This window comes from Macaca nemestrina, chromosome X (assembly GCF_043159975.1).
Source record: "Macaca nemestrina isolate mMacNem1 chromosome X, mMacNem.hap1, whole genome shotgun sequence".
NCBI lineage: Eukaryota > Metazoa > Chordata > Mammalia > Primates > Cercopithecidae > Macaca > Macaca nemestrina.
The window spans coordinates 109,657,183-110,228,909 of record NC_092145.1 but is presented as its reverse complement, the minus strand read 5'-3'; the positions used below and the strand labels follow the sequence as shown (position 1 = coordinate 110,228,909).

The 571,727-nt window shown below is 40.1% G+C and overlaps 2 protein-coding genes and 1 pseudogene across 10 annotated transcripts; 1 reads left to right on the top strand and 2 right to left on the bottom strand.

Moving 5' to 3' along the window:
• Positions 1–11,165: 11,165 nt before the first annotated feature.
• On the bottom strand, positions 11,166–118,226 carry LOC105493945 (diacylglycerol kinase kappa). The gene is made up of 28 exons (XM_011761990.3): positions 117,364–118,226; positions 70,685–70,795; positions 68,884–68,964; positions 66,842–66,946; positions 50,757–50,892; positions 49,897–50,003; positions 49,466–49,588; positions 47,458–47,560; positions 39,524–39,707; positions 38,717–38,825; positions 37,809–37,948; positions 36,697–36,778; positions 34,902–34,993; positions 33,922–34,021; positions 32,717–32,945; positions 31,063–31,167; positions 30,511–30,607; positions 28,837–28,944; positions 22,940–23,036; positions 22,586–22,693; positions 21,533–21,646; positions 21,053–21,187; positions 19,717–19,877; positions 18,984–19,125; positions 17,924–18,010; positions 14,322–14,432; positions 13,003–13,126; positions 11,166–11,553 (listed from the first exon to the last, which is right to left on the bottom strand). Exons 1-28 carry the CDS (start codon positions 117,988–117,990, stop codon positions 11,474–11,476), a joined length of 3,798 nt encoding a protein of 1,265 aa, XP_011760292.2. The 5' UTR covers positions 117,991–118,226; the 3' UTR covers positions 11,166–11,473.
• Positions 118,227–230,704: 112,478 nt separating this feature from the next.
• On the bottom strand, positions 230,705–479,162 carry LOC105493946 (shroom family member 4). 9 transcript variants are annotated; one of them, XR_011618345.1, is made up of 11 exons: positions 478,679–479,162; positions 350,502–350,653; positions 293,069–293,203; positions 287,747–290,237; positions 282,185–282,246; positions 261,666–262,481; positions 257,045–257,225; positions 252,664–252,933; positions 250,077–251,341; positions 233,189–233,265; positions 230,705–231,351 (listed from the first exon to the last, which is right to left on the bottom strand). XR_011618345.1 is itself a non-coding variant. In XM_011761991.3 (9 exons), the coding sequence occupies exons 1-9, from the start codon at positions 478,793–478,795 to the stop codon at positions 251,072–251,074; spliced, it is 4,494 nt and encodes a 1,497-aa protein (XP_011760293.2). In that variant the 5' UTR covers positions 478,796–479,162; the 3' UTR covers positions 244,527–251,071. The 9 variants fall into 9 exon arrangements, 6 of the variants coding, with proteins under 6 accessions (XP_011760293.2, XP_070945044.1, XP_011760295.2 ...); XR_011618344.1 differs by lacking the exon at positions 230,705–231,351 and having other exon boundaries at positions 232,017–233,265; XR_011618343.1 differs by lacking the exons at positions 230,705–231,351; positions 233,189–233,265 and adding an exon at positions 244,527–246,165.
• On the top strand, positions 304,598–304,698 carry LOC112428912 (U6 spliceosomal RNA; annotated as a pseudogene).
• Positions 479,163–571,727: the final 92,565 nt, after the last annotated feature.

Below are 571,727 nucleotides of genomic sequence, written 5' to 3'. Positions count from 1 at the left end.
GCCTATTCTGGACGTTTCATATAAATTTAATCATACAATATGTGGCCTTTGTGTCTGGCTTCTTTCACATAGCAATGTTTTCAAGGTTCATGCATGTCGTAGCATGTATCAGTATTTCCTTTTATTGCTGAGTAATATACCATTGTATGGATATATATTCATTGTGTTTACCCAGTCATCAGTTGGTAGAAATTTGGCGGCTATTGGGAATAATTCTGCTATGAACATTCATGTATAAGTGTGTGGGCCTCAGTTTCCATTTCTCTCAGGTATATACTTGGGAGCAGAATTGCTGGATCATGTGATAACTCTATGTTTAACTTGAGAAACCTCCATACTTTTCCAAAGTGGCTGCACCATTTTACATTCCCATAAACAGTATGTGAGGATTCCAGTTTCTCCACACCCTCTCTGACACTTGTTATTATATTTTTACTATAGCCCTCCTAGTGGGTGCAAAGTGATATCTTGTGATTTTGATTTACATTTCCCTGATGGCTAATTATGTTGAGCATATTCTAATGTGCATATTGGCCATTTGTGTATCCTTTTTACAGAAATATCTATTCAAATCCTTTGCCCATATATATGTTTTTTGAAACAGTCTTGCTCTGTTGGCCAGGCTGGAGTGCAATGGCACAAACATGACTCACTGCAGCTTTAATTTCCTTGGCTTAAGGAATTTTCTTACCTCATTCTCCTGAGTAGCTGGGACTATAGTCACTTGCGACCACACCCAACTAAATTTTTTAATTTTTATTTTTAGTAGAGACGAGGTCTTGCTGTGTTGCCCAGGCTGGTCTCAAGCTCCTGTTTGCACATTTTTAATTGGGTTATTTGTCTCTTTATTATTGAGTGGTAAGAGTTTTTTAATATATATTCTGGGTCATATATATGATTTAGCAACATTTGATTATACCAATTGTCTTGAAAATTTTACCTTCATAGTGTTATTTAAAGCATATAAGTTTCAAATTTTGATGAAGTTCAATTTATCCATTTTTAAATGTTTTTACTTTTGGTGTTGTAGCTAAGAAACCATCACCTGATCCAAGGTCTTGAAGATTTATCCCTTTTATTCTAAGAATTGTATAGGTTTAGCTCTTATGTTTAGGTTTTAAATTCATTTTAAGTTAATTTTTATATATGGTATGTAGGATTCCAACTTCATTCTTTTGCATATGGATATTTGGTTGCTTCAGCACTATTTGTTGAATAAAACTATGTTTTCCCCACATAATTATTTTGATACCCTTGTTGAAAATTAAATATGAGAGCTTATTTCTGGATTCTCAGTTTTATTCCATTTACTTATGTGATATCTAGCCTTATGCTAGTACTGTAATTTTTCAAAGATTAAAAACAATGACAAATAAAAATTATATTGCTGTATCTTTGTAGTGAGTTTTAAAATTTAAAAAAGATATAAGTCCTCCAATTTTTTGATCCTTTTCAAGTTTATTTTGGCTATTCTGGGTCCCTTCATTTCCATATGAATTTTAGCATCAACATGTCAGTTTCTGAAAAGAAGTCCACTGGGATTGTGATAGGGCTTACATTTAACTCATAGGTCAATTTGGGGAGTATTTTCATCTTAACCATCTTAAATCTTCCTGTCTATGAACATGGATATCTTTCCTTTTATTTGGGTCATGTTTAGTTCGTTTCAACAGTTTTTCGTAGTTTTCAGTATATAAGTTTTGTTCTTCTTTTCCTAAGTATATCCTAAGTATTTTTTGATTGAGCCATCAGTCTTGAATCACTTTCAATTTCCTACTTCATTCCCCACAGACATACTTACCTCTTCACCTATCTCAAGTATCTTTATTTTCTGTTTTAAAGGTTGGACTGACCCACCTATTGTTCAAAGCAACTCAACTACCTTGGGACTTCTCTCCATCAATTTTTCTCCCTCATCTTAGCCCTTCCCTTGCTTTTCCCTGCCACCATTTCCTGTACTTTCATCCTCTTCCTCTTTTGTAATCTCCGTTTCTAGCTTAAAAACATGCTCAAGACACTCTTGCCACATGCATACAAAATGAAAAGCAAAACAAAATAAAACCTTTTTTTTTTTCAAGGTGGAGTCCTACTCTGTCACCCAGGCTGGAGTGCGGTGGCACAATCTCAGCTCACTGCAACCTCTACCTCCTGGGTTCAAGTGATTCTCTTGCCTCAACCTCCCGAGTAGCTGGGATTACAGGCGCATGCCACCACTCCCAGCTAATTTTTTTTTTTTTTGTATTTTTAGTAGAGACGGGGGTTTCACCATGTTGGCCAGGCTGGTCTCGAACTCCTGACCTCAGGTGATCCACCCACCTCGGGCTCCCAAAGTGCTGGGATTACAGGCATGAGCCACTGTGCCCGGCCAAAATAAAACTCTTTATCTGCATCCACCTCCCACCTGCTGTCCAGTTCATCTCTTTTTTGTACTAAACTTCTTTTTAAGTACACTGACTCACTGTTTGTACTTAACTCATGTTCCATTCAGTCCTTTAACCCATTGTAATGTAGCTTTTGTCCCCTAGCACTTCATTGATGGGCCTTTAGCGGAAACATTGATGATTTTCTGGTTTGCAAATCTAGTCAACAGTTTTGAGCTTTATCTTACTGGAACCCTTTTGCTACCTGTGACACTGGTGTCTTTTCATTCCTTTTGGCACTCTCTAGCCTCTTGGTTTCTGGGCCATTAGGTTTTTCTAGTTCTCTCATCTTTCTGACCTTCCTTTTCTATCTTCTTTGTAGGCTGTTTTTGTACCATCTGCCCTCAAAATTTGGTGTTCTGTTGGTTTCCAGCTTTGGCTCTCTGATTTATCTCCTTGAGTGCTCTCAGCTACTCCCATAGTTTCAAGTGCCACCAAGCCATTAACTTTTGAGGCTTAGTCTTCAGCTCAAACCTGTGGTCCTAGGTTCAGGCTTATATTTGTCTTCTGTTGGCCATGTCTACCGGAACGTCACACAGTTACCTCAAACTGAACATGTCCAAAAGTGAATTTTTTCTTTCTGCTAACATGGTTCTATTATATTCTGTATCTTGATCACCATCCACTTAGTCACCCAAACCAGACACTCAGGAGTTCATCTGGGCTCTCTTTTCCCTCCCTAATAATCTCTTATTCAATCATACTGATTTTTTACCTTCAATTCCTAACTTAAAGCCTGACCACTCATGTCTTAGACTTCCATGTTTCAATTATGGCCTTATAAGAGGGTGCCATCATTAAGTCTTGCTGATTTTACCTCCCAAATATTTCTTGGATTGGCATTCTCATCATAGAGAATCTCTCCTACTGCTACCCAGGTTTGAGGTCTCATTCTACTGCCTGGATTACTGTGGTAGTTTCCTACGTGATCTCCCTATCTTCAATCTTGTTCCTTTCAAATTCACCTTCCATACAAGCACCAGAAAGATTTATTTAAAATTCAATTTTAGGATTACAGTTCTGGGTAAGATATTTAAGCATCTGTTACCCTTTGTTTCCCACTGAACACTATCATAAAACCCAGAAAGAATGCATGGCACAGCTATTTGAGAATTCTGAAAAGTAAATAGCAGCAAGCAGATTGGAAAACAGCAGAATGTGAAGAAGCAACAAACTCATGGCGAGTTTCCCACATTTTTTTCTCTGGCAACTTAATCCAGTCAGAAACCTTGAAGGGAGCACTATGGTACAGACAGAAAGCTCCAGAAGAAGCTTTCTAGTTCTGGCTTGAGAAGTGAGAGAAGGAATTCCTAAAGCTTGCGGTTGGGGAGGTGGAAATCCCCATCTTTTTATTTCTCTCTTCCTTCACATCCCAACCCTCAGGCAATCATACAGCAACAGCAACAATGATAGCAATGGGAGCCTTCGACAACCAATACTCTCAGGGAATGGACCCATGATCTCTATTTGAGGTAGAGATGGACCCCAAGAGAGCAAAGCACATTCTGTTGATTTTTTTTCTCTTTCTGTTCTCCCAATGCTTATCTCCAGACGTGGCACAATTGCAGACATGAACAGTTTCTGACTAGTGGACTGAAAGGGAAGTACTAGGAACTGGGGAGTACTGGGGAGAATGTGGAGAAGTAGGAGCTTGGGAAAGTAACCCCATAAAGTTTTTTTTAATGTGCTCTTTGGTGTGTATCCTCAACCTGTACGTGTGTTGATCCAGATCCTAATTAGTATACTAAATAATTTGAGAACTGAGCTGACACCCATCTGGGTTCTAGACTGACCATTTCATGACATACACAGCAGACAGATCCAGATAGCACTGCAAAGGCTTAGAAAACTGAGGTTGAACCCTCAGCCCACGGAAGGCAGATGGAAACCTGTGTCCTGAACCTAATCAAATTGACTGCAAAAGCAAACATACATTTTCCATAAAATGTAAACCAGATCTACAATTTTATAATGTCCATCCAGGATATACTCCAGAATTACTAGGCATACGAAGAACCATTGACATCTCAACTTGCATGGCAAAAGACAACAGCCAAGGACAAAAAGATATAGGTGTTGGAATTATCCAACAAAGTCTTTAAGTCTGCTACCATAAAAACTCAAATGAACAATTGCAAACACTTTTGGAACAAATGTTAAAATATAAATGTTAAGCTATAGAGTCTCATCAAATAGGAATTAGAAGAGCCAAATGGACATTTTAGGATTGAAAAATACAGTAACTGAAATTTAAGAACTCACTGGGTGGACTCAACAGAAGAGAGGGGACAAAGGAAAGAGTAAAGTTGAAGGTAGATAAATAGAAATTATGCAGTGTGACAGAAAAAAGATTGAAAAAAAATGAACAGTGCCTCAGGGATTTGTAGGACAATAACAAAAGGTCTATCAGTCATGCTATTAGAGCCCTAGTAGGAGAGGAGAAAGAGAACAGTGCAGAAAAAATATTTGAAGAAACAATGGCTGAAAAGTTCTCAAGTTTGGTTAAAGACACCAACCTGTAGGTTTAAGAAAACAAGTGAACCTCAAGCAGGATAAATAGATAAATCATAGTCAAACTGCTGGAAAAGACAGAAAAACAGAGAAATGATGCATTATGTACTGCATAGGGGAACAACAATTTGAATGACTATAGATTTACCATCAGAAACTCTGTAGACCAGAAGGAAGAAACAAAATTTTTCAAGTGTTGAAAGAATGATCAATCCAGAATTCAGTATCTAGCAAAATATAACTTTAAGGAATGAAGGTAAAACTTAAAACACAATTTCAGATGAAGGAAAACTAAGAAAATTCACAGCAAGCATATCTGCTGTAAAATAATTGCTAAAGAAATTTATTCATATAGAAATGAAATGGACATAGAAAGTGGAATGATAGATAGTGGAGACTCGGAAGGGTGGGTGATGAAAAAATACTTGGGTACAATGTACATTATTTGGTCGATGGATATACTAAAAGCCCCAACTTGACCACTGTACTATCTATGCTTGTAATAAAATTGCACTTGCACCCCATAAATTAATACAAATTAAAAAAAGAAATACCAGAAGGGAAATTGGAACATCCAGAATGAAGGAAGAGCAATAGAACTGGTAAGTATCTGGCTAAATATAATAGACTACTCTTCTCTTAAGTTTTGTAAAACATATTTGTTGATTGAAAGCAAAAATTACATTTTGATGGGATTTTTGATGTATGTAAATGTAATACATAAGACAGTAATAGCATAAAGTGGAGAGAACAAAGGGCTCAATATGCTGGTAGGGTTTTTACATTGCAATTGAAGTGGTAAAATGTTGATTTTAAGTAGACTGTGAAAAGTATATATTTTGTTATCCCTGGAGCAACTACTAAAAAAATTATACAGAGAGATATCAAAGCCACAATAGATAAATTAAAATGTAATACCAAAAGTTCAAATAATCTAAAAAAAGCAGGAAAAGGGAAACAGAGAAGGAAAAAAAAAAAAAACAGATACCAAACAAAATTTTAAAATGGCAAACCCCAATCCGGTCTTATCAGTAATTACATTAAATGGTCTAAACATACAAATGAAAAGACATATTGTCAGGATGGATTAAAAAAGCATGACCCCATGCTGCCTACAAAAACTCATGTCAAATATGATGATATAGGTAAGTTAAAAGTAAAAGCCTGAAAACAAATGCCATTTGAAAACCAAAAGAAGGCTGGAGTGGCTATATTAACATCAGATAAACTTGACTTCACTGCAAAGTGTCAGGAATAAAGAGTGATGTTATATATTGATAGTGTCAATTCACCAAGAAGGCGGCAATCCTAAATGTGTCGTAATAACAGTTTCAAAATACTAGAAGCAAAAACTGATAGAATTGAAACAAGAAATGAACAAATCCATAATTATAGTTTCAGTGATTGATGGAAGCTAGCAGACAGAAAATCAGAAAGGATATTGAAGAAATGAACACCATTAGACAACTGAATCCAACTGATGTTTATAGAACACTTCACCAAACAAACGGCAGAATACACATTCTTCTCAAGTGCACATGGGACATTCTCCAAGATAGACCATATCCTAGGTCATAAAACAAGTTTTAACCAATTAAAAACAATAGAAAACACAGAGTATGTTCTTTGGCCACAATTGAATTAAATTAGAAATCAGTAACAGGTGAATAATAGTAAAATCTCCAAACACTTGGAAATAACATACCTTTAATCCATGGGTCAAAGAAACGAAACCACCCAAAGGACCTCCAGTGGATGAATGGATAAACTGGTGGATCCATGTAATTGAATTCTATTCAGCAATTAAAAGGAACAAACTGTTGATTCACATGACATCTTGAAAGAATATGAAAGGCATTTCGCTGAATTAAAGAAGTCTGTCTCAAAAGGTTACATATTCTATGACATTCTTGAAAGCCCAAAACCATAGTGATGTAAAATTGATCAGTGGTTAGAAATAGGGTTAAGGTGTGATTATAAAGAAATAATATAAAGGAGATTTCTGGGGCAGTGGAAACTGTTCTGTATCCTGATAGTGGTGGTGGTTACATGAATGTCTACATGTGTTAAAATTCATGGAACTCTACACCAAAAGAAAAGGGCAATTGTATGATCATTTGAAAAATAGACTTAAAATTTAATTCTGATGGTCCTTCACTAGCCTACAGGGTGCAGTACAGACTTCTTAATGTGGATTACAGGGCCCACCCTGATGGTAGCGCCTCAACAACAAGGCTGTTTCCCCTCATAAAGCCTAAAAATGTAGTTTTTATGGGGGTAGACTGAAATGTGGTCCCGAAGGTCACAGATGTTTTGTCTCTAAGTAAGACACTTTTCAGTTTGGAAAATCAAGGATTTAGAAGACTCAAGTTCTCACTCCAGTGTAGCATGTTGTGGAATCCTGGCCTAGTACAGCCTCAGTTCCCTACCTATTAAACATGACTAAGAACTGGCTCCCCTGGGGTCACTATTAGTGTGACAGAAATTAAACTGTATTTAATGCTGAGCCCAACTGATTTTGCATTTGAACAGAATATGCCTTCCCACCTCAAACCCCTCTGGAGAGGAGAGGAGTATGTGATGTATGCATTGGGGGGAATAGATTATATTGTCAGATTTCAAGGTGCCTTATGCATTTTTTTAACAGTCTGGGCTACACTCTATCCCACTTTGCCTCCCCAGTAACTAATGCATTCCACTGAGATTTGTATCCTGCAGAGAATTAGCTCCTGAAACAATTACAGTGGCATGTATTTCCCCACAGAATCATCCAGAGTCGCAGCTAAGTTTTAGAATTCTTCTTGGCAACCCCTTTAGTATCATGATCATCCCTGATGGAGATTCTTGGTTTGTGCTGCCGCTGTCCTCCCTCACCTGCCATCGTGCCCCGCATGTGGCTTGTTTAGAGCTTGGATGACCACCCAAGCCCACCTGCCCCCCATTTCCACCACCATCCAACTCCCCTTATGCTGAGGTAAATGATGAGGCACTGGCACTGATTATGTTTATCCATTTATTAAAATATTTCAAGAAGCAATACTTTATTAACTTTGAGGACTGGTGTTCCATTTGGCGGGGGGAGAGGAATAGGCACACTTTGTGGACCTTTTTTTTTTTTCCTGCTTTTTCCTGTTACCCTGTAACTACCCCAGCTTCCTCCCCCAACCAGCCCCTGGCCCCGCTGCTTATTTGCAGGGGCCTCTGAGGAAATAAAAAGCACAGAGCAGAAAACAACAATGGATTACAGATTAGCTGACAAATAGACAAATGCAATTCCATAAACCATATACCCAAGCAAGGTCTCATATAGGATGGAATGGTGCTAATGGGTTTGGTTGCTTTGGTATTATTTTCCACCTCTTGTGAAACAAAAATTCTTCCATTTGTGTCCTGAGGGAAGATGACGTTGACCCTGACTGTTTCTTCTGGCCCAGTTTTATTAAGGTAAAAAGTCTCTTTCTTATTCTTACCCTGCCCTTATGCACACAGCACAGGGCCTTTCTGGAGAACGGGACCCATAACTGTTTACCTCCTATAGTAATGACACCAGAAGCAGTTGGTGGCAGTTCAAATATATTGGCCTTTTCTTCCCCACTATCCTTCTGGCCAGGAATTGCCTACCCAATCAATTCATCAGAAAGTGCTACCAAAGATACAACCAAACCCTGGAGCTTTGGGTCTTAATGATGTCTAACATAATTGAGATGAATATTTGGTGTTTGGTCCCACCACCCAAGCAACTGTATTAATTACTGCAAGCAGTTAACAAAGTCCTTAAAGGAGCTCAGACTCCCAGGGCTAAGACAACTCCCTTGAGAGAGGGATCACTTCTTGCTTTGTTTCCAAGTGAGCATATGCAATAACAGGTGCTTGGCAAGCTATCTTCCTTTTTGGGAAACTACTGGTAACTTAGCAATTTAGGAGGTAACTGAGGGATTGAGCAAGCCACACCTGCTCCTGGGCCTTGTCATCTATCAACTCTGCTCCATGAGCTGACTCTAGCCCCAAATACGTTTCATTCAATATCATTCTGACTCAGAGTGGGAGGACAGGGTGGGTGAAAGGGAATCCACATGGTACAACAGAGCAACAGCAGCATCACTGTGCACAAAGACCTAACTATTGCAGCAAAGTAAGCACAAGAGATGGAGTCTTATTACAGTTTACTATCATCAGTGATAAAAATAATTACAAGACACTGCCTTGCTTAGTCACTGCCAAGATAAAGCTACCTTCTCCCAGGACTTCCTTCTGTTGTCCTAAATTTTGCTCATTTGGAAATTTTCCCCTTCAGCAAAAGCTCTTCTGAAGAAAATGCAACTTGGTTCCCACTCTGTGAGTGTGTGTGCAGGTGTTAACACATGCAGCCATGGAGGAGCCAAGTCGGGCTACAATGGTGAGTTTGCTGATTTCATCTAATACCTCCTCCTGGGAAGAAAGACTAATAACAGAGAAAGCCAAAGACACAGCAACAGCACACTCACTACTCAAATATGTACAATAAGCTAACACATTCTGATGCTTAAATAAGTTTTAAATGTTTTCTGTCATCTTTTTCCATTGACTTTCTTCTCTAGTTGTAGAGCTAGGACTTAGTTTGGCACAGCAATCAGACATTTGGGGACTATCCCCTTGTTAATATTTTTCTCCTCACCCCTGCGGAGGTGGAGCACAGGTGGCTGGTTTAAGTGGGTTAGGCTGGTGGAGTTCCAGAGTTGAGAACCAGTGCTTGGAATCTGGATTGTGCACCTCAATGAACCAGCCGTTGGACTGAATCAGGTAATTGAGCACACTAAGTTTGAGAAGTAGGGAGAGGCCAGTTTTCTCTTGATAAGTGGGAAGGGACGCTTAACTAAAGGTATGAGTCAAGGGTGGGGTGAAGATGCAAGGCTGACCAGAGAGAACCTCTCTGGGCATTGGGGTTTGATTAGATTTGCCTGACTGGGAGAAGGCTTTTTGAAAAATGTGAATTAGAATTTGGAGCGATTTAGGAATAGTTTGTTTTCGTGAGAAATTTGCAAGAGGAACCACAGGAAAGCAGAGGCTTCTAGCCTTCATTTCTCCAGGCCCATGTTTTTTCTCATCACTTCAATGCCCCTCTGTACTCAAGGGAAAAGGGCAAGATGGGAGATTTGAAGGTGACTTGAGGACTGACCCAACAGCCTGTCCAGAAGATGAGGCCAAGATGGAGCTTGTGGGGAAGGGCCTAGGCTGTGACTTAATTGTCAGGCAGTCCCTAGTTCAGGCATCTAAGTCGCAGAGCTCAAGGCCTGGTTGCTCCATACAGTCTTTTTATTGGGGAAGGGCACAGTTGCTGATGAAGAGTCTAGGACAAATAGAGCAAAAAAAGGCAGCATGCCAGCTTAAACCCCTTCTTTAGGGCATTGGTGTTTTTGTTCCCCTTTCCATGGCCTGGCTCAGAATTTTAAGGGGGCATCAGAATCAGCTGGGCCATAGATCCCAGCCACCTCTAAGACGCTGAAAATGCACCAAAAGATTTAGAAGCTCCACCAAGAAGTAGGGCAGTTGGTAGAGGTGTATGTGTTATGTAGAGTAAGGGGGAGTGGGAAGGGATTCCTGGATTAGCACAATAAATTATAGGGTCACTTAGAGGTCAAGTTGTATTTTCAGTTCTTAAAAATATATGTGTGTGTGTGTATATATATATACATCTTTATGTCTCTATACATAATCTATACTGCAGCACAGCGGCAAAACATTTAGTTAAAAATTCCAGCAAGAATGCAGGCAAACACTCCATGGAGGCATGCAGGCTAGGATCAAGGCAGCAGGAAGGGAGCCTGTATGGTTGCCATGAAGGGTGAGTTCCAACCAATGAGCCCACCCAGCCACCAGAGCACCACCTGGACATATGCAGACATAGAAGCACACATGGAAAAACACAAAGGGTTTGCAGAAAGAGAGAGAGAGAGAGAGAGAGAGAGAGAGAAGTTACCACATCTACAAGAAGAGATTTCACATGGTCATCTTAACAGGAAAGTGGACAAGCCCCCAGGATCTAGTTCTCATTTTAATGAGCCAGCTAGAAGAGATCTGAAGGTGCAAGTTGCAGTTGGCAGGGATTCAGAGAGACACACAACCAAGCCTGGCTGTCCTGCCTGCCCCCTTCTCTTCATCTCCCTGGGAGTCTGTGTGTCTTTTCATTCATTCCTTAGCATTGATAGTTTCTCTGCTGGTCAGAGAAAACTATTCCAAAACTCCCTGAATCCTTGAATCCTTTATAGATCCCAGGCCATTCATAAAGCGCTTATCCCAATAAACATTATAGTTGCTCAAGATGCACAAAGAGAAGAAGAACTGAACAAGACAACTCAGAACAAGAACCTTTGGCCAATGAGGAAATGTAAACCTCTAAGGAGACCAGATTAAGTCCAGGAAAATGCATTAGTGAAAAGAATTGGAGGGTCTTTCTTGGTGGTGCTCATGTTTGTTCTGAAATGATTTAGTCTAGCCTGTATTGAGGTTTTGAGAGTTTTTTAAGTAGAATTCTCAATGTTGTGAGTTCTTCCAGCTTTCAAGGGCTACAGTTGAGATCTTGATGGTGTTAGAGGATCATCGCCCTTTGCTTCATCTTCACAATGTCTGCGGTGCCACAGACTTCCTTCAGAGGAAAAAAATGGTATAGAAATAATGAGGTTAGCACACTGCCAGATGCCTAAGTATGTGGACCCAAAAGAGAGCAAAAAGTCTGTTAGAAGATAGACTGGTTTGTTCCCATTTTACTAACCATCTCTGAATCATCAGAGAAAACCAGCTAAAACCATGTGAGCTAAAGACAAATGGGATGAATTTTCAGAACCTGATAATCTATGGAACTGATATCGACTCCATCAGCGTCTTTAGAAATATTTGCAAACACCAGTCTCCCAACTGACAGACTCTTAAGGAATCAACCAGTTGGACCATACCTGAGAAAATACAGCTTGATTCAAGAAATTCTCTCTCTTAGCATTCATGCAAACTCTTAGTTCCTTGAAAACAAACTGCTACCCTCTGTCCCTTTCTTTTTTTCTTTTCTTTTTTCTTTCTTTCCTTCTTTCTTTCGTTTCTCTCCCTTTCTTTCTCCTTCCTTCCTTTCTTTATTCTTTCTCTCTTATTCCCCTTCCTTCCTTCCTTCCTTCCTTCCTTCCTTCCTTCCTTCCTTCCTTCCGTCCTTCCTTCCTTCCTCCCTCCCTCCCTCCCTCCCTCCCTTCCTCCCTCCCTCCCTCCTTCCTCTTTCTTTCAAGATGAGGTCTCACTTTGTTGCCCAGGCTGAAGAGCAGCAGCACGATGACAGCTCACTGCAGCCTCAGCCTCCCAGGCTCAAGCAATCCTCCCACCTCAGCCTCCCAAGTAGCTAGGACTACAAACGCACACCACCATGCCCTATTATTTTTTTATTTTTTGTAGAGACGGGGTCCCACCATGTTGCCCAGGCTGGTCTTGAACTCCTGGGCTCAAACGGTCAGCCTGCCTCGGCCTTCCAAAGTGTTGGGATTACAGGCGTGAGCCTGTTCCTTTTTTTCCATGTCCACTATTACTACATCTCTCAAGCTTCCGGGTTGTCTAGGACCAAAATTTAGGAGGGGCCACCATGGACATCAGAATTGGCACAACTGAAAACTCTAAGAGAACCTTTTGAATCCCACTGATATGTCAATAGTCTTTAAGGCCAATTCTGAAGAAAGAAGAAATGGAACCAAAATTCAAACAATAAAACATACAGATATGTTGCTTTTCTACCACTTACTATAACAGGAACAAAAGTGTTTAGATAGGTCACGGAACCTGTTCCTGACTCTTAAGAGTGAATCAGGCAGAAAAATCACTGCCTGTTAGCATTTTTGTTTTCTGTATATGTCATGGAGAGCACACAGGTTCTTCCCTTACCACTTTCTCTCACCTTGTCCAAGATATGGCTTGGTATCACTTACTGCTGACTCCCAGATGGCCTCCCCCTTCATCATCACCATTCCCACAAACATTTCTAATGGGGGCTTTAAGTTCCTGGGAGGTAGCCAGGCTGTTGGGGGAAGTCTTTATGATCCCTCTGCCTGTAGGGGAGACTTACCAATAAAACTCTGGGCACCCTGGCCTGATTTAGGCTTGTGTTCCTCTTCTAGCTTTTTCTTTCCCAATTTGGGGAACTTAATTTTCAGCCTGAGACTTCTACTGTCAGTGTCCGAAGATTTTTCCTGAGAAACCACAAGAGGAAGGTCAAAATGTTAGTTGCCTAATATTCAAAGATAATTGCTAGAGTCCTGGAAAAGTGGTAAACAAGAATGGCTGCAGAGAACAGGGAGATCTGCTCTCTATCCAGGTATGAGAAACACCCCCATCACCGGTCGCATGCCCTAGGAAAGCAATTGATCCTTACTAAGAGGCTACTTGATGCCAGGTGCCTTGCTAGCGTTAATAAATGCTCTCATACAACTCTCAAAGCAACCTCGCAAAGTGGTTATTAACATCCCTGTATCAGAGATGAGGAAGCAGAAGCTTGGAGAGGTTAAATATTTCACCTGAGCTCATGTGGCTAGGGATTAGAAGGATGAGATTGCTAGCACCACTGCTAGCTCACATGGAATCTCTGCATGAATTAGGAAAAAACACCTCTTCCTTCAGGCATATAGTTTGGTGAGCCCTTACTTGCCCTTGGCCAAATACCTTCTTATAGGGAAGACCCTTGCCTGCCAGCCCAGCTGCTTCCCTGTCTGGAATGCAAAGAGGGTTCTCTCAACATAACTCTTAATTATGAATGTGGGCTCTCTGCTGTGCACATCATGCAGGCTCCGTAATTCCAGCTCAGGCCTGCTAAAGTGTGCTTGTTTTACTACTGGTCTCAGTAAATTACAATTTTGAGATTAACTTTGTTGCCAGAAAACCCAGAGTGGGAGGGATGGGGGATGGAAAGCAGCAGGGAGAGGTAATATTTGGAAGATTTAACCACCAGTATGGCCTGGGCACCAACCATTTAGAACAGATATTGGCTGTGAACAACTGGCATGGCCATACTAGTATGAACTAGATGAAGTTCAGTCCTGGCAGCAGGTGCTGAGCAGGGAGGGGGAATTTGCAGCCAGGAAAACAACACATGAAAAAACCTATCTTGCTTATTCTTTCTTGATCATCTCTTGTTACAGAATGAGTCTCCTTTCTGGTTATTTTTCCACAGCTGCCTAATCTTTCTACATGTTTTCTGCCTTACCCTATCTATTTACGATGAAGAGATTAGGGGGAGGTGGGCAGGGAGGACGCTCCAGTAACCTTCAGTTGAAAGCCAGCACTGGACACCCTGTACTACAGTCACCATGTCCTGGCCCACACTGGAAGGGAGGGCACTAAGGAAGAATCCCTCTTTCCCTTTATTTCCCAATTTCCAAGATTACGCACCTCTGGAACAAAGATTGAATTCATCCAGTCAATCTCAGATAGTTTTTTGAACTCCTTATTCATGGCATCCAGGGCGCTTTGTAGTGCCGTCTCATCCTCAGCACTTCTCAGCTGGTACAGACAGGAAAAAGAGTGAGTGTCCAATGCCTAGCACTTTTGTAGACTCTTACACTCTCCCCTACTCCCAGTCCCTGCTAGTGACCAAGAGACCACAAGGTGCCAACTCGCATCCCTTTGGCCCATAGCCAGCTCTCTTCTTTCTCAACAGGAATATCCAGAAAACAACCAAATGATGGGGCTTTCCTTGGGGCGGGGCATGCTTACAGTTTTGCAAGCAGAGAGGCCTTTTGATTAGTATCAATTAACAATGAGCTTCACCCCTACAGCTTAGGGTCCAGGACAAGGGTCCTACTGTTGACCTGAAGTCCCTGGAGACATCCCAGTGTTCCCCTAAGTAAAAGCTACCTAGTTTTGAGCATATACTGTGTGCCAAGCACTGTACATACACAATTTTGTCCCATCTTCCTGGTAGCCTTACAATACCTTACAAGGTACTATTGTTCTCATTCCACGGGTGAGAAAACAGATTCCAAGAAGTCTGGTGCTCAAGATCACACAGCTAGACAGAATCCAGGTCTGTTTAACTATATAACCTACCCTCTATACAACACTGTCTTAGCAAAGACATATGGGGAGGCCAGATGCTGAGGGAATCTTTATTACATGCTTACTGTAATTTAAAGGTTGTTTTGTGAAGCAAGGAGAGAGCTACAGAGAGACTAGCTCAACTTTCTCCTCCTGGAAAAGAGGGTCTGTCTCCCTTGGCCGTGCTTTAGCCCCCAGCTATCACTCTTACTAATTAAGAAATGAGTTCTAGAAGGTTTAGGAAGCAAATTTAAGTGCTCCCTAGTAACCCCCAGCGCCCACAAGATGAACTCTGTACAGTCCATGAAAGACTTAAAATGGATTCTTTTGGGACCATCTTCGACTCAGAAGAATCAAGTTCTAGAACATCAACACAGGTGAGATAGTTCACAATCCAGTAAGTAGTGAGCTGGGAGAACAGGTGGGCACAGATATCTCCAGCCCTCACATGCTTACAGCCCACCTAACCTGGCCTCACCTCTACTCCCCGGCATGCACTTTACTTTCAATCTAGCACTTATGTGGCTTTTTGCTGTGCACGGGCCACTTGCTGCTCCAGCCATAGGTCAAGCCTTGCTGGCTGTCACAAATGGGTGGCATGTGAATGAGAGGAGTACAGGGTAGGAGGTTATGGTCAGTGACGATGGGATACTGAGGGAGGAACAAGTCAGTGCAGACAAATAATGATTTTTGCTTTTCAACTAGTAACTTAAGAAAACAATTTCCAAGATTATGCACCTCTGGAACAAAGATTGTCCTAGATGGACGGGACATGTGTGTGCCAAGTAAGGGAAGTGGGAATTACTGGGAGGGATTCACTTCGTCATCAATTTACTTCCCTTTGCTAACTCTGAGCTCCTTACTGCCCTCCTTCTTCAAGGGGAGGAATAACACCCAAATGAAACAAGCTGTATCTCCATCTCACCTCTAGGACAGCCTTTCTGGAGATACATGGTCATTCTTTTTTTTTTTTTTTTTTTTTTTTTTTTTTTTTTTTTGAGACGGAGTCTCGCTGTGTCGCCCAGGCTGGAGTGCAGTGGCCCGATCTCAGCTCACTGCAAGCTCCGCCTCCCGGGTTCACGCCATTCTCCTGCCTCAGCCTCCCGAGTAGCTGGGACTACAGACGCCCGCCACCTCGCCCGGCTAGTTTTTTGTATTTTTTAGTAGAGACGGGGTTTCACCGTGTTAGCCAGGATGGTCTCGATCTCCTGACCTCGTGATCCGCCCGTCTCGGCCTCCCAAAGTGCTGGGATTACAGGCTTGAGCCACCGCGCCCGGCCAATACATGGTCATTCTTAGCTGCTGCCTGCTTCTTGGCCACATTTGGATGTGTGGATGTGTATGTGTGTTGAAGTTCTCACCAGGCCCTATGAGGTGGGAGACTTCTCAAGTGTGGTATGTGCTCAAGTTGGGTTGTTGGTTGGTATGAACCAATTTTCAGGTCATGAGTCTCAGGAAAGTCTGAATGGTGACAAGAGACCAAACTCACCCATTTCCTGCTGCCCAAACAGGCAAGGCCATTGAGCTCTGCCTATATATAGAAGGTACTTCTGTTGATGTTGTCTGAGGCTGAAAGACTAGCTTGGGGCTCAGATGTTGGGACAGCCTGACCTGATTGCCTTAGCCACTCTGCCTCCTGTGCAGTGTGCCAGTTAGATGAGCAAATGAAACGAGGAAATAGATACACTTCTTGCAATATCAACTCAGAAGCCCCTCTTCAAATAAACCTTAATTAGATGAGAGGCAAGCACAGCACCTGCCTCAGGGCCTTACCAGCCAACCCTAAAGTGGGATGATCATAATTAGTCACCTCATCAGAGCACACTCACCAAGTATGCCTATGGGTTTTGCATTCTGAGAAACATGCAACTAGCCTTGTAGCTCAAAAATGGAGCCTCAGTCTGTTCTCCCTGGCAGTAATAAAATGTACCATCTATGAAGCTGCTAGTATGTGCTAGGCGCTGATAGGTACCAATATACAACACCCTGGAGAGGTAAGGATTGTAATTCCTATCTTGTAGATATGGAAACTAGGACCCAGAGAGGTGAAGTCGCACAGCTAGTGTTATAGGTTGAATTGTGTCCCTCCAGGAATGATACGTTGAAGACCTAATCCCCAGTACATCAGAATGTGACCTTGTTTGGAAATAGGGTCATTGCAGATGCAATTAGTTGTTGAGATCATATTGGATAGGGTAGGCCCCAATCCAATGTGACCGTGTCCTTATAAGATGGCCTTGTGAAGACAGAGAAACACAGAGAGAACATCATGTGAAGATAGAGGATTGAAGTGATGCATCTACAATCCAAGGAACACCAAAGCTTGTCAGAAAACCACTGGAAGCTAGAAAGAGGCAAAGGACCCCTTACAGGTTTTAGAGAGAGGATGGCCCTGCTGACACCTTGATTTTGGACTTCTTAGCTTCCAGAATTGTGAGAAATACATTTCTGTTGTTTGAGGACACCTAGTTCTTGATACTTTGTTATGGCAGCCTTAGGAAACTAATATATTAATAGCTAGTAAGTGACAGATTTGAGATTTGAACCCAGGAATCTCCCAATTTTCCCACTATTCCACACCACCTTCTCATGGGGTGAAAGAGGCATATAGAAACTTAGGAGGCACAGAGCAGTTCAAAAGAGCTCACTTTTTTCTACTGGAGCTGTATCAAGTATGATAACACTCTACTTTTTATTGGCCTGGTCTGAACCCACAAGACATTTACTAAAGGAGGGGTTGAGGCTTTCTCTCAAGAGTATGGTAGTCCCTATGGATTAGCATAACCCATGAAGTCATATAATCAACAACAATCCTAGGTGACACAGTAGGGAATTCCAGGCAAGCACCTGGCCAAAATGCTCCCACGGGTCTCCAGTGCCCTTGGACCAAGCACAAGACCATGATCATGTTCAGATAGAATACTTTGCCCTCCCATGCTCCAACCCCCTGCACTCACCAGCTTTTCATCCAGGAAAGCTGTGGTGTCATCGTAGAGCCCTTTAAGACTAAATGTAACATCTACAGCATCATTTCTGCTTAGAGTCTGAGAGAAGAACAGAAAAGGAGAGAAAAAGACAAAGACAGGGGAGTTGTTGGTTAGTAAGCATGCAGCTGGCTTCTCCTGGCTTCTCCGTGGGAATGTAGAAGCAAGCTAGTAGGATGTGGCTATAGGTGAAAAAGCATTATTCAAAATATAGCACAACTAGTACAGCATGAGCACCAACCAATCAGAACCAGTGCCAGTTGACAACTGCTGGTACAGTAGTTGTGTAGTACTATGTGAAGTGGCAGAGCATGGTTTGGCTTTGGCATCACTGATTGATTGCAGTGGGTATAGGAAAATAGGAAATATGCAAACCAGAGGGTCAATTTAAGGCCACTTGTTGTCCCTAGGCCAAAACCATCATTCCAGGGCAGGTGGAATTAGGGCCTACCATCTCTCTTCTTGCAACTTCAGGACTTGAGTTGCAGGCCTCCTGCAACTGTAATCAGGCCCTGACACAATTATATCTTTTGCCTAGCACTAAAGTTACTTTTTAAAAGCATCAGTTAACAATTCTGGCAGTGGACAAAGCCATGGGGTGACACATTTAACATTAAGTGTCCTGCCTTATATGGACCTTTCCCTCAAGAGGAAAACCAAGGCACCCAGAAGTTCTAGTTCCAAAAACAGGTATCCCCTTATCAGATTATGCAGAGATCTACTTGGGATAAGGAAGGCCCAAGTACAAGTTTCTCGTCATTCATTGTCCATTTCTCCCTTGAGGCTGGTGGGATGGATGGCAATCAGGGAAGAGGGCTAGCTCTCAGGCTGATGAAATCTGCTGTGGTTTTCAGCAGCCACCTTGGATCTATAACAAGTCAAGGAATGCCTGCCTTCCCGTCCACTCTATCCATCAGTTTCCTGCCATATTTGCCCAGTTTCTCCATCCAGCCTCTGGCTCCGCTTCCTTCCCTTTCATCCTCTTTCCTATCTGGTTTGACGTCTTTCCTTAATTCACTCCTTTTCCACTTACTTCAATGGGAATACAGGAAGCTGCACCCATCTCATTGCCACTGTCTTGGCCATAAAATATATCATTCAGGATGTCAGCGCTGGCATTCACAGAATCCATGAGGACAGACACATGCTGGTGGACCTTGCTCAGGTCATTAAGTCTGTAATAAAGCAAGGACAAATAGATGAGCCGGGATTTCTGAAGGACTTCTGGCCTGGGGCACTGGTGAGGGTTTGGGTAAGGGTAGAAGTAAAAGCCCTGGATACCTGACTTGGACTCATGACTCCCTCCTGTTATTTCTGCTCTTCTGTAGGTAACCACCTATGCTAGCAAATGTTTCTACTCTTCTCTAGGTATTTACCTTTACCCATCCTTGTCTCACCTGAATTTAGATACTGGGAACTTGGAGAAGGTAGAAGGCTAGAACAGAGGAGGGCAGCCGACTCTAGGAACTCCAAGGCCCTCCTGATATTTAAGGGCAAGGGTAAACAGTCTTAGTTCTGTTGGGTTTGGAGCAGCATCAAAAGATCCAAATTCATCCCTGGTTTAATGAGAGATGTCTAAACTGGCTTATTGCTGAGCACAAAGAATATTTCCTGCCTGGATTGTGAGGGTCCTACTCAATTTTTAGAGCTCTAAGCTAAATTCCTCTCCAAGGCCAGGCTCCCTAGTAGCCAATAGACACAAACTGGCTTCTTCTCCCTATACCTTCTCAGGATTCTCAGCCCTGTATCTAGGCCAGTCCACTTACTTGCTGATGAGGTTTTCTGCAAGCCGAGCTAAGTGCTGCATCTGGGCATACTCCTCATCAGAGAGGTTCTCTTGAGAGTCCTGGGAATCCAGTTGGGGTTGAGGGGCAGCTTGAATTTCAGTATGCTTGTACTCCCACATTTTCATTGAGTTCTCAAAGTCCTGGAGATGAATACAGTGGCATATCCTAATGATTGCTGTAGCTACTAGGGCACATGACGGATCTGCCTGTGAGCCTGAAATTTGTGGGCAATGGGTATGTGGGTGCAGTGGGTAAAGGGGAAGGAGGGTCCCCTGTCCATTCCCTCTGTCATACCCATCTATATACCTATACAAGTATCCATCATTTTATTCCATCTCTTCTGGACTATGCCCTTTTAGTTTTTGTTGTTCTGAGTATGCTGGGTTTTGGGACACCAGGCTTGGATCAGACACATGTCTGCTTCCTAGAAGCTCCCATATGAAGGCATCACGACTGACAAGAGAGTGGAGCACCTTTCCTGCTCCCTTCTTTGCCAAATGTAGGCAATATGTGGTGATGCAGTTTAGAGCCAGACATATTTAATTGAATTTTGAATCGTGTTTCTGTCATTTACTGGTTTTGTGACCATTAGCAAATTATTTAACCTCTCTGGTTCTCATTTTCCTCATCTGTAAAATGTGAGTAAGTGTATCCACCTCATAGGATTGTGGAGAGAACCTACGTGAGAGAAACGTAAATGCTTAGCACAGAATAGGCAGTTTATAAACTGGACTTCTCTTCCCTTCTCTATTGCTGTTTCTATGGACTTTTCACAGGTTAGAGTGCAAGATAATCTCCAAGCATTGAATATGTGATCAATAATAGCTCCTTTAAAAGCTTTAGAAAGTTTAGCTGAAGTGGATGACATTTATGAATGCAGCATTTTAAGGAACCTTAGAGATACCTAAAGACCATATTCAATGCAGAATCTGTTGCTGAAGGAGATTTTTCCATAATCATCTGACGCCTTTAGCTCTCTTTGCAGTGGAGAGAGGAGGATAACCTTGTCCAAAACCAGAGGAGGAAGCTCCTTGTCTCACTCTCTTGGACAGTGTTTGTAAATGTCGGTATATATCAGAATGTCTTGAGGAGCTTGTTGGCAAATTTGGGTTCCTGGAAACTAGGCACCCCTATGTGGTTCAGTGGGTCTGGTGTGGAGCCCAAGAATGCATTTATAACCAGCACCTCAAGTGACTCTGATGCCAGAGGCACACAGACCTCCCTTTGAGGAATTCTGCTTGAGTGGAAATATTCAGTACTCAAGTGACTATGGATGAGGCAGTATAGGAGCCCAAGACAAGTTTTTCCCCCTTACCCGATCTCTTGTCAGCATCTGAGCAGAATTCTTGTATCTAATCTTGATAAGGCCTGGTCTCTGAATCCAGGCCTCCCCATCCACCTGCACTGGGATACCTTCTTCACCATCAATGGTTATCATCACCTCATGGCACTGCCAGAGAAAATGAGGAAGAATGGGAGATAAAAATGAAGCAACTGCTATAACTCTATCTGATAATCTCATAGTTATGGCCTTGAATGTGTATCTGAAGCAGGACTGGAAAGGATGTGAATCAGATCATCCCAGGAAGAAACGCCTGTTTCTTATGGGCTTTTTGCTCCATTGGCTTCTGCCACCTCTGCCTCCAACCTCAGTCAGCACTTTACTGCCCACCAGATAACCTGCTCACTCCACCCTGGCATTCTTATACCCAGTTAATTCCTGGGACTATCTCACATCCTGGGTAGCAGCCAAAAAACTCAGCGCCTTCGTGGTGCCCACCCAGCTCCTGCCTACCTGGGCAATGCGATGATGATGCAGGTTGACGATACGGGACATTGCCATCTGCACAGAGCCAAATATTGCCACCACCTCCAGCTTCCCATCATCGATTGCAGGAGCCTCATATTCCTGAAGCGGAAGAACTGTGTCACATCTCCCACCCTTGGGAAATCCCACCCTGTCTATAACAAGAAGGCATGTTTAAAGGCTCCTGGTGAGAATTTTTCTAGCTCACGAAGAGAGAAGAGAGGAAACAGTTCATTATTAAAAGGGAAAAATATGAGGTCAGGAAGGCAATCTGGGAAAAGGATACTGAACTCTTAGCCAGTTCCCTCCTTGTCCAATCCAGCATCATAAACCCCCGAGGCCAGTCTTATTGGCCTTATGACCTTCTTGGGTAAACTCAGAGTAAAGCGGTCGTGGTCAGCTTCCCAGGAGATTTTACTGGCAGAATTCCTTGGAGAAAAGAGCATGGCCTTGGCCGGGTGCAGTGGCTCACACCTGTAATCCTAGCACTTTGGGAGGCCGAGGCAGGTGGATCACCTGAGGCCAAAAGTTCAAGGTCGACCAGCCTGGCCACCATGGCGAAACCCTGTCTCTACTAAAAATACAAAAGTTAGCTGGGCATGGTGGCTGGTGCCGGTAATCCCAGCTACTTGGGAAGCTGAGGCAGGAGAATCACTTGAACCTGGGAGGTGGAGGTTGCAATGAGCTGAGATCATGCCACTCCAGCCTGGATGACAGAGCGAGGCTCCGTCTAAAAAAAAAAAAAAAAAAAAAAAAAAGCATGGTCTAGAGAGCCTTTAAAGGATCTGTCAGACCTGAGGAATGGAAAATCCAAAGCTCAGGCAACACCTAAGAGTTGACCTTATCCTGAGGTCTTCAGTTGAATTTTCTGCTCTTGGATGGTAATTGCCTAAAAAACTGATCATACAGCTGCTGCTAATAAAGGTTTTCAGCCTCTTCTCCCATTGTCCATTTTTCACTTCAGTTAGCACAATGCTTCCTTCTGAGAGACCTTAGTGGGATCATGCCTTTCTCCCTCCCAATTCCTTGTTCCATACTAACCGTGGTTGCTGTGTTGCTTCCCCAGAAGTTGATACCTCCGGCATAGCTGGTAATGTTGAGCACTACGATGCCTTGCAGGTTTGGCAAGGAGATGGTTTCTCCATCACACTGAAAGAAAAGAGTAGCTCTCATTAGCTGGATCTTTAGATAGCAACATGAAGGAACATTTATAGAGATGGGGAAAGGGCTCTGTCTTCTCTTCCATTACATGGAAATCTATCTTTATGCCCTCCTCCCATGAGCTGTGAGGATCACAGAGTTAAAGCTCAGGAAGAACCAGCATATAGGGTATTCCCAAGGCCGTGAGATTTCCTTTCTCCATACCCAGGAAAGACTACCCCCTTTTCCACTAACCTCCAAATGCACTCGTTCTTCCAGTTTCCTGTAAGAGCGCTGCAAAAGTTCCTTGGTTCCCAGAAGGCCATACCACATCTTGTTCTTAAGGCGGCTACTACAGGGAGGTAAGCATTAAGAAAGCAGAGGGTGAATGATATATAGATAAAAGGTGGAGAAAGACAGGAAGGAAAACTATCTTATTTCTCAAATGCCTCCTTAGAGAGTGGAGTCATGCTAAATGGTAACTGGACAGCAGTTAATGTAACTGGTATCCCATGCAAACACAGAAATGTGTTCCTGGGCCCCTTTGAAGCCTCAGTATCCTATCAACAGATAAATTTTCCATTTCTCCTTGCTACCAATATTGGTCCAGACTTGGAAGAAACAGGCTATATTCAGACATCAATGCTCATAAAAAGCTATGAGCATAACTGGCTGCTACACACCAGCTACCACAGTTGTGCTACTCCAGGAGATTTCAGCTGCTTGGAAACAATTTCATTTGAAACATGTGACTTTTAGAGTGCAATGTTTTTGAAGTAGCAACTTTTCTGGCAAAGTGAAGTACTTTTCCAAACACCAGATCCATGTACCAAATGCTTAATTCAATGCCATGGAACAGATCTAAGCTTAGTAGGGAGATTTTAGAGGAACAGCCAGTGGAGAAAAATAAGAGACAGGAAAGGATATCAGGTGACTTGAGGTGGAGGTAGGGAGGACAGGATCTTGCTGACTGTGGGATCTCTGATAGAAATAGGTGGGGTGCTTACGATCACTAGAAAGGCTGGATATAGTTTACTTTGAGTTTGTAAAGTAGAGCCACAGAAATGAGCCATCATCACATGGAATGAGTTTTGAAATATCAGAAGGCTAGCACAAAATTATTGAGACACTGTTTAAACCATTCGTTCTCTGGGCACTTTGATGTTCTCATCTACAAAAATAGGAGTTTAGGTATATGAAAATGCACAATACCTAGAACAAACCAACTCTGAAAAAAAGAATAAAGTCAGGGACTTTCATCTCCCAATTTCAAAAATTACTGTAAAGCTACAGTTACCAAGATAGTGTGGTACTTGCAAAGGATAGACACATAAATAAATAGAACAGAAGTGAGAGTCCAAAAATAAACCCTTGCATTTGTGGTCAACTGATTTTTGACAAAGGTGCCAACACGATTCATTGGGGAAAGGAAAGCTGTTTTAAAACATGGTGCTAGGAATGTAAAAGAACAGAAATTATAACAAACTGTCTCTTAGACCACAGTGCAATCAAACTAGAACTCAGGATTAAGAAACTCACTCAAAACCGCTCAACTAAATGGAAACTGAACAACCTGCTCCTGAATGACTACCAGGTACATAACGAAATGAAGGCAGAAATAAAGATGTTGTTTGAAACCAATGAGAACAAAGACACAACATACCACAATCTCTGGGACATATTTACAGCAGTGTGTAGAGGGAAATTTACAGCACTAAACGCCCACAAGAGAAAGCAGGAAAGATCTAAAATTGACACCCTAACATCACAATTAAAAGAACTGGAGAAGCAAGAGCAAACACATTCAAAAGCTAGCAGAAGGCAAGAAATAACTAAGATGAGAGTAGAACTGAAGGAGATAGAGACACAAAAAACCCTTCAAGAAATCAATGAATCCAGGAGCTAGTTTTTTGAAATGATCAACAAAATTGATAGACTGCTAGCAAAACTAATAAAGAAGAAAAGAGAGAAGAATCAAACAGATGCAATACAAAATGATAAAGGGGATATCACCACCGACGCCACAGAAATACAAACTACCATCAGAGAATACTATAAACACCTCTATGCAAATAAACTAGAAAATCTAGAAGAAATGGATAAATTCCTGGACACATACACCCTCCCAAGACTAAACCAGGAAGAAGTTGAATCCCTGAATAGACCAATAACAGGCTCTGAAATTGAGGCAATAATTAATAGTCTAGCAACCAAAAAAAGTCCAGAACCAGACAGATTCACAGCCAAATTCTATGAGAGGTACAAGGAAGAGCTGGTACTATTCCTTCTGAAATCATTCCAATCAATAGAAAAAGAGGAAATCCTCCCTAACTCATTTTATGAGGCCAGCATCATCCTGATACCAAAGCCTGGCAGAGACACAACATAAAAAGAGAATTTTAGACCAATATCCCTGATGAACATCGATGCAAAAATCCTCAATAAAATACTGGCAAACCGAATCCAGCAGCACAACAAAAAGCTTATCCACCATGATCAAGTGGGTTTCATCTTTGGGATGCAAGGCTGGTTCAACATACGCAAATCAATAAACGTAATCCAGCATATAAACAGAACCAAAGACAAAAACCACATGATCATCTCAATAGATGCAGGAAAGGCCTTTGACAAAATTCAACAGACCTTCATGCTAAAAACTCTCAATAAATTCGGTATTGATGGGACATATCTCAAAATAATAAGAGCTATTTATGACAAAGCCACAGCCAATATCATAGTGAATGCGCAAAAACTGGAAGCATTCCCTTTGAAAACTGGCACAAGACAGGGATGCCCTCTCTCACCACTCCTATTCAACATAGTCCTGGAATTTCTGGCCAGGGAAATCAAGCAGGAGAAAGAAATAAAGAGTATTCGATTAGGAAAAGAGGAAGTCAAATTGTCCCTGTTTGCAGATGACATGATTGTATATTTAGAAAACCCCATCGTCTCAGCCCCAAATCTCCTTAAGTGGATAAGCAACTTCAGCAAAGTCTCAGGATACAAAATCAATGTGCAAAAATCACAAGCATTCTTATACACCAATAACAGACAAACAGAGAGCCAAATCATGAGTGAACTCCCATTCACAACTGCTTCAAAGAGAATAAAATACCTAGGAATCCAACTTACAAAGGATGTAAGGACCTCTTCAGGGAGAACTACAAACCACTGCTCAACAAAATAAAAGAGGACACAAACAAATGGAAGAACATTCCATGCTCATGGATAGGAAGAATCAATATCATGAAAATGACCATACTGCCCAAGGTAATTTATAGATTCAATGCCATCCCCATCAAGCTACCAATGATTTTCTTTACAGAATGGGAAAAACTACCTTAAAGTTCATATGGAACCAAAAAAGAGCCCACATTGCCAAGACAATCCTAAGCCAAAAGAACAAAGCTGGAGGCATCACGCTACCTGACTTCAAACTATACTACAAGGCCACAGTAACCAAAACAGCATGGTACTGGTACCAAAACAGAGATACAGACTAATGGAACAGAACAGAGCCCTCAGAAATAATACCACACATCTACAACCATCTGATCTTTGACAAACCTGACAAAAACAAGAAATGGGGAAAGGATTCCCTATTTAATAAATGGTGCTGGGAAAACTGGCTAGCCATATGTAGAAAGCTGAAACTGGATCCCTTCCTTACACCTTATACAAAAATTAATTCAAGATGGATTAAAGACTTAAATCGTAGACCTAAAACCATAAAAACCCTAAAAGAAAACCTAGGCAATACCATTCAGGACATAGGCATGGGCAAGGACTTCATGTCTAAAACACCAAAAGCAATGGCAACAAAAGCCAAAATTTACTAATGGGATCTAATTAAACTAAAGAGCTTCTGCACAGCAAAAGAAACTACCATCAGAGTGAACAGGCAACCTACAGAATGGGAGAAATTTTTTTCAATCTACTCGTCTGACAAAGGGCTAATATCCAGAATCTACAAAGAACTCAAACAAATTTACAAGAAAAAAGCAACCCCATCAAAAAGTGGGTGAAGGATATGAACAGACACTTCTCAAAAGAAGACATTTATGCAGCCAACAGACACATGAAAAAATGCTCATCATCACTGGCCATCAGGGAAATGCAAATCAAAACCACAATGAGATACCACCTCACACCAGTTAGAATGGCGATCATTAAAAAGTCTGGAAACAACAGGTGCTGGAGAGGATGTAGAGAAATAGGAACACTTTTACACTGTTGGTGGGATTGTAAACTAGTTCAACCATCATGGAAGACAGTGTGGCGATTCCTCAAGGATCTAGAAATAGAAATACCATTTGACCTAGCCATCCCATTACTGGGTATATACCCAGAGGATTATAAATTATGCTGCTATAAAGACACATGCACATGTATGTTTATTGCGGCACTATTCACAATAGCAAAGACTTGGAACCAACCCAAATGTCCATCAATGATAGACTGGATTAAGAAAATGTGGTACATATACACCATGGAATACTATGCAGCCATAAAAAAGGATGAGTTTGTGTCCTTTGTAGGGACATGGATGAAGCCGGAAACCATCATTCTCAGCAAACTATCGCAAGGACAAAAAAACCAAACACTGCATATTCTCACTCATAGGTGGGAATTGAACAATGTGAACACTTGGACGCAGGAAGGGGAACATCACACACCAGAGTCTGTCGTGGGCTGAGGGGAGGAAAAAGGGATAGCATTAGGAGATACACCTAATGTAAATGACGAGTTTATGGGTGCAGCACACCAGCATGGCACATGTATACATATGTAACAAACCTGCACATTGTGCACATGTACCCTAGAACTTAAAGTATTTTTTAAAAAATGGTGCTAGGTCCGGGTGCGGTGACTCACACCTGTAATCCTAGCACTTTGGGAAGCCGAGGTGGGTGGATTGCCTGACCTCAGGAGTTTGAGACCAGCCTGGACAAAATGGTGAAATCCCCGTCTCTACTAAATTACAAAAACTTAGTCAGGCATGGTATCATGCACCTGTAATCCCAGCTACCTGGGAGGCTGAGGCAGGAGAATTGCTTGAACCCAGGAGGCAGAGGTTGCAGTGAGCCGAGATCATGCCACTGCACTCCAGCCTGGGCGACAGAGCGAGACTCCGTCTCCAGAAAAATAAAAAGATAAAAATAAATAAATAAAAATGGTGGTGAGATAATTAGATATCCACAGGCAAAAAGATAAACTTAGACTCATACCTTAGACCCTCACACTATACATAAAAATGAACTCCAAGTAGATCATACACTTAAATGTATTAATAAGAGTTAAAACAATCCAAACTTTAGAAGAAAACTTTGGAGCAAATTTTTAAGATCTTGGGTTAGGCAAAGATTTCTTACAGATGGCACCAAAACATGGTCCATAAAGAAAAAACTGATCAATTGGACTGCCTTAGAATTCAATACTTTTGCACTTCAAAGATACCACTAAGAAAATGAAAAGACCAGCAACAGACTGGGAAAAAATATTTGCAGATCACATATCTGACAAAGTTCTTGTTTCTCAGCCCAGGCCTGCTTTGAGAAAGAGGCTCTAGTGTCAGTGGCAAGGGTGGGGTGGGGTATCATGCTTTTTACTTATAGCTTCAATGTACCACAAGAACTCTGAGACTGACTTAGGTCTTGTCTGAAGTATGAAAGTGCGAGAAGGTGCCATGCAGGCCAACACTGGATAGGGTACAATTAACGGGTCCAGGGGAACCAGGTTAGGAACACCAATAACAAATAGAGGGATATTTGATACTTTGCAACTTTGTCTAGTGAAAACAGATCTGAAGCCACTACTGAAACCTGGTTAAACTCTCACAGACAGAACAAAGATGGGCAATTTGCTAAATTGAGTCAACATAATCTATTCTCAGTAACAGTAACACAGGTAGCTGTGTTTACACAGAAATCCACAGGTCTGGATTTGAAGGCAGCTCCAAGCTTAGGATGCCAGTGCAGTTATCCAACATTTGGCACACACTGTTCTGCTAGACTAGTCTTGGGACAAATGCATTTTACTTCCAATGGGTCCCTTTCTTTCTGTTGCTTGTCTGAGAGGTAGAGAATGTAGGAATACGTATGTATATTGTGATAGTGTGTTTGCATGTAGGGATGGGAGTTTCTTTTCCTTACTTGTATTGCCCCGGGTGTTCATCTCTTCTGGTGTTGAAGTCCAGAGAAATTTTAGCATCCAGTCCAATTCCGAAGTAGTTGTTCATGACACATTTTTCTTTGAAGCGTCTGAAATTAATCAAAGAAGAGGACAGACATTGGTGCAAGAAAGAAGTGCCGCTATCATTGGGCATGAAGATGAATCTGCATGATGGAAAACCATTGAGGGAAGGCCCCCTCCACACTGGGCACTAACTATAACATTTTTGAGAGGCACATGTAGATATCCTTTTGTGTGAACAACTAGCTGATTAGCTGTAAGAGGGAGTGCCTAGCCAGTTGGGAAGCTTCAGTGGGATTGGAACTCATAATAAAGAAGCAGCATTCATGATTTTAGTCATCTTTGGAGGCCTCATATATGAGTGGTCCCTATTTTCTTCATTGCAGTATTAAGGGAAATACAGTCATTGGCTTATTCCTATAAAGAACTTTTGAATATCCTAGACACAAGCATGCCATGACAGTTAAGTCTGCACAACTGCTCTCAGTGATGTCTGACATCAAAGGGCAAAGTGACCACACATTTGGGAGGAAAGACTGATAAAAGAGGGTAGATATGTCCATAACAAAAAGCCAATTGTCAAGTTTCCTGTGTCCATCTAGGGTGCCAACATCAAAACCAGTGGTGTGCCATAGCCAGTTGGCACCAGCTCATGTAAACTGATTATGCATAGCTCTTTCCAACTCCGGATTCAATGGCATTGTATCAGTAATTTAAATAGGCCATGGTGGAAGGGTTTACACCATAAATGAATCAGGGCTTTCTCCCGCAAGAGAGCAGGTTGTTAAACACTTGCCAGTGCACTATTGATCAAAATTCATTAGGTAGATCCATGAGAGCTCAGACATAAATTTGAGCCAATGGTGAAGTGTGGGGGCAAGAATGCGGGTTGGAGACAGGAATAAAAATTGTTTTCTTAAATAAATTATTTAAGAAGACATAAATAATTGCTAACTGTGTCCTTTTGAGAAATTAAAATGGATACAGTTGAGCTGTTTAATCTTAGATTACTTTTTTATTCATTACTGTACTGACCCTACATCTCTCACATGAGATTTGCCTCCCTCAGCCACAGTCCAGAGATTGGAGATTCTCTAACTAATGTCCAAGCTGATCTTCTTAATGGAACTCAGAATGAGTAAATGTGGCAGAACTTGGCTGCTGGGGATATTCTAAAGAGGGAGAACTGGTGAGACAGATGTCCTTAGATTTGTTGCCTAGTCCCCTAACTAATGACCATTTAGTTTTTAGTATCTTCAACCTTTTACTGTTAAGGGCAACAGTGAAAAACAGCAAGTCCTCTGTAATAACAACAACTAACATTTATTAATTGTTTATAATAATACCAATAATAACTGCAAATGCATATAACACTTAATTATGGGTGCCAAGCACTACTCAGTGCAAGTACTTTTCACATATAAATGTAATAAATACGGCAAACCCATGATGCAAGTTCTACAATGGTCTTCATTTTACATATGAGAAAACTGAGGATCACACTGGTTTAGTCACTTGTGTAGGTGACACAGCTAGTAAGTAAGAGAAAGGATTTGATTATGGATATCCTGAGATTGTGCTCTTAACAAGAGAAAGAAAGAAGCCATTAAACAGGGATAGAGTTAAATACTTACATAGATTCAGGTGTAAAATATAAGTGATCCAAGTTAAGGTTGTCTAGGTCCTCACTTTTGAGAGAAGATATAGCAGACAAAGTGCCACGACGAGAACCTAGACACAACAGACATCACTTGGGTGTCGGATACAAACAAAAAAGCCCTTCCCCTCACTTGTATTTCACCCCATTTTCTCTGTGGAGGCAAGGTCAAGCTCAATGACTTTCTCCTAGATAATATTAAGGGTTCTCATTCCAAAGAGGGATCCTCTTGGATGGATAGGGACTTCCACTGAGAAGAGAATAAAGCTGGGCTGCTTGCTTGCTGGCAGTGAAAACAGCTTCAAATCTTGGATTTCATCAGGCCAACCTCTTCAGTGTTCCTAATGAGGTCATTACTCTGGACATTGGCATGGGATCCTATAGTGTGAGTTTCTGGGAAAGAGGGAGGGGTAACTGCTGCAGGAGTATGGCTAAAAGAGGACGCATTAAAAAATACATACTTATTCTTTGGGAACTAAACAACAGTGACGCAGGCTAGAATAAGGGAAGAAGACAGAAAGATCCTTACGGCGTCGTGGGCTTGTCTGGTTAATATCTTCTGGGTCATCTTCCAGGAAGAAAGTTGAACTAAAGTTCTTAACAGATATTGTCTGTTTGCTTTCCTCATCCAGAACTATAGAGAAAAGTGGGAGGAAGGAAAGCAAAAAAGAAAGGAGGAAGGGAGGGAGGAAGGAGGGAGGAAAGAAAGAGGGAGAGAAGATGGAAGGAAAGAAAGATTAATTACACTTATTGAACATTTATTGAGCATCTATTTTGTTTAGTTAATGGGTAGATGATGGAGACTCCCATTTGACCATCACGTCTCCTCCATGATACTGTTTGTAGTCTCAGCTTACTTACAGTGTTGCTGTTTTTTCATATTCATGCCTGAGCTTTCTTTGTTTTACTGGTTACTCCTTTTTTTCTGTCACCCAGTACATGTGGTTGTGACTAGAAGTTTGTGGCTGTGGATTGGGGTATCAGCATGGGAAACCCTCTGCTCTTCTACCTCCATTCTATTAGTTGATTCACTTACATGGCTTCTGTCTATAATTGAGCCTCTAGGACTGTGCCACTCTTTCACTCGAATGTCTCACTCCACATCTGGAACATTTGGGAAGTCTCTTTCCTTTCACCAGCCTATATGTTGTATAGCTGAGATGCTTAGTCTCAGCCTGTGTCAAAGCTCATAGGCTCAATCTCTACCCCTACCAGGGAGGTCTTTTATTATCTCATAGCCACAAGCTACACCTCTAAATCTAACATATATGCCGATGGAGCAGACTGAGGGTTGGTTGTGACAGTTATGGCTACATCAGTTTAATCTGATCCCCACTGCTTGGAAACTAATTATAGAAATAGAGGCAAATTGACTGTTTAATCCTTCCACTGTGCAGAAGGGAGATTTTCTTTCTTTCTAGGAAACTTGGCTGAGGTTGTACCTGAAGGTACCAAGGCAGGGCAAGGCACCATGACTAAAAGTCAAGGGCCAGCCAAACGGACTTCCTTGCTGCATAGGACTTCTGCTCAGTTCCAATAGCTTAGTTAGAACACACTCAGTCTTATACCACCTTCTGATCTGTTTCTCAAAGTATTGTGGGAAAGAAGTGGTCAGCAAAACATTCAATGAAGAAACTGAGGGAGTTGAAGAGTTTTCATTCTGAGTTGGGAAATTTGCAGACTGTTGTGAGCTCTGGGCAATGGCAATTATGCCAGAACTGTCAGGACCACTCTCAGGGCCCTTGTGCCTGATTAATACTGTACAACACATACAGAGATGAACACCATTTTCTTTCTAAAATAGTCATAGGCTCAGTGGTTGGAAAGAAACAGGAGCAGGAGGAAAAAAGTCTTATGGCTGGTGGTGGAAGCTGATAGAGCTTTGAACCAGGCCACTTAGCATCTATTAATATAATTGTATAGGATGAGTGTTGGTTTCCAAAAATGAGTAGCAGGAGTTGACTGTCTGGGAGATAGGAGGAGGCAAAGGGGCAGCTTAGCAGGACTGAGGTTTTTCAAATCAGTAGTCTGAATATTGACTTCGTATGCAATATGAATGCAGAATCTAGACAACTTTTTGTAGCAGAGTCAGATAGCAAACCTGGAGTCAGTGAGACCAGTAAGTCATCCTCTGGAACTTTTTCTTTCCCCTACCTCAGTCACTACAACCCTGGCCACCTTACCTTGTTCAACTTGGAATATGATGAGTTTCAAGGATTTCTGGAGATTCTGGGCCTTTGTGGCCAGCTCCAACTTGCACTTGGCTATGTGGTCTATTTGAAGAACGAAGGGCTTCCTATCTGCCTTGCTGCTGTCTGCATATACTGTAGCACTTTTCTCAGCAGAAGTAGCTGCTGCCTCCTCAGCCAGGACATCAATCAGGACACTGAGCTTATCATACATTAAGTCACTCTAGATAGAAAGGAAGGAGACAGGTCTTTGTTATGAGGGACCCATGCTTGAGAGGACAGAACGAGGAGTGGTGGTGATATGGGGAAGGGTAGAGAGGGGTAAGAGTTGTCCATAAATGCTGAGCATAGAAAACCACATTTGGGAAGATGAAGTACTTAGAGAAAGAAGTAGGTGGGTAGATGTGATGAGATAACCAAAGTGTGTTAGGAGATCAAACGCATATCATTTGTTTCAGAGTGGCCCCATGCATCAGTGTATATAGCTGAGTCTTTCTTGTGTCAAACTGGCCTATAAAACAATGTGTAACATGCAAACTTGAGGAAAGACAAACATTTCTGGATTTTTATGGGCATGCTCCTCTGGATATGCATGTGCCCCTGCTTAGGTGCTTGGTGGGTGTGTGTCTTTGTATGTGTGTAGGTTTGGGGACCTACATCTGCTGCATGCTTTAAGGCCTTGATTCTTAGCTCCATCACTTAATAGTTTGTGATCTGAGGCAAGTTTCTTAACTGCTTTGTGCCTCCATATTCTAGGGTAGTTGTGAGGATTGAATACATTAATACATTAAAAACAGAACAGTCCTCGACACAGAGTAAGTGTTATATATATACATGTTGGCTATTGTTGTTAGAGGGGTGAATGTGAATGTATTTGTAGTGTGTATTCGTATGTACATACTTTCAAGCACGTTCTGGTGTACAGCCATGCACATACCTGCTTGATGTACACTTGTGTCTAGTTGTGGGCAGATGTTTGGCATGTACATGGTATGTGTGTATGCATGTAGAGGGCCATCCTTCATTTAGCAAAAGACGGAAGTTCAATGAGGTTGGACCTTCCTCATCAGGGAGGCTTAATAGCTGCTCCTCCTTTCCTTTCTTTTACAATTCCCAGTGAGAGGCATGTTTGTTTTTTATTAAAAAGGGGCCCCTGGCTGCTCCACAAAGAGTGTAAGACAAAAGGAATGGAAACTTACTTTCAAAATCACAGACACTATTGCTGTATTGTTCTGTTTTATCTGACCCCAGGCCTTTACAATATCAATCACAAAATCTTCCACGGCTGAACACAGGAATCTAGAAAGATAAGATAGATGGCACAATGTTACGTGAACCATGAGGCCCAGAGCCCTTCTCTCTTACGTCATCAGTCCCCATCTTCCTCCTGCTCCTCTCTCTCTCTTTCCTGATCTGTCCTCTCTCTCTCACCCTCTCCTCCCAGCCTTTTTCTCTCTGCTTTTTTTTCTGTACATATTGTGAAATATGTTCCATCCCTACTTTAGTCCAGTTTCATACCACTTCCCAAGTCAAGTACCTAAGAAAGCTTGACCAGCATTTCTTAGTACTAAATTCTGAATTTCCAGAAAAGAGAATTCACTTGGTCCAACTTGGGTCAGGTTTTCACCCAGGGTCAATCAGCTATGTTTCAAGGGCCCAGCTAATTTAGTACAAATGATTATATTGGGAGGACTCTCCCTGTGGGAAGTTTTTCTCAAAGGAGAGTGTAGTCGACTGGGCAGGAGCCCCCTAAGAAGTCCCAGGAAGAACAAATGACCCATATATTTAGAAGGGGGAATGTGTTCCTCAGGTTATGAGAAAGCAGCTATTGGTAGATATTACAGAGACCTTTCTTGATGTAAAAGATGGAAAGCAAGGTGTCTATACTATAGGAAGCTATGCTATGCTCTTAAATGGTCCATAATGTTGTGTTTCCCTACTATAATCCTCTTTCCAAATCTCTGGCTTGCAATTTTGACTTTTTGGAACAGCAGACGACTTCACCTCAATGCCATCTTTCTTTCCTAAACTTTTCATTCAGGGTGCTTGAGTTGGGAGAAATCTGATTTGGGAATATAAACATATATTTTCCTTGGCCTCAACACCCTCAGCTATCAAAATGAGCCCCATGTCTGACCTGGGAACAGCCCCAAACGATGAGAGCCAAAGGAAGACTGACCTGGTTGCGATGATCATCTCTGTGGGGTACTTGGCCTTCAGGATTTTGTTCAACTCGGTGGCTGCAGATTCTAAGTGTTGGATGGCAGCAGCCTAGGGGTAAAAGGAGTTCTTAAGCCCTGGAATCTTAGTACAGTAACACAGTGTGCTGCTGATCCTCATCCCCCGCAGCCTCATTGTTGCTTACTGACTCTACCAGCAACTCAACTGCCTCTCTAGAGATGATAATGATCAAATAATTCTTGTTGAAGGTCAACAGAGATGATCTTAGATCTATGGTCATTCGAAAAATTTAGATGTATTTCATTTTCTCTTAATAATCACAACCTCCTATGAAGGAGGTACTATTTCTTTCATGTTTCAAATGAACAAACAATCTCATATTACATAGCTAGTAAGGAATAAAGATGGATTCAAATCTACATCTTTCCAATTCCAGAATGTAACATCTTTAATAATATTACTACCAATAACAACAGCACCCACTTATATAGTACTGACTATGTGCCAGGCTCTGTTCTAAGCTACATGTATATTTCTTCATATAATCCTCATAACAACCTTATGAGATAAAGACTATTATTATCTCCATTTCACAGGCTGAGGCCCAGAGAAGGGAAAGACGATAAGTTTAGAGTCAGGATTCAATTCCATGTAGTCTGGCTCTTGAGTCTGTGTTCTTAATTACAACTTCTACTCCTTCCTCTCTGTCACCCTTGACATTCAAACATCTACCAAGACCTGATAATTCTATTTTTTCAGTATGTCTCAAATGTATCCACTGCTATGCATCCCTGCTACCACTTTACCAGTCCAAATCATCATCATCTCTTGCCTAGACAATTACAAAATCTCCTAGCTTTTCTCTTTGCCTTTAGTCTTTTATTCCTTCAATTGTTTCTCCACATTCCATGGCACTCCTCTACTTAAACCCCTTCTCTTAGATAGCAGACTGGATAGATGACTGGATATGTGATAAAGCATGCATAGGAAAATGTTAGTAGTAGAACTACCATTTCAACTTTCATCAATGTAGAAATATTCATAATAAGATAAGAAAAAAAATCCTTCTATAATTCTTATTGCTCTTGGGATAAAATCCAAACTTCCTACTGTGGTTTATCAGGCCCTTCCTGGCCTGGCCCCTGATTACTTCTCTAGCCTCATCTTTAGTCAGTCTCCCTGAATGCCCCCTCCCTGGCCCCTATGCATCAGCCATTATGAATGTACTTCAGTTTCGTGAATATTCCATGCTCTCTCTTGCCTTTGGAACAATACACGCTGTTCCATCTGTGTGGAAAAACCCTCCCCTTTCTTATTCTCCTGGTTAACTCTCTCTGGATCTCAAGTCTCTTCTGAAATGGCACTCCTCCTGAGAAGCTTTCCCTGAGTTCCCCAGACTCCGATAGATCTTCCTGCTATGTGTTCCCAACCCCCTCTACTTCCTTATGTACTAACACTCATACTACTTGACTAAAACAATTTATTTTTCCATCTCTTCAAGTAGACTATGTCATTCTTCTTTACCCACTAGCATATAAGAACATCTCCTAGAATAATATCTCACATAAAGTAGCTACTCTGTAAATATTTTGAGTGAATAATAAATGGGTGAATGAATTATATCCCCAATGCCTAACATAGTTCTTGGTAAACAGCTGCTGACTGACATGTCACCAACCCTCAATGATCTCATCCTCATCCATGGACAATGCAAACGCTTCTCTCTGGGTTTTGCCAATTATTTCACTGTGTAATAAAGATATTGGTTTGAATTACAGCTGGACAGTAGTTACCTCAAATCGTGGTACATCCATTTCAACCTGTCCTTTTAGCAGTGGGGTTTGTCTGGGAGTCTCACGAATCATCACACTCCATCTGAAATGAATTTCAAAGACGGATATTTAAGGGTCTGTTTCATCACTGGTAAAAATTAATGCTTCAAAGGTGAAGATAGAAGTAAAAATGTTTATGTGGTGGGGGGAAGTGGGTTGTAGGGGGTGCCCAAGAAATCTCTGGTCACCTGATCTCAAGGTATACCATAAGAGGAACCTCTGTCTCATGACTTCTATAGGCCAGTGTGATGGAAGGAATTCCCTTCCCTTTACAGGGTTCTCAGAGAGCAGTGCTTCTTAACCAGAGGTAACCATCAAGATCATCTGAGGTTCTTTTGTACAATACACATTCCAGGGCCCTGCCATGACCTACTGAATCTTTGTGGTGGGGCCCAGGTTGATGTTTCTAAAAGGCTCCCCAGGAGATCCTTATGGGCAGCAATAAATCAAATGTTCATATATGCACCAGCATAGAAAGTCTTTTTATCCTCAGGAAATAGGATGGTAGTACTCGCTCTTCTCTAGAGCAGTGACAATGTAAGCAAGTTATTTCTAAACTCAACCTTCATCCCTTTTTTAGTTTCTTTGAAAATCTGATGAAATGATAGACTTTTCCCCAAGAGAGAATATGCTTAAACAGATCATTGGCTCTGCAATTTGAAGAAGGTTCACAGAACACTTGAACTTTATCCATGGGGCCCCTGCTCTAGAATCCTTTAGTTTTTTTTTGGCGTTTTTGTTTTTGTTGTTGTTGCTTTTTGTTTTGTTTTTTTGAGGCGGGGTCTCACTGTGTTGCCCAGGCTGGAATGCAGTGGCGTGATCATGGCCCACTGCAGCCTTGACTTCCCAGTAGGATCCTTTAGTTTTGAAGAGGGGCTTCAATAATGTTTGAAGGATACATGGTAGACCCTGGCTTCCCAAGAGACAAGCCCAACCCAACCCACAAATGGCTCTGCACTGAAGCCAGAAAGGAAATGAGGCTCTATCAGAGAAGTTAAAGTATTCCTGATTGAGGTGATGTAACTGATGTAGGACAGGAAGAGGCACAAGGGCCTGGTCTTTCGGCCACTTACCTGTCTAGGACCCTCACACTAGCCTGCTCCACTCTGTTGAGGATGTCCAGAGGTGACTTGCTTTTATTCCAGAATGCACCCCAGCCCAGGACACGAGCCAGATCATTGCCGGTTCCAAGTGGGATGACTGCCAGCTGACACTGCAAGAACAAAAGGAGACACCCTTTTCAGACGGTCTTTCTACCAAGCTTCACCCGTGGAAGAACCTAGAGGGTACTCTTTGGGAAGAATTATGGTCTTAAAGTCAGTGAATTTATGGGACTTCAGATTCTGGGGAAGGTAATGAGAAGATGTTTGCAATTGGGTGAAATTTTCCCTAAGGAGTTGGACCCCAGTGTTAACAACACAGAATCTACTAAGTAAAGGGAAAACTTGCTGGAATATGACAATATTCATGGCCATGCTTATAAAAGAGGAATATAGCTGTGAATTTCTATCTGGGCTGGGCCAAGGAGGTGAAGTACGTCAGGAGACAAAGCTATTGGAGTGAGAAGAGCAAGGGGCTGCCTAGGGACAGCAAGGAGACATAGAGGAAAGTTTCTGCCACTCTTGAGACTCAAGGAAGAAAATCAGTGGGCTCAGGAGGGGAAGGAAATTCGGGACTGAGTTCTGTCTAAGACCACTTCTGTTTTGTTTGCTCTCCTCTACTTCAACTCAACTCTTCACTTTGAAGCCTAGGGAACAGAGCACTGCTCATTCTTTCTGTCAATGTCACACAGATAGACAACCAGAAAATAGTCTAGATGAGCAGGCTTAGATTGGGAATCTACCAGTCAGGCTGAATATGAAACCTGGGGGAAACATATTTTACAGACAGGGAGGGCAAAGACTTGGGACTTCTTGGGATGGGCAGTTACACACCCCTACTCTTTCTAGCAATGGCTAAACTGAGTCACCCAGGGACTTACCTTGTCATGTAATCCAAAGGCATCAATCAGAGATAAGACCCAGCTCACGCTGCCATCTCCACCACAAACCAGAATGCGAAAGCGAGCAAAGTTCTTGAACATAGACAGCCTAGAAGGACAAAAAGGAAAGGGGGTCATTTCATGAACAGCTGAGTTTTGTAACTTTTCCCACAATATAAGATTGCTGCTTTGGCACTCTGCTAACAGACTACCTGCCTTCTTTCCCTTAACCCTTATCTCTCTGTGTATCTAAGACCATAGACAATCCCAGAGATCAGGCTTTGCCTCAACTCATTTTCTTTCTGTGCCCAGCTTTGCTCTGGAAAACACTAGTAACCTAACCAGACCCATTTGCTAAGGCCCAGGAAGATGCCTTGCATGGTGGCCAGTGGGCTCACAGGAACCAGGACTGAGCAGCCAGATGATCCCAAAATAAAACAGGTCTGTAGAGGAGATATATCTATTTGGTCCTGGGAAAGAGAGTGGCAGGAAAAGTAGACAGCAGTGTCCATTTGTCTCTTTCTCTGAGGTTAGGAGGCGTAGTTTTACGTTTTCCAACCAAAAAAGATAAAGCAAATCTGAGAGGGGCTTGGACCTGGGCTTGAAGGGATTTCTGGGAGAGGGCTAAGAGCCTTCCTACCAGCCAACCCAAAAGGCTCTGGAGTTATGCATTTGTGTCCTGACTTGAGAAAATAGATCTTTCCTGCCCAAATACAGAACTGATTCCAAGAAACCTATCCTGGTTTAGAATGTATAGAGGGAAGACTCCCTTACGTACCCAATCATACTCATGGGGTACATGCTTACCCTGCTTCAGGTCCACCCTTCAATAGGTCGAACACTTGAGATGGGTTAAGGTATTGCTTGAATTTTCGGAGGAAGATGATCCCCTGATGATCGCCACTTTTGGAGTTGATGAAGATGAGCAAGGGACATGAACAGGCTGATGACCAATCAAGATTCCAGAAGTCCGAAGATACTACTAATTGGCCTGACACAACGAAAAGAAAAAGAAGAAAAAAAAGAACAGACTCGTTGAGATGGAAACGAGACATAACTTAACATCACATTTTGCAATAACTTTTTGAGTATGAGTCTCAGTTTTTTGCGAATGAGGAGCAGAGTCAAGATACCACCCAGAAGGGCTTAAAAGTATTTGTCCAGCTGTTGTCAGACAAATGACATTTGCTGAGCCACTACTACATGCCAAGCATCATGCCAGATACTGCTAGGGGTATAGTCCCTGCCTTCAAGCTCAGGAGAGAAACTCATACACAACAGTATGTTGGAACATAAGGAATAAAGAAATTGGTGCCACAACCAAGGATTAGTAAAACTGTGAGGAAACTGAGGAAGGAGAGGATTGAGAACCCAGGAAGAAGACCAGCACACAACTAGTCCTTTTTCTGCCCAGGATACCTCAGTTCTTATAGTGAGAAGATACTAGGTCAGGAGAAGGGAGAAGGAAAGGCTGTCATTTAGCCAGGAGCTAAATAACAGAACATATCGATGTGGGATGAAGCAAAGAACTGTAATCACTTCTCTAAGGCTGTTGCAGAGCAATCTGTATTATCTCATCAACTTCCCCAGGGGAAACAAGACTATAGGAAAATTATCTGAACAAGAGAGAGGCTTTTAATAATCCCCAATATTTTAGTTACCCATGGAGAAGTGAGGTTATAGCAGTCTAAATAACCAAGGCCTGCCAACTCATGCTGAGTCTCAGAGCCTGTTGGCAGGGAGACAGGCAGTGTGCAATGGCCCCCTAAGAGATGCTAGACAAATAGTGAGCCCCTAGACCTCGGAGCTGTGGCTTGACAGGGATGCCTCCGCAAAAATAAATACACAGGGCAAAAAGCATGTGGCTCACTCCTCAGCAGGGGTGGGAGGAGGTGGGTTGAGAAGACCCATTTGTTTTAGCTTGGGTGGAAGGGAACCTGAAGGAAATCTACTTGAGTAGATTTCATGACTGGTTTGCCTGGAAAAATCAAAGGCAGGTTTCCTCTATGGGCCAATTCCCACTCACTGGCCAGTGGAGCTTGAAGGCATCCTAAGCCAGCTAGCCAGTCATGCACCAAATTTTTAGGACTTGACAGGCCTGACAGCTACAAGGGAGTCTTACAGAAGCTGGGTCCCCTCATTAGCATAGCTCAGAAGTAGTTACTTTCCCTGAACACGTTATCCAAAAGTAGTACCCCTTCCAACTTATTTTTACTAAAGTAATATGTTGACACAATGGTAGTTAAGACGCATTAATCCCTTCATTCAATAAATATGTATGGAGGGCATTCTCTGTGCCTGCTTTACGTCCTGAGAATATAGTGGTGGACAAGATAGAAATAGTTCCTACCCTTGTGGAACTTATATTTTAATGGAGGAGACAGACCATAACAAATAATTATAAAAAAGAATTTGTCATGAAGAAAAATAAAGTAGGGAAAGCGGGTAGAGATTGTGTTATTTTAGACAGAGTGGTCAGGGATGGCTTCTCTCAGGAGGTGACATTTGAGATGAAACTTGAATGAATGCAGGAGTGAGCAATGCAGATATCTGGGGGAAGAGTTTTTTGGGGGGTAGGAAGAAGAATAAGTGCCAGGACCCTGAAAAGGGAGACTGTCTAGACTGTCTGAGGATCAGTGAAGAGAATAGTATGGTTGTTGTGAAGTGAGTGAGGGGGGAGTGGCAGAAGATGAGGTCAGAGAGGTGACATGGGACAGATTCAATGGCAACAAGATGTTAGAGGAAGTAGTGCAAAAATAAGCGGAAGACTGTTCAGCATGGACTTGAAACATTACGAGTCAGGTCTTAAGATATTTAAATAAAATAGTCAAAAGGTGTTAACTTTTTATGTTCTTGCTCCCCTACCAACCAACAATGCAGGCCCCAATTCATGGCCTAGCCCAAAGCTTACCTCTCCCTTGTTTTAGAACCTATCTGTGCTCTGTGCTTCCCTTCCTCACTCTGCAACCCTCTATCAACACCCTCTAGGTGAGCATGTGACTTTGGGTATGCACCCTAATTAAAGGACTCATGGAAGCAACTTCTTGCCAACATCTAGTGGCTCTCTGAGGTGTGCTTGGAAGCAAGCACTTTCCCTGCCAGAGGTCCTGGAATAAACCTATCTATGCCCCCAGTGTTTTTGTTTTGTTTAGTGTCAAAGGCCCTTTGGGGGCAGTTCCTTTCTAACGGTGAGACAGCAGTGGCAGTGAGACAAACCACTGTGTACTATTTGGGCCTCAGTTTCCTTATCTTCAAAATGAATCATTCAAAAACTTAGTTTCCCAGTGTTTAGATGAAAATGAACCTTTAAAAGCCAATCATCATGCTCATGAGAAATAGAAATATAACTTGGCTCCTAAAGATGAGAAGATGGTCAAACTTACTCATAACAAGAAATATGCAAATTAAAACTAGACCACGTTACCATTTTTTTTTCTTGTCTAGAACATTGGCAAAAAAAAAATACAAAAACAAACAAACAAACAAACAAACACACTTGATTGGGGAGGCCATGGGGGAATAGGCACTCTCATAGACTAAGAATGGAAGTGCTGAGTGACACAAGCCCTATGGAGGTGAATTTGACAGTATCTATGAAAACTACAGAGGCATATGCATTTTGACCTAGTAATTCTATTTCTCGGAATTTTTCAGATAGACGTGTATGTAAAAGGATATGTATGAGGCTATTCATTGTGGCATTATTTGTAATAGCAAAAGACTGAAAACTACTAAATTATTCATCATAGTGGACTGGTTAAATACATTATGGTATATCCATATAGTGGAATATCTTGCAACTGTAAAAAAGAGCAAGGAAGCAATTTGTTGATATGGAAAAAATCTCCAAAATATACTGTGAAGGAGAAAAAGAGCAAGGCGCAGAACAATATGCATAGTATTAAAAGGGGTGGATAAGAATATCTATTTATATTTACTAGTATATACATGAAGAACTACTGGAAGGTATTTAAGAAAGTAAAGGCAGTATTGAACTGTGAGTGAGGATATGGGGGCTGTAGGAGATTGAGAAGATCAGAGAAAAGATAAAAGATAGCAGCAAGAGTTTTCATTAAGTATTATGTGTATATATGTATTTCTTTTTTAAAAAACTGAACCATGTGAATATATTAACTAGACAAGAATTAAATTAAGAAGTAGGAAAAAAGAATTACACTAACGCTGTCCATAAATGAAATAGCCATGAGGGTATAAACTAGAGTGAGCATAGGAAGCTTAGAGAGAAAATTCTGTAATTAAGGCGATTTGAACTTTAGCATCAAACCTCATTTGGTCACAGATGGGAAGACAGTGGGAAGTAGCCCCGGCAGGAAGGCAGTCCCAGGAGACTACAGGGGCAGCCCCATCTAGCATTTCCCCCTGAGGCAGAGAATATCTGAATTTGAGCAAGGCCAAGTTTGTCAAGAGAATCTTGTGAACCAGGTGACAAAGATGGGTGCCACTGAGGGCAGGAATATAATAATGTTAAGAAGATTTATAACCAGTAAACAATCCTTTCCACAAGGTTGCTTTTGAATAGAATGATGTTAATCATAAGGGAGTGTCCAGTATTATTCCACAATTTTAACTGACAATTCACATGGAAACATAGAAGGCTGGCTTATGAACTTTGAAGTACTCAAAGCTGGAGGAAGAGATACTGCATGACAGAATCAAGATTGAAAAATGACCTTGACAGGCTGACAGGTCAAAGTCCAGGGATGAAATGTAAAGGGAATAAATGTGAAGCTTGCCCTTTAGGCTCAAGGACATAAATTGTACCAGAACAGGACAATATGAACTTGACTTGGCAGCATCAAGTGTGAAAAGAGCTTAGGGGATTTAGTTGACTTTAAGCTCCTGATGAGTCAACGGCCTGAAAGAACCTTTCGAAAAAAGCTCATGTTTCTTTGAGCTGCATTAATACAACCACAGCACCCTAAACAGGGAGCCAACTGTCCCACTCAAATTTATTCTGTTCACTCCACAGAAAGATGCGAAATTGGCATAGGTTGGCTTACCATTCTCTTCCTGTACTTTAAAAATCCTCCTTTACTAATGTCAACTAATTTAACCTTCATGACACACCTGAGTACAATTATTATTCCTTATTGGCAGAAAACAAATGACAGATTAATCACAGAGAGGTTAAGTAACTTGTCCAGGGGCATACAGTAAATGATAGAATGTGTTTCTAGGACTAGTAGTATCAGCAGCATCTGGGACTTGTTAGAGATGCAAAATCCTGGGCCCCACCCAGATCTACTGAATCAAATGCTCTGGGGGTAGTGTTTCAAACTGTCTGAAACACAGAAATCTGTGTTTTAACACGCCTTTCAGATGCTTCTGATACAACAACCACTGCACTTCACTATTTTTTCTCCATATGAGCCAGTGCTGCTATGTTAGTCATCGCTCAGCACTGAGCCTTACATACAGTAATACATTCATTCAGTAAATGTAAATTTATTAATGGATTCATGTAACAAATCTTGGCTGTGCGTATACCACATACCCAGGTCTGAGTCAAGTGCTAAGGATACAGAGAGTTCACAGGCTGGGGTGGAAGATGGACACCATTATAACGTCATGTGTTAGGTGCTTTGAGATATGTGTTCTTGGTTTATAGTCAAAGAAGTAATTGATTTGTTTGGGAGAGTGGGAAGAGGCCATTACAGAAGCTGTTAAACAGAGAAGACAATGTTTGATTTTGAGCTGGACCCTAAAAGATAAGAGAAGGAATTTACCAAGCAGACTGAATAGGAAAAAGGGATAATTTGAAGGAATTCTCAGAAATTAGAGTCTATTGACTGAATAAATACATGTGCGAACAGATGGGTGTGACTCAACGCTAGCAAGGCCTTTCTCAGAAAGTCATGAGCTAGATGCCTTCATGACTTCAGCTGGGTGCTGAAGAAAGGATTCTCTAGCTCAGCCAGGGGGCATTGAACCAGACCATCTTTAAGGACCTTACATCGCTAAGATTCTATGACTGGAAGATGCAAAAGATTCCTCTGGGAAGGGACCTTCCAGTAGGAAACTTACCCATTAAAGGGCACAAGGCCACAGCCAAGAAGCCAGAAAGAAAGAGTCAAGAAGATAGGGAAGCCTTGAAAGACACTTCTAAGAAGTTCCAGGACAAGTAGCGCATGACAGAAAGAAGTGTTGGCAGAGAGGGAGATTCAATTGGATCAGGAATGCAGATCACTAGGAGGAAAAGTTAAAAGCTAACTCATGGGATGTTAAATAAGACACCAAACAAAAAGAATAGATTAGCCCAGGTGCTCCTAAGCAATAATATCGTACTACTGGTGGAAAGAAAAAGAAAGTAACAGTGCCATCATTTGAGAAGCTACAACAAGCATAAGAAGTGATATAGGATAGGAAGAAATAAATTTTAAAAACACCAATGCAAAGACAGGAAACACAGAACACGTTTGGCCCAGTTACAAAGGAGAGGCGGCAACCCTCTTAACAAGTATTTAGGGTCATTTGTGGCATGCTGAGGTGGGCCATCTGCTTAAAGACATCTTTGTCAGGTCCCTGTGGGGGTGGACAAAATGTCTCAGATTCAAAACTAGGTTGATTTCACTACCAGCCTGATTTTGCTTAGCTGACCAGTTTGCTACTTTTCCTCTTGTATCAATTGCATCTTCCCTAGTCCCTCATTCTCCTATCTAGGCAAGTATCTCTTATTTACTAAGTCATGAATCTCATCACCTCTTTGGTCAACTACCTGGTGGGTGACTCCATGTGGATAACTATTTGAGTAGATCTGATAATAATATATGCATGTATACCTGAGTGAATTCAGTTTTGTGTCTTTACATGTTATTATGGGGACATATGAGTATACTTGCCTTCAGAAACCTGTATGAATGGCTCATTCCATGTACTAAGGTCTAGCTATATCTGTGTTAGGGTTGGAAAAAAAACTGGAAGGATCTAGAGTGGCTGTGTGTGTGTGCATGAGCATATATATGAGCATGCACATACACATGTGGTATGTCTAGTTCTAAAACTATGTTGTAACGGCTACAGGAATCTTTGCCCCCTTCTGTTCTCTAAGGAAACCATCTACTCTTCTTTCTTTTCCTTTCTCTGCTTCCAGCTAATGCTGGCTCTTCCCTGGCAATGAAGTGAGCAACTAGCATCGATATGGGGATAATTTTTAAGTCAGTGAAATGAGGATTCACTAATCACTCTTGGATCAGTGGATATCCCATATGTCAGAGGTGGACAAATTAGCAAATTAGAGAAATATAGATTAAAACATTCCAGGAAGAATTTGAACTTTCCTCCAGTAAGTGAAATTGACCATATATAGGGTGAAACTAATCATACACAAACTGAAATTTATGAGCAGTGTATCTCTTCTCTGGCTTAGTGAAATAGTAGCATGTCAGTGGTAAGTATATTAGATTTCTAAATTTCTTAGTGTTAGTAAAATAGGTTAGGTCTTTTAAGCTGTGATATGTGATTTTGATCTTGACAGCTCCCACTCTTTAATAATGAGTAATGGGAGAAGCAAATGAACAAGTCAATGGCAAAAAGGAGAGTCTCTCAGAAAAAGCGAAGAAAAAGTAGGCAAGGAGAGGTGAATTCAAAAGGCAAGTGCCAAAGAGTGAATCATCCCTGTGGGGCCTGCACTTTTTATTAGGCTAGGAGACTAGGTATTTAGTTGCCCAAGAAGTCAAGGGATTTAATTTTGTGGTCCATTGAGGTTATGTTTTTAGATACTTAGGCCCTTCACATATTATCATCTATCCTCACAATAGATAGCTTCATTCCCATTTACAGTTGGGGAAAGCAAAGCTCAGAGAATGTAAGTGACTAACCCAACATCACATATCTAGTAAGTAACTAAAGCTCATAATTGCCTGGCTCTTGTTTTTTTCCTTACATCATGATACCTCCATGTATTACTTATTCTTAAACAAACACAAAAACTGTACAAAATACCCTTCCTCTTGGCTCTTGCTTTTTTTGTTCTAACATTGCTAGACCTCTTGATAGAAGACTCTATACAAAGTTTATTCTTGCTGCATTGATTTCATTACTACCTCCTTTCTGCTCAACCTCCTCTAAATGGTTAACATTCCTAAGGTTTTCTCATTTCCAAATGTCTCTACCATTCCCTTGGCACTTAGCATATGACACATTAAATTGTTAATTGTTGTATTATATCAATAGCCCGAATCCACAATAATCAATAGCTCTGGCAATGCCCATGTCTTAGATCTTTCTGTAGCCTTCAGACACCTTGAGAATAGAGTTCTTAATAAATTACTAGTGTCCAGGAATTGACAAAGCATCAATGAAGAGTGTTGGGGTAATGATCATGTTAGTTTCATATTTAGGAACAACATTGGTGTTAGTTTCCATTTTAAAAGTAAAATAACCTGGCCTTCATGAAGTTCTTCCTTGACCACCTGGACACGAACTTATTTCATGACTTATCCAGTGTTTGGAAATCATGAAAAAGCTGAATCAATTCTGATCAGAAACAATTGTGACCGAGCTACAGAGAACGTGCCCACATACATATACATCAGAAAGAACAACATTCACAACCCCAAAGGTAAGAGAATCAGGAGCTATCTATATACACAAGCACATTCCTACTTCCCAAAAATGTTTGACGGTTTGAGGAGAATAATTTAATTGCAGTCCTTCTTCCCAGCCTTTGCACCTTCCCTCCATCCCCAATGTGCTTCTGAGGCTAAGATTTAACTACTCACCATCGCCTTTGGGGTCGCTTAGAGCCGTGGGAGGAATGACTGATGAGCGATGGCTTCCGAAGCAACATTCCTTGGAAAACCGTCTCCTACAGTCATCATGCACCTGAAACGACAAGAGAAGAGCAGAGAAAAAAAAGGAGGGGGAGAGAAAGGATACCATTGATCAGTCTTGAGTTCCAATACCAAGATTTAGATCCTTAGTATTTAATCTCCCTTACTGAGATTTGGTGCCATACATATATCCCTAACTCACCTGAACACCCCCATTCTACTCTGAGCCTACACTGTCCCTCAGTGTGGCCTCAGAACTCTGATCCTTTCAAAGGTAGCTTTCAGAAGATACCCACCTACAGGCACTGAGAAATCACCAGTCCTAAGGTACAACCTTAGTGGCCTACAGAATGGGGAATTTACATGCAGTATAAAAGAGTTAATACTAATAATCCAATATTACACTTCAATCCTTATAACAACAGGTGTGTGAGGTAGAAAAGACATTATTGAATTCATTTTAAAAATGAGGATACCAAAGCTCAGAGAGGTCAAGGGTTTTGCTTAAGGTCAAACAGCTGGGAAGTGACAGCTGAGACTTTGCTGTCTTTTCCACAAGTGGCCATTCTTTCCAGATTTCTGACATCTTCAAGTGCCACTTCCTGGAAAATTACACAGTTTCTAGGGGGCATGAACCTGGCCTGGTTATTCAAAAGCCATTGAAAAAAAAAAAGAAAAAAAAAAAAAAACAGAGGACAACCGGAGTCTTCTAAGAAGAAGCTCATACTTCAATTTCTTCTTGTCTAGAAAACTCAGTTTTAGAGAAGCATCTAAAATGCTAGAAATCGAGATCAGTGTCTCTCAACTTCAGCATTACTGATATTTTGAGCCAGGTAGTTCTTTGTTATGAGAGGCTGACCTGTGCATTGTAGGAGGTTCAGCAGAATCCCACGCCTCTACCCACTACATGTCAGTAGCACTTCCCTCCACCCTGAGTTGCAAAAATAAAAAATGTCTCCACGCATTGACAAATGTCTCCTGGGGAGCTAAATTACCCCCAGTTGAGGACAGGACCACTGGTTTAGAGGCATGGTAGTGTTGTAGTTAAGAGTGTGGTCAGCTGGGAATGGTGGCTTATGCTTGTAAGCCCAGCACTTTGGGAGGCAAAGGTGGGAGGATCGCTTGAGTCCAGGAGTTTGAGACCAGCCTGGGCAACATAGCAAGACTTAAAAATTAAAAATTTAGCTGGGCATGGTGGCATGTGCCTGTAGTACCGGCTACTCTGAGGAGGCTGAGGTGAGAGGAGCCCACCTCACATAAGCCCAGGAGTTTGAGGCTGCAGTGAACTGTGATTGTGCTACTGCACTCCAGCCTGGGCAACATAGTGAGACTCTGTCTCAAAAACAAAAAACAAAACAAAACAAAAACAGCATAGTCTTTGCAGCATTATGTATGAATCAAGACTCTTGCTTACTGGCTGAATGACCTTGGACAAATCACTTCACGTTTCTGACCCTCACTTTCCTCATCTGTAAAATGGGAACAAATGAGGCCCGGTTTAGGCTTATTGGAAGGACTAAATGAGATCATGTATATTAAGCACTCAGTATATAGTGGCAATAATAATGTGTTAATATTATCAACTATTTTTAATTAATAAAGGTTACAAGTTCCTAGGAAATAGTGAATGAGAAAGGGAGAAGGTTTCTCAAAGGCAGACTCAGAACTTATTTTTTAATTGCCCATACTGCCATTAGAGAGTTCAGCTTTTCCCATTTGTTAGTAGGCCTCACCAACTAAGAAGCAACAAAGATGATCTTAAATCTTTCTCCCAAAGGCTCCATAGCCAGATCTGGAAAGGCAGGATACTAAGCTTTATACTATGGAATCTGTTTAACCTGTTTTGAGATAAGGGTTTCTTAGGTTTCTATCTATGTGTATACATGGTCGAGCTCTAATCCACCCCTTCGCCAGGAGTTAAGTTCTCTAAATATCAAGAAGATGAGAAGAGTCTTACCGTAGAATTACACCACAGGCAGCGGAAGTCTTGAAGTCTTTGATAACTGCCACAGCTCTCATGACATACTGCACACTGAGAGCTAACAGGCATGTTTCCTTCTACCCACTGATGGGGCATGTTCTGCAGAAAGGTAAAAAGACACAGGAGGTAGAAGTTAGAGATATAAGGAGAGGAAGGGCCAATTGGAATAATTGTACTACTCCATGGAGGACATTAGGTAAATGACCCAGGCTCTTCATAGTCCTGCCCTCCCTACTCCAATGCTAGTGAACAATGACAAGAGGGAGGTTCATTCTTCCAGATAAGTTGGATTGTGAGCCTGGGACTTTGCTTATCTGGAGTTAGGAAGAAGTCTTCCTTCCCCTGTGTATCCTGGTTGAAGGGGAGATGGGAGAGGCAGAATGTGGGAAGACATGGCTGGTACTTACTACTTCATCTGCAGGCAGGAGGAGGTCATCAGTGATAGACAATGTATTCCACTTGCAGTCTTTGCTTGCTCTCAAAGCACATAATCTGTGAGATTTCACTTTGCACACTGTGAGAAGAAGAAGAAAAAAGATGGGTGTGAATCTGGTAACAGTGAGGACTCTAATTCCCTTCCCTAAGCTGCTGTGAAAGTTAGAACACAGATGCATTCTATATAGTTCTTTTTTTTTTTTTTTTTGTTGAGACAGAGTCTTGCTTTGTCGCCCAGCCTGGAGTGCAGTGGCCGGATCTCAGCTCACTGCAAGCTCCGCCTCCCGGGTTCACGCCATTCTCCTGCCTCAGCCTCCTGAGTAGCTGGGACTACAGGCGCCCGCCACCTCGCCCGGCTAGGTTTTTGTATTTTTTAGTAGAGACAGGGTTTCACCGTGTTAGCCAGGCTGGTCTCGATCTCCTGACCTTGTGATCCGCCCGTCTCGGCCTCCCAAAGTGCTGGGATTACAGGCTTGAGCCACCGCGCCCGGCCTATAGTTCTAACGTACCTCCAAAAACCTATTTCCAATAGAATCCAGTTCCTTTTTATTCTTACTGGCTAATCTTTTTACTATCCAGCTTGAATGAAAATTGATGGTAAGAATGAGGTGATTTCTGTCTTTTTAACACTTGTGATAATATAGTCCTATTCCCCCATACTCATCCCTCTATTTTCATCCCCCTCATGATAGTTTCCTCCCTTTTTCTTTCCTCAGTCAGGGTTAACCTCACACCAGAGTCAGTGACCTAATGTGAGTTAATGATACTAAAGCCACATGAGTTCCTATATCTACCCACTGAGCTTCACTTCCTAAAGGAATCAGAAAGGTACCTTCACAGATGATGGCATCTCTGGATAAGGCAGGAATGCTCTCTCGACAAACATTGCAGTGCTGAGTCCGGTGGCTGTAGCTGGAGTACCAATAGTGCATTCCAACAAGAAAAGGGTTATTTTCTGCTGCAGGTATCTAAAATAAACAAAAGAGAAGAGAGAATAGAGGATGAATCACAGAGAAGGATTAAAGAGGGCCTGAAAATCTGCTGCTAAGTCTAAAATGGCCTACTGTATAGGTGTCAGAGCGTGTGAAGAGGAAGACTGAAAGCTGGAGCCAATACCAGGGACCTGGGATTTTTTTTGTGTGTTTTTGTTTGTTTTGCCAGTCATTTTCAAAAAGAAAATAATAGAGGGGCAGATCCTGGAATAGAAGCTGAAGTGCAGTGGCTCACTGCAACTTCTGCCTCCTGGATTCAAGTGATTCTCCTGCCTCAGCCTCCCGAGTAGCTGGGACTACAGGCGTGCACCACCACGCCCAGCTAATTTTTGTATTTTTGGTAGAGACAGGGTTTCACCATATTGGCCAGGATGGTCTCCATCTCTTGACCTCATGATCCGCCTGCCTCGGCCTCCCAAAGTGCTGGGATTACAAGCGCAAGCCACCGTGCCCGGCCAGGAGTAATGATCTTTATATTGCTTGGCCATTCACTCTATTGGCTTAGTTCAAGCAAAAATGTGTTCTGTTAGCCTTGGCCTTGGTTCTCTTTAAGTAGTAAGCAAAAGGAGGCATTAAGTTGGAAATTCAGTGATATCCAAATGTTCTAGCCAGGGAATAAAGACAGGAGATAAGGCTCTGACTCTGGGCTAAGGAATATTCTATAAGGCTTTAACTACCTTCTGGAGGTATACACTTCCCTTCCTGGCTGCCAGGTGAGCAGAGCATTGCTTTACCTGGACAACAGTTTCATCTCAGGGGATTCTTTTAGGAATCCCTTGAGTATTCTTTTAGGAATACCACGCTCTGACTGCCTATAGCAGTTTCCTGATTAATCAGCTTAATTCATTCAATAATCCATTAAACAAATATTTACTGAGTAAATACTTTGTGTTCGGCACTTTTCAAAGCATTTGAGATATAGTGAACAAGACACAACCCCTGCCCACATGGAGTGGCATCCTTTTTGGTGTCCTCTTTCATGGTACTGAGTTTGACATTTTTTGTTAACATGCCTTAACATTTTTTGTTAAATGCTGCATTTGTATATCACAGTCTGACTTTCATGACTGTAGGGAAGGCACAGGGTATTCCAGCAACAGTTCTGAGATTGAAAGAAGGGAAGGGTGAGCACCAAAAAAAAAAAAAAACTCCAAGGACTCTTACACCTTTTCACTAATTCCTGTTAATGTCTGATTTTCTCCTTCTCTGCCTTCCCCTGAAGTTTAGACATAGGCGTACAAAGAGCTTTTCATTCTTGACATTATAATGAGTTGGGTGTATAAAGGCATGACAAGACTTTAAAAAGAACTATATTTTCTTCCTGACATCAGTTGACAGTGGGGAGGGAGAGAGAGAGAGAGAGAGAGAGAGAGAAAGAGAGAAAGCTATTGAGAGCTCTAGCACATTAAGTATTCATTCTTGATCAATTTACAGGAATTAGTTATCCAAGACATAGCCTACACATAGCCCTCTCTGATCACTCCTTCCCACTTCTGGCATGCTGGTTATGTGCTAAGCTACTGTTGATTTGACCTGGAACCTTCTGGAAGGGAAAGCTATTTTGATGAACTAAAGGCTCACATGTTCTGGGATTGCTTTGTGATTGTAATGTTTATTGTATATTAAGGCACTGGAAAGCTCTAGGGTGATTAGAATAGAAGATGGAGAGTCCTGAGGAAGTGACATACTCTTGGCTTTGGCACTTTGAGCTCCTAGAACCTTTCTACTCCCCAAGTCACTAGATTGTAATTCTACAAGCATCTTCTTTTTTTTACTCCCAGTCTCCTCTCCTTCAATAATTACTAAGAACCTATTATGTATCATCTACCATGGGAGGCACTGGAGATGCAGAGATGAATAAACCGTAGCTGTTTCCATCAAGGAATTTATAGTCTACTGGAGGAAACAAATTCTAAAATCATTCCTGTCTAGAGTGACAAGTGAGCTCTTCTAGAATGTGCAAGCTTTCACAGGACTGCGTGGAAGAAATTCAGAGCTCTGCCTGGGTATAATATTAAATTTCATGGTCCGAATTGCCTACAGAATACATAGGAATATGTAAAATGGACATTGCTTAGGTTCCGCAATTGAGGTAATGGAATTCATATTCCTTGTGTACATCCTATTCTGTAAGGAAACGTTGATGCTTCCCACCCTGGATGAGTATTTGTGGTGATTGAACTGTGTCCCCTCAGAAATGTGTTCAAGTCCTAACCCTTGGCATCTATGAATGTGACCTTACTTGGAAATAGAGGTTTAACAGATATAATCAAGTTAAGATGAGGCCATATTGGATTAGAATGGGCCCTAATCCAATGACTGGTATCCTTATAAAAAAAGAGGAATTTGGACACAGACACACACACACAAAGAGGAGAACACCTTGTGAAGATACAGAGCACACAGACACAGGGGAGAACACCAGGTGACAATGAAGGCAGAGATTGGAGTGATGCATCTGCAAGCCAAAAAATGCCAAAGTTTGCCTGCTATCACCAGAAGCTAGGAGGAGGCAAAGAAGGATCCTCCCCTAGGGTCACTGGAAAAAGCATGGCTCTGCAGATACCTTAATTTGGGACTTCTAGACTCTAAAACTGTGAGACAGTAAATTACTGTTGGTTTTAAGTCATCCAGTTTGTAGTTATTTTATTATGGCAGCCCTAGGAAACTAATACAGATTTTGGTACTGGGAAGTGGGGTGCTGCTGTAACAAATACCTAAAAATGTGCAAGTGGCTTTGGAACTGGGTAATGGGTAAAGCCTAGAAGAATTTTGAGACACATGCTAGAAAAAGCCTAGATTGCCTTGAACCAAGTGTTTCTAAAAATATGAACATTAAAGGTGTTTCTGGTGAGGCCTTATGTGAATATGTGGAATGTATTGGAAACTAAAGGAAAGGTAATACTTTTATAAGGTAGCAGAGAACATGACTGATTTTGTCCTACTGTTGGGTGGAAAGTAGACTTTATGAGCAATAAACTTGAATATTTGACTGAGGATATTTCCAAGCAAAGTATAAGAGGTGCATCTTGGTTTCTCTTTGCTGTTTATAGTAGTATGTGACAGGGAAGTGATACATTGAGGAAAGAAATTGTGTTAGTCTACTCAGGCTGTCATAAAAAAATACCATAGACTGAATGGCTTAAAAACAGAAATCTATTTTCTCACAGTTTACAGCTGGAAAGTCCAAGATCAAGGTATCAATCAGTTCAGTTTTTGGTGAGGGCTTCCTTTCTGGCTTGTAGAAGGCCACCTTCTCACTGTGTACTCTTGTGGTTTTTCCTCAATGTGTGCATGTAGGGAAAGAGAGAGAGAGAAGAAAGAGAGAGAGAGAAAGAGAGAGAGAATATCTATTTCTTTTCCTCTTATTATAAGGCCACCAATCCTATTGGATTAGGTCTCCACCCTATGGCCACATTTAACCTTATTTGCCTCCTAAATGTCCTATCTCCAAAGTCACATTAGGGGTTAGGGCATCAACATGTTAATTCGGGTGGAGGGCACACAATGGAGTCCATAACAGAACTATCAAGCAAAAAGTCACCAGAACTAGAAGATTTAGAAAATTCTCAGCTTATCCATATTGCAAAACACAAGAAAGTGTGCCCTGCAGAGAACACCAAGGGTGTGTCTGGACAAACTTTTGCTGGAGAGATGAGATGTGGGACACCTGGCTCTGATTAACCATTTCAGCAGAACACTGTCAGATTGGACTGAACTTGGACTGAAGGGGACAGATATGGGATAAAATGAAGGAAGGTTGTCAGACTTTATAGGCATGAAACACACTGATAAAGCGACTCAGCTGTGAACATGTGTTATCCTTCAAGAAAATGGAAGAATGACTTCCAGGGGTAGCTCAGAGGCCAGCAAGGTTGCCGAGAGAGGCTCAGAGGTCAGAGACGCTGCTATTGCCATTATAGGCCCAAAGCATGTGGGCCCAAGGGGCAGGGGCACTGTCTCCTCGGTTCCAGAGGGTGGAGTTGTCTCCTGGGTTCCAGAAGGTGGGGCTACCTCCTTGGTTATGCAGGGGATTGTGGGGGGATTGACACTCCAGTGAGCTAAGTGGGTAGGGTCAAAGAACAGAACACCTAGCCACAGAGAATTATTCTCAGGCCTGGAAAACCTGATGGAATTTGCCCTGGTGAGTTGCCAATTTTTTTAGACCTGCAACCATTTTATTCCTTCCATTTTATCCCTTTCAAAATGGGAATATCTGTCCTACGCCTGCCCCAACATTGTATTTTGGAAGCATATAGCTTGCTTTCTTGGTTTCACAGGTCCACAGACGGAGAGGAATATTGCCCAGGATGGACCATACACAGAGTCTCACTCATACCTGATTTAGATTATTTACAAAATGATATTTTGGACTTAGATTTAATGCTGGAATGTGCTACGGCTTTTGAGGATGTTGAGATGACAGTGAATGTATTTTGCACATTGGAAGGACATGAATTTGGGGGGAATAAGGGGTGAATCTTGTGGATTGAATTGTGTCCCCCCAAGGGATATGTTCAAGTCCTAATGTCCACTATCTGTGACTGTGATTCTATATGGAAGTAGGGTCTTTGAGGATATAACAAATTTAAGATGAGATCATACTATATTATGGTGGCCTCAATCCAATGACTACTATCTTTATAAAAAAAGAAATTTGAACTTAGATACATACAGAGAGGAGAACACCATGTGAAGATACAGAGGGAACAGGCACAGGGGAGAATACTAGGTGATGACGAAGGCAGAGATTGGAGTGATGTGGCAGAAAACTAAAGAACACCAAGAATTACCAGCAACCACCAGAAGCTAGGAAGACACCAAAAAAAAAAAAAAAAAAAAAAAAAAAGCTCCCCTAAATCTTACAGAGATATCATGGCCCTGTTGACGTGTTGATTTCAGACTTCTAGGCTCTAGGACTCTGAGAAAATAAATTTCTGTTGCTTTCAGCTACAAAATTTGCAGTAATTTGTTACAGCAGCCTTAGGAAACTAATACAGTATGTCATTATAGGTCTTCTTACTTGTTGACACAGATTAAAAATCCATTTTGAAGACAGATTTAAAACTGTGGCATGTACACAAACCACGGATCTCTAAATGCTAAAGAAAGAGTCTTCTTTAAAGTTTTCAGTGTGTGGTTCTTGGGTTTTTGTGTTTGATTTTTACCCTCTCTAAAATACTTAGGTGAATACATTCATGCAGTCCATTGCTCCGATCAGATTCTTCATTTGCAATGGACTGAATGCTTGTGTACCCCCTTCATATCATATGTTGAAATCCCAACCCTCAAGGTGATGGTATTAGGAGATGGGGCCTTTGGGAGGTGATTAGGTCATGAGATTGGCATCTTCATGAATCAGATTAGCACCCTTATAAAAGAGGCCCCAGAAACCCACCTCACTCCTCTTTCCACCATATGAAGACACAAGAAGACAATTGTCTATGAACCAGGAAGTGGGTCTTCACCAGACACTGAGTCTGCCAGTGGGTTGATCTTGGACTCTCTGGCTTCCAGAATTGTAAGAAATAATGTTTGCTATTTGAAGTCACCTGGTCTGTGGAATTTTTTATAGCAGCCCAAACTGACCAAGACAGGAATTGGTACTGAGAAGTGAGGAGTACTGCTATAACAAATACTTAAAAATATAGGAACAACTTTGAAACTGGGTAATGGGTAGAGGCTAGAAGAGTTTTGAGGTACATGCCAAGAAAGCCTAGATTGTTCTGAATAGAATTTTAAAGGAGATTTTGGTGAGAGCTCAGAAAGGGAAAAGGAGAACTGTAGAGAAAGCTTCCATCTTCTTAGAGTATACCTCAGTAATCATGAACAGAATTTTGGTAAAAATATGGACCGGCCAAGAACATGTTACTGGACAATAAAGAAAAAGTGATTGTTGTTATAAAGTGGCAAAGAACTTGACTGAATTGTGTTTGTATGCTAGTGTTTGATGGAAAGTAGAACTTGTGGATGATGAAATTCAATATTTAGCTGAGGGTATTTGGTTCCTCCTGACTGCTTATAGTAAAATGTAAGATAGAGAGTGACATCAGCAAGATGGCGGAATAGGAGTTCTCCAGCTTCTCTCCCTGCACTACAGAAATCCATATGGCAACTATCCACAGGCCAGAATACCATTGTGAATATCCCAGAACTTGGGAGTGAGGCTGAGGCTCCCCCCTTGGACTACAGAACTGAGAAAAGCCAGGGTCAAATGGTAAGAGGAATGGTTCTCTTTTACTGTGCCACTTCCCCCTCAAGCTGGTGCAGTGCCACAGAGAATTTCCCTGAAGTTATGGTTTCTAAGTGGGAAAAGAGAGTTGAAGGCAGATATTCAACTTCCTCACATTTTGGAACCCTTCACAGGAAATCCACTCCTGTCTTGTCCCACGGGAAACATTGGTAGTACCAGCAGGGCTAGGTCACCTGGGGTCAGTTAGAAGCAAAAAATGGGGTGGGGCTCACAGTAATCAATGTATAGATCTTAGTGGCTGCTCTGTGTTCCTGCCAATGGAAGTACCACATCAGAGGAGCTAGCCAATAGCACCATGCTGCAGGAAACATGGTCCACGGGTCTTCTGGGCTTGAATTCCTAGCTAGCTTCTTCAGACAACCTGGGTGCTCTAACTCTTCCCCAGGCCAAGGGATAACTGTTAGGCCAGCAATTAACCAGAACACCTGGCCCCATCCAACCGTAGTGTCAGGGAGGTGATCCAATAATTCTGATGCTCATTGACAACAAAGCCAGACAAGGACACAACAAAAAGAGAAAACTACAGGCTAACATCCCTGACAAACACAGATGCAAAAATCCTCAATAAAATATTAGCAAACTGAATTTAAGAATACATTGAAAGAATCATTTACCATGATCAAGTGGGATTTATTCCTGAGATAAAAAGATGATGCAACATACATAAATCAATAAATGTGATTCACCATATCAACAAATGGAATTAAAATCACATGATAATCTCAGTGATGCAGAAAAAGCATTTGACAAAATTCAAGACCCTTTCATGATTTAAAAAAGAAAAAAACCTCTCAACAGATTAGGTATAGAGGGAATGCACCTCAGCATAATAAAAGTCACATGACAAACTGATAGCTAGTATCATTCTAAATAGTAAAATGTTGAAAGCTTTTCCTCTAAAATCAGGGACAAGGATGCCCACTCTCATCACTTCTTTTCAAATTCTGATAATTCTGATAATTATTACATGTAAAGACCAGAGCAATTAGGCAGGAGAAATAAATAAAAGATATGCTAATAGGAAAGAAACAAGTGAAATTGCCTCTAGTTGCTGATGACATGACCTTATGTACTTTTTTAAAAACCTAAAGACTCCACCAAAAAACTGTTAGAACTGATAAACAAATTCAGTAAAGTTGCAGGATATAAAGTCAACATACAAAAATCAGTAGCATTTTATATGCAGGTTGAGTCTCTCTTATCCAAAATGCTTGGGACCAAAAAGTGTTTCAGATTTCAGATTTTTTTGGATTTTGAAGTATTTGCATTATACTTTCTTGTTGAGCACCCCAAATCCAAAAATCTGACATCTGAAATGCCCCAGTGAGCATTTCTTTTAAGCATCATCTTGGTGCTAAAAACGTTTTGGATTTTGGAGCATTTCGGGTTTGGGATTTTGAAATTTGCAATGCTCAACCTGTACCAATAATGAACTATGTGAAAGGAAAATTAAGAAAACAATCCCACTTACAATAGCAACAACAACAAAAAAATACTTAAGCGTAAATTTAATCAAGGAAGTAAAAGACCTGCATACTGAAAACTTTAAAAGATCAATTAAAAAATGGAAGAAAAAAACAAATAAATGGAAAAATATGCTGTGTTCATGGACTGGAAGAATTAATTTTGTAAAAAATATTCATACTACCCAAAGCAATCTAGAGATTCAATGCAATCCCTATCAAAATTTCTATGACATTTTTGAACACCTTTCCTCTAAGATCATCCAATGTAATTTTTCACACAAATGGAAAAAAATCCTTAAATTTGTATGGAACCACAAAAGACCCTGAATAGCCATAACAATCTTGAGCAAAAAGAACAAAGCTGGAAGTATCACACTTGCTGATTTCAAAACATATGTAAAGTGATTATAAATAAAACAGCATGGTACTGGCATAAAAACAGACACATTGGCAAATGAAACAGGGTGGGAAACCCAGAAATAAATCCATGCATTTACAGTCAACTGACAAAAGTTGACAGCTTTTTACAAAGTTGCCAGGAACACAAAATGGAGAAAGGACAGTCTTTTCAATAAATGGTGTTGGCCGGATAGCCACATACAGGAGAACAAAATTAGACCCTTATATGAGGGGTCCTGAACCCCTGAACCACAGATGGGTACCAGTCCATGGCCTATTAGGAACCAGGCTGCACAGTAGGAAGTGACCAGTGGGCGAGTGAGCATTACTGCCTGAGCTCTGCTTCCTGTCAAATGAGCAGTGGCATTAGATTCTCATAGGAGTGCGAACCCTATTGTGAATTGCACATGTGAGGGCTCTAGATTACACACTCCTTATGAGAATCTAACTAATGCCTGATGATCTGAGGTGGAACAGTTTCATCCCGAAGTCCTCCTACCAACCCCCAATCACAGTCCATGGAAAAATTGTCTTCCATGGAAACTAATCCCTGGTGCCAAAAAGTTTGGAGACTGCTGCCTTATACCATATTAAAAAATCAATTCAAAATGGGTTAAAGACTTAAATGTAAGATCTGAAACTGTAGAACTACTGTGATAACACGAGGGCAAAAGCTCCCCAACATTGGTCTGGGCAAGGATGTTTTGGCTTTGACCCCCAAAGCACAGGCAACAAATGCAAAACTGGACAAATGAGATTACATCAAACTAAAAATCTTCTATACAGGAAAGGAAATAATTAACAAAGTGAAAAGACAACCCAGAGAGTGGAAGAAAATATTTGTAAACCATACATCTGATAAGGGGATAATATCCAAAATATATAAGGAACTGTAACAACTCAATAGCAAGAAAACAACCCAATTAAAAATGGCAAGGGACCTGAACAGATATTTCTCAAAAGAAGATATACAAATGGCCAATAGGTACATGAAAAAAATGCTCAATATCACTAATCATTAAGGAAGTGAAAAATTAAAATCACATTGAGATATCACACCACACCTGTTAGAATGGCTTTTTAACAAAAAAAAGATGAAAGATAATAAGTGTTGGAGAGGATGTGGAGAATAGGGAACTCTTAAGCATTGCTTGTAGGAGTGTAAAGTAATATAGCCATTATGGAAAATAGTATAGGGGTTCCTCAGAAAACCTAAAAATAGAACAACCATATGATCCAGTAGTTCCATTTCTGGGTATATGTGGAAAGAAACTGAAATCAATATGTCAAAGGGATATTTGCACTCCCAAGTTCATTGCAGCATTATTCACAATAGTCAAGATATGGAAACAGCTTAAGTGTCCATCAACAAATGAATGAATAAATAAAATGTGGTATATATACACAATGGAATGCTATTCAGCATTAAAGAAGAGGGGAATTCTATCATTGGTGACAACATGGGTGAATCTGGAAGGCATTACACTAAGTGAAATAAGCTAGCACAGAAAAACAAATACTGCGTGATCTCATTTATATATGGAATCTGATAAAGTTGAACTCATAGAAGTAGAGAATAGAACGGTGGTTGAGGGAGAGGAAGAGGGAATGCGGAGATGTTGATCAAAGGATACAAAGTTTCAGATAGACAGAAGGAATGAATTTTGCGATCTATTGTGCAGCAGGGTAACTATGGTCAATAACAATGAATTATATAGAGTATATTTAAATAATTAAGAGAGTAAATTTCAAATATCTCACCATAAAAAATGATAGGTAATCGGGGTGATGGATATGTTAATTAGCTTGATTTAATCATGCCACCTTGTATACATATATGAAAACATCACATTTTACTCCATAAATCTGTAATTATGATTTGTCAATCAAAATTAATATTAACAATGTTTAAAAATGAAACATAAATAAATAGCTCATTAATCAGTTTTATTTTGATTATAGTTAAAATTATAATATTGTGCATATATTTGGTTAATAAAATGTTATTAAAATAAAAAATGTGAGAGGAGATAAATGAATTGAGGATGGAATTGTTAAGCAAAAAACCCATAGAATTTAGAGATTTTGGAAAATTCTCAGTCTGTCCACGTTACAAAAAATGAGAAAATATCTTTGAAAAGGTGTGAAAGACCCACTATTTGATAAGGAGATTAGTGTGGATGTCAATCACAGACTTAATTAACCATCTCTACAAAAGCCAGGAATAGAGATGGGATTATAGTAGCAGAACCACTGTCAGCTGAGACTAAAGGAAATTGAGAAAATGGGACGAAGCAAAGGAAGACCCTACAGGACTGGACCGTAGAACTATTCGGATGCGAACTTCTTCAAGACAAGTAAAGAATGATCCCAAAGGTGATTCAGAGATCAGTAGGGCTGCCACTCCCACCACAGGCCCAAAGTGCACAGTTCTAGGTGGCAAGGCTGTCTCCACCTCAATTTCAAAGGGTGGAACCAATGCCCAGCAGAGCTGTGGGGATGGAACAGTCCAGCAGAGCCCTGCGGGCTTGCACCTATTCCAACAGAGAATCATGCCATGAATAGGGTCACTGTAGAGAGCCACAGCATTGGCACTGCCCTGCTGATCTGTGGGGGTGATGTTGCCACCCGAATAGGTCTGGAAGGCAGAGCATCGAGCTAGAGGATTACAGATGCTCCCAGTTTACTATGGGGTTACATCCTGATGAACCCAGTAAGTTTGAAATATTGTTAAGTCAAAAATGGATGTTTTGTAGACATGATGGGATGCAAAAACGCAAAGTACAATATCCCCCAAAACTTTGGCAACACAGTATACTGTAGGATATGGGTTGTTTACCCTCAAGATTGAGTGGCTCACTGGGAACTGTGGCTTGTGGCTGCTGCCCAGCATGGTACTGCCTATCACTACCTCAGGAAAAGATCAAAATTCAAAATTTTGAAGTACTATTTCTACTAAATGGGTATTGCTTTTGCACCATTGTAAAGTCAAAAAGTTGTGAGTCCAACTATCGTAAGTTGGAGACCATCTTTATTCTCCAACTTTAAGATCTCATGGAGCTTGCCTTGCCAGGTTTTGGACTTGCCTGGGACCTGTCATTCCTTCCTTGTTTCCTATTTCTCCCTTTTAGAATGAGAATGTCTATCCCATGCCTAGTTCACCATTTCTATTTTGGAAGGACATAACTTGTTTGACATCACAGGTTCATAGCTGGAAAGAAATTTTGTCCAAGGCTGTCTCACCCATACCTGATGTAAATGATATTTAGATGATACTTTAGACTTTAGAATTCATGTTGGAATGAGTTAAGACTTTTGGAATTTATAGGTGAAATGAGTGTATTTTACATGTGAGAAGGCCATTAATTTGGAGGTGTGCAGGGGCAGATTGCAATGCACTGAATGCATGCTCCCCACACATTATAGGAGGTGATGGATCCCTCATGAATGAGATTAGCGCTCTTATAAAAGGGACCCCAGAGAGTTTTCTTGCTCCTTTTTCTGCCATATGAGGATACAACGAGAAGACTCCCATCTATGAACCAAGAAGCAGCCCCTCACCAGACACTGAACCTGCCAGCACCTTGATCTTGGACTCTACAGCCTCCAGAAGTGTGAGAAATAAATGTTTGTTGTTTAAGCCACCTAGTCTATGGTATTTTTATTATAGCAGCCTGAACTAAGACATCACTGATGTAGGGCAGCTAAGGGTACTTTCCCCACCTCCTGAATTCCTTTCAGTATAATCCAGAAGTCAGATATGTATATTAATTATTTGTCTATTAGTTAAATGAAACCGTATTGACTCTAAAGCACTTTCCAAATGTGAGGATTTAGTAATATTAAGTGTTTGCAAAGTACGTAAAAGTATCAGGTGAAATATTCCACAAGGCACAGTTGGCTACAGATATAATTCCATAAAGGAGCCTTTTTGGGGATGGCTTATATGATAAAAGGTTGAGTTTAGATAAAACGAAGTCAGTGGTTTGTGCTTTAATGTGAACTCAACTGCTCAGTTCTATCAAAGTTTGGGGAATTATAGAATAGTGTTAGGGCCTCCCAGGTTGGCCATTGGTAGGGTGACCATGTTGCCCACATTGGGCCACTTTCCATAGTGAAAGGGGAGCTATTAATACTTATGTTGGGACAAGGGCAAACTGGGCTCAGCTTGAGCAAACCACTAGCCATGGACACACTATGCATGAGCTAGTCATTTTGCCACTTTGAATTTACTTGCTGAGCTATACAATTCAGTTGTCTACCTTAGTATTCCTGCCCCATAATCACAAAGGGTGGAAATTAAAGGACAGAAAGAAGATAATTAGGCAGAATTTACGATATCCTCCTGAGAACTTGGATTAAAAATTAAAAGAATTAAGATATTAATTTTGCCAGAATCAACTTAAGATTTTAGGCAAGGCAAATGAAACTTTCTGAGGCTCAGTTTTCTCATCTGCTAAATGAAATCTCAGAATCATAAGCTTTTCAAGTTGAAAGGAATTTTGAAGTTCATCTAGTTTGCCCACTTGAAAAAATCAGTTTTCTGTACAACATCTGACAAGCAGTTGTTCAGTTTGTTTGTTTGTATTACTTCCAATGATAGGGAGTTCTCCACCTCAAGAGCCAGCTGATGCCATTCCTGCAGCTTACAGTGAATGTTAGAAAGTTCTTTCTTCAACTAGGCCAAAGTTTCAGAAAAAAATTTCCAAAATTTAGAGCTTTAGGAACATTAGATGGACTCTTTGGTAAGAAACTTAGTTCCCTACCTTTGGAAGAGTTCAAATAAAGGCCACATGACTTACATCTCCAGATGCTCTAGAACCTAGTATCTGGAGTCCAGATAACTTTTAAGGTCTATTTCTGTTTCCACAGTCAATGATTCCATGACAATTCATTAGGAAGAGCAAACTTTTTAATCTAGTCTTCCAAGCAGCTCCTTATTTCTAACTTTCTCCTTTTATTCTTTCTTTAAATCCCCCAGCCTCACACCTTTCATCTGTCTGTGACTTTTCTACTTCATTTGCCTCTTTCTTATATTTAGGTTATCCCCCACCCCTAACTCAGTATCCACACTTGTCCTCCCTTTCTATCCTCATTTTGGGGCTTGACACTGTCTCGCCATAATTAATCATAGCCTCTTCTCTGAATTTCTGGCCTTCAGTTTTTCCCTTGTCTAATCCATCCTGTATTTATAAAGTATCCCTCTTATCAATTCTCTTCTCTTTTGAATCCATCCTTAAGCTTAACTTTGTATACATTGCAAATCTTCCCCACTCTTTATCCAGGCATTGAAAAATCTCCATAGTCAGGCCCCATCTTCCTCTCAAGACATACTTCTTGGACACAATTTCCTAAACTTTTCTGGTGAAATGGATTCTCCCTTTCACTGTATTCCAAAATGGTTCTGTTTTCCTGTTATTCAGCTTTTGCTTATACCAGTTCCATAGCCCAGGACCTCCCACTGCCCCTAATTCCCTGCCACCAATAAAATACAATCTATCTTTCAAGGTCAGTCTTAAATCTCTCCTCTGTTAACTCTAGCCAGAGGACTCCAGCCCATACTTATCTCTTCCTCCTCTGAACTCCCATACCACTTTATTGTCTGTTTCCTTCATCTGGCAATCAATCATGCATTGCCTTGTAACATCTCTGAAAACTGTCATTTATCTTGGGTACTGTCCTTTAACTGTTTCTTTTGTGTATATAGTGTCTCCGTATTACCTACAAAGCTCATTGAGGCTGGGAGCAAGTATTGCATCTTTTTTTTTTCCTACTCTCTATGAAACAGAATTGGGTAACTAGTATGGGATGGCTTATTAATGTGTACTGACTAGTTTCCAATAGATTATCCAATTACTTTGTCACCACTTTAATAGACCACTAAATCCATGATTAATCTTCCCTTGCCCTATTTGTCAGGCACTGGTGGTGACGGAAGATAGAAGGGACCATTAGAGATAAGGCACATATGGGAGAAAGCATATTTGACTATTTAAGCCTCAAGTAAGACAAATTGCTAAGATGCTGGTGCTGAGACGTTTCACTATCAGCTAAAAGTATTCCTTAATAGATTTAGGTCCCTGGAGAAGCTCCACAGAGGTTGTGATTACAACCTGATATAACTCTTCCAAGAGAGTAAACAGGGATTTTTTTTTCCTTTCTAGTTTGTGGTGGGTAATCAATACCTAGGTGTTTAATTCAATGAATTCAGGGATGGTGCACCAATTCTCTAGTAGTCATCAGAATTTCTCTAGCAGTTTTTGCGTTCCTAGAACAATAATTAAAATTCAAAATATCCTATGTGACCTTTTATGCCAAACTGAAAATGCTATAAGATTCATGAGAAACCCTCCAGTTTGAATAGAGGTTAAGTCACAGGAAGGAAAGATATTGGTCCACAGGGATGAAGATAGGAAAGGAGCATGGAATTCACAACTTTTTATGACTGCCTCTAATGTTGTACTGTAGTGGCCTTATTGGTTGGGGCAGGAGGCGAAAAGGGGATGTGCTTCTCCATTAGGAAAGGAAGAAGAAAATAACAAAGAGGTAAGATTCTGAGTGCTAAATCGTATAAAGATCACCAGCAAATGCTAAGCAAAGGATCTCTCAATTTAAGCATATATAATGTGGGACTGGGGGAGGCCTTAATGATATTGGAGAGGCCTCAAGTCAGCCATCTTGTCATGTTCCCCATCATTGCTATAGGGAGCAGAATGTATAGCTATGAGACTAAGTGGTCAAAAGCTTGAGAAGTACTTGGGGAGTAGGGATGGATGGCTCTTCTCTATGGCATTAGTTTTATTTCTAAACCACATTATCCAAACCACTTCACATACTGCTCCATTCAAATTGCCTAGAACAATCATCTATGCATTGCTAGTTATTTAAGACATTAGGTTATTTTAAAATCTGGATTCACCTTCCCCTTTATCTCTAAGACTTTTACAGCAGAATTTTGCTTCAAAATGAACCATGTATCATTCTCTGTCCAAATCCTAGTTCCAAGATTTCCTGCAGATTCATTTATTCATTCAAAAGATATTTATTGTGCCTTTACTATGTGCCAGAGACTGCTCTAAGTAAATAACTGACACAGATCTCTCTCCTCTTGGAACTTACATAAATTCTAACTGTGGTAGATGTATAGAAGGGCAGGCAGAGTGTATCTCCTGAAGTTTGATTGAACCAGTTACTGCCGGGAGCAGTGGCCAGATATTTGGTACTGCCAGGTTAAAAAGAACCCTGCTAAGCTTTGGAGAAGATACTTCTTGCTCTTCCCTCTGCATTACTTTTGTAGTAGACAGAAAACAGAAAGGCAAAGAGTATAGTGGTCAAGGACATAGGCTTTGGAGTCACATAGCCTGCATTGGAATCCTAGTTTCACTACTGAATAGTGATTCCACCTTGGACTGGTTCCTACCTCTTTCTGAGTCTCAGTTGCCTTAGCTGTTACTATTGTCATTCAGCAGACCCAAGTTAAGACTGCTGATTCCTGTTTTCCTAACCTAAGGGCATCTACATTAGCTGCTCACACACATCTTGAGTGACTCATCCATTGGGCATACATTTACATCTACATATTAAGTGGATATGTATAAAAGTATCTGCACCACATACTTACAAAGGTCTGAGTCCAAGTGAATTACTCCTATTTATGAATAATTCTAAAGAGGTTTTCTGTCTTTAATTCCTAACCAGGTGGTCTCGGCTTCCATCTCATTATTTCCCTGCTGTAAAGGTGGCTTAACTAATGCAATTAATTATTTACCTATTAAGAATTGTGTGGCTTCTCTACTAGTTTCCTTACCTTATAAATTTCTCCCTGTTGGACGGTTTTTATGATGTTAATCCATTCTTCCATGTCTTTCCGGTTGGGTGCAGCCAGAGTGATTTTTCGTTGTGGTGTGATAACCTAAACAAAAAGTCACATTATTAGCTGGTTCTCACTCCATAACTTTGCCTTCAAACAGAGTCTGTGAACTCTCTAAGAAACTACACAGTTGTACCAAGCACAACATAAGGCACTTCTTGAATATAAAACAGACGTTCCCAGAGCCACTGGTAGCTCCTTAGATACCCATCCAAAATAATAATAATGCTAATAGCAATAATTAACATTTTAATGCCACTCACTATGTGCCAGGAACTACTCTAAAGCACTTTATGCATATGATTTCATTCAATCTTCATTACAACCCTGTGAGATGGGCATTGTTATTTTTCCCATTTCATAGCCCAGAAAACCAAGACAAAAAGAGTTAAATGATTTGCCCAGGGTCACCCAGCAGGTAAAAAACTAAACCAGAATTGAAATTCAGATTCTTTGGCTTCAGAATTCATTCTTTTAAATACTAAACCACGTACCATCTATTACTCAAGTTAGTTTGCCTGAAAACCCTACTTGCTTACTGCTACTCTGTCTACTTGAAGTGGTAAAATTGTATGTGGTTCATTAGGGTGTCCCTGTTTCTGTTTGGTGGGAGAGTGAGATGTCTAAAAATCCAGTTTCTTTCTTTCTTATGGTTAGGGACAACCTGAAGAGAATTTTACGGTTGTCTTTCTTAATCCTGCTTGGCACAAGAACCCAGGCAGGAATAATAAGAATGCCACACTGAGAGTCTAGCAGACATAGACCATGAGCAGGACTTGATCTTTTCCCAGAGGGAAGGAGGGATCATGGATAGCTACAGCATCAGTCACTGCTTCCATTGCCCTACTGCCTTTACTATAAGCTCCCCAAGTCTTGAAGCTAGAGCTCACCACACCAACAAGGAATTTGTTTCTTCTTTTGCATGTAGCACAGTGAAATTACGTGGTAGATGGAAATAAGAGCTAGTCGGGATTGTGATAACAGCCACTCCTTTGGTCCAAACCCATTCTTGAGTGGGGCTGATGTTCACTGCTTCTGTGCTTTAATTAGGTTAAGGGGCAGCCTAGCCCTTATGATTTATTTCTTTGTAAAATGGAGACCAAAAACATTAGCCTATAGGCTCATCACCCAAAGGCTCAGCTTTTTGGGATTGGTCAACACAGCCCTCAGCTTTACCCTGTGTCAAGGTGATGTAATGAGAGAGTAACAAAAGCAAAGTCTTCTTCTTAGACCCAGTCACTCTCCTTTCAAGGGAGGATGGAACATGAACCAACCATGGAAGCAGGATATTGGGTCTGCAGCTCTTTAGTCTGTTCGGTACTATCCCCTACCTGCCTAAACAGGAACTCCAGTCTCCATATTCCACCATTGAGGCTGGGAGAGGACAGTTCTGGAAGGAGGTGGGTAGGAGAATTCCTGGACCACCAAGCTTTCTATTTTTCAGTGAGTTTTCTGGTCTGGATTCACTTGAATGACCAAAGCCATGTGACATTTCAGTCACACCAAGCCCTAGATGCTTCCCTAGAAAATCCTCTGCTTTCTCTGAGGCACTTTCATCAGTAATCTCAACATGGGGTAGATTTCACTTTGAATTAGGGCTCTTATCTACTTCATCAGAGGAGAGGATGTCATGTAACTCAATTATCCTGCCATTTTCTATAACATATTAGCAGTGTCTTGAAAGACTCCCAGTGATACGCTTCTAAATCACCTTCACTGGAAGGACTGATTTTTATAAGTCACATACTCCCTTCCCCTTGAAATCAGCTTAGCTTTATACTGGTAATAAGGAAAAAGACCATCACTTTTTTCTTCCCTATCAATGGGCTGCTAGAAAATGTTTGCATGAATGATAACACTTTGGGATCAAAGGAAATTTTGGAAACCTGAAGTTCAAAGAAGTAAGAAGTGGTTATGGAAAGCTATCTTCCCAGCTAGCCCCTACCCCTGCCCATTCAGTCATTCCCAATCTTACTTACACAAAAACTGTGGCAAAGGTTTCTACAGCTGCTTTCTGCCACAGCGGCTTGAGACAGATCAATCGTTTCAAAGTGTGCAAACTGGAAAGATATAAGAGAGAGAGGGACAAGGAACCGTCTGGTTAATGATGCAAAGAGACATTAAAAGGTATACACACACACACACACACACACGCACACACAGACTTGCTGACAGGCATTTGTGGCAGTCATGATCCAATCATTTCTTTGGCTTGAGGGCTAACATTTATTTAGCAACATGATTTTTGTTAATATATCACGCAACAAAAAAAAAATGAAATCAAAATAAACTTTTTACAGATATTTATGTGGAATTATAGGAAGGCTTGAGTTGGTCAGTTCAGAATTATTTAAACATAAAGGCTTATGCTGGAAAAGATAATGGGATGTGGTTTAACTAGAGTCCTAGAGAAACAGATTGTGATTAACTCCTATTTTATTGGGTGGCAGCCTTTGCAGTGTTGCTAGTCCCATCCAGTTTGAGGTCTGTGTCTCCTTGTTAATTGGCCATAGTAGATACCATCTAGCCAGCAGCAGGAAATCAGTATCATGGATACAAGCAAGGCCGGTTTCACCGGTATACAAACTGTGCAGTCACACAGGGCCCCGTGTTCAGAAGGACCCCACACTTAGTTTAATGCTTTGCTGTTGTCATCTTAAAATTACTTCATAATTTTGTCTTTGTGCATGTGTTTCGTAAGTGAAGTCCAATGGGACAACAGATCATGCATATGAGCAGAGTAGATAGGCGCAATATACATTTCCACCCCATGTCTTGTCACTCCATTTGCATTTGTGATGCCCATGAACATAGAATTCTAGTGGACCCATGAAGAGTGGGAGTTTAGCAAGACTCAAAGCAAGTACAAGATAAGTGTGTTACATCTATGACTGAGTAAGCAGTAGGGGAGCTGACAGCCCTGAGAGGTCATACTTTCTGTTGGAACCAGAACTTGCTTCAGACGTAGAAAAAAGACAATGGTTTCTAAGAAATATGAAAAACCAAGAAGCCCTATTGTATTCTTCCTTGCTCGTTACACCCCTGGGTTAGCCAACCATTTCTGCTAAAAATGATGACATGGAAGGAAATGGAAAGATAAGGTAATCCATAGTACTTTCAGTTAGAAAAGTGTTGGTGGAATGTGCAAGTATCGAGAAGTAAAATATGAACAGTTGAGCTAGTTTTGTGCAGTTTTTTATACTGCTGAGAACAAAATACATACACTTGTATGAGCTACTAAACACAAATTGTATAATTTTAGTGATTCTTTATATGAATTAAATGCTCTTACATTTGCATTTAAAACTGGTGTTGTATAGTGTTCAGATGAATAGTGAAATTCATGCTAATTGTTTAAAATTTTATTTTTCTTTACTTAGAATTACATTAGCAAGTAAAAACACCATGACAAGTCTTTGCTTTATATTAATATTTTAGTATAAACATAAAGCGTTATATGTTAGTAGCTTTAATACAACTTCCCCCTGCTTTTTGAGTAAAGGGCACTACATTTTCATTTTGCACTGGATCCCCAAAATTATAGTTGGTTCTGGGTGCAGAAGCTAGCTGGGAAAAATACGAAAGGAAAGGGATACAGAAAAGAGAAAGGAGAGAAAAGTATCCCCATTTGACTCAAAAGGGCAAGTTAAAAAAAGCGTAGAGGGCTTCAACTTCCACCCTAATGTTTGCTGACATATCTTTACTTATTAGTCCATCTTCCTGCACAAACGTTTCCTGGCACCCACCCATTAATCTAGTTGACAATATGCTATACATTACCGCGGGATGGTGTGCAAAGTAGAGCTTCTGTCCTTGAACCAGAAAATATCTAAGCTTCCATCTCTTGAAGGAGTTACAGTTCTTCAGCATAGGTCCTTCCTTCAATATTTTCTGAAAGATAGAAGCATGGTGTTGAGCAATTAGATCAATTCATAAGGTCATATCACTTGTTTTCTCAGATGGAAAGAGCAGACATCTAGAAGGCTCTATCTTGTCACATATCTGAGAAATGGCCTGAAGGCCAGGTGAGAACACAGTGAAGCTTGTTCAATCAGAGGAGACATTGGTTACCCTTGGATTACTCATTCAGGATGATATAGGCTTCACGTTTATCAGGCTACATGGCCCAAAAACCATGAAGAATATCTCTATTTGCAGTAGAGGGCAGGAACATGAACACACAAGAACACCATTCCTAGGAAAGAACACGTGGTAGAGGAAAAGGCTGTAAAGGCAGATTTTCTGGAAGTCTCCTGATTGTAGCTCTAGACAGGGCTCACCTGTCAGCTCTTTAAGAGTGTTCCTTTTAGAATATTAAGTTGGATCGTGTTCCTTCCTTGTTCGCAAGCCTCCAATAGCTTCTCAACACTTTTAGAGCCAAATCCAAAGTCTTTACCATGGTTTGTCTTCAGCAGACTCATGATCTCATGAAGGAGCAAGCACATAAAAAGGAACCACAAGAAAACTACCTTCTGATTACTTTCGTTACATCCCATAGTCTAACTACTGATTTTTCAGTTACCTGCTGAACAGACTGATCCTAACCAAGCATAGAGTCTACTTACTATTTTCATCATTGAGGAAGTTCTCACTTAAGTTACAGGATACAAACCAACATGCAAGACTGCCATTTGGGAGAAGTACTCAACCCCGCCAAGCTGGAATCAAACTCATACTTAATGGACGAAGGGCCAGATTGAGTTTAAAATCACCAGATCAAGGCCCTACCATGAATTCTATCTATCATCTAAAGTAGCATTCACCATTGGGTGGCTGGAGAAGTGTTTTGTTTGGCCTACCTAGTGTTTTTCAAAGTTTTAAATTAGTTGGTAATATTTAAAAGGTAGAAGATTTCATATAAAAATTCAGGTTTCCTGTTCCTTAAAAAAAAAAAAAAAAAGAACATCTGGTAACATTGAATTTATATTCTCACATGGCAACAATCTGCAGAAACTGAGTACCAGCTGCCCCCTTCAGATGAGGTGCCTGACTCCAGCAGGAATTTGAGTTTAGGATCCTGATCCAAATAATTATTTGTCATTCCTGTTCTCCCAAATACACACACACATACACATACACACATACACACACACACGTACTCATACACACACATTTATACACTCTTCAATTTTCTAAACAATTGGATAGTACTAGTGGATAGAGCCTCTGTATCTCAACTGAAAAGTCAGTTCATAAGCAGTCATGATTTACCTGAACCCTCTTCATAGCTTATGGGAGTTTCAAGGTTATCGTAACACCCTTGGGATGCAAAAGAATGGTGCTGAGGAGTCAGAACAAAGAGAACAATACGATCTTGTGGGAAGGAGGGAGGTTGCAGAGAGAGAGAGTAAGAAATTATATTTAAATTGTTGAAATTGAGTCATCCAAGAGAAAACAACTGCTGTAAGCATTAAGAATATATTGTTCCTTTCCTCTCTCTGGCCAGGTGGCCTAAAGTACAATTCTCAATAATGGCATTTGGTTTTTTGTATCCTAACCCTCTCACCTCTATCCATATACTTCTCCACACTAAGTCTTCGTATTACCTAGGCAGTCCTATTCACTTCTCTCTGCTAAAGACTTAAATTCCAAAATTTAACGACTCCAATTCTGTACAACTGAATCTACACCCATTATCTCTGCCCTTTTCCCAACTTGTTCTGCTCTGTTAAAATTATTAAATGCTTCCTTTACTCTTCTTATTTTGTCGTATATAATGTCCCCGTACAAGCTCATTTTACAGTTTTTGGTTGGCTACTTTCTCCTTCCCTCCACTTGCAGTTTAAAGTTTTGCAGTTCTGACTGTCAGATATTTACACTACTACATTCTCTTGGCCTGTTCTGAGAAGCACTTACCCTTAAAGAACCATTTTTCAGGCATTGCAAGTCGTGGGCTAGTAAACTAAAATCTCTCAATTTATAACTTGTGAATATGATAGCCCAAGAGGACTCAGATTTTAGCTTATGCATTTGATAAGCTCTTTAATGATAATACTATGAGCAAGAAGGAAAAATGCTATCTTTGTTCAAGTTCCTATTTTATCTGCCTGTAGATCACATCCCCTTCCTCAGCAAGTCATCCTGCTTGGTTATTCAGAGCCTACTCCCAACAAACCAGTAGCCACCCTCAACTCAGGGGACCCCAATTAAGCTCTACCACTCAGGGGACCCTTATAGACAATAGAGCTATATAGGAATAAGTTTTCTATATCTCTCCATAACTAAATTAATACAAATCTGAAATAGATTCTGATAAGATGTATAAGCCCCCGAGTAACAACTAGAAAAATAACTTTTAAAAATTATTAATACATCATAAAGCAACAATTAAATACCACTACACGTGGATTAGAATAGCTAAACCCCAATACAGTGATGATACCAAATGCTGGCAAGAATATGGAGCAACAGGAACTCTCCTTCATTGCTAGTAGGAATGCAAAATGGTACAACTAGTTTGGAAGACAGTTTGGCGGTTTCTTACAAAATCAAACATACTTTTACCACGTGATCTAGCAATTGAAATCTTTGCTATGTACCCAAATGCATTAAAAAATTATGTCCACACAAAAACCTGCACATGAATGTTTATAGCAGTTTTATCCATAATTGCCAAAACTTGGAAGCAACCAAGATGTCCTTCAATAGGTGAATGGGTAAACAGACTATGGTAAATCCAAACAATGGAATGTTATCCAGTAATAAAAATAAATGTGCTGTAAAGCCACAGAAAGACATGGAGGAACTTTAAATGTATATTGCCAAGTAAAAGAAGTCAATCCAAAAAGGCTACATACTGTATCAATCCAACTACATGACATTCTGGAAAAGGCAAGACTATAGGGACAGTGAAAAAAACTCAGTGGTTACCAGAAGCTCAAGGGCAGTTGGGAAGAGATGAATAGGTGGAGCACAGGAGATTTTTAGGGCAGTGATACTACTCTGTATGATACTGTCATGGTGGCTACATGTCATTATACATTTGTCAAAACCCACAGAATGCACAACACCCAGAATGAACCCTGATGTAAACAATGGATTTTAGTTAAGAATAAAACATCAATATTGGCTCACCAAGTGTAACAAATGCACTGCACTAATGTAAGATGTTAATAATAATAATAATAATAATAGTCTCAGGACCTTGTTCAGTTTAGTAGCCCCAAGCAGGTAACAGGGGAAACTGGGAGGCGGTGGGTATATGGGTACATTCTTTACTTTCCACTCAATTTTTCTATATACCTAAAACTGCTAAAAATGGTCTATTAATTTTTTTTAATAAGCAAGCAAAAACAGACTGGGAATTCTGAAAAAGAAGAGTAATTAAGAGGGAACTACCTCCTATTTAGGTTTTAAAACCTAGTATAAAGCTATAGTAATAAAAAAATAATTAAAGGGACTAAAATGTTAAAATTATTAAAGGAACATAAACATATACCCATGTGATATGGCAGGGGCATAAGTATGTAGAATATTCATTGAAAAATACAACAAAAGCTCTGTCTACACCCTGGCTGTTTCCGGGAGTGGTTGTTTGAGTTCTTTTTTTTTTTTTTTTTTTTTTTTTTTTTTTTTTTTTTTTTTTTTTGAGACGGAGTCTCGCTCTGTCTCCCAGGCTGGAGTGCAGTGGCCAGATCTCAGCTCACTACAAGCTCCGCCTCCCGGGTTTACGCCATTCTCCTGCCTCAGCCTCCCGAGTAGCTGGGACTACAGGCGCCCGCCACCTCGCCCGGCTGGTTTTTTGTACTTTTTAGTAGAGACGGGGTTTCACCGGGTTAGCCAGGATGGTCTCGATCTCCTGACCTCGTGATCCGCCCGTCTCGGCCTCCCAAAGTGCTGGGATTACAGGCTTGAGCCACCGCGCCCGGCCTGTTTGAGTTCTTTAAGGGAAAAAGAGATGGCACAAATGAAGTAATCTCTTTTATACCTGATACCTAAGGTCTGAGGATATGAGAAGGGGAGAGTTTCAATGTGTGTCTACCAGTGGAGATGAGGAAGATTTATTTCTGAAGTGGATGATGAGATTGTGGAGCTACTTTCCAATAATAAATTATTATTATTATTATTATGAACACATTTTAGATTAAGTCTGGAATTACTCTCATAGATACTATGGCTTGTCAACACAAAGTTTATAATCCTTTGGCACCAGAACACGGTTGGTAGCTTGTGGAAACTGTCCTTCTTTTGCCTATCAAGTTACTTTGTTTCTGTCAAAAGCCAAATCACCATCTGGAAACTGGAAACAGGAGGACACAGTCAACCATGACAAGAACAGAATGTCAAGGCTAGGGAGTAGGTAAGCTCTGTGGTTCTAAAATTGTTTAGTGAGATAAACCTCTTCACCAAGTTAAAAGACCCAAGAGGGCATTGTTGGAAGGAACCAAACGAAGTTGTATTGCTTTGAATAAGATAAAATGAAGTTAAAACCTAGTTTTTGTTAATTAAGTTAGAATGCAAATCTTCTTAGGGGATAGGCAAGGGCTCTCCCTTCAATGCCTCCCTTCTCAGGGTGCACAAGAAGAGCTCCTTAAGTTCTAAACAGAGGCTCTATGTCATCAGCTCTGAACTTCTACAAATGCTCAAACCTGGATCTTGGAAAAGATAAAGGGCCTGTAGTCCTTTCCCTTCTGAATTCTGTCCTCCTTCAGGGAAACTTCCCTACTCACCCAATTACTGTTTCTAAATAAACCATTGTTTATTTTGTTAAAATCCCAAAACCAATAGGCAGCCCTAGGAAGCCAGTTTGAGCAGGTAGAAGCTAAAAATCCCTTGTTTGATTGCCCCAAGTCGATAAAATATGCGCATGCAAAACAATCTTTACCTACTTGGGGCTACTAAACTGAACAAGGTCCTGAGGCAAAAATTGGAAGAAGCAAGGTAACAAGCAAATGCATCCTGCCAAGGGGGGCAGTTGAAGGGAGAGACCTTGCCTATCCCCTAAGAAGATCTGCATAGTGCTTCCTGGTCCCTGGCCTCTGGCAGATAATATTATCTCATTGCCTCCTCACCACAACTATGCAGTATCACGTCTGACTTCCAGAAAGTAAATCTGAGGCTTGGTTTCCCTTACTTTGTTCAAGTACCCATAATTACAAAATGCTAGTGGACTCTGTGCTTCCTCTACCCATGATGAGAAAACTGGGAGGGCCTGGTTAATTAGTATGTACACAACAGGGTGAACACAGACCCCACCCCATCCCACTGCCAAACTTTATCCTGAATGACAAGATCATAGATTGCTAAGAATTAAAAAGCATTCTAGGCCGGGCGCGGTGGCTCATGCCTGTAATCCCAGCACTTTGGGAGGCCGAGGCGGGCAGATCACGAGGTCAGGAGATCGAGACCATCCTGGCTAACACAGTGAAACCCTGTCTCTACTAAAAACAAAAAATGGAAAAAAATTAGCCGGGCGTGATGGCGGGTGCCTGTAGTCCCAGCTACTCAGGAGGCTGAGGCAGGAGAATGGTGTAAACCCGGGAGGCGGAGCTTGCAGTGAGCCGAGATCGCACCACAGCACTCCAGCCTGGGCGACAGAGCAAGACTCCGTCCCCTCCCCTCAAAAAAAAAAAAGTATTCTATGAACAGCTCTGACTATTCCATAATAGAACTCTTAATGAGCTTCCCTCAAAGTGGCAAATGGTATTCCTTGTTTTTCTAAACACCTAACATTCGTTGGCGGGCGAGAAGGGAGTTCTCCAGTTTTTTTAAAGTGATACTCCACGATTGACTGGAAGAGTAATTAGAATTCACATATCGACAACACTTTGTAATTGATAAAGTGCTTTTGCTTCTCATCAGCCCTCTGAAGCAGGTAGTGAAAGGCGTTTTCTAACGCAATTCTGTCCTATGAAAGACACCCTGAAATTAGTATCTTCAAGTGGCTTGCCCGAGGAAATAGTTGAAAGTTTTCCTCTCAAAAAAGATTGCCCATGTTTGTTTTGCAGTTTTGAGACTTTGCAACATCTTGGAGTTAAAATATTTGTCAGAAGAACATCTCTGATATTATCACAAAAGGCAATGATGAATGGGACTCCATATGGGAAGTTTTGCCTTGGTGGCCACATTTATAAGCTACACAGCTATTTCATAAGAAGGGACACACATGTAGTCCTCTTGGTCCAAGCTGCCACATTTCTGTGGCAGTATCTGTGATGCTGCAGATAGAAATAATTTAGGAAGGGCTGTAGAATCCTTGTACATATTAAAATGTCATGTTACCACTTGATGCTTCTTAAACCACAGCACACTGCAGGCAGGCTTCCTAATCCTTCCTGCCAGCTCTATTAGACATTAAAACCCAAATAACATTATGGTTTCTACTATTAAACCCTCAAGGCTGATTGTTTTGTGGTGAGAGTGAGTATGGTGCTAATTAGTCTATTGTCCTGAATTCAATCACCACAGAGATCAATTGGCTTCATTCAAATTCAAGAATGTAGGACTCCAAGGCATACGTAATTCAGGTCCTGTGTACAGTGTTCACACAAAATGGTCTTTGTCAAAACCATGGCAGCCCCTGCAGAGAAGGCTAAAGCTTTGGAAAACTCTGCTTCAGTTTCATTTTGAATCCTCTTTGATAAGCCAATACCCAAATCCATTGCTCCCAGAAACTCCCACACCCTGGCACAGGTAGTATCTCTCTCTGGTGCTCTCTACAACTCAGCATGTGTAAATTAATAAATTAATGAGGATAAACATTTCCCTCACTCCATATTTATAAAATATCTTCTATAATATATCTCAACAGAGTTTGTAAAGCAGCCCAATTTCCTGTATATAATTAACACCCGCCTGCTGCTTAATTGGGAAAGGGCAAGTACAGCTGCTGCTGTGACCTTTTCCTATGCTTCTCCCAAGTCCCTAAAGCTTCTACTATCTGCTACATCTGTTTTTCTGTCGCTTGGTGGATTTTTTTTAAGAGACAGGGTCTTGTTCTGTCACCCAGGCGGAAGTGCAGTGGCGCAATCATGACTCACTGTAACCTCAAACTCCTGGCTCAAGTAATCCCCTTGCTTCAGCCTCCTGAGTAGTCAAGACTACAGGTGCCCACCGCCATGTCTGACTAATTTTTTCATCTTTTGGTAAAGACAGTCTCGCTATGTTGCCTAGGCTGGTCTTGAACTCCTGGGCTCAAGCAATCCTCCCACCTCTGTAATCCCATTACAGAAATGAGCCACCATGTCCAGCCTGCTTGGTTCGTTTTTGATGCATAAGGCTTTGGAGAATTCTTTACCTTTTCCTAGCAGAAGGGTCCCCTGTTATACAGCCAAGTTGAATTCCACCCCCACCCACTCAAAAAGTAGACAAGCATCATGATACGCACCACTACCTGTTATTAGTTGGCTGCTCTTCTGTTTTAATTTCTCTTGTTGCTGTTGTGTAGGAGGCTGGATCAAGTTAGGGGATGAGTAGGCTACACTCCCCAAGTGAGAACTGAACTATTCTGGGAACAACTGAGAAGGCCAGCTTTCTGTCTATGACTCCTTCAGTCCAAAGACCTGGAACATCTATTCTCTTTGCTTGGGTTAGAGTGCTGGGAAGAAAGCCGTTTCCTAACACTGGCTTGCCAAAGTTGATTCAAAGCAACAGTGTTTGATTTGGTTAAAATGCAACTCCGGGTGCTTTAGGCTTTAAGAAAGGTCAGATCCACTGCTCCACTGAAAGCTTTACACTCCCCAGGGTCCTGTTGACATGGCAGGAGTCAGACAGACTGGCTCCAACACTTACTAGCTGTGTGACCTTGGGCAAATCACTTAACCTCTCTGAGCCTCAATTTCCTTGTCTGTTAGATGAAGATACCTTACAGAGCATGTGCCTGCCACTCTGTGAGTCCCTTGTCCCTTGTGGATTGTGGAGGCAAGGGCTGCTGCCACTGCTCCGCTCATGCCACTACTGGAATCTTCCCTCCTGGCTAAGGGCTGCAGCAGCAGGATGAGGAATAGGACGACCGACTGTCCTGGTTTTCCCAGGAGTTTCAGCACTACAATCAGGAGGTTTTTGGGCAAACTGGGACCTTGTGGTCACCCTAACACTGAAAAGCCAGATCTTTCTACCACACAGGTCTGCAAGGACTATATCTGCAAATCTCCTCCCACTGCTTCCCGTGCTAAGGAAGAGCTATAGATGAACATCTATGTCCCTGCTCTCTATCAGTGAAATAAAAGAAAGTTGAGCTGCTATACATATTTATTTTTATGAATAGGCAAAAACTTTAACCAGTTCCTTGCATATCACTATAAAGGTATTTTACACACGTGAACAAACATATATACACATATATTCTTTTTTCTTCCTGTAAATAATAGTATTCTATGTGCAATGTTTTGTTTCTTGCTTTCTACACTTAATATACAATGAACCCTTTTAGATATTGATACATATTAAGTGGTTTCCTTTCTTTCTACAATTGCATAGCATTCTACTAAATGAATGTAATTTGATTTATTTAAACAGTTCCCTATTGAAAGACAGTGCTTTCAAATCTTATTTTATTACAAATGACACTGCAGAAACTCTGTATATACATGTCATTTTGCACTGGTCTGAGTACATTGATAAAATAAATATCAAGGGTTGATGACTTTAAAACTGGTCCACTGGGACCATAAAGCCTAAACACCGATAAGTTTTGGGGGAGCCAAAAACATAGAAACAGGAAACCCAGTGAAAGGAACAATATAAATGGAAGTTTAGCCTTTAAGCCTGTGTCTTCTCAAATCTCTCTGCCCCTTCCCCCTTCTTCTTTTCTATTACTGGAATTCCTAGGGAGGGTAAGGATCACTGATTGTTTGGGGTATGGGGAGGAGGTGAGCAATCTGAGCCCAGGCTGACAAAGTTCTGAAAGCAGTAACCTGGCTCTTGGTAATTGACCTGGGACTAGCTGCATCCAGGAAGGAGGAAGAGCTTTGCTGAGCCCTCCCAGAACTGCTTATAGGTTTGCATGCTGGCTTTGCTGCCTACTAGCTGTGCAGCCTTGAACAAGCTATTTCACTGCGAAGAGGGGCCACCGTTAAGTTGGTAGGATGGAGATACAAGCTCTGATCTATGTTAGTTCAAAATCTGTGCTCATGCCACAAAACTGGCCTTTTAACTTTCTGAGCCAATCTTGACCTTAGTAACAAGTAATCTTAGATCTCCCCGCCCTGTTAGAGATTATGAAAATAATGCTCCAAGAGGGGCTGTGCTTACTCAAGTCAAAGAGCAAATTAGTGGTAGAGCATTGGGCCTCAGGCCACCGTATTTCAGTTGTGTTGGGACTCCTCACCGACCTCCCTAAGGTGAGTGAAGGTGCCCTGTAACTGCAGCCGTTGAGTTTTCTCTGTATTGGGAATGCCTTCTGGAATATGTGCACAGTTACAGGGCTAGGGGAATGGCATGGAATGGCATGTGAGGAAACCAGCAGGAAGATGGCTTGACTCTAAGAGTAGGATCAAAAGGAAGGGCTGGGTAAGAGCTTTAGGAGTTTGAGGAGAAAAGTGGCTTATGATAAACCTTCCTGCAGAGGGTTGCCTTTGCTCCACAAATCCAGGGAAGACTCAAGATTCTGAGTAGGGGAAAGAGGATTGTTTCTGACCACTGGGGAGCCAAAAACCTAGAAACAGGAAATCCAGTGAAAGGAATAGTATAAGTGGAAGCTTCGTGGGAGACCCCTATGGCTACAGCAGTAGTTGCTGCTTGCCTAGAAAAGAAGGTTTTTGGTCACACGAATTTACCCCCAAAAGATACCAGGGTATCTTGGACCCTAGTCCTCAACCTAAGCAAGATCACAGAGGTCAGGACATCAATTAGCTTATCTGGTGCCACCATCTTATAAAAAGTGACAGTGCAATGCCTGCTTCCAATTGCCTTCTTTTCCATTCTTTTACCTGACCATAAGTTACCAGAGACTATGGTTCTTCTAACATTCTGTGGATGTTTATTCTCTCAGGGACACTTCCCTCACTGCTTCTAACTAACCCTGGGCTCCCAACACCAAGCAACATGCCCTGTTGATCCTAACCATCTACTATGAGAGCAGTGGCTCCTGTTGTGACTCTGGTGATGGCCCTCATTAGAAGCAGCAGGAATAGCAATTTCTTCTCTAAGTTTCTCTTCAACCCTCCTTCTCCAAAGGAAGAGAGCTGCTTCTGGCTGACAAATGCCTGCTATTTGCCCTTGCTTTACATGCATTATCTTATTTAATGCCCACAGCAACAGTCCTGTGAGGGAAGTGAAGAAGTTGGGGCTTAGAGAGGTTAAGTGTCTAGTTCTAAGTCACAATGAATAGCAGAACTGGGGTTCGAACCCCGATCTCTTTTACTTTACTGTCTCTCCCCACCCTACTCCCATATCAAATAACTACATGATGACAGTTATCATGATCTGACTTGGGTGTCAGATCTAACTTGGGGATCACTTCAGTTCACTTCTTTTTTCCCCCAGGGGCCACTATTTCACCCAGCAGGAAAAGTCATGGACCAGTGATATCCGCAGATTTCCCACTAGTTTAGCTGAATTTCTTGAAGGGGACTATGTACTGCAAACGATTTCACAATAGGGAGGAAAAAAAAAAACACAGTCCTTTAGAGAGGTACCTGAAATGTCATAATCCCAAATTTTGCATATATACAACTTTGTAACAATATGCTGGACCATGCTTGGGAGCTTCTAAATCTGGAGACTTCAGCCCCCAGAGGTATTTAAAAGTGCTTGCAACCTAAGGCCAAAAAGGAAGCTTGTAAATATGCAAATAGAGACATGCCTCACTTAAAGACAGAGATATGTTCTGAGAAATGCGTCATTAGGCCATTTCATCACTGTGCAAACATCAGAGTATGCTTACGCAAGCCTAGATGGTATAGCCTACTACACAACTAGGCTATATGGCGTAGACTATTGCTCCTAGGCTACAAACCTGTACAGCATGTTACTGTACTGTAGGCAATTGTAACACAATGGTATTTGTGTATGTAAACATAGAAAAGGTACAGTAAATATACAATATTATAATATTATGGGACCACCATAGTATATGAGGTCCATCATTGACTGAGACATTGTTATGCAGTGCATAACAATTGTTATGTTAGACATTGTTATGCATGCCTGTATGTAGCTTATTTGGTTACAACTCACTCAGAACAGCAAAGCAGAGAAACTCAATTTTGGTGATTTCTGTGCTCTGGTTTTTAAAAGTACCCATCTCTTTCCTATCATGGCTTTAAATGCCTCTTAGAAGCGGGGATGGTGAGCCCACATCACCTAATCACATGTACTTGGGAAGCACATGTTTACTCCTGAGCTGGAGAGATTGTTTTATTACCAAACTGGACCCATGTAGACAGCTATCTGACGGCCTGAATAATACTTACGAATACATTCACTAAAAAGTTCTCTGGGGAATAAGTGGTTTGATTATAAAGAGGGGATGTGTGGGTTTGGTTTTTACTTTTTCTCAGTTTTATGAAGTGGCATTACCAAGAATCATGAGGAAGGTAGACAGAAATTAATGCTAGACCAGTTGGTTCTGCTTGCTTCTTGCAGCAGTGGTGGTCTAGGCAAGATGAAATTCATTAATTCATTAGGAGTTGTGTATGAGTGGTGGGAAAAGAAGGTGTGTGTGAGAGACAGAGAGAGAGAGAGACTGAGAGAGAGAGAGAGAGAGAGAGAGAGAGAGAGAGAGAGAGAATGCCTCTGTCCCACCAGTGGTAGGTGAGAGCAGGAGCAAAGTGTCAGGTAAGGGCACCTCAGGGGTTGGATTGGCTTGGGGGTAGAATGGGTGATGACAGAATAATGGGAGCCCTCACTCAATTCCTAAAGCTGTGGGTAGCCTTGCTGCCTCTGAGCAGAGGATTGTCCCTGGCTGAACACAATTGCCTCACATGGAGTCAGGAGATATGGTAGTTTGACAGCTTATCACACTTGGAGGGAAGAGAGAGGGAAGAGAAGTGACTGCATGAGACACTACTCTGTCAAAGAAGAGACTATGTTGTGGGCCTTGGATCCAGAGAATTACTGGCCAGGTGACAAAGCTGAAAAGTTGTGCCAATGTGAATGTATTCTTGGTAACAGGAGGCTATCAGGGACAAGCCTCCTAGAGTAATAATAGTGAAATGAAGTGCTAACAGTTGGTGAGTCCTTACTATGTGGGAAAGACTATGCTAATCATGTTACATTGGTTATCTCATTTGATTTTAGCAACTCTGAAAGGTAGATGCCATGCTAATCTGAGTCTTGGAGAGATGAAGTAGTTTCCCTAATGAGTTAATAAATGGCAGAGCTAAAATCTCTCTTGAGGTTTCACAAGGACATGAATAACTAGTTATCCCTTCAGTGGAAGGAAAACAGGAAGGTTTAAACCACTGGTCCTATTGGAAATTATATCCTATTCTAAGTCAATCGACAGAAGAAGGCAGATTTGGCAGGAGTTTGGTGGTGTGAATCACAGCTTGTTGGTTCAGTTTCGTTTTTGTTTTTAATTTTAAATGCTAAAGTAATTAAAGTAATAATTGTTTAATTTACACAGCACTTTGTAGGTTATAAAGATATTGAAGATTCTCACTTGACTCTGAACATATCCCTGAGGGGTAGGCCAGGTAGGTAATGCTATTGGCCTTTCTTTTTCAGGTAATAATACTGTGACTCAAAAAAGCACAGTGACTTGCCCAAGGTCAGTGACTTGCCCAAGTAGTAAACTTGTTCTGGCCTTCTGACTTCCAGTACAAGGCTCTTTTCACTGTTGTCTCCACACTTTATATGTTCTGTGTTATTTGATATCATTTTGATTAGTAGTCCATATTTCAAAGCCTAGTTTTACCTTTCCTGTTATCCTGCAATAAAACTCTCTGCCATCATCACTGGTAAAGAGTTATGACAAAATCAAGTGTGCCAGTGGCAGGCGTTCTCTTGGTTAACGAAAGTAATACCACGCTGGACCCAAAGGCAAATTCTCCTCTGACCTGGATAGTTCCTGGTAATAAAAAAATTAACTTGGCCATACAACTACTACACAAAAGCATCACACAAGGATCTTACTGAGAAAGACTGAGAGTGCGGCTCTCAGTATTGCCTTCCCTCCCAGGGGGCAACTTCCCACAGCTTGTTCAGATGTTTTACCCTAGAACCTACTGCTACCTTTTTCACAGTGTTTCACCTCCATTTATTTCCCTGTCGAAACACCATCCAGATCTGCATCATTTTCCAACTTCTCCCTGCAGGCAAAAACAGCATCCAGATCTGCATCCTTTTCTAACTTCTCCCTGCAGGCAAACACCTGGTAAAATTACCACCCCCTCTCCACTCCTCTCTAGCCAGGCTCTGTTTAAAGGATTAAGGTTGCTCAAATCCTAAATGGCCACTAACTACAGTAATCAAATTCTAACACCTACCAGCCAGGGCTTAGAGCAAGGCTGACTGTTACCATCTGGATTTTGTGCTGCTCAATTCTTGATAACGTATCCAGAAGGGCTGACCATAAACGTACAAATGCAATTAGAGAGAAAGAGAGAGGGGTGGGAGGGAAGGAAGAGATCAGTGGTATTATAACTCAATCTGATAGGCCTGGAAAGGGAGGAGGAAGAGGAGTAGATAATAAATAAGAATAGGATGAGCATGTGGCATTGGAGGGCTAGGGGTGGCAGCAAACACTCGTAGACTTGTAGGTGACAAGGGATGCTTATTTTCCCACAATGACACATGAGATTCCCACTGGTCCTGGAAAGATCTCTGAGCCACCATTTCATCAACTCTGAGATTGTGCCCTAATCCATATGTGCTGCTCCCTGTTTAAAATTTCTGGGAAGAGGCAGTAGTGGCTACTGGGAAGAGAAGGGTTATCAGCTGCAATCTGGGGGACAGCCAGTCTTGAATCGCACACACACACACAAAAAAACCAAAACAGTGGGCAAAATTGTCTTGTGGGGGAGGGGACTGTCTTTTAATTGGAAACAGGGCCTAAACAACAAAGCTTAATAAAGGGAAGGAGCAAGGGAGACGGCAGGGGAGAGTCCAGTTTGAAACAAACTCACTAACAGCAATGTTCACACCCAAAATTGAAACACAAATACCATGACACAGCTATCCTTCTCTTGCCCCTTCCACCCCTCCATGCATATAATTAAAAAGTAATGTTCTAATTAGACTGGCATCTGATATCTACACCTTTTCTGAAATATTGTGCTAGGCACTTTGTATACATTAGTGCTAATAGTCACAACAATATGCAAGGTAATTATTGTCCTCGTATTACAGATAAGACACTGAAGCTTAGAATATTCAATAGACTTCTCCAAGACCACACACAGTTACAAAGAGGGATGACTTTGAACTCAAGTCTGTCTGATTCCAAAGCCTAGACACATTTCTACTCATTATATCACACACACTGCCTCTCTTTCCTGGAAAGTGGGGGTGGTTTGAGGTGAGAGAGGGTGAATAGTTTGCAAAACCACGAGACACCTGAATAATACCACTTCACAGAAACATCTGCACACAGGTACAATATGGGCACCAACATGGCACCTGGGAAAGACAGTGGACTTAATGTATTCTGAACTCCATGGAGTTTAGCCACCAGCAGTAACCAGATGTGTGAGCAAATCTTATCGCTTCTCCAAGCTGCCATCTCCTTGCTAGGAACTATGGTTAAAGATATGAAAATTTGGCACTTGATTCATCAAGGGAAGCCAAGGCATAACAGAAAAAACAAGCTATTAATATCGCTTAGGTCTGTTGCCATAACGTAGCCTCCTACCTAATTTAACACTGCAGGGATAGACCCTGGGCCCGGGAATAGAGATTATTTCAAAACTGAGCAGGCCAGGAAGGCAAACCTCAGCATAAAACTCTCTTGGTAAATCACAAATATGTGTCATAGCCAAGTTATATCTGTCAGGCACAGTGCCCAAAGTGCCACAACTTACCCATAATTAGCACTTGATGAATATTTATAAAGTGAAATTGAATGGGGGAAAACATATCTGGAGAGGACAATGAAAAAGGTGTTCTCAAATGTTCCCGGATTCATTTTTCTATCAACTGGCTTCTAAAAGTCAGTCACTATTGGAAGAAATACACTGAAGATTCTTATATTAATATATCCAAGCACATATATTTATGCAAAACCAATATAGTACAGCAAAAAGGAGTGTAGATTTGGACTCAGATAAACCTGAATTTGAAACACAGCTTCATCACTTATTAGGTGTGTGTCTTTGGGCAAGTCATTTAACTTAAAAACCTTAGCAATTTTATCTGTAAAAATACACATAATGACATTCAACTCTCAGTAGGGATCAAGATAATGCATTAAAGTGCCTAGTGTAAGGTAGAAATGCAATACATATTTCTTCTTTCTTTCTGTGAACATGGTGGCTATATTTTTGACCCTTAAATTAGAACACAAGTCTTGTCAAGTATGAGTGTGTATGTGGTTGCAACAGGGTAGTGGGGGCTCGATTTGCCCCAAATTTGGAAGCATAATTTACATAAAAATAGTCCAAGCCCAGAAGGACTTTACTACCAGAGGTTAGGGTGCTTTTGATTTGTGTGGATTAGTCCAGGCAAGCACAGACTCTTTCCTTCCCATGAGTAACAGAGCAAAGATCACTGGGAAAAAGAAACAAAGACAATAAATAGAAAATCAAATTTATGTCTGTGTAAGAATTTGTACTTACTGTCCCTATAAAGACACTCATAGTACTAGGACTCATGAGGTCGCCAGAGAAAAAAACAGAACCTATTACATCAGAAGGGCTTCTGATGATAGGTATGAAGACAAGGTACGTTGAAAGAAATGCTCTATTGAAGCCTGGAAGAGAAACCAGTGTTAGAATAAGAGGGGATAAGAACAATTAGTATTAGTGAACCCAAGTGTTTGTATCTCTTTAAATTTAGCACATAGACATTTTGAATCTAATGCTCTCTAATGTTTGTTATTAAAACGTCGAGCCAATTTTTGAAAGCCCCCAAAAAGGGCTGAGTTGAAAATATCCTCTTCTGTTGTATGCCATCAGCCACGGTTATGGGAAACGTAGTTTCAAGAGCTGCTATAATCTGCCATAACTGAGGCATCACCATTTACCTGGTGTCAATGTATTCTAGTCATCGTATATCGTAATTCCGGGCCAATAACCTAGGAGGAAAGCAATAGCTTTTAGAGTCTAACCTTGCAAACCCCAAATTAGTTACATGACATAAAAGTAAATATCACAAGGCCATTTTTCCACGAAACCAACAATGACGAGCAGGGTTTTATCATACCAATGAGTAACATCTATGACTTTACTGGACAGGACCTGGAAGTCTACAATTATATACTACCTAACGGCTTCTGCCATGCACTTAGCCTAAAATAAAAATCCAACCCTTTCTTATTATACTTTGTCATTCATGTGCTTTGGGCTCTCAAGGAAAGTCTAAATGTAGAGTTATAAAATGAAAAATGGCAAATGCATCTTCCTATTTACTGCATGACTTTGGGAAGCTAAGAGAATTGGAGTAGGTGTCACAGTAAAAAATCCATCTCCTTGCTCGTGGCTATATGGGATGACTACATAGTTGAGCTATCCCCTCCAAATGGCTGTTCTTACCTTTCTTAGAAGTTCCTCCTCTTCCTTTTATCTTTTATGCAGAGGCAGGAAATGCTAATTCTACTTAGCTCTCAATTCTGTCAGGAGCAGTTAAAGATTTGCTATACCAACATGAGGCCAGTGGAAAACCAAGATAACTTTTAATGTGGGGAAGTGAGTATAGAGTAGGTGGACATAGCTTAAACTCTCTCTGGTTATTATAGAGTAATTAGCTATAAGGGAACTCCCCATTTGCCTTCAATCCTCATGGCTTCCTGGTGAGCAGAACTTCCACTGTAGTGTTCCCAACTTGATGAGCTTTTTGACTTCTCCATGTCTTTCTCACCTGGAGACACAGTGAAACCCTTTTCCAGGCTCATGATTCACTCAACTATTTTTACCCAGGAGTAGCAAGTTGCATAATGAGAAATAACAGGGAAACATAAACTGAAAACCTCATAAACCTTAAGTAAATATGAAAGGGAACAGTCTCTCTGACCTCAAAATGTATAAAGTGTATACACATACTATCTCCTCATTCAAGGACTCAGATGTGCCTTGGAACCCCTGTGGTCAATCGTGGTTACTAATTGATTCCCACATATGAATGTTCTCCAAATAGCATGTTTGGAGGTAAGAGGACATTCTAACTGATGGCCTGAAACTAAGGTGGGTACACAAATATTTGGATGAGAGAAGATAGTTCTGGAGTGAGCGAATAGTAGAATCAAAGAGAGAAGTGGTAAAGGAAAAGCTGTCAGTGAAGGATTTCAGGAAGGCAAAATTCCGTGTATAAAACCTTTTACTGTATGGAAAAAAAGCATCAAGAACACGTTTTCCACGATGTTTAAAATGTTTTCTACATTCTGCCTGATTTGTCCTTTCAACATCCCACAAAGGTAATGAGAAAGTAGGTTATCATTTTCATAACTCATTGCCTCAGTAGATACACTTACAGAGTGCTTTCTCTTCCCCAAGTTTAAAGTGCAGTAAAATGTCATATTTTCTTAATAGTATCTATTTCTAAGAATGTCAAAGTGTGTTACAGACCGTATTCATTTTGTGTTATTGCCATTTAGACAAGTTTTTAACAGAATGTGTGTATAGCTATATATTAGCTTAAGTATAAACCTTTTAATACATTGATATAAATAAATAAAAATGATGTCATCTTATGTCATTTTCCTGGGCCAAAATGCTTTCAGGGTCTCATTGACACACTTCAACAACGGATCTTGAGAAATTTCGTAGATAACATTCCTTATTCTCTTGTTGAGTTCTGTTCTCTAATGCAACCTACAGCCCCAAAAGAGGCTTCTTGAATCAGAATGCTCAATTAATTTCCTCAAGGTAAATCTCACAAGGCCATTTCTTCACATAACAAACAACCTAGAGCAAGTAAGAGCTAAAAAATATGTGAAATGCACATTTTCAAGTCTCATAACAGGCAATCTGCTTAAGTTGGGTACTTTGCTTGAGTCTAAGATATAATGCCATCTATTTTCTGAATAGAATATGAAGTCACTCAGGTTTATGTAACTATATTTAAATGAAAGCATAAAACACATTTCAAAAGCCAAATATAAATGTGTTTTGATTAGTCATGCCACAACTGAGAACTGATGATTACAAAATTCTAAACAAACAAACCTATTAAACTTCTTGATTACAGTTTAACAATGGGGCTGTAAAACCCTGGGCTCAGCTGTGTCAAGGTACCCCCTTGACAAATAAGGAGAAGAAACAACACTATTTCAGGACATGGTCACCAGAAACAAAATGTGTGAAGCTACTCTTTTTGACCTCTCTCTGTCTCAGGATGATGAGACAGATTACGGGAAGTAGATCTGTGTAGGTTGTGGCCTCAACTGTAAGTGGGACCTTGCAGGGGATTCATGTATGTATTACGTTTCTATTGTTGAGTAACAAATTACCAAAAACTTAGTGGCTTAAAAAGTAAACCATTTATTATCTCACAGTTTCTGTAGGTTAGAGGTCCAGGCACAGCTTAGATGAGTCCTCTGCTTCAGTGTGTCACCAGACTGAGATCTAGCTATCTTCCAGGACTCTGTTCTCATCAGAAGCTTGGCTGTGGAAAGGTATGCTCCCAATCTCCCTTAGGTTGTTGGCAGAATTCAATTCCTTATGGTTACAAGATTGAGGTCTCAGTTTTTTGCTGCAGGCCATGCTTAGCTCCTACAGGCCACCCACAGTTCCTTGCTACATGGGCTTCTCCAACATGGCCACTTATTTCACGGCTGCTTCTTTCTACAAAGCCAGTGAAAGAGAGTCTGACTAGCTCATCTGCTAGCAACACAGAGTTTATATAGATATATATAGTAACATTATCACAGGAGTAACATCTCATAACTTTTGTCATATTCTGTTGGTGAGAAACAAGTCAAGGAAATTTACAGATCCTGCCTACATTCTAGGGGAGGGTGCTATACAAAAGGGTGAACACCAGGAGGCAGGGATCATTTGAGGTCACTTCAGGGTTTGTTTGCCACAACACACCAAAAATTCTACCCTAGGAAACTTCAAGTCCAGTGGCATAAGTCCTCCCATTTCCACTGTGACATCCCTATGCCAGAGAACTAACATCTTTTACATCAGATGCTGTACTTTTAAATATATTGCACTATATAGTTAAGCACAAAATGACACAGACAGAACCAAAATGTCCTACATATAAAGCAAAAATATTTAGCATCCAAAAGATGTTATCACTGGGGTTTTAAAAAAACACTATTTTAAAAAAATAATTATAGACTCACAGGAAAGAAATGTGCAACGAAATGCAGAGGGCGGTCCTGTGCACCCTTCACCTAGCTCCCCCAATGTTAGCATCCTATATAACTATAGTATGACAGCAAAAGCAAGAGAATGACATTGGAATCCATAGAGCTTATTTAGATTTCACCAGTTATACGTGCACTCACTTTGTGTGTGTGTGTGTGTGTGTGTATGTGTGTGTATGTGTGTATGTGTGTGTGGGGGTGGGTGGATGTGTGTAGCTCTATGCAATTTTGTCACATGTGTAGCCTTGGGTAACCATCACCACAATCAAAATACTGAACTGTACCATCAACACAAAACTCTCTCCTGCTATCCTTCTATAGCCACACCTACTCCTTCTGGCCCCTCCCATCCCTAATCCCTGGCAACCACAAATCTGTTCTCCTTTTCTGTAATTTGTTAATTCACAATGGTTACATAAATGAAATCATTCAGTCTGTATCCCTTTGAGATTGGCTTTTTACACTCAGTATATTTCCTTTGGGTTCATCAAAGTTGTGTTGCTGAGTAGTATTCCATGATAAGAATGTCCATGCTTTGTATAGCCTATGGGTAGTTTCCAGTATTTGGCTATTATAAATAAAGCTGCTATGAATATTTGTGTGTACATTTCTGCATGAAAATAAGTTCTCATTTCTCTGGAATATATGCCCAAGAATGTAATTTCTGGGTCATATGGTACATCCATGTTTAATGTTAAAAAAACTGCCAAATTATTTTTCAAAGTGACTGTATCATTTTACATTTCCACCAGCAATTTATTTTTTAACTTTTATTTTAGGTTCAGGGGTACATGTGCAGGTTTGTTATATAAGTAAGCTCATTTCACAGGGGTTTGTTGTACAGACTATTTCGTCACCCAGGTATTAAGCCTAGTACTCAATAGTTACTTTTTTTCTGATCCTCTCCCTCATCTCACCCTCCATCCTCAAGTAGGCCCCAGTGTCTGTTGTTCCCCTCTTTGTGTCCGTGAGTTCTCATCATTTAGCTCCCACTTATAAGTGAGAACATGCAGTGTTTGGTTTTCTGTTCCTGCATTAGTTTGTTAAGGATAATGGCCTCCAGCTCCAACCATGTTCCTGCAAAAAACAATGATCTCATTCTTTTTATGGCTGCATAGTATCATAGTATTCCATGGTGTGCATGTGCTACATTTTCTTTACCAATTTGTCATTGATGGGTATTTAGGTTGATTCTATGTCTTTGCTATTGTGAATAGTGCTGCAATGAACATTTGCATGCATGTGTCTTTATGGTAGAATGATTTATATTCCTTTGGGTATATACCCAGTAATGGGATTGCTGGGTCAAATGGTAGTTCTGTTTTTACCTCTTTGAGGAATTGCCACACTGCTTCCCACAACAGTTGAACTAATGACACTCCCACCAACAATGTATAAGTGTTCCCTTTTCTCCACAACCTCACCAACATCTGTAATTTTTTTACTTTTTAATAGCCATTCTGACTGATGTGAGATGGTACCTCATTGTGGTTTTGATTTACATTACTCCAATTATTAGTAATGTTAAGCATTTTTTCATATGCTTGTTGGTTGCGTATATGTCTTCTTTTGAAAAGTGTCTGTTCGTATCCTTTGCCCACCTTTTTTTTTTTGTAAATCTGTTTAAATTCCTTGTAGATGCTGGATATTAGACCTTTTTCAGATGCATAGTTTGCAAATATTTTTCCCATTCTGTAGGTTGTCTGTTTACTCTGTTGATAGTTTCCTTTGTTGTGCAGAAGCTCTTAGGTTTAATTAGATCCCATTTGTCAAATGTTGCTTTTGTTGCAATTGTGTTTGGTGTCTTTGTCATGAAATCTTTGCCAAGTCGTATGTCCAGAATGGTATTGCCTAGTTTGTCTTCCAGGGATTTTATAGTTTTGGGTTCTACATTCAAGTCTTTAATCCATCTTGAGTTAATTTTTGTATATGGTGTAAGGAAGGGGTCCAGTTTCAGTCTTCTGCGTATAGCTAGCCAGTTATCCCAGCACCACTTATTTAATAGGGAGTCTTTTCCCTATTGCTTGTTTTTGTCAGCTTTGTGGACGATCTGATGGTTATAGGTGTGCAACCTTATTTCTAGGCTTTCTATTCTGCCCCATTGGTTTATGTGTCTGTTTTCGTATCTGTACTATGCTGTTTTGGTTACTGTGGCCCTGTAGTAAAATTTGAAGTCGGGTAACGTGATGTCTCCAGCTTTGCTCTTTTTACTTAGGATTGCCTTGGCTATTCGGGCTCCTTTTTGGTTCAATATGAATTTTTACATAGTTTTTTCTAGTTCTATGAATAATGTCATTGGTACTTTGATAGGAACAGTGTTGAATCTCTAAATTTCTTTGGGCAGTATGGTCATTTTAATGATATTGATTATTCCTATCCATGAGCACAGGATGTTTTTCCATGTGCTTGTGTCATCTCTGATTTCTTTGACGAGTGTTTTGTAACTCTCATTGTAAAGATTTTTCACCTCCTTGGTTAGCTGTATTCATAGGTATTTTATTCCTTTTACGGCAATTGTGAATGGAATTGCGTTCCTGATTTGCTCTTGGCTTGGCTGTTGTTGGTGTATAGGAATGCTAGTGGTTTTTCTACATTGATTTTGTATCTTGAGAGTTTGCTGAAGTTGTTTATCAGCTGAAGGAGCTTTGGGGCCAAGACTATGGGGTCTTCTAGCTATAGAATCATGTTGTCTGCAAACAGGATGGTCTAACTTCCTCTCTTCCTATTTGGATGCCCTTTATTTCTTTCTCTTGCCTGATTGCTCTGGCCAGGACTTCCAATACTATGTTGAATAGGAGTTCCACCAACAATTTATAAGTGATACAGTTTCTCTACATCCTCTGTAGCATTTGGTGTTGTCATTACTTTTTTATTTTGGCCATTCTAATAGGTGTATAGTGATATCTCATTGTGGTCTTAATTTGTATTTCTCTAATGACTAATAATGTTGAACATCTTTGCATGTGCTTCTTTTCTTTTTTTTTTTTTTTGAAGTACAATTGTATTTATTTATTTGCTTAACAACTATTGTATATGCTCTTGGATGAAATGTCTGTGTGTGCCTTTTGTCTCTTTTTTAATTAGATTTTTTGTTTTTTAAATGTTGAGTTTTTAGAGTCATTTATAGAGTCTAGATACAAGTCATTTGTTGGATATGTGATTTGAAAATACTTTCTCCTAATCTGCAATTTGTCTTTTTATCCTCTTAACAAGTTCTTTTACAGAGTAAAGGTTGTAAATTTTGATGAGGTATAACTGATCGATTCTTACTTTTGTGGTTCATGCTTTTGATAGCATATTGTTATATATTGCCTTTGGAGAAACATTCTTCATGACATTCTTTCTGCTGTCTTTCATACTTTTGGAAGCTTTTACATGTATGTGCATGCATGTGTGTATATGTATATGTGCATGTGTAGGTGCATGCATGTGTGCGTGTGCATGTATGCTGACTGGTCTAACTAGAAAAGCTTGAGCTTATTGCTCATGCATAATTGCTAATGCATACGTACTACGATGGAATTCATAGAACCATAGCTCCTAGAGCTGAATATAATACTGTAAAAGATATTATCTAGTGAGAGTTTATTTACCATGCCTGATGTGCATGGGGAGGAAATAGCTCATAAAATTACAATTCCTCTTCAAATTATACTGCTCCATTTATAAAAATTAAACAGGGAAGCATGACTATAGTGTATATTTATATGATATATATTTATATTTATATAAATCTGTGAAATGTCTTGAAAAGTATGTGGTCATACATAAGTAAAAAATCTAAAATTCATTAATGTCTAGGAGAAGTAGTGTGTGTGTGTATACATATATATATATACTTTCACAGAAGTTGAGACCCAAGGCCACTGTACAACAAATGCATGACACACCTACTTAATAAGGCACCAACATGAATCAAAATTCATTAAACTGGAACTCACTGCAGAACACTGGTTTTAGGTGTTTCATACAAAGACAGTCAGATTCTATGAGCCTACATTGTCAAACACTGACTAGCTATCATTATCAGCCAACTCTTAAAACCCAACTTGGCTTAAGGTAGGGCTAGATTTCTGACACTTTACCTTGGGTTGTACCAATATTTAACCAATTTCTGTTATTTGCATGAGAATCCTTTGTGTTCAGGGCAGAGTCCAAGTGACTGCTTGGATTTCCAGTGAGAAATTCCCTTGGGAAGGAGGGGGAGCAGTAACCCAGATCTTCTGTATTCTTTTCAGAAATCTTTCAGGACATAAATGTTGCTTTTTAATTATTTTTTTTTTAAAAAAGGAGTGACTTAAAGGTGATATAAAAATAGCAAGTACTGAACAAACTGCCCCCACCCCAGTCCACCTCCAGATAAATGTGGTGGACACAGTTTATTTGGGACCCTTAAGCAAAAACATCTGCAAAGATCCTTTGACCCTTTGTTAAATGTCAAATAAATACATCTCCAGCCACCTGGACAACTCCAATGCAAGAGCTATTTGTGTGGTATTTCTAAACACCGAAAGAGAAATTAGGCATCTGGCAGAGGTTACATCCTTTTTTGTGAGGGAATATTTTTAACCTTTTATTAAAGCTCCTTTCTCTCTCTCTCTCTCTCTCTTTTTTTTTTTCCATCCCATACCCAGTACTTCCATCTTGCAGGCTCTAGCCCCAATACCATTTCCTGGATCCCAAATGGCTGATCTGAAATAAGGCTATTTGATCTTCTGGGAGCTCCCCAGATAGTTCTTATTTATTTATTTATTTATTTATTTATTTATTTATTTATTTATTGTGATCAGCCCAGTCTGCTTAGGGACATCTGGGGGTAGGAAGTGCTTTCTAAACAAATTGCTCTATTAATTATCTGAGAACACCCCTCACAGGACTTGACTAAAAGACATAATGCTAGACTCCCACACAGAAACACGTAGGAAGAGAAACACACATACATCAGCAGAGGCAAATCCATATGAGTGTGCATAAGTATATACACAGCCACAAATGGACTCAATAATGCATGGAGGGGGTGAGGTAGGGAGTGGTGAGCTTCAAAATAGATTCTCCTGTTCTTCCAAGAGTCTCTAAAGTCTGCATAGCTATCAAGAGCTCACAATGAGCACTGGATGACCAGTATGCCTTAATAGTGGTGACTCAGAATATCAGACACCTACTATGAGTCACAGTTGAAGGTGTCCCAACAGTCAGCCAGGTTAAGGGCTTCTATCTGCTTCCTGACCTAGAACTCCCCCTGCAGGATGCCCTAGGAATAATGGTCTTCACTGCCCCAGAGGGACTGCAGGAACCTGCGAAGCAGGGAGGAATGGGGAAGTGCCTCTGTATTCACCCTGATAAAATAATTGTCAGGATATTAGAATGAATTGAGTGGCATCTTTACCTGTGGCAAGTATTGGGGCCTTTTATCCCGGAGCAGGGGCAGGGTAAAGTAGAAGTCATTGTTGTTAGCTTACAGCCTCAACAGCCTGCCCACACTAGCTTGCACACATCAGTTTCCTTCTTTGTTGAGATCACCACTACATTGCAGGAAGACCAAGCTCTGGAATGAGAATTGCATGCTAAATCACATGGTGACACTCCAAAACAAGAACCGTGTGTCCCTTAGGGTGGCAGCCCAGGGAGTAGTCAGAGGGGAGATAGTGGAAGTAACAGCATTTGAGATATTACCCACTTGGAGCCTCCTCTTCTCCCTCACTCCTCCTGTTTTTCCCCTCCTTAAGTGGAACCTGGGAAAGACCCACCCAAAGATGATGAAATGTTCAAATACCTCATCAATAGCCATCCCACAGAGGAAGTGTCTGCTGTAGTGGAAGCCTTGATCGAAACAGCTAAGACAGAGTTCAATGGTATTGGGACTAGAAGACACTGAGGAGTGAGAAGGCGGACTACTTTGATTGTTTATTTTTCCTCCTTCTGAGCAGAGATAGAAGCCACATGCCAGAGAACAGAAACTTTATGCTGCCTCTGAGCAAATAATGTAATGGGTCATACAAAGACTCTAGTGACCAGGCTCCCTAGAGAGAAAAGGCAATGATAAAGCACAATGGCCTCAAGAGCTGAGCCGGCTCACAACCACCCCTGTGCTACTGTTTACACCACTAGTACCATGACCTTGCTCAGACACACATGGGGTATAGAGGGCCCCAATAGCTACTAGGACTGAGTTGAAGCTTTCTTGACTGACTTCTCCGGCTACGGTACTTTAACTTTTCCCACAAAAGTCCCCCTGGCAACTAAGAGTCAGTCCCTCGGATTGACTTTAGCCTAGAAAGGATGACTAACTGTACGTGGTGTTTTTAAATATTTTCTGTCTTCTAAATCATAGAAAATGTGTACATTAGCCTTCTGCGAGACAGACTTGAGAAACAACGCACACATTGTTGTCCTTTATGCTGAAATGTAGTACAGGTGAGAGTGATGACTTGTCATGTATACACATGGCTGCAAATAATTGTGAGTGCTCTCTTCCATGCTCTACACACAAACCCTATCCTTGAGGCCAGCCTTATCCACTACTCATGCTAGATATTTTTCATACTTTTGCAACTAAGATTCATATTTGGCTCCATATGTAAAAAGACATTCTGTTTCTGAGAGTTCCTGACTAGAATGGTCTGCACATACACTCTCATTTGCTGGAAGTCCAAGGCCAAGCCATACTGTATTTCAGTGTGTCCTAGAAAGCTTTTCTTCATCCTCTAGGCTTCTGATTACCTCACCACATCATACACTGGCTGTTTAGTCTCCAATTGCCATTTATAAAACACAGAGCACCAACTCAGATGAGTGGAACTGTGATGGGAACTTGGATGTTGCTGCCCTGCCTTTTTTATCTGGCTGACCTTGTTCCGTTGGTGGGCTTCAAGTGGCAGCTTTCCACTGTATACAGAACTTGATCCTGTTACAGGATGACACATAAGCTAGCTTTGCCTCACACTTCCCAGAAGGTCAGTGCTGTCTCTTCACAACCATTTATAATCATTTGTCTGTCTTCTAAGGTGTGTGCTTAGCAAACAGTCATTTGACCACAGCAGTGTCTACATGACTATCCCTGGCATTCATGTTATTTTTAGACTACTGAGTCAAAGTACTTCCCAGAGGACAAGAGGCATGCTCTGCCATGAGCCTCCTCTATGAAATCTCAAGGCTACTTGAGACCATGGATTAAATACCTAAATCTGTCTTAATTTCACCTAGAGATGGAGAGTTGATTATAGATTATATCAACTGTGAGGAGCCTTAGGATCTTGGAGACCTTCTCAGGGTAGCCAAACTTGACATTAGAGCTCAGGCCTCTTAATAGTAGCAGATGTTGCAATGTCAGTGCATAAACAGAATTGCCTTGTTCCCTCCAATTCGTCTCATGGATACAAATTCACCCATCAGAAATTGTGTCTGCCATGTTTGTTATGCTGCAATCTCAAGTTACAAGCCCATCCTAGGAAAACATAGTTGTCAGTGTTCTCAGATCCAGAACAACTCTAATCAAGAGGGGTGGCAGGGAGGAAGGCAACACAAAATAGTTTTCTTTTTTTTTCTTTCTTTCTTTTTTTTCTTTTTTTTTTTTTTTTTTTGAGACAGAGTCTCGCTCTGTGGCCCAGGCTGAAGTGCAGTGGCGATCTCAGCTCACTGCAAGCTCCGCCTCCCAGGTTCACGCCATTCTCCTGCCTCAGCCTCCTGAGTAGCTGGGACTACAGGCACCCACCACCATGCCTGGCTATTTTTTCTGTATTTTGTTTAGTAGAGACGGGGTTTCACCATGTTAGCCAGGATGGTCTCAATCTGCTGACCTTGTGATCTGCCTGCCTCAGCCTCCCAAAGTGCTGGGATTACAGGCGTGAGCCACCACGCCAGGCCACAATAGTTTTCTTTTCTAAGTGAAAAAATAAAAAAATGGGGCTTTGAAATTTTATGGCATTTCTCTGGTACTCTATGAATGGGAAAAAACTCTATGTAGATACTGAATTAATGCCTCTATCTGCTTGAAAAATCTATGTAGGAGAGACTCCAAGTGAGAAGAGTTTCTTTCAGGACTTAGGTTTCTCCAGTAATTTCTTTAGCGGCTAGAATAAAGTTAATACAAAACTTTGTGAACTCTCATACATTGATCATGAAAGTTCACCGTTATCTTTGCTGAAGGAAGTTTATCATTTTCCAGAATGATGAAAGTTCATCATCATCCTCAATGATTGAAGGCAAGTCACCCAAGTGTTACTAATATTCTTGCTAGAGACAAGTGTAAATGAAATTGATGCCAATGCTATGCATCCTGGAAATTATATATTTATATACAATTTTTAAGTTTAATATATATATGAGATAGTGATTAGTCAGATATTGGTAGCTCAGATGTCAGGAAAGATTAAAATAATTATTGACTGAAAACTTAGGAAATCCTACAATTACTAATATCAATGAAATATCTGTCACTTTTCTGTGAAAAATTATGGAAAGAGGCAAGAACTTATTATGAAAAAAGTCAGAGAGTCACATACTAAATACTCAGAAATACTTGTTGAATTGAATTGCGGATCTTTCTCTTAACATGCCCCTTTAACCAGAAGAGAAAGAAACAGCAGTAATTAAAGAGGATCTATGACTCTGATGTAAAGATGCATTGTTAAGATAGCCATCTTTGTTGTTCTGACTTTTTCCTTACTCTGCATAGGGCACTCATCCTTTTGAAAGGAAAAGGGACCAGAGGTCATGAGGAGTATAGCATTTGTTTGAAACGAAATCAGTGTTCTCCACATTGTAGGGGCTTCCATAGTTTTAAAGAATCAGTTAGGCACAAGGCACTGAACTAAGAACTTGATATGTCATTTGATCCTTAGAACAACCTTACAGGGTGGGAATTATTAGACTGATATCATAAATGAGGAAAATGAGACTCAGAAAGGTGAGCAAGGGTCTTTGCCCAAGGTCACAGAGCTAGGAAATGACAGAGCTGGGATTGCGACCCAAATGTGTCTGACTCTGAAGCCTGCTATATTATACTCTCTCATTTAGCCTCACACCATACTCTCTGTAGGTAGAAGCAAATCTTAACTCCATTTTATAGACAAGGACATTAAGGCATAGGACAGAGAAGTATTATTCCAAAGAGTCTAAAACATTTCTTCTTTCATATAATCTAGGCTCCAAAGCGGGGAAGTGAAGTAAAAAATTCGCCTTCTTCACTAGGCTTCTACCTTAGAAAAATCTCTACCCAGCAATCAGTCTTAGTGACGTACTGCTCTACAGGAGGCAGTATACAAAATAATCCAACTTGCTGTGACAACACCACATTGTGGCGGAGATGGAAGCAGAACATAGTCCTGAGATGCACTTGTTAAAAAACAGTAGTAGGCAGGCAGAAATCTGGGCTTTAACCCCGTTCCCATGCTCTTTACTGTTATTTGGTGAATGAATGCCACCATGTATTGGTGTCACATTCACTTTAAGGCTATGCAAAGTGCTTTATAGAATTCATAAGGCTTTAAAATGCCTTTGAACCTAGAATTTTAAAGTGCTTCCCAGATATTCTATGGTGGGAAATATGCTTGTTTGCAAATGAATATATAAGAAGTGAGAGGTTAAAAGATGCATCTCAAATCACAAAGGCACAGCTAGGAATAGAGTCAGCCTGTTAAATTTCAATTCTGGGCCCAAAGCACTAGACTGGTGTGTTTTTAATCTCTTAGGAATTGTAGAACCTTTTGAGAATTCTGATCTCAGGAAGTCTCAAACAGTTTAAATGATGAGTCATCATTATAAGCATTTTAAAAGTTTTAAGCCTTTTAAAAAATCAATCATTACAACCACCTTAAAATGGTATCTTATCTTAAGTCTATGGATTTGTTTAGCCCTAAATAAGGTAATTAGTCCTAAAAGGCTGGCAAGTGGCCCCCATTATCCCATTTTGTTTAGAGGAACCTAGATCATTTCTGGGCTCAAAGAGGCTGCTTTGAAAACCTTGTATTAATTATCTTGAGGTGGACTAGGAAGTGGTTTTGTAGTCCGGAACCTTGGGCTTCAATCTTGACTCTGATCCTTAGTTAAGTTTCCTTTAGCTTTAGTTTTCTCATCTGCACAATGGGAATTAAATGAATATCGCTAACTACACAGGATTGGGGTGAGAATACAAGGACATAGGACTTAGGAAATGTATGTGTATAAGGCAGTAGAGTATGATACAAAAATCAAGTGGTAGTCTAGAAAGACAACTACATTTTTTTGGCCATAACATGCCTGATTGGGAAGGTCTCTGAAGGCTCATTCTGCAATATTATAAGCCTACAGAGAAAGATGTAGTATTCCTTACATGCATGACAAGGCCTTCCAAAAGTATGACAAACAGACATATACAGGCAACAAAACTGAGACGGAAAGATTCTCTTGAATACCAAAGACTGAATATAGATGTTCCTTCATGTAGAAATTGGCCCTGTATAAAATGCAAGGGGGAATTAGCTCCCTTCTCAGACATGGACATCTCTGAAAGTCAATCAAGATTTGATGCTCTCATGGCAGAGAAAGATGATACATGGAAATGGGCAATAGAGGGGAAACAAAAACATTGCAGACCTTTGGATGGCAGCCACAAGGAATCCAGATAGCCTGAGAAAAGGGTGAGTTGTAGAGTGGAGAGAAAATGAGACATTATCAACATCCTATGCTACCTCCCCTGACAGTTTCTTTCTCCTTCCACTATTCACTTGTTCTCCCCCACTTCTCTCACATCCTCTGGCTTCCAAAAACAAACAAATGAACAAACAAATGGTTTTCCCATCTCTGTTCCTTTTCTCACACCGTTTTGCTTGCCTAGAATTCCCTTCTCATCACTCCTCTCAGCACCTCCGCCAAAATAAGAAAAATTCTGGAATGTCCTTTTACTCATCGCTGAACCCAAGTCTACCCCATCTTGCTAGGCCCCAGTGAATTCTTATCTCCTTTAAATTTGAGTTTCTCTTGTGGCCACATTCATTTTCTATTTGAGATTACAATTATTTGTATACTTGGTCTTATTTCCTTTACTTGACTGTAATTTCCTTCCTTCAGGCAAATTACAGTTATTGGCACAGCACTCAACACAGAGTAGGCGTTAAATGAATGATTTTAGATTATCATTGCTTGAGGTAAGCAGGCCACCATCATCTCTCACCTTGATTTCTGCAACAGCCCAAGTAATCTTTCTGCATTCTGTATTGTTTCCTTCCAATCTATCCTTTATGCAATCACAATATATATCTTAAGAACAGTACTTTCATTACATTACTCTCCTACTCAGGAACTTTAATTAATGTCCTGCTGTACATAATAAGGTCCAAATCCCTCTGCCTTTCTCTCAGAGCTCTTTGATATCAGCTGAATAGGATTCTTGCTGCTTCCAGGTATTTGTGTACGTTGCTTGCTCCCTTGTAGTGGAATGCTTTCTCCTCTCCACAGATCCAAATTCAATTGATCTCAACTCCATCAGGAAGCCTTCCCAAACTCGAATTTGGAGCTAAATTGTCAGTAGGACTATTCCAAGACTCTCTTTGTGTGAGGACTGAGAAGCAACAGCTAAGCTCTGATGTTCCTTTGGCAGTTCAAGTTTTATCTAAAATAGCTTTCTACTAATTACAAGAAAAGTCTCCTCCATCCTTCATTGGTCCTCTTTTATAATTCTACAGCATTATTCTCTGTACCGCATATCCTGTAACAAAATCATATCTTTCCTCATATTGTTATGTACCTGTCTCCAATGTATATGTTTTGTCTTTCAAATGAGATTGCAAAATTTGCATCTATTTTGCTCTTTCCACAAACTGGGGACCTACTAGGTCTTCAGTTCACACTTTTAAACAATTACTGATTTATTCCCTGATTATTCTGTCTGGCCTTCCCTTTGTCTGCAGCCATTTTAAGGAGCTTATTATTCAGTTGATACCTGAAAGACGATGTTGACTTGGTGAGACCAGTTTTTTTTAAGAAAGTCCTCACTTTCCCTCAACATTTTCAGAGCAAATCTTATAATGCTCTAAGCATATTTTAGCTTGCTGTCTTTGGAGATCTTTTAATATCTGTATCTATCTATGTATCTATTTATCTGTCTATCACTGCTTTGTTGTTCATGTTAATTCAGCAGTTATTAAGTATAGGTACTTAATACTTCACACTATGTGTGAAGGACATTAAAATAGAATTTTTATATAGAGAACAATAAATTCTCATTATTTTAATAAAAGAGAAGTATTTTCATGGTCCTCCTATTAATAACTGAATAAATATTAACCTTCATTACTAGTTTCTCTAAACACAGTATATTCCAAGGCTTATAAATAAGCAGTTGTGTAATGAGAGAAAAGGCACTTGCATTCCATCCAATGACAACACATTAACAATATTCCCTCTCCTTTCAAAGCCATTTGGAGAATTTTCATCAACAAAGAGAAAATAGCCAAAGGAAAAATAGAAAAGTTATTGAAAAAATTACTCAGGATCAATCAACCCTTTAAATGAAAATGTTCCTTAAAAAATTACACATTCTTTTCTTTCCTGATTTACTTTCAATACTTCAATCTCGAATTCAGTATTTTTCCCTCCCCTTTTCCCTAAACATTATTTGCCCACATTTGTCTACACTCCCTTGTTGTCACAATATACCAATTTTGTCAAAGCGAGGCACTTAACTGCCATCTGCTAGAAAATTGTCAAAATGAATATATACATCTATGGTGTCTACAATGTGAAAGGTGTCCCCTAAGACATGACACCCTCATGTGGTGCACAACCTGTACAACTTTATGTGGTCATCTTTCCCTGCAGCTATTCTAGAAAGGGCAGAAGTTTTCCTTTTCATTTAAAAGGAAAAGTTGTTCCTTCTGATTGGAAACAAGGTGGCTGTTAGGGTTTCCTGCTCTCTGATTGGAGACTTCATATTCTCTTCCCTGACCAGACCATTTCAAGCTCAGGGTGCTAATCTGATCAGAGGCATTGGTAAAACAAGTTAAGGCTTTTCCTGTAATTAGTAGAAAGCTATTTTAGATAAAACTTGGACTGCCAAAGGAACATCAGAGCTTAGCTGTTGCTTCTCAGTCCTCACAAAAAAAGAGAGAGCCTTGGAATTGTCCTACTGACACCTAGCTCCAAATTCAAGTGCCAGGTACAGGAGAAATTTGACACTAAGGTAATGAGTCAAGAGCTTTTCAGTCAAAGTGAAAAGCCGACCAGAAATAGATTAAATTCTGATTAACAGTTAAGATTAGTGAAAAGGTTACCAAATGGTACTTAGTTATTTGTTTAAACCTGCTCTCCATATAGTACATTTAAATGCAATATTCTTTAGTGTTATTATGCTGGAGTATTTTAATAAATGCGCATTTTGGATTTTTTTAAGAACTGGGTAGATAACTCATCATTCTCACTTTTATTAAAATTAACTATGTTCATGACCGAAGACTAGTAATTCAAGACCACACAATCAATATGGGCCTCCTCCTAGTACATATGATGCCTCTGTGTGAGTTAGAAAAATCTATAATCCTCTGGGAAGATATGAGGCAGTCCTGCTTACACTGCCTACTGGTAATGCAAAAGTTTGCACAGGGTGCTATGGGAACCCTAGGGGAAGGGTGTCTAGCCCAGATGGGATAGCAGTGAAGGCCTTCTGGATGAGACTGCTGAGCTGAGTTAATGGCACATCACTGGCTTCATTTAAGAGACATAAAAGCTAAGTCACAGAAAGATTAAGCAATTTACCCCATATTGCACCACCATCTTTGGAGTCCACCAAAGTAAAGTGACTCCCAATCTAAGAAAGAGTCCAAACTCTTCAACTTCTTGCTACAAGTTACCAAGGAGCAAAGATTTTTGTGAGAAAATTCCATACTGACATGCCTCACAGACACGAACATTGGCATATTAAAATGCAGGCACACCAAAATAACCCAATCCTGTAGCCTTTTAGGACAGCTCATTAACACCTATACCACAATCCTGGCAACCTTTAGTTCTTCATTTTGTGGTTGCTGCAGCTTGCTACAGGAAGATGCATTGTGTCCGCTCAAACTTCCTTGGACACCAACTTTAAGAGGCCTGAGTCATTCAAATCATTCCCCAAAGTCCTTCGACCACCAAAGGCAGCAAACATAATTAAAAATGTAATTAGAGTTTATTATAACTAGCATACATTTGTTCTAGGTCTGATTCACTCCTGCTTTGAACTGGCTTTGTCCTGTTTTTATTTGTGCTTAATTGTACTGTTTTATGTGCACTTAATTTTGTAAGATACTTCATATCTTTTCTGGATGCAGGCAGAGTGTAATTTCTAAATAAACAACAAACAATGGATTAAAGTTATGTAGAATTATCTCTTTTATGTGCTTCATGTACAGTTTATAGTACACTGAGGCCCCTTACAAATTCAGTGTGGATGGTATGTTTATGCCTGTTTTATAGGACTTGGAACAATTTTGCTGCTTTAAATGATTACAGAGGCTTACAGTTATATACTAGCCTTTACCACATATTTTTAGTTATATCTACAGTTTATTTGGTGTGGTGTCCTTGGTCAGGAACACAATCCCCAATAATAATAACGCCCTATAAGCAAAGACAGTGTACATTATGACAACCCACTTTATGAGATAGTTGTAACACATTCCAGGTTAGGAGGAGGGAAGAAAGAAACTTGAAAGAATGGCCATGTTTCCAAGAAAGTATGATCTACCTTCTGGAATATTACAGGCCAAATTTTAAACCCTGACTTCCTTCCTTCCTTCCTTCCTTCCTTCCTTCCTTCCTTCCTTCCTTCCTTCCTTCCTTCCTTCCTTCCTTCCTTCCTTCCTTCCTTCCTTCCTTCCTTCCTTCCTTCCTTCCTTCCTTCCTTCCTTCCTTCCTTCCTTCCTTCCTTCCTTCCTTCCTTCCTTCCTTCCTTCCTTCCTTCCTTCTTTCTTTCCTTCTTTCTTTCTTTCTTTTCTTTCTTTCCTTTCTTTCTTTCCTTTCTTTCTTTCCTTTCTTTCTTTCTTTCTTTCTTTTTCTTTCTTTCTTTCTTTCTTTTTCTTTCTTTCTCTTTCTTTCTTTCTCTCTCTCTTTCTTTCTTTCTTTCTTTCTTTCTTTCTTTCTTTCTTTCTTTCTTTCTTTCTTTCTTTCTTTCTTTCTTTCTTTCTTTTTTTTTTTTTTTTGTCCCATGTGTTCCTGCATCACCAGCCTCCTAGGAGCTAGTAATAAACAGGGAGCACAAACTCACTCTCCTATTAGCCTAAAATAAGCAATTGGGAAGCTAAGTTATTTACAAACCCATTTTAGCATAGAAGAGGACTAATAAAATACTGCATGTTTTATGTTAAATGTCTGACTTTCATTTATTATTTCATTGAGAAAAACATGAGATTCTACTGCTAAAAAGGTTTTAAAACCACCTGACTACCTGATCCCCAAAGGCTCTTTCCAGGACATTCTATGGTCTATAATAGTGAAGATAAAAGGCTTCACTGGATTTTCATCATGGTTTCTTACTTCCACTATAGAAAACACTGAAATGAAATAGGAAAAATGTCATGGAGAAAGCAGATGAGACTTTTGTAACTGTGTAATGTGGATAAAAGAGGGCCCAAAACAGTAGAAAAAGGACACTAGATAATATATTTATTTTCTCTCATTTTAGCTTTTGTAGTTTACATTGGAATTTGGCATACAAAGAAATTGAAAGCTGGATAGTTTTTAATTATATGCCCATCAGCCAACCCTGCACTTCAGCCATGTTATACTAATCAACAGCTCTTCAATGATTGCACAACATTAATCAGGTGATATACAAAATTCTGTCGGTTGCTTTTATTCATTTATTTTTCTGAGTCTACTTGCCAGGGAATCTGTTGCCTTTAAAATTTCAATAGGACTTGCCTCATCTACTTTACTTTTTTACAATATTCCAATCAGTACCCTATGATTCCCTGGCCCTGGCCTCACCTGCCCAATTCAAGTATAACCTCACTTCTGATACTTTTCACTGTCACTGCTTAATTTAATACCAGTTTTCTCTCTAGGTTTGAGGGGGATATATTGTTTCTACTTTCCTCAAACAATTTCTTCATTTTTTTCCCTAAACTTCTTACATCAAAGTGAATTTGCTATCAGGCAGTCTCTCATATCTGCACGTAATCCATCTCTGAAAATTTGCTGGATGATGAATTTTGAATTGTAGGAACCTTTGTTCCATTATTTAGGTTGGAAAAGCGATAATGCATTCCCACCACATCTAAAAGTCCCAATATTTCTTCAGATATTGTAAAACACTGTTAAATGCCCAAGTAACAATCCTCCAAATATGTATCATATTATAAAGCATTTAAAACACTAAGTACCTAATTATTGAACACTTAACAGACGAGCAGATACTTTGTGAGATAATACCCTGCTATCCTGGGTACAAAGTACTTCCCAACAAAAAACAACCTTTCAAGCTGTTTGAAATGTTACGTTTGTGTCCCATCATTAGAAAAAAAGGCAGAGAAATTCAAAAAGTTCAGTGCCAGTGAGGAATTGTGGAAAGGCAAAGGAAGGCTTTTTCAGGAATTTCTAGAAAGAGGACTCACAAGTACGAAGGAATATAATAAGAAAACCACGAAGAGAACCACTAATGGGTGTTTTGATTCCATGTGAAACCAAAGTGAAGCTCTCACATACAAACAAACAAACAAAAAACATGTCACCAAGTTAAGTAAATTAAAGCAGAGGAGACCATAACAATGTCAAAATTATCACTTTAATTAGTCTTAACAGTCAAAGAGAGTTAAGTAGAGGTGAGGTAGGGAAGAAAGGGACAGCAATATCCGAATTCTGGGTAAGAGAAAAGTTGTTTTACTCAAGCTCGGCAGGAGGGAAATTGTCACAGTAAGCATTAATTGAGGTTAGTGAGAAGGGTACCAACTTGTTAATTTTCTGAAATCAAGAATCTTGTTCTGCAGCTTCATTTACTGTCCTCTTTATTGTTTACGCTTAGCTGTTTTAATAAAGCTACATCATATTTTCCTCTATAGTGCAAGAGACATGCACAGTGATGTGAATAAACCATGAAATAATATGTTAAAGGTACATAATAAATGCAAGTGACACTTATCAAGGGAAAATTTAAAATCAAGTTTATTATAAAATGGAACTGAGAAACTGCTCTTAGAGTTGGGGTTCAGAGGACAGCACCACGACGCTGGAGCTAACTTGAGGACAGTGAGGACTCAACTGACAGAGCCCAGAGTTAACGAAAACTTTCTGGGTTTCAAGTCTCTTTACTGACAGCCAAAAGGAGCTTAACAATTTTTGCTCATCAGGTACCTTTCATTTCCTGCGTCAAGCTGCAAAATCCCAGAAGAGAACAGGTAGAAACATTTGCTGGGGGAGGAGGCAAATGAATGAACATCCAGGATTTAGTTCTGCAAGCCGTACTTTCATTCCCCTCTACTCCTGGAGGCAGGGAAAAGGCTCAGTCCTCAGACCCACTGCCTCTTGTTTCAGAAGAACACTGCAAAGCTCTGGGTGTGCGAGTGGGTGGGGAGCATTAAGCATATCCCTCAGTATCCTACAGGTGCTTGAGGGAAACAAGGGGTAAGAATCCCTGTTCACAGGGGCCAATATTTCCTTTACAGGCTCTTTAAAGCGAGAGGCTTAAACAATAAATGCCTATAATGCTTTGGAAGATGAAAATCTCTTAAGTGCTAGTGACCAGGCAAGATTCTGATCTTACTCAATAATGCATTACACTTCCCTTTTAAATTACTGATTCAACCTTGGTTGAGTTGTACACAGTTTATTAATTCTCTCAATTTTTGATCACACTTGGTTAATGAAAGCTGGATGAATTGAATATTCTATTTCCTTATAATTGTGGATAATGTTCTCATATATTCTTATTTCCCTTCTGGGTATGGCATACCCAGTTTAGCATAATGCTGCAACTTCTTGTTAAAGAGACAAAGCCATCACTAATATTTTTTTGGCATATAGTTAAAAGTGACTGAGAGATTTAGATTTTTTCCTTTTGGGAATTTAACAGTGGGAAGATAAGGTTGGTTTTGTTCTGGATCTCCTTCTCCAAGGCCAAGTCACAAAAGCTAGCTGGACAAATAACATCTAAGTGTCCAAAAAAATGCAGTAAGTAAATGTGAGATCAAACTGCATTTGCATATGGGAGCAACTGCAACAATTGTGTCTACATAAAATCTATACACTTATTGCTTCACACAGCAAATATGTCCCTGAAGGGTTGTGATTCAAGCATATGTTTATCAACCAGATCATATAGGAGTTTGACTAGATGAACTTTAAGCTAAAATCAACAAGTGTTTCCTAAATCCAAGGTAGAATAATGAACACGATCTAATAATTAAGCATGTGGGGCTGTGACTGGGGCAGGGTGAAGCCCGAGACACAATTGTGCATTCCCCAAAATCTTACTACAGAAGACAATCAGCAAATACTCAGAGAAAATAAATAAGAAATATAGCAAAATATTAGCAGTGACTATCTCTGAGTGGTGGGGTACTAGATGATTTTTATTTACTTTTTAGAAGCTTTCTCGATTTTCTACATTCTCTGAAATCAGCATGCATTCCTTTATTTTATTACATTGAATTTTAATTTAAGTAGAGGAATGCTGAGAGAATTGACTATTAATAGTGAATACCTTGGCAAAGCATCTGGTAAAACAAATAACCACCATCTGTATATTTGTTTTGGTAATTGAGTCTCTCATTTACCAGTTTTGCTTAAAGGAAGTCTCATCCATGTGATTTTGTTCACTGTAGAATCCTCAGTGCTTAGCACAATGCTAAACACATAGCACATAGAGAGCAGGTATCAGTTTACGTTTTTAAAGAAATAAATGAATTTTAAAATTTGGAAAACATTAATTGAGTCTTAGTCTCTGTTTATAAATATGACTTGCAAATTTTATGGATTTGTGAAAATCAAGCCCTTTTATCACCCTGCAGGAATAGACATCAAAGCCAGCACATAATGAGACATAATGGAGGATGGATCACCTCCATTATTGAGTTGGCTAAGAGTCCTTCCCTGTTAGGTAGGGGTGTCTGACTAATTGGTAGTTAATAGCAAGAGTGTCACTGCTTTTGAGTTTATCATCAATTCTTAATTCTCTGTAGTGTTAGATGGGAACAGTGACGCAGCTAATTCCCAAATCATTTGTTTGGTTTGGAAAAGAGGTATGATTTTTTTCCCCAGCAGGGTTGCCTCCTAATTCTTTTTCCCTTGGACAGTGCCTTTCTTGGGAGTGTCACCTACCTGGATGATGGGGAAGGTAACCAGAAAAAGACTGGGGCAGCGGGAAGCCAGCCTGGGATTAAAATGTATCATCCTTTAGCCTTAGTGCTGAATGTTAGGTTCACTAGTGCCATTTGAGAGGGATAGTACCTTTTCTTTGTACAACACTTCAGAGTCTGTGGAGCTGGTGGGAGAAGTGAGTGGTTTTTTGTTTGTTTGTTTGTTTGTTTGTTTTAGAGGTTTTTTTCTGTGTTTGCTTTTTCTTTTAAAAAATCTCAGGAAGAAAGTTCAATGGTGTTGGAGGGATTATGGCCAACTTGCCTTAGATTAGGAGGATTTCTTCCCTTTTCCTCAAATATTTTTTTCTCCTCTTGGATGTGGAGAGGAATAAAGTTCATTGATTTTAATAAAGTTGAAGGTATCTCCTCTTACAATGGAAGATTTTTTTCTTTAAAAATCTCCAGGGGAAAAGATTCATTGCTTTTGGTAGAGCATCTCTCTTTAGGTCTGAAGGATTTCCATTAAAAAATAGGTTTTGTGGAGAGGACCTACAAGGGCAACTTGTTTTAATGAGGCTCGGGAGCCCTCCCTAGTAGGATTTTTCTTTCTGTCCTTTTCTTTAAAAGAAACAGTTTATTGGGAAAAATTAGAATGGGGGACATTTCTCCTGGAAAGATTTTCTTTTCCTTTCCTTGTTTCCTTTTTTTGTTTTTTTTTTTTTGTTTTTGTTTGTTTGTTTGTTTGCTTTTTTTTTTTTAATAAAACAGTGAAGGCTGAAAGATAAATAAGGTCTCTGGGATAGGGTGACATTGGGCACATCCCCACACCCCCCCCGTTTCCCCCCCCACACACACATTCCCCACCTTGAAGAAGCTTGAGAAAGAGATTTTGCGGGTTTTTTTTTTTTTCCTTATTGTGGGGGATGGAGAGGATAGTCATCAGGAATAATATGCAATGTCTGCAGTAAGGTGGTGGTGCATTTTCCTGGAGAGAATTTCTTCCTTTGATCCTTTAAAAAATAATCCCTTTGTTAATTTTCTTCTTCCTATTTTTCTCACCCCACCTTCTCTACCTCCTTCACTCTATCCTAGCTAGCCCTTTTCCCCTTCCCTTCAAATTTCCCCATCCTCCTTCTTTCTCTCTATCCCTCTCCTTTCCTCCCTCTCCCCTCTTTCTTTTTCCCTCTATCCCTCTCCTCCCTTCTCTCCCCCTCTTTCTTTTTCCCTCTCCCTCTCCCCTTTGTCTCTCTCTCTCTGGCTCCCTCCCTTCCTCTCTCTCTCTCTCTCTCTCCCTCTTTTTTCCTCTCCGTATCTCAGTCTCTCCCTACCCGCTCCTACCTTCCTCTCCCTTCTCCCTGTCCGGCTTTCTCCCTCCCTCCCTTCTTCCCTCCTCCCTCCCTTCTTCCCTCCTCCCTCCCTCCTTCCCTCCCTCTGTTTCTCTCTCTCATTCTCCCTTCTCTTCCTTCTTTCTCCCTCTCTCCTTCTCTTTGTTTCTTTTTTGTTTTCAGAAAAAATATTCCAGGACTTTGGTGAGTTTGGGGGCATCTTCATTCCCTTAAGAAAAATATTTCTGTTTAAAATATACTGTTCATGATCTTCTCTCCCCCGCCCCCCATAATTCTAAACGTATTTGCTTGTTTTGAGAAAAAAAGGGGTTTTGTTGAGGCTGAGAATACTTTTGTTTAAGAGGACTTTCTTGGCTTTGTGTTTCTCCCCTACCTATCTTTTCTATTTATTCTCAAATTACAAAAATTCTATATTAAGAATAAAGCTTTTGGTAAATTATACAAACATATTAAATTATCACATGTACCCTGAAAATATGTATGTCTAGTATGCATCAGTTAAAAATTAATTAAAAATAAATAAATAAAATAAAAAGAATGAAGTTTTTGGGTGAATTTTTGTCAACTCCCATTAGAAGGATTTTTTTTTTTCTTCTTTTAAAAAAATCGTTTTTTTTTTCTTGGTTGTGTTTTGACAGAAAAATTCATGGGTCTTTGTAACACTGAAGTACTTCCTCTCTTTAAGAGGATTTTGTTTTTGTTTCATTAATAATATCCTCTTCACCAACACATATAACTTTCCATTCTTAATTTTATTTTAAATCTTAAAAAAACTGTATTTTAAGAATAAGGTTTATGTTCTTTAGTCATGGAGGAGTGGTATTTCTCTTGTCCCTCCCCTCCCCGTCCCCCCACCCTTCTTGGAATTAAAAATTCAGGAGATTTGGTATAATCAGGGACCTATCCTTTAATATTTATTTCTTTTTTTTAAATTAAAATGTGTGTATCTAGAGGGGAGGATTCATAAATTTCATTAACTTTTATGATTTTTGAGAATATCTGCACTTAAAAGGATTTCCTGTTTTGCTTGTTTTCCTTAATTTTTTTTTTTTAATTGAAGGGGTGGCAAATAAAGGTTATTATCCTTGGTGAGGTTAAAGATCCTTTAAGAGGATCTCCCTTTCTTTTAGTTCATTTTTTCAATTTTGTTTGTTTTTTGTTTTGGGGAGAATACTAGGTCTCTTATCTTGTGGTTAGAGGGATGGTATCTTTCTTTTAATTATTTTTTAAAATTGAGATGTAATTTACATACCATAAAATTCATCATCTCAACATACAATTCTGTGGGTTTTAGTGTATCCACAAGGTTGTGCACTCAACACCATTCTCTGATTCTAGAACATTTTAATCACCCTCAAAAGAAGCCCTGTACTCTTTAGCCATCATTCCCTTTTCCACCTCCCATATTGCCCCACTCATTTCCTTTCCATCTCTAAGGATTTGCCTGTTCTGCACATTTTATGTAATTGGGAAAAATAATGTCAGGAAGCTTTGATGAGGTTGGTGGACCTTCCCTCTATTTTTGCCCCCTTAATTTTCTCAAGAGATTGAGCATGAGCCAGAAGTCAAATAAAGTTTATAAATTTCATGAATATTTTGAGGCTAGAAATACTGTTTAACTTACGATGATTTCTCGTTTTTCATTTTAAAATTTTTCTTTGGGGGATATCAGTTTCATGGGCTTTGATGAGGGTGAGGAGAATTTCCTTTTAGAAGCTCTTTCTTTTTTTTTTTTCCTTAAAATAATTTTCAGAGGAGGGGTAAGTTTCATTATCTGGGGTCACTGTCCCTTTCTTTTCCTTTTTAAAATTCATAAATTTGTTTTTATTATTTTGAGAATAAGATCTATTTGCTTTGGTGAGGGTGGGGCATCTCCCTTTAGAATGGCTGCTTGCTTGCTTGCTTTTTTTTTTTCCTTTAAAATTATTTTTTTTCCACTGAAAGAATTACAGTGGGTGGGCTTTGGAAAGGTCGGGCACCCTATCCTTAGCAGGATTTCAATTTATTTCCTTTACAAAACACACACACACAAACAAAAAAGGTCTTTGTGAGTAATCGGGTCAGGGTCTCTGCCTCTTCTCCTGTCTTCTCAGGCTCCCCTTCTATGCTGGCCCCCTCTGGGAGCATCAGAAGAGGAGCAGCAACCACTGCTTTGGAAAAAATATCAGAGCTGATGAAATGTCAGCTAAAAGACTGTTCTTAGACAAATGAGGATCCTATGTATCACAAAAGGCCATATGTTAGATTTTGTAAAAAAAAAACTACAATAGAAAATTCAGTCATTACATCCTATAAGCTGTCAAATTTTATTTTTGTCCTCCCCCACCTGCTGCCTTGTTCAAGGAAATAAAAGGGTTAATAATGCAGAGGAAAGCACTCTGCAAACTGTAAAGTGCCATAGGAGCAGAAGGAATTATAGAATCCTTATTAGAATACCCCTGAATGGTTTCCTGGTTTCTATGGATTTTTTTTTTTTTTTTTTTTTTTTTTTGCCTTTCCTTGGAGGCACTTTCCCTTTGGGCTGCAGATCTGCAGAATCCCTAGTTGGAGATTTTAATAAATGCATAAGAATTGTACTCTGAGAAACTAAAGACCACTGACCAATACTTCATTATCTTTTCTAGAACATCCTGTAGTGACTGCTTAGGAACTATTAGAATATACCAAATAAATCAGATGGTATCATCAAAACTTGGCAAGGAGGGGGCAAAAACTGAAGAGAAAAGAAAATAATTTCATTCTGACCTTCAACAGGTTAAACATTTGAATCTATAATCCCAAAGCTGTTTACAGTCACTGCAGATACTCTGTTCACTTAGGAAAAAATTTATTATCCCCTGAAGCTAACAATATCATTATTAGTCTGCTGCTGGTGGGACTGCATGGGATAAGGGCACTTTCCAAGCCATTAAAAAAATTGTTAGTAATTTGCTTCTTAATTATAGTTCCAATAACCACTCTGAAAATGGAAAGATTGACTGTATTTCCTTAAGGGCTATATATTCCATGCCATTTAAATAAGCACTTACTTCTCACTCTGAAACCAATGAGAATAATTTTTATTCATTCACAGCAGCAGCCAACACATTGCTGGAAATAGATAGGTTTCAAGCTTCAGCAAGTGTTTATTAAGCAAAACCAAGGAGGGCTGCATTGAACTAGGCACTGAGAAAGGCCACCCCTATTTTTGAGAAGCTCAGAAATCACTAAAATATTCTGATAGGAATCACCAGATATCATATAAACAAATGCTTGCTATTTTGCAAGAAAATGTACAAAAATACCAGTTTTGTACATAAAAACTGTCCTGATATGGTTTGAGGATAATGGTTATTACTGTGCAGTCATCAGGAGGGATACACAGACCCCTTTTATCTCCCCCAAAAGCCATAAAAGTGTATTTCCCCCCAGATTTTCATCAATCACTTGTATGATGTGATTTTAATTTCATAGACGGTCGAAACCCAATGAATAAACAAAATTTTGTCTTTCTTCAAGCATAGCTGATGGGAGAGAAAGAAACATGGTCTACTTCATATAAGCCCCATCCCTCCCGGGAAGAAAGTTATAGCGTTGCTAAAGAACCAATTCACACATCCTTACTTACACTTGCTGCCACCAGGTGGGAGACCCATGGCTCATTTCCTGGGAATTGAAACATTTTAGAAAGAAAAGAAATAGACATGTTTGGTTCACAGACTGACTGTGTTATCCTGGTAGCTATTTGGAAAGAAAACATGAGCCACCTTTTCTCAGTCTCTACCCTCATGCTTGGCATAGAATTGCAGGTTCTGAAACGTTCCTGAAATCCCAAAAGAGGGCAGACTACAAGGCTGGAAAATGTTTTTTTTGCTACAATACCAGTCAACAAAATTATCTGGGAGAAACTTGTAGTCACATTCAAACACTTGGTTTTGCTCATTTCATCCTTTGAGTTATCAGGATAGCTTCATGCTTGCTATGGAGGATTTCATTGCATGATGAGACCTGTATTTTGTTTTGTTCCCTGACATTTTGTGCACGTATGTATAGTATGTGCGTGTGTGTGTCAGGGGTGTGTGCACGCCTATGCATGTTGCATAGCTGTTTCCCCCCAAGCTTGCCTTGAGGAGGCAGTGTTTGAAAACAACATCACCCCAGCTAAGATGACAACTTGTTTGCCTTGAATGTTAAGGTACAAGCCAGCTGGTTGCAGGTGCCATTTGTCTGAGGAAGATGCAGGAGAGAATGATCCTATCACTGAAGATCAGATGTTTCCAGCTGCACCAGAGAGCAACTGCATAGCAACATTGAGGGTGTTGTAAAAGGGTTTGGCTCCAAGCAATTTAATTTGAGCACGTACCCAGATCCTTTGCATCCTTCAAAATTCTCCAGAGCCACTGATCAGTTAATCTGCATGGCCTTCTTAACGGATGGTCGTGGCTCTTAACCCCATTCTACAGATAAGTGATTCAAACAATATCTGGCTCTACTAAGGGCAAAGTCAAACCCCTGGGATCCTGGTCTCCTGCCAGTGTTGCCAAATGTCCGTGAGTCAGCTAGCCAGCATGTCTGAGTGGGCACTATGTAGAGGAAACTAATCTGATTCCCCTTACCTTAATCCTCCTCATCTGTCTGGCAACAACATTTTCCTGTCAAACAGGTAGGAGATGCTTTCGCATAGGAGCAGGGGATGCTTTTCACTGGGGGAAGGGTCCTGGTCTCCAGTCAGCCTTCCAGAGGCCAAAGAGGAGATGCATTCGCTGGGTATTACGTCCCCACGTGTCAGTTTCACAGCCATGTTCCCAAAATTTCGCTTAAGATGGCCACAGGTCAGGTGATTCCTGCTTGTCTTTTTCCCACCAGCTTAATGCAAACTCTTCCAAAAAGACGAGAGCAATCACCCGGTGGGGGTGAGCTCCCAAATCTAGCCACCCCAACTTTGCCCTTCTTAAGATCACTTCAGGAAAGGGTATTTTCAGGAAAGGGAGGGATACACCCCCTGGTGTGAGAGCTAGGGTGTTGGACTTTTAAAAAAATTGTCAGTCTCCCACCGTCCTGTTTCATTTATTTATTTTTAAACCTCTGCACTTTCTTTTCTCTGTGAAACTTTTCATTTTAGCCGTCTTTTTCAGTTGTTCGTCATTGCAGATATTTTGCAAACTCAAGCCTCCCTACTAAGAACTCAGGAAGCAACGAGCGCTTCTATTTCGTGATGCCAACCTCTGCCCCCTCCCCTCCTGCATTCTACATTCTATAAGTATGCGGTCCACAGCAGAAGGGTTCCTTATGGTCTGCTAGGCAGCAGGATGGACCGGTATTGTTCGTGTGTTGTGTTATTCGTTTGTGTGCGCGTGCGCGCGCGCGTGTGTGTGTGTGTGTGTGTGTGTGTGTGTGAATGCGCGCGTGTGTGTATGTTTTCCTGCAGGGGAAGCTAAATTGAGGTGTGTGTGTGCATTATCATGGTTTTCACAGTTTTGTGGAACGAAGTTTAGGGGAACGGAAGAGTAGGGAGAGTGCAGAGAAAGCAGGAAAGACAGGCATACTCGCGCTGAAGAGCAGACGGGGTTTCAGGGTCCAAGGCAAACACGAAAACCTTTTTCCTCCCTACTCCCCCTGGGCGAGTGCCGGAGGATTCTCCACTCATCTTTTCCCGGCCAAGTGTAACGATTTAGAAGGCGTCGCGGTAGACTGGTAGAGATGAAGGTTCCCCTTCACACGTTCTGCAATCCCATCTCCTATTTTCGTGTCTCTAAACGAGGACTCCTGTACCATTCCAGCTGGCCCTGGTGCGGGATGCCAGTTGCCCCGTTTGTGACGCTGCGCATCATTGTATCACTGCGTTTGCACCTACCTGCTGGGAAATCCTGCAGACAGATGGAATGGTGGCTTCGACACACGCATGCTCTCCCCCTCCTCCCGGAGAACCCTGCCCTTCCCCTGCAGTGCGCGTGGGCGCCGCCCATCCCCTAGTCCCCACCGGGAGTACCGGCTCACAGCAGCCGGCAGAGGCGCCGGGCACCTCCCTGGAGCGCCGCCAGTTGCGCCCAGCTGAGGAGCCCCCTCCCCAGTGGAAGGGAGGGGGGCCAAGCAGGCGGCGGCTCCGCAGCTTGGGCCTCTGCGGCAGTGACCGCGGCTAAGAGGTGTGTCCCACCGCCCCCACTCAATCCCTCCGCTATGTACTTGGGGCCAGCCTTAAACACTTCTCCAGGTCTCTTGCGCTCCTCGAGGGTATCTTCATCTTCTCTTTCAAGACTCACCGCACTGTCGCTTCTCCTCACGGGGAAAACTGCTCCCACCCCCCTGCTGTCACCCCCGTTTCTAGCCCCAAACAGCCCATTCTCGATTCCCACATGTTGCTTCCCGCCTCCCAACCCCTTCCCATTCCCTCGGGTTCCCCAATCCCTGCATCTTTCTCAGCATCTTGGCCAGCCAGTGCCAGACAAGCGGGATGCAAGGGGTACCCGGAGTCCCGCGGGCTCCATAGCCATCTGACTTCGCCTTGCTTCTTTTCCGCGCTCCAGGGGGTCTTTTGCTTACCTTTATTCTGGACCACGACATTGGCGTTCTGGGCGATGGCAATGGCGATGGCGAGGTCTTTAGACCCCTCTCTTGAATGTCCACCGGACATTGCAATAGACATGGTGCTGGACTTGGACGGGACTCTGGAGGCGCCTCAGGGCAGAACTCTGGGGCCAGCTCTGTCACAGGTTCTGGGGTCGGCTCTGGGGCCGCCTCTGGGGCAACTTCTGGAGTCAGCTCTGGGGCCTGCTCTGGGACCGACTCTGGGGCAGGTTCTGGAGTCGGCTCTGGGGCAGGCTCTATGGCAGGTTCTGGGGCCGGTTCTGGGGCCGGCTCTGTGGCAGGTTCTGGGGCCGGCTCTGTGGCAGGTTCTGGCGCCGGCTCTGTGGCTGGTTCTGGGGTCGGTTCTGTGTACAGTTCTGTGGCTGGTTCTGAGGTCGCCTCCGGACAGGGTCCTGGAGCAGGCTCTGGACAGGGCTCTGGTACGGGTTCTGGCGAAGGCTCGGAGAGCAGTGGTGGAGCCGGCGGCGGAGCCGGTGGTGGTGGCGGCGGCGGCCAAGGCGGCGGAGGCTCTGAAGACTCAGCGGGCTGCTCTCCATCCTGAGGCGGGGCAGTGCCCTGGGCCGCGGCAGCTCCGCGGTCCATGTCCGCACACCGCCTCAGGTCTGGGCAGCCTGCGTCCCTAAGCCTGGAGGGCTAAAGTACCCTCGGGCGCCCCGCCCACTCCAGTCTGGCAGCCCCTCGCAGGGTGCCAAACTTTCCCCCATCCCACTCCATGGCTGGCTGGGCTCTGAGGTCTAACCCGTAGGCGCTCAGCGTCTCCCTGTGCTGGAACACGCCCCTCAGTGAGCGCACACCTCTTCGTAAGCAGCCACGGGTCCGATGGGCGGGAAGCAGAGGGGCTTGCGAACGCGGACTGGGCAGAGTGCTTGATGACTTCCTAGCGACGCGCGGGAGGGGAGGGGAGAGACAAAAAGGGGAGGGGGAGTGGAGCGGCGTGGAGGTTGGGGGGCGGGTTGGAGCCTGGCCGTGTTTAACCCTTTAGTAACACAAATGAAGAGAAAAAAAAAAAAAAAAAAGCCAGAGGCGAAGTTGAGGGTCTTTGCAATTCCCCAACCACTTAGCCATGAGCTGCTGCTCAGAACAGCTTCCATCCTGTGTCTGCTCTCTCCCTCAGCAGCAGGTGAGCTTAGCCTCGGACCAACCTCTTGCCCCCCATCTCCAAGCCTCGATGGGCAAGTAATACTTTTTATCTAAACCTGGAAAAGAAATTAAGCGGCATGGTGTGTGTGTGTGTGTGTGTGTGTGTGTGTGTGTGTGTGGTGGCGGGGGTGGGGGTGTTCAGCCTCCTTTGAAGTACAATTTGCCCCCCTTCGGTTTTTGCGTTTCTGAGCTTTGCCAGATCCAAGCGGTTTGCTGTTGGGTACAGAGTTTGAGGTGATTCAGGAAAGGAGTGTGATGAGGGAGGCTGGAGCCCCGGCGTTCCGCAGCCTACAGCCTCCCCGAGAGCAAGGCGAGAGTGCCCCGGCAGCAGCAGCTGTGCTAGCGCTCGGGAGCTGAGGCTACTCTGGTCTCCGCAGCTATCTGGGCATCTGTCTGACTCGCCTATGCCACAGGAGCCTGCCTTGTGCTTTTAGCTGGATTTCCCAGCCACCGGCAGGAGTTGTTTTTTTTTTCCCCCCCAAACTTGTTAACGCGCGCGCGCGCGCGCGCGCGCGTGTGTGCGTGTGCGTGTGTGTGTGTGTGTGTGTCTTGGGCTGGGGAAATTCACTGCAACACCCACACCTTTTTCACCTCCTGAAGCAGTCTGACATTAGAGATGGGAGATTCTGTTGCGAAGAGAACGGCTGATGCCTAGCGCAGCACCTTTCCCACCACATCGGGAGACTTTAGAAGCTCTTTCTGTTATAGTCACCTACACATGCATACAAACCATCATCTTAGTCAGACCTAGACTTGAGACGCCAATATCTTGCCAATTGTAATTAAAATTTGAGAAGACTACCCGTTAAGCCACAGCTGGGTGGGGGGATCGGACGGGGGAGAAACACCTGTAAGCCTGATTTGAAATATGAGAAGTGAGTTTATCTCCCATACACATAATGCTGCAGTTGTGGGTAGCAGCCCTCTTTCTGCAGCCCCTTCTCTAGCCATCTACTCCCAGACCATATCCTCCACCATTCCCTCTTCTTTTGCCAATGGACTCTGACCTAGCCAGAATTTTCTGGAATCTGCAGCATCTTTCTGTTACCTACACTATGTCTCAGCAATAAATAATACCACAAGAGCACAGTCTCACCTAACTCCCTCCAAAAACCAGAATCTCTGGTGAGGTCTGCATTTCCCAGATCCTTGCTGCAGCATCACAGCCTAAGCCTACCTTTGCAGAGATATGTTACACTGCTTGGCAGCTACTAAGATAGTGCAGGGACGGTCCTTAAACTCTGGGGATGGGAAGACCAGGAGAGGTGAGCCCTATCCATTCCCTCATATGGTAGTCCTCCTTCCAGTAAGTTCACCTTAGGGGCCCACTCTCTTCACCCTCTTTGGGCTTGTTCTCCTTTCCCCTATCCCACACCTCAAGTAGCCAAGCTGCCTTTAACCTTAAGAGTTCAGGACTGAAATATACAGGTGCCAGAGCTCATTATCGGATCTGGCTCATAAAAGTGCCAGAACTGACCAACCAGTAAGCCCAGGATTGGAGATCACTTCTCCGGCTCTCACACCTTAATGAAATCCCTGTCCTTAGAAGGAGCAGATATCCCACATTTAAATTTTGCTTTTTACTAAACCTGACATGTAGCTAGATGGGCTGAAGGCTGAGCAGTCACAGAGTAAGATGGCCTGTTTGGTTACAGATGGCCTCTTGGGGTTTGGCATAGACAGTGTATTGTCAAGCGGTATACCATCAGGGGATAACTTGGAGTTACTGTTTTATATATGTTTATTGAAACTCTTGTCTATAATTCTACACTGAATTATAATGAGGCCAACATTTATGATGTAGACTCTTGCTACAAGGTCATTTTGAGGTTGAATGCTAAAATAGTTGTTTGTACATGGCTTTTGCTCCATTAGGGTAGGTTACTGGAGATATGCTGCCTGAACTACATTATGATTAGTTTTGAAGGTTTTAGAAAATTATTTTTCAGCACATCATTAGCTATCTTATTGCTTCATATCATAGTAAGGGTTTTTGTGTGTGGGGAGGGGGCAGGGGAGTTCCTTAGCCCAGTATTGAATACCATGCTTTACATTGGAGGTAGGGTAGAGGGATGGCCAAAATGGTTTATTGGTACCTGGTTTGGGGAGGCACCTTTGCTGTAACTAAGCTACACCTTCCTCTTTCCCATAACCTGATGGTTTCTTAATAAAGTTTTGCTTAGATGCTTCTGTATTTTCCTCACAACCTAACCCAGGGCTTGAGGTCATAGTCAGGATTCAGGAAATGTCTGTTAAGTAGATGATTAATTGTAGGTTACTGGTTAGGATGTATTTTTCTGCATTGTAGCAGTATTTGATATTTCAAATGATTAATGATCTCCTAAGAGGCTCTCTTTTAATTAAACAATACTGATTTTTAAAAAGGCCAAGAGGTACATAAGAATTTATTTAACCAGACATTTATGGAATGATGACCATATCCACAAAGGCTTGGATGAACATGGTTCTGGACGTCCCAGGGCAGAAATGGTCCTTAGCCTGGGACTTTTGGGCATGTTATATAAGTTACCTGATTGGACTGGATGAAGGATCGATCAGTACAGTAGACTCATATCTTTTGAATATGCGATGCACTACCTCACCCAACTGCCAGCATTTACTCTGATTCTACCCAAAATAAAGTTTATCCAAGCCAGCATGGAGCTCCTTCAGTTTCAGCCATGCTCAGAGTTCTGGAGAGGCAAAGGAGAGAAAAGCTGAGAAATGTGACAAAATTAAAGCTCTTCTCCCTTCTTGTTTTCATTTCATTTTCATTATTGAATGAGAGAGTGGCACTGTACTGCTAGAGTGGAGACCTTTCCCCCCTTGATCAGTAGCTTTAAATTCCCTAAGTCCTCCCTTTTAGAGCAATTTGGGAAGAAATCAGTGTCTCTCCCGAGTCTTAGCAGCTGCCAACCTCTCCTACTGTACTACCTCGGGATGTGCCAAGCCAAAATAGCAACCTTTATAATAATCTACTAAATAAAATAAGGAGATGGGATGAAGAACAGACAGCATTTATGGAGAATGTAGAGGATTCAGACAATTAATTTAGCTGGGATTAAAATGCAAACTTGTTAACCTTTACTCACTGTAGTCTCCTAGGATTAATTGATATAGGATTGGAGAGTTAAAAAGTTAATACCTTGCATTTGTATAATGCCTTTTGATTTCTAAAGTAGTTTCACATACATTATCTCACTTCAGCCTCACAACAAATGTGTGAGGCAAGCAAATTCGGACTTCCATCACATACCCCTGCCCTTTACCCTTTAACAGATGAGAAAACACAAGTCCAGTGAGATTAAGTGCCATGTCTTAGGTCACAGAGATAATTAGTGGTGAAACAGACATTTAGAACTTGTGTCACTCAATTCCCAGCTGAGGGAGACCAGAGCACAATACTGAGGGCTGTGAGCTGGGTGCTGTGAGACAGGGTTTGTGTAAATCCTCTCCATAGTAGAGTGGGAAGGCTGCCTTAATGCCTGTTTCTTTCTTGGGCCTGTCAAAGGAGTGGAGACTCTTCCATTTTTACCTTGATGTTTCTCAGCTCTCACTCTTTCTGGATAGCAGTTAATGATCTGTAACCAAGCTCACTATAGAAGGTCCCTGTTTAGAGGAACATTTGTGAATATGTATGTAATATAATAATTCAACCGGGGTATACTCATTTTATTGGTTCTGTTTTTATGTTTTCTTGAAGTGAAGCACTCCACAGTTAAGACATATTTACTGCCAGTCTGTGGTGTATACAGCCCTATTAGGTGTCCTGGGGAAGGAGAAAGGGCAGAAATATTAGACATCATCCTTCCCACAACAATTATTCGAGCTTGGTGGTCAAGATAAGCCAAATACAGGCAAAAAGCAATCCGAACACAGACACCAGTTTATGATCATGACACCATACTTTGTACCTTTCTGGGGGGCTGGGGGTGGGTGGGGACTAAGTGTGACAGAGCGGAAAGGAAATTGCAAGGGGAGTCAGGAAATCTGGCTTCATATTAAGGTTCTACCACTAAACTCTCAACATGACCTTATACAGATCATTTAATATCTTTGGGACTTAAGTTTTCTCCTATGAAAAATGGAGGTGGGAATAAAGTTGAACTTGATCATCTAGCTCTAAAGTCTGTTTTAGCACAAAATATCAGGAATCCTGTGAGTGAATCACGGACAGCTTTTTGTAAGGGGACAGATCTTGAAATGGGTCTTGAATGATGCAATTAACATAGATTAGCAAAGAGGAAGTGGAAAGGCATTGCAGACAAGGAGAGAAGCAAAGATAGAAACCTGGTGGCGAGAATGAGCCAGGCTGGTTGAGATAGAGGGACCATACCAATGACTGATGAGAGATGAGATTAGAGTGAAGCGGTGTTTGGTTTTCTGTTCTTGTGATAGTTTGCTGAGAATGATGGTTTCCAACTGCAGCCATGTCCCTACAAAGGACACAAATTCATCCTTTTTTATGGCTGCATAGTATTCCATGGTGTATATGTGCCACATTTTCTTAATCCAGTCTGTCACTGATGGACATTTGGGTTGATTCCAAGTCCGCATGTTCTCACTCATAGGTGGGAACTGAACAATGAGATCACTTGGACTCGGGAAGGGGAACATCACACACTGGGGCCTATCATGGGGAGGGGGGAGGGGGGAGGGATTGCATTGGGAGTTATACCTGATGTAAATGACGAGTTGATGGGTGCTGACAAGTTGATGGGTGCAGCACGCCAACATGGCACAAGTATACATATGTAACAAACCTGCACGTTATCCACATGTACCCTAGAACTTAAAGTATAATAAAAAATAAATAAATAAAAATAAAAAAAAAATAAAGAACTCAGGCTCTGGATTTAAAATGACCTGGATTCAAATCCTACACAATTTGCTAGCTCTGTGACCTTGAACAAATTACTTATCTTCTCTCAGCCTCAATTTCTTACAACAGTTAGCTAACAGAGAAATTATGTAGAGTAACTAACATTGTGTTACATAACACACAGTCAAAACTGTAAACAATGAAGAGTAATGGTACAAATATCTAAACAAATCTGACACGTTTTTAGGTAAAAATATAAATTCTGAAAGTAAAAAAGCCTCATAATCTCATTAATTTAAAATATATGTGGGGCCAATAAACACATAAAAAGATGTTCCACATCATTAGTTATCAGGGAAATGCAAATCAAAACCACGAGATATTACCTCACATCTACTAGGATGGCTACAATCAAAGAAATAGATAATAACAGTGTTGATGAAGGTGTGGAGAAACTGAACGCCATACACTGCTGGTGAGAATGTGAAATGGAGCAGCTGCTTCAGAAAACAGTTTGGCATTTCCTCAAATGCTTAAACACAGAGTTACCATATAATCCACCAGTTCTACTCCTAGCTATATATGCATGAGAATTAAAAACAGTTATTCAAAAATTTGTATGCAAATGTTCATAAAAGCATTATTCATAATAGGCAAAGGTGGAAACAATCTAAACGTTCATCAACTGATGACTGGACACATAAAATGGGGTCTATCCATACAGTGAATATCATTAAGACATAAAAGGGAATAAAAAGTAGTGATACATAGAACATGATGAACCTTGAAGACATCATGCTAAGTGAAAGAAGTCAGTCACAAAGAACCACATATTGTGTAATTCAATTTATATGAAATGTTCAGAATAGGAAAATCTATAGAGACAGAAAGCACATTAGTGGTTGCTAGGGACAAAGTGAATGGAGATGGTATGGTGGTGACAGCTAAGGGATGTGGGGTTTCCTTTGAGGGTAACACAAATGTTCCAAAATTATTCTGATGAATGTACAACTCTGTGAATATACTAAAAGTCACTGAATTGTATACTTCAAATGGGTGAATCACAAGGTACATGAATTAAATTTCAGTAAAGGTGTTTTTAAAATAAATACATGTAATATATATTTGCATAATAAAAAATATAGTATAAAAAAAGAGATTAGAGTGAAGCAAGTGGTAGGGAGAAAGGGGGATGTAAAAGGTTTTCAACATCAGATTGAAGAGTTGGAAGATTTGGTTTTAAAGGTAATGGGAACAATGCAGGCTGTTTGAATATAGGTGTACGTGGTAAAACTAACCAGTGAGAAAAAAATTGTCCTTGACTGTGTATTTGGTTCTGGAAGCATCTACAAATCTATTTTGTTCCCCTTGAGCTGATATCCAATTAATTTGAGGTAATTTGTAAAATCATGATTCTTTCTTTATTTTTACTGCAACCTCTAGTTTTGGGTCTGCATTGCCAAGGCTGCTGGCCCAACTGGCTTAACCACCTGCCTATACATTTGGATTTAGTCCATAATGGGTCGTTTGGCTTCCATGGACTCAACATGCTAATAGGATTTCTAATTTAAAATTCTAACTGATGATGAATGACCAGGGGATGAGAGAAAGGTCTTTGTAGGCAGGCAGGAGTGGGATGGTTGTGGACCTGAAAGCAGATTCGAAGATTGAAAATAGTTTGAAGGAAGATAAGAAAAAAATGAATCTTTGCAGAATCTTTAACTCACTGTGGCTTAGATATGGGGGAAAGCTGATGAGAAACAGCCATCCAGTCTAACCTGCCAAGGATCTAAACTCAGCTTGTATTAATAAGAGAAAACAGATTGCTCTAATGGCATAGAGAAAAACGTGGTGGAAATTGGTGTGGCAGATCACAGGTGTGTGTGGGGGGAGCTGAGGGAGAGAATATAGAGCTGATAGTGTCCCTTAGGTGATGGTGTTTAGAAAGAGTGAAAAAGATTATTAGAACCCTCCTGGTGTGGTGTCAGTAATGGAGGCAGGCAGACATTTGTAATACTCATTCTCAATATTTGAATATGTGTATGTGTGTGTATTTTTATCCAAAAAGGAAAAAAGATGATGTTAGTAAGAATTGTCTCTGCACAAAATTACTTTGCTACCTCACCACCCTCTACAAATGCTTTATGACTGACTTTAGGAGGGAAAGTGATGGATATAGGAGGGAGCAACAGATAGAGAAAGGAATTTAGGAAAAAGAGGTGTTGATAGGCAGAACTGCTGTGATGAAAAAGGTTGGGGAAGAAGGTGGCTTTCTTTTCCTCCAAAGAACTGCCAGCAGCCTTTCTGGCTGCCCCTTTTTCTCTTTCTTGTAATTTCCCTTTACTGAGAGTTAGCTCAAAATGCAGAATTAATCAGTTCTGTCATAAGAAGGAATCTCAGGGGAGGGGCTTGACACAATTGAAGCGACTTACAAGGACAAGATATCACATAACTTGGTTGTCTTAGACGGAGATTAAAGCATTCAATAGTCATTTCCAGGACCTCCCTTCTATCATTCACCTTTTGGTTTTAAGTCCCCATGCTCTAGTTATGACCTTTGGGCACAGCCATTTCTGGAAGGGCCTATTCCCTTTAACTACACTTCATATGACAAAACTAGGCTCAGTTTTACCCTTTCTCTTTCTCAGCTTCACTGGTCTCTGCAATAACAAGGCCCTTTCCCAACTGGGCCTCAGAACTTTAACGTGACCCTGGGGCAAAACTGCAGCTTCCTGACCCCCAGGGTTTCTAGGGATTGCATCATTCAATCATCAATTCCACAAATAATTATTGAACATCTACTACATGCTTGGCACTCATTTGAATGCTGAGGAATCACCAAAAAACAAGACAGATATCATCCATGCTCAAACAGCATTTATTGGCTAAGGGATGGGGAAATACAAACATTAAACAGGCATACATACATGAAGACGTTGTTTCAGAAAATAAGTGCAATAAAGAAAACAAAACAGGATGATGTGATAGAAAGTGCCTGGAGGGCTACTTTGGTCAGTCAATTTATTTACTCATTTGCTTAATCCTATAGGACATCCAAAATAGTTTGGAATTACTTCACCAACGCTACTACCATCAACAAACCTACTAAATAAACTTCAAGATTTTTTTCCACCAACTTCTGATTTGAAAAATTTTCAATCCTACAGAAAAGTTGCAAGGATAATACAGTGATCACTTACATATTCTTTACCAATTGCTAACACTTTATCACATTTACTTAATATCTATAACTCCATCTATTTATCTGCATATCTATCTATTTTTGGCTGAGCCACTTGAACCTTTGTTGCAGACATCATGATATGTCACACGTAAGTATTCAGCATATACATTCAGCATGTATCTCATAAAGAGCAAGGACATTCTCCTTCACACACAATACGATGATCACACTTATGAAATTTAACAATGATACATTAATATTAGCTAGAATACAATGCATATGTGAATTTCTCAAATTGTCCAAATAATGCTCTGTATAGCTTTTTTTTCTTTCTTTCTTTCTTTTTTTTTGTAAATATGGGGTCAAATCATAGATTGCATTTAGTTCTGTCTCTTTAGTCTCCTTTAATCTAGATTAGTCCTAGCTTTCATTTGTCTTTCATGACATTGACACTTTTGAAGAGTACAGACCAGTTGACTTTAGACTGGATTTCAATTTCAATTTGGGTTTGCCTAATTGTTTGAGATTGGATTGTCATGGAAGGCTTCTGTGAAGAGGCAACTTTCAGTTGAGTCCTGTGAACACAAGGAGGCAGCTGTGAAAATATCTGGGGAAAGGAATTCCAGGCAGAGGGAATGGCAAGTACAAACTCCTGGAGATGGAGACAGGCTTGTGTTTGAGAGAGAAAAAGCAGACCAGAATGACTGGAGCCTAGAGATCAAGGGGGAGAGTCGTATGAAATGAAATAAGATAGGCGGGATTCAGATCATGATGTAGCATATAAGTCAAGGGAAATAGAATATTTTGTTCTAATTGCACTGGTAGGCCACTAAGGGTTTTATGTAATTTGGTGACATGATCTGATTTGAATTTGCTTTTAAAAATAGTTTTTACACCGCATGTTCTCACTCATAAGTGGGAGGTGAACAATGAGAACACATGGACACAGGGACGGTAACAACACACACTGGGTCCTGGGGTTAGGTGGGGGTAGGGAGAGCATCAGGATAAATAGCTAATGCATGCAGGGCTTAATACCTAGGTGATAGGTTGATCTGTGCAGCAAACCACCATGGCACACGTTTACCTATGTAACAAACCTGCACATCCTGCACATGTATCCTGGAACTTAAAATAAATACAATAAAGTTGAAAAGAAAAAAGAAAAAATATATAATAAAAAAATTTTAAAAAATAAAAATAGTTTTTATTTTCTAAAGAATTTTGCTTTGTATGCAGTTTAAAGAAACAAATAGGTACATGTCACAGCTGTCAGTCTGCCCCCCTCTCCCATTATCTACTCCCTAGAGGGAACTACTTGGAGCTCCTTTAGCTAAATAGCATGCTTGTAAAGCTAATTCATAATTTTTCAGATTAAAGCACTCTATGGAAGAGGAGAGTTTAGCTCATTATCATCATAAGCTCCCGTGCATGCACAAACACAGACTTCCCATTCCACCACTCTACCAGTACAGTTATGTCATAATTTTGACTAGCTCAATATTCAGTGTTTACATTATTTTGACTCTGGAAATGCTATTCACAGCTGAGTTACATAGCACACTAGGATTACTTTTCCTTTCTTGCACATCTGCTTGTTTTTAATGGAGCTGATAATTGTCTTGTTTATTCTCTTGCTTATTTTTCTACACACTTAACATTAGCTCATCCACAACCTGTTCCCCAGTTGACTAAATATTCTCCCAATATGTGAAGATGCATTGGCTCTTCTGTCAGTTTCATCTTCTGTGAGACATCTTTGAATTGCTCCAATCCGGCCCAATTGCTCTCTAGATCTGTAGAACGCTGTCATCCTGTGATATCCCTAATAATTTTGAAGATATTTCTTCATTGTTTTCTAGCTTCTAACTTTTGAGAAGCCTGAGGCCATTTGGAATCCTGATCTCTTGTAATTTTTCTTTTCTGGAAGCCACTGGGTTCTTTGTTTTGTCTTAGGGTGCAACATCACATTGATATCCCCTGGTGTGTGTCCATTTTCTTTCACTGTGTTGGGTATTCTGTGGACCCTTTCAATCTTAAAACTGTCTTTCAACTCTGGGAACTTTTCTTGAATTCTTTATTTAATTTTGTTTTCTCCAGTTTTTCTGACCTTCTCCTTCCTGGAACAAATGTTATTCTTATGTTGGACTACCTGAATAATGTAATTTGCTTACATTTTTCTTATATTTTCTATCTTTCCATATGTTTGTCTGTTTGCTCTACTTCTGGGCTGTTCCCTTAGCTTTATCTTTCATACCTTCTGCATTACTGCAATGCAATTCTGACACTAACAGAGTTAGCAGAGACTCTGTTGGTTAAGGGCACAGTCTCCAACGAACTGTTCTCACTTCAGATGCCAGCTACAAGTTCAGGGTTACCTGCACTTCTGACCAACTGGCTACCAACTTGGGTATTCCAATGAGCACTCAGGTTTGATGATTCTCTAGAATAACTCACAGAACTCAGAAAAGTACCATGTTTATGATTAGTTTTATTACAAAAGATTCAAATCAGGACTAGCCAAATGAAGAGACCTAGAGGATGAGGTCTGGGAGTGCCCTAATTGTGGAGCTTCCATGTCCTTCCCTTGTGGAATCAGGATATGTCACTCCTGGCATATCAATATGTTTACTAACTAGGAAATTCACCTGAGCCTTGGTGTCCAGGGTTTTCACAGGAGTTTCATTATACAGGCATGACTGATTGAATCACTGACCATGTGACTGAATTCAGTCTCCAGCCCTCCTTCTTCCCTCCCCAGAGGTCATCTTCGGCTGATATCATCTGGCACAAAGCCTTAACTCTCTAGTAACACTGTTGGTCTTTACAGCCTCACCAACCCCCATCCTGAAACTACCCAAGAGCCCACCCTAAGCCACCTCATTAGCATAAATTCAGTCATGGGTCCAAAGGCCCATCATGAATAACAAAGACATTCTTATCACTCAAGAAATTTTAAGAGTTTAGAAGCTCTTTCCCAGGAAACTGAGACAAAGATCCTGCAACAAAGACCAGACAAATGTTTCGTTCTACAACATTTTCTAATAAGTTCAAAGCAGGATTTTTAAAAAATTCAACTTTTATTTTAGATTCAGGAGGTACATGTGCAAGTTTGTTACATGGGTATATTGTGTGATGCCAAGGCTTGGGGTACAAGTGATCCTGTCATCCAGGTAGTGAGCATAGTACCCAATAGTTTTTCAACCCTTGACTCCCTCCCTACCTCCTGCTAAGTAGTCCCCACTATCTATTGTTGCCATCTTTATGTCCATGAGGACCCAGCATTTAGTTCCAACTTATAAGTGAGAACATGTGGTATTTGGTTTTCTGTTCCTGTGTTAATTTGCTTAGGATAATGGCCTCCAGCTAAAGCAGGAATTTTTCAGAGCAATTTTTTGCCCTCTGAGTATCATTTTAAATATAATCTTGCTCTTGTTTGATAGATACAATATCTTACCTCTTTGAGCACAATAATGGTTATTAATTTTCATTTCTGTTTCTTTTAAGTTTTTGGTTTATTGGTTGGTTTAGGTCTCTATCTTTGATATTGCAGGCTTTCCTCAGATAGTTTGTCATCCTTGGCTGTTTGCTCATATTTATGAGTAGGTTCCTAAAAAGCTAATTAAAAGGTCAGAGTATTTAGTGAGACTCGTGTGAGTATATCAGTTTTCTACTGTGGCATAACAAGTTGCCACAAATATAGTGGCTTAAAACAATACACATTAATAATCTCATGGTTTCTGTGCATTAGCAGTTCAGGTCTGGGGTAGCTGAGTTCTCTGTCAAGAGTCTTCCCAGATTGTAATCAAGGTGTTGGTCAGGATGTAAACTCATCTGGAGTTTTGACTGGGGAAGAATTTTCTTCCAAGTTTAATCAGGCTGTTGTTGGCAGAATTTATTTTCTAATGACCACATGACTGGGGCCTCAGCTTTTTGCTAAGTGTTGGCTGGAGGCTACTCTCAGGTCTTAGAGGCCATCCACAGCTCCTTAAAGAGATTGGCAGTTACTTGCCATATAGGCTTCTGCAACATAGCCTCCCATTTCATCAAGCCCAGAGAAAGAGACATTAGCTTCTGTCCGCTAAAGCAGAGCCTTTTATAATGTAGCTTAATTATGAGAGTGACATCCCATCACCTTTGCCATATTCTGTTAGGTTAGAAACAAGTCACAGTTCCCATTTCCATTCAAGAAGAGAGAAGTACACAAAGGCATGAGTACGAGGAGGTGGTATCCACTGGTGACTACTGTGGGTCTGTCTACCACAATGGGTTTCACTGCAAGGTGATCTGGCTGGGTCATTTCACTGGACAACCCTTTATATCAACATCTTTAGTTTTTTTTTTTCTTTTTATTATTATTATTTTTTTCTGAGGTTGTTCACATTTCCAAAGAAGAATATTCAAGCCTGGAGGTTGTAAGCCTGACTGTCAGCATTCTAAGAACTAAGTGGGGCCAGGCACGGTGGCTCAGGCCTGTAATCCTAGCACTTTGGGAGGCAGAGGCAGGCAGATCATGGGGTCAGGAGTTCAAGACCACCCTGACCAACATAGTGAAACCCCGTCTCTACTAAATATACAAAAAATAAAAATAAAAATTAGCCAGACATGGTGGTGTGCACCTGTAATCCCAGCCACTCGAGAGGCTGAGGCAGGAGAATCATGTGAACCCAGGAGGTGGAGGTTTCAGTGAGCCGAGATGGCGCCATTGCACTCCAGCCCAGGTAACAGTGTAAGACAACACCTCAAAAAAAAAAAAAAAAAAAAGAAAAGAAAAGAAAAAAAAAGCACTAAGTGGGATAACAGGCTAAGAATCTCAAAAATCAATATGTAAACTTCTGAATGTCCTTGTTTTCCATATGGTACTTCTTCCTCAACTGTGCTTCCCCAGTCCAGAGACCCTCTGTTTTACTCTCTCTAGAGAATAAACCTCACATCTGATGGGAGTTGGGGCAGAGACAATCACACAGCTGTGAGGAGTTGTGGAGGAGATCTTAGGATCCAACTGGTTAATAAGAATTTCAACCAATACTCTTGATTTTAGGCTTACTTTCACCTCCACTTCCAGAAGTACTGGTCCTGCCAATTTTTGAGCCTTTTGGAGGTTCTTTGTTGTGAATTGTATTGGTTGTCAGTTTTCCCCAATACCAGTTTTGGATTTATTTTCTGCAGGTCAGCTGTCAGTTACCCTTGTATATCTATTTTTCTAGCTTTAAATATTGCATTGTTATCTTCTCTCCCCAAATTACTGTCATTTTAATGAGGGTTGGCAGTGAAGTGGAGGTAAATACATGTGTTCAGATTGTCATGGTCAATGGGATGTCCTAATTTACATGTTAAAAAGATTATGGTGACCTTTTTTGTGAAGAAGACTATGAGGGAGGGATAACAGTGGAAGTTGGAAGAACAATTAGGTAGCTAGTTCTAAGAGATGTTTAAGGGAAGAAATGGATAGCACTTGGTAGTAGATTGAGAGTGGGGAGAAGAGAGAGAGAGGGAGGTGTCACTGATGACTCCTAAGCTTGTGTAGTAGGATGGATGGTGGATTTCACCCATTTCGTGATTCATTGTTTTCATGTCATTTTCCAGGGCTGCTATCAACACACTTGTCTCCTTCACTACTACAATTGATGTCACCACAAAACCAGCTCAGAGCAAATCTAACATTGCCAGGAACACAGTTACCATGATAAGAAAGCCCTAATGTAATGACCACCACCACCAACAACTACTACTACACCAGCTCCCAGTTACGAAGTGATCACTGTAAGCCTGGTTCCATATTAAGTACTTTCCATATACTATTTTAATTCACTTCCCCAATAGCCCCGTGAGGTAGATACCCATCTGTAGTTTATTACCATTGAATTCTCCAAGTGAATTCTTTCTGAATCAATCAAGTTCTGGGGAGTATAGTTTCACAAGAAAATATGACAGGGACTCTAGAAGTGGTGGGAGGGCTCATCACATAAGCTGTTGCCATTCCTACTCATTTGCTGTCTACTCCACACCCGTGGTAGGATGCATCCACTCTTTACTCATACCGCCTTGTCCCTCTGGTTAACCACCTCCTCCTATTCTTGTCTCAGAATTTTGCTTCTTTTGAAAATCCTCTCTTATAGTTTGTATTATTGCCCAAAGTGGCAAGAACGTCCCCTTTGCCTCAACTGTAGCATGGAACTACAGCCTTATTCTACTCCACAAGCTCTTCATAGGAGAAATGGAGGCTTGGAGTGGAGATGAGAACTTTGCCCAATCTTCAAACTTATGTGGAATTTCAGGAATAAAGCACATAAGGATGGAAATGTCTTGAATTGTTCAAATGAACGTAGCCTAGAAGAGGACAAAAAAGGGGAACAGGAAGAAGTAATTTTAATGCAATTTGAGACTTTCCCCAAGTTTCTTGAGAAATGGAAGACTTAGGGGGACTGGGAACAGACGGTATAAATTACGTTAACTTATTATTAATTACTTGGGATTGTTACCCCTAGGAGAAATCCTGGAACGATGTCTTAGTCGGCTTGGGTTGCCATAACACAATACCATTAGACTGGGGAGCTTAAGCAACAGAAATTTATTTCTCACAGTTCTGGAGGTTGGAAGTCTGAGATCAGGGTGCCCCCATGGTTGGGCTCTAGGAAGGGCCCTCTTTCTGGCTTGCAGATAGCTGCCTTCTCACTGTGTCCTCACATGGTGGAGAGAGAGAAAGAGAACAAATTCTCTGGTGTCTCTTCTAATATGGACACTAATCCTATTGAATTAAGGCCCCACCCTTATGGATTCATTTAACCTTAATTACCTCCTTATAAGCTCTATCTTCAAGTCACATTTGGGGTTAGGGCTTTAACATACAAATATGGGGGGACACAATTCAGTCTATAGCAGAGATTATGCTCTGCTTTGCCAAGTCCTCTAGTGTTAATCAATACAATTGAGAACATAGGACACTGACAACCAAGTCAATCAGCAAACCTAGGTGAGATTTGCCTAGGACCCTGTGTTTCTGTTGTAACATTAGCTCTGACAGTTTCTGTAGAGCTGACACTCTTTGTCTCTAACCATTTATGTTCTGCTGAGTTCTGGCTGGATTTTTACTCTTCTGTAAATTTCTTTCTACTGTGTTATATTAAGCTTCATCAAGACATACTTCTATGATGATAAATGAGGTGGCTAGATTGACTGACTACGTACTAAAATATCATTGACTTTCCTTCCTTGAAAAATGTTCTTTTTGTATGTGTGACTAGTGAAGGGGGTGATGGTAATTCAGAGGATAGAGTTTGTAAAAGATATTTGACTTCTTTGGAGACAAGAGTGATGAGAGAAGATTTTGTAGTCTTGACGACATCACATGTGTGCTCTTTCTCCTCTATGGAAACAAAAATGTGTGAGTGAGACTGATGAGTCAGCTAATTCTCACTCCCCTCCTCCACTCCCACCTCCACCACTAGCCTAAGGACTAGTGTTTTTCTTCTTCAAGGCCAAGAATGAACATACTAAAGAATAGAAGGGGATATCACAGTGCCATAAGTAACTAAGTAACTTAGTTTCTCAGTTATTATAGTTCTGATTCCTGCTAGAGAGCCTTCTGTTATTGCTCTAGGTACCTTCAGAACAGTGCATTTAGCCACTCACTGTGAACCCAGATGTTTGAGTTTATTATTGTTTTTTCTAAGATATCTTGATATAGCAAGAGGTTTGAACTTTAAATATTCCATGGTTCTCAATGCATGAAAGTCTGTTTCTGCGGATTTTTTTTTTGAGGGTATATTATATTGGGGTTAGTGTCTTTTTATGCAGCCAATCATATTCATTCTTTCACCAAGCATTTATTGAGCACTTATTGTGTGCCAGGCACTGTGGTACATACTGGAGATTTAAAGACATGCAAGATACAATTTCCTGCTTTTGATGCACTTATAGCTCCACATACAGATCTCTCTTCCAGAGACAGTCCCACATGAATCACCAAAATACAGAATAATAAGTGTGATGATTAGATGCCTGGACAAAGTATGGCTTTTTTTTTTCTTCTTCTTTGGGGAACCAGGGAATGTTCGCAAAGGAGGTGACATTTGAGCTACATTTCTAAGATGGAGAAGAAGGAAAAAGTTATTTTCAGGCATTAGGAAAAGCATATGAAAAGACGCAGAAATGTAAAGGGGTACAGAGTGTTCAAAGGTCTGCAGGAAGTTCATTTTGATTGAGGCAATATCAGGTGATCTTGCTAAAAAGGAGAGTTAGAGTGATTGTGAAGAACCTCCTTATGCCATGCTAAAGTACTTGGATTTAGCATTGAACATTTTTAGGCAGAGGCATGGCATACTATTATTGGCAATGTATAAAGTTCACTCCAACAACTACATGGAGGACAGTTTGAAAGGAGGCAAGAATGAATGTACAGAGACAGATTAAAAAGCTGTCGCAAAAATCCCAGTGTGAGGACGATAAGGGTCCAAACAAAGGCAGTGACAGTGGAAACGATAAGGAGGGAATATGGTTAAGGGGCGATTCCAAAGAAGATAAAATAGGACTTTGTAGCCAATTGAACATAGTTATTGGAGAGAGGAAAATGTTTTGTATGACTCCCAGGTTTCTAATTTAGGTAACTTGATAGATGACAGTGCCATTAATAGAGATCAGTTGGAGACATCCAGGAGACAGTTGCATTTATGGGTCTGGAGTAGGGGAGAGATATGAAAGTCAGAGATAAAAATTTACATATCATCAATGGAGTAGTTGAAGGCATGGGAAAGGAGAAGATTTCCCTGGGCAACTTTCCAGAATGATATGAAAAGGGCCTTATGAAAAGGGTCTCTGAAAATAGTAACCTTTAAGGGGTAGACACAGGAAGAGAATTTTATGAAGAAGGAGAATGAATAATCAGAGAGATAGGAGGAAAACCTGAGAAGAAGGAAGATATGGTCCACAGTGTCAGATACAGCATAGAGGTCAAGAAAGATGATGGCAGAAGCAGGGCCCACTTGATTTAGCACTCAGGGGTGTTAGTGATCTTAAAGAGGGCATATTCAGTAGAATGGTGCCAGGAGAGCTCAGCCCAAGTAGGCTGAGACACAAATGACACAAATGGGAGGGAAGGAATTGGAGACTGAGAGTACAGACTACTTTCTTTTTCTTTTTTTTTTTTTTTTTTACTTTGACATATGGATTCATAAACATTCTAATAACAATGAACCTCATCCTGAGGGTCTCTTGTGCACTGAAGTATACAGCCAGGATGATCAGCAACAGATACTTTTTAGTTGTATCTAATATTAGTATTTATTTGTGTATATTGTGCTGTGGTTTATATACAATATGTATGAATAAGTATACATGTATGAGGGTATCTTTTGGTTCTGATAGGGTAATGAATCAATCACAGTTTTGGAGATCCCTTCTGGAGAGTAAGGTCTGCAGACCTACTGACCCCTTTGGTTCTGGAAAAGCTCCTAACTGCCTCAAAGCAGCCTCATTCCCAGTGCAGGGGAAATGTTATGTAGGGAATGCAACTCTCCTGGAAGCATTTTAATTTACCCATGCCGGGAACATTCCTCTCTCCATATGCCTTTACTGGGCATAAAGATTTGTGTGCAAATGGATCTGGTAAGCACTCCTGAGTCCATCAGGATTCCTCAAGGCAGTTACAAAGACTAAATTCTGAAATCCACAGAGGTGCCATCTTGCCATCTCAGGCAGTGACGGTCAACACTTTTTTCACTTTAACACACCTGAGGAGGCTTGACTCTCACTATCAGTAACAGTAATTTCTTGACAGTGAGCCAGGAGGTGAGATAATAAAGATGGACCACTTTTGTTAAACAGTCAGATACTGTCATCAGCGTTTTACATCAATTAAGTAAACTACTATGTCCCCAGGATACAGGTGTGGAAACTGGTTAAGAAGTGTGGTGGTGAAGCAAGAGAGAAAGTAAAAGAAACACATATGGAGAAGGCAGGTGTGGTTTGCCACTCAACTGAATTCTCATCTGAACTCTGTCCTCTTCTCTGAAGATGTAGACTGTGTACCTGGCCTTGTGTTGGAGCAACTAGGAATGGGTTAGGAGATGAAAATGGCAATGTTCCTAACTTTAAGATGCTTATGTACTGTTTGGCTAGATTTGTTATTTCTTAAGAAAGAAATATATGGAACAATAAAGAATAGGTGGTGTTTTTAAAGCTGGGTTGTAAGGCAGCTGCTTGGAACTTTGAGTTCATTTTACTTTGGGAACTTACTAAAGATATGTACCTTTAATAGGTGGATCCATAAATCCAATTTATCCATGATATAGCTGGAATGCTATACATTTATTAGGAAAATTAATATGAAATAATGTTGTTGTGGTACTAATAATTAAGCAAAATGAACTATCAAGTTGAACAAGAATGAGTTTTAAATGACAGTACTTGAAGAAAAGCTGATTTAATTATGAGTGGTGTAAAGTAGATGAAGAAATATACATGTGGAGATTCTGAATAGGACTTTTGGCACTTTCAAGGACTTTAGAGGATACTAAAGTTTTAGAGGATACAAAGTTTCTTTATCATGGTTAATTTTATTTTAAAGTGTATGACTCTTCGTTCTTTAATTTGATTGAATCAGCGCTGCTCTTATACTTGTCAACCATAATTACAGCTTTTGGTTGAATCATGAATGGAACAAAGAAGAAAACGTTAAGGCCACCATAGGTTCATGGCTACCTAGGAGTGGTCACCTTTTCATCTCTTAAACACTTGCCCCTTAATTTCTGTCCATCTTGTTTTCTCCGTATGAGTTAGGATAAGCAATCATAGCTGTCATAATAAACAATCTTAAAATCTGTGACTTAACACAATGAGGATACATTGCTTGCTCATATGACTGTCCAATGTGGTCAGAGAGGAGAGAGATTTTCTGGTCCTCATAGTCATTCTGAAATCAAGTTTCTCCCATCTTGTAATTTGGCCATCTTCCACATATGGCCTCTATGGTCGCTATAGAAGGGAAAGAAAGGGAGCAGAGGGATTTGTTGTAGATTTTAGTGCCCAGACCTAGAAGTAGAATGTGTCACTTTTATTCACATTCCATTGGCCAGAACTAGTCATATTGTCCACCTGTGACTTCTTGTGTGCCCAGGAGAAAAATAGAGTAGTTTGCTGAACATATAGCAATGTCTCTGCCACAATGTCCATCAATACAAAATGGCTAAATGAACTGTGTATGTCTTTTCTATGGAACATTATTCAGCACTTTCAAAAGAAAGAAACGTCTCTATGTGGACTGGTATGGAAAGATCTGCAGAATATTTTGATCATCAGAAAAAATAATTTGGGAATGATATGTTACAATATAGTAACACTGGAATTAAAAAAAAAAACAAACAATGCCCTATGTAAAAGTACATATTCTGTATATGAATGAACATGTGTAGAAAAAGATTTAGAAGGATACCAAAATTTAAACTGTCAACAATGGTTATTTCTAGGGAGGAGAGGAGTGGATCTTGGTTGTTGATGATATGCAAAATGGACCTTATCTGTAACTTTCAAAATATTTATGAGGAAAATGAATTCATGTGTTATGTGAATAAGTAAAATTTATATAGGAGAGATATATTCGAAAATATGCATATTTGTTATCTGTTCCCAAAACAGATTTCAACTGTGAGCTTAGCTTTTGACTTGTTGAGTTTAAAGAGCTAATGAAATATCTAGGTTGTTGTCAGTGGTGACTGGTCTGGCAGACAGCCACAGATGCACATTTGGAGCTCTGGGGAAAGCTGGAGTTACAGAGTTAATTTGAGTGTGTTTTCTTTGCATAGGGTTGAGTACTGAAGCTAAAAGAGTGTAAGGGACCTCAAAGGTGTTGCTCCTCAAAGCATCAGGCCATGTCAAGAGGAGACACTTGTGGCAGAATGTAATTCATTGCACCGCTTCCTTCACTGAGAAAGTTTTGTTACCAAAAACTACCAGCTGAACTAATCTATGTGTTTAGTGATGTGAGTGATTTACATTCTGGACAAGCTCTTTATCTTGTCATGAACCAATAACTGACAGTTTGCTGATGGGCACTGGTACATGGACTACAGTTTGAGTAGCAGCTCTCTGTGGAAGGAAGAATCTAGCAAGAGAAGAGATTTCAGTTGTGAGCCTTTGGATGTGACCACAGTTGGAGGGGATAGAGGAGGAAGAATTGTCAAAAGAAAAAGAAGCAATAAGATACTGAACTAATGTACAGTGTTCCCGAGTCAGGTGAGAGAAATTTTTGAGTGGTCAGCAGTGTCAAATGCCATGAATAGGTAGTGGATGAGAGAGGGAAAGCCACTGGAGTTAGCTCTGTGTGCGTGTGTGCACATGTGTGTGCTTGCTTATATTTAGAAAGACCTACAATGTTACTGAGTTCTTATTCTGTGTCAGGAACTGTGTCATGTGCTCTACAAGTATGACCTCATTTCTTGGTTTGACTGATGAAAAATAAAAGAGTGTATGACAGTGGTAGGGATAGAACCACAGTGCTGGAGGCTAAGGGAAGGGGTGGGTGGGTGGATATAGGCAGTCATTGCAGAGAAGAAAGGTGATGCAAAGAAGGAAACTGAATGTTAGGTAGAAATGTAAGAGGAAGGAAAGTCTAGGGAGCTCACCTAGGATGACTTTGATTTCAGTAAGGTGGAAGGCAAGATTGAGTAGAAGGAGCTTGAAAGAGCAAAGAAAGTATGTGACAGACATTGTGGGGAATGTGATGGGGGAGCCAAAAGCTACATGTGTAAAATGATATAATGGAGACCTCTTCTATCAAGGCTCAGAAGGGCAGAAAACACAAATACAGATGGCAGGGGTTACTTGTGTATTCGCAAATGTTTAAGGTGGTTGAGAAACTGGTGCTCCCAATCCCCTATTCACTTTTTCTTAATCTTGAATTTACAATAGCTTCATTTCTTTCAAGATCCTATTTCAAAAAGACAATTGTGACAGCTAAAAATCCCTCATCTAGATTGGGATGTCATTGATGTGTTGTCAGAGAAAGCTTTGGAGGCTTCCAGCTCCCCTCTGCCTTCAAGAAATCTGAAAAGACCCGGGCGCGATGGCTCACTCCTGTAGTCCCAGCACTTTGGGAGGCTGAGGAGGGTGGATCATGAGGTCAGTAGTTAGAGACCAGCCTGCATGGTAAAACCCTGTCTCTACTAAAAATGCAAAAAATTAGCCAGGCATCGTGGCGCACGCCTGTAGTCCCAGCTACTGGGAGGCTGAGGCAGGAGAATTGCTTGAACCCGGCAGGCAAAAGTTGCAGTGAGCTGAGATCGCACCACTGCACTCCAGCCTGGGCAACAGAGCAAGACTCTGTCTCAAAAAAAAAAAAAGAAAGAAATCTGAAAAGAAAACTAACTCATGTAAATAGGTCTATAGGGCCATTGTCTCTGCCCCTCCCTAAGTGGCTTTAATACAGAAAAGATAACAGGGAGTGTGTCTGACCTACAAAGAGATAGAAGATTGGTATAGGGTGATGCTGTCACATGACATAGTCTGGGGCTAGGGACAATTGAAGAGATTATACTGTGGAATGAAGACCAAGCCTGGCTGATTAACAGCAATACGAAGATGACAGCCACTGAGCTCAGGGATCATAAAATTCCCAGTAGTGTTTGCAGTGTGATTCTCAAATCATTTCTGTGCAGATTCTGTCTGGCTAGTGAGTAATGGAAATTTCAGATATTCACAGGTTCTTATCCCCATCTAAGTCTTCGAATAGTTTGAAATCCACTGTGCTTTCTTTTCCCCTCTCCTTGTTTTTCCTTTATCCCTTCCCTTGAGTTCTGTTATAGATTTTGCTGGGTACATTTAAGTTTGTAAGCTACACTGAGAAAGAGCAGTTCTGAACAGAGTCATGAGTAAAGGCAATGAATTGGCTATTTCAAGGTTGAACTGGGGAGTCAGCTTTGCTATTAACTGGCCATGTAAGCTTGGACAAGTCATTTCCCTCTCTGGAATTTAGTTTCCACATTTTTTAACTGAAGGGCTTAAACTAGATGAACTAAGGGTGTGTATTAGAAGTGAAAGGCAGTATGTTTTTGAAAATCTGGATATCCAGGCCCCCTTGTTGGAGCCTCATTAGATATGGAGTAGGTCCCAGATATCTGTGGTTTTATAAAGTGACTTAATTCCCCCTTTAACTTCTGCCATGATTGAGGGCTTCCTGAGGCCTTCAGCAGAAGAAGATGCTGGCACTATGCTTCTTGTACAGTCTATAGAACCATGAGCCAAATAAACCTCTTTTCATTATAAATTACCCAGCATTTGGCATTCTTTTATAGCAATGCAAAACAGACTCATAAAAGGGATCTCCAGTTCTAACATAATATGAGGGGAGGGTCAGGGGAGGGGTAGGTAAAGAAAGAGAAAGCACATACACATTTTACTCTCTGGAAAGGAGGATATCTATTATTTACACAATTAAAAACTGGGGAGCCAAGACAATAATGTATACAAGACAATAATGTAGTATTTTCACATTATTAATGTATAGATGTGTTTCAAAAGACTTAGCAGTTAATGCATATGGACACTCACCTACCTTTCCCAAAGAAATAACAAAACTGGAAAAGAAACAGGGCAGAATAAAAGCAGGGCCTTCTTGGGGGAATGAATATAGAGATGCACCAGTCATGGGCTCAACCCTCAAGAAGCTTGAATTTTGTGCCCCACCTTTTCCTAACTTTCTGACACTTGGCAAGAACTCCCAGACTCACTGACACATAGGTATTCAGACTTACTGTGTTTTGAAGTGTTATTCTGCCAGAGAAATTTGCATTTTGAGGAACCTATGCCAAAGAACTGCATTTTGAACCAGTGTTCATGGGAGAAATGTGGGGAAAGTTTGCCTACCAGGAAGTTGAAATCTGGTTTTTGGATGCCCATGATGATGTGGGGGGAACTAAATTGAAAGTCTATAGTGGACATGGATGCCTGCAGTGGGCATCAGGAATAGGGCAGGCAGGACGCTTTAAGAAGCAGTGGGGAGTGGGCCTTTGTATATACTCTACATGGTGCATTGTTCACTCCAGTAGTAGCTGGACTGGAGATAGGAGGTTAGGGAAATCAATATGGATGCTTCAGGGTGAAGAATTCCTAAGCACAAAATTTGACTTGTGGGACAATTGAGAGGGCATACATATCCAAGTTCCATCCTTTTTGAAATGGATTGTTGATAAGGCAGTATTTCATAGTCGTTCCACTGAAAGGAAAAGTCTATCTCAGCCAAGTGGACTGTAAAATCAGACCTACAGGTTCCTTATCTCCCAGTAACTCCCAAATCTCTAAGGTGTGAGCTCAGGCCTGACCCAGTGCCAACAATGTGGCTTGGATGTGGCTAGAAAAGCCCAAAGCACTCCCCAGGGCTGGCTATTTGCCATGTGGCTCCATTAGCAGTCAAGAGGAGATTCTCCTCTAGGGCCTTCTTGTTGCACAGAGTAGTTGCACAGTCTTGGGATAAAGAGCTGGCTTATAGCTGTTTGTGATTGGAGGGGCAAGTTCTTTACTCTAAAAAAGCGACCCTACTCATTGCCCCTCTCTAGGCAGAAGTGCACTATCTCAGCTTCCATAATTCTCTATTTAAAATGCAGTTGCTCTGCAAGAATTCACACCTTATTATCATCTAAAATCTCTTGAGGTGCTTCTAGATGCTTTTTGAGAGTGAAGCTATGGGTTAACAGTTTAATGCAGTGGTATTTAGCATGGTCTGCAGACCAGCAGAAGCAGTAGCAGCATCACCTGGGTACTTGTTAGGAATGTAAACTCTCAAGCTCTACCCAGACCTAAAACTCTAGAGGTGAAGCACAGTAACTTGTGTTTTAACAAGTGCTCTAGGTCATTCTGATGCATGCTAAGGTTTGAGAACCCCTGATAAAATGAGAGGAATTCAGGCTTTGGAGCCAGACACACCTGGGTTTGAATCTGATCTCCATACTACCTAGGTAACCTAGGATAATGACAAGAGCTAATATTTATTGAACAAACGTGCCGTTTATCAGATAATGTGCTAAGCACATTTAAGGACTTATCATGTACATATGTATAGGGATGTGTGTGTGTGTGTGTGTGTGTGTGTGCATGTGTAGAATTCCTATGGATTAAGACATTATTTTTATCCTCAATTTAGAGGTGAAGAAGCTGAGGCTCTGTAGGTGAGTTGCCTGAGATCCCATAGTGGTGGCGCTCAGCTCAGGTAATCTTGCTCTAGAGGCTGAGCTTTTAAATTTCTACTCAACATGAGCCTCAGTTTCCTAATTTGTAAAATGGGGCTAGTATTACCCTACTTTGGAGTTTTGAAGAATAGAAATAATATATCTTGAGACCAGTTCTCACTAGATAGTCTAGAGCAAGTGCTTTTAGAAAGAACCCCTTCTGTAGAATCTACAGCATAGATGGTGCTTTTTCATGAAGATGTCACCCATAGTGTAATTAGGGCAGCAGGAAAGAGACACAGTTGTAGGAAGAGCCACACAAGCTTCAGCTTTAATCCAGGCTAGGCCCCTTCCTGCTTGCCATCCCCACCTTTCACCCAGGCCTAGTGGAGTTAAGGGAAGCAGCCTTCTCTATGGAAACTCCTCCTCTGCAGTGATTCAGGTAGACCCCAAGGGATCACCTTACTGCAAAACTGGAGCTGTGCTGCACTCCTCCGTCAGTGATCTCTGGTGAGAACAAGATTAAGATTGACAGAGAGGCTTCTCTCCCGAGACCTACCCTGCAAGCCGTTTAGAGATCCACACCCTGTTAGTGAAAATGAAAAGTGATGTGGGTCTCAGAAAAATGCCTCTTCTTTTCTCATCTTCCTGATAGCTCCTAATTGGCCTGGGGAATAGGTGTAAGAGAGATTCCTTCCTATGCTTCCTATTGAAGGGTTGCCATGGAGACCAGGCCCAGCCTTTGCCTCTGCCCTATTGGCAGTCAACAAATGGTACCTGGACTGTTATCCTCATTATTGCAAGCCCCCTTTCCAGTGGCTCTCCCTATCTCAATGTTGCATACACTAGAATGAAAGTAATTCATTCATTTAAACTTTGTTAGTTGAGCATCTACTATGTGCCGGGCACTGTTCTAGTTCTGGAGAGTCAGAGGTGAATAAAACAAATAAATGCCTCTTGAACTAAATTAAATTGAATCAGATTGAACGGCTCATCCCTGGGCAAGACACTGAACTAACTCAGTAGTGCAGAGGATCCCAATTGATTTCACAATAATTCATTTCATAAATATTTATTAAGCACTTACTCTGGACAAAGCACTATTCTAGCTGCTGAGGATACAGCAGTGTCTAAAGCCTTTGCTTTAAGAGAATGTACTTTCTTAAAGAGAAAGACATACAATAAGTAAATATATAAATAGGATAATGATATTAGATGATGATAAGTGCTACGAAGGTAATAATTGAGAAAATGACTAATGGAATATAAGGCTACTTTAAACAAAGAGGTCAGATCTCCTAATGCATCTGATTTGAGATCAGAAAGATGGAAAGCAACTGGCCATGGGAAGATTTAAGGGAAGAGCACTCCAGGCAGGGTAACAGTATTTGCAAAGTCTCTAAGCTGGAAAGACCTTGACTTATTCAAGGGACTGAAAGAAAACTGGAGCAAGGTAAATAGTAAAAAGAGGTAGGCAGAGGTTGCATCATTCAAGGTCTGCTAGATCAAGGTAGTTTAGATTTTGATCTCATGTGATGTGAAGCCATTGGAGAGTTCTAAAGAGTGGACATACATGATACGATTTATGTTTTATAAGAATGCTCTGGAAAGCTGTGTGGAAAATGGACTGTGTGAGGAAATGAGTGGAAGCTGGGAGATCAGTTGAGTAGAGATGGCAATGTTCCGTTTAATTCTTTAAAGTTGTGACCAAGCAAGTATATGATATAAGCAACAAATTACAAAGACTGAATATGCATGCCTTGAGTTTAAATTAGTGACTTACAAAGGTGTCAGGCTATATTCATTATGCTGCCTCTCATCTCAATTAACTAGGACCCTTTCAGTTTAGAGCTGAGACCTAAGAGGTCTCTCTAATTTACAACCCATTTTCCATTTGTAGGTACGTGTGTGTGTGTTTGCATATGCACGTGTGGCATCTCAGTGTCTTCTCATGTAGTTCTCTAAAATTAATTCTGACGCCACCTAATTAATATATACCCTGAAGAACAAAATAAGAAAAATTGCAAAATTTAAAGTGATCACAGGGCTATTCTTATACTTGCAGAAAAAATCCCAAAACCCAGTTTATGAAATCTTGGACTTACAAACTAGATAAACTAGAAGATAATTATTCACATTACTCATTATTCTTTCTTATTGTTTGCTTTCCCCAGTCACTAACTTATTCCTTTAAACAGCAATTTCTCTAGCACAGTTAAGTTTTTCATTTACAAATCATGAACCAATTATTACTGATCATTAACTGTGTGACAGTGGGGCTAGAGGGCAGGGAAATTCAATTAAATTCAACGAACATTCGTTGAGGTCTGCTTTGTACATGTAAGAAAGAAGGTAGGTCCTGGGGAAAATACAAAGATAAATAAGGTTAATTCCTTGCCTCCTGGAAGCATGAAACTGTGTGAGGGAAGACAGCCAGCACACAACTAGTTATAACATGAGGCAGCCTAGAATAGAAGTCTGTTTTTAAAAAAAAAGTGCTACGAAACATGGAAAGAGCAATTTGTTCTGACTGGAAGAATGGGGAAGGCTTCATAGAAAGGAATTTTTTTCATTTATTCATTCAACAGCCTTCATCAAACACCCACTATATGCCAGAAACTGTGATAGATACTGGGACTACCATGGTAAACAAGAGCCTAGGCAAGCAATTACAATCTAGTGTGATCACATAGGCTATGTGAGGGAGAGTGCAGGGTGCTATGGGAATACAAATGAATGGCATCGAGGCTAGCCTTGGACAGGCTTGGATAGGCTTCTTGGAGGGGTTATCACCTAAGCTGAGATAGAAGAGTAGAGGTTGGCTAGTTAAGAGCTGTGGTGGGAATTGGGGACAGTGTTCTAGGCAGAAGAAGCAGCATCTGGTAAGGTTTAGTGGTATGCATAGGGAGAGGAAGAAGGGGACAGATAATAGTAATTTTGAATTACTGAATGAATGAAAATAGTAATTTCCTGATATTTATTTGAATAAGCCATAGCTTGAATCTACTGCAGGAGATTTTTGTAGACCTGCTCCTTAGAAATCAGATTCTTTTCCACTAGCCACTCTTAATGAATTGTCTTTGATTAAGACAGAGAAATACCCAATAATTAATAGTGCAATAGCTCTACCACCCTTCTATATTCCTGACTAGTCCTGAGTAGATCGAGGAAGAAGAGTGAGACACCCATTCTTGGGTATTTGTTTCTTCTGCAGCAGGATTGTATCTTGTCATTAGGCTTCAGATAATGTTCACAGGATCATAGAAGACAGCAACACAAAACTTTTTTTCCCCAGAGATTTGCACCCCAAACCAATCCTTGTGGATCTGCTAGAGGTAACTGCCTTCATTTGGTAGCCCCTTTTATGGGTCTTTTAGATGTTAATGAAGGTCTTAACACTTACTGACATGTTGTTGCAGAGATAATCAAGACAACCAATTGAACAAATTTCAAAAACACTGTCTGGTAATCATTTATTATATTTAACTACTTAAACAGTCTCCACAAGTACACAACTCATTTCAAAAACTGAAAACAACAGAACTTTAAAAAACTTTTTAAAATAAAATATAACAGATATACAGAAAATACATGAAATATAAATGTACAGCTAGCAAATTATTTTAAAGTGAACAACTGGCTAACCCCCACCCTGGTCCAGAAATAGAATGTTGCCAGTATATCAGAAGCCTTTTGTATGTCCCTGACCAATCATAATCTCTCTGCCCACTAAATATAATTGCTATCCTTTTAATGTAATTATTTCACTGTATTTCTTTATAGTTTTACCACCCAACTATGTATTCCAAAACTATATACAATAGTGGATACATAAACAATAAATATATATTGTATATATATGAATAATATACAATTCTGTTTTCTTTTTGAATTTATAATCTAATATACTCTTTTGGCTTATTTCACTCAGCATTGTGCTGATGAAAGTCATCCATGTTGTTGCATGTAGCTGTACAAGTATGCCATTGTGGGCATATACCACAATTTATTTATTCATTCCATTGTTTCCAGGCATGTGGGTACCTTCTGGTCCTCAGTTATTGTGAATAATAGTGCTTTGAAGATTCTTGTACCTGTCTTTTGATGTATATATGCACACGTTGCTTTTGGGTATGTATCTAAGACTGAATTTGCTGGGTTATAGGATGTACGTAGGTTCACATAATGCCAGTTTTCCAAAGTGGTTGAACCTATTTACATTCCCTTCAGTGGCATATGAGAGTTCTTATTGCTCCACACCTTCACGAACACTTCATACTGCCAGTCTCTTTAATTATAGATATTCTGGTAGATATGTAGTGGTAACTGATTGTGGTTTCAATATGCATTTCCCTGATCATTAATATGGTTGAACATCATTTTGTGTGTTTAATTGGCCATTGGAATATCTTATTTTGTGACGCACCTGTTCAAGTCTCTTGACCACATTTACACTAAAATAACGCAGTAATACTTCTGAGTGGATGTTAGAGATTATGCAGAATTTTGTCAAGGATTGTTGAACAACCTTATGTGGCTGGAGTGCAAAGTGTATGTGGGGAACCTAAACCGTGGAAGATGGGAGTGATGTGATCAGATTTGCATTTTAAAATACTTTCTTTGGAAGCAGTGTAATGGATGGATTGGAGGGACTGAGACCAGAGACAGTGAAACCTGTTGGGAGGTTCTTTCAATAATCCTTATAAGAAAATAATGGTGACTAGTTAGGATTGGGGTAACAGAAATGAGGTTTGAGAGTTATTCAGGAGGTAGCAATAAGAGAATTTCTAACTGATTTGTTGGGGGGAGTGCTGGGAAATAAAGGGCCAAAAATGACTCCCAGCGTTTAGAATAGGAAACACAGATGGTAGAGTTGAGATGGGATAGACAATGGATAGCATTTTTGACAAGCTAATGTTGAGGTTTCTGTGAGAAATCTGAATGGATCTCTCCAAACGTCAATTGAAAATATGGATTTGGAGTATGTGTGTGTGTGTGTGTGTGTGTGCATGCACATGCATGTGAGCATGTGTGTGTGTATGTGTTTTTCTGTGTGTCACATTTTCTTAAATGAAAAATGGCTGATTACCTAGGCCTAAGAATGACTGTTATTGCTTGGGAATGAAACAGAATATCTGTGTTTGAATGTTTAAGATTTATGACTACTTTAAATCAGGGTTTCTCAATCTTAGCGCGATTGGCATTTTGGGCTGGATAATTCTTTGTTATGGAAGGCTGTTCTGCATGTTGCGAGATGTTTAGCAGCATCCCTGGCCTCTACCCACTGGATGCCAGCGGCAGAATACTTCCCAGTTGTGACAACCAAAAATGTCCCCAGACTTTGCCAAATGTCTCCTGTGGGCAAAAGCACCCCCATTGAGAACCAGAGCTTCAAATGTTAATTTGGGTATTATCTGTATGTATTATCCCATATAAAGATAATAGGTGACAGGTGACATATACATATATACACACACACACACACACACAAAGATAATATATAGATGACAACTGAGAGCATGAGAATGAATAAAAGAGGCCATTAAAAGCATATAGCAAAAAAAGGAAGTTGGCTAAGGATATAACCTTGAGACCTTGAAAAACGCCTAAATTTAGGGTGTGAGTGAGAAACTAAGAAAGACGAAAGAAGAGGAACAATCAAAGAGGTAGGAGGACAACCAAAAGACACAGAAGATTGGGAGGAAACCCTGTCAATAAGGAGAAAGTGGCTGGTCAACAGTATCAAAGGGTACAGATAAGTAGACCTAGTAAGGCCTGGGAATAGGGGAGGCAAGGAATGGCTGTACTTTGGGGGAATTAATTATTTCACATACATACAGGACAGCGCCAGGCACGATACTGTGGAATAGTCATATGTTATCTCCTAAGGGGGAATGCTGCTGCCAAGGGCATTGTAAAGGAGTAAACTATTAAAATACTTATCTCACTGTGTTGTAATACTTCGTTTATGTTTATTTATTATCTGATCTTCCTTGTGAGTGTCTAGAGATAGTGACTTAAATCTTATTCATCTTTGTATTTTCAATACCTATTGAGTGTGTGGCTTATAAATGGCTCAATAAATATGGGTTGAGTGAAGATATGAAAGTGTGATTTTCTTCCATTGCATTCCTTTAGGGCCAGAGAAATAACCAGAAAAAAATTTTGGCACGTAGACCCATGAATTTGGAATAGGCAAAACAACTATGATGAGCTGTTTAATCAAAGGGGCTATGAGACTTTAATCAGATATGGAGACAAAAGACAAATTGGTAAACTGGAAGTAAGGGAGAAGTTCACCATCTTGATGAGGATGAAATGACAGAGATAGAAGGACTGGAAGGAGGTTTTAGTCAGAGAAGAGGTTTTCCAAGAGGAAAGAGTCACTGAGTTCCTAATCTGTGTCAGCACTGTGTTGGATTGGTCACTTACAACTTAGTAAATAAATAAATGGACAAATAAGAAAATTGTCACATATTGTTATAATTTATCCTCATAATGGCTCCATGGAGATGAAATGAGGCTCAAGTGATTAAGTAACTTATTTCACATTCATCCACTGACCCGATATAGGCCGCTTAGTTGCAGCCAAGTGAACGACTGGGCCCTCCCAAAGAAAGCTAGTGGGCCAGAGGGATATGCCCGGCTGTGTTTCAGACTCCTCATGGAGAGGACAGAGAAATTCCCTAAGGAAGGAGCTTTAAATCACAGTTATCAGGAGGGTACGGCAAACTGCAGTGGGACTGGGCAGCTAGAGTTTCTAGACAGAGTTGATAACTTGCAATATATGCAGGTTCAAATCCTGCATTTGTCATTTCCCAGCAAGTCACTTCAATTCTCCAAACCTCAGTTTTTAATCTGTAAAATTGTAAACTGAACCTTACAGGTTGCCATGAGGGTTATATGTGACAACAGATATAAGGAACTTTTGTAAACTAGAGTGTGTTATGCAAATGTTACGTGTCATTATCATCTCCTACTTCTTTTTCCATTAAGGCAATTCTAGGGATTCTTTCTATCCTGTGCAAGATGGGATCCATCTTGGCAAACTGCATGTAAACCCTTTAATATAATGTGCAGAGATATATTATTTTCTTGAAAAAAAAATAAAAATAGAAGTGCCTTAAAATTGGCATTTGTCCTAAAATGTTAGGTCACACTTTGCATGCACTAGAGCTGTCTTCCTAAGTAGTAGGAACATCTTCAGGGGTTTTTCCAGCAAGGTAGATTTACTAAGAACAGAGTATTCTGATTTCCAGTATGACCTTTGGGGTCAGGACACTTCCTGGGAGGAGAAGGTGGAAGGAGTGAATAAGCAGCCCTGTCTTGTGTTCTCCAAAGTAATAAGCAACCTTCAGCCATCACTGCTGGAAAGTTGCTGCTCTCCATTTCTATCATAAGGTAGTTCGTTGGAGAATAAGATCAAGCCATTATTTATCTGACGAGTACTTGGAATTTCCAGGTATTTAAACCTGGAAGTAGGTGTCTTGAACACCTACTATGTAGCTAGCTTTGTGCCAGGCAGTGTTGTGAATAACAGCTTTCTACCCCTGATGAATGCACAGAAAAGGCAGAAAATCCTTTCATCAGACTCTCGGAGCAACATGGATCCCACAAGCAGGGCAGCTGGAGTCCTGAGAAGGCAGCCATTATTGGGACTTGATATGATCTGCAGGGCAAAGCCTTCGTGAAGATAGAGATAGGAATAAATTTGGCTAGGTTTCTCATATCTCTGTGGAAATTTTAATTTTTTGCTTTCACCCAGCTTTCTATAGGAGTATGCATGCACATGCATGTACACATTCACACATGCACAACTCACATCCTGGATCATACAAATACCTTTCTTGAATACTCAGTATGTGCCAAGCACTGAACTAGGCATTGAGGGCACAATCATGGCCAAAGCTATGCCTCATTTGGCTCTCCACATCAGGCTCTTAAAATAGCTGGACCTCAAGTATTTTTAATCTTCAGCCTTCACAACTTGCTTCTTATTCTTGGCCCCACCCTCCTTAAGGCTTCATTTTCTGGTTTTTCTTTTCCCTATCACTTCTTTTTACCATTTGCCCCCACCACTTACTTGTCCTCTTTATTTCGAGCCAATTGACAAATAAATGCAAATATCTGCAGCTTAGCTGCATTCATGTCCCTACAAAGGACATAACTATTGCAAGAACAGAAAACCAAACACCGCATGTTCTCACTCATAGGTGGGAATTGAACAATGAGAACACTCGGACACAGGAAGGGGAACATCACACACCGGGGCCTGTTGTGGGGTGGAGGGAGAGGGGAGGGATAGTATTAGGAGATATACCTAATGTAAATGACGAGTTAATGGGTGCAGCACACCAACATGGCACATGTATACATATGTAACAAAACTGCACGTTGTGCACATGTACCCTGGAACATAAAGTATACTACTAATAAAAAAATATAGCTCAACCTGTAGTTGAGTCATCGACTCAACTGAGTCGCCCCTGAGTCGCCCCTTGCAGTCACTCCAGACTGCGTTCTACCCTAGAGCCCTCTTTTACTGCCTTAGCCCTGCAGCAGGCAGAAAGCAGCACTGCTGGTTTTCTTCTCCGTCTTCATCATTGTTACATCAATGTTCCCAAGTGTCTAAAGTCCCTCTTGCCTCCCTTTTCCCTTCTCCTCCACTCTTCTACTATGTTTGTTAGTTCTTCATCTCTTCATCAAAACTCTCTTTAGCTTCCATGTCTTATTTTTCAGTGGCAATGAGCTTTCAGGCCATCTCATTCTTTTTCTCTGGGTTTTCGTCTAGTTCTCCGATTTCTAGTCTTTTCTCGGCTGGATAGAAAACATGATCTACCTCTGGACAGCTTATATATATATATATATATATATATATATATATATATATATATATATATAGAGAGAGAGAGAGAGAGAGAGAGAGAGAGAGAGAGAGAGAGCCTATTTTGCTGCCTGGATTTCATCAGATTACATGTTTATATGTGCCTTAGAGTGCCTTCAGAGAATCAGGTCCATTCTTAATTGTATGTGCTAATTGAGGTTATCATTGGTACTAGTAAGCTCAGAATGATGTCCTTTTGACTTGGAGATGTATTTAAGAATTTGTTTTACAGCCACCTCTGTTCCTAATTCTGTTTTTCCTGGGCTGATATTAGAATGAGTTTGCATTTCCCAAGCACACAAGCATTGTTGGCAAAGGGAGGAGGGAGCCTGGTGGTTGAGAGTGGAGGCGCCTGGATGCAGCCTCTGCATTGGAGGAGGGGCAAACTTGGACTCTAAATGACCACAGATAATTCACAAAATAAATGATCCGCAGGCTGATAATCAAGTGGCGAATGTGCTTTAAACACTGCGGCAGGCTTCAAGCCATGATGAAGTGTTTTTTGGAGCTGCTCGTGTTGCAGCTGTGAGGCTGCTTTTCATAACAGAGCAGAGCAGTACTGGGGACACTAACTAGGCTGCAGAGGCCAGCCTCTGAGGGGCCACTAGCAGGTCTAATGTCTAGTGTCTAAAGGGCAAGGCAAGCCCAGACCATCAGAAAAAGCTGATTGAGACTCAGAAGCCCAAAGGGTAAAGGGGTTCTCACAGTCAGGGAATTTTGGAAAATTAACTTACTCACTGTAGTCTCTACTAGGAACTGGAAGGTTCAAAGATCCAGGTCCAGCCTTATCCCTATGGACTAGGATTTGGAGTAGGGCTTTAGGACCAGAGGAATATTCAATCTTAAGAAGGACATGGAGACAGACAGATAGACACTCTGTTGTACTGCCTGAGTTAACATAGAGAAGTTGGAGAAAGTGGGAAGGAGGATAGGGATTAGGAAAGAGCTGTAACTCAGAGGTTATACAAAAACTTTGTGTTTAGCCCTAGCACTGCCAATGAATTGCTGGTGGAGCTATTTTAGGTCCCACCAAGTGGTAGGGCTAAGGATGCAAATACTACCGATATTTCATCAAATTAAAGATGCATGCTTCTCTTTTCTTTGAAGACAAAATTGGTCTTGAAATCAATGACATTTTACAATGGCTCTCAGACATTTTTCACTTTTGGTGTTTTTGAAATTTGTAGGTAACTTCTACTTGATGCCATTTTAGACTTGAAATGCACTACATACCTTGCCACAATTGGCTCATGATAAGGACAGGGCTGAGCTTGCGGTGACTCTAGCTGTGAAGGGTGGATTAATGAGGGTTGCTGTTCCTTTAGAATTTTGACAGCCACATCCAACTGTTGGCTCAAACAGGGGCACTGTCAAACCAAACCACAAATCTATACAGATCTTACAGGACCACTGGCTGATATAAGACACAGCTCTTCATTCTGCATTGCACCACTGGTCCTTGGGACCCAGGGGGAATCCTTCACACACATTACTGTTAAATTTAATCTGGTTTCATTTAACTCATCATCTCATTCATTCACTCGGCAAGCATTTAATGGGCCAGGTTTTGAGCTGGGTATCGGGATACAAAGATAGCCCATCACCTCCATGTACTATAGGGGAAAAGGTAATAAAGAGACTGATAGATAAATACTAAGTTAGAAGTGTGCTTAGAATTATGTGGAAGCACACAAAAGGAATACTCAGTCTAAACTTAAGTTTGGGAAGGATGAGACTAGAGTGATAGATTCACTTAGCCTCTTACTAGTTGTGTGATCCCTCTATGCCTCACCCTCTTTATGGCTAAAATGGGGTTAATAATAGCACCTACCCATGGACTTGTAGGGATAAAATGAGTTAATTCATGTGGATCTTTTAGAACACTTTTTGGAGTACAGTAAGGGCTATATAAGTGTTAAATGAATGAAGGAAGGCACTTCAGCAGCTTGATCTTGAGCATTTGAGCGATTTCGTAAAATACAAGTTGCTTAAAAAGAGCAGGACAAAACCTTTCACACAGAGTAGAGATAGAAAGGAACATGGTACATTTTGAAAACTTCCAGTTTAGTAGGACAGTATATGAGCTGTGTATTGACAATAATAGGGGTTTGGATTGGACCTTGGCTAGTCTATTACAAGTAACCCCAATACCACACCACCCCTGCCAGGGTGGTGTCAGAAAATGCTAAGTGTAAAACTGAGATTTTAATTTTCACCAGGAGGTAATGAGACCCTCTCTCCATGTGTTAGTGGAAACCACATGAAAAACTTAGATTTTCACTTCCACCTGTGGTAATGAGGGTGATATCAGATGAAGTCTTGTGGAGGGTTGAGACGTTCAACAATGTGCCCCCTGAGTGTCAACAAAGGATTATGGAGAACCTGGGCTTTAATCTAAGTATGGCAGTAACGAAGCAACATCCTCCCTTCCACACAAGAGTAGAGTCAGAGGAGGCCTGCTAAACAAAAGATTTAAATAAGATACAAAGTCTTATAATAAAATACTTAAAATGTTCAGATTTCAATAAAAAATAACTCATGATACCAAGAACCAGGATGATCTCCACTTGGTGACAAAAGACAATCAACAGATACCAAAGACAAGATGGCACAGATGTTAGAATTATCTAAAAAGAATTTTAAAGCAACTGTCATAAGTGTTTCAAAGAGCAATCACAAACATGCTTGAAAAAAATTAAAAAATAGAAAGCCTTAGAAAAGAAATAGAAATTCTCAGCAAGAAAGGAGCTATGAAGAAGAACCAAATGGAAATTTTAGAACTGAAAAATACAATAACAAAATTCAAAAACAATGAATGGGCTCAATCACCCATAATGGAGAAGACAGAGGAAATAATCAGTAAACTTGAAAATAGAACAATGGAAAATACCCAATGTAAGTAATAGGGTGAAAAAATAGCCTCAGGGAGCTATGCAACTATAATACAAGATCTAACCCCCATGTAATTGGAGTTCTTGAAGAGGAGGTAAAAAAGGATGGGACTGAAAAAGTGTTTGAAGAAAAATGGCTTAAATTTCTCCAAATTTGGCAAAAGACATAAGCCTACAGATTCAAGATGCTAAGTGAATCCAAAACATAATGAAATAAATCCATGCTAAGACGCATTATAGTCAAACTTTTGAAAACTAAAGACAAACAATCTTGAAAGTAGCCATAGAAAAATGATGCATGTCCTATAAAATGACAGCAAATTTCTTATAAAAACCATAAAGACTAGAAGGAAATGGTACAAGAATTTTTCAGCAGCTGAAAGAAAATAACAGCCAAATGAGAATTCTATATCCAGTGAAAATATCCTTTAGATAGGATGGCAAAATCAAGATATTGTCAGAGGAAGGAAACTAAGAACATTTGTGGCTAGCAGACCTATTTACCTTAAAAGAATGGCTATAGGGAGTTCTAAAAGCAAAAAAGGGGATTACAAAATAAATCTTGGAAGATTAGGAAGAAAAAAACACAGAAAGAGCAAAAATATGAGTAAATACAACAGACTTCATGTTATGGAATGAATTATGTCCCCCTGAAATTCGTATGAAGTTCTAACCCCTGGTACCTCAGAATGTCACTATATTTGGATATTGGGCCTTTAAGGAAGTAATTAGGGTAAAATGAGGTAATATGGCTGTGCCTCAATTCAGTATGAGTGATGTCCTTATAAGAAGAGGGGATTTGGACACAGATATGTGCTCACACAAAGGAAAGACCATGTGAAAAGATAGCAGGAAGGTGGCCATCTATAAGCCAAGCACAGAGGCCTCAGAAGAAATGAAACCTGCCAAAACCTTACTCTTGGACTTTTACCCTCTAGAACTGTGAGAAAATAAATTTATGTTTTTTAAGCCATCCAGTCTGTGGTATTTTGTTATGGCAGCCCTAACAAACTAACACTTTCATTCTCCTTGTGATTTTTATAAATTATATTTGATGGTTGAAGCAAAAATAAAAACACTAAAGTCGTTCCCAATATATAAAAAAATTAAGGCTATTAAATTATAAGCGGGGGAGTTATATGGTTTGGCTTTGTGTCCCCACACAAATTTCATGTCAAATTGTAATTTCCCAGTGTTGTTGGAGGTGCCTGGTGGGAGGTGATTGAATCATGGGGGTAGACTTCCCCTTTGCTGTTCTTGTGACAGATTTCTCAGGAGATCTGGTTGTTTGAAAGTGTGTAGCACCTCCTCCTTCTCTCCCTCTCTCTCCCGCCAGCCATGTGAAGATGTGTTCGCTTCCCCTTTGCCTTTGCCATGATTGTATGTTTCCTGAGGCCTCCCCAGAACCAGAAGCCTGTACAGTCTGCAGAACCATGAGCCAATTAAACCTCTTTTCTTCATAAATTACCCAGTCTCTGGTAGTTCTTTATAGCATTGTGAGAATGGACTAATGCAGGGAGAGCAAAGGGACATAAAGGGAGGTAAGGTTCTTACACTTACCTCTAAATGGAAAAATGTTGACACCAGTAGAATGTGATAAGTTATGTAGGTAAAGTGGAATTAAAAAAAAAAACAATTGCTAAAATGCTATACAAAGAGTTAAAATAAAAACTAAACTGAGCTAAAAATGTTCAAGTAACTTACAAGGAAGAAAACTAGAGAACTGAAAAACAGAACAACAGAAAAATAGATGTTAAAAATAAATTCATAGACTTAGGTCCTAACCTATCAATAATTACATCAAATACAAATGGTATAAATGCACAAATTGAAAGACAAAAGTTGGCAGAATGGATTTTTTAAAAACATGACTTAACTAAATGCTATCTATAAGAAATTCACTTTAATTATAATTATATAGGTAGGATGAACATAAAAGGATGGCAAAAGATATTCCATGCAAATGTTAATCAAAAGAAAGCAGGAGTGGCTATTACATTATGTAATAGTCCTTCTTGGTCAACCCACCTAGAAGACATAGCAATCCTAAATGTTTTTGGACAAACCAACAGAGCTGGTTTGTAAAGCAAAACTGATAGAACTGAAAGGAGAAATAGACAAATCCAGAATTATAGTTGGAGATTCAATACCCTGTCTTAACAATTGATGGAACAACTAGACAGAAGATCAGCAAGGATACAGAATAACTCAATAACACCATTGCTGTGGTCAAATGTTTGTCTTCCTTCCAATTCATATGTTGAAACCTAACCCCACACTGATGATATTAAGAGGTTGGGCCTTTGGGAAGTAATTAGATCATGAGGACAAAGCCCTCAAGAATGGGATTAGTGGCCTTATAAAGAGGCTCAAGGAGGTTTGTTCATGCCTTTTGTCACTGAAATTTTTTTAATTTTCTGATTTTGTCCACAGGACCTTTGTATGAATATTGATAGCCACTTTCTGTTCATTTTTAAATAAAATATTTTCCTGGACAGCAATAACAGTTGCAAATAAAATGAAACAAAGTAAAATACCATTACAATCACTCAAAAAAAGAAAATAAGCACATAGGTGTAATTCTAACAAACTATGTACAAGAACCATATGTTGAAAAAATATATAAATTGAGGGACATACTGTGTTCATGGATTGGAAGATTTAACATAGTAAAGATGACATTACCCTAAAGTGTTAGGTAGGTTTAATGTAATCCCTATCAAAATCCTAGCAAGATTGTTGACATAGACAAATTTATTACAACATTTGTATGAAAGGTACAGGTCGTAGAATAGTTAAAACAATCTTTTTGAAATCCTCAAACTGAAAACAACCAAAATGTCTTAAAGCAGATGAATGGGCAAATCATCATATACTCATATTATGGAATACTATTCAGCAATGAAAATGACTTATCTATTGAGATATATATATAACAACTTGGATGAATCTCAAAGGGATCATGCTGAGTAAAAAAAGTCAGTCTCAAAAGGTCACATACTATATGATTCCATTTACATCACATTCTCAAAATCACAAAATAATAGAGATGGAAAAGAGTTTAGTGATTACAAGGAGTTGAGAATAATAGGGTTAATGGAGGTGAGTGAGATTATACAAGGGTAGCATGAGGAAGTTCTTTACGGTGATGGTACAGTTCAGTATCTTGATTGCAGTGGTTGTTGCAGGAATCAAAACATATGTTAAAATGACATAAAACTGTCTATATACACTGTAACAATGCCATTTTCCTGTTTTGATATTGTACTATAATTGTGTAAGTTGTTATCCTTGTGGGAAACTGGGTGAAGGGTACATGGAACCTCTCTCTACTATCTTTGCAATTTCCTGTGAAGCTGTAATTATTTCAAAGTAAAAAGTTAAACAAATTTTGAAGAAAATGACTTTGTGCCCAGTCGTTAGAGTCCTTTGAAAGAGCTATTTTGGTGGATAGGGAGATGTTGAAGATCCAGAAGACAGAAAAGACAATGAAGCAAGGTTCTTGAGGGAGCAGAGGATGTGGGATCAAGAGCACAGGCCTTGATCCCACAAGAGCTGTGGCCAACGTGCCTTTGCCTGAGTTCTTGTTCTCCGTCCAGGATGAATGAGGTATGCAGATAAGTGAAGTGAGAAGAAGAAGAAGAACAAGGAGAAGGAAAAGGAGAAGGAGAAGAAGAAGAAGAGTTTAGTGTTAGAACAGCTCAGAGGAGTGGGTAGCTCCTCTCTGTAGGCAGGTCCACGTGTTGAGTGTTCAGCTCTTAGCAGATAGGAGACCCTAGAGAGGGTGGCTCCTCTCTGCAGGAGAGGAGCAAGTCATTCGGACATCTCTGCAAATCTCTGAAGCTCTCAGCAGAGACGGTAGCTCCTCTCTGCCAGCAGGTCATCTCTGAAGGTCTCAGTGGAGAGGGTACTCCTCTCTGCAGCTGGTTGTCCCACCTCTCCAGCTATCAGCAGAGAGGGTACTCCTCTCTGCAGCTGGTCATCCCATTGTCTCTCTACCCTATTCATCCTCTGGCTGTCCTCTGACCTGCTCTAGCTGAGCCCAGGGCTCAGCTGATTGATTCATGAGTGGCCATGGGTGGGCCGGGAAGAGGCACCATGAGCCCCTACTCCAGTCAGCGGGACTGGCAGCCCAGTCCCCAGCCTTCAGGCCCTCCCTGGTCTGAGAGTGGAGCCTTACTGGGGACCCCGCTCCCTTCCACCCAGGACTCTGTTTGCTTCCCACTGCCATTCATTGCCCTGGGGCTCAGCCCTGACCCCGCTCTGAGACTGGAGCAGGTGCTGACAGTGGAGAGAGGCCAGACAGACAACCCTGAGCCTGCAGAAATGGGGGTGGGGTGGGGAGGGAGTTCATCCTGGGGCCCCCAAGGGTGCAGGCTGCAGAGAGACCTAGTTCCGTGAGGACAGTTGCAGCTGTAGGGAGCTCCTACCCCACCAACTCAGAAGAGGCAGGGCTCTGGCTTGTCCCCAGCTCCCCCGTGCTTCATGGAGCGGGAGGCCAAGGTTTGCAGCCGCAGGTCCAGCCACTGCAGCTACACCCAGGAAGGCAGATCCTGCCTGTTCCCGGCTCCCCCAAGAGCACACGGAGGCTCAGATCCAGATCCACTGCTGCAGTTTGGGAGGCTGTAGCCCCACCAGGAGGGTGGGGCTCCTGCCCATTCTGTAGAGCAGGAGGCTTGGGTCTGCAGCTGCATTGGGCAGCTGCAGCGGGGACCCAGGGAGCTCCGGTCCCAACTCAGAAGGGGTTGGGCTCCCACCAGCTCCAGGGAGTGTGCAGCCCCAGCCGCGCAGCTGGCGTGATGGCAGCAGCCACTGCCATCAGTAGTTATACACGTACTTGTGTGATTTTTCTCTAGTCATGGACAGCCTGGAATAGGCGAGGAAAGAGCAGGTTAAAGTTTGGTTGTGAGGGAAAAGATGGAAACAGAACAGCAGAGAGAGGAGAATGAAGAGGAGAAGTTATCACTCAGGGGTTCTATGCTGGTTAAGGAAAGTAATTTAAGGTCTCGGAAGGAAGTGGGAGAGTTAGAAGGATAGGAAGGTGTGATCAGAGGGTAGGATATTCAAGTTCAAAGTTTCAGAAATGGAGCAGTTCCAATTACCAACAAAGTCCCGGGTGTGATTACAGTTGAAGCAGAAAAGAGAAGGTCGTCCCAATTAAACAAAGTCAGAAACTGTAAGACCAGGGGCTTGAATGGGTGAATGACCATTGAAAGCCCCCAAAGATGACAGGAGGCTTGAGAGAGAGAGAAAGACAGAGAAATTAAGGATGTGTTCCACAGTCTTTAATGAGTATGGAAGAATGACCAGGAGGTTTTTACATGGCATTGACCACCTACTTGAAGACACGAATCTCAAAAAAAGAGGGCTTTTACATGAGGAGTGATTTTTTTTTTTAAGCAACAGTGGAGAACTAGAAAGATACTTGATATCTTTCTAGTCAATATCTAGTCTTGATATCTTTCTGTCAAGTATCTTTACTTGATACTTACTGTAAGGAGGAGTGGAGTTCTTAGATGAGATCCGTTGGTGCACATGTTACTTCATTCATTCAACAAATAATTATAGATTGGGGACCATATAGCCAGGTCTACCTGGGGGACAGTTCTAGTTTATGCTTGTTTTGCTGACATAATTGTTAAAAACGCCCCCTGTTATTCTCAAAACATTCCAGCTTGAATAATAAATTATATAGCATTTATGGCCTGATTGAGAAAAAAGGTCTCTGTGGCTCCTTATTCTGTTTTCCATCATATTTGATATCCTGTCATTTGCATGTTTGGGTATGGTCATTCATCCTGTTGGGAATTCATCAAATACTACTATCATCCAGCCTCATTTCTCCAGTTGTTGAAAAAGACAGCAGGAAAGACTTGCCTGGCACTCATATATGCTCTGCTTATAGGTTTTCTCTAAGTTGGTAAGCCCATAAATAGAGAAAATGAAGTTAGCCTGCCATGGTTAACACTTAGTGAGCTCTGCTTTGCTTTATTTCTTTGCAAAAATAATCTGTTTTTAAACCAGTCCATTAACAATACATTTGGAAATATGGACCTGGATTAACATCAAACACTATGGTCAACAGTTTTCAGAATCATTCTTTTTCCATTTTCTTGAAAGTCAAAATTACAATCCTCCTCCACAAAAAACTTTTAGCTTCCTCCTGCTTCTGACCTTGTAATATACTTAATGCTTGCAAACCCACAATTTAGCACTTAATTGATCTTGAATAACTTTCATATTTTTCTTTCTTGTTTTTGAAACTTTGCACATGTTATTCCCTTTGCTAGGATTATCCTTCCCTCCCCTTCATCACTCTCTTTTTTGCCTACTTGTCCCTCAGTCCCTAGGTTAACCATCATCTCCTTTCAGGAGCCTTTTCAGGCTGCTGAAAGCATAAAAGTGTCCCCTTCTCTATGTTCCTATAGTAGTATTCTATGGTTCAGTCCATGATCACCCTTTCCCTTATATCTGTAATTGTGTGTTTACTTGTCTGTGTCTCTCACCAGACTGTGAACATGACAAAACCAGGGACTGTGTCTTGGTCACAGTTGTATCCCCAGTATCTTGTACAATGCTAACACAGAGCAGGCACCCTGTAAATATATATGTTGAATGAATGTATGATCCAAATTTGTAACCCAAGTGGTTTAAGACATTGTTTTGCAACTATGAACATACAAAGGGGATCACTTGTGCTGGAGCTATTTTTCCCCATTGACACAGAGATATCCTTTGAGAGAGCAAATTATCATGACTTATTTATATTTCTCATAGCCTCGCATAGTATGGAATACACAGAAGTATCTCAAAAACTACTTTTTGATTTATAAATAATGTTAGAGCATTATTTTGGCTGCATGTGATTTGATGTTGCTTCCATTTAATTAATTCAGATAAAGAGATGGAGAGCCCATTTTTATCTTGCTCTGATGGCCCAGCCTTTCTTACAGGCATTTCCCCCTTTTGTTTATCACTCATTTCAGGATCTCTCCACTTCCTGACTCCCGGAGATGGGGGTGGGAGGTTGCATTTGGCTTGGGTGCCTTTTTGTCCCAATTCTCCTCAGTCCTGGACCCACACAGATGGCACCAGCAAACAACTGTATGGGGATGAGTGTGGGGTCATGGCCTAAAAGCCCAGGTCCCATAGTAATTTATTGGACAAATGTCTCTTCTTTCTGAGCCATGGTGTCTTTATCTGTCAAGGAGATAGTTCAAATAGGTGATTCTTTAGTTCTGAAATGTATCTGATTCTCTCCTTTGTAGGTTTATTTCTAACACCACATGATATGCAGCTGTCCCTGGAGCCTCCAACTTACATCAAATTCTGTCACGCCTCAGATTCGAATCATAGCAAATAGATCCCTGGGAAGCATCCCAATGTATGAATTATTAATGTTCCTACCACACAGTCTCCATGTGAATATTTACTTATATCACTGGGTATCTAATCCTGACAACAAATCATCATTTGAATGGTTTACTGATGTTTTCTCTTCCCCTCAGTGATTCTGCACGTGTCTTCCTTTCACCTTGAGGACTGTGCAATTCTTTCTTTCCCTGTGAGACTCTGACACTGAACAACAAAAAGAATATCAACATCTGAATCCTACCTTCAATGTTTTTCCCTATTCTCTTAGAAATTGTCACATTTCCCCACCTTTATTCTCAATCCCTCTCCATCCCAGACCCCTTCAAGTCATTCTAACATCCAGGATTGTGTCTTTTGCCCTCCCTACTCCATAGCTCTAGCAGGTATAGTCACAGAGCTGCTCAATGAGGTTCTTTTTTATTTGCATTTTAAAATAGTTTTTACTGTGTATATTTGAGGTTTACAACATAATGTTATGGGATATATATAGATAGTATAATGGTTACCATACTGAAGCAGACTAACATATATCGTTACTTTTTGTGACTAGAGCAGCTAAAATCTAGTTGTTTAACAAAAGTTCCTAAGAGAATACAATTTTATTAACTTTAGTCTTCATTTTATCGTTAGATCTCTAGACTTGTTCATCCTTCACATCTGCTACTTTGTAACCTCTTACCTACATCTCTCCTTTTCCTTTTCCCTCCAACACTTGCCCATAGTAACCACTATTTCATTCTCTACCTCTGTATATTTGAGCTCTTTTTAAAAATATTGTGCATATAAGTGAGATCATGCAATATTTCTCTTTCCAGGTCTACTTTATTTCACTTAGCATAATGTTATCCAGGTCCATCCCTGTTGTGGCAAATGGGAGGATCTCCTTTTTTGAGGCTGAATAGTATTCCATTGTGTACCTATAACACATTTTATTTATTCATTCATCCATTGATGGACATGTAGGTTGTTTCCATATCTTGGCTATTGTGAATAATGCTGCAATGAATATGGGAGTACAGACATCTCTTTGAGCTACTGATTTCAATTATTTTGAATAAACACCCAGAAGTGGGAATGTTGGATCATATGGTATTTCTATTTTTAATTTTTTGAGGAACCTCCATACTGTTTTTCCATCATGGCTACACCAATCCACATTCCCACCAAGAGTGCACAAAGGTTTCCTCTTATTCACATCCCTGCTGATATTTATTATTTCAATGAGGATCTTAATATGCTCACAGTCCTAGTTATTTCCCAGAGGGGAAAAAAACCTTTCCAGATATCTCAGTTCTGTGATATGGGACTTGATCAGTAGCTGCTGCATCCTTCATTTTCTCTCTGACCTTGGCTATCCAATATTCCACTCCCTTTACCTTTCCATATGTACCTCTTATCTCCCTTCCCTACCCCTTCCTTCTCTTTCTTTCATTCCCACAACAGTTGCTGCAGGCTTGGTTTCAGCCAACACTTTTCTCTGCCTACAGGTTGAAGAAGCCCTTTATTCCCCCAGACATCCTCTGAGCTAACTGCCCTTTACCACTTCCATTGGGAGTAGGTGCAACCACATTGATTTAATTAAAGATATAATAAAGTGAAACTGTAGAAAACACTTAGAATGATACTCCTCTGCCTTGATACAAACCACTGTCTGTATTGACTTGCAAACTAGAAAATTTTGGAGGGATCATGTGTATGCTTCATTTCTTAATCATGATAGGATTCGAGATTGCCCACTTCAATTGATGTATGCCTTTCTCTAAGCAGGAGTATCCTAGCCACCTCAGTGGGGGCTATGGCATGATAAGCTCCATTCCAACTATGTGGAGGGACCTGAGTTGAATGTCATTGAGTGGTATGTCAGTGAGGTACTGGCATGTCAAACAGAAGTGACTTTAGGAAATACAGTCTGGACCAGAGCCATGATATAGGCTCCTGTCTGCTCTATTTGTCTATCCATGAAAACCAACCAACAAGTATTACCGAAACACATTCACTAAAATGACATTATAAATGTTGATGACAGATAGCCAGCTACTTTGTCAAAAAAACAAGGCAACAGAAATGAAAGGTAAGTTGAGTAGCAAAGGGGTAGGATAAGAGGAGATAGTGATTTTGACAACTCATATTAGGACAAATCAAAGGTCTGTTGCTGGAAGGATAGATAATTCTCATGGGACCTCCAGAATATTCTTTCACTTCTTAAGTTGGGTCCCTGAAGCCCAGAAATAGAAAATTCCATGCCTCTCCTCCCCTAGCCTGTGCTTTACTTCTTAACAAAGAGAAAGCAGGTATCTAAATAAGTTCAAACTTCTCTACCCAGGAGTCTTTGCTGATGGTGGTCAGCCTAGTCAGACTCCCAGCTTCCCAGTCTGAGACTATTCCTCTCTGAGGCTCAATATCCCTATTTTAACCCTTTTCTGTCCCCACCACATTGAGAGCATTCTTAAACCACACCTATCCAGGAAAGCTAGAGATGGCTACCAGTTTGCCAATTCTTTCCATTCTGGCAATGGAGATAGAAGAGGCCTCCTTTTGTGTGATTATCCCTGTGTGCTGCTGCAGCTTGACTGTGGGCTCCTGAAAATCATAATTATATCCTGAGAATATTAGTAATAGTGTTAAAGACAGATACCTAACCATAATCCTTAAAGGGGATACCCGTATCACTAGTTAACTCTCTCTGGCTTCCCTCTTTGTCATGATACTCATCTTAGGTGGTAAATAGGGCAAATTGAAGAGAAATTTAAGGCTCTAGCACAGATAAGTGTGCATTTCTCTAGGATAGGGTTGGGAGTTAGTAAGGGGATATCTCCAGAAAGATTGACAGTGCTCTTGTTATACTCAGGGACAGGGATGAGGAAGTAGTTTGTGGCTTCTATGCCCCTATGCTGCCACACATCTACCTCTCTCACCTTGAAATAAATGAGGGAAAGAAAAGAGGCAGTAAGAAATGCTGATTTATTCTGCTGACTCCAGATCTCATTTCCTACTCTCTATTCCACCAATCCCAGCCAGTACCATTGCAGGAACCGTTTGTGTTAATGGCCAGGTAGAAGTAGGAAGGCAGTCTCCTAGCTAACTGGGCCTAACATACTGGGTGCAGTCTAGTGTATATGGTTTAAGAGACAGATGACTCGTGTCTGAATTCTGGCTCCATCATTTTCTTTGTTGTGTGATTTAGGGCAAATTACTCAATTTTCTTGTGTCTCAGTTTCATTATGTGTAAAATAATATAATTGTAGACTCTACTTCATTGGAGGTGTTAGGAAGATTAAATAACTTAATAAATGTAACACCCAAAGAAACATGCTTGGCACATAATATTCTCTACATAATGGTTTGCTACTTGTATTCATGGAAAGAGCACTGAAACTAAAGTCGAATTTATCTTCACCATTTGTAAGTCACTTCACCTTCCTGTCTTTAATGTTATTACTATAAGATGGAAGGAAATACTCACACGATTCCTTTGGGAACTAAATGAAATAACACACAGAAAACATCTAACACTTAGCAAGCATGCAACGGCTGGGGATAAAGAATAAATAAATTCTTTTTAAATTCCCCTGTCTATTACTTCTTACCACGTATCTATACTTTCAGCTCTGGTAAATCCCATGCCCTTAGGCCTAAAGATCCTTTCTCTAACATGCTTTCACTAAGAATTCTAAAATCAAGTGATCTCTGCCAACTGTATTCTATTTCCATTATTTATTTAGGTAATGGTATTATTACTGCCATTTGTTATGCATCCACTTATTGAAATGGTTCTGCACTGGCTGCTGAATGGGACTATGACACCTTCTCTGAGAAACCTTCCTCAATACACCCCCTACCCACCACAGCTTACTCATTCAGTTCTTTTCTATATGCTCCCACAACATGCTACGCATACTTTTACCTCTATTATAGTTTGTTGAGTGAATGAATGAATGATGAAAGAAAGACAGAAAGACAAAAAGAAGCTTATCTCAGGTTCCAGAATATGCACACATCACCCTGCCACCGATGACTAATGAAATTGATGATCAAGCCACACTACTTTGCCTAATTTCATCCATAAACATGATTCATGTTTGTTTCTGTTTGATTTCCAAGGTGAAATTGTGAATTAAGTTGGAAGCCGATTCTTATTAAATAGATATTTATGATACCTATTCCTTGCCAAACACTATGCTACTAGGTACACTGGAACTATAAAGATAAATAAGACACAGTTGTTCCCCTCAATTAACTCAGAATCAAACTGGCGAACTGAAAGAAATTTGTGAAGAGAAGCCTGACGCCAGTCAGTGGAGTGAACTGGGAAACAGTATGGTCTTGGAGATCACATGGTCTGGATTAGAACCTTGTGTCCTTCCTTCATTTACTAGCTCATATGGTTTGGATCTGTGTCCCCACCCAAATCTCACGTTGAAATGAAATCCCCAATGCTGGAAATGGGGCCTGGCGGGAGGTGATTGGATCATGGGTGAGGTTTTTAATGGTTTAGCACCATCCCCCTAGAGCTCCTCTCATGACAGAGGTCTCATGAGATCTGGTTGTTTAAAAGTGTGTAGCACCTCCTCCCTCTTCCTCTCTTCCTCCTGCTCTGGCCATGTGAAGTGCTCACTCTACCTTCCCCTTCTACCATGATTGTAAGTTTCCTGAGGCCACCTCAAAAGCCGAACAGATGGCCAGCATCATGCTTCCTGTACAGACTGCGGAACTGTGAGCCAATTAAACCTCTTTTTTGTATAAATTACCCAGGCTCAAATATTTCTTTATAGCAGTGTAAGAATGGACTAATATACTAGCCATGAATAAGTCACTTAGCCTTGCTGAGCCTCGGTTTCCTTATCTACAAAATGAGGCTGATAATAAAAGTACTTGGAGCTGGTCTTGTTGGGAAGATTAAAGTCCCATCCAGTCTTTATATTATAGAAGGCACTGTTTTAAGGATACTATGTGAATGAATCTTTTTAATCCTCATAATGACCTTATCATGAAGGTACTATTATTTTATGTTTTTTATAAGTGAAGGAATGGAGACAGAGAGGGTAATTAACTTAATGTCACACAGATAGTAAATGATAGGCATGATTTGGACCCAAGCCGTTTTTTTTTTTTTTTTAATTTGGAAACCAAGGGGAAAGGAAGCAACATGGCAATATATTGAAATAGAGAAGCTTAAAAACCATGGATGTTTGCTCTTAAGTTTAGGAATACTTTGTTTTGTCTGATATAACCGACTACCCTGCCCTGTAGCTAAATGAATAATAATAATTAAAGTTTATTGAACATCAAGGTTCTATGAATTGGATACTGTTTTATGTCATTTATAAACATTTTTTTAAATCACTGAAAACCTAGGAAGTATGTACTATTATCACCATTTTACTGAGGAGGAAATTGAGAAACAGAGAGTGAATTCATTTTTTAAGGCTCATGTGGTAAAACTGAAATTTGAATAGAGTAGCCTGGTTCCAGATACTGTTAACTTAGTCATAACACAAGGTAGTTAACGACAGAGGGGCTGGGCTTTGGAGATACCTTACCTTTAAAAAAACAAAACAATATACAATAAAAGCAACCTGAATGATGGCAAAGCTGGTTTCTTATTTGATATGATTATTCTGGTTTTGTAGTTCATTTTCCTTCCCTGTCTACATGTCTGACATTCCCTCGTCTGTATACCTGGGAGCATTTTAGCATGTGCCTCACATGTCAGAACAGACTTATAAGAGACTAGCATGTGAGAGGGGGTCATCTTTAAAGGAGATTGGAAGGTGCAAAAAAATCAATTCACAGTACCAAAGCCTGACACCTCTTCCATACTCACACGTTGAAGCCATTGTAAATAAGCCTGGCAAGTTGAAGGCTTTGAAGGGTGTATATTGTGGTGTTTGGATCTTTCCCTATTGTAACTGCCTGTCAACTCTATAAAGGCAGTCTGGCAATGCTCAGTTGATGTCTTATCTTTACAAGAATAAAGGAAAATACATCCACTGCCTTGTTGCCATCTACTCCTTTTGTTGGAATAATTTGGAATAATAGCTGGGGTAGTTTAAGGTTCATTTTCACCCAAGAACCTGAAAGTCTGGCTAACTGCATTCTATAGTTATTATTCTATTTTGTTTAAGAAGCTTGAAAGGGAATACAGTCCATGGAAGAGTGAACAAACAAACAAAACTTTAGGTTTGTTAGCTGGTCACCTCAGAAAAGCTGAAAAATTACTTTTAGTCCACTTTGTGTTTGGTCTCTGAGGTTTGAATCACACTCAGGGCCCTGCGACACTGATTAGATGAATTCTAGAGGCCCTTATCTCCGTGATGTGAATTATAAACCTTGCCATAAAGTTGTGAATTGGTTCCATCATTTGTTTCCAGCATATAATTTTAGTTATAAAGTCCATTATCGTTAAGATTCATAGGGCAGAAGCCATCGTTCTTTAACTATATTAAGAAATACATCTCTGTTCTATTTCTTTAATATTCTGATTTGCCCATCTGTGGGAAAAAAACAATATTCTTATTCATGTAGGAACACTCAGGGATTATTTCTGAAGCAACCATTGCAGCTCCATTCCCCTCTCCCTATGACTTCCAGTATTTCTGGGAGAAGAAAAGAAAAAGGACAGGGAAGCACTGGTCTTGAAAAAGTAAATATGTAACTTCAGAAGCATTTGCCTAAATGAGGCTCACTCCATGCATTTTGGAAACCACTGAATCTCTTCTGGAGACAAGAGAAAAACATACTCCCTTACCCCTAGGAGTTTATAGTAGTTGAGAAGATCAAACTAATCCGTATGAGAACAACTTTAAAGTCAATGTTAGGTAATTCTGGGAGGAAGATAATATAAGCTGAGACATCCTTCACACCCAAACTTGAGAGACTCTCTGAGAAACCTCAAGATGTGTTCACCATTAATATAATCTAAGTTCAAAAGAAACATCAATACCTATATGAGGTTATGGATATCTTAATTAGCTGGATTGTAGCAATCATTTCACAATATATATGTACATCAAAACATGTTGTACACCTTCAATATATACAGTTTTTATTTGTCAATTATATCCCAATAAAACCAGAAAAAGACTCTCCAATACCTTGTAAATCTGCCAACATTTACTCCTCATACAAATTGTTTTAGATATCTACCCACAAATTCTCCAATGATCTTCATTTTTCAATAGACTTTCTTATTATCCTAGAACATACAAATATTTGTTGAGTAGCAACCATTTTCCAGGCGCTGTTCTAGGCCTTGAGGACAAAGCAGTGAACAAAACAGATCATCACCCTTGTTCTTATGAAGCTCATATTCCATTGGGGCTGTGTTAATAATCTTCACCATCACTACCACATAGCAGTACTTTGTGCAAGTGTGCATGCTGCAAACATCTGCTCAAAGAAAAGACATTTCTTTGAAATGAGCAGAAACCTGAATGATGTGAGGGGGTAAGCTGGTGGAAGAGTTTTCTAGGCAGAAGGAAGAGCAAGTGCCAAAGCACCTGCACAGGAGTGTTCAAAGAGCAGGTTAGTGGAGCAGCATGGAGGCTAGTATGGCTGGAAGCACAAAGGAGCAAGGAGACTGAATTCATATTTCTATTGAGCACCCACTGTACAGTGTTCATTGTGCTAAGCATCAGTAATATGATAAAAAGCAAAACAAATCCAGTCCTTGCTCCCCTGGAGCTTATAGTCTAATAAGAGAGACAGTGTATTAGTCTGTTCTCACCTGGCTATAAAGAAATACCTGAGACTGGGTAATTTATAAATAAAAGAGGTTTAATTGCCTCATGGCTCTGCAGGCTGTACAGGAAGCATGAAGCTGGCACCTGCTTGGCTTCTCAGGAAACTGACAATCATGGCAGAAGATGAAAGGGAAGCAGGCAAGTCTTATATGGCTGGAGCAGGAGGAAGAGAGAGGTGGGGAGGTGCTACACACTTTTTAAAGAACCAGATCTCTTGAGAACTCACTCACTATACAGTACCAAAGGGGGATGGTGCTAAGCCATTGATGAGAACTCTGCCCCCGTGATCCAATCACCTCCCATCAGGTCCCACCTCCAACACTGAAGATTACAATTTAAGATGAGATTTGAGGGTAGGGGGACACAAATCCAAACCGTATCAGAGAGATATCAAATAATCACACAGGCAGATCCAAAAGTCCAACTTTGAAAAGTGCTAGAAAAGAAAACTTCCACATGCTGTGAGAGAATAATATGAGGGCCTAATTTAGACTGGCAGATCAAGGAAGATTTCTCAGGAGGAATTGCTAGGTAGTAGAAATCTGAAGAATGAAAAGGAGTTAAGTAGGTGAAGCCTGAAGAATAAGAAAAACATTCCAGGCTGAGGGAGCAGTGTGTTCAAAGTCCTTTTGGATGTAGGAAACATGGGAAGGAGGAAGGACTGAAAGAAGGCTAGCATGGCTGAGTGTAGAGAGTAGATGGTATATGCTTTGAGGTGTGATTGGAGATATACTAGGAGACAAACTATGAAAGGCCATGTTAAGAGGTATGGTTTTCTAAAAGCAATGGGAAACCACTGAGGAGTTTAAATAGTGCATGTAACACAATCGGATTGGCTTTCTGTAAAGGTCACTCTGACTGTGGAGTAGAGTGGATTGATAGAAAGTGGCAAATATGCATGTGGAAGGATCTTGCGGTAGCCCGGGTGAGAGATGTTGGTGGATTGGACTATGGAGTAGCAGTAGAGGCCAGCATGGCTGGAGAGAAGTGGATATGTTTGTGGTGTAGAACTCACAAGATTTGCTGATGGCTTGTAAGTGGAAATGAAGGGAAAAAGGTGTCAAGGAAAATCAACCAGTTTTTTTTTTTTAACCTGGTGTAGATGGGTAGATGGTGGTATCATTCACTGAGATTAGGTACAATGAAAGGATAGACCATAATTTGAAGTGGAAGGCAATGTGTTCCATACACACATACGAAAAGATATGTGTGTGCGCGCGTGTGTGTGTGTGTGTGGCTGTGCATTGCTCTGTGCTCAAGTTGAGAGTACTAACATAGGAGATCACATAAATTCAGGTTCCTTGTGTACATCTGTGTCTTGCTGTGAAGTTCTAGACCCTCACACATCTCTATAATCTGACTCCATTCAACATTTTCCATCTAAGTCATTCACTCCAGCAATGTCTCCTAAATACTTCCTGGGAAATTCCTGTTTTAATGCCCTAGCTCCTGCTGTTTCACTTGCCCAGGATGCTTTCTTATCTCATCTGTAAAAACTCCTCCCAGATTCTTTAATACAGAGGGTTCTTTCCATCTGAATGATAATGGCATTTATAGGCTGCAACATCATCTGACATTCATCAGTCACAAACAGGTCATAGCTAATTTACAAATGGTCTGAGCTGCAAAGTTCATTTGTATGTCAGGTGTCTGAAGTATGGAATTCATTCTTTCATGTAAAATCTTTTATAAATGGTTGTTAGGTTCCAAGGCTAGTCCATAAAACCAATTTACTCTATAATGTAGCTAAAGTATGGGGACATTTGTGATGCAGAAGAGTAGAAAGTAATATTCTTAAATGTAGATGAGAAAACAAAATTGAACAAGAAGTTCTTTTATGTATTTGAAATGCTAGTGCTTGAGAAAAATCAGGTTAAATTCAAGAGGTAGATTGAGAATTTCTTGGAAATTCTGAAGAGGACTTCTGGAAAGTTTCAAGGCAATTAGAGCCCGAAGATGCTAATTCTTTAGTATGTTTAATTTCTCTTCAAAACTTTTAAAACAGTTATCCTGGTCTAGGTGTGTTTTTACACTACATTGTATGTGTACCAGCTATGCTTAGGGTGCTTTATTTTTTTCAGTTTGGATTTTTTTCATGGCTCACAACAAAGGCAGTAAATGCATGTAGTTTTTTTATCCAAGGGGTTATCAAATTTCTTTAATCTGGAAAACACAATTATTTGTATTCTGGCTCAGATTCTTTCTATCTGCCCACGGTCCTTCTCTGTGTTTCTGTCTGTCTCTCTCTGACTACTCATGGGCAGTATCATTTACCCTTGGTTTTACAGTCCCACAGCAAGTTGCCTCTTAGGAGCAAGTAGCTAAATAAATGACTAGAGTGAAAATTCAGTTCCATGCTCCTACTTTCTGGCTTGCCTTCACACTGACTAGCTTCTCTTACCTGGCATGGACAGATATTTGCCTGAACAAGAGCACATTTAGATATTAATTTCATTTTTGTAATCTATTCTAAAGTGACAGGTAGACCGTTTTCAAACTACAGTTGATTGAATAAGAAGTAGAGCACAGTACTTTTTGCCATCCAGAGTCTATTTTCTTGCACCATTAACTCATGCACAGATCAATATCTACACTATCAAGGTATGAAATGAGAACCTACCAATTATATCATCCCTTTGTGTGTTTCTTTGACTGTGTCGTTTAGCAACTAGATTTTAGCAAAACTTTTTCCCAAACTACAAATTTGGGGCTGATGATCTGTCTTGAAATTGTTAAAGCATTTCTTCTCTCATTCTGCTATTTCTAACAACCTCAGTCTTATTTTGAATATTGAACGTGGCTTTGATTTTGTTTATTTATAATTCAGAGGTGAGCAATAAATGTACTGTTCAAAGAGAAATATTTATAATCAAGTTATGGAGGTCTGTTTATATTACATTTATACACACTTAGGAGGAGACTATCACCAAAGTTGCTGGTTGGGTGAATTTGAATAAGTTAATGCACATTTAATCAACAGATTGAATGAAAAAGGATTGCCACTTGCTAATTGAATGCAATAACAGAGGAGGAAAATTTCAAAACACACCTCTCTTTTGCCAAAGGAGTAAATCTGAAGAAAGCTCTTTTGCTTTCCTTTTTTAGGCTGAAGTAGCAATTTCTAACCCTTATTGCTTTTGTGGCAAATGACAAGAAAATGCATTTTTGTGTCCAATTCCTGTTTTTCATTGTTTTGCTGCCATAAAACTTCTGGGTGCCAACTGGGATGTCTTTTCAACAAGAGAAGAAGGGATTCTTGTCTGATAGATAATATCAGTGGGGCAGCTATTATTCTGATTTGCTTATTTGGAAAGCTGAAGTTTACCTGTATGCCTCTTGCCAAGCAAAGAAATTCAGTGAAAGGAAGATGAGGACTGAGAAGAGCCAGAGTTGTGTTAAGATACTTAATTCAGCCTGGGCAACATAGGGAGACCTTGTCTCTACAGAAAACAAAATTATCTGGGCACGGTGGCACATGCCTATGGTCCCAGTGGTCCCAGATACTTGAGAGGCTGAGGTGAGAAGATTGCTTGGTAATGGGAGGTTGAGGTTCTGCACTTCAGCCTGGGTGACAGAGCGAGACTCTGTCTTAAAAAAGATACTTAATTGTCTCTGCACCAGATTTTTTTCTAATAGCATGGTTTCAACTGTTTCCAGAAATATCCAGCTATTCTCTGCCCATGACTCCATATCTTCCAACCTCTTTTAGTTGTAACTATGTTTTAATAACATTATCAAATTTTGCTCCCTAATTCCCTGCATTATATGCAAATTTCCAAATAGTTTGGGGTGCCTTTTATTCAAAACCCCTAACAGCAGTCTGAACTCATATGAGTCAGAAGGATACTTTGCCAATACTGCACTGGTTCCATAAAAAGCATGCAGTTCTCATTAGTGCAGTCAACAGAGAGTCAGCAAAGGGATTATGTGGACAACCATCTATCAGGCTAACCACCCAAGCCTCTGACCAAGACTATATATCCAAAACGCCCTAGAAATGCTCCTATTTTTTTAAATTCTAAAAACGTTTATTTTTCTAATTATAACGGTAGTTGCTTATCATTATAAAAGAAAAAAGGTTGGAAAATACAAAATAAACAAAATCAAAAGCACAAAGAAGATAATACAAGTTACTTTAGCTTAACACATTATCTTACTTTTGGTCTTTCCTGTGTGCAAGGACCTGTTTCAGCTACTGCTGCAAAACTTAGTGGCTTAGAACAATAGATTATTATTTCTAATGCTTCTGTGTGTTGACTTGGCAGTTTTGTTTCACGTGCTGTCAGTTGCGATGGGATAACTGGAAGGTTCAAAATGATCTCATTCACATGGCTAATCAGTTGGTGCTGGCTGTTGGCTGATTGCTCAGCAGGAACTGTGGGCTAAGGGCTTGGGTTTCCTTCATGTGGGCCTCTTCACATAGCTGCTTGGGTTCCCTCACAGCAACAGAGCTGGGTTCAAGAAGGTGTGTACTAAGTGGTGAAAGCAGAAATTTCAGGTATTTTAAGACTCAACTTCAGAAGTTACAAAGCATCATTTCTGCCACATTCTATTGGTGAAAATTAATCACAGGGATAGCCCAAAGTCAATGTGGGAAGGTGTGAACACTGACAAGTGTGGTTCACAGTGGGGGTTATGTTGGAGACTAGCTTCCACAGAGCTCTTTCCTTCCCTTCTTTCCTTCCCTCTTTCTCCTCTCCTCTCTTCTCCTCTCTTCTCTTCTCTTCTCTTCTCTTTTCTTTCTTGAGTTTCGCTCTTGTTGCCCAGGCTGGAGTGCACTGGCATGATCTCGTCACAGAGCCCTTTCAATCCCCCTGCCCCAGCCACCTTGTCCCTCTGTAGCCACAATGGGGCAGATTTGTGAAATGTGGATGGTGGTGGTGGTGTGTATATGTAAGGGAGTCAGGTTGAGGGGATCAGTTCAATATGCAACTGAGCTCCCCAATGCTGAATGCCTCCTTATTTCTGGTTTTTGTTCTATTTCTAAGTAACTGACCATTGAAAAGTGTGATGAAAATCAGGGTCTCAGCATTTAAGCTGAGTTGGGGTGGAGAAGTTGCAGGAATGGCAGAATAAATGAACTAAGTCATGAAAGAAGAGAAGTTCAACCAATGGCCAATTCCTCAAAAAAGTCTTGAGTGTACACTCTGTTCCCATTTTAACTATGTTCCCCCCCTTTTTACCTTTGTTTATCACAGTTTTCATAATTTCTAGCTTATGATTTATTTTTTATGTATTCATGTAATTATTTGTTTTATGCTGTTTTGTTCACAATTCCATCAGCCACATGAAATCAGGGAATTAGTGTATATTGTTCAGATAAGCACCTAGCACAGAGCATAATGGAGAGTAGGTGCTTGCTGAATATTTGTTGAATGAATGGGTGACTGAAAGGAAATCTGAATGTCTGTTCTCATCACTCGTTCACTCACACACATGAAACTATAATAATCTAGTCCTGGCTTGTAAATAGGAAGCTCTTAGTAACTATCTTCCTCAAATCTGTTGGAGATAAAGAAAGTGATGCAGGGAAATTTCAATCAAAGTCCTATTGTGACATCTAGTTTCTATAAGAGAAGGCTATTTTCAGGTTCTTTCTATACTGAAAATTGCAGTTTGGTTTCCATACCATTTCACACCATTTCCAGTGACCCCAAATTGCTACCTGAATGTCTCATGTTTCCATTTACTATAACCAGTCCCATTTCAGCATTTGAGATTCAATCTTATCAGCTTTCAATTCTCTGCCATTGATACCATCATGTACCCAGTTATCCCCAATCATCTTTGCCACTTTGTTCATCTCCTCTTTTCTATACACAACCATTTTCCAAGGCCTATTCCGTTTTCTGTTTTCTGTCTTCTATTCTCAGCTTCCATACTACTACATTACTTCATATCCCTACCACCTCTTTTCTGGGTAAATCTCCTTCCTCCACTCTTGTCAGCTCCAATCCATTCTCCACACTGTCTGTAAGAGTGAACTTTCTAAAATGTAAATCTAACCATGTTACTTACTGTCAGTATTAGTCCACTGCTACATAGGTTGAATATTTATTGAATGAATAGGTGACTGAAAGGAAATCTGAATGTCTGTCCTTATGGCTGCTACCATAGGTTGTGGCTCTTTTATTTTATATGCAGAAAAAATGGACAGCCTCATTCATTCTTTAAGTTCAACAAACATTAATTGAGTACTTACTACATGCCAGACACTAAGAAAACAAAAATTTCATGATCAGGTTTCCATCTCTGAAGAACTGACAGTCTCATTGGAGCATATAATGATTCTGTTATTGGAATCTATTAGTGCTATTAGAGACATTTTATTAAAACAGAAGGCAAAGCAACAAACTGTTTGGGGGTTTGGAATATGGGGAAGAGTTGGGGTGGAGAAGTTGCAGGAATGGCAGAATAAATGAACTAAGTCATGAAAGAAGAGAAGTTCAACCAATGGCCAAGGAGGAAAAATGTATAAAACAGAGGGAGAAGAGCACTTGTAAAGGCATGAGGATATGAGAAAGCAAGGCACTCATTATGGCTAGAACTTAGAGTGTACAGGAAAAAGAGGGGGAAGATGTGGCCTTAACAAAGGCCATAATCCTATAAGAGCCATGTACTACCTACTGTGTAGTTCTATATTTGAATTGAAGGGCTTTAAGTAGGATGGTGATATAGTTTGGATCCGTGTTCCCACTCTCCGCCCAAATTTCATGTCGAATTGTAATCCCTAGTGTTGGAGGTGGGGCTTCGGGGGAGGTTATTTGATCATGGGGGTGGTTACTTATGAATGGTTTAGCACCATCCCCCTTGGTGCTGTGTTGAAATAGTGAGTGACTTATTGTGAGATCTGGTGGTTTAACAGTATGTAGCACCTCCCCTCTCTCTCTTTTCCTCCTGCTTTAGCCATGTGAGATGCCTCACTCCCCCTTTGCCTTCCACCATGATTGGAAGCTTCTTGAGGCCTCCCTGGAAGCAGAAGCTGCTATACTTCCTGTACACTCTGCGGAACCATGAGCTAATTAAACTTTTCTTTGTAAATTATTCAGTCTTATGTATTTCTTTATAGCAATGAGAGAACGGACTAATACAGACAGTAACACGGTTACATTTACATTTTAGAAAGTTTACTCTTATAGAAAATGTGGAGAATGGATTGGAGATGGCAAGAGTAGAGAAAGGAGATTTACCCAGAAAAGAGGTGATGGGAATCTGAAGTAATGTAGTGGTATGGAAGCTGAGAATACAGGACAGAGTGGAAGAATGACATGAAGGAGAGTACTGGAAACAGAAAGACCAGATAAAATTAGGGCTGAAATAGGATTGGTCAATTTTGTGACCCTAGAAAAAGTGGTATCATGTAGTATTGAGACTAAAACCAGATTTCAGTGGGGGAAGTGAGGAAGTAGAGACAGAATAGGCAAATATTTACAGACATTTGGAATAAAGAGTAACAGGATGATGTTTATGAGGAACAACATGGGTGAAGTTGACTCTTGTTAATTTAATATTGTTCTTTAGCAGATGAGATTTTAGGGTATATATTCATTCAGAGGAAAAAGTCCATGGGAACAGATAAGTTGACTTTACAGGAGAAAGACAGGATAGTTGTTGGAGAGGGACCCTAAGGAGATAGAAGGCAAAGATAAAATGGAACTCAAGAGGAGAGTGGTGCACTCATTGCTCACTCTCAGACTACAGTAGTGATGAGGGTGATCTTGAAATCAAATAGGCCTAGATTCAAATCTCAGCTCTGCCACTTGCTATCTGGGTAAACCTGTCAAGCACTTAATCACTCCAAATATCCATTTTCTCAGTTACAAATTGAGGATAACTAAACCTTTCTCACAATGTAGTTGTAAGGATTACATGAAAGAGTAAGTGATAAAAATGGTAGTTATTACTACCAATGAGAACAGGATGGGGGTAAGCTAGAGATAAATTTGGCAGTAGAAAGCCAAGAATGGAAAGGCATTCCAACCTAAGTCCTCTAAATTTCTCAAAAAAGCTCAGCTGATAAAAATTCAAGCAATGGGGGTGGTTAAAGGGTTGAAGAAAAGTGTTAAAAACTTGGAACCTGCTAAGAGGAAGGAGAGAGCGAGGTTTGAAGAAAAAAAAGATTGCTGATCAGCATCAAGGGCCTTGACTTGATTCCTGTCCTTCAGTCTCTTCCCCTCGAATCCATCTTGCACAGCAGCACTTGATTAATATTCTCAAAAGGATACATTCATCATGTCACTCCAATACATGTCTACTGAATACAGTTCATGCTTCTCTGTTTGGCATTTCAGGACATCTGCATTCAGATGTCTTCCTGCTATGGCAGCTTCTGCAAGCCCACAAACCAGCTAGAATATTTACAGTTCCCCAAATATGTCTTTTGTTTCCAATTCTGAACCTTGTTTGTGTTATTCCCTGTACTCTCAACTGAAGTTCATTTCAAACTTTTATATTGTGCAAGCTTCAGGGTCCTGAAGAGCTGGGTTCCAATATGAACTCTTCCACTAACCAGCCATATGATCTTGGGCAAGGGATTTTGCTTCTCTGTGCCTTAGTTTCCTTGTGTATACAATAGGGTGTCTTAGTCCGTTTTGTACTGCTATAACATAATACTTGAGACAAGGGAATTTATAACGAACAGAAATTTATTTCCTCACAGTCCTGGAGGCTGGGAAGTCCAAGATCAAGGAGCTGGCATCTTACGAGGACCTTCTCACTGCCTCATCCCGTGGTGGAAGGTGGAAGAGGAAAAGAGGGTGAGAGAGAGAGAGGCAAAAGGGGGTTGTATTCATTCTTTTGTAACAAATCCACTACCATGATAATGCCATTAATCTATTTATGAAAGCAGTCCCCTCATGGCCTAATCATCTCTGAAAGGTCCCATCCCTCAATACCATCACAATGGCAATCAAATTTCAACATGAGTTTTTGAGGGGACAAACCATATCCAAACCATAGTATAGAGATAATAATAGAAATCATGTAGTGGTACTGAGAGGATTACATTAACAGATGTAAAAAAAAGAAAGCAATAGTAGATCACCCTGCACATAACAGAAACTCAGCAAGTGGTAACTATCATTCATTTGTTTACTAAACATTTACAGAATACCTGTTCTATGCTAGGCACTGTGCTAGGCCTCATGGATATGGATACGAACACTAACTACACTTGAAATCCCGCATGCCTCATTTAGTATAGGGACATCATCATGGCCTCAAGGAAAGGTTAGTATTGGTAATGAGTCTTGAAGAACTTGTAGATACTGCCAGGCAGTCAAGAGATGTAAGTGAAATACTCTAACTTTTTTAAAAGCTTATGAAAATACTTGGAAACAATCAAAAGCCTGGTTCATTTGCTGAATAATACAAAGAGATTGGGCATTGGTTGTAATTGTTATTATAAACAACAGAAACTTAATCTGAAGCTGAAAAGGTATTTATTAAAAGTAATTGGGTAGCTTCGAATGCATGATGGGAAGGGATAGAGAAGGACAGGAATTGGTAAGTGATCAGGGACCAGGTCATAAAGAGCTTTATAGAACATAAGAAATTTGAACACTATTCTGTTGGTGATAAGGACCTGTCATAGGGTTTTTGTTGTTGTTGTTTTGTTTTGTTTTGTCTTTTTTTTCAAAGACAGTACCATCATTTGTGTGTTATAGATACATCATTCTGGCTGTTGTGTAAAGAATGGGGAGGTGAAGTGGTTAGACTAGAACATGAAGACCATTATGTCAAGGCCAGACAAGATGACTGCTGAATTAAGGCAGAGAGAATAAGACTAGAGACACAAGGATGAATTACAGAGATCTTCGGAGGATAAAATCAACAGGACTTAGTGACTTTATTGGATTTAAGCGAAATAAGGGATTGAAATTAAGGTTGATTTACAGGCTTATGTCTAGGGGGACTAGGTGGACACTGGTGTAGTTCATTGAGGCTGATAATATAGACAAAGGAGCAGGTTTGGAGGTAGGTAGATGCTGAGGCCAGTTTTGCAGATGTTGAATTTGAAGAGTCAAGAAACAGCTGTGTGAAGATTTGCAACAGGATTTTGGATGCACAAGTATCAAGTTCCAGGCAAGGTAATATCGATGTAAATTTGGGAGACAGTTTAATATCAGCAGTACTTGAAACCAAAAGGTTGAATTTGATCACCCAGGGAGAGTTTATAGAGTGCAATAAAGAGAGAAATCTGAGAAAACTCAACATTGAAGGAGCAGGTAGAGAAAGAAGATTCTGAAAGACAGAATATCAAAGCATAGTTTGAGAAGTAGGAGACTCAGGAGATAATGGCATCACAAAAACCAAGATGGGAGAGAGTTTCAAAAGGGGATTGGCCCACAATGTCAAACTCTGCTAAGAGTTTCAAATGAAATCAGGACTGCCAAGCCTGCATTGATTTGATAGGCAGCAGGTCATGAGGAAACTTACCTGTGGGGAAAAGTGAGGGCAGAAGCCAGACTGCAATAGTTTAAGGAGGGAATGTAAAGAGGAAATGAGAAACTATGTGTAAACAACTTATTCTATAAAAGTGACTGTAAAAGGAAAGAGAGCATTTCCAACTTCCAGAAGAGCTAAGCAAGCTCAAGAAAATCACCCCAAAAAGATCTAGTACGCTGTTCAAAATTGACAAAGTCTCTGGAGATTGATCAAAGGGTTTTAAAAAGTTGGGAAACATTTATTTTTAAAATTTACAGAAACTTGGTAAGAACAGTGGGAGGTCATGGCATATGGGCTAGGGACTGTACCCATCCCCAGCAGTTATGTCATGCAGAAAAACTGTTTCAGCAAGCTTGGTTGCCACGTGGCCGTTCTCATCTTCCCTGACTCCTGGGGTGGAATAACTATCTTGTGTGCATTTGGCAGTTGGAAAATACCATCATATCCCATTTTCCACAGTTCTGTTCTATGTGAAGCTTATACACAGTTGTGGAAGCAGCCTGGAGCGGCCTGTTTGCCATCCCCAATTCCCACTCTGTAGGGATAATTCAGACAGGGTAGCTGGTGAAAAGAATAGTCCACTTTTCCCACACATCTCTGTGTTATGGGAAAGCAGCTTCACTGTGTTCACAGTCAAGTGGTAGCTCCAATCTTGCCAAAATTTCCAGGGTGGAAGACCTATTCCTGGTAGAATCAGTCGCCAGTGAAAGTTGAGATCACATCCTCTCCAGCTCTGAGTTGCAGAAGATCTATACTAAGCAGTGTCAGCAGCTGAAGGTGGCACTAGTGCACATGTGCACACACAAACACACATCATCTGCTCCAGAGGAAGGATCTGAGTGAATATACAGTAAACAACGCGTTGGCCATCCCCCATCTCCACACCCCTGCTTCTGATTTGTGATGTAAAATTTCTTCCCAGAGGCATGTCTGAGCAAGCCTAACACCAAGGAACCCAACTACAATTGGATGAGACTGTGGAGCAATTTATGCTGCAGAGCATTGTTGAAAACAATAGAGAAATCAGCTAGAAATTAATAGAGGCTAACAGTTGGTCATAATACTATTAGAATCAGATCAGCCAGAAGCTTAAGAATAACATCAGGTAAAGAGACTGTCAAACAGAGCCAGGCTAAACCATAGTCAAGCCTGGTGGTCTGGAAAACTGTGTGTATGCCTAAGGCTGTACCCTCTGAGGAGCAACAGAAGAAGTTCTGAATTAAGGGGAAATACACTTCATTGAAGTAGTCCAGTTGAGTCATGAAGATGCAATTAAGCAATCAGAAAAAAATCCTGAGAGGGGATCTAGACTGGTTTCAATATACTATCTAAAATATCCATTTAACAAAAATTATGAGACATGCAAAGAAACAGGAAAGTATGAACCATATACAGAAAAAAGGCAATAGAAACTGCATTTAAGGGGACCCACGTATTGAGAAAATAGACAAAGACTTCAAAGTAGCTATTATAAATATCTTCAAAGAACTAATCAAAACCTTGCTTAAAAATTAAAAGAAGGTATGATGACAATATCTCATGAAATGGAGAAATCGATAAAGAGGAAGAAATTATACAAAAGAACCAAATAGAATTTCCAGAACTGAAAAGCACAATAACCAAAATGAAAAATTCACTAGATGGATTCAACAAGAGATCTGAGTTGAAACAAGAAAGAATCAATGAGCTTGAAGACAGATTAATAAAGATTATGCAATATGAACGGAGGAAAAAAGGATGAAGAACAATAAACAGAAGTGCACATAAACCATGTGGGACACAATTAAGCACACCAACATATACATAATAGGAGAACCAGGAGAGGAGAGAGAGAGAGAAATGAACAGAAAAGTATTTAAAGAAATAATGGCTGAAAATTTCATAACTTTGACGAAAAATATTAATCTACACATGCAAGAAGCTCAATGAACTCCAATAAAGATAAATGCAAAGAGAGACACACATGGACACATTATAGTTAAAATGTTGAACTCAAAGACAAAGAGAAAAATTTAAAATTAGTGAGGGATAAATGACTCATCATGTACAAAGAAGATGTAGATTACTTCATATCAGCGACAATGGAGTCCAGAAAGCAGTGGTGTGACATCTTCAAAGTACTGAGAAACAAAACCAAACCAAACCACAAAAAGGTGTCAACCAAGATTTTTTTTTTTGGTTTTGTTTTTTGAGATAGAGTCTTGCTCTGTAGCCAGGCTGGAGTGCAGTGGCATGATCTTGGCTCACTGCAAACTCTACCTCCAGGGTTCAAGTGATTCTCCTGCCTCAGCCTCCCAAGTAGCAGGGACTATAGGTGTATGTCACCACACTCAGCTAATTTTTGTATTTTTAGTAGAGACAGGGTTTCACCATGTTGGCCAGGATGATCTCGATCTCTTGATCTCGTGATCCACCTGCCTCAGCCTCCCAAAGTGCTGGGATTACAGGCGTGAGCCACTGCCCCCAACCCCAAGAATCTTGTAGCCGGAATATCTACCTTTCAAAAATGAAGGGGAAACAAAGACATTTTCAGATCAACAAAACCAGAGAGAATTTGTTGTTAGAATACTGGATTTCTAAAAAATATTGAAGAAAGTTCCTCGGGCTGAAAGCAAGTGATACCAGATAGAAATTCAAATCCACAAGAAAAAATAAGCACTGATAAAGGTAATTGTGCAGGTAATTATAAGTAACAGTATAGCCAACTTAAAAGTCAATCACATAAAATATGTATGCATGTAATTGTATTTTGGACTTATATAGAATGCAATCAGTTTGATAATAAAAGGACAAAGCTTGCAGGTAGAAAAAAAGCTGATTTGGAGTAAGAAAATGACACCACATGGTAACATGAATACAAAAGAAGAAACAAAAAGAATCCAAATAGCTAATTAAGAAGGCTACTAAACTGCTTAAAAAATACTTGTCCTTTCTTCTCTCAGCTTCTTTCGAATACATAAATTCATATAATGTAATAATTATAACACTGCATTGTTGGTTTTAAAATATATATAGATATTATCTATCTATCTATCTATATAACAATAATGTCACAGAACAGGAGCAGATAGAGCTGTATAGGAATAATATTTTTATATCATACTAGAAATCAGCTAGTATAAATATGAATTAGATTCTGATAAGTTAAGATGTACGTGGTAAGCCCTAGAGAATATAACTCAAAAAATATAGTGAAAAAATAATTAAAGGAATTAAACTGTCACACTAGGCATATTCACTTAGTGCAAAACAAAGCATTAAAAAGGAAACAGAAAAGACATGAAATATATAGAAAGTCAAAAGCAAAATGACAGATATAAATCCAATTTATCAATAATAATATTCAATGTTTATGGATTAAACAACTCAATGAAAAAAGAAAGATTATCTATTGGTTAAAAAACACAGGCTTACTAAAAGATAATACCTAATAAGATTACAGGAGGCTTCACTTTCCTCCACATCTAACCACATTAACAGGGTTCCTTTATAATTATAGTGAATTGTAGCTGAAAAAATCTTGCGGATTCTATTTAGGAAGCAGTTGCTAGGCAAACCCAAAGATATCAGAGAAGATAAAAATAAGGACACTAGAGGAAATTGAAGTTCACCTATATCTACAAAAAACATTAAACAGAGCTTAGTTCCTAGCCAGATAAACATAAAACCTCACCCTAAAGGCATACTTATCTCTGTTCCTATTACTTGATACGTAATATCCGGTTTTCAACAAACAATTACCAGAAGCACTAAAGGGCACACACACAAAAATGCACCAGAATGAGACTCAGATATGGCAGAGATTTTGGAATTATCAGACTGGGAATTCAAAATACTTGTGAATAAAATACTATGGGCTCTAACAGAAAAAGTGGACAACATGCAAAACCACATGGGTAATGTAAGCAGCGAGAAGGAAATTTTAAGAAAGAATTGAAAATAAATTCTAGAAAGAAAAAAAACACTGTAACAGAAATGAAGAATGCCATTGATGGGCTCATCAGTAGACTGGACATGGTAAGGGAAAAATCAGTGAGCTTGAAGGTGTGCCAATAGAAACTTACAAACCCGCAAAAGAGAAAGAATAAAAAAGACAACTTGGAACAATTAGAAAAGGTAAAACATAAGTGTAATGGGAATATCAGACGAGAGAGGAATAGAAGAAATATTTAAAATAATAATAGCTGACAATTTCCTAAAATTAATGACAAACACCAAAGCACAGATTCAGGAAGCTTGGAGCCCCAACAAGCTGGATAAATACCAAAACATCTACATGTAGGTATATCATATTCAAACTTCACAAAATCAAAGACAAAGAGAAAACTGTGAAAGAAGCCAGAGGAAAAGAAAAGTTGTGAAAGAAGCCAGAGGAAAATAAAAAACCTTACCTACCGAGGAGCAAGTATAAGAATCATATCATTCTTTCTTTCAGAAACCATGCAAGAAAAAAGAGAATGAAGTATAATATTTAAATTTTGAAATGAAAAAATCCCCGCCAACCTAGAGTTCTGCATCCTTCAAGAGTGAGGGAGAAATAAAGACTTTCAAAAAGCAACTAAAATTGTAGGACTTTGTCACTAGTAGACCTGTTTTGCAAGAAATGTTAATAGTTCCTCAGAGAGAAGGAACATCTTCAAAGTACTAAGAAACAAAACAAAACAAAACAAAACAAAACCACAAAAAGCTGTCCACCAAGATTTTTTTTGTTTGTTTGTTTTTTTGAGATAGAGTCTTGCTCTGTAGCCAGGCTAGAGTGCAGTGGCATGATCTCGGCTCACTGCAATCTCCACCTCCAGGGTTCAAGCGATTCTCCTGCCTCAGCCTCCCAAGTAGCAGGGACTATAGATGTATGTCACCACACCCAGCTAGTTTTTGTATTTTTAGTAGAGATGGGGTTTCACCATGTTGGCCAGGATGGTCTCGATCTCTTGACCTCGTGATCCACCTGCCTCAGCCTCCCAAAGTGCTGGGATTACAGGCATGAGCCACTGCCCCCAATCCCAAGAATCTTGTAGCCAGAATCCTAAAGTGAGATAGATCAGAAACTCAGATTTACATAAAGGAAGAATGTTAGAGAAGGAATAAATGAAGGTAAAATAAAATCTTTTATTTTTCTTATTCCTAGTTGATCTAAGAGATAACACATTGAAATAATAATAACAATGTATTTGGTGATTGCAGTTTATCAATAAGTGATATAAATGATAATGTTATGAGTGATGAGGGGGAATTTGGAATTACTGTTATAAAACATCTGCATTACCTGTGAAGTATGCTATTATTTAAAAGTGGACTTATAGTACTTGTAAATTATATTAAATTGTAAATGCATACTGTACACTCTAAGGAAATTAATAAATTATTAATAAAAAGAAGTATAATATGCTATGAAAGGAGAGAAAATGAAATTACGAAATATGTACAATTAAAATCAGAGAAGTCAGAAAAAGAGGGGAAGATAAAAACAAACAACAAGTGCAACAAATATAAAAGAGTTACAGACATGCTAGATATTAATCTAACTATATTGTAATCACTTTAAATGTATATGCTATAACTGCATCAATTAAAAGTCAGAGGTTGTCAGAGTAGATTAAAAAATAAGACCCAACTACATGTTGTCTAAATGAAACCTTTAAATATAAAGAAATAGATTAAAAGTAAAGGGGTAAGATAAAGTAAAGATATGCCATGCTAACTATAATCAAAAGGAATCTGGATTAGCTATATTAGTTTCACAAAGCAGACTTCAGTGCAAGGAAATTTATCAAGGATAAAGAAAAGTATTATGTAATGATAAAGAGGCATATTCTCTAAGAAGATGTAACAATCCTGAATGTATATGCATATAAAGACAGAGCATCAAAATATGTGAGACAAAAACTAATAGACCTACAAGGAGAAATAGATGAATTCATTATTATAGTTGGAGGCTTCACCACCCCTCAATCAGTCATTGACAGATTCAGTTGGCAGAAAATCAGTAAGGATATAGTTGAACTCAACAGCACCATCAATCAACTAAGTTTAATTGACATTTATAGAATACTTCATTCAACAAGAGCAGAATACACATTATTCTCAAGTTTACATGGAACAACACCAAGATAGACCACATTCTGAGCCATAAAATATACCTTAACAAATTTAAAAGAATATGAATAATACAAAATATACTTGAAGATTACACTGGAATCTTAAACTAGAAATCAGGGATAGAAAAACAGCTGAAAAATGAAAAAAAAATGGAGATTAAGCAATACACTTCTAAATAATACACAAGTCAAAAAAAGTCCTAAGAGAAACCTTAAAATATTTTAAACTTAATGAAAATGAAAATACAAATTATTAAAATTTGTGGGATGCAGTAAAATCAGCGTTTAGAGGGAAATCTATAGCATTGAGTGCACAGATTATAGAAGAAAAAAATATAAAATCAATAATCTTTGTTTCCACTTTAGGAAACTAGAGAAAGAAGAATAATATACGTCTGAAGCAAGCAGAAGAAAATAAAAATTAGATCAGTAATCAATGAAATTGAAAACAGGAAATCAATAGAGAAAATTAACAAAATCAAAGGCTGGTTCTTTGAAAAGGTCAACAAAATTGATATATCACTAACCAGGCTAACCATGAAAAGAAAATAAAGGGGACATAAAATACTAATATCAGAAATCAAAGAGAGCCCATGGGTGTTAGAGAGGATAATAAAAGAATATTATGATCAATTCCATGCCCACAAATATGATAACCTAGATAAAATGGACCAATACTTGAAAAAAAACTACCAAAACTCACACAAAGAGAAATAGATAATCTGAATAGGTCTATATCCATTACAGGAATTAAGTCAATAATTCATAACCTCCCAAAAGAGAAAGTAGTAGGCCCAGGTGGTTTTACTGATGAATTCTACCAAACATTCAAGGAAGAAATGATACCAACTCTTTATAATCTCTTTCAGAAAATATAAACAGAAGAGAGCATTTCCTAACTGATCTTATGAGGTCAGCATTATTTTAATACTGAAACCACATAAAGATATTACAAGAACAAAACTGCAGACCAACATCCTTATGAACATAGATACCAAAATCCTCGACAAAATATTAGCAAATCAAATCCAACAATGTATAAAAATAATTGTGTACCATGACTAAATCAAATTTATTCCAAGTATGTATGGCTGGTTAAACATTCAAAATTCAATTAATATAATCTACCATATCAGTAGGCTAAAAAGTAAAAATCATCTGATCATATCAATTCATGCAGAAAAAAGCATTTGATGAAATCTAACACAGATTCATAATAAAAACCCTCAGCAAGCGAGGAAGAGAGGAACTCCCTCAGCTTTTTAAAAATCTACAAAAAGTCTACAACTAAGATTAAACTTAAAGGTGAGAAACTGGATGCTTGCTCCCTGAGTCTGGGAACAAGGCAAGGATGCTCTTCTCACCACTGCTATTCACCATCGTACTAGAAGTCTTAGCTAATGCAATAAGATAAGAAAAGGAAATAAAATGTATACAGTTGGGAAGGAGAAAATAAAACTATCTTTGTAGATAACATAATTGTCTATGTAGATAATCCAAAAGAATAGACAAAAAACTCTTGGAACTAACAATCTATTACAGGAAAGCCACAGGATATAAAGTTAATATACAAAAGTCTATTTCTTTCCTATACAATAGCAATGAACGATTAGAATTTGAAATAGAAACATAACTGTTTACATTAGCACCAAAAAAAATGAAATACTTAGGAATAAAGCTAACAAAATTCCTACAGGATCTATATGAGGAAAACTACAAAACTGATTCAAGAAATCCAAGAAAATATAAATTCATGAGGAGATAGTACATACTCATGGATAGGAATACTCAATATTGTTATGATGTCAATTTTTCCCAACTATAAAAGTTGGAAAAATAACTTGCTAGAATTTAGCAATGGTTACTGACAAACTGATTCTAACATTTATATGGAAGGGCAAAAGATTCAAAATAGTTAACACAATACTGAAGAACAAAAAAGTCGGAAGACTGACACTACCCAACTTTAAGGCTTACTATAAAGTTACAATAATCAAGACAGCATGGTACTGGTGAATTGAATAGATAAACTGACCAATGGAACAGAATAGAGAATTACTATAAGACTACAGTAATCAAGATACTGTGGAAGTGAAAGCAACAGAAAGATAACAACAGGAATAGAAATAGGAAGTCCATAGACACACCCACAGAAATATGGTCATTGATTTTTGACAAAGGTGCAAAAGCAATTTAATGGAGAAAGTATAGTCTTCAACAAATGGTACTGGAACAATTAGACATTCATAGACAAATAAATGGATGTTTACTTAAACCTTACATAAAAATTAACTCAGGTCATAGATCTACCATAAAATTTTAAAGATGAACCACAGGGGAGAATCTTGATGATCTGGGATTAGATGAAAAGTTCCTAGACATGATACCAAAAATGATATCAGCAAAGGAAAAAAAAGTAGATAAATTGGAATGCATCAAAATAAAAACTTTCACTCTGAAAGACACTGTTAAAGATGAGCTATAGACTGGGAAAATATATTTGAAAATAACATATCCAACAAAGGACTCATATAGCACTGAATAGTGGCACTTATTCCATGCCTGACTCATTTGGGGCCTCTCAGGTTTCCTGTTTACCTAGCAGAGGAAGATAATAGCACTAGCCATACAATATTTTTCATTCAATGGACTTTATTATAGCCATTTATTCATTCAACATTTCATTATTGACAACAACACTTACATGTTAGGCACTGCAAAACATTCAAATGTGAATAAGACATTATTCCTTCATTCAGGAAGCTTACAACTTAGTACAGATAATGGTACAAATAGACAAGTGTCTGTAATGCAAGGCAGAAAGTGAAGAAAACTATAAAGGAGATAAGATGATAAAGTAGAAATCTCAGCTTCCTCACTTCTCACTTGTTTGACTTTGGACAAGTTGTTTAACCTTACAGAACCATACTTTCTTCAAATTTAAAATGGAAATAACACTATTTACCATACAGTATCACCGGGATAATTGAATATGATAATGACTATCATAGTGCCTGTGCTAATGTTGAGGTAGTCACTCAACAAAGTTAGTTTGCCATGGAGAAACATTTCATGGATAAGGAGACATAGAGACAGTAACATTGGAGTTAGTCATTGGACAATTAGAGAGAACATAGAGAGGCAGAAATAGAGGCAGTCCCCCCTTGACATTTACCCCCCAAAAAAATAAGCCACCTCATGTACTCTTCTAGCTACTGAGCAACCCTCTCATTTATTATTATAATTATTTTTAAAATTTTTTTTTTTTTTCGAGACAGAGTCTCACTCCGTCACCCAGGCTGGAATGCAGTGGTGTGATCTCGGCTCACTGCAACCTCCACCTCCCAGGTTCAAGCAATTCTCCTGCCTCAGCCTCCCAAGTAGCTGGGATTACAGGCATGTGCCACCATACCCAGCTAATTTTTGTATTTTTAGTAGAGACGGGTTTTTGACATGTTGGTCAGGCTGGTCTCAAACTCCTGACCTCAAGTGATCCTCCCACCTTGGCCTCCCAAAATGCTGGGATTACAGGCATAAACCACTGCACCCGACCCTTACTTCTTTTTGGTTTTGTTTTGTTTTTTGACTTTTAACTGTTTTATAGAGATATAATTCACATATTGTAAAATAACCCATTGAAAGTATACAATTCAATGGTGTTGAATATATGTGGAGAACTGTACAATCATCACTAAAATGTAAATTTAAAACATTTTAATCACCCCAAAAGATAATGTCTGAATTTATGCTTTGGAAAGATGGAATAGACATAATTTTCATATTCTTCCAATTAAGTACAGATTAAAAATTCTGAACATTATATGGGACAGAAATTTGGAAGTATCTAAAAGGTGCAGGAAAAAAAGGTAAAACAGTTAGGGACCTTGAAACCCAAGGAATAACACCATCTTACTAAATTCCCACCTCCACCCAGAAGTAACAAGAAGTCCTTTCCTGCCAGATATCAACAAACACTGAGTAGAAACCTGGATTTCTACACCCACCTGGAAGTAATAAGGTGGCACCATCTTTCACCTGCAGAGTGGTGTCAGAGGAGGCCTTCTAAAACATGAGATTTAAATAAGATGTAGACTTTCATAATACCCCAAATGTCCAAGTTCCAACTGAAAATCACTGACGTGCCAAAAAAAAAAAAAAAAAAATGCAGAAAAAAAAAAAGGTAAAACAGTTAGGGATCTTGAAATTCAAGGAATAACACCGTCTCATTAAATTCCTGCCTCCACCCAGAAGTAACAAGGAGTCCCAGACTCCTTGGAAGCAATAAGGTGGCACCATCCTTTACCTGTAGAGTGGTGTCAGAGAAGGCCTTCTAAAACACAAGATTTAAATAAGATGTAGACTTTCATAATACCTCAAATGTCCAAGTTTCAATTGAAAATCACTGACATGCAAAAAAAACTAAGAAGATTTCAACTTGAATGATAAAAACCAATCAGCAGATGCTAACACATTGACAGATGTTAGGATTATCTGACAAAGAGTTTAAAGCAATTATCATAAAAATGCTTCAATGAGCAATCATAACCACACTTTAAAAAGTTACAAAAAATAGAAATTATCAGCAAAGAAATAGAAAAATTGCAGCAAGCAAATATAATATATAAAAAGAGCCAAATGGAAAATTTAGAAGTAAAAAACACAATAGTTAACTTCGAAATATCAACAATGAACTCAACAGCTGAATGGAGACAACAGAGGAAAGAATTTGAATACAGAATAATAGAAATGACCAAATCTGAATAACAGAGAAAAAATAGTGTGTCAGGAACCTATGAGACTATAACAAAAGACCTAAAATTTATGTTATTTGAGTTTCAGACGGAAAGAAGAAAGAAGAGGGAGGGACTGAGAAAGTATTCAAAGAAATAATGGTTGAAATTTTCCAAAATTTGACACAAGACATAAACCTAAAAATTCAAGAATCAAATGAACTCCAAACATAACAAACCCAAAGAAATCCATGACAAGACACATCACATTAAAATTTATGAAAACTAAAAACAAAAACAAAAACTCTGAAAGCAGCCAAAGAGAAACAACACATTGCCTATAGGGGAAAAACAATTTGAAAGACAACAAATTTCTTATCAAAAACTATGGTGGCCAGAAGGAAGTGTGTGCAACATTTTTCAAGAGCTGGAAGGAACTGCCAACCTCAAATTACATTTTCAACAAAAATATCCTTCAGGAATGAAGGAAAACCCAAACACTCTCAGAAGAAAAACTAAGTGAATTTGTCACTACCAGATCTACATAGCCTAAAAAATTGCAAAAGGAAACTCTTGGAATAGAAAGAAAATGAGAAAACAGGAATCTTCAACTATCTGGAGGGAAAAAGATCAGTGGCAAAAGAAAATTATATAGGGAAATACTATAGATTTTGCTTCTCCTCTTGAATTTTCCAAATTATGATTGATGGCTGAAGAAAAAATAACATTGATATTGTTCTCAATGTATACAGAAGAAATATTTAAGACAATTATATTATAAATGGGAGAAGGGCAAAAGGACATAAAGGGAGGTAAGTTTTCTATGCTTCACTCAAACTGGTAGACTTTTTAAAGATAGAGAGATAGACACAGATGTATAAATATATAAAATATAATAGATGGTACAACCACCAAAAATGTATGCAAAGATACACATCCAAAAACATAATATTTAAATAAAAACAGAATTCTAAAAAATGTTAACCCATAGGAGGGAAGGAAACAAAAAACAGAAAAATGAAAAACAGAGAACAAAAAATAAAAAATAAAAAATAAAATGGCAGGCATAAGGCCCAATACATCAATAATTAAAGTAAATGTAAGTGACCTCTATACAACAGTTAAAAGACAGAGATCAACAAAACAGACTAAAATAGGCTCTATTACATACCAACTTCAAGAAAATCACTTCATAATGATGTATATATGTGAAAAGTAAAAGGATGGAAAAAGATATACTATGCAAAAAGTAATCAAAAAAAGCAGGAGTGGCTAAATTAATTTTAGGTAGAGTAGACTTCAGAGCACAGAAAATAATGAGGGACAGAGACATTACATAATGATAAAAGGATCGATCCATCAAGGAGACATAGAAATCCTAAATGCGTACGCAAAAACAACAGAGCTGCAAGATATATGAAGCAAGAACTGATAGAACTGAAAAGGGAATTAGATAAATCCACAATTATAATTGGAGACTTCAATATCCTTCTCCCAACAAACACTGTTTGTTTCTTTTTTTAACTTTCATTTTAGGTTTAGGGGTACTTGTGAAGGTTTGTTACACAGTAAACTCATGTTACAGGGTTTTGTTGTACAGATGATTTCATCACCCAGGAATTAAGCCAAGTACCCAATAGTTATCTTTTCTGCTCCTCTCCCTCCTCCCACCCTCCACCCTCAAGTAGACCCCAGTCTGTTGTTTCCTTCCTGTTCATAAGTTCTCCTCATTTAGCTCCCACTTATAAGTGAGAACATGTGGTATTTGGTTTTCTGTTCCTGTGTTAGTTTGCTGAGGATGGTATTTTAAAAAATACTAAACATAGAGTTATCATATGACCCATAACTTTCATTTCTGGGCATTTATCCCAAAGAAACAAAAACTTATTTCCATGCAAACACCTGTACACAATTGTTCATGCCACCTTTATTTGCAATAGCCAAAGAAAATTGGAAATAATTCAATGCCCAATGGGTGAATGGTGAAACAAACTGTGGTGCATCAATAACATGGAATACTATACAGTAATAAAAACTAATTAACCACTGATACATGGGACAACTTGGATGCATCTCAGTGAAATCACTGAGTCAAAAAAAGAGACACTCTTAAAAGATAACATACTGTATGATTCCATTTATATACCACTCTTGAAATAACCAAACTATAGACATGAGAAACAGATTAGTGGTTGCCAGGGAATGAGGATTTGGGGTATAGAAGAAGTAGGTATAACCATAAAGGGGTAACATGAGGGAGATTTTTGAAGTGATGGAATAGTTTTATATCTTGATTGAGGTGTTTACAGGAATCTGCACGTGATTAAATGACACAGAACTATACACACAGTTTGTAGCAATGTTAACGTCTTGGTTTTGATATTGTACTATAATTATATAATATGTAAACATTAGGGAAAACAGAATGAATGATACATGAGACCTCTTGGTACTATGTTTGCAACTTCCTGTGAATCTGTAGTAGCTTTATATATATGTATAAATTTCCATATTCATTAGCAGTCACTCCCTATCTGCCAACCTCCTCTCCCTTTCCCCAGCTCTAGGCAACCATTAATCTATTTCCTGTTTCTGTAGACTTGACTATTTGGAATATTTCCTATGAATGGAATCGTAAAATATGTGGTATTTTGTGACTAATTCTTTCATGTAACCATGTTTTTAAGGTGTATTCATATTGTACCAGTACCAGTAGCAGTTCATTCCTGTTTATTGACAAATATTATTCCATTGTAGGCATAAACATTTTTTTCCATTCACCAGTTGTTGGACATTTGGGTTGTTTCTGCTTTTTGGCTATTATAGATAATGCTGCTATGAACATTAATTTACATGTTTTTGTGTGGACTTAAGCTTTCAGTTCTCTTAGGTAAATATCTAGAGTAGATTTGCTGGGTCATACAGTATTCCATGTCTAACATTTTGAGGAACTGTCACACTGTTTCTCAAAGTAGCTGAACCCTTTCACATTTCTACTAGCAATGTATAGGTTTTCCAATTTCTCCACATCATTGCCAACACTTGCTATTTTTTGTACTTTTGATTATAGACACCTAGTGTATGTGAGGTGGCATCTTACTGCGATTCTGCTTTGCATTTCCCTAATGACTAACGATGCTGAGCATCTTTTTATGTGTTTACTGGCCATTTGCATATCTTCTTTGGAGAAATCACATCACTCTCCCTATATCTTCACATCACTTTCCCTCTGTGCATGTCTCTGTGTCCAAACTTATAAGGACACCAGTCTCATTGGATTAGGGCCCAACATAATGACCTCCCTTGATTACTTCTGTGTAGACTGTATCTCAAAATAAAGTCACATCAAGTGTACTGGGGGTTACGACGTCAACATCCAAGTGGACATGAGAGACATAATTCAACCCATTTTAAGTAACAGTTTTGAAGTAGGCCCAGAGTGTTATGTTCTCCATAACAAGAGGCTTCCCTTAAGGGAAACTACTTTACCAGAGCCTTATCCAGTATGGGCAAGGGCAATTAGACCACTCCAACCCCTTCTATTCTTCCAGTGTCACCTAAGAAAGAGGAAAAGCTCATAAGCACCTGTAAAGGTCACAGCCTAGAGGAACAGGCCAACTAAGGCTGACACCTAGTCACAGGATTATGGAATACTTCCGTCCCCTGCCTCCCACCCCCAACATCAACTGTAGCAATTAGCATTGACTAAGTGCCTACTACTTTTTATGCCAGAACCTATGCCAGAAGCTGCAAGTGCATTTTCTCAATGTAATCCTTACAAATACCAAGAAAAATAGAAATTATTATTCACATTTTATAGATGAGGAAACAGACTTATGAAATGACTTGTTTAAGGTCATAAACAATTATCTGGAAGAACTGAGATTCTAACTCAGGTCTGTCAGATGCCAGAGGCCTGTGCTCATTCTATTATACTTAGCTCAGAAAGGGAGTGACACAGTCAGATTTTAATGTGCATGCAGAAAAGCACATGGGCAATCAAGTCAATAAATTATCACAAATGGAGCACACCCATGTATCAAAAAACAGAACTTGTCTTCCATTCTTCCCTGCCCAAAGTCTTCCTGTGTCTCTTTCCAGGCACTATTACTGATCAAGGATAACAAATATCCTGTTTTGATCACCATATATTCTTGTTTCTTTTTTGAGACAGAATCTCCCTCTGTAGTCCAGGCTGTAGTACAGTGGTGTTATCATAGCTCACTGTAGTTTCGACCTCCTGGGCAGAAGCAATCCTCCTGCCTCAGTCACCTGAGTAGCTGGGACTACAGGTGTGGGCCACCATGCCTGGCTAATTTTTTATTTTTTGTATAAACAGGATCTCACTATGTTGCCCAGGCTGTTCTTGAACTCCTGCACTCAAGCGATCCTTCTGCCTCAGCCTCCCAAAATGTTGGGATTACAGGTGTAAGCCAGTGTGCCCACTCTCGTAACCATATATTATTTTTGTCTGTTACTGAACCTTATATAAATGGAATTATATAATATGTGTTATTTTATGTCCCAGAACTTTTGATCAACATTTTATTTTTAGGTTCCATCATTTGTTGCATGCAGGTGTAGTTCCTTCATTTTCATAAGCAGTATAATATTACATTGTATGGCTATATCACAATATATGTATCCATTCTACTGTTGATAGATTATATCAACTTTAGAGGTTTTAAAAAATATTGCTGCTATGAACATTCTTGTACATGTCTTTTGGTGAACATGCTTACAGTTTTACCTTGAGTAACATTCATTGGGTAGTTGGAATTGGTAACAGGGCAGAGAGGGATGGAGGCAGGGAGAACAACTGGAAGGCTGTTGCACAGATCAAGTGTAAAGTTTCAAGAATAAAGAAGAGGATGGTTAGGGTAGGGCCGGAGAGAAAGAGGTGGAGAGGAAAGAGATAAAAGTGTTTGTATTATAGAGTTTAATTGGTCCTTAGGAATAAAGGCAATAGGGAAATCAAAGATGACACAACATTTTTAATTCCACTGAAAGAGGAAAGAAAGTTGGGCTGGAATGCTCACTGAGAGAGGGAGCTCACAAATTTCATGGTGAAATGTTCAGGGGATGAAGAGGAAGTGAATAGCTTATATGGGACTGTTTCTTGGACATCTGGAATTACAGGAACAAAGTGAGAGGAGGGTGGGGAAAGGAAATAAAGAGAGGGAAAATTTTCTGGAGAGTATTGATTAAAATGCAGTTGGACAATATTCAATTTGGAGAAGCATCACCAATGTGAGGAGAGGCCAAAGAGACTGTAGCGAAGAAAACAAAGAAGACACGGCCTGAGAGGCAGAAGGATTACCAGACTAGAATCCTATTATGGAAGACTAAAAAGAAGAGAATTTGGGGAAGGTGTGTGTTCGGGGGGGGAGGGATGTATTATATTAGATTCAGGACAAAAGGGGGACAGGCTTCTGAGAAAGGCCCCTTGAATTTGGCAGCAGAAAAGCTTTAAAAAGAGCAGTTTCCATAGAGTTCTAGTAGCGTTATAGAGTTCCGAAAGGAGTGGGTAGAGAGAGAATGGCTATGGGGCCTCCAAACACCCACTTAAGAAGGGTGGCAATGAACGAAATGATTGAAAGAGAGTGTCAATAGGCTGAGGAAAAGCACCAATGGAAAGAGACAATGAATGGTGTATGTGGGTTTTGAGGAGGAGTTAAGGTAACTGACAGAACAAGGTCACTCGTGTAAGTATATGGAGATGGGGGATGAGCATAGAGACTGAGCTGATTCATTCATTCAACAAATATTTACTGAATATTTCTTGCAAGATATGTACTGTGCTAGGGCTGGGGATACAGAGATTAATAAATATAGTCTCTACCTCGAGTTACTTGTAGTATAGTGGGGGAAACACTTGATCACAGTATAAGTATCAAGTAGGGGAAAAAGACACTGTAGAAACTTCCATAATTTCTGCATAGGCCTAAGAAGGCTTTTGGAGGTGCAGATGTCTGAGCTGACATTTGAAATTACGAAGGAAAGATGAGGAAATGGTATTCTGAGAGGATGTAGATGTTGAAGCACCATTATTTATAATAACCAAAGGTGTAAACAGTGTAAAAAACCCAAATGTCCATCAATTGATGACAGAGAGCCAGTGGTTAAACATTTACCAGCATAGCAGTGCATGGGAACCATTAATATGGAGGCAGTAGTTAAAACTATGTGAATTAATGCTATCACCCAGGTAGAATACAGAATGGGATGAGAAGAGGGCCCAGGAATTGGACTAGAAAGAGAAGCTTCAGAACCTCAAATTTGAATCCCTCAGTGGTCCTTAGACCAGTAAAAAGGAGGAAAGTTATGCTTTTCCCACTATAAAGCTAAGGTACCTAGTCAGGAAGGCAAAGTGTTGGCAAATTAGCGTTCATCTGTCTCCTGGAGACCAGCCAGAGAGTGAGAAATGAGCAAGTTGCCTGGACAAAAAAATCCCACCCTGAAATCCAAGTCTTGTTAAGCGAAGTTATAAAAAAGGACAGGAATGCTTGCATTGCCTAATTGGGTGTGTGTGTCGCAGGGTGGGTGGTTGGGAGGAATCTTCACATATAAAAAACAGCTAGCAACAAGACTCCTTTATTTATAAATTTGTGCATCTCCACAAGCATTTAATGAGCACCTCCTAGGTTCCAGGCTTAGGCTAGGGACAGTTAACACAAAATAAGTGGGTAATATGTCAAAAGTAAGTACTGCAGAGTTATGGTCAGAAAAATCTTGAGGGAGGTTTGAGCTAGGCCTTGAAGGCTTGCTAAGAAGTACCTGGATGGAAGGAAAAGGATGGGAACTGTTTTCTAAATAAAGCATAACAGAAAAACAGAAATGGGAAAGAAGGTAGGAAAAATAATACTTAACACTTAAAGATGTCTTACTATGTGCCAAACACCATTCTAAGAGCTTTATATATACTATCTCATTTAATCCTCAAAACAACCCTTTGAGATAGGTACATTACCCCAATTTTACAGATGAGAAACAGTCCACACCATAGGTAAATGGCAGAAGAGGCATTATGAACCTAGACAGTCTGGCTCCAGAGCCTACAGTCTTAACTAATATCCCATATACCTCCTGGAGTGTGCAAGGTGTTTTCATGAGGGTGTGTGGTGATAGAGGTTCAATTAGATCACACAGACTGTGAAGCCATGAGTCGAGGGAGTTTGATAGGTAAGAAGGGAGGCAGCTTCAAAGAATCTTGAATTCTAGAGACTTGCATCCAGTGTTGTAGAACAAGCACAGCAGGCCCAACTTTGAATCCTGAATCTGCCATTGATTAGTTATGGGACATGGGCAAAGTCAGTAGTAGCCTTCATTTCCTCATATTTCAACTGGGTATGTCAATGCCAATTTTGAAAGGTTGTTGTAATTATTAAATTAACAAAGGCATGTAAAGTGTCCAGTACAGGGTAGATCACCACAAATGAAAGCTATGACTATTACTACCTTATGACTTGTAGAGTTCTCAGCATAGCCTTCAGAAGAACTATTTTAGTGTTATTAGTCAGTGATCCCTTAAAGGCCCATCTAAATGGAATTCCTAGTGAAAATACATTTACTTTTTGGGTCACTTCCTCTCCTGGTGGCTTGTGGCTCAGACTACTGTCCCTCTATAGCTTTGGGTTGCTGGTGTCTTCCAGTTGGCAAGTACAACCATAGACAGGCTTGAGTTAGGAAAGCTGTCACACATATGTGGCCACCATTCTTAGGGGGTAGTGTGCCACCATTGGGGAGGGAATAGCTAAAAAGGAGTGAGACTATATCTCAACTACTTTTCCTGCTATTGGTCTATATACCATTGCTAGAATTGGGAGATGTCTGCATTGCCCAGTCCCTGTTATCTACACCAGTCCAGACAATTTGGGGAAGCTATGTGTACATGGATAGGATGTGTTACATTAGATTCAGAATAGACTAAAGGGGGACAGGCTTTTCCCCATTTCCTAGTACACTCTGCTCTCTGATGAAGTGTTATGCCTCTCCCTTTCAATTTTTGGATCTGCTAAGAAACTTTTAACCTGCCTGATATCTTCCTGGAAATGTAGTTGTTAGAAGGATGCAATTGAAAGCATGACTAGAATTAGCTGGTATTCTCAAGAATTTTCAAACTGTAAATCCTAGTAGACATGACCCAAAAAACAGGGAGTGGGAAGGAGCAAAACCAATTACTTTTCACATGTCTGCAAATGTTTTAACATACAGCTGTCACCCAGAATAGAAAACCAGAGCTTTCTCTCTTCTAGGTTACAAATGTCTGCCTAGAGATCTGAGGCACTTCTTAAAGGTGACTTGCAAAGGGGGTAGAGTGGATTCCCCACCTGGGGTATTATCTATAGGCTGTAAAGTGAGTCTCTGCTGACTGTCTGCAGGGGGGACCAGGGGAGTCACACTCTTTCCTGCTCGGGCCATAATTGCTGCTCACTCAGCAGGCAAATGGGCATGTATGGCCTCAAATTTCAGAATATCCTTTTTTCTTGCAGTGGTTCTGAGGCAGGTGATCAGATTGGCTTAGGGCACATCAGGGCAAGCTGCCTCACCTTCACTACAGTGGCTCTATGATTCTGCTGGCTTCAGCTCTTTTCTATGATCCTCTAGAGGACAACTTCCCAGAGCACATAGCCAACCTGCTAAATATCTTCAGAACTGGACTGAAACAGGAGAAGATAAGAATTAATGGCAGCTGCCTGATTAAAGCAATTCTTAGGCCCAACAGAGAATGTGATGGAGGAGTCTGAACCAGACATTCTTTTCTTTTTTTTGAGACAGTCTTGCTCTGTTGTTCAGGCTGCAGGGCAGTGGTATGATCTCGGCTCACTGCAACCTTCACCTCCCGGGTTCAAGCGATTCTCCTGCCTTAGCCTCCCGAGTAGATGGGACTATAGGCGCGTGCCATCATGATCGGCTAATTTTTTGTATTTTTAGTAGAGATGGGGTTTCACCGTGTTAGCCAGGATGGTCTTGATCTCCTAACCTCGTGATCCACCCGCCTCGACCTCCCGAAGTGCTGGGATTACAAGCGTGAGCCACTGTGCCTGGCCGATTCTTCTCTTTTTATCACACCCCATAACTGCTCTTTCCTCATAACCAGGTCTACCTTCATAATTTACTCAGAATTTGACCATTCTTTAATCTTTTTCACCACTACCACTTTGTTCTCAGCCACCATTCACTCACCGACCTCCTTACTCATCCCCCTGTTTCCACCCTTGCCTGTCTAGTTTGTTTTCCTCACAGCAGCCAGAGGGATATTTTCTTTCTTTTGAGATGGAGTCTGGCTCTGTCGCCCAGGCTGGAGTACAGTGGCGTGATCTCGGCTCGCTGCAACCTCCACCTCCCGGGTTCAAGCAATTCTCCTGCCTTGGCCTCCTGAGTAGCTGGGACTACAGGCGCACACCACCACGCCGGCTAATTTTTGTATTTTTAGTACAGACGGGTTTTCACCATGTTGGCCAGGATGGTCTCAATCTCTTGACCTTGTGATCCGCCCGCCTCAGCCTCTGAAAGTGCTGAGATTATAGGCGTGAGCCACCATGCCTGGCCCAGAGAAATACTTTCAATGCTGAAGTCAGATATGTCACTTTTCTGCTCCAAATCCTCCAATGACTACCTCATTCAGAGTAAAAGTTAAAATCCTTACAATGGGGGATTCAGGGGATCATGGCAGTCGGGAGATAGGACTAGATTGCAGCTCAAGACAGAGCAGCATGCAGAGGCTTGCACTGTGAATTTTACCTCCATATTGGCTGCAAGAACAAACCAGCAATGCCGAGAGGACTCACAGACCCTCTGAAGGAAGCAGACTGCTCCTGCAAGACCCGGGAGACACTCCAAATACTGTGAGTGCCCCAACGGTGGAAGTGGGAGAGGGTCACCCTCTTCTCCCAAACACACCCCCCACTGGAGAAGCTGAAAGTCTGTTTGTGGGAGAAGTTTCCTACTTTACCTGGAGTTGAGTCAGCTTGGAGAACCGAGGGACATACAGGGGTAGAGGAAGCTGCAGAAAGGCCCCGGGAGCTCGCTGGGTCCCCAAGCAGCCCATGCCTGCCTGGCACCACAGGGATTCATCCAGAGGGTGTCCAGAGGAGCAGGGGGTAAAACTCCACAGGAAGAAGAAATTCTCTAGCTGAACTTTGTAACAATTTGAACAGGGCGAGAAGCCTCCTGGCCAGAACTCAGGGGAGGGAGCGAATCAGGTGTGCAGACTTCACAGGCTTGGGAAGAACTAAAGCCCTTTTCTCTTGCAGCTGGGAGGAGGATAGCCTTGGGCAAATTTTCAAGCCCATCTCCCCCTCAGCCTGGAAACAGACTTGGGGCTGTTGGGGGCAGGCACAATGGGAGTGAAACTTCAGTTTGCGTAGGAGCTGGGTGAGGCCTGTGACTGCCGGCTTTCCCCCACTTCCCTGACAACCTTCATGGCTCAGTAGAGGCAGCCATAATCCTCCTAGGTACACAACCCCAGTGACCTGGGAATCTCACCCCCATCCCCCACAGCAGCTGCAGCAAGACCTACCCAAGGAGAGTCTGAGCTCAGACATGCCCAGCCCTGCCCCCACCTGATGGTTCTTCCCTATACTCCTTGGTAGTGGAAAACAAAGGGCATATAATCTTGGGAGTTCTAGAGCCCCACCTACCACCGGTCCCTCTCCACACTACTACAGCTGATCGTTTCTGAAAAGTGCCGCCTCCTGGCAGGAGGCCAACCAGCATAAAAATAGAGCATTAAACCACCAAAACTAAGGACCCCTACAGAGTCCATTGCACCCTCTGCCACCTCCACCAGAACAGGCACTGGTATCCATGGCTGAGAGACCCATAGACAATTCACATCACAAGACTCTGTGCAGATAACCCCTAGTTGGGTAGACTTGCTAGGCGGCTAGATCCAGAAGAGAGACAACAATTACTGCAGTTGGGCTCACAGGAAGCCACATTCATAGGGGATGAGTACTACATGAAGGGAACACCCCATGGGACAAAAGAATCTGAACAACAGCCTTTAGCCCTAGACCTTCCCTCTGACAGAGCCTATCCAAATGAGAAGGAACCAGAAAACCAACCCTGGTAATATGACAAAACAAGGCTCTTCAACACCAGCAACAGATCCAAACCAAGAAGAAATCCCAGATTTACACGAAAAAGAATTCAAGAGGTTAGTTATTAAGCTAATCAGGGAGGGACCAGAGAAAGGCAAGCCCAATCCAAGGAAATCCAAAAAATGATACAAGAAGTGAAGGGAGAAATATTCACAGAAATAGATTAGCTTAAAGAAAAAAACAATAAAAAATTCAGGAAGCTTTGGACACACTTTTAGAAATGTGAAATGCTCTGGAAAGTTTCAGCAATAGAATTGAACAAGTAGAAGAAAGAAATTCAGAGCTCGAAGGCAAGATCTTCAAATTAACCCAATCCAACAAAGACAAAGAAAATTAACCCAATCCAACAAAGACAAAGGAAAAAAGAATAAGAAAATATGAACAAAGCCTCTAAGAAGTCTGGGATTATGTTAAATGACCAAACCTAAGAAACATTGGTGTACCTGATGAAGAGGAGAATTCTAAAAGCCTAGAAAACATATTTGGGGGAATAATCAAGGAAAACTTCCCCAGCCTTGTGAGAAACCTAGACAGCCAAATACAAGAAGCACAAAGAACACCTGGGAAATTCATTGCAAAAGGATCTTCACCTAAGCACACTGTCAACAGGTTATCCAAATTTAAGACGAAGGAAAGAATCTTAAGAGCTGTGAGACAGAAGCACCAGGTAACCTATAAAGGACAACCTATCAGATTAATAGCAGATTTCTCAGTAGAAACCCTATGAGCTAGAAGGGATTAGGTCCCTATCTTCAGCCTCCTCAAACAAAACAATTATCAGCCAATAACTTTGTATCCAGTGAAACTAAACATCATATATGAAGGAAAAATACAGTCGTTTTCAGACAAACAAATGCTGAGAGAATTCGCCATTACCAAACTACCACTACAAGAACTGCTAAAAGGAGTTCTAAATCTTGAACCATATCCTGGAAACACATCAAAACAGAACCTCCTTAAAGCATAAATCACACAGGACCCACGAAACAAAAGTACAAGTTAAAAGGCAAAAACAAAAAAGCAAAACCAAAGTACACAGGCAACAAAGAGCACAATTAAAGCAATGGTACCTCACATTTTAATACTAACATTGAATGTAAATGGTCTAAATGTTCCACTTAAGAGATACAGAACGGCACAATGGATAAGAACTCACCAACCAACTATCTGCTGCCTTCAGGAGACTCACCTAACACATAAGGACTCACATAAACGTAAAGTAAAGCGGTGGAAAAAGGTATTTCATGCAAATGGACACCAAAATCAAGCAAGGGTAGCTATTCTTGTATCAGACAAAACAAACTTTAAAGCAAGAGTGGTTAAAAGAGACAAAGAGGGACAGTATATAACAATAAAAGGCCTTGTGTAACAGGAAAATCACAATCCTAAACATATATGCACCTAACACTGGAGCTGCCAAATTTGTAAAACAATTACTAATAGACCTAAGAAATGAGATAGACAGCAACACAACAGTAGTGGGGACTTCAATACTCCACTGACAGCACTAGGCAGGTCATCAAGACAGAAAATCAACAAACAACAGATTCAAACTATACCTTGGAACAAATGGACTTAACAGATGTATACAGAACATTTCATCCAACAACCACAGAATACACATTCTATTCAACAGTGCATGGAGCTTTCTCCAAGACAGACCATATGATAGGCCATAAAATTAGACTCAACAAATTTAAGAAAATTGAAATTATATCAAGCACTCTCTCAGACCACAGTGGAATAAATCTGGAAATCAACTCCAAAAGGAACCTTCAAAACCATGCAAATACATGGAAATTAAATAACCTGCTCCTGAATGAGCATTGGGTCAAAAATGAAATCAAGATGGAAATTAAAAAATTCTTCAAACTGAATGACAATAATGACACAACCTATCAAAACCTCTGGGATATGGCAAAAGAAAAGGAAAGAGGAAAGTCATAGCCCTAAATGCCTACATCAAAAAGTCTGAAAGAGCACAAACAGACAACCTAAGGTCACATCTCAAGGAACTACAGAAACAAGAACAAACCAAACCCAAACCCAGCAAAAGAAAGGAAATAACCAAGATCAGAGCAGAACTAAATGAGATTGAAACAACAACAACAAAAAATACAAAAGGTAAGTGAAACAAAAAGCTGGTTCTTTGACAAGACAAATAAAATTGATAGACCATTAGCAAGATTAACCAAGGAAAGAAGAGAGAAAATCCAAATAACCTCACTAAGAAACAAAACAGGAGATATTACAACTGACACCACTGCAATACAAAAGATCATTCAAGGCTAATATGAACACCTTTACGCACATAAACTAGAAAACCTAGAAGAGATGGATAAATTCCTGGAAAAATACAACCCTCCTCGCTTAAAGCAGGAAGAATTAGATACTCTGAATACACCAATAACAATCAGTGAGATTGAAATGGTAATTAAAAAATTACCAACATAAAAATATCCAGGAACAGACAGATTCACAGCAGAATTCTACCAGACTTTCAAAGAAGAATTGGTATGAATCCTTTTGACACCTATTCCACAGGATAGAGAAAGAAGGAACCCCCACTAATTCATTTTATGAAGCCAGCATCACCCAAATACCAAAACCAGGAAAGGACATAACCAAAAAAGAAAACTACAGACCAATATCCTTGAGGAACATAGATGCTAAAATCCTTACCAAAAGACTAGCTAACAGAATCCAACAACATATCAAAAAGATAATCCACCATGATTGAGTGGGTTTCATACCAGGGATGCAAGGATGGTTTAACATATGCAAGTCAATAAATGTGATACACCACATAAACAGAATTAAAAACAAAAATCACATGATCATCTCAATAGATGCAGAAAAAACATTAGACAAAATTGAGCATCTCTTTATGATTAAAACTCTTAGCAAAATTGGCATACAAGGACACACCTTAATGTAATAAAAACCATCTATGACAAACCCACAGCCAACGTAATACTGAATGGGGAAAAGCTGAAATCATCCCCTCTGAGAACTGGAACAAGATGAGGATGCCCACTCTCACCACTCCTCTTCAACATAGTACTGGAAGTCCTAGCCAGAGCAATCAGACAAGAGAAAGAAATAAAGGGCATCCAAATTGGTAAAGAGGAAGTCAAACTGTCACTATTTGCTGACAATATGATCATTTACCTTGAAAATCCTAAGGACTCCTCCAGAGAGCTCCTAGAACTGATAAAAAAAAAATCAGCAAAGTTTTCAGATACAAGATTAATGTACACAAATCAGTAGCTCTTATATACAGCGACCAAGCAGAGAGTCAAATCAAGAGCTCAACCCCTTATAAAATAGCTACCAAAAAAAAACCAAAACAAAACTTCGGAATATACCTAACAAAGGAGTCGAAGGACCTCTACAAGGAAAACTACAAAACACTGCTGAAAAAAATCATAGATGACACAAACAAATGGAAACACATCCCATGCTCATGGATGGGTAGAATCAATATTGTGAAAATGACCATATTGCCAAAAGCAATCTACAAATTCAATGCAATCCCCATCAGAATACCACTATCATTCTTCATAGAATTAGAAAAAAAATTCTAAAATTCATATGGAACCAAAAAATAGTCCACATAAACAAAGCAAGACTAAGCAAAAAGAACAAATCTGGAGGCATCACACTACCTGATTTCAAACTATCCTATAAAGCCATACTCACCAAAACAGCATGGTACAGGTATAAAAATAGGCACATAGACCAATGGAACAGAATAGAGAACCCAGAAATAAACCCAAATAATTACAGCAAACTGATCTTTGACAAAGCAAACAAAAACATAAAGTGGGGAAAGGATACCCTTTTCAACAAATGATGCTAGGATAATTGGCTAGCTACATGTAAGAGAATGAAACTGGAACCTCATCTCTCACCTTATATAAAAATCAACTCAACATGGATTAAGAACTTAAACCTAAGACCTGAAACTATAAAAATTCTAGAAGAGAACACTGGAAAAATCCTTCTAGACATTGGCTTAGGCAAGGATTTCAGGACCAAGACCCCAAAAGCAAATGCAATAAAAATGAAGATAAATAGCTGGGACCTAATTAAACTAAAGAGCTTTTACATGGCAAATGGAAGAGTCAGCAGAGCAAACAGACAACCCACAGAGTGGGACAAAATCATTACCATCTATACATCTGACAGAGGACTAATATCCAGAATCTACAATGAACTCAAACAAATCAGTAAGAAAAAAACAAACAATCCCATCAAAAAGTGGGCTAAGGACATGAATAGACAACCCTCAAAAGAAGATATACAAATGGTGAACAAACAAATGAAAAAATGCTCAACATCACTATCAGGGAAATGCAAATCAAAACCACAATGGGATACCACCTTACTCCTGCAAGTATGGCCATAATCCAAAAATCAAAAGACAATAGATGTTGGCGTGGATGGGTGAACAGGGAACACTTCTAGGCTGCTGGTGGGAATGTAAGCTAGTACAGCCGCTATGGAAAAGAGTGTGGAGTTTTCTTAAAGAACTAAAAATAGAACTACAATTTGATCCATCAATCCCACTACTAGGTATCTACCCAGAGGAAAAGAAGCCATTATTTTAAAAATATACCTGCACATGCATTTTTATAGCAGCACAATTCACAACTGCAGAATCGTGGAACCAACCCAAATGCCCATCAATCAACAAGTGGATAAAGAAAGTGTGGTATATATATATATGATGGAATACTATACAGCCATAAAAAGGAATGAATTAACAGCATTTGCAGTGACCTGGATGAGATTCAAGACTATTATTCTAAGTGACGTAACTCAGGAATGGAAAACTAAACTTGTATGTTCTTACTGATATGTGGGAGCTAAGCTATGACGACACAAAGGCATAAGAATGATACAATGAACTTTGGGGACTTGGGGGGAAGAGTGGGAATGGGGCAAGGGATGAAAGACTACAAATATGGTGCAGTGTATACGTGGGTAATGGGTGCACCAAAATCTCACAAATCACCACTAAAGAATTTACTCGGCCAGGTGCAGTGGCTCACGCCTGTAATCCCAGCACTTTGGGAGGTCGAGGCAGCCAGATCACCTGAGCTCAGGAGTTCAAGAGCAGCCTGGCCAACTTGGTGAAACCCTCTCTCTACTAAAAATATTTTTTAAAAAATTGTGGGCACCTGTAATCCCAGCTACTTGGGAGGCTAAGGCAGGAGAATCGCTTGAACCTGGGAGTTGGAGGTTGCAGTGAGCCGAGATCACACCACTTGCACTCCAGCTTGGGCAACAGGGTGAGACTCTATCTCGAAAAAAAAGAGAAAAGAAAAAAGAACTTACTCATGTAACCAAATACCCCATGTACCCCAATAACTTATGGAAAAATAAAAAATAAAAATTATCCATACATATATTTACTATTAAATATATGATATATGTCCAGGCAGCAGTTGGGAAACTTTAGTACCCGTGAGAACTTGTTAAAACAAAGATTGCTATACTCCCTGCCCCAGGGTATGTGGTTCAGTATGTCTAGGGTGAGGTCTAAAATTTGCATTTTAACAAATTTCTAGGCTTCTGGTAGGAGACCACACTTTGAAAACCACTGATTTGAGAGATTAAAAGAAAAACTTTAGGTTTCTTTTTACTTGAAAGAAACCTGAAAAATCATCTAGTTAAATTTCTGTTTGTTATAAGCTTTAAAGAGCAGCTAGTTAGATCTTAAATAAGTATAAATATAAAGAGCATCTAGTTAAATGTTAAGGCCTTGGTAGGCTAAATGGTATATCCAATATTTCACATACAGGGAACAACAAATTGAGAGCTAGGACTCCTTGTTCACTCATACATTTTGTTGAATTGTCTCCATTGGTCTGGAGAATGTCTCCTTTTAATGTATCAACTGTTTTTGGCATGATGGCTATGTACTTTTGATGTATATAGGTTAAAAAAAAATGAGATCTGGGAGTTTAAATGCAAGTACTCAACACAGTATCCTGAGTAATTAGAACTGTGTCTGTTGCAAAATGGCTGATCAATAAATATTTAACAAAATGAAAAAAACATCCTTACAATGACTTACAAATGCCTGCATGGTTTGTCCCCTCATTAGCTCTACAACGTCATATCCTACGACTTTTCCTCATGCTCACTCTGTTCCAGCCACACTGTTGTGTCTGCCTGGAAAAATCTTCCCCAAAACATTCAAATAATTTACTCCCTTACCTCCTTCAGGTCTTAATTCAAAATATGTCCCTTTTCAGTGAGATCTTCCCTGACTACCCTATTTAAAATTAAAGTTATCCATACTCCTTATGCCTCATCCTCATTTCATTTTTCTTATAGTACTCATCAACACCTAATACATTTATTTCATTAATTTCCTTATAGTCTTTCTCTCCCTCTACAATATAAGCGTCATGAGGGCAAGGATTTTTGTCTTTAAAAAAAAACACTGGAAGATGGCCGAATAGGAGCAGCTCCAGTCTCCAACTCCCAGCGCGAGCGACACAGAAGACCAGTGATTTCTGCATTTTCAACTGAGGTACTGGGTTCATCTCACTGGGGAGTGCCGGACGATCGGTGCTGGTCAGCTGCTGCAGCCCGACCAGCGAGAGCTGAAGCAGGGCGAGGCATTGCCTCACCTGGGAAGCGCAAGGGGGAAGGGAGTCCCTTTTCCTAGCCAGGGGAACTGAGACACACAACACCTGGAAAATCGGGTAACTCCCACCCCAATACTGCGCTTTAAGCAAACAGGCACACCAGGAGATCATATCCCACACCTGGCCGGGAGGGTCCCACACCCACGGAGCCTCCCTCATTGCTAGCGCAGCAGTCTGTGATCTACCGGCAAGGCAGCAGCGAGGCTGGGGGAGGGGCGCCCGCCATTGCTGAGGCTTAAGTAGGTAAACAAAGCTGCTGGGAAGCTCGAACTGGGTGGAGCTCACAGCAGCTCAAGGAAACCTGCCTGTCTCTGTAGACTCCACCTCTGGGGACAGGGCACAGTAAACTAAACAAACGCAGCAGACACCTCTGCAGACGCAAACGACTCTGTCTGACAGCTTTGAAGAGAGCAGTGGATCTCCCAACACGGAGGTTGAGATCTGAGAAGGGACAGACTCCCTGCTCAAGTGGGTCCCTGACCCCTGAGTAGCCTAACTGGGAGACATCCCCCACTAGGGGCAGTCTGACAACCCACACCTCACAGAGAGGAGTACACCCCTGAGAGGAAGCTTCCAAAGCAAGAATCAGACAGGTACACTTGCTGTTCAGAAATATTCTATCTTCTGCAGCCTCTGCTGCTGATACCCAGGCAAACAGGGTCTGGAGTGGACCTCAAGCAATCTCCAACAGACCTACAGCTGAGGGTCCTGACTGTTAGAAGGAAAACTATCAAACAGGAAGGACACCTACACCAAAACCCCATCAGTACATCACCATCATCAAAGACCAGAGGCAGATAAAACCACAAAGATGGGGAAAAAGCAGGGCAGAAAAGCTGGAAATTCAAAAAATAAGAGCGCATCTCCCCCGGCAAAGGAGCGCAGCTCATCGCCAGCAATGGATCAAAGCTGGACGGAGAATGACTTTGACGAGATGAGAGAAGAAGGCTTCAGTCCATCAAATTTCTCAGAGCTAAAGGAGGAATTACGTACCCAGCGCAAAGAAACTAAAAATCTTGAAAAAAAAAGTGGAAGAATTGATGGCTAGAGTAATTAATGCAGAGAAGGTCCTAAACGAAATGAAAGAGATGAAAACCATGACACGAGAAATACGTGACAAATGCACAAGCTTCAGTAACCTACTCGATCAACTGGAAGAAAGAGTATCAGCGATTGAGGATCAAATGAATGAAATGAAGCGAGAAGAGAAACCAAAAGAAAAAAGAAGAAAAAGAAATGAACAAAGCCTGCAAGAAGTATGGGATTATGTAAAAAGACCAAATCTACGTCTGATTGGGGTGCCTGAAAGTGAGGGGGAAAATGGAACCATGTTGGAAAACACTCTTCAGGATATCATCCAGGAGAACTTCCCCAACCTAGTAGGGCAGGCCAACATTCAAATCCAGGAAATACAGAGAACGCCACAAAGATACTCCTCGAGAAGAGCAACTCCAAGACACATAATTGCCAGATTCACCAAAGTTGAAATGAAGGAAAAAATCTTAAGGGCAGCCAGAGAGAAAGGTCGGGTTACCCACAAAGGGAAGCCCATCAGACTAACAACAGATCTCTCAGCAGAAACTCTACAAGGCAGAAGAGAGTGGGGGCCAATATTCAACATTCTTAAAGAAAAGAATTTTAAACCCAGAATTTCATATCCAGCCAAACTAAGTTTCATAAGTGAAGGAGAAATAAAATCCTTTACAGATAAGCAAATGCTTAGAGATTTTGTCACCACTAGGCCTGCCTTACAAGAGACCCTGAAGGAAGCACTAAACATGGAAAGGAACAACCGGTACCAGCCATTGCAAAAACATGCCAAAATGTAAAGACCATTGAGGCTAGGAAGAAACTGCATCAACTAACGAGCAAAATAACCAGTTAATATCATAATGGCAGGATCAAGTTCACACATAACAATCTTAACCTTAAATGTAAATGGACTAAATGCTCCAACTAAAAGACACAGACTGGCAAACTGGATAAAGAGTCAAGACCCATCAGTCTGCTGTATTCAGGAGACCCATCTCACACGCAGAGACATACATAGGCTCAAAATAAAGGGATGGAGGAAGATTTACCAAGCAAATGGAGAACAAAAAAAAGCGGGGGTTGCAATACTAGTCTCTGATAAAACAGACTTTAAACCATCAAAGATCAAAAGAGACAAAGAAGGCCATTACATAATGGTAAAGGGATCAATTCAACAGGAAGAGCTAACTATCCTAAATATATATGCACCCAATACAGGAGCACCCAGATTCATAAAGCAAGTCCTTAGAGACTTACAAAGAGACTTAGACTCCCATACAATAATAATGGGAGACTTCAACACTCCACTGTCAACATTAGACAGATCAACGAGACAGAAAGTTAACAAGGATATCCAGGAATTGAACTCATCTCTGCAGCAAGCAGACCTAATAGACATCTATAGAACTCTCCACCCCAAATCAACAGAATATACATTCTTCTCAGCACCACATCATACTTACTCCAAAATTGACCACGTAATTGGAAGTAAAGCACTCCTCAGCAAATGTACAAGAACAGAAATTATAACAAACTGTCTCTCAGACCACAGTGCAATCAAACTAGAACTCAGGACTAAGAAACTCAATCAAAACCGCTCAACTACATGGAAACTGAACAACCTGCTCCTGAATGACTACTGGGTACATCACGAAATGAAGGCAGAAATAAAGATGTTCTTTGAAACCAATGAGAACAAAGATACAACATACCAGAATCTCTGGGACACATTTAAAGCAGTGTGTAGAGGGAAATTTATAGCACTAAATGCCCACAAGAGAAAGCAGGAAAGATCTAAAATTGACACTCTAACATCGCAATTAAAAGAACTAGAGAAGCAAGAGCAAACACATTCGAAAGCTAGCAGAAGGCAAGAAATAACTAAGATCAGAGCAGAACTGAAGGAGATAGAGACACAAAAAACCCTCCAAAAAATCAATGAATCCAGGAGTTGGTTTTTTGAAAAGATCAACAAAATTGACAGACCACTAGCCAGACTAATAAAGAAGAAAAGAGAGAAGAATCAAATCGACGCAATTAAAAATGATAAAGGGGATATCACCACCGACCCCACAGAAATACAAACTACCATCAGAGAATACTATAAACACCTCTACGCAAATAAACTGGAAAATCTAGAAGAAATGGATAATTTCCTGGACACTTACACTCTTCCAAGACTAAACCAGGAAGAAGTTGAATCCCTGAATAGACCAATAGCAGGCTCTGAAATTGAGGCAATAATTAATAGCCTACCAACCAAAAAAAGTCCAGGACCAGAAGGATTCACAGCTGAATTCTACCAGAGGTACAAGGAGGAGTTGGTACCATTCCTTCTGAAACTATTCCAATCAATAGAAAAAGAGGGAATCCTCCCTAACTCATTTTATGAGGCCAACATCATCCTGATACCAAAGCCTGGCAGAGACACAACAAAAAAAGAGAATTTTAGACCAATATCCCTGATGAACATCGATGCAAAAATCCTCAATAAAATACTGGCAAACCGGATTCAGCAACACATCAAAAAGCTTATCCACCATGATCAAGTGGGCTTCATCCCTGGGATGCAAGGCTGGTTCAACATTCGCAAATCAATAAACATAATCCAGCATATAAACAGAACCAAAGACAAGAACCACATGATTATCTCAATTGATGCAGAAAAGGCTTTTGACAAAATTCAACAGCCCTTCATGCTAAAAACGCTCAATAAATTCGGTATTGATGGAACGTACCTCAAAATAATAAGAGCTATTTATGACAAACCCACAGCCAATATCATACTGAATGGGCAAAAACTGGAAAAATTCCCTTTGAAAACTGGCACAAGACAGGGATGCCCTCTCTCACCACTCCTATTCAACATAGTGTTGGAAGTTCTGGCTAGGGCAATCAGGCAAGAGAAAGAAATCAAGGGTATTCAGTTAGGAAAAGAAGAAGTCAAATTGTCCCTGTTTGCAGATGACATGATTGTATATTTAGAAAACCCCATTGTCTCAGCCCCAAATCTCCTTAAGCTGATAAGCAACTTCAGCAAAGTCTCAGGATACAAAATTAATGTGCAAAAATCACAAGCATTCTTATACACCAGTAACAGACAAACAGAGAGCCAAATCAGGAATGAACTTCCATTCACAATTGCTTCAAAGAGAATCAAATACCTAGGAATCCAACTGACAAGGGATGTAAAGGACCTCTTCAAGGAGAACTACAAACCACTGCTCAGTGAAATAAAAGAGGACACAAACAAATGGAAGAACATACCATGCTCATGGATAGGAAGAATCAATATCGTGAAAATGGCCATACTGCCCAAGGTAATTTATAGATTCAATGCCATCCCCATCAAGCTACCAATGAGTTTCTTCACAGAATTGGAAAAAACTGCTTTAAAGTTCATATGGAACCAAAAAAGAGCCCGCATCTCCAAGACAATCCTAAGTCAAAAGAACAAAGCTAGAGGCATCACGCTACCTGACTTCAAACTATACTACAAGGCTACAGTAACCAAAACAGCATGGTACTGGTACCAAAACAGAGATATAGACCAATGGAACAGAACAGAGTCCTCAGAAATAATACCACACATCTACAGCCATTTGATCTTTGACAAACCTGAGAGAAACAAGAAATGGGGAAAGGATTCCCTATTTAATAAATGGTGCTGGGAAAATTGGCTAGCCATAAGTAGAAAGCTGAAACTGGATCCTTTCCTTACTCCTTATATGAAAATTAATTCAAGATGGATTACAGACTTAAATGTTAGACCTAATACCATAAAAATCCTAGAGGAAAACCTAGGTAGTACCATTCAGGACATAGACATGGGCAAAGACTTCATGTCTAAAACACCAAAAGCAACGGCAGCAAAAGCCAAAATTGACAAATGGGATCTCATTAAACTAAAGAGCTTCTGCACAGCAAAAGAAACTACCATCAGAGTGAACAGGCAACCTACAGAATGGGAGAAAATTTTTGCAATCTACTCATCTGACAAAGGGCTAATATCCAGAACCTACAAAGAACTCAAACAAATTTACAAGAAAAAAACAAACAACCCCATCAAAAAGTGGGCAAAGGATATGAACAGACATTTCTCAAAAGAAGACATTCATACAGCCAACAGACACATGAAAAAATGCTCATCATCACTGGCCATCAGAGAAATGCAAATCAAAACCACAATGAGATACCATCTCACACCAGTTAGAATGGCGATCATTAAAAAGTCAGGAAACAACAGGTGCTGGAGAGGATGTGGAGAAATAGGAACACTTTTACACTGTTGGTGGGATTGTAAACTAGTTCAACCATTATGGAAAACAGTATGGCGATTCCTCAAGGATCTAGAACTAGATGTACCATATGACCCAGCCATCCCATTACTGGGTATATACCCAAAGGATTATAAATTATGCTGCTATAAAGACACATGCACATGTATGTTTATTGCAGCACTATTCACAATAGCAAAGACTTGGAATCAACCCAAATGTCCATCAGTGACAGATTGGATTAAGAAAATGTGGCACATATACACCATGGAATACTATGCAGCCACAAAAAAGGATGAGTTTGAGTCCTTTGTAGGGACTTGGATGCAGCTGGAATCCATCATTCTTAGCAAACTATCACAAGAACAGAAAACCAAACACCGCATGTTCTCACTCATAGGTGGGAACTGAACAATGAGATCACTCGGACTCAGGAAGGGGAACATCACACACCGGGGCCTATCATGGGGAGGGGGGAGGGGGGAGGGATTGCATTGGGAGTTATACCTGATGTAAATGACGAGTTGAGGGGTGCAGCACAGCAACATGGCACAAGTATACATATGTAACAAACCTGCACATTATGCACATGTACCCTACAACTTAAAGTATAATAATAATAAATAAATTAAAAAAAATAAAAAAATAAAAAGCAATTTCCAAGAATTATAATTCAATAAAATTCTCTGAATATTAAAAAAAACAAAAAACAAAAAAACACTGGATTTTCCCAGCACCTAGCACAGGGTCTCCCGTTGGTAGATGCTTACAATTTTTTGTTAAATAAATTTTCTTAAAAAATGTTCGGCCGGGCGCGGTGGCTCAAGCCTGTAATCCCAGCACTTTGGGAGGCCGAGACGGGCGGATCACGAGGTCAGGAGATCGAGACCATCCTGGCTAACACCGTGAAACCCCGTCTCTACTAAAAATACAAAAAACTAGCCGGGCGAGGTGGCGGGCGCCTGTAGTCCCAGCTACTCCGGAGGCTGAGGCAGGAGAATGGCCTAAACCCGGGAGGCGGAGCTTGCAGTGAGCTGAGATCCGGCCACTGCACTCCAGCCCGGGCTACAGAGCAAGACTCCGTCTCAAAAAAAAAAAAAAAAAAAAAAAAAATCTTCATGGCTCAGAAAAACATTCCTTTCCCTATCTGGCTCTCAGTTTCGCCTATTGATAGCATAAGGGAGTTGGATTGGGTGATCTCTCAGGTCTCTTGTAGCTCTACGACTAAATCTAGAGATCGGGTGAAAAGTACAATCTCTGGAGCCAGATTTCTTGGACTTCTCCCCCTGCTGCCTTGAGACAGGTTACTTCATCTCTCTGGGCCTCGTTTTTATATCTGAAAAGTAAAGATGATAAAAATAGACCCTGTCTCAAAGGGTTGCTCTGGAGATTAAATAAGATCATCCATATATAAGAACTTTAACACAGTGCATAGTGTTTAATAAACACTAACTATTGCTTTTAGGGTGATCATTAGCAAGTAGCCACGTTAGCAGCCTTGCTTAGGCTCAAAACCAGCTTCTGTTGCTGATGGTATGAAAAAAAAAAGCAAAACAACTTCCATAACAACAAATTCACCTGAGGTTCATATGCAGCTCATATGCGACTCATATGCATACAGCTGGCCTTTCCCCCTTCCTCCACCCCATTACTAAGACAGAAGAACAGCCTGTTCTCTTGTAACCTGATGTCCCTGGATAAGCGGGAGGGGGAGAGAGGCAACGTGTGATTGCCATGGCCACCCGCTGCATTTCAAGTTCCACAGAGAAGCAGGGCATGGGGGCTTATTCACAATCACCCACAAACCTGGCCATGGGTGCCTTCAACCAGAGTGTGTAGAATACATGTTGTTCCAGTGGCAGAGGCCCATCACAGACGTTCTACTAGGAGGGCAAAGGATGATGTTCAAAGCCATCAGCAGCAGACGTGATTCAGACAGCTGGCCAGGTCTTTGGGGCCAGAGATGCGTGGGCTTGCCAGAGTAAGGCAGGATGTGGATAGGTTACTGGAATGGAAACTAGAAACAGTAACCAATAAAAAAGCCTAATAAAATGATAAGAATATTAATAACAACTTACATTTCTTTTGAATATATTGTGTACCAAATGCTTTGTACGTGCTTTCATTTAATTCTCAGTGAACTCAGTAGTTCTCAACTTTAGCTATACGTTGGACAAACTTGAAAAAAATCAGTGCTCTGGCTCCACTGCACCAATTAAATCAGAATGTCTAGCAAAAAAAATTTAATCTCCCCAGATAATTATAATGTGTAGCCAGGGTTGAGAACCCTCTGTTCACCAGATCTAGGCTTAATGCAGCAACAGCAGTGACATTAGACCATTATTTCTTTAACCATGGTATGCGTACCACTGGCTGTACACAAAATGATTTAGGAGATAAACAGGTGAGCATTTTGAATGTCAATAGTTATGTGTTCATCTTGATGTGTATTAGAAATATACATCTATCTACAATACATACAGCCCATGATTTCACAAACATTGCTTAAACAACGCTAAATTGATTTAAAATATTGAAAAGTGACTTGAGTTAAAGAAATATATGAAATAAATAATAATAAGTTGACATAAGAATACAGCTCCAAAAATTCACAATAGGATATATGAATGGCTGAAGAGGAATAAACACTATCTGAAGTCATTCATTTTTTCATTCAATCATTTATTCATTCAATAAACATTTACTGGATAATGATTATGTGACAGATATTATGTTAGACACAATGGAGAGATGAGTAAAGAGTAAGAAATGGTTCTTGCCTTCAAGGATCTCACAGAAAAGAAAATATATAATGGCAATTCAGTATAAATAAGCACAGGGTATAGTGGGAGTGTATGGAGCGGGCAGGTTATGGAGACAGAAACAGTGGGGATTTAGGAATATTTCCAAGAAAAGGTGACTGGTCATGTAAAAGGGAGAGGGAGGAAAAGATGATGTCAGGCTGAGGACAGTAGGAACAACGCACAGAAGTGAGAGGCAGCAGGGTGTAAAGATGTAATGGTTGACTTGGGGGAGGAGTGAAGAAGGGAGTATTCAATTACTAGAGCAAAACATACAAGGCAGGGAAGTGAGGAGAGAAAAGGCCAGAAAGATCTGCCTGAATTGGATTATTGCACTCCAAGAACAAGGGTTTGAGCTTTATTCTCTGAACAGGCTTGACTTTATATCTGGGTTAGAGGGTTAATATTCAAATCCTAGTTTTAGCACTTTTTTTTTTTTTTTTTTTTTTTTTTTTTTTACTGTGTGTCAGTGGGCAAGTTGCCTAACCTTTCTTAGCTTCAGTTTTCTCATCTCTCAAGTGGAAAATTAATAGATACCTTTCTTAGCATTAAGTGTAGGAGGTTAAATGAGATCTCATTTATAAATCATTTTTCATGGTGCTTGGCACACAAAGTAAGTCCCACTTCTTGTCTGTTCTTCCCTGGCAGAAAAAAAGAGCCTATCTCTTGTCAGCAGTGTGTGTTTATAATATGAGTCAATCTGTATTACTCTCTCATTTTATCTCTATATTCAACAAACTTTTAAAAAACATCTGCCATGTAGCAGGCCTTTTGCCTATTTTATTTTACTTAATTTGCACAAGGGCCCTGATGACAGGAAGACTGTGCAGTGAAAAGTCCAGTGAAAAGGGCAGCGTTGTTAATGCTATCTTAACTTCAACTAGAGCAGCTATGCTTTGGCTCCACAATGCTTAAGGTACAATGAATTCCACATTTCTTTATTATTTCTTCATAGATGAGAAAACATCAAGAACTGTTTTCCTGACTCTGGGAGAGAAAAAATAGCTGAAGACACAGGGCCTATATGCTGAGAATGTGCCCCAGTGACCTCTACTAGCCTGAGGGTCTGGAGGCATTATTGGTGTCTTCCAGAATTTGGCTGCTTTGTCTCCTGATATTCTATTTTTGTTTTTTATTTATTGTGGTTAAAAAAAATACAACATCACATAAAAGTCTAAGATTTGTTAATTTTTTTCTGTAGTTATGTCGTACTTTAAGAAACAGGTTTTTTTGGCCGGGCGTGGCGGCTCAAGCCTGTAATCCCAGCACTTTGGGAGGCCGAGACGGGCGGATCACGAGGTCAGGAGATCGAGACCATCCTGGCTAATATGGTGAAACCCCGTCTCTACTAAAAAATACAAAAAACTAGCCGGGCGAGGTGGCGGGCGCCTATAGTCCCAGCTACTCGGGAGGCTAAGGCAGGAGAATGGCGTAAACCCAGGAGGCGGAGCTTGCAGTGAGCTGAGATCCGGCCACTGCACTCCAGCCTGGGCGACAGAGCGAGACTCCATCTCAAAAAACAAACAAACAAACAAACAAAAAGAAACAGGTTTTTTTTTAAGTAATGACATTGCATAAAACACCAGTGACTGTTCCAGTTAAGTTATTGGTGAATGATCCAGTTGGCTATAGAAATTAGAGATGATAAGTTTCTTAAATGTAAAACAAAAACAATATATTTTTTAAATACCCTATACAATTTAGAAAGGGAAAGAAATTAGTTCAATACTAAGACATCTTAACCAGCAGAAAAGAGATCAGAGAGGTCTTCTAGTTCGGGTAAGATGACATACATAGACTCGTTTCTCATTGCTCCTCTCCACTAGGTACAACTATAAATTCTGATAATAAACCTTTTTGTTCCTGTGGGCCTGGAGACTCCCTTCCCTACTGTACTTGGTGGTTAGCAGGTCACCTCTAAGAAGAATCCCTTCAGAACAAGTGACCCAGCCTGGAAGCTTCTTTGTGTCCTTGGGCCTGAGAAGATCCTCTCCCACAGAGACAAGCCAGGTTGCCCTTGTGGTAGGGAGAGTGGATCCTGCACAACATATGGCCAACTGCAGGAACCCTTCTTCCTGGAGACTCCCTTTTCCCACCTAGAGGCATCATAACAACCTAGCCTGGGGAAGCACCTTCTGCCTCCACAGGCTGAATCAGCACAGACCAGTGAAAGCCTCAAAGACACCATGTAAACCAAGCAGATGAAAACACAGTAAAAGTTCTGAAGATTAAACTGTCATTGGAACCACAGCACACAAGAGTAGGCCAGGACTTGCATGCTAAACCTAAACAAGGAGACTTCCTAAAATAGAATATTGACATAGGACTCTCAGATTTCCTAACTCAATAACAAAAGTGTGGATATTTTGTAGAATATATTTAAAAATCACCTGTCATACCAAGAACCAGGAAAATAAGTTGAATGAGAAAAGATAACCAAATGATGCCAATATGGAGGTGAATCATATGCTGGAATTATCTGACAAAAGTTTTAAAGCAGTCAGCATAAAAATGCCTTAATGGGCAATTATGAACATGGTAGAAATAAATTAAAAAATGAAAATTTCAGCAAAGAAATAGAAACTATATAAAAAAAGAACCAAATGCAAACTCAAAAATACATTAATGGGAAAAAACACACCCAAGTAATTATGCTGAGTGAAATAAACCAATTTCAAAAGGTTATATACTGTATGATTCCATTTATATAAAATTGTTGAAATGACAAAATCATTGAACCTGAGAACAATTTAGTGGTTGTCAGGATTTAGAGTTTTGGTTCAGGAGAGGGAAATGTATGTGGTTATAAAAGGGCAAAATGAGAGATCCTGTGGGATGGAACTGTTCTATATCTTGACTATTGTGGAGGATAAACAAACTTACATATGTATTAAATTGTATAGAGCTAAATACACACACACACTTACACATACATAGAAAGGAGTAATACCAGAGAAATCTGAATGAGATCAGTAGATTGTATCAATGTCAATATCATGGCTGTGATACTGTACTATTTCCCACTGGGGGAAACTGAATAAGCGTCCATGCTCTGTATTACTTCTTGCAACTCCATATGAATCTATATCTCAAATCAAAATTTAATTAAAAATTAATCTACATTTTAAGTGCTTAATTAAAATAAAATCGATTCTCTGATTCAAGAAATAGAGAAAATAGTATTTTATTGTGAACTATGGCTTTGCTTTGTTTTATGTAAGTGCTAGTGTTGGCATAAATTTGTAAAACATAAGCTTTGTTAGTATATACATATTTTTGAAAGTTACATTTCGGGGCAATTTTGAGGTGTGGAACCTGAAGTTTAATTGCAGGACTTACTGCAGCTTCAGAATCAGTGCATTTAAAAGCTAGAACAATGTTGGCTTTTAACTCCATATATTAGACTTACCAATTATTAGAAATAAACTGCCATGTATATCCATTTTTAAAAGTGCACTAAAATCTATGTGGATTCAATTAGAAAACAAATAAATCCTATATGAGCTCTCACTCAGCAGAGTTGGCTAGAAGTCTAATATCAATTGCTTTGTGGGATTCTTTCATTTTCATTTGATTATACCCGAATCTTGGGGTTTAGGCAGTACGGGAAGAAAAGAGGAAAGGCCGTGGTTATTACGCTGTGGCAACAAAAATCTCATTGCTCCTCTTCTAGGCTGGTGTGGTCCATTCATTCAAAGGTGAAATTTGTAATTCCCTGCTAAACTCCCTCTATGCTGAGTTCTGCAATGGAGACTTTCACTGGGGTACTTCAGGCTTGCCTAATAACCAAGTCTTCACAGAGCTACCCACCATCCCAGGCCTGTCACCACCAACGTGTTCTGTATGAACAGAAGCAAAACTAGAAACCTGGTGGTTCTAGTTTGTTTCTTCCCCTGAGGGAAGCTGTACAACTTACCAACTCCCCACTCCTCTATCTTGGCAACTCAGCCCCATCCCCATGATGAGCTTATATGAAACTTCAGTGTGTATCACGATCACCCAAGAGCTTGTTAAATATGCTACAACCTAGGACCTGCCCCAAACCTCCTGGTGCCTTTGTTTATTAATCCACTTCACTGAAAAAATAAAGAGCAAGGTATTTGGGCATTAAATTAGTAGTATGTCACCCTGCCATGTACATAAAAATTTTATTTGAAACTGGCTAGCCATATGCAGAAGAATGAAACTGAACCCCCTACCTTTCACCATACACAAAAATTAACTCAAGATGGATGAAAGATTTATTTTTATATTTATATTTATTTTATTTTTCCATAAGTTATTGGGGTATAGGTGACATTTTGGCCACTTTTTCAAAAATTATAAAGAAATTTCAAGGCAGCTACAGCAGCACATTAAACCAGGTGCAAGGCCCTTCTAGGCATGGGGCCCTGTGAGACTGCACAGGTTACATGCCCATGATGACAGTCTGGAACTTAGCAGAGAGGTCAGGGTGGTAGGTGTGGATTTGGGAGTCACTGGCATGTAGATGGTCTTTTACATCATGAGAGTAGAGGAGATTATGTAAGGAGACCTTGTAGAGTGAGAAAAGCAGAGGAGGTTGAAGATAAACTCCAGGGAACACCAGCAGTATAAGAATAAACAGGAAAGAGCTCTCAGTGGTGTGCAGGCAAAAGAGGTGGAAGAGAACAAATTTTGGATCTAGACTGCCTAGGTTCAAATCCCACCTCTGCCACTTTTCTTGGTGACCTTTTTGTTGCCTCTATTTCTTTACATGTAAAATGAGTATGATAGCAAAGGTATCTATTGTATGGGATTATATGATGTTTAAACAAGTTACTATATGTAAGTACTTAGAATGTTGCCAAAAACAGAAAAAACTGTCATTGTTAGCTATAAGACAAATTTCTTCTTCTTAGTGGCAGTACTAATAGTAGCAAAAGGAAATCCAGGAAAGGAGTATTGTGGAAGCCAATGGTGAGCATTTCAAAGAATTTGATAACTAGTATCAAATACAAGAGAAAGGGCCACAAAGATGACACCTGAAACTTGACCACTGGCTTTAACAATGAGAAAGGAGATCATCAATGAACTTAAAGAGGATGGGAGGCAGTGAGAGGAAGTATGGAAACCAGATTTCAACTGATTGAAGAGTGAAACGGAGGTAGTGTTTGTGCACATTTATCTCTTAAAGTTTAACTATAAAAGGAGAAGGCTGAGGAGATATGGGGAAAAGAAGAAAAAAAAGAAAAATGGCCCAGACTAGATCATTTCAGTGTATTGATAGGATGAAGCAGTGGAATAAAACAAGTTGAAGATGTTGGAGAAAGAGAATAATTGGTGGCAAAAGGGCTCAGAGGAGACAGAAGAGAACCCTTACGTTTGAGGGTAGGGGGGAAAATGCAAGGATGGGTGTACATGCAGAGGCCAGCAAAGGGGTGGCAAGCTGAGAGACTTTTTATGTCCAATAGCCTCCATTTTTTCTTCTGAGGGATTTTTAAAATTGTGAAATGTAAGTGTCATACAGAAAGGTATATACATCATGAGTGTATAGCTTCATGAATGATCACAAAATAAATACACATATGTAACCATCGCTCAAGAAATAAAACAATGTCAGCACCCAGGAAAGCCCTCTACCAGTGTCTCTTTCTATCACATACTCTTCCACCCTGATAAAAGGTAACAGTAATGTGACTTTTGTGGTAATCACCTCCTAGCATTTCTTTATACCTTTACCACCTAGGTGTGCATCTCTAAACACTACAGTTAAATTTTGTCTGTTTTGAAATTTATAAGACTTCAGTAGCATACTATGTCTTTTTTTGTACCTGACTTCTCTTGTGCAAGATTACGTTTGTGGGATTCATCCATGTTGTTTTATGTACTGTAATATCTTTATTTTTGCTGCTGTATAGTGGTTTATTATATGAATACAGAAAAAGTTGTCATCCAACATTGAAGGAAATTTGGATTGTATCTAGCTTTTGCCTGTTATGAATAAAGCTACATATCGTTTGGTGTATATGTACACACATTTCTGTTCTCTTTATTACCCATGATATACCTGCTGTGTCATAGCATAAGCATATTTTTAAATTTAATCAATAATGCCAAACTGTTTTACAAAGTGCTTGTATCAATTTACATTCCCACCAATAGTGTATGAAGGTTATTTTTGATCCACATCCTCTCCTATGTTTGTCATTTGTCATACTTTTAAATGGAGACATATATAAGTCGGTGTATTTTTATGTTTATTCATCATTTGGATTTCCTCTTTTGTGAGGTGACTTTTCAAGTCTTTTCTTTATTTTTCTATTGGGTTGTTTGTCTCCTATTGGTGTGTAAGATTTGTGTATATGTATATTCTGGATATGAGTCCTTTATAGGATGCAAATGTCTTTATATGTTTTGCAAATATTTTCTTCTCACTCCAAGGTTATGAAAATATTCTTCTATATTATCTTCTGCAGCTTTATAAGCTTGCTACTCAATTTTAGGTCTATAATCTACCTGGTGTTGGTGTGAAGTAGTGTTCAAATCTAATTTTGTCTCCCATATGGATGCCCCATTGTTCCAGCACCACTTATTAGAAAAAAATCTTCTTTCTTCCACATTGTATTGAGTGATCCAATTCATGAATATGGCATATCTCTCCCTTATAAAGATCTTCATTATGCCTCTCAATTAATTTTCATAATATTCCCCAAAGTGTTATTGCACATCTTTTGTTAGATTGATGTTAGGTCTTCAATATTTTTTGAAAGAGTGGCTTTTAAGAATTTTGTTTTCTAATGGTTTTCTGATGGAATATAGATATGTAAGCAAGTTTTAGGTTTTATTTTTGATTTGGATACAGTAAAAGTTACTCTTTTTGGTGTGAAGTTCTATGAGTTTTGACAAATGCATAGTATTGCCTTCCCCAGCAACCCTTAACCTCTGTCACTAACTGATCTGCTCTCTATTCCTAGAATTTTGCCTTTTCCAGAAAGTCATATACATGGAATCATACAGTCTGTAGTCTTTTGAGTTTCACTTCTTTCATTTAGTGTAATTCATTTGAGATTCATCCAAGTTGTTTATGTATCAATAATTCTTTCTTTTTCATTGATGAGTAGTATTCCATTATATGGCTGTACTACTGTTCAAATGATGAATGATGTACCATTCATCATTTGAGGGATATTTGGGTTGCTTTCCAGGTTGGGACAATTACAAATAAATCTGCAACAAACATTTATATACAGACTGTTGTGTGAACATAGGTTTTCATTTAACTTGGGTAGTTACCCAGAAGTGGGATTATGGGGTCACGTGGTAAGTATATATTTAACTTTAAAAAAAATAATTATTGCAGATTTACTCGTAATTCATGCTACCTGATTTCAAACTATACTACAAGGCTACAGTAACCAAAACAGCAAGGTACTGGTACCAAAACAGATATATAGACCAATGGAACAGAACAGAGGCCTCAGAAATAATGCCACATATCTACAACCATCTGATCTTTGACAAACCTGACAAAAACAAGCAATGGAAAAAGGATTCCCTATTTAATAAATGGTGTTGGGAAAACTGGCTAGCCATATGCAGAAAACTGGAACTGGACCCCTTCCTTACACCTTACACAAAAATTAACTCAAGATGGATTAAAGACTTAAATGTAAGACCTAAAACCACAAAAACCCTAGAAGAAAACCTAGGCAATACCATTCAGGACATAGCCATGGGCAAAGACTTCATGACTAAAACATCAAAAGCAATGGCAATAAAAGCCAAAATTGACAAATGGGATCTAATTAAACGAAAGAACTTCTGCACAGCAAAAGAAACTCATCAGAGTGAACAGGCAACCTACATAATGGGAGAAAATTGTTGCAATCTATCCATCTGACAAAGGGCTAATATCCAGAATCTACAAGGAACTTAAACAAATTTACAAGAAAAAAAGTAGGTAAAGGATATGAACAGACACTTCTCAAAGAAGACATTTATGCGGCCAACAAGCATATGAAGAAAAGCTCATCATTACTGGCCATTAGAGAAATGCAAATCAAAACCACAATGAGATACCATCTCATGCCAGTTAGAATGGCAATCATTAAAAAGTCAGGAAACAACAGATGCTGGAAAGGATGTGGAGAAATAGGAATGCTTTTACACTGTTGGTGTGAGTGTAAATTAGTTCAACCATTGTTGGCGATTGTGGCGATTCCTCAAGGATCTAGAACCAGAAATACCATTTGACCTAGCAATCTTATTACTGGATACATACCCAAAGGACTATAAATCATTCTACTATAAAGACACATGCATACATATGTTTATTGCAGCACTATTCACAATAGCAAAGACTTGGAACCAACCCAAATGCCCATCATTGATAGACTGGATAAAGAAAATGTGGCACATACACACCATGGAATACTATGCAACCATAAAAACAAATGAGTTCATGTCCTTTGCAGGGACATGGATGAAGCTAGAAACCATCATTCTGGGCAAACTAACACAGAAACAGAAAACCAAACACCGCGTGTTCTCACTCATAACTGGGAGCTGAACAATGGGAACACATGGACACAGGGAGGGGAACGTCACACACCAGGGCCTGTCCGGGGGTGGGGAGGGGTAGGGGATGAATAGCATCTGGAGAAATACCCAATGTAGATGATGGTTTGATGGGTGCAGCAAATCACCATGGCACATTTATACCCATGTAACAAACCTGCACGTTCTGCACATGTATCCCAAAACTTAAAGTACAATAACAAAAAAAAAGTAATTGCCAAATTGTTTTTCAAAGTTTCTGTACCATTTTTCATCCCCACTAACAATTTGTAAGAGTTCCAGTTGCTCTGCATCCTTGTCAGCACTTGGTATTGTCAGCTTTTTAAAAAAAGTTTTAGCCATTCTAATAGTGGTATAGTGTTATCTTAATGTGGTTTTAACTTGCATTTCCCTAATGTCTAATAATATTGAGAATTTTTGCACTTTGCCAAGCACCTTTACATTTTAAATAAACTTTACTTTTAGAATAGTTTTAGATTTACAGACAAGTTACAAAGATGGTACAGAAAGTTACCATATCCCCCACACCCAGTTTTGCCTATTATTAATATTTTAAATTAATAAGGTATATTTGTTACAATTATTGAGCCAATATTGACACATTTTTTTTAAGTCTGTAATTTATTCAGATTTCCTTAGTTTTTACTGATTGTGCTTCTCCTGATCCAGGATCCCATCTAGGAAACCACATTACATTTTGTCATCATTTCTCTGTAGGCTCCTCTTGGCTCTGACAGTTTCTCTTGTTTTTGATGATTTTGACAGTTTTGAGGAGCACTGGTCAGGTATTTTATAGAATGCCCCTCAACTGAGATTTGTCCAGTACTTTTCTAATGACTACACTAGAGTTACTGGTTTCTACAGAAGACCACAAAGGTAAAGTGCCATTCTCATAACATCATATCAAGAGTACATACTGTCAACACAATCTTTCACAGTTGATGTTAACCTTGATTACTTGGCTAAAGTTAGTGTTTGCCAGGTTTCTCTACTATATTCTTTTTTCCTCCTTTTTAGATCATGCTCTTTGGAAAGAAGTCTCTACGCACAGCCCATACTTAAGTGGAGAGTTATGTTCCATCTCCTTAGGGGTGGAGTATCTGCAGAAATTATTTTGAATTCTTACGCATAAAAGATGTCTTCCCCCATTTGTTTATTTGGTCATTTATATCACTATAGACTTATGGATATTTATTTTATACTTTGGCTTATAGATCAATATTACTTTATTTTGTTGCTCAAATTGTTCCAGCTTTGGTCATTTAAAACTCTTTCAGTTGGTATGTGTGTCCCTTTAGCATGCCCCTATCATTGTGACTTTTTTGAGCACTTCCTTATTTTTTGGAACTACAAGATGCTCCAGGCTTGTCTTATGTCTTTCCTGTCCCAGTCCTAGAATCAGCCATTTCTCCAGGGAGCCTTGGTTCCTTTTATTGGAAAATGATTTTTAAGACTAATATCTGGGTTCTAGGTGTGCCTATTGCTACTACAGTGTCATTGTTTCTAGGCCCTCTCACGGAGCTAGGAAATACATGTATGTATACTAACCATGGATACCCACAATTCTTTCTATATCAGTTTCTATGCTAAGCCAAACATGAATTCATACTGATGTCGTGGACACTAATAGCAATACTACATGGTTCATTCTAGCCTTTCTCTCTTGCTTATCTGTAATATCTCACTCCAACAGTGAGAAACCTGTTTGCCACCATCCACTTATTTGTTCAATCCTGGTGTACATGTACAGTGGTTCCAGAATTGTTAACCTGTGCCCCTGTGAAAAAAATGACTTGTGGTAAAGTGCTTATGTATAGTTTCCGTGGTCTTTAGCTTTGCAGTTTTCGGCCATATTCAAAGTTACTGAGGTCAGTACTTCCTTTTCCCCAACACTTCGGTTAAATTGTGTCATATATTTGTAATACAGTTATATTATTTTGTTACAGTCTACATTCCATCCTAGGATCCCTAACTTCCCAGTTGAGTTTTAAAATTTGTATACATTAAGTTTACTCTTTATGTTGTAAAGTTCTGTGAATTTTGTCAAAAGGGTAGTGTCATGAATCCATCAGTACAGTACCATATATAATATATTTATACGGTACATAAATCTCCTGTGATTCACCTAATTAACCTTTTCTCCTCCCCAAACCCCTGGAAACCACCCATCTGTTTTCAGTCTCTACAGTTTTCCCTTTTCCAGAATGTCATATAAATGTTGTGTAGTATATAGTTTTCTCTGACTGGCTTTTTAAACTTAGCATATGCATTTAAGATTCATCCATGCTACTGCATGATATCTCATACCTTTTAATTGCTAAATAGTTTTCCATAGTATAAATGCACTACAGTTTGTTTATCCATTCGCCTTGAATGACATCTTGGTTGCTTCCAGTTTTTTGTAACTAGGAATAAAGTTGCTATAAACATTTGCATTGAGATTTTTGTGTGGACATAAATTTTCAAGTCAGTTGGCTAGTACCTAGGAACAAGATTGCTGGATCGTATGGCAAGACTATTTTTATCATTGTAGGAAACTACCAAACTGTCTTCCAAAGTAGCTGTATCATTTTGCATTCCCAACAGCAACAAATGAGAATTCCTGTTGTTCCACATCCTTGCCAGCATTTGATGCTGTCAGTGTTCTGGATTTTAGCCATTCTAAAAGGTGTGCAGTGAACCATTTTGAGTTTATTTTTGTATAAATAATCTCATTATCATTTTAATTTGAAATTCCCTGATGACATATTATGTTGAGCATCTTTTCTTATGCTTACTTGTCATCTGTATATCTTCTATGATGATTTGTCTGTTAAGATCTTTTGTCCATTTTTAAATTGAGTCATTTGTTTTCTTATTGATGAGTTTTAAGAGTTCTTTATATGTTTGGATACAAGTCCTTTATCAAATATGAGTTTTGCAAATATTTTATGTATCCTGTCTTTTCATTGTTTTAATATTGTCTTTCACAGGGAAGAAGTTTTTAATTTTGATGAGGCCCAATTTATCGAATTTTTTCTTTTATAATGTGCTTTCAGTGTGGTATCTAAGAACTCTTGGTCTAACCTAAGGTCACAGATATTCTATTTTTTCTTCTCAAAATATTATAAATTTTACATTTTAAATTTAGCCTTAGGAACCATTTTGAGTTTATTTTTGTGTAAAAATAATTCGGGTTCATTTAAAAAATATATGGATGTCCAAATATTCCAGCACCATTTGTTGAAAGACTACCTTTTCTCTTAAGTTTCCTTTGAATTTTTGTCAAAAATCAGTTGACTCTATTTGTGTTGAACTACTTCTTGGTCTGTATTTTTTCAGTTGATCTATGTGTCTATTCTTCTGCCAATACAATAATTACCTTGATTTTTTTTAGCTGAATAATAAGCCTTAACATCCAATAGAGTAATTCCTCCAAATACCCCACTGTGTTGATACAGTTAATAGTAAGTCTTGAAATAAGATACTATGAGTCCTCCAACTTTATTCTTTTTGAAAATTATTTTGGATCGCCTAGTTCCTTTGCCTTTCAATATGAATTTAAGAATCACCTGGTTAATATCTAGAAAAAAATCCTGCTGGGATTTTAATTGAGTTTGCATTGAATTTATAGATCAATTTTGGGATAATTAATATCTTAACAATATTGAGTCTTCCAATATATGAACATGGTTCATATCTCCATTTAGTTAGTTTTTCATATCTTTCCTATATGTTTCATAGTTTTTAGTATACATATCTTGAACAATTTTGTTAGTTTTCTACCTAAGTATTTCATTTTTTTTGGTACAATTGAAAATTGTACTTAAAAAAAATTTTGATTTCTAATTGTTCATTGCTAGTATATAGAAATGTAATTAATTTTTGTATATTGACCTTTTATTCAGAGACCTTGATAAACTCATTTATTAGCTTTAATAGTTCTTTTGTAGATTCCATGGAATTTTCCACGAGACAATTTTGTTGTGTATAAATAGTTTTATTCCTTCTTTTATATTCTGTATGCCTTTTATTTCTTTTTCTTGTGTTATTGCACCAGGTAAGATTTCCAATATGATATTAAATAGGAGTGGTGAGAATAGAGATGCTTGTCTTTTCCATAGTCTTAAAGAAAAAGCATTCAATCTTGCATATTAAGTATGATGTTAGTTGTAGATATACTTTATTAGATTAAGGAGGTTCCTTCTACTCCTAGTTAGCTGTGAGTCATTTTAAGAAACAGTTTGATTGAGGTATAATTTACATTCCATAAAATTTACCTATTTAAATAATTTCTAGTAAATTTATAGAGTTATGAAACCATCAAATCCAGTTTTAGAACATTTTCCCCTACCCCCAGTTCCATGAATCCTCAATCCCAGGAAATCTGCTTTCATTGTCTTTTCCTGGACATTTTATATAAGAAGGAAAACACTGCCTTGTATTCCGGTATTTGGTCACTTTTTGTGGAGGAATCACCCCCTTTCAGTGCCGCTAGGCCTTCCAGTGTCTTTAGGTGGGCGAATAGAGTTTCCAATCCACAGAGTACAAAAAACGCTTTCCAGGCAGGACCACTTGCTGTGGTGGGGTCACCCTGTTTGTGCCACTGGGGCCACTGGGTGTCTCTAGGTGAGAAAAGAAACTCTCTGGCCCATAAGAATGAAATGCACTTTCTCTGGTCACTTATCATTACTGGAGCTCCTACTTGATCACCAGGGCCACTGGGCCTAACTGGAGTAATTAGCAGGACTCCCATCCGATCTGGAGAAGGCATGAGCCTGCCTGAGTAGTCTTTATCTGATATGTCAGGGTCAGAAGATGCCAGGCCTAATTGCCTTCTGTTGCTGGGTGAGGGGTGGTAAGACACACAATTGCTATGTTGTTCTTCCAGTACTGGGGTCCCCAGCCAGTCCATCTTCCTCTTTCCACCATTCAGAGTCCTCTTATGGTTGCTTCTTGTGTTATGTTATAGTTATACTTAGCAAAGAGAAGCAGAAAGAGATCAGTTTATGTCCTCTTGTCTGGATCAAAGTCCCTAGATCATTTACATTTTAATGGAACTATATGTGTCAGGATTTAAGTCTTCCATTTTGTTGTGTGTGTGTATATGTGTGTGTGTGTGTGTTCTGTTTGTTCCCTCTGCTTTTCATTTCTGTTTTATTTTTCCTTTGGATCACTTCGATATTTTTTAAAAATTGGTTTTGATTCATCTGTAGTGTTCTTGAGTGTATCTTTTCATATAAATTTTTTGGTGGTTGTTGTAGGCATTACATTATACATACATAACTTATCAACGTCTACAGACATTTTAGCGGTTTGAGTGAGGTATACAAATCGCATATCCCCTTAAATTTCTATTCTTTCCCCCATTTATAATATACTTTTCTCAAATATTTCCTCTGTATACATTAAGAACCACATCAGACAATATTATAATTTTTATTTAAACTATCAAATGTAATTTAGAAAACTTAAGTGGAGAAGGAAAGTCTATTGCATTTACCCATATTTTAACTCTTCCACTGTTCTTTCTTCTTTCCTGATGTCCCCAAATTTGTTCTTTTATCAGTTTTTTATGCTTCAAGAACTTACTTTAGCCATAGCAAAGGTATATTGGTGACAAATTCTCTTAGTTTTCCTTTGTCTGAGAATGTCTTGATTTCCACTTCTTTCCTGAGAAATATTTTCACTGGATATACAGATTAGCCTATAATTTTCTTTTTTGTCATTTTGTTGTCTTCATTTTCCTTTGAAGTAAGACTTAAAGCCCTTGCAGGGCTGCAGTCTAGCAGAACACTAGATTTGTAATTCTCACTATTGTATGTTTTATTTTAGAGCTGTTATTCACATATGAGAGGGTGCCTCTGAAGTTGTGCAAAAGAAACAGCCGACTGCTGAATATAAGAGGAATTGGAGAGGTTTGAGGAATACAACTGGAGATTTTAATAGGCACTGAAAGAATGGGAGAGGGAACTGACAAGTAAAATGATGGCTGAGTGATGTTGAGGGTCCAGCTGAGAAAACAAGCCATCTCTTTGTAGTGGCTTCAATCTGCATAGCTGGGTGGTTTTCTTTTGTAGCCTGAAATAAAGGGTAGTTGGAGGCAGCAGTGAGAGAATAAATTTAAGGAAAGCTTAAAAAACTTTGTTATTGTCTCTCTTCCAATTGCCTACCTACATTATGTACCCTTCACTACAGAAATCAGCAGAATTATCTCCAACCACAGTTACCAGCGTATGGAGCGTATATCAGAGTATATCAGGGCAGCAAAAGAGCCCTGCTTGGTTGAGTGGGAGGCTGTTGAAAACAGATAGGGACTTCCCTGCTCCATTGTTCATTCACTCCTCCACCCTTTTCAAATCCCCAAAGTTGAAGGATTACAACCTGGGACACTGATACCTCCCAGCACTGCTTCTTTCAAACAGGTTTTAAGATGAAGCCTTGATCATAGCAGTCACTTATAGAGTGGCAGCAAATGGGAATTATTAACATGTTCTGCGCTACCTGGGGCTCTTCTTTCCTCACTCTTCAAACACAATGAGGCTGACATAGACTAATACAGAGAAGGTAAAGTGCATGCACATATACACGCACACACACAATCACAGAATTTAAACACAAACTTCTCAAAGTTTTCAGAGAGAAAAATCAAGTCCTCTACAAAGAAAGGAATTAAATTGACAACAGACTTTTAGCAACATTGAATACAAGAAGACAACTAATATTTTTAAAGGACTGGACCTATAATGTTTAAAATGACTTTGCACCTATACTTTTATATTCAGTCATTTTAAAATTAATACATTATTTATTTTCATAAATTTTTTGAGACGGAGTCTCACCCTTTTGCACAGGGTAGAGTACAGTGGCATGATCTCGACTCATTGCCACCTCCACCTCCCAGGTTCAAGCGATTCTCCTGCCTCAGACTCTCGAGTAGCTGGGACTACAGGCATGTGCCACCAGGCCCAGCTATTTTCTTGTATCTTTAGTAGAGACAGGGTTTCACCATGTTAGCCAAGATGGTCTCCATCTCCTGACCTCGTGATCCACCCGCCTCAGCCTCCCAAAGTGCTGGGGTTACAGGAGTGAGCCACCGCGCCCGGCTAATTTTTGTATTTTTAGTAGAGACAGGGTTTCACCATGTTGGGCAAGCTGGTGTTGAACCCCTGACCTCAAGTGATCCACCACCTGCCTCAGCCTCCCAAAGTGCTGGAATTACAGGCATAAGCCACTGTGTCCAGCCCATTTTTAAATTTAAATGTAGCATAGTAATAAAGATATTCTGTGGCATACACTGTCTCAGAAGGTTTGTCACACAAAAACCCTCATCGAAGACAATTTTGGAGGAGGTGTTCAAATTAGAAAGGAAAAAAATACAGGAGATGCTGCAAGAGACATGGGGAGTAAGGGCAAGTATACAATGGTAGTCTAGTTTATTGCTGACTTGATAACTAAATACTGAGCAGAAAGAAGAAAAAGTGTATATCCATAGTAACTCAGAACAGATATTTTTAAACATTATCAAAGTGATGGGGAAAGTGTGGTGGGACTCAAAGGACATGAGAACATTTTCAAGTACTTGTAATGTTAAGAGAAAAATATAGATACTGATAAATTTAAGAAACTAATATAGTTAACATGGGTGTTTGTTAGTTAAGGGCAACTACAATAAGAACTAAAATGGCAGGTATAACTTGTAAACCAGAAAAAGAAAATTCATTCTATTTTGTAGAAAATAGGAAAGAAGAAAAAGACAAATGATTCAAAAATGATTTACAATGTGGATCTTCTCTAAATGTTGAAAACATCCACCGTGTGTCCTGGGTGACAGTGGTTGAAGCGAAATAGAATTGAGGCATTCAACAGAACTGAGAAGTTAAAGTGTTGGGTGACATGTCTGCATGGATACCATTACCAGAGCTGAGAAAAGTTTATCCTCCTTTAAGACTTCTGTCTTTGGATTTTCCTCCCGTCTATCCTTTTGGTAAAACCCTGTAATTTATGGGGAACGAGAAAATTAACAATTTTAATCGGAGAGGGCTGTACGGGAAATAGAATCTTCAGTGGAGTGCCAGGTCTCAATTACAGATGTGCAGGAAATGTTCAAATATGAGGGACAACATTTCTGTATATTTTCATAGGCTGAGCTTATTTTACTGTGCAACAGGGCATCAGGGAGAATTGTGGAAAGGGTTAAAAAGAGGGGATTCTGTGATGGAAGATAGCTGGGGAAGGAATTCATGATTATATTATGAGAGTAGGAAGAGGATAGGTGATAGTGTGAGGAGGTGCTTGCCTTTGGGTGGTGTCTAGGGATTACAAGGATAAAAAGCATAGGTGAAATTGGCTGCTCACAAACTCCCCAATATTACTTCACATTGTTTTATACCCAGAATGAGCTGCATTGTTAGAGGATAAACAACCAGCGCCCCTAACACTGTCCCACCTCCTCACTGTAGTTTACTTGCTGTATTCAAAGCAGAGATAAAGCCTCCTCCAGTCCTCATTCTTCCTTTCATCTCTTTTCTTCCTCTCCCATCTCTCACTTCTCCCTCACATCCCCATATCACATCACTACTTACTGCCTTTGGACAGTTCAGTGGCTAGACAAGATTACACCTACCGTAACCTTATTGGACAACTCATAGGACTTTAGACAAAGGTTGCCACCTTGTGGTCAGAGGCAAAAATAACCAAGGGTCTTGGGTCACCAACTTGAGTGTACATCAGAATCAGCTACAGGGCTTGTTAAAACAGAGTGCTGGGCCTGGATCCCATATTTGCTGATTTAGTAGGTCTGGGGTGGGACTCAACTTGTATTTCTAACATGTTCCCAGATGATGCTGCCATTGTTGCTTCAAGGACCACACTTTGAGAACCACTGCTTTAGACAAATCTTTTTTAGGATAGGTAGACCTCCATTTGGTCATCCAAGATTGGTAGAATTAGAGTTTGAACACAAACATGTTTGAATTAATTTTTTGCTACCTTATTATTAGGATATGCATGTAGTACTGCTTGGGCAACAGCCTCACTTGTTTTCTTTAACCTGGACGAGGTAACCACTAAATAAAGAAAGAAGTAGCATCCATTCTCCCTGTATAGATTGAATATACTATGGTATATGTAACAATTCCAGTGCCAGGCACAGTGCCTCATGCCTGTAATCCTAACACATTGGGAGGCCAAGGCAGGAGGATCGCTTGAGCCCAGGAGTTTGAAGCTGCAGTGCACTCCAGTCTGGGCCACAGAGTAAGACCCCACCTCAAACAAACAAACAAACACAAAAACACCCAATTCTCTTACTGTTGAACATTTAGGTTGTTTCCAAATTTTCACAATTATTAAAAAAATTTAAAGTTAAGCCTCTTGTTCCAAACTCTTCTCTTGTCATTTCCTGAATACCATTGATAGAATAACTTTGATGCAATTTAATGATGCTAAAGTCTCCTGGGTGAGGATGGGTAGGATCAAAGGGAATATGGGAGCCAAAAACCCTGTTCCACCAAAAGTACTACTGTGAGCAAAACTGGACACAGGCTCCTGCTCTCTTGGAGATTACAACCTAGCACAGGATTCAAATATTAATCAGCTATTCATACAAGTAAATATAGAGTTGTGGATGTAAAAATGCTTTGAAGGAAAGATCAACAGTGTGGTAGGCCGCATGATAGTACTTGGGAATTTTGTTCCAAGATTGTAATAATAAACTTTTAAAAATTGGCTACTAACATTTTAATAATAAATTTATTATGATTAATATTTTGACATATTTTCAAATTTATGCCTGTATACTAGAATTTCAATATATAATGAGGATCTTCGGATTTGGCCTTAGTTTTTGCTGAATATTGATTTTGATACCTAGTTGTGGGGGTGTGTTCTGCAGACTTTGACTTAACGATGGATGAATAACGTATACTGACACAGATATTTTGCCTATCAGTCTGGCTGAGGGTCTGGGCCACTTATAGACACCAGGAGGGTGGTGTAAAGAGTTGCAGCTGCGGCCCTCACTTGCTGGTGCTACTGGCATTTATTTAGCACACATTAAATGACAAAGGCTTTGAGTCAACACCATTAGAGGGTAATTAACCTGGTAGCCTTCTCCCTGAGAGAGCCATCCTGCCCTTGAATGATCAAAGGTTAGTATTAGGACCACATGAGTCAACAAGTTATTTAGATAAACTCCTCTACATTCCTATGTATCTATGCCCTAAGTTTTTAAGAGAATTCAGCTGCCTTCAGCCAAACACTTTACTGAAACCATGCAAACTCCCAGGCCTTCCAAGAGGGTTTGTGTTTATTTCCTATAATTTTACAATTTCACCCACCATCCTGACTGAACCTCCACACCTAGCCAAGCATCATTTGGCTAAACTGCAGATTAAGTGAACCTCTACCACCTATCTTATACCACTTTGCCTCTCTGTGGGGGACAATTTTTCAGGTGGTCTTTCTGATCCCCACCTCCTGGTATTCACACCCCTGTATAATCCCCTCCCCTTGAGTGTAAGTGGGCAGTGTGGCTTGATTCTAAATAATAGAATATGGCAAAGGTGATGGGATGTCACTCCTGTGATTATAATGTATGACTCCATCTTGCTAGCTAATTTTAGAGTCTTTCTCTCTCCATTGCTGGTTTGGAAAAAGCAGCCTGCCGTAAGTCTTTTTTTGTTTTTTTGAGATGGAGTCTCACTTTGTCACCCAGGCTGGAGTGCAGTGGTGCGATCTCGGATCACTGCAAGCTCCACCTCCCTGGTTCACGCCATTCTCCTGCCTCAGCCTCCCAAGTAGCTGGGACTACAGGTGCCTGCCACCACGCCTGGCTAATTTTTTTGTATTTTTAGTAGAGACGGGGTTTCACTGTGTTAGCCAGGATGGTCTCAATCTCTTGACCTCGTGATCCGCCCACTTAGGCTTCCCAAAGTGCTGGGATTACAGGTGTGAGCCACTGCGGCCAGCTGCAGCCTGCCATAAGTCTTAAAGCCACAAGGAAAGGAACTGCTGAGAACTGGAGTGAGCTTGAAAGTGGACCCTTCCCCAGTCAAGCCTCTAAATGAGAGCCCAGCCCTGACCAAGACCTTGATTGCAGTCTTAAGAAGACCCTGCTAAACTGTGCCTTGACATGAAAAACTATGAGATAGTAAATGTGAGTCATTTTAAGCCATTTAGTTGTGGCAGCATAGTAAAGGAATACACCTCCTCAGCACTTCAACCCCTTTCACTTGTATTCAGCATTCTTGGTCTCCCATATGTCACTCCCTCTACCTGGATTGTTCCCTCTCCTTCTTCACTTCACTTTTGCCTAGCTAACTCTTTCAGGTTTTAACTGAATTGTTACTTCCTTTGGAAAGATTATCTTAACCTCCATTTTGGAGATTTTTCTTCCTTGAAAAATTTGGATTGACAAAGTAGACACACTGGGTTTAAGTCATCCTCATAAGATGTGAAAAATTCCCACATAAGATTTTTTTCCTAAAGGAATCATGAAATGATTAACTAAAATTTAATATGCACGTAAAGGTTATTTTGGTTACTGTCATGAATGCTAACACCTCAATCAAGTCTATAGTTTAAAATGATAATATACTTGAATCTCTATTATTTAAAGTTTTAAAAGACTGTCTCAAAATTGATATAACATTCTCCCTAAGGTTATTTAGTGAGTGTGTGCTCTCATAATTTATATTAACTACCAATCTACTTCCATATTTAACTATCTGGAAGTTAAGTTTTGTGGAGATAAATTTAACAGTTCTTACAATCAGCATTACTGTATTTTATTCTTGCAAGGATATACATTTATTTTTCAACGGATTGATAGAACTAAAATATATAGAACGTAAGAGATTTTCTCTCCAGTTTTATCTAGAATGCTTAACTATGTTTTAAAGTGAATATTAAAATATTAATAACTCCAAATGACTTCCATTATTCATATTACTGTCATTATTATGCAGTAGCCTAGGTGATCACCTGATCATTGATCATGCACAAGTTTAAGAATATCAGAAATAATGGTTTTGGTAGACTGTATTATTTGTTAAAAATTATTCATTTCTTCCCCACCCTATAGGTAGAGTATACCTTACTGTCCAATTGTCCTTAGGACTGGCTAGTCAGTGACTTGCTTTAGTCAATAGAATGTAAGTAGATGTGATGTGCAGACTCTAGGATGGTCTCCATGTTCCTCACCTCCTGGTATTCATGCCCTGGTACAATCCTCTCCCCTTGAGTGTGACGGGACCTGTGACATGCTTCTAAGTGATAGAATATGGCAAAGGTGATAAAATGTCTAATTTGTGATTATATTACATTCTATAAGATATAGTCTTACTATCAGACTCACTTTAGAGACTCTCCTTACTAGCTTGATGAAGTAAGCAGCCATGTTGCCATATTATAAGAAACCGTGGCAAGGCTTCTAGGAACTCTGAGCAGCATCTAGGAACTGCAGGCAGCCACTAGGAGGTGAGGGTGGCCTTTAGGATCTGAAGGTAATCTTCAGCTGATAGTCAGAAAGCAGTGCCCTCAGCTCTACAGTCACAAGAAAATGTATCTGCCAACAATATGAGTGAGCTTGGAAGTGGATTCTTCCACAGTCAAGCCTTCATATGAGATTGCAGCCTGGCTGACACCTTGACTGCAGCTTTGTGAAACTGTTAAGTAGAGGACACAGTTAAGTCATGCCCAGATTTCTGACCCACAGAAACTGTTAGGTAATAAATATGTGTTGTTGTAAGCTACTGAGTTTGTGGTAATGTCGCAATAGAAAACTAATACAATGGGCATGACATACCCTACATAAGAGCAGCCATTTAAATACCCTTTCATGGTTTGGCTCTCTCTCTTGAGCTTTTGATTTCCAAAAGTAGAAACATGTGCCCAAGAGAGTAGCAGTTCTTTCATCTTCAGTCCCTGAATCAGAAGATTCATGATGCTACCTGAATCCAGCCAAGGCCAGCAAAGTTGTAGCTAGCCATTAGCCTTCATGTGAGATGCAAAGAAAATGTTTGTTGTTGCAAACCACTGAAAACGGAGGGTCATTGGCTGCTGCAGCAAAAGCGAAGTAATTCAATGTTGAAGAAGATATTTGGCTATTCAGTCTTCAAATATTAAAGCCAAAGCTATAAATGAATCTGAAAAGCAGGTTTGCCCAGATAATGAGGTTGAAGCTGATGTTGGTACATCATTAGGCATAGATGGGCATGCACAGCCTCATAGGCAATGGAAAGGGCTTTGAAACTCATTAAAATGACCTAAACAGGAGAAAGGGTGATATAATCATATTTGAGTTTTGGCAAGATCGCCCTGGCTACAGTATGAACAACAGTCTACACAAAGCAAGAAATGGCATAAGAATAGTTAGGCTAATGATGTAGGTCAGAGGATAATAGTTGTGGAAAAATAAGTGAATAGATTTGAGACATATTTAGGAGACAGAATTGATAGGACTTGGTGATCAATTCTATATGGAAGGGGTGAGAAAGAGGAGGATGTCTGGGATTACTCTAAGACTTCTAGCTTTCCTAGTTGGTTGGAGAGGAGTATTAATCACTAAGATATAAAGAACACTAGGGGGAACCAGGTTTGGGAGGGGAAAATCAAATGTTTAATTTTGGATACATGAATATTTGGGTTTTGGGGTGTCATTGAGCCAACCAAACAGATATAAAGTTTTGGAGCTAAGAAAAAATATGAACTGGAGATATAAATTTGGGGGCCAGCTTTATATAGGAGATAAACTAACCATGGGTATGTATGATTAAGAAAGACAGAGGGTTGGGCAAGAGCATACAGCAAGAAGAGAAGAGGGGTCTAGGACCAAGTTTTAAGAAAGTCCAACATTTAATAATTGTTTTGAGGAGGATAAGCCAGTGTAAGATATCACCAGAAATATGAAGCCTACAGCAAAGCCTCCATGAATTGTTACTACCCTGTATTTCTGAAGTGTTTACTATGAGCTTGGGGCACTGTGCTAAGTGTTAGTGGTATAAATTAGTTTCTGCCCTCAAGAAGCCCACAGCGTAAAAGGAGAGACAGAAAGTATAAACAATGATCATATCTGAATACTATACACTGTTATTAGTATATCAACAGGATGTTTCTGAAGGAGGTGAAATCTGAGTTGACACCAAAGGACCCGCTGGAATTGGCTAAATAGAACTCAGGGAGTGGGGAGTGGGGCGGTGGATTTTCAGGCAGAGGGACTAGCCTTTGTGAGTGCATAGAGGGATGAGACTGCATGACACGTTTGCAGAACTAGCTAGAGCTAAGGATGACTGTGAGAAGGTGTCAGGGGTCATGGCTGGAGAAGCACACAGGAGACAGAACATGAAGGGCCTTATATGCAAGAATCAGGACTTCATCCTCTGGGCAGCCAAGCCAATTAGAGGGAGGTGGGCCAGTGTGCAATTTGGAGGTGAAGTTTGGAGCATGGTGTTATGCAGCTAGGCAGGGTGTTTGTTCTTCAGTTTAATAACCACCAAAATATCCTCTTCACAGAACTGATAAAAGAGCACGAGGTCACAGAGTGAGGAGGGCAGAGCTGCATCCACGTCTAAGAGTTTTGAGTGCCATTCCAGCAAGCTCCCAAAGACACATGGTTTTTCTCACTCAGAGATTGTTTCAATAACAGACGTGGTTTGGGTTATCTTTTGTCAAAACTGGATTTTTTTTTAATAAAAGGTTTTAGTAACGGTCTGAGTTTTATGACAGGCTTATTTGATAGAACAAAATATCTACCAGCCTGTGAGAAAGTGGCCAAAAGTATGTTCTAAATGCATAGTATTATCTAATTTATCTACAATCTCATTACTCTTTTCTTTTTTTTTTTTTTTTCCAAGACAGAGTCTCGCTCTGTCACCCAGGCTGGAGTGCAGTGGCCGGATCTCAGCTCACTGCTAGCTCCGCCTCCCGGGTTCATGCCATTCTCCTGCCTCAGCCTCCCGAGTAGCTGGGACTACAGGCGCCCGCCACCACGCCCGGCTAGTTTTTTGTATTTTTTTTTTTAGTAGAGACGGGGTTTCAGCGTGTTAGCCAGGATGGTCTCGATCTCCTGACCACCTGATCCACCCGTCTCTTCTATCTGCCTCTCCTCACTCTTACCACTGCCCACTTTTCTAAAACTAAAGGTTCCATATTTGTAAAAGGTGCTTAAATATATAGTCATTTATGAGACTTCTAAATAGTAGCTGTTTAAATTTAGTCCAAATAAGAGTTTTCTCTCAATTATAAGTTATCATTTATTGTATCTGCTGAGGTTGGTCTGCTTTTTCATCTTTATCAAATTTAAAAATGAGGAGAAATCAGGGAACAAATTGTTGTTTTTTCAGCACTTTGACTTATTCACATTTAATCTAATGCATTTTCAAGCTGGAAAGATTTTTCACCCATGGCCTTTTCCCAGATTTTTTCCTTTGCAAAAAATAGAATCAACTCAACACCCAGGGAGGTGAGTTCCATTAATTATCCTTTTCAGATAGAAAATAAGTAGCTAGGAGGAAAATGGGAATTCAAAGCCATGTTATGTCACTCTGTTAATGGCAGTAAGCAACTCCAGAATGAAGGGTCATATTGAAGAAACTTAAGCAGTTTACAAACAGAATGTGGTCTGTTAAGGTTTACACTGCTCAGGAGGAGAGGAGTTTTTGCCAGAAACCCTTAGTCTTTGGCCATGTTTGAACGTTGCACAGAATGGGCAAGATTTCCATGTGACATGAACTGATTTCTCTATCAACAGTGGAATTCAACCTTTCTGTCTAAACTACTTTCAAATCCTACCTCTTCAGTGATAGTTTGTCATCTTTTGTTAGACAATTTTTTAAAAATCTCATCGCAAATCCTATTGAGAAAATATCTTTGGTGAAAATCTTTTATTGTATGTATTTAACATGTACAAATGATGTTTTGACATCCATATACATAGTGAAATGATTGCTACAGTCATGCAAGTTAAATATGCATTTCCTCACATAATTACCCTCTTTTGCAGTAAGAGCACCTGAAATCTACTCTTAGAAAATTTCCAGTATACAATACAGCATTATTAACTATAGAACTTATGCTGTACATGAGATCTCTAGATTTATACATCTTATGTAACTGCAACTTTGTATGCTTTGACCAACATCCTTATTTCTTCCACCTCCATGCCCCTGTGTGTTTGACTTTTTAGCTTCCACATATGAGATAATGCAGTATTTTTCTTTCTGTGTCTGTTTTATTTCACTTAGCATAATACCCTCCGGGTTCATCCATTTTGTCATAAATAGGCTTTTATCAAAAAGACAAGGGATAACAAATGTTGATGAGGGTATGGAGAAAAGGAAACCCTGGTACATTGTTGGTGGGAATGTAAATTAGTACCCCATTTTGGAAAAGAGTGTATATTACTCAAAATATTAAAAATACAAAGACCATATGATGCAGAGATTCTTCTGGGTAAATACCCAAAGGAAATGAAATCAGTATCTTGAAGAGATATCTACACTCTCATGTTCACAGAAACGTTATTCTCTGGCAAAAATTAATGCAAAAAATATTTTAGTTACTGCAGTAGCAAAGAGATTCATGAGTTTAGCCTATTGCACATAGCTGAGGAAATCAAGATGTTTTGCATTGCTGTACCAGGGTAAAAAGTGATTGTGTGTGTATTTCTGCATATAAAGTATTATATAATTGTATATTTATACTTATCTATCTATTCCATTAGGATAAAAGCCCCACGAGAGTGGGGACTTTGTCTATCTTGTCCAATTCTGAATCTCTGGAGCACAAAACAAATTATTGGCACATTAGTTAAATGAATGAATGGCAGTGGGCACTTAAAATCCATTTGGTTTAATTTACAAACAGCAAAAATGCTACCACGATTCTGAATTTTGATAAAATAGTGCTTAAAAATCACAGACCTGTTTTAAAGATTAAATGAGGATTTCTGCTTTTAAAACGTACATTTAGATAGAAAAATAGTGTAAGCAAAGATACGTGAAAGTGCTTAACCCAGGATAGGAAACTCAATAACATTTAAGTTGACTTTAAGTCTAAAGATAGGTTTGAGGAGGAGTAGATGTTTTACCTAAACCAGCCTCAAATTGGACCTTAAGTGGTCCACATGCAAAATAGTTCTTTCTCTACTGCTCTGAATGGGGTGTTTTCTTGGGAGTATAGACAGTCATCTTGCAGGCAGCCAACAGACTACATTGTTCTCATCAGATGGTAGTATTGAGCTTGCCAGAAAATTTTACTTCAGTGGGGAACTCCTAAGGCTGAAACATTTTATCTGCAGGTCCAAAAATATCTTGACCTGGTGCACACAGCAGGGTAGGTAAGGAAAGGAACCATCATCTATAGAGAACCTACCATATGAACAGCTCTACCAGAGACTGCATTTGATTCCTACTTTAGCTTTATAATAAAAGTTAACATTCATTGAGTACTTACTGTCCTAAGTACTTTGCATGGATTAACTCAATAATTGCTCACATCAACACAAGGATGTATTTTTGTTTCCACCATTTGACAGAAGAGGACATCCAGGCACAGGGAAGTTAAACATGCTCAATGTTACACAATGTGTAAGTGGTGGAGCCAGTGTGAAAACTTACATGGTGTGGGTTCCAGTGTCCAGGCTTGGAACTGCCTCCATAAGAGAAGGGTTACTATCCTCATTATTTACTAAGGCTCAACAAATAAAGTGACTTCCAAGGTCACATTAACAGAGTTGTCTGACTCCAAAGATGAAGATGCTTTACTTTTCCTTATATTGTTCTACTTCAATCTCACCTCAATAAAAATAAATCTAGCAGCTAACATTTATCAAATACTTACTACATGGCAGATATTATTTTAAGTGCTTCATGTGAATTATCTCATTTAATCATCATAGTAACACTCTGAGGTGGGGCTTTTATTAGCCCCCTTCTGTAGATGAAGGCATTAAGGTTGAGAGGAGTCAAGTAACTTATTAAGGTGACAAAGTAAATTGGTAGAATCAGGATTTAAAACTTGGTTTATTTGCCCAATGAGCTGAAGCTCTTATTCATTCTACCACAATATTTGCCTAGAAAGATTGCCCCTCCTTCCCAATAGTAGTCCCTCCCATCTCTCTTATTTTCGCTGAAGTCTTAGTACAAGGCTGAGACTACTCTTTCTCCTTATGTTGCTGGGTCTTCCAGGTCTTCAAGGGGAAGGTTGTAATAGTAAAGTCACTCCCAAATTCAAATGGTGTAAATATTGTACCCTTTGGAGTCAGGAATGAAGTACATGCTCACCATCAACTCAGATTTTTGTCAAGAGGAATGAGACTGATGGAAATAATCAATAGCTTTTTTAAAAAAAACAAACACTTATTGAGAAATAATTCATATACCATTTAGCGCACCCATTTAAAATGTATACTTCAATGGTTTCCAGTACATTCACAGAGTTGGACAACCATGATGACAATCTAATTTTATAATATTTTCATCATCCCCAAAAGAAACCCCATGCCTATTGTCCCTGAGCCTCCAGCCTTGACAACCACTAATCTTCTTTCCACCTTTATAGGCTTGCCTGTTTGGGACATTTCATATAAATTAAATCATATAATATGTGGTCTTTTGTGATTGGATCCTTTCACTTAGCATATTTTCAAGGTTCATCAACATTGCATGTATCAGTATTTTACCAATTTTTATGGCTAAATAATACCCTACTGTATGGAATATCAAAGTTTGTTTATCCATTCCTCAGTAGATGGACATTTGGGTCATTTCCACTTTTTGGCTATTATGAGTAATGCCGCTTTAAACATTCATGTTCATGCTTTTGTTTGAACACCTGTTTTCGGTCCTCTTGGGTATATAACTAGGAATGGAATTGCTAAGTCACGTGGAAATTCTACGTTTAACATTTGGAGAAACTGCCAAACTGTTTTTCAATGAGGTTCATCAATTTACATCCCCATCAGCAATGTATGAGTTTTCCAATTTCTTCATTTCCTCACCAACACTTGTTATTGTTTGGCTTTTTGATTATAGCTATTCTAGTGGGTATGAAGTGGTAACTCATTGTGGTCTGATTTGCATTTCCCTAATGAATAGTAATGCTTGAGAATCTTTCCCTGTGCTTGCTAGCCAGTTGCATATTGCTATAAGCTGAATGTTTGTGTCCTATCCAAACTCATATGCTGAAGCCCTAATCCCCAATGTGATGGTATATAGAGGTGGGGCCTTTGAGAGGTAAATTGGTTTAGATGAAGGCATTCATAATGAAATTATAATGCCGTTATAAGAAGGGGAAGAGACCAGATCCCTTTCTGTCTTTGCTGAGGACACAGCCACAAGGTAGCCATCTGCAAACCAGAAAGTGGGCCCTCACAAGGCATTGAATCTGCTGGCATCTTGATCTCAGATTTCCCAGTCTCCAGGACTGTGAGAAATAAATATTTGTTATTTAAGCCAGTCAATCTATGGTAGTATGTTATAGCAACCCAAGCATACTAAAACACATATTTTCTTTGAAGAAATGTCTATTACAATCTGTTAACCCATTTTTAATTGGTTATTTTTATCATTGAGTTGTAGGAGTCCTTTTGTATTTTGAAATATCTGATATGCAAATATTTTCTCCCATTCTGTTGCTTATCTTTTCACTCTTTTAATATGGTATATCTTTAGCACAAAAGTTTTTAATTTTGATTTACTCTAATTTATTTCTATTTCTTGTATCACTGGTGCAAATTGTCTTAACATTAGGAAGACTCACTACAATGTTTTCTTCTAAGAATTTTGTAATTTTGACTCTTATATTCTGTGATCCATTTTGAGTTGATTCTTGCATGTGATTCAAGGAAAACTTCATTTTTTCCCATGTAGATACCCAGTTGTCTCAGCACCATTTGTTAAAAAACGATTTATTCTCTCCTCAATTTCTCTTGGGACTCTTGTTGAAATTAACTAGCCATATACATGAGGATTTACTTCTGGACTCTCAATTTAATTCCATTTATTTATACATCTATCCTTGTGTCTGCACCACACTGTCTTGATTACTGTAGTTTTGCAGTAAGTTTTGAAGTTGAGATGTATAAGCCCTCCAACTCTGTTCTTTTTAAAGATTGTTTTGACTGCTCTGGGTCCCTTGTAATTCCATATGAATTTTAGAATCAGCTTGTCAACTTATGCAAGGAAGCCACTGGAATTCTGATAAGCATTGGATTGAATCCGTAGATCAATTTGGGGGCACATTTCATCTTAACAATCCTAAGTCTTCCAATCCATGAACATGGAGTGTCTTTCCATTTATTTTGATCTTCTCTAATCTCTTTCAACAATATTTCATAGTTTTCAGTGTAAAAGTTTTGTACTTCTTTTGTTAAATTATTCCTGTTTTTTTTTCTTTTTGATGCTATTGTAAATGGAACTGCTTACTTGCTTGCCTTCTTTCTTCCTTCCTTCCTTCCTTCCTTCCTTTCTTTCTTTCTTTTTTTTTTTGAGACAGAGTCTCGCTCTGTTGCCCAGGCTGGAGTGCAGTGGTGCGGTCTCAGCTCACTGCAATCTCTGCCTCCCAGGTTCAAGCAATTCTCCTGCCTCAGCCTCCTGAGTAGCTGGGACTACAGGTGCGTGCCACCACGCCTGGCTAGGTTTTTGTATTTTTAGTAGAGGTAGGGTTTCACTGTGTTAGCCAGGATGGTCTCGATCTCCTGACCTCGTGATCCACCTGCCTTAGCCTCCCAAAGTGCTGGAATTTCAGGCGTGAGCCACCGCGGCTGGCCAGAACTGTTTTCTTAATAACATTTTAGGATTGTTCATTTGATCTCGTTTTTTAACCTTGTATCCTGCAACTTTCCTGAATTCATCCAGGCAGGTAGTTGTGAGCAACATGAGAAGAGCAAGAATATGCCTGGGATAAGGAGAAAATGAATCGAGTAGATCAGGACTATAATAATGGTTACCACGTACTGAATATGTTTTCAACAAGTCAGTACTTTCCACGCTCTAATATGTTCATGAATCTCCTGGAAGTCTAGTTAAAATTCAGACTGCTATCACTGGGTTTGGGGTGGGCCTGGGATTCTGCCTAATAACTTATTGGATTGTTAGTGGCTTTTATTTATTATTTTCAAGTTACAATAACTCTGCAAGCAAAATAATACTGTTCCCATTTTACAGATAAGAAAATGACCTCAGAAGTTGAGCTAGTAGCCCAGGTTCATTGGATAAGTGGCAGAACCAGGATTTGAACACAGTTCATTCCAATGCCAAAGCTGGACTCTTTCTACTCTACCACACTGGATATCTTGAGTAGGAGGAGGATAGTTGGAATGTGAACAGAATATGGATCAGGAAAAAAGAAAGCTTTTCAATGTCAGAGTTGCTACCTGGAATACATTTGAGTCTAATCTTTGAGGTTGCCTTGGAGAGCAGATCAGCAAGGCCCTTGCTTTCCAGGGAGCCAAGCGTGAAGGTGTGAGATTGGACTATCAGCTAGAAGTAAGATGAAACTATTAGATAGAATTCAAGATTGGAAGAAGTCTAGAAAGAACATGGCTTACCTTCGATCAGGCTAGACTCCAGAACTGGACTCTGTATACTGCTTAGGTCTATACCTGAGATTACACCCATTGTTGACTTTTTCTGCATTCTAAACATGGGGTTAGACTGGTTGTGATGTTGTCACTGAGTAACCAGAGAGGAAGAAATATATCCGTAAGCTAAAGGGCAGAGCTGTGATCCTGAGGTCCTTCTAAGTAGAAAAATACCATGTTTCAATACCGTGATAAAACAACAGAAATATCCAATGGCTTGAACTCTGTGCCCTCTACTCAGGATGCTCTTGAAATAGATGTCTAAAAGCTGGTCGCCTAAAAAGGCTATGGCAGATTCTGCTATTTAATTGGGGATGATGAATGGTACAGCATCAATACCATCCCTCAGAGGCCAGGGAAAGGGTTTAGGGATGTGGGTAATGGTCTGGTCATATGTTTATCTGTGAAGGACTATGGATAGGTGACCAAATTCCTTTCCAGTATTTTTCAGCAGAATCTTTAGACTTCCATCACCTGAGTCAAAACACAGGATATATATTTTTTTTGTCCTTAGCACCTTTTATTGAAATATGACCCTTGATGACAATCTGGCAGGCATATCTATGTCAGCCAAGAAGGGAGTGGTGGAGGACACAAATGCAGAAACAATAAGATTCGGAAAAAGAATAGCTTCACATGGGATAGATGACCCCCAACAGCTGTACAACCAACATTGGTTCTTCATCTATAGCAACTGCCCCCGTCCCACCCCCCACAAAAGATCTACTAATCTTCAAATAATATAATATGCTGTTGCAGAAATATTATTGGCATAGACAACTCCTCTGGCAAAGACAGTGGGAGTCACCAAGCTCCAAATGGGTGCAAGTGGCCAGAAATGGGCCCAGGTTCCTCCATCTGGGGCCTGCTACTGGCAGAGCAGCACTGTCAGGGAGGGTTGGGTTCAGGATGTGGCTCTGGTGTGCCTGGGCAGCTTTTTGGCACACGAGGTTAAATGGAAAACAGAACCTGAACCTAACCTTGAAAGAGGCTTTTTATCTTTTCACCTCTCCTTTTCTCTGCTTCCAATTTCTTCCTTTCTAGGGCTTTATTTTCAGTGTCTCTGTCTTATTCTGTCAGATTCTACTTGGGCATTTACGACTATATCCTGGCTGAGTCTCCAGCTGTGGGACTCATGGAGATTCAATTATCCAGAGCCCCGGGAGGTGGCAGGAGGGGTTGGGGGGACATGTGATAGTAACTCACGCATTGACTTCTCTATCGATCAACCATCATGCTTGCCTATTACCCATGGGACCTACATAAGTATTTGAAGGGAAAGAGCAGAAGTCAAGACCAATAACTGTCTTTGGGGACCTCCCTTGGCCTGCCTTCCAAACTGCTACTCACCGGCAGGCTGTGGAGGAGGGCTGAGCCCAGGAACTGAGAACAGGGGGAGAGACACTGCATCTCAAGTAATACTGGCAGCTTTGCAGCACTATCACACACAATGAGATTGCCCTGGCAGGAGTGTGGCACGCCAGTGTCTGTTTAGCAGTTCACCTTTATCTACCAAGCTTCACTGCAAGGTATACTTTTGGGGTTATTTTTTAAGTGCTTTGGCAACTTTCCCTCCATGTGAAAATGAGCATCCTTGTGTTCTGATTCCAACTCTAGAAAGTAATTTGAGATGGAATTAAGAACAAAAATAATAGAGTTAATAGTTTTTTTTGTTTTTGTTTTTGTTTTTTTTTGAGATGAAGTCTCACTCTTGTCCCCCAGACTAGAGTGCAATTGCATGATCTCGGCTCACTGCAACCTCTGCCTCCCGGGTTCAAGCGATTCTCCTGCCTCAGCCTCCCGAGTAGCTGGGATTACAGGTGCCTGCCAGCACGCCTGGCTTATTTTTGTATTTTTAGTAGAGACAGGGTTTCACCATGTTGGCCAGGCGGGTCTTGAACTCCTGACCTCAGGTGATCCACCCGCCTCAGCCTCCCAGAGTGCTGGGATTACAGGCGTGAGCCACCGCACCCGGCCTGGAGTTAATAGTATTTTTGGTGTCATAAACTTAAGGTGCAACCAATCACATGCTGACTAGAAAAACTCAGACTACGGCCATAGTGTCCAGGTAAGTGACCATTCTTTTCCCTAGACCCATATTCCCAAAAAGGTGTTCTAGCCAACAAATCGGAGAATGATGAAACATATCAGCCTCATCCTCCCAATAGAGGACATCTCAATTTGCTCATTCTTTGTCCTAGAGCCTGCTCAGAAGAAAAGATGACAACTATGGCCTCCATTGAAAGCACTCCTCTGCCTTCTCAATCTTGGCTGGCTTGTGTAAGCCTCGCCCTTGCAAGCCACCAGCCTTCCTGAATAAAGTAAAATCTTCCACTGGAGGGGAGAATGGCAGGGTTGCCATTCTAACAGTGTTTCTGGCAGCAGTACTAAGAGCAAACCCAGGGCTCCACAGAAAGGCTTACTTACCCCACCCCCCACCCCAGGACACCCTGCTGGCCAAGATTCTCCCATTGTTTTCAAACACAATGAAGAGGAAATGGAAGCTAATGACAAGTATTTGTAACAGCAGCAAAAGTTCCTTGGCAAATTCTTTGGTTGAATGAGACATCCCTGCTGCTACAGTTGACCTTCAAGGACCCTGAGGAACTCAGCAGTAACTAGAAGGGATGCCAGGCCTTGGCTAGGTTGTGTGATACCAAGGATTGGCCCCAGTTAGTGAGGAACAGGGAGCTGAGCTGGATAACAGGGCAGCATTTGGCCATAACCCCCTTCTTGCTATCATCCACCTAAGGGCTGCTTTTCCAGCACAGAAACTAGCTACTGGTGTCAAGGCCTTGGCAACAGCAGCAGTTTTAGTTGTTTGTATGCCTAAGATCCTGGCTGGGTCATCAGTTGCTCTGGGGAGCTGGCTCTGGCTGGAGCTCCCAGCTACCTTGAGTTTTGGTTCCCTTGAGCCAGGCCACAGGCTGAGAAAGCAATGGTTAGAGGAGTTCCTCCTGAGCTCACCTCTACTCATCCCATAGCTTGGAGATGGTAGAGAAATGGCTGAATCTTTCTCCATTTCAGGAGATTTCTTTGGTTTCAAAAAGAAATCAGTAAGAAAAACTTGAACCCTGCTGGGGAATGCTAAACTCACAGTCACTTAGACTTTAAAGGAAGCACAAGACCAGGCCACAGTAGGGAGGCTCTGAGTTCAAGGGGAGAACTCCTTCCTAGACATTGGTGGCTATGGTGGGAACAATTCAATGCCTTGGCACTTGCTTACCTAGCCACGGTGGATTCAGGCTGATCTGCAGAAAATGCTTTCCTTCTGGGCTAACTTTTCCCTCTCCAACTCCCCTCTTCTCGCCTTATTAGTTAAAAAAGAAAAATAATAATCAAAACACAAAAATAAATAAAATCAAAAGGCCATTTAAAATATAACAATAAGAACCCCCTCCCCCAATAATGAAACCTATATCTAGAAGTCAATTTTAGTAGAGCTATTAATGGCCCATACGGTGAAGCCCTGGGGTAGGCACCTGGGCTAACCCCCAGCAATGTAAAGGAAAGATGAAACAAGAGGTGGTAGGACCAAAGTCTTAGGACAGGAAGAGGGTCACATTAGCCAGGGCTAAGACTAGGCCTCTTCCCCTGAACTTGCTGCTGGGAAAGGTAAGGGTAGAGCTGATTGAAAACTGGTTCCTTCCTAAGGAGCACCTGGGGGTACTCAACCTTTGCTTTGTTTTTTCAGTGTAATTCCTCCCTCTGGGCTTTCCCCTGCAAAGCTTGGGTGAGGCCCTGAAACTGGTGCCAGGTGAATGCCCTCAAGGTAGCCAGCTCTCCGTGAGAAATGGCTGGGCCACAAGCCCTGGGGCAGAGTAGAGCTGCAAGGCAGCTTCCCTTTGAGCCTTTAGAGGCTGTTGATGATATGGGTGGGTGATGAGCACTTGGTGTCTTTGGTGTCCTAGTACAAAGCAGAATGAAGGCACTTCCTTGGTTCTCTGTGCAGCAAGTACTTGCCCTTGGCAACTGTGGGAAGGAGAGTGTGGTTGTAAGATCACACCTTGCTGCAGCTCCCTTGGGTAGAAGCTTGTGGCTTCCCCAGGGTCTCCTAGCTGGTTAGGACCACTGCTAGGGAAGGGGCAGTGAGAGACATCCAGGGTAGAGGGCTGGAACAAACTGCTAATTGCTATCTACTTGCTGAGAAACTGCTAACAAAGATTGAAGGCACTTCCCACTGTGGCTGGGCAGGGATGCCGTGGCAGAGTGCTGGTAGAATTAGAAATTGCTGGGCCCCAGGAGTAGACTCTCCCTGAGACATTTGAGCTGCTCTTCCCCAAGCTTGATCTTCTCCTCCAGCTCTCGCTGTTCAATGATGAGAGCAGATTTCATCTTGACAAAGTGCTGGTAATCTTGGAGCTGGTCCTGAGGCAGGTAGCGGGAGACCATGCCAAACACCAACTTCTCCCGGCGGTCCACGTGCTCCTTCAGCTCCTTGGCATCTGCCAACTGCCCCGTCAGCTGCTGCTTCTTCTCTATCAGCACCAACTGGGGAAGCAGAGGACCAATTAAGGGCTCTCCCAATTACCAGACATCTGTCCAACAGTGCTGCCTAGCAGTACTCCACCAGAGATGCTGCCACAAAGTGGCTATACATTCTGCTAATTAGTCAGTCCTAGATTTTCTGCCCTGAAGTCCACCTCCATGCAAAAGCCTTTGTTTCCTGTAGCAGGAGGGTAAACATGACAACAATTCTGGATAGGGGATGTGAAATCACCTCTTTCCATCCCTTTAAGGCTGTCTTCAATGTAGGGACCACCACTGGGCTTGGGGTAGAGGAAGGCTCTGACAAAGCCAGCCTGTGTCCCTTTCATCTGGTGAACAACTGTCACTGTGGAGGTACTTTCTGTATGGTGTGTGTGTCTGTGTGAGTGGATATGTGTGAGTATATGTGTCCATGTATGTATGTATATGTATGTGGATATGTGCCTTTTGTTGTGGATTCAAAGGTATATCCAGAGCCACTTGTATAGGGAAAGGTGAGGCAATTTTGTTTCAGGAGTATATGCATAGTGACCCAACCTGTGAAACTGACAGCTTTCCAATCTCAACTACTTGATGAGACCTCCCCCTCCAACTCTAGAGTGAGGCAAAACTGCTGCTGCTACTACTACTACTGGGAGTTAGCATTGATTCAGTGTTTACCCTGTCCCAGGCCCTGTTTTATGTAATTAACATAAACTAATTTAATTCTCACAATAATCCCATAAGGCAGGTAGTATGTTCACCTCATTTTATAGATGAAGAGATTGAGGCAGAGTGACATTACGTGAATTGTCCACAGTCACACAGCTAATAAATGGTAGGGCAAGAATTTCAGGGCACTTAAAAGCCAGTGTTCACACTCATGTTTTTTCTTTTCTTTTCTTTTCTTTTTTTTTTTTTTTTTTTTTTTTTTTTTGAGACAGGGTCTTGCTCTGTCACCCAGGCTGGAGTGCAGTGGCACAATCTTTGCTCACGGCAGCCTCCGCCTCCCAGGCTCAGGCAAGCCTTCCACCTCAGCCTCTGGAGTAGCTGGGATTATAGGCATGCACCACCATGTCAGGCTAATTTCTGTATTTTTAGTAGAGATGGGGATTCACTAAATTGCCCAGGTTGGTCTCAAACTCCTGGACTGAAGCAACCTGCCTGCTTTGACTTCCCAAAGTGCTGGGATTATAGGCATGAGCCACCATGCCCCTCCTCAGTGCTCACACGCTTTTAACCCTATGTTCTACTGTTTCCCATAGTAGCCCAACTTGAAAGAGGGAGCCTTGAGAAGAAATAAATGGCATTTCCCTCTACCCACACCCCAGAGACCCCAACTCTACCTTCTCCTGGTTGGCTTCTGAATCGATGCTGTTGAGAGCATTCTCCACCCGGGCCAGTCGTCCAGAGAGTGACAGCAACAGGTTGACCACTTTGTCCAGGTCCCCAACAAACGAGCGGTACTTTTCAAATTCATTGGATTTGCAGACGGCTTTTAAGTTGGCCTCCACCTCCTCCCCAAGGGCAGAATTGGCATTGATGTCCTCTAGCAGCCCTCGCTGGGCCTCCCGCAAGACAGAAAGTTTTCTGCTGATGCTTTCAATAAGCTGTATCTAGGGGAATTAAATAGGAGAAGACAAAGGATGAGAATGGGAATCAACAGAAACTGATTTGTGCCTGTAACCTCTGTTTTGGAATCCAAGGAACAGATGGTGGGCTCTATCCTAGTCACTGGAAACAAAGGAAACTTGGGTAAGTCATGAGCAACTCCAGTCTTTTGGGCAAGCGCCTTCTATCCATCTGGCAGGGATCTCCATGTCACCACCAAAGTTTTTGGCATTGGGTAAGTGGTACCCATGCACTAAGCTTCATTTACCAAATGCAACTTAATAAATACTTGCTGGGACTTTTTTTTTTTTTTTTTTTTTTTTTTTTTTTTTTTTTGAGATTGAGTCTTGCTCTGTTGCACAGGCTGGAGTGCAGTGGCACCATCTCAGCTCACTGCAACCTCTGCCTCCCAGGTTCAAGCGATTCTTGTGTCTCAGCCTTCTAAGTAGCTGAGGTTACAAGTGCATGTCATGGATGCCAGGGCTAATTGTGTGTGTGTGTGTGTGTGTGTGTGTGTGTGTGTGTGTGTATTTTTAGTAGAGATGGGGTTTCATGATGTTGGCCAGGCTGACCTCAAGTGATCAGCCCCCCTCAGCCTCCCAAAATGCTGGGATCACAGGTGTGAGCCTCTGCACCCAGTCCCTTCCTGGGACTATTTAATAAATAGGAGCTACAGTCCTTGTGAGAGCCTAGGATAGAAAAGCATTTGCCCTAAGGTATTTGCCTATCACTTCATTCATTCTCCTTCAATCCATTTAAGTACCTCTCAAGTTCATGGCACTTTGCTAGATCTTTGCTTCCTTAGCTCGGCTTTTGAGGCCTTTTGGTAGGACTGTGAGTTCTGGAGTTAAAACGACTGGGTTTGACTTATAGCTTTGCCACTTCATAGCTGTGGGACTTTGGGTAACTTGACATTATTGAGCTTCACTTTCTTTATCTGTAGGATGGGGATAATTGCTTTACCCACTGCCTTGAGTCATAATAAGGAGTCAATGTGATTACGCATGCAAAGTGCTTGGCCTATAGTAAGTGCTGCATAAAAGCTAGGCTGCTATTATTTATTACTCAGTCTGGCCCCACCTTGCCATTCTAATGTCCCTCCTCAGAGCCTTTCAGAATTAGCTCCCCACTCTCCTCTGTGTTCACAACGCTCATTTTTGTGTTCCTGAGTAGCTTATGCAGTTCCACCTACTCTTTATCTCTTTCTTCATTTTAATTACTCCTAAATTTCTTCAGGGGACAGCTCTGCCCCTCCCCTCCCCTCCCCTCCCCTCCCCCACAGGAAGCCCTCCTCTGTAACTCTTCTCTCAGTGATCTTTTTTTGTCTGCGCTTTTAAGTATTTTAGAATTAGAACTCTACAGTGTAACTTGAAGTTCCTCACTTTCTATTCTGTGTGTGTGTCTGATCCCTCACCTGCTATTGATTGTAAGTTTCTTAAGGGAAGTGCTGTCTGTGTCTTCTGATTTGTCTCCCCTATAGGTGAGTACAGTCACAGGGAAGTACAGTGGAGTTTTAGAATCAGGGACATCTGAATTCCAATTCCACCTCCAAACCCTATGGCCTTAGGATAGATACCTAATCCCACTAAGACTTCCGTTTCCTCATCTGTAAAGTGGACACCTCCCCAACTCCAGAGATTTTCTGATGGTTAAATGAAACCACATAAGTAAAAGACTTAGTATTATGACTGGCACTTAAATGCACAATGCATGTTTACTAATGCTATTATTATTATTAAATTAGTTCTACAACATACTCCAAGCTAATAGATACTCGTCTAGCTGCAAGGTTATGACAAGAATGGCCCTGTCCTAGGCTGCCCATAGCCTCTGTAGCCAGTATTGCTTTGTGGTTAAGAGCACAGAGACTCCAGTGCCAGACTACCAGAGTTTGAACTCCTGCTCTGCCGCAAAGCAGTGGTATTATATACAACCTTGAGCAAATTACTCAACCTCTCTGCACATCAATTTCCACATCTAAAAACTAGGAAAACAAGAGGACCTACCTCATAGAGTTGTTATGAGAATTAAATTAAATTATCTTGTACATAGGAGTATGCTTCAGCGTATGTTTTAATCTTATTCTAGCCCAAGCACTGGGACCACAGGCTTGTAGTTTTCTGGAATGTATTCCTCTCTAGTAGTTCATTTAGAGATGTCCAAAGTGACCAAGACTAAGAAAGCCTCCTCCAGGTTCCAAGACCTGTTGTCATATTTCAGAACTCTTCAAAAGTCAGGAGATCACCATGATCTCAGTCTGAAGTATAATAGGTTTGCATCTGGGGAAAATTCCAAAACCCACTGGGAACTGGGGATCAGTGATATGAATAAGGCAACACAATTAGATGCCAAGAGGCTGCCAGTTATATTCCCACCATCTGCTCTCCCAAATAAAAGTCAATGCTGGGGACAAAGGATGGCTGGGGGCCATCTGGAAAATGATCCACTTGGAAAATCACCTTCCCATCCCAGTTCCCAGGCTCCAGGGATAGATGGAAGGATAAAAGTGGAGAGAGCCCTTTATTTCTTGGAACTTGTGCTCTACAACCTGAACCTCAATCCTGGGGAAGTATGGTAGATAGAGTTGTGGAGTCATCACAGATTCAGCCAGAGCTGAGTTGTTTTTTTTCTGGGACATCGCAAATTGGTGACATTCCTCACCTTTCTTCCTCAGAGACAAAAACTGTCATAGCCCACCCACAATCACTTGAGTTCACTTTCTATTGTTCTGTGCTCTGCCATTTCTGATCATCTTTCTCTTTTCCTGGTCAGACTTCTTTTGTTAGGTTTGTCCCCGTAGACGCCAGGCCCTGAGTAAGCTAGGAGTACCCCTGCTCAGGGAACATGGAATCCAAGGAAGCAGACATCTGCATCAATAAAACTTTAACACCACCGTGCTTCCAATTCTTCCCCTGACATTTTGCTTCAGATGGAAAATTGGAGGAAGGACTCTTGCAAATGGCCCTTTACCTTTCTACGGGTCATGTCCTGAAAGAAATATGGGCAGAAGAACAATTTACAATGAGTTCAGATGTCCACAAAGAGGTAAATTGAGCCTTTGAGGTTGCCATGACAACCCTATTTACTTATGAAATACAATAGGTAAGTGCAGGGAGGGCAAAGTGATTCCAAGAATTCCATTAGAAAACCAGACTAGTGGTACTTAGACAAAGAAAGGAAAGCTTTGGAACAACAACAACATCATCATCTCCACTTAACTATTTTGTACTTTTAAGACATAATTGACTATCCTTGCAAATAAATACCAAAGTTTGCCAGCCTATAATTTGTCCTTATTTTAGTCTCTTCTGTCTCCCAGAAAGTTGCACAAAGAACAAAAACCAATGGCACTGCCATTGGTTAGAAGAGCCCACTGGCAGAAACTCTGATGTGCCCTGGGTAGTGAATTACTTACAAGGCTGGCTTAATTCAGAGAGACAGCATGTACTGCAGAGTAGAAATTCAGACCGTCTTGACTTTAAGTGCTGGATCTACCATTTAGTCTGTAACCCCTGGGCAAATTAGTCCCTTCAACTAGTAAAAAAGGGATAATAATATCTGCCTTGTTGGGCTGTTCCTTTTTTTTTTTTTGAGACGGAGTTTCACTCTTTGTTGCCCAGGCTGGAGTGCAGTGGCGCGATCTCAGCTCACTGCAATCTCTGCCTCCCGGGTTCAAGCAATTCTCCTGTCTCAGCCTCCCGAGTAGCTGGGATTACAGGTGCCCGCCACCATGCCTGGCTAATTTTTGTATTTTTAGTAGAGACGGGGTTTCACCATGTTGGCCAGGCTGTTCTCAAACTCCTGACCTCAGGTGATCCACCCGCCTTGGCCTCCCAAAGTTCTGGGATTACAGGCATGAGCCACCGCACCCAGCCCTTGTTGGGTTGTTCTAAGGATCACAGAGATAATAATGATGATTATGACTGTTATTATTATTATTGACTGGATCAAAAATAGACTGGAATTGGATCTGTGAGAAACCCAGAGAGGCTGTATGATTTCCATACTGAAAATATGGGAATGCAAGATGTTCTAGAGAGTGTAGAAGGCTGGTCATCCTCCAGACACATTCAAGCTAAATTCTGAAAATCTCTAGGGCACATCAAAACACTTTACCTTTTTTTGAGCCAGTTCATGGTCAACTTCCTCCTCTCCTAGGCCAATCTCTGCCATCTCAGGTTGGTCTTTCAGTTTGTTCAGCAGCTCTGCCTTGGCCACAGAAATATTGTAATAAGCCGAGTAAGAGGTAGGGATTGCTGGGGCCCCTGGAGGAGGCGAAAAGGGCTGAAACTCTTGTCTGTGGAAAGAAAGAATGACCATTTGAGCACCTCTGCTGAGAGATTGCTGACATTTCTGCTTTTTACTTACTCCATCTGAAAAATGGAACCCTGCTTCACCAAGGAGCTGAGAAAAATGGAGAAGGCACTGTTCAAACGTAAACAGGCCACATGAAGGCAAACTGGAGTTAAGGCAAGTTTTAAGAACTTAGAAGGCTATTTCCATGCTCCTGACTTCATCGGCTAGGGGGACTTCTTTCGAGATCATATGGTTTGGTCATTAACACTCAATTAAAATCCAGAAAAACTGGCAGGCCCTAAAAGTTCTGGACTTCTGATCACCATCCCTTTGGTGCATGGCCCCAGTATGTGGATCCCAAAGTAGGGGCTAGGTGGTAGAGAAGTATTTGAGACTTTAGCTATTGGTTCTCCAAGCCTGTTGGCCTCCCTCAGACCTACGCCTGGATCTCAACCCATCCTGGCTCTATCTAGTCGTCTTGCATACAAAGGCACCCTGTGGCTTTCCTGGACACTCGCATCATTTTCTCTTTTCCAATGCCACTCCTACTTGAAATGGACCCTCTGCTGCAGATCTCCCATAGCAAAGAGGTCACCCATGACCTCAACAGTGGCCACCATGTTGGAAGCTGTGGTTAGCACCCTGCCAGGGACTTGTCACCGCCCAGCACATATCTCATGAGCTCTTCTGACACTGCCTGCTGTAGGGAAGGCCTTCAGCCTGAAAAGGGATAGCATCTCTCCACTTCTGGCATATTCCCAATGGCTCCTGCCTCCTCCATGGTTGTAGAATGAAATGGGGAAAAAAAATGGAACCAGTTGGCACCCAGGGGCTTGACAAGTGTAGCAGCAGACCCTGTTGTCTTGGGTTCACCAAAGCCTGTGGGGCTGAGGCATTGCTTCTCAGAGCACCAGCTCATGAAATAGAACTTCTCCTCAGGAAAAAAAGTAGTTCTGGTTCCATACTGGCTTGGGTTTGGCCTCTTCTGCCATCAAAGCTTCCGGTCTGGTATGAGGAAGGAAGTAGAGAGAAATGCTACAATGTCAGGTCTCAGCGACGGAGGGGCAAATAATTTCGCCCATGGTTTATGCTAGGGAGTGGTCCACCCTCACTATATTCTCACTGCCTGCTAGCCACTCCCATCCTCTACCTGTTTGTGTCACTACCCCTTCACTAACCTCTAGCTGTTTGAAAGGGAAAATAGGAGAAACTCATTAGTCATTTTTGCAGCTATTTGCAATTCTTAGATAAAGGTCAAAAATAATGGTTAAAAGGCTCCACAGCTATTTACTGATTCATGTTATGCTGTCTCCTAATTCATCACACAAAAGAAAGTTTGGCACACCAATATTCTTTATCCTAGGTAAATTCATTTATATGTAAGTTTCAAGCTTGTAACATTGATAAAAGAACAATACTAGTTAACATGCACACCATACTTACCATGCCCCAGAAACCATCCTAAGATAGATACACACACACACACAGGTATATAAATATACAATTGAATGTTCATGAAAACCATTATACAGATAAGGAACATGAGGCAACAAGAGGTAAAGTGACTTCCCCAAGGTCACCAGACATTAAATGACAGACCTGCGATTTGCACCTGGACAACCCGACTCTAGAATCTGTGCTTCAAGCCACTATGCCATCCTGCCAAAGGGACAACTTGAGATCATATAAAAGCCTACATGTAAGGAATTTTCTGGCTGGAGTATATCTATGTTAGCAGATAACAGAGAATATTCTGGAGGGAATATGAAGGTCTGAACTTAGGGAATTCCTATCTACAAGAAAAATATCTAGGGTGCGTGTGAAAGTTCTGTGTCAGAAGGTGTTATAAAGGAAAAAAAAGGATGTGCTACTTGGAGACTCAGTTCCCCAGCATAAACATCCCTGCATCATATTATAGTATATCATATTAGGCACTATGTTCTAGGGATCCTTTCCTTATCACTTCCATTAACAAGGAAGGGATTATAGGTGATCTATGAGAACATAATTGGAATTTGATAGTAAACATCAAAGCAAAAATCGGATTCCTTTCACAGGGCACTGAGAGGAAATGCATAGAGTCCATAAAGCAAGCTATACCTATACCTGAATCAGAGTTATTAGACTTAAATAATACTTGATTATTCCACTAACTGGCTTCTGTGTGTACCCAGCATTTTTTAATAGAATAGTATATAGGTTATATAGGTACTAGAGTTTAACTTGGCTGAAATTAGGATGTCTTTGTTTGCATTTTAGATTCAAAATATTATGCATCTATATGTCCCTTACAAAATCTTAAAGCTGCTTCTTTCTGGCTAGGACACTGTCCTCTCCTAGGGTCTGGAACAGAATCTTCTTCAAGAGCCCAGAGATCCTGGGATGATACAGCAAGCATAGTGAGCTACCTGAGATCTTGTGATAAAGTTACTTTATCTCCCTAGGCCTCACCTTTCTCATCTAAGAAATGGAGAAGATGAATGGTAACTATTTCACAGGTTTACTTTGATGATTAAATCAATTAATACACAAAGTGCTTAGAACAATGCATGGCACATAGTAAGCAATCAAAAAAATATTAGCTATGTTGGGAATGATGCTGTTCCTTAAATTTCCGTCACTCAAAGGAGCATCTAATTGATTTTGTAGCCACAAGCAGAGCTGTGTGCAAACAAATGTTTTCCCTTACATCCCATAGTCATTTAAAATAAATCTCTGGAGCAAGTTACAAGATCTCTAGTAATAGTGATTTCTTTCTGTCTGACCAAGGTGCTAAGGCAAAGTGAGCTACATAAAGAAGGAAGAACCAGGGCCTGTAACTGCTGCCTCTGGTACACCTTGCCCTACAGTAGAGAAGAGGACCCTGTGACTCCTGGCCTATGGGAAGAACAAGATCTCTCTGGGAGAGGCTGCCTAGGAAGGCAAAGTAAGCATTGGCTTTGGAGTCAGACAGCCCTGGCTTTGAATCTTTGCTGTGTAACTTGGAATTAGTTTCCTCATCTGTCAAACGGGGATAATAATGGCTAATAGGGCTATTGGGAGGATTAAATGAAATAATGGACACATAACATCTAGCAGTATCTGGTATATAATAAATACTTAATAAAGGTTCATCCATTCATTTATTTGTTCTGTCTTCTTAAATATTTGTTAAGTGCCTACTATTTGGAGGTCATTTTCCCTTTTCCCTGCTATGATAGATAACAATCACAGGTATTTTTCACAAAATGTTTTCTAATTACAATGAGAATGCTCCCCAGGTAGAAGAACAGCTTGAGAAGCAGCCACACGGGATCTAAGGACGGATTCTTACAGTGCCTGGGAGCCAGGGCCTGTAAATGCTGTGCTTATGGCATCTTGGGCTGGAAAACTGATCAACTAGCTCCAGATAGCCAATTCACAGATTTGTCTGTCAATAAAAGACATGATAACAAGGTACTTCTAACCACAACAAGTCTCAGGCAAATTCCTGCTATAAAGAGAGTTAAAGAAAGCACTCATAAGCCACCTGCCTCCCGAACCTCAGCCCTAGCAGAGAGTGGGCTGAGCTCTCCACAGGAGAGCAGGCGGAGCCGGTGACAGCCAGAGCGCTGAGCAATAATAGCAATGATGGTCCTGGAGCTTTTGCTTTGGAGCAAAATAAATTTAAAAAAAAAACCAGTCATGCACTATAGGGCATGCAGATGACAACTGGCTCAGTGGAGTGAACAAACACTGGCAGTTCTGCTGCCAGAACACACTCTTGCTTTGGCCTCCCTGCCCAGGCAGCTCCCCCTGTCAAATACCACCTATTACCCACCCACGTGAATGCAAAGAGGCAGGTAAACAAGGAGGGGGAGAAAGTGGAAGAGAAAAAGAACGTCCTTAACTATTGTAAGGAATTATCAAGGCATAAAGCACCCAGTCCCAGGAATACCTGTGATGCTGGCGGTTGTTGGGGGAAGAGTTTAGAAGCCCAGGCTACTTGTCCTAGAGCAGAGGCAGGTCAGGTTGCGAGCTGGCCTCTTATTCTGGAGGGCAGTCAGAAGAGAAGACAGAAAAAATGCCCAAGCCAGGTTTCTGGGAAAGACCTAGTACAGGAAACAAGTGTTCAATGCCTTTGGGATCAGGGGCCAGAAATTGATGGTGATGGATACCGTGAAGACACACTAAGGAAAAGTACAGTATTTTAATAAAGATATTTAGGGATAAGAACATGATATTTACTGAGTATCTGCTATGTGCTAAGCATGGAGCTATATCCTTTATGTAGATTATCTTAATATTCACAACAATCATGTGATGCAAGTATCATTATACCCATTTTCCAGGTAAGAAAACTGAGGCTGGGAGCAGTTTAATTGGCCAGCCTGAGGTCATCCAGTTAGGAAATGGTGGAGGTAAAATTCAAACTTGTGTTGCCTGCCTCTTCAGGGGCCTCGTATCTTTCATATGTACTTACTTGGCGGCTTCAGCGGCTTCCTGTTCCGATGTCCTCCAAAGCCCACCAATGCCATAGTAGCAAGGGGGCTGAGCCTGCTCAGGTTGAGATCCCAAGTGACCCCTTATTGGAGGCAGGAAGTCACTGGAATGGAGTGCAAAGGATTCTTGCTCTGCTGGGACACTTTGTGAACCCTGTCCCGAGCCCTCCAGGTGGCCAAGGCTGAGGGGTTGTGGCTGCTCCAGGACCTCCTCGGGATTGAGAGCACAGGAACCAGAGGTTTCTGAACTGAAATACTGGGGTGGCAGCTCCTCTTCCTCCTCCTCTGCCTCCTCCTCCTCCTCTTCCTCTTCTTCTTCTTCCTCCTCCTCCTCCTCCTCCTCCTCTTCCTGTTGCTTCTGCTGCTGCTGTTGCTGCTGCTGTTGCTGCTTTTGCTGCTGGGCTGCACTAAAGAGCCTGTACTTCTCCCAGTTGGGAGGAGGAGGGCGAGGAGGAGGAAAGGCCTTCTTCCTGGCTCCGAGAAGATCTGACTGGGTCTCATCGCCTTTGCTAAAGAGCTCCCTCCTATGCTGCCCCCAGGCCCGGGTGCTTTGGGGATCCAAGCTGATGTGACTCTCTGAGAAGGCACGGCTGCGCAGTGGGTGGGGCATGGAGGCAAGGGAGCTCCCCTCCTCATAAACTGAAGTTTCCTCTGATTTTTTCAAAGCATGTTTGAAGTCTCCAAGGAGGTCAAGAGAAGAAATTGCTCGGTAGCTTGACAAGTCCAGTGCTGGGTTCTCAAGGCAAGGATGGAAAGGGGTTGCCCATGAAAAGCTATTCTTGGAATGAGCCATTTCCCTGCAAAACATCAGATGAGTACTGAGAAAAACAAGCAAGTTGCAGATAGGCCCATAGTTTGGATGACAACATTTATATAAAATTTAAAATGTCCACAAAACAATGTAGTATGTGTAGTAAATGTAATAATAATAGTAATAATAATGATAGCTAACACTTACTGAGCATATACTAAATACTAGGCACTGTTTAAGTGTTTTCCATGTCTTCACTTATCTAATCCTTACAATAACCCTAGGAGGTAGCTATTACTATTGCACTGATTTTACAGTTGGGGAAATTGAGGCATAGAGCATTTAAGTAACTTGCCTGGGGTCATAAAGCTAGTACATGGTAGAGCTTGGATTTGAACTTGAACAGTTTGCTCCAAAGTCTGGATATACACATACTACCCCAGTCTGTTTATAGGAGTCCGATTGCATATGCTGTTTTCTGGGGCGTACAAGCCTGGTTATCCTGCCTCATCTGTTGTTTTTGTTTGTTTTTCATTATAAAAATTTCGAATATTTGGCCGGGCGTGGTGGCTCACCACTGTAATCCCAGCACTTTGAGAGGCCGAGGTGGGCGAATCACTAGGTCAGGAGATCGAGACCATCATGTCTAACAAGGTGAAACCCCATCTCTACTAAAAATACAAAAAAAAAAAAAAATTAGCCGGGCGTGGTGGCGGGCGCCTGTAGTCCCAGCTACTCGGGAAGCTGAGGCAGGAGAAAGGCGTGAACCCGGGAGGTGGAGCTTGCAGTGAGCTGAGATCGCGCCACTGCACTCCAGCCTGGATGACAGAGCAAGACTCCGTCTCGAAAAAAAAAAAAAAAAAAAAATCGAATATTTAGAAATGTACAGAGATTGATTGCTATAATACCCATGTTCCTACCTATCACCCAGACTTAGTAAGTTTGAACACCTTGCCATTTATGTTTCATGAATTTTTCTTAAGAAATAAGAAATAATACCTACCCTTCACATAACTCTCCACTTCCATTCCCCTACTGTCTCTCTAGATGCAACCTGTATTATGAATTAGATATATACACTTTCCATGTTTTTATACTTGTAACAAAAAACACCAAACAGGTCATTCATAGTTATCTGCTATTTTGGATTTAAAATATCTCTTTCTGGCCAGACACAGTGGCTTATGCCTATAATCCCAGCACTTTGAGAGGCTGAGGTGGGTGGATCACTTGTGTCTAGGAGTTCAAGACTACCCTGGGCAACATAGCAAGACCCTGTCTCTAATTTTTTTTTCTTCTTGTAATTAGCTGGGCATGATGGTGTGTGCCTCTAGTCCCAGCTACACGGGAGGCTGAGATGGGAAGACAGCTTGAGCCTGGGAGGTTGAGGCTACAGTGAGCCATCATTGCACCACTGTACTCCAGCTGGGGTGACAGAGTAAGATCTTGTCTCAAACAACAACAACAACAACAAAAAACTCCTTCTAATGTAATTCCAATCAGAATTCTCAATAGGAATTTTTAAACTACATTTGACTACAGAATTTTTAGAAAATTAACTTGTAATGAAAGCAGGATATAATATTAAAGAGTATTCTGCTTCAGAAGAAATGGGGGAGGGGGTAAGTAAGGGATAAAGTATATCATAAAATAATTGTAATTAAAACAGTGTGTTATTGATCAACAAAACAGAATAGAAAGTTCAGAAACAAAGCAGACTACCTATAAAAATGTCATATACATAATCTTCCCCCAAAAAGGAGATAAAGAAATATTACTTAATAAATCTTTTTGAGATAACTGCAAAGCAGTGCTTTCTTGAGCTACATCATATCTTATATACCAAAATAAATTCCAGATCAAGAGTCATGGATATGTGTGTGTGTGTGTATATATAATTTTAATATATTATATATGTTATATGTGTATATATTATGCACATACATAACATAAGAAAAACCTATCAGAAAATTAAAAAGACTATCATTTGAAGTGAAATAAGATTCTCATAAGCAATAGAAGAAAATCTCCAAATAAGTCCAGGTTTATTAGAATATACATAAAAATTCAAACTTCTGTATAATAAAGACTGACTAAAGTTAAAAGACATCTCTTTAGTCTCAGAGTATAAAGAGTTAAGCCCTCTAAGCCACAAGATCTGGTTTCCTGCTGTAGCCTGTGAGCAATCAGCATCATGCTAAGTCCTGCCCAGTGACAGGAAATTCCAGGGGTTCAATTAAATCATCATACAGAATATCCATTCAATAATCATGATGAAGATTGGAAATATTTCTTTAAAAAATAAGAATACACATAATGATAGCCAAACTCACACAGAATGGAAGGCAAAATGTCCTTGATTCTCCTCTTATCCCGCCCCCATTCTGGTCAGCTCACCACTCATGTGGATCAGAAATTCATATCCAGACATACCCACTATTTTCTTATTTGGGCCTTTGCAAACCTATAGATCATTAAGATTGTAACAATCCCTTTTGTGCAAACTGTTCCACCTGGCATATTCTCTCTCTCTCTCTCTGACACACACACACACACACACACACACACACACACACACACACACACAAAGGTGATGGACAAATGGAAAGTAAAAAAATGACAAACGTGTACCGGGCAGAGAAGCCTTTCCTGACTAGTTTATCAAAAATACAGGCAACTTATATTTAATTATCCTTATTCTACTTCATTTTTTGAGTATTCATCTTCATCCCCACCTAATATCATATCACATACCTATTTTTACTTGATTATTTTCTGTTCCAATCTCTAACTAAAATGTAAGCTCCATGAGGGCAGGATCTTGTCTGTCTCATTCATAGGTTTCTAGTGCCTGGCTCACAGTAGGTGTTCAATAAATATGTTTAACAAAGGAATTATGGTCAAAATTAAAGAAAAAATAAATTATGATACCCATTTAATACATAAGTTGAATTAAAGGCAAAATACAACAAATAAGACAAAGAAGGGCACTATAATGTTAACAACTAGAACACATGATGAAGATCTACCTCCTCTGATCTTTTATGCACCAAAAAACATAGCATAAAAATTCTTAAAGCAAAATCTACAGGAAATGCAAAGGTAGAAAACAAGTAGAAACAAAATATGAGACTGTTTCAGCTGATGACAGATCATGACAGTCAAAAACTAAGATAATGAGAAAGTCTAAATTTCTTCATATACTGAAACAGACTATATTTTTTTAATCAAGGGTCCATTGAGTATATTTTTAATTGGCTATATACTGAGCCAGAAAATGGAAGTAGTACAGACCATATTTTCTAATGACAATATGGTAACACTAGAAATTAATAACAAAATGAAAATTAAAATCTTTAGCATGTAGAGAATAAAGAGGGAAAAAATTCTTCCACTTTAGTCAAAGAGAAAATCTAATTTGAAATTGTTGAATACCTAGAAAATGACAACAATGGAAATATCAGAAGCTAGAGGATATGGTTGACTAAAGCAGTAGTTAAAGAAAAGCTTGTAGACCGGGTGTGGCAGCTCACTCCTGTAATCCCAGCACTTTGGGAGGCTGAGGTGGGTGGATCACTTGAGGCCAGGAGTTCCAGACCAGGCTGTCCAACATGATAAAACCCTGTCTCCACTAAGAATAGAAAAATTAGCCAGATGTAGTGGCATGCGCTTGTAATCCCAGCTACTCGGGAGGCTGAGGCAGGGGAATTGCTTGAACCTGGGAGGCGGAGGCTGCAGTGAACTGAGATCGCGCCAATGTACTCCAGTGCTCTAGCCGGGTTGACAGAGTGAGACTCTGTCTCAAAAAAAAAAAAAAAGAAAAGAGAAACTTGTAGCCTTAAATACTTATATTAGTATGTAAGAACAAATTAAAATAAATGAATTAAGCATTTAACAAAAGAAGAAAAGAATCATAAAAATAAACCTAAAACAAAGCAGAAAGATAATAAAACTAATTGCAGAAATTAATATACTAGAAAACAAATGATAGAATAATTAAAGCCAAAACCATTTCCTGAAAAGAAAATAGAAAACAATGAAACAGGTTAACCACTTGCTAATCTAATTTAAAAAACACCCAAATGCACAAAATTAGAAATTGAGAAATAACCACAGTTACAGAGTAAATGAAAAGGGTAAGAAAATACTTTGTTGTATCCCATAAAACAAATTTGAAAACTTAAGGTATTTCTCTACAAAACAAATATTACCAAAACTGATTGCAGAAAAATGAGAATATATAAACCCACCAGTTACCATAGGGAAAAAAAGTATAAATTTGACCAAAAAATAGCTCAATCACACAGTCTTGTGTTAATTCTACCAACCTTCAAGGAAAAAAATCAAACCAATGTTATTTACACTTTCTAGAATCTGGAAATCTAGAGAATAGAGAGAGAAGAAAAGATTCTTGCATTACATTGATACTAAAACCCAGCAAACAGAACAGAAAAGCAAACTAGAGACCAATCTCATCTGAGAATACAGATGCAAAAATCTTAAATAAAACATTAGCAAACAGAATCTAAGAGGATGTTAAGAAATATAATACACCATGATCAAGTGGGGTTCATCCTAGAAATGTAAGACTGGTTCAGTAATAAAAAATCTACTGATATAATTGACAACATTAATAAATCAAAGGATAAAAGGTACATAACAATTTCCCTAATGCTAAAATGTATTTGATAGCAATTCAACATCATTTCCAGATTAAAAAAAAACCTAACAGAAAAAGATGTCTATTTCCATAATACCATCATTATCATCAGACTTTTTTTTTTTAAGTCAAAAGTCAATATTGTGCTTAATGGCAAAACACTAGAGGTATACCCATTAAAAACAAGAGCAAGGCAAAGGTGCCCACTTTCCCCACTAATATTTAATACTGTTCTGAAAGCAATAGTGCAATTTGACAAAATAAAGATGTACGCATTGGAAGAAGGGTATATCTTCTCATTATGTATAGATGACACAATTATTTATCTGGAAAATTCATCAGAAACTTTTTTTTTGAGACAGAGTCCAGCTCTGTCACCTAGGCTGGAGTGCAGTGGCATGATCTCCGCTCACTGCAACCTCTGCCTCCCAGGTTCAAGCGATACTCGTGCCTCAGCCTCCCAAGTAGCTAGGACTATAGGCATGCACCACCATACCCAGCTAATTTTTGTGTTTTTAGTAGAGACAGGTTTTGTCATGTTGCCCAGGCTGGTCTCAAACTCCTGGCCTTAAGCAATCCACCCACTTCAGCCTCGCAAAGTGCTAGGATTACGGGCATGCACCCCTGAGCGCAGCCTCATCATAAACGATTTAAAAACGAATACCAACAACAGGAAAATTCAGTAAGGTGTCAGGGTACAAAATTCATATATAGAAATCATCTTTTCTATATAGATGCAACAATTAGAATATATAATGGAGGGGAAAATCACATTTACTGCAGCAATTATAAAGATAAGATGCGTAGAAATAAACCTAACAAGATATATGCAGGATCTATATGCAAAAACTTTAAAACTTATTGAGAAACATAAAACTAGATGCACATAAATGAAAGGACTCACAATTTCCTAGTGATGATGACTCAACATTGTTAAGATGCCAACTCTAAGTGAATCTATAAAATTAATAGAAACTCAATAAAATTGTCAACAGATTGCATTTTGGAACATTATTGTAAATTTCATATGGGAAAAATAAAATCGTAAGTATTATTATGAACAGTATGGAAAAAGTAGAGTAATGAAAGAGGGAAGACCAGCCCTAACAATTATTGAAATAATCTCTAAAGTCAGCAGTAAATAAGGCAGTCTCACAAATAGAAAGGGAGATCCATGGCACAAAACAGAGAACACTAGAACACTGAAGTCAACTCAAATGCATTAGGGAAGTTAGCTTGTGATGAAGCATTTCAAATAGTGGGGGAAGGATGAATTATTCAATACATAGTTTTAGAACAACTGGATAGCCATTGAGACAAAAATAAAGCTGAATCATCATATCACTTTTTACACTGAAATAAAGTTTAGATGTATCAAGACTCAACCGTCAAAAAAATACCATAAAGGTACTAGAAGAAAACATTTTAAAAACTATAAAATAATCTTGGCAGAACAAGTTCTTTCTAAGTAAGACACAAAACATAAAAGTAATAAGGGAAAGTTGATAAATTTGACTTCCTAAAACTTAAAAAATTATGTCCAGAAAAAACATCATAAAGTCTAAAAGTGAAGATATACTGGGAAAAATATTTGTAACATATACAACTAAGACTAAATATCCTTAATATGTGAAGTATGCTTACCAATCAATAAAAGGGACCAATAACTCCATAGGGAAAAAAACGTATAGTTCACAGAAAAATACAAATGACTTATCAATTTACCAAAAGGTGTTTGATCTCACTTAAAATTTAAAAAATGCAAATCCAAACAATAATGAAACTTTTTTAAATAAAAAAAGTTAAATAATTAATGAGGATATAAGGAAACAGGTGATCTTATATGCTGTTGGTGGGAGTTGAAATTAGCATAACTCCTAGGGAGGGCAATTTGGAAGGCAAAGAAGGTAAAATGTGCATTTCCTTTGACCCAGTAGTTCTACTTCTAGGGATTTATCCTACAGACACATTCCAACAAGAACACAAGAGACATCCATAAGGATATTCACTGTAGATTTGTATGTAATCACAAAAGACTGGAAACCATCTAAATGCCCTTCAATGGGACTAGTTAAATAAAATAGGGAATATCTATATATGGAACACTATGTAGCTGTTAAAGGTGATGCAATAGATCTATGTGTAACATAGAATAATCACTAGAGTAAAAAAGCAGGATGTAGAATAGAAAAGATGTGCAATATGTTCCCATTTTTGTAAAAAAGAATGTATATACATACACACACGTTACTTTTCTGGAAGGATACACAACAAACTGCCAGTAATGTCTCTTGTGAAGAAGAGTTGTACTGATGGTTTGGGGTGAGATTCTCTTATTGTGTGTGTGTATGTGTGTGTACACTAAATGCATTTATTACTTTTTTCAATTAGTAAACAGAAAAAGCATAAATCTGATTTTGTCATACATTTTTCTGCTTGAAGCCTACATTATTCATAAAATACAGACCCCTTACTAGGATTTGTAAGGTTCCTTAAAATTCTGCCTTTCCTACACCGCCCACACTTCTTTTTGCCTTTACATGCTCTGTTTCCTCTTTATCCTCTCTTTCCCCGTCTTTATCTGACTTACTTTCAGATTTCCACTGAGATATCATTTCCTTCAGGAAGCCTTCCCTGATTCCCCCAAAGGATGGGATAGGTGCCCAGACTCTCCTTTAACGGCACCCATTAATTTTCCTAGCACACTACTCCTTACTTGTCTGCCCCTTCCACATAACCATATTGAGGGTGAAGGCCATGTAAAGTTCACCACTATGTCACCAGTATCCAGCACAGTGCCTGGCACACAGTGGGTGCTCAGTACGTATTTCTTCAGTGTGAAATAAATGCAGGTTTGTGTGACTATGGAAAAGAAGAAAAGTTAGATCTCTTTTACTGTAATCTCGCAGCCCAGGTTGCTAGGCAATGGGAACAATGAGTAGCAGAGCAGGTAAAGCAGTCGGCAGCTGTCCAATTGCTCCAGAATCTGATTGGGGTTTTTGTGTGGTGGAGGGAGGGGGAGCGGGCTGGGATTTATCTCGAGGCTGTGTTTGCATAGCAAGTCTGTTGTTTTTACCTAAATTGCATATTTCTTTGGGGGTAGCGCAAGCTAATGGAAATTATTTGTTTTGCTCAACCTTATCAAGCTTCCTAATTCTATTACTGGGCTGATTTACCCTACGGTGCTTAAAGAGCACCACACTTCATGAGCTGCATGGAGCTTTGCTGCTTTGATCAAAGCTGGTGCCTTGTCAATGCCGTCCTTAGCTGCACATCTCAAAAGATGAGGTGCTTGTCTCATGTAGGTGCTTTCATAAAATGCTGCTTTCTACTTCAACTGGGTGCCTGGCCAACGCCCTTCAGCCTTGTCCAATCATTTTTTCACTTTTTGGTATCCAAAGATTAAGGATTAATGGGTTATTGATATTTACCTTGAAACCTTTATGGTCAGTTCCCTTTTTCTTCATTCTGGAGGAGTTCTGGGTTTGTAGAAAAATGAGGTCAAGTTTCCACTCTACTGGGCTCTTACCATTCTTTTTTCCTTCTCCCTGAAATGGGATTTCAACCACCTACCCTTTTTTTTTTTTTTTTTGACAGGTCATTTATTTTTTAGTCTAGGGTAGTTGTCTTCACAGAATTTCATTTATATTTGTTTTTTTTTCTATTTCTTGCATTTCAAAGTATAAATATGAGGACATTAGCACATATAAGAAATTAATAAATATACTGCCAACATATGTTGAGGGTACATGCTTAAAAAATCTTTCTGAGAAGGGTACATGATCCAACTTTTATTGGAAACCACTAGTCTGGGAAAACAGCTCATAATCAAAGTGGCTCCTCATCAGAATTACCCAGGAAGTTGTTTAAAATGCAAATTCATAGCCCCCAACCCTAAAACTGGGATTTCATACCTCTGTGGTGGGCTCCAGGAATCAGCATTTTAAGCAATTCACCTAAAGGATTCTAACACAGGTGGTTCAGGGACCATATCATGGAAACAAAGGTTCAGAGTAAAAGGGTTGGGAGTGCTATGATTTGGGGGCAGTTATTTGTTCCAATTAGGTTGGTTTCCAAACTATACCTTCTGTCCCCCACCCCTCACCACACACACTTGGTTGCCCATTTCTATCTCCTGTCCCTGCCTCTCCCCCGACCTTCATCTCCAATCTAGATTTTATGAAATGCAGCAATATCCTCAAAGGCAACAGTTGGGCTAATGTATTGCAGCTGTGATGAAAACAACCCTGCTCCATGATAACAATCAAATTTACCACATTTTCTTCTTCCCTAACCAGGGCACAGGACAGGCAATAGAGCAAAGCAGAAAGAACACAGTGTTAGAAAGACTTGGGTCTGAATTTCAATAAAATTTAAAAATCTGGCTCTATAACTCAAAAGCTGTATAACCTTGAGCAAGGCATTTCACTTACCTCACTTTCAACAAAATACCTGTCTTACAAATAAGCAGTCATGAAGATGAACTATGTAAAAAGGACCTAGAACTGATGCTAGGAACATGGAAAGTTGCCTTCACAGCTGTATGCTTTAGCCCTGCTCCTTGTTCCCATCAAAAGAATTGGACTGCACTCCCTGATGAATGTTCAACCCTGCTCAATAGCCAAGAAACCAGGAGACCTCAAGTCCCAGCCCAACCACATGGCTGACTAGCCAGGAGGCCCTAGTTTACTAAGGATTTTCAGCCTGGACTCATTCACTCACTTTTCTTATCTACTAAAAAGGCAGATATAATAAAAGGCAAGTCTAGGCTTAAGAGCAGTGTGACAATCAAAAGGACTGGATACTCAAAGTGTCTTGTTTAAGTACTAACTACGTGTGTTAGCCTTAAAAAATCCCTCCCACCCACCCCACCCCGGTAATAAACTCCAGAAACAGTTGGAAGAAAAGAACATGCCCTTCTAGGGACATCTGGTGCCCCAAGTCATGGAACTGTGACCCTATCTGGAGGTACTGGGCACAAGGCAACTTGGGAATTGCTATTCTCTGTGTCAGCCCTCATTTTAAAAGCACTGCCCTCCCAACTCATCTGCCCTGTGTTGGGGCAGCCTGAGACTTGCAGAGTCACTTACTTTGAGCGGGCAGAAGGAGACCAACTCCAGAAGGGGAAGGGCTACCCTTAATGGGATCGTCTGGGCCAATGTGTGTATTAGTCATTCCTTCAACAAATCCTTGCTGAATATTACACTGTGCAAGATAACCAGATCAAAGGGGAGCAAAACTGATATTGCTCCTGTCTTCCTGGCTTTAACAATTGAAGCAAAATGGTGATGGTGAAAGGGAGGCTTCCACTGAAGGGTGTCAGCCTCAAGCCAAGGATATTCGTTGGCCTCTAGAAGTCCTATTTTCAAGGGTATCAGGCCTCCTAAATGTACAGAAATTTGCAACTCTGCTTTGAGACCAAGTAAGGATTCTTTCCTTGGAGTGGACGGCAAGGACCTTCATTAAGGAAAAGCAACAACTCGGTTTCTTTCCTTTTTTTTTTTTTTTTTTTTTTTCCTGAGACAGTATCTTGCCCAGTCTGGAGTGTAGTGGTACCATCTTGGCTGATTGCAACCTCCGCCTCCCAGGTTCAAGTGATTCTCATGCCTCAGCCTCCCGTGTGCCACCATGCCCGGCTAATTTTTGTATTTTTAGTAGAAACTGGTTTTTGCTATGTTGGCCAGGTTGGTCTCAAACTCCTGACCTCAAGTGATCTATCCACCTTGGCCTCCCAAAGTGCTGGGATTACAGGCGTGAGCCACCATACCCAGCCGACTACTCTGGTTTCTTACTTCTTGCTAAGTGTTGGGCCCCGTGCTAGGTACTTTCATGTATGTATTTCCATTAATCTTCACAACAACCATTATTATCAGTTTGCAGATGAGACTCCTGAGGCTTAAAAAGGATAAATCATTTTCCCAGCTAGTAAAAAGTGCAGTGTCCAGACCTGCCTTGTCTGTCTCTGAGAGATAATCGCAGGGAAGCAAGGACTCCTGGGGTAGAGCAAAAGGTACTTGCGCTACATTCATCCTCAGGCGTCCATGAAGGCTTTAGCTCCTCACTGAGGAAAGGAGAGGAAGCATAAAAGCAAACTATGAGAAAGGGGTTTGTTGACATCAGCAAGGAGACTATATCTCAAAAACAAAAGCAAATTGCCTGCCAAGACGAGGGTTGTTCATCTCTTTTCCTCTTCCATGGGTTGCCTTTTCTTCTGAAGAATAGATTTTGCCTTTTTGTTAAAATATATATATATATATATATATATATATATTTTTTTTTTTTGCCTAATAGGAATTGAAAATGAAAACCAGTATTTGCAGAGATTGAAAAGTCTCCTCCCACCTCTTCCTCCACCCTTTTGAAGTTTCTTGTTTGGAAACTTTATTTTTAAGCTCACCACAATAGCTTGGCATTCCAGAATCTCAGTAGCAACAGCACACAGGTCCAAAGCCTCTCACCTTTCCCTTCCCTCAGCAGCCGTGTAAGACTGCTCCAAGAGAAACAGACACTCCCAGGTTATTGCCGAAGGAAATATTTGCAAGATCCAGGATGTAAGACACAAGGAGGATATACCGGGAGGGGAGAAGGACCCAGAGAGCTTGTTGCTGCCACCCCTGCTTGCCCCTGGGTCCACAGAAATTCAAGTAATGAACAATTAGCTTAGCAACAACAAACGCAAGTGGCAGTACTTGCCCTGAACCTTCTCTAGTCCTCAGGAGGCTGATGCAAAGTGTACTGTGAAGAAATCAGAGAAGTCCTTGCTTTATTGGGGCTGGCCCAGGTGAAGCTTAGCTCCTTCTCTCCAGTGACCTCAATCTATATTTGTTGTCAAGTAATACATACATATGCAGTCACTGTGGTAGAGAGAAAATGTGCTTGTTAATAATGGCACTGAAATGCAAACTAGTGCTAGTGACAGAAATGAAGGGAAATGGAAAAGCCTTAAGAAAGGGATGTTTCTGAGGCAGATAATAAAATTTTTATTGGTGGGGGTGTGTGCGAGGGGGTACTATGTTGTGGTGGTGGTGACAAATTTGGAGATTCGTAGAGGTCTGGTGATGTCAAAGTTCTCGTGGATTTAAGTAAGCAAAAGTGCTAGTGGATGGAGAATTCCAGCAAACCAAATTCTAGCTAGCAGTGAGATTAAGCATGTCTGGTAAGTAACACTGTCTGTCATTGGTACAGGAATTTTTTACAAAGCCCTTGATCTTTAACTTCTCAGGCCTATATCAAACCAACATGGGCCGCCTCTTCTTCAGATTTTCTTTTTAATTATAAATTCCAACAACTTGACATGTACCTAAAGAACACCATGTACATTCATATCTAGCTATTTACATTTTACCAGATTCCTTCCTGAATTTTCTTTGTGTATGGCTACTATCAGATTCAACATGTCGTTTCATATTTTATTATTATTATTATTATTATTATTATTATTATTATTATATGGAGTCTCGCTCTGTCACCCAGGCTGGAGCGCAGTGGCGCGATCTCGGCTCACTGGAAGCTCCGCCTCCCAGGTTCATGCCATTCTCCTGCCTCAGCCTCCCGAGTAGCTGGGACTACAGGCGCCCGCCACCACACCCGGCTAATTTTTTGTGTTTTTAGTAGAGACGCGGTTTCACCGTGTTAGCCAGAATGGCCTGGATCTCCTAACCTTGTGATCCGCCCGCCTCGGCTTCCCAAAGTGCTGGGATTACAGGTGTGAGCCACCGCGCCCAGCCATATTTATTATTTATTTTTTGTTAATATTACAGCCACTCATTCCTGGGAAAGATCCAACATTTGCATACCTGTCACTGTTAGTGGCTATTCTATTTTGTTCCAAGATGATGATATATTAGATTGGTAAACTCTTTCCATGATTATATAAGCACTACTATGAACATCTTTAAATAAATTATTTTTTCCCTTTTAGGTTATTTCCTTGGGGATATTCTAGGCCAAATAATACGAACACATATTTCCAGATTGTCCTCTAGTAAGACTAAACCCAGAAACACATACTCTTGTCACATTTTTCTAGATTGCCCTCTAGGAAGACTAAACCAATTTATACTGTTTCCAGAAACACATGTTTCCTCACAGCCTTGCCAAGGGTAGCATTTTACAATTTCTATTTATTGATTTTTTTATTGTTGATAGTTTAATAAGCAGATTATGATGCCTTGAAGTTGCTTCTATTTGTACTTCTTTAATTGCTAGAGAGGTGGTACTTTTCCATGCAATGATTTCACTCCCTTTATTGTCTTATGTGTAAATTGCCTGTTCATTTTCCTTACCCACTTATGAAGCTAAATCTGAAAGCTGACCTTCTACATCTCTACCCATTTTTTATATATATTTTTTGGACAGGCAACTGTTGTGAGTGATGCTGATCCCAGACATTTTCCTCATTCTGTTGCTTAGCTTTTTATTACATTTTGTTGTACAAAGGCTTTCCCCCAACCACCAACTTTTATATATTTGAATCCATCGATCTTGTCTCTGATGATATCCTCCATTTAACAGACACAAATTTATCTTCCATCCACAGCTGGAATAAATATGCGATTCTACTGGTCCACTTTCTGTACAGTATGTGCTATGAATCTAAGTTAATTATTCTCCATGTTGATATCTAAAATTCCCAACAGTTTTTAAAGAAATAGTAATTGCTTTCCCCAGTTCAGGGTTGCTTCCAATGTGTTTTATATTCTTAAAATAGCTTGAGTCTGTTTCTAGAAGCTCTTTTTAAATTTCACTGTTTGACTTTTTTTTAACCCACTATCATGTGGTTTTGATAATTGTTGCTTTATGACAGGTTTTAAAATCTGATAGGGTAAGTCTACCATCATTAACTTTTAAAATAAATGTACTCTTTGGTATTTCTGCCCACTTACTTATTCTTCCAGATAAATTTTACTATAAATTTGACAAGTTCTATAAAGTATCCCATGGTGACTCTAATTGGAGTACATTATGTCTACACATTAAACTTAGGGATAATTGTAATCATTACTATATTTAGTCTTCCTAAATTAAGGCAAAGTATATGCTATGCATTTATTCATATTATTTCTCCCGTTAGAGTTTTATAATTTTCTTTGAATAAGTTTTGTGTGCCTGGTGTTAAATTAATACCTAAGTATTTAAATTCACTTAGTTATACTTGTGACAAATCCTTCTGAGCCCCTGAAGGTTGCATTCTTCTTAGGTAGTAAAGGCTTCCTGAAAAGTGTACTCTTCCTAATGAAATCAGATTCAACTCTGAATTACCCATATTCTTCCACTCAATCAGTACATAGGAAATCTGTACTGGGTATTTCACACTCTGCTCATGATGTGATGTGACAAAGGGAAGGAAGAGAACCCTAGGCTGAGAATGGAAAATCCTAAGTAGAGCTCTAGTTTGGTCACTTACTTGCTGTATAATCCCTGTAGTAATGGGCTCTGAAGTCAGATGCCTGTTTGACCTGGGGCAAGTTACTTTAATCTCTTTGTGAGTCAATTTCCTCAACTGCAAAACTGGGTCAATAAATAGTAATGCTCTCATGGGGTCATTATAAATAATAAATAAAATAATTCATGTGAAATGCTTACAACAGTGTCTGACACAGAATAAACACACTCAATAAATGTTAGCTATTATACCTGTTGTTGCTGCTGTTAATAGTATAATACCTTTCCTGAGTCTTGGCTTCCTCATCAGTAAAATGGGAAAAATAAGGCTTAACCTCAGTGTTGTTGTGAGGATTAACCGTGGTCATGCATATAAGAACACCCTACACATTCTAAAGTTCTGTGCAATGTGAAAAAAAGAGAAAGGGTCACAGCAGGCAATCATAGGTACAGAAAACCAAGAGAGATAATCCAGAAGATAACTTATTTTGGCTTTTAAATATATCACAGTAATGTAGCTTTTTCTCCCAGTAGATCTACTCATCATTTTTCTCCCTCCTGCTAATATTAAAATTTTTACATTCTCTTCGCAGAAAACCAAATAACAGTGGAGGAAGACGACTAAGAGTATAACTACCTGAAATTATCAATTCATTGCAGGCTTCCAGGCAAAGAGAGTGGCTTAAGAATATACATTTGATTTTTCCACCTACACCCATGATTCCAGTTGTGACAGAAATAACATAGTAAATGTTAAAATTTGTGTGTGTGGTGGTGGGGGAAGGTGTGAGGGGAAACTCTATCAGGATTTCTCCTCACAGATGTCATCTATGCCCTGGACATTTCCTAGTCCTTCTCATGTTTCCTGAGATCTTCAATTGGGACCTGCCTCTTCCATCTTCAGTGTCAATACTTCTTCCTTTTCTGCTGCGCTTTCCTTTCTGTTTTAAACTTAATTCAGTTTTCTAGATCCTGACTGAAGCTTCATTCAAACTGGTGGTTCTGAAACTTAGCTTGTGTCAGAATTGCCTGGAGGGCTTGTTAAAACAGAGATTGCTGGGCCACATCCTCACTTTCTGAATCAGTAGGTCTGAGTATAGCCTGAGAATGTGCATTTCTAACAAGTTCTCAGGTGATACGGAGGTTTCTGGGCCTGGGACCACATTTTGAGAACCACTAAATTAAACCCAATTGCTCCCTCTATCATCCTATTTCTCTCTTTACTTTTCCTAGCTAATTTATTATTTTTAAACATCTTCCTTTTTAAACATTTTTTTTTCTTTTGAGACAGAGTCTCGCTCTGTTGCCCAGGCTGGAGTGCAGTATCACAATCTTGGCTCACTGCAACGTCCGCCTCCCGGATTCAAGCAATTCTCCTGCCTCAGCCTCCTGAGTAGCTGGGATTACAGGCGCCTGCCACCATGCCCGGCTAATTTTTATAGTTTTAGTAGAGATAGGGTTTCACCATGTTGGCCAAGCTGGTCTTGAATTCCTGACCTCAAGGAATCTGCCCGCTTCAGTCTCCCAAAGTGTTGAGATTACATGAGCCACAGTGCAAGGCCCCTTTTTAAACATTTTAAAAATCACACAGTAACAATTAATCATTGTATTAAAATTAGCCAAAAGAAACTGGAACTCTCTTTTGCTGGTGGGAATGTAAAATGGTGCAGTTGCTTTAGAGAATGGGCAGTTCCTCAAAAAGTTAAACAATAAAGTTACCGCTTGGCCCAGCAATTTCACTCTTAAATATGTACCGAAGAGAATTAAAAACATAAATCTACACAGAAACTTGTACATGAATGTTCATGGCAGTAATATTCACAATAGCCAAAAAGTTAAAACAACCCAACAATCCATTAGTGGAAGGACTAGTAAACAAAATATGATGCATCCATACAATGGAATATTATTTGGAAATAAAAAGGAATGAAGTACTGATACATGGATGAACTGCTAAACATTATGCTAAGTGAAAGGAGTCAGGCATTAAAAGACCACATATTGTGTGATTTGAGTCATATGGAGTGCACAGAAAAGGAAGATCTATAAAGACAGAAAGTAGATTAGTGGTTGCTTGAGGTTGAGAGTGGGAATGGAAAGCAACGGCTAAAGGGCATGAGGGGTCTTTTTAAGGGTGATAGAAATGCTCTAAAACTAGATTGTGGTGATGATTATACATCACTGTAAATTTAGTAAAGATCATTGAATTGTACACTTAAAACAGGTAAATTTGTGATGTGTAAAGCTGCTTGCATTTCTTCTCTTAATGCTTCCCCCTTACAGACCACCATGCCATCTATTTTCTATGCCCACAGCTTTACTGAATTTGCTTTCTTGAAGGTCACTTGTAATTCCAAACTGTTAAGGACATTAACAGTCATCTGCTTATCTTCTACACTGGCAGATTTCTCCTTCTACTACGTTAGCTGCTTGACCCTTCAGTTTCCTTTGTTGATTCTTCTTCCTCATCCTGTCCCCTGGCTGGGTGCTTGACAAGCCTTGAAAGCCTCAACTTGTATCTTCCACTAACTTCAAATACAACATATCCCAATTCAAACTTAGCAGCATCTTCACCAAACCAGCTCCCCTTCTCAACTGCCCCATATATGCCAATAACTTTCTCCAAGTCACTGGGGCTCAGAGTTGTTTTTTATCTTTTTTTTTTTTTTTTTTTTTTTTTGAGACTGGGTCTTGCTCTGTCACCCAGGATGCAATGCAGTCGTGTGATCACAGCTCACTACCGCCTCGAACTCCTGGGCTCAAGTGATCCTCCCACCTCAGCCTCCTGAGCAGTAGGACTACAGGTGTGCACTATCATGCTTGGCTAAGATATATTTCCTTTTGTCTCCTCAAGTTCTAGTCACCAAGTTTTCTCTACTTTACCCTTAAAAGGTGTCACATATTTGTGAGCAAATAATCTGAACAGATAATTCACATGAGAAGCAATACAGATATTAATATATTAATTAGACACACAAAATATTCAGATATTAATATATTAATTAGACACACAAAATATTCAAACTAGAATGATCAAAGTAAGCAAATTAAAACTATAATAGGTCCCATTAAACTGTATGGCATTAGAAAAAGAAAATTTTCAATGGTGACATAATTTTGGAAAACTGGTATTCTCATATATTGCTAATGGCATGTGAAACATCTCGTGGGGAAAACAGATTGGTAAAATCTATGAAGAACCATAAGAATGTTCATATTCTTTGCACTAGTAATCCCAACTCCACATAATTGTTTTTAATGAGATAATTCAAAATGAGAAAAAAAGCTATAGTGACTCAAAATGTTTCTGCTGCATTACTTTATAATAGCAAGAAATTGGAAACAACCTATTTACCCAACAATTTGGGAATGATTAAGCAAATTCGAGCACATTAAGCTGGTGAAATATTATACAGCCACTAAAAATTATGACTTAAGGAAGCCTGCATAGCAACATGAAAAATTGTTTACCAAGTAATGCTTAGAGAGGAAAAAGAAGTAGGGCACACAAAATTACATCTACATGGTTATTATAACCATGCTTAGAAAAATCTCTATACCTACAGATAAAGCTGACAGGGAAATGAAAATAACCAGGGTGTTACGGTGGTAACAGTAAGGTTATTTTTTTCTTCTATTTTTAATTTCCTGTAATATTGTTTTCACAATAAACAAACTCCCCTCCCCCAAATATCACACATATTTATCTATTCCTTCTGCTTCATTTCTATCGCACCTCTACCTCCCCAATCCAGGGCCACATTCTGTCATGCCCAGATCACCTTCCCTAACTGGTCTCTCTTCAACCCACTTAGGCTGCAAACACTGCAAAGTTGCCTAAAGGGCCACATTTTTCATGTCACTTACCTGATAGTAACCTTTCATTGCTCCCATGTTTATGATCCTACCTAGGTTTACCTAGGCTGGTCTACCTAGGCTGGTCAAGGCCTGCCTAGGCTGGTCCAGTGCTTCACTACTCACCTTTCTTCTCTGCTGCTGCTGTTCTTCTTCCTCCTCATTACAGATAACATTTCCTGAGAGTTTATGATGTCAGGTTTTGCTCTAAATGCTTTACATATATATTAATTCATTTAGTCCTCATAACAACAAACATTTGAGATAGATACTCTTATCCCATTTTATAAATAAGGGGGGAAGGGAAAGAGAGAGCGGGAGAGAGGCAGGCAGGTAGGCACTTGCCAAAGTCACATGGTTAGTGAATAGAAGAACCTGGCTTTGAACCCAGGCAGAAGTGACTCCAAGGCCAGAACTTAACTGGTGGGGATTATTCCTCCAACACACCCTTCTTAGTTTCCTCCATGGGCCTTTCCTCCTGCAGCTACCAACCTCCAGCTGTTTTTATCCTCCAATGAACTTAAATAGTGTACAATAATAGTTACCACATACTGCCCCTTACCAGGTGCCAGGTGCTTCTTAAGCCCTGTATTTGACAGGGTTTCATCTTCTGTCAACTTGTGTGAGAAAGAAAAAGCTGGGCTTAATTCATAGCTTATCCCTTTACTAGCTGTGAGACCTTGAGTAGATTCCTTAGGCTCTCTGACTGTGATCCTTTATCTGAGTTACCAATTCTCAAACTGGATCCCAGGACCAGCTGCATCAGCATCACCCAGATGCTCTTAGAACCTATTAGAGTTACAGGTTTTGAGCTCCACTCCCCCCTTACTGAATCACTCTCAGGGCGCAGGGTGGGTCCAACTGTTTATCTGTGTTTCAATTGCACACTCAAGTTTGAGACCCACCGCCCCAGTTGTAATCATATCTACCTGACAGAGTTGTTGGGACGATAAAGCATAACATAGTACGTATAACTCGGCTTGCAGCACATAGGTTGTTTGGCAAGTGGTAATTTATTATTACTGCCATTTAGCTTTGTGTGGGTTAGTCTTCCCTGCTCGAGCTGTGGGCAGGCACTGTGCTTCCTGCTGCTCTTTTGCTCGTATTTCTCACCTTGCCCAGAAAAAGGCAGAACCTATACTAGGTTTTCAAGAAAGTCCTCTTATTTCACTGACTAATCAGTGAAAGAACCACTTCAGAGAAACACTGTAATGTAGTATAGTGTCCCTGAAGCTAGACCACCTGGGTCTAGTCAACTGATTAGCTGTGGGACTTTAGGCAAATGAATGTATCTCTGTGTGTGTCTCAATTTCTTCTCTCTGTCAAACGGAAAGACTAATATTACCAACTCCATAAGGTCATAGTGACAAATACATACTTGTAAAATGATTTGAATGGGGTCTAGAATAGAGCACTATGTTCAAGAAACGTTACCTAGCATTATTACTTTTGTGTCATTTCACCCATTGAATGGTGGAGGAGGTTCCATTTCTTCATTTGGCAAGCAAATGACAAATACCTCTTGAACAACTTCTCTGTATCAGGCACTGCGCTGGGTACAGAGAATAAAGCTATGACCAAGGTATGGTGTCCTCTCTCAAGGGTCTCAGTCTAATAGAGGAAACTTGCACATTCCAAAATGTCCTAGCAATCAGTTTGGTCTGTACCCACCTATCTAGGAGTGCAGGGGGCGGGGGGACAGGCTGAATTATATCGATGGCATCAAGCCCTTAGTCTAGACACCAGGCCCCAGTTTCCTCAAAGGAAACTAAGCAAACCAAAGACCTTAGCAATTTCTATAGAAGCTCCAGAGGCACCAACTCACCCCAACTCCCTGAGCACTCACTTACCTCCCTGACTGGCTGGTCTTCCTGTTTCCTGTTATTGGATTCCACTTGTCCCCAGGAAATTCCTGTAAAGCAAAATCCTGATAAGTTAGAAAGCTTTGAGCAGCCAGGTATCTAGATGACCTAAAAAATGTGAAGAGGTCAGGAGCTGGTGTCTGGCCTAGCCCCCCAGCTTGTTCCTTCTACTCTGCTATGCAGGCTGATAAACGTGTACCTGGAGTGGCTGCCTTTCTGTCGGGAGGCTTGCTAAACTGCCACAGGCATGCAGAGACTAAGGGAGCACTTAGTGACCCGGACACCGTGGTCTAGAAATGCTGTTTCCCTCTTTCTCCACTCCCCTCCCAAACCACATTAAAAACCAGTTTAGTATGTTTGCTGTTTGCCCTGGCTCTTGCCTGCATGGAGGGATGGAGTTCTTTTTGTTTGTTCTGCTGGGTGAACCTGCTCATTCCTCCTGCCTCTTCCAACATAGAAAGCATCTTCTTGGGAGCCCTGGTACTTGAGGGGGCTTTGAGGGCAGAAGCTCCTGCTGCAGCAACCCTCTCCCCAGGTGAGGCAGAGGGATAGCAGGTATGTCGGCACGCCTCCAACTGCAGTGGCTCCTCCTTCTCTGCCCACATCTGCTGGCAGGGGATGAGGTGGGCCCATCTCTGGGGAATATGAGTGCAGGGTGCCACAGTCCCTACATTACAAGAGTAGACTCTCTACCCTGGGCATTTTTTCCTTAAGGGCCATGTCCAAGCAACTCTTTTTTTTTCTAGACCAAGCCATATGTGCCATTTGTAAAACCGTCCCTGCCTTCCTGTTTTAGCTCCAAACTGAATGCAAATTAGCCTTTCAGATTCTCTCTGACTTTGTATCCAACACTCCGTACCTAGAGACTCAGAGTTTAGCTCAATGGGAATGCATACTTTTTCCTAAAATTCACCGATCTTCCAAATTCCATCTTTCTCCAATGCTGCTATTATTAGCCCCATTCAAAATGTTATTACCTTTGCCCCAGTAGGTCTCCCTACTAGAAGTAAGACACCTGGTGAAGCAGAATAAACAGATCCTTGGTGCAGTCATACTGGCTAAGACACTTAATAGTGGTGTTATTTGAGGTTATTCATATTACCTCCCTGAACCTCACCTCAGTTTCCTATCTGGTGACCAGTAGTGATGATAAATAAGATATGCAGACAGAACTCCTAGCACATTGTTTGGCACATAAGAGGCTCTGGATGTTAGCAGCAATGGAAAAGTTGAGGTTTATTTCTTGGCTTCAGCATTTAAAGGACCAGAGCAGTCCCTGCCTATATCTGGCATGTCAGAACAGCTCTAACCACTTGTACTTTAGACTCTGCCTCGATGCCCTTGTGAGATGTTCCTGCCTGCAAAGACACCATTACTTGTTCAACCACAGTGGGGGCCAGGATTTCCTGTCCATGCCCTGTCTAGCCCTGTGGACATGCTCAGTAAATCGCAGTGGCCAAACCAAACAGAGTCCTGCACCAACTCCCAACCACGTTCCGAGGTTCACAGTATTACTCTACTTTTTTTTTCCTAGGCCACATAAGTTCCTGGTACATTGCTTGCATCCTTTGAACCAAGGAGGCAGTTATCCCCACGGCTTGCTGCAAATGGAGATTGCGATGGGAACTTGCTGCCCCAGTGGAATTGATACTGCTAGAGGGCACCCTGCCACACTAGACAGGGCCTGGGCTTTTCAATCAGCTTATGGAGAGGCAGTGTAGCACAATCAGGAGCTTGGCCTCTGGAGCTTGATAGCATGGATTCCAATTGCACACCTGCCTTTCACTTGCAGCCTCAGGCAAGCCACTCAACTTCTCTTTACCTCAGTTTCCCCAACTATATCATAGTATAATCACGATAATAATATTGCTTGAGAACTCAATGACTTGATACATGTAAAGCACCTAGAATAGTACCTGGTGCCCAGTAGACACTCAGATGCTAGTTACTGTCATGTTACTCAAATTCTGGCTCTGCCACTTGCTAAATGTGTGACCTCTCTGAGCCTTGGCTTTCTCAGCTTACTCAGTTGTAAAGTGGGAGATTCTATTATAACTTATCTCATACAATTGGTAGGTGAAATAATTTGACGATGAATGCAAAACAAGCTGGCATGAAGTATGAAGGATGTGAGTGCATGCTGATTTCAGTCTTCACAGCACTGAACAGGAGCCAATTAGCTCACTAACCTCATCCAGGGGCATTAGGAGCAGGATCTCAGCCCTACTTCAGATAGCTACCACCACAAGTACCTTAGTCATCAGAGCTAGAGCATCTTAACCCATGCTGCAAGTTTTTCTCATTTCTTGAGGGGGTGGAGTGGGAGTGGAAGGTTCAGATGACAGGGGCAGAAATGGGCATGTGTTGTCTCCTAGGCAGCTATCCACATGTCTGAATGCCTAGTTTCTAAGCAGACCTGCTTAGCTGGTCTAACAAGCATTAGGAACCCAAAGTATCCCTCCCTCAGAGTACAAAAAATAGAGGCATGGTATAAGCACAGCCTCATCTGCATGCATTACTGCTGCCAATTGCTGCAACCTGCAAATCGTACCTCCTTTTCTTATAGAGTTGCTGGTCCTGGGCTGACATCACTGCAGCCGTCATCTCCTCACTTCCCCCACCCCACTCACCCCCAATCTCAGCCCACTTTTTCTACTGTCTATCTGTGAGTCCTTCTTCCAGCAAAAGTCTCTCAAGCTAAGCCAAAATGTCCCTTTAAGGGATGATAACTCACTTATAAGATGATTACAATCTGGCAGTCACTGCTGTGAGTCTTACACGTGTTACATCACTTAATCCCCAGAACCAACTTATGAAGTAGGTGTTGTTACTACCCCCATGCTTTTAGATGGGAAAGCTTAGGCATTGTAAGTTCGGGGGAAGAAATTCAAAACCAGGCAGTCTGGTGCCCTTAAAACCATTATTTTATATTTCCTCTCCTCTTTTTTTCAACATTATGAATATATTCAGACATAAAAAATGTTGAAAGAAGTTCACAGTGATCACCCATATACCCAGCACCTACATTCCACAATTAACATTTTGATATATTTGCCTTATCATATATCTATTTACCCCTCTATCCATCTACCAATCCATCTTAAATTCTTGGTGCATTTTAAAGTAAGTTGAAAACAACTATATCCTCATAAATTTTAAAATGTAAATGAAATGGACAAATTTCTTGAAAGACACAAACTACTAAAGCTTACTCAAGAAGAAATAGATGACCTAAATGTCCCCATATCTAATAAAGAAATTGAATTTGTAGTTAAAAAGCTTTCTACCAAAAAACTTCCAGGCCCAGATGGCTTCAATGATGAATTCAAGCAAACCTTTAAGGAAGACATTTTTATACAAACTCCTCCTGAATAAAAGAGAAGGGAATACATCCCAACTCATTTTTTAAGGCTAGCATTACCTTGATACAAACAAACAAACAAACAGAAAAAGATGTTATAATAAAACCATAGACTAAAATCCTTGATAAACGTAAAGGCAAAATCCTCAACAAAATATTAGCAAATCTAGTAACATATAAAAGGATAACACATCATGACCAAGTGGGATTTATCCTGGCAATGCTAGGCTTCTATTTATTTTAAAAATCAATCAGTGTCATTCCCCATATCAGTAGACTAAAAGAGAAAAACTATATGATCATCTCAACAGATACAGAAAAAGCATTTGAAAAAAATACAACATCCACTTCTGATGAAAACGCTCAGCAAATTAAGAATAAAAGAGATGTTCCTCAATTAAAGGGCACCTACACAAAAATCCTACAGCTAACATCAAACTTTATAGTGAAAGATTAAGAAAAAAGCAACAACGTCCACTCATACCATTTCCTCCAAACATTGTATTGAAGGTGAGACAGTGCAATAAGGCTCTTCTCTCTCCCAGAAAAGGGCATGTACAGGAGAAAGGAAGATACAAAATTCTTTTTGCAGATGGCATGATTGTGTATGTAGAAAATGTTTTATAATCCACCAAAAAGCTATTAGAACTAATAAGTGAGTTTGGCAAGGTTGCAGGATACAATGTCAATATACAAAATTCAATTATATTTCTATACAGTGGTAATCAAGAATTTCAACTTGACATTAAGAAAATAATACTCTTTATAATGTCATCTAAAAACATAAAATCTAAGGGACAAATATCCCTGGTGGTTGAGTGGCTAGGATTCGGTGCTTTCATAAAATCTCAGGGTCAAATATAACAAAATATGTACAAGATTTGTATGCTGAAAACATAAAATAAGTTGAATACAGCAGCAGTATACTTCAAAAACACTTCAGCATACATATTAAATAAAGTTTGATATTTGTTTACAACATTTTTAGGCAAAATTTACTTCCAGTGAAATGCACAAATACTAAGTGCATTGGCTGCCTAGGAGCCTTGCTATACATTTGTTGAGTTCTAACAGGTACATATGTTTAACTCAAACTCTTACCAAGATACAGAACATTGTCACCACCCCACAAATTCCCTCATGCCCTTTTCCAGTCAATCTTTGCGCCACCTCCCATTGGCAAGCAGTGTTCGGATTTTTTTCCCCCCATAGAATAGCTGTTTTAGAATTTCATGTAAAAGGAATTGTAGAGTTCATAGTCTTTTGTGTAAGGCTCTTTTCACTCTTGAAGTTCCTTTTAACCAAGGATATATACTGAGCAAATTCAGATACTAAGTCATTTCAAAAGTGTCTGTGTATGCAACAGCTGAACACAGGAATTAACTTCTGGTTTGAATGCACTGGCCAAAAGATGGCATCAGGGATGCCATGGGGAAGTAATTTGGCAGTGAGTGGGCAAGGACCTAGGGAGTCCTCCCAGAAGTAGCCTGGAGGATAGTGGTGGCTTGTGTTATGGTGATAGGTCATAACTGGGATATCAGAGCAGCCAGTTTAGACCTGGGTCTCCAACAGAGACAGGATGGAGAAAGGGGAAAGGATTTGTCTTTTTAAAAACCCAACTAGTCAGATCTCTGAAAGCAAAGCCTGGGGATATTTGCAAATTTTGCATCTCTAAATACTTCTGAAGCAGAAAATGGGAGGCAGTAAGTGATATTTGTATCATGCACTGGGCCTAGAACTCCATAAACACAATCTCATTTGACTCTCACAACTGATCCATGAGGCAGCCATGGTATTCCTCTATTTTAGAGATGAGGTAGTGAGACTCTTCTTAATACTGGCTATTTTATGAGGGAAAATTATTTTTTCCCTTTAGAATCACATACTTCAAATTTGTGTGGTTGAATGACTTGCTTTGGGTCACTCAGATATCAGTTTTATAGTCAGGATATAAATCTCGGTTGTGTCCATTTTATGAAGCAAAAGTTACTTTTATCTAACTCTAAAGATGAGACAACTGCAATTTTGGTGGCTGAGTATCTTGTTCATGGTTACTAAGCTAACAACTACTGGAGCCAGTGCTGTACAGTTTCAAGGAATTATAATTGTTATATTTTTAAATGATTTATCTAGCTTTCTCCTCGCAAAGAGAATGATGAAAGTTACCCACCCAAGAACCAAGTCCTCACCTGCACTGTCGGCTTCCTGGGTTTCCAAGTGTTGCCAGGTGCCAAGCTGCTGTCCTCGAGGGTACTGTGCTGAGGATTATGATAGCAAACTGAACACCGAATGCACTGGTGGTGGTGGCACCGGCAGTTGTAGCAATTTGGCATCATATTTCTCTTTAGCAAGGCAGGGCAGATTTCCCCAGAACAATAAATGCAAGGATCATGGACTAGAGCTCCCTGAACGCTGCAGGAGTAAGAGCAGGTCCTGTGGTAATCAAAATCACCACAGTGTAGTGGCTTACAACACATGGAATTTTCTAGACCTCTACTTGCAAAACATTCTGAGTAAGTGGGAGTTTCTGACTGAAGGGGTGACATGGAATGATATGATTGGTCTGTGGCATGATATGGTTGGTCTGCAGAATGATATGATTGGTCCATGGGATGGCGCCTCAATTCCCTATAGTTGGAGCTCACTGGCTGGAAGTTTTGGTCTATAGGTTTTGGTCTCTGGGTAAAAGTCTTGTTGCTATGAGTGGTTAAACCTGGCAAATGAGATGTAGATAAGGATTTGCTACTCTCTTCAAAGAACTTTCTTCTGTCTGCGAAAGGCAAGAGGACGGCATCCTCCCCAGCTTGAGCAGTAGAAGCCTTCAATTCCTTGTTGTCACCTGGGTTGGAAGGGCCTTCCATGGCTACTGCCACAAGTGGCTGTGAATTATGCTCTCGAGACCATCTCCAATGACCTCCATGGACTCCACAGTGAGCATGTGCTTTCTCAGGGTCTGAGGAGGATGGGTCGGGTGCTTTCCACCAGGTGTTCAGGACCAAAGAGGACTGGCCAAGCCTCTGGCCAGGGCTTATTCGTCCCTCTAAGCCTGTCCTAGATTCATGGCTCTCAGGGGCTTGGCTGAGGCACTCAGAAGACCTAGCTCTGAGCATCATGCTTTTGTTGAAGAGCTTGTCTCTGGGGCTAGGAGGTTTTTTACATGAAGATAGAAGAGATGTGTTAGAGGCAGTGAGTGGAGGACTTTCTGGGGGCTCCTGGGTCTCTTCCACTGGCTCCTTAGTGTCACACAGCTGTGACAAGGGACCCTTGCTTTTCTGGAGCTGGGCCTTCCTCCTCTGAATTTCATTACGCAGATTGGTAGCAAAACGCTCACTCTTCCGCCGGTTTTGGATTGAGCGGCCCCGGGTCCCTCCACTTCGCCTACCACCCATCCGGCTGCACTCCTTGTGCTCACTGTCCCCTTCTTCACCTGCCTCTGTGCCACCAGCTACTTTAGTGGTTGAAGAACAGTCTCTGGCTTTTTGAACAAGGGAGCCAGAGGCAGAGGGTTGCTGGTTGGCCAATTCATTGCCTGCTCTGCTTGTTCTGTTTGGGTCCAGTAAACCTTTTTCTGAGGGGTGTCCATCAGCCTCTCCATGTGGGGGACTGCTTTGGCTCTGGTGTCCCAAAACCAAAGACCTGTCATCCATTTGTCTGGTCTTTCTTTCTTTGCTGGACTGGTCATGGGTTCCTCCTGCAGGGGGACATGGACTTTTCTTCCCTTTGTGGCTGCTGTGCAAAGGGGACAGAGTCCACTGCTGCCCATCCTGTCCGGGTGGAAGCTCCATCCCTTTGCTGCCCCTGGTATCAAGGTGCACGTGCTGCAGGTGGGATGCCAGCAGCTGTTCAGGGGCACTATGGCGATGCCCTGTGGGTCCTATGAGATGTGGAGGTCTGCCAAAAGAAGCCTTAGCTAGCTCTGCGGAAGCCTCATTGAGTGGGTTGGAATCCGTGCTGGAAGCTTTGTCACAGGCTTTTGGGGATCCAACAGCTTTGGTTGAGGCCTGCATCAGTAGATGCTCAGAGCCCTGCTGGCTGGATTCAGGAGGCTGACTGAACTCACAGTTCTGATGGCCCTCACTTGTCACTTGGTCATGCTCACTGAGGCAACAGAACCTATTAGGGTTCCTTGCGGGTAGCACAGTCTCTAAGCTCAGTTTCTCCTTCTGTGGCAAGGGGACCACAGGCTCAGATGCCCTGCGCTGCTCTCCATTGAGGAGTTGGGCTCTGGAGGCCTGAAGGCTGTCCCGCCTCACTGGAGGTTGTGGTGGGCCCCTGACTGCCTTGGCAGGCCCTGACTGGTGTCCCTCCTGTGGACGGGATGACATCTGAGAGCTGGGGGTCAGGTGGCCCCCATTGGTGCGCCGACTACCTCCTGAGGTCTCAGCCACATTAGGCCGGCAATTGGGGGCCTTAGTTGGCCCTGGGCCTTGCATGATGCAGTCTGTAGAGGCTGCCTCCTCTGGCCTGAGGGAAAGGGCACAGTCAGAAGCATTTGAGCTGGCCGAGAAGGAGCTGTAGGCAGAGTCACGCTGGTTAGGGTACATGTTCTGGTCAATAGGCAACAGATGGCTCTCATAGGTGGCTTGGCCTGGTTGCTCCAGGCTCTCCATGCTGCCAATGGAGCTGCTTTTCTCGGTGCTGCAATGCCGGGAGAGTGGACACCACTGCACACACACGTCACTGTAAGACACAGGGCATACTGGTTAGTTAGCGAAGTCACCAGATCACTTTCCCTTCATGGCCAGCCCTACCATAGGAGAGGGCAGGCCAGCCCAGAGGTACCCATGCCACAAATGAGAGGAGGGTAAGGCCGGGCGCGGTGGCTCACACCTGTAATCCCAGCACTTTGGGAGGCCGAGGCGGGCGGATCACAAGGTCAGGAGATCGAGACCACAGTGAAACCCCGTCTCTACTAAAAATACAAAAAATTAGCCGGGCGCGGTTGTGGGCGCCTGTAGTCCCAGCTACTCGGGAGGCTGAGGCAGGAGAATGGCGTGAACCCGGGAGGCGGAGCTTGCAGTGAGCCGAGATCGCGCCACTGCACTCCAGCCTGGGCTGGGCGACAGAGCGAGACTCCGTCTCAAAAAAAAAAAAAAAAAAAAAGAGAGGAGGGTAGGCCAAAAAAAGGGAAGAAAGGGAAACAGGGAAGAAGATGGACATTGGGGTGCCTCAGGGGCTTAGTAAAATGGGACACAAGATGATATATGGAAAAAAGATGGGCAAACACCCCAAAGACTAAAAATGGGAGAACTCTATGGGGGTTATCCTCTATTTCTTTGACATTACCAAGTCTGAAATTGCTTCTAGGCTGTCCCTGTCCCTAGGGAGTCAGCATGTGGCTCCCTGCCAAAAGAGACAATCACAGAATATCAGCATTCGAGAGGTGCCCTAAAGGGCTGATTCAATTGTAGCCAGACCATTTTGTAAATAAATCAGCGATTCTCAAACTTGAGCATGTGCATTAGAATCACATGGAGGGCTTGTTAAAACACGGGTCACTAGTCCTCATCCTAGAGCTTTAGGTCTCGGTGAATCCTGAGAATTTGTACTTCCAACAACTTCCCAGGTGCTGCTGGTGCCGCTTGCTCATCCAGCAATCACACTTTTGAGAACCACTGGTGTAAAGCAAGCCCAGCAAAGGGAAGTGATTTTGAGGTGGTGATTTACTCAAGAACACCCAGCTCTAACTACTGGCACAGACAGGGCTGTAATTCAGGTGTTCCCCTATTCTTTTCTTGATAATAGCAATCCTGACTATTTACTGAGGACCTACAATGTGCCGGACACTTTACAAGGTTTCATTCCAAGCTGAAGAGGACAGATCTTTTTTTTTTTTTTTCTTTTCCAACCTTTATTTTAGATTCTGGGGGTACACGTACAGGTTTGTTACAAAGGTATATCACATGATGCTGAGGTGTGGAGTACAATTGAACTCATCACCTGGGAAGTGAGCAGAGTATCCAATAGGTAGTTTTTCCGACCCTTGTCCCACTTCCTTTCTCCCAGCTTTTGTAGTCCCCAGTGTCTATTGTTCCCATCTTTATGGGACAGATTATTATCTACACTTTACAATGGAAGAAACTTAAGCTTAGAGAGGTAAAGTAAACTGACAAACACTACGCTGCTAAAGAAGCACAGCTGGAATTTGAATCAGGCCTGAGTCCAGTGTCTTAGCACTACTGCCATATGGCCTTTTAAATAGGAATAATAGTAATAGCTATATCAGAGGGTTGATGTGTAGATGAAAGCAGATAGTAAATGTAAAGTCCTTACCACAGCCCAGGTACCTACCAAGGGTTCAATACATAGCAGCTGCTACTCTCTTGATTATTAGCTTTTGTCATCAGGATCCTCTCTAATACTAGTATTGATAGTATAGGGACCTCTGCCCACCCATGCCTCCCCCAACTCCCACAGCAAAGCCAAACCTGGAAGACCAAGGGAATGGCTAGGATCAGATGCAATCTTCAATTTTAAGTACCATTTCCCACACACAAAGCCAAACTGAGCCAAGTCATGCCAGTAACTCCCTTTGACTAGAACCCCAGAGGTTGCAGGCTGCTCTCAGAAAGGCCATAGTCTAGAAAGCCAGAGTTGAACTGTGGCAGCAGCCCATGAGACCCTCAGGTCAGCTTCTGCTCATTCTTGCTCCCTGCCTTGCCCCTTAGCCAGTCGGCTCACTTGTTCTCTGGGCAAGGAATCCATCAATTTCTTGTTGGCAAGGGAACCTGCTACCCACTCCACCACTATTCTTGCTGAAAAAAACAAAAACAAAAACAAATCCTCACTCAAACAGGAGCCAAGCTCAAGAATGTCAAAGTGTATTTCTGCATATTCTTCCACAACAAAACTGCCTCTGCCCTGAGCCCTTGGTTTCCAAATAAAGTGACCAAATTGGGGTAAACTCAACCCTTAGTTTCTCTGAACCTCCAACAGAAATCTCTTCTTGGAGGGAAGATCTTGTGGAAGGGAAAAGGCAGTGAAGGGCAGCACCTTTGCTGGCTCTCAGCCTAAAGAAAACGTTGTCTGCCTCTTGGGCAACTGTTTCAACAATGGTTATTCAGGGAGGTCCCTATTTTGAAGACTTTGGCTATGTGACAGAGGTAATAAAGACCAGATAAGGGCACCAGTGAGTCACCATTGATAGAGAAGAGGCCAGAACTGAGCCCTGGGGTCCTCCTATATTAAGAGACAGGAGAATGAAAGGAATTAGGAAAAGAGATACGGAGAAAGAACAGCTAGTGAATTAGGATGAAAAGCAGGACAGTGTGGTGTCTTGTAAGCCCAATGAGGTATTTCAAGGAAACATTGTCCAGAAGGAAAGGGACTAGCCCAAAATCACAGCGAGTTAGCAAGAGACTGGGACTTGAACTCAGGTACTCTGGACTCCCACTTGTTTTTCCGTTATAGTACTTGAGGCTCTAACATCCAATAGGGACTACAGCAGAGGAGGAGGAGTGTCCAAGTTGTCTACCCTCCAGCCTGTCTTGAGGGGAGAGCTCTAGACTCACCTTGTGTTGCAGCCAGAATGCCAGGACAAGCTGAAGGCTTCGGAAGGGAAATGCATGGTGGTGGCTGCTTCAGGGCATCCCTCCAGCAGCTTGGCCACATGCCATGAGTGCGGCCTACTGACAGGGGCGTTCCTCCTACAGCAAGAATGGGACAGGAAGTGGGCTTAAGGAACCAGAGCTGAAATCACTTCCCAGGCAGCTTCCGCCCCACCCCCTCTTTTCCTTCAGTAAAGTAGAACATCTTGCAAGGAACTGGTGTGGGAATCTTAGTGGCTCTCCTGAGCACCTTCTTCTCAAATCTTCTTCATTCTAGAGATATGGAATGTCAGCTTAATAGGGCTGCTTTGTTCACAACAGTATCCTGAGCATGTATCACAGTGCTGGACACATAGTAGGTGTTCAATAAATATTTGTGGAATAAATGAGTGCTGCTGCCCAATGAACAGTGAGCACATCCTCACTTCTCTTTGAGAAAGAAAATCAATCTGGTCAATCTTCCCATTTTTTCTCTGAGAAAGGAATGGGCAAGTGATTGAAAAGTTTGAACAGGTCAAAACTGGGTTGTCAATTCTCCAATTTTTAGCCATTCATTGAATAAGCATTTGTTGTATGTTTACTGTGTGTCCTCTATGGGTAACTCTGGGATTACAGAGATGAATCCAATACAGTCTTTGCCCTCGAGAGTTTACAGATTAATGGGAGAGACAGAGCTGGTTCAAACAAAGCATGGGATAGGTAGTGACAGAGTGAAAGATAAGATGGGTACAGAGGTGAGACACCTGAGTTGGTAGGTAAAGTGGTGGCAGGAAGTCCCAACTCCTGTGAGGGAAGATAGAACAAAGTGGCAAATGGCACCATGTTACGCTGACAGAGAAGACTGACTGCTCAGCAGGTCAGGAGTATATAAAGAGAAATAGGTCTAACGCCACGGCCCTGAATGCAGCCACAACTTTTGCACTGACTGCCACATACAGGACCCATCCCTGTCCCCTGGCGTACTTTGCATGAGCAGTTGCCACCCTTGCAAGTGGGGAAGAGTTCTGTGGTGGAGTACATGTGGGGCATGGATAATGCCAGGAGATAAAAAGGTGATTGATGGGAGGGAGAATGACAGAAGGAGGGAGAGTAGAGAGAGAATGGAGAGAGATGGTGGAAGGGCCAGGCAAATGATAGAGATAAGAGGGAAAGATGACAGAGGGGAAAATAAATGACAGAAAAAGAGAAAACTCTGAGAAAGATTGTAGAGAAATACATAGTAGAGAGAAATGGATGAGAGAGAGAAAGAGATGAATGGCAGAGTACAAGAAACATGATAAATAAGTAGATGATACAGAAGTAAATAGATAAATTATTTTTTCATTGATTTATTCATATTTACTGTGCCAGGGTCCAGACTAGGCACTGGTAGTACAGGGTTGAATAGGATAAGGGCCCCTGCCTTCAACAAGCTTGCTATATCGTGAGATAAAGCAGCTCTCCATCTCCCAGGAGCATTCATGATCACATTCAAGCTGGAAGATTCCATCCTAGCTGGAAATGCCCTTCACCCCAGCAGAAGCACAGAAGATCTCAGTAGTACAAGGCTCTAGAGGGCTAAGGCCTAAAAGGATAGTCCTCGGAAGAATGGCCTTGCTGGGGAAAACAAGGATTGAGTGGTAATAGGCCAGACATAGACCAGGAAGTATAGGAGGAAGGACAGGGGAAGCTGTTTGTCAAAGGCCAGGAAGCAGAGCCACAGGTCAGCAACAGTGGCTAAGATTTAAGCGGAGGAAAGCCAGGTGAAGCCCCTAGCTTTGTAATCACATTGTTCTACTATTGATTTCAGAGTGCCCAGAGGGGAGGCTGAAGGCACAAGGAGACCTTGGGGGCTATGCTTGCTCTGGAGTCCTACACACAAAGCCACACTGCCAGGAAATCTCTCCAGCTGCTCCTACCAGGTAGTTATCTGGTCAACAACTATTTATCAAGCATCTACCAGTAGTAGTACTATGTACCATGGGTATCTACTATGTCCTGCGTTTTTAGGCACTGATGATATAGTGGAAAACAGGATATCTTTCCTATTTCAAGCCTTTTACCATATTTAGGATTCTTGAGTTCTGAGTTTAAAGTGCGGGCAGTCAGCCTTGGTGCCACCTTCTCCCTAACCATCCAATCCCACACTGAATTCCATTGAGTCTTTTGTTATGATGTTTCTCTGGCCCTGGTTTGCACTCTCTCTCTCTCTCTCTCTCTCTCTCTCTCTCTCTCTCTCTCTCTCCCCTGCCCCCCACGTCCATTTTCACTGTTGCCATTAGACAGAACCACAGCTCTTCTCCCAGAACCCACCACCAGCAGCTCCTGTTCTAGTCCAGGCCCTTTATGCCCCAAATACTGCAGGAGTCTGCCAGCCTATCTCCGTTGTTCTACCTCCAGTCACCACTTATAGGTCATATCACGTTAAACACCAACTGAATTGGGGTACTTTCCTATTCAAGAATCTTCACTGGCTCCCTATTTCTTACTCTGTCCCACATCAAACATAAACTAGATCAGAGTTTCAAAGTCTTCAATAAGGTACCTTTACCCATCAGCTCAATCTCTCGTGTCTCTGCTCCAATCACACCCTGCAACCAGCTCTGTCCCTTTCTGATTCTGTGCCTTTGCTGTTGATATTCCTGTCGATCTAACACAGGCTCTGGGGCCAGACCACCTTTGTTTGAATCCCAGCTCTGCCACTCCTTAGCTCTGTTGCTTTAGATGGTGACTTCACTTCTCAGAGCCCTAATTTTCATGGCAGTAAAATGGGGACAATAGTACCAAATGGGGTTGTTGAAAGATCAAATGAGACAATGCAAGTGCTTTGAATCAGGCCTGGCAAGGCCTCGACCAATCATAGTTATGACTATGACTGTTCCCTCTGCCAGGAATGCCCCCTTTCCTTTTGTTAACCTAAAACCTACCTGTTCTTCAAGGTACTGCTCAAGTACCATCTCCTCCAGGAAGCTTGTTCTGGGTAATCTAGCCCTCACATTGGGTCTATAATAATATGATAGCTGATATTGCCCATCATCATTTCATGCGTGTCAGTCTCATCTCACTAACCATGCCAAGCCAGTAGGCAATGAGTGAAAAATGAGTGAGACAGATGTAGGTTCAAATCCCCTCTGTCACTTTAGATGTGTGTATCTGTAAGTCGCTTAACCCATCTGAACTTTAGTTTTCTTATCTGAGAAAGGAAACAATTCCTATCTGGCTAGGTGACTGTGGGGATTAGAGGTAGTATTCTCAAAGCATCTGGGACACAACCTGATGCACAGCCAGTGGTCAGTAAATAGCAGCTACTATAATAACGGTTATTAGCTCAGACTTGTACTTTTTGATGGTTCAAGAGTACCCACACCTAGGGTACCATCCACTTGCCACACTGTGAAACATACCTTACAAAGACTCTTACTCTTTTTTTTTTTTTTTTTTTTTTTTTTGACGAGTCTCATTCTTGTCGCCAAGCCTGGAGTGCAATGGCACGATCTCGGCTGACTGCAACCTCCACCTCCCTGGTTCAAGCAATTCTCCTGCCTCAGCCTCCTGAGTAGCTAGGATTACAGGCAAGCGCCACCATGCCCGGCTAATTTTGTATTTTTAGTAGAGACAGGGTTTCACCAGGTTGGCCAGGTTTGTCTCGAACTCCTGACCTCACGTGATCCACCCACTTCAGCCTCCCAAAGTGCTGGGATTACAGGCATGAGCCGCCATGCCTGGTTGACCCCTTACTCTTTCTAGGGTTTCTCCAGGAGTAGGAAATAATCCCAAAGTAGACAGAAGCGGGAAGTGGGGGCTTTTGGGGCACAGAGAAAACTAAAGGCTAGAAGAACAAAAATCCAAACAGAGGGAGCTGGAGCCAGACCTACAGCCTTCTAACCCTAGTTTGGGACAGGAGAATAAACTGTCTATATGTTCTACTATTTGGCCTATTATTAGTCCTGAATAGCCCTAGACTTGGTCAGTGCACACTTGCATTCAAACTGTAGTTGTGTTGCCACGGGCAAGTCACTTCTGTGAGTTGAAGATTTTTTATCTGCAAAATGGGGAAGATCACCATCTGTTTTTCATGAGTTATGTTTTGGATTAAATGCAGTCCCATGTGTGAAATCAATCAGCATAGTGCCTGACATACGGCATAAACTTAAAGAAAACACACAGCAAGGACCACTTATTGAACACTTAAGATGTGCCAGGCACTAAGCACTTCACATGCATTAACTGATTTAATCATCTCTCTAACCTTATGTGAAACAGTTATTATTATTGTTATTATTATTAAGACAGGGCCTCTCTGGCTCTGTTGCCCAGGGTGGAGTGCAATGGCACAATCATAGCTCACTGCAACCTCAAACTCCTGGGCATAAGTTATCCTTCTGTCTCAGCCTCCTGAGTAGCTAGGACTACAGGCTACAGGTACATGCTGCTGTGTCTGGCTAATTTTTTTGGGGTTTTTTTTTGTAGAGATGGGGTTTTCACCATGTTGGCCAGGCTGGTCTTGAACTCCTGGCCTCAAGCAATCTTCCTGCCTGAGCCTCCCAAAGTGCTGGGATTACAGGCATGAGCCACCATGTCCAGCGGGTAAAAGTTATTATTATCCCCACTTTACAAATGGAGAACAAGAGACGCATAAAGCTTAAGTGATTTGCCAAGAGCACATAGCTAATAACCAGCAGAATTGGGAATGAAACTCAGATCCTCCAGTTTCTTCCTAGGAGACCACATGACCCCTCCTCTCCAAGGAAGAGTCTGTCTGAAAAAGCCTGTATTCCTGAGGTTTCCCATAGCAATTCCCTCAAGAAGCACTCAGAAAAGGGAGGTCTCATTAGTCCTAGAGCTGAAACCATTCCTTCCATAGGCAGTGGAGAGGGAGAGGAGGAGAAACAAACAGAAAAGTAAGAAAATGCCTATGACCAACCATGCAGCTCTAGGCCAAGATGTGAAGGCAATGACCCCAGTGCTTGCCCTTTCTCCTAAGGCTGGCTCAGGCACTATCAATAAGCACACACCTCATCCCATCCTTCATTACTCCAAAATGCTTTTCTTAGGAAGAAAAAGAAAGAAATATTGAAGGAAGAAAGCAAGAGGGGGAAGAGTGGCAGCAGCCATGGCTACTGGCTGTACCTACCATGGAAGTTGCCCAGGGTGGAGAGATGGCTTGGGAGAGAGCGGGGTATCCGGCTAGCTCAGACTCTCGTTGACAAACCCTCCAGCCAGCGTCCTCCCTTAGCTGGGACCCATCTGCCCTCCAGTTAAGACCTTCTGGGGCGAGGGACCATCAGCCCAAGATGCTGAGTGTGATCCAAGGGGCTCAGGCACAGTCAGATTCCAGTTCTAAGAACAGGAAGGAGTAGTACTGAAGGCAAGGTATGACCATCAGCCTGGGTGGACCTAGATATGGCCACAGCCTTAGGGAATGAAAGCCAGTGTCAAGAGCTGGATAGGAGTGAAGACACTGCTCTAGGAACCAGCCACCCTGGTGGCAAAGGGAAGGACGAAAGGCACTTCCAGCAGCATAAACAGCCCCCCTGCTCCCTACTCCAACCTCCTCTGTGCCCTGGCCCACCCCCTTGGCAGCTCAGAGGCCAATAAGGAAGCTGGGCCCCCAGCCACTGCTAGAACTCAGGAAAGGAGCAAGGAAATGATGTTTGGGAAAGATAAAGCGGGTGTCTAAAAAGAATTTTTAAAAATACACGTAAGTGAGAGAGAAAAATACCCCAGACACATACTCTTAAAAGAATTCCTGTGCTTCCTGGACTGAGTTGACCCCACCCAGCCATCTCTGCAGGTCCTCTGGGCCCCAGAAAAGTACAGATAAGCCAGGACCAGCAGCCTCCAGGTCCAGAGGAGTAGCACTCCAGCTGATTTTATATAGCTGGGGGCAAGTGACTGAGAGATTTTCCAAGGTGAAGGTCCTGGTAAGATACGAAGGCTCACAAACATTTTGGGATGTATTTACAGGGGTCTGCACTTCCTATGGGGACTTGAGCAGATCCAAAGAAAACCCAATTTCACACCACAGACTTCAACTCTAGAAAAGGTGCCAATGCTGGAAATGTGGTGTTTGGGGTTAGTATCCCTGGATCTGCCATGAATTTACTCTGACCTCTGGCGACTTACTCCCACTCTCTGGGCTTCTGTTTCCTCCCTGCAAAATAAAACATTGAATTCAGTCGTCACAAATGACCCTTCCCGCTCTAGCATGCTATGATGTAGTAGTCCTAGGCCCCAGACTGAGGCTCCAAATGATGCCCTAAGTGATTAGCGTAGTAGCCAGAATCCAGAGCAGCCCTATGTGGATTTGCCCAGAATCCTGAGCCCCCTAAGCCCAGGCTCCGACACCAGGATTTAATTTATCTTGGGGAATTAGAGTCAGGGTTTTTCTTTCATTAACACTCCTAATTCCCTACTCCAGTTTCCCTTGGCCTCTGGCCTCAATTCCAGTAATTTCTGACTCCTGAGAGGGCTATGCAAACTCCCTTAGGACATGAAGTATGCTAGGGCCTTTCCTCTCTGGGGAAATCATGCCTGGAGGCCCCTTCCCCTTTCTTCCCTCTGTATCTCACAGGAGAGTCTGGGTTGACTTTTATCAACTATAATGGCCTCATTACAGTTGTAATGTACAACTTTACAGTTGTACAGTTTTATCAACTGTAATGGCCTCATTACAAAGGGGAAAGTTTGGGAGCTTTGAGGAGCATATGGATCTGGCTTACAGTCTCAGCTCTACCACTCACTAGTTGTTTGGCCTTAGGCATGTCACAGAACCTTGGTTTCCTCATCTATAAAACATGACTGGCATGTGACAGGCACTCAGTAAATGCTGTTTTTAATATTACCCGTATGCAAAACAATAATGAGCAAGGTACCAGTAGCAATAAGAAAACTGATTTCTTCGATCCAAATGAAGATAAAAGAGAAAGGACTAGTCTAAGAAGGCTCAAACGCCAAACCCAGTATGCTCTGGAACAGCACGTCTCAAATTGTAGTGGGCATACTCATCACCTGGGGATCTTGTTAAAATGCAGATTTTGATTCAGCGAGGCCCAGGTTCTGACTTTCTAATAAGCTCCAGAGTGATACTGATGCTCCTGGTGTGATAACCACATTTTCAGTGGCAATATACCAGGGCATAATCTGGTCCAAAAAATGCGTCAGGTTAAAATCTCTTCTCATTTCATTCCTCAGGCCTGGGTGTCCAGCCTCCCTTGCTCTTCTGGTCACCAAATGTCTTTCTCCTTTTGCTCAGCGACCCAGCCCATGCAAACGCTTGCCTGAAGAAGCTTGCCAATCCCCACTTCCTAACAAAATAAAGAGCAACTGGTTTGTTATCAGTGTGACCCTGCCAGTGGCCAGGTGAGGCTGAAGAAATTGTGACTAGAGGTGCAAGCATGTTCCTGGGGCTGGCTGAGGTAGGGAGAAAGGGTGTGAAGATGAGAGTTGGGATGTCATCAGATGAGGAGTAGGCAGGTGGGCACAGACAGTGTATACTCAAGAAGTCCTTCATTGAGGGAAGATGAGAGAGAAACTTGAGAGGTTCAGCCAGTTTGGGATTTGGGGAAGAGCTTGGGAGATGTGGTGGAGGGAAAAGGGCATACTCTCCCATTTAGCAGAGCTGAGTTCCAGATAACATGATCAAGTATGACCTCCTATGCTCAGGGGACGGTAAAGATCTTTTCCAAGTACTCAGGAGACGTGAACTTGGCATGGGGGCACAGGAAGGTGGGCACATGCAGCAGAAAAGCCAGAAGCTGGCTCCCAGGAGAGGCCTTATAAAGGCTCTTGTGAGCAGTGAGGGGTGGAGGTGGACCAATTCTGAAAGGAGTCAGTCTCCAGCTGCCCTAGTCAGCTGTCATCCCATATCTTCCGATAGCACCATCTGTCTTTGAGCCTGGCTCCCAGCAGACCCCTGAAGAGATACTTGGGAGAAGATGAGCAGAAAGAGAACCATGGCTCTGCTCTAACGTTAGGGGAAAAAGGAAAATGTGACCCCTGTTGCTTGTGGTTGTGCTCAACCTGAGGCCTGGACCATAACGGAGTGTGGGTACTTTCCTCTTTTTAAAGTATTTGTATAAATAGAAGCACAAAATAACGTCCTTGATTAGCTCTGTTTATTTTCTGTGGCTCTTCCAGCCTCCCTCCAAACAGCACATTCCACCTGCCCCACACGAAGAAGCCCAAGCTCATTCTGGCAAGCTCAGCAGGAAGGGAAGCCCACAGACAAGCCGGGGGACAGAACAATGCATGGCTTGTTTATCTGACAGAAGAGGGGAAAAGCTGCCTGGTCGCCATGGAGGGACACAGAGCTCTGAAGGCCCACCCCCACCCACTGTTGGCTGGGGTCCTTACAGCCTGGTAATCAGGAAACCCTTCCTTATTATAGACCCAACCAAGGGGGGAAGTGTGTGTGTGTGTGTGTGTGTGTGTGTGTGTGTGTGTGTGTGTGTGTGTGTGTGTGTAATTTGAAAGAGAACTTTCAGGACAATGGCTTTCTCATCAGTCTGGGAAAGCTATAATCTGGGTCATCTGAGAGATGAATACTTTCTGGAGAAGGGGCTTTTGGTACCCAGCTCTGCCTCCCCGCCTCCCCTCCTCTCCCCCACTCCTTTGAATAGCCAGTTCAAGTTCTTCCATGTAAATCTGCTGGGTCCCCCTCCACACCCTCCACCTCAGAATCCATCCCTGGCTAAAAAGAAACCCAGGGTAGGGAATAAGAAAAGAAGGGAATGTTCGAGTGGAAATAAAGACTCCTCCCAAATGCTGTGGTGTGTGTCAGGGGTGCTCTTTGTCTTTCTGCATAGGGAGTGATAACTTCATCTGGCTAGGGCATTACATTTGACCCTCTGCTTCCATTTCTCCATTTTCACATTGAAATCTTTAAGACACAGGGGAACACCTCTTTTTCCAAAGAAGGTTGGCAGGAAGTAACCATACAGATGACTCGGGAAAGCTCTGCACATGGCAGCGGGTAGGAAATGCTTAGTACTTTAGAAATGCAGTACTCAGGATTTTCTTTCAGAAAGGGCTGGAGAGAAATTTCTAGTTTTTATATATATAGTGTGAGAAAACATACCAATCATAGACTTGTTTAACTGATGGAAGAGGGAAAACGCTGGTTAATCTTGTCAATGATCCTAAAGGCAAAGAGGTGGATAGTGAATATTTCGAAGCTTCTAGAAGCAAGGGAAGCAAGTCCAGAATCTGAATAATGAAAAGAGGTTTTTTCCCTCTCCCTTCTATGTACAAAAGTTAAGGGTGCAACACCAGAGGGCTAAGGGAGACTTCAGAGGAGCACATAGGGAAAATGGCATCAAGTTCACAGTGCACCATCTGACTCAACGGATAGCCTTAAAGTTTTTGCCATGATGCCCAGTTTCCTAAACCAACACCCAAAGCGATAAAGAAGGTGGAGGATGTTTGTCCTCCAGCTCTGGTTTCTATCAGTAACATTTATAGCATCCCTTGGGAAAGAGGCTGCAGGAATAATACCAGTTTTTCTTTCTTCCTCCTTGAAGCCCATTATCTCTTTCAGTCCAAACTCACTGTTCGACCTACCACTTTTCAGAGGTCTGATGGAATCCATAAAGGTTTTCCCCAGAGTCAAGTCTCAAAGGCCTCAGAACTACTTCTGGCCACTCCCCAAGTCATCTCTACTACTAAAGACACGGAGCTCTAGGACAATAGCCAAAAACAGTTAGGACCCCAATAGAAACAAGAACATCCAGTCACTCTGCTTTGATACAACTTGACAACCAGGAGGAGCCAACACCCAGCAGGGCTAGAGCACAGTGAGCAAGGTGGACTGTAGTGGGAGATGATATTGGGGAGGTGCATAGGCCAGATCATGGAGTTTCCAAAGGCTGAAACAGTTTGAATTTTATTCTCAGTGAAATGGGAAATTGTAAGAGGTAGTTAAGCAGAAGACTAACATGACGTAAGTTTTTTAAAGGTTTGACTTGGCTGATGGATTTAGCGGGGTGGGTCAAGAGTAGAAGAGAGAACCATTTAAAGGGACTATTATAGGTAAGAGATAATGGTGGTTTGTTCTAGGAAAGTAGCAGTCTGGACAAGAACAAGAGATTTGATTAGAGGTATTTTGGAGAGGTAGGGCTGACAGTATTTGGTGATGGACTAAATATGGAGAATGAAGAAAAAAGAATGAGCTATGACGCTCGAGTCACCTGGCATCTGTACCTTCTTAGCACAGTATTCCTTCCCGAAACTGAGTCATTAGTGGCTCTCAAAAGAAAATTGGCAGTCTTCACTATTGTTTTGTCCAAGCATTTACAGAGCTCCTCTATCTACATTTAAGGTGTTTGGAGAGGTACTAGGCAACATGCCAAAATGAAAAAGAAATAATCCCTGTGCTCAAGGAATTTAGTGTGGTAGAGGATGGACAAAAAATACCTAGAAGACCATTAAGAAGGATGGAATGTCAGAAGTATCAGAAAGGAAATGCTAACAAAATGAGAGTCAAAAGAAGGAGAGAGCACTGCTGCTTGAATCAAGAACAGCATCACAGAACCTCTGAGCTGATTTTGGAAGAGTCAATACGATCACCACTGAAGATGACTGGGAGAGAGGCCATGCCAGATTTGCATGAACAGAAGTAGGAAGCACAGGAATACCATGAAAGAAGAAAACACAGTTTTTATAGGGCACAGAGGAAGTGAAATTAGAATGATACAAGAGCATGGTGGACCTTAAGAGTCAAGTTAGAGCCTTTACTTCACATAATCCAATAGGCAAGAGAGAGCCCTTGGAAGTTCCAGAGTAGGAGAGCAATATGGTACAAGCGGTATTATAGAAAAGTTATTATGGTAACCTTGTGTAGGATAAATTATGTGGATAGATACTGGAAGCATAGAGAAGTGAGTAGGCTAACGGAATAAACACAATAAAAGGTAAAATCAGAGCAATGGCAGTGGGGATGGAGCAGAAAGGAAGAATGTGACAGAGAATCAATAGGGTTGGACTACTGATTACATAAGCAGAGAGAACAGATGGCTGTGAAGCACGTAGAAGGCTGATTTCACTAATCTAAATAGCAAAGTCACAGGCAAGAACAAGCTTCAGGAAACATGAGTTTGATTTCAGATATTAGTTTGTTATGCTAGCAAATTCTGTAGGTAGGTGTGCCCAGCGAGCAGTTTAATGTGTGGACTGCAGTACTAGAAAGAGGTTAGGGCACGGTATGGACATGTGGTCACTATCCAGAAAGGCTGTTGCAGTGGATGTGACTGCCCATGGCTAACGTATGCAAAGGAGACAGGGGATGATAGATCTCTGCAGGTCTACAGTTCAGGGAGAAGAGGAAGAAGGGCTGGTAATAGAGACAAAACAATGAAATGCCATTTTCAATGATATTGGCAATACTTTTTAAAGATAAGTGCTGACAAAGTTGTGGGGAAATAGATATACATTGTTGGGTGGGAATGGAAATAGGTACACACTTGCTAAAGGGAATTTTGGCATATGTTATCAGGAGACTTAAAATGTTCCTACTGTGCTTGCTTTGGCTGACATATACTAAAATTGCAATGATACAGAGATTAGCGTGGTTCCTGCACAAGGATAATGTGCAAATTTGTGAAATGCTCCATATTTTTACTGCAATTAGTGGTAATGGTTTCACAACCTTGTGAATATACTAAAACCCATTGAATTACACACTTGAAGTAGTAAATTTTATGGTATGTGAATTATATTTAAGAAATTTCATATCCTTTGATCTAGTTTTTCCACTCCTAGGATTTTATTCTAAGAAAGCCATTAAAGATGTACACACTGATTTACGTACTTGAAGTGTCTTCCACTGCAGGGTTATTCATAATGGTAAAATTTGAAATATCCTAGCTGTCCCACATTTAGCAAGAGTTAGAACATATTGTGTATTTACATGGAGGAATAATAGTTTGTCATTAAAAACCACGTTTTTGAAGACTACTTAATGATCCTGAAAAAGGCTCACAATATAATGGTAAATTTAAAAATTATATACAAACCTGAACATATTACAAGTCCAATTCAAGAAATGTATATGCATATATATCTATATTCTTACACAGACATGCACATATTGAAAGGCTGGATATAAATGTACTAATATTGTACCAGTGGGTATTTGCCTTTGTGTGGTGGAATTAAGGGTTATTTTTATTTTTCATACTTTTAAATCATGTCTAGATTTTATACACTACACGTGTATTACCTTTTAAATAAAAAGAGGTTTCTTTTTTTGAGACAGAGTCTTGCTCTGTTGCCAGACTAAAGTGCAGTGGTGTGATCTTGGCTCACTGCAACCCCTGGCTCCCGGGTTCAAGAGATTCCCCTGCCTCAGCCTCCCAAGTAGCCGGGACTACAGGCACACACCACCACACCCGGCTAATTTTTTTTTTTCTTTTTTTGTATTTTAGTAGACACAGGGTTTCACCATGTTGGCCAGGATGATCTCCATCTCCTGACCTTATGATACGCCCACCTTGATCTCCCAAAGTGCTGGGATTATAGGCGTGAGCCACCACAACCGGCCATAAAAAGAGGTTTCTAAAGAAAAATGTCACCATTCTACATGGACATATCATTTATCCAGGCAACTGTCTGATATAGCTGTCTGACATATTCTTAAATTAGGAATCTGCAATTATACTTGTGATTCCACTTAACTATTTCAAAGATATAGATTTTTCCCTCAGAGAAATCAGCCTAGAGTCCACCAACCTAGCAAAATGCTTTTTTTCCACATAATTTTGCTGCTTGGCAGTGGATTCTTTTGTCTTACTACTTTATAAAAATTCCATCTGACAGCTTTTTACCCTTAATATTAGCACTGGGAGCTATTCTTTGCTGTGAGAGTAGACCAGGGCTGGGAGAACCAGGAGCAAGTTTGAGAGGAGGCCAGGCAAAGGAAAAGGGAAGTCAAGTCAAGGTCAGTATCAAGGCCATGCCCAGTGTGTTGGATAAAAAAACAAACAAACAAACAAAATACACTACTCAGGGTCTTCCTGGCTTTAGTTCTTTTCCAGTTGCCTGATAGACTTGGTGGGACACAGTTGGCTAGAGAGGGACCAAAAGTACAAGAAAATTTAGTGGTGGTGGTGGAGGTGTGGCAGCAAGTACCATTTGTAAAGCCGTCTAACTGCTAATATTTTTATGCAACATTTACAGTTCATAAAGAACTTTCATATATACCACTCCATTTCATTATCATAACCTTACTAACTCCACTCAGAAAAGAAGAAACTCAGGCTTAGGGAGGTGAAATATATCACATAAGGTTTGAACACAAGTTTTTTGCTTCCAAATTTCTATGTCCCCCCAACCCCCAAATAGTGGTTCTCTTAAGTTGTACTATAGACCAGCATCAGCATCACCTGAGAACTTGTAGGAAAGAAAATTCTGGGGACCCATCCTCGACCTTTTGAATCAGAAAACTCTGGGGGTGGGGCCCAGCAATCTGAGTTTTGTTTTGTTTTGTTTTTATACTTTATGTTCTGGAATACATGGGCAGAACATGCAGGTTTTTTACATAGGTATACACGTGTCATGGTGGTTTGTTGCACCCATCAACCCATCATCTACATTAAGTATTTCTCCTAATGCTATCCCTCCCCTAGCCCTCCACCCCTGACAGGCCCCAGTGTGTGATATTTCCCTCACTGTGTCCATGTGTTCTCATTGTTCAACTCCCACTTATGAGTGAGAACATGTGGTGTTTGGTTTTCTGTTCCTGTGTTAGTTTGCCTAGAATGATGGTTTCCAGCTTCATCCATGTCCCCGAAAAGGACATGAACTCATCCGTTTTTATGGCTGCATAGTATTCCACGGTGTATATGTGCCACATTTTCTTTATCCAGTCTATCATTGATGGGCACTTGCGTTGGTTCCAAGTCTTTGCTATTGTGAATAGTGCTACAATAAACATATGTGTACATGTGTCTTTACAGTAGAATGATTTATAATCCTTTGGGTATATACCCAGTAATGGGATTGCTAGGTCAAATGGTATTTCTAGTTCTAGATCCTTGAGGAATCGCCACACTGTCTTCCACAATGGTTGAACTAATTTACATTCCCAACAACAGCGTAAAAGTGTTCCTATTTCTCCAAATCCTTTCCAGCATCTGTTGTTTCCTGACTTTTTAATGATTGCCATTCTAACTGGCATGAGATGGTATCTCATTGTGGTTTTGATTTGCATTTCTCTAACGGCCAGTGATGATAAGCTTTTTTTCATGCTTGTTGGCCACATAAATATCTTCTTTTGAGAAGTGTCTGTTCATATCCTTCACCCACTTTTTAATGGGGTTGTTTTTTTTCTTGTAAATTTGTTTAAGTTCCTTGTAGATTCTGGATATTAGCCCTTTGTCAGATGGATAGATTGCAAAAATTTTCTCCCATTCTGTAGGTTGCCTGTTCACTATGATGATAGTTTCTTTTGCTGTGCAGAAGCTCTTTAGTTTAATTAGATCCTGTTTGTCAATTTTGGCTTGTGTTTCCATTGCTTTTGGTGTTTTAGTCATGAAGTCTTTGCCCATGGCTATGTCCTGAATGGTATTGCCTAGGTTTTCTTCTAGGGTTTTTATGGTTTTAGGTCTTACATTTAAGTCTTTAATTCATCTTAATTTTTGTATAAGGTGTAAGGAAGGGGTCCAGTTTCAGTTTTCTGCATATGGCTAGCCAGTTTTCCCAACACCATTTATTAAATAGGGAATCCTTTCCCCATTGCTTGTTTTTGTCAGGTTTGTCAAAGAACTGATGGTTGTAGATGTGTGGCATTACTTCTGAGACCTTAGTTCTATTCCATTGGTCTATATATCTGTTTTGGTACAGTATCATGCTGTTTTGGTTACTGTAGCCTTGTAGTATAGTTTGAAGTCAGGTAGTGTGATGCCTCCAGCTTTGTTCTTTTGGCTTAGGATTGTCTTGGCAATCTGGGCTCTTTTTTGGTTCCACATGAAATTTAAAGTACTTTTTTCTAATTCTGTGAAGAAAGTCAATGGTAACTTGATGGGGAAAGCAATCAATCTAAAAATTGCCTTAGGCTGTATGGCCATTTTCACGATATTGATTCTTCCTATCCATGAGCATGGAATGTTTTTCCATCTGCTTGTGTCCTCTCTTATTTCCTTGAGCGGTGTAGTTCTCCTTGAGGTCCTTCGCATCCCTTGTAAGTTGTATTCCTAGGTATTTTATTCTCTTTGTAGCAATTGTGAATGGGAGTTCACTCATGATTTTGCTGTATTTGTCTATTATTAGTATATAGGAATGCTTGTGATTTTTGCACATTGATTTTGTATCCTGAGATTTTGCTGAAGTTGCTTATCAGCTTACGGAGATTTTGGGCTGAGATGATGGGGTTTCCTAAATATACAATCATGTCATCAGCAAACAGAGACAATTTGACTTCCTCTCTTTCTATTTGAATACCCTTTATTTCTTTCTCTTGCCTGATTGCCCTGGCCAGAACTTCCAATACTATGTCGAATGGGAGTGGTGAGAGAGGCCATCCTTGTCTTGTGCCGGTTTTCAAAGGAAATGTTTCCAGCTTTTGTCCATTCAGTATGATGTTGGCTGTGGGTCTGTCATAAACAGCTCTTATTATTTTGAGATACATTTCATCAATACCTAGTTTATTGAGAATTTTTAACATGAAGGGGTGTTGAGTTTTATCGAAGGCCTTCTCTGCATCTATTGAGATAGTCATGTGTTTTTTGTCATTGGTTCTGTTTATGTGATGGATTACATTTATTGATTTACGTATGCTGAGTCAGCCTTGCATCCCAAGGATGAAGCCGACTTGATCGTGGTGGATCCTCTAGATGATTCTAATGCATGCTCATAAGTTTGAGAACCATTACTGTACCATACTTTTTAAAACAGATTTTCAAGTGACTTCTTCTAAATACTGGCTGCTGCTATTTTGGTTCTTGTGGGGTGCTGCTTTCCAAGGTAGGCTGGAAACCTACCTTTAGCTGTCAGTGCTATGTGTATAATAGAGGGCAGCTGCTTAAAAAGTATGTAAGTTCCAGGGACAGGAATGTTCTTCTTTAGGGTGAGGAAGCTCCTGGGACTAAGAGAGCAATTCTTGAATCACAGCTGCCCTTGTCAGGGGGAGATAAGTGCTGGTGAGCAGTTGCCATATATGTACTTCCCTGGTAAGGCCTCTTTTCATTAAGGCTTTTGTATGGTTCCACAATGTTCCACATAAGCCCTTGGGAAATTTCTCTTTCTGAGGTATTTATATTTACAAACCTCGAGTTCATCAAGCTGTTCACTTCATTTTCTATACCTTTATTAAGGTTTAGTTGACAAAATTGTACATATTTATAATACACATTTTTTCATATATGTAAACATTGTGAAATGATTAAATAAAGCTAATTTACATATCCATAGCCTCACATACTTATCATTTTTGGTGGTGAGAACATTTAAGATCTACTCTCTTAGCAATTTAAGTATACAATACATTATTATTAACTACAGTCACTATTCTGTATATTAGATTTCCAGAATGTACTCCTCTTGTTCAACTGAAGCTTTGTATCCTTTGATCAACAGCTCATTTCCTGCCCCACCCCTCCATCCCTGGTGACCACCATTCTACTCTCTGCTTCTATGAGTTTGACGTTTTATTATTATCATTATTATTTTTAATATAATTTCGACTTCTATGTTTGATTCAGGGGGTGCATGTGCAGGTTTGTTACACGGGTATATTGTGTGATTCTGAAGTTTGGGGTATGAATGATCCCATCACCTGGGTACTAACCACAGTACCCAATAGCTTTCCAGTCCTTGTCTCCCTCTGTCCTTCCCTCCCCTATCTAGTAGGCCCCAGTGTCCATTGTTGCCATCTTTATGTCCATGAGTACCCATTGTTCTTACTTATAAGTGGGAGTTAAACATGTGGTATTTGGCTTTCTGTTCCTGCATTAATTTGCTTAGGATAATGACATCCAGCTATATCTATGTTGCTGCAAAGGACATGATTTTGTTCTTTTTTATGGCTGCATAGTATTCCATGGTGTATATATACCACATTTTATTTATCCAGTACACCACTGATGGGCACCTAGGTTGATTCCATGTCTTTGCTATTGTGAATAGTGCTGCAATGAACAAACAAGTGCAGGTGTCTTTTTTGGTAGAACTATTTATTTTCTTTTGTATATATACCAAGTAATGGGATTGCTGGGCCAGAGTTCAGCTTTTTTACATTTCACATATGGGATCATGTGGTATTTGTCTTTCCACGCCTGGTTTATTTCCTTAGCATAATGTCCTCCAGTATCATACACATACATGTTGTACAAATGCAGGATTTCCTTCTTTTTTATGGCTGAATAGTATTTCATTGTATATATGTATGTGTGTGTGTATATATATTTATTTCTCTCTCACACACACACACACACACATATATATAACATTTTCTTTATTCAGTCATTTGTTGTTGGACACTTAGATTTAGTCCATATCTTGGCTATTGTGAATAATACTGTAATAAACATGGGAGTGCAAATATCTCTTTAACATACTGATTTCATTTGCTTTAGATATATACCCAGAAGTGGGACTGCTGGATTATATTATAGTTCTATTTTTAGCTTTTTGAGAGACCCTCATACTGTTTTCCATAATGGCTATACTAATTTACATTTCTACCAATAGTGTATAAGGGTTCCTTTTTCTTCACACCCTCACCAACAGTTGTCTTTTTGATAATAGACAGTCTAACAGATGTGAGGTGATATGTCATTGTGGTTTTGATTTGCATTTCACTGATGATTAGTGATGTTGAACATTTTTTAAATATACCTGTTGACCATTTATATATCTTCTTTTGAGCAATGTCTCTACAGATCTTTGGAACATTTTTCAATCAAGTTATTTGTTTTCTTACTATTGATTTGTTTGATTTCCTTATATGTTTTGGATATTCCTTATCAAATATGATTTGCAAATATTTACTCCAATCCTGTAGGTTTGTTGTCTCTTTGCTCTGTGGATTGTTTCCTTGGCTGTACAGAAGCTTTTTAATTTGATGCAATCCAACCTATTTTTGCTTTTGTTGCCTGTGCTTTTAGGGCCATAGCCAAAAAATCTTTGCCAAAGCCAAATGTCAAAAAGCTTTTCCATATGTTTTCTTGTAGTAGTTTTAGAGTATAAGGTCTTATGTTTAAGTCTTTAATCAATTTTGAATTGGTTTTTATATATGGTATAGGATAAGAGTCCAATTTCATTCTACATGTGAATATCCAGTTTTCACAACACCATTTATTGAAGAGACTGTGCTTTCCTCATTATGCATTCTTGACACTTTTGTTAAAGATCAGTTGGCTGTAAATGTGTGGATTTATTTTTGGGCTCTCTCTTCTGTTCCATAGAACTGTATTTCCGTTTTTATGCCAGTACCATACTGCTTTGATTACTATAGTTTTATAGTATATTTGGGATCAGGTAGTATGATGCCTCCAGCTTTTTTTTTTTTTCTCAAGATCTCATTAGCTGTTTGAGGTCTTTTGTGGTTCCTTACAAATTTTAGAATTTTTTATTCCTGTGAAAAAATGTAGTTGGAATTTTGATAGAGATTGCATTCAATCTGTAGATTGTTTTCGGCAGTATGGACATTTTAATGATAGTAATTCTTCTAACCCATGAGCATGGAATATCTTATTTTTATTTATGTCTTATTTATTGTGTCCTCTTTAATTTATTTCATCAATATTTTACAGTTTTTAGTATACAGATTTTTATCTCATTGATTACATTTACTCCTAAGTATTTTAGATTTATTTTGATGCTATTGTAAATGGGATAGTTTTAAAAATTTCTTTCTAAGTTTATTGTTGGTGTATAGAAATGTTATTGATTTTTACAGGGTAATTTTGTATCCTGCAACTTTACCGAATTCTTTTATTATTTCTAAGAGCCTTTTGGTGAAGTTCTAGGGTTTTCTGTATAAGATCATGTCACCTACAAATAAAGACAGTTTAACTTCTTCCTTTTCAATTGATATGGCTTTTATTTCTTTTTCTTGCCTAATTGCTCTGGTAGGACTTTCAGTACTATGTTGAGTAGAAGTGGGGAAAATGGGCACCCTTGTCTTTTTCCTATTTTTAAGGAAAAGCTTTCAGCGTTCCACCATGGAATATAATGTTAGCTGTGGGCTTCTCATATATAGCTTTATTGTGTTGAGGCACATTCCTTCTACACCTAATTTTTGAACAGTTTTTTTTTTTTTATCATGAAAGCATGTTGCACTTTGTGAAATTCTTTTTTTGTATCTATTGAGATGATCATATGACTTTTATCCTTCTGCTAATGTGGTATATCACATTTATTGATTTGTGTATGTTGAACTATCTTTGCAGTAAGGAAATGAGGAAATTCAGTGGGGAGTGGATTGGGAAGGTGGGGGTAGGTGAATCTATGTTCCTCAGAAGGAAAATAATATAGCATTATGGTATGTTTACAATGTTCTCCTGAAGTGTAGAGGACTCATTTTTCATTGTATATGCCTTCTGCAAGTATTGCTTTGAAAAAAAAAAAAAAAAGAAAGAAACACTTAAAAATTAACTTTTACAAACCAAACTAATTCTTTTTTGCTATGGTTTAAATATATATGTCTTTTCAGCATTCATATTGGGACAAGTTGATGGTATTAAGAGATAAGGCCCTTGGGAGGGGATTAGGCATTGAGGGCTCTGCCCTCAGGGATAGTATTAGTGCCCTTATAAAAGGGTTTGAGGAAGAGTTTGCCTCTTTTGCCCTTCTACTTCTTCTGCTATGTGAGGACACAGCATTTTTCCCCTTTGCTCTCCCTCTATGTGAGGACATAGCAACAAGGCACCACCTTTGAAGCAGAGAATAGCCCTCACTGGATATTAAATCTGCTGGTGCCTTGGTCTTGATTTCCCAGCCTCTAGAACTGTGAGAAACAAATTTCTGTTCTTCACAAATTACCCACTCTAAGGTATTTTGTTGTAGTAGCATAAATGAACTAAGATACCTTCCCACTCTTCTGCTGGTGCTGGTGACAGCCTGAATCATTTACTAAGGTGATAAATCTGGTAGACACTCTGGACTCCCTCCTCTTATTTACCCCTCACATCTGTCTAATCAGGCACCAAGACTTATTGATTCTACCTCCTAGACTAGATAATTCTCAAATCTGCCCCTCCACTCTATCCCTAAATCACTTTTAACTATAGCATTCATTTTCTAACTGGTTGACCTGCCTCTTTTCTCCCTGCAAAATGCAAATGAATACATCTTTTCAAATCGCAAATCCGGTCTTGCCACTCTCATGCTTAAAATTCTTCACTGGATTCCTAGTACTTATGTGAAAAGTCCAAATTCATTAGCATGGTAGCCTAGACCTTCCTTGTTCTTAACCACTATTCTAACCTCCCTCCTCTACAGGTACAGGTAGAGGGAAAGGAAGGGAACATGATGAACCAGAAATTGATAATAAAAGGGAAAGCCTCCCAGAAATCCTTTGTGACCAGGAAGAGTGCTGAGGGCCAGGAGAGAACTTAGGACAAAGAAAAACCATGAATTAGTCGTGGGGGAGATCTGGAGGAGCAGTCTGCAGGATACTGCATCCATGTTGGGGAGCAGAGGAGTCTATAAGGAATGTGAATGCACAGCATTCAGGCAGGAGTGCTTTGACGCTGGGGACATTTCCTGTGGAACACTGAAGGACCATGAAACTTTAGGTATTCTGACATAATACATAATGTCTACTAATAGTCTGCATCCAGGGGGAAATCCAAATTGAGATCTGGTTGTCAAGGAAGGGTATAAATTGACCCAGATGAAAGGTACTTCTAGAGAAGGAATATTGATAGCATATTAAAATCATGGAAATGAAAGGGGAACAATGGTGTCTTGAGGGTAGGATATATGAGGAGGAGAAGTGGTGAACAGTAAGGCCAGAGAGGCAAACTGGGCCAGAACATGGAGAATGGTAAAATCAGATTCACATTTTGGAAAGTTGTGTCCATTGGCATTTTGTAGGGAGAAAAGATGCAGGTGGATCAGATAGGAAATGAGCACTATACTCCAAGTGATGTATAATTCAGGGATAGAGTAGAGGGGCAAGTTTGAGAAATGTCTGGTCTAGAGGTAAAATCAGTTAGTCTTGGTAGCTGAGACAGATGTGAGGGATAAATAAGAGGGAGTATAGAGTGTCTATCAGATTTTTCACTCTAGTTTGTGATTCAGCCTGTCACTAGCATCAGCAGAAGAGTAGGGAGGAGAATTAGTTCAGTTTTAGAAAAACTGCAGATTTTTAAGTATTTTTAAATTATTTAAAGCAATACTTGCAGAAGGCAAACCATTCAAATAGTACAAAGGCATATACAATGAAAAAGGAATGCCCCATACTCCAAGGGAAACCACTTTTAACAGTTTGTTTATCCCTGAGCAGCAATATGACAGAGTGTGAAGAACATAAGCTCTAGAATAAGACTGTCTGGATTTGAGTCTACCATTTCCAGCTGTATGTCCTTGGGCTAGTTATTTAACCTCTGTACCTCACTTACATTATCTCTAAAATGGGAATTATAATAATGGGACACAGAAAAGGCAAATTAATATACTGCTTGGAACTTTGCCGTTGGTGCTTAACAACATATATTGGAGATAATTCCATATCCACATACACTTTTCTTAAATAAATTTTAAATAACTGAATAGTATTTTACCAAGTGATTATTTTTATAGTTTATTTAGCCTTTACTCAAGTAATGAACATGAAGCTGTTTTTGCTAATACAAATAATGTGATTAATACCTTTTTACATGTCTTCATACACATACATGATTATATATTTTATAGAAAGTCCTACAAGTGGAACTATGGGTCAAAAAGTACATAAATGTTTAATTGTGATAAAATATACTAAGATCCAAAGAGGTTATGCTAATTTACACTTCCAACAATGTATTAGAGCAGTGCTTTACAAACTTTCATACGCCTACAAGTCACCTGGGGATCTGATTAAAAGGCAGATTCTGATTTAGTAGATCTGAGATGGAGCTGAATTTCTAAAAAGTTCTCAGTTGATGCAGATGCTGCTGATCCAAGGACCACACTTTGAGTAGCAAGGTATAAGAGCACACGTATTTCTCCACATGCTTGCCCCCCCAAAAAAAATGTATATTAAACGCTCTGATTTTTCCCATTCTGATAGGTGAAAGTTATGTCTCATTGCGTAAATTAATCTATACTGCTTTAATTGTAAGTGTTGAGCGTCTCTCTCTCTTTCTCTCTCTCTCCTCTCCCTCTTTCCATCTCTCCCTCTCTTTCCCTGAGTTAGGGTCTTGCACTGTTGCCCAGGCTGGAGTGCAAGGGTGTGATCATGGCTCACTGCAACCTTAAACTCTGGCTCAAGTGATGCTCTCGCCTCAGCCTTCTCTGAGTAGCTGGGACTATAGGGCGTGCACCACCATGCCTGGCTAACTTTTAGTCTTTTTGTCAAGACAGGGTCTCACTATGTTTCTCAGGCTTGTCTTGAACTCCTGGCCACAAGCAATCCTCCTGCCTTGGCTACCCCCAAATGTTGGGATTACAGGCATGAGACACTGTGCCAACATAGTATCTTTTCATTTGTTGTTAAAAGCCCACTTTCTTTTTGTCTGAACTGCCTGTTCAGGTTCTTTTTTCCTTTTTGAGTGGTTTGTTGGCATTTTCCCGTTATTCTCAAGAGCTCTTTATATATTATATATTAAGGGAGCCAGCCTCTTGCCATATCAGATGCAAAATCTTTTCCCCAGTTTTTTTCTTTGGATTTTATTTTTGTATTTTTCTGGTGCTTTAAATTTTAACTTTTGTGCTGTCAGATTTAACAGTTTTCTCTTTTATGGCTTCCAGGTTTTTTTTTTTTTTTTTTTGGTTGTTTTTTGTTTTTGTTTGAGACAGGGTCTCATTCTATCGCCCAGGCTGCAGTGCAATGGTGCGATCTCCACTCACTGCAACCTCTACCTCCCGGATTCAAGTGATTCTCATGCCTCAGTCTCCTGAGTAGCTGGGATTACAGGCATGCACCACCACACCTGGCTAATTTTTGTATTTTTTGTAGAGAGACGGGGTTTTGCCATGTTGCCCAGGCTGGTCTCAAACTCCTGAGCTCAGGTAATCTGCCCACCTTGGCCTCCCAAAGTGCTGGGAATACAGGCGTGAGCCACCGCACCTGGCCAGCTCCCAGGTTTTGTGTTTTGCTTAGAAAGACTTTTCATATTTAAAGATAAAATCATGTACTAAAAGTTGTATACTAAACAATGTCTTTGAATCATTATGGTTAGACTTCATTAGGGTTTACTGATCAGTCTATTCATGTGCTAGTGCCAAAGTATTTTAATTACTGTAATTTTATAATATGCTTTAACAGGACTAGCCGCTTTGGCTTTTATTTCTCTTTTATTCAGACCTTTCTTGACTAATCTTACATATGTACTTCAGAATCAGTTTGGGCATGTTGGATTGTAGTGTGTCTGGAGCACAACTCCGTGTGTAGAACTCTAACATGCAGTTGAAAATGATCATCTGGAATCTGGGCATGTGGTCTTCCCTAGATATAGAAATCTGGGAGTCATCAGTGGTACCTGAAGCCTCTCGATAAAAGTTCATAGAATAAGAAAATGAGGCTGAGATAGAACTCTAGGTTAATGGTTCTCAAAATTCAGTTCCCACACCAGCAGCATCAGCATTATCTGAGAACTTCTTGAGCTCCTACTAGATCAGAAACTCTGGAGAGAGGGGAGGAGCAGTATGTTCTTTAATATAAACTCTCCAGGGGAATTTAATGTACATTCAAGTTTGAGAATTACTGTTCTAGGGTATATCTGTGCATAAAAGACAAATTAAGGAAAAAGAGCTCAACTAGCAGTAGGAAAACAAGGAAAAAGAAGTGTTATGCACTGGGCGTGGTGGCTCATGCCTGTAATCCCAGCACTTTGGGAGGCCAAAGCAGGCGGATCATGAGGTCAAGAGTTCAAGACCAGCCTGGTCAACATAGTGAAAACCCGTCTCTACTAAAAACACAAAAAAATTAGCCAGGTGTGGTGGGGTGCACCTGTAATCCCAGCTACTCGGGAGGCTGAGGCAGGAGAATCACGTGAACCTGGGAGGCAGAGGTTGCAGTGAGTGGAGATTGCGCCATTGCACTCCAGCCTGGGTGACAATGTGAGACTCCATCTCAAAAAAAACAAAAAGTGTTACGATAATAAAAGAATACAAATTTCTAGAAAGAAGTGCTCAACAGTGCCCAAAGCTGCAATGATGAAGCAAAATAATATTTATTAAGCAACTACTATTTCCAAAGGGCTTATGTATATCAGCTCATTTACTCATGTAATAAAGTAAATATCATTATCCCCATTTTATAGATAAGAAAACTATGATTAAGTAACTTACCAAAGGTCATCTAGCTGATATGTGATTTGACACCAGTTCTACCATATAATAATGGCTTAAAAACTTACTGAAAAATTGCTCATTAGAAAAGGAGAAGAAACTATGCTCCTTGATTTTTTTTTCAATCTGGAAGACATTAATTCACCTTGGAACCATACAGAGGAGAGTGGCATAGTAGTGGTAGGAGTAGAAGGCAGACTGCAGTGAGGAAATGGGAGGTGAGAAAATAGAGCCAATGTCTAAGATGTTTGGCTGTGAAGGAAAAGAAATTGGTAGTTGGATGAGGATAAAAGTTAAGGGCAGATTATGTTTTTAGGATGAAGAGACCATCTGCAAATATTTATGTAGAATTTTGATTAATTTAGATTAGAAATTTCATTCTAAGGCTCCAGGACAATCTCTAGTACTGACCTCTCACTTAAATACCACACCAGTTCTACCTATTCCCTACAACTGCCCATTGGCTTTCTATATTTTCTATCACCTCAAACTAAAAACAACAAAAACCAAACAAAAATTGATACCAAGCCTAGCTCTTTCTATTTTTGTTTTGTTTGTTCATTTTAAATTCTTAAAGGTCTGACTGGCTCAAACTTGGTAATCATTATGTATTCCTCCTCTTCTTCGGCCTTTATACTGAATTAGTCACCAAGTGCTGGCTTTGAAATATCTTCCCCTATTAACTTGCCCTGCCTATTCCTACTGTCACTGCTCCCTGTACTACATAAGCAATCGTGTAGTGTGAGCTCCTTACATCCAATCCAACCCACACCAATTTTCCACAAACACCAATCTCATACTTATTCAACTGCTTGCAATCCTGCAATGGTTTCCCATTGCCTACTAAGTAAAGCTTGCTTTTTCTGGGCCTTCTATAGATTGTTCACTTTTATCTCTCACTGAGCCCCCATATAAATCTTAAGTTGGATGGACCTCCTTTATGTTTCCCAAAACTACATTTCTTTTCATCCCTTTTTTATGCATTCCTATAAACTATTTAGGAATTAAGTCAAGCTCCCCCTCTTGTTTGCAAACATAGTGTTATGTTTTCTGCCTCTAATCTTCAAAATCACTTGCTGCTGGCATCACTCATTTTGATAATCACGTACTTCCTTGCTCAAGCATTTTGCCTATGTATGTCTTATCTCTCTCAACTAGAGTACAGGGTTAGAGCATACTCCTATGATCACCACCACATTGCTTAACATACATGCTCAGCACTCAAAAATATTTGTTAAATCAATGAAATTGTATCATGGGACCTTGCCATTTGAAGAGATCATTGGTGAATTAATTTTGGAAAATGCCTTTTTAAAAAACTCTCAAATGCCATATTAAGAACAACAATACACATTCACTGAATATGTAGCCAGTATCAGGTATTTTCTCTTGAAGTACCTATTTAATGCTTACCAGATCCCTGTCAGGTGAAAGTTATTACTCTGAATTACCATCAAGACAAAACTATGAGATGTTTAAAGACTTGCCCAGTATTTCCACTACTTCTACAGAGTACGTATAGCCCGCATTCAAAAACCCCAAATCCATTGTTCTATTCTCTACGACACAGACTTTTTTCTTTCATTTTTATTTTTTAAACAGGGCCACATTGTTCTTACTTGAATTAAAAAGATTATTTTTCTGTACTTTTGATATGAAAATTCTAATTAAGAAAATAGGTAAATAATGAGTATATTTTTATCTCGAGTTTAGTGTCTAATTACAGTTTCTGTGACTAATGAGAGAAAGTACCTTTGTGTCCCCAAAGTAAACTTGTACCATAATGCAAAGGGAGATGAGATGCAGCTGGGTGCTGTATTAACATTCATGATTATGCATCATATGTTCCAAAAATGAATTGTTGTTTGACAGGAAGGGAAATGACAATAGTAAGAATTATAGCAAAAGCACATAAGGTTAATCAATATATAATCGACTCTCAAATATGCACATTTTGGATGTTTTCTTTTATTGGTGTTTATGATTTACTATTTAGAAACACTGTAAAGTAATCTACTAGAATATATTTCCCTATTAAAGATGCCTGAATTGAAAACATGCACATATAAAGTGAATACATTTTTAATGACACATAGTAGATATATTACTTAAGGGAGATTTTGCTCCACAAACGCAATAACCTACACATAATGAGGTGTTCTCCAGCAATACTTGGTCTAAAACACACACACACCACACCATACACCCCCACACACACACAAATACACATACACACACTTTGGGGACAATTTAAACCTATTGGGAGAAAAAGACTAGATTAAAAACTCACTTTTCAGTATCTCCTAATGCATACATTATTAAACATAGCACACCCCAAAGAAACAGGAGGAATGGAGAATACAGATGACAACATTTTTCCACTGACTGAGATCTAGCTTCAAATCAGAAAAGAGGATGCCTTCACCCAACAGATGGCTACTAATGTCTTTTTTTTTAAATTATTTTTTATTATTATACTTTAAGTTCTAGGGTACATGTGCATAACGTGCAGGTTTGTTACATATGTATACTTGTGCCATGTTGCTGTGCTGCACCCATCAACTCGTCAGCACCCATCAACTCGTCATTTACATCAGGTATAACTCCCAATGCAACCCCTCCCCCCTCCCCTCTCCCCATGATAGGCCCCGGTGTGTGATGTTCCCCTTCCCGAGTCCAAGTGATCTCATTGTTCAGTTCCCACCTATGAGTGAGAACATGCAGTGTTTGGTTTTCTGGCTACTAATGTCTTAACGTAAGGAGCCAAAAATCATCACTTCAGTTGCAAGCAGACCCACACCTAGAACCTTAACCCTCATCCAATCTAAAAGCTAATTAACTCAGTTTATTCTTCTGTGAAGACTGGTGAGCATCTCAGGTCGAGGCAAAGTTAAAGCCTGGGTAACTAAGAAATCCTCAATTATCCTCTCAGACCAATTTACAATTTTTCTCTGGGCTCTACTGGGGCGTCAAGGTTACTACTGAGGATAACACAGGGAGAGGCAAAGGAGAAAGCACGCACAGCTTGATTTTTAAACTCACACAAGGATTTCTGAAGAACCCAGTTAAAATATTTCATTTAAAGCCTCTGAAAATATCACTGAGACAGAGGTAGGTAGGCACATCAGTAGCAACCAGCTGAGGTGCTACAGAGAGCAAACTAGATATGAAGTCAGATAGATCTGGCTGTGAGACAGTGGACATGTCAGTTACTTCATTTCTTCGTACCTCAGTCTCCTTATCTGTAATGTGGGGATATATTTATCCCTACACCTTATAAGAGAGCTGTGCCAATTAAATGACATGATGCATTTGTTAGCTGCCAGCACTGTATTTCGCCCACCATATGTGCTGGGATAGAAGGACAGAACTAACATTTACAGAGTGTCTATTAAACCTGAAAGTAATCATAGTTCTGGCCAAGCCTCTAAGTTAGGTGGGAAGGCACCATGGAAGAACTCTTCATTCTGGATTGAAATCCCTAAGGAGAATTTTGTTTATCTTTTCCTGGTCTTAACATTTTCAGACCAACTGTTGGGCCAAGGACCGATACAGCACTATCACAGTGAGCTGAAGAATTATGATACTACTAATGAATGGAATTCTCCAAAATTCAGCCCCATTTATATAGGGAAAACAGATGGGATCTGAAGTCAAACACAGAGACTGAATTTGAGTTCCAGCTCTGACACTTATTAGCTTCGTGGTCTTAGACAACTGATGTGTCCATTTGAGCCTTGGTTTGCTATCACTACTGTATTCCATGATGGCATGAGGTCTCAGGCCAAGCAAGCTACTCAGATCCTGGGATATAACATACAGGCAACACAGAGCTACTTTCCCAGTCTATCTGTGACAAACCAATGGTCATTGCAAGCTTTTACCCTGATGAGTTATGGGGAGAGGAAAAGAAATTATTTTTATGGTGATAATTTACTGCGGCATGAAAGGGGCCTCTAGCAATTCTTCTTGTTCTAGGAAATTCATCATAATAGTGATTCTGAATCACATATAATAGACCAGCCATACTCTCCATCACTTCATAAGCGACCTCTCCTACTCATCCTTAAACTTTTCCTTTACTCAACTCCAAGCCTTTCTCAGGAAATAGGAAGTAGAAAAGAATCATACACAGGTACACATACTGAGAGAGATGAGAGAGAGAGGAGGTGGGGAGGCAGGAATATAGCAAGAGAAACATTTCTTAATCTCATACAAAATGCATACACCAAAACAAGTTTTTAATTTTTGTTCAAAATATTCCATTCTTTTGGAAGGGCCATGGGTGCTTTAAGAAATATCTTTCTGAAGTGCAAAGAGAGAAAACCTCAGGTAAGTAACCTTCAATGTGTGTAAATTTAAATCATGCCTTTTTTTATGACTGAGAGAAGGGCAGGTGATGTTCTACTCTTTCCCCCAAAGGAAAAGAAAACTACCATGTATAATTTCTCAAAGACTATTCAAAGGCATTCATTAACTTTATACTTAACAAAATTGAGGGATATTCTACACCTTCATCACAGAAGAAAGGAAGAATATATTTCTGCATTAGGAGCCAGAGACAATCATTTTTAGCTGAACAAGGGTGCCAGAACAGCCAACCCATGCTTTCCCTTTGATTAGCTGGAAAGCAATCAATGCACTCTTGTTAGATTGGAGCTTTCACTCAAAATAGAAACTGGCCTGATGTCCAAAAAGTCGGCAGTTCAGAGACTAATCCCCAGAAGGGATCTTGATATTTGTGTTAAGACCCAGAGTTGGCATGCTCATCAGAACCCAAGTTTAAGACAGGCTTGAAGAAGTTGTTAATAGACTGGTGAGGCATATTCAACATCTTCAAAATTCACACGTTTATTTCATCAGCTGAAACAAACAGCTTAGGTACTTAAGGTTTGCTTCATTTAGCTGTTTTAATAAAGATATTGGGTTTTAAATAAACATATTTATTTAACTTTAAAATTTATTAAAGATATGGGGAGGTAATACTTATAAATCTTAGGATTGGGGGCAAAAACATTATTTATTGAGACTTCTGCTTCTGGGTAAATGGAGATGAACTTTCTCCCATTCCTTTCACTAATATAACTAGAACCCTTGGACATTATGTATAAAACAAACATAAGACGACTCTCGGCTGACTGCCTCTGATATCATTCATTAGGAGAAAATATTTGCAAAACATATTTCTGACAAAGGACTAGTATCTAGAACATGAAAAGAAATTTTAAAACTTAGGAGTAAAAGAATAATCCAGTTAGAAGGGTCTTAATGTAATGAAAATGATTTATATTACATTAAGAAGGCAAACCAGTGAGGGACCTTGAGTTCCAAGGAATGACACAGTGATAAGGTCCCTGGCTTTTCTTTTTACCTTCTATAGCCCAGATTAGGAGCTGAGAAGCAACAACTTGGAAATACTTGGGGGCACAGATCAAATAAGCCCCAGAAAGAGCCTGCTCTCACTATCCAGAGGACTGGGACAGGGGTAGACACCAAGACATAAAACTTTTAGATAATAACTGCTCTACTCCATCCAAACAGCACAGGAAAACTGTGGCCCCAGCAGCCCTCATGCCAACGAAGGCTGAGTGGGGAACCTAGACTTCCACTCTGACTAGGCTATTAATAAGGTGTCACAAATCTTCTCCTTCAGGTGTTGGTAGGAAAGACCAAATACAGAGACAGGACTTTCATCCATGCCAGGTGATAACAAGTCTCCTACTCATGATGTTAATGGAGAACACATGGGGAGCACAGGCATCCACTCCCCGCTTGGCAGTAATAAGGAGCCCCTCCTCCCAGCTGAGGTTGTGTTCAGAGGCAGCCTACTGGAGTGTTAGAACCTCCACCACCGACCAGCAGTAAGCAAGCCACTCCCCTTCTCTGTGGTGTCAGAGGAGGCGCTCCCAGCAAAGGAGGTATCAGTGGAAGCCTAGCAGGAACAAGCAGCCTCCCCTCCTCAGGTATCAATAGAGACCAAGTGGAGAGCCCGGACTTTCTACCTCCACATGGCAGTAATCCCACGTGGCAGTGACCCCTATCGCTTGCCAGAGCGGTGTCAGAGGAAGCCAGCTAAAACAGAAAGTTTAAATATGATTCAGAGTCTCAAAACATAATATCCTAAATGTCCAGATTTCAATTAAAAAATCATTCATCATGCTGGAACCAGGAAGATCTCAAACTGAATGAAAGAGAGATAATCATGAGACACCAGAAGATCACAGAAATGTTAGAATATGATAAAGCACCCATCATAAAAATGCTTTAATGAGTAATGACAGACATGCATGAAACAAATGAAAAAACAGAAAGACTTACAAAGAATTAGCAAGTCTTGGCAAAGATGTAGAATATATAAAGAAGAACCAACTGGAAATCTTAGAACTTAAAAATACAACATTCAAAATAAAAAACAAAATGAATACAGGCATACCTTGGAGATATTGCTTTGCTTCCAGACCATTGCAATAAAGCAAATACTGAAATAAAGTGAGTAACATGAATTGTTTTGGTTTCTCAGTGCATATAAAAGTCATGTTTACACTACACTGTAGTTTATTAAGTGTAGAATAGCATTATGTCTAAAAACAATGTACAAACCTTGATGAAAGAATACTTTATTGCTAAAAAATGTTAATGATCATCTGTGCCTTCGGTGAGTCATAATCTTTTTGCTGGTGGAGGGTCTTGCCTTGATGTTGATGGTTACTGGCTTCTCAGGGTGATGGTTGTTGAAGATTGGAGTAGGTGTGGCAATTTCTTAAAATAAGACAACAATAAAGTTTGCTGCATCAATTGACCCTTCCTTTCATGAGAGATTTATCTGCTGCATGCCATGCTGTTTGACAGCATATACTGACAGTAGGATTTCCCTCTCCTCTCTCCTCTCTTCTCTTTCAGACAGAATCACTCTGTCACCCAGGCTGGAGTGCAGTGGCATGATCACAGCTTTACTGCGGTCTCTACCTCCCTGGGCTCAAGCAATCCTCCTACCTCAGTCTCTTAAGTAGCTGGGACTTCAGACACATGCCACCACACCCAACTAAAATTTTTTTTGTAGAGTTGGGGTTTCACTATGGTGCCCAGGTGGTCCTGAACTCCTGGGATCAAGCAATCCAAATGCCTTGGCCTCCCAAAGTGCTGGGATTATAGGCATGAGCCACCGTGCCTGGCTGACTTCTTTCAAAATTGGAGTCAATCCTCTCAAACTCTGCCACTACTTTATCAACTAAGTTTACAGAATATTCTAAATCCTTTGTTGTCATTTCAACAGTGTTCACAGTATCTTCACCAGGAGTAGATTCCATCTCAAGAAACCACTTTCTTTGCTCACACATAAGAAGCAACTCCTTGTCTGTTAAGGTTTTATGAGATTGCAGCAATTCAGTCACACCTTCAGGTTCCACTTGTAATTCTAGTTCTCTTGTTATTCCTACCACCTTTGCAGTTACTTCTTCCACAGAAGTCTTGAACCCCTCAAAGTCATTTATGAGGGGTAGAATGAACTTCTTCTAAACTCCTGCTAATATGGATATTTTGATCTCCTCCTTTGAATCATGAATATTTTAATGACATCAAAACGGTGAATCCCTTCCAGAAGATTTTCAATTTGCTTTGGCCACATTCATCAGAGGATTAACTATCTACAGCAGCTATAGCCTTACAAAATGCATTTTTTTTTTGCTTTTTAAAATTATTATTATACTTTAAGTTCTGGGGTACATGTGCAGAATGTGGAGGTTTGTTACATAGGTATACACGAGCCATGGTGGTTTGCTGCATCCATCAACCCGTCATCTACATTAGGTATTTCTCCTAATGCTATCCCTCCCCTAGCCCCCCACTCTCTGACAGGCCCCCGTGTGTGATGTTCCCCTCCATGAGTCCATATGTTCTCATTGTTCAACTCCCACTTATGAGTGAGAACATGTAGTGTTTTGTTTTCTGTTCTTGTGTTAGTTTTCTGAGAATGATGGTTTCCAGCTTTATCCATGTCCCTGCAAAGGACATGCACTCATCCTTTTTTAAGGCTGCATAGTACTCCATGGTGTATATGTGCCACATTTTCTTTACCCAGTCTATCATTGATAGGCATTTGGGTTGGTTCCAAGTCTTTGCTATTGTGAACAGTGCTGCAATAAACATACGTGTACACGTGTCTTTATAGCAGAATGATTTATAATCCTTTGGGTATATACCCAGTAATCAGATCACTGGGTTAAATGGTATTTCTGGTTCTAGATCCTTAAGGAATTGCCACACTGTCTTCCACAATGGTTGAACTAATTTACACTCCCACCAACAGTGTAAAAGCATTCCTATTTCTCCACATCCTCTCCAGCATCTGTTGTTTCCTGAGTTTTTAATGATTGCCATTCTAACTGGCATGAGATGGTATCTCATTGTGGTTTTGCTTTGCATTTCTCTAATGACCAGTGATGGTGAGCTTTTCTTCATATGTTTTTTGGCCACATAAATGTCTTGAGACATGTCTGTTCATATCCTTTGCCCACTTTCTGATAAATAAGACTTGAAAGTCAAAATTACTCCCCAATCTATGGACTGTGGAATGGATGAGTTAGCAGGCATGAAAATAACATGAACCTCCTTGTACATATCCATCAGGGTGCTTGGGTGACCAGGTGCATTGTTAATGAGCAGTACTATTTGAAAGGAATTTTCTGAGCAGTAATTATCAACAATGGGTTTAAAATATCCAGTAACCATACTGTAAACAGATGTGCTGTCATCCAGGCTTGGTTCCATTTATAGAGCACAGATAGAGTAGATTTGGTATAATTCTTAAAGGCCCTAGGATTTTTGGAATGGTAAATGATCAATGACTTCAACTTAAAAGTCATCAGCTGCATTAGCCTCTAACAAGAGAGTCAGCCTATCCCATGAAGTTTTAAATTGAGGCACTGACTTCTTTTTAGCTACGAAAGTCCTAGATGGCATCTTCTTCCAATATAACGCTGTTTGGTCTACATTAAAAATCTGTTGTTTATTGTAGCCACCTTTGTCAACGATCTTAGCTAGATCTTCTGGATAATTTGCTGCAGCTTCTATATCAGCACTTGGTGCTTCACCTTGCACTTTTATGTTATAGAGACAGCTTCTTTCCTTAAGTCTCATGAACCAACCTCTGCTAGCTTCAAACTTTTCTTCTGCAGCTTCCTCAGCTCTCTCAGCCTTCATGGAATTGAAGAAAGTTCGAGCCTTGCTCTGAATTAGGGTTTGGCTAAGGGAATGTTGTGGCTGGTTTGCTCTTCTATGCAGATCACTAAAACTTTCTCTATATCAGCAATAAGGCTGTTTCACTTTTTTTTATAATTCATGTGTTCATTGGAGTAGCACTTTTAATTTCCTTTAAGAACTTTCCTTTGCATTCACAACTTGGCTAACTGTTTGGTGCAAGAGGCCTGGCTTTCAGCCCATCTTGGCTTTTCACATGCCTTCCTCACTAAGCTTAAGCATTTCTAACTTTTTACTTAAAGGGAGAGCTATGTGACACTTCCTTTCACTTGAAGACTCAGAGGGCATTGTAGGGTTATTAATTGGTATAATTTCAATGTTGTGTCTCAGGGAATAGGAAGGTCTGAGGAGAGGAGGAGTGACAGAGGAATGGCCTGTCAGTACACACGACATTTATCAATTCAGTTTGCCATCAATTTGACAGTTTGACATCAATTCACTTTGCCATCTTATATGGGCACAATTTGTGGTGCCCCAAACAATTACAATAGTACCATCAAAAAATCATTGATTACAGACCATCATAACAAATATGATAATAATGAAAAAGTTTGAAATATTGTGAGAATTACTAAAATGTGACACAGAGACATGAAGTGAGAACATGCTATTAGAAAAATGGCGCCAATAGACTTGCTTGACACAGGTTGCCACAAACCTTCAATTTGTAAAACCCACAATTATCTGCAAAGTGCAATGAAGCAAAGTGCAATAAAATGAAGTATGCCTGTAATCTCAACAGTAGAATGGAGAAGACAAAAGAATCAGTACACTTGAATATAGAAAAATATAAATTACCCAATATGAACAACAGAAATCAAATAGACTGAAAAAATAAACAGAGCCTCAGGGATCTTTGGGACTATAACAAAAGATCTAACATTCATAGTACTGAAGTACTAGAAGGAGAGAAGAAGCAGAGCGAGGCTAAAAATATACTTGAACAAATAATACCTAAAACCTCCCCAAATTTGGCAAAAGACATAAACCTGAAGATTCAAGAAGGTAAGAAAATCCCAACAGGATAAACCCAAATAAATCCATACCAAGACACATCTTAGTCAAAAGTCTGAAAGCTAAAGACAAAGAAAAAATCTTGAAAGCAGAGAGAAAGAAGTGACACATTACTGATATGCGAAAAATAATTTGAATGACATCATATTTCTCATCAGAAATCAATGGAGCCAGAGGAAGTGGCACAATATTTTTTTCAACTACTGAAGGAAAAGAACTTTCAATCCAGAATCCTATGTCAAGAGAAAATATCCTTCAGGAATGAAGGAGTCACCAGGACATTCTCAGATGAGGCAAAACTAACAGCATTCACCACTGGTGGACCTATTTTAAAAGTATGGCTAAAGGAAGTTCTGTAAATGGAAAGGACATGACAAAAGAATGATTCCTGGAATATTAAGAAAGAAGAAATGACATAGAGAATATGTATATATGTATATGGGTAAATAAAATAGATTTCCTTTTTCTCTTGAATTATCTAAGTTATGTTTGATGGTGAAAGCAAAAATTATAACATTGTCTGATGTGGCTCTAAATGTATGTAAAGGAAATATTTAAGACAATTTTACTATAAAAGGAGGAGCATAAAGAGATGTAAAGAAAGGTAAAGTTACTATACTTCAAATTGGTAAAATGACAACATCAATAAACTGTGATACATGATGTACATCTAATACCTATAGCAACCACTAAAAAATCAGTATGAAGAGATATACTCAAAATCTCTAAAGATAAATCAAAATGGGATTCTAATTAATGTTTAAGTAACCCACAGTAAGGCAGAGAAAAAAAGAAAGTAAAGAAAGTAAAAAAGAGAACAAAGAGAAAACAAAACAGTATTTAAGCCCTAACATATTAATAATTATGTGAAATGTAAGTGGTCTAAACACACCAATGAAAGGACAGAGATTGGCAGAGTGCATAAAAACACGATTCAACTATATGCTGTCAATAGTAATTTACTTCAAATAATACAAGCAGGTTGAAAGTACAAGAACAAAAAATATGCCATGTAAATACGAATGAAAAGAAAGAGAGAATGGCTATATTAATAGCATACAAAGTAAGCAACAAAAGAAAGAAAAGGCATTCAGATTTGGAAAGGATAAAATAAAACTGTCCCTTTTTGGAGATAACATATGTTGAAGATCCGAAAGAATCTAAAACAACAAAATCAGTCAAACAAATAAAACAAGTTCTGCAAGTATGAAGCATACAAGATCAATATACCAAAAGCAATCACATTTCTGTATACAAATAATAGACGTGAAAAATTAAAAACAATACCATTTACAGTTGCTGCAAAAAAATGAAATGCTTAGATATAAATCTAACAGAACATGTATAGGATATGCATGCTAAAAACCACATAATACTGAAAAAAGAAAAAAACACAAATAGGAAGACACAGTGTGTTCATGGATTAGGAGACTCAATATAGTAAACATGTTAATGCTCTCTAAATTTTATACATATTTAATGCAGTTCCTATCAAAATCTCATCAAGATATTTTCTTGATATAGATACAATTGTTCCAGAAAGGCAGAGCAACTAGGATAAAGTAATTTTGAAAAACAAGAATACAGTAAGAATCAATCTACCCAATTTCAAGACTTTGATAACTATAGCAGTCAAGACTGTATGGTATCAGTAGAGGGTCAGACACATATATCAATGGAATCAAATAGAAAACACAGAAATAGACCCACACAAATATGCCCAACTTATTTTTGACAAAGTTACAAAAGCAATTCAATGGAAAAAGGATAGCCTTTTCAACATACGGTACTGTAACAATGAGACAACAATGGGTCTAAAAACAAACCTCGACCTAAGTCTCATACTTACACATGCACACAAAACCTCAGAATGGATCATAGACTTATGTAGATGTAATGTAAATGTAAAACTATAAATATTTTAGAAAAAAACAGGAGAAAATATTTGGGATCTAGGACATTGAAAATAGTTTTTAGACTTGACACCAAAAGTATATATTAATTCATCAAAGGAAAAACTGATAAATTGGATTTGAGTTACATCATTCATTCTTTCATTAATTGTTAATATAGACTATTATGTTGTAGATACTGAGACTTTACAGATAATTAAAATGCAGCCCCTGTCTTCAAGGAAATCATAGTTTAGTAGAGAAAAGCAATATCTAAACTAACAGTTATGATGAGATGTGGTTAAGTGCACAGAGGATAGAGTTGTACTGTAGGGATGAGGAACAGTTTGTAATACATAGCAGAAACATTTAACAATGAGCAAAGACTTAGCAGGTAACGGAGTGGAACACTATGCCAAGCAGAGAACAGTATCTGCAAAGGCAGAGTCATGAGAGGACACTGTATTGAGGGAATGGTTAATATGTTCAAGGAGGCTAAGTGCATGAGATTTGTCCATGTGTTCTCATCATTTAGAGAGGGGAACAACACACACTTGGGACTTTTGGAAGGTGGAGGGTGGGAGGAGGGAGAAGTCAACAAAAACAACTAATGGGCACTAGGCTTAATAACTAGGTGATGAAATAATCTGTATAACAAACCACCATAACACAAGTTTACCTATTAAATTTTTACCTATGTAACAAACCTTCACTTGTACCCCTGAACTTACAATAAAAGTTTTAAAAAATGAGATTTGAATGAATACATATCTGAGGTAGAATCAACAGGATTTGGTAACCTGATTTGATAAAGGCGAAGTGGGTAGCTGAGAGAAGAGGGGATCAAGATGCTTCTTGAATTCGTACTTTAAAGGACTAGGACCATTAAATGTGATCAGGAACAGGAAAGGAGGAGAGGGCATTCTTGTTTCTGGAGGGGGGAAAGTATTAAAACATATTGAGTTTGAGGTACCTGTGTTTCTTGGCAAAAATGTCCTCCAGACAACTGGAAATATGAGGTTAGTATTGAGAAAATAGTTCTGAACTAGAGATGTAAATGTGATGTGTGAGGCATTGGTATTCAAGTAGTTGATGCTATGGTAGTAAATTATGTTACATACTGAAAGGGCACACTGAGAAGCTGAGTGTCTGAGAGACAAAAAAAAAAAAAATTGATAGAGCAAAGTCCAGTGTTCCTTTTTGACTATTTGCCATTGGTCTTCACAAAACTAGTTTAGATTCCCCTCATTGCATTAACATTTAGAGAACTCTGGCTTGAATAAGACAAAGAGATGAAAAGGCTGCCATTTCTCAGCCATTGCTGCCAACTCTCTTCTCTTCTATCTCCACATAGCATCTCTGGGGAGGTAAGGATCTGCTGAAGTCAGTAAAGAAAATTCCATAACTTTCTTTGGTGAATTATTACTGACTGCAGAAAGTGATTTAGTTCTCTAGAAGACCTAGCTAAAATCCTTCCTGCTACAAATAATACTGTTTCTTCATGTTCTGTCTTAATGGAAAAAGAAAAGGGTTAGATACCCCATTGTATGTATCATGGAATTATGTTTTCCAGTCTGGACAGCATGGGGAAGTAGATTTTTCAAGACAAATAAAGTGGCTGATGGGAGGCCCTGGGTTGACAGGGAAAAAGATGTAGATAAGATTATGGGATTCAATTCTTGGTATTCTAGAAAAGTAGATTTTTTTTCTAGTCCTTAAAAGCAGGTATTAAATCACTTCTTCTTGTCTTACAAAACAAATATATGAAGAATCAAATACACAGTTTATTTATTTTGCAAGGCAAAACTCCCCTATGGACATTAAATTGGCTGTGAAATGAGTCCAGTCGGCAGTTTTGCTTTGATTTTGTTTTGTTTTTGTGTTTGAAACCATCCATGGCAAGTGGCTATTTCTAAGGGCTTGAAAATTTTATCTTCTCTGGGTTGAATAATCTTGATTCTTTTACAAAGCCTTCACTTGAATGACTTTTCAATCCATTAATTATTTTATAGCACTTCCTTGATTGCTCACCAAATTCTTTGTACCCATCTTTAGCTATTATGATAGGATCACTTTAACTCTCTGATCAAAAACTGCATTTAAATATTGTTCAAAACATTCTGTTCTGTGCAAGGGATATAAGCCCTTGAAAAAAACATTTCAGAGAAAAAAAAGTGTCAGGCCCTGTTGTTAAAGGAAGTGAGCTGTACCGGAATATTAATTAAGTCCAGTTATTGTATCCAAATTAAACTGGTGTCTCTTAATTCCAGCTTGAAAAGCAGCAAAGTGGAAGGAATAAATGCAAAGAATAAAAATAGAAAATATTTCCTGCTTAAAGAAAGAGAGACAGGGGATTTTTACATACCTAGTGGCATCACTTCCTTAATGAAGCTATTCCTTTTTCTATAAATTCTATCTGGTGTGGAAGTACAAAGAATGGTGGAAGGAAATCTGAAAGCAAAGATGTTTAACAGGTAAAGTTGGGAGTTTCCCACTGGTAAGCTCCAATAGTCAAGGCTAGGGGAACATATCAATGGCCAACATAGTTCAGCTGTTTATTGTTTTTAAAAATTGTTCTACAGTTGCCAGTGGTGTTGGTTAATGTTAATCTGTCTCACCACCAATATCTAGGATTTTTAATAGATAAAAGACATAATTTTCTCTCTTCCTAATGTAGTAAAACATGAAATTTGACTTGACTGCTGAGATTGAGTCTAGAAAAATAAAGGGGAAAAGACAGCTAATACTTCTAAAGATGCTAAATTCTAAGTATCTGCATGCTCTCATTTAGTCCTCAGTAGAAATCATTGAAAAAGAGATGAGAAAAGGGACTCAGCGATATTAAGGCAGACATCCAACTTATCAGTCCACTGCTAATCTTATATTGGTGATCCTAGGTGTTCTTCCCAAAGTGTCATTCATGCATTCATTCATCGACTATTTGTTTATTCATCAAATACTGTATCCAGGCTCTGAAGCCATGTCCTGGAGATTAATGGTGAAAAACACAAGGCCTTAGCTTTATGGAACCTTACCGGTTCCTGACCAGTTCTCCAAGTTTTAGGTAAGTCTGAGTTCTCTATAAGTCAACCTATTGACTTCCCATTCTACATTCTGTTATCTACCTAATCAGTGGGTATTCTTTTGGTTGTATGGCTGTGATCAACTCAAGTATGAGTCACTCAAAAGAGGAAAAACAAAATGACCAACCTATCTTTTCTCTGACACAATCAACCAAATTAGCATAGGAAAAAGTTATTAGGTCACATCCAGTCCATCCTGGGAACAGAGCAAAACCACTCCTTGCATTATGCTACATTATTTTTCAATGAAATTGTCCTGCCTAATTGTAAATAATTATAAATGACTCAGTGACAACGTTTCCACTATTTCCTCTCAAAGGTTAGCCCACGCTCTGGTAATTTTCAGCATCAAGATGGTTTTTCTGATAGCCCAAACAGCCCTTGTCCTGATTTCATCTAATTATGCTCTGATCTACCCTGATCTCATTCTATTCAGTTCCTCTTTTGCTGCTGTATTTATATCCTTCAAATATAGCTATATGCCTATCACACCGAATTCTCTCCCCTCTCCACCATGGCTGACTTAATCTTAAGCTAAACTCAGCAGACAAAACTGCAACCCCACCATAACTTCTAGTCATCTCAGTATTTTCTACCCTATGCAGAAAACACTAACTAATTTCTTATAGTTCTGGGGTCAGACCTTCCAGGTCTCTGCCTATACACTGGGCAGTGGGGCAGGTGTCCAGAGACCACAAATTACATTTCAATGACATCCTGTCACTTCCACTCTTCTACTTCTCTAGGGCACAGAAGTACTTCTTCAGTGATTTTTTTCTAACCACATGTTTTGAGGGTGGCAGAACAGATCCAATTCAGAAGAACATCTTAGAAGATTTTGTTGACTCTATCTGGGTGCAGAACTTATTCATTCACTCTCACACTCAACTTTTGTTGAAAACTAGCAGTGTCATACCCTAGTGAATCTGACATGTTCTTTCTCAAGGAATTCAGAGTCTAATACAGGAGATAAATAGGTCCCTCTCCCCAATTTATACCCTGCCACTCTCCTTTTCTAAAGAAAATTGTTTACATATACAATTCCTTACCTCCCATTCACTCTTCACTGAAATTGGGTCTCTGCTCATAATGTTTTAATAAAGCCTTTTCTGCCAAAGTCAACCAGTAACCTCTGAATTAGCAAACTCAATGGTCTCTTTTCAATATTCATCCAACTCGAATGCAAGAATATTTAGCACTATTGATTGCTGGACTGCTTTTTCTTGAAATCCTCTCCCTGTCCTTGGTTTCCATGACACCACTCTCCCACATCTCCTCCTACATTTCTGAGTGCCCTTTCTTTCTCTTCTTTACACCACTTTCTCTGTTTCCTCTCAGCGGACAGCTTCTCCTTATATTTGATTTAAAAAGATAAGCATTGAGAAAAGAACTTCCTCTTCTTTCCACCACTGCATCACCAACCTACCTTGCCTTATCTCCTCTTAATATGGGTGAATTATCCTTATTCTTAACAAAGTTCAACTCCCCACTTCTGCTCTGATCTTCCCAAGGACCTTACCTCTGCAATTATTTTTGTCTATACTGTCCATTTCTTTTCTATGCCATCAATTTCTCCCTTGCTACTGAATTATTTCCATTAGCAGTCAGATATTTAATATTTGTGATTTTCAAATTTCCCCTCTTATGCCTAATATACTTTTATTGAATATGTCCCTTTAACATATATATTGTTTTATGTGCATGTATTTTTATAGATAAATAATAATTATACATACTTTGGGGGTACGTGATATTGTGATACATGCATATAATACGTAGTGATCAAATCAGAGTAACTGGAATATCTATCACCCAAACATTTATCATTTCTTCAGGTTAAGAATATTCCAAATCTTCTCTTAAAGCTATTTTGAAATATACAGTAAGTTATTGATAACTATAGTCACCCTACTATGCTATCAGACACTGGAACTTATTCCTTTCTTTTAAAAATTAATTTTATTAACTGACAAAAATCACCATATATTTATCCCAATTGCTTCTCAAGCTAACACTCTATTTTTCTGTACTCCTTTTACAACTAAACCCCTAAAAAGACTTACTACCTTCACTTCTTCACTGTCCGTTCTTTTATGAAACAATTCATTCAGGCTTTTGTCTCTGGGTTGCCAATGACTTTCACGTTGCCAAAATCAGTAGGTAATTCTCAGAATCAATGTCTCATCAACATTTGACACAGCTGACTACTCCCTCTTTCTTGAATCAGTTTCTTCACTTGCATTGTGGGATACCACTCTCATTTGGTTTTTCTCCTACCTCACTGGCCACTTCTCCTCAGCTTATTCTTTGGGTTTTTCTTCATCTGCCCTATCTCTAAATATTGGAGTATCCCAGCGCTCAATACAAGGACTTCTCCTCTTTGCTGCCTACACTTAAAAAATTAAAGGTGACTTTATTTTATCAAGATTTAATTTCCTCTTAATGTCCATGTTTTTAGCTTCTGCCAAAATTAGAGGCTGCCTCCTCAACTGGTCCAATTTAGATTTAAAAATATTTTTTACCTTGAAATAATTTAAAATGTATGATAGAGTTGCAAGAACAGTACAAGGAATTCCTGTGTAGCCTTTATCCAGAATCACCAACTGATTACATTTTGTCACATTTGCTTTGTCACTCCCTCTCTCTCTAGACATATAAATTAATATGCATGTATGTATTTACTCATCTATTTCAGAGTTAGTTTCAGACCTCAGGCCCCTTTACCTCTAAATACTTTAGTTTGTCTTTCCTAAGGACAGAAATTATCTTATACAATTACAGTACTATTATCAAATTCAAGAATTTTTACATTAATATAATACCATTTTACAATATACTCAACCCATTAATGTTCTCACCTGGTGTCAAAGCTTTATCAGAGGGTGACTCCAAAATTTAAATATTTAACCTTGACCTGTTTTCTCAATTCTAGACTCTTCTAATTTCTTAGTTAACATTAGCATGTAGCTGTCCAACAGACATGTCATTACATGTACAAAGTTAATGTGTATAAAACCAAGCTACTTCTTTCCTACTTCTTCTGATTACCCATAAAACGTGTTCCTCCTCCAGTCTTTCTCACCTCAGTAACTGATACCACCCAGTTATTCAGGTCAAAACCCAAGGAACCATTTATTCCTTGCTTAGCCATTTCCTACCACAACCCTGCACAATTCATACTTCAGCCATCAGCAAGTCTTCCAAAACGAATCCTAAATCTAACAACTTTTTACCATCTCCATCACTAAAATCCAAATCCAACTCATTTACCTTATCTTGCTTAAATTATTCCCAGTAGCCTCCTAACAAGTTTTCCTGCTTCCTCTCTGCCCCCTACAGTCTGTTTCCCATACAGCAGCCACAGTGATCGTCTACCAATCCGAAACTAATCATACCACTGTTCTGCTTAGAACTCTCTAACAGCTTCCCTCTGCAAATAGAACACATTTGAACTTCTTACCAGAGCCTCCAAGGCCCTGTGTGATTATAATCCTTGACTTATTCTCCTTTCATGCTTCCTTTGCTTACTACACTACAGTTTTAAAGCCTTCTTTCTGACCTTTGAATACATCATGTATTTTTTCCATTTAAGCTCTCTTTTACTTGATATTCTTCTGGCTGGAAAGCTCTTCTCCCTAGATCTTTATATGGCTGCCTCTTTCTTACCATTTAATTCTTGGTTCAAATATCTTCATAGAGGTAGAGGTCTTCCCTGAATGAGCTGAAGTCTCCCCTGCCCCTGCTGCTCCTACCACACCCACATTTAGTCATTTTATATGCCTTTGCATTGCTTTATTTTCCTTTATAGCACTTACCACTAATGGATATAATATGTTTGCCTATTTTTGATTATTGTCTACTTCTCCCATTCCTGTTAGAATAGCAACTCCAAGAGGGAAAGGGCTATTTTGTTCACTGATATACCCCCAGTTCCTGAAATAGTACCCAACACAGACTATGGCCCTAGTAAATATTTGTTAGATGAATGAATGAATGGTTCCTCTCTTTGCATTTGGCTCACATATGTCCCCCAGAATCTGGTCCCTGATCATCTATTTTTCTTCTCTACATTACAGTTTCTGGAAGATACCATCCCAATGGCTTCAATTATCATCGACCCAAATAACTTTCAATTTAATTATTGAGTCCTTTTTTTCTTTGTGTACCCAAGAACCATAGTTACAACTGCCTACTGGTCCTTTATATTTGGACGTCTTACATATGCTTCAAATTCCACATGTCTAAAACTAGCTCATTATTTTGTTTCTTTTTGATATAAAGCATATAAAGTACCGAGTCAAATGCTCAGTGTCTAAGAGGCACTCAATAAATGCTAGTTCTTATAAATAGCATTTGTAACTAGTATCTTTTAACTCCATCCAATTTGGCAAGAAACCTTGCACTCATCTTTGACTCTATCTCTTTCCTTTGCCGAATCCACCATCTCAGCTTTCAAGTATTTGGATGCTTGACAAGCCAATACCCCTAAAAGTCTCAGCCTCTAATCCTCACTGCAATAACCCTTACTGCCCTTGCCTGGCATACATTCATTCCATTCAATTAGCTATTCAATGAGTATTGAGCATGTAACCCTGCTAAGCACTATGATCACTATACTAAAGATACGAGTAAAAACCACACATGGACGCTGCCCAAAATTTACAGGTGGGAAATAGACAAGTAAACAGGCTGTTACGATTCTAGATAGAGGAAATTAAAGGGTGTTGTTTATAGGAGGAAGCTTAATACAGTCTGGGGATATCAACCCTAACACTTCTTAGAAGTGGTAAAGTCTTGAGTGTTGAATAAGACTTAGCTAAACAAAGAGGAAGGAGCAGTCATCATTTTGGGAAGAAGGAGCAGAATGTGAAAAGGCACAGAGATATGAGAGAATATGTTGTAGTTGGATGTGATGGTTAATACTGAGTGTCAACTTGATTGGATTGAAGGATACAAAGTGTTGATCCTGGGTGTGTCTGTGTGGGTGTTGCCAAAGACAATAACATTTGAGTCAGTGGACTGGGGAAGGCAGAACCACCCTTCATCTGGTGGGCACAATCTAATCAGTTGCCAGTGAATATAAAGCAGGCAGAAAAACATGAAAAGGAGAGACTGGCCTAGCCTCCCAGCCTACATCTTTCTGCCATGCTGGATGCTTCCTGCCCTCGAATATCAGACTCCAATTTCTTCAGTTTGGGGACTCAGACTGGCTCTCCTTCCTCCTCAGCTTGCAGATAGCCTATTGTGAGACCTTGTGATCATGTAAGTTAATACTTACTAAGCTCCCCTTTATATGTGTGTGTGTGTGTGTGTGTGTGTGTGTGTGTGTGTGTGTGTATCCTATTAGTTCTGTCCCTCTAGAGAACCCTGACGAATACATTGGAGAAATATAAGCAGTTGAATGTGGCCATAACATAAAGTGCAGGCTTGGGCGGAGATGGCAGAGATAAACAGGTGTTCTATTTTAAGGGGCCTGTTCACCAAATTAAGGAGTTTGGATTTTAACCTGAACACAATAGGGAACTTTGAAGGGTTTTGGTGAGTAAAGATTTCACAATGAGGTTTGCATTTTAAAAGATGACTCTGGTTGCACTGTGGAGAATAAATTCACGAGGTCGGGAGCATGGCAAAACTGAAGGTAGGTAAACAAATTGAGAGACTTGCAGTGAGCCAACAAGAGAGAAGAAGTTTGAGAAATTTTCAGCATATATAAAAATGGCCAAGACTTGCTCAATTAGATATAGCAATAAGGAGCTGAAAAAACTGGGTTCACTGTGAATTGTTCACCTTTATAGAGGCACACAGGAGGAGAAGCAGATTTTATCAGGGTTTGGAGGTAGAAGTTAATGACTTTAACATATAGAGTTTTGGAGATACATGTGGGGTATAAAAATGAAGATACCTAGAAAGAAGTGGTATAAATGGGAGAGAAGTATGGGACGGAGTGAGAGATTTAGAAGTCTTATTTGCTAAATTAAATCATGGAATGAATTAAAATCACCCAGAATGTATCATGTTAGAAGAGTAGAGAAACTTGTGTAGAACTTTGGAGAATATTAATACATAAGGGTCAAGTAGAGGAAGAGGAACCATAAAAAAGGAATAGACAAGAGAAAGCAAAGAAAAACCAGGGGAAGCATAGTGTTACTGGAGCCAAAGGAAGATAAAATTTTTAGAAGACAGTAATGTTTAACAATGTTAAGCTCTGATGAGAAGTTGTACTGAGTTGAATGGTGCCCCTGCAAAATTCATGTTCACCCAGAACCTTTGAATGCAACCCTGTTTGGAGACAGAGCCTTTGCAGATGTCATTAGTTATTATGAAATCATACTGGACTTAGGTAGGACCTAAGTCCAATGACTGGTGACCTTATAAGAAGGCCACATAGACACAGACACACAAAGACACAGGGGAAAAGGCCATGTGAAGATAGAGGCAGAGGTTGGAGTGCTATGTCTACAAGCCAAGGAATGCCTAGGGTTGCTGGTAAACACCAGAAGCTAGGAAGAATCAAGAAAGGACCCTCCCCTAGAGCCTTCAGAGAGAGCGTGGCCCTACCAACACTTGGATTTCAGACTTCCAGTATCCTGAGCTATGTAATCTCTGCTATTTTAAGGTACCTAGTTTGTGTCACTTTGTTGTGACAGCCCTAGGACACTAATACAGAGGTGAAGTAACACAGGAACCAAAAGGAGTTCATTGCTTTAAATAATTAAGAGGTCACTGGTAATTCTGACCAGAGTCACTTGAGGGATATGGTGGGAGACCAAGTTAGATTGTTATGGGTTGTGCTTGTGAATGGAAGGTGAAGGAGTAGAAATAGTGAGCGAAAACAGGTTTTCAAAGTAGTTTACCTGTGAAAGAAAAAAAAGGCATAATACCTAAAGATGACTATAGGTCTTGGAAAGGTGTTTTCAAAATAGGAGACCTGAGCTGGTTTGTAGACTTAGGGGATAAAACTAGGACAAGAGAAGGATAACAGGTTGAAATGCCTGAAAAAGGGAGAGCAGAAATTAAAGGAGCAAGATTTCTTTAAAAAGTGTAGGAGAATGAGGTCCAGGACACCTGTGAAAAAATTGGGTATGTCCAAGTGAGGAGGCAAACTCTTTTAAGATATACCCCTTTGGGTTTCAGAAAGATAAGGATAGAAAAAAGTCATGTAGATCCATCTATACAGGGTCTTAAATGCTGGGATGAAGTATTTAGACTTATTTGTGGAGGCAGTTGGGGTTTTTTTGAGAAAGGGAATGACATGAGCCAGGCTAAGCACAATAGAGACCTCATAACTCATGAGATTTACCCAAAGCACAATTACTGCTGATTGAAATAAATACAGAGATGTACTTTAGGAAGATTAATTTGGCAGAAGTGCAGAGAATGGGTTGGAGGGCATCCAGACAAGAGGTAATGAGTCCCTGGCAGTAGCAGGACGAAAGCAAAGGAAATAGATGAGATGGATATTAGAAACGCTGCAGAGGGAGCTCAGAAAGGACTTGGGGACTGTTGGGAATAAAAGAGGGAATTTAAGAGGATTCTACTATTGTGAACTTGATTGACAAGGATGGGAAAGATGCCATAGACTGAAATAGAGATATTAGGACACCGGAAGGGGGTGGTTGGGTAAGGGTTAATGTACACCTTGGAATGGAAGTCTGGAGCTCAGGAAGAAGGGAAAGCTGGGGAGAGAGATCTGGCAGTCTTCTATATCTAGGAGAGAGGTGAAACCTTTGGAAGTGGATAAATTCATAAAAGATGAATGGGCAGAGGAAAAAGTTAAGGCAAAGGATAGAATCACAAACTTACTTTAGGTATAGAAAGGAGACATTTCCCTCAAGTACAGAAAGGCTTCCTAGAGGAGGTAGCAAATGTGAAACATCCCAGAAACCATGTAAAGAAACCTTGACTGGTAAGAAGAAGTTGCTGGTTCTAGTCTAATCTACCTCTGTCGCTGTGTGGCCTTAGGAAAGTCCTTACTCATTCCAGTCCTCAGTCTTCTCACCTATAAAATGAGGTCACTGAATACAGTGATTACAGAAACCTCTTTTAGCTCTAGCAGTACATTTTCCTTTGATTGGAGCTTGACTTTGGCCTTTGTTTTGGCAAGAGGGGTACATAACTTTCTAGATCAAGAAATAGTATACAAAGGCAAAGAGGCACATTTAAGAAAAGAGAAATGAATGAATTCAGAACTAGTCATTTTCACAACTTGAGCTATCCAACCTAATGATCATTCTGATTGACAATTATTAGGGTACTATGTGATTGATAATAACACCTGGTCTATGAGTTGTGTAATGAAGTTTTTGTTTGTTTGTTTGTTTGTTTTGAGACAGAGTCTCGCTCTGTCGCCCAGGCTGGAGAGCAGAGCGTGAGATCTCAGCTCACTGCAAGCTCCACCTCCAGGGTTCACGCCATTCTCCTGCCTCAGCCTCCCGAGTAGCTGGGACTACAGGCGCCCACCACCACGCCCAGCTAATTTTTTTGTATTTTTAGTAGAGATGGGGTTTCACCGTGTTAGCCAGGATGGTCTCAATCTCCTGACCTCGTGATCTGCCCGTCTCAGCCTCCCAAAGTGCTGGGATTACAGGCGCGAGTACCCCCACCCGGCCGGATGAAGTTTTAGCCAGTATTGTACTGTCTGCTAAAATCAGTACTGAAGGATAAGTACTGCCTTCCTTTTACTTAGGAAAAAGAAAAGAGCAGTTACCAAATGGCTACTCTGTTTCAGGTACTTTCATATATTTACCTAAAAGGTAATTTATATGAAGACAAGATTTTCTTTTAAATCTGTTGTATTAACTGACATATCACTAATACCTAAAATAGTGCTTAGCACATAGCACTCAATATTGTTTGAATGACCTGAAAAATATATGAATATATTTTATATATACATATATTTCATATATGTGTGTATATAATGTCATTTGATCATTATAACAAACTTGCAAAAGAGACATTAGTGTTCTTATATGGACGGGAAAAGAATGGCTAAAAGAGGTTATATAAACTTACTCAAAGTCACACAACCTGTAGGTGTTGTGCCAGAGTCAAACACAACAGATTTATAAGCTCCATGTGGGCAGGGAATGTGTCTATGTTCTCCACGGTATCCCCAACAGCTAACTCCATATCTAGATGGAAGTAGCATTTAATAAATATCTTGTGAATAGAAGGAAGCAGGCAAGCAAACACACACTTGTGTGAACCCACATACCATTCATTTTACCCTATACCAACCACATCATTGCCCAAATTCAAAAGAATATTGAATCTCAAGAATCCAGCAGTTTGCCTACCATGTTTGTTGGCTTAAATAGTCTGTGATTTTTTATTCATTCTCACTTGTAGACTACGATGGTTCTCTTTCAGTCTTTTTAAGCTTTAGAGAGAGCCTCAAGGTCTTCTTTTTGGAGAATGCTTTATACCAGGGGCCAGCAAACTTAGTCTGTAAAGGGCCAGGTAGTAAGTATTTTAGGTTTTGTAGACCATATAGTGTCTGTTGCAACTATTCGACTTTGCCATTTTGGTGTTTAAAAAAAAAAAACAAAACCACAGCTATAGACAACACATAGATAGATGAGCATGCCTGCTCCAATTGCTTTTATTCCAATAAAATGTTAATTGGAAAACTGGTTAGCAGGACAGATTTGGCCACAGACCACAGTTTAGCCCACCTCTGTTTTATATTATTTTTATTTTTCTCTCTCTTGCCTTTCCAGGACTTCTCTAACACGGTGCCAACTGTAAACATCTTCCTATCCCTGGTATATTAATACATGGCAGGACAACTTCAGTTTTAACAAGTTTCAACAGTTGTAACCCCTTCCATTTAATTATAGATGGCAGGAGTATTATGACAACAACAAAGACAGGACAGCTAGGGAGGCTGGCAGGTGGCCTACACAAGGCTCAAAGATACGGCAGTTCATTCCTTTATATAATCTTAATGCTGGTCCAAGATCTGGATACCAGGTTCATATAATAAAAACTAGATTGTTTGCTTTTTGATCAGTGTACCCAAAATTGATCAGTTATTTTAAAACAGTCTTACAAATATCCATAATCATAATAAACTGAATGGAATGTCATGTGCCAATTTAAGTGACCATGAAAAATATAACTATCAAGAAAACCAGTTACTCATAGTTCCTACTTCCCTAAATAAGGATGTTAAAAAAAAAAAAATCCTGAGTCCTTCCCATGTGTCATAGAGTATACTAGGTACTGAGAATGCAACAGTGAATACGCAGCACCTGTCCTCATGTTTCTAGTCTAAGGGCCATTTTTTTTTTTTTTCTGCATAGAGCCAAATAATAAATATTTTAGGCTTTTTGTATCACACAGTCTGCCACAACTCAATTTTGCCATTTTAGTATGAAAGAAGCATGAATAGTACATAAATGTGTAGTTCTGTTCCAATAAAATTTTATTTATGGACACTTAATTTGAGTTTCATATAATTTCACATATCATGAAATACGATTCTTTTTTCCACCAACCGTTTAAAATATATACATATGTATGTGTGTGTATATACATATATCAAAGAGATATCTACACCCCATATCTTTTGCAGCAGTATCCACAATAGCTGAGATATGAAATCAATCTAAGTGTTCAAAAACAGATGAATGGATAAAGAAAATGTGGTGTATATATACACAATGGAGTGTTATTCAGCCATAAAAAGAATGAAATCCTGTTATTTGCAGCAACATGGAGGACGTTATGTTAAGTGAAATAAGCCAGGAACAGAAAGTTGAACACCACATGTTCTCACTCATATGTAGAAGCTAAAAATATTGATCTCAAAGAAGTAAAGAGTAGAACAGAAGTTACTAGAGGGTGAGAAGGGAGGAGGAAGGGAAGGATATATAAAGATTTGCTAAATAATACAAAAATTCAGTAGATAGGAAGAATAAGTTCTAGTGCTCTATAGCACTATAGGATGACTATAGTCAATATTAATGTATTATATATTTCAAGTAACTAGAAGAAAGGATGCTCCCAACATAAAGAAACAATAAATGTTTGAGATAATGGATATGCTAATTACTCTGATCTGATCACTATACGTTGCACATTGGAAAACCACTATGTACCCCATAAATATGTACTATGTATCAGTTAAAATAAATTTAAAAATAGAAGTGAAAGAATAACCTGGAGGCTGATAAATGACATTGGTAAGGAAATGAGAGTGATAATCCCTGCTTGTTTGAGCTTCAAAAATGAAGGGAATCTTGCATGAGGGTGGAGGAATGATGGTTCAGAAGTTGTCTACGGAGAGCATGGCTAAACCAGAATATGTCAATAATGTACATTCAATTGTATCTTGCCTTTTTGTAAGAAAAAAATATACAGTACCCTAAGACTTTACCCACATCATCAAAAATGACTTGTGTACATTTTCTGTCTGTACATTTTTGTAATTTCCTCCATATAAAACCTCTTTCTTTCATACATATTTCTTAAGGGCATTCCTGATTGCTTATGGGTTTGTTCCCATTAAGAATGGCATATATTTCTCCATATAGCTTCTAATTGATTATTGTGTCTGTTGTTACCTTTAAATTTGTTATTCTTTGACTTCTCCTTTGAACTGATTGTAACACTTTACATTTTCCTCATTAAGGAGTGAAATACAATATTTAACATATGTTCACTTTTTGTCTACATAAGAGTCAAAATTTTGCCTTTTAAAAATTATTTTAATATTTGTAATGAATTGTTACTGTCCTATATTATTGTATTAGATTTCATAGAATTCCATGTATATATTTTGCATCTAAATTTACAAATTGGATAGAATATTCTTTCTTAGAGCAGTCTGTCAGGTTTTGGTATCAGAGTAATGCTGGCTTCAAAAACAATGTGAATAATTCTGCAACATTTTCAATACTATAACATATCTATAGAATTCAACGTGGTTATTTCTAGAAAATTTAAAGGAATTCACAGATAAAAATATCTGTCCCTTAAAGTCCTAAAGTATTTTTGGATGTCCCTAAAGTATTTTTGGAAGTTTCTCTTTGATAATTGTTTTCAAAGTTTCTACTGTTACATGTTCATTTAGTTTTCAACTTCTCAGTAATTTCTGGCATTTAATATTTTATTAGATATTTTTAATTTCTTTGAGATTCTCAAATATATTAAGGTACAATTATAGTAGTGCGCCTTTAATTTAAAAAACCTTTGTTGTTGTATTCCATTTGTCATTTAAATTTTATTTATAATTCATCTTTGTTTTCTTGATTAAATTTGCTAAAGGCTTATCTATTTAATTCATCCATCTGAAAAGAAACCTAGTCCTCGGTTTCATATTATATTGGATTATTAGTCATTTAATTCCATTCTTCATTTTTAACAATAAAATATTTAAGGTTATGAATTTACTTCTGAATATTTTCAAAGTTTTGGTAAGTCATGATCTCATTTTTATTATTGTTAGTCTGCTAGTGTTTCTTTGTGCTAATATTCACATATAAATGTGATCTAAAATATTCAAGTAATTGAAGACTTTAAAATTTGTTTTTAAATTGTAAACATTGTACATTATCATCAGAGATTGCTACTCTTAAGAGTGTGCAGGCTGGGCTTGGTGGCTCACGCCTGTAATCCCAGCACTCTGGGAGGCCAAGGCGGGCAGATCACTTGAGGTCAGGAGTTCAAGACAGCCTGGCCAACATAGTGAAGCCTTGTCTCTACTAAAAATACAAAAATTATCTGGGTGTGGTGGTACACACCTGTAGTCCCAGCTGCTTGGGAGGCTGAGGCAGGAGAATTGCTTGAACCCGGGAGGCAGAGGTTGCAGTGAGCCAAGATCGTGCCATTGCACTCTAGCCTGGGCAACAGAGCAAGGCTCTATCTCAAAAAAAAACCAAACAAACAAACAACAAAAAAACTTGCAAAGCTTTTCTTTGTGACATACCTATGATCATTTAAAAATATTCTCTCAATATTTGAAAAGAGTATATGCAGTCTATAAACAATTTTCAAAATGTATTAATTAGATCTAATGAATTGTTTTTCATATCTTCTAAGTAGTTTATTTTAGTCTACTTTATTGTCAATTAAATTATGTTAAAGCCTCCCATACAGATGTTTCCATCACTTTTTGTATAGTTGACAGTTTTTTTCTTTATATATTTGGATGCCATGTTTTTTGCAAAAAAAGGTTCATAAATATAATATCTTCAATACGGTTTGTATCATCAATCAATATAAAATGAACATCTTGGGATCAACATGGTTGCGTGGTCATTGTTCCTGATTTTTTTTTTCCTAATAGAGTAGTGACATGTTCAAATACCTATTTAGAGAATGGATTGATTAGGAAAAGGTGAGACTGAAAGCTGAGAAGCCAGTGGGAAGGCTCTTAGAATAGTGCAGGTGAGAAATCATGAGTGGCTGGATTAAGACAAAGGCAACCAAGAGGTCTTTAGCAGGTTAAAAACATCAAGACTTGCAATTAATTGGATTGGAAGTTGGGTGGGGTGAGAGAGGAGTTGAGGGTGACACCTACATTTCTGACTGAGCTGACCATTATCTAGACAGCAATATAGGAGGAAGAGCTGGGTTGGCTTTTCAGAATTGGCTATATTCTAAAGTTCCTTCTGTTTATATTCATACCAAAAGGACTCAAGCCTAGACCTAAAGCTAAGTGTTGGATCTTTGTCAGCTGATTGTTTACTCAAACCAAAGTCTTTCTACCTGTATAAAACACTAGGCTGAATACTCACAAATTTTAGGGTAATCACACTTCTTTTACATGTTAAGAGCTCTTTCATAAAGTTGACGGAAAATTTGGACTAAACGAGAGGGAATTAATTTCCTATACTGTGCCCAGGGTAGTCCACCTGTGAAGGTTAAGTTTTCCACAAGAGGGCAGCATCACCTAATAAATTATGTCATTGAAAGCCTTCACCAATAGGGGCTGAGATGGGGAGGTTAAAAGGGTAGAAAATACAGGTTCTGGGAGCCATAGGACCTGTCACACCACGAAAACCAAAGGGCCCTGCTAGTTCAAGCCCATAATTATAACCACTCCTAAGTGACTGATGGTGGCAGATGTTGCTACGAAAGAGGACATGGAACTCACCCTGTCAAGATGAGTGGGTGAAACACCTGAACCCTCTCATTCTTGTGACTGATTCAGAAGATACTCTAGATAGTGTTCACACTCCCTCTAACTGCTGGTGTCTCTGTACAACCAGCATCTCACAGGGGCCTTTATTTCCTATTCAGATCATTGCCACCCCTAATGATTCCTTAGCACATCATTCTCTGCAGGTTAGGCTGCAAAGCACATCACCATTCTGATGCTCTCCCAATTTAACAGTGTTTGGTTATTCCAATTATGCTTCTTTTAGACCCTAAGGAAAGAAATGGGAATGAAATTCACTGACAACCCATTATGTGAAAGTCATTTTACATAAATTATCTTATTTAATCATCGCAACAATGCCATTATATACGAATTATTATTTGTCATATAAGAGACCTAGGAAGTTGCAAACATGGGAATATCTAGCTCCAAAACAAAAATGCTTCCAAATTCACCAAATTACCCCTCCAAGAAGCCTTATTTAAGACCTAAATCTTGACCAATCCAAGATTTAATCAGTGATAATGTATCTATTATATAAGGCATTACTTAACATGTCACCTCCTATCCATGTACATGGGCAGGTATGGATTAATCTTAGGTGCCAGCAGGTAATAGAAGTCAAGGGGATCCTATATAACCTCATTCTTCCTAGGTCCAAAGCCTTTCCCCTTAAATATTCTCTCTTCAGGATAAATCATTTGGATATAGAACATGAGGACAATGGAAGAATTAAAGATGGCTTCTGTGTTTCTGGCTTAGTTGGCTGAATACATACGTGGTGGTCCTGGTCATAGATAGTTATTTTGAGAGAAGATGATGATGTGTTAGGCATGGGCATGTTGTGTTTGCAATACCTCTGACACATTTAAGTATAAATGTTTAATGGGAAGTTGGTTATATGGTCTAGAGCATAGGAGATACAGAAAATAAGGTGAAGCTAAAGGGCTGGGTGAGATTTTCCAGGGTATATTAAGTTAAAAATGGTGGAACTATGGGGAACACCAACATTTAAGGAATGGTCAGAGGAAGAGCAGGTAATAACGAGCCTGGTTTTTAAAAAATGGACAAGGATGTAGGAAAAGAACAAGGAAACTGATTATCTTGAAAGTAAGAGGTGTGGCCGGGCGCGGTGCCTTATTCCTGTAATCCCAGCACTTTGGGAGGCTGAGGCAGGCCGGATTACTTGAGGTCCGAGGTTTGCAACCAGCCTGGCCAACATAGTGAAACTCCATCTCTACTAAAAATACAAAAAGTAGCCAGGTGTGTTGGTACACGCCTGTAATCCAGCTACTCAGGAGGTTGAGGCAGGGGAATTGCTTGAACCTGGGAGGTGGAGGTTGCAGTGAGCTGAGATCACGCCACTGCACTCCAGCCTGGGCGACAGAGCAAAACTCCATTTCAAAAAAAAAAAAAAAGGTTTTTTTTTTAATTAACATAATAGTTACACATGTTTTGGGGGTACATGTATCATTCTGATACATACATATAAAGTGTAACAATGAAATTTGGAAAATTGGGATATCCATCACTTCAAACATTTATCTTTTCTTTATGTTGAGAACATATGAATTCTTCTCTACCAGTTATTCTGAAATATACAATAGATTGTTAACTATAGTTACCCTACCCAAACTATTGAATACTAGATCTTATTCCTTCTATCTAACTGTATTTTTATACCCATCAGTCAACCTCTCTTCAACCTCCCCACTTCCCAGCCTCTAGTAACCACCAGTCTACTCTCTATCTCCATGAGATCTCTCTTTTCACCCTTTACATATGAGTGAGAACATGCAATATTTGTCTTTCTGGGCCTGCCTTATTTTACTTAATGACCTCCAGTTCCATCTGTGTTGTTGTAAATGACAGGATTTCATTCTTTTTATGGCTGATAGTATTCCTTTATATATATATATTCCCCATTTTCCTTATCCATTCATCTACTGATGGATTAGGTTGATTCCATGTCTTGTTTATTGTGAATAGTGCTGCAATAAACATGGGGGTGCAGATATCTCTTTTATATGCTGATTTCCTTTCTTTTGAATATGTACCCAGCAGGGGGACTGCTAGGTCATATGATAATTCTATTTTCAGTTTTTTACTAAACCTCCATACTGTTCTACGGTGGCTGTACTATTTCACAGTCCTACCAACAGTGTACCGGGATTCCCCATTTTCCCACATCCTTCCAGAATCTGGTTTTTTTTTATTTGTTTGTTTTGTTTTTATAAAAACCATTTTAACTGGGGTGACATAATATCTCATTGTGGTTTTTATTTTCATTTCCCTGAAGATTAGTGATGTTGAGCATTTTTTCATATGCCTGTTGGCCACTTTTGTGTCTTCTTTTAAGAAATGTCTATTCAATACTTTGCCCACTTTTTAAGTTGGATTATTTTGGGGTTTTTTTGTTTGTTTGTTTTTTTGCTATTGAGTTGTTGTGTGAGATTTTTGGTATTGAGTTTCATAAAGGAAGGTAGGGGGCAAAATCTAGAGCTATAATGTTAAATGCCATATATGATGAATACTAAAAATAACCCATTGACTTTGACAATTAGGTGATAATTTGTAGCTTTTGACAGAGTAGTTTCAGTGGAGTTCTGAGGGTCAAATTCTGGCTGCAGAGAGTAGAAAGCTAAATGGCAGGTGGAGAAGTAGGGACAGTGAGTATAGACTCTTCCTTTGAGACTGAGTATGAACAAAAGGAGAAAGACGGGGCAGGAGCCAGAGGGACAAGTGAGATTGTGGGAAGGTACAAACTTACGATAAAGGAAAAAAAAAAATCACACAATAGAAAGGGAGAAGGCTGAGCTCCAATGATACAAAGCAAAGACGCAGCAGCAAAATGAAAGAAAAGCCATGTGGAAAGTTCACCAATAGGTAGATGCTTTTGGTGGTAGCAGAATAACTGTGCCCAAATATGTCCTTCCCTTCCTTCTGCTTATGCCACTGCACTTACCTGCAATGCCTTCCTCTTCTGATGCTTTATTTTTCAAATTATACTCACCCTTTAGCTTAAATTCTACTTCCTCTATGAAGTCTTACCCTATCAATCCCTTCTGCAGTGATCTCTTTCTCTAATAGCAATTTCTGTCTGAACGTTCCATTTGATAATCACACACAAGCCTTTATTGCCTTCTTTAAAAATATATAGCTACTTAGTCACATGTGTATCTTTTCTCCCCTGCTAGACTGTGCAATCCTCAAGGAAAGGGTTTCTAAGAGTTTGCTACAGCCTCCATGGCTGTAGTAGGGGCTCTTTAAGTCTCCATTGATATGTGGTTCAGGAATGACAGTGTATTATAAAGAAGGAGATGGAAAAACACTGGATTAGATAGCCCTTTGGTATATAATGAGTAATTTAGTCCTCTTTATAGCAAATAATGAAACAGTCTTGCAGAGGACAAATAAATTTATTCAAGATTATGTGTCTATGTGGCAGTGCCAGGATTTGAACCAAAGGCTCTTTCTCCTGTGCTATTCTGCTTCAGTTGTCTGCAAAATTCTATTTAAGTGAAACACCTCTTTCCTTTATAATATTGATAGAGACATGACTCTATTGAGCTTTATTACCAACCAAGTTTCAGTGGCCTCTGCTTCTTACAGAGACTCTCCCTGTACCTTACCTCCTGACAATCAGCTTGAGAATCCGGAAGGAGCCTTTGATGAGAATGAGGGCCTCTTGGCGGGAGCCATATAATGGAGTGCCATTGATATTCACCAGCTCATCACCAGTCCTCATCTTCTGGGACAAAGCTGCTTTGCCTCCATCTTCAATCTGTGTTGCAGAGAACAAAACAGAAAGCAGGCAGTGAGGCGACTTTCTCCCCAAAATTCTACTTGTTTCTTCCACCCCTGGAGCCACAAGTAGTACTGGGGAATGGCTCCAGGCAGCTCCTTGGAATAGCTCAGGAGCTGATCACAAGTCATTATTTACTGAAGGCAAAGCTTGAGCAAACCTTTGAGGAAGGAGGCAACATGGAAATAATGCAATCCCTGACTGGAGGAATCAGCAGTCCAACTAGGAAGACTAGCACTTCTAAACAAGAAACTGATGCTTGGAAGGAACCCTAGTGTGTGGCTAAAGCAGCAGCACAGCCTACCAAAACGTGCAGGCAAATTAGAGCCAGAAGAGCTAGGCTCCACCAAAATGACCTTTGGCAAGCTCTTTCCTATCTTTGGGCAGGCTTTGAAGTCTGACAAACTAAGTTTGAATCCTGGCTCCGCTACTTCCTAGCTGTGTGATCCTTAGGAAGTTACTTAACATCTCTGTGTCTCAATTCCCTCCTATGTGACATGTAGATAACAAGACTAGCTACCTCACAGGGTTGTTAGTATAGTAAATATCCGAGAACAGTAAGTCCTCAATTAATATAAGCTCTGATTATTATAACAAGGGGGTTGACTCTGAAGACCAGGAAAATGGCTTCCAGCTCAACATTCTGGGAGTGGAATGGCAAATTCAAAAGATACAAGTAGGTACACTGTAGCTGCTTCTTTATCTATGTCTCTTCAACATGTGCCCAGCACAGTGCTTCTAGTGTCTGACACACAGTGAGCATTCAGAGAAAGCTGGAAATATGGGTATTTACTGTTACAACACGACCTATAGAATTTCCATTAACCAGGGCAATCTGGGGAAGAAGATTGTCAGACTGAGGGGTATTGAAAGCAAAGGCAGAAATAATAGCCACTGGGGCAGGCAAAAGCAAAGCAAAGCAGAATGTCCCTGGGGGTCTTTGCTTATGGCTAATATTATACATTCATTTTACCACGAAGGTGAGTTCTACCTATTGGAACATAAATTCCATCCATGATAATCCATGAAAGGAGTCATCTCATCCATCCATTAATCATTCTTTAAGTATTTAAGCACATTTCTATTATGCATAGGACAACATGCTAGAGATATAAAAATGAACAACGTTCCTAATTTCTAGCCTCAGGGACAGGTTACTGCCTACAGCTTATTTATCAACTGAGATGGTCAGGTAAAAAAGGCTCCAACTCACTGATGTAATCAGGAGTTGTTTTTGTTTGTTTCCAGGGAAAGGGAATGTAAGGATAATTAAATTGTATAGTCCTTAGGGGATGGAAGATTCTAAATGGGGCAATTAAGGGCTGGTATTCACTGGAGGTATTTTTACACTTCTACTCTTGTTCCAATCTTTCTCTCAGTCTTTTATAATGTCCCCTCAATCTATCCCCACACCATGGAAGTTATAATATTGTTGAGCTTTAGGTTGGCCAGCTCACGTGCAATTTCGCAGATGAGACCTCCTGGGTGCAGAGAAAAATTTAAGTTCAGGATTTTTTAAACTCCATCAAATAAATTGAACTTCTGAGTTAAATCACAGAATGTTATTATATTTATTGCTGCTAACTCAACTTTTTAAAAAAAAATTAACCTTTGTCTAACAAATCATAGGTTAGCCAAGTGACATTGAATATATATACCTTTGTTCTGGTACCCGGGCCACATTCAACACCAAACAAGCCAATATTGGTAAATGGGGAACAACTCTCAGCAAATTAATCAGGATTATACTCTTATTTCCATTGTCATTATCATTATTACTTCACAGTCACTGCTGCCTGCCGCCAAGAAAAAAGAGAGAGAGAGAGAAAAGGAAAGTGCTGTACTTGAATTTCAGAAGTTCTATTTGAATGACTCATTCCTTTGGCATCCATAGAAGGCCCTTAGCACCAGGCAGAACTTTCAACAGGGATCAGCCATTTGAAAGGGTTTCCCGAGGCTAACAAAGAACCACAAACAGAAGTCTAACTAATGAATGCTAATAGATTTTCCCTGTTGATGTACATTAGTCTTAATTCACTCTACCCATTGTTTTTAATTCATACAACTTAATTATCCATATTACTGTTACCCATAGCAAGTCTTCCCCTCAATATGTATTGATATTAAGTACCATCTTTGGTTAATTAAACACTGTTACAGCAGCAAGATCTCTGTTTATTCTAGGACAAAAGATAAAAGGGAGAAACCTTTTAAACTAAAATGCTTAATTATTGCTGTAGCAAAAGCTCAGGCATTTGGCATTCCTTACTGCTCCTTCAGCTGCCACTTTCTGAGTCCTTGCACAGACTGTTTCTTGGACTACAGCATCAGGCCAACTGTTCATGCCCCTTTTTTCTGTTCCATGCCCCTTCTCAGTCACCAGCATCCTCGTCCTTAGGAGATATGTTAAGTGAAATAATCCTAATTTAGTACAAGTCTGAAGATGCTCAGACAAAAACCTAGCAAATTTTGGGTCGCCAGCATAATCTAAGAGTTCAGAAGGGTCCAGATCAGGAAGTAAGACTCCATTTGGTTGAAGATCCCTTCAACTATATCCCAGACTAGCCCTTTTCCAGACCCAGGGTATTTTCTGAGCTGTGCAATGGATTCCATACTCTTCCAGACTTTTTGGTCCTTTTTAAATTACTGCTCACTGGCCTTTCTCCTCCCCACGCTACCTCTAGATTTCTGAGATCTAGTATGTCTTCTATTTATTGTTTGGCCTCCTTACAGCCAGTTCTACAGGTCAATGTCTCAGCCACATATTTGTTTATATGGAAGACAAAGCAGATGTTCATGTTTCTATCAATAAAAAAAGGAAAGGAAGGAAGGGAAAATGAATGAGAGGAAGGGAGAAGGGGGATAGAGGGGGAAAAGATGATATGTATATTCTTCTACAAAAGGTTTTGTTTTCCCCTTCCCACCACCCTCCTCCTAACTCTGGCTGGGGCCCTGGAAAGGTGTGAATCAACAAACTTGTTGAAATTAACATACCCTGTTTGAGGGACTGTATAACAATATATGATGCTATCCATTCAGTAAGGCTGTCAGCTTTCCAGCTCTTCCTGAATCAGACCTTCAGGGTGGCTTTCTTGTTTCAGTTGAAGTGTTGTGAATCCTCAGATTAGACCCAGATGCATTGGAATGTCGGTATAAACACACATCACAAAGCTCAGTGTAAACGATGGTTAACTTATGTGTCATTTTGGATTACCCAAGTGATTGCTGGGCTAGCAGTGAGTGGCCCAAGTAATTGAAAATTGATTACATAGAGGTCATATAACCAAAAGCCAGGTGGTGCCTGGAAAGCTAGGAAAAGCTGATTGACTTTGGACAAGTCCCTTTCCCTTCTTGCAGCCTCTCTTCTCCTACTGGTAAAATGTGTAAGAGGGCCTGACTAGATGATCTCTTGGGGCTCTGACAGCTCTGGGCCTTTTCAGTTCTGACATTCAGTGACCTGTGAACAGTTAGCAAAGTCATGCATTATCCTTCTGCTGACACAGATAATCTCAGCTTTTTGTCCCATTGTACTCTGCCCTCACCCATGTTTCACTCCTTCAAAATTGACTAATTAACATCCATCTCTCAATTCCCCTGGTCTTTATCCACTGTTTCAGAGTGGTCCACCAAGGTTGGAACACTTAATAAGGCCCAGTCAGGACACTGAGAGAGATTCCTGAAGCCCTATTTTGTGCTAATGAGCTAGCAATTTGGAAATTTTTGATGGGTCTTCAATGAAGCATGAAGTGCTCTGATAGCTGTCAACAAAGTGACAAGTTGGCCCCTTGTGAGTAAAGGCAAAGAACAATTGACTTAACAGCACTTGCTGGCTTCCTAGTAGCTTTTATTTAATCATGCTAAGAGATACTTGCTTGGGTCTTTTGAATAAATTTAGGAGATGAAAAAGGGAAGAAAAGAAGTATTAAATCAGGTTTATAATTTAAAAATGCGTTCAAAGGAGAAACACCATCTGCAACAATAACTGATGGGTACTGAACACCTATTATGTTAGTGTAAGAGCAGCATTAAAAATCAATGACATTGTGAATACCTCTGCCTGCTACAGGAAATTTATTGGAAAAAATGAGCATCAACTGAAACTTTCTTGGTCAGCTCTTGGTCCAAGAGCTTCTGGCCAAATTACCAGCCCATACTGCTACCTCCACCAGCTTGTTTATCGTCTAAAGAAGACAAACAACATAATTGTTTAAATTGAAGTGTTTGTTTTTTGTTTTTGTTTTTTTGTTTCGTTTTGCAAATAGAAAAGGTCCACTCAGAATACTGTAATCCAGTTGTTTAAAGAAATAATATACCCTCTGAATACCTTTTTAGCATCTTAGAAAGATTTTCAAGTTTTTAGTAACACTCTAGGCATCCGTTCATGAATTTGGCCCTTTCTGAGAAAGAATAGAAAATACAGAGCTAGGGTTAAGCTGGCTTTGGGAAGTTTAACTATTAAGAAGTAGGAATATCAAAGAATGAATAAAGTTCCTTGCTCATTCTGAAACTTAGTTTGAAATCTTAAGCAAACCACAGGTTGGGGGCTGTCTGTTTCTAATCTACCCTCTTTTTCCTTGTTGGTATCTCTTAGAATCTGATCATGCTAGGAGAAATTAATCAGCGTTCCCTGGACATGGGAGATACAGGCTTTCAAACCTCGGCAGTCTTCTTGCCATGGCTTTCAACACCTAACTTGTCTCTCTCAGCAACTTCTTCCCTTAAAAACTGCTCTCAAATTTCTGAAGCAGTCTAGATTAGAAAAACAAGAAACTCTGTTCCTAATTTCAACTTCCATACTTTACACCAGTTTTCCAAAAGGCAAAACAGACAACAAAAACTTTTCTCTTCAATGAGAATTGGAAAACAATAACCAATTAAAAAGCTGTAAGTAGCCCTGATTCAAAGGAGTAATCCCTATATGTGGACAGAGGGAAGAGGTGGACACCAAGGGAGAAGCCATTCTTTACCTCTACCAGCTAATAAGCAGATGCCCAAATCCTACAAGGAGCTGCCCCAGAGTGTAAAGCTCTGTGAATCAGGCCCAAGGGCTCCCCTGACCTTGAGTCAACGGAACTATGCTGTGCCCCACAGCATGACCTAGCCCAACAGACAGCTTCTTCCTCCCCAGCTGCTTAATCACCATCTAGTTTACTAATCCTCACAACAAAGGCCGTCTAAGCTCCAAATCATTAAATTTCCCTGGGGATTAGCTCCAGTCAAATTCTAAGCACCTTTGCCAAAAACTCAGCCCAGTGCCAAGCTCAGCTCTAGGAATTTGGTGATGAGGATAGGGGAAGAAGACTCAAGAGCACTGTCCCCTGTGTCAGCAACCAAAGGCAAATTTGTCTTTGCTCCTACCAAGTCAGATCGTCCTGCTGTCTCTATAAGCCCGGTAAGCGGAGACAAACATGACAGCACAAGAGTAAACTGAGGGTTTCTTACATTGCTGGCAGATATGCTCACTGGGGCTCTGTCAACTCCAGCCATTTGTTTACACTGAAGTGTTCTTCTGACATTAATGCTATCAGTGTTTGTCACAAATGTTAGTCTTTGGTGGTATAGAACAATAGTGTTCAGAGTGGGTGAGTAAACATATATCCCAGGCTGTGTACAAGATGATCCACTGGAACTTCTGTTTATATATCTAAAAAATTCAAAAATCAAGCTTTATTAATATATAATATTGGTGGTAATAAATTAGATCATCCGTAAATAAAATTGTGTATACTGGAGACACATACTCAAAACATTTTTACTGATGTACATTTTTGCTAAAAATGTTAGCTGGATTACAGACCTAATGAGAGGACTAAAATCATAAGGCTTTTAGAGAAAAACATGGGGCATATCTTTGTGACCTTGAGGTGGGCAAAGATTTTTTGAGCAGGATACAAAAGGTAGTAATCATAAAGGAAAGAGTGATACATTGGAGTTCATCAAAATAAAAAAAACTTTAGCACTAAAAAAGGGAAAAGACAAGCCACAGACTGGGAAAATATTCATAATACATATTATCTGACAAATGACATATCCAGAATATTAAAAGAACTACAAATCAATAAGAAAAAGGCAAATAGCCAGTTAACAGTTGGCAAGGCTTGAACAAGCACTTCACTACAAAAGATAGCCAAATACCCAATACGCATCTGAAAAGGTGCTCAATATAATTCTTCATTAGGGAAATGTGATTTAAAATTATAGTAAAAGGTCACTACATATCCACCAGAATGGCTAAAATTAAAAAGACTTAAGTATTGGTGAGAATGTATAGCAATTTGATCTCTCTACATTGCTGGCAGGAGTATAAAAATGTAAACCATTTTGGAAATCTGTATGCCTACTCTCAGATCCAGCAATTCCATACCTAGAGACCCCCAAGAGAAATAAGTGCACGTGCCCATAAAAAGATTTGATTGTTCACAGCAGCTTTATTAATAATAGACAGAAAGTAGGAACAACCCAAATGTCCTTCAAAACATACAAAAAATGACATGCTATACAACAATAAAAAAAAATGTAATAAAATGAATGTCAAAAAGATTATGTTGCATGAAAGAGATCAGACAAAAACAATACATACTGTATGACTTCATTTTATACGAAGGTAAAGAAGAGAGGTGATAATTTGAAAAAATGGTTAACTCTGTACTACTGATTGTAAAGGCACATGAGCATAATTTTTGGGGGGTGCTAGAAATGTTCTACATATTTATGTGGCTCCAGATCATATGGGAATATACATAACTAAACATTCATTAAGATTTGTACATTTTACTCTATGTAAATTATTCCTTAATTTAAGAAAGAATTAAAAGAATAAAGTCCTCCAGACTATTCAGCTTATATTTCTGAGGTAGGCACCAAGACTCCAGCATCATTTTCACATACTCACAGTTTTAATCAAGGCAAAACATTTCTCTTAAAAACGTTAGCCTTCACAATAGGGCTATAATCTATGAATCTGCCCATTGTTCCTGTCTGCTTTGAGATAGTATTCATCCTCCCTACCTCTTAGAAGGTAGAGGATTTCAGTAAAAAATGAAAATAAAGACCAACACTATTTTACCAGTTGACAGGTAAAGGTGAAAAGTCTTAATGATTTGATTCCATTTTTAATCTCTAGCCAATTTTTGTCTTGACATATTACAAAAATAGAATCAATTCCTCATCCAATGTTGGAGCCATCTACTGCTACTCCTTTTGTCAATCTCAGACATGTTTTTTTCTTATGGTCCCCAGAGTTCATGACACCTACTCCTAGAAGCTGAACTTCATCAGGCCATTGCCACACAGGCAACTAGCCTTTCCTCAGGCACCATTACTGTCCCTGATATGGTTAGGCTCTGTGTTCCCACCCAAATCTCATATTGAATTGTAATCCCCACATGTGGAGGGAGTGACCTGGTGGGAGGTGATTAGATTATGGGGGTGGTTTCCCCAGTGCTGTTCTTGTGATAGTGAGGGAATTCTCACGAGAGCTGATGGTTTTAAGTGTGGCACTTGTCTCTCTCTCTCTCTCTCTCTCACCTGATGCCATGTAAGACGTGCCTTGCTTCCACTTCACCTTCTGCCATGATTGTAAGTTTCCTGAGGCCTCCCGAGCCAGCCATGTGGAACTGTGAGTCAATTAAACCTTTTTTGTTTATAAATTACCCAGTCTCAGGTAGTATGTTTATAGCAATGTGAGAATGAACTAATTCAGTCTCTTTGTTAGATTGCCTATGTTTCTTGACTGTCTAATAAGATACGACTTTCAGTGATACAAATGATCAGAGAACCTTGCAAAGCTGATGTGGTGGAGAGAGTTCAGAGAGAACCAGGGTGGAACAAACTGGAGGAAAGAATATGGTAGAATGCAAGCGAATTTGCTCCGGACTTCCAGAAGCAGTTGTCAGCAACAGAGTTTTCCCTTGTATAGCATTAAAACAGTCTAGGACAAACCAGAGAGTCCATAATGTCCTCCAGCATTAAGAGAGCACTGTGTACAAATCTAGCGAGCCTTAGGAAGCTGGAAAGACCAATGGTCTTTTACCTACTGCCTAATAAAAAAACACTGTAAAGATGACATATCAATTAATTGTCATTTTCAAATTATGCATTAATACTTGTAAGAAATGCCCAAATTAAAACAAGAGGTGTGTTAAATTCCACCAGATTGCTAGTGAGTGATGGGAATAATTCTACTTGGATTAATATAATCTTTATTTCTTCAGTATCAAGTCATTGTTGATGTGAAAACTATTTTTCAAGTTGATCAAAAATGCCTTTTCAACTTGCCTACTGAATGTGAATGAGTTAGATACAGTCTTCCAGCCCAAGAGGATGTGATTAACTATCTGGAATCTGAACCATCCCAAAGCCAGGTTCACTCAATAACTCATTGCTGGTTCCCTGAAGCCATTTATTTATAATCCATTATGCAAAAAGCCAAAGACAGTTTCTAAAGAGTACACGTACCCAATATTAGTCATTTCTGACTGGAAAAGGACCCAGGGACTAAACACCCTTCAGGGTAGGGACAAAAGGCTGCCTCTGGAAACTACTAGGCCTGCTTTGCTGCCTGGAAACCACTTGTCCAGCTTACTAGGAGCCTGTATACCCTCCAGCAGATGTGGACGAAGGGAGAGGAGGTTTGCTTTCTATTTCCCAGAGGTGGGCACCTGCATGCCACTCCCAGAACATTGTTTGACCCTGCCCAGGCCCCCTTTCCTCGGCAGTAATTTTAATCTCTGGTCTCCACTTAGACCTCTGACAAGTGGGAGGTGAAAGAGGAGAAAAGAAATTTAACTTCCTCTTATCCTTGTGAATAACTGCTACCAAAGCAAACAGCTCCCAAATAAATAACCTACCAAGGCATACATGTATGTTGCAAAAGCAATAATAATAACATCCTTTACTGAGCCTAGGATAGATCCCACTTTATATTAAATCAGCACACTTGCTGCTGCTTTCACATAGTGCTGCAAATCTGGGAATAAGTCAGCCATCACACAGTCTGTTCCAAGCTACTGTCCTGTTCACATCATGACTGAGAAATGACACACCATCTCTTTCCTGCTCAACAAAATGTGCCAAATAACATAAAACAAAACTGAGTTTTCACAACTGGAAAAAAAAGAGAAAAAAATGCACTCAGTTGCTTATGTGTTAGTGGCGGGAAGGGACTCTTGCATCAGAGATTATTTCCTTTTGCAGTGACAGGATTAGGTTGAGAAGAAAATGAAGGAGGAAGTGACAGGCATTTGAGTTCAAGACCTGGAAAATCAATATGGCAAGCAATGTGAACGCCATTCTCTCTGGTATCAGACCTGCTCTTTAAGTTAAGGCTGGATAAAAAGAGAGGACCAGATTTTTAGCTTCAGTTCCTGCTCATTGTCACTTTTCTAACTTTAAACAAGAGTACATTCCTGCCCCTTCTCCTATAAAGGTTGACCCCTTCTGATAGCAGACTCCACAACCTTGGCACTGAGGGTATTCCTCACAGCCAAGGTCACTCTGGTGCTTTTCTTCCTCCCTCAAACTTTTTCCAACCCTCCCTACACATTCTCTTTTCCACTCCCACCTCTCCCTGCCCCGCCAACCAGGCATTTGAGCTCGCCTTCTCTACTTCATCTTCCCCTTCTGCCCCGCTATCCCACACCCAGACCCTCTCCTTGGGTTTCCTATGGGCAAACTTCAAGCCCTTGTGTCATTAACATCTGGTATGAACATTCATTAATTAAATCAGACAGACCAAAGAATGATTTTTACAATGTAAATAGTAACAGATCAGAAGCTCTACATGATCTGGCCATGCATGCCTTTTTGACCTTATTTCCCATAACCTCTTATCCTCTACACACACTCACACACACACACACACACGTCATACCAAACTTTCTGTTCTTTAGAGAGGTCAAGCCCATCCCTATCTCAAGATCTTCGTACTTACTGTTCTATCTGTTGAGAACATTCTTCTTCTAGATCCTACATAGCTCCTTTTATCATTGAGGTGTCAGCTCAGATCTTGCCTCCTCAGAGAGGCCTTTCCTGACCACCCACATAAAGAATGTTCCTTGTCTTCTCTACCCACATCTCATCACTCTCTATCACATTACCTGTTTTATTGTCTTCATAGAATTTACCACCATCTTTCATGATCTCATTTATTTCTGTGTATGTTTACTGGATGTCAAGATACATTATAGTGTGGGAGATAGTCAATGACTTTATACAGCTCTGTCACTGTCACCTAGGAAAATATATGTCTGTGTTGAACACATTGTAGTTGCTCAATAAATATTTGTTGAAATTAGAATTAAAAGGGATCTCAAGATATCACCTTATTCATTTGACTGATTCTGGAGAAGTAACAATATTTTAACTTTGTTTTACATATAACTGAGGTTCAGGGATATTATATGATTGCCCAGGATAGAGCATCTATTAGGTTTAAGATACTTTCTTCTGCAAGGTTGTGACAAAACCTTTTTGTTTTCATGGGTATATTGCTATTCATGATCGTTAACTAGCAATACAAAGAGTTCTTGCTAAAGAGACACTATAAACTTTGTAAAAGACATTATTATTATTGGCTCAGAATATTCCAGAATAATTATCCTTTGCGCTAAATATCCTATTTGTCACAAGGTGCCCCAAGGTGAATGTTAGACTCTCAATTTAGTGGAAGGAATGGAGCCTTTAAGGAAACTGAGGTGTATGGCAATAATAACTTGTATACAGATATGATTCTCCTCAGTTTTTAACATTCTCTGCCTTAGGAAGTTAATTTAAAACACACACAAGCCCTCACAAACAGACCATGAACAGTGGGATATTTAACTACTCCCAGCATCTGGGAATTCAAAGTAACATCGACTCCACCTTCATGTGTACGGACATTACAACAGGCTCTTTCAGTTCACCATCCCTGAAAAATTTAAGAGCAAATCCAGATGATGGGCATAAACCAGATTCTAATTTGATTTAGTGCTTCGTTAACCAGTGCCCTCAGACCCCTAGAAAGTATGTGTGGGGTGGGGGGAACCCTCATCAATGTCCAAACGAGAGTTTGCCCTGACCCAATTTCATGCGACTATAGTTCCTTCCTTAAATACCATTTGTTCAGTGGGTTTAGTATTTTATACCTCTGTGAGTTAGTCATTATACCTTTTGTGAGGCTTTTCATATAAACAAATTCACAAGTTAGAAAATAAATCCTTTGTCAAGCCAGGTTTTCTGATTGGGATTTAGAAAATATGACCACCATGATATGGCTTTAAAAAGTTTAATATCTGTAGCGTGCATTCAGTGCTAATGGACAATAAGTGATAGTGAAGTTTTGTCAGGTCTGATTCAGATTACCTGTGGCTGCTGTGAGTTATATGGAATTACACAGAGTTTAATGGTTCTCTGGCAATTTGCCTTGGCTCAGGGCCAAGGCAGCTAATGCTTCAATCAAACTGCTCTCCCCACCCCCACCCCAAGACAATTTCAGTTTCTAACTCCTGAGTGGATCTGTGATGAAGCCTTCAATGACACTCTCATACAAATGCCAAAGGGTTTTTTTTTCTCTGTCTCTTTCTCTTCCTTCTTCTTTATGGCTGCGTATATTAAGTGCTCCTGTAGCTTTGCCGAGACAAACTGCCTGGCTGGTGTTTATAAAGAGAACAGCTTTTAAGGTTTGATTAAAACAGAGAAGCCAACAGTCAGGAGAACAGGACAATATTCCTTTTTCTCTGCAGTGCCATCAGATATATCCAATTCACCCTAACATGGGCCCTAGCCCCACCCTGCAGGCCAACTTAAGGCAGCAGCCCTCCCAAATCACTTGAGTAATCGAAGAACATATCCCATCAAAGGCAGATAGCCTGCCTGACAGAAGAATCCCATGCATGGCAAGTTACCCTCCTCTCTTTTAGGAACCCAACTGGCCCTGAAGCTGGGATTCTGCCACAGATTTCTGGCATCACTTTCACATAGTTGAGACAGTGGACAAAGGCCAAGTGAACAAAGGCCAGAAACGTCCTCTACAAACTTGCAAAAAAGGCATGTACAACTCTGAGGTAGAACCATTCTGTGGATAGCAAATATTCTGGGTCCAAACTCTTTCATCAATCGCTGTTCAACCCTGTCCCCTCAACCTCTCCTAAAACCTCCAGTGGTGCTTCAGCACTAGCACCTCCCGCTATTTAGCTAAAGTGACTCCTGGACCCTTTGTCCAACTGATTCTAATGTCACATTTACTGGCTATTCTAGAGAGAATGCTCATTTTAAGAGACTAGCTGCCATAGAAGCAGCAGGAGGGAAGGGCAGAAACCACAGGATTCCTACTTTGCGCTGATTGCCACTAACTCATTTCAGCTGCTAAGGGGAGGCCCTGTTGGGGGAGCCAGGAGAGGAAATGGGTTCCATGTACAGTCCACTTTAAAGTGTTCACAATTGTGTGCTCAAAAATAGTCTCTACTAAACATTTAGCACGCCCATTAGCACAAGCCATAAAGCTTTAGGCTTTGCTGCACTGTTCGCCCAGGCTGCCTAAGCTGCTTTCCTATGGCAAAATGATTAAATGGTTGGCAAGTCAGATACATGCAGGAAGGATAAAGGAGCTCCAAGGATGGTTAAACCTGGACCCAGGAAGAATGGTTTAATATGACTTCTAAGCACATAAAAAAATTTAGAGGGAAGGACCAGCTGTTCTCAATTTTGATTGAAAGCAGAGCAAAGGAAAAGAAACTGATATTGCAATGAGAGGGACTGATATTAGCAAGGAGGAAGAACTTCCTGCCAGGCAAAATAGGTAAATATTAGACTGAGTGGTCAGTCAATGAAGATTATGGAATTTCCTTCTTTGGAGTGGCTCTTCTCTCTTTGCTATTTCTGTGTGGTCCTTCCAGCGGGGTCGGGGATGGAGGAAAGAGAGGCAGCCAGAGGTCCAATTTAGTCCCTTTCAGCACTCAGAATCTCTTATTTGCAACATTCCAGGATCTGTAACAGGGTAACTGGGACACTTGAAAAGAAGGAAGCAACGAGAAGCTTGCTGGTCATCTCAAACATTTAGATTTTCCCCAACTTTCTATCCCTCACAATGAGCCAAGTTTTTGCCCTGGCCCCCAAAATCCCAAGAAAGAAAGCAATGTGATGTTCACATTGCCAACAAGCAACAATAATATTAACCAAAAGAATCAAAGTCACAGGCATGTTTGGTAGGGGCAGGCACTAGCCCATCAGTATCTCTGCTAATTTAACCTATAATAACTCTCACAGATTTCTCAAACAACTTAAAACTACCATTTGACCCAGAAATCCTACTACTGAGTATCCAAAAGAAAATAAATTGATCTACCAAAAAGACACACTTGTACGTTCATTGCAGCACTATTCACAATAGCTAAGACATGGAAACCACCTAAGTGCCCATCAATGGTGGATCAGATAAAGAAAATGTGGTAAATATATACCATGGAATACTACGCAGCCATAAAAAGAATGAGATCGTGTCCTTTGTAGCAACATGGATGCAGCTGGAAGTCATTATCCTAAGCAAATTAACACAGGAACAGAAAACCAAATACCACATATTCTCACTTATAAGTGGGAGCTAAACAACGGGTACTCATGGACATAAAAATGGCAGTAATAAACACTGGGGACTACCAGAAGGGAGAGGGAGAGGGATGAGGGTTGAAAAACTATTGGATACTATGCTTAGTACCTAGGTGACGAGATCATTTGTACCCTGAACCTCAGCATCATGAAATACACCCACGTAACAAACCTGCACACGTACCTCCTGAATCTAAAAAGTTGAAATTATTTTTAAAAATGTATACACGTATAAAAATCAAATAAAAAATATCTCACAATCCCTGGGTCATGGAATAGTCTGAATCTTACTACATACCCAATTCCTTGAAGCCTGGGATTCAACAAATCAGCCTGTCTGCTTTGATAAGCTTCTTTCAAATAAGCCAAAGGCCCTTTGGGTTTTTCATCTAAATCCTACTCAGGCAGACACACTCCTTTGAGTATTCTGTGACTATTTTTGCCCTCAGCCTTGATCTAAGCCTCAAGGAACTGACTAGAGCTCACTCTGAGGACCAAGCCAGAAACATTTTATGTTTACCAGACTTATTTTTACTTTTAAACAAACACAGATGAAAGAGTCCCTGCTGAAAAGAACCACCACTTAATGCTAGCCCTTATACCTTAGTAACATTAAATTAAAATAAATTACAACAAATAATCATTGTTTCACATCAGTTTAAGCTGACAAAGTTAACTGCTGCAATCAATGGGCAACCTTTCACAAGCATTTGCTTAAAAGGAAAAGAAATGCTTCCAGGTGAAACTTATCAAACTGAAGGGCACTGAGGACCAAATCTTATTGTATGCCACCTGGTTTTCTCCCAAAGCATCAGTCAAGGAAAGAAAAGAGATCTCAACACAGCCTCCCAGTTAGAATCATTGACTTCTAACCACCAACAGAGATGATGGTTCAGGGAAGGAAGTTACACAGCATGGTTAAAACCAACACACATGAGGGAAATTTCTGGGGTGATGGTAGTGTTCTATACATTAATAGAAATTTTGGATACACAAGTGCATGGGATGTCAAAACTCACCCAATGGTACACGTCAGATTTTGTATTTCACTGTCTGTAAATTTTACCTTTAAAGGAAAAGAACACGTGTAAACAAACATTGAACTCTAGTAAATAATACACATGCTGAAATTTTAGGGGGACCTGTACTGATGTCCTCAACTTACTTGGAAATGTATCAGAAAATAATATAGATGAGTGAATAGAGAAAATCAATACACGAGTAGATATGAAACAAGTATAGCAGGAATAGATTAGTAGAATCTAGGTGATGGGTATATTTAAGTGTTTAATGTAAAATTCAGTTTTTCTGTACATTTAAAACATTCTGTTATAAAATGTCAGAAACACACAAAAACAAGTAAAAATTTGGATTTTTATTGTCCCACAGACCTTTCATTGATGTATGCATTCCAATACGCATTAACTGAAATTGTACTATGTGCGAGGCACTAGTTCAAATCCTGGTTCTGCCATTTAGTGGCAGTGTGACCTTGGGCGAGTCAATTCACCTCTCTGAAACCTGTTTCCTAATTTGTTTAATGGTAAGAATAATAACACCTACCTCACAGGGTGGTTATTGTTGAAATTACACTTCAATTGCTGACCACCTATTGAGAGCTATATTGAGTAGGGAACTCTCAATTAAGTGCTACTTGTTCCTCTCCCCTGTGGGATCTGTAGGGTCTCAACTATGGAAATTCTTTTGTGTCAGCTTCAGCTTGATTGCTAAGCACTTTTTGTTTCATGAAAATTGCAGCCTGGGCCATGGCCTTATATTATGGTGGGTATATAGTGTTCATATGTTTCAACTGACTCCCTGACATTCAATTGAGTTTTGGTTTTCAAACTCCCCTTTGCAAACAAGAAAAATAAGAAAGATTACCCTTCACAGCCTCTGGTAACCATCCTTCTACAACAGGGTGACTATAGTAAATAGTAACTTCATTGTAAATGTTAAAATAACTAAAATAGTGTAATTGCATTATTTGTAACTCAAAGGGTAAATGCTTGAAAGGATAGCTACCCCATTCTCCATGATGTGATTATTTCACATTGCATGCCTGTATCAAAACATCTCAGGTAACCCATAAACACCTATTATGTACCCCCAAATTAACTGAAAAATAGAAACTTTCTGAAAGGAGTATAAAGCAAAATTTAAGCAAGAGATTAAAGCTGGAGTGTGGTCTAAGGTAGGTCTGCCTACATTCATTTGAACCCATGGTCAAAATACTTGATCATTAACTCACTCTCTTGCTCACCTCTTCTCATAGTTCTGACATCTTTTCCAGTTCTGGGATGACTCCCCGCAAAAAGGGATCCTATCATTTGGAAAACAAGCTCAATCCTTGTTGGTTTCCTTTTCAGTTCATTTCCTGAGAGGATTCTCTCAGCACTCTTCCCCTTGATGCATATCCCATCATTCACTTATTGGTATGAGAGAGGTGAAACAGTCTGCTTTTCAAGGGTAGGTTTATGCTCCTCTGCAAGGGGTGGCCTCTGGCTTTCCTGAGTCCCCTACCTGGTTTGAGGCAACAGGAAGGTTGACTGTTCTGCCAGGAAAGCACTGCCAAACTCTGGGTCTGAGGAAACAACTTGAGAGCAGGCAAGTGGGTATCCACCCCAGGAGATAATAAAGCACAGCAGAGCAGAAACCTAGGCCTGAGAAGCTGTCCAGGAGGGTTCTTTATGAGCCTGTTTAACAGCAGAGCTCTATGTAGCACAGGAAATCATGCACCCAAAGTGCAGCAGACTTTATAGTGGTCAGACCTAATCAGGCTATAATTAAGGCATTTTAGGAGGCAAAAAGTCTTTGGCAGCAATGATGTCTACACAAGAGAGTGATGTCAAGCAATTATTTGTCACTGAGACTCAACATCTAGCCCAAAGATTTGGGCCAGGCACAGTAGCTTATGCCTGTAATCACAGCACTTTGGGAGGCCTAGGTGGAGGGATCGCTTGAGCCCAGGAGTTCAAGACCAGCCTGGGCAACATAGGGAGGCCCTGTCTCTGAAAATGTTTTTAATTAGCTGGGCATGGTGTCTTGTGCCTATGGTCCCAGCTACTCAGGAGGCTGAAGTGGGAGGATTGCTTGAACCTACCTAGGAGGTTGAAGCTGCAGTAAGCCATGATTGCCCCACTGCACTCCCACCTGGGTGACTTGTCTCAAAAAACAGAAATAAAAATAAATTTAAAAATAACCCTAAGGTTCACCCTGTCCTCACAGTGCCACCCACCATACTGATGGGATTGATTAAAGTAGCACTTGAAAACATGAAAAGATTGCTTTATTTTCTTCCATTCAACAAGTTGTCTCTTCACTGTTTATTGCTTCCTTTTTTGTGCAGAAGCTTTTAAATTTAGTATGGTCCCATTTGTCTATTGTTTTTGTTGCCTGTACTTTTGAGGTCTCAGCCATAAAATCTTTGCCCAGACCAATGTCCTGAAGAGTTTTCCCTAGGTTTTTCTCCAGTTATTTTATACTTTCAGGTCTTATGTTTAAGTCTTTAATTATCTTGATTTGATTTTTGTATATGGTGAGAGATATAAAAATCATTTCATTCTTCTGCATTTGCTCATTGAGCTTTCCAAGCCCCATTTATTGAAAAGGGTTTCCTTTCCCCACTGTATGCTGTTAGTGCCTTTGTCAAAAATCTGTTGGCTTTATTTATTTACTTACATGGCTTTATTTCTGAGTTCTTTATTCTTTTCCATTGGCCTATGTGTCTGTTTTCATACCAACAGCATGCTGTTTTGGTTATTACAGCCTTGTAATATATTTTGAAGTTAGGAGGTGATGCCTGAAGCTTTGCTCTTTTTGCTAAGCATTGTTTTAGCTATTTGGGCTTTTTTTCGCTTTCATACAAACTTTAGGATTATTTTTTCCAATTCTGTGAAAAATATTTGCAAACTATTCATCCAACAATGGACAATATATTGTATATTTCAAAGTATCTAGAAGAAAGGACTTGAGATGTTACCAACACAGAAATAATAAATACTCAAGGTATGGATACCCCAAATACACTGACTTGATCATTACACATTATATGCCTGTGTTGGGAGCAAGCCCCCCAAAATACGACCATAAACTGGCCCCAAACACTGGCCATAAACAAAATCTCTGTAGCACTGTGTCATGTTCATAATGGCCCTAATGCCCAAGCTGGAACGTTGTGGGTTTACGGGAATGAGGGCAAGGAACACCTGGCCCACCCAAGGCGGAAAACCGCTTAAAGGCATTCTTAAGCCACAAACAATAGCATGCGCATCTGTGTCTTAAGAGCATGTTCCTGCTGCAGTTAACTAGCCCAACCTATTCATTTAATTTGGCCCATCCCTTCGTTTCCCATAAGGGATGCTTTTAGTTAATTTAATATCTATAGAAACAATGCTAATGACTGGTTTGCTGTTAATAAATATGTAGGTAAATCTCTGTTCAGGGCTCTCAGCTCTGAAGGCTGTGAGATCCCTGATTTCTCACTTCACACCTCTATATTTCTGTGTGTGTGTCTTTAATTCCTCTAGCGCCACTGGGTTAGGGTCTCCCTGACCGAGCTGGTCTCGGCAAGTGGCGTCCATTCATGGGGGCTCGAATCCAGGTCGAAAGGTCGCTGGAGCGATGGTTGGAATGGAAAACTAGCTGGAGGACACCCGAGTACTCTTAAAGCAATCCCTGTGGTGAGTAAGAAGGGGAGCTCGGAAGCGTCAGGGTAATAATGGGACAGGTATGGGGTCTGGTTCGTTCCACCTTGGAACTTTTTCACACTAATGAGGAGGAGGAAGGAGAGTATAGCGAAGTAACAGAAGAGGTTACAGAGCATGTTTATTTACCAGCTAAAGCTAAAGCAGCAAAGGAAGGAGAGGTTCATCACTACCCTTCTGCACCCCCTCATCATTATTTTGAAGAAAATGCCCCCCCAGATCTTTCTTTTCCAGAGGACACTGGGCGAAAACTAGTTGCCCCAGTGACTGTTCGAGCAGCACCTCAAGTGACCACTCTTAGTTCTATTCAGGCAGGAATTCAGCAAGCTAGACGAGAGGGTGATTTAGAGGCTTGGCAGTTCCCTGTTAGAATACACCCCCCAGATCAAGAGGGAAATATTATAGCTACATTTGAGTCTTTTCCTTTTAAATTACTCAAAGAATTAAAACAAGCAATAAATCAGTACAGACCAGGTTCTCCTTTTGTAATGGGACTGTTAAAGAATGTTGCTGTTTCCAGTCGGATGATTCCTACTAACTGGGACACTCTTACTGGAGCTTGTCCAACTGCTGCTTAGTTCTTACAATTTAAAACTTGGTGGGCAGATGAAGCTTCCATTCAGGCTGCTCGCAATGCCCAGGCCCAACCTCAAATTAATATAACTGCAGACCAACTTTTGGGGGTTGGCAGCTGGGCTGGTTTGGATGCAAAACTGGTCATGCAGGATGATGCCATAGAACAGCTAAGAGGAGTATGCATTAGAGCTTGGGAAAAAATCACTTCAGGTGGAGAACAATACCCTTCCTTTAGTGCTATAAAATAGGGACCCAGAGAACCATATGTTGATTTTATAGCTCGGTTACAGGAGTCTCTTAAAAAGATGATTGCAGATTTGGCTGCTTAGGATATAGTACAGCAGTTATTAGCTTTCGACAATGCTAATCCCGATTGCCAGGCTGCTCTGTGACCTATCAGAGGGAAAGCACATTTAGTTGATTATATCAAGGCCTGTGATGGTATCAGAGGTAATCTGCATAAAGCTACCTTGTTGGCACAGGCAATGGCAGGACTGAGAGTGGATAAAGGAAATACTCCATTTCCTAGAGCTTGTTTTAACTGTGGGAAGCATGGTCACACTATGTTCAGATGATCTGAACAAAATGGTCAGATGGTAGAAATGATAAGAAGTATGGCAAAAGTTTCTATTATCTGGAACCATGGCAGTATAGTGGCACCTCAACCTCAAATGATATGGCCCACTCTAGGAGCTAAACATAAGGATTTGTGGAAACTATTAAATGCTCTTAATAAGATCAAAATTTGGGAAAGAATAAAAAAGCATCTAGAAGGACACTCTACAAACTTGTTTTTGGGTATAGCAAAATTTAAAATATATATATTTAAAGCATCCCAGGCACACCTGACCTTAATGCCAGGAACTAGAGTGCTTAAAGGAGCTGCAGACAAATTAGCAGCTAGTAACCCATTTAAATGGATAAAAACACTTGAAAGCTCTGTGATTTCAATGATGACTATGCTTTTAATCTATGTTGTTTGTCTGTGTATAGTCTGCAGATGTGGATCCTGACTCCTGCGAGAAGTAGCTCACTGTGACAAAGCTGCCCTTGCTTTTATCTCTTTGCAAATCAAAGAAGGGAGACACATTGGGAGCAAGCCCCCCAAAATCGGCCATAAACTGGCCCCCAAAACTGGCCATAAACAAAATCTCTGTAGCACTGTGACATGTTCATAATAACCCTAATGCCCAAGCTGGAAGGTTGTGGGTTTACAGGAATGAGGGCAAGGAACACCTGGCCCGCCCAAGGCAGAAAACCGCTTAAAAGGCATTCTTAAGCCACAAACAATAGCATGAGCATCTGTGTCTTAAGGGCGTGTTCCTGCTGCAGTTAACTAGCCCAACCTATTCCTTTAATTTGGCCCATCCCTTCATTTCCCATAAGGTATACTTTTAGTTAATTTATTATCTATAGAAACAATTCTAATGACTGGTTTGCTATTAATAAATATGTGGATAAATCTCTGTTCAGGGCTCTCAGCTCTGAAGGCTGTGAGACCCTTAATTTCCCACTTCACACCTCTATATTTCTGTGTGTGTGTCTTTAATTCCTCTAGCACCACTGGGATAGGGTCTCCCCAACCGAGCTAGTCTTGGCATGCATGTAACAAATATTCACATGTACCTCTTAAATATGTAGAATATTATGTATCAATAAAAGAAAAAAAGGGAAAAACTGGACAATGGGGTGGGAGATTCCTTTATATTTAAATAATATTTGCTATTTTAAAAATGCACTTCAACCCTTTTAAATTATAACTTTAATTTACAGTGTGTTAAGATAGCAACACAGGATAGGAGAGTGCAACTTTTAATGATAGGATATGTGAGACTCTGCAGTCAAATAATCCTTCCTGAAAAAGTTGATACACTTTCCCAACCAGTTATTAGAGGCCCAATCTTCTGCAATTCCCAGAGGATATGCTACAGAAGATCATGAAGCTTTAGAGAATACTGTTCTTCCAGTGAAGGTCCATGTTCAGTGATATTTTGAGACCCTGTTACATGGAGAGTCTTAGTTTTCAGACTGTTGATCAGAAGTGCTAGGGAATATGTGCCAGTCAACCAAAACAGATGGAGAGGAGGGAGAAAAAAGTTCATTACACTGTTATTTACTCATTGTTTTCTATAGACTCTGACCCTTACTGTGTCCATAAAATACAAAATAAGAAGGCTGTTTGGGGGTTTTGCTTATATATGTACCTATGTTATACAGGTTTTCTCAAATCCCTCTTATCGCTTGATATGCTCCTGACATTCTGCCTACCCCTTCCCTGTGAAGCCTGAATAGGTTAGTAATGCCTGTGTACTCCTGGAGCACTCTGCACACACCTCTACTCTTGTGTTCACTTACTAAGTAGTACTGAAGTTGTCTGTTCATAAGTCTGTCTCCCCTACTCTACTGGGCAGGGGGTCTCTCTCATACCTGTGTTCCCAACACCTATGGGTGCTTAGTAGATGTGTGTTGCACTGTTTGGGGAAACTTAAGGTTAGTACTCAGGTTTTATTTTAAACTTTCAATCTAACAGTGCCTTGTACACAGTAGGTGTTATGTCTACACATCCTCTCTGATGATAGTAACTTTTAAAAGGCCTCAGAAAACAAATAACCTGATTAAAAATGGGCAAAAGAACTGCCAAAACATTCCTCAAAAGAAGACACGGCAAATGGCCAGCAGGCATATAAAAATATGCTCAACAGGCCGGGCGCAGTGGCTCAAGCCTGTAATCCCAGCACTTTGGGAGGCCGAGACGGGCGGATCACGAGGTCAGGAGATCGAGACCATCCTGGCTAACCTGGTGAAACCCCGTCTCTAGTAAAAAATACAAAAAAATAGCCGGGCGAGGTGGCGGGTGCCTGTAGTCCCAGCTACTCGGGAGGCTGAGGCAGGAGAATGGCGTAAACCCGGGAGGCGGAGCTTGCAGTGAGCCGAGATCCGGCCACTGCACTCCAGTCTCGGCGACAGAGCAAGACTCCGTCTCAAAAAAAAAAAAAAAAAATATGCTCAACATCACCAATCATCAGGGAAATACAAATCAAAATCACAATGAGATATCACTTCATACCTGTTAGGATGGCTATTATCAAAAAGACAAGAGTGAAGTGTTGGTGAGGCTGTGGAGGAAAGGTGGTGGTGAGGTGCTGTGGTGAGGCTTGCACAGCGGTGGTGGGAATGTAAATTAGTGCAGCCATTATGAAAAACGGTATCAAGGTTCCTCAAAAAATTAAAATAAAACTACCCTATGATCCAACCATCCTACTTCTGGGTATATATTCCAAAAAAAAAAAAAAAAAGGAAACCAGTATCTTGAAGAGATATCTGCACACCCATATTCATGGCAGCATTATTCACAATAGCCAAGATATTAAGTGTCCATCAATGGATGAATGGATAAATAAAATGTGGTAAATATATACAATGAAACACTATTCAACCTTAAAAATGAAGGAAATCCATCATTTGTGGCAACATGGATGAACCTGGAGGACATTATGTTAGGTGAAATAAGCCAGGTACAGAAAGACAAATACTGCATGATTTCACTCATATGTGAGAGCTTATTAGAACTATTAGAATCAAAGAGTAGAATAGTGTTTACCAGTGGTGGGGGCAGAGAAGCAGGGGGAAGGGGTTTGGGGAAGATGTTGGTCAAAGGATACAAAATTTCAGTTAGATAGGAGGAATAAGTTCAAGAGATGTATTGTACAACACAGTGACTATAATTAGAACAATGTATCATATTCTTGAAAATCACAGAGATTTTAAGTGCTCTCACCAAAAAAATGATAGGTATGTGAGGTAATGTATATGTTAATTCGTTCAATTTAGCCATTCCACAGTGTCTACATATTTCAATACATCCTGTTGTACACCATAAATATATATAATTTTTATGTCAATTAAAAATAATTAATTTTGTACAAAGGTTTCAAAGGTATATGGCACCTTATGTGACTTACCAAATGTCTTCACATTATTTCACATGATCCCTATCAACAGCCTGTTTAGAAGCAAGTCAGATATTATAACAACTGCCATTTGACACATAAGGGAATTGGCTTGGAGCAATTAACTGACTGTCTAAGGCCACACAGCTAATATGAACTCAGTGGATACTTTGAATCTACCCTATTGTTTTCCAGTGCCCATGTTTCTCTCCTTTTTATAAAGATAGAACTGAGAAACTTTGATACCTATATGGTTTCCCGGACTTGTTGTTAGGTTCCTCTCACTTCAGCTAGAGAAGAACAAAGTAATGATGTACCCTGATACCCGCTGGCAGTCATCATGAACAGTTGAATCAACCAATCTTAAAGCCTGCCTCTTCCCTAGAATTCTCGTTATGTGAGATAATACATTTCCTAATTGTTTAAGCCAGTTAGAATCTGGGTTTCAGTTACTTGCAGCCTGAGTCATACCTGACGTATGATGCCTGCTTCCCAGGAAGACTAAATTTCATAAAGATAGGGCTCCAGACATTCTCCCAGTCTAGTCTTCTCTACAGCACTTCCATGCTGGCTCACTACAAGGGACTATTCTTGTAGGGGTAAGGAGGATCCATCTCAGAGAAAGGGTGCCAGACGGTTTCCTGAAATAAAAGTTAACTTGTTGCTGAAGGGATCACCAGTTATAAAGCCATGTTTTTTGTTTGTTTGTTTGTTTTTTTGAGACAGAGTCTCACTCCGTCACCAGGCTGGAGTGCGTTGGTGCGATCTCAGCTCACTGCAACCTCCACCTCCCGGGTTCAAGTGATTCTCCTGCCTCAGTCTCCCGAGTAGCTGGGACTACAGGCGCATGCCACCACACCCAGCTGATTTTTTGTATTTTTAGCAGAGATGGGGTTTTACCATGTTGGCCAAGATGGTCTCGATCTATCTCTTGACCTCGTGATCCGCCCACCTCGGCCTCCCAAAGTGCTGGGATTACATGCCTGAGCCGCCGTGCCTGGCTTGAAGCCATGTTAATTGGTTGCAGCAGAAGCCAGCAACAAATCAGAAGAGATTTAATGTATTCTCCACCTCAACCCCACACACCAATGTCTCTCTTGGCAATGCTGGGAGAGAAGGGGCAAGAACATTTACATCACTTCCACCAGATAGTCCTTCAGCCCCCTTAAAAAGACTGTAAGCCAGCATCTCCCCAGAAGGCAGCAGTCTTCAATTACTCACATTAGGGCAGCAGTTTTCACCCCAAATCCCAAAAGGCTTTCCGGCACTGTGGGTAAGGAAAAGTTCCAGAGAGATGACTTTATGTCTCAGTTCCATTAAACATTCATTGTGTGGCTGAGATGTACTCTTGGAATACTTCCATTTCCCCAGTAATAGAATGGAAATAATACTTCCTCTTTCCCTCCCTTCCAAGAACACTGGAAATGTGAATAACATTCATGAGGTCTGCATGAAGACCAAGAAAGTGCCCTGCACCAGGTTCAGGCCTAGGTCCTGGAGTTTTTTAAAAGATTACAAACAGAATGGCTCCATCTAACAACAACCTCTATGATAAGCAACAAACATATACTGGGTGTCCACTATGTGCTGGGTCCGGAGCTTGGCTTTGGGGCTACATTGGTGAGGAAGCCACTTGTCCCTACTCTCAAAGAGTTCCCAATATTGTGGTAGAGACAGGCGCATAAATCCAGATATGGAATATAATAATTTCAACGTTGCTGATATCTGTGTGGAAAAGTTGTGAGAGATAAGCTGGAAACATGTGCTGGGATGAGATGAATCATGAATGCAAAAGTAATCCTAAACATATATAAAAACCAGTATAGCAGCAGCAGCACCAACAAGGCAGAATATATGCAGGTTAGTGCATGGAAAAATGTCCTCCAGGTCCCTTGCTGTGCTGGGCACTAACCCTTTAGTGGCTGGGTCCAAGAGTGGGGAGAGGCAGCTGGGGCAGCAGGAGGGGTCTTGAAGGGGCTCAAAGAAGCAGCTGGTATCAAAGGATCCCATAATTTTAACAAGAAGCGTGGTCATATCAGTGAATACTAGTTAAATACAGCCCTGCTTCTATGTCATGTGAATGAGCATGAGTGCTACTTTGTGGTCATCCAGGAGCCCCAAAATGTCATTGGGTTGGAAACACACTTTAGCAACAGTGTGGAAGATGGGCTAGATTGGGGCAGCATGAAGTCAGACAGATAAGCAGGAAGGCTTTGTAATACACCAAGGAAGATGGATGATGTCCCGAATTACTGAAGTGGCAGGCCCAAAGATGATTACATAAATCTCCATTTCTATAGATCTTCTTTGTTTCTAAGAATTCTCCATTCTTTTTATTCTCATGGCTACAATCTCCTAGCCCAATGCAAACTTACACACACACATGCATGCTTGTGTGCAGATCCTGCTTCAGTATGTATACTCAACTAGTGGCTGGCAGGCTGTAATTATGGCAGGCAAGAGGCCTGCCAAGAAAAATTCATTCAAATACTGAGGTCATCCTATTCCCAGCTGCAAGAGAATGGCTATGGTATAAACTCTGCCTTCATAAACCCAAACTATATTTTTGGATAGTCTTCTCTATTTTTCCAAGCACAGTCACACAATTATCTCATTTGTTCTCTTAACAATAGTTCTAGGAGGTCAGTAAGGCTGATATTATTTAGCTCCAATGTAGAGACAGGAAAAGTCCTTCAAAGAGAAAGGACTTGCCTAAGGTCATTCACAATGAGTCAGTAGTGACTCTAGGACTAAGATGCCTTCTACTTCTTGGTCCCATGTTCCTCTCAATCTTCCACATAACCTCCTTCAGATACAATTTCAGATCATTTCTGTTGCAAAATAATATTCATTCTATCTATTCTAATACTCATTTCTAAGAGAATTCTGTGGATAACTCAGAGTCACCAATTTTATCTTCCAAGTCCTTGCTCAGGTCTCACCATTCCCTCCAGGAAATTTTCCCTGGTAACTATAGTTCAGTAACCTCAACCCCTTCTCTAAATATTTACTCTCAGTATTAATGTGTTAGTGCTTTATACTCTTATGTTGTGTTCAGATTACTCCATCTGTGACTTGTCCTTTTCTTCTCCCCGCCTAGCACAAGATTTGGCACATAAGGGAACACTTACTAAAGTGTTGTTAATGGATGGCTTGATCCATTAAAGCCTAACTCTGGCATCAGACTGCCTGCAATTTCCAGTCAACAACAAAGCACTCTGAATATGTGTGTTTGTGTGTGTGCACACATGTGTGTGCATGCGTGTCTATGCACCACTCATCTAGTGACCCCGAGGGTAACTAACTCAATGCTGTCAAGATGCAGCATCAGCACATAGTTATTTTACATTCCAGTAGGAATTGAAGCAAGGAAACTTTTCTCCCTAATTTTTTCAAAATAAATATTGCTCTGGTTCCAAGTGGTATATTTTTTGACATCTTGTGTACATTTCTGAAATAGAGTCCAGATGAGAAACCAGCTAATGTGTATGTCCATTCCAATATGAGAACAGTAGATTCCCACTCATAGGCAATTTCATTTCTGAAATCTCAATTGCAGAAAAAAGATTAAGGGGAGCATGTTCGCAGGAAGGAGTAAGGCTGACATGAAGTGACTGCTAAACAATCTGTTTGAGGCTTGGGGGCAAGACAAGGACATGGGGAAGAAAAGAAGGGGATGCAAAAATTTCTTCCCTCTCCTCTAGTGATTGCCTACACAGATTTTTAAGGGACATGAAAGGGAAAGCAGCTGATGGCTGCTCCCAACAAGGCAGGATAATTGCAAAATATCATTTAGACATGAGGGTAACCAAAGGCAGGTGAACCCCAAGAAGACAGGTAAACAGGCCCTAGGGAACACCATCCACTTAGTTGTCTGGTGAGAAAGTCCTCCTTAGAGTCCCCAGCTGAGAGTAAAGGAATCATTTTTCTGTTTGTTCTACAACATACAATATTGCCCAAGTACTACTGGGCAATATTGCCAAGATACTACTATGTATCAAGTACTGTGCTTGGCACTTACCAATATAAACCTTTTTGCCTTGTAGTGATTCATACTCCCATTTTACAGATGAAGAAACTGAGAGACTAAGTCTTTTACTCATCATCCCATAGTCTGTCTGACTCTATCATGTAGGTTCTTTCCATTGCACAACTCTGCCTTCCCAAGGTATGTTCAGTGAGATCTGGCAACAAGAAGAAAGCTGAAAACCCCTCGCTAGCAAGCCTAAGGTTTCATAGAGGCACTTAGTCTTAAATGAAGAGTGGGATTATAGCCTAACGGAGAAAAAGAAGGAAAGCGCATTCATTCCCGGCTGAAGGAATAGCAGATGGAAAGGCACTGATGTGGGCAAGAAAAAAAAAGTTCAAGAAAATATAAATAGTTTTGTGGGATCACCTGAGGGTGAGGACAGGTGATAGAATACGAAGCAAGAGCAACTAAGGCCAGATTATAAAGGGTTTCTTTTCATATGCCATGTTAGGGAATGTGGATTTTCTCCTGGAGATGAGACAGACTAGAAGAGAGTATTGATATCGATCTCTGATCTCTGTTTTGAAAAGATCACTGTGGCACTGACTGCATGTAGGGGCACTGAGCCAGGAAAATCTGGCAATAATCAAGGCAAGAGTCATGGGGATGAACCAAGTGAGGCCTAGCTCAGAAACTACTGACTCCAGAACAGTCGCTACCAGAAAGGGGTCTGGATCCAGACCCCAAGAGAGGGTTCTTGGATCTCGCACAACAAAGAATTCAGAGTGAGTCCATAAAGTGAAAGCAAGTTTATTAAGGAAGTAAAAGAATAAGGAATGGTTAATCTGTAGGCAGAGCAGACCTGAGGGCTGCTGGTTGCCCATTTTTATGGTTATTTCTTAATGATATGCTAAACAACGGGTGGATTATTCATGCCTCCCCTTTTTAGACTATATAGGGTAACTTCCCGATGTTGCATGGCATTTGTAAACTGTCATGGTGCTGGTGGGAGTGTAACAGTGAGGACAACCAGAAGTCACTCTGGTCGCCATCTTGGTTTTGGCTGGCTTCTTTAATGCAAACTGTTTTATCAGCAAGGTCTTTAGGACCTGTATCTTGTGCCGACCTCCTGCCTCATCCTGTGCTAAGAATGCCTTAACCTCCTGGGAATGCAGCCCAGCAGGTCTCAGCCTCATTTTACCCAGCTTCTATTCAAGATAGAGTGGCTCTGGTTCAAACACCTCTGACACAGTCACTGCAAATCAGCCTCAATCTTTAACCTCAAAGTTAGGATTCCAGACTTTGTAACATGTACCCCCATAGCCCTTAAATACTGCATGTGTTGCTTTGGCCTAAAAACTAGTAACAAGTCTTGCTTTGTCCTCTGGGGCCTCCTCATTTGTCTCCATTTTCTAAGCTGGCGGCTTTGTGGCTCCCCTGGGCCTAGCCTAGCCCAGCTGGCTGGGGGTGGTGGAGAGAAGTCAGGTAGGATCCAAGCAGAAAGGGCCATGATTAGCACATGTTTCACATTCCCCACATTGCATGGCAATTCCCAACCAAATCCTACAGGATTGTTTTCTTAAAGATTTGGGAGGAGTTTGGGGCTTCTTCTCTTTCTTTCTTCTTTGCTTTATTCTGTTTCTGGACTGCAGCTATTTCCTCTGTCCTTGAGTTAAGTAATAGCAGAGAGGGAGTTAAAATGAAAGCTTGCAGCAATGCAGAAAAGATGTTTCTAGAGAAGTCCAGAGGAAGGAGGGAAATCTAGCATGGGGGGCCACAGCAGTATTATGGGAAGGCCAGGGAATGTGGCTGCTGGGGGTGGGGCTTCAGCTAAAGCAAGTGTATAGAAGTTAGGCAAAAACCTAGCTAAGGGAAGGGGCCCCCTGACTCTCAGGCCTGCTTCAGTCCTTGATTTGTCTGCATTTAGCACTCAGTAGATTTTCCTCTGGTTATCAGTACCTGCTAAAACCTCAGCACAGCCCTAAGGTGTGGACTCTCCCTTTAACCAAGGAAATTAAAGCATTATAATGAACCAAAAGCATTTAATGGGTAAAGGCAACCAGCAGTACACTCATGGGAATCCCACACTCCTAAATAACAGGAGGGTCTTGCAAAAGCCTTCCAGGCTTGCTTCCTTCCTTCCGTCCATCCTTCCTTTCATCTCTCTCTCTCTCTCTCCATGAATTTCTGAAATAGAACCCAGATGAAAAACCAGTTCATGTGTATGTCTGTCCCATCTGAGAACAGTAGATTCTGACTCATGGGCAATTTCATTCCAGAAATCTCAATTGCAGAAAAAAGATTAGAAGAGCAGGTTTTATTTTATTTTCTATCTCCCTCCCTTTCCATCATTTCCCTTGAGATAGCATACATCAATAAGTAGCATGTAGGGAAGTACTGATTGTTTCTTAATTTATAGCTTTATTGAGACATAATTTACACACAATAAAGTTACCATACCATAAAATTTATCCATTTAAGTGAAATGCAATGATTTTTTAGTATATTTAAAGAGTTGTACAACCATCACCACAATCTAATTTTAGAACATCTCCATTGTCCTCAAAAAGAAACTGTAAAGGTATTAATTAAGAAATAATCAGTGCTTCCCTACATGCTACTTATTAACATATGTGATCTCAAGGGAAATGATGGAAAGGGAGGGGGATAGAAAATGAAATAAAACCTGTTCTGCTAATCTTTTTTTCTGCAATTGGGATTTCAGGAATAAAACTCCCATGAGTCTCAATCTACTATTCTCAAATGGGACAGGCATACACATGAGCAGTTTCTCATCTGGGCTCTATTTCAGAAATGTGTGGGGGGAGGGAGGGAGAGAGCGAGCGAGCGAGAGACAGAAACAGAGAGAGAAACAGAGGGAGAAACAAACAGGCCTGGGTGGTTTCTGCAAGACCCTCCTGTTCTTTAGGAGTGTGGGCTTCCTATGAGTGTACTGCTGGCTGCCTTTACCCACTAAATGCTTTTGGTTCATTCTGATGCTTTAATTTCCTTGGTTAGAGGGGAGAGTCCACACCTTGAGGGTATGCTGGGGCTGTAGCAGGTGCTGATGACCAGAGCTTTGAGCTCACATACTGTCAGTCCATGTTCCCACTCCCAGCCCTAAGCAACCACAAATCACTTTTTGCCTCTGTAGATTTGCCTTTTACTATAAATGGAATCATATAGTACTGTATGTGGTATTTTGTGTCTGATTTATTTAACGTAGCATAATGTTTTTAAGTTTCATCCATGTCATTGCATGTAGTTTTATTCTTTTTATTGCTGACAAATATGCCATTGTATGGTGTGGGTATACCACATTTTGTTATCCATTTGCCAGTTGATGGGCATTTGTATATTTCCACATTTTGACTATTACAAATAATGCTGCTATGTACATTTTTGGACAAATTTCTGTGTGGTCAAATGTTTTCATTTCTTTTGGGTAAATATCCAGGAGTGGAATTGCTGGGTCATAGAGCAATTTAAGCTAAAATGACAAGGAACTGCCAACATGTTTTCCAAAGGGGATCATTTTATATTCCTACCAATGAGATAAGAGTTAAGAAGAAATTACTTAGGCAGATAATGAGGGTATGGGAGTCCTCGGAAAGGTTTTCCTTTTTAAAGAAAAGTAGCCCCAAAATCATTTTCTAACAAAGAGCAGCCTGTAAAATCGAGCTGCAGACATAGACAAGCAAGCTGGAAGCTTGCACGGGTGAATGCCAGCAGGAAAAAGCTACCTGGGACTAGGCTTGTTCAAAATGGCAGCTCCAACTTCCCTTCCCCCTTTGCTAGCCACACGTACAGTAAGGAGCAGACAAGATGGTGCCGGTCAAGTGGAATGCCAATTTGCATAAGATTAGGGTAGGGTAGCCAGCCTTCCCCATGTTCTATGTAAATGTCACACTTGATTGAACCAATTTGTGGGCCCTAGGTAAATCAGACACCACCTCCTCAAGCCTGCCTATAAAATCTGGCGCACTCCACCACCAGCTGGTCTTTTCCTTTTGGAAGCCCCTCTCACTCCCTAGAGAGAGAGCTCTTCTCCTTTCTTTTTTTTTTTTTTTTTTGCTTATTAAACCTCCGCTCCTAAACTCCTCATGTGTGTCCATGTCCTACATTTTATTGGCACGAGATGACAAACCCTGGGTATTTATTGCAGACAATGACACCTCTTCACCAACATATATGAAGGTTGCATTTTTGGTCACATCCTCACCAGCATTTTCTATCATCCATCTTTTTTATTATAGCCATTCCAGTGGGTGAGAAATAGTATGTCATTTTGATTTTGCTTCCATTTCCTTAGTGAATAATTATGTTCAGCATCTTTTCCTGTGCATATTGGTCATTTGTACATTTTCTTTGGAGAGATGTTTATTCACATCCTTGGCTCATTTTAATGGGTTATTTGTCTTTTTATTATTGAGTTGCAAAAGTCCTTTATATTAAGGATACAAGTTCCTTATTAGATGTTTTGCAAATATTTTCTCCTATTCTGTTGGTTGCTGTGATAGTCAGGGCAATGACCTCCATTGATGTCTACATTCTAGTCCCTGGAACCTGTGAATGTGTTACTTTACATGGTAAAAGAGACTTTGCAGATGTGATTATGTTAAGGATCTTGAAATGGGGAGAGTCTGATCACACAAACTCTTAAAAAGGGAGAACCCTTACTGGCTGTGGTCATAGGGAAATGTGACTACAAAAAAAGGTCCAGAGAAATGCAAAGTTACTGGTTTTGAAGATGGAAGAAGACAGCCAGGAGCCAAGGAATATGGGGCAACCTCTAGAAGCTAAAAAAGGCAAGGAAGTTCTCTCCTTGAGCCTCCAGAAAAAAATGAGCCCTGCTGACATGTTAGTTTTAGCTCAATGAGACCCATGTCATATTTCTAATGTACAGAACTGTAAAATGATAAATTTGTATTGTTTTAAGCTACTAAGTTTGTGGTAATTTACTATAACAGCAATAGAAAACTAATATAAATTGTCCTTTCAGTTTCTTTCTTTCTTCCTTCCTTTCTTTTTCTTTTCTTTCTTTTTTTTTTTTTTTAAAGACGGAGTTTCGCTCTTGTTGCCCAGGCTGGAGTGCAATGGCGTGATCTTGGCTCACCGCAACCTCCACCTCCTGGGTTCAAGCGATTCTCCTGCCTCAGCCTCCCGAGTAGCTGGGATGACAGGCATGTGCCACCACGCCCAACTAATTTTTTTGGGGGGGGGGTATTTTTAGTAGAGACGGGGTTTCTCCATGTTGGTCAGGCTGGTCTCGAACTCCTGACCTCAGGTGATCCACCCTCTAGGCCTCCCAAAGTGCTGGGGTTACAGGCGTGAGCCACTGTGCCTGACCCCCTTTCAGTTTCTTGACAGTGTCTTTTAAAGAACAAAAGTTTCTAATTTTGACTAAGTCCAGTATTTATCCATCTTTTCATCACTTATGCCTTTGGTATTGTATATAAGAAATCACTGCCAGTAGAACTTCCAGAATAGGGATATGAGGAGCTCGGTGGATCCTCTCTCCAGAGAAACATTTAGCTAGTAAAAATTACACAAAAACCCAACTATTTAAAGTCTCTGGAAATTGTTCTAATGGCTTATGGAAAGTGAAGAAACGTTTATTCAAGTAAACTAAGTGAATTTTGGTAAGAACAACAGGAGTCAGTGGCATCTGAGACATGACCTGTTCCTAACCCATCTCTATCCCAGTTTTATGGATACAAGGCAGATAGATGTGGCTAAAAAAGAGGAAGGCTCCCTTTATCCCCAGCTCATAGTCAAGGCTAAGACCCAGGCTAAGTTTATTCTAGGGTTTTACCCCAGAAGGGGAAATCCACTGGCACCTCTTATCCTCAGTAGGCCCTTGTTATGAAAGTGCTATTCTAGGAAGGTGTAGCTGAGTGGACTGGGTCTCTTTCCCCCACCTAGCTCCACTCAAAAGCCAAGGGCTCTGCTCTGGCAAAGCAGGCCAATAATACTAGGGCCCCAATCACCTCACCACAACTTGCTCATAGGGCATAGGTTCCATGGTGGGAGGTGCAAGCAGAGAATATCAGGGCCATATCTCCCTCTGATATGGTTTGGCTCTGTGTTCCCACCCAAATCTCATCTCAAATTGTAATCCCCACGTCTTAAGTAGGAACCTGGTGGGAGGTAATTGGACCATGAGGGCAGTCTTTCCCATGCCGTTCTCGTGATAGTGAATGAGTTCTCACAAGAGCTGACAAGTTTAAAGTGGGGCACTTCCTCTCTCTCTTTCCTGCTGCTATGTAAGATGTGCCTTGCTTTTCCTTCACCTTCTGCCATGATTGTAAGTTTCCTGAGGCCTCCCCAGCCATGTGGAACTGTGAGTCAATTAAACCTCTTTTCTTCATAAATTACCCAGTCTCAGGTAGTTCTTTATAGCAGTGTGAAAACAAACTAATATAGAAAATTGGTCCTGGGAATGGGGCACCGCTATGAAGATAACCTGAAAATGTGGAAGTGACTTTGGAACTGGGTAACAGGCAGAGTTTGGAACAGTTTGGAGGGCTCAGAAGAGACAGGAAGATGTGGGAAAGTTTGGAACTTCCTAGAGACTTGTTGAATTGTTTTGACCAACATGCTGATTGATGGTTTATGGACAATGAAGTCCAGGCTGCAGTGGTCTCAGATAGAATGAAAAACTTATTGGGAACTGGAGCGAAGGTCACTCTTGCTATGCTTTAGCAAAGAGACTGGTGACATTGCCCCTGCCCTAGAGGTCTGTGGAACTTTGAACTTAAGGGATGATTTAGTGTATCTGGCAGAAGAAACTTCTGAGCAGCAAAGTGTTAAAGAAGTGACCTGGCTTTTTCTAAAAGCGTACAGTATACGCATTCACAAAGAGATGATTTGAAATTGGAACTTATGTTTAAAAGGGAAGTAGAGCATAAAAGTTTGGAAAATTTGCAGCCTGAGTATGCAGTAGAAAAGAAAAACCCATTTTCTGGGGAGAAATTCAAGTGTGCTATAGAAATTTGCATAAGTAACAAGGAGCCAAATGCTGATCACCAAGACAATGGAGAAAATGTCTCCAAGGCATTTCAAAGATCTTCATGGCAGCCCCTCCCATTACAAGCCTGGAGGCCTAGGAGGGAAAAATGGCTTCATGGGCCGGGCCCAGGGCCCCACTGCATTATGCAGCCTCAGGACATGGTGCCCTGCATCCCAGCCACTCCAGCTCCAGGCATGGCTAAAAGGAAAAAACGTACAGCTCAGGCCATTGCTTCAGAGGGTGCAAGCCCCAAACCTTGGTGGCTTCCACATGATGTTGGGCCTATAAGTGCACAGAAGACAAGAGATGAGGTTCTGGAACCTCTGCCTAGATTTCAGAGGATGTATGAAAATGCCTGGATGTCCAGGCAGAATTCTGCTGTGGGGCAGAACCTCTACTAGGGCAGTGTGGAAGGGAAACGTGGGGTCAGAGATCCCACACAGAGTCCCCACTGGGGCACTGCCTATTGGAGCTGTGAGAAGAGAGCCACTGTCATCCAGACCCCAGAATGGTAGATTCACTGACAGCTTGCACTATACAACCTGGAAAAGCCACAGGCATTCAATGTCAGCCCATGAAAGCAGCCATGGGGGCTGTACCCTACAGAGCCACAGGGGTGGAGCTGCCCAAGGCCTTGGGAGCACCTCCTGTATCACTATGCCGTGGATGTGAGACATGGAGTCAAAGGAGATTGTTTTGGAGCTTTAAGATTTAATGAATACCCTTCTGGGTTTCAGATTTGCATGGGGCCTGTGGCCCCTTTGTTTCGGCCAGTTTCTACTATTTGGAATGGGAACATTTACCTAATGCCCATACTCCCATTGTATCTTGAGAGTAACTAGCTTGTATTTGATTTTACAGGCTCATAGGCAGAGGGAACTTGCCTGGTCTAGCATGGGACTTTGGAATTGGGCTTTTGAGTTAATGCTGGAATGAGTTAAGACTTTGGGGAATTGTTAGGAAGGCATAATTGGTTTTGAAATGTGAAAAGGACATGAGATTTGGGAGGGTCCAGGGCAGAATGATATGGTTTGGCTCTGTGTCCCACCCAAAACTCATCTTGAATTGTAATCCCCATCTGTCAAGGGAGGGACCTGGTGGGAGGTGACTGAATCATGGGGGCAGTCTCCCCCATGCTGTTCTCATGAGAGTGAGTCAGTTCTCACAAGAGCTCATGGTTTTAAAGTGTGGCACTTCCTCACTCTCTCTCTCTCTTCTGCTGCCATGTAAGATGTTCCTTGCTTTCGCTTCACCTTCTGGATGATTTTAAGTTTCCTGAGGCCTCCCCAGCCATGTGAAACTGTGAGTCAATTAAACCTTTTTTCTTCATAAATTACCCAGTCTCAGGTAGTTCTTTATAGCAGTGTGAAAATGAACTAATATACCCTATACTAGAACTTGCTCATATATCAGGGGTGTCAATCTAGAAGAAACAGGCCACTCTTGCTGCATTCAGCTCCAGTGCAATGATCCACAGCTTCTGCCCAGAGGGAGAGACAGGTAATAAAAACAGGAAGCTTTAGCAGTTCTGCCTGAGGGGATTGACTTTATTTGGAACAGAATATGGAGAAGTTTATGTCGATGATGTTATCACATCAATGGAGATCTTGGTGAGCAATTTCAAGAAGGTTGGTAGCTCCATGATACTAGTGAAATGCAAACTGATCAGAAGTTTAAAAGACAGAGCCATGGAAATAGCCAAAATCTGAGCACTTTGGGAGGCTGAGGCGGGCAGATCACGAAGTCAGGAGATCCAGACCATCCTGGCTAACACAGTGAAACCCCATCTCTACTGAAAATACAAAAAATTAGCCGGGCGTGGTGGCGGGTGCCTGTAGTCCCAGCTACTCAGGAGACTGAGGCAGGAGAATGGCGTGAACCCGAGAGGCAGAGCTTGCAGTGAGCCAAGATTGAGCCACTGCACTCCAGCCTGGGCAACAGAGTGAGACTCCATCTCCAAAAAAAAAAAAAAAAGAAATAGCCAAGCAGAGACCTCCTGGGGTCACCAACATCACTGGAAGTCTGAAAGCCTGTGTGCATATGCTAGGCTACACCTACTCAGAAGCAATCAGAGTTAGAAGGAAGGCAGACTTGAAAGTGTTCTCCAAGCCGCACACAGATCCATTAGATCAAGGGGCTTATGTACAACTCCTGATGAAACACTGGCTGAACAATAGGCTATTCTGACCCAGGGGCTGCTTCTAGGAATTCAGGTCTAAAAACAAAGTAAAACTAACCCCTAGTGGTCTGGAACATTGTGTGCATGCCCAAGGCTGCACCCTCATAGAAGAGACCAGAGAGAGAACATCTGGCTAAATGTAAAAAAAATCATAAACACCCTCAACTGTGAAAACAAACTCAAACCTACGCATACATTCAAAAGTAAAGAGTCTAACTGGCTAAGGGAAGTAATCACAATCTTTGGTGATTAAATGGTTCATGTGGGCCCAAGAGTGACCCCTAAGAAGACAGGATAAAAAATAAGAACAAAGAAAAAAAAATTGGGGCATGGACATTAGAGGCTGCATACACTGGTGGAAATAGACTTCACAGAATTAGCCTAGACAAGTCAAAAAATAAACAGACAACCAAACAAATAACAACAACTCCCAGAAATTGGGGGTGGGGGTGGGAGATGGTCATTACTTAAAGCTGCTACACATATCACTGATGTGGCAAAGAGATCACATATTATTTTAAATGTCCAGTTTTCAAAAGAAATTACAACATATGAAACAAAGAGGAAAGCACAGCCCATACATAGGAAGAAAAGCAGGCAAAAGAAACCGCTTTTGACGGAGTCCAAATGTTGGACTTACCCAAGACTATAAAGCAACTATTATAAATACATCTAAACAGCTGAAACAAAGCATGCTTAAAGAATGAAAGAAAAGTATGATAAAAATCCATCACATAGAGAATAGAAAAAGAGACAGAAATTATAAAGAGAACAAGAGAGCATTCTGGAGTTGAAAACAGAATAACCCAAATGAAATATTCACTAGAGCAATTCAAGAGTAGATTTAAGTTGGCAGAAGAAAGAATCAATAAACTTGAATACAGATGAATGGAGATTATAGAAAATGAACAGAAAAAAATAAAGAGAAACAGAGTCTCAGAGAAATATGGTACACCATTAAGCACACAAACATACATATATTACAAGTACCACAAGGAGAGGAAATAAAGAGACTCAAAAACATTAGAAAAATAATGACAAAGACCTTCTCATATTTGATGAACGAGGCTAATTTACAAATCCAAAAGGTTCAACAAACTCCAGGAGAAGAAACTCAATGATCCACACCCAGATACATCATATTTAAAATATTAAAACTAAAGATAAAGAAAAAATCTTGAGAGCATCAAGCAAAACACTACTAATCATATCTAAAGGAAACCCCAATAAGACTAACAGTGAACTCTCAATAGAAAAATATGGATAACAAAATCAGTGGGATAACAAATTTAAAGTGCTGAATGAAAAAAAAAATACATCAACCAAGTATCATATATTCAGTAACTATCTTTCAAAAATGAAGGCAAAATAATGACTTCCCATATAATAAAAACCTGAAAGACTTCATTGTTAGTAGACCTGACTTACGAGAAAATCTACAGGAAATTCTTCAGGCTAAATCAAAGTGACACCAAGAGTAATTTGAATTTTCATGAAAAAGCATTGTGTTAAAGGTTAATTATGTAGGTAGTGACAAGGAATATATTTATTTGTCTTTTATCTCTTAACTGATTTAAAAAGCAATTGCAGGCTGGGCGCAGTGGTTCATGCCTATAATCTCAGCACTTTGGGAGGCCGCGGTGGGCAGATCACTTGAGGTCGGGAGTTCGAGACCAGCCTGACCAACATGGAGAAACCCCATCTCTACTAAAAATACAAAATTAGCCGGGAGTGGTGGCACATGCCTGTAATCCCATCTACTCAGGAGGCTGAGGCAGGAGAATCGCTTGAACCCAGGAGGTGGAGGTTGCAGTGAGCTGAGATCGCCCCATTGCACTCCAGCCTGGGCAACAAGAGCAAAACTCCATCTTCCAAACTAATAATAAAATAAATCAAATAAAAAAAATAAAAAGCAATTGCAAAGAACATTAACTACAGGCCTGGCACAGTGGCTCAAGCCTGTAATCCCAGCATTTTGGGAGGCCGAGGTTTGTGGATCACCTGAGTTCAGGCGTTCAAGACCAGCCTGGCCAACATGGCAAAACTCCATCTCTACAAAAATACAAAAATTAGCCAGGCATGGTGGTGCATGCCTGTAGTCCCAGCTACTCTGGAGGCTAAGGCAGAAGAATTGCTTGAACCCAGGAGACAGAGGTTGCAGTGAGCCAAGACTGTGCCACTGCACTCCAGCCTGGGTGATAAAGCAAGACACTGTCTAAAAAAAAAAAAAAATTTAGTACATATGACAATAACACCACATAGGAGGGACATCAGAATGAAGCTGTATTGGAGTAAGAAAACGATATCCAATGGTCACTCAAGTACACAGAAAGAAAGGTGAGAATACAAAATGGTAAATGAGAAGGTTATTTGTTAAAAGCCATACAGATATTTATGTTCTCTTTTTCTCTCTTCTTTAAAAGATACAAGGTCATATAAAATAGTAAGTATAAAATATATTGTTGGGAGTTTGAGTTCTGGCATTACAATATGAGGTGCTCTGTTGACTCTGTGTCCCAGTAAAACAGGTGGACCATTTAAAGCCTCTGGAAATGGTCCTAAGGGCAAAACAGAAAATGAAGAAATACTTACTGAAGAAAATCTATAGAAATTTGGTTAAAAAAAAAAAGCAAGTCTGTGGTATCTGAACAAAAACTGCCTCCTCTCTCCCCTCTTTCCCTCTCTCCTTCTTCCACCCAGCTTAGTGATCTGGGGACTCCACTCCACACTGCTGCAGCTAAGAACACAGAACTCCTTCTCCCCTCAGCTCCCAGCCAGCAGGCTTTCTTCTGAAGGGAACAGGACTTCAGTATTTCTCATTTGTCCCTAAGCTGTCTGTGGCTGGGAATAGGTTCCAGGTGACTGAGATCAAAAGATGGGGATCCTGTCTTCCATCCAATCCCCATTCACGGAAGAGAGGATCTACCATGGTCATGGTGTGTTATGAATACCAGAGAGTTCCAATAGCCCTTCTCTCAGTTCTGAGATGGTAGTTCCACACCAGAAAAGGCATACCAAGAGGACCTCAGGCTACTGACACCTCTCCCGCCTAGCACTCAGCTCCTACAGTTGTGGAAGTCACGCACAAAGTCAGGTCAGCTCCTACAATTGTCATTGTCCCTACCAGAGCCCAGAAATTTTATCTAAGGGGAGAAGCAGGCTATAAAAATGGACAGCTACTAATCTCTTTTCAGAGAGGCTGACTTCATTTGCAAGAGAGCATGGAGAAGTGTAAACCTAAGAACACTCCAAAAAACACTGGAGGTTATGATAAAGAAAATTGGGAGTAGACTTATGAATCTAATGACGATACAGCCAAGACTATAGGCTGGCTAGTTTGCAGGAGAGAATTGGAGAATAAGACAGCTGGTAGGAGCTTTCCTTGGGTCCAAAAAAATTATCAAACACTGACCCCAGAAACTATTTCATGAAAAGAGCCACACTCTGATTAGATAAATTTATAGAATAATTCTTGTCCTAGGGAGTTGTTGTAAACAATAGAATAATTGGCCTTCAATTGGTAGAACTTAACAGCTGGGTGTGGCCAAGGAAAGAGGATAACAGCCCTGCAAAAACCACCATAGTCATTCCAGGGTAATTGTGGGCACACCCAAAGTTGTGCCTAAATGAGAGGCAACATCAAAGACTTAAGACTATGTGTGTGCTGGAGGGGTATACTTCACTAAAATACTCCAGCCAATTACTAAACAGGTAAGCAAATAACAATAACAAGCTCCAGAAGGGAAGGGCTAGTATCCAGAGTTGGTACAGAAAAACAAGAGCACGCTAAAATCAAGTAGAAAGAAGGAAATAATATAAATTACAACAGAAATTAATAAAACAGAGAATGGAAAAACAATAGAGAAAATCAATAAAACCAAAAGGTAGTTCTTTGAAAAGATCAGAAAACTGACAACTCTTTGGCTAGTTTGACCAGAAAAAAAGCAAGACTCAATTATTAGAATCAAAAATCGAAGAGAAAATTATTACTGACTTTACAGAACTAAAAAGCTTACAAAGGAATACTAAGGACAATTATATACCAACAGATTAGATAACTTAGATGAAATGGACAAATTTCTAGGAAGACATAAACTACCAGCACTGACCCAAGAGGTAATAGACAAACTTAACAACTGAAGAGATTGAATCAGTAATAAAAAGACTACCCACAAAGATAAGCCTAGGCCCAGATATTCACTGTCGAATTGTACTAAACATTCAAAGAAGAATTAATATAAATTCTTAACAAACTCTTCAAGAAAAAAAGCAGACGAGGAAGAAATATTTTCCAAATCATTTCATGAGGCCAGTATTACCCTGACTCCAAAGCTAACAAAGACTTCACAAGAAACCTATAGAACAATGTCTTATTTATATAGATGTAAAAATCTTCAAGAAAATTCTAGCAAACTGAATGTAGCAACATATAAAAAGAATTATAAAACATGAAAAGTGGTATTTATCTGAGAGATGAAGAGTTGGTTGAACATCACAAAATCAATTAATGTAATACATCGTATCAACAGAATAAAAACCGATAATCAATGACCACCTTAACACAGAAAGGGCATTTGACAAAATCCCATACTTCTTCATGATAAAACACTCAATAGTATGGAATAGAAGAGAATTTCCTCAATTTGATAAGATCATCTATGAAAAACCCACACTGCCATGGTTTAAATGTGTACCCCCAGAGCATTAAGTTTTGGAAACTTAATCCCAGTGCAAGAGTGCTCTGATGTGGGGCCTAAAAGGAAGTGATTAGGCCATGAGGGCATTGCCCTTATGAATAAATTAATGCTGTTACCACCAGATTGGGTTCCTTATAAAAGAATGAGTTAATCCAACTCTTGCTGTCTCTCATGCATGCCCTCTCTTTGCCCTTCCACCATGGAATGACACAGCAAGAAAGCCCTCACCAGATGCTGCCCCTCAATCTTGAGCTTCCCAGCTTCAAGAACTGTGAGCCAATAAATTTGTTTGTTATAAATTACCTAGTCTCTGCTATTCTGTTACAGTCACACAAAACTGGCTAAGACACATATAATGAAAGACTACAAGCTTTCCTTTTAAGATTAGAAAAAAGATAAGAATGTCCACTTTCATCAAATCCGCTCAACATTGTACTAGATATTCTAGTCAGAGAAATTAGCCAAGAAAGGAAATTTAAGACATCCAAATTGGAAAGGAAGAAATAAAACTTTCTCTTTTCAAGGATGGCATGATCGTATATATAGAAAATGCTAAGGAATCCACTAAAAATCTATAAAATAATAAATAAGGTCAAAAAGTTTGCAAGGTATAAGATCAATATACTGAAATCAATTGTATTTTTATCTGCTTGCAATAAACAATCTGAAAATGAAATTGAGAATAACAATTCTATTTTCAATACCATAAAAAGAATAACATACTTTGGAATAAATTTTTACAAATGAAGTACAAAACTCACACTCTGAAAACTACTAAATATTGTTGAAAGAAATGAAAGATCTAAATAAATGAAAAACTATGCTACACTCATAAATTGAAAGACCTAACATTTTTAAGATGGCAATACTTCCCAAACTGAGCTATACATTCGAAGCAATTCCTACTAGAATCTCAGCTGATTTGTTTGTACAAATTGACAAGCTGATTCTAAAATTCATATGGGACCCAGAATACTAAAAACAATCCAGAAAAAGAAGAATAAAGTATGAGGGCTCACACTTCTTGATATGGTTTGGCTGTGTCCCCACCCAATCTCATCTTTTTTTTTCTTTTTTTCTTTTTTCTAAATTAATTTATTTTTTTTGAGATGGAGTCTCACTCTGTCGCCCAGGCTGAAGTGCAGTGGTGCAGTCTCGGTTCACTGTAACCTCTGCCTCCCAGGTTCAAGCGATTCTCCTGCCTCAGCCTCCCGAGTAGCTGGGACTACAGGTACCCACCACCACGCCTGGCCAATTTTTGTAATTTTTAGTACAGACGGGGTTTTACCACGTTGGCCAGGCTGGTCTCAAACTCCTGACCTCAAGTGATCTGCCTGCCTCAGCCTCCCAAAGTGCTGGAATTACAGGCATAAGCCACTGTGCCTGGCCCCAATCTCATCTTGAATTGTTGCTCCCATAATTCCCATGTGTTGTGGGAGGGACCCCATGGGAGATAACTGAATCATGGGGCTAGTTTCCCCCATACTGTTGTTGTGCTAGTGAATAAGTCTCATGAATTCTGATGATTTTATAGGTTTCCTCTTTTGCTTGGCTCTCATTCTCTCTTGCCCGCCACCACGTAAGGAGTCCCTTTGCTCTTCCTTCATCTTCTGCCATGATTGTGAGGCCTCCCCAGCTATGTGAAACTGTGAGTCAATTAAACCTCCTTCCTTTATAAATTACCCAGTCTCGGGTATGTCTTTATTAGCAGTGTGAGAACAGACTAATACACTTCCCAATTTAAAGCTTATTTAAAAACAACAGAAAGCAAGACAGTCTGGTAATGACACAAGGACAGACATACAAAGCAATGGAATGGCATTGAGAGTTCAGAAATAGACCAATAAACCTATGTTTAACTGGTGTTTGACAAGGGTGCCAAGACAATTCAATAGAAAATGAACCATCTTTTAAACAAATGTTGCAGGGACAATAGGATACCCATATGCAAAAAGACTTAAACTGGATCCCTATGTCACACTGTATACAAAAATTAACTCAAAATTATCAAAGACTTAAATGTTGAACAATAAAACTACTAGAAGAAAAAGCAGGTAAACTTTAATGACTTTGGATTTGGTAAAGGATTCTTAGGTATGATACCAAAAGCATGAGTAGCAAAAGAAAAAATAGATCAATTAGACTGCATAAAATGCAAAAGTTTTGAGCTTCAAAAGACACTATAAAGTGAAAAGGCAACCCACGGAACAGGAGAAGATATTGAAAAACCATATATCTGATAAGTGATAGTATCTAGGTATGTAAGAAAATTAGAACTCAATGATAAAGAGAAAAACAAGTCAATGAAAAAACAGACAAAGGATATGAATAGACATTTATCCAAACAATACATATAAACGGCCAAGAAACACATGAAAAGATGGTTGATGTGGCCGGGCGCAGTGGCTCACGCCTGTAATCCCAGCACTTTGGGAGGCTCAGGTGGGCAGATCATGAGGTCAGGAGTTTGAGATCAGCTTGGCCAATACAGTGAAACCTGTCTCTACTAAAAAATACAAAAATTAGCCAGGTATGATGGCGTGTGCCTGTAGTCCCAGCTACTTGGGAGGCTGAGGCAGGAGAATAGCTTGAACCCGGGAGGTGGAGGTTGCAGTGAGCTGAGACCGCACCACTGCACTCCAGCCTGGGTGACAGAACGAGACTCTGTCTTAAAAAAAAAAAAAAAAAAAAAGAGAGAGAAAGAGAAAAGTTGGTTGACATAATTAGCCATCAGGGAAAAATGTTTATCAAAACCACAATGAGATACCACTTCATGGCTAGAATCAAAGAATTAGGTAACAACAAGCATTAGTGAAGATATGGAGAAATAAAAACCCTGTGTATGAGGGTTTTTACTCATACACAATAAAAACCCTCATAAACAGGGTTTTTATTTCTCCATATCTCCATACATGCTAGGAATGTAAAATAACCCAACCACTGTGGAAAACAGTCTAATTTTTATTTTTATTTTTATTTTAAGTTCTGGGATTCATGTGCAGGATATACAGGTTTCTTACATAGATGTAGATGTGTGCCATGGTGGTTTGCTGTACCTATCAACCCATCACCTAGGTATTAAGCCCAGCATGCATTAGCTGGTTTTCCTAATGCTCTCCCTCCCCTCAGCCCACCCCCCAACAAGCCCCAATGTGTGTTGTTCCCCTCCCTGTGTCCATGTGTTTTCATTGTTCAGTTCCCACTTATAAGTGAGAACATGCAGTGTTTGGATTTCTGTTCCTGCATTAGTTTGCTGAGGATAATGGCTTCCAGCTCCATCCATGTCTCTGCAAAGGACATGATGTCATTTCTTTTTATGGTTGCATAGTATTCCATGGTGTATATGTACCACATTTTCTTTATCCAGTCTATCGTTGATGGGCATTTAGGTTGATTCTACATCTTTGCTATTGTGAATAGTGCTGCAATAAACATTCACGTGCATGTGTCTCTATAGCAGAATGATTTATATTCCTTTGGGTATATTCCCAGTAATGGGATTGCTGGGTCAAATGGTACTTCTGCTTTTAGGTCTTTGAGGAATTGCCACACTGTCTTCCACAATGGTTGAATTAGTTTACATTCCCACCAACAGTATAAAAGCAATAAATCTGTTTTAAAAAGAGGAAGTAACAGTAGTTACTGGTGAAGACCAGTATGTCTTGCAAAATGTACTTTGGAAAATGATGAAGTATGTAAGTATTCTGTAGAATGAAATATGTACTAAATTTGTATCTTGGATTTTCAAAAGAATATTTTGTTGTGTTTGCACCATATGTAAACATAGTATTACAAAAATAATAGAAAACAGGGAAATGAATGGAACTTTACAAATGTAATATATCTTAATAGGAATTAACTTACTATAAATATGAAGTATATTCTGATAACTTATGATGTATATCATAAGCACCAAAACAACCACAATGAGAATAACTTGAAAATAGTTGAAAATCATTGAAAAATTAAAATGGTACCCCAGAAAATATTCATTAAATACAAAAGGGGATAGTAAAGGAGGTACAGAAGAACAAAGTAGTCATGATACATACAGAAAAAAAAAATAAATTCCACCATATCAATGACATTCAATTTAAGTGGATTAAATAACCCAGTCAAAAGGCATAGATTGTCAGATTGGATAAGAAAACAAGATATAACTGCATGCTATCTACAAGACACATATTTATATATTAAAATACAAACAGATTGGAAGTTTAAAAAAATGGAGAAAGATATACCATGCAGAGTAACCATAAGAGAGTTGAAGTGGCTATACTAATATTAGACAAAACAGACTTTACGACAAAAACTGTTATGAGAGATAAGCATATTTTATAATGATAAAAGGGTCAATCAATTGGGAAGATAAAACAATTACGTGAACATCCAAACAAAAAACCACAAAAGATATGATGCAAAAACTGACAAAATTAAAAGGAAGTATAGGCAACTCAACAATAATAGCAGGGGACTCCAATGCTCCACTTTCAATAAAAGATAGAATAACTAGGCAGAAAACTAACAAAGATATAGGATATTTGAACAACAGTCTTGACTTATTCCTGTCAGACCTAACAGACATTTATAGAGCACCTTAGCCTAGAACTGTAGAATACATTCTTCTAAAGCGCACATGGAATATCACTAAGATAGGCCGTATGTTAGCCTATAAAATAAGTTTCAAAAAATGTAAAACAATCAAAATGTGTGATATCAGCAATAAAATTAAATGAGAAAACAATAACAAAGAAATTTGGAAACGTGCAAATATGCAAAATTAAACACACTTTTTGCTTTTATTGTCTGCTCTTTTGGGGTCATATCCAAAAAATTGTTACCCAGACCAGTGTTGTACAGCTTTTCCCCTATATTTTATAGTTTCAGGTCTTATATTTAAATCTTTGATCTACTTTGAGTTGATTTCTGTAGATGGTGTGACACAAGAATCCAATTTCATTCTTCCCTATGTGGACAACCAGTTTTCCCAACAGCATTTATTGAAGAGACTGTCCTTTCTTCATTGTGTGTCCTTAATGCCTTTGTTGAAAATCAATTGATTGTAAATGTATGGGTGTATTTCTGGGCTTTCTGTCCCTACAGTTGGTCCATGTGTCTGTTTTTATGCCAGTACCTTGCTGTTTTGATTATAATCACTTTACAATACCGGCTCTCACATGTGGAATCTAAAAACTTGAATTCATAGAAATAGAGAGTAGAATGGTGGTTACTAGAGGCTGAGAAGGGGAAGGGAAGAGTGGGGAAGGGGGCACTGGGGTGTTACAAAGTTTCAGATAGGAGAAATAAGTGTTGAGATCTATGCATAGCAGGGTGACTAGAGTCAATAATAATATTATATATTTCAAAATAAGAGTAAATTTCAAATATCTCATGATAAAAATAGTAGGTAAATGAGGTGATATATATGTTAATTTGTTTTCTTTAATCATTCCACATATATGAAAACATCACATTGTATCCCATAAGTGTATACAATTATGATTTGCCCTTAAAAATAAATAAAAATTAAGGGCATTCTTAGACTGTGAAATAGTATCTCATTATGGTTTTGACTTGCATTTCCCTAATGACTAATGATATTGAGCACCTTTTCATGTGCTTTTGGCCGTTTGTATAACACCTTTGGTAGGATGCTAGCTGTGGGATTTTACTAGATGCTCTTTATCATGTCAAAGACATTTTCTTATCTTCCTGATTTGTTGTAGGTTGTTACCTGAGTGTTTCCCAGGTTTTTTATATTACTTCATCTAGCAAAATGATCACGTTTTTGCCTTTTATTCCATTAATGTGTTACATTAATTAATTTTTAAATGTTAAACCAAATTTTCAATCCTATTTACATGTTATAAACATATTTTATATGCTAATACAGTTTTATGATTGCTTTCTAATCTAGTGTCTTTAGAAAAAGCTAAAAGAAGATGAGAGAAAAATACATAAAATAATTTTTAAGAAAAATATATATAATTATAAACATTCTTATTTGCCATTTCCAATATTATTTTTGTGTATGAAGTTACCCTCTGGTTTCATTTCCTTACTCTATTATACCTTCTTTCACTTCCCCCCTGCTTTGTGCTATTATTGTCAATATTATACTATTTTATGCTATTGCTTTTTAAATATATGCTTATATTTTCAAATAGTTTTAGATTTAAGAAAAATTTCAAAGATATTATAGAGATTTACCATACACCTCACACACAATGCCCTATATGTTATTAACAACTTATATTAATATGGTACATTTGTAATAATTAATTAACTAATACTGATACACTGATATCATTAACCAAACTCCATACATCATTCAGTTTTCCTTAGTTTTTTCCTCACGTCCCTTTTCTTTGGTTCCAGGATCCCAACCAGCATATGACATTACATTTAGTTGGCATATCTCTTTAGGCTCTTCTTTGCAGTGACAGTTTTTGACTTTCCTTGTTTTTGATGACCATGACAGTTTCCAGTAGTACTGGTCAGGTATTTTGTAGAATAATCTTCGATTAGTATTTCTCTGCTGGTTTCTTTATAATTGGATTGGGGTTATGGATTTTTCAGGGGGGGCAATCACAGAAGTAAAATACCATTTTCATAACAGCATATCAAGGAACACACTACCAACATGACTTATCTTATTGATGTTAACCTTAGTTTTCTGGCTGAGGTAGTGTTTGCTGGCTTGCTTCACTATAAATTACAATTTTTTCCTTTCCATACTGTATTCTTTCAAGGAAGTCACTATGCACAGGCCCCACCTAAACAGTGAGAAGTTATGCTCTATGTCCTTGAAGACAGAGTAGCAACATAAATCTTTTGGAATTCTTCTGCATAAAATGTTTGTCTGGTTCACCTCATTTATTTCTTTATTTAACCCATATGGACTCATGGATATAAAATAAATATCTTGGATTATAATCTATTCGTACTTTATTGATGTTTTTTTCTCAAGTTGTTCCAGCTTTGGCCATTGGAACCTCTTTCAGTTGACTCCAGTGTCCTTTTGACATAACAGTGGTGTGTGTGTGTGTGTGTGTGTGTGTGTGTGTTTTAGTACTTCCTTACTTCCTGGCACTACAAGATTCTCCAGACTCATGCAGTTCCTGATCCAGTCCTAGAACCAGCCATTTTTTTCAAGGATCCCTGGTTCCTTTCATTGAAAAATGGTATTAGAATCCAAGTTCTGGGCACTAGTTGTGTTCACTGCTGCTTCAGTATGGTTTTGTTTTTCAAATCAACTAAGAGAAGAGAAAGAAGGAATATGTAATTACACTGTCTTAATCACTACACAATTACCTTTACCAGTGCTCTTTATGGATTCAAATTATTGTCTGTTGTCACTTTCTTTCAGGTTGAAGGATTTCTTTTTATTTATTTATGTTTTTGAGACAGGGCCTCACTCTGTCACCCAGGCTAGAGTGCAGTGGTGCCATCATGGCTCACTGCAGCCTTGACCTGGGCTCAAGCGACCCCCACACCTCACCTCAGCTTCCTGAATAGCTGGGACTACAGGCACGTGCCACCACACCCAGCTAATTTTAGAACTTTTTGTAGAGATGGGGCCCACTATGCTGCCCAGGCTGGTCTGGAACTCCTGGGCTCAAGCAATCTTCTTGTCTTGGCCTCCCAAAGTGCTGGGATTACAGGCGCGAGTTACTGCCCCCAGACCGCCTGAAAGATTTCTTTTAGTTTTTTTCATAAGGCAGGTGCTAGCAACATATTCTCCTAATCCTTGTTTATCTGGAAACATCTTTATTTCACCTACATTTTTGATGGCTAGTTTTTCCAGATATAGACATATTGGTTGATTTTTTTTTTCTTTTATGACTTGGAGTATGTCCTCCCCTTGTCTCCTGTTACCCACTTTTTCTGATGAGAAGTCAGCTGTTGAAATTACTGTGATTCCTTCATATGTGATAAGTCATTTTCCTCTTGCTACTTTCAGGATTTTCCCTTTGGCTTTGAATTTCAGCATTTTGACTATGATACATCTAGGTATGGATCTGTTTGAGTTTATCTTACTTGGAGTTCACTGATCTTCTTTGATGTTTAGATTAATGTCTTTCATCATATTTGGGGATTTTAAGCCATAATTTCTGTGACTACATTTCTGCCTTTTTCTCTTCTCCCCTTCTGGTACTCTCATTACATATATGTTGATATGCTTAATTGTTTCCCACACATATATGAAGCTCTGTTCACTTTTCTTCATTCTGTTTTTCTTTCTCTTTCTATTAATATGTCTTCTGCTTCAGTAATCTCTCTTCTGCCACGAAAAAAAATATTGTTGGCCTTCTCTTAAGAATTTTTGTTTTGCTTATTTTATTTTCAAGTCCAGAATTTGCATGTGGTTCTTTTTGAAAAATAAGTTCTATCACTTCATTGATATTCTTTATTTGATGAGTTGTTATCATCACACTTTCCTTTAGTTCATAAAACAGTTTTCTTTAGTTTTTTGGATATATTTATAATAGCTGCTTTGAAGTCCTTGTCTGTCATGTACAACATCTGAGCTCCCTCAAAGGTGATTTTTATTGCCTATTTCCTGTCCACGGTCACACTTAACTTATTTTTTGGCAGTGCTCATAATTTTTGTTGAAAATTTGACATTTTAAATAATATATTGTAGTAACTCTGAATTCTGTTTACCTACCCCATCCCCATAACCTGGGCTTTGTTTTTGTTTCTGTTTTTTCTCTATTTCTTATCAGTGTCTTGCCTGGACTAATTCTCTCTGAAGTCTATTTCATCTGTAGTGCACAGTCTCTGATGTCATGTTTATTTCTCTTCTTTTTTTTAAGTCTGGCTTTCTAGGAGTCATCTTATACCAAAAGGTCACAAGTTTTTCTTAAGTTCCTAGATCCAGTAAAGCTTCTATCCTTTGCCGATGTATCTTTGTATGACTTGGAAAATGCTTTCATACTTCAGGAAGTCTTTAATTTTATCCTGCATTCAAGTAGCGTTTAGCAGCTCATAAATATCATATCTCTGGTAGCTCCCACACAGGTTTAGCCTAGTGCGTGTACAGCCTTCCAGACCAATAGATGAATGTTATCTTAGCGGGGCATTTTTAAACTGTGTCTTTCAACAGGTCTCTCTCTGAAATGTCTGGCTAGTCTGTTTTCTTCTAGCTGCTACTAATATGTAATTCTCTAATGTTCATTACTATAATCTCTACTGTTTTCAACATCAAATTTAGGCATGAGTTCCTTCATGCTCTGTTCTAAAGTCAGTCAGTCCCCATAGGCTGTGTTACTACTTGGAGCTGGATGAGGAGAGAATGATATGGCAGCCTGCTTCTTCTACAGTGACATATCTGCTCTATGAGCCCCCTGAAGTCCTTGTCTGAAAAAAAAAAAAAAAACTGGGCCCTCGACTTGGAAGCAGGGAAATAGGATCCCTGGTCTTCTCCAACTGCCATTCACAGTTTGCTGCACCTGTGTAGGGTAATGCCTTCATCTTAAGAGTGGGAACTGAGCACGGGATGGGAACCCCCAATCTTTTTGTTTTTTGTAGCCAAGAATAAATCTTGTACAACAGAGAACTGGAGATGGAAGAATGAGAGTCACTAGCAGCCTGCTCATTCTGGAATGAAACTATAGCTCTATAATCAACAGTTGGTAAGAAAGAGACCCCTCGTCTTCTCGGCTGTACTCACCTGGAATAAATCTTCTACTACATAAAGTTGGGAGGAGGAATGGAAGCAGTTCCTTGCTCAAACGCTAATTGTTCTTACCAAGGTTCCATAGATTTTTCTTTAAAAAATGATTTTCAATTTGTTACATGACCTTAAGCCAGTTTCCAGATATTTTGAATGGTTGTTTTACATCATCTTCTACCATTTTAATGGTGGTTTTACTGGTGAGAGGGCTTGTTGAGCTCCTCACACTAGAAGTTGGTCTGTTGCAATTGTTAATTCAACACATGTTTAGTGCACACCTACTAAGTACTAGGTGTTATATACATGGCATTTGTTTGAATTAACAGATTTATTAATGTATAGTTGACATACATTAAACTGCACATATTTAAAGTATACAATTTTATTATCTTTGACATATGTACATTCTGTTACTATAATCAAGATGGTGAACTTACCCATTAATTCCAAAAGATTTCGTGTGCCCTTTGTATTGCCACCCAGTTTTCCCTGCCCCCTCCCTCTGGTAACCAGTAATTAGCTTCTGTCACTATAGATTAGTTTTTGCACCTGTTTTTAATTTACAAAGCTGATTGGTGATGAAGTTTCTCTTTTACCAGGGGACCACCCTCAGCCCAATTGCTCTTTTCTTATGAGCAGAACATTTTAGAGGTTTTCTTTTTGCCTCTAGGTCAAAATTACTCAAGAGAAAACAAAGATTCCAGCCACCGCCATCTCCACAAAGGGAGTTTTAGTGACCAGCTCACCAGATTCCCAAGTATATGTTTCCAGACCTCCAAAAAAGGCAACAGCATTTCACTCCTGTTTGAGCTGGTAAATTCAAGTCCTTGAATTTAAGGAGTTATAGGCTACAGCATAAGAAGAGCCTTAGGATTCTTCCCTTACAGTGGAGAAGGGTTGAGAAGTCACCAGGGTTCTTCTCACTGTCTTTGCTTATGTACCACCAAGGGCTATTAAGCAACCCAGTGTTTTCCCATTGTCCTTCACATGAATGATTGTAAACTCCCAGCACAGTCTGAGGGACTCAGGGTGGTCCAGTTTCTACAGAGACCCAGGAATTGAATCCCCAAACTAAACACATGCTATTACTCCTTTCACTCTTCAATAGGAAAATGATATGGCAACTCCAACAGGCTTAGCTGTTATCAACTAGAACTGATCCTAAGAGCAATGGTTTATTGCTTGCCTACCATATATCAAGCACTGGGCTAGGTGGTATAGAATTGTTAATCTCATTTACAATACAATCAATCCACAAAGTTAGTATAATTGTTTCCCACTGCACACAAGGTAAAGCTGAGGTAAAAGGAGGTGAAAGGACTTGTCCCAGATCATATTCATAGTGACTAGCAGAGGAGAAACTGAAACTCAGATCTGACACTTAAGTTACCCTCTATCCACCATACTATTATGTCAGATCGCTAAGCTTAGGGACTTCCCTCCACATCCCAAAACCCTCTCATAAGAGGAGAATCCCAACTATATGGCCTTTCATCAGTGTGGCAATGAATGCCACCTGGGACCCTGTATTTTTATTGCTTTTATACAAGCCTACATCACTCTGTCAAAAGAATTAAAAGTGTTAATTCACATAAATGCCCCTCTTCAAAAAGAGCATGGGAAATATCCAGAAAACCCATGAATGAATTCAGATTCAGGCTGTGACTTTTGACTGTTTACATGACAGTGAACCACAAATGCTGGATTACATTCCAAGCATCTGTGTTTAGCACCTTGGAATCTTGTAATATTAAAAAAAAAAAAAAAGTTCTCACAAATAGCTATCCATGGAATGTAGAACTCTAACTCATTTATGCTGTGTCAGATATTGGCGAAGATGCTTATTGCAATATTTTTACAAGGGCTATCTTACAAAATTGAGGCCAGTATGCCATCTTCCAGTTTGTGCTGCATCTCATGCAGGTTTGTCATTCATTAAAAGGCTAAAAAGAGATTAAATGGAATAGGGCTACTTGGCTCAAACCAGAAAGAATTCAAGTTTAAAGCAGTTACTGACTCTCCTCAGTAGAGGGCAGTGGTGGGCAGGGCAAGGCTGGCAGGAGGAGAAGGGGGGAACATTAATTTCTGTGGTATTCCCCCAAGTGCTCAGATACAGTGCTTAATGCTTTACAGATAGTATCTCATGAATCATGACAATTACCCTATAAAGGAAGGATTATTGGCACCATTTTAGCCTCAAAGAGGTTAAATGAATTGAACGCAGATCTGGTGCCATCTAGTTCAACCATACCACGCTGTTGCCTGAAAAGCACTGCTTTATTCTAAAGTGTCAAAACTGGGAGCTTATACTGATGAACTTAAAAAGGAGAGTCTCCTAGGATAGAGTAGGTCCCATATATGGTGGTATCTTGAAAGATCGAGGCTGGCTGGAACAATGGAAAACATTTAACAAAGATAACATGTAAAAATTATAAACTTCAGAGCCAGTGACAAGGTGGAAATAATCTACAAGAAGTGGTTCAGAGGATTGGAAAACTGACATATGGGAAACAGCTGAGAGACTTGGAGAAGATTAGACCAGGATGCCTGGCACTAGGGAGGTGTTCATACGTGTTGGAAAAACTAAATGTAGAAAATACATCATGAGAAACCTAACATTGTCTTTTAACTACCTAAAGGGCAGTTAGTTATCAAGAAGGTACATACTGTTTTGTGTGGTTCCAAAGGCTAGGACCTAGATCAGCTGGAGGGAGATTTTAGTTTCTTAAAAGGAATAATCTACTAAAAAACATAAAACTCTAAGAGAGAGAGCAACTCAAAACTGACATGAGTTGCTGTCTGAGATTCAGTTGTAAAGATGACCTCCAGGAACCCTTCCAACTCCAGGAAGTTCAGATTTTGGTGTTGATCAGGTCTCCCAGGATGGCTTCTTTACTCTTGTCAAGTGAAGTTCTTAAAACTTTCCAAGAAAGAACTAGTTGGTCCCCCATACATAGGAGCCAAAGCATTCAGACCATTGGAATAATTCTCCTAAGAGGATCTTATCCACACATCTCCAAAGAAATTACAGGAGAAATTCCGAGACTGCCTCACAAGAGGGAGCCATTGCTGTTCCACTGTAATCTGTACATTGGACCAATTAAAGACTACAAGTGTACCTTTTATTCAAAGAAACAAATAAACACAGTCAAAAAGTTTAACCATTTCATTAAAGAAGAGGTTGGGCACAATGGCTCACACCTGTGATCCCAGCATTTTGGGAGGCCAAGGCTGGTGGATTGCTTGAGCTCTGCAGTTCAAGACCAGCCTGGGCATGTGAAACCCCATCTCTACAAAAAATACAAAAAAAATAGCTGAGTGTGGTGGTGCACACCTGTAGTCCTAGCTACTGGGGAGGATGAGGTGGGAGGATTGCTTGAGCCCAGGAGATGGAGGCTGCAGTGAGCCGTGATCACACCATTGCACTTCAGCATGGGTGCCACAGTGAGACCCTGTGTCCAAAAAAAGAAAAAAAGAGAAGAGGCCGCTGAAATACACACTTATAAAATATGATACCAAATAAAGCCTAATGATGATGGAATCTAAAGAATCTAACCCTAGCCATATCAGAATAAATAAGTCAATCACTCATCAGCATTTACCTGGTTCATCTTATTATATGCCAGGCTTTGTTCTGACTAATGGAGATAACAGAGAGAAGTTAGAAACAATTACCACCTTTAAAAGTGTTACAGTTTAGTAGTAGAGAGATATCGTCATAGATAATTTACTCCCTGTATAGAGCATTCGGAGGATAGAGATCTATACAACAGGTTGTGGAACCACAGAAGTACTAGGGATGAAATGAAGGAAAGGTTATACAGAGAATATATCATTTGAACTAGACCTTAAAAAATAGATGAGAGTTCACCATGTAGAAAGAGGAAGGGTGCATTCTAGCAAAGGGTACAACATGTGCAAAGAAAAAGAGGTACGGAAGATCTTGGGATATTTAAGGAAGATAGTTAGTTTGTCAGGTATGTGTTGGCTAGGGCATAAGATGTATGAGAAAGTGGTGAATCAATTTCTTCATACTCTTGTTATGGAGAGATTCTCTCTAAAATGGCATGTTCAGCAAGCTTACCAACTGCTGATACCCTGAACTGGCTTCCACTGATGACCACAGACTGGGCTGTATACTTGCCACTAAAAATCTAGTTTTTAGAAGACCTCCATCTACTATCTACCTCTTGAGGGTTACCAAAGCCAGAGTGAACTGGAATTGGACAACAGGGAAGCTTCTTGAGGACCTCAACTTGACCACAGCCACTGACACAAGAGGACAGACCTCTTATTATCTTGGCCTCTTCCAGGTGGCACTTATAGGAATGGAATGATTGATATGGAGGTCTTTGCTATAAGCTATACCCAGATCTTCTTGCCATGAAATCCTGAGACCACAAAAGAATGCCATATGTGCCAGCTCACCTGGCCAACATCAGTTACTAAAGGCCCACACATTTCCAGCAGGAAGTGTCCAAAGGGCTTCAGTCAGGAATCTTTACTCCTATTATTTTTTTGATACGGAGTCTGACTCTATTGCCCAGGCTGGAGTGCTGTGGTGCAATCTCAACTCACTGCAACCTTCGCCTCCTAGGTTCAAGCGATTCTCATGCCTCAGCCTCCCCCGAGTAGCTGGGATTACAGGTGCCTGCCACCATGCCTGGCTAATTTTTGTATTTTTAGTAGAGATGGGGTTTCCCCATGTTAGCCAGGCTGGTCTCGAACTCCTGACCTCATGTGATCCACTCACCTTGGCCTCCCAAAGTGCTGGGATTACAGGCGTGAGCCACTGTGCCGGGTCCCTTACTACTATTATTACAGACCCTTCCTAAAGGGATGAACTTCTGAATTTGCGGGTAGCCTCCTTCTTAAAATGGTTCAATGATCTCCTGTTTCTACTGCTGTGCTTCTCCTGAAGCAGTCAAAACTCCAAATCATTTCTAGCAGTAGATCTGCATTGACCTCAGCTGATTTTAAGATCTATCTGGGAAGCAATCTTATTTATAATATTTATTATCCTTCATCATCCTCAAGCAAACAATCAGGGTGGAAAATGCTAGACAGTAGTACAGTGCTGGGCATTTAACAAAAGTTATCTAACCATAGTTTGATTAAGGTTGTCCTAAAATGGGCTACTAGAAGATGCTGGCCATTAAGATTTGACAAAACATTAACATATCACTTAATATGTCACTCCATATTTAACAATGGGAGTTTGTCTTGCTCAGTAAAAATGGGATGAAATTACAAGGCTTGCCTTCACCATCTTTAACTCAAGGTTTCATAAAGACATACATATAGAAAATGCATTTTTAAAAGCAGTATTAACTTACACCTATCTTTATCCATTTTTGTTAGGGCAGTTAGTTTTGTCAAGAGCTATGAAACAATGATAGAATCCTACCACTCTAATAGAAATCATGGAGTCTATGCCAAACAGAGTCCGCAATGTAGATGAACCCATGTGATACCACCACTTTGGTCAACTGTGAAATTATTGCTCCTAGGGTGATGTGACAATAAAACAACAAAACAATGGAAACTTTATCTTCCAGAACTATCAAGGCATTGAATCTTCAGCTATAGCTCCTAGGGGAACAACAGAGGACTAGTATTTCTTCACCTACCAGTACAACTCAGACATAGCCTTGTCAAAATGGCATTTCTCTATCACTATGGCAAAAAAAAAAAAAAATTAGCTAAGGAGCTAATGACATTCTGTACATCAGGAAGATCTGGGGTTCACTGTCAGATATTTGGTCCTTTGTGGGGAAGGTTTCTATAATAACGGTATTTTGCAACATGCAGCTGTGTTGTTGACAGCTCCTTGTCTACATTTCTTACTATCCATCATGACACTGACCAACACCATCAGGGAAATACAAAGTCTGCTCTGACCTTAGAACTGTTCCTGATCATGCAAAATACATTTTGTCCTGACTTCATATTAGCAGTGTTTAATTATAATTAATACAGTTATTTCTTTGGTTGTTACTTGAGAGTACAAGTCATGTGTTTTTAGCTAAACAGTAAGATCTAAGACAGTAGTATAGGGCAGTGGGAAGAACACACTTTGGAATAAGACATATCCAAGTTTGAACCACACTCCCCAACTAGCTATGTAAGTCACATAAGTCCTGTGAGTTTTAGTCCCCTCATCTATAAAGTAGGTAAGAGTGCTTGGCACATTTCTGTAAATGAAAGTAACTTTCCCCTTTCCTCTCTACCATCTCTACATCTGATAATACAATACAGGATTTTCTGATCAGGTGTTCACCAAATATTGACTAAACACAGAGAAGAAACATTTTATTCCATGTTTTTTTGTGCCCAATATTATAAGGATTCCCTGTCCTGATCTCCCTCCAGCTTTAAAGCCAGGTTTAGTCATTCCTGACTGCACATGGTTCTTCAACGGAAGACTGAGTCCTCTGGGAAATGTGGTCCATAAGCACTTCCTATTCTGACAGAGAAGACGCGGTAAGTTTCACCCACATCTTAATCCTAAGGAATGTGCCTATTTTCTTCTTTTTTGATACACTAGCTTACAGTCACATATCTCTGGGGAAAACAGACAACACACAATCTGAGATGGCCACCTGCCTTACTTTTCAGATGATTAATCCCATTAGTCAGATTGCCATTACAATCAGACTGAGGGTATGCCTGATACAGCTTAAAGGCTGCTGGGAGGGGTTCTTCATGAAAAATACTACTACTCTCCCATCTCTCTTTTCCTTTCTACCTCAAAAGGTTAAAAAAAAGAAACCTGCCTTCTACGAGGACCCTCTTTGAAACATATTTCTAAGTCTCTAATCAAGGAAGCCTACCTAAAGCGTAAGACAACTTTAAAAGCCCTTTATGTGAGTAAATGGATTTCAAATATTGTGCTCCAAAGGAGAAAAATCAAATTCCAGGTTGGAATCCTCATTTATGCCAGACAGCCCCTGCAACTACAGGGAAATTCTGTGATGAAAATTGTCAGGTCAGCTCAACACCTACAGGCCCCATTAATTTATATCTCCTTCTTCTGAGAGGACATGAATTAGGGAGAATCTTTTTACTTGATTATTCATAGCTATGCTTTTGGGGCTGCCAACTCACTCTCCACACTTTACATAGCTGACCCACAACAGCACACACATAATCCCACATAGGGTCACATACCCTCACTTATATAGTTATACATCCCCTAGACTATAGACAGAGATAGGGAACCTCTGAGAGATGGAGTGTCTTGGGAGAAGAGACTGCATGGTGAACAAGGGCAGAGAACAGGGAAAAGAGAAATAATTCCGAGACTAGTAGCTAGTTCTTTGTTGGTCTTTCCTCTAGATTATGTAAAGGACTTGAGTGGCAGGTGCTTCTTCTTTGATGACCCTGAAGTCCCTACCTTAAATTGCTTCATGCCTCAGTTCACAGACACTCTGCAGAGATATGTAATCTCCTTGCCTTGGAGAATATTTACAGAATCAAAATGATGTCCTGCTTTAAGAGGGTTACTCTCCCAAATCCAGTGGAGGAGACTCTGAAGGAGCTTAAAGGACTGTTAATGTTACATCGGGTTTTAATCTCATAATTTGCAACCTATATAGGTAATAATTTAAAGAACAGCTTTCTGCAAAATGAATTATTATTGGGCTCATTGCAGTTTATGTACCTTTCCTCATCACTTCACAGAAAGGTTTCTAATACATTTCAGTATCCCTGGGAGCAAGGCCTAGCACTGAGCTGTCCAGTACAGTAGCCATCCAGTAGCCACGTGTGACTAATGAGCACTTAAATGTGATTGGTGTAAACTGACACACACTTATTAAGTTTAATATCACACCAGATTTCAAAGACTTAATATTTAAAAAGAACATAAAATACCTCAGTAGTAACTTTTATACTGATTCCATGTTGAAATGTTAATATTTTAGATATATTGAGTAGTTAAGTAAAATATGTTATTAATATTTGTCTCCCCTGTTTCTTTTTACCTTTTTAATGTGATTACTTGAAAATTTAAAATGGCATATATGTATTGTTATATTGTTTTATGTTTATGAATTTTGTCATACCTAACTCCTAAAGTTTTTCTTTTTGCTTTCAGTATTTGAGATGCTCCCAAGAAAAGCTAGCTGTGCAGCCTTGGGAAGTCTACTTAAGCTCTCCAGGCCAAATGGGGCTAATTGTCTATTTCATAAGGTTATTAATTTCATAAGGATTTAATGGGCTAATGCATATATAACGCTTATCTCTGCACTCTGTACCTGGCACATAGTAAAAACTCAACAATTGACAGGTATTCTGCCCAAAGATAGTGAAAAGGGCTTTCCAAAGAAATGTTATACATCTTACCTTAACCCAGGTAACATCACTTTTCTTTACATAACTGCTAATGAGATCCTTAGCTGAGAAAAATGTGAGAAGCCTCAGTGTTGGTTCCTCATGGATCTCTGAGATGATGCTTGGTTTTAAGCAGTAGCCAGGCTTAGGAAGGAGCTACAGAACTGGAGGCAAAGAATGTATTCGTCCATGTATTCATCTATCCAATCATTCAACAGTTAATTTATTGAGTCTCAAGCACTGTTCTATAGACAATGGGAATATAACAATAAACAAAACAGGCAAAGATTCCTGCCCTTATAGACTTTTCTTTCTGGTAAAAGTAACTCATAGACTTGTTTTCAAAAGCTCACTCCAATCATTTATATTCTGTGACTTGATTCGGAAACCACTATCTCCAGAGACAGCACTGACCTCTCAAATGGTCATTCTAGGTCTCACCTAGAGCCTGTATGTGTTGGTATGTGTTGCTCCAGCATCTCTGCCACTCCCCAGAATAGTCAAGAATTACTAGCCAATCAATGCAGTCCCCTCCTTAGGCTCAAATCAATTAAAAGGTTTGTAGGCTCCCTCCACATACCATGCATCAGTCTTCACTGATTTCTTACCTGCTGCCACAAAGAGATTAACCCAGTATCCTCTAGTATGTCAAATAGGCTACAAGTGACATGCCAAACCCTCAGAAAGCAAACAATATCCAGAGCACTACCACCAGAAAAGTACATTATCTCACTGTCTCCACTACTAGTTTTGCCCCAGGAGGTGCAATGAAAGTAGCATGGGCTTTGGCACCAAAATGACCAGGCTTCAAATCCTAGTTCTGCAGTGCACTGTGACTTCAGGCAGATCGTTTTAACTCTTTGTTCCTTCATCTGCTCTCCTGTGAAAAAGCTATCTTCCTCACATGATTATGGGAATGAATACCTAACAGACACAGTGCCTGGCATAGAGTTAGTATTCCAGAAGCATTAGTTTTCTTCCCACATTCCTTCCAAGTTGGGTGGTATTTTAGAAACAGCATGAAAGCTATTCTTGTATGGATTAGGACTAAGCAGTTGCCTCTTAGTGGAGGGCTCCCACTGGCTAGCTTTCCAAAGACGTATTCAGTAATATCATGTTAGTAACTTGAAACTGGCCATGGTGGGAGTATATCCACTATAGAAACCACAAGTGCTACAAATTTGGTTTTACTTATTTACTGTTTTTCTGGAGAGCTGGTTTGCCAGCATTCCACTAGCTTTAACCCCAAGACACATGGACAACTCAGGTACAAAGATAAGGCAATTAACACTTGTCATTTTGAAACAGAGACCCTTCAATGGACTGGGCAAAAATTGCCATGAAATATAGCTACTCAGTCCTTCTCTATAGAATCGTTTATGTGGCACATTAAACATACTTATTGCCCCTTAAATTTAAAAATCAGCAACATACGCCACGACAAGTATCATCACAGGGCCATGTACACAGTAGGTGCTCAGTAAACACCTGTCAAATACACAAACAAGCCCAGGATAAATTATCTGCCACTTTTCATCAATGAAATAGAAGCAGTGGTTTGAAAACAAATGAAATGAGACTCAGGAGAAAACAACTTTAGGATAGGGGTGAGAGCACAAGCCAGAATGCTGAATGAGAAAGTTCTGGAAGGGTGAACAGGCTCAAGGCAAGGGAAAGGTGGAGCACAGAATCCAGAGAAATGGGTCCATGGTAGGGTACAGGAGAGGTACATAGGGGAAATTGACAAATGGAACAAGGTCCTGAAATAGAAATAGAAATTCATGAGCTATACTTTATCTGGGAAGGAATTTTAGAATTTGTTTTGGTGGAGATATTCTTTATAAAATTATCAAAGTTTTTATCTTCTGAAACCACTGCATTTTAACAGCTTTATTAATACATAATTTACATATGATAAAATTCACCCATCTAAAGCATAAAATATAATGAATTTTAGCATTTATGGAGCTGTGCAACCATCACCACAATCTAATTTTGGAATATATCCATTATCCTAAACAGAAACCTTGTGCAATTTATATTCAGTCCCCATTCCTAACACCCAGCCCCAAGCAACCACTAATCACTTTCTGCCTCCATAGATTTGTCTTTTTTGAACATTTCATACACAATAAATGGAATCATACAATATGTGGCCTTATGTGTCTTCTTTCACTGAGCATGTTTCTGAGGTTCATTCATATAGTAGCATATAACACTGCTTCATTTCTTTTCACTGCTGAACAATATTCCATTGTATGATTATACCACATATTATTTATCCACTCAGCAGTTGAGGATGTTTGGGGTGCTTCTGCCTTTTGGCTTGTGTGAGTCATGATGCTATGATATGAACATTCAGGTACAACTTTTTGTGCAGACATATGTTTTCGTTTATCTTGGGTATATACCTATGAGTGAAAATTCTGAGTCATACAATAGCTCTATGTTTAACATTTTTAGAAACTGCTAAAGTGTTTTCCTAAGAACTATACCATTTTGCATTCCTACCAGCAATGTATGAGAATGTTCCAATATGCCACATCCTTGACAACACTTATTTTTGTCTAATAAATAGCCATTCCAGTGGATGAGAAATGTTATCTCATCATGATTTTGATTTTCATTTCCCTAATGACTAATGATGTTGAGTATCTATTCGCATGTTTATTTGCCATTTATATATATTCTTTGGATAAATGTCTATTCAAATTCTTATCCTGCTTTTTAATGTATAATCTGTCTTGTTACTGAGTTGTAAGAGGCCTTTATATTTTCTGAATCTAAAGACTTTATAAGATATATGATTTATAGGTATAGTCTCTCAGTCTTTGAGGTGTTATTTCACTTTCTTGATGGTATCTTTAAAGTGTGAAGGTTTTAAATTTTAAGTCCAGCTTAAATCCAGTTTATCATGTTTTTATGACTTGTGGTTTTGTTGTTGTATCTTAGATTTACTTCTATGTTTTCTTCTAAGAGTTGTATAGTTTAAGCTCTTATACTTAGGTATACGATACACTTTTGAGTTAATTTGTGGTATGGTGTGAAGCCAAAGATCAAATTCATTATTTTGCATGTGAATATTCTACTGCCTGAACACGAGTTGTTGAAAAAACTATTTCTTTCCCTTTGAATTTTCTTGGCAAGTTTGCCCAAAATCAGTTGATCATACATGTAAAGGCTTATTTCTGGGATCTCAATTGATTGCCATTATCTATATGTCTTTCCTTATGCCAGTAGCACACTGGCTTGACTATTGTGGCCTTGTCATAAATTTTGAAATTGGAAACTGTAGGTCCTCCAAGTTTGATCTTTTTAAAGACTGTTTTGGCCACTCTGGGTCTCTTGCATTTTTCTGTGTATTTTAGAATCAGCTTGTAATTGTCTGAAATTAAAAAGTCATCTCATCTCAGGCCAGGTGCAGTGGCTCATGCCTGTAATCCCAGCACTTTGGGAGGCCAAGGTGGGTGGATCACTTAAGGTCAGGAGATCGAGACCAGCCTGGCCAACATGGTGAAACCCCATCTCTACTAAAAACACAAAAATTAGCCAGGTGTGGTGGCACAGTCCTGTAGTCCCAGCTACTCAGGAGGCTGAGGCAAGAGAATCTCTTGAACTCGGGAGGTGGAGGTTGTAGTGAGCCGAGGTCACACCACTGCACTCCAGCCTGGGTAACAGAGCGAGACTCTATCTCAAAAAAAAGAAAAAAAAAAGTCATCTGAGATTTTTCTAGGGATTGCATTGAATTTGTAGACCCATCTGGGAAGTACGGCCATTTTAATAATATTATATCTTCTAATTCACAAACATGGGATGTCTTTTTACTTATTTAAATCTTTCCTTTCTTTCACTGGTGTCTTATAGTTTTCAGTGTATAAATCTTATACTTTTTTTGTCAAATGTATTCTTAATTATTCCATTTTTTTGATGCTATTGTGAATGAAAATGTTTTCTTAATTTCATTTTCAGATTATTACTATAAAGACATAGAATTGATTTTTAATGTTGATGTCATATCCTACAGACATGACAAACAATTGATTATGTTTTCCTGTATAAAATATCATGTCATCTATGAATAAAGACAAATTAGCTTTTTTTTTTTTGTCTAATTGCCTTGGATAGAATCTGTAATACAATGCTGAATAAAACTAGTAAGTGCAGACATATTTGTCTTGTTCCCATCTTAAAGCAAAAGAATTCAGTCTTTCTCTATTAAGCATGATGCCACCTGTAGGGGTTTTGTATATGCCCTTTATCAGCTTAAGGAAATTCCCTTCTATTCCTAACTTGTTGAGAGTTTTTGTCAAGAAAAGGTGTTGGATTGTGTCAAATTATTTTTCTGCATCTATGTAGTTTATCATACTGTTTTTGTACTTTATTCTACTAATGCAATGTTTATATTCATTGATTTTTTGCATGTTAAAACAGCCTTGCATTCCTAGGGTAAATTCCACTTGGTCATGGTGTATAATTATTTTTATATATTGTTAGATTCAGTTTGCAAGTATTTTGTTCTAGATTTTGCATCTATTTTCATAAAGAATATTGGTCTATAGTTTTCTTTTCTTGTAGAATGAGTTGAAGCTTATTTCCTCCTCTATTTTCTCGGAGAGTTTGTGAGGCATTGGTATTAACTCTTCTTTAAATGTTTGGTAGAATTTATTAGTAAAACTCTTTGGACCTGGGCTTTTCTTTATGGAAAGATTTTTAAACTACTAATGCAATCTTCATACTTATTATAAGTCTATTCGGGTTTTCTATTTTTTCTTGATCAGTTTTCATAATTTGCATTTTCCAGGAATGTGTCCATTTTATCTAAGTTATCTAATTTGTTTGCGTACAGTTGTTTAGAGTGCTCCTTTATAATTTTTAATTAATTTTTCTGTAAGTTCTGAAGTGATGTTCCTTCATCAATTCTTGAAATCTGTAATTTGAGTCTTCTCTTTGTCGATATATTTAAATTTTGTTGATTGTTATGGGCTGAACTATGTCCATCCAAACCTCATATGTTGAAGCCTTAACTCAAGAGTATCTCAGAATATGAATGAATTTGGAGACAAATCCTTTAAAGAGATAGTTACATTAAAATGAGGCTGTTAAAATGGGCTCTAATCCAATCTGAAAGGCATCCTTATAAGAACAGAAAATTACAACACATAGTGAGACACTAGACACATGCACATACAGAAAGGAAAGACCAGGTGAAAACACATTGAAAAGGTGAGCCACCTGCAAGCCAAAAAGAGAGGCCTCAGGAGAAGCCAAACCAACTGATATCTTGATCTTGTACTTTCAGTCTCCAGAACTGTGAGAAAATTGATTTCTGTTATTTAAGCCACCAAGTCTGTGGTATTTTGCTATGGCAGCGCTAGTAAACGATCCATTTTGTTGATATTTTCAGACAACCAACTTTTGGTCTCATAGATTTTCTATGTTGTTTTTCTGCTATTTCATTTATTTCAACTCTGGTAATTATATTATTGCTTTCCTTCCACTGGTTTTGCATTTACTTCGCAAAATTCCTTCTGCATCTCCTAGTTTCTTAAGGCAGATTAGGTCATTGGTTTTATATTTTTTTTTCTTTTTAATACAGGAATTTACAGCTTCAAATTTCCCTGTAAGTACTATTTTTCCTGCAGCCTGTAAGTTTTGATGTGTTGTGTTTTCATTTTCATTAATCTTATTTTCTTATTTCTCCTGTGATTTATTCTTTGACCCACTGGTTATTTAGGAGGATATTGTTTAATTCCCACATATTTGTAAATTTCCCAAATTTCCATCTGTTGTTGATTTCTAATTTAATTATATTGTGATCTGCAAATTTACTGCATATGACTTCTATTCTTTTAAGTTTCTTGAGACTTGTTTTATGGCCTAGCATATGGGTCTATCCTGGAGATTGTTTCATATACACTTGAGAAGAATGTATATTCTTCTGTGGTTGGGTGGAGTGGTCTGCAGATGTCTGTTAGGTCTACTTAATTTATTGTGTTGTTCAAGTCCTCTATTTTCTTGTTGATGTTCTAATCATTTTATCCATTATTGAAAATGAGTATTGAAATATCTAGCTGTTATTGTTGAATTGTCTATTTTCTCTTCAATTCTGTTAATTTTTGCTTCATGTATTTTTGGGACCTGTTAAGTATATAAATATTTAATATGGTTGTTATATTTTCCTGATTAATTGACCCTTTCATCATTATAAAATATTTATTTTTTATCTCTAGAAAGATTTTTTTTTTTTTTTAAGAGACAGGTCTCTGTCACCCAGGCTAGAGTACATGGAGTATAGTGGCACAAACATAGCTCACTACAGCCTCAAACTTGTGGGCTCAAGCAATCCTCCTACATCAGCCTCACAAGTAGCTGGGACTACAGGTTCACACCACCATGTCTAGCTAATTTTCTATCTTTCTTTAGGGAAGGAGTCTTACTATATTGCTTAGGCTGGTCTTGAACTCCTGGCCTCAAGCAATCCTCCTCCCTCAGCCTTTCAAGTAGCTGGGATTACAGACATGAACCAGCATACCTGACATTTTTTTGTTTTAATATGTATTTTGTGTGATAATACAAATAGCTACTTACATGGTATATCTTTCTCTGTTATTTTAGTTTTAACCTATTTGTATCTTTGAATTAAAGGTACATCTCTTTTAGACAGCATACAGTTAGACTTCAGTTTTTTATCTAGTCTGAGAATTTCTGCCTTTTTATCAGGTTATTTACTCCATTCACATTAACATTATTATTAATACAGTTGAATTAATATCTGCCATTTGCTATTTGTTTTCCATAGGTCATATTTTACAAAATATTTTCTATCCCTTCTTTATCTCCTTGTTTTGTATGAAATAGGTATTTTCCAATGTAGCATTTTAATTTCTTTATTAAATTTTAAACTGTTTTTTTGACGTTTATTTTAGGTTCAGGGATACATGTGAAGGTTTGTTATATAGGTAAACTCATGCCATGGGGGTTTGTTATACAGATTATTTCATTACTCAGGTATTAAGCCTAGTACCCAATAGTTATTTTTTCTTGCTTTTCCCTCCTCTAACCCTCCATCCTCAAGCAGACCCCAGTGTCTCTTGTTCCCTTGTGTTCATGAGTTCTCATCATTCACCTCCCACTTACAAGTGAGAACATGCAGTATTTGGTTTTCTGTTCCTGCGTTAGTTTGCTAAGGATAATAGCCTCCAGCTCTATCTACGTTTCCTCAAAAGCTATGATACTAATTCACACTCCCACCAACAGTGTATAGGTGTCCCCTTTTCTCTACAACCTTGCCAGCGTCTGTTATATTTTTACTTTTTAATAATAGCCATTCTGACTGGTTAAGATGGTATCTCACTGTGGTTTTGATTTGCATTTTTCTAACGTTCAGTGATATTGAGCTTTTCATTCATCTGCTTGCTTGTTGGCCACATGTATATCTTTTTTTTTTTTGAAACGGAATCTCGCTCTGTCACCCAAGCTGGAGTGCAGTGGCGTGACCTCGGCTCACTGCAACCTCCACCTCCCGAGTTCAAGAGATTCTCTTGCCTCAGCCTCCTGAGTAGCTGGGACTACAGGACTGTGCCACCACACCTGGCTAATTTTTGTGTTTTTAGTAGAGATGGGGTTTCACCATGTTGGCCAGGCTGGTCTCGATCTCCTGACCTTAAGTGATCCACCCACCTTGGCCTCCCAAAGTGCTGGGATTACAGGTGTGAGCCACTATGCCTGGCCCACATGTATGTCTTCTTTTCAAAAGTATCTGCTCATGTCCTTTGCCTACCTTTTAATGGAGTTGTTTCAACTTTATTTTTAAAGTTATATTCTTATTTATTGCTCTAGGAATTATAATATACATCTTATACCCTACTTCAGTTTTATACTAACTTAATTACAGTAAGATAGTTACAAATTTGCTCTACTATAGCTCCATTTTCTCCTTCTTCCTTTGTGTTTTTATTTTCATATATACTTTGTCTATATACAGTACAAACTCAACAGTGCAGTGTTATAATTGTTGCTTTAAATAATCTTATGCTGTTTGAAGGAACAAAAAAGAAATAAAACTATACTTATAAAGTTTTATGTTGAGCTTCTTATTTATGATTTCTGGTACTCTTTGTTTCTTCCTGTGGATTTGAGAGACTATCTGATGTCATTGTCTTGCCCTACTGCAGCTTCCTTCCCTTCACCGTACTCTGTGCTGTCATTGTTAAATATATCTCTATATGTTACAGGCCCCCAATTCAATTATACTGCTATTGTTTTGTGCTATTATTTTTAAATCAATTAAGGGAAGATGAGAATATGTAATTATGCTGTCTTTTATAGTTACTACATAATTACATTTATCAGCACTCTTAGTTTTCTTTTCATGTGAATATGAATTACTGTGTGGTGTCACTTCCTTTCAGCTTGAAGAACTTCCTTCGATATTTCTTGTAAGGAAAGTCTGACATCAACAAATTATCTCCATCTTTGTTTATCTGAAAATGCCTTCATTTTGCCTATAGTTCTGAAAGGTACTTTTGCCAGATACAGGATTCTTGGTTGATATCTTTATCCTTCAAGCACTTTTATTATGTCATCCCTTTGCCTTCTGCTCTCCATTTTCTTTCTGATGAGAAGTCAGCTATTCATTTTATTGGAGTTCACTTGTACATGATGAGTCATTTATTTTCTTGCTGCTCTTATGACTTTTCCTTTTGTCTTTGACTTCTGACATTTTAACTATAATATACTTAGGTGTATATCTTTATGCCTTTATCCTTCTTGGAATTTCTTGAGGATTTTCCATGTGTAGATTAACATTTTTTCATCATGTTTTGGAAATTTTCAGTTATTAGGCATTCATTTTTTTTTCCTGCCCTACTTATACTCTTCTCCTTGCAGTACTCTTATCATGTGTATGTTGAAGCTCTTAATGGTGTCTCAGATTTCTGGAGCTCTGTTCATTTTCTTTATTCTTGTCTTCTGTTCTTCAGAGTGTATAATCTCTAATTATTTATCTTCAAATTCATTCTTTCTTCTTCCAGCCTTATTTACTGCAGAGCCCCTCTAGTAAATTGCTCCTTTCCATTGTTGTACTTTACAACTCGAGAATTTTCATTTGATTGTTCTTTTGTAATTTCTCTCTTTATTATCTATTTGACTTGTTATTTTCTCATTTTAGGCTGGTTCCTTTAGCTCTTTGAACATATTTATAATAGCTGTTTTGAAGTGTTTTTGTCTGTCTGATACATTATCTACCCCTACACCCTCACACGTTGTTTATATTGCCTGCTTTTTTCTGTACAATGGTCACACTATTCTGTTTCATTGCATGTTTCATAATTGTTTGAGAACTGGGCATTTTAGATGGTATACTGTAACAAATCTAGATTCTGATTAGCTTTCCCACCACTACCATGGGGCTTGCTGTTTGGTGGTTTGCTGGGACTAATCTTGTGAAGTCTAATTTCCCTGCACTGTGAAATCTCTAATGTTACTGCTCAGTTTTTTTGTCTTCGGTTTGTTTGTTTCTTTGTTACCTCAGAGTAGCTCCTGGGTCAGTTTACCTTAATATTTACCTAGTGATTGGTCAGAGTTGTGCTTATGCCCCTTAAGCCTTAATGATATAGAACTTTGATGATGGATTTCTGTGTGGCTTGGGGAATATTTATAAATTGGCTCTATGTTCAAGCAGTGACTAGTAGCTCTCAAGTACACTTTCTGGTTGCTTTTGAGTCAATGCAGTGTAGCACATGTGCATGCCATCCTGACCCCCAGTGATCTTAACAGGACTCTTTTTAGCTGTCTCTCTCTTTGATTTCAGTTGAATCATGGGAGCTGGTTTTTCCTGTGCTGTTCTCATGACATTGAAAAAGTCTCATGAGGATCTGATGATTTTGTAAAGGGAAGTTCCCTTGCACATGCTCTCTTGCCTGCTGCCATGTAAGTCATGCCTTTGCTTCTCCTTCACCTTCCGCCATGATTGTGGGGCCTCTCCAGTCACGTGGAACTGTGAGTCCACCAAACCTTGATTCTGTCTGTTAAACTTCTGGCTGGTCTGCCATTTAATTTGTTGCTTCTAGTCACATTAACTATTAGCTTCCTACTAGTTGTTCAACATAAAGATCTCTAATGTTCTTGAAACACCTTTAGGAGTGAGTTTTTCCATTCTATGTTCCAAATAAAGTCAGCCCTCAACAGCGCTGCTGACCTGCCAGACTTCCGGTCTTTCCTAACACCCTGAGCAGAATTTTTGTGGTTCCTTACTGGAATGAAGATCTGGTGGTAGTCTGATTGTACCTAAGTGACATCACCCTATAAGCAGGAGCTGGAGGATGGGGATGGTAGCCCCATCTTTTTGATCTGTCCCTCCTGATATGCAACTTCTACCCTACAAGTGGGATCTGGGGTGGGGAAGGAACCTCAGTCTTCTTGACTACGCCAACCCAAAATAGAGCTTCTAAAACATGAAGCTGCAAGTCAGGGGAAGAAGACGGCTGGCAGCCTGTCTCTCTCAGGTGAAACTGTAGCCTTATGACTAGCAGCTTGGCATAAAGGAAGCCCCATCTTCTTGGCTATACCTGCCCGAAGTATAGCTTCCATGACACAGAGCTGGGTTGGGGAGAGGTAATGATGGCTGGCTGGACTTCCTTTGTTCTTATTGAGACCTAGTAGATTTTCTTGAATAAATTAATCTCAATATACTGAATTCCCTGAGGTCAATTTCCAGAGACTTTAAATAGTTGTTTTCAATAATTTTCACCAGTTAAGTGGTTGTTTCAATGGGAAGAGAATATGTTTAGCTACTCACACAGTCATTCTGGAAGTCCTGCTCCCAAACCACTGATTTTTAAGTCTTTTATTACGTTTTTCTTGGCTTTTGGAAACCAATTTGTATTAGTCCATTTTCATACTGCTATGAAGAAATACATGAGACTGGATAATTTATAAGGAAAAATAGATTTGGTGGACTCACAGTTCCACATGGCTGGAGAGGCCCCACAATCATGGCAGAAGGTGACGGAGAAGCAAAGGCATGACTTACATGGCAGCAGGCAAGAGAGCATGTGCAAGGGAGCTTCCCTTTATAAAACCATCAGATCCTCATGAGACTTATTCACTGTCACGAGAACAGTAGCACAGGAAAAACCAGCTCCCATGATTCAACTACCTCCCACTGGGTCCCTCCCACGATACATGGCAATTATGGGAGCTACAATTCAAGATGAGATTTGGGTGGGGACACAGCCAGAACATATCACAATCCATTTTCAGATTTGCAGATGAGTTGGATCTGCTTACCAATGGTTTAATTTCTGCAGTGTAGGCTTTATGTATATAGAGCAACAAACACAATGCCCATAACAAGAAAGAAAACATTTCACAAATTCATTAGCTGTATGCTCATGTGAGTGGCTACATTCAAGTTAATTTTGTGTCTCATGCATATAGCTTCCCCATTTTCCAGCAGAAAGTGAGAATGAGTTGTTTTCCTTTAACTGAATATCCAAGACACCCAAACTTTATTCCGTCAAGTATCAGACATTTCATTTTAGTCATCTTGATGAACTCACTCTAAAATATCTCCTTAGTAACTTACACAAAGGCAGGTAATCCTAACTACTTGAAAAGGAGAATGAAGGATTGCTAAAAAGGAACCAGTTACAATATATGAAAGATATCACAAACTTTGCCAATTATAGAGAGAAGTCAGACACATTGATAGACACTGTAAAGAGTAGAATTGATACTGCCAAGGATCCCAAATATCAAAATGGTGCACATGTCTACCTCATTCACATTTCAGTGAACTGTCTGGCAAACAGATAAACAACAGCCTTCCAAATGACATGAACTGGCCTAGAAATCTATTCTGATCATGGCACTGTCATACCCTTAAATCTTCTGCAGGCCCAAACAATGAAAGAACCAATGCCTCCTCCTAACATTTAAAGTCTACTTTAAGAATCAATATCGTGAAAATGGCCATACTGCCCAAGGTAATTTATAGATTCAATGCCATCCCCATCAAGCTACCAATGAGTTTCTTCACAGAATTGGAAAAAACTGCTTTAAAGTTCATATGGAACCAAAAAAGAGCCCGCATCTCCAAGACAATCCTAAGTCAAAAGAACAAAGCTGGAGGCATCACGCTACCTGACTTCAAACTGTACTACAAGGCTACAGTAACTAAAACAGCATGGTACTGGTACCAAAACAGAGATATAGACCAATGGAACAGAACAGAGTCTTCAGAAATAATACCACACATCTACAGCCATCTGATCTTTGACAAACCTGAGAGAAACAAGAAATGGGGAAAGGATTCCCTATTTAATAAATGGTGCTGGGAAAATTGGCTAGCCATAAGTAGAACGCTGAAACTGGATCCTTTCCTTACTCCTTATACGAAAATTAATTCAAGATGGATTAGAGACTTAAATGTTAGACCTAATACCATAAAAATCCTAGAGGAAAACCTAGGTAGTACCATTCAGGACATAGGCATGGGCAAAGACTTCATGTCTAAAACACCAAAAGCAACAGCAACAAAAGCCAAAATTGACAAATGGGATCTAATTAAACTAAAGAGCTTCTGCACAGCAAAACAAACTACCATCAGAGTGAACAGGCAACCTACAGAATGGGAGAAAATTTTTGCAATCTACTCATCTGACAAAGGGCTAATATCCAGAACCTACAAAGAACTCAAACAAATTTACAAGAAAAAAACAAACAACTCCATCAAAAAGTGGGCAAAGGATATGAACAGACATTTCTCAAAAGAAGACATTCATACAGCCAACAGACACATGAAAAAATGCTTATCATCACTGACCATCAGAGAAATGCAAATCAAAACCACAATGAGATACCATCTCACACCAGTTAGAATGGCGATCATTAAAAAGTCAGGAAACAACAGGTGCTGGAGAGGATGTGGAGAAATAGGAACACTTTTACACTGTTGGTGGGATTGTAAACTAGTTCAACCATTATGGAAAACAGTATGGCGATTCCTCAAGGATCTAGAACTAGATGTACCATATGACCCAGCCATCCCATTACTGGGTATATACCCAAAGGATTATAAATTATGCTGCTATAAAGACACATGCACACGTATGTTTATTGCAGCACTATTCACAATAGCAAAGAATTGAAATCAACCCAAATGTCCATCAGTGACAGATTGGATTAAGAAAATGTGGCACATATACACCATGGAATACTATGCAGCCATAAAAAAGGATGAGTTTGTGTCCTTTGTAGGGACATGGATGCAGCTGGAAACCATCATTCTTAGCAAACTATCACAAGAACAGAAAACCAAACACCGCATGTTCTCACTCATAGGTGGGAACTGAACAATGAGATCACTTGGACTCAAGAAGGGGAACATCACACACGGGGGCCTATCATGGGGAGGGGGGAGGGGGGAGGGATTGCATTGGGAGTTATACCTGATGTAAATGACGAGTTGATGGGTGCAGCACACCAACATGGCACAAGTATACATATGTAACAAACCTGCATGTTATGCACATGTACCCTACAACTTAAAGTATAATAATAATAAATAAATTTAAAAAAAAAAGAAAAAATAAATAAATAAATAAAGTCTACTTTAAACTAGCCCCAACCTTTCTTTCCAGACTCAATCTCTACTGCTCCCCAATTTGTAACTTTCTCCAACCACATTTATTTCCCTTTCTACTACCTTCACCTGGTATGTTTCCTTTACCCTCATCACCCTGTCTTGCTAGTCTGAGAGTTCCTTAAGAGAAGGGATTGTGTTTTGTCCATCTCTGCCCTAGGACCCACCACAAGGCCTGTCAGAATATTCAGTACATGTTTTTTTTTTTTTTTTGTTGTTGTTGTTGTTGTTGTTGTTGTTGTTGTTTGAGACGGAGTCTCGCTCTGTCGCCCAGGCTGGAGTGCAGTGGCCGGGTCTCAGCTCACTGCAAGCTCCGCCTCCCGGGTTCACGCCATTCTCCTGCCTCAGCCTCCGGAGTAGCTGGGACTACAGGCGCCCGCCACCTCGCCCGGCTAGTTTTTTTTTTTTTGTATTTTTAGTAGAGACGGGGTTTCACCATGTTAGCCAGGATGGTCTCGATCTCCTGACCTTGTGATCCGCCCGTCTCGGCCTCCCAAAGTGCTGGGATTACAGGCTTGAGCCACCGCGCCCGGCCCATGTTTTTTTAATGAATGAAATTCTGCCATCTGAACCCTTAAATGTCACCTCCACCTTGACGCTTTTCCTGGTCTCTCACTTGTTCAAATTCCCACAGCTTCTTGCTTCTAACATCTTTAATGATACCTATCATACTTTTCCTTGTGCTTTGTTATAATTATTTAAATATCTACATTATTACTGCCACCACTGCTTTTTTCCTCTTCAGAGAAAGAGGGAGAACAAGAGACAGACACACACACACACACACACACACACACACACACACACACACACAGGATCACAGTCTTAAAGAGCATGAACTTTGCCTCATTTAAAAAAAAAACTTCCTTGTGGAACTTAACACAATGCTTATCACATAGGAGACATAGGAGGAGTTCAAGAAATATTTGCCAAATTGAATTGCTAAAACATTTGGATATCAGTATGGAGATTTTACTTTAGATCCATACCTCATACCATACACTTGAATAAATTCCAGATGGGCCCAAAAATTAAACACAAAAAAGAAAAAACACCCTGGGGGAATGGGGAAGACAGAATCACATATTTGTCCCAGCTGTTGAGGAGTGGTAAATTTCTGAATATCGAAAAATGAAAGAAACATTAGAGACAGGATGGTCGGATTTGAATATATAAATGTAAAAAGGAATAGTTTTGCATAGTGAAATATGATAAAGCATACATAAAAATGAAAGCAATAAAATTGGAAAAATATGTGACAAATATAAAGGATGAAGCTGACTATCCAAAATATAGAGAATGGATAAAAATATATAAGGTCAATACCCAGATTTTACTTGAGAAGTGGTGAAAGAAGATGAATGAGGAAACAGCAAATTATGACATTAAAAAATGAAAAGCCTCATTACATAAAATTAAAACAAATGGATAGTATACTTATATACCTACTAAACTAGCAAAAAGGTTAAAAACGATAACATTCAGTGCTGCAGGGATCTGTGAAAATAGGCACACTTATACAGTTTAATCTTTTGGGAGTACAATCTGGCAACATGTAACAGCAGCTATAAAACAGCTCATACCTTTTGGCCTGGTTATTATACATTTGGTAAGATACCAGAAAGCAATAACTCTAAACAGAAGAAATGCAATTTGTACAGAAACCATTCACAGCATCACTTTTTATAACAGTGAAAATTTTAAAATAACTTAAATCTCCAATAATAGAATGGCTACGCAAAATCTGGCATATCATTACCACATAATCTTATATTTTCGTGTGTAAGGGTATCTACCTATTCCATATTGCCAGGTCTTTGCTTTTATGATTTCTGCATCCTAGGTGTCTGGTACTCAACTGTCACTGTGGCTATTTCTAGAGTAAACTACCTCTTCAAACCCACCCAACCTACCACCCCAAATTCTAATTTGCTGCTATAACTGAGGAAATATCAGGCTCCCATTAAATTAAGGATCAGTGGGTCTCTCTGAGATCAAGACGTGAGGGCCTCTTCTCCTGCACCATGGGCTTTCTGGCAGCTGTTTGAAAAATCTCGAAGGCTTCTTTTATCTTTTTAAACTTATTACCAGAGTCCAGGCTGTTCTCTGAGCTTCAGGATAAGTGGGGTATTACTAAAAAATGGTTTTGCTTTAATTATAGGCTCTTAATAAAACTGTTTGCATTTCATGAATGCTATGTATTGAGCAAAACTCCTCTAGTCCATAATAGAAATATTTTCATATGGAAACATGGAAACACCTTTGATCAAGAAAGATAGCCTTAAAACTCTATAAATTATAAGTTCTGTGAATAGATTTGGCTATGTTGTGACAAAAAAAGAAATCTGGGGACAGTAATAACAAATACATCTATTAGAGTCATGGTAATATGCCTATTGTCAACTAAAATACATTTCTTAAAACTGAGGTCTTTTTGGTTCATTACAGCTTATTACTGCTTCACAATAATAATGTGCTTAAATTTCATAAATATGTGAAAATTACACAGTCATAATTCTCATCAAGGACTCAATCTCAAACTTATTTTTAAAAACAAACTGTTGGTTCTAAGTTGGAGGTTTTACTTAAGGCCATACATGATTAGCCTTCAAAAATGAAATCAAAGTAGTCCCCAGATACAGATGCTAACATAAACATATTAGAGCCCTTTTGTGAAAGACCTGGATACCATTCCTACCAAAGAAGTCAGTGGACACATTAAAGGCAATTCAAAAGAAATAGAAATAAGAACATTCTGGGTGGGTAAAGCAATTGCCGGCAATGTTAAAAGAGAAGGATACCTTCATTTTGAGCCACAAAACCAACAAAACAAAACACTCAGAAGAAATTTAAGCTGTGAAAACTTGGCTGTGATGAGAAGAAGATAAAAAAAGTGAAGAATTTCCCACCATAGGTCTATTCCCTGGATGGGGCAAAGGGCGTTAAGTCTGCTTGTATGATGTTGGAAATAATAATCTTTATAGTTCTGAAAGAAATCACTAAATGGGATCCATTCTTTGAGTTTGGTCATTCTGTAAATTGCTTTATTTCTTATACATAAAACCTGTATTCATGAATTTGTAAATCTTTTCCCCCACCTATGAACATGAATTGCTTAGTGCTTTTGTCAGCAACAAATAGTGTATACATTATTAATTCAACTTTAATGGGTCCAAAGATTACATATGCTGAGCATCTAAAGTAAAAATATAAAGCAGGTTGATAGGCAGGAAAGGAAAGAGGAATTCATGGAACCTCAGAAGCAAAACCTAGTTTCAGAATCCAGATCTGCTGAGGTCTGGCATCAACAGTCTTGTATACATTTATAGGAATTAGGTTGGCAGGTTGATAGATTTCTCATTACCAAGGCTGGGTTTCTTGAACTCTCAGGAAACTAGAAGAGAATATTTGGAAAACAATCATACCAGCAGCAGGCCAGGAGGGTGAGACTTGAAGGAGATGTTGGCTGAGCCATTTCCTGAGCAGATCCGAAGGAAATGATTTCAATTATTGTCATACAACGAGCCAGATGCTCCCTCTTGCCCTATTCTAACTATTCTCCCAGCTCCAAAACAAAGAGGAAAAGAAGGAGGGGAAAAAAAGAGGAAAGGAAGGGGAGAGGAGGAAGGGAATGAAGGAGTGAAAAAAGGGAGGGAGGGAAGAAAGGGGAAGGAGGGAAGGAGGGGGGAAGGAAAGAAGGAAAAAAGGAAAGAAAGGGAAAAAGAAAAGCATTACAATTAAAGCAAGAATTAACAGCTGTAATAAACATAAAGGTTACTTTTGCATAAAATGAAAATAGAAAAGGTCAGTTCAGGAAATGTTAACACACTGGTTCAGTTTCTCTCAGTTCACAGGCCTGAATCATTAGGCGTCGCAGGCCCAGTAGTACCACAGCTTTGTTGCTTGAGCTTTTATGAGGCATATCTGTGCTGGTGGCAGCTAGCAGACTGGCAGGGCTACAAACTGGCATGCCCTCAGGTCATAAACTAATTATGGCACAATCATTCACTTGTTCTTGCCATTCTGCCAATTACTTCATGAGTAGGGTTGGGCGGGACTCTTGTCTAAGGCCTGCTCTGGAAACAAGACCTCCTGGGCTTAAGCCTTCCTTCCTGTGGAGTTCTGTGGGAGTCTGCAGGGCCATCAATAGTCTCAGTAGGCCAACCAGTCTACCCTTCTGCCTTAATAATCCACTCACCAATTAAGTGTCTGTGTTGTACAAGGCCCAGTGAGGAAATGCAAAAATAACAACGTACTCCCGAAGGGCTTAGAGTCTAGGGGTAGGGTGGGGAACATAAGAACCATTCAAAACCTCTGCTTAAGCCCACTTGCATATCTCAAGCCCTGGACTTTCCTGAACAGAAGGGCCCTTTTGAATCTGGACACTGCATTAGTCATCTGAGTTCATCCCACATGTTCTGGGGGAAAAAAAAAAAAAAGAAGATGTTTACTTCCAGAGTCAGTGTAAGCTTCTATCTTTTCCCCAATGATGGTGGATAAGCTTCCATATTCTCCAGAGTACAATTCAATTAAGGTCTTACCAAAGCCTTCCTGTCCAAGAGAAGGGTCAATCACTCTCCTCCAGCAGAGCAACTCCCCTCCAGCACAGCAACTCCACTGCCCCAAGGCCTACCCCCACTGCACTCAATTGAAGTGCCTGACTAGGTACACCCAGAGGAGACAAATCCCTTTATATACAAGAGCCAAAGACTTACAAATAGCCTCGGGGAGCCAGCATGCATTCCCAGAAATACATGTAAACACATGAAAAGGTATGTACACAGGTTTGCTTACAAACAAAGTCAGAAGAAAAGTAAACAGATTGGGAGGGGGAAATTTCACAGCTCAGTGAGCTGAAGACCTGGGTAGAAAGGAGAATGAATAAGTCCAACATACTATGTTTCAAGGCAGCGGCACACATACACAGCAGTGACAACTGATTTGCTGGGACTGGAAAGCATGGATTTGTAGAGAGAATTCAGGAAACAGTTTGAAGATCAATAGGCCCCATCAGTATGCCAGTGATTTCATACTAATGCAGTCAAGGTCCCAGAGTAAATCATTTCCATGCTTATTACTGCTTATGGCAAACATCACCCAATTCAGACTTAGAGGTTCAAATAGCCCTAGCTCCCTGACAGACATCATTGAAAACATTCCTGCAAGGAGTACCCTTTGTAAGGTGGAGCCTGGCCAAGTACCAGGCGTCTGCTCCTCTCCATGGTCACATAGTCTCCTGCTGCCTTCCACCCTCATATAGGCCCCCAGTCTGTTTGCATTCCCACACCTGGCCCCACCTTCTAGCAGAGGCCAAGAGCATCATTCCTGGATGAATGCCCAGCCTTTGAAGTCAGAGAGAATGCAGGCTGTTAGATGAGGAGATCCAGATTCAAGACTTCTCAACACACACTTCCCCCTACTCAACAATGCTTACAATAAAGTTACACTCAAGAGGCACTCTGGCTGCTAGAAAAACAGGAAGCCAGAGGAGTGGGTAGGTCAGTTAGGCTCTCTAGACTGGCCTGAACGCTGTGGAATGTCAGGCTCACTAGAAAGTTGAATGCCTCCACTGAAGGTGTGATCAAGGTATCCTTAAGATGGAACTGACCAACCACCCTTGTCTTAATAAAAAGGTATTTCTCCCCAAATCTGCCTTCTCCACCCTCCCCGCTTCACACACAAAGAAAGTATCCAGGCCTTCAGTCTTGGTTCTCTGGAGCGTAGCAGAACAACTCAGGCAGAAGCAGCTTGGGAAACCTTGTGCTTCTCTATTCGAGTGCTTTCCTAAAATTTGCGGTTGGCAAAAAATAGGTCTGAACATTTGGCTGGAAGCAGCCATGTTTAAAAACTATTGTTTAATTTCAAGATTGCAAGAACCTTTCTTCATTTTGGCAGTTTGGGAGAGGGAGTGGAAATGTAGATCCATTAGAATAAACAGTAATCACCCATTTGTGTGTATGTGTTCATCTAGGTGTATTCATGGAAATCTGGGAGAAATCAAGCCTTCTGCCTTCTTCCAGCCCATAAGGTCATCCGTCTGCCATACCTCCTGCAATAACAGTTGCAATACAATAACTCATACTTACATAGCACTTGACAGTTTACACAGCATCCTCCCATTCATTATCCCATTTAATAAAGATTAATTCATTATATGGTGTGACTAATTCCCTTTGACCTAGCAATTCTGCTTTTTCTATAAATATCTCTTAGTAAAATAATCAGATAAGTGTGCAAAGGTGTACGTACACAAATGGCCACTGATGCACTGTTTATATTAGCAAAATGTTAGAAGCAAATTAAATGTAATTAATATGGTACTGGTGAAAATACCTGTAGTATTTATATAGTCATAAAGTGTAATACTGTGATGCCATTAAAGTGATTCTATAGATCTGAAAAGATGTCTGCAACGTATTGTTAGTTGTAAAAACATAGGCTAAAAAACATTACATATGATATGACCTTGTTTTTTTTGTGTGTGTGTATAAACATGGAAGAATGAAGTGTGAGATATGCATACACCTAAATATCAATGCGTATTATCTTTAGGAGGTAGGAATGCGGCTAATTTTAATTTTCTTCTTTAAACGTTTATGTATTTTCTAAGTTAATATTAAAACAACAAACATTATTGCTTTTGATGATGTGGAAAACAATATAGCTACAGTCATTTTGGAAAGGAGAGAAAATATGTTATCTGGTAACAACAATAATAGTAGCTAACATTTACTGAGCAGTTACTATGTACCTTGGTTTTAAGTACACTTATATTTTGATCTCATAACAATACTTATGAGGTATATAATACTGTTCCCATCTTAGAGATGAGAAAACACTGAGGCTTAAGAGAGTTTAAGGGACTTCCCAAGGACACACAGCTAGAAAGTGACAAAACTAGGATGTGAATTAAGGTTTCTGTTGACTCCAAATCTCATTCTCTTATTTGATGCTCTACCACCTTCCTCTTCAAGGGCCCATTCTCCCTTGAAGTGCTCAAAACAATGTATCAAAGCCAGTTATTATACTTTTGATTACTTATGCCAGAGAGACCCCATTAAGAGCATAACTGTTTCTAGTTCAGAGCAAGGTTTCAAGGAATATGCAGGACTATTAGAGCCTGATGCCAAAAACTCAGGTGACCAAAATCAGCAATAGCTCAAATTGAACCTTCGTCACTTAAATCTCACAAAGGCAAAGACAGTTTATGTTTGATTCAAACTTTTTCTTCCTCCATCCATCCATTCCTTCATTGAATACCTATCATATGCTAGGAACTGTGGGCATACAAAGATAAATAAGGCAGACTCCCTGCCTGCAGATAATGTGCAATCTGATCCTTAGTGGGGTAGCATCACAGGCCCATTCACCTGAGAGGCTTACTTGAAAACAAACTCCAAGTTGAAATGTGACCACTGAGCAAGGGGCCACAGCAGGAAACTTGGGAAGACAGAAAACAGTTTGCCAAATTCTTCTTTACTACACTGACAAAGAATATGGATATATAGATCCAATTAACCAAATCTAGCAAATATTATTGAGCAATGACTACGTACCAGGCTCTGTGTTAGGTGCTGTCACATATCTTATGAGCACTACTATTACTACTATTCATACTACCATTACAAAAAATAACAACTAACATTTTATTAAATCCTTACTGGTAGTGACAGAAACCAGGCTAAATGCTTTACATACAATGTAAGTTTTCACAACCACAAACCTATTAACATGGTTTAAGGTTGAGGCCTAATATGAAATCAAAATGAAACAAATCAACAAACAAAGCATCTAGAATTCTTCACTGTTCCCTTATTCACCATGAGGAATTTGATGGTCATCTTAGAGGTAGAATGGTTTAAATATTCAGACACCTACATAAATATTTCCCATTTGTTCTTTTTTCTAGTTCACCTCACAGGTTAATAAACTTAAAGAATTACTGTATAGAGTTCTACACACAGATACAGTATTCTATTGCAATACAAAAGATTTCCAGGAAGAGTTTCAATGATTCATGATTTTTGTCTTATGTGCTAAATTTGAGTAACTGATTTAGAGAATACATGAGATAATAATGATGCTATAAATAGTATATGACCAATAAATTATAAATGATGCCTTAATATACTAATTTTAACAATAATCATATCAGAGAAATACCCATTGTATAGGTAAGGAAACAAGTTCACGGAGGTTTGGCCCCCATTGCTTCAGTGTGAAAAAGCCAACGTTTAAACCAGGTCTGACTGACACTAAAGGCTATGATTCTTGCACAGCTTTATGAAAGGTACTTTCTTTTTGGCGAATGAATTATGTTTGAGCTAAAAGCAATGACCAGGGTACCATCGGTGAAATAGATCAGAGGAGATGAACATGAACGCAGATCCAAAGAAGAGTGATGAACGGAAAAATGACATTATCAAATGTGGGCTTTGGAAAAATTAACCTGATGGTGGTGACACCTTTTCCCTGAAGCAATGTCATCTCTCTTTTGAGTTGAATACAGGCAAGAAGGGCTAGCCTACAAAATAAGCCACTTTTGCTGGTGGAGGTCTCCAAGGTGCTAAGGCATTCACGTGAACATCGCTTGTCTCCTTGAATTCCCAAACTGAGGATTTAAGAGCTACATTTTTGGAGGTGATCAAGGAAGTTAGGGCCTGGTTCCCTTTCATCAGATGTACAAATGTATTGGTTACAGAGTTCACACTGAAGAAGACACTCCAGCCTTTCTAGGGCCTCAGTATGGTGCTGGGCAGCAACAACACTCTTGTTGACATGTCCAAAATGTGCTGTTTTTCACTTAAACCATCTACATCTAATCTCAGGAAAAAACACCTTGGGACTTCAGAATACATCTCTTGAAAAGCAAAATACCAAGGAATATGAACAGTTCCCTCTATCCCACCTAAATTAAGCTTGCAGAAGTACTTCTCCCCACAGGGCATGTTGCCCTGTTCAAGGGAGACTGGGGAGTTTCTCAAATACTTTTGCTTACTTCTCAGGATGGCCAAAAATTAAGGATTATAATCCTCACCCACCAGGTGGCCATTTATATTCAAAAAGATTTGAAGCACCTCACAAAAAAATTCTGATGTCACAGGGTCATAAAATTAAAAGAAAGATTTAGGGAAAAAAGAAAACAGAAAATGCCATAATTTTATTTAAAAAGAAAACCCTTTGTTTATATATATGTTCATTGAATGTTCAAATTTGCTCTGAGCTTCCCAGCAGCCAAGACACAAAGGTAAACACTATAGGTTTCAGAACCTTAATCTGATAAAAGGGAACAAGCTAATTTATCAGGAGGCAAACTATTTATGAGCACTGGATTCTACATGCAAACTATAAAAGGAAAAAATTTTAAAAACACAAAAACTAACATTTCTAATATTCTTTTGCCAGAATATACTTTTGTCATATAATCATTCCTTAAATTGACCCTCATGTCTTCAATCACCCTCCCCATGTGAACAATCTTTTTGTTTTTCCTCACTTGCTTCCCAGTACTCCTGATGAAGGGCCTGTGACAGCAAGTGGTGCCAACACCCTCCTGATGCTGCTGCTTTGGATCTGTTCCAAGTTTCTGGATACTTGGTTGGGACCTCCAAAATGCTGAGTTTAGACAGCAGATACCAGTTTGGGTCCAGAATATTTTTAGGGCTGTGTCAGTGTCAACTACCTTAACTAGCAGCCTAGCTTCTTAGAAATGACTGATATTGGGCTCTGGGTATATCAGTCCTACCCATTTGAACATTCAATGAACATATATATAAACAAAAGGTTTTCTTTTTAAATAAAATTATGGCATTTTCTGTTTTTTTTTTCCCATTGACTGGGTAGGACAGTCAATGGTATCTAAAGGGCTCTTTCCACTACAGCTCACGTGCCTAATGGATCAGAGGTAAAAAAATAATCAGCACCCAGCAAGCCAAGTCAGAGTCAGGCTCAGTTTGGATCAAAGATCATACTCAGGAGTGAAGAATCCTAGGTGTGAGTACAAAGAGGGAGGTCTGGGGGAAGGGTTAACCAGTAGACAGTCCAGCTTCCAGAAAGAGTACTGGGGTAAGAACTATAAGGCTGGAAAGAATGTTTGGCTTTGATATGGAAAGCCCTTAACACCCACCCAAGTGACCAAGAGGTGGGTTGCTCTGAGGCAAGCAAAGAGAAAGAAATGGCATGCTCACAAGGGCAGGTAAGGGGGATGTTGAAGGAACAGAGTCTGGGAAGTAAAATTCTGAATAGCCTGATGAACAGGACATTTTTACATACTCATGTTAAGAGCCCAACATCTGACTTGGGTGACAAGTAAAAGGGGATATTGGGGTTTTTTTGGTTTTTTTTTAATTATTATTATACTTTAAGTTCTAGGGTACATGTGCACAACGTGCAGGTTTGTTACATATGTATACTTGTGCCATGTTGGTGTGCTGCACCCATCAACTCGTCAGCACCCATCAACTCGTCATTTACATCAGGTATAACTCCCAATGCAATCCCTCCCCCCTCCCCCCTCCCCGTGATAGGCCCCGGTGTGTGATGTTCAAAAGGGGATATTGTTAACATCCAAAGTCTCACTCAGGTGTGAGATATGAGGGAACTGGTGCTTAACCAAGGCTAGAGAAGCAGTGGAAGGTGTGATATGGCAAAAGCCAGGAGGAAATTCCAATAAGAAAAAAATTTGCACTCAGCCATGGGCCAAATACTGGCATCATTCCATTTAATTCTCCTTATGACAGTCCTGTGACTTAAGTATGATTGCCATTATGACATGTGAGGAAACAGAGATACAGGGAGTTGCTTCCCAGAAATTGCTCAGGGGCACCTGACTAGGAAAGAGCACTTCCAGCCTTTGAGCCAGATGTCTGTGGCTCCAAATCTTGTAGTCTTTCAACTCAATGGCTGCTAAACTAAGGAACAAGGCCCCCAACACTGGGGCGAGAGGCAGCAGCACCTTTCCCCTGGCAGCCTAGTACCAGAGAAAAGCTGCTTTCCTGAAGTAGGGCCAATCAAAATTGGCTTTCTAGGCTTTGTTAAAATCCTACCTATTGTGTTCTTTCTAAATATAACTATATATACACATTATATATATGTATATTTTAACCTTTTATTTAGATAATATCTGATAATAATAATACAAGGTAGTATTGAGCATTACTGTGTGCCAGACATAGCACTAAATGCTTAGTGGCTTAGATCATTTATTCACATCAGAAAATCTACATATAAATAACACTATCTGCAATTCACAGATGAAGAATGAGGGTGAATAACTTGCACAGGGTCGCATGGAAAATAAATGACAGAATTTCAGTTTAACTCTGTCTGCCTCCAGATCCATGCTACACTGCCTTCCTACCTCTTTGATATAGATACCACAAATATATAAATTAGCAGAAAGAAGAAAACAAAAGCATCCACAATATCATTAACATATTTGCCTTTCTCTAAAGATTTTTTGTTTTTTTTTTTTGAGAACGGGTCTGGCTCTGTCGCCCAGACTGGAATGCAGTGGCATGATCATGGCTCACTGCAGCCTCGACCTCCTGGGCTCAAGCCATCCTCCTACCCCGAGCTCCCAAGGAGCTGAGACTACAGGTGCACACCACCACCCCCGGCTAATTTTTGTATTTTTTTGTAGTGATGGGTTTTACTGTATTGCCCAGGCTGTCTCAAACTCCTGGGCTCAAGTGATCCTCCTGCCTCAGCCTCCCAAAGTGCTAGGATTACAGGTGTGAGCCACTGCACCCGGCCTCTCTATAGACTTTCAAGTTACATAAACTAGTGTTTTGATTTGACCTGTTCCTTAATAATCCCACAGCTCTTTCCCCAAAGAGCTGATAAGGCAAGAACTAGGCATTTATTTAGTTTCCCCGCACTGTTTTCCCCCAATGGGTAGTCACACCTGTTGCTGAAGGACCAGAATGAGGAGACCCAAGAAGAGTGATGACACTAGAATGCAGGAGAATTTTCCAAGACATTACTTCCTGAGCCCGGGGGCCCAGTGGGAGTTCACTGTATAATCTGGGACAATGAGATGCTTAGGTAATCACCTCAAGCCAGAGGCTGAGGGGATCCTTTATCAAGCATTAAATCAGATGGTTGTAAATAGATAAGAAGACTTTTTAAAGAGTTGGTAAATTTTTAAGTAAATTATCAGATGCTCAAATGAGTATGTATATACAAAGATGTTTTCTACAATGTTATTTATAATAGCAAAAAATGAAAACCTAAATGGCCAATTACATGGAACTAATAAATTAAACTATAATGCATTCATATAATGGGTTATTATTATGCAGTAATTTTAAATTAAATTTTCAAAACAATTATAATGACAAGGGAAAAGAACCATAATAAGTTAAGTGGAAGAATTGGAGGGAAGGATACAGACAATATGACCGGGAGTATGATCTCAAATATATATTACTTTTATAATCAAAATACATTACTCTGTTAATGAAAAAAAAGTCAATTTTATAAAAACCAAGATGAATAATTCTGACCCTTTCCACAATGTTTTTGCTCTTGCAATTAGGTTTGCTTTTTCTCATAAATGGTTGAATTTGCTGCTTTCATTTGTAAAATGGGGGTGAAAGTAACTACTAATCTCCCACAGTTTCTGTGTTGATGAAATAAGATGATGGATGTGGAAGTGATTTTTTTCAAACTTTAGGGTGCTATTCACTTCTGAGCTATATTGCTGAGGAAATCCTATGTGTGTGATTTTTTGGTGTTCTGTAGTAATCAATCTTTCTTAAAGCCAGGACTTGCTGCTCATTTCTACTACCATCATCACACTTCAGGCCTTTACCCTCCCATTGCCTGAACTTCCATACCAGTCTTCCAGCTGGACATACCCCAGTCTTCTGGTCTCCTCTATCCACCCTCCACAATGTATCAATAATTAGCTTTCTGTTAATCCTTTGCTCAGACTACCGCAGACTCTTGAGTACCCTTCACATGTCACACTAATTTTTTAGCCAATTATTCTATGACATTCTTCAATTATCATCCAAGTTCCCATATAATCAGCTAAAAGTGTTCAACATGTTTTGCTTAACTAGAAAGCACTGCATTACATAGTAGACCCTCAGTGCAAGTTATCTATTGGTAAGTGGCAATGTGGCACCTTGTGTGATCTCTGGACCAGTATCATCAGACTCACCTGGGAGTTTCTTAGACAGACATTATCTCTGACTCCACCCAGACCTATTGAATCAAAGAGTAATCCCTAGGTGATTTATATACATAGTAATATTTCAGAAGCACTAGTCTAGAAGGCCCTAAAGTTGGCAGATGAAGCAAAGTGTTCACAGCTGTTTCACAGATTCATTGACTCATTCCAAGCTGTCCTTGTGTCTTTCACATGTTTATTCATCCCCTTTCTTAGATGTAAGATCATTAAAAAGTATTAACTTATATCTTCATCTTCCTTTGTCTCAACTTCTACCATCCACGCCCTCAATAAGTGCTCATCAACTAAAAATAGTTTTAAAAGTAACCATGATAAAACTTATTATAGCATAGTGGTTTTAATAAAAGGAATCTGGAGCTTGCCAGCCTGAGATCAAGAATCACTTTCCGACACTTCCCAGCTACATGACCTTAGGCACATTACTTGGCCTATATGTGCCTCAATTGCCTCGTCTGTGAAATGAAGATACTAATAATATCTGCATCAAAAGGTTGTTGTAAGAGTTAAATGAGTAGAAAGATGGGAAACTCTTAGAACAGCATCTGGTAGAGTTACCACTGTATAAGTTTTAGGTACTAAATGTTTTTAGAAGGTAATTATAATAAGTATTTCAAAACTTAGGCCACTAATAATCATAACTATAGAATTGTTACACGACAGACTGTGTGCCTGAAATTTAAGTCTCTGGTGTCTGCATAGTCTTACTGAATTCTCACAACTCCTCAGCGAGATTGATGGTAACCTTATTTTACAGAAGGCAAAGTTTACATAGCTTGACTTGACTTCAGGTCTGAGGGATTTCAGAGTCCATGTTCTTTATAAGAAGAGGGCTTTATAGACAACAGAGAAAAAAAAACAGTTTGATTCAAAGATATAATATAGAATGAGGTAAAAGTTGATGGTTTGACTATTTTGGGTGCCCAGATTTTGGAAAAGCAGGATTAGCTTTGTAAGAACTCACAAGCTTAGTGATACAAACAATTAAAATAGTACTGTGGATATTGCATTCAGTGACTTAAACATGAAGTGAACAGTTTGTAAAGAGCAAGCCAAGGATAATCATACGGGTTTGTGGGACTTTCTCCATCAGGATTCTAGGCCAAGAAATGGTTAATGGAAACCTGTCTACATCCCTAGCTACATAGACTGCCCCTGGACAGGAAGTAGGTACAGATATTCCTAAGCTAGAATTAGGGAATTTGGAACATGCAGGAAGAAGAAGAGTCTCACAATGTGCCTCCAACACTCCTCTCCTGGACACTGCTATCTCTGGTTCTTCCTTCCTGCCCTGGGAATTCACCCAGTCACCATCCGCAAAACATACACTGCTCTTAAGAGAAGTCAGAGGGGGATAATGCTTGGGATTAGGGCCAGAGCTAGGAAAATAGTCCTCTTCCTGGAAGGACATTCCTGGAAGGGGAATGTGGGGAATGGTGGCCTTTGGGATTCTTCCAAATTCATAGCAAGCAGTGGCAGCATCTAGTGGAGAGAATAGGCCCAGGGGCCACAGGCACAGCTGAAGCTCCTAGCATGGTGTTTGGCATATCAGTGAGAACCTCTTTGTGTGGCTGTTAGGTAATAAATCCCTTGGGTAAAAAAGTATGCAAAAGAGTCTTGAGTCAGTCAGTCCCATGTATTACATGAAAGGAATAGAAATAGACACTGAATTCTCTATGCATACATATGAGAGATTTTAGCTACCTAAATTAATAAGATAATTTTTAAAAGCCAACTAAGTAGTAGGCAGAGTTCATGGGATCTAGAATCAACAATATGGTATGCCAAGCAAAGGGTAAGAAAGTAGGGAAAAAGGAAAATTGCATTGCAACCTCAAAGGATGCTGCAGCTGAAAGTGAGTCAGTGATGGCAGTGATAAGATACAATTGGAAAATTCAAATTTAAGGAGTTGGAGAAACAAAGGCGAGTTCTATCTGAAAAGGAAATCATGAAAAGTGGTATTAATGAAATCACATGGCATGTAAACAGTGCATAAAGTCCCCAGGCTGAGGGAGTAAATGAGAACCTAAGCTCCACCTGCCAAGTCTCATGCCTCAAAACAGGGCTGAATCCACCTGCAGAAAAGAGAGTCTTTTTGTAATTGGCATAAAAGAACTATATGGATTAGTAGCAGCCCTGTAGTCTATGTCTTCGGGGGATTTCATATTGATAAAAACTAGGACTATAGAGACAAATATTAAACTTTTGGCACCAAATAGATCCAGATATTTTATCTTTCATTTCGAACTCACTCTCTTTCTTTTTAAGTACTCATAGCTGGATATAAGAGTTTCATTTGGTTACCTAAAAATCCAAAACCCCCAGCAGAGTTATGGTCTTTGGTTAATCAGAGTTTTCCAGAGAAACAGAACTAAAAGGATATAAAGACAAATATAGGAAGAGAGATATTATGTGGGATTGGCTCACTGATTATAGAGGCTAAAAAGTTCCACCATATGCCCTCTATAAGCTAGGGGGAAAACCAGTGGTGTGGTTCCAGTCCAAGCCAAAGGACTGAGAACTACGACAGTCAAAGGTGTAAGTCCCAGTCTGAGTCTGAAGGCCTGAGAAGTAAAAGCAGCAATGTCCAAGGGCAGGAGAAGATGGATGCCCCAACTAAAGAAGAGAGAGAGAGAATTTGCCCTTCCTTTGCCTTTTTTTTTTTTTTTTTCCTATTTGGATGGGACCCTGACAGATCCCATGATGACTGCCCATATTGGTGAGGGTGATCTTCTTTACTCAGTCTACTGATTCAAATGCTAATCTCTTCCAGAAACACCCTCACAGACACACCCAGAAATAATGTTGTACCAGCTATCTGGGCATCCCTTAGCCCAGTCAAGTTGACACAAAATTAAACATCATAACCACCATCCAACATTATTCGTTAAGCTCCATATTACACTCACAAAGGGAAAACAAATGTTGGAACCAGAATTTTTAAGGCTGAAAGGGTCCACAGGACACTTCCAGGGAGGCTTTTGTCTGACCCTGACTACTTATGCATATATGCTGAGACCAAGAGGCCTCCCAGCTATTCCAGATACAGACTCAGAGGCTTAGCAGGGACAATTACAAGATAATTAATGCTATTTTTTTTAGGATGGGGAGTGGGGGGATGCAGATTCTGTCGCTGGGAATATGGGCTCCAAGCTATCAGCTCTGAACAAGGAAAGAGATATGAAAGTCACTGTAGACTGTTTCCTGAACACACCAGCCCAAATTGCTATTTCAGCCAAAACAATTATCGGTCTAGTTAGATCAGAAACAGAAAGAAAAAATAAATAAAGACAGAAAATACTCTCTTCCCTCACTCCCTCACCTCATCCTGCCCCTAAATTCCTTCTTCATGGTTTGCTCTCACCTGGGATATTGTGTACAGGTCTGGTTACCACATCTCAGGGACAATAGCATCAAGCTGCAGATGTTCAAAGAAAAGGCTTAAAAATGGTCAATTTATAACAAATAAAATGGGCCGAGTGCAGCGGCTCATGCCTGTAATCCCAGCACTTTGGGAGGCCAAGGCAGGCAGATCAATTGAGGTCAGGAGATCGAGGCCAGCCTGGCCAACATGGTAAAACCCTGTCTATACTAAAAATGCAAAAATTAGCTGGGTGTGGTGGCACACGTCTGTAATCCCAGCTACTTGGAAAGCTAAGGTGGGAGAATAACATGAACTTGGAGGCAGAGGTTGTAGTGAACTGAGATCATGCCACTGCACTCCAGCCTGGGTAACAGAGTGAGAATCCATCTCAAAAAACAAAAAACAAACAAATTTTAAAAACCTAATAAAATTAAGTCCAACTGTATATAATTAGTAAACAGAAAGCACATCACTCCCATATAGGGGCTATAATTCTGCAAGGTCCTGTACTAGAAATATTATTCACATTATCTCATTTAATGCTCAAAATAACCCTCTGAGTATGTACTGTTACAGTCTCCATATTGTTGATAAGGAAACTCAGGTTTAAGAGAAGTTACATAGTGAAAACAATGTAAATATCCTACAATAGATGAATGAGTGGAAAACAAAAAGTGGTGTATACATACAATGGATACATACAATGGGATAGTATTCACCCTTAAAAAGTAAGGAAATCTTGCCATATGCAATAATATGGATGAATCTTAAGTATACTATGCTAAGTGAAATAAATACTACGTGATTCTATTTATATGGAATATCTAAAATAGTCAAACTTATAGAAGCAAAGAATAGAATGGTAACTGTCAGGGGCTGGGAAGAAGGGGAAATGGGGAGTTGATAAACAACAGGAATAAAATTTCAGTTATGCAAGATGAATGAGTTCTAGAGTTCTGCTGTTCAACATTGTGCCCATAAATAACAATACCATATTGTACATTTAAAAATCTGTTTAGTGAATAGATCTCACATTAAATGTTCTTACCACAATAAAGATGATAAAATAATAAAATAAAATGAGAATTCATATAACATCTAAGTCACATACAGCTGGTTAAAATGAGGTTTGGATACAGATTGGAAAGGAAGTGAAATCATGTTTATTTGTAGATGACATGATCAGCTAGGCAGAAAATTTTAAGGAATCTAGAAAAAGTTTACTAGAACCAATAAGAGAGGTTGGTAGGGTTGCAGGACACAAAACTAATGTATATAAATCAAACATATTTCTACATTGTAGTAGGCAACCATCAGAAGGTGAAATTTTAAAATATAAACCATTTATAATAATATCATCAATATGAAAGTACTTAGAGATAAATTTGGCAAAAGATGTACATGACCTAGAGTGAAACTACAAAACATGGCTGAGACAAACCAAATAAGATCTAAATAAATGGAGAGATATACATTGTTGCTAGATTAGAAAAATCAGTATTGTTCAGGCATTAATTCTCCCCCAAACTGATCTATAAATACAGCACAAACCAAATCATAATGCCAGCAGCCATTTTAAATACAAATTGACAAGTTAATTCTAAATTTTTTTTTAGACAGAGTCTTGATCTGTTGCCCAGCCTGGAGTGCAGTGGCGTGATCTCAGCTCACTGCAACCTCCACCTCCCAGGTTCAAGTGATTCTCCTGCCTCAGCCTCCCAAGTAACTGGGACTAGAGACAGGCACCACCATGCCCAGCTAACTTTTGTATTTTTAGTAGAGATGGGGTTTTGCCATGTTGGCCAGTCTGGTCTCAAACTCCTGACCTCAGGTGATCCACCCACCTCAGCCACCCAAAGTGCTGGGATTACAGGCGTAAGCCACCACGCCTGGCCAGATTCTAAACTTTATATAAAATTTCAAACAAGGAATAACCATAACACCTTTAAAAAGAACAAAGTTGGAGGACTTACACTACTTGATTTCAAAACATATTATAAAGCTACAGTAATCAAGACAGTGTGGTTTTGGTATAAAGATAAACATATAGGTTAATGTTACACAACAGTGTCTCCAAAAATAGATCCATATGTAAAAGGCCAATTGATTTTTGACAAAGGTACCAAAGCAATTAAGTGGAAAAAGGATAATCTTTTTGTTTTGTTTTGTTTAAAGATGGGGTCTTTCTCTGTTGCCCAGACTGAGGTGTAGTGGTGTGATTCTAGCTCACTGCAGCCTTAAACTCCTAAGCTCAAGTTATCCTCTCATCTCAGCCTCCTGCGTAGTGGGACTACAGGTGGGCACTACCACACCCAGCTAATTTTAAAAAGTGGTTTTGTTTTGTTTTGTTTGTTTGTTTGTTTGTTTTGTAGAGATGGGGTCTTGCTATGTTGCCTAGGCTAGTCTCAAACTCCTGGCCTCAAGCAATCCTCCTGCCTCAGCCTCCCAAAGTGCTGGGAATACAAGTGTCAGTCAATGCACCTGGCCTGGAAAAGGCACTTTTAATCAAATAGTGCTGGTACAATTGGATGTTCATCTGCAACAAATAGTGTTGGAATAACTAGACGTCCATATGCAAAAAACAAACAAAACCCCAAAATCCCATAGCCCTTACTTCACAAAACATACATTAACCCAAAATGGATCCTAAACTCAAGTGTAAGAGCTAAAATTATATAACTTCTAGAAGAAAATATAAAATAAAAATCATAGTTACATTAGGCAAGGAAAAATTTCTTAAGTAGGACACAAATGCAGAAATTATAAAAGAAAAGAAAAAATCATTAAACTGGATTTTATGAAAATTCAAAATTAAAACATTTTACTATTCAAAAGTCACTATTAAGAAATGGAAAGGCAAGCCACAGACTGGGAGAAAATATTGGCAAGTCTCATATATCCAACAAAGGACTTATATCTTGAATAAAAAATAACTCTTACAATTCAATATTAGTATTAAAAGCAATAAAAATGTACAAAAGATTTAAATAGGACACTTTACTAAAGATGATATACATATGGCAAATACACACATGAAAAGATGCTCAACATGATTAGCCATTAGAAAAATATACATTAAAACTACAAAGAAATTCTAATACATACCTATTACACCGGCTAAATTTAAAAAAAATACTTACCATAATAAGTGTTGGTGAGAATGTGGAGGAATGGAACCCTCCTACAACATTGATTTAAGATGTTTACAATCACTTGGGAAAATGATTTGACAGCTTTAAAAAATGATAATGATATACCTACCATATGATCCAGTCATTCTACTCACAGATTTAACCATGATGAGCCATTGTATTCATAGATTTAACCAAGAAAAATGAAAGTATATGTTCACACAGACTTATATGTGACTGTTCATAGCAGCTTTATTCATAATAGCTATGAATAACTATTAATAATAGCCAGAAATAATGCAAATGTTCACCAGGTGAATGAATAAACAAACTATGATATATCTATGCAATTGAGTATTACTCAGTGATATTAAAGAACAAACTGTTGATATATGCAACGACATAGACAGATATAAATATAATTATGCTGAGTAAAAGAAGGCAAAGAAAAATACACACTATATGATTCGATTGGCATAAAATTCTAGAAAATACAAGCTACTGTAGTGATAGAAAGCACATCAGTGGTTGCCTGGGGGTTGTGGAGCTGGATTACAAAGGGGCACAAGGAAACTTTTGGGTGTGATGAACATGCTTATTATCTTAATTATGGTAATAGTTTCACACACATTGTCAAAACTCATCAATTTATATACATATTTATACATGTGTATGTTATTGTATATCAATTATATCTCAATAAAATGTAAAATTAAGTCAATTTGCCTCAATATCATAGTGAATATATTAATAAAATAGGACTAATTTTCCAAACAAATAAAAATCAGTATCCTGAGTGACATTAGCAAGATGGAATAGAAAACCCTCAACTCTCCTAACCACATGAACACACAAATTCAACAACAAAACATGGACAAATTCCTTTTTGAAAAATCCAGAAACTACATAAGAGACTCCTGTACGATGAGACTAGCCACATTAAAGCCAGTAGGGAAATCTGAGAGACCCTGTCAACATAATAACTCCCCCCTGTACAGAGTCATACAATTGGGAAGACTCCCTCACCAGATTCTAACTTCTCCCTAGGAAGGGAAGGAGTTAGACCACACATGTTCAGTGCCCCAACTTTTCCAGGAGTTGTTCAGAAAATTGGCTTCAGTTTTGCCTGTCTCAGAGTGATGATGGGATCTAGCATCTAGCCACCTTGGAACCATTGAGATCAGAGACAGTATTTTAGGCTCGCAGTTGCTATAACCCCTCTCCCCAGCTTAGCACAGAGCCAGCAGATGAAAATCCCTAGCTCCTATCTTCTCTCTGGTGAGGAAAGGAGTTGGACCACGGGTCCGGTGCTCCAACCTTTTTTGTCGGGGATGCACAAAGGACTGGCTTATGTCTTGTTTGTATTGAAGTACTGACAGAACCCAGCACACTCTGTTTCAGGACCAGTGTGATCAGAGATGGCGGTTTGGCCTTGCAGTTTCCCTGCTAAGAGCCAAAGAAAGTAGGTTGGAATAGCACAAAGCTTTAAAAGGCCCCCTAAATCTCTAGTTGGCCTGACTGATGAGGGTCTTCTCCTGTAAAAGGCTAGGCCATGAAAACTGGGATAGGAAGACATTTATTTAATGAACAGATACTCACATGAAGAGCCAAGGGACATGAAGAAACAGGGAAATATATCCCAAACAAAGGGACAAAATAAATGTACTGGGATCAATCCTAATGAAATGGAGATATATGATTTACCTGACAGTCAAAACTAACATAAAGATGTTCAAGGAGGTCAGAAGAACAACACATGAACAAAGTAAAAATTTCAAAAAAGAGATATAAAAATATATATTGAAAATTCAGGCTGGGCATGGTGGCTCATGCCTGTAATCTCAGCACTTTGGGAGGCTGAAGCAGGAGGATTGCTTGAGGCTAGGAGTTTGAGACCAGCCTTGGCAACACAGTAAGACCTTGTCTCTACAGAAAAATTTTTAAAAAGGCTTGCATGGTGGCACTCGCCTGTAGTCCCAGCTACATGGGAGGCTGAGATGGGAGATCACGTGAGCCCAGGATTTTGAGTCAACAGTGAGCTATGATTTTGCCACTGCATGCCAGTTTGGGCAACAGAGCAAGACCCTGTCTCAAAAAAAGAAAAAAAAAAAAAAACAGAAATCTTGGAGCTGAAGAATATAATAACTGAACCAAAAAATTCACTAGAGGGGTTCAACATGAGACTCAAGCAAAAGAATGGATCAGCAAACTTGAAGATAAGGCATTGGAAATTATACAGTCAGAGGAGGAAAAGAATTACAGAGAGTGAAGAAAGCTGAAGAGACTTAAAGGCCATGACCAAGTAGACCAATACATGGATTAGGGAAGTTCCAGAAGGAGATTAAAAAGAGAAAGGGTTCCAAAAAGCTTATTCAAATAAATAATTGCAAAATACTTTGCAAATCTAGGAAAGGAAACGAACATCCAGATCCATCAGGCTCAATAGATGGCAAATAAGATAAACTCAAAGAAATCTATACTAAGACACATTATAATCAAATTGTCCATAAACAAAGATGAAAAGAGAAGTTTGAAAGTAGCAAAAGAAAAATAACCTGTCACATAAAAGAAACCTCCAAAAGACTATCAGTGGATTTCTCAGCTGAAACCTTGCAGACCAGAAGGGAGTAGGATCATATATTCAAAGTGTTAAAAAAAAAAACAACCCACCAGCAACCAAGACTACTATATCTGTCAAAACCATCCTTCAAAATGATGAAGAGATTAAGCTTTTGCCAGACCAAACAAACAAACAAACAAAAAAACCCAAGAGAGTTCATCACCACCAGACTTGCCTTAAAAGAAATGTTAAAGAGTTAAAGGGAGTTCTTTGTGCTGAAATGAAAGAACATAAAATAATAATATAAAAAATACAGACAAGTGTAAAATTCACTGGCAAAGTTAAATATATAACCAAATACAGAATAATGCAATGCTGTGACAGTGGTAGGTAAAACATTTTTAATTCTAGTATAAAAGTTAAAAGGCAAAAAAGTATTAGATTGTAAATATAAAATATGTTAATGTTAATGGATACAAAATAAAATGATAGGTAAATTGTGACATCAATAGCATAAAGTGTGTGAAGGGGAAACTGTAGTTTTTGTATGTGATTGATTTTAGGTTGTTAATCAGCTTAAAATAGACTACAATAACTACAAGATATTTTAATGTAAACTCTTGGTAACTACAAAGAACATACCTATTGAAAATATACACAAAAGAAAAAGAGAAATCACTCAATACAAAAATCAAAACACAAAGGAAGACATTACAAAACAAGAAAAAAGAATTATATGACAGAAAATAATAAGCAAAATTGATAAGGCTAAGTTCTTCTCTATTAATAACTACTTTAAATATAAATGGGTTGACTCCCAAATTGAAAGCTATAGAGTGAGTGAATAGATCAAAAAACAAGATCCAACTATATGCTGTCTATAAGAGATTCACTTAAGTTTTAAGGACACACAGGCTGAAAGTAAAGGAATGGACAAAGATATTCCACGCAAATGCTAACCAAAAAAGAGCAAGGTGGCTACACTTATATCAGACAAAATAGGCCAAAACCTGTCACAAGAGACAAAGGACAATGTGTAATGAAAAAATGCCAATTCACAGGATGGTATAAGAATTGTGCATATATATATGTACACAACATTAAATCACCTAAATATATAAAGCAAACATTGACAGAACTGAAGGGAGAAATAGTTAGCAATACTATAATAGTAGGAGACTTCAATATTCTACTTTCACTAATGGATGGAACATCCAGACAGATGATCAAAAGGAAACAGTGAACTTGAAAAACGCTACAGATCAAACGGACCTAACAGAAACACAGAACATTCCACCCAAAGCAACAAAATATACATTCTTTTCAAGTACACACAGAACATTCTCCAAGATAGATCACATGCTAGGTCACAAAACAAACTGAAGAAGATTGAAATCATACCATGTATATTTTCTGACCACAATGGAATGAAACTAGAAATCAGTATCAGAAAAAAAAAAAAAACTGGCAAATTCAAAAATACGTGAAAATTAAACAATACACTCCTAAATAACCAATGGGTGAAACAAAAAATCAAAAGGGAAATTAGAAAATATTTTGAGATAAATCAAAAATAAAATGGAATGTACAAAACCTATGGAATGCAGCAAAATCAGGACTAAGAGGAAAATTAGAGTGATAAATGCCTACATTAAAAAAGAAAAATCTCAAATAACCCACCTTTACACCTCAAGAAATTAGAAAAATAAGGAAAAAAAAGCTAATCCCAAAGTTACTTAAAGGAAAGAAATAATAAAGATTAGAGCAGAAATAAACAATAGAAAATAGAAAAATAATAGAAAAGATCAACAAAATGAAGTGTTAACTTTTTGAAACAATCAACAAAATCGAAAACCTTTGGCTAGGTTAAGAAAAAAGAGAAAGACACAAATAAATTAAATCATCAATGAAAGAGAAGACATTACAACTGATACCACAATTACAATCATGCATCACCTAACGACAGGATTATGTTCTGAGAAATGTGTCACAAGGTGATTTCATCACTGTGTGACATCACAGAGTGTACTTACACAAACCTAGATGGTATAGCCTCTTACACTTAGGCTATATGGTAGAGCCTATTGCTCCTAGTCTACAAACCTATACAGTATGTTACTGTATTGAATACTTTATGCAATTATACCACAATAGTAAGTATTTGTGAATCTAAATATAGCTAAACATAGAAAAGGTATAGTAAAAATATGGTACTAAAATTTTATGGGACCACTGTCATATATGTGGTCTGTCATTGATTGAAACATCATTATGAGATGCATGACTGTATATGCCAACAAAGTGGAAAACTTAGAAGAAACGGAAAAATTTTTAGAAACATACGACTGACCAAGACTGAGTCACAAAGAAATAGAAAAAAATCCGAACAGACCTGTAACTAGTAAGGAGATTGAATTAGTAAATTAAAAATCTCCCAACAAAGAAAAACCCAGGAACAGATTACTTTACTGGTGAATTCTATGAAATATTTGAAAAAGAATTAATGCCAATCCTTCTCAAACTCTCCCAAAAATTGAAGAGAAGGGAACATTTCCAAACTCATTTTATGAGACCAGCATTATACCTGATACAGATAAGGACACTACAAAAAAAGAAAACTAAAGGCCAATATCCCCAATGAAAATGGATGCGAAAATCCTCAACAAAATGCCAGAAAACGGAATTCAATGGCACAGGAAAAGGATGATACCCTGTGACCAAGTGGGATTTATCTCTGGTATGCAAAGATGGTTCAACATATGCAGATCAATAAATGTGATACAACACATTAGCAGAATAAGGGATAAAAAGCACATGATCATTTTGAGATACAAAAAAAAAGCATTTGACAAATTCAACAGCCTTTCACAAAAAGCTCTCAACAAACTAGAAATAGAATGAAATTACCTCGACAAAATAAAGGCCATATAAGAAAACCCCACAGCTAATGTCACACTCGATGGTGAAAAGCTAAGTTTTTCCTCTAAGATCAGGAACAAGGCAAAAATGCCCACTCTTGCCACTTCTGTTCAACATAGTGCTGGAATCCTTACCCAGCATAATTAGGCAAGAAAAAAAAAAGTAAAGGCATCAAAATAAGAAAGAAACAAGTAAAATTATTTTTTACTTATCAGATAACATGATCTTATATGGAGAAAATCCTAGACACTCCATAAAAAAACTGTTAGAACTAATAAATTCAGTAAAGTTACAGGATACAAAATCAACATGCAAAAATCAGCAGTGTTTCTATACTCTAACAATGTACTATCTCAAAAAAATAAGAAAACAATCCCATTTACTATAGCACCTAAAAGAATAAAATACTTAGGAATAAATGTAACTAAGAAGGCAAAACACTTGTATACTGAAAACTGTAAAACATTGATGAAAGAAATCAAAGAAGACACAAATAAATAAGACATTCATGCTATTGAATGCAACACTTATTGTTAAAAAATGTCCATACTACCCAAAGTGATCTAGAATCAGTGTAATCCCTATCAAAATCTTAATGGCACTTTTTTTTTGAGACAGGGTCTTGCTCTTTTACCCAAGTTGGAGTGCAGTAGCATGATCAAGACACTGCAGCCTTGATTGCCCAGGCTCAAGTAATCCTCCCACCTCAGCCTCCTGAGTAGCTGGGACTACAGGCATGTGCTACCATGCCTGACTTTTTTTGTTGTTGTTGTTTAGAAACAAGGTCTCACTATGTTGTCCAGGCTGGTCTTGAAATCCTAGGCTCAAGCAATCCTCTTCCCTCAATCTTCAAAAGTGCTGGGACCCTAATGGCATTTTTTTTACAGAAACAGGAAAAAAAAATATCTGCAATTCACAGGGAATTGCAAAGAACTTCAAATAGCCAAAACAATCTTCTAAAAGAAAAAGCTGGATTCCCTGATTTCAATTTATATTGCAAAGTTATAGTAATCAACAGTATGTACTAACATAAAGACAGATACATAGAGCAAGAGCACAGAAGAGAGAGGCCCAAAATAAACTCACCCATATATGGCTAAGTAATCTTTGAGAAGGGAATCAAGATTACAAAATGGGGGAAGGATAGTCTCTTCAATGAATGGTATAGGAAAACTGGATCTCAAACCACTTTCTTACACCATATGCATAAGCATAAGACCTGAAAGTGCAAAACTCGTAGTAGAAGAAAATGTGAGGGAAAAGGCTCTTGACATTAGTCTTGGCCATGGGTTCTTGAATATGACACTAAAAGCACAGGCAACAAAAGCAAAAATAAACAAGTGGGACAACATCAAACTAAAAGGCTTCTGCACAACAAATGAATTTTTTAACACAGTGAAGAGGTAGGCCGGGGTTGGTGGCTCACGCCTGTAATCCTAGCACTTTGGGAGGCCGAGGCAGGTGGATCACCTGAGGTCAGGAGTTCAAGACCAGTCTGGCCAACATGGTGAAACCCCATCTCTACTAAAAAATACGAAAAAGAAAAGAAAATTAGCCGATCGTGGTGGTGAGCATCTGTAATCCCAGCTACTCGGGAGGCTGAGGCAGGAGAATCGCTTGAACCCGGGCAGCAGAGGTTACAGTGAGCTGAGATCACGCCACTGCACTCCAGTCTGGGTGACAGAGCAAGACTCCCTCTCAGGGGAAAAAGAAAGAAAGAAAGAAAGAAAAGGCAGCCTATGAAATGGAAGAAAATATTTGCAAAGAAATTATCTGATAAGGGGTTAATATCCAAAACATATAAGGAACTTATACAACTCAACAGTGTAATAACAAAATCCAGTTAAAAATGGGCAAAGGACTTGAGTAAACATTTCTCCAAATAAGACATATAAACAGCCAACAGGCCCATGAAAAGATGCTCAACATCACTAATCATTAAGGAAATGCAAGTCAAAACCACAATGAGATATCACCTGATACCTGTTAGGATGGCCATTTTTTTAAAAAAAAAAAAGGTAAGTGTTGGATATGGAGAAACTGCAACACTCATACACTGTGGGTAGGAATGTAAAATGGTGCTGCTGCTATGGAAAACAGTATGGAGGTTACTCAAAAAATTAATACTGGAACTACATACTAGATCCAGCATTCCCATTTCTGGGTATTCATCTAAAAGAATTGAAATCAGGATCTTGAAGACATATTTAAAACCACATGTTCACTGGAGCATTGTTTATAATAACCAAGATGTAGAATCAACCTAAACGTCCATCAATGAAAGAATAAAGAAAATGTGGCATAAGACACAGTGAAATATCATTCCAGAGGAAATCTTCCAATATGCAACAACATAGATAAGTCTCGAGGACATTATGCTAAATGAAATAAGCCAGTCACAGAAGGACAAATATTGCATAATTTTGCTTATATGATGTATCTAAAATAGTCAAACTCGGAAGCAGAGGGTAGAATGTTGGTTGCCAGGAGCCAGGGGGAGAGGGAAATGGGGAGTTGCTATTCAAGGAGTATAAAGTTTCAGTAATACAAGATGAAGATGTTCTACAAATCTGCTCTACAACATCGTGCCTATAGTTAACAGTGTGGTATTGTGAATTTAAAATCCTGTTAAAATTGTAGCTCTCATGTTAAATGTTCTCACTACAATAAAAAGTAAGTTAGATGAATGTAAAATTTTAACAAGCCATATGAATACACTTTCTGACATCAAAAATACAAAAGTAAAGACTAGGGGAAAAAATCAGTATCATTGCTTTTTAATCAAATTTTATCCAGTAGGCACAACCCATTTTGGAAGAGGAGACTATTTAATGACTCCCAGACCCTTCTAATCCCGAAGATTTTAGTAAAAACAATAAGGGGTCATGAATGCTGAACACTAATGTATATTGCAGTAACTAGTATCACCCTTTTGGAGAACAGATTTCAGGTGATATCTGAAAGAAAAGAAAAAAGAGGGGTTACTAACTTTGGCTTTGTTGAATGATGAAATTAAAGCAGGGCTACCTGGCCTAAAGTCTTTCAATAGTTAAAAACTAATCTTGGGGCTTTTAAACTCATTTAAGAAGTCATAACCATTATACAAGAAAATAGAAGGAAAAAAAAAAGATGTGTGGTTCCCATATGGTTCAGTAATAATCACAACCAGTCTATGACTTCCTTAAAGAGTCTGATGAAATATGTGAAGGGAGAAAAAAAGGGGCCCTGTGAAAGTTGTATGGGTTGGGGTGGGGGTTGATGAAGATATTATGGGGCCGGAGAGAGAAATCAAGAGCACATTTTGTACTTTACAAAACCAAGTTAGACACCTTGAGGTAGGTGGCTTATACTTATGTAAAATACCAGCCAATGCATCAACATAAATTTGTAAAGTACCCACTAATGATTTATAGTCAATACTTAGTGAACTAGAACACTGAAACTATAACTATTTAATTTTTTTAACTTCTGAAAGATAATTAAATTGGTACACATGGAATTAGCAGTACCGTGATCCTTCAGAGAATGATGTGTTACCCCCCGAATTAGCCTGTCTGGGTAGTAAATCATGTTCTTGTCTAACATGCTAGATGACCATATCTCACTCAACCAGAGAGCTTGGCAAATTTTAGACAGAACTCATTTACAAAATACACACGGAAAACTACAATCACTATGAAATGAAGAGAAGAAATAGAAAGAAGAGAAGGAGGAGGTTGGGGGAGGGACGTTCTGTAGGATGCAGCATTTTAAAGAGGCTTTCTTAGCACAGAAGACAAGGAAGCTTTGCACTCAGAAAACTGTCCCTCCAACTACCCAACCACCTTCCATCATTCTCTCTCTCTGACACACACACACACATTCACGGTCTCCAGATTTGCAATCTCTAGATTGTGTGTTGAGGTATCTATCTACCTACCTACCTACCTATTTATCTATCTAGCATAGTAATACATGTTAAGGACAAGGAAGAGGGGAGATCAGAAGTAATAAATATTAAGGAAGTCAGATCGCAGATAAGGGATGTAATGAAATTTCTTTTTTATATTGTTCCTCATTTGGTTCCCAGTATATGTATATGTATGAATATGTATATAAATGTGTATATATATGTGTATGTGTCTATAAATATATATGTCATATATATGATATATATGTTGATAACAACATCTATATCTATATCTATATATAATATATATCTATATCTATATATAATTAATATCTATCTATCTATCTATATATATATATATAAAACTATGGATAACAACACTTGTTTTCTGGCCCTGTCACTGACAGTACCTGGGAACAAATGTACAAAACTATGGGGCAATAAACAGAAATGAATTAATAGCCTAAGGAAGAAAGAATTTAGAGCCAGATTTAGAAAGAGGAGATTCATACAACTTAAAAAAAAGAAATCTCAAGTCTTTCAGAAGTTCCTAAAGCCTAGCTCCACTTGTTAAATGTTCTATGGAACATATTTGGGGTTAAAAGCCTAATCCAGCAGTTTATATCTGTGGGCCCTGCCCTCGATGAGCACATCCCATGAAGTATATAAAACAAGCATGCCCAGCTCATTAGAAAGAACATGGTGAGCACCAGATGGAAGATGGGGTAGAATGGGACCAGAAGGAAGGGTAATTTCTGATGGGCTTCAAGGAATAGGCAAGATTTAGTCAGGTAGCTGGGACTAGAAATGCATTTTAAGAAACCATGAAAACAAGTCACTGGGCATATTCAGAAAATTGTTGTCAGATTTGAGGCTGACTGTGTATGGCAGTGATTATGGGTATGTGCTCTGGAGATAGCCTTTCTGGTTTAAAATCCTAGCTCTACCATTTACTAACTGTGAGACTCTGGGTAAACAATTTGGATTTCCATATGCCTCATTTTCTTTCTCTATAAAATGGGGAAGAATAATAGAAACATATAGTTGCTATGTGGATTAAATAATACATGTAAAATCATTTAGAACAGTGTCTGACATGCAATAAGTGCTGAATAAATATTAGCTATTTTTAAAAATGTGGATGAAGTGCAAAGGAAGTATCCATGATTTCAGTCTACAGGGGAAGATAGGAGCCATGTTTCTGGAGAACTTCGGATGCCAAACCTGAGGGGTTTGAACTTAAATCAAGATGAAGCAAGTTTTTAACAATAGAGTATCATAAAGGCAGATCAGTTGGTGTCAGTTTGTGGTAGGAGACATTGAACAACTCTTGCTATCTGACAATACAAAGGGCTGGCTTATGAGATAATGTCCTCCATCAATGGAAGCATTCAACAGCACAATCTGACCAAACAAATTCAAGGGTGTTATTAATGGCACTCAGGCAGCAGGTTAGTGTTGGTCAGCTTGGATGGCCTGCCTCTAAGATTCCTTTCAACTGTGAGTTAATTTATGATAAAGACTCTGGGACCAATATGGAAGAAAGATTTTTTCAAGGCACTGCTGGGAGCATGCAGCCATAGCGACAATTCAAGTGAGAGAGAACAGTAGAGAGAGTGGAAATGGTGGGAGGTGGGGAGACACTGGGAAGATTTCTGGTCTAGAATGTTAGAGGTGGAAAGGATACAGTTCTGGTCTAGAATGTCGGAGGTGGAAGGAATGGTAGGGTTAGGATTTTAACCCACCTCTGAGACCAACCAGTCAGTCCAGCTTCCTCATTGTATAGACAGGGAAACTAACATTCTTGGATAGAAGAAGTGTCTTATAAGATAAATTTAACAGGAGTGATCTTAGAAGGAGGGAAGCCAGCCAGGAATCCAGAAACCAGACATAAAGTAATAAGAGCTTGGAAGAGGGTGGGAGTATCAGGAATTGAAAAGAAGCGGGTGGATATAAGGGTTATTGTAAAGGAAGCAAGACTGACAGAATGTGGGATATGGGATGAGTAAGCAATGACTCCATGATTTTAATGCTAGCTGAGTGGGCGGTGGAGAGGCCAAGGAAAGAGCCCATTTTACAAGGGGAAGACAAGTTCCATTTTAGATATACTGGGGTATGAGGTAAAAAAAAAAAATTCCAGTGGATACTATCAGACAGTGGAAAAGATTAAGACTAGAGATTCAGGAGTTATGAGATCTCATCGTTGCTTTCTTGAGGAAAAGAGGAGAGGGAGAAAGGACAGTGGGAGGCAGAATAGGCAAAGAAGAAACAGAGAAAAGAGTGAGCGGGGAGGGGCTGAGCACTGAGCCTTGAGGCTCCACAGGATGGAGATAAGAGAGGCAGTCGATTTACAGAGGAGAATGGAGAAACAGCAAGAGAAGATGCAGAAACAAGAGAGTTCAGTATTACAGGAGCTATACTGGCAGCAGAGTTTGGAGAAGGTCGAGTCTGAATGGTTTGGAAACAATGCCAATGACTAGCAATACTGAGGACTGTTTAAATAATTAAATACAATATGGCTGTTAAAAAATAGAGATAACCCTCTGTATGCTTGATAGGGAAAGATCTCTAGGATATGTAAGTGAAAAAAGCGAAGTGCAAAAGATTGTTTTAGTATGCTACCTTTTGTATAAAAGGCAAAATAAAGAATCTATATTGACATTTGCTTGTGTATGTATAGAGAGGCTCTGAAAAGACACACAGAAATACCTAAGCACAGTTGGAGGTAGTGGTGAAACTGGACAGATGAGAGACAAGGATGACTGGGAAACTATTCTCTGCCTTTTCATACTAACTAGCTTTTAAACCACATAACTACGTTACCTATTCAATGAATAATTAAAAAACAATAATTCTATAGAGAAAACAAGGATGATGAAAACAGTGAAAAGGCCAGTATATTTGGCCCTCAGGAAGACCTCATTGGAAGCCAGATTGGAGAGGATTCAGAAAGACAGGCAGTGAGGAAATAGAGACACTGAGCATGAACGTATATGAGCATAAACAACATGCCTACATATAATGTATCTTTGGAAGGGTGTCTTTGGAAGAGTACACAAGGAATTGGTAACAGTGATTGCCACTGGGAAGGGAAATTAGGTGTTTTAGGGAAATGAATGAAGAAAGATGTACCCATTTATATAGTTTTTAAAATTTTGTTCCATGAACATTTATCATCTATCCCCAAAATAAACATTTAAACAAATAAATTGTGCTAGAAGAGAAGGAAGGAGGGGAGAGGGAGAGAGGGAGGCCACCCCTCACTTAAAAAAAAATTTATTGACAGAGAGGGCAAGTAAGAAGGGTAGGTTTGTAGAGGCCAAGAGGGTCAAGTCTGGTTTTTTGTTTATTGCTTACTCCCCTTCTAGTTTGGGAGGCAACCGGAGCATGGGAAAGAACAGGCACTCTAAAATCAGATAAACTGGATTTTGAATACCAGCTCTGCCAGTTACTGGTCCAATGAATTCTGGAAAGTTACTTAACCCTCTTAGCCTCAATTTCAGAATCTTAGAATAGGGACACTACTAAGTATCTCTTGGTGCATTATATTATTTCATCCTGGGAGTCTAATCTGTGTTTTTTAACAAGCTTCCCAGAAAAGTTGTAAAATGACTGATCTGTGAAACCCACCTTTTCCCAATGCTATGAAACACAGAATATAGTCATAACAATAGTTAACAGTGGTATTAAAAAGACACTATGAAACACAGAAAGGGGCTTTGGGGCTGAAGTAAAATTTTAAGGTATAGTGGGACAAGCATAGGATTTGGGGTCAGGTAGAGCTGGGTTCAAATCACAGCTCTACCACTTACTGGCTTGGTTACTTGGAGAACATTACTTTGTCCCTCTGAACCTCATTATTTCATCTGTAAAATAGGAATATTACTACTTAATTTACAGTAAGTAGAAATGAGAAGATTAGAGAGTATGCATATAAAATTCCCAGAAGAAAATATGCATTTAATTAATGGTAACTCTGACCATCACCAGCCTGGAGTTAGGGTTCCCAAGCACATGAAAACAGCAATGCCAATTTTCTACTGTGCTTTTCCATTCCCTTGACCCTCCGAACCAGGCCTGAAAACATAAAAGCACACCAGCTATCCCTTTGATTTTTCAAGCACCTATGAGGTCACCCAAAGAATTCCCTCCTGCCCTTTGAACCGTTAATTCATTCTCAAATGATTTACTGGCTGCCTGGCCTCCAAATGACCATGCTAGCAGCCATGTCCTTCCTATCTGAGGCTCTGTCCCTTTGATAACAACAGTGCCTCTGATGGGGTTTCCCATTCCCACACTCTACGAGCCTGCTTCTAAGACAAAATTTTCAATCTTGGAAGGACTTAATACAAACAACAGTAAGGAAGAAGCTAACATTATCTGCTTCTCTCACCAATGCCTGCAAAGGCTGGATCATCTCCTCTCTAAGGCTTTCTCAGTTTGTTTGTACTCCTTTCATACTTATTGTGATCGTGATAAGGACAAACACTTCCTAGGGCCCCTTTTGAGGCCTGTTCCTAAAGTCATTCCAGTGGGTGAACTCTCCAACAGTACCCTGGACAGGAACAAACTAAGAGAAGCCCTATAGTGTGTCTTTTAAACTGTCACAGTACTACTACTGTGAATTTCAACCTGTTCCCTTTAGTGCCCTTACATAACTTAATTGACTGCCACAGAGACAGTTAACCACCAATGAGATTAGACCCCATTTGGAAGGAAGACAGAGTGAGTTCCCTTTGGCCCTTCTCAGCATTCTCAGCTTTGAGTAAAATAGGGAGAATAGCAATGTCATGGTCAAATAATAAGGACACTTAAGACACTGTGTATAAATACCAGACAGTGACTCACATCCAAGGCCAGTCAGACACAACACGTTAGAGCTTGCTTAAGAAAAAGTGAAAACACACACATACACATTCACACATAAACACACAGAGTGTGTTCACCCAAAGCTACTGCCTCTCAGCTAAAGCAGTGAAACACTTGAGTCGGGCAGAAGACACACACTACACTCACCTTAAACACATAGCAACAAGTGGGATGGCTGTTGTTTTAAGAGTCTCACAGCAACGCGTCCCAACAGCATGGGAAATGCTGCAATCATCAGCCAGCTGGCCTCTCCCACATGCAAACCTCGGAACACAGCTTACACACAGGAACTACAGCAGCAGCATGAAATTCAACTGTTACAAACCAAACTTCAGGCAGCCTGGGGACAAGCAGGTAGCCAACCCCATCCTCTATTGCTCCTTCTTATCCTGGGTTGCCTCTGGGATCCTTCTCAACTTCTGTCCCCACCAATATTTTCTTCTAAGTGTTCCCTCTGCCTCTAGTTCACATGTGTGTGTCATTCAAGGCTCACCCCACTTAGGTGGGGTGTCACACAAAGTTTGGGAAACTTGGCCAGTGTGTCCAGATCATCTAGTCATATTCTCTAATTTAGGCTTGGAAGTGGAAAGGGGAAAGATTACCAATCACTGAGTAAAAAATTTTTGCTTGACTCTTCTTATATATTACATCTAAACCAGCAAACCATGCTGGAGAGTCTACTCTGTGCTGATGATGGAAAATATATAGAAGATACAGCCATTGTCATCTAAGAGATCTTGATCCAGCAAACCAAACCTAACACAGCCAAAGTACCCAAAGATGACTACTGGAAAATCAGAACTCTGGCATTTCAAAGGGGAGTTTCTGATTGCTTCCACCCAGGAGCAATCAGAGATGATGCCCTAGAGGCTTAGAGGTAGGGCTTGAAGGTTAGGTCCTATGGAGAGGGCCAGAGAAGTGAGAAGTCCTTCCAAGGATGTAGTGTGAAGTCTAGCCACTGGAAAGAACATCATGATGAGAAAATTGGAGGCCAGAATTTCCCAGGTGGGTTTGGGGAACAGAGAGATAACCATTCTGCCTGAAAACCTGGGGCCTGGAAGGATTGCTAAGACTAGAGCCAGATGGAGAATGGTCTGTAACACCAGGCAAAAGTAGTTTGGGCTCTATTCTACAGGCAGCAGGGAACCATTAAATAATTTTAAGGGAGGGAGGAGGGGATGATCAAAGGGAAAGAAACCATTGAGGAGGCCACTACAGTAGTGTAGTTGTTCCAAAATGAGGCTTCTTCCTGCCTGTGCCAGCTCTTGCAAGATCCTCCTTCAAAGCTGCCCTTTCCCATCTGAGCTCACTATCTCAGAGCTCATTACTATGCATCTCTTTTGAGTTGAGAGATATATCAACGACGTTTCTTATTCTGAATGAGGCTCCCAATGTTGTATTGAAGTTGGGTCAAGGGCTTGAAAAAAAACAAGCTACATCTGAATCTCCCAGTTTAGATGAAAGGGAAGTATGATGCATTATTTCCATTGCTGCAACACAATCAGGTGGCTTGATCCCTGGGGTCACTGGTCTCCCCTAAGATGCCAACGTGGTGGGGAAGGGAGGGAAGGGGAGAGGAAAAGGGAGAGGGGGGGAGAGAGGGGGAGAGAGGGGGGGAGAGAGAGAGAGAGACAGAGAGAGAGAGAGAGAGAAAGAGAGAGAGAGAGAGAGAATGTACTGCCAGCATGGGGCAAAACCTGATTGTCAAGTGCTTTTCTGGGGCCTGTTCCAGATCACTGTCACTTATAGACTTAGACTAAAGTTCAGCCTTAAATTAGGGCTCCAACCTAGGGGATAGGAGATGGAAGGGCCCCACCTGGGAATTAACTCTCCCTGATCCTTAATTATTTTGGCTTTTACTAGTGGCTAGATGGGGAGAGGGATGTAACCTGAACCCTAATGCAGCTGAGAAGGGCTAAGAGCCAAAACCCTTTTTAAGCAGATACAGTATGTGCAAGGTCTGGACAGATTTCAGAACACTGCACATTTCCTCAGCCAAAGGCATGGGAAAAACATGCAAATTACATCTTGAGCCCCTTACTTCTAGAAAAGGAGAGTATCACCCTCCCACCAGGGCTCATGCAACAGAGGGAAGTTAGCAAGCAGACGCTTGTGAAAACCAGAGCACTTGGGCAATTTTTTACACAAAAATCTCCCCAGCAGCTACAGATTCAAATCAATTTCAATTATAAATTACAAGCTATTTCATCCTGTCAGAGAGAGGAGCTAGGTAAAGGAACCCGTGTGGTCATTAGCCTTTTAGCAAGAAGTGAGTTTAGTCTACAAGAAGGTAGGGAAGGAGTTAATTTAGACCAGGTTCCATAGCATAAGCATCTTTACAACATTCAGATTTTCAGTTCTTCACCATGTAGAAAACCAGGTGATGTTGCATAAAAGTGGCAACGGAAAGGCAATCCAAGAAGGATAAAGGGGATGTGGGGAGGACTGGATTGGTCCTAACATTGACAAGTCTATCTGCACATAAAAGGAATCTTTCCTGGGAATTTCACGTAAGTATAAAGGACAGCAGTGCCAGGGTTTGGGGTCAGATAACCACGCCAACTTGCAAAAGTCTCTTAATAATAAAGCAATATTTCCCAACAACATTTGCAACAAATGAATTTGTGAAGTAGATCCCTATTTACCGTTTATTTTAGTGTGGTTAAGACACCACTGTAGGCAATGAAATCACTCTTGAAAGTTTAACAATGCTTTTAAAAAGTCAAATTTAAGAACCAATACTACTGTAGAACATTAACAATGATATCTATGGATTAATAATACTACACTATGGGGAGAGTATAAAACTGCTAACAACAAGAATGCAATACCGACTTGAAACTAGTGCTTTGAGGTTTGCCTTACCAAGCCACCACATTTTGGTTTTCATATAGAGAAAACAGTCCTTAAACATCTTGGCAAGTTAACTGATGTTTTTTAACAGCCCCAAACCATTTTAACATTCCAGTCTGAAGTTTGGCCTTTTGACAGCTTCTTCTATTTTGTTTGTTTGTTTGCTATTTGGACTTTCATATCACTTCAAGTTCTAAGTTATACAAAATGAACTTCAGCCAGTAACACCTCAGTTGACAAGGCATCCCACAGATTGGAGGAGATAGCGAGACAAAGCTATGGCCAGGAAAGCCCATTAAATAACAATGCAGGTCTGTTCTTCTATCTTTGGGGCATAAGATTGTCTGGCAATTAACTTGTTTCCACAACAACCAGTAGATTAGTAAATTGTCTGTGTTGATCATTATGTTCCTAAAATAATGTTTTGTTGTTTTAACTGATCAGTGGCCTTAAATAAACATGTTCCCCAACTGCCTAGGGACTTCTTGATTGGCCTACAGACACCTCAGTCTCAGAAGATCCAAAACCGAACTAAACCTGATTGGTCTTCCCAATTCCCGTCATCTCTCAGAGCCTTCTAGATTTTAAATATTAGATTAATCCCTGACTCCTACCTCTTCTTCATTTCTTCAATGGTATTCATTATCACTAACCTCTGGCAACTCACTAATGTATGACAAGTCAGCAAATTGCCAAGATGGCTGATTCCTTCAAAATGCCCTTACCTATCTATTGTTCAGTTCAGGTCTTTCCTCATGGAAGCAATTATGTGACTGGTACTGTGCTAAGTGCTTTATTCTTCTGAGATCAGATGAGATCGGGCACGTTCAAGGTGGTATGACCATAGACTAGGTGCCTTATTCTTAATACACTGATTATCCAAACAACAAAATGGCTACCTACTTCCAACTTGCATCCATTCTATAGCCCAGTTTTCTGGGGAATCCAGAATACCTGGCTCAAATCCACTCACCTTTATATCCCATTACTCTGCAAGAATCAAGAAGATCTCCACTGACTCACTTATGTAGCCATCCACACAAGCAATGACATTGGGCAAGTTACTTAATCTTTCTTCAATTTCCTCATGTGTAAAATGGAGTTAATAAATTAGCTAACATGGTGAAACCCCATCTCTACTAAAAATACAAAAATTAGCCAGGTGTGGTGGCACGTGCCTGTAGTCCCAGCTACTCGGGAGGCTGAGGTAGGAGAATCGCTTGAACCCGGGAGGCGGAGGTTGCAGTGAGCCGAGATCACGCCACTGCACTCCAGCCTGGCAACAGAGTGAGACTCTGTCTCAAAAATAAAATAAAATAAAATAAAATAAAGGAAAATAAAGTACAATAAAATAAAAGACCTAATATGTGTTAAGTTAGAAAACTAGTGCCCAGAATATGTACTATAAAGTATTTGTTAGAAAACAAATAAAAATGACACCTATGGAGCTCTGTGCTAGTTTCATTGGCCATAGGAAGGCTCAGCTCCTAGAACAGGCACTCAATAAAATTTAATTAATGAATTAATCAGTGGATAAATGAACAAACACTACATGCTCTGCCCTTATTCCGTTAGTCAACACACTGTGGAGTGAACAAACTGGTCTCAGTCTTCTGTCTGTGTCTTTAGGACATGCAGGGCTTGTACTAACTGGAATCAATGTCCTTCTTCCTCCCAGGCCTACCTACCTAAATCCTGTATTATCCCTCAAGGCCTAGCTCCAATTCTTCCTTTTTCCACAAAACACCCAGCTACATCAGCCCACAATGAACTATCTTCCCACTGAATAAATGCTGCTCTTAGATCCTACCCCACAGTTTCAGTACTTAAAGCTTTTTGTTTCCTGGGCTTGTGGTAATGCAGCTCTTCAACAAAACTGTCATCTCTTTTGAGAATCCAGGGACCAGGTATTCTATGGTGGCTAACTCTTGTATTCTCTAGTTTAGGGTTAGGCACTTTACAAAGTGCTCAACAAATCTGCGTTGACTGGTTGGTTGGTTAGTTGATCAATTGATTGATTGATTGATTGATTGGAGTCCTAATTGAGAACTCTTAGGATGTTAGCCTTTCAAAGTGCTGGCTGTTCAGACATTAGCAGAAATCATGTCTGGTCTTCCAACTTCTCGCAGTAGCAGACATTACACTAAAGGTGCCCTGCCTTTTCACACAACTCCCAATGATTAGGTAACTTCATACACTTCAATTTTTAGGCTCAAAATTTTCTTAAGAGAATTCCTGTTTAATAAGGGACATCTGTGGAATGCGCTTGCTTGCTTTCTTAAATCACATATACTGCTAATAATAGTATGAAATACATGATAAAATGAATCTCCCTACTGGACAACAGTGCAGGTTGTATTACTCTCATTTTGCAAATATGGCAATTGAGATACAGAGAGGAAAATGACTTCCCAGGGTCACACAAATGATGAGTGGCAGAGTTAGGACTAAACTTTAGGCCTTCTGAATACTGACCCAGTCCCCTTACCCTGATTTGAGATTTAAAACAAAACAAAGATCTTCCTTTGACCCTGACCTCTGAGGAGCAGATACTCATAATATTATCAGTTTCTGCATCAAACTTCATTTCCCTCATTTCCCTCCGTCCCTCCCCCAACCCCTCATTCTTATCCAGTTCTCTTTTATTTCTCTGTCTTTCACCTGTGTAAACACGCTATTTTAGAAACACCATGGGGTTTGAAGTTGAACAGAAGTAAATTTGAATGTCAGCTGTCCCACTTACTATATGACTTAGAGTCTTTTACTTAACTTCTCCTGAGCCTCAGTTCTTCATCTGCACAATGGAAACACTAACATCTGGCCTCAAAAAGTCACTGTAAAAGTTAAATGAAAATACATGTAAAACACCTAGAAAATAGCAGTATTTGCTATACAGCGGTCCACTACCTCTGCGATCCCACCATGTCTAGGTTTTGACCACCTTTGGGTTCAAGAGGTTGCTGAACTCAGTGAGGCACAGCCACACAACTGAAGTATCCAGATCCTTGCCTGGTCTACTTTTGCTTGTTGTCTTGATCCTTCCTGACTGCCAATTTAAGTTAATACAGAGCTCCAAACTCTGTCAAGTCCTCTAAAGAATGTGAGAGCCATAAATAAGTTGGGGGCGGAGCAAGATGGCCGAATAGGAACAGCTCCAGTCTCCAACTCCCAGCGCCAGCGACACAGAAGACCGGTGATTTCTGCATTTTCAACTGAGATACTGGGTTCATCTCACTGGGGAGTGCCGATCGGTGCTGGTCAGCTGCTGCAGCCCGACCAGCGAGAGCTGAAGCAGGGCGAGGCATTGCCTCACCTGGGAAGCGCAAGGGGGAAGGGAATCCCTTTTCCTAGCCAGGGGAACTGAGACACACAACACCTGGAAAATCGGGTAACTCCCACCCCAATACTGCGCTTTAAGCAAACAGGCACACCAGGAGATCATATCCCACACCTGGCCGGGAGGGTCCCACACCCACGGAGCCTCCCTCATTGCTAGCACAGCAGTCTGTGATCTACCGGCAAGGCAGCAGCGAGGCTGGGGGAGGGGCGCCCGCCATTGCTGAGGCTTAAGTAGGTAAACAAAGCTGCTGGGAAGCTCGAACTGGGTGGAGCTCACAGCAGCTCAAGGAAACCTGCCTGTCTCTGTAGACTCCACCTCTGGGGACAGGGCAATAACAAACACAGCCTAAACCTCTGCAGATGCAAACGACTCTGTCTGACAGCTTTGAAGAGAGCAGTGGATCTCCCAACACGGAGGTTGAGATCTGAGAAGGGACAGACTCCCTGCTCAAGTGGGTCCCTGACCCCTGAGTAGCCTAACTGGGAGACATCCCCCACTAGGGGCAGTCTGACACCCCACACCTCACAGGGTGGAGTATACCCCTGAGAGGAAGCTTCTAAAGCAAGAATCAGACAGGTACACTCGCTGTTCAGAAATATTCTATCTTCTGCAGCCTCTGCTGCTGATACCCAGGCAAACAGGGTCTGGAGTGGACCTCAAGCAATCTCCAACAGACCTACAGCTGAGGGTCCTGACTGTTAGAAGGAAAACTATCAAACAGGAAGGACACCTACACCAAAACCCCATCAGTACATCACCATCATCAAAGACCAGAGGCAGATAAAACCACAAAGATGGGGAAAAAGCAGGGCAGAAAACCTGGAAATTCAAAAAATAAGAGCGCATCTCCCCCGGCAAAGGAGCGCAGCTCATCGCCAGCAACGGATCAAAGCTGGACGGAGAATGACTTTGACGAGATGAGAGAAGAAGGCTTCAGTCCATCAAATTTCTCAGAGCTAAAGGAGGAATTACGTACCCAGCGCAAAGAAACTAAAAATCTTGAAAAAAAAGTGGAAGAATTGATGGCTAGAGTAATTAATGCAGAGAAGGTCCTAAACGAAAGAGATGAAAACCATGACACGAGAAATACGTGACAAATGCACAAGCTTCAGTAACCGACTCGATCAACTGGAAGAAAGAGTATCTGCGATTGAGGATCAAATGAATGAAATGAAGTGAGAAGAGAAACCAAAAGAAAAAAGAAGAAAAAGAAATGAACAAAGCCTGCAAGAAGTATGGGATTATGTAAAAAGACCAAATCTACGTCTGATTGGGGTGCCTGAAAGTGAGGGGGAAAATGGAACCAAGTTGGAAAACACTCTTCAGGATATCATCCAGGAGAACTTCCCCAACCTAGTAGGGCAGGCCAACATTCAAATCCAGGAAATACAGAGAATGCCACAAAGATACTCCTCGAGAAGAGCAACTCCAAGACACATAATTGCCAGATTCACCAAAGTTGAAATGAAGGAAAAAATCTTAAGGGCAGCCAGAGAGAAAGGTCGGGTTACCCACAAAGGGAAGCCCATCAGACTAACAGCAGATCTCTCGGCAGAAACTCTCCAAGCCAGAAGAGAGTGGGGGCCAATATTCAACATTCTTAAAGAAAAGAATTTTAAACCCAGAATTTCATATCCAGCCAAACTAAGTTTCATAAGTGAAGGAGAAATAAAATCCTTTACAGATAAGCAAATGCTTAGAGATTTTGTCACCACTAGGCCTGCCTTACAAGAGACCCTGAAGGAAGCACTAAACATGGAAAGGAACAACCGGTACCAGCCATTGCAAAAACATGCCAAAATGTAAAGACCATCGAGGCTAGGAAGAAACTGCATCAACTAATGAGCAAAATAACCAGTTAATATCATAATGGCAGGATCAAGTTCACACATAACAATCTTAACCTTAAATGTAAATGGACTAAATGCTCCAATTAAAAGACACAGACTGGCAAACTGGATAAAGAGTCAAGACCCATCAGTCTGCTGTATACAGGAGACCCATCTCACACGCAGAGACATACATAGGCTCAAAATAAAGGGATGGAGGAAGATTTACCAAGCAAATGGAGAACAAAAAAAAGCGGGGGTTGCAATACTATTCTCTGATAAAACAGACTTTAAACCATCAAAGATCAAAAGAGACAAAGAAGGCCATTACATAATGGTAAAGGGATCAATTCAACAGGAAGAGCTAACTATCCTAAATATATATGCACCCAATACAGGAGCACCCAGATTCATAAAGCAAGTCCTTAGAGACTTACAAAGAGACTTAGACTCCCATACAATAATAATGGGAGACTTCAACACTCCACTGTCAACATTAGACAGATCAACGAGACAGAAAGTTAACAAGGATATCCAGGAATTGAACTCATCTCTGCAGCAAGCAGACCTAATAGACATCTATAGAACTCTCCACCCCAAATCAACAGAATATACATTCTTCTCAGCACCACATCGTACTTACTCCAAAATCGACCACGTAATTGGAAGTAAAGCACTCCTCAGCAAATGTACAAGAACAGAAATTATAACAAACTGTCTCTCAGACCACAGTGCAATCAAACTAGAACTCAGGACTAAGAAACTCAATCAAAACCGCTCAACTACATGGAAACTGAACAACCTGCTCCTGAATGGCTACTGGGTACATAACGAAATGAAGGCAGAAATAAAGATGTTCTTTGAAACCAATGAGAACAAAGATACAACATACCAGAATCTCTGGGACACATTTAAAGCAGTGTGTAGAGGGAAATTTATAGCACTAAATGCCCACAAGAGAAAGCAGGAAAGATCTAAAATTGACACTCTAACATCGCAATTAAAAGAACTAGAGAAGCAAGAGCAAACACATTCAAAAGCTAGCAGAAGGCTAGAAATAACTAAGATCAGAGCAGAACTGAAGGAGATAGAGAAACAAAAAACTCTCCAAAAAATCAATGAATCCAGGAGTTGGTTTTTTGAAAAGATCAACAAAATTGACAGACCACTAGCAAGACTAATAAAGAAGAAAAGAGAGAAGAATCAAATCGACGCAATTAAAAATGATAAAGGGGATATCACCACCGACCCCACAGAAATACAAACTACCATCAGAGAATACTATAAACACCTCTACGCAAATAAACTGGAAAATCTAGAAGAAATGGATAATTTCCTGGACACTTTCACTCTTCCAAGACTAAACCAGGAAGAAGTTGAATCCCTGAATAGACCAATAGCAGGCTCTGAAATTGAGGCAATAATTAATAGCCTACCAACCAAAAAAAGTCCAGGACCAGATGGATTCACAGCTGAATTCTACCAGAGGTACAAGGAGGAGTTGGTACCATTCCTTCTGAAACTATTCCAATCAATAGAAAAAGAGGGAATCCTCCCTAACTCATTTTATGAGGCCAACATCATCCTGATACCAAAGCCTGGCAGAGACACAACAAAAAAAGAGAATTTTAGACCAATATCCCTGATGAACATCGATGCAAAAATCCTCAATAAAATACTGGCAAACCGGATTCAGCAACACATCAAAAAGCTTATCCACCATGATCAAGTGGGCTTCATCCCTGGGATGCAAGGCTGGTTCAACATTCGCAAATCAATAAACATAATCCAGCATATAAACAGAACCAAAGACAAGAACCACATGATTATCTCAATTGATGCAGAAAAGGCTTTTGACAAAATTCAACAGCCCTTCATGCTAAAAACGCTCAATAAATTCGGTATTGATGGAACGTACCTCAAAATAATAACAGCTATTTATGACAAACCCACAGCCAATATCATACTGAATGGGCAAAAACTGGAAAAATTCCCTTTGAAACTGGCACAAGAAAGGGATGCCCTCTCTCACCACTCCTATTCAACATAGTGTTGGAAGTTCTGGCTAGGGCAATTAGGCAAGAGAAAGAAATCAAGGGTATTCAGTTAGGAAAAGAAGAAGTCAAATTGTCCCTGTTTGCAGATGACATCATTGTATATTTAGAAAACCCCATTGTCTCAGCCCAAAATCTCCTTAAGCTGATAAGCAACTTCAGCAAAGTCTCAGGATACAAAATTAATGTGCAAAAATCACAAGCATTCTTATACACCAGTAACAGACAAACAGAGAGCCAAATCAGGAATGAACTTCCATTCACAATTGCTTCAAAGAGAATCAAATACCTAGGAATCCAACTTCCAAGGGATGTAAAGGACCTCTTCAAGGAGAACTACAAACCACTGCTCAGTGAAATAAAAGAGGACACAAACAAATGGAAGAACATACCATGCTCATGGATAGGAAGAATCAATATCGTGAAAATGGCCATACTGCCCAAGGTAATTTATAGATTCAATGCCATCCCCATCAAGCTACCAATGAGTTTCTTCACAGAATTGGAAAAAACTGCTTTAAAGTTCATATGGAACCAAAAAAGAGCCCGCATCTCCAAGACAATCCTAAGTCAAAAGAACAAAGCTGGAGGCATCACGCTACCTGACTTCAAACTATACTACAAGGCTACAGTAACCAAAACAGCATGGTACTGGTACCAAAACAGAGATATAGACCAATGGAACAGAACAGAGTCCTCAGAAATAATACCACACATCTACAGCCATCTGATCTTTGACAAACCTGAGAGAAACAAGAAATGGGGAAAGGATTCCCTATTGAATAAATGGTGCTGGGAAAATTGGCTAGCCATAAGTAGAAAGCTGAAACTGGATCCTTTCCTTACTCCTTATACGAAAATTAATTCAAGATGGATTAGAGACTTAAATGTTAGACCTAATACCATAAAAATCCTAGAGGAAAACCTAGGTAGTACCATTCAGGACATAGGCATGGGCAAAGACTTCATGTCTAAAACACCAAAAGCAACGGCAGCAAAAGCCAAAATTGACAAATGGGATCTCATTAAACTAAAGAGCTTCTGCACAGCAAAACAAACTACCATCAGAGTGAACAGGCAACCTACAGAATGGGAGAAAATTTTTGCAATCTACTCATCTGACAAAGGGCTAATATCCAGAACCTACAAAGAACTCAAACAAATTTACAAGAAAAAAACAAACAACCCCATCAAAAAGTGGGCAAAGGATATGAACAGACATTTCTCAAAAGAAGACATTCATACAGCCAACAGACACATGAAAAAATGCTCATCATCACTGGCCATCAGAGAAATGCAAATCAAAACCACAATGAGATACCATCTCACACCAGTTAGAATGGCGATCATTAAAAAGTCAGGAAACAACAGGTGCTGGAGAGGATGTGGAGAAATAGGAACACTTTTACACTGTTGGTGGGATTGTAAACTAGTTCAACCATTATGGAAAACAGTATGGCGATTCCTCAAGGATCTAGAACTAGATGTACCATATGACCCAGCCATCCCATTACTGGGTATATACCCAAAGGATTATAAATTATGCTGCTATAAAGACACATGCACACGTATGTTTATTGCAGCACTATTCACAATAGCAAAGAATTGGAATCAACCCAAATGTCCATCAGTGACAGATTAGATTAAGAAAATGTGGCACATATACACCATGGAATACTATGCAGCCATCAAAAAGGATGAGTTTGTGTCCTTTGTAGGGACATGGATGCAGCTGGAAACCATCATTCTTGGCAATCTATCACAAGAACAGAAAACCAAACACCACATGTTCTCACTCATAGGTGGGAACTGAACAATGAGATCACTTGGACTCAGGAAGGGGAACATCACACACAGGGGCCTGTCATGGGGAGGGGGGAGGGGGGAGGGATTGCATTGGGAGTTATACCTGATGTAAATGACAAGTTGATGGGTGCAGCACACCAACATGGCACAAGTATACATATGTAACAAACCTGCATGTTATGCACATGTACCCTACAACTTAAAGTATAATAATAATAAATAAATTTAAAAAAATAAAAATAAATAAATTAATTTAAAAAAAAGAATGTGAGAGTCAAGCCTGCTACTTACCCCCTGAAGCTTCAAGATGTCATCACTCACACTCTTAGTCAGAGTAAGATGCCATCCAAAGCCGCCTACCTGTAGAAGTTTTCAGGGTGGCTTTTACTTATATCAAACACAAACAAAAAGAAATGGAAAACAGCAAGGCGGCCCAACAAAGACAAGGCTTTAGCTTGTCATCCTCTCATAAGTAAAGATGGGGCTACAGCCATGAGACTCTAACTCCTTTCCAGAATAACTAGTCAAACCAGCTTTACTTCTAGCTCTACCTCATCTCACCTCCAACCCCTTCCCCCAAAAGAAAGATCAGTTTCTTATGGACCGTGAAAGGCAGTATAGGAGAACCATTGAAAACTTCCCTGCCAGAGGCTCAGGAAGAAAGAGAGAAGACCATACAGCTAGGAAACTGTTGAGTGGCATTAGGGTGGGGGACAGAAGACACCACAAAGGGGCTGTTCGTAACTGGGTTAACCCTTGATCCTGTCAAATTAGTCCCACCTCCCGCATTCCTCACAGATGTAACATTAAAAGACTTGAGTGAAAGTTAACAGACCATGTCCTCCCTGAGAACATACCAGGAAACAGCCACTTCTAGAAAGATAGGAAGTAGGAGTGTGGAGAAAAGCAATGCACTCCAAGAGCTGCCTGCTGTCAGTCAGCCTTCACACTTCCACAGCCTAGACCAAGTAAGGATCCTGGGGTCCTTAGCAACCCTTCAGTAAAGCAAGAACTTGTCCCATGGAGGGTATGAGAAGAAATAGGAGGGTGTGGCGAGCCAGAATAACATGCCATGATTGTTCAGCAAGTTGATAGAAGAATATAAAGAATGTGACAAAGAGTCTGTCCATCACTGAAAAAGAATAGAGAGAGATGCAGTGTGAGGAAATTTCCCTCTGATTCTGTCATGATTTGCTGAGTGTTTTCAAACCTATCAACCTCAACTCAGTGAGCTTCTCTCTCCCTCCTCCCTACCCCCACCACGGGAAGCATGGCTGAGCCAAGAGGGAAAAAGCTGGTACAGCAGACTAGAAGGGCTCACTGTGACCAAAAAAGAAAAAAGTTGGGTTTTGGACAGAGGGCAGGGCAGTCAATGAATGAACAAAGGAGCAATGGCACTTGAATGAGACAGTCCAAAATGTAGGCCTCAAGTAACTGGTGCTCTTGGGTGGGGGATGGGAACCAAAGACTTGACATAAAAGAAGGACAGCCTAGATGCATGGAAAATGTGTCTCTGTTGCTACTAGGCAGTACTTGTGTTGTGATATGGTACAGTCAGAGACTCACAGTGAAAGAGGAGGAAGTGGAAGTGAAGTCAAAGGGGAGAGGTTAGAGTTCACTTTGAGAGATCAAGTCATCTTGACTTTTGCAACTTTAGTGCCTGGTCAGGATGGCTATCTGACCAAGTAAACATGCCAGTGTGATGTGAGGAAGAATGGATCATCTGTTGCAACATTAATGCATAAGACAATTTTGATGCATGGAAAATGTGTCTCTGTTGCTACTAGGCAGTACTTGCGTTGTGATATGGTACAGTCAGAGACTCACAGTGAAAGAGGAGGAAGTGGAAGTGAAGTCAAAGGGGAGAGGTTAGAGTTCACTTTGAGAGATCAAGTCATCTTGACTTTTGCAACTTTAGTGCCTGGTCAGGATGGCTATCTGACCAAGTAAACATGCCAGTGTGATGTGAGGAAGAATGGATCATCTGTTGCAACATTAATGCATAAGACAATTTTTCCACTTGGCCTATTTATACTGTATGGGGCAAAGAGGTATAAGGAAACAAACCTCTACCCCTTCCCAGTCCTTGGAACACAATCTTTAGCCAGAAAAAATAGTAACTCAACTTACTCATTAATGATTTTATTGAATTATGTGTGAAGGGAGTATTTCAGGGAGCACCAGGAGACACAAATTTTGGCTTCATAGAAGCTGAGTGAAAGTGATCTTGATACTGACATAACCAATATAAAAAGGTTACTTGCTGATTACAAGATAACTCTCAGAGTAACCCGGAATTCAGTTTCAGAGGGAAATGTAACCATGTACATACATCTGGTGCCAGCATCAAAGGTATGAACACCTTGGGCACTAACGGTAGTAGAATCCCAAACTCCCCCAGAACTGTGTAACAGAGCTATCTAGAGCACTTTTTGTTCCTAACTAACGAATGCATTGTTTCCCAAGAATACCTTCTATAAATAAGCAGCTTGGAGCTTTGAATTCTGTTTCCTGTAGACAGGACATTATAAATGATGGTTAGGTTGTGTAATTTAATCAATGATACACTATGGATTAAATAGGCTTCTCCAGAACTGTTCTGAACGTAACCATTATAAATAACATTGTGTCAGTGAAGACATGTTTCCTAGACCTCTACACTCTCTTCCTTAGACCCCTTACCCTTCAGTAATAATATAGATTAAGCCCCACTCCAATCCACTCCCTGATCAAGGCTTTAGTAGTAAGGAAAGGTATTTTTCCAGCTCAGATGACAACTGGTAAATGTGGGCAGATGGGGAGAAAGAGGCTGTGGATGCAAGACCTCCAGCAGGAATCACTCGTGTGTGTATTCCAGGTACAGACAGAAGAACCCAGAGCTGAAGGATGGCAGCAACAGCAGGGGCTTTTCCAATCAGTGTCAGTGGCAGTATGCAGGGAAATAGGTATCCGACAGTGGATAGGGGCAGAGACTGCTGTCTCTATATTCCTACATAGGGGCTCTGTGAATTGAAGAGTGTATGGTACATATGGTTAGCATCTTCCATCTTAGAGACAACTATTCTTTCCAGAAGGGGGAAGAAATTAAGTTCAGAGAGGTAAAAAGGAAATAAAAAAGATCTGGAATTCTGACTTTGACACTATTCATTGAATGCCATTTCCTTCTTCTATTACACAAATTCCTTCTCTGTAACTTAATAATCTCTTTGTTTAAACATATATGTTCCTTGAAGTCAGGGCTTATGTCTTCTCTCTCATCTCCCCTACAATGCCTTTACCAAGGCTGTCCAGGGCTAGGGGCAGAGGCAATTATAAATAAATAGTAGGACATGAAATGTGTCCCTTCCAAATCTATTATGTGGCTGTCCCAGATGCCTTCATAGAGACCTTAGGCAGGTATGGCTTAATGGCAGCACAACTACTTCCACTAAAACATTTTGACACGGGGCCTTGGTATGACATGGCCACCAGAAACAGCCAAAGTGATCTTCAGCTGTATTTTTTTTAAAAGAATGTTCATACTCATCTGTGGTCAGATTCTCCTCAGTTACACTATTCAGCTGTGGGATCCATAACTTAAGAGGAACATGGACAAGCTGAAGTGCATCATGAGTGGGAGGAGGAAACAGGAGGAGAGGCTGGAACCTACATCCCATAAGGAACAGCTGAAAGAGCAAGGGCTCTCCTAGAAAAGTGAAACAAGATGATATAATAGGTGCCTTCAGATATCCCAAGGGCTGTCCCAAGACAGAGGAAGCACCCTTGTTCTGTGTGATGCTATCCAGAGGATATAGCTAGGACCTATGGATGATAGCTAAAAGGAAAATGATTGCAGCTTAACAAAGGAAAAGCTGTCCACAGTCAAAACTTTTCAACAACGGCATGGATAGGCTTAGAAGGGAATGAACTCCCCTGTGACTACTGTAGAACAAGCCCAGGGACACTGCACAGGAGGCTCATGAAATGGTTAAGATTAGACTAGGTGACTTCTAAAAGGCTGTCCTCACTCTGAGATTCCTTGACTCCAGGTCTCTAACAAGAACAGAATTAGTCTGGGAGCCCTGAGTTAAGTCTCCCCTTGGTGCTTGAGGGGTAGAGGGGCAGGCAGTGAGAGCAGCTCTTCCCATAATCCCTGCTGTTCTTCATTAACTTTTCTCAGATGGGTCAGCATCTTTTTTCCCCTAGTTCTAAAGAAGCCTAGCTATAAAAGCCATGATGTTCCCTCCAGATAATCATCCATAACCTCCAATCTCAAGTCTGAGTCTCTCTTTTTTCTTTAAAGAAATTCCTGGGGAGGGGGTTGAGGAGGGCAAGGGGGGAAATCATTTTAATTTTTTTAAAGGACAATGTTCAAGTGTCTTCCAGCTGGAGTTGAATTATTTTCTTTGTGTGAGGTTTTGGAGAGGGAAAATCCTCTAATAGGCTTGACCTTTTTTAACTTCAGCAAGCATACATGTGGCTCTCAATGGGGTACCAGGTGTATTATGAAAACTCAGCAGGGCCAAAAGTAGTATCGACTCAAAGCTCAGCCAAGGGTTATCAGCTATACCACCCATCCTTCTTGCTCCACCTCCCTCCAACCTTTTTTGTATCTCTCTGATGGATTTCTAATCCATGCCTCAAAATGCCCTCTACTTTCTGGGACAGGGCAGCAGCTGGGAAACTGAGGTAGTGGACATCTTTGGTGATTCTAGAGGCAAAAATGAGGAGGGAATTCATGTAGGTAACCAGGCTGAGCTAAGCTCCAAAGACGCATACCCTACAAAGGTCCCTTGTGAGTGCCAGGCACTGGTCTGTAACACAGCTCAAAAGATTTCACAGGAACTCTCATTGTTCATATAATACCACCTCTGCACCCAACAAGAATTCAAAATCACAGCTACATTTACTTCCAGCCACAAGACAACCTCAATCTGAGTTTATCCAGATCCTCTTGAAGTCTCAACTGCCTCTCTGTGTGCTTCTAGAAATAAGGTCAGACTAGGAATGGGATACAGACTAAAACAACTTAATGAGCACACCCTGCCACTGTCCTAGGCTAAGGACAGCAAACAGTATTAGAGTTTGCCTAATTCATTGTCACATCATCTGTGATAATAGAGATGGGGCAGTTAAGCCTAGCCTCCACTCTGCAAATAGCGATTTGGGTCTAGAGAGGGTAAAATTATAAAGCAATATCAGAGCACATCAAGTGGATGGGGGTGAAGCTTCTTTCTCCTCCAGGCTACTCCCCTATTCCACCCTGCTTTGTTCCAGGGCAGTAACTAGCCCCCCTTGCTTCACTATGCCAGATAGAAACATCTACCATAAATGAGCCAAGGAAAGGGAAAATATGTAGCATGAGCCTACATATCATCAGACACATCTAATTATCCCCATTCCATCCAGACAGTACTCCTGGGTCAATGAGGTACTGTAACATGTTAACCAAAGGAATCAATAATGCCAATGTCATGGACCCTATTCCTTTAGCGGTCATGTATCTTTTACTTGTTACCATGATCTCACTCGAAACACCACAACATAGGGAAACATCATAAACTATCCCCTATTATTTAGGATAATCAATAGCATTTTATTTTTTAGAGGTGGGGTCATACTATGTTGCCCAATTATGGTACACTACAGCCTGGAATTCCTGGGCTCCAGGGATTCCTCCTACCTAAGCCTCCTGAGTAGCTGTGACTACAGGTGCCAGACACCACATCCAGCAACAGTATTAAAAAAATTTCTCTTTCTTTACCACTTGATTGTCAGGGAGAGACTATACAAGTGTCCATAAATCAGGCAGTTGAATTCCCCATATTCAAGGAAATCATAGGAACCAGCAGGAATTGATGATTTTCCCAACTTGATCATTTCCTGGTCCAAAGGGCCTCCCATGACAACTATGAACTAGACTTTCACACTGCATGCCCTCTTCTCCCACTAATTACTACTTTTTCAAATTCCCCCACTCCCCAGATATCTCCACTTGTGCCACAAGATCTCTCTGAGCATGTATGCCACACCATCCCTGATGCAAACCGTTTCTGTGTTGTTGTTTTTTTTTCTGCAAAAGAGGTTCTCTGCCATTTTCCACCATGGTTCCTGCACCTTAACTCTGTCTCTCCCTGACCTGAGATCATCACAAGTGATTTGGAGTCATCAAAACAGTCCTTTCCTACTCTGAACCCAGACTCCATCAGAGTGTACCTACAACCCAGTCCTCACTTAGTGTGGAATTACAGGCTGGCATGGAAAGGGACACTGCATTAGGAGGCTAATAAGATGAGATACATCCCTGAAAGTTATTGCCCTGTACTCCTTCACAAACCACAGTACTAGCAGAGGAATTGGAAACTCTCTTAGTAGGACTGCCATTGACTCTCCATATGATAGACATAGGTAAGCCACTGAATACATCAGTCTCAGTTTTTCCATCAGTTTCCCCACAATCTTTCCTGACTGCCTCACAGTGTGGCTGCAAGAGTAATGAAATAAAGGATGAGGAAGCACATTGTAAATAGTAACACTGTATGCAAATGAAGCAAAGTTTCATTTTCCTCACTCTGCAGCAACACTTCTGAGAAGAAAGCCAGAGCCAGCATAAAAGATTGGCTATTCGGTCAGGCGTGTGGTGGCTCATGCCTGTAATCCCAGCACTTTGGGAGGCTGAGGTGGGCAGATTGCTTGAAGGAGTTCGAGACCAGCCTGGACAACATTGTGAAACCCCGTCTCTACCAAAAATACAAAAAATTAGCCAAGCGTGGTGGCGTGTGCCTGTAGTCCCAGCTACTTGGGAGGCTGAGGTGGGAGGACTGCTTGAGCCTGGGAGGCACAGGTTGCAGTGAGCCGAGCTGGCACCATTGTACTCCAGCCTGAGCCACAGAGTGAGACCCTGTCTCAAAAACAAACAAACAAAAAAATGGCTACTAGATTGTCAGGGTATCATTTAAAGACCACCCACTTGAATGTCACTTTAGACATGGGGATGCCTAGACCCAGGTAAGGCAAGTGATATACCTAGGATTCCAGAAATAGAGAGTGGCAGAAAAAGGATTAGAACCCAAGTTTTTAATCTGCTAACCTAATTATCTTTCTATTCCCTTCCACCCATCCCTTCAGTGTGTACAGACTAAGAAGGCTGTTTTCAAGGAGAAAGATATTTTGTTCTGAATCATAAAAGGAAATAAAATTAAGGTTGAAAAATGAAGAGGGAATTAATGAAATATGCCAAAACAGTGTCTTGTCAAGAAAAACACAATACAGGCAATCATTGTGCTTAAAAAATACCATGGTCCCTTTTTATACTGTTGAGGCCAACCCAGTTATAACTGACTTTTACTGTTATGCAGCCATAAAAAAGGATGAGTTTGTGTCCTTTGTAGGGACATGGATGCAGCTGGAAACCATCATTCTCAGCAAACTATCGCAAGAACAGAAAACCAAACACCGCATGTTCTCACTCATAGGTGGGAACTGAACAATGAGATCACTTGGACTCGGGAAGGGGAACATCACACACCGGGGCCTATCACAGGGAGCGGGGAGGGGTGAGGGATTGCATTGGGAGTTATACCTGATGTAAATGGCGAGTTGATGGGTGCTGACGAGTTGATGGGTGCAGCACGCCAACATGGCACAAGTATACATATGTAACAAACCTGCACGTTATCCACATGTACCCTAGAACTTAAAGTATAATAAAAAAAAAAAAGAAAAAAAAAAGAACTAGGCTATTTAGGAGGAATGGGAGAAATAATTTTACCCCTTGCATATCTAAATGCATGTCATAATGAGCCTTCATATAATAGGGGTCAACTGTACATTCAGTGGAAAGGGAATCATTAGAAGGCACCCTGCCTCTCAACACATGGAGCACTTCCTCTACAGCTTGGCCAAGGAAACCCTCATCTACCCTCAAATAATCCCCCAGCCAGACCACAAATTGCTGGCTGCCCCATACTTAGTAACACCCCCTGCCATGCTCTCACTGGCTCACAAAATAATCCAGGACCACAGCAGCAAGCACTCTCTGGGGTACTTCTCAAGATGGGTCAGCTCTGGGCAGAGCTGAAAAATGACCTCTCCAAGGCAGGTTGTCTAGGCAGACTGTGGAAATTCTGTGGGCGGTGTGAGGAGAAAAAGAAAGGGAGGAACTGCCAGACCATAGAGGGCTGCATATCCCATTGTGACCTTGGTGGAAAGAGAGGGGAGAGGAGGAGCTTGATTAGAAGAAATTCCTGAAGGCCAGGATTCCCCTCACCAAAGGAGTTGAGTGTTTTTGTTAAAAAAAAAAAAAAAAAAAAAAAAAAAAGCACATAATTTTCTCCAGAGAACACTGGAGGGAGACTGCCTCAGGAGGGGTTGTGACGGTGGATGACAAAGGCATCTCAGGCTAGTTAAAATACATGACAAGTATGGGGGAAAGGGTGCTATATGAAGATCTGGGCTAGTTTGGGGAGGCTAATGATCACAGGGGTCCCTGCCAGCCCCCCAAAATGTTGCCTCAGCATACCTCAGACTCCTCAATCTGATTGGTACACCCATGGCAACACTCCAGGGTTCCTAAGAGTGTGGGCCCCAAGGCCTGAAGGATCCCATACACTGGAAGTCAACCAGCGGCTCCAATGCAAGGCGAATGCCGCAAAATGCCGCACAGGTTATTGTGGGTGTGTGTTGCGGGATACATTTGCTGAATCCTCTGCTGAGATGTGACCAATGTTGAACCCCACCCCCCCGCAAAAAAAAAAAAAAAAAAAAAAAGGTGATATTTGTTCCCTGCTGAAAAGACACATCTTTCTATCTCCAGCCTGAACCCACATCTACAACTTCAATTGCCATTTAAGCGGGTTGGAAGGGGGAGGGCTTTTCGGATTTGAGGATTTAAGAGAAACAACAACAAAAAAGTGGAATAAAGTTCGTGAAGTCCGTTCACTTGGCAATCTGGCACCTCAAGGTGAGTCGTCCCACAAGTCACTCTTCCTGGTAACAGCTCCAGCTGCCCCTTCCCCTCGCCCTCACCCCTACGGGGGAGGCTCGCTTTGGGGGTTCTGGAGCACTCAGGAGAGCTCCTCTCTCCTGTCCTCAGCTGCAACTTGGTTTCCAGCAGATCACAGACTCCTAAAACAAACAAACCCTGGCGGCGGCGGCGGTGGCGGTGGCGGCGGCAGCAGCAGCAGCAGCAGCTCCAGCACAGCTGCGCTCCATGGCGCAAAAGTTTCCTCCACACTTCTCAACGTGCAGGAAATCTCGCCGGCGCCGGGGGAGGACTCTGGAGGGAGGGAGAGGCCGAGCCGAACCGGCGGCAACAACGCCCCAAGAGCTGAATGGATCTGTGCGCGTCGGCCGTGGGAAGTGAGGCTGGCAAAAGCCACCAGTGCCTCATCTCCGTTCCCACACCGGCCCCTAGCCCTGCAACCTGCCTGGGAGGGACGGCCCGCCCGTCGATGGAGGGGCCAACACTGCCAAGAGAGCTGCCAAGCCGCGATGACTGTCCCTTCAGTCCTTCACTGTCCCGTAGGGACGCAGGGGCCTCCAAGGATAAATCCCCAACGGCCTCCACTTCCTCCAGCCCAAACTGAGGGGAGTAGCCGCCCCGACGTGGGGGAGCAAGGGCTGCCCCAGCGCCCTCGCGAGTGTGTCCGCGCAAGGCTCTAGCTGGGGGCTAGTTGTGCTCCCAGCTTGTGTTCCAGCCACCCTTAGGGGATGTCTGCACCTGGACTGGTGGCAAGACCCCTCCGTGCCGTTCAGAGGGGCTTTCGCTCCTAGCCCTAACTAAGTTTCAAAGTTGGCCTGAGGGCCCCGTTCAGCAGCAGCCTTCGCACCCGCTTGTCCATTCAAAGTTGGGCGCCGTTTGGACAGAAGCCGCCAGTTCTTACCTTAGACACTGTGAGCGGCTCGCAGTGTTCCAGACCCCCCTTAAGGGTGAAGCCCCAGGGTGCCCCCCCTTGCAGCTGCACAGGGACGTACTGGAAGGACCCAGGCCGGTTCTCCATCCTCGGCTGGGCTCAGGCGCCGCCGGGCTCCTTTTCCGAGGGGGCTACGTTGCCTCCGCCCCCAGCAGCTCCGCCACCATCGCCCTCCAGCTCTACGCCACCCCTTACCGCCCTGCTCCGCCTACTCTCCCGGCTGGAGACGCTCAGGCAGCGAGCGAGCGCAAGGAGGAAATGACACGGAGCTGGAGAAAGGGGGAGAGGGGGGGAAAAGGAGAAGGGAAAAAAAGAAAAGAAAAGAAAGAAGGAGAGGCGGAGGGATAGCGCGTAATGGACAAGAAAACGGAGCAATGGGGAGGGGCAGTCACTGGGACCTCGCCTATAGGATCGCTGGGGAGTGGGAGCGAGGCGAGGCCTCACATCAATTGTTACATTGTTTCATTCAAGCAGGGCCCCTCTTTGGTCCTCCTCTTTACTGCCGGGTTCCCCGCCCCTCCAGCCAGTCCAGGCGAGGGGAGGTGAAAGTCGTTAGTGTGGACGGCCCGCGTGGCTGAGTGGGCTGAAACGCTGGTTTCCTGATTAGCGCGTTCATGTTTCTCTGACTGCCTTTTTCTTCTGAAGGTCCCGAGAACGGAGATCTGGGAGGGTTAAAAGGCTGCTAATTTGTGGACCTTGCCTAGAGGGGTGGAAAGCAAAGCAAGCAGGCCAGCGGACACAGTGAGGCTGTGTGTGTAGGCTGCTCTGTGTGTACGCGCTAGGTGTGTGGGGTCATTATGAAACTTTGCCCCAGAGCATAGTTTAAATAAAGAAGCACTTTGAGGATGCCCCCTGCTCGGGCTTCCCCGCACCCTGGCTCAGTGTTGGCGTCTATGGGTAGCACTGTGCTTGTGTATGTTCCAGTCATCTGGAGTTCCTGGCACGGCCTTGCACTTGCCCCACTGAGATGAGCAAGCCAGCAATCAGCAAACTTTATGACTAGCAGTATTGTCTCTAAACAAACCTACAGGAAAGAGCATCCATTGATAAGCTGGCCAATTAATAATGTTGTGCCTTCGGGAAGAATCAGCTTTTAGACTGGGTCCAGAACATCTCTGCACATCTGTTCGAGCTTGACCTTGTAGTTTCTGAGCTGGGCTTTTATAACAGACCAAACAGCCACAATAATAGTCCTGAAAAGCGAGTTTGTTACTGAATCTTGTGCTGATTTCTCTGCCTTCACTTGGACAGGTTATCGTCTCTCTTTGAGGTGTTTTCTCTGAAGCCACATGCGGGCAGTGAATTTTTAAAGGGCGTCTCACTAGCGGAGAAAGTGTTGACAACTCAGTTGTGACTCAACAGGATGTTCCCACTCTGTCTCGCCTGTTCAGTCTCTTCCCCTGTTCTTGTGCAGCTTCTTCTTCATGGCCAACAAACACACTGCGGCCCCTTCCTTCACAGCCAGCTTTCTGCGGTCAAGGTTTCCACTCTCTACTTCTACTTCCTCACCTGTCACTGCCTCTTCAACAGACTGCAGCCTGCGGTGTGCTGCAGCATGCCACTGAAATGTCTCTCAAAGTCACCCCCCTGCATCAATCCTTTTTTCTCAGCCCCCCTGGACTGTCTGCATATTACCCTGACTTTTCTTTAATAAAATGGCAATTTAGGTGTTTATAGCCTGCCTTTTTAAAGTCCTTAGAGATGATTCACATGGGAAACCATCCTCGATCTTTTAGGCTTTTATACCTACAAAGACCGTCTTGATCATGTTTATTGTTTTATATTTTCCTTACTTGAAAGCAGAAAATTTGATAAAATGGCAACTCAACTTGTTGATTCTTACTTGTGTTAACCTATGTTATAACATTCATTTGCCCTGCCCCACCTTGGAACTGAGCATTTTTTTCTTTTTTGGATAATATTTCCATGTCACTTGGTAGAACCCAGCGTGTTTCAGTCCCAGCATATCTGTAAAGTTCAGTTCACAGGATATATAGTCATCACTCAAGGACTATTAGAATTATGTGTCTAGACTAGAGGAAAGACATTTGGAAGCAGTAGACACACATCTGAGCCCTGGTCTTGTCACTAACTAGATGGGTGACCTTGGGCAAATCACTGAGCTAACTCTTTTCAGTCTCCTGTTCTTCCTCTGTAAACTTTAGCTAATAAGCCCTGACTTTCCTACCTCCCAGGCCTGTTGAGAGACTAAGATGAAATAATACATATGAAAACACTTTGGTAAGGAAAAAGTAAAAATCATCTCGCAACCTTATTATGAAAGCAAGCACTGAGCTAGCCTTTAACTAATCTATTTTCATTCCAAGCCTTACTCTACAATGATGTCTTGTTGCACTCTTCAGTTTATCCTTTTCATCATTACAGCAGAACATAAATTACCTAGCCCCTTGTACAAACAGTGCATAAGTAGTAGATATTTTGAACATAAGGTGACTAGATTATCTTGCTTCTTTATTGATAAAAATCAGTGCTGCTAGCAGGCATCTCATTCTTCTCTGGAAGTATACAGTTAGTGGGAGCATGATTGCATAGTGGAAAGGGTACAGGGTAGAACTTGAGATGCCTAGATTCTAAGCTAGTTCTGCCATTAATTCACTGTGCGATATTAAGGATGTCACCCTCTCTGTAAATTGAAGGAGTTGAGCGACTTGATTTCTTAAGTTCCTCTACGGTTTGCAAATTCTGTGACTACTTCCTGGCAAGTGCCTAAACGTAGTATATGTGCAAACAAACTCTTGATGATAGAGTTGAACCAAGTAAAAATAAAGCAACGGAGAACATTTGAGGGGTATATTACTCTGTGTGTGTGTGTGTGTGTGTGTGTGTGTGTGTGTGTGAAGTGTGCATGCACACGCTGGAGCCATCAGACAGATGATAAATTCATTCTAAAGTATGTTAAATTGCCTGTGGGGAAAAGGTGGAAAGTCCACTAGGCAGGTAGAAATAGGAAACTGCATATCAAGGAAGGGGTGGTGATTGATAATACACATTTGAATGATAACTGAAGCCATTATTTGTAGTATATAATCTCACCCAGAGAAATTAGAATCTCACCCACAAAGTAGAATCCTGGATTATGCTAATATTTAAAATATTATGCTAATATTCAAAAGTCAGGAAGGATAACAAAAGACCCACAAAGGAGTAGACCCAGGAGGTGGGCAAAAGGCCAACCAGGGACAGATAAATTAAAACCAGGCTAGGTACTTCCACCTCATTAAACATTCCTCTCAGGAGTCTTGTATTCATTCAAAATCTATTGACAAGTTTACATTTTTAGAAGAAGGAAGACTGAAATAGGAGTCCTTCTCTGAACTTTTTTTAAAAAAACTTCCTTGGCTGAATCTTTTTGAAAAACTCAAATTTGAATACAATTTTCCTCATCACAGTGCCTCTAGCTTTTTTGCTGTCGTTATCAGTTTTTTTTTAATTTTTATTTTTTGCTCCCCAGTGGGATCTAATCCAGCTCCTTTTTGAATGAGGAGCCTTTTGAGATTCTATAGAACCTTATGCACTCTCTCCGCCTGAAAGCTACACATGTTCACTCAATGCTGTATATAGTTTGGGCTGAGACGTATAGACCCTAGCTTCAGAATCCTTGCTCTAGGCTTGGCGTGGTGACTCACGCCTGTAATCCCAGCACTTTGGGAGGCCGAGGCGGATGGATCACCTGAGGTCAGGAAAAAAAAAATACAAAAATTAGCCAGGCGTGGTGGCATGTGCCTGTACTTCCAGCTACTTGGGGAGGCTGAGGCAGGAGAATCACTTGAACCCGGGAGGTGGAGGTTGCAGTGAGCTGAGATTGCGCCACTGCACTCTAGCCTGGGCAACAGAGTGACACTCCATCTGAAAAACAAAAACAAAAATATCCTTGCTCTAGAAAAAGACAAGATTTGTTCTTTTTGTGTGTGTGGTAAAAGCAAAAAACAAAACAAAAAACAGAACAAAAAACCACACATATCATGAAGTCTACTCTCATACCAAATTTTTAATTGTACAGAACACTATTTATAACTTTATGTACATTGTTGTACAGCAGATCTCTAGAATTTCTTTGTATTGCATAATTTAATCTATATAAATTGAACAAGAACTCTCGCCTCACACCCAGCCTGTGGCGACCACCATCCTACCTTCTGCTTCTATGAGTTTGACTATTTTAGATACCTCATATAAGTGAAATCATGTAGTATTTGTCTTTCTGTGACTGCCTTATTTCACTTAACATAATGTCCTCCAGGTTTATGCATGTTATCTCGTATGACAGGATTTCCTCTTTTTTAAAGGCTGAATAATATTCAATTTCATATAAAAATACACATTTTTTCTTTATTCATCCATCTGTCAATGAGCATTTCTTCCAGCTTTATTGAGATATATTTGAAAAATAAAATTGTATATTTTTAAGGTGTACAATATAATGATTTATATTTGCATACATTGTAAATTGATAACCACAATCAGCTAATTAACACATCTGTCACCTCACAGCTGCCATTTTTTGCATGTGTGTGGTGAGAAGACATAAGATCTACTGTCTTAGCAAATTTCAAGTATAAAACACAGCATTATTAACTATAGTCACCATGCTGCACATTGGATCCCCAGAACTTATTGATTTTATAAGTGAAGGTTTGTACCATTTGACCATCATCTTCCCATTTCCCACCCCCCAGTCATATAAGTGAGACCATGCAATAATGCAGTATTTGTCTTTCTGTTTTTGGCTTATCTCATTTAGCATAATATCCTCCCAGTTCATCCATTTTGTCAAAAGTGTCAGGATTGCCTTCTTCTTTAAACGAAGGGGTACACACACGTGTATATAGAGTTATGCATCACTTAATGATGGGGATACGTGCTGAGAAATGCATTGTTAGGCAATTTTATCATCGTGTGAACATCACGGAGTGTACTTATACAAACCTCTATGGTATAGTCTACTACACACCTAGACTATGTAGTATAACCTATTGCTTCTAGGCTATAAACCTGTATGACATGTTGCTATACTGAATACTGTAGGCAAATGTAACACAATGGCAAGTATTTGTGTATCTAAACATATCTAAACCTAGAAAATGTACCGTAAAAATATAGTATAAAAGATTAAAATGGTACATCTGTAAAGGGCACTTATGAAGGGAGCTTGCAGAACTGAAAGTTGCTCTGGGTTAGTCAGTGAGTGAGTGGCGAGTGAATGTGAAGGCCTAGGACATTCCTGTACACTACTGTAGATTCTATAAATAATGTACACTTGAGCTACACTAAATTTATTTAACATTTTTTTTCTTTCTTCAATAATAAATTGACCTTAATGTATTGTAACTTTTTTACTGATAAACTTTTAGATTTTTTTATTTTGTAATAACACCTAGCTTAAATCACACATTTTATAGATATACAAAAATATTTTCTTTATATCTTTATTCCATAAACATTTTTCTATTTTTATTTTTTTACATTTTAAAACTTCTGGTTAAAAACTAACACACAAGCACTCAATTTAGCCTAGACCTACACAGGATTAGAATCATCAAGATGTCACTAGGTGATAGGACTTTTTCAGCTCCATTATGATCTTATGAGACTCCCATTGTACATTCAGTCAGCTGTTGATCAAAATATTATTATGTGTCACATAACTGTGTATGCGTGTGTGTGCATGTGTGTGTATACAAAACATTTAAAATCCATTCTTCCATCAACAGATTCTTAGACTATTTCCATATTTTGACTACTGTGAATAATGCTGCAATGAACATGGCAGTGCAGATATCTTTTCAAAATACTGATTTCAATTCCTTTAAATATATACCAAGCAATGGGATTGCTGGATCATATGGTAGTTCTATTTTTATTTTTTGAGGAACCTCCATACTGTTTTCCATAATGGCTGCAGTAATTTACATTCCTGCCAACAGTGTACAGTGTATGAGGATTTCCTTCTTTACATTCTTGCCAACTTGACTTGTTATCTCTATAGAGTTATCACTATAGAAAACCACCCAACTGCAAAAATAAACAATAAAAGAGGAAGAAAAAAAGAATATACAAAACAACCAGAAAACAAACAATACAATGATAGGAGTAAATCTTCCCCTATCAATAATAACCTTGAATGTAATATGTTTTGAAGTCAGTAAGTGTGAGGCCTCTAGTTTTGTTTTTCTTTCTGAAGATTGTTTTGGATATTTGGCTTCCTTGTGGTTCTACACAGATTTTAGGGATTTTTCTTTTTTCTTTTCTTTCTTTCTTTCTTTTTTTTTTTGAGATGGAGTCTTGCTCTGTTGCCCAGCCTGGAGTGTAGTGGTGCAATCTAGGCTCACTGCAACCTCCACCTCCCAGGTTCAAGTGATTCTCCTGCCTCAGCCTCCCGAGTAGCTGGGACTACAGGCGCCCGACACCACGCCCAGCTAATTTTTGTATTTTTAATAGAGATGGGGGTTTCACCATATTTGCCAGGCTGGTCTCGAACTCCTGACCTTGTGATCTCCCCCTCTTGGCCTCCCAAAGTGCTGGGATTAGAGGCGTGAGCCACTGTGCCTAGCGGTTTTAGGGATTTTTCTACGCCTTAAAAAAAAAAAATAAATAAAGCCTTTGGAGTTTTGATAGAGATTGCATTGAATCTGTAGATCACTCTGGGTATATATTAAAAGAACATTTGTTAACAATCAACAAATTGAAGAGACAACCCACAGAATAAAAGAAAATATTTGTAAACTACCCATCTGACAAGGGATTAATAACCAGAATATATAAGGAACTCAAACAACTCAATAGTAAAAACAAAAAACAAAAAACAAAAAACAACAACAACAAAAAAACGAATACTCCAACTAAAAAACAGGCTAAAGGTCTGAATAGACTTTTCTCAAAAGACATACAAATGGCCAACAGGTTTATGAAAAAAATGCTCAATATCACTATCAGAGAAATGCAAATCAAGATCACAATGAGATATCACATCACCCCACCCCAGTTAAAGTCGCTTTTTTTTTTTTTTTTCTTCTTGAGACAGAGTCTGGCTCTGTCGCCCAGGCTGGAGTGCAGTGGCCGGATCTCGGCTCACTGCAAGCTCCGCCTCCCGGGTTCACGCCATTCTCCTGCCTCAGCCTCCCGAGTAGCTGGGACTACAGGCGACTGCCACCTCGCTCGGCTAGTTTTTTTGTATTTTTGTAGTAGAGACGGGGTTTCACCGTGTTAGCCAGGATGGTCTCGATCTCCTGACCTCGTGATCCGCCCTTCTCGGCCTCCCAAAGTTCTGGGATTACAGGCTTGAGCCACCGCGCCCGGCCTAAAGTCACTTTTATCAAAAAGGGAGAGAACAATGGATGGGGAGAAAGGAGAACCTTCATATACTGTTGGTTGGAATACAATTTAATACAGCCAGTATGGAAAACAGCATGGAGGTTCTTCAAAGAACTAAAAATAGAACTACCATATGACCCAGCAATCCCACTACTGGTTATTTGTCTGATAGAAAGGAAACCAATATATCGAAGAGATATCTGCACTTCCATGTTTATTTCAGCGCTATTCACAATAGTCGAAATATGAAATCAACCTGAGTGCCTGTCAATAGATGAATGGATAAAGGAAATATGGTATATATACACAATGGAGTATTATTAAATCATAATAAAAGAATGAGGTTGGATGTGGTATCTCATCTCTGTAATCCCAGCACTTCAAGAGGCCAAGGTGGAAAGATTGCTTAAGCCCAGGTGTTCAAGACCAGCCTGGGCAACATAGGGAGACCCTATCTCTACAAAAAATAAAATAAAATAAATAGGTGGGCATGATGATGTACACCTTAGTCCCAGGTACTTAGAGATGGTGAGGTGGGAGGATTGTTTGAGCCCAGGAGGTCAGGAGTTTAGGAAGTCAAGGCTGCAGTGAGCCATGATCCTGCCACTATAGTCCAGCCTCCACGACAGAGTGCAATACCTTTCTCCAAAAATAAAAAATAAAAATAAAAGAATGAAATCCTTTCATTTGCAGCCACATGGATGGAACTGGAGATCATTATGTTAAGTGAAATAAGCCAAGTGCAGAGAGACAAATATCACATGTCATCACTCTTATGGGAGCTAAAAAAAAAAAGTGTATCTCTGCCGGGTGTGGTGGTTCACACCTGTAATCCCAGCACTTTGGGAGGATGAGGTGGGTGGATCGCGAGGTCAGGAGATCGAGACCATCCTGGCCAACATGGTGAAACCCTGTCTCTACCAAAAATAAAAAATAAAAAATAAAAAAAATTAGTTGCCTGTGGTTGCGCATGCCTGTAATCCAGCTACTTGGGAGGCTGAGGCAGGAGAATCGCTTGAACCTGGGAGGTGGAGCTTGCAGTGAGCCGGGATCCAACCACTGCACTCCAGCCTGGGCAACAGAGTGACACTCCGTCTCAAAAAAAAAAAAAAAAAAAAGGGAAGGAGTATCTGATGAAGATAGAGAGTACATTTTGGTCACTAGAGGCTGGGAAGGGTAGAGGGAAGAGGGAAATGAAGAGAGGTTTACTAATGAGTAAGATTATACAATGTGATAAAAGAAATAAGTCCTAGTGTTTCATGGATCAGTAGAGTGACTATAGTTTAAAATAATCTATTATATATTTCAAAATAGCTAGAAGAGAATAATTCAAATGTTCCTTGCTTAAAGAGAAGACAAATTAAGGTGATGGATATCCCAATTATACAGATTTGATTTCTACAAATTATATGAATGTATTAAATTATCACATGTACCCTGAAAATAGCACACATCTATTATATATCAATAAAAAATGAAATTATTTTATAAGGTACTTTTAAAGAGCTTACATATTTACCGAGCTAATCTTTCTTTCTTTCTTTCTTTCTTTCTTTCTTTCTTTCTTTCTTTCTTTCTTTCTTTCTTTCTTTCTTTCTTTCTTTCTCTTTCTTTCTTTCTTTCTTCTTTCCTTCCTTCCTTCTTTCTCTCTCTCTTCCTTCCTTTCTCTTTTCTTTTCCTTTCCTTTTTTTCTTTTCTTTTCTTTCCTTTCCTTTTCTTTTCTTTTCTTTTCTTTTGAGACAGGATCTCACTCTGTCACCCAGACTGGAGTGCAGTTTTGCGATCACAGCTCACTGCAGCCTCTAATTCCTGGGCTCAAGTGATCCTCCCTTCAGCCTCCTAAGTAGCTGAGACTACACACATGCACTACAATGCATAGCTAAATTTTGTACTTTTTGTAGATATGGAGTCTTTTATATTGCCCAGACTGAAACAATGTTTCAACAGGAAAAAATATTCACCGTAGGGTGCGGTGGCTCACACCTGTAATCCCAGCACTTTGGGAGGCAGACGCGGGTGGATCCTGAGGTCAGGATTTCGAGACCAGCCTGGCCAACGTGGTGAAACCCCGTCTCTACTAAAAATACAAAAACTAGCCAGACATAGTGGTGGGCACCTGTAATCCAGCTACCTGTGAGGCTGACGTAGGAGAATCACTTGAACCAGGGAGGTGGAGGTTGCAGTGAGCAGAGATTGTGCCACTGCACTCCAGTCTGGGCGACAAGAGTGAAACTCTGTCCCAAAACAAAAAACAAACAAACAACAACAACAAAAATAAACAACAAAAAAAAGGAAAAGGTATTCACTAAGTAAGTTAAATTTGCCCTAGACTGAGAGCACGCTTGCTAAGCACTGGGTACTGTGCAAGGTATGTTCCATATATTATTGGCAAGTATTACAATAGCCCTACAAAGTAGGCATTATTAAGTCTGTTTTCCAAGTGAGGAAACTGCTCCATGAAGTGGTAGAACCAGGATTATAAGGCAGGGAGGTTGCAGAAGCATCCTGTGATAACTTTATTTATCATGTCTCTGTCATAGTCCCCTCTTTTGCAGAGAAGGAAGGGGTTTGGAGTCCTCCGTTTTGTTCTCCTCATGTTTCCACTTGGGATGACTTCTGTTAGAATAACGCTCCTCTGTCTCCCCACCCTTCATGTGATGGGTGAGTTGGCAAGTCTGTACCGCTAAGTGTAGGGAGTATTAGGAAGCCTATTATGGCAGACTTTCTATTCCCTATCTTCCAATACAGACTTTAACCATAATAAACTGATATTTTTAATCTCTCTTTATTTCTTTTTTTTTTTTTTTTTTTTGAGACGGAGTATCGCTCTGCCGCCCAGGCTGGAGTGCAGTGGCCGGATCTCAGCTCACTGCAAGCTCCGCCTCCCGGGTTTACGCCATTCTCCTGCCTCAGCCTCCCGAGTAGCTGGGACTACAGGCGCCCGCCACCTCGCCCGGCTAGTTTTTTGTATTTTTTAGTAGAGACAGGGTTTCACCATGTTAGCCAGGATGGTCTCCATCTCCCGACCTCGTGATCCGCCCGTCTCGGCCTCCCAAAGTGCTGGGATTACAGGCTTGAGCCACCGCGCCCGGCCAAATCTCTCTTTATTTCTTTCCTGTGTCTATCAGTTGGTTCTGAACTTGGGAATGAATGAGAGGTGTGCTACTATTCACTACTATTTCAAAATGTATCTCTTCAACCCATTTTCTACCCAGCCTGTGTCCTTCTGTCCACTTCTCTATTCCATATTGTCTCCTGAGTGTCTATGTGAGCCTGTCTGTGAATATACTTCTGATTGCCTAGATACCTATAACAGGAAGTGTGTGGGGGTATTAGGCCAAAGCTCCATGTGGTCCTAAGGAAAATGATCTACATGTCCATGGGAGAAAGAGGGAGAGAGAATGAAGGTGTGTTCCTTGAATTTGGCTCTGAGGGCTACCCTCACATAACTATCATGTTTTTTGTCCTTCTCTACTAGAAGCAGGCTCTACCAGAAAAGAATGCTTAAAGCCCATTTCTTTTCCTATTGTTTCATTCTGCGACCACAGACCTTCCTCTTCTCATCTCTGTGCTAGCAGTGTCAGAAGAGGGAGAGCAGTCACTATTTCAGAAGCCTTTTCTGTGCTTACTCAAAGATTGAAGATTGTTTACAGACTAAGGAAGTTCTCATTTTTCACAGGCAGATTATAATACTAGATAAATCTAACCTGTGTTTTGTGATTGTTATCTAGCATTCTGTGGCCCATACTTCTGACATACTTGATAAATGGTGTCAAGTCATCTTCTTAATTTCATCACACCCTTGGAAAAAATAAGGTAAGAGTCAGAATTATAGTCACCCTTTTACAGATGAAACCAAAAGTAGAATAGTTTCGTTGCTTAACTAATCATTCTTCCCACACTTCCTTGGAATTTCAGGTGTTGGTGGGCCGACTGTTCCTGGGCCAGTTGCCTAACAGGCAAAAGGGGAACCAGACCATGTTTTAATGAAACGGATTTTGTCAGAAATAATATCAAAAGGTGTTCATTTTTAGTCTCATCAGTTGAATCTCTTGGAATATTCCACTTGGGCTTCTAGGGCTTCTGTTTCTCTCCTTCCCCATTTACCCTACACTGCCCAACAATCACCCTGACACTTCCGGATATTTCTCACAGGGGAGAGAATCTGAGTCAATAATCATAGGCAGTGGAGAGGGGAAAAAAGTTGAATGTTCTAGGTATTATTCATATGCAGATTACATGAAAATAGTACCAAGTTTCTCCTTCCCATTTATCTATACATCTAAGGGTGTGCAGGTACATAAGGGATGGGCAAGTGCAGCAAAGGAGAATTCTAAGTAGACCATCCTACTGAAGAGTGTGTCTGATTTCTGGGAAATTTTGCCTAGGGCTACGGAAAGATTTATAGTCAAGGTCTGTTTATTTTGAGTCAAAGTTAGTATAACGTTAGTATAAAATGTTACAGCTTAGACATTATTTGAGTTAAATAAATTCTTATAGGTATATACTTCTGGAGAAATATGGAGTTTATGTTTCTCCTTGGGTAACTTTATAAAAAAAATCTTTCTATTGTTGAAGTATCTCTTCTGGGTCATCTGGTTCTTTTATCCATTCAGAAAAAAATGCCAGTTTTCTTATGGAATCTCAGGATCTTGCCTTGGTACTAGATTTGAGACTGTAGATTCAAAGCCTCTTCATCATTCTTGAGTTAATAAATCTAGACAGCATTCGTGTGTGTGTGTGTGTGTGTGTGTGTGTAAGAGACTGCCATCTGTGGTGGTTGGTGCTCTCAGAGAAGGCTTGCTGAAGCAGGAGTTGGTTTGTTTGTGTCCTAAGCTCACAGTAGTGTCAGCTCAATTGGAAACTCTGCATTTGCCCTTGGGGAAGTCACTCCCTTGGTACAAGTTTAGCTGGGATGTGATGCATGTTTGCCATTGCTTTAGAGAAGTTTCAGCCAGCAATTGACTCCTTCCTCATAGCAAGGATGTAAAAATCAGATGAACTGCTCAGATTCAATATGTGGGCTGAAAGATGGCCTCTTCTGGGTACCCAGTTCAGACAGGGGCTACCCCTGGCTTTGAGCTGTGTGTTAGCCAATTTATTCTATTTCTCAAATACTGTTTTCTGTGAGCCATTACTCCTTGGCAATTCATAAAGTAAATTTTCAGTGCATATTAAGCTCTAACCTCAATTCATCCAACCATGGAAAGAAAAAAGTCACACATGCATATATACACAAACCTCAGATTTAGCTTTTTCCCTTTCCAAAGTTGTTCATCATTTTGCCCTCCTATAGTGACAGAGAAAGTATACCAATTCATTGGGCATTTGAGCAAGATAAACCCATCACTACAGTTTTGGTGAAGCTCTGGAGAAATACACAGTTGACAGTCGAAAGAACTATTTGTGGTGTCAGGGACACACACACAAACATATGCACATACTCAACAAGACATGGGAGGTGAGACATGGGTGATGTGCAGTTGAGGTAGACAGATGGAAAATGGGATGGGAAGCTTGAGCATTTGGTTTGTTTTACTCCCTTGCCACATATTTTTCAGATGTACATTAGAGATAGATAGATAGATAGATAGATAGATAGATAGATAGATAGATAGATAGATGGATAGATAGATAGATAGATAGATAGATTCTTCTTTCCTTTTTGATAATTTATTTTTACTCTAGACTTAGTAAAAATGACCCCACCTGTGAAATATTAGCTAACGAGAAAATCATTTTGCTTTGATTCAGATCCAGAATGACCTAGCCCAAAGAGGAAAGTATGACCAGCTGCCTTTGTCCAGGAGTGTCAGATGGGCTTCTGAAAAGAATTGCTTTCTCCAAATATTTTCTTTGGAGGAAGTAGTCCCAGGCATGTGTACGTATGCCTGGATGTGTGCACATACACCCTTCCACCCATACAGACACATGAACAAACTCATACATAAGACTTTATGTTCAAACTGGGGAAATCTGGCTTTTTTCTGAGAGTCTGGCAGCTCAACTTGCTAAAGAAAGAGGTTCCTAAATTCTGAAACAATTGTCAAGAGTCTCTTTGGTAACACTTCCTTCATGTTCTAATATATAGGGCATTTTCAGTGTTTTTCTTTCATTGGTTTAGAGTAAACTTCAGAAACCTGGAAATGATACTTAGCTCTTCCCTTTCTCTCCTCCTATCACCTATGTCTACTGAATCATCAAGCCCTGTCATTTTTGGTCCTAAATTAATTCTCACATCAATCCACTTCTCTCCATGCCCACTGCCACTCCATCACCATCTCACACCTAGATCATTGCAATACCTTCCTAACAAGGTTCTCTGATGCCTGCAGTTCTGCCCAGATGCATCCATTCTCCATGTTGCAGTACAGTTGACCTTTAAACAACATGTGTTTGAACTACGTGGATCTACTCATACATGGATTGTTTTCAACCGAAGGTGGATCGAAAATACAGTATTCACTGGATACAAAATCCACGTATACAGAGGGCCGATTTTTCTTGTCTATGGGTTCCACAGGGCTGACTGTAGGACCTGAGTATGCACGAATTTTGGTATGGGGGGTGGGTGGAACCAATCCCCTGTGTATACTGAGAGACAACTGTACTTTGCAGCCAGGGTGCTCTTTCTGAAGCACAAGCAAGCACAAACGATGTCACTCCCCTGTCCGACTTTTTTCAATGGTTCCTCATTGCTTACTGAATAAATTCTGAGTTTCCTTGATTAAGACTCTTAATACATGGATCCTGCCTACATAATACCCAGCACTCTACCCCCATGCCCCCCAACTCTGTTCCCTTCCCCCTCCACACATGGCTCTCTGGAAGTACCAAATTGTGCATGGTTTGAAGTACAACCTGTTCTCTTGTAACTCTCAGCCTTCTTATAAGCTATTATTTCTTTCTGGAATACCCTCCACTTCATCCTTGTCCATCTGGTCAACCTCTACTCCTTCTTCAAGTCAGTACAGAATTCACGCTTATAGAAGGAAACCTTCCTTGGCACCCTTAATCAGCCTTAGGCTGTTCTTCCTTGATGTTCTTACTACCTCCTTTGTATCTCTCAATTACAGTGCTGCTTATATTTCATTGTACTTGTTTCTTTCCCTGGGTTGGATATTCTGTGAGGGCAGGAACCATGTCTGGACCCTCAATATGTTACTCAGTACAGGGCCTGGACATAGTCGATGTTCAATCATCACTACATACATGACCTGGGCCTGGAATACCAGAGACATTTTTGGTTATATAAGAATAACTTTTCTGGTTATTGTGTTGATAGATCTTTTAATCATGGAGTGGAATATGAGGCTTGCCCCACCTAGAGTGGCCAGCAAATGGGACACCTCAGAGAGGCTCCTCTAGTGACTCAACCCAAAAAAGGACCCTGGGACTAACCCAGCTCCAGGCCTAGAAAACTTTCTACTTTGATGCTGTTTACTGTTACATGCTACTAGAGAACTAATACAAAAATGTAACAATTTGCCTGGATTATAGACGAGGACTATAAGGAATACTATTTGTCGTCTTCTTAACGTGTATTCCAGGTGCTCCACAAACTGACCCCTGCCTGGGTTTCCAGCTTTGTCATTCCCTCCTCTGATTCACACTTTACCCTCTGCCCACACCAAACTGCTTACAGCACCTGCTATGTCATGATGTGTCATACCTCTATGTTTTTATTCATGCTGTCTTTCTGCCCAGAGTAGCTTTTCCTTTGCTTAGGTAATTCCTACTAACACTTTGAGACTTAGCTCGGGCCTCACTTCTTCCAGGAAGCCATTTCTAACTAATCAACATGCACACATACACACACACACACACACACACACACACAGACACTGAGTCTAGATAGATGTCTCTATGAATCAGGACTCTTTTGCTTGCAAGTCACAGAAATACAACACAAATATGCTTAAGCCAAAAGAAGGGGGTTATTGATACTAAGAAAAATCCAGGCATAATTTTAGGCATAACTAGATCCAGGTGCTCAAATGGTGTCATCAGCAATCTCCCTCTATCTCTTGGCTCTGATTTCCCCTATGTTAACTAAATTCTCAAGCAAGTTCTCCACATGATGGCCAAGATAGCCGTCAAGAACTATAGATTTGCATCTTACCATTTAGCAACCCCGGTGGAAACACAGACCCACTTTCTTAAAAGTCCCAGCGAAAGTTCCAGAATTGAGTCCATGTCTGAACCAACCACAATGGCCAAAGAAACAGAATCTAGGTGGGATGAGACCCGATACCAAAAGCAGACATATTGGGCAGCAAAAGCACTATATGCTCATACTCAGTTTTCCTCTTCTATGCTCCCATATTCCTCTCCCCCTGCCAGTAACTCCGATTAGACTGTATCATTGTGTGTGTGTGTGTGTGTGTGTGTGTGTGTACATGTCTCCTCCACTAGACTGTGAGTTCCTATGTTTATTTGCCTCTGTATTGCTAGAGATAACAGTATGGGGGCTTGGCTTCTAGTAGGTGCTCTCAATCAATGAAGAATGAATGAATGGCTCTGCTGTGCATTTTTAACAGATGATTAAATTACAGGGAGCCATACTGAAGGCCAAGTCCAGGCAAATAGTTTAATTTGATAATTAGACAAATTAATAACATGACTCTAATTTATTTGCTTATATGCATAAGTGTTACTGGATTGCATGGTAAAGAGGCATAAATAGTAAACAGTTCATTTGACGTTCTAAAATGGTATAATAAATGCCTTCTATGTGTTGGGGCTGTACTAGACACTAAGACTAGCCTTTGCTGTTCATTAGCCCCTTACCATTAATGGAAGTCAGTACAGTAGAGTGGTTGTGGCTCTAGGGCCCTGGATTGAACTCCTAACATCTGCATTTACTATAATAGTTCAGTGACCTTCACTGGTTACTTAACCACTGTGCCTAGTTTCCTCTTCTGCCAAATGGTAATAGTACCTACCATAGAGGGTTGCTGTGAGGATTAAATGCAGAAATTGATATGAAGCATTGAGAATCATGCCTAGAACATTTTTAAGTGCTTAATAAGTGTTAACTCTTATGGTTAGGTATTAACAGCAGCTCCTCCCTACTTAAATATCACTTTACCTATTACACTTGACCTGAGGCAAAGCCCTGGATTAGAGATTTAAAACTGAGCTTAAATATACCTTCTGGGCTTCAATAAAAGAAAATTCAACAGAGTGGTAGCTCATCTCTGACCTGGTGTATTCTATTTTAACATAGAACTTACGATCTTGGATCTCTTAGTGTGAAAAGATTATTTCGCAGTGAGCCAGTAATCCAAGCCTCATGAATCCAGAGAAGGAAGAAGTGGTCTTTTCCCTCGGGGGAGAATTGGTGATCCACAAAAGCTAGGAAAAGACTTTCTTAAATTCTGACATTGCCACTTCATATGGCTTACTATGAGAATTGGAGTACAAGCAAATAGCTTGTGTGGCTGAACAGGTTTTGCTAACAACGTATATTGGTTCTAAGTGGGGTCTTTGATGTAATGATGAGAGGATAACGTTTGGAGGTCAGCGGACCTATGCTGGAATCCAAGCCCTTCTCTTTACTGGCCATGGCATCTTAGGTAATAATAATGATTACAGCTTAGTGTGAGTGCTTACTGTGTGCCAGTCACTGTTTAAAGCACTTTTCATGTATTACTTCCTTTAATTCTTGCAAACAATCTTATAAGGTAAGTTTTTATATTAATCTTCCTTTACCGGTGGAAGAGCTTGAAGGGCAGAGAAATTAAGTAACTTGCCTAAAGTCACATAACTAGTAACAAGGGAAGCCAGGTTTCCAACTTGGGCACTCTAGCCCTGGAGCTTTTGCTACTGAGTTATGCCTAGTGTTCCATTATTGGAACGCTAAGCATGTGGGAGTTATTTATATCCTACTGCTCAAGGTCATTGCCAAGGTCTGATCGCAAAAATTTAAAAAATTGCAACCTCAGGCATAAATGGGTTAACCATCTCTTCATGTTGTTTGCCAGCTCAACCTCTCTGAGCCTCAGATTCTTCATCTGTATAATCAACTTAATTGTACCAATCTCAGAGGGTTGCTATGAGGATTCAAGATAAGCTCGGAGAAGCGTTGAGCACAATATTGGACACATGGAAGGTGCTCTTTAAATAAGCATTGCTATTATTCTATTTCTCCATTGTCCCTAGGAGCAGGGGCCTGGACTTCCCTTCCTTATTGCCAATGCTACTTCTTGATTCTAATTAGTCTGAGTACAAATTATTTTCTGTATGAGGGAGATACTACTGGGTTAATTACAAAACGGAGAAAACTTTGATGCCAAAGATCTTTATTAGTCCATCCTCAAACTGTTATTTTGCCTTCTGTGTCTTGGTTACAGCACTCACCAGGTCCCCCAACACTAGCTAATGTCCGTTCCCACTGTCAACCTAAGCTTTCCAACTGGGGTTCCTGCCAAGCTTTGTGTACTTCCACCTGCCATCTCATTATGGAAAAGTAGATCTGAAAAGTACTGAAATGCTAGACTGCTGGGAGACCCCATGGACACAAATATACCTGAAATGGATTTAAAATTGTAGCCAGTTATTTCATTCCTTATTTGTAATTTTTTCTTTATTGACGCCTTCCTGCTATTTTGAGTATATTCCTTATCATAGAAGCAATAAAGATTAAACTGAACTAAAAACATGGAAAGAAAAATGGCTACTAAAAAACCCATTTGCCATGATGAGCCTGCACTCTTACAACTACAATGCAAATAGGTCCAATCCTTTGGGAAAGTGGCTTGGTGACTTGCTTTACGAACCATAATTATGGTCCTGCCCTTCAATACTACAATTCCTCTCTGGGGATTCTGTCCTAAGGACAGACTTTCGCAGAAGTAAAACAAAAGCCTATAGACACAAATACTGTCTGTGCAATATTACTTTTGCTAATGAGAAATGGAAAATAATCTAAATGTTGAGCAATTTGATATATATTAGGGCCCATCAGTAAATGAAATATGAATGATAAAAGATTTACTTTAAAATATTAAATGAATATGTTACAAAGCAGTTACGACAATGTAAAATTGTATTATATGGATACAATCTAGAAAGGACTGCAGAAAATGAAAATTTTTATGTTAGGATGTGGGTCAAAGTATAGTCTATTCCTCCGCACTCAATGTCTTTGATTACCGATGTCAGAATTAGAAGTTTTAATGTGTGTTTGGGTAGATGGTGAGGAGTGGGAAGGAGCTGGAGAAGGAATTTCAAATTCCAGCCTTTTAACTCTATTTCCTGATCATCACCTTAGAAGTAACACCATCTAAGAAACTGACCTAATTTTGTTTTTAAATAAAAAGATGTACAGTAGCCATATCCACTCATCCAATCAGACATACATATTCAGCCAGGCTCCCACTTCCCAGTCCTTCTTTTTCTTGTCCCCTTGTGGCATACAGCAGGACATAGGAGCAAATATGCTCGTATTTCCATCCCTGAACTGTCACTATCAGCTGTGTGACCTTAAGCATGTTACTTTAACTTATCTACACTAAGGCCTAGTTTGTTCATTTGAATAATGGGGCTAATAATGGTACTTACATTTTGAATTGGTATGAGAATTAAATAAGTTAATGCATGCAAAATGTTAACATAGTATGCTATTGACTAAATGTTCATGTCCCCTCAAAATTCGTATGTTGAAATCCAAAACCCAATGTGAGTGTATTAAAAGGTGGAGCCTTTGGGAGGTGATTTAAGTCATAGCGAACCCTCATAAATGGAATTAGTGCCCTTATAAACAAAGCTTCAGAGAGCTCCTTTGCTCTTTCTGCCATGTGAGGGCACAACAAAAAGATGGCCATCTATGATTCAGAAAGCTGGCCCTTACTAGACATGAACCTGCCATCACCTTGATCTTGGAGGACTTCCCTGCCTCCAGAACTATGAGAAATAAATTTCTGGGTTTGTTTATGTTTTTGAGGCAGAGTCTCGCTATATCTTCTAGGCTGGAGTGCAGTGGTGTGATCATGGCTCATTGCATCCTCAACCTTCTGGGCTCAAGTGATTCTCCCACTTCAACCTCCTGAACAGCTTGGACCACAGGGACGCATCAACACACCTGGCTAATTTGTTTATATATTTGTGTAGAGACAGGGTCTCACTATGTTTCCCAGGCTGGTCTCGAACTCCTAAGTTCAATCTATCCTCCCATCTCTGCCTCCCAAATTGATGGGATTACAAGTGTGAGCCACTGCACCCAGCCTTCTGTTGTTTATAAGCCACTCAGCCTATGGTGTTTTTTATAGTAGTCCAAACAGAATAAGACGTAGTACCTGGTATCATGCAAATGCTGAATATGTGTTAGTTTCTGGCTATAAAATTGAGATAATACTAGTACCTACCTCAGAGGGTTTATAGGGATTAATTGGGAGAATAAATGTCTCACCCCTAGCCAAATAGGTGTTAAATGTATGGTAAGTATCCTCATCAAAAATGTTGCACTGGGCAGTCTCTTCTGGTAACAAATTATCAGATAATGGAGGGAGTATTTAGTGATCATGCTGATACTGATCAGATTGGTGCCTGGAGAGAAGTACCTGCTAAAAATTTGTCTAAGCAAGCAATACAAAGCACAGTAATCTGAAGGTCAAGGGGAGCATGAGATGGTGATTCAGCAGGGAAAACATTTGCGGAATAGAGACGAAGCTCTTTTCAAAACCACGAAGAAACTGGAAAGTAAACAGGATAATTAATGCAGATTATAGAAATCCTTGGGGCAGCTCCCAAAGAAGTATACTAAGAGGTCAGAGGCAAGTCAGCTAGAAAACCTTAAAAGCAATTTTAGGAGAGTTGAGCAAAAGTGGGAGGTATGATTTGAGGCTAGAAAAGAACAGGGCTAGCCGGGGGCAGTGTCTCATGCCTGTAATCCCAGAACTTTGGGAGGCCTAGGCTGGTGGATCACTGTAAGTCAAGAGGTTGAGTCCAGCCTGACCAACATGGTGAAACCCCGTCTCTACTAAATACAAAAAATTATCTGGGCGTGGTGGTGCATGCTTGTAATCCCAGCTACTTGGGAGGCTGAGGCAAGAGAATCACTTGAACACGGGAGGTGGAGGTTGCAGTGAGCCAAGATTGCGCTATTACACTCTAGCCTGGGCAACAAGGGCAAAACTCCATCTCAAAAAAGAAAAGAAAAGAAAAGAAGAGAAGAGAAGAATGGGCCTAATGATAATAGCTAATACAAAATCTACATTTTTTTAGCACTTACTATTTGCCAGGCATTGTGCTAAGCAATTCATGTGCATTATAAAGCTTTGTCTTCCTTATCCTATGAGGTAAATTTTTATTATTACCTCTGTAGTATAGTCTAGGCCCACATATACCTGACTATAAAACCTTATATTACACCAAGTCCCAAAAGAGTGGCTTCTGAAAATAAGTCATTGAATGTGGTTTAGAGGGTCCAAAATTAAATTCATCATCTTTCACCAAGGAATCCATCATTTGCTCTGTACTTGCCATCATAGCACTACTATCCACTCAGTCACCTATGTCAGAAACTTGGGAGTCACTACTGAGTTTTCATTTTTTAGGTAAACCAGTCACTAAGGCCTTCCAATTTTTCTTTCTAAATATTAATACTTCTCAAATCCATCTTTTCTTCTCTATCTTCTGTAGCATTCTCATCTTCCCCCACCTGGAGTATGCTAGTAGTGTCCTATCTGGATTCTCTGCCTCTAGTTTTGACTTCCTTGTAATCTATCCTACAAAGATTGCTTTGTAGAAAAAAAGTGTTTTTCTATACCTCTGAGTGATGTCTATGACGTTACTTTCCATGCCCTGACTTATGCCTACTTCTCTGGTTTCATCTCCTGCCACTCTCCATTCCATGAACTTCATGTAGTTCCTTCTTACTCACCTCGCCTGTAACTTTGGTTGTGTTTTATTTTCTGCCAAGGTCACCCTTCCAATTCCTTTTCTCTCAGGATGCCTAAACTTTGAGTCTAAGCTTAGGCATCAGCACCTCCTGAAAACCTTTCCTGATTCTTGCCTGTGCTAAATGACTTTCCTTTACCCTCTGTACTCCACATCCCATGTTTGATCACTTACTACAATATGTTGAAAAGATACTTCTGGCCATGGGTCATGCTTTGTTCATCTTTATACCCCCTAAAACCTATCACGTGCTTGAGCCATACTTAGGTTTTGATACATGTTTTTGAACTGTTGCAAGCACTTAGGACCTGGATCCAAGGAATGCTTGAGGTGTAGACACTAAAGAGCCCTAACAGAAATAACTACTATTTCGGAAACATCTGCTGTGTGGTGGCCTCCAACTCTGATCAGCACTCACTTAGCCCCATACCTTGTCTTATTTTTCTCCATGGCACTTATCATTGTTTGTCATATTATACTTTTATTTATTGAGTTGTTCGTCAGACTTCTCACACTACAGTATCAATTCCACGAAGGTAGGAATATTTGTCTTTGTCCACTGACAATCCTCAATGCATATGCAGGGCCTGGCACATAGTACGTTCTCAGTAAATATTTTTTGAATGAATGTGGTAGGTATGGACTTTCAACATATAATCTTATTTAGTCTTCCCAAGATAAGTATTAATGTTTGTGTTTTAGAGGTAAGGAAAGGAAAGCTCCTCATCACCTATACAAAAAAGAACAGAAGTTTTGAGAAACGGGTGTATATATATTGAGCCTATAGATTCAAAGATGATTGATTCAAAGATCAGAGTCACATATCCCCATATCGAGGATACAACAAAAATGTGAGTCCAATAAAAATACCAATTAATGAGTGAATCTCTGCCAAGCTGAACTGAAAAGAAACACTGTGTACTCTTTCCCCCAGATATTTCACATTCTACAGATAGAGTCAGTTTTGAAACGTAAATAGTTATTTTTCTTTCTGTTATTCTTAAAGAAACTGGGGGCTTGTGAGGACTGCCATAGGAAAACTAGGAGGCAAGGTCATTGGAGCCAAGGTACAATTTTTGTAGACAAGCCCTTAAGGATTTACAGAGAAAAGTTAGTTTGTGGTACTGAGAGTTAGGATACCTCTTGTGTGGCCTCTATAGTCACAAACCATACCTACCTTGATAAGGGTAGATGAGAACCAAGCACTTTGCAAAAGTCAGAGTCTGGAGTTTAACCATTATTTTCTGGGAGTTGGTCAAATCTCAATAAAGGTGACATACCCTCAGAATCTTTGAATTCTACCTCAAGTTTTGCCTTCTGTATTCCCCTCATTTCAGTTCTGGATTCTTCTGCTTCATTTGAGACTTATTTCCAAGTCTCTGATCTGACTATTTTTAGTCTAGATAGATTAGGAAGGGAGGAAAACACAGGCTTAGGACAGGCAGGTCTGTTCCTATGGATTCTTGGCTCTTTTATTCCTCTAGAGGGGAAAAGTTTCCTAAAAGATGACCCAAGAATCAAGGTTTTTTTTTTCTCTGTGTCAGTTCTCCCCAAAAGAGAAATATCTGGCATCTGTATCATACATCACACTTTATTGAGTGCTTTTCACTTACACTAGGGCATTTTAATCATCACAATCATTTTATAATTGAGGAAGTGGAGCAAAGGTATATAGCTAACTGAAGGTCACACAGGTAGAAAATAGTAAAATTTGCTTTGTGAATCTTAAATGATAGCAAACCCCAACCTTGTGTATCCTGTCGTGTATTAGACATCTGTACATCAAGCCCTTCAAACTTACCACGGCTAAAACTCAATTCATCATCTCTGCCCCCTGACTTCCAAAATCCCGCTACTTTTCTGTTCCTTATCTCAAAGGATGGAGCCCCTTTCCACCTGGGAGTTAACATTGACTTTTACTCTCATGATGTCTCTTGAAAATGTTCTCTCTTTAGTAACTACTCTGCCCCACTCTCCTATCTTAGACCCTCAATTCCTCTCATCTGAGTTGATGCAATGACCCTTCCATGCCTGCATTCTTATACTTCTTCATTCTCCACACCAGGGGGACATTTCTTTTCTTTTCTTTTCTTTTTCTTTCTTCCTTTTTCTTTTTTTTTGTTTTTGTTTTTGTTTGAGACAGGGTCTTACTCTGTCGCCCAGGCTGGAGTACAGTGGAGCAATCTTGGCTCACTACAACCTCTGCCTCCCGTGTTCAAGTGATTCTCATGCCTCAGCCTCCCAAGCAGCTGGAATTACAGGTGCCCGCTGTGACATCCAGCTAATTTTTGTGTTTTTAGTAGAGACAGGGTTTCACCATGTTGGTTAGGCTGGTCTCGAACTCCTGATCTCAAGTGATCTGCCTACCACAGCTGCCCAAAGTGCTGGAATTACAGGCATGAGCCACCGCGGCCAGCCCAGAGGGACGTTTCTAAAGCACAAATTATTAATAGAGCAAGTCATTAAAACTCTTCAATAAATTCACATCACCTTTAGGCTAAAGCACAAATTCTTTAGCTTGGCATCACATCCTCCCTCCTGTCTCTCTACCTTCCCTGCTATGAACCCTGCACTTCACTGATTGAAACTTTTAGTTTCCTGAAAGGGACATGAACTGAGCTAATATTTATTGGACACCTGTTATGTGCCAGGTAGTGGCCCAAATGTATCATATCTTGTAATTTAATCATCAACAACTATCCTATATGGTAGGCACTGTCATCGTCCCCATGTGGCCGATGAGAAAACTGAGACAGAGAGAGACAAACGAACTTACCTAAAGTCATGCAGTAAAATAAGTGGTAGATTTGGGATTTGAACCAGACAGTCTGTGTTCTTAACTACTACCCTGCCTCTTTCGTTTCTTACAATCTGCCAAGAATGTCCTTTTTCCCATCCTACTGTTCACCAGGCAAAACCCTTCAAGGCTTAATTTGAGAGTCTTCTTTGGGAAATGTTTCCTGACTTCTCCACATTCCTTACTACCTCTGATCCTCGCCCGTGGCTGAATAAGGTATCTCTCTTCTGGCTTCTCCTAGAACCTGTGCATACCTCTAATTATAGCACTTGACACATAGCTTACGTGTCTGTTCACAAACTTCTTGAGAGCAAGAAGTTTGCCTTAGTTGCCTTTTATCCCAACATGTATGCAGCACAGTGCCTGGAACACAATAAATGCTTCCTGAGTAACTATTCTTCTGGATGATCTCCCACTAATAATTGTGGTGAGTTTCTATTTGTCAAAACTTATAAATCCACAGGTGACATCTTTCGCTATTCTGGAGCCATGAGAGCCTCTACAAAACTAAGCAGAGAGGGCTTCTAAATAGGATGGGATAGATTGTGAGCTGTATTTGTTAATACTTTATTTGAATATATTTTCACGTTTACAGAAAAATATATGAGAATAAGAACAAAAAAGAGTACTCATATGTTTTTTACACAGACTCACCTATTGCTAACATTTTCCCCATTTCCTTTATTATTTGCCACTCACTCTATCATCTGTCTATCTATCTATCTACACACACATAGTTGATTTTTCCTGAACCAACTATTGAGAGTATGTTGTAAGTATCATAGCCCTTTTAATCATAAATACTTCACTATTCTCTTACATATCCTCATACCATTATCAACATCATTAAATTTAACATTTATATGCTACTTTAATATAACCTACAGTCTACATTTCATTTATGGAATATTCCATATTCCAATTGTGGCAATAAACTGTCCTTTACAGCATTTTTGTTCTGATGATTATTGATTGGGTAACCTTAGGGGCAGTGGCTTCATCTCTGAGCTTCAGTTTTTTTTATTTGTAACACGAAGGTGATGATGAATGCCTTAATAAGGTAGATGTTGGAGGAGTACATGGTGGTAATTTATGTGAAAGTACTCTGGCATATCGTAGTACGGCCTGTTCGACCATATAAGTACAGCATAGTGGGTAAACACGTGGGCTCTGAAGTCAGACTGCCTCAGTTCAAACCCTCGTTTAGCCACTTACCAGGTGAGCAATGTGGGCAAGTTAAAGCATCTCCGGGTTTCAATTTCTTCAACATCAGATAGTGACGATAGTGGTGTCTACCTCAATTGTTGTATTAAATTAGGTTCTATGTGTAAAGTGCTTAAAATAGTGTCTGGCTGAGTAAGTGCTCAATAAATGCTTAACTATTATCATTAAGTTTGACAGGTATTTCAAGGAGGATCCTTGTATTATGAAAAAACTGGCATAATATACTGTACTAAAGCCTATCAGAGGAATAATAACAGTAATTAACAAATCCCAACTGAAAGATTTTTTAAAAACTTTTCCTGTCCTTCATCATAAACTCTTGGAACATATTAATTAAGCTTTATAATATTAAATTCACCTTGTTACAAAGAGCTTAAGTGTCTCACTTCAGGTCACGATGCTGGGAATTAGGACCTAGCCCGTCATTGACTTTTCTTCCTGACAGAAATAACTCCATATTTCCTCTCTATGTACAGTACAATAGAATTCTTCTAAATTTGGCTTTTTGCCATGGAAATGCTTGACCACAAGTCTCGTGTTTCCTCTGCCAGACAAAAGACCTGAGACCTAATTAGGTGGTAATATTCAAAATTTTTAACCACCCTTGGTCTCAGTAGGAGCTGGGTTTTGGAAGGCCCCTTTCTGTTAGTCATGGTCCTGTAGTCACTGGATCAAGTTGGGGAGTAGGAGGAACTTAAGGAGGGAGAGGCTGAGTGGCCAGGACCAAGGGAGTCCATGAGGGGCTCGGGGCAGTGATTATTCACAAACCATCACAGAAGCATGTTGATATTTTTAACTCCAGGTTTTTAATCACTGTGCAGAGCGTATCAGTCCTCGGCCTAGGAAAGCATTCTTAGCTAACAATTCCATGTCCACCTCTAATGCTGCCACAGAAAATTCTTGAATTCCTTGAGATCTTCCTGCCAGCGATAATTAGGCGGACAGCCAATACCATAGCATTTCAAAGAGATGATTTAACTAAGTCTCTAAAATCTTCTATCATTGCCCTTGGAAAAGTATATCAATGACACTAGTAACACTGGTATTTTGGTCACATTGCAAACCAGGTGATAACCTGTATTCTTGGCCTTTTCCTTAAGTCATGCTCTTGCTACTACATTTATGCTAAAGTCAAGGTGGGGCTTATTGGATACAGGGATTACACAGCTTGCTGGAGTTAAGTTAGGGAGTTTCCAATTCTATTCTTCAAGTAGAAGGTGTCCTATAGTTTGAGAATGGCCAAGGGTAAAAGTTAGTCTCATCCCAGTAGCTCACATTTATACAGCTTTGGCTGCCAAGAGTAAATGGTATCCTAAGTCCATTCTGCTCCTCTGCTCTTAGGATTAAAGCTCAGATTCACGATGGTGGGCAGGGGAAGGGGCCACAGTGTGGACTTGGGACCTTGACTGCTGCTGGAGAAGCATTCCATGTGTCTTTGGGAAGACAGAGGTTCCAGTCTCCAATCCTGGACCCCGCAGGCTTCCCTTGGCCACCCAGGGATCAGGCAGGACTAGAGCTGGGCAGCCAAGAGACAGACAGAGCTGACTCAAGGCACCAGAGTGTCAGGTGAAGAAGAGACTTGCAGGCTACCTGTCTTCCTTGGTCAGTCCTTCTCCCTCCAGACCCTCACCAGGTTCAGGCTAGAAAAGCTTTCAGATCACCTGTTGCCACCCTCTCTCCCTGCTGCCAGCCTTCCCTCCCCAGCCTTCCTGCCCGGTGCTCCCCATGTATCTTCCACATGAAATAGGATGGACCTGGAAGCTCCCCTCCCTCTCTCTGCAGCCACAGAATTCCACTTGTCAGAACGTTCTTCCTGCTGGTGAGCCAAGCCTGCTCCCTGCCTCCCTCTCCCACACAATTTTATTGATATATAATTCACATACCATACAAGTTTCCTGCTTACAATGCACAATTTAGTTTTTTCCATTTATTTACAGTTGCCCAACCATCACCACAATCAATTTTAGAAAATTTTCATGAACCCAAAAAGGAATCCTGTACTTCTTTGTAACCCATTCCTCCCCACCACCTAAGCCCTAGGCAGCTACTTTTCTACTTTGTGTCTCTATTGATTTTTTCTCTTCTGGAAACTTCATATAAATGGAGTTGGGTAGCATGGGTTTGATCCACCTTCTCTGTGAAACTTTGGGTAAGTCACTTCACCTCTCTGTGATGCAGTTTTCCAAGCATAAAAGCAGAAATATTGGTTTCTACCTCATAGGGTCATAATGAGGATTAAGTAAGCTCATGCATATAAAACACTTAGCGGAGGGTTTGCTTTTATTACTGCTTTTTATAAAGTGATTTTCCTGGTTACTGCTGTCATCCTCAACTGGTGTGCTTTCATTGGGATGGGGTAAAGTAGGACATGGGGTGATAATGCAAGTATTTAGATTATATTCAACTTATTTAATAATGCATTAAAGCAGGTTTGTTTAAACCACGGCCCATGGGCTACATGTGACCCAGGATGGCTTTGAATGTGGCCCAAAACAAATTGGTAAACTTTCTTAAAACATTAAGAACTTTTTTGTGATTTTTTTTTTTTAGCTCATCAGCTATCATTAGTGTTAGTGTATTTTATGCGTGGCCCAAGACAATTCTTCTTTGTCCAATGTGGCCCAGGGAAGCCAAGAGATTGGACACCCCTACTGATTAAAGCATGGACATAATCCATCAGAATGGGTGAGCACTGATGAAAGTCCCACGGTATTTCTGTTGGGTCTGGCACTAACCCACTAATTTCTGATCTGTAGAAAAGTCAAGGGTCCAGGAGATCACTAGGGTAACAGAGGAGGAACTTGGAGGGTTCTCAGCTGCTGCCATTTACTAATGGGCATGGAAGGATTTTAATATTTTAACACTCAGTATGGCCATGCCATCATATACTGGCTGTACATTGGGCTTGTGTAAGACCGTCATCTTCCTTGCTATGGACACCATACTTTTGGTTATAAAACTACATCCTCACTGTTCTTTTGGCAGCTACACTACACTGCACTGAGGCCTGAAGTTGAAGCCCTCAAGCCTTTTCTATTCAGGCTGATGCTAAGTTTCATCATGCCTTAATAACCCCTGCTAGGTTGTGTTTTGGGCCTATGTTCAGAATCTTAGATTTCTAAATGTGATTCATGTTGATTGTTAAGCTCCTTGAATTAGGGTATGTACTTTATACCAGACACAATAAACAGGCTTTAAGGCTTCCGGGCAGGCAGGCAGAACTGGCAGTGGCAGCAATGACACCTATGTTCTTTGACTCCTCAGAAGTGGAAGGGACTCTGTTTAACCTTGCCCTTCACCATGAAATTCAAATATGCTACACATTGAGAAAACAGGACAAGGCCTGAGGGAAAAGAAGGAGATGAAAGACTATTAAAAAGGATAAAATCTCTGATCTACGTAGAGATGTGGCAAAGCCATACCAATTCTAGTTCCAAGCAGTTCTTCAGGTATAGGTTGATTTGAAAATAGCAACCAGGAAGGAGGCTTCAGAAATGCAAGCAGAATGAGCTTCAGGCAAAGCAGAGACATTCCAGGAAATTTAACTGAAAAGAAGAGCAAGGTGACTAGGAAAATGACCTTGAAATGAAGACACCATATGGGCTTCTGGACGGATGGTAGTGTGTGAGGTATTGTAGGGGGTGACAGCAGGGACAGGTAAATGGGGTGGAGGTGGTGTCTGGAACTTGTTTCCTGGGGCCCAGGCAAGGCAAGGTATTTCAAATCTTGTTATTGGGAGGGTTGGGTTTTGTTTGTTGTTGTTGTTTGTTTGTTTTCGTTTTTTGCTGTTGGTCTGGCTGGCCTTTCAACGATATAGCAAGTGAGGAGAAAAGGCAGCCAGTGCAAACCGCCAGGGCATAGCTTTATCAGGGCTGAGGGCAGACGATCTGATGAGCCAGTGTGGTGATTTGTGTAGCCTGTCTAGTGAGGAAGGGAGAGGCTTTTTCTAGCTAAGCAGCTGGTATTGTAACTGTCCAGTGGGTTCACTTTGCCTGCTGCCTAGACAGAACCGATTTATCAAGACAGGGAAATTGCAATAGAGAAAAAGTAATTCACTCAGAGCTAGCTGTGCAGGAGACCAGAGTTTTATTATTACACAAATCAGTCTCCCTGAACATTCGGGGATCAAAGTTTTTAAGGGCAACTTGGTGGGTGGGAGGAAGCCAATAAGCTGGGAGTACTGATTGGTCAGGTCAGAGATGAAATCACAGGGAGTCCAAGCTGTCATCTTGCACTGAGTCAGTTCCTGGGTGGGGCCACAAGATCAGATGAGCCAGTTTATCAAATCTGGGTCATGCCAGCTGATCCATCAAGTGCAGGGTCTGCAAAATATCTCAAGCACTGATCTTAGGAGCAATTTAGGGAGGGTCAGAATCTTGTAGCCTCCAGACCATAATTTCTAATCTTCTGGCTAATGTTAGTCCTACAAAGGCAGTCTAGTTTCCAGGCAAGAAGGAGTTTTGTTTTGGGAAATGGTTGTTATCATCTTTGTTTTAAACTATAAACTATAAACTAAATTCCTCCCAAAGTTAGCTCAGCCTACGCCCAAGAATGAACAAGGACAGCTTGGAGGTTAGAAGCAAGACGGAGTCAGTTAGGTTAAATCTCTTTCACTGTCTCAGGCATAATTTTGCAAAGGTGGTTTCAATCCCTCCCGTTGGGTTTTACAACACCTTAATCTTAAGGTGTTGGCTAATGAAGATGGAAAAAGAGCAAAGACTGCTCCAACTTCTTCCTGCTGATCAGGGGTGTACTGGAGGTAGGTATTGACCCCAAGGTGAGAAGATTAGAACCACTTTGCAACTGTCTGAGTGTACTCATGCAGGCCTGGCTGGGGTTCCAAGGCTTGCATCTTGAAGGTATTAGTATTGTCATCTATAGTTTTAGTACCACATTTAAGGAAACAGCATACTATAAGGTAAATAATGTGTACTAGGGTAAGTAGTGCAATTCCCAGTTTTGAAAGTAAAGATCTGAAAGCATTAGTTTGGGGACTTGTAGCCCACAAAGAATTTAGGATTTAGTCCAAACTGCAGAAAAAACTCAAGAACAGCTAACAAGAGGTGTACTATAATTTTTCTTTTGAAGCATCATTTTTCTCTCCCTTGTCCCCATTTTTATTAAAAACAAATCATGATATAATTGATTTGTTTATAAAATAAACTTTAGTCTTATTGTACTTGGCCTGATTATTTGCATAAAGTTCAGCAAGAATAATTATTTTTCACATAGACTTTTAAAATTGGCTTTGATGGAACTCTGTTCCATAAGGAATCTCATATAAAACTTTTTTAAAGCTGAGCCCAACCATGAGTTTGTACCCTCAAATACCTATGATTTGGGTGAATTCCCCTCCTTTTGAGGTCCCAAGATAACTTGAGGCTCCTGGGCCTCTCAGAAAGTGACATTCTTTACTTACCACAGGTGAGGAAACTTGTACAGGGACTGTGTAGACAAGGTATGAGGCCAGATTCCCCAAGGGGCTATTATTGGTTCTGTAAATCAACTTTGATTCTTTTTTTCTTTTTTTTTTTTTTTGAGATGGAGTTTCATTCTTGTTGCCCTGGCTGGAGTGCAATGGCACGATCTCAGCTTATGGCAACATCTGCCTCCCAGGTTCAAGCGATTCTCCTGCCTCACCCTCCCAAGTAGCTGGGATTGCAGGAATGCACCACCATGCCTGGCTAATTTTGTATTTTTAGTAGAGACAGGGTTTCTTCATGTTTTCCAGGCTGGTCTCAAACTCCCAACCTCAGGTGATTCGCCCACCTCAGCCTCCTAAAGTGCTGGGATTACAGGTGTGAGCCACCGTGCCCAGCCAACTTTGATTCTTTAAAGAAACCATACCATTCCAATGAAAGCCTTGGTAAAATAACCAGTTTCTCCAAATGTGTCTGTTACAAAAGAAAACAGATTTTTATTGCACATATGTAAATAACTATACTGCTATAAGTTGAGAATACTCACAAATAGTTTCCAAATTCTGAAGAAATCAGGTGGAGAGAAACAAATATGCTCCAAATTTTGTTTGCAGGAGTATATTTTACTTAATTGTTAAAAGCTGTAAATAGTTCAAAAGAAAACTTTCTTGACTCTGGAAAACATAAAACGATTAGCAATGTTTTAAGGGAAAAGTCAAAAAAGATTACTTCAGCCTTCTATTTGAAAGTTTTTCCTCTATTCTAATGTGATGATTTCCAGAATTATCAATCAGAAACTTGCATTTAAGAGCACCTGATTGAGTTTCATAGCTGATTATAAAACCATCATTTAGGCTGGGTGTGGTGGCTCACGCCTGTAATCCCACCACTCTGGGAGGCCAAGGTGGGCAGGTCACGAGGTCAAGAGATTGAGACCATCCTGGCCAACATGGTGAAACCCCGTCTCTACTAAAAATACAAAAAAAAAATAGCTGGGCGTGGTGGCATGCACCTGTAGTCCCAGCTACTCTAGAGGCCGAGGCAGGAGAATTGCTTGAACTTGAGAGGCGGAGATTGCAGTGAGCCGAGATCCCACCACTGCACTCCAGCCTGGGCAACAGAGTGAGATGCCATCTCAAAATAAAATAAAATAAAATAAAACCATCATTTAAACAGGATCAAAACAAGACAAAAAGATTAGGGCAGCCACAGTTAAATATAATCGACAAGGAAATTTGTTACCTCTGTGGCACACAATAATTTAACCTAGCAATTATAATTATTACTGATAACATACACTAATTCATATCAGAATAATAGGAGTTTCACATAATTTTGGAACATATAACAATAACATATTTAGACAAATATAGCCCACAGAAAGCCAAACACCATTTCATATTTGGCAATGCTTCCTGTATGATTTTTATACCAAATAAGCCAAATGTGTCATTTTTGAACTTCAGAGGGCCTAATGTCTAGAGGATTAATTAGGTCAGAAAATCGCATATTTTACAATTAAGTATGGGCTGGAGTGCAATGGTGAGGCCTTGGCTCACTGCAACCTCCGTCTCCTGGGTTCAGCAATTCTCCTGCCTCAGCCTCCTGAGCAGCTGGGATTACAGGCATGCCCCACCACACCCAGCTAATTTTGTATTTTTAGTTGAAATGGGGTTTCTCCATATTGGTCAGGCTGGTCTCAAACCCCCAACCTCAGGTGATCCACCTGCCTTGGTCTCCCAAGGTGCTGGGATTACAGACATGAGCCACCATGCCCAGTCCTAAATTTTCTATTTTTATGAGAAAATATTTGACTTAAGTGCTTATTTTCCTAAGCCAATTAATTAGAGCTCTTTTATATAAACATCACACACACAACACATATAAATAAACAGACAGAAGATCCAGTAGTTGTAAGATTTTTCATTTGCCAGTTTCTTTACTGGATTACTGGTTTCAGGGTGGAGCCCTTGGAGAAACAGGGCTAGGAAACCATGCAGTTTCTAGGGCCTAATAAAGACACACAGGTGAAAGGCAAAGACAGATCCCCAAAATTAAGGGTGCCATTTTTTTTACTGGATCCTAGATCCCCAAAAAGGAGGGAAAACTATGGGAGAAGACAGTGCAGTGCTTCTACCGTGCCTTTCATTGCAAGGCAATCAGCCCATTTTGTAATCAGCTCATCCCCCATGGAAGTCTCATCTCTTAGTGGGGGTTGGGGATGTTTCCATATATGCCAGATGGCCAAGAGTGTGCTTCTCTAATCGAAACATCAAAGAGCCAAGTATCCCCCCCATTAACTGCCATTAACCATCCCCAAAACTATTTCCTACCTAGTTATTACATACCAAGCTTCTTTCATAATGCAAAGTAATTTCTGACACCCGCAAAAGTCAAAACCATCAACTAAGGCAATGAAAAACAGAACAGAACCTTATATTTTGAGAGGGATCTATTCTCTTTCACTTCCTGGTCTGCTGTGAGGAAAACAGAGGTTTTTCCCAGAATGGTCTCTGTGGTGCCTCCTCTGCTTTCCCCAGGAGTCTCAGGCTGTTAGAATTATCTTAGGTTCTCTCATGTAGGCATCAAGAGTGGCAAGAAGACAAAATGGAGAATAACAATTCAGTCTACCAAGAAGAACAAAACTTTTTTTCCAGAAAAACAGAATCCAAGAAGAGGAAAAAGATAAAGCCCTTTTAAATACATATAGCTTGTAAATTAGTTCCTTTTTTGGGGGGTGGGTGGAATGGAATCTTGCTCTGCCACCCAGGATGGAGAGCAGTGGTGTGATCTCGGCTCACTGCAACCTCTGTCTCCAAAGTTCAAGCAATTCTCATGCTGCAGCCTCCCAAGTAGCTGGGATTATGGGCATGTGCCACCACGCACAGCTAATTTTTGTATTTTTAGTAGAGACGGGGTTTCACCATGTTGGCCAGGCTGGTCTCGAACTCCCGACCTCAAGTGATCCACCCGCCTCAGCCTCCCAAAGTGCTGAGATTACAGGCGTGAGCCACTGCACCCAGCCAGATATCCATTTTTAATTAAGAAGATTTTAACCACAAAGCTCCTTTTGTTAAAAAAAAAAAAAAAAATTAAAAACTTTTATTACCAGACTCTAGCCAGGACAGTCAGTCAATATTTCTGGCTTTTGAACTTTACCACAGGCAACCTCCCATGTGAAATTAATAAGTTTTAACTAAGGTTATGACTTAACCATGGACACATACAGTGTCTCAAAGGGATGGTAAGAAGTTTTTTGTTTGTTTGCTTGCTTGTTTGTTTTTACCAAGACAAGAACAGAAGCTATCGATGGATTAATAAAAAATCCTCAATAAACGGCAAAATTACACAAATAACAAACCAGAAATGAATTATTCCAGAAGCCAAGAATTGAATCCAGGCTGCCATTGTCAAAAAGACAAAGCCTTAGCTACTGAGCTATACAGCATTGAGCAGTTTCCATTGTTTTTCCCAGAAGAAGTCTAGAGCAGCCAATTTCAAGCTTGCAAAGGCTTTTAACTGCTCAAGATAATTTTTAGGGCTATGACATGAACCCCCAAATTCCTGTCCTCTGGATGGCAGAAGCCAAGAGAAAATATCCTCACATGGTCACAAGGCTAAGCTCTTAAGGATACAAAACAAGACAGAGATATTTCATCCTGTATTGGTTTCAGGAACCCATTGTAAAGTTTGTAACTGACCAGACTGCTAGGCTGGCTTGAAAAGCGGGTTTATATGGGCCCTAAGCCCACATTCTATCCTGTGATACCTCTCTTTCCATTACAGAAAGATGAATTCTTAGCACAAAGTGCACTAGATTTACTACAGCCTAAGACTAGTCTCACAAATCCTTTTTTCTGTCAATCAAACTCTTGCAGAGAAAACAAATATTGATGTTTACCATTTATACACACACACACACACTCACAGAGAGAGAGAGAGAGAAAGAAAGAGAGACCAGAAACTTGGCTGGTAAAATTTCTTTCTTTTTTTTTTTTTATTATACTTTAAATTCTAGGGTACATGTGCACAACATGCAGTTTTGTTACATATGTACACATGTGCCATGTTGGTGTGCTGCACCCATTAACTCATCATTTACATTAGGTATATCTCCTAATGCTATCCCTCCCCCCTACCCCTCCCCACAATAGGACCCGGTGTGTGATGTTCCCCTTCCTATGTCCAAGTGATCTCATTGTTCAATTCCCACCTATGAGTGAGAACATGCGGTATTTGGTTTTCTGTTCTTTCGATAGTTTGCTGAGAAAGATGGTTTCCAGCTGCATCCATGTCCCTACAAAGGACACGAACTCATCCTTTTTTATGGCTGCATAGTATTCCATGGTGTATATGTGCCACATTTTCTTAATCCAGTCTGTCACTGATGGACATTTGGGTTGATTCCAAGTCTTTGCTATTGTGAATAGTGCCGCAATAAACATACATGTGCATGTGTCTTTATAGCAGCATGACTTACAATCCTTTGGGTGTATCCCCAGTAATGGGATGGCTGGGTCAAATGATATTTCTAGTACTAGATCCTTGAGGAATTGCCACACTGTTTTCTACAATGGTTGAACCAGTTTACAGTCCCACCAACAGTGTAAAAGTGTTCCTATTTCTCCACATCCTCTCCAGCACCTGTTTTTTAATGATTGCCATTCTAACTGGTGTGAGATGGTATCTCATTGTGGTTTTGATTTGCATTTCTCTGATGGTGAGTGATGATGAGCATTTTTTCATGTGTCTGTTGGCTGTATGAATGTCTTCTTTTGAGAAATGTCTGTTCATATCCTTCACCCACTTTTTGATGGAGTTGTTTGTTTTTTTCTTGTAAATTTGATTGAGTTCTTTATAGGTTCTGGATATTAGCCCTTTGTCAGATGAGTAGATTGCAAAAATGTTCTCCCATTCTGTAGGTTGCCTGTTCACTCTGATGGTAGTTTCTTTTGCTGTGCAGAAGTTCTTTAGTTTAATTAGATCCCAGTTGTCAATTTTGGCTTTTGTTGTCATTGCTTTTGGTGTTTTAGACATGAAGTCCTTGCCCATGCCTATGTCCTGAATGGTATTACCTAGGTTTTCTTCTAGGCCTTTTATGGTTTTAGGTCTAACATTTAAGTCTCTAATCCATCTTGAATTAATTTTCGTATAAGGAGTAAGGAAAGGATCCAGTTTCAGCTTTCTACTTATGGCTAGCCAATTTTCCCAGAACCATTTATTAAATAGGGAATCCTTTCCCCATTTCTTGTTTTTGTCAGGTTTGTCAAAGATCAGATGGCTGTAGATGTGTGGTATTATTTCCGATGGCTCTGTTCTGTTCCATTGGTCTATATCTCTGTTTTGGTAGACTGGTAAGAATTTCTTACCCTTTTGCTGATATACAGGGTTTCCAGGTTCCCTTTCTCTGTAGCTTCCAGAAAAATGGAGTGGCTTTTCATGACCCTGCTCACTGTACTGTAGCTGTAGGAGTTGAGCCACTTTACAAAAGAAAATCACCCTTTTCTGTTTTATGGAAACATAGGCAAAAGATTGTCAGTTTTGCAAGATGTTGCCCAACAGGTTGCATGGGGAACCAAATTAACATTTTCCATCCCAACAAAATACATATAACAAAACAGACACTAGTCACCTCATTCAGCACCCAGTATCAACCTGGCAAGGTTCAGACTTTCTTCTGTTGGTCCCTGTTGTCTTTGATCCACTCCAGGTGGGGAGGGATGACTTCCAAATAATAATTCACAATGGGTGATCTTTGGGCAAGGCAAAGACCAGATAGTCACCCTGAGACAAGCCTGTTGAGCTTTTTTTAGGGCTTTGAATGTGACCAGACAAATAAGAGGGTTCCCTGTGTTAGGCCTGCTGGACTTCCATCAGCAATTCCTTCTGAGATTCCCTCCGCATATACAAACGCACACAAAGACAAGACAGACAGAAGGCCTTCCAAATCAGATCCTTAACCAAGAACTCCAAGAGTATCCCTTCCAAACTATCCTCCTCTTCTCTGTCTGAGAAATCTTCCCCAAATTTTCCTGATTGAGAAGCCTCCTGAACCAAGACTCTTCCTACTAGTTAGGGAAAGCCAAACAAGACCCCCCCCAGGAGCTGAACCAAGACAGACACCATGCAATGGAGCTACAGACAAACCGAGACCCCTGAAGGAGCCAAACCAAGACACACACCCTGAGGTGGAGCTGCAAACTGACACCCTGAAATGGGGCTACTGACACCCCACCATAGGGCTACAGAGCCAGTCAGGAGAAGGAAAGAGGCGTTGGCAATGCCTAGGATACTTACCAACCCAGTCACCCCGCAATGGGGCTACAGACAGACACCCTCTATATGGGGCTACAGTTATGGGATGCCTTCCTAGGACTATTTCTCCATTGCAATTAAATCCAATGCACATTGGGTTGGCAGCACCCCACCAGTAGAGAACCAGAGTCAGATCCTAGTCCAAGAGAGCTAGGTGGCCACTTGGGCTGGCCTCCGGATCAATCGCCAGAGGGGGGCTACTGAACCATGGGCAGGTAGCCACAAGGGCAATCCCAGATAAGCTCCCAAGTTTTTAACCATCCAGTGGGTTCACCTTGCCCACTGCCTAGACAGAGCTGATTTATCAAGATAGGAAAATTGCAATAGAGAAAAAGTAATTCGCTCAGAGCCAGCTGTGCAGGAGACTGGAATTTCATTATTACTCAAACCAGTCTGGAGCATATTACTCAAATCCAGAGCATTCAGGGATCAGACTTTTTAAGGACAACTTGGTGGGTGGGGGAAGCCAGTGAGCTGGCAGTACTGATTGGTCAGGTCAGAGATTAAATCATAGAGAGTCCCAGCTGTCTTCTTGCGCTGAGTCAGTTCCTGGGTGGGGGCCTCAAGATCAGAAGAGCCAGTTTATCAATCTGTGTGTTGGCAGCTGATCTGATCCATCAAGTGCAGGGTCTGCAAAATATCTCAAGCACTGATCTTAGGAGCAGTTTAGGGGGGGTCAGAATCTTGCAGCTTCTAGCTGCACGACTCCTAAATCATAATTTCTAATCTTGTGGCCAATGCTAGTCCTACAAAGGCAATCTAGTCCCCAGGCAAGAAGGTTTGTTTTGAGAAATGGCTGTTATCATCTTTGTTTTAAACTGTAAACTATTATAAAAGTGTAAATGAAGTTCCTCCCAAAGTTAGTTCAGCCTACGCCCAGGAATGAATAAGGACAATTTGGAGGTTAGAAGCAAGATGAAGTTAGTTAGGTTAGATCTCTTTCGTTATCTCAAGTCATAATTTGCAAAGGTGGTTTCAGTATGCAGAGGAAGATAACTGATGGCATCTGGGCACCTGATGAAAGAAAAGCATGTCCTCAGAAAGGCAATGGAGCAGCTTGGAAAAAGAAGGAAAAAGGTAGAATTGCAGCTTCTGTTTTTGCTCAACTCTGGAAGTTGAGTGTTGGGGTGGGGTACTGGAATTCAAGAGACCCTAAAACGCTCTCTGCAGACCTCAGAGCTGATGCCCACTGATGCTGATTCCAATAATAAAATCTCAAACTCTGTGCTATGAATACTTGCTAATGAAAACCCTGTGCTGTCTAGCAGGGCAAGGGTGTGTTTCTTAGGTAAAACTTCCAAGTATAGTTGGGATATTTTTCTCTAGAATGTCTTCCTGTCCCCAAGGCTAGGTGTCTCTTTGACTTTATCTGGGTTCATAATGTTGTGACTAAGAGCAGATGCTTTCTCTGTCTGAGTTCCAATTCTACTCCTACTACTTACTAACTGTGTCATCCTAAGCAAGTTACATCATCACTCTATGACTCAGTTTCCTCATCTGTAGAATGGCTATAGTGAGAGCACCTGCCTCATTGCATTTTTTTTGAGGCAGGGTTTTGCTCTGTCACCCAGACTAAAGTGCAGTTTTACAATCACAGCTCACTGCAGCCTTGACCTCCTGGGCTCAAGTGATCTTCCCACCTCAGCCTCCCAAATAGCTAGGACCACAGGTGCACACCACTACACCTGGCTAATATTTATTTATTTATTTATTTATTTATTTATTTATTTTTGAGATGGAGTCTTGCTCTGTTGCCTAGGCTGGGGTGCAGTGTCATGATCTTGGCTCACTGCAACCTCTGCCTCCTGGGTTCAGGCAATTCTCCTGCCTTGGTCTCCTGAGTAGCTGGGACTACAGGCATGCGCCACTATGGCCGGCTAATTTTTTGAATTTTTAGTGGAGACAGGGTTTCGCCATGTTGACCAGGCTAGTCTCTAACTCTTGGCCCCGAGTGATCCACCTGCCTTGGCCTCCCAAAGTGCTGGGATTACAGGCGTGAACCACCACACCCGGCCATTTAAAAAATTTTTAGTAGAGATGGGGTTTCGCCCTGATACCCAAGTTGGTCTTGAACTCCTGGGCTCCAGCAATCCACTCGCCTCAGCCTCCCACAGTGCTGGGATTACAGGTGTGAGCCACTGCACCTGTCCTCATTGCATTATTATAAGGAATCATAACACAGGTCAAATGCTTAGAACAGAGTTTAGCATGTACTAAGAACTCAATAAACATTATAACTTGGATTTTGAGTCATTCTCCACCTTAGTTATTGCCCTTCCTGCTTTATGTCTTCTGTAAATGTCCCTAACCAAGCCACTGAATAAAAATAATGTTGGCATGAAAATAAATCTCTCTTCCTTTCTTACCAGCCTCCCATTCAGTTCTCTGAGCTGTCTGAACACTTCGGGCACATACATGTATATGCACTGTGGCTCCTAAGGTCTCACCCCTTACCTCTGTTGCACTCAGATGATCCAAACTATACTCAGGGGTTTTACCTAAGAAACACCCCCTTGCCCTGCTATTCAGTACAGGATTTTCATTAACTAGTGTTCACAGCAGTGTTTGAGAGAGATTTTGTGATTGGAATCAGCATCAGTGAGCATCATCTCTGAGGTCTGCAAAGAGCATCTTAGGGTCTCCTGAATACCAGCACCCCTGACAACACTCAACCACCACAGTTGAGCAAAAACAGAAGCTGCAACTCCGCCCTTTTCCTTCTCTTTCTGAGGACCACTCCTCACATCCTTTATTCTCCTTGTATTACTACACTTCTTCCCCCAGGAGGCTGCTCCTTCCATATTTTCTCCCTCCCTCTCTACCTTCTTCTCTTTCTACCTGCACCGCCTACCCATCATCCAGTCATACAAGCTGGTTACCTAGAGTCATCATCCTAGATCAGGGATCAGCAAATATTTTCCTGTAAAGAGTCAGACAGTAAATACTTAAGACTTTGAGGGCCACATATAATCTCTGTCACAACTACTCAACTCTGCTGTTGTGGCGCAAAAATAGCCATAGCCAATATGTAAATGAATGGATGTGGCTGTGTTATAATAAAACTCTTCTGCAAACACAGGCAGTGGGCCAGTTCGGCCTGCAGGCTATAGTTTGACAATAATTATTGCAAGGCATAACTTTTTCCTCAAAACCCATTCTCTCATCTAGTTCATAAAAATATCTTCAATTTGTCCACTTCTTGCCAACTCTGCTACTTCCACCATGGATCAAGCCACTGTCATCTCATGCCTGAACCGTTCATTGCAGTATTTTCCTGATTGGTTTCTTTCACTCTACTTTTGTCCTACAGTTCACATAGCAGCCGGAGTGTTCCTTTCAAAGTTAACATTTCATTTCTATTTAAAACCATTCAATGGCTTCATACTTTTCTTAAGATAAAGACTCAAATCTTTATATGGTTTATATGATACTGCATGACCAGAGTAGGCCTACTTTTTCAGTCTTTCCTTTTACCACCCTTTCTTGATGACTATGCCTTATCCACACGGGCCTTCATTTAGTTCTTCAGACATGCCAAGCACTTTTATACCTCAGGGCCTTTGCATAAACTATTCCCTGTACTAAAAATCTGCCCCCTTCCCCATCCCTTCATTTCCATTAATCCACATAGAATGAATGCCTATTCATCTATCAATCCTCAATTCAAAGGACATTTGCTTAGGAAAGCCTTCCCTACTCAGTCCCAGACTAGAAGATGCCCCACATAAATATGCTTTCAGAGCTCCACATAATTTTTCTTCCTAGAACATATCCCAATTTATAATATGCTGTGGTTCATGTGAGTATTTGATTAAAGCCTATTTCCCCTACTAGGATGTAAGCTCCGTGATAGCAGAGACTGGGTCTATCTTCTACCTTGTTATTAACATAGACCCGAAACCTTTAATAAAACTGATTTGTAATAAGCTTAATTTTAAAAAATATTTTGTTGGGGGTATAATTGGTGTATAATAAGCTACATATATTAAAAATGTAGAATTTAATAATTTGGAAATATATACATATATATATACAGTTAGTCATCTGTATCTGTGGGTTCCACATCCAAAAATTCAATTGACTTCAAATTAAATATATTGAAAAGAATAAAATTTAAAAGTTACAATGCAACAATACAAATAATGCAGATAAAAAATAAAGTATAACAACTATTTACACAGCATTTACCTTGTATTAGGTATTACAAGTAATTTAGAAATGATTTAAAGTATATGGGAGGATGTGCATAGGTTATATGCAAATATTATGCCATTTTACATAAGGAATTGAGCATCGGTGGATTTGGTATTTGTGGGAGATCCTGGAACCAATATTCTGTGGATACCAAGGGATGACTCTCTCTCTCTCTCGTGTGTGTGTGTATATATACATATACACATATATACATATATACACGTGTGTGTCTGTATATGTATATATAACATCATCATAATCAACATAATGATTATGTTCATCACCCCTCAAAATTTCCTCATGTCACAATAGATCAGTTTGCATTTTCAAGTTTTGGGGTTTGTTTTTGCAACTGGGAAGTTATTTTCATTGTTTTCATTTCTTTCTCATCCAATTTAACCACCTCCTCACCTTTGTTATGGTAAAATATATATAGCATAAAATTTGCCATTTTAATTATTTTAAGTGTACAATTCAGTGACATTAATTATATTCACAATGTTGTACAATCATCATCACTATCTATTTCCAAAACATTCTTATCAATCCAAGTAGGTACTCTATAAGCATTAAGCAACTAACTCCGCATTCCCCTGCACCCCAGATGCTGGTAATTACTAATTTACTTTCTGTCTCGGTGAATTTGCCTTTTGTAGATATTTCACATAAGTGGGATCATAAAATATTTGTCCTTTGTGTCAGGCTTATTTCACTTAGCATAGTGTTTTCAGTGTGCACCCATGTGGAAGCCTGTATCAGAACTTCATTCCTTTTTCATTGCTGAATAATATTCTATCATATATATATACTATATTTTGTTTATTTATTCATTGCTGATGGACACTGGGGTTGCTTCCACCTTTTCTTTTTCTTTCTTTCTTTTTTTTTTTTTTTGAGATGGAGTCTTGCTCTGTCACCTAGGATGATGGAGTGCAGTGGCACTATCTCAGCTCACTGCAACTTCTGCCTCCCAGGTTCAAGCGATTCTCCTGTCTCAGACTCCCAAGTAGCTGGGATTACAGGCACACACCACCACTCCCGGCTAATTTTTGTATTTTTAGTAGACACGGGGTTTCGCCATGTTGGCCAGGCTGGTCTCGAACCCCTGACCTCAGGTAATCTGCTCGCGTCAGCCTCCCAAAGTGCTGGGATTGCAGGCATGAGCCACTGCGCCCGGCCACTTCCACCTTTTGACTATTGTGAAAAATGCTGCAGTGGATAGTAGTGTATAAGTGTCTGTTTGAAAACCATTTTCAATTATTTTGGATATATATCTAGAAATAGAATTATTGAGTCATATGGTAATTCTATGTTTAGATGTTTGAGGAAGCATCAAATTATTTTATATGGTAATTGAACCATTTCACATTCCCACCAGCAATGTATGAGAGTTCCAATTTATCCGCATTCTTGCCAACACTGAATATTTTCCATTTTCTTAAATTACAGTCACCCTAGTAGGTATAAAGAGGCATCTCATTGTGACTTTTATTTGCATTTTCCTAATGACTAATGATATTGAACATTTTTTATATGTTTATTGCTATTTATATATCTTCTCTGAGGAAATATCTACTCAAGTCCTTCTCACATTTTTCAATTGGGTTGTTTATGTTGTTAAGTTGTAGGTTTTCTTTGTATATTCTGAATATTAAACACTTCTCAGATATATGATTTTCAAATATTTTCTCTCATCCTGTAGGTTGTCTTTTTGCTTTTTTTTTTTTTTTGAGATGGAGTCTCGCTCTGTCACCCAGGCTGGCTGGAATGCAATGGCACAATCTTGGCTCACTGCAACCTCTGCCTCCTGGGCTCAAGTGATTCTCCTGCCTCAGCCTCCCGAGTAGCTGGGATTACAGGCATGCACCACTGTGCCCAGTTAATTTTTGTATTCTTAGTAGAGATGAGATTTTACCATCTTGCCCAGGCTGGTCTTGAACTCCTGACCAATGGTGATCCACCCACCTCAGCCTCCCAAAGTGCTGGGATTACAGGTGTGAGCCACTGCGCCTGGCTTTACTTTCTTAATAACACCCTTTAATGCACAAAAGTTTTGAATTTTGATGAAATCCAATTTAGTTATTTTTTCTTTTGTTGCTCATGCTTTTGGTGGCATATCTAAGAATCCATTACCAAATCTGAGGTTATGAAGATTTACTTCAATGTTTTCTTTTAAGTATTTTATGATTTTTACTCTTGTATTTAAGTCATTGATCAATTTTGAGTTAATTTTTGTACATGGTTTGAGGTAGGAGTGTAAAGCCCCCCCCTTTTTTTTGGCATGTAGAAATCTAGTTGTCTCAACACCATGTATTGAAGATACTATTTCTTTCGCCATTGAATAGGCTTGACAACCTTGTCAAAAATTAACTGGGTATAGATGTACAGGTTTATTTATGGGCTCTCAATTCTATTCCACTGATCTATATTTCTCTCATTATGCCAGTAGCACACTGTTTTGATTACTGTAGACTTTTAGTTAGATTTGAAGTCTGGAGTGTGAGTCCTCCAACTTTGTTCTTTTAGAAGATTATTTTGGCTATTCAGGGCCCTTGCAGCTCCATATGAATTTGAGGATATGCTTTCCCATTTCTGCAAAAAAAGGGGAGCTTTTGGAATTTTGGTAAATATTGTGTTGAATCCGTAAGTCTCTTTGGGTAGTACTGGCATCATAAAAATATTAAGTCTTCTTACCCATGAACATGAGGTGTCTTTCCATTTATTTAGGTCTTTAATTTCTTTCAGTTATGTTTTATAATTTTCACTGCACATGTCTTTCACCTGCTTGGTTAAATTTAGTCCTAGGTATTTTATTCTTTTAGATGCCACTGTAAGTGAAATTGCCTTCTTAATTTCTTTTTCAGATTGTCCATTGCAGGTATATAGAAACACAACTGATTTTTGTGTGTTGGTTTTGTACCTGGCAACTTTGCTGAATTCTTTAATTAGCTTTAATAGTTTTCTTCTGGTTTCCTTGGCATTTCATATACATTGGATCATATTATCTCCAAGTAGAGATAGTTTTACTGATTTCTTTTCAATTTAGATGCCTTTAATTTTTTTCTTGTTTAATTTATCTGGCTAGAATTTTCAATACAATGTTGAATAGCAGTAGTGGGAGTGGGTATCTTTGTCTCGTTCCTGATCTTAAAGGGAAAGCTTTCGGTCTCTCACAGTTCAGTATGGAATTCATTATGGTTTTGTGTAAATGCCCTATAACATGTTGAGGAAGTTCTCCTCTATTCCTAGTTCTGAGTGATTTTATCATAAAAGAGTATTGGATTTTGCAAATGCTTTCTCTGCATCATTGGAGACAATCATGTGGATTTTTTCTCCCACCTATTAATGTGTTTTATTACATTGGTTGATTTTTCTCTACATTGTGCTACTCTTCCATTCCTGGGATAAATCAGTTTAGGTAGTTTGTGTGTTTCAAATAATTTATCTACTTCATCTAGGTTATTAAATACTTTAGTGTACAATTGTTCACAGTATTCTTTTGTAATCCATTTTTATTTTTATAAGATTAGTAGTAATGTCCCCACTTGATATTTTATTTATTTTTGTCTTCTCTCTTTTTCTCCATCAGATAGCTAAATATGTGTTAATTTTATTGACCTTTTTAAAGAATTAACTTTTGGTTTCATTTATTCTCTCTTTTTGTTTTTCTATGCTGTTTTTTTTTCTCCACTCTCGTCTTATTTCCTTGCTTCTGTTAGCTTTTGTTTTAGTTTTCTCTTCTTTTTCTAGTTCTTCAAGGTATAGAATTACTTTATTGATTTGAGATAGTCTTTCTTTTTTAGCGTAAGCATTTACAGCTATAAATTTCCCTCTAGGCACTGCATTTGCTGCATCCCATACGTTTTGGTATGTTGTGTGTGTTCACTGAAGTGTCTGCTCCCTAGCTTATATTCAGCTACTAGTGTTTTGACAGCGATTTCCTTGAACGTCCATAGCTTAAAACAAACAAACAAACAAATAAAGAAATACCTTTCCCAGTCTTTGCAGACTGGCTAATGATCAGCCCAAGGTGAAAGTTTAAGGGTATCTCAGCTCTTTTCTGAGCATGTGCCTCTCCCTAGGCATGCATGTGGCCTTCTTAATTCCCCTGTATGAGTGGCGTTTTGAATGTTTGAATTTCCCAAAGAAACTCTCCCCAGCTTTTATTCCCAGGCCTTAAACAATCTAATATATATATATATATTATAATTATATATATATATATATTAATATATATATATATATATTTAGAGCCAGGGTCTCACTCTGTCACTCAGGCTAGAGTACAATAGCTTACTGGGTCCTTGAACTCCTGGGCTCAAGCGATTCTCAAGTGATTCTCCTGCCTCACCCTCCCATGTAGCTGAATCTACAGATGCACACTACCACACCCAGCTATGCATTTTCTTATTTATTTATTTTTGCAGAGATAGGGTCTCACTATGTTGCTCAGAGTGGTCTTGAACTCCTGGGTTCAAGCAAACCTCCCACCTCCACTTCTCAAAATGCTAGGGTTACAAGTGTGAGTCATTGTACCTGGCTAATTGTAAATTTTAAAAGTAATCTTTTGGCTCAGGCATCTGTGCATTGTCAGTTCAACTTTCAGTGTTTGCAAGAAATGAGAAATGCTTTTTCAACCTGAATTTCAAACCAAGTGAAACAGAGATGAGCACCTTGTGTCTATCCTTCAGGTAGCCCCTAGACAGGTTAGAATAGACATACCCAGTAGCTTGGAAATAAGGTCTCCTCTTCTCTTTCGGGAACCAGGGACCAAGATCCCACACTGGGAATGCGAGTTAAGACTACTGCTGCACAGAGGAGAAGGTGAGGGAGGGCAAGTAAAAGTGCCACAAAGCTTCCCTACCACTTTGAAGTTGCATTTTTCATAATTAAGCATTCACTTGATTGGTTGCTGTAAACCCTTAATTGTTTTACAGAATTCTGATAAATTTGTTCTTCTTTCAAAAAAATTAGTATTTTTGGGTACATAATAGGTGTATATATTTATGGGGTACATGAGATATTTTGATATAGGCATACAATGCATAATAATCACTGTTATAGTTTGGACATTTGTCCCCACCCAAGCCTCATGTTGATTTATAATCCCCAATGTAGGAGGTGGGGCCTGGTGGAAGGTGATTGGATCATGGGGGCAGATCCCTCATGGCTTGGTGCTGTCCTCGCTATAGTGAGTGAGTTCTTGTGAGACCTGGTCATTTAAAAGTGTGTGGCACCTCTCCCCCGCTCCCCCAACCCCACCACTCTTTCCCTCTTGCTTCCGCTTTTGCCATGTGATGTGCCTGTTCCTGCTTTACCTTGAGTATAAGCTCCCTGAGGCCTCTCAGAAGCCACGTGATGTCAGTGCCATGATTTTACAGCCTGCAGAACAGTGAATCAATTAAATCTCTTTTTAAAATAAATTATCCCATCTCAAATATTTCTTTATAACAATGCAAGAATGGCCTAACACAGTCACATCAGGGTAAATGTGGCATCCATCACCTCAAGTATTTATCCTTTCCTTGTGTTACAAACAATCCCATTATACTCTTTTAGTTATCTTAAAGTGTATAATAAATTATTGTTGACTGTAGTCACCCTATTGATTCTGATAGTTTTTGCTTGCTTTACAATATTTTTGTTGAAGGACAGACACTCCCATAAGCCGTCTAGGTGATTCTGATGCAAGATCTTGTTTGAGAACCTCTGGTCTGACCTGCCATGTGGCCTATAATATGTGGCTCATTTTCCAAATGGCATAGCTAGAAACTTTGTGGCAATATCTGGCAGCACTATACCAGGATTCTTTGAGAAATCCAGAACAGGTGTCCAGTAGTGAGTCGACCTCCACTCATGTCTCCCTTTCCTACTGCTCCCAAGTGGAGAAGACAGTCATGCCATTCACCAGTGGCTCCACAACCCTTATATTAGTGGACTTTTACCTAGGTGAATCAACATCTAAGTAAAGAAAGCCAGACCAGCTATGGATGGACACAGATCTTGGCTTAACCCCACTCTACAGAGACAGGGTTGCTGATAATAATAGTCATATAAAAGGCCATAGACCCCGAATACAGAGATTGAAAGAAATTCAAGTAATTCTCAAATAAATGATGTTCTGGGGAAATGGAGATACCCGAGTTTCCAAGTAGAAGAAGCTTGGATAATCGTTCTGTTTGTAAATGTGCAGGGTGAGAGCAAACTAGGGAATTTGTTCTGAAGCTTTTGCATAGCAAGCATACTATTTTGAAGTAGGTTGTATGTTTTTCTGGGGACTCTGAGGGTGACTAATGGAGATCATAAGGAGTTTAAAGTCCCAATCCTGCCCTAATGCCAACCCAGGTGTTTCTCCCCTAGCTGGCCCTAAATTCTCTTGGCCAATAATGACAAATCATGCAGAAATGGACTCGATTGGGTTGAGGAAAGAACTAGCCTGATGAGACAGCAAAAATCTCCAGCCTCACTGTCTAGGGTCAGAGTTCTCCTATATAAAAGTCAGAGATGAAAAGTCTAAACTGGAGTCACCAGGCTTGAAAGTGTGTACACCCAGACCGCTGCACTCACGTGGTTCCCTAAGAGACCACATACCACACCCCACACACAGGCTTTGAGCTGAGACACAGCATTATTCTACTCTAAAACAACAACAACAAAGCATTTATTTCCAAAAAAAGGGACAAGGTCACAAGAAAAGGCCTATAATAATTAACTAAGTCAATGGAAAACTCATTTTTAAAATACCCCCCATGGAGTTTTAGGACAAAACAACAGCTTAGTGAATGTTTGGTTACAGTTCATAGCTATTTCTTTTGCCCTTGATACACTACTGTGATTTTTCAGCTTTCTCTGCCAATCTTGCTCAGCACTAGTGGTTCTCAGGTTAAAGTCCAGGTATGTAAATGGAATAGCCCTATTTGCAGCCTTGGTATGTGGGCTCTTCTGAGCCTAGTGGCCCCTTTTGTTGATTTTTGTCAGTTGTTAGCCTGGCAAAGGGAATAGGAACTATACCAGTTAAAAAAGTAGAGCCCATATCACATGTTCAGTAGATGAAATTCAATAGAGAAAACATGTTGGGAGGGCTGAAAGGCCAAAGAAGAGAAAGCGAGGCAACTCAGAGATTAGCAATAGTAGAAACCTGCTTACTACCACTAGGGCTGCAAGAAGACAGGAAGGAGGTAGTGTTACTATAGCTCAGGTGCCAAGTTCATTGCAGAGACTTCCAGGTAAAAGCTATAACAATGGAGGGAAAGTTTGTCATCAGAAACTAGAACTTAGGAGTAGACACAGCCACAGCTGGAGATGCCACTTGAATTAGACGACACTACTGGATACCTTTTGATTTTGACCAACCAGCATCTATTCCCGCTTCTTGTGATACCTACGCCATGATTTTCCTTTCCAGGGAACTCTTCCTGGAGTTGGGTACAGTTTTAGTAGTACTGTCAATCAGTGCTATGTCCAACCCTAGCCAAGGCATGGGTGGGCATATAATACAAAGTATGTCAAACACACCCTCTCTCAGGAATTTTTTTGAATCTTGAGAATAAGAATAGAAAAATATTGGAACTGTTTCAGCCATACTGTGGTACCTTGAAAAGACCATGCCTCTTTTCCTATATAGCTAGATCCCCAGAGACACTCTAGTTTGTATTTTATCCCTCCTCAAGCCTTTATTGACTTAGCCCAAGTTTTCTTAAGTCTGAAAAGTTTGAACTACAATGTTTGCCATGCCCCCGTACACCAAGTCCTTGTTTACGATCCTCAGAATGCCCTTATATGTCTCTGTGGCCTTAAGAATGTCTACTCATCATTCAATACCCAATCCAGATATAACTTCTGTGAAATCTTTCCCAGTCCCTATCTTCTCAAGAAAAGTTTAGCGCTTATCTCCTCTAGTTTCCCATGACACTCGATGCATATTTCTGTTTCAGTACTTATCATATTGAATTATTTTATGTTCGCCTGTCTGTCTCCCTTCTAGACCGTGAGGTTAAGAGCAGGACCATGTCTTATTTTTACTGAGGATTCTCAGTACCTAGCTGCTTGGCACATAGTAAATGCTTATTAAAACATTTGTATGAATGTATGAATAAATAAATGGATAATATAGCCAGCATATCTCCATTCAATTATAGTACAAGCCAGAGTTCTTTCTTTCTTTGCATGTAAAAGGGTTTGGAGCTCCTTAAGGGTTTAAAGGGGAGAAATGAATCCAACATATGCTCCCAGTAAGAGGAGATACAAAGAGATACTTTTATAAAGACAGGAGACAGAAATGACAGAAGGACATTATGAGGGGAAGGGAGGAGACAGAGAGAATGTGAAGAGGGCAGCAAAGAGTAACAGTCAATTACAAGGCTGTACAGGAAATACCATTTGGGTCATAGAGATATGCAGAGAGGTCTTAGTATTCCCCTTGAGATGATGGCCATTATACTCCCTAGAGACTTGAGGGAGATAAGTCCAATGGTATGCTGGCAAATATTTAACAACCAGCTCTCTGGGGAAAAGGGCTGTAATTTGTGGCATTTGTCATTTTCCTTCTTGTAAATACTCCCACCATGGCCAGTTTCAAGCTATCAATGTGGCATCACTGAATGCAGAGTTGAGAAGAGATGCAAGCCTTCGTATAGGATTTCCACCACATAGATAAAAACAGATACAAACAACTTCAAAATCATAGATAATAGCAAATGTAGTAAAATAATTAATAAATGATGAGTGGGTATTTATTCTCTTTATTTGATTGTAAGTTTATATAATTTAATTTTGAATAATGGTTGTATTTAATAGCTTCCTTGCAATCTTCCTGAAAATATAAGTACCAGCTTTTATGAGCAGGTGTGGGCCTGTAGCATATCACTGCAGGTAGCTCTATCTGTGGACTACTTGGTGACTCAGAAGCAGCCTGAATAGGTATAACAAGGTGAGATAAGGATTGCTGGTCAACTGTAGCTGTAATATGATCAAGAGGATTTAGGACTGCTAGGTGATTTCATGGTTCCCCGGAGAGAAACTCTACCTGGTGGCCTCAAGCACTAGATAGCCCCAAAACAGAATGCCTCTGATTCATTGTATAATCTTCCTTACTGCTAAAAATTATCTTCATAATTCACTTTGAACTGGTGAGAAAAACAGCTTGTTCTGTTAAGAGCTGGATATCCCTGGACCAACATGGTCTTTATAGAGCTATGTTGAGAGCCATACTGTCTGATATTTGTGAAATCAACAATTTGACCTTCTTTATAAAGTGTCCAGTTTATAAATAATAAATACTCTTCCTTTTTTTTTTTTTAAGACAGAGTCTGGCTCTGCTGCCCAGTCTGGAGTGCAGTGGCACAATCTTGGCTCACTGCAACCTCCGCCTCCCAGGTTCAAGCGATTCTCCTGCCTCAGCCTCCCAAGTAGTTGGGATTACAGGCGCAAAGCCACCACACCTGGCTAATTTATGTATTTTTAGTAGAGTTAGGGTTTTGCCATGTTGGCCAGGCTGGTCTGGAACTGCTGACTTCAGGTGATCCACTCTCCTCGGCCTCCCAAAGTGCTGGGATTACTGATGTGAGCCACTGTGACCAGCCTAAATACTCTTCTTTTAATCGAGTAGAGAAAATGGACTCGGGTTCAGATTTGATGCATACAAGAAAAAGGTGGTAGCAATTATACTCTGCCAGAAAAGTCTCACCTTTGCAAACTCAAGTGGCCTTTGTGGTGAATTGGGCATATTACTGGTTCCTCATTTCAACATTATATTTTTGATCTTCCTTAATTTTGGGTTCCGTCCTCACAGGACATTTTTAGTACTGAAAAGAACAAAAAGGAAATACAGCTCAATACCTGGGGTATTGTAATTATAAAAGCACCTACTACATATTAAGCTTGTTATTGTACATCATCTCATTTAATCCTGAAAACAAAAACCAACAGGTGGACACTATCATTTCCCCATCTTATAAATGAGGAAGTTGCAAATCGGGAAGGCCAAATACCTTGCCCAATATCACACAGCTTATGAGAGAAGAGCTGAGATTTGAAGCCAGGTTTGTCTGAAACCCAAGTCTCCCAGGCTTTTGCACTATGCCATGCTGCTTGAAGAGCCCTCTCCATTTCAGGAGGCTGGTCTTGGAGAGTGGGTGGTCTGTGCACAATATCAAAGGATAAATAGAAAGGCATGTGTCTTTCTGGAGAGTCACATGAGAATTCTGAATTCAGGGCCATAAGATTTAAAAGCACAATTCAGTGCCCCGCCTCCTTATATCAAACATATGGCCAATCTTAAGAGAACTTTAAACAAATACCTCCCTTTAAAAGCTGATACTTTAGGGCAACTTTGAAGCAAGCCATTGGATACAATTAGGTATCTTTATTTCCTTTCTCTTATCCTTAATTTCCTTTCCTTGCCATATTTTGGAAAGGAACGCCTTTCCTGGCAGGCTAACCTGCACTTCTTTTTCAGCCTCAAAATCTCTTCAGCCTTCATCTCTGCTGTCAGATAGAATTTTCCTTTCTATTTTGTCTCTCCCTCTCATAGCCTGAAAGAACACCTTAAGTGGAGGCAAGGAGGTAAAGGAGAGAAAGGTGATTTCTCTCCTCTAACATTTCTTCCTTCTTCCTTTCCATGAGTAAAAGAAAAAATGCCCCACTTATTAGGTTTACTCCAGTCATACAAAGTTTTATAGCTGTTTTGCCGGGACAGTTTTCCTTGTGTGTGTGTATTTCCACCCCCGCTTCCCTATTAGAGTTCACTTCGCATTCCATCCTTCCACAAGAGTGCCTCAAGGAGGGAGTTGCTTACATACATTGCTGAGGTTACTGCTAAATTTCTTAGCTAGTTCCCCCTAGAAACAACTGACATATTTACAAACGGCTCTAGAAAATTGAAAGAGACCATATGTATTCTATCTGAACTAAGTAATTAGGATAAAATTTGAACTGAAAATTAAACCAGTTTTATTACAAGGCCCCTTCTATCTTCCCTTTTATTAGTGTCCTCTTCTCTTCCCAGCGTCTCCCCTTTTCTGTTGCTAGGTGTTTTTTCCCCTGCAGCTCTGACAGGAGCCCAAGAGCCCCTACCCCTAACCCCACCTCGACGTTAAAACAAAACTGGCTGGAAGCATGTAGACCAGCGGCCGGTGATTCTCAACTCTGATTGCATGACAGAATCATCTGGGGACTTAGGAAAATCAATTGTCTCTGGTGGAGACTGGATATCAGTATTGTTTCAAAGCATCCTAGATGATGACTATAATCCTGTGGTCTAGCCTGTCTTTCCCACCCCATCTTTTTCCCTACAAAAATTTGTTCTAATCTATCAATTACTTGGAAAAAGATCTAATCAATTCACCTGCAAAATGGCATTGAAAATGATAGAAGCTTAATGTGCCAGTGTGTCAGTGGGATTTTCATTTTGATTATAAAATTTTTTTTTAAACTCTTACGGCAGAAATTCAGGCATGCGGGGATATTTTTGGGTTGGAGGTTTCCCAGTCCCCAATTCATATTATATAGGTTAGTATTTTCCATGCTTTTGATACACACACACACACGCACACACACAAATATTCATTACAAGCTTTAACAAAGAACAAGGAAACTGACTTTTAAAAATTAATGATAATAATTTTATTATAATGATAATTTCTTTGCAATATTTCACCAAGACAGTTATATCTAGATAAATAATGACTGAGTTATAGGTTAGATTTGATATCCCTTTGGGTTCTTTTCTTAGCTGTATTTTCACTAAAAAAGAAAATTTTGATCCATGAATTTAAGTTGTTGAGAATGGCAGTGAGTATTTGGTGGCTTTGACAGACAGTTTTTGATATTTATATTTGAATGGAACATTAACATAGAAATTATAGAATGATTTCTCTCTAAAGACTACTTTCAATACTTCATTAGACATGAAAATGATAAGCATTTCACAATTAAAAGCTGAAAGGTTGAAATGTTTCAACTTGGAAGATGAATCTAATTATTTCTTTGATTGCGTATAGCTCTGAAAGGTGTTTTTTTACATTTCATTACAGCATGTGGATGAAGTTTTTAAAATATGCCAAATTATCTTATTCATTAAGGGAAGATAATCACCAAATCAAACTCTTGCTGATTAAACCATTTGTATCACATTTCAGTAATCCAAAGAAATCCTGATATCATAACATTTAATATTTAAGCCCTGAAGGGATAAGTTCAGGCTGTTGAAAATACAGAATATATGCCAAGTTATACCTCATGAACAATTCAATTGAAATCATACAGATAATCTTTTCTGGTGTTATCACTGTTGTGAAGAAGTGCTTTATGCTTCACCCCTCACAAAACTTGGGAGAATATCTTTCCCCTTGATAGCTCTCATAAATCAGTGTGAAAAAAATAGACATCTGCTATGCTACCCATTTCTTCACTTAGCATCGTGAAAAGATGAACACTTGATAGGAGATACATTGTCATAACTCTAATATTGACTCTTTTCTTCAACACTGAATCAAAGTCATGAGAGATATTATCAACCATTAATGTTTCTTTGACTACAACTAAGTATGAATTGACATTCAGGCACAACTTCTTTATTCATGTGGCTGCAGCATCCTTCCTTATTGTATGCATAGCTGCTGCTTTGTCAATATTAATTTCAGCCTGATTTTTTCCAGTCTTGATTCACATATCACAGATGATCTTTAAGTAAGTAAATATTATCTTCTCTTGAAGGATTGTTTCTGAATGATAAATGGAATAAATGTTCACTAGCATTTCTGTTGCATATGTGTATCACATATGCCAATTGAAAATATCCCATAGCATGTTCACATTCATGTATTGTTCTTTAATCCAATAATATTATCCAACATAAGATAGCGATAAAGGAATTGTGCCAAAAATTCATTCTGAACTTTTTCTGAATATAATAGTAGCCATAAACTCTTTCATTAGCATTATAAATTCTTGGAAATACTGTTAGAACTAGTGCATATACTCTAAGCAGTGAAATTTTGGTTGATATCATTGTGGTTTGGGCCTGTTATCTCCCTTTAGTAATAATATGCATCAATGTAGTATGGAAAAGCATTATTTCTGCTTTTTCTGGAAACATTTGGCTGACTACCAGAGAGGTCCCTGTGCTTTGTATGAAAATGTTATGAAAGCTATGGTGGCATCGTTGGATAAAGTTTTATAACAGACATAATCTCCACCCAATAAAAGTCAGTGTTTAGATATTCATTGTTTTAATTTCTCCTTAATTTCTGAGGCATTTTAAAGTTGTTATATTGTCATAATATTTGCACATTTACCAGTCCCCATGCATATATCTTCACATTCTATATTTACCCCAAAGTCAAGTTCATTATGTTTCTAATGTTACCTTTATTTACTACTGATTTTCATAACTGCATTTGTACTTGAATGAACCACTTTGGAGCCATTGATACATTTGGGAAATTAGGGATAAAATTAGGAAATTTTATCCCTAATTAGGAAATTAGGGATAAAATTAGGAAATTAGGGATAAAAAAACGGTAACCATGAAACATGCAAAATTAAGGATATAACCAATGACAAGAGCAAATGTTACAACATGAATGACATCTTGTTAGCTAAATGTTACCCCAGATGAGCCAGTCATATCCATAACCTCACATACTTATCATTACTTTGCGGTGAGAACATTTAAAATCTACTCTTTTCACAATTTTGAAATACACATTATTATTAACTATAGTCATTTTGTGCAATAGATCACTAGAACTTATTTTTTCTGTCTAATGGAAGTTTGTACCCTTTGATTTGCATTTCCCCTTTCCCTATCTATCCCCCACTCCCAGCCTCTGATAATCACCATTCTACTCTCTACTTCTATGAGTTTGACTTTTTAAAATTCCACATATGAGTGAGATCATGTGGTATTTGTCTTTCTGTGGCTGGCTGATTTCACTTAGCGTAATATTGTCTAGATTCATTCATTTTGTTGCAAATGACAGGATTTCCTTTTTAAGAAAGGCTTTAGTATTTAATTGTATACATATACCACATTTTCTTTTGTAAAAGTTTTCAATTTTAATTTTTGTTAGTAGTAGGTGTATATATTTATGGGGAACATGAGATGTTTGGATTCAAGCATGCAATGTAAAATAATCACATCATCTAGAATGGGGTATTCATTCCTTCAAGCATTGTTTTTTTGTAGAGATAGGGTCTCCCTATGTTGCCCGTGCTAGTCTCAAACTCTTGGGATCAAGTGATGCTTCTGCCTCGGCCTCCCAAAGCACTGGGATTACAGGTGTGAGCCACTGCACCCAGCCATTTATTCTTTGTGTTGTAAGCAATCCAATTACACCATTTTTAGTTATTTTAAAATGTACAATTTATCGTTGACTATAGCCACCTTGTTGTGCTGCCAAATAGTAGGTCTTATTCATTCTTTCTAACTATTTTTTGTACGCATTAACCATCCCCACCTTCCTCCCAGTTCCCCACTACCCTTCCCAGTCTCTGGTAACCATGCTTCTACTCTCTATGTCCATGAGTCCTATTGTTTTGATTTTTAGATCCCACAGATAACTGAGAACATATGATGTTTGTCTTTCTGTGCCTGGCTTATTTCACTTAACATGATGATCTCCAGTTCCATACATGTTGCAAATGACAAGATCTCATTCTTTTTATAGTTGAATACTACTCCGTTGTGTATAGGTACCACATTTTCTCTATCCTTTCATCCATTAATGGACACTTATATTGATTCCATATCTTGTCTATTATGAATAGTGCTGCAATAAATATGGGTGTGCAGGTATCTCAACATACTGATTTCAATTCCTTTAGATAGGTACCCAGTGCATTCCTTGTATATGCACATGTATGTAATATGCATACATATACAAGGAATGCATTGGGTACCTATCTAAAGGAATTGAAAGCCTATTAAGGCCATGTTGGGATTTCTAGAAAAAATCATAATTAGCCATATAAGCGCTTGCCATTATGTCCTCCAAGGTAGCATAGCATGTAAACACATTTCATTACCAAAAAGAAAAACATCACATACATGGGAAAGTGAGTCTTAGAGAGGCAAAATGACTTACCCAAAGTTTTACGGGTCTGAATCAAACCCAAGTTGCCCAAGTTGGACATTTATATACCTCACTGTAGTACTTCTCAGACATCAGTAGAAGCATCAACTCCTTTGGCATTGATAAAGACTGGCTGAAAGAGTTCAGAGTATTTTGTTTAGGAAAGAGAAGCCTAGCTGTGGAGCAAGATTGGCAGAGGTTGCTGTGTTCTAATATGTGAAAGGCATGCCTGAGAATAAGGAGCAGTCCTGTCTGGGTGGTAGTCCGAGGACAAAACTTGGGTGAGTAGGAGGAAGTCATAGGGGAGCAGGCTTGGTTCATCAGCAGGAAGAATGCTCTGACAAGTGGAATTCTGTGCCTACAGAGAGAGGCAGGGAGCTTCCAGGTCCATCCCAGTTCATTTGGAAGATATATGGGGAGTCCTTGGCAGGAAGGCTGGGGAGGGAAGGCTGGCAGCAGGGAAAGAGGGTGGCAACAGGTGATCCGAAAGCTTTTCTAGCCTGAGACTGGTGAGGGCCTGGAGGGAGAAGGGCTGACCAAGGAGGACAGGTGGTCTGCAGGTTTCTTCTGCACCTGACACTCTCGTGCCTTGGGTCAGCTCTGTCTGTCTCTTGGCTGCCCAGGTCCAGCTCTACCTCTTCCCTGGGTGGCCAAGGGAAGCCTATGGGGTACAGGATGGGAGTCTGGAACCTCTGCCTCCCAAAGACACACGGGCTACTTCTCCAGCAGCAGTCAAGGTCCCAAGTCCACACTGTGGCCCCTTCCCCTGCCCACCATCCTGAATCTGAGCTTTAATCCTTTAAGCAGAATGGGCTCAGGCTGTCATGGGCTTTAGCTCTTGGTGTTATTGCCTCTGATTAGATCTAGGAAACCCTGTTTACTTCATAGGGCTATTATATGTGTTCCTTGGGGTGGTCAGCATTGTTAGGAGCATGTGGATGAGGGAGGGATAGGTAAGAGCGTGAATTTCCTTCAGGTTAAGAGTCTGGGTGCCTGGCCCCATTCTGTGGCAGCTCAGGCCATTCCGCCCAGGCATTCATAGTCTTTCTTGGACTGACTATGGCCAGTCAGCACCAGGCCCCTACAAGTGTAGAAAAGAGGCATCACTCTTCCTTGACACATTATAGCTGAGTGGTCCACGTTGGTGTCCCTAAATGGTGAGTGACAGCTTATTCTGAACTAGACCAAGGGTGGGGGAGAGGAGATCTGAGACTCCTGTTACAGCCACCCAGAACCCCAGGAACAGTCTTTAACATCTGTTTGAATACCAACCTATAAGATGTTGGCCTCACAGTCACATATGAGTCACATGCAGCAGGATCTTCTGTGTTCCTTGTGAGAAATACATTTTCCCAGGCCCCATCATAGGTCTAATAAACCGGAATCTCTAGAAATCTGCATTCTTTACAAGCTTCTCTAGTTGTTTCTAGAGAATACTAACCTATGGAAAACACTTCTGTGATGATTGAAGCCGAAATAGACTGTAGGAACTATCTTACTTTTGCCCTCCATCCTCTATTGTTACAGATTGGAAAGCAGAGAACACAGAGAGTAAATGAACTGTCTAAGGTCGTATAGGTAATTAGTGTAGTGGTAAACCCAGAATAATGAACCATGGTGCTGTTTCCCGACCCAGGACTACTCTCCTAACTATCTAGCCAAATCCTTTGTTAGATCAAAGAGTGAAGAAAGTGTTTTGAATAAGCATTAAATGTTACATTGCATGAAGATCATGTATCTAGAACAGACTATGCTCGTCCTAGCTTCCATGGCTTTACTGAAGTACCCTCTTCCCCTCCTTCCCTACTTTTTCTCTCTCCCACCTTCACAAATCTAACCATCCTTCAAGGTCCAGCACCAGTCCACTCTCACCTTCCTGTGGTCTCTGAGCCCACTCATATGGACCTTCAGTATATTTTGTAATGGAGCCAGAGAGTTTGTTTTCTGTTCCCAATTAGGTAGCAAGGACTAGATTTCAACCTCTTTTTATCTGCTATAATCCCCTTCTCCTGAGGCTAGGCCCCAGTTAGGGGCTCAGAATATCCATATTAAAATCCAGTTGTTGAGCAACAGATTCAGCCAGCCAAGCATCTAGCCACATAGCTCTAGCGATATATTTTTGTTGTAATCATATCAAAATTATACAAGATGTAGAACACAGCTCTCACACCTAGTTTGAGGTCTCCTAGGCTTTCCAAACTGCACTAAGTCCTTGCTCAGCAGCGCTTTTGCTATTAAACAGTCAGTGGAGTGTTTGCATGGCCATCCCTATGATAGTCACTGTGGGTATTACAAAATAAAAAGAAAATACTGCAAGTTCTGCTCCAGCTTCCACATGGGGAGAATGGTTGCATCCTGCACTCACTGTTATCTCTGGTTCCAGTCCAGGCATTGTACGTTCTTATACTCAACCCAGCCTTCTTTGGATCAGTTTCTTGTTCTGGCCTGTCCATAAATCTCTCCCTCCCTTCCTTCTCTGTCTCCTTTGTACCGTCCATCTCAAACCCCAGTCAGCAGCTGCCAGCAGTAAGGGGCTCTGAGAACCCAAGTGGGGATTTTCCAGACACTTCACATTTTCCTCACTGTGAAAAAATGTGTTTTGCTTGCTTAAAGTGACTGGATTCCTCTTGCCCTCAGTGAGGCTGGGTGAATGAGACACTTGTCCTAAGAAGATCAAAACAGGTCTACATTCTAAACAAAATTTAGCTGTCATTGTCTCTGGAAATTCTAGCATGTATGGTAATCTCCTCAGGTACTGCCTACATATTAGCCCAAGATGTTAGAGCAATGTGTGGTTATTTTCCTGCCTACTCCCTTCCTTCTTGAGAACCAGAGTTGCTGGACTGCTGTTTGACTCCTTGTCCTCCTCCCCACTGCTCTCTCTTGCTCACAGTGTCCAAGCCCCCCATTTGCTCTCTGCCTTGGTCATTCACCTCTCTCATTGGAGACCTAAGATGCGTAGGGCGGAGCCTTTTCCTAAGGCTTCACAGATCCTCTCTCCTTGACATGTTGCTTGATATAGCCTGTTCCTTTTTGTTCCTGGGCACTCTTTCTACCAAGTCCTAACCACCTCCTGGCCTTTTAAAGGGACAAATGCCAGACAACCAGCAGACTCTGTAGCCCATAGCCTACATGAGGTATAACACCATGATCACACATAATCTAGAAGTTGTGGACCTCTTAGCCTTGGCAATGCCATCCCTACTGGCTTTCTCCAGACTCTTGGGAGTTTGCCTCTCCTTTGTGAGTATGAAGCTAAGCTACACTGAACCAAAGCTTCAGGACCTGAGCAAATGTTTTGGGACAGTTACTAAGTTTAGTTTTAGCATCTACACTGTGCTGTTCACACGACAGGGCATTTCCACAACTGTTGCCTCACTGAATCCTCACAACAGCCTGGTGAGATAATTATTCTTATCCTGATTTTTATTTGTGAGCATGCTAAAGCACGATAATAACGTTAATGACTAACATTCATGAGGCACTATGTACCAGACAGTGTTCTAAGCACTATGTATGTATTAACTCATATTTTTCCTCACAACAAACCCATTATCTGGTTATTACAATCAGCTTAATTTTTCAGAATAGGCAGCTGAAGCCCAGAAAGGTTAAGAGTCTGGCTCAGGGTCACACAGCCAGTAGTGGTAGAGCCTTATTTTGAACATAGGCAGCCTGGTTCCTATGTAAACCTAAATATGTAAACACTGTTATTTGTTTTTTGTTGTTGTTGTTGTTGCTGCTTTTGCTTTTTTTTTTTTTTTTTTTTTTAAGATGGAGTCTGGCTCTGTCACCCAGGCTGGAGTGCAGTGGCGCAATCTCGGCTCACTGCAAGCTCCACCTCCCGGGTTCAAGAGATTCTCCTGCCTCAGCCTCCTGCGTAGCTGGGACTACAGGTGCCCGCCACCATGCCCGGCTAATTGTGTGTATTTTTAGTAGAGACGGGGTTTCACCATGTTAGCCAGGATGGTCTCGATTTCCTGACCTTGTGATCCGCCTGCCTCAGCCTCCTGAAGTGCTGGCATTATAGTTGTGAGTCACCACTCCCTGCTTTTTTTTTTTTTTTTTTTTTTGAGACAAAGACAGGGCCTCACTCTGTTACCCAGGCTGGAGTGCAGTGGCGTGATCTCGGCTCACTGCAGGGCTCAAACGATCCTCCCACCTCAGCCTCCCGAGTAGCTGGGACTACAAGCACATGCCACAACACCTGGCTAATTTTGTTTATTTTTTATAGAGATGGGGTCTCCCTATGTTGCCTCAGCTAGTTTCAAACTCCTGGACTCAAGCAATTCTCCTGCCTCAGCCTCCCAAAGTGCTGGGATCACAGCCATGAGCCACTGTGTTCAGCTAACACTATGCCACTTGGACACAGAAAGGTTGAAAGGTTAACTCACACACTCAAAGCCACAGGAATCATTCAATGATAGATTCCAGACTGTACAGTAGGCTCTCTGACCCCAAGTTCTGTACACTTTTCACTATATATTCATGTTTTCACTCATTCAATCAACATTTATTAAGCACTACTATGTGCCAAGGATTGTACTATGCACTGGGCATAAAATTAATGCTCAAAAGGAGCTCAAAGTCTAAAGGGAGAGATAGACAAGAAAACAGAAAGCAAACCATAGCATGATGACTGAGAGCATGGCCTTCATCCTCAATGTATCTGAGTTCAAATCAGAACACTACTATATTTTTCCAGTAATATATGAAACTTGATAGTCTCACCCACAGAATGGAAATTATAGTATCAGTTCATTCCTAATAGGATTGTCATAGTGAAGACTGGATGAATTAATATATCCTATAAACTTAGAAAGGTACCCAGCATGTAGACACTATTATTATTATTATAGGTTTCTCTGTTTTATGATAGAGTGCCACTGGCTAAGAGTAGGTCCTAAGCCAGTGTTTGAGGAAGAGACAGAAGATGCCTGGATGGAGGATGCAGAAGAGGGAAGCGTGGGCTTGAGCATGTAGAGCTTTGAAAACCATGCACAATGCCACGCTAAGAAGCAGAATGGGCTTGGGTCAGTTGAATAACACCTACATTTCTACCACTTTCAAGGAAGAGCAGGCTGATGACCAACGTGTGTAAGTGGTCTGGTGACCCTAGCATGCAACAAACATTTTTTCCTTAACTCGGGTTTGCAGATTGAATCGCTGTGAGTGGCCATATGAACTGCTGGTCTGTCTCTGAAAGATGCTCAACCCTCCCTTAGCTGTCAGCAGCCTTGTACTCCACCTGGCAACAGCTGGGAAGAATGAGGCTATTGGATAATGGCTTTTGGAGCTGACTTTTACATGAGGATTTGGAAGAGAGGTGGATGGCGAGAAAGAGGGTGAGGCATTGCACCGAACCATTGGATAGTGTGTGGCCAAAGGAGCCAGGCACCTTCAGGATCTGCTAGGATGACTTTCAAACAGCTTGTGATGATTCAGTCTGCCCCCCAGGGACTGTTTTTTTTATAAAAGTGTATTTTACAACTTGGGCCAGACAAACCAGTGTCAGTTTTATGGCCACTATAGTTTTTGGTTATTTATTCCCCATCTTTTCTTTGTTTTTTTCCAGGTGACCTGCTTTAACTGCTAGACCCTAGAGAGGCTATAAAGAAAAGCAATAATTATTTCTCATATCAGTACAATGCTTTATGATTTACAAAGAAACCCCACATTCATTGGATTTTACAGTACTTCTAGAAGGGAGCCAGAACGAGCAATTACATTGTCATCATTTCCTATGTTACAGATGAGCAAATCAAGGCAAAGAGAGGGGAAATCACATGCCCAGAGTTACACTTCCAGGGAGCGGTAGAGCTAGGACTCTGTGTCAGTTTTCTATGCTGTATAATAAATCACCACAAATTTAGCAGCTTAAACCTTTACATATTTATTATTTCAGAGTTTCTTTGCTCAGAAGTCTGGGCATGGCTTAGCAAAGTCCTCTGCTTAGAGCCTTACAAAGTCACAACCAAGGTATTGGCCAGGTTTGGGGGCTCATCTGGAGGCTTGATTAAGGAACAATCTGTGTCTTCATTGTGTGGTTGTTGGCAGCGTTCAGTTCTTTGTGGCTGCAGGATTCAGGGCAGCTCATTTATTGACAGTCACCAAGGGGGAGAGAGTGAGTCTGCTAGCAAGATTGTATCTTATAAAACAGCATATAATCATAGAAGTGATATTCCGTTACTTTTGTCATATTCTATTGGTTTGAAGCAGGACGTAGGTTCCAATCACATTCAAGGGAAAAGGCTTACACAGGGGCAGGAGCACCAGGAGATGGAGACAGTGGTTGCCACCTTAAAGTCTATTTGCCATAGACTCCAACCCAGCTTTGTCTGACTCCAAATCAAGCGGTCTTTCCACCGGATCTCACTGTTGCCATTAAGGATGTGTGACATACATTATCACCACTCTCAAATGTACATACACCCATTCAAAGATACTTTTGCCCAGCACAGAGTGGAGTAAATCTAAGAAGCCTGCTCTTCCCCTTTAACCCGTGTCCTGGGTTACACAGCCAAGAATCCTAACTGACTAACTTATGAATACACCCTGACTCTCTTAACTCAGAAAAAAAATTTTTTTTATCACTTCTAAAGATGGAATGTTGTTTTGGGACAACTTCTTGCAAACCCTGAGCTTATTATCTTCAAAAAAGAATGCGTGTCTTTCTCATTTAGGAGACTTAAACTCTTATCCTGACAACTTCCAAAGTACTTACAAAGGCAAAGGAAGTCGTGCTGTGTTTTGCTTCTTTGGCTTTTGTGGCTAAGTCTCATTATTTTGATCCTATTAATGACTGTCAGAGAAGATATGGCCTCGGAGGAAAGGGGTTAAAGAGAGTTCTTTAAATCTCTCAGCCAAGGACAGAAAGCTCTCTGAGGATGGCTTCTGAGTCTAGGCACGCCTGCAAAGAAGCCCTACAGCTCTCTCCAGATGCCTGCTCTTCACTGACAATAGAGGCTACCTTAACTATTTATTTCATTCAGTCAGTCAGCAAGCATTTACTGAGCACTTCTTTGTGCAAGACAGCATTCTAGGTACTAGCCATACTGAGACCACCATCCTCATAAGCAAGAAGCTCACGGTGGATTGAAGACTCAGACAAGAAAGCGATTACAAGGCTATAGAATTGCTTTAATGAAGGTATGCTCTGAGCGTAGGGACTCTATCTGATGCGGTTAGGAAAGATATGTGCTTGCTCCAGATTGCAAACCCAAAGCCTTCAGGACCAGGCCAATGAATCAAACAGGTGGATGCAGGGAGTGGTAGGGTTTGTACCAAACTGGAGGGCATTGTAATAAAAAAAAAAATTAAACACCATGTGGTCCTAATAAAACATGCCCTGGAAGCTGCCAATTTACGACCCCAGCTTAGACAAAGGAGGTAGTGTTTGTGCTGAGATTTAAATGATAATAGCAAACACTTATATAGAGGTTACTGTGTACCAGGTACTCTTGTAAACAGTTAAATGTATTAACTCATTTAATCTCCATAACAAGCCTATTAGGTAGGTACATTAATTAGCCTTGTTTTATAGATGAGGAAATAGAGGCCTAGAGAAGTTCGACAACTTGCCTGACATCACACAGCTAATGACCGCAGCTGGAATTCAAACTTAGGCAGCCTGGGTTCACAGCCCATGTGGCAGACTACCATGTCCTCAGCCTCTGCTAAAAAATGACTAAGCGTTTGAAAGGCAGCCAGATAGTGAGAGAACATGTCACGCAGAGGAAGCAGCATCTGCAAAGGCGGAGGCCTAAAGAGACTGACGGATTCCAGGGTCCTTAAAAATTGTAGTATTTCTGGAATAGCAAGTGTGTGTTTTGAGGTAATGGGGGAATGGGTGGAGCAAGATCAGGAGATAGACGGAGAGAAATGAGGTCAGAGGTTAGGCAGAGAGGCTCATGCCTGTAATTCCAGTACTTTAGGAGGCTGAGGCAAGAGGATTGCTTGAGCCTAGGAGTTCGAGACCAGTAGGGGCAACATAGTGAGACCCTGTTTCTACAAAAATAAAAATAAATAGAAAAAAATTAGCTGGGCGCAGTGGTGCACACTTGTCCCAGCTACTTGAGAGTCTGATCTGGGAGGATCCCTTGAGCCTGGGAGGTCGAGACTCCAGTGAGCCTTGATCATGCCACTGCACTGCAGTCTGGTTGACACTGCGAGAACCTGTCTCAAAAGAAAGAAAGAAAGAAAGAAAGAAAGAAGAAAGAAAGAAAGAAAGAAAGAAAGAAAGAAAGAAAGAAAGAAAGAAAGAAAGAAAGAAAGAAAGAAAGAAAGAAACAAGAAATTGAGGCCAGACAGAAAAATCAACAAGGACTTGTATGGCATGCAAAGCACTTATCCATTCATTAAATAAACATTTATTAAGCACTTGCTGTGTGCTAAACCTTTACAAAGCATCATGCTAAGGAGATAGATCTAGGCACATAGTTTTTTTTTTGTTTTTTTTTTGTTTTTTTTTTTTTTTGGAAGGGTGGTCCAGAGAAGGGGCATCGAACTCAGCATGAGGGAATCTGGAAACACATCCCAAAAAAGTGATTGAATTGACCTAAGCCTTAAAGGATAAGTAGAGGTTGGCTAGGCAAAGGAGACATGAAAGGGCATTGCAAAGAGAGGGAACAGAGTATGCAAAGGCATTTCTGAACTCATGGTAATAATGGTTGTCCTTCTTGTCTCAAATTGTCCTCTTCTTTCTATCCTCTCACCTATTCGCATGTCACAATGGGAGATAGAAAGCCAGCGAAGAATCAGACCAAGAGTTGCTCCACAGGATGCTTATGTTCTGGCATACCTAGCAGAGGAAAGGGGGTAAAGGGATAAATTTGGGGTTAGAATAACTGAATTTGGGCTCAGGCACTTCATCCACATAAACTCCATTTAACTCTAGGGCTCGAAAGACTGATATGTGAGGGAATCATCACATCAACCTTGCAAATTTTTCCTTTTGATCCTTTATTCCTATTTTATAAATGAGGAAACGGAAGGTCAGAGAGGTGATGTCACCTGCTTGAAGTAACTCTGTTAGTAAGTGGCATGATTTGGGGTTTGAACTCAGGAAAGTTTGGCTCCAAAACCTGTGTTCCCATGTTCTCAGCTTCTGAAAACCTTCTCTCTCTTGAAAGCATGATGTCTTTTAGTAACAATAGCTAAAAATCATTTATTGCAAGCTCAGTCTATAATTTCAAACTGCTTCCCTCAACATGTCAGTCCTTTGAGCCTTAGATTTATCAGCTGTAAAGGAAGACTGTGGTAGAAAATACTACTGTTCATCAATATTCAGTTCCTTTCTACTTTTAGTAATACAGGGATGTTATACCTCTTTTCTTCCTTGAAGCTAGATATGGCCATATGGCTTGCTCTGACCAATGAAATATGAGTAGAAGTGACATGTGTCACTTTAGGGTGGAAGCATTTAAGAGATCGTGTGATTCTCTGTCTTCTCTTAACGCTACTACTAGACAACATTCCGAATGATAGTACCTCCACCGGCCTGGGTTTCTGTGTAAAAGTGACATATACCAGAGTCCTCCACTGGCTGGCAATGGATATGAATGAGTGTATTACACACACATGCACACACACACATACACACACACTTTCATTGGTTTAAGCCACTAAAATTCTGGAGTTGTTTGTCATCTCAGCATAACCTATTATATCCTAACCAATATAGAGGTTAATGGTCTCTATTTCACAGATTTGTTGTAAGGATCAATGGAATAATGGAAGTAGAAGTGCTTTATAAATTCTAAGGCTGTGTGCACTTGCCAAGTGGTATGTCTGAGTTCAGGTCCTATTGAACTGTGCTCTAATGGAATATCACTATACAAATAAGATATTTTTAGACACTTGTATCTTTTTACATTATGGGCAGATATTTACTTGTCTGCATAGCATTCTTGTGTGGGAGGCTTCCCTTTTATGGATAAGAAGGGACCAATTCTGAAAACTGAAATTCATTTCCCAGAGACTATGGGTAGCTGATACAACCAGCCATCCTAATCAAAATGGTTACTACTGGTTCCAATTTTTTTCCATCTAGGCTCAAAGAAGCAATTTAGGGAGATCCAACCCTGATCCTCTCAGATAGCAATTCTGGATTCTACTCCTAGAACAGAGGAAAACCTGCTGATCTAGGCCTGATAGTTCCAAGTTAATAACCCTGCCAGAAACTGACTTGCAAACATTGGCCTGAAACGGCTAGTAATGACATTTGTCATGTGGGGTGGTTTGGATGGTTTATGACCATGGGAAAAAGCCAATTCCTCCCCAGGCCTAATAATCTCACTCCTTGATCTAGCAAACTCACTCCTGAAAGTCAATTCCAAAGTAAAAATTTAATAGAAAAAAAAGACTTTATCTATGGATATTTTTATAATAGTAAAAATACGGAAAAACATCTAAAACAAAACAACAGGGTAAAGGCTATACAAAATTAAAAGGATAGTTACAAAAACTGTGCAGAAACATGGAAATATATGTCAGAGGTGAGAAAACTGATGCAGAGGAAAGCCAAATCAATAATCTGAGTTCAATTGCTCAACAAATGATAAAGCTGGGACTTGAACCAAAGCAATGCAGCATCAGGGTTTGTGGGTGCCTTAGTCTGCTCGGGCTGTCATAATAATACACCATAGACTGGGTGGCTTAAACAACAGAAATTTATTTTCTCACAGTTCTGGAAGCTGGAAAGTCCAAGACTGAAATTCTTCCTGGCTTACAGATGGCTGCCTGTGACATAGCATAGACATAGCATGTCTATGAGGGCATAGACATAGCAAGTCTATGTCCTCACATGGTGGGACGTGAGGGGAGATAGAGAGAGAGAGAGAGAGATGGAGAGGGAGAGAGCGAGAGAGAGAGAGAGAGGGAGAAGGAGAGAGAAATAGAGATACTTGGTGTCTCTTCCTGTTTTATAATGATGCAAGTTATCACATCAGTGTTCTACCCTGATGACCTCATTTAACCTTAATCACCTCCTTAAAGGCAATACGTGGGGTATTAGGGCTTCAACATATAAATTTTGGGGAGACACAATTCAGTTCATAGCATTTTATCTCTGGGCCTCTGAAATTCATGTCCTTATAGCAGGCAAACTACCTCTATATTATCCCAACAGCCCTAAAACTCTTAATTAATTTTAGTATCAACTCTAAATTCTAAAGTCCAAAGTTTCATCTAAATATCGCCTAAATCAGAGATGGGTGAGAAATTAGGTATGATTGATCCTGAGGCAAAATTCCTCTCCAGCTGTGAACCTGTGAAACCAGACAAGTCATGTGCTTCCAAAATACAATGATGAGACAGGCACAAGACAAAAATAAGTAGGAAAGAAGGAAGGGGTGCAGGGTCCCAATCAAATCCGAAGCCTAGCAGGACAAGTTTTATTAGATCTTAAGAATCAAGAATCATCCTTTTTGGCTTGATATCCACCTTCCAGACCCAATGGGGCAGTGGCTTCACCCCCATGTCTCTGTTTAGAAGCTGTTTAGCTTCAGTTGAAACTGAGACAATGGCACCACCCTTTGAAACCAAAGAGGCAGACATGATGATCTCTGAATCACTTTTGGGGTAGGTCATTCTTCCCTTTTCTTGAAGAATAGTGCATGTTCGCAGTTTGAATGTGAATGACTCTATGGTCTGGTCTTGTAGGACCTAAGAAATCCAACAGCCTACCTTCATTTAGTCTCATTTTTTTTCTGTCTTCTTTAGTTCCAGCTGGTATGTTTCTCCCAGTATAATCCCATCTCTATTCCTGGATTCTGCTGAGATAGTTGGTTAAATCCATGTGTTGTACCCATAATCTCTTTATCAAATGATTATTCAGCCACACCCTTAGTGTCCTCTTCAGAAACAGCTTTCTCTTTTTTTATAATATGGAAAAATTGAAAATTTTTCTATAAGTTATTTAGAATTGGATAGTGGGTAGAGTGTTAGGCAAAAGGTGCCTTTTGCCTAACAATTCCTTCTTCAATTCATCTCTCTATTCTCATATTTTACTATAAGCAGTAAGGAGGATCCAGGCTTTACCTTTGCTTAGAAATCTTCTCTGCTAAATATCCATTTCATCATTCACAAGTTCTACTTTACACAAAACACCAGAACACAATGAAGCCACGTTCCTTGCCAAGTAAAGCAAACAAAGACTGCTTTACTTCCAGTCTCCAATAACCTTTTCCTCATTTTCATCCAGGACCTCACCAGAATTGCCTTTAACATCCATTTTTCTAGCATGCACCTCAAAACTCTTCCAGCTGCCACCCATTATCCAGTTCCAAAGCTGCTCCCACATTTTTAGATATTTGTTACAGCAGCACCCTACTTCTTGGTACCAAAATTTGTATTAGATTTATTTAGAGAAACAGAACTAACAAGAATGCATATATATATAAATACACATACATATATGTATTAAACATAAACATATACATACATATATGTATATAAACATATACATACATATATGTATTGTATATATATTGTGTATATATATATACACATATACATATATACATATATATGCATATATATATTTGGCTCCTGTGATTATGGAGTCTGAGACATCCCAAGGTCTGCAGTTGGCAAGCTACAGACCCAGGAGAGCCAATGGTGTAATTCTAGTCCAAGTCCAAAGACGTAAGAACCAGGAGAGCCAATGGTGTAAGTTCCAGTCTGAGAATTGGCAGGTTCAAGATCCAGGAAGAGCAGATGTTTCAGTGTTTGGGTCATAAGGCAGAACGAGGAGATGTCCCTGTTCAAGAAGGAAGGCAGGAGGAGTTCCATCTTACTTGCAGGAAGGTCAGCTTTTTTGTTCTATTCAGGCCTTTAATTCATGGGATGAAGTCCACCAACATTAGGGAGAGCAATCTGCTCTACTCGGTCTATTAATTTAAATGTTGATCTAACCGAGAAACATCCTCATAGACACAATCAGAATGTTTGACCAAATGTATGGGTACTGTGTGGCCCATTCAAGTTGACGTATAAAAGTAACCATCATAGTGGGTTTAACCACAGGGTTATTTTTCTAGTGTCTGCCTTTCTTGACCCTTATTAATTGGCCTTTTGTACAATTTTCTTAATTATTTTGCCTGTTTACTTTCATAGTATATGTTATTTTTTCAGGCTTCAAGAAATTATTATTAGATTTTCATTGGAATTGCCTTTCTCCAATTCAACCTCCTCACCACTGCCAGGGAATACTTCTTCAAGTACAAATTACATCTGTTGCTCTCTTGATTAAAATATTTTAATGGCTTCCTAGGCTCCTAAACTCCTCAGCAAAGATACTAGGCCTTTCATGATCTTACCTCTACCAACCTCTCTGGCTTCCTGCCACACTTCTCCTGCTATACTCTAGTTATCTCTCATAACCTGCATTTCCCTAAATGGAGTGTGGGCTCGCTTTTTCTCCCATGCTCTTGCTCATGCTTAGAATACCCTCTTGACCCACCCATGCCAAGTGAACATCTACACTTATTGCCCTCCCCGCCCCTCCCCAGGCCCAGGGGAAAAAGAAGTTTCAAAGAAGAAGAAATCAGCAAAGTTAGGGGATCAAGAAGGAGGCAGACAGAGATTTAGACCATGTGGAGGTCACTGAAACCTCTGAGATATAGTACAGGTTGAATGGCAGGAGCCGAAGTCACTGAACAAGTAATTATGAAGCCAGATGTTTGATGGTGAAATGAAAGAAAGAGATAAAAATAGATCTCCAGGGAGCAGAAACATTAAGAGGAAAGCATGTTTAAGATGGTTACTTGTAGAGTTTCTTACATAAGCAGTTGAGCAATTTAAGTATCACTCAATTGATGGCAGGGCAACAATCATTTTCAAATGCTCCTAGCTGTACTCATAGCTACAAAACCATTAATAATCCTGTAAACATGTCCATGTCATACAATATAAACTCATATTTTCAATCTGTATGTTAGGTGGCTCAAAGCAAGTTTCTCCAATTGGACCACTCAACCAGCTTCCACTCTTGGCAAATAGATAGCTATGATTTCTGGTCTCAAATTCCACAAGTTAAATGCCAAAGCATATCCTTTCTTATGCAAAACATCTTTTTAGAGCACCTCTCCAGTGCTGTTTTCTAAATCTCGTTCTCCTGCTAATGACACCCTGTCTTTCTATCTCTCTCTCAATTTTCACCCTCCTCTTCCTTTCCCCACGGAGTATCCAGAGATTCATAGTTTGCAAATAATTATTAGTCTATATAAAAGCTTGGTTTGATGGTGGGAGTTGGGGCAGGAGGGTTCTGGGTCTGTTTAGAAAGCTACTAGAGTTGAGAAAACAGAATGGTATATACAAGACAGCATACGTGCAAAGTTGAGCCAGGCAGGGTAAAAAATCCCGAATTTTTGCTGTCACAGACCCTGTTACATCACTCACTTACATATTACCCTCCAAACTTAGCTTGTTTATATAGAAGGTGCCCATACAATAATTCCCAACTAGAGTTGTACTTTATCAATTCAATGACCCTCCCCTCTACAAATCCCATCTAAGTACTTACCCAAGCCCTTTCTGCTCAACTCAGACCTCAGGACTTCAAAATCCTTGTCCCTCAGAACAGGATTTACCTACCACCCCATCATTTTCCATAAATAGGGGAAAAATTAACTAGCATTGATTGACTACCTCCTGGGTACCAGGAATTTAACCCTCATATAAGTGAAATTGGCACTATAACTTCATCTTACAGGTGGGGAAACTGAGACCCAGTGAGGGACATTTTCAAAGTCATGTAGGTAATAAGTTGGCATAAGTGGAATGGGAATAAAGTAAGTTCAAGGTCCATACTTTTTCCACCACCACCCTTCAACAACTTCTATGGGAACTGATTGTTTTAAACAGGACCGTAAAGCTTATTTGTATCATATGTCTTCTCAAGTTCTGTTTCCTATCCAATCCTCGAATTTCCTTTTCCTCAAATAACTAATAAAATTGGCCAGTGGAAGGAAGGTATGTTTAGTAGTTGACAAGGAGTAGAGTTTCAGAGGGAAAGTATAATGGAGTTTTGTTTTCTTACTTCCTGTCTCCTATTACAGTTCTTACAGAAGAGTGGGAATCTTTTGATCTGGGGTACTGAAATCCCAGAAATATCAAACCTAGTCAGCTCCAAAAAGCCCATAGGACTGGGTGAGTTTGATCTCCTTCTAGGTAGGCCTGAAAGTGACCAGAGGAGGAAGCCTCTTGGCTTGTTCACCAGGTTTGTGATACTTGTGAGCCAGATCTCCTTTTGGCCCTCCACGAGGATTATGAAAAGCTTGTGACTTTCTGGATCTGTTTATCTCATGGACTTGTCTCTGCTGGGGGATCCTAACATACCCACGCCACTGTGTCTCAAACCCAAAGGGATCTCCTGGAAGGGGTCTATCTTTGGAAATGGTCTGAACCCTCCTGCTGTATTCTACTTAGTTCTTTATCTTGGGCATCTGGAATGGAGAGTAAAGGTGATTTTAATTGCTTTTTAGCTCAACAGCAGGATGATTAAAATTGCTTAAAGTATGTTTTAAGCTGCAAATCAACCTTTACCCTGTAGTTACTTATATTTTAAATTGGCTTGTTTCTGTTCCCGTGCCATCACAACAACATCAGTTCTGAGCAAAATTGTACTGTTAACTGTTTCCCATCACCTACCTCCCACTTCCAGTTTCTCTGCCTGGGCCTTTCTTCCTTTTTTAGCACTTCTTCCTCCCTCAGGGACTTCTAGTAATACCAATCCCTTGCTCAGGAAAACGAAACTCTCATGGGATATGATCCAGAGACAGTCTAACAGGAGTGATGGTTTAATGCAGTGAGGACCTCAATGATTTCCAGAAGTCCCACCACTTAAGTATCCTTCAGCTTCCCAAAATAAACACTGCACTCATTACTATGTATAGCTCCTCTCAAAAAGTGCCAAGGAAACTGAGGTAAAGTCATCTCATTCATTCATTTGTTTATTCATTTATTTACCAATTTTTGTTGAGCACCTCAGCTGAAGGCGTTCTAGGCAAGGCAAACAGCATGAAAAATGGCAGGGAGGATTAAGGGAGAGATTGGCTGGTTGAAAGAACAGTTAGTTAGTACTTTGGTTCGAATGGAGAATAGGATGCAAATGTGGATATGAACATAGATGAAGTCTGATAAATATTTATGGATCAGATCAGATCAGAAAGGCCTTGTTTGTCTTTCTGAAAAGTTTGCGATGTCATCCTGAAGGTAGTGGAAAACAACTGAAATGTGTTAAGCAGGACAGTGACATAATAAGACATGTGCTTTAGAAAGCTTACTCTTAGAGTCACAGTATAGAAGATCTTGAACAAAACTAAGGACAGCTTTAAGATATCATCCAAGTGAAAAACAGGGCCTTAGCCTATTAAACTTACAGATAAACACCTCTTTCTTTAGGGGACACTAGAGAAACTAAGTATAGCTTATTTAAAAGCAATCGAGAGCAGTCTATTTGAGTCTGATCAGGGCACCCCAAGGAAATCTGCTTTTGTTGGCTATGGACCCAAGCTTTCTGTCTATGGCCTAACCTTAACCAATTTCTGGTTTTTGGATCTTGAAAAATAGAATTGGTACATGACACATTCCCATGAGCACTTACAAGTTTCTCCCACTAAAAAATTTTCTGGACCCCACATTTTCCTTCAGCTACCGCTTTTCTCTCCTTATAACAACACTTCTATAAGGATTTTCTAGCCTTTTTCCATTGCCTTTCCTCCTATTCACTTTCAAAAGCAAAACAATCACATTAGTGCTACTTCACTTCACCAGACAGAACTATCACCAGTTTTCTATGACCTTGATACTAAATCTAATGGTTACTTGTTAGCTCTCATTTTCTTTACTGCTGTGCGTAATTCAATACAGTTCATCATTTTCTTCTTCCTGAAACACTGTCTTTCTTTAGCTTCTGGGCTCGGCACTCTCCTAGCTCTTGTCCTGCCTCTTTGTCCCTCTTATCTTTATCCAATTTTCAAATGTTGGCATCATCCAGTTTCACCCTAGGCTCTCTCATTTTCTCACCCTGTACTTTGTCTACATGAACTCAACCATTCTCATGTCTTCAATAACAGTGTATATGTCAATGAATACCAGTTTTATACTTCTAGATTTCTCTTCTGAGCTTCAGAATGGTATAGGCATACCTCAGAGATATTGCAGATTTGGTTCCAGACCACTGCAATAAAGTGAATATCGCAATAAAGCAAGTCACATGAATTCTTTAGATTTCAGTGCAAATAAAAGTCATCTTTATGCCATAATGTAGTCTATTAAGTATGCAATAGCATTATGTCTAAAAAAGTACATACGTTAATTAAAATTACTTCACTGCTAAAAGTGCTGATGATCATCTGAGCCTTTAGTGAGTCCTAATCTTTTTGCTGGTGGAGGGTCTTGCCTTGAAGTGTATGGCTGCTGATTGATCAGGGTGGTGGTTGCTGAAGGCTGGGGTGGCTGTGGCAATTTCTTAAGATAAGACAACAAGGCAGTTTGCTACATTTACTGACTCTTTATTTCATGAAATATTTCTCTGTCGCATGCCATGCTGTTTGATAGCATTTTACTCGGAGTACAACTTCTATCAAAATTAGGGTCAGTCCTCTCAAACCCTGCCACTGCTCTATCAACTAAGATTATGTAATATTCTAAATCCTTTGTTGCCATTTTAGCAATGTTCACAGCATCTTCTCCAGGAGTAGGTTCCACTTCTCAATAAACTACTTTATTTGCTGATCCATAAGAAACAACTCCTCATCCATTCAAGTTTGATCATGAAATTGCAGTAATTCAGTCAAATCCTCAGGCTCCATTTCTAATTCTTGTTGTCTTGCTATTTTCACCACATCTACAGTCACTCCCTCCACTGAAATCTTGAATCTCTCAAAGTCACGCATGAGGGTTGGAATCAACTTCTTCCAAACTCCTGTTAATGTGGATATTTTTACCTTCCCCTATTAATCATGAATGTTCTTTTTTTTTTTTTTCTTTTGAGATGGAGTCTCGCTCTGTCGCCCAGGCTGGAGTGCAGTGGCACGATTTCGGCTCACTGCAACCTCTGCCTCCTGGGTTCAAGCAATTCCCTTACCTCAGCCTCCCAAGTAGCTGAGAGTACAGGTGCATGCCACAATGCATGGCCTTTTTTTTTTTTTTTTTTTTTTGTAGCTTTAGTAGAGTTGGGGTTTCACCACATTGGCCAGCCTGATCTCAAACTCCTGACCTCAAGTGATCTGCCTGCCTCGGCCTCCCAAAGTGCTGGGATTACAGGTGTGAGCCACCACACCTGGCCATGAATGTTCTTAATGACATTTAGAACAGTGAATCATTTCCAGAAGGTTTTCAATTTACTTTACCCAGATCCGCCAAATGAATCACTGGCAGCTATAGCCTTATGAAATGTATTTCTTAAATAATACCTTGAAAGTCAGAATCACTCCCTGATCTATAGGCTGAAGAATCATATTGTGTTAGCAGGCATGAAAATAACATGAATCCCCTTGTACATCTCCATAGAGCCCTTGCACGACCAGTTGCATTGTCAATGAGCACTAGTATTTTGAAAGGAATCTTCTTGTTTCTGAGCAGTAGTTCTCAACAGTGGGCTTAAAAATATTCAGCAAACCATGCTGTAAACAGATGTGCTGTAATCTAGGCTTTGTTGTTCCGTTTACAGAGCACAGGTGGGGTAGATATAACATAATTTTTAAGGGTTCTAGGATTTTCAGAAAGGTAAGTGAGCACTACCTTCAACTTAAAGTCACAAGCTGCATTAACCCCTAACAAGAGAGTCAGCCTGTCTTTTGAAGCTTTGAAGCCAGGAATTGACTTCTTTTTATCTATGAAAGCCCTAGATGGCATCTACTTCCAATATAAGGCTTTTTGGTATATATTGGAAGTCTGATATTTAGTGTAGCCATCTTCATTAATGATCTTAGCTAGATCTTTTGGATAACTTTCAGCTGGTTCTTCATTAGTCCTTGCTGCTTTACCTTGCACTTTTATGTTATGGAGATGGCTTCTTTCCTTAAATCTCATTAGTCACCCTCTGCTAACTTCAAACTTTTCTTTTGCAAGCTTCCTCACCTCTCTCAGCCTTCAGAGAATTGAAGAGTCCAGGCCTTGCTCTGGATTAGGCTTTGGCTTAAAGGCATGTTGTGGGTGATTTGCTCTTCTTCTTTTTTTTTTTTTTCATTTGATCTTCTATCCAGACTACAAAAACTTTCTTCTTATCAGCACAAAGGTTGTTTTTCTTTCTTATAATTCATGTGTTTACTGAAGTAGCACTTTTAATGTCCTTCAAGAACTTTTCCTGGGAGGTGTGCTTCAAAATGGCTGACTAGAGGCACCAGACGCTCACTTCACCTGCAAAGAAGGACCAAAACAGTACGTAGATAAGAACACATCAAATAGAGATTCTAAAAGAGAACACTGGAATTCAGCAGAGAAGTGACAGGAAACCTCTAAGCCATGGAAGGAGAGGGAAGTAAAGCATCTTGCCTGGCTAGAATTGGCTCACAGCCAGGAGGAACTGAGCACTGCAGAAAAAAAGTAAGGGAGAGATCCTCAGCAGTCTGCATTTCCTCCAGCCTCCTGTAATCTCAGCCACAGGAGAGCCCCTTGGCCCTTGCAGGCCCTGAAACTAGTATAGGAAGCTGCCTGGAGTCCATGTAGCAGCATTGTTTTCGAGAGGTTGTTTAAGCTGGGTCCTACACACCTCCAGAAGTGCAGCTGCAGCGTGGCACCATTTTGACAGCCCAGCCCCCATAGACAACATTCTGCCTTGGGACCCAACAGCTCCTATATCTCTACATCTCTGGAGCCCTCCTGACATCCCTCCACACCCACCCAGAGGGTTGCAGCCTCCTGATGCTGGCTAGACCCAGTGGTGCAGCAGAGGCACCAGCATTCTAGCCCACACAGTGTTCTAAAACCCAGGGAATGGGCAGTGCAGTGTACCAGGGCGGCTGCCCCTCAAACAAAGGGAGCTGAAATACGTGCTAACCATAGCCTGAGAGTTGCTTATTTGGGGCTACTGCTACTGCCAGAAACACTGCCCCGTACAGTGGCAGGGCCACCATGCACCTGCATGTGCCTTCAAGGTGCCTAGAGACCAGTTTGCGCATGCACTTTTCGGAGCACAGACCTCCCCTCCCACCATCACCACTGCAGGTGCACGAATGCAGTGTCTGAGACGTGGGGATTGACTTGCCCTGCCCACCACAGCTGGTGCTCGTGAGCACCACTGAGAGGCCTTAGTACAGGTTCAACACACCTGCCACCACCACTGTTGGCACCACCACATGTTGTCCTTGGGTCTGAGGATGGAACCACCCCGTTTGCAACCACCAGTGCCCATGCATGCCATTCAGGGACCTGAAGACAGGTCTTCCCTGCCCACCCACATTGCTGCTGCCACCAGAACCCATGCATGTAGTCCCAGTGCCTGGGGATAGGCTCGCCTTGCCTACTTCTATGGACACACATGCACACCATTTAGAGGCATGAGGGTGAGACCACCCCACTCCACCCCACCACCAGTGGCCATGCATGCCTCCTCCGGGCCTGGGAACTGGCTTGTCCAGTCTGCCACCACTGCCACCAGCACCCATATGTGTATGCTGCCTGGGGGCATGGTAACTTCCCTGCTCAGCCCTCAACCACCGCTGACATTTACAGCAGCCACTCAGAGGCTTGAGGGTTGGCCCGTCACTGCCACTACCACCACTGATACCACAGACACCACCTGAGGGCCTGAGGCTCTGCCCACCTGGCCCACTGCTGCCAATCCTGGCACCTGAGCACACCACCTGGAGGTCTGAAGACTGGCATGCCTGGCCTGCTGCCAATACCACTAGTATCTAAGGACTGGCCTGCCTGGCATGCCCATCCACAGAAAAACCTCATCATAGCCTCCATTAATAACTGCAGCCAACCCACAGACACCACTGACACTGATTAGAGCCAAAGAAATCATACAGAAAATACAAACTGTGCCCACCCAGAATCACAGCCAAAGAACCCTATCCAATCAACACTACAAACACATCTATATGAAAAAAGATTTTCCTATGAAAGATAATTCATAAAATTAGAAGCAGTGACTGTTACACCAGGTATCAATGTAAGTACACAAAAAACATGAAAAAAGAAGGAAATATGACACCTCCAAAGCAACACAGTTATACTCTAGTAACAGGTCTTAAAGAAAAAGAAATTAAAAAAAGAAAAAGAAATTTATAAAATGCCTGAAAAAGAATTAAAAATAATAATATTAAAGTAACTCAGTGAAATACAAGAGAACACAGATAAACTTATAAGGAACTAGCATCAATACTAAAACTAGTCTAAAACATGATAAGGAGAGAATTCTTCCTAACTCATTCTACAAGGCCAGCATCACTCTGATATCAAAACTAGACAAGGAATCAACAACAAAAGAAAACCTCAGGTCAATATCCCTGATGAATATATATGTAAAAATCCTAAACAAAATACTAGCAAATGAAATCTAATTTCATTAAAAAGATAATATACTATGATTAAGTGGAATTTATCCCAGTGATGCAAGGATGGCTCAACATATGCAAATCAAGAAACGTGATATATCACATCAACAAAATGAAAGACGAAAACCATATGATCATCTGAATAGATTCAGAAAAAGCATCTGATATAATTCAGAATCTCTTAATGATAAAAGCTCTCAACAAATTAGGCATAGAAAGAACATACCTCAACATAATAAAGGCTATATATGACAAATCCATAGCTAATATTATACTAAATGAGGAAAAGCTGAAAGCCTTTCCTCTAAAACTGAATCAAGACAAGGATGCTCACTTTCATCATTCTTATTCAACATAGTACTGGAAGTCCTAGCTAGAGCAATCAGGCAAGAGAAAGAAAAGGCATCCAAGTTGGACAAAAGAAACTCAAATTGTTTCTCTTTGCAGATGAAATGATTTTATATTTGGAAAAACCTGAAGACTCCACCAAAAAAACTCTTGGAACTGATAAACAAATTCAGTAAAGTTGCCAGATATAAAATTAACATACAAAGTTCAGTAGCATTTCCACACACCAACAATGAACTAGCTCAAAAAGGAATTAAGAAAACAATCCCATTTACAACGGCTAAAGACAAATACTTCAGAATAAATTTAACCAAGGAAGTGAAGGACCTCAGCAACAAAAACTATAAAACACTGATGAAAGTAACTTGAGGACACAAACAAATGGAAAGATATCCTATACTCATGGATTGCAAGAATTAATATTGTTAAAATGACCATACTACCCAATGTGATTTACAGATTCAATGCAATTCCTATCAAAATACCAATGACATTCTGCAAATAAATAGACAGGGAAATACTAAAATTAATATGGAAGGACAAAAGACCACAATAGCCAAAGCAATATTGAGCAAAAAGAACAAAGCCGAAGGCATCACACTACCTGACTTCAAAAAATATTACAAAGTTATAGTAATCAAAACAGCATGGTATCAGCATAAAAACAGACACATCGACCAATGGAACAGAATAGAGAATCCAGATATAAATCTATGCATTTACAATCAACTGATTTTCAACAAAGGCACCAAGAACATACATTGGGAAAAGGATACCCTCTTCAATAAATATCACTGGGAAAACTGCCTATTCATATACCGAAGCATAAAGCAAGACCCCTGTCTAACGCTATATGCAAAAATTGACTCCAAATAGATTAAAGACTTAAACGTAAGACCAGAAACTATAAAATGACTAGAAGAAAATACAAGAAAACAATTCTGCACAGTGGTCTAGGCCAAGATTTTATGGGTAAGACTTCAAAAGTAGAGGTAACAAAAACAGATAAAATGGGAGTATAGTAAACTAAAAAGCTTCTGCACAGCAAAATAAATAATTGAGAAATAAAAATAAAATCCCAAGTCCCCCAACTAACTGAAAAGACCCCCTCTCAGCCAAGGGCACTCCAGATAAACCTTAAAAACTGTGTTCCTGGCCATGATGGATGGGGGGTTGGATATATCTGAGTATGCCCCTTCTTTATTAACCTTTAACTAGAATTCTTTCCTAGGGACTGAGCAGAAACTAGCTCTGGAAAACGAGAAAAGGATGACTCATTCCTTTATCATCTTTAACCAATCATCTGAGGCCACGACCAGACTCCCTGTCTTTGCAGTTTCAATATGACAGCTCACCAGCTTCATAATGCATCTCTTCCTAATAAAAGACCACTGACCAGGGAGTGGTTCTGGCCAGTTTACAGAGGATGTGCAATGAGGGTTTTCATGTCCTCTGCTTTACCATTTGATGTCAGAGGTCCAAAAACTCCACCCTTGGATAATGCTAACACTTCCATTTTTTGTACATGTGACTGATGAAGAGGCATGAAGCTCAATTGCACATGTGCATGCATCTCCTTTAAAAATTATTCATGACTCTTCCTATAGCTTATTCAATATGTATACTTAGCCAACCCATTCAGCATAAATTTTAGTCTTATGCTTCCCTCCCTCAGAGTGCTTGCTCTTGGCTTCTGGCCAGAGGCTACATGTCCCAGCCTGTGGGATGGTCAGCCTGCAGGCTTCATTCTTTTATGAGAAATAAAGCCCTCCTTTCCAAATTTAGGAACCTCATCATTCTTCAATTGACATGACCGACAGAGAGAAGAGACAACCTGTAGATGGGAGAAAATACTTGCAAACTATTCATTCAACAAGGGACTAATAAACAGAATATACAAGGAAATAGAACATCTCAAAAGCAAAAAACAAAACAAAACCAAAAAAATCTCAAATAATCCCATTAAAAAGTGAGCAAAAGACCTCAAACTATGAAACTACTGTAATAAAACATTGGGAAAAATCTCCGGGACATTGGTCTGGGCAAAGACATCTTAAGCAATACCTCACAAGCACAGGCAACCGAAGTACACATGGACAAATGGGATCATACCAAATTAAAAAGCTTCTTCACAGCAAAGGATACAATCAACAAAGGGAAGAGACAACTCATAAAATGGGAGAAATATTTGCAAACTAACCCTCTGACAAAGGATTGATAACCAGAATATATAAGGAGCTCAACAACTCTATAGGAAATAAATCTAATAATTCAATAAAAAGATGGGCAAAGTATTTGAATAAACATTTATCAAAGAAGTCATATAAATGGCAAAAAGGCATATGAAAAGGTGCTCAACATCACTGATCATCAGAGAAATGCAAATCAAAACTACAATGAGATATAGTCTGATGCCAGTTAAAATGGCTTAGATCCAAAAGTCAAGGAATAACAAATGCTGGCAGCCAGACACAGTAGCTCATGCCTGTAATCCCAGCACTTTGGGAAGCTGAGGTAGGTGGATCACCTGAGGTCAGGAGTTCGAGTCCAGCCTGGTGAAACCCTGTCTCTACTAAAAGTACCAAAATTAGCCAGGCATGGTGGGGGGTGCCTGTGATCCCAGATACTCGGGAGGTTGAGGCAGGAGAATTGCTTGAACCCAGGAGGTGGAGGTTTCAGTGAGCCAAGATTGCACCACTGCACTCCAGCCTGGGCAACAGAGCGAGACTTCATCTCAAAACACAAACAAACAAAAACAAATGCCAGCGAGGATGTGGAGAAAAGGGAACCCTCATATGCTGTTGGTAGGAATGTAAATTAATATAACTACTATGGAGAACAGTTTGGAAAAAACTCAAAATAGGGCTACCATATAATCCAGCAATCCCACTGCTGGGTATTTGCCCAAAAGAAAGGAAACCAGTATGCCGAAGAGACATCTGTACTCCCTTGTATGTTACAACACTGTTCACAATAGCTAAGATTTGGAAGCAACCTAAGTGTCCATTAAGAGATAACTGGATAAAGAAAATGTGCTACTTATACACAATGGAGTGCTGTTCAGCCATAAAAAGAATGAGATCCTGTCGTTTGCAACAACATGGATGGAACTGGAGATCATTATGTTAAGTGAAATAAGTCAGGCACAGAAAGACAAACATCGCATGTTCTCACTTATGTGTGGGATCTAAAACCCAAAACAGTTGAATTCATGGACATAGAGAGTAGAAGGATGGTTACTAGAGTTTGAGAAGGGTAGTGGGGGTGGGCAGGGAGGCAGGGATGGTTAATGGGTACAAATAAATAGAAAGAATTTATAATACTTACTATTTGATACATAACAGGACGATTGTAGTCAATAGTAACTTAATTGAACATTTTAAAATAACTTTAAAATGTAATTGGAGTGTTTATAACTCAAAGGATAAATGCTTGAGGGGATGGATACCCCATTCTCCATAATGTGCTTATTTCACATTGCATGCCTGCATCAAAACATCTCACATAACCCATGAATATCATAAATATATACATCTACTATGTACCCACAATTTTTTTAATTAAAAAAAGAGCAAAGAATGTGAATAGACGTTTCTCAAATGATGACATAAAAATGGCCAACAGGTGTTTGAAAAAAATGCTCAATATCACTAATCATCACAGAAATACAAATCAAAACCGAAATAAGATATCTTCTCACCTCAGTTAGAATAACTATTATCAAAAAGACAAAAAATAGTAAATTCTGGTGAGGATGTGGAGAAAAGGGATCAATTACACATTGTTGATGGGAATGTAAATTAGTACAGCCATTATGAAAAACAGTCTGGAGGTTTCCCAAAAAGCTAAAAGTAAAACCACCATATAATCCAGCAATCCCTCTACTGGGTATTTATCCAAAGGAAAAGAAATCAGTATACCAAAGGGATACCTGCTTCTCCGTGTTGATTGTAGCACTATTCTCAATAACAAAGATATGCAATCAACCTAAGTGTCTATCAATGGATGAATGGTTAAAGAAAATGAGGCATATATACACAATGGCATACTATTCAGCCATAAAAAAATGGAATCCTGTCATTTGTGGCAACATGGATTTAACTGGAGATCACTATGGTAAGTGAAATAAGCCAGGCACAGAAAGATAAATATTGCATGTTCTCTCTCATATGTGGGAGCTACAAAAGTTGACCTCATGGACATAGAGAGTAGAATGGTGGTTGCCAGAGGCTTGGAAAAGGAGGGGATGAAGAGAAATTGGTTAATGGGTACAAACATACAGTTAGATAACAGGAATAAATTCTAATGTTTGATAGCACAGTGGGGTAACTACCGTTAACAGTAATTTATTCTATATTTCAAAATAGCTAGAAGAGAGAGTTTAAAATGTTCCCAACATGAAGAAATGATAAATGTTTGAGGTGATGGATATCCTTAGTACACTGGTTTGATCATTACATATTGTATACATGCATAAAAAAACCATGTACCCCATAAATATGAACAATTATGTATCAATAAAAGAACTTTTTCTTTACATTCACGACTTGGCTAACTGGCATAAGAGGCCTAATGTGGCATTCTATTTCGCTTTAGACACGACTTTCTCACTAAGCTTAATCAAGCTTTTGATTTAAAGTGAGAGATGTGTAACTCTTTCTTTAATTTGAACACTTAGAGGCCAGTGTATGGTTATTGATTGGCTTAATTTCCATATTGTTGTGTCTCAGGGAATAAGGAGGTTGGAGGCAAGGGAGAGAGACAGGGAAATGGCCTGTTGGTGGAGCACACAGAACTGACAACATTGATTAAGTCTGCCACCTCATGTGGGTGTGGTTCATGGCATCTCAAAACAATTGCAATAGTAACATCAAATATCACTGATCACAGATCATCATTACAGATATAATGATAATGAAAAAGTTTGAAATATTGTGAGAGTTGCCAAAATGTGATACAAGACATGAAGTGAGCATGTGCTGTTGAAAAAAAAACTGCAAGATAAACTTGCATGACGCAGGGTTGCCAGAAACCTTCAATTTGTAAAAACAAAACAAAACAACAACAACAAAAAACACCACAGTATCTGTGAAGTGTAATAAAGAGCAATAAAGAGAAGCACAATAAAATGAGGTACGCCTGTGTATCCAGTCACCTATTTAACAATATTCTTGAAATCAAAATAACCAAAATCAAACTCATAGATGAAACAGGAGAGTTCCTTGACACTCCTCACAGGCCATGCAACAGGGGTGCGACTCATCTGTTCTGTCACTGCCACTGCTCAAACCCCTTATGGGAGGGGGAGCAGACAGACAGGTGCAGAAGCCCAAATGGGTGTGTGTTACAGTGTGCCCTTTTAGCCTTGCTGTACATGGACGGCTTGAGTGTTAACCAGCTCAGTGGACACTCTGCCTTTCTGCAAGGGCAGAGGGTCGGTGTGACAGCTCTCTGTATCCTGAGCTCTTGTCCAGCTTCCTGGAAGAATTGGGTCACACATGAACTTGAAGGATGAATGCAGGGGTTTTATTGAGTGGTGGAGGTGGCTGTCAGTGAGATGAATGGGGAGCCAGCAGGGGGGATGCAGTGGGAAGATGATCTTCCACTGGAGTTTGGCTGTCCAGTGGCCAAACTCCTCTCTGATGACGGCCCTTAGCTGAACTCCTCTTGACGTTCAGGCATTCCTCCTCTTCTTTCTCTGCTGCATTGTTCTACCATTCATCTGCTTGTCTCCTTGTCTTCTTGTCTGCTCATCTGCTTCTGGAGCCTGGGGTTCAGGGTTCATACGGATACAGGATGGGGGGTATGATGGGCCAAAAGGCAATTTTTCGGGCATGAAAGCAGAAATGCCTATTCTCACTTAGGGCCATGGGTCTCAGGCTTGAGGGTGGGTGGGGCCTTTGTCAGGGAACCACCCTCTCCTACCCAGTGTTTCCATCTCCTGTGTGAATCATTATCTCTTTTTGTCCCCAAACATGTATTTCTCCCAGTGCTCAACAACTCAATAACATGGAACCCCATTCCTCCAGTGCAACATATCAAAATTTGATCATTCTTGATAACTTGCTCTCCCAAATCCAAAATTGTTTGTGTTGTCTAAATGGTCGCTGTATACTTTGACCACTGATTAATTCTCTAGCCTTATCTCATGTTGTGTGTTCATGCCAAATTTGCCTTCTTTCAATTCCTTTGGGACACCCAGGACACCCAAAAGTTTGGCCTCAGAGTCTTTATATTGGGGTATCCTCTTCCTGGAATACTCTTCCTCCAAATCTTTACCTGGTGAGTTCCTACTTAACCTTTACATACCAGCTTAAATATTTCTTCTTTGAGTGAATCTTCCTGGACCCACCTGAGTAAATTCTCTCTTCCATCCCACCTTCATATCCTGCTGGTTTATTTTCCCAGGGGAGCCCGTAATTTCCCTTCATAGCTCTTGACAACTGAAATGAGTGACTGAGGTATAAGTCTCAATCACTGCGGTTTATTTTAGGGCATGTCTGCGAAGAACACGAATCACAGATACATCCGTGGCTGTTTTTCCAAAGAGGTTCTCAGGAGATTTTGTATTTGTATACTTCCTTAAAGCAGGGAAGGCATGTAGGAAGAGAGGTAGGTAGGTGTTTGGGCGAATAGTTGCATTCCTGTGAGACATTAGTTAATGATCAGTAAATCTACATTTTATGTAAGATAAAGCGAATGTCTGCAAAGAAAAAAGGAGTAAAAGATAAATCTATTATGCAGAAGTCTCTAGGTAGGTGGAGGAAGGAGTCTTGACTTTGTTCTACACCTGGGAGGATAAGCTTGTAATGACATTATCAGTGTAGAATCAAACAGACTTTAGTATTAGGAGCTAGACTTAGATGGTAGACCTAAAGTCACATGTGGCATATCCTTGTTTATGGAAGGCCAGCAAATAACTTAGTCATGGGGGCGGGCAGTCCTTCCCAGATATCTGAGACCTTTTACCTTTCCGTGGAGATCTAGATGATGCATAATATGTTAGGAACAGCTATTCATTTGGAAGAGTGTGTTGCAATGACCTTCCCTTTTGCATTAGAAGTTTGGGGGGTCCTGAAGATTTAAAATTTTCCTTTACACACTCTATCACAATTTTAAGTATTTATTTGTGAGATTGTTTACATAATGTCTGTCTTCACCACTTGACTGTAAATAAACAAGTATTGCTCTTGTTTATTGCTCTTGTTTATGCCCTCAACACTGAGAACTGACACATAGCAGGCAGTTAATAAATATTTGTTCAGTGAATATATGTATAAATGAGTGAATGAATACAAGTTTTTCTCAAAAAGCGTATATTCCTCTCTTAAAGAGGAAGGGCTTTCTCAGTTTGGGAGCCTACTTCAGGGTCTGATGAATAGATACTCTGAAAGATTAAGAGCTATCTTTGATGGCCGGGCATGGTGGCTCACGCCTGTAATCACAGCACTTTGGGAGGCCGAAGTGGGTGGATCAACTGAGGTCAGGAGTCAGGAGTTCCAGACCAGCCTGGCCAACACGGTGAAACCCTGTCTCTACTAAAAGGTAAATACAAAAATTAGCCAGGTGTGGTGGCACACGCCTGTAGTCCCAGCTTTTCAGGAGGCTGAGGAAGGAGAATCGCTTGAACCTTGGAGGCAGAGGTTGCGGTGAACTGAGATTGTGCCACTGCACTCCAGCCTGGGCAACAGAGCAAGATTGTCTCAAAAAAAAAAAAAAAAAAAAAAAAAAAAAAAGCTATCTTTCAGAACTCAGTAAAGTTCTCAACAATGTTCCAAGTCATTTTTATCCTCCAAGTTTGAGCTAAGTATTATACTAAGTTGTTCTCTTTTGCCCACAGTCCTCTCCCTAGGATTTTCACCAGCTTTTCTTTAACCTGAGAAGAGTCAAAAGGAAAAACACAATAAAAATATTCACTATATTTTCCTGAGAATCTAAAACATTTGAAGTTTGCTTAGAGACTTGGCTGAAGCTTTGGATTGTCTCCAATTTTGGCAATCAATTTATCTGGGGCGAAATCAGTTGTTCACAAGGTTGTTTTTTTCTTCAACTTTCAGTTTCAACATGAGAGCTGGAGTTACCCTCTTCGTGGTTCAAATGGAGCAGTTAAACTCAGGGCCCAAGTTGGAAAATCTGACATAAGGAATATATGCTTCCAAACCTCGTGACACCTGGTAGTTATGTTCCAGATTCTGGCTCCTGGGTCCATGGGAGCTGTAAGCTCTGGTCTTTCCAAAAGTTTTGTCATAGTAGTAGGGGAAAGGAACACTTCTTAAGAACAGTGAAAGGGAAACACTAACCTGTCTACTTTCTTCCAGACATCAGAAGTGAAAAGTAAGACAGAGACATTTCTGACCTTGTCTGACTCAGTAGGACAGTGTCAGGATTTGTTTAGAGAGAGAAAGTGACCATCCTTTAAAAAAAAAAAAAAATCCTTATGCTCCCCACTGTTGGTCTCAAGTACATGGTTTAGGTCCAAGCCCTAGGTCTTTTTCATTTCAACACCAAACTCTACACTGGTTTTTGAGATGAAGACAGGGGTTATAGATCTGCAGAACAGCAGAATAGCTGCTGAGTGCTTGAAGAGCCCGTTATAAACCTCCCTTTTCTCTGCCCAAGTATCCAGAACATCTTCCCTATAATGAGTTGTTCTGGACCAGGCTCCATTATTATTCAGCCATGCCCAATCTCTGGGAAGCTGACATACAATAGAAAATGGAGTGATAATTATGCAGCCAGTCTCTGTAGGACTTTTAGGGGAAGAACAGTCTTCTTAGGAAGTTAGTTGCCTAGTCATTTGCTTTAGTATAAAATTTATATATATATTTTATATTGTTGGAACCGAACTGTTGATTCCCTCCTGGGCAGGGGTCGCCGCGAAGGATCACCGACACGAGATTCACAGCAGAGAGTTGTTTATTACTAGCGCGCTAGGGTCCCAAGCTCTAAGTTGGCCCTGGGACCCCGAGTGCTTGTTACAGGTTGTTTATATAGGCAAACACAAGTTCAAACACAGCTTAGGGCGCGAAATTCAAACAAAGCTTTAGGCGCGTGGTAATTGGGTCTGTCTATGGCCTGAGCAAGGTATCTTGTTCTGATTGGTTGGGGCGGGACCTTAGGAGGTTCTTTCCTGGAATTGCTGATTCCGGGAACATCGGGGACATTGAGGCAGGGTGGGACCCCATGAGGCTATCAGGGTGGGACCTCATGAGGCTATCAGGGTGGGACCCCATGAGGCTATTTCCCGGAATTGTCTTTCTGTTTGGGTTCTGGGAACATCGGGGGGCTATCCATGGCCATCTGGGGTTTAAGTTTCACAATGGCCAAGCTTTTTAAATTTTATGAGGCTTAGGAATTATGAGGCCTAGTTTCAATACATATAAATGGCTACTGAGACCAGAGGGAGGGAGGCCAGAGGATGGGAATATGGTCAATGTTTTCCTGATGACTTGATTATCCAGCGATGACCAAAAACTCCAATGGCTACACCAGCTAATGCTGTCCATGAGAAGGCTGAAAGGATCTTTAGAGATCATCATGCTTAGCTCTTGCTTGTTTACTTGGCTAAAAAATAAATACTCTCCTGGTTTCCCTGGGAGTTATTATGGCTTATAAGCAAGATAACAGTTAAAATTCTGCACTTTCATGCTAAGGTTTACAAGGTTCTGTTTCTAGATTTCTCTTCCTGGAGATTCTCTACTTGGACACCCCCTTCAGCCTAAAGATCCCGGAAACATCATGAGGAGCTCTCGTAGGAACTGTTGGATAGAAGCAACTCTGTTGCCACACTGAAGACCAGATTCTGGAGATCCAGCATGGGAATCCAAGCCTGAGACGTGCTGCAGAAGATAAGTACAGACTCCTCAAAGGTGTAACAAAGGCCGAGGACTTGGAAGTCAAGAGACCTGTGTGCAAATCTGCCTTTCATTATAACTGTTTGATCCCACTTAAATCACTTAACTGCTTTGAACTTCAATTCCTCTTTCTGTAAAACAGGAATACAATTACAGTACCTACTTCACAGTTGTAATTAATGAACAAACAAATGTGCAAAGGATCCAATATACAGTAGATGATCAGTATCAGTGACTTGTATCAGAACTTATTTCTTACAACTGCTGTGCCTTACAAATGCTGCCCAACTCTCCATAAGAGACCTATGGTAGAGATGACACTGCTCTTCAGGTCCGTCTTAGAATTTTCAAGGCAATATTTGAAAAATTCTGAACTGATCCTGGAATGGCAACTTTCTTTTCTCCACCCAATTAGTAACTGTGGACCCAATTCAAGTGTCAACTTTATTGCACATATTCCTCAAATACTTTTTAGATCCTACCTAGGGACTAAGGGAAGAGTTCCTCAAGGAAGAGATGCTTGAGCTGAGAGATGAAAGCTGAGTGAGAGTACCCTAGGGAAGGCGAGAGGAGATTATATTCTGGGTAAAGGAGACAATATATGTAAAGATCTTCAGGCAAAAGATAATCTAGTTTGTTGGAAAAACTGAAAGAAAACCAGAAGGCCAGTGAGGCTAAAGCACAGGGAAGGCCAAAAGCCTTATAAATAGAGTAGTTATGCATGGCTGTGCAGTTGGAGCAAAACACAAAAGTACCCTGTCAAAGGGGCATGTGAGGACAGAAACCCAGCCTGTGTTCTCCTTGCTAAACCATGCATTTATAGGGCTCTATCTACCCAGAAGGAGTGCCTTTTTCTACTTTGTCCACCCTTGTTTTAATTTTCAGAAAGATAAACAAAAGTTAGCAGCATCTCTTACGAGGCCATGCATGTTCTTGCTCCTATCTATCACACCATTCTTACCTGGAACTCTTTCCCCCATTCTCTTCTTTGTGCTCCATCCACACAGGTCTTCTGCATCCTCAGGACTTTGCACTTGTTTTGCTTGTTATATTGGGTTTCACTAGCATCTACCCAGTACAATGCCTGGCATACTATTGAGGCCTGATGAGCGTGTTTTAGCGTTGAGTCCAGGACCTGAGGCTGATTTGGCTCCATCCGAGTCTGGACCTGAACCAACTCCAATTGGGTTAGAACTGCTCTGGTCTTCGGGCTAGCGAGGCTGGTGCAATGCCCATTTCGAAGTGCTGGGAGCAGTGAATCTTCCTACCTAGGCATGGCAAAGGGGGCACTTTTTGTCTTGGGGCTGCTAGAATCTTTAGAGATTGAGAGAGTCACAAGGGCTTCTTAATACAGGCAATATTAACTTTTTTTCTAAATGGGATTGAAAGAATTGAGAAATGTGGTTGTTTCAGACTTTCCTGCACTTCAAAACTCAGAAGAGCTTTCTCTAAGTATACATTACAACATATTCAACAAGAGTCTGCCCATCAGCCTAGATTTCTGAAAGAATGATAAGCTCCTACTGCAACCGTTTGTTCAACAAATATTTATTGAGCACCTACAATAATTAATAAAATAGGCATGATCTTTGACTTCACAGAACTTAGATTTTGGTACCATGTTCAGAAATCTCTGTGGGATTATTTTACAGGGGAAATGTGCTTTCTTAAGGTGCCAAATGCTCATTGACAGCTTATATAGCAACTAATCAGGTACAAGAAGAATCAGCCTTCCTTGGGTCCAAATCCTAGTGGATTCTACCGTTTGAGAGCTGTGCTACTACCTTGGGCAAGTTACTTCTTCTTATTTTCAATTTTCTCACTTGTAAATGAGAATAATAATGCTTTAACCTCATAGAATTTATATAAAGATTAAACAAAGTATAATATGTAAAATAGTGTAGCCTAGTGTCAAATCAATAAACACTTCTATATAATACAACATACCCTCATACCCTTTTGTTTTATGGAAAATGAAAATTACTTTTAAGATAAAACTTATCCAGGAAATAGGTCCATTTCTCGGGAACTCAGAATAGTAATCAGAGGAAATGCCATGGCTATGGGAATGTTTCCTACCTGTTATGTCCTGATCCAGGTTGTTATTTTCTTGAGATAGAAACCTTTATCTTGGTGTCCCTCAACCAACCCCAGTGCCTAGCATGGTGCCTGGGAGCACTGCAGATAGAGGACTTGTCCTGTTAATTTCTGTACTCTGAGGGTCTGGTATAGTGTCTAGAACAAAGTATGCATATTATTCAGTTGGTGCAAAAGTAAGTGCAGTTTTTGCCATTACTTTCAATGGCAAAACTTAATAGCTGTATAAGCTTACTTTTGCGCCAACTTAATAGCGGTATAAGCTTATTTCATTCTTACTTTTGCGCCATGTACTTTTGCGCCATGTACTTTTGCGCCAACTTAATAGCTGTATTAGCTTATTTCATTCTCACAACAACCCTCTAAAATGATGCCATTATTATCCTTATTATTAGATGAGGAAGCTAAGGCACAGAGAGATTAAGTCAATTGTCCTAAATTACCAAGCTAAGAGTGATAGAGCTGGAATTTAAACCAAGTAGCCTAGCTCTTAGCCTGCATGGTAACACCTAACACAATCACATAGGAAGTGATTACTAGATATTTGCTGAATAAATGCAATTGCAAGAAAATGTAAATCATGATCATTTAAAGGAAGAATTCCATTATACATGTGTGCTTAATACAATAGCCGTATTCTGAAAAGTTAGATAAAAATCAATTCTTTGTAAATTTCATGCATTTCACTAGTGTGCCCAGCACATTGTAGTTTGAAAAAAAAACCCATACTGAGCTTTAAGGGTTCCTGCTATTCAGAGCAAATTGCGGTGATCCATTTTGTTGTGTCCTTTTGTCAAGTCAGTAATCACCTCCTAAACTGTCTGATTTATAATTAGTTTTTTTCACATACTGGCCTTTTCTAAGAAAGCAGGAAGGGCTGGTATCTATCCTTTTGTAGCTCTTATTCCGATCACCTCTTAAACAGCTGCTCCCTATCCCCCATCAACTAGAAGGCTAGAGAGACAGCTGGTGCCCTCTTCTGGGGGTTTAGGGCTGTTGCATACATTGGGCCCACCACGGGGCATTTCCAGAAAACAATTGTCAACTACTTTTCAAGTCTGATGATAAGAATAGGGTTGGATTTTTATTCTTTCTTTGAAATAAATTGTATCTTTCTGAAAATAAGAAAGTTGACTGTAGTGTCCAGAACGAAGTATGCATATTACATGCATAAATCTATTTCATTCTCACAACAACCCTCTAAAATGGTGCTATTAATATCCATTTTAGAAAATGAAAATAGATAATAATAGGAGACTCAGCCAGGCGAGTCTCCTGAAGCCCTGTTGGGTAGAGGGATGGAATTCCACTGTGGTGCTGAGAAGATGCTTCCTTCAGTTAGATATATTTTATTTATTTATTTATTTATTTTGAGACAGAGTCTCACTCTGTCACCCAAGCTGGAGGGAGGTGGCTCGATCTCGGCTCACTGCAACCTCCGCCTCCCAGGTTCAAGCAATTCTCCTGCCTCAGCCTCCCGAGTAGCTGGGATTACAGGCACGTGCCATCATGTCCAGCTAATTTTTTGTATTTTTAGTGGAGACAGGGTTTCACCATGTTGCCCAGGTTGGTCTCAAACTCCTGGCCTCAAGTGATCCACCTGCCTCAGCCTCCCAAAGTGTTGGGATTATAGGCCTGAGCCACCACACTCGGCCTCAGTCAGATATATTTTATGTATACTTTAAAATCACACGCTATTAATGATAAAATTGAGCACTTGAGGATTATCTACTTGCTAGATACTTTAGATACATTACCTCATTTAATAGAAGTGCAAACAATATCCCCAATTTACAGTTGAGAAAACTGAGAAGCAGAGAGGTTAAGCATTGGCCAAAAAATAACAGAACCAGGAATTTAAACCCAAATCATGCTCTTTCCAGTGTAATATGTTTTCTCTTTCTACTTCTTATGATCCTGTATCAAAATCCCACTACAAAAAGAGATGGCAAGGAAATGTTTTTGACATATGTAAAACCCAATCCAACATCACTGAAACATCAAAGAAAACCATGCCCCAAACCTCTATATGGACCTCTTGCTAGTTGTTCTGACATCTTTTTTTGTTTGTTTTTTTTATGTAGTTGTGTTGAATTCTTTTTTAATGTAGTTGTTTTGAATAGAAAGATAGGAAGTGGGCCGGGCACGGTGGCTCACGTCTATAATCCCAGCACTTTGGGAGGCCGAGGCAGGCGGATCACCTGAGGTCGGGACCAGCCTGATTAACGTGGAGAAACCCAGTCTCCACTAAAAATACAAAATTAGCCGGGCGTGGTGGTACGTGCCTGTAATCCCAGCTACTTGGGAGGCTGAGGCAGGAGAATCGCTTCAACCAGGGAGGCGGAGGTTGCGGTGAGCCGAGATCGTGCCATTGCACTCCAGCCTGGGCAATAAGAGCGAAACTCCGTCTCAAATAAAATAAATAAATAAATACAGATAGGAGTGGTGTTCGCAGCCCCGCCGTTGTCGCTCTCCAACACCAGCGCCGCCTCTTGCTTGCTGAGCTGCAGCCGAAGGACAAGGCGGGTAAGTAAGGAGGTCTCTACGCCGTGGCTCTTACAGAGCGGACTGCCAGCAAATCTACCGGTGGTATAGCATCCAGGGAGCAACTGGCTACAAAAGCCGCTCGCAGGAGTGCGCCCTCTACTGGAGGAGTGAAGAAACCTCATCGTTACAGACCTGGTACTGTGGCACTCCGTGGAATTAGACGTTATCAGAAGTCCTCTGAACTTCTAATTCGCAAACTTCCCTTCCAGCGTCTGGTGCGAGAAATTGCTCAGGACTTTAAAACAGATTTGTGCTTCCAGAGCGCAGCTATCGGTACTTTGCAAGAGGCAAGTGAGGCCTGTCTGGTTGGCCTTTTTGAAGACACCAACCTGTGTGCTATGGATGCCACACGTGTAACAATTATGCAAAAAGACATCCAGCTAGCACGCCGCATACGTGGAGAACG

Bases quoted from the DNA above. Each gene is read 5' to 3' on its own strand.
- LOC105493945 (XM_011761990.3), bottom strand. From the start codon at position 117,990: ATGGACCGCGGAGCTGCCGCGGCCCAGGGCACTGCCCCGCCTCAGGAT. The intron at 19,878-21,052 runs GTAAGGGGGAAA...ATTCATCTCCAG, and splicing joins AGATGCTGACAAGAGATCGG to GACTTTGAGAACTCAATGAA. The intron at 11,554-13,002 runs GTAAGTCTCCCC...TTTCCTCTGAAG, and splicing joins GGGTGCCCAGAGTTTTATTG to GAAGTCTGTGGCACCGCAGA.
- LOC105493946 (XM_011761991.3), bottom strand. From the start codon at position 478,795: ATGGAGAACCGGCCTGGGTCCTTCCAGTACGTCCCTGTGCAGCTGCAA. The intron at 290,238-293,068 runs GTGAGTCTAGAG...TGTGTCTTACAG, and splicing joins CATTCTGGCTGCAACACAAG to TGACGTGTGTGTGCAGTGGT. The intron at 262,482-282,184 runs GTAAGTGAGTGC...GATGTTTTGCAG, and splicing joins AAGACCAGCCAGTCAGGGAG to GGAAATGGCTCATTCCAAGA.